At 34.4% G+C, this 517,306-nt stretch overlaps 10 protein-coding genes and 1 long non-coding RNA gene across 25 annotated transcripts; 4 read left to right on the forward strand and 7 right to left on the reverse strand.

Annotated features, from left to right (window-relative positions):
- Positions 1-74,924: 74,924 nt before the first annotated feature.
- LOC120353267 lies at positions 74,925-129,729 on the forward strand. 4 transcript variants are annotated; one of them, XR_005572258.1, is made up of 4 exons: positions 74,925-75,070; positions 98,772-99,067; positions 116,883-117,028; positions 127,788-127,973. It is a non-coding gene; the product is annotated as an uncharacterized LOC120353267 (long non-coding RNA). The 4 variants fall into 4 exon arrangements; XR_005572259.1 differs by lacking the exons at positions 116,883-117,028; positions 127,788-127,973 and adding an exon at positions 129,594-129,729; XR_005572257.1 differs by lacking the exon at positions 116,883-117,028 and having other exon boundaries at positions 127,788-127,961.
- A 9,848-nt stretch (positions 129,730-139,577) lies between these two features.
- LOC111054732 (GATOR complex protein Iml1) lies at positions 139,578-191,409 on the reverse strand. 4 transcript variants are annotated; one of them, XM_022341828.2, is made up of 28 exons: positions 191,244-191,409; positions 190,133-190,258; positions 189,442-189,582; positions 188,812-188,954; positions 186,174-186,361; positions 184,384-184,580; positions 183,193-183,257; positions 182,044-182,286; positions 178,540-178,760; positions 177,064-177,267; positions 175,669-175,839; positions 173,718-173,855; positions 172,932-172,970; positions 170,573-170,790; positions 168,532-168,734; positions 167,789-167,963; positions 164,505-164,708; positions 161,823-161,909; positions 159,835-159,908; positions 159,042-159,155; positions 156,747-156,960; positions 154,183-154,288; positions 153,293-153,430; positions 151,182-151,342; positions 149,134-149,302; positions 148,297-148,428; positions 145,397-145,584; positions 139,578-141,728 (listed from the first exon to the last, which is right to left on the reverse strand). In XM_022341828.2, exons 1-28 carry the CDS (start codon positions 191,346-191,348, stop codon positions 141,540-141,542), a joined length of 4,353 nt encoding a protein of 1,450 aa, XP_022197520.2. In that variant the 5' UTR covers positions 191,349-191,409; the 3' UTR covers positions 139,578-141,539. The 4 variants fall into 4 exon arrangements, with proteins under 4 accessions (XP_022197520.2, XP_022197522.2, XP_022197521.2 ...); XM_022341830.2 differs by lacking the exon at positions 161,823-161,909 and adding an exon at positions 163,264-163,311 and having other exon boundaries at positions 191,244-191,369; XM_022341829.2 differs by lacking the exon at positions 172,932-172,970 and having other exon boundaries at positions 191,244-191,369.
- Positions 191,410-191,954: 545 nt separating this feature from the next.
- LOC120348891 (GATOR complex protein DEPDC5-like) lies at positions 191,955-195,528 on the reverse strand. Its single transcript, XM_039436618.1, has 3 exons — positions 195,337-195,528; positions 193,165-193,302; positions 191,955-192,205 (listed from the first exon to the last, which is right to left on the reverse strand). Exons 1-3 carry the CDS (start codon positions 195,377-195,379, stop codon positions 191,955-191,957), a joined length of 432 nt encoding a protein of 143 aa, XP_039292552.1. The 5' UTR covers positions 195,380-195,528.
- A 3,904-nt stretch (positions 195,529-199,432) lies between these two features.
- On the forward strand, positions 199,433-225,852 carry LOC111054729 (autophagy-related protein 101). Of its 6 annotated transcripts, none has more exons than XM_022341824.2 (4): positions 199,433-199,468; positions 199,627-199,747; positions 201,862-201,964; positions 203,128-205,854. In XM_022341824.2, the coding sequence occupies exons 3-4, from the start codon at positions 201,870-201,872 to the stop codon at positions 203,699-203,701; spliced, it is 669 nt and encodes a 222-aa protein (XP_022197516.1). In that variant the 5' UTR covers positions 199,433-199,468; positions 199,627-199,747; positions 201,862-201,869; the 3' UTR covers positions 203,702-205,854. The 6 variants fall into 6 exon arrangements, 2 of the variants coding, with proteins under 2 accessions (XP_022197516.1, XP_039292206.1); XR_005572261.1 differs by lacking the exons at positions 199,433-199,468; positions 203,128-205,854 and adding exons at positions 220,834-220,976; positions 225,663-225,852 and having other exon boundaries at positions 199,475-199,747; XR_005572262.1 differs by lacking the exons at positions 199,433-199,468; positions 201,862-201,964; positions 203,128-205,854 and adding exons at positions 220,834-220,976; positions 225,663-225,852 and having other exon boundaries at positions 199,475-199,747.
- Positions 225,853-230,028: 4,176 nt separating this feature from the next.
- Positions 230,029-275,405, reverse strand: LOC111054731 (pre-mRNA-processing-splicing factor 8). 2 transcript variants are annotated; one of them, XM_039436273.1, is made up of 30 exons: positions 275,213-275,405; positions 269,538-269,851; positions 268,617-268,785; positions 266,947-267,111; positions 264,487-264,702; positions 262,364-262,576; positions 261,526-261,651; positions 260,510-260,615; positions 259,911-260,058; positions 258,876-259,038; positions 257,908-258,125; positions 256,975-257,201; positions 255,739-255,948; positions 254,625-254,741; positions 252,871-253,077; positions 251,323-251,486; positions 250,841-250,967; positions 250,016-250,208; positions 249,130-249,317; positions 247,466-247,704; positions 242,588-242,734; positions 241,989-242,139; positions 241,035-241,211; positions 239,854-240,090; positions 239,022-239,212; positions 236,883-237,018; positions 235,071-235,388; positions 232,579-234,495; positions 231,510-231,789; positions 230,029-230,667 (listed from the first exon to the last, which is right to left on the reverse strand). In XM_039436273.1, the coding sequence occupies exons 2-30, from the start codon at positions 269,830-269,832 to the stop codon at positions 230,513-230,515; spliced, it is 7,200 nt and encodes a 2,399-aa protein (XP_039292207.1). In that variant the 5' UTR covers positions 269,833-269,851; positions 275,213-275,405; the 3' UTR covers positions 230,029-230,512. The 2 variants fall into 2 exon arrangements, with proteins under 2 accessions (XP_039292207.1, XP_022197519.2); XM_022341827.2 differs by lacking the exons at positions 241,989-242,139; positions 242,588-242,734 and adding exons at positions 244,785-244,935; positions 245,385-245,531.
- A 2,656-nt stretch (positions 275,406-278,061) lies between these two features.
- On the forward strand, positions 278,062-284,564 carry LOC111054730 (mutS protein homolog 4). The gene is made up of 3 exons (XM_022341826.2): positions 278,062-281,530; positions 282,590-282,767; positions 283,468-284,564. The coding sequence occupies exons 1-3, from the start codon at positions 278,121-278,123 to the stop codon at positions 283,792-283,794; spliced, it is 3,915 nt and encodes a 1,304-aa protein (XP_022197518.2). The 5' UTR covers positions 278,062-278,120; the 3' UTR covers positions 283,795-284,564.
- A 702-nt stretch (positions 284,565-285,266) lies between these two features.
- On the reverse strand, positions 285,267-398,914 carry LOC111064570 (eIF-2-alpha kinase activator GCN1). Its single transcript, XM_039436620.1, has 45 exons — positions 398,861-398,914; positions 398,674-398,776; positions 397,668-397,863; positions 396,416-396,577; positions 395,302-395,482; positions 391,863-392,115; positions 390,803-390,981; positions 388,887-388,986; positions 382,430-382,527; positions 381,765-381,920; positions 380,782-380,938; positions 374,702-374,946; positions 373,035-373,358; positions 371,548-371,719; positions 370,681-370,809; positions 370,044-370,308; positions 353,594-353,766; positions 352,773-352,897; positions 351,975-352,153; positions 351,525-351,744; positions 350,453-350,738; positions 349,498-349,803; positions 348,234-348,400; positions 347,522-347,634; positions 346,578-346,788; positions 345,693-345,926; positions 341,963-342,157; positions 336,753-336,999; positions 335,344-335,580; positions 333,701-333,880; positions 332,263-332,552; positions 330,762-330,957; positions 329,074-329,474; positions 325,442-325,657; positions 323,719-323,995; positions 319,778-320,061; positions 300,214-300,483; positions 298,558-298,671; positions 295,902-296,132; positions 294,283-294,476; positions 291,933-292,144; positions 290,797-290,945; positions 289,332-289,436; positions 287,158-287,373; positions 285,267-286,147 (listed from the first exon to the last, which is right to left on the reverse strand). The coding sequence occupies exons 1-45, from the start codon at positions 398,876-398,878 to the stop codon at positions 286,019-286,021; spliced, it is 8,895 nt and encodes a 2,964-aa protein (XP_039292554.1). The 5' UTR covers positions 398,879-398,914; the 3' UTR covers positions 285,267-286,018.
- LOC120353269 lies at positions 360,092-361,630 on the reverse strand. The gene is made up of 2 exons (XM_039436275.1): positions 361,498-361,630; positions 360,092-361,282 (listed from the first exon to the last, which is right to left on the reverse strand). The coding sequence occupies exons 1-2, from the start codon at positions 361,610-361,612 to the stop codon at positions 360,594-360,596; spliced, it is 804 nt and encodes a 267-aa protein (XP_039292209.1). The 5' UTR covers positions 361,613-361,630; the 3' UTR covers positions 360,092-360,593.
- LOC120353268 lies at positions 371,394-373,730 on the reverse strand. Its single transcript, XM_039436274.1, has 2 exons — positions 373,035-373,730; positions 371,394-371,719 (listed from the first exon to the last, which is right to left on the reverse strand). Exons 1-2 carry the CDS (start codon positions 373,653-373,655, stop codon positions 371,513-371,515), a joined length of 828 nt encoding a protein of 275 aa, XP_039292208.1. The 5' UTR covers positions 373,656-373,730; the 3' UTR covers positions 371,394-371,512.
- A 5,429-nt stretch (positions 398,915-404,343) lies between the features above and the next one.
- On the forward strand, positions 404,344-433,267 carry LOC111043280 (major facilitator superfamily domain-containing protein 1). The gene is made up of 11 exons (XM_022328192.2): positions 404,344-405,130; positions 410,505-410,655; positions 414,815-414,940; positions 417,984-418,189; positions 419,355-419,565; positions 421,492-421,705; positions 422,863-422,960; positions 423,759-423,871; positions 426,350-426,452; positions 428,781-428,907; positions 429,779-433,267. The coding sequence occupies exons 1-11, from the start codon at positions 404,971-404,973 to the stop codon at positions 429,833-429,835; spliced, it is 1,566 nt and encodes a 521-aa protein (XP_022183884.1). The 5' UTR covers positions 404,344-404,970; the 3' UTR covers positions 429,836-433,267.
- Positions 433,268-446,660: 13,393 nt separating this feature from the next.
- On the reverse strand, positions 446,661-514,408 carry LOC111064554 (serine/arginine repetitive matrix protein 2). 3 transcript variants are annotated; one of them, XM_039436277.1, is made up of 13 exons: positions 514,115-514,408; positions 512,776-513,040; positions 509,551-509,661; positions 477,751-478,047; positions 469,099-469,161; positions 466,424-466,564; positions 462,177-462,258; positions 458,998-459,056; positions 454,784-456,373; positions 453,707-453,946; positions 452,435-452,620; positions 449,062-449,103; positions 446,664-447,250 (listed from the first exon to the last, which is right to left on the reverse strand). In XM_039436277.1, the coding sequence occupies exons 2-12, from the start codon at positions 513,012-513,014 to the stop codon at positions 449,082-449,084; spliced, it is 3,030 nt and encodes a 1,009-aa protein (XP_039292211.1). In that variant the 5' UTR covers positions 513,015-513,040; positions 514,115-514,408; the 3' UTR covers positions 446,664-447,250; positions 449,062-449,081. The 3 variants fall into 3 exon arrangements, with proteins under 3 accessions (XP_039292212.1, XP_039292211.1, XP_039292210.1); XM_039436276.1 differs by lacking the exon at positions 449,062-449,103; XM_039436278.1 differs by lacking the exons at positions 449,062-449,103; positions 509,551-509,661; positions 512,776-513,040; positions 514,115-514,408 and adding an exon at positions 489,771-491,312 and having other exon boundaries at positions 446,661-447,250.
- Positions 514,409-517,306: the final 2,898 nt, after the last annotated feature.

Here is a 517,306-nt window from a genome sequence, read left to right on the forward strand (position 1 = left end):
GTTGGGAAAACATGATACTTTCAATAGTGGTTTTGCGTAATGACGGAATTCAAATCAGTCATATTTAGTCCTACATGTACATATCAATGGAAGGTGGAAAACAAATAGATTTCCTACAATCAATATTCCATAGATTTCCTAAGAATGAAACAATAGAATGGGAAAATAATTATTGCTCTTTTTTGTGCTGTTAACAAACAGTCAGCAAACGATGCATTTGATCTCTCTTTCTTTTAACTTTTCTCCATTAATTCAATGTTATTGTTATAAATTGTTTGTGAAAATTTAATTAAGTTTTCTGCCTATTGAAAAGTTGATGGCTGAATTGTAGCGATCAGCACATAATTCAATTCATAATGTATTGATTAATTCGATTCCTCCTTGATGTCTTCTCATCCTTCATGTGAGGACTTCTATGATTCAAATATTGGAGAAAGTAGTGAATTCTCATGATAATTGAGAAATTGTCTTCAAGGAATGTTGATAACAGTACTATTATTCTCTTAATTGAAGAATCTGACAGCAATGGTAATTGAGACTAATTTTTAAATGTGATTGAATAAACATTTACCACCCTCTTATGTGAACCCAACTTAAAAAAATACCAAGAGACATTTAAAATAATCTAGTAGAATTTAATAGTAGATTGATAGGTGTAGAATTTACAGATTAAAGAAACTATATTATTACTACCAAACCTCATGGAGATGATACAGCAATTGAAACATACCTGAAAATAGAGAATTTTATTAAAATTTGACTCATAGTTATTCAAGAATGTATATGAGAATATCCAATCACATTAGAGAAACTATACTTTAAAAGACTAACTTCATATACATAACAGAAACAGAGGTATTCTGAACAATAGAAGATATTGAGGAAATAATATCAAGACAATGATCTGGAATGCTATAGGTTTTTTAAATTGAGTGTAATTTTTGAATTCGGAATTTGAGATGAAAAATCTAACGTCAGAAAATGGAATCATTCTCAGAAAATTCTAAAATGAGTAACCACCAAAAATAAATTTGAATTACGTAATAAAGTGAACATTTAAAAATGGGAAAAGCGTATTCCTAGGCATTTTACACTTTTTACCTTGTTCTATTTCTCACACACATGGTGATATTTTTCTACATTTCTTTTCAGGTTTGATTCTAGGCTAGTATCGGAATTGACTTATTGAGTTTCATATTTTTTTTAAACATCTCGAAAATTGTTTTCATGGTAATCAAGAACAGGGAACATAAAACGCTCAAATAATCATTGTCAAAAAATATTTCAAGTCAACGGATATTGACAATCCAATTTGAGCTTCTCGCAAATTCAAGGAACAAGGATAGTGGAGACAAGGAAAGTGCTCCACAAGGTAAAACTTGGGCTATCTTCGTCTATTTTGGGAGGTTTGCCCTCGTCACAAGAAGCCAGTTTGTAGAGTTGAATGTACTTTGTCCGGGACACACACTGGCCTTAAAACACATCTGTAACACCCCTGCTTCTTCAAATTCCCCCTCCCCTCCTCTCCTCATCAACAAACTCATTGCTAACACCAATACATCCACCATCCACACAACTACACGTGCAATCTCTCAACCGTTTCGCAAACACTCTTTCACTACTGGATTCCATCTCTCTCTATCTCCACTTGGACTCGATTTTCCACCACTGGATTCCATCTCTCTCTGTCTCCACTTGGACTCGATCTTCCACTACTGGATTCCTTCTCGCTTACCTCCACTTGGACCCGATTCTTCCACTACTGGATACCTACTCGCTCTATCTCCACTTGGACCAGATCTCCCACTACCAGTTCTTCCTCAATCTTCGTCTTATTCACCATTAGGATTATTCATCACCGGAACTCCACACATCTACATCTTATTGTGTTTAGTGAATTTTGTTTTGAACTAGTGCTTTAAATAGTGAAGGGAGCCGAACTGTCAAGGCATGCTGAATGCACTCGAATCAAGAGACTTTTTCATTTAGGTTAAGTTTTATCAGTTTCATCCCCATTTTCCCCGTCATGTGTTGTTCTGAGGTCGGTTCACGATTGGTCTGCTGCTTCCATGATGCCTCTCACTGACACGTCAGCTCGCTCGCCCTCAAGTAGGTATGATTATTTCAATAATAGTAATAATGACGCAGGTATGTTTCTAGCAAATAAGCTCCACTCTTTCAAAAAACTTTTCAAGGCTGCTCACCTTAACGTACAATCCCTCAGTTGCCACATTGATGAACTCAGAGCAATCTTCCGTTTTCAGGACTTCAATATAATCGGAATTTCCGAATCATTTTTGAAGCCTAGTATTTCATCAAATTTTGTTGCATTGCCTGGATATAATCTTTTCCGGAATGATAGATTAAATAAAGCTTGTGGGGGTGTAGCAATTTATGTGAAAGAAGGTATCAAAACAAAAGTTTTAATCACATCTAAACAAGAGTATTGTTCCAGACCAGAGTTTATGCTACTTGAATTATCCTTATCTAGTACTGATAAATTACTCGTTGGTATCTGTTATCGCCCACCAAAAATAGGTCATTTCACAGATTTCGAAAGTGCCTTGCTTTCTCTTATGCCTTGTTATAACCGTATACTAGTTATGGGGGATATGAACACCGACTTGAACATGACAAATCGTAACTTTGACTACTTTCAACTGACTACAATTTTCCAATGCCTAAACATGACTATTTTACCTCTCGATCCAACTCATCATACTAATGAATCAGACACACTCATTGACCTTCTCATTGTTAGTGATCCCATGAGGTTGTTCAAGCAGGCCAAATCTCAGTCCCAGCTATTTCTAGACATGATTTGATCTACTGTGTACTTTCCCATAAGATACCCAAGCCAGAACAGAAAATTATCACTTATAGAGACTTCAAAAACTTTGATGAAGCCGCCTTCCTGACTGATGTGGCTCAGACTCCATGGCATCAAATTGAAGCATTACCCTCAGTTGATGACATGGTCAAGACTTTCGAGAATTGGACTTTGACTTGTATGACAAACATGCACCTTATGTGACAAGGAGGATTAATAGAAAACGACGAGTACCGTGGATGACTGAAGACATACTTAAGATGATGGGACGTAGAGACAAAGCACATAGAAAATTTAAAAAGACATTTGACTTGGACAGTTTGATAGAGTATAGGAGCCTTAGAAATAGGGTTAAACAGGAATTACGGAACTCAAAGATTAGGTACTTGAATTCGTTTATGACAAACAATAGACAAGACTCTAAATCACTTTGGCAGGGAATAAAAGAATTCGGGCTTGGCAAAGAGAAATCGAATCCACAAATTGACTTACCATTGAATAATATAAATGACCATTTCGTTTCACACTCTAACCAACGCGACGAAGTTGTCATTGCTAATCACATTGATGATCTTGAAGAGCAGGTTACAAACTTAGATTTACCAATCACTGATCAATTTCATTTCCATCCAATCTCAGAAGAAGACACTTTCAGAGCAATTCAACGTATTCATAGTAATGCTATGGGTGTAGACAAAATTCCTATTAAATTTATCAAGAAGATGTTATTTGCTGTTTTACCAACCATTACATACATTTTCAACAAGTCACTTGAAGAAGGCATTTTCCCTGAAAACTGGAAGTTTGCTCTGGTTCGCCCTCTAAATAAAGTTCCATCACCCAATAAAGTTGAGGATTTTAGACCAATCAGTATTTTACCTGCATTGTCCAAAGTGCTAGAAAGACTCATTCATGCTCAAGTTGTAAAATTTCTAGACAACAATAGTAAGCTTCATAACTTTCAATCAGGCTTTAGAAAATTCCATTCAACTGAGACAGCTCTGCTTCGTGTCACTGATGATATAAGGTTAGCTATGGACCAAAGAAAATGCACCATCCTCACCCTATTTGATTTTTCTAAAGCATTCGATACTGTTGATCATACAGTCCTTCTGAATAAGTTGGCTATTCTTGGTTTCAGTCACAACTCGTTAGTTTGGTTTAAATCCTATCTATTAGGTAGGAAACAATGTGTATCTGTCGGTGACAAAAAGTCAACTTGGAAAAACGTTATGCATGGAGTACCACAAGGTTCAATTTTAGGCCCTCTCCTCTTCACTTTGTATGCTAATGACCTTTCTTCCATTATCAAATTCTCCAGTTTCCATACTTATGCAGACGACCTTCAAATCTATTTAAGCTGTCCCATAACAAAAATTAATGAAACAGTTGGAATAATGAATCAGGATATCAATTCGATAGTGGAATGGACAAAGAAAAATGGCCTTAAGCTTAATCCCATCAAAACACAAACCATTATAATTGGATATTCTCGTCTTATAAACAATATTGACCTTGAATCGATTCACAAAATTAGTGTAGACGGTAATGACATTCCTTACTGTAGCTCAGTTAAAAATTTAGGCATTATTATGAATAATACTCTTGACTGGTCAGAACAAGTGAACAAAACTTGTAAAAAGGTATTCTCAGCCATGCATGCATTGAAGAAAATGCACGATATCCTCCCTAGAAACATTAAATTATTATTGGTTCAATCTCTCATCTTCCCACATTTAATGTATTGTAATTCTGTTCTTAACGATATGCAAGTCACTCTGAATGATAAACTACAGCGTTGCCAAAATTATTGTCTACGTTTCGTCTACTCTCTCCAACGCCATGATCATATCACCCCAGCCCACATTGCTAGTTCAACATTAAAGCTTCCCGATCAGAGGCTTTTTCGAATAGTCAAGCTTGTTAGAGATATCTTGATATACGGTAATCCGAACTATTTTAAAGATGATTTCAAATTTGTCTCTGAAGGTAGGAGGATAGATGCTTCACATACTAGAACCGGAGAAAGTACTTTAAGGATACCCAATCATCGAACTACTATTTTCACAAAATCCTTCTTAGTCAGTGCCTGTCGTGCATGGAATGCACTTCCTGTTTCTATCAGGTCCATCGAGAGCCGAGCGAGCTTCATCCTAACTTTAAAAAAACATCTTTTGGAACAAATGACTGAAACTGTCCGGCCCTAGAACGATCACATGACATCCATCCCCCACCCATCCCACAAATACAAACCTTTAAACCATGTTATAGAACGAATTGTATATATATATATTATATAAACTCATGTTATTTCAATTATCCACTGCATAATGCTGTATATTACTGAAAGTTGATAACCCTGATCTACTTTCAGCCTACTTCATTTTATTAATCAATTATTTGATCTTATCTACCTATATAATTATTTTACTCTATCAATTTTCTGTTTTTTTCTCTTTAATATTCATATTGATTAAAACTTTTACAATATTTCCATTAATAAATAAATCCTTAGTTTAAATAACGAAATTAACGTTTTGGTAGAGAGTTAGTGGGGAGGATATTTTTAATATTCTTTCCGAAGAATGGACATTGATATGTCCAAAGCTCCGCCAATTTATGTAGATGCATAACATATGATTATTATCTATAGTTATTATATTACAAACTGCTTTTTCATATCATATACAGTTCAATAATTATTTTCTTAGTCTATATTATGTAAATTCATCTATAATTTTGCTGTATTGTAAGCTATTGTATATAAGTGTATAAGCCAGTATATATTGTAATCTACATAAATAAAGTACTCAATCAATCAATCAATCAATCAAACTCTCCATATCTCCCACTGTCACTAGCTCACACAACTCTATATCCTATCCTTTCACTCCCACATCCTAACTCAACCCCTCTCTTGCTCTATAGGCACTTACACTTGCTCTGTCTCAAGAAACATATTTTTATTTTTCTACTCCTTGAAACAACTCTTGTCATTCTCTCATTCTTCCTCCAAAGACGGTTGCTTCAATATCTTTGTTCAATCTAACCCCCGCTCATCACCACGCTCTCTCCCTCATGTTCCTTTCTCGTAATAAATTTCTCTCTTTACTAAATGATATCTCACAATTAATCTATCTCTCTCTTTCACTAGCTAATGATATCTTTCCTCCCAATCACTCTGTCCCTTTCTACTAGGTCATGATGTCCTTTTCTCACAACTACTCACAAACTCTCTCTCCCTCACTCTCTCTCTCTCTCCCTCTTCCTCCAATCTCTCAATCACCACCTTAGACTCTATCTTTGTCTCTCTCACTTTCTCCCTCTCTCTTTCTCTGATACTATCTTACTATCTCTCTCTCTCACTCAATCTCTCTCTCTTTCTCTCTTGCATTATTGATGCACCTAAAACGCAACCATGTCTTTCTACATACCTAACATCGTAACCGATTACATCTTAAATCCATCTTAGTTTTCCTCAATCTATTTTGATTCTGTATGATAATGCGATCTATCTCTTCATCTATCAAATTAATGACCCAAAATCAAATCTCTTCTCCCTCACATAGTTCTTCTATGTTTTGGAAATATCTCTCCTATGCATCTCCCAGAAATGGCTGGTAATTTCCTAGTAGATTTTAATTGATTCTAAGTGATTCTGATTGGAAATAATTTGTGTATTTTTTATATAATGATTTTTGAGAGAAGTTGGGGGAAGACTTCTAATTGTGTTATTTCAGTTTCATAATATTTTGATCGATCATTTCAATCTCTCATTTTTCTATCAATCCGCCTTTTTAAAACAATTTTCAACATCTTCAAGACTGTATCAAAGAAAGTATTAATGAAATGTGAGAGTATACTCGATGGAATAGATAAGAGATTCTTAGTTTATTTGAACATACTGTTTTTACTTTCCTTGCCCTATTACCATAGGTAAGGAAAGTATTGCTTTCCAAAAAAAATTGAGGTACACCAATTTCTAAATTTCTATACGTTTCAAGGTCCCCTGAGTCCAAAAAAGTGGTTTTTGGGTATTGGTCTGTATGTCGGTATTTCGGTATAGGTCGGTGTGTGTGTGTGTGTGTGTGTGTGTGTGGTGTGTGTGTGTGTGTGTGTGTGTGTGTGTGTGTGTGTATGAGTGTATGTGCGTCTGTGTACACGATATCTCATCTCCCAATTAACGGAATGACTTGAAATTTGGAACGTAAGGTCATTACAATATAAGGATCCGACACGAACAATTTCGATCAAATGCGATCCAAGATGGCGGCTAAAATGGCGAAAATGTTGTCAAAAACAGCGTTTCGCGATTTTCTCGAAAACGGCTCCAATGATTTTGATTAAAGTTATACCTGGAATAGTCATCGACAAGCTCTATCAACTGCCACAAGTCCCATATCTGTAAAAATTTTAGGAGCTCCGCCCCATCTATGCAATGCTTGATATTAGGTTCCCAATTACAATATTCAATAATTACAATATCAAGGTTCAAGAGTGGAATTGATTGAGCATGAGAATCTCTACAATTTTTAATGTTCAGTAACATTTTCACCTAAAATTAAAAATAAGCTCGAAATTCGAGAAAATGTGATTATCCAATTGCAAACTGTTGGCAACTGTTGATTCTATTAAATGATTCACTATGAAGAGATAGCAGACCTCATGTGTCTCCAGCGTTATTGTCCTGTCACCAGCTGGCTCAAACTTTGAATAGTAGACTTGAGATGCGCGGGTACACTAGCGTCAGGTGATCAATTTTCATAACGGCAAGGAAAGTTGTGTGAGTGCGCCACACCAGATTTTTTCATTTTTACTCACGAGAAAAATATCAGCGTTGGAATTTAAAATGATAAAATGTGATGTTATTTACATATAGAAATGATGATACAGTGTGTTTAGATACATGAATGCTTTAGTTTCTGATAGAAGAAGAAGAAAATATATACAAAATAGAAGGAGATCTTTATTGGTGAACAATGATCTCTTACTTCTATTTTCCATATATTTTCCCCAAGATCTTCATTCAATTGAATTATGACACAAATGAGTTAAAAATAACTAGTTACACTAGTTTCAGGTATTACACAAACAATTATCATTAATTTTTCCGTGAGGTGACTTCCAAGGGAAAATCTCCTGATTTAATCTAATCATCCAATTGAAGAAAATTGACTGCAGTGTCAATAAATGAGTTTGAAATGTTGCTAAGAATTATGGTTTTCCTTCGTCTCATGATCTAGATTTGGATTGTTAATGTATTTGATCTGGGTCATTGCAGGGAGTACACTAACCCTTCTCCGAATCCAAGCCGGAAAATGATTGCTGCTTTGTCTAGAATGAGGGCTGGAGATAATGGAATCGAAGAGCAAATGTAGGTGTCGACGAATGTAGGTGAATTGTTGAATGATGAGGAACGTGAAGAATGGATGGAAATGAGTCGAGAAAGAAGGAAAAATGCAACCAACTTGGAAAACGGAATCAATGCTTGAAACGTCGTTATTCTATCAAGTTGTCTTGTGGGAGGGGAGTCTTTTGTGATAGTTGGAGAATCGTTCGACTGTTATGTCGAGAGGAAGAGAATTCCAGAGCGCAAACAAAGGTGATCTGATCCAAATTGTGAAATTATTGCAGTCAACTGAATAGGGACTTTATTTAGATGGAAAAATGTCCCGGATACAACACATTAGATTGAAATGGTGCTTGATGTCTCAATAATTTTGTATCGAAGAATTAGTATTGAATGAATGAGAGATTATTTCAAGAGTTCAATGATCTTTGTTAGGAAGAAAGCCAGTTCAAATGTTGAATATCTGATTCACTATAATGAATTTACTTGAAAACATCTATACTAGAGTTTCAGAGCGCTGAAAAAATGTACATATTTTGTAAAATGAGCATTTCTTAAAAACTTTGAACACCTTTTTTGGATTATTATTAGAGAGCGTCATTCTCGAAGGTTTTTTTTTTAATTTGAATATTAATACATCTGTTACATGTATTGGCTTGTTTGATGATTCCTATCCCAACCATTTATAAACTCAACCTTAAAATATTTTTCACCTCAACTTTTTTTATTAAAATTTATAAAGATGAAATATAATATTCCTTTTCGTCAATCAATCCTGAACTGGAAATCAAATAATAGATTTATGAGATGTTAATAATGACGTGGATCGACGTAGAATAATTTATTATTTGATAACTATGAACAAAAACGATGATAAATTAAAACAAATTCAAAATTACATATTGCGGATGACAAAAGCATAATGTGTTGGGCTATTGAAAAAATCCAGGTCAATCTTTCAAGAAAAAATAGTATTCAGTGATTATTTATTAGTATCTGCAACAAAAGGGAAATGAAGAAAGAGAGAGGGAACAAATGTGTATTAGAAGGTAATCCTGAAAAGAAAGAGAGTGACTACAAAGGGGGTTCGAGAGGGCAGTTATCGGAGTTCGATAAAGATAAGCAAAAGATATGAAAAGAAAATGGACCATAAATAGTAATAAGAATGTGAAGAAGTGGGCGATTGTCGAATTGTTGCGTCTGACGAAAAGGAGAGTTCAATGACCTGGTGGCGGAATGGACCACTTTCCCCACCAACATTCATGCATTTTGCAAGGCGCTGACTAAACGCAGTACGTTTTCACAAGCGGCTCAACAGAGTCCAACTGCTTTCCTACTCTACCAACTGAGATGGATGAAATTTTGATTTGATAATTAATTGAATGGTTATTGATGATAGAAATTGAATCAATTATTTATTTTGAAATGGTTAAGAATTGGAGTTGAAATGGCAGATGATCGTATTATGGATTAATCCCAGTCTAGTATCTATAATGTTTTCATGAAAGGACTAGCAGGTAACCCGTTCTCCGCAAGGGTGTCATTAAAAACTTGACAAAATGAAAACTTGACCTACTGAGAACTTGAAGAATTTAAAAAAGGCCTATCACCATCCTACGTAATTTGAAAATCTATGTGCAAAATTGCAAGTCAATCAGTCCAGTAGTTCAGACGTGATGATGCGTCATTCGTGAATTTCCTATCCCGTACGTGTACAAGCCAATTATCTTCTTTATTATTTATAGATAGAAGATTATTAGATGCCAAATTTGCTATACTTAATATGTCAGCAGCTAGAGCCAAGAGAAGAATAGTAGAATATAGAGTAACAAAAATTCTTAGCAAATTGGTTCCATTTTCTCTTTAAGTTGAAATATATGAGATCAATAATAATATAATTATCTAATTTCTCAATATGACACAGAAGAATTCTTCATTCGATTTATTCTATTTGAATTTGATTTATCAATAGTTTTTGGGTTTCTTCGAAGTACTTTCAAGACTTACTGGAATTGATTGATACAAACTGCAAAATAATCAAATGAAAAATAATATAATCACACTTATAATGGGTATCAACATCGATTGAGATGGAGAAAGGAATTCATTCCTTTAAACGAATTAGCAGAATTTCAGTATATGTTGACCCATTGAACGAACATCTTTTACAACATTGAACATTTTGCAGTATCAATCGGAAGTAAAACATTCACCTCAGAAGGGAGATAATACATAATGATTTAGAGTGAGTGAAAATAGAAACTGATTAGTTGAAAAGAAGAATGACCAAGGAAACGAAACAGATAAAATAAATAGTCGAAGAGAACCTTGATCGCTACAAGGAAAAGCCATGTCATGCAAGGAGGAAAGGAATGACTTTCACTGCTTGTTCCTTGTTTGTAAGTTGGAATTAAACAATTCCAATAAGATCAGCAACAATGCGCATGCGTGCAACAAACACACATGTCAATGACCCAACAATAATTGCAATGTTACAAGTGTTTTTCTTTCTTAAGACACGGTTACTATTCCAGTTTGTCTGTTATCCTTAGTGCACTTTCACATTGATGAGTGACAGTAGAGTAGGTAGTAGGATGATACTAGTTAAAAAAAGTGAAAACTAGAGCCTCTTGGAAATCTTCACTTACTATTATGATGAATTGATAGGGTTCGTTCATGAAATTATATAACTCTATGGAGACCCTCCAATTGACAAGAATGACGAACATTCTCCATTTATGAGATTTCCACATAAATGCGTTACCGATAAACAATATAGTTGTAGTCATAGAAGAAGAGGAACATATATTACTGTATGTACAAATTATGAAGACAACATTTTTATTATATATATATATTCCAGAAAAACAAAGGTGAAAATGATCATGACGCTAGTGAGACCAGTTGTAACCTATGGGGTTGAAACATGGACTATCTTGAACAAAGATGGAAAAGCATTAAGGACATTTGAAAGAAAAATGTACAGAAGAATCTGGGGACCAACATGTGACGGAGGGGTGTGGAGAGCCAGATTTAATATTGAGATAGACCAGGCCATTGGAGCAGGAAATATGGTGCGTTTCATAAAAGCCAGAAGGATTGAATGGTTTGGAAACTTGGTCAGAATGAGTGACGGGAGGGTACCATCAAGACTCCTGGAAGGAAGAACGCTTGGGACGAGAAAGAGAGGTCGACCACGGACAAGATGGCTGAACGACGCGATTGGAGACCTCCGTGTGCTGGGCGTGGCAAACTGGCGACGGAGTCCACAGGATAGAGACGAATGGAGGCGCTATGTTGAGGAGGCCAAAGTCCACCCAGGACTGTAGAGCCGGATAAAGTAAAGTGAAGTAAGTATTTTTATTATATTGAAAGATTTAGATTGGGTAACGTGGTATTTTCTGGTTCTTGAAATAACAGAGTTGCGAAGTCTGTGAACTTGAATTTGGGAAACAGACATGTACTGGAAAATAAAAAAGAGTAATTGAACGATTTAGATGAATACACCAAAATCAACATGCCAGAGTTATACGTAATATCACAACTCATCACAATAGTAATATTTTCAAAAGGCTCTTGTTTTCTAGGCAAACTAAACTTGATTCTAGTTTCAGATGGAAATGATAAATAAAGTTTTCCTACAGTTACGTTGAAAAGTGGCCATTGCTGCACTGATTACAGAACGCAAAGAATCACTTTTCCGCTCTAGTGCGGGAAAAATTTTTCTGCACTCCAGATTTGCAACATGGCAACGCAAAATACTTAGTAGGTTATATGGAGCAACAGTGCAGCAAAATCAAAATGAAGTTGGTAACAGTGACTGCTGTGGCTGCTATAGTGAGCAGAGGTGCAACGAAGCACAACGCGCTAATTATTACTATTATATATTATATAGAGGACAGCAACAGCACAGTGCCACCACAGCACACACCACACAGCCGCCTCGCCATTCAAACACTACTAAGTTATTTGATGGATTTCAGGCAATTTTACCCATAATTACCCACTTTTCATATTCAATGGTAACTGTAGGAAAAACTTAATGTGAAATACGTGCGCAAAGTTCCTCTGCTGCACTCAAGAAACCATTCCGCCCTCGCCTACGGCTCGGGCGTAAACGTTTCTTTCGGTGCAGCAAAGTGGCACTTTGCGCACTAGTTGCACAAATAACTATTGAAATCCGCTTTGATATTGTGGCCAGCGGTCTAGCTAGATAACTCTCTTCAAAGAGAACCAATTTAAAGCAATCTATTCAAGTATTGATGAGTGCTAGTACGCTCATGCTCAGTTGTCCTAGGTCAGAGTCAGTTTAGAGTTCAAAGTTGGGTAAATTGTTGGGTTTTGAAGCTCAACTTCGATCCAGTGACCTAGTTTCCAGCCTCACCCTTGTTTACTTGGAAATGAATCCCATTTCCCCTCTACCTCCCCTGTACCATCTGACCTGATTATCAAAGCTGCTATCTCCCAACTTCTCCCTCCTGAATCAATTCATGGGTCAACAAATCCATTCAAATATCACCTCCATCCTTGTCCTGTTTGTTAGTGTATTTTGTTATCCCAGTATATTTGTGCTTCCTTGGAAATCCAACTTCTTCATTAGAATACAGATTCATCATGATTTCCTTCACCCATCCTTTTGTCGACTTTCAATTCATAATTAATCTCTAATCACGCTGTATGAATAATTGAAATTATTCTCCGTTTGTTATTTTATCGAGAATAATATTTCCAATGAGAATCAGCTTTGTAAAATATTATTATAATAATTGGAATTTCATATTTCTAGTAGATTTAACAATTTCTGAAATATGGAGTGATTCAACTCTCATCTTTGTTTTGAATTTTTGAACAGATTCTCAAGGACTCTCAAGCCCATAGGTACAATTTCGGTCTAAATACCCTGGTTATATGGTTACTGTAGGTTTAAATAGAGATAGATCAGCTGTTCGTTTAAACCCAGAATGAAACACATAATAATAAATGCAGCCATACCTACATGTAATTCTATATTAGTGCATTATGAACCAAAGACTAGACGAGAATTCATATCCTATTATATTGAGCGAGAAATTTCTGTATATATATATTATATTTTTTTTATATATCTGGTTATCTGGATATTTATATGGTTATTTATGTTCAACGGATCTCGAAAACGGCTCTAACGATTTTCACGAAATTTGGAACATAGTAGGTTGATATAAAAATTCGATTGCACTAGGTCTCATCCCCGGGAAAACTCGCTGAACGACATGAAAAGGATAATTCATCCTTGGAAAAACAGATGATAATTTCGTCGTCTGTCGATAACAGAAGATACGTGTGCCTGTGTGGGAGATCAGCTGTGTAATCAATCAGCTTACCGTATCTCGCGAGAAATCTAGAAATTTTAATAGACTCGTTCAAAATAATCTGATTTGTTAACATGACATGATATATCATAATATTCAAAGTTAATCATTATTTTACAGTTTTAAGTGATTAGTTAGTTTTACATTTGAGGTCCTGCAAAAATTTTGGAATATTGCATCAAACATTTTCATATGGAATATTGTAAATGAGAGCATTTTAAAGTTATTTATATGAAGTATTACCTTGAATTGTGAATTTGTTCTTCAGTGAAACTTCATTGAATTTTAGAAGTTCTACTAATACAAAAACTCTAGTAATACATAAAACACAAGTTGAACGACTAGAGAAATCGAGCGAAATGAAAGTGAAACATAGTAATTTTCCACTTATAAGAAACAGATATTCTCTTAGTTTATCACCTTGAGACAGTATTATTTCAGCAAGTGATAAACTGTGAGTCACACTAAGTTTCAATAATTCAGCCAATCTAAAGACGAAGGCTGAATGAAACATTTCGCAAACTATCCATTTAAATAGTATTTGAGGCGGTTGTTGGCCCCTGAATCTCAAAGAAATTGCGCATCACAACTATTTGGAACGAGATGACGATTGGTCACTGAAAACAGAGATGTTCGAGGGTGAATAATTCATTAATACGATGAATAATTCACTCGACTAAAGGGTCAGCTAAATGCCACGACTGATAAATATTTGATGAGAGCTCAATTACACCAGAATACCTGATGACCGATAATTGGGTATTGGTGGCTTGTCGTATCATTACCCTAGCCTTAACCTCTTTCGGGACTCTCACGTGTCTTTGATCGGAGCCATTTATTTCGTGAATTTTTTATCATTCAATACTTTCGCTAGTTGTAGCCCTGACTGAATGAGAGCTATGACTACTCACAACTCTTAATTTCCATGTGCTAGAAAAATACTATCAACTATAATAATTTCAGGTGGTTTCAGGAAGAAAATTTGTAGCAATGATGTAATTGTTCGAGGTATTTACTGCGAAAAACAATTTTGCTGTTATTTGTCAATTTCTGATCTCCACCTCTAATCGGCATCTCAAATTCGACCCTATTTCTCAAATAGCCTAATCAGTGTTAATAATATATCACGTTCTGAGTCAAAAACAAAATTTAGAATGTGTAGTATTGAAGATGCCAAACGGATAAACAGGTGGATTTCAATTTGACAACCCAATAATTGAATGTGGTCTCATTCAAGCGATTGTATCATTCCGAAAAAATCATTTGATACATTTTTCAACAGTTCAATCATCAGTAGAGCTCCTACCACTCTATTTTCTAATGAATATATTCAATTCAAGTCTCAAATAATGATTAATCTTTTACTATGCATTTTTGTAACCAAAGGTAATCAAGATATAATTTTTCCTACAGTTACGTTGAAAAGTGGCCATTGCTGCACTGATTACAGAACGCAAAGAATCACTTTTCCGCTCTAGTGCGGGAAAAATTTTTCTGCACTCCAGATTTGCAACATGGCAACGCAAAATACTTAGTAGGTTATATGGAGCACCAGTGCAGCAAAATCAAAATGAAGTTGGTAACAGTGACTGCTGTGGCTGCTATAGTGAGCAGAGGTGCAACCAAGCACAACGCGCTAATTATTACATTATATATTATAACCAAGGAAAACGAGGACTTAAGGATTTTAGGATTAAGGTTTTTATCAATAATAAAATTACACAGAAAAACATTTGATGGATTTCAGGCAATTTTACCCATAATTACCCACTTTTCATATTCAATGGTAACTGTAGGAAAAACTTAATGTGAAATACGTGCGCAAAGTTCCTCTGCTGCACTCAAGAAACCATTCCGCCCTCGCCTACGGCTCGGGCGTAAACGTTTCTTTCGGTGCAGCAAACTGTCACTTTGCGCACTAGTTGCACAAATAACTATTTTAAAGTACTTGATATGTCATAATCAATATTCGATGTTATGTACTTACATACACAGGACACATTTAGTTCCACCTTACCTGCAACAGATAAGAATATCCTTATTAGATTAACATAAATGGAGAATACAGAAGGTATCTTAACTTATAGTTGTTCAAAGATGTATTTTTAAGAGTATACAGAAATACAAGTGATTCTACAAATTCAATAAATCATTTCACAGCAGTATACAAATTGGAAACTGAATCCGTATTGATGCAAAAAATTATATACTGTAGGCCTACTTCCCTCTGTACCACATTATAAAATCTTCGATTTTACTCAATAAGTGGTAATTCAATCAATACTGGTGGGAGAGAAACGTGGGTACATTGTTTCAAATTATAGTTTTCTATAATTTAAAACAGTTTCCAAAATTATCACGCTATGGTATATATAGTAGTACATAGCAGATTATTCAAGGGATTTTCAAGTTATATGTAAGTGACACCCAACAAACAAACTAACAAAAAAAAAACAGTGAGTAGCAAACAAAACAGAGAGTTGAACATAGCAGCTGGAACACAAACCTATTCATTAAACAGTTCCATTCTCCGACAATTCAAACAATAATTATTACAGTTGTTCTCCAGTTAGCTCGCATGGCTTCCGGGACTATTTCACGCACCACATGACATAGGCCTCTATTTGCGTACGGAAGTGCGTGAGTGCGTGATCTACATTTTCATTTGCCTCTGTTTCTCTGGTGGGATGGCTAACCCTTGCAATGTCACACAGTGTCATCAATGGAGGTCCACATTTTTTATTTACTTTTTTCTAGGTGGGAAGGATTACCGAGCAATGTCACAGAGAGCCAATGGAGGTTGCCATGACATTCCTGGTGGCCGGGAAAACGCCAGGGTGTGTCTCCTCCTTTGATGCGTGTCCGCAGATCTCACGGCCGTCTGCCACCTCTGGGAGGATCTCCGGATGCCCGGGGTGTGGTCACTCACTCACATCATGGGAAATTTGATTTAAACCGATTGAGACAGTCTAGTATCATGGGAAACGGTCAGTTCAAATTTGATTTAAATCTATTGAGATTGTTGAACGAATGACGTTGGGAAAATTTTATTTCAGTAGTTCCCTCTGATCTGGGAATTCGAAGTAATGAAGGAGGAATATGTAGGTGGGAGGGTGGGACCGATAAAGTGATTTAGTGATGTGTAAATTTTGGCCTTCAAAAAGTAGCTGAATGATACTGATAGTATGTTTGCATGTTAGCAATATTTTACCCATGAGAAAAACTATGAGTACAATGTTAATAGGCTATTTAGATTAATACCATCAAAATGTTAGTTTTTGTGTAAATTCTTATAAAAACAATGTCCGTTCATAAATTAATATATTCATATTTAATCTATATGTCTTTATATGATACCTTATTGTCAAGCATCCTCTCTTTGTTTGTTTTTTATACCATAAAAGCATTTTCCTATATTCTATTGTATTCTACTATGTAGTGCTATGATCAGTAGAGTTGAATTATATACCTTAGAATAAGATAGATTGAATAATGTATCTGGAGTTATTGAATCGAATAAAAAATATACTAAGCAAAGAGACATATTATCTCTGTGTTTCTGGTACTTAACACAAAGACTTGTGTATTCTTACATGTCGATATGAAGTAGACCTATACGAATTTAGTTTTTTCCTTTGAAAGTAGAAGATTACATATTTCTAATTTTCACGTTGACAGTGGCTCTTTTGGAAATTTAATCAGCTTCTTAAGAGAATTGTTAGTAGCCATCGAATTCAGCTGCTTTAATAAAATGCATTATTTCTAAGAACAACCATATTTTGTGTTAAAGTTCGAAGCATCAATTTGACTGTGTCATTTCAACTTATTAATTTAAATTCATTATGCATAGTCATCAACTTGAAAGTGTTTCTGGTACTTTACACAAGGACTTGTGTATTCTTACATGTCGATATGAAGTTGACTTTTTACGAATTTAGTTTTTTTTTTTGAAAGTAGATGATTACATATTTCTAATTTCCACGTTGACAGTGGCTCTTTTGGAACTTTAATAAATTTCTTGAGAAAATTGTTCGAGAGTTGATAGATAAGAATCTTTATTTAAGTAAGTTAATTATTGACCGAAGCGAAGCTGAGGTCTTTCGACTCGATCGGCTTTTGTCTGTTTGTTTGTTTGTACCGCAGTTACAGTCGCAGTTATTGTCGCAGTTATTGTCCGATTTGGATGAAATTTGGTAAGCAAGTTCTTTGAAACAAGGCGCAGAAACGAATGTATAACCATTTTTGGTAAGACCTCCGGTTTTTTTGTAATATTAAAAAAACCGTAAACTAACCTAAAAAGTGACTTTTTCGTATCTTTGAAGATACAGCAATTCATGTTCCTACTTTTTCGTTGACCGATTTCTTATAATTAATTATTAGAAAAGTTGTAATATATATGTGTTCATATTGTAAATATGGAGACGATATAAAGGTACCTCCTTGATAAGTCCGGTGTCCCTGCAAACAGTGTCTCTAGCACTTTCAATGGAGAAAATAATAGATGACATGGCTAAATCTTCACAATATACTGTACTTACTGTACTGGCCCTTCTCATTAGATTGAAAGTTGTATTCATGAGCGAGGTCTACTGTTCGCAGAACTACTAGTATATTGACTTTTACACTAAGTAACATTAAATGAAAGTATTGCTAATGATTCAAACTATAAATTACTAAGAATTCTACAAACTATAAAAATTTAACGAGAATAAAGATTGAATGCAATTTGAATAACAATAATATAATATTGTGGTGTAACTAAAAAATCGGCGGTGTTTCAACAAATAATTGCCGATTCTCTGAAAAGGATATAAAATAATATCCTTCCCATTAACACAGAGACAGAGACAGAGAATTTTTCAATTAAAAATATGAAACCCGTGGGCCGCTGCATCTTGGGATGAGTTTATTTTCAGGTTTGAGTGGATGGGCCAGTTTATGGAAGGTGCATGAGATAGAATGATAGTGGGGGGGGGGAGATCATTGGCACCAGTGGCCTTGGACCCAGCATGCGGCCAAGGTCGGTCACCCCAACCGCCAACAAAAACAAAGCAAAATTCCCAGGACCACTTGCTACACACCGAATCAAAGCTTGAGTAAAGTTTTTCAAAATATAAAATATATATATATAGATCGAAGTAAACAGACATGAGTTTTGAATAACTAAACAATAGAACTATAGAAATAAAAACCTAAAGTTAATTCCAAATCTAAACAAAGGTATTGATCTGCTTGTAACACGCAAGCGCCGCCTCTTCATCCTAGTTTTAGAAAGATCCGCTAGGTGTCAGCACCACCTTGACTGTGTTGCCTGGAAGCTGCGCACTAGATGGCTAGAAGCAGTACAATGCTCACTGTTGATAACCTTATTGTAGGTGATCGATGTTGTTGTAGTTCGCCGTTTCACGGATAGATGGCGTGCATGACAGCGTTGGCAACTTTGCAACCAACTCGCACCACGCTCCTTGTGAAAGGAGCGTGTTTTCAATTACTGTACAAGTAACACAGAACTTTCAGATAATTTGCTCAGAATTTTATCAATACTATTCAACAGCAAGGGATAGTATGATGAAGAGATAGAGATAGAGATGGAAGAGATAGAGTGAGCCCCGGGCTGGAGAACACGTTCAAAATGCCGCTGATATTCTGTCAATTGGTGTATTGAAAGGTCAATATTTATTGGGTCAGTATTAATTACAATTTAGTCCAGTTACTATAATATAATTTTACTATGGACGATTTTTTCTGTCCGATGACTGGACTTGGAGGAAATAGCTGGAAAATGAACCGAAAATAAGAGTTTTTTGGGCCACCGTGCATCTAACACAAGGAAATTTTGTAAGAAAAAATTGGTGCTGAACTCCTCTTATGCATCCAAACAATATATAAGAACTACAATATATATTGCAAGCACACCCCCATTTCCATGTCTACTAGGTGACGAATATACAGGTTACGAGGTATATTCGAGGTGAATTGACTATTATTGCATACATCATTTCATAGAACAGATAGATAATCCAGCTCTGATTTGTAATGATTAGCCTACTCGTACGGTATGCTGGTACATGTTTTCTTATGCATTTTCAATGCCATCTTTTTATATCCTCAATTAATTACGAAGGAGTAAGATAAGATAAGATAAGATATACATTTATTCAACACAGTTAATCATATATAATACAATAAACAGTTGAACATCGTCATCGTCATAATAATTTTAAATAAGTCCAGAAAAAAATCATACAACAATGGAATATGAAAATTGGAGAAAACTACACCGATACAATCAATACAATGCGCTTATACTTGTATCTATACAATAATTTGTAAGTGCTAATATACTACTTGTAAGCCAATATCTACTAGCTATCATAGAAATCTATAACTCTGTAGTAGGCCTTCTCAGCAAGAAAGCTGTATAAACTACTTTTGAAGATGCTCATTGACTTGGATTTCAGCTCTGCAGGTAATTTGTTGTATAATTTGGAACCAATATAAGAAGGTACTTTCTCATACAGTTTCAACCTATGCTGTCTTAAAGCTATATTGTTCCTAGTTCTAGTGTTATGATCGTGTACTTCTGCATTCGTTTGCATTCGTTTCTGCATTCGTACTTCTGCATTTGAGTGAGTCAACTCCGTTGACCAACGATATCGATCTAGTTGAAAAGGTAAAGTTAATTGATAAAAGCATTCGAAAGTATCGTTAAACCATACAAACAATCCAGCAAATCTACTAACAGACGTCTAACCTCAAGTCATAAGTTGGAACACGCTACTACGCTCGTGCAATGATGTATGATTTTGACTCAAGCTGGATTCCCATATATCAGTATCATTATAATGACCGGTACAGTGAGAATATTATTCCCATTAGTTCTAATGGGAGTATTCATACTCGCTTGGCCGTGCTGAGTGAGATTTGTCCAATCAGAGCTCATGGAAATTATATTTTCCTACAGTTACGTTGAAAAGTGGCCATTGCTGCACTGCTTACAGAACGCAAAGAATCACTTTTCCGCTCTAGTGCGGGAAAACTTTTTCTGCACTCCAGATTTGCAACATGGCAACGCAAAATACTTAGTAGGTTATATGGAGCAACAGTGCAGCAAAATCAAAATGAAGTTGGTAACAGTGACTGCTGTGGCTGCTATAGTGAGCAGAGGTGCAACGAAGCACAACGCGCTAATTATTACTATTATATATTATAACCAAGGACAACATTTTTATTCAATTTGACAATAAATTAAGGTTTTTATCAATAATAAAATTACACAGAAAAACATTTGATGGATTTCAGGCAATTTTACCCATAATTACCCACTTTTCATATTCAATGGTAACTGTAGGAAAAACTTAATGTGAAATACGTGCGCAAAGTTCCTCTGCTGCACTCAAGAAACCATTCCGCCCTCGCCTACGGCTCGGGCGTAAACGTTTCTTTCGGTGCAGCAAACTGTCACTTTGCGCACTAGTTGCACAAATTACTATTTCACTGTACCGGTCACTTCTACTGATACAGTTATGTGGGAATCAAGCTATAACAGAGTCGAGTTGGAACAGAGTGGAACCATCAGTGATTATGATAAAGTGAATTTTCCCATTATGAGGAAATACAGTAGATATAATCCTATGACAATAAAATGGGAGCTTCAATATATAATCCTCAATCTTAATTCTTTGACTTTGAGTCGAATTTGCATCTTTTGATCAGTATGTTATTGGTATTTTATGCATCGATATTCCTGTTTCGAATAGATTTTTTGTTATTTCTGATCGAATGTTAACTTTGATTCTGTTCTAACACTGTAAGTGTATTTTACAATCCAAATAAGATTTTTCAGCAATAGGGAAAACACCAAGACTGTTCGTTCTAGAATTTGACAAAATGAATTTATCATTCCTGATCACCTGGAAATTTGTTCCCTCAAATTCATTATCATTATTTACTTAGTTCCAGATCCAAGATTATAGGCAGCTTATTGAGAATTTCACCACACTTACGAAGCAGCACTGACTTGAATGTTCATCCAATTGGGTAGAAAAAACTTGATCTAATTGAATGATTCAGAGAAGAATTTCTGAATCCATTTATATTTTTTCCTAAGAAGAGGAAAGAACAAATAATAGATAAAACTTTATAGGTTGTTTTATTATGAGTGATGTTGTGGTTGTGGTATTTCTTCATAATAAATAAGCACACATAAAATAGTGATTAACAACACTGTATTCATTCAAATAGATCTAAATTGATATGATTAGAAATGATGAACATCGAGAGAGTTGAAAGTTAGAACTGAGTCCAGAAAATAGATAAAGGACTGTGTGGCAATGAAAAAGTACTTGAAAGAGAGGGAAAGAGAAGATTGATGGAGAGCAACAGCAAATTTTAGAAGAGAAAGAAAGAGATTGATTGAGAAAGCTGAACTGGAAGAGCGTAAGTGAGCGGGGAGCAAGGGCAAAAGAATAGAATGCAGTTTGATGCACTTGAGGCCTAGCTGCATTGAATGCAATGCACCGCTGGCGAGGAAAGTCAATGCACTTGGTTGACCGCAGCCGAGGTTGGCAGTACTGTGAAAATTGCACGCTCTCAAGAGCAACAGCAGAAAAAGAGAATAGAGAAATAGAGAAGGAAAAAGAAAAGTAGAGAGCAGGTCTGTCTACGCGGGCTGCATAGACATAGACACATACATAACTAGGCGAACTTGTGTGACCGGACTAAGAATATGCACTAATGCAGTGAGGCAATGCAAGCACTTCTTTCCCATAGGGTTGATGCAACGATTAACTCACTGCAGAGATAGGGACAGGACAGGTGCTGCAGAAAAGTTAATCCGACTGGAAAACTGGTTCAATTAATTCAATTAGCCTTGACTACGTGTCCTGTGTTGAGGTAAAATGTAATTATTATTGCAACTCCATAACTGAAGAGTGAATAATCGCTTTTTCTTTTTTGGAGATATGTCAGTAGTTTTGTTTCATTTTCATAAAGATTATGAATATTTGAAATTCCATCAGATTTCTCCTCTACATTTAACATCTTCACATATTTTCAACACTTGAATTGACTTATTTCTTCGACAACAGGGATGATTTTACTTGAACAGAACTGAGACTTTATGTAGGATTTTTTTAGGATTAGCTTAGTGTGGATATGATTCCCATTCCGAAGTGGTGAATTTCAAAACAAATTGAACTATTTTGGAATGTCACAGTCGAGAACTGTTGCAAACTTGTTGGAATGAAAAGTATTTTATTCATAGGCCCGGTTATACAAAAGCCTGTTAAATTTTAACCATGATTTTTTATATTTGTTTTTTATATTTGTAACATTTTATTGTGTTTTATTTGTTTCATAAATCTTTGTAATTTTGTTTTGTCTTGTTTTGTGTGTTCTTAATAAATTGAAATTGATTGAAAATTGATTTAATGTCACGGAAACCAATATCAATACAATCAGGGAACGCTTTTCTGAAAAGAAGGCTTCTCTGATCGACTATCGTAGTATTTAAAATTTAACAGAATTTTGTGAAACCGAGCCTTTTACAATATTATATTCCATTGGAGACAATATTTCATTCTGTATGCACATTGAGGAATGAATACAGTATAGTATCACTAAACAGCGTTAAAGAGGACGAAAATACACTTTCATCAAAAAAACTAATAATATGGATAGTGAATTTACCATTAGACTTGTTAATTTTCAAAAAAATCCACATAAAATTCATTCTTGTATGTTTTTTGTTATATACTTGCAGGTAGCTAGCGTTAAAAACAGTGGAATAGCATGCAATTGAATTTGATGTGAAGACGCTAGGTTGAGATAATGGATTATGTGAATTTGACACTCTGAGTGATTGGGGAGAAGAAGCCCTTCAATGAGAAATACTGTCGGATCGTATTTTCCTATGTTTTGTCTGGCATTTCACCTCAATTCCCAACTGCTCCAAATTCTCCCTTGACCTCATTCTCCGATCCAGACTTCTAAGCAGGCAAATTCAGTCATTCAAATAACTTCAATCTATTCTACCAATTTTTAATGGATTTTCTTCACGATCATTTTCTAATTGGAGACACTTAGGAAATGGTGCTAAACTGAATTATGAATACTATTGTAGAAGGTCCTTGGTACTAATTCCCAAGAATAAAAATATGTATTTGACATAAACAAGTAGTGACTCATTTGTGTAGTGTCGACTAGACCCTACTACGGTTTCAGTTCCTAATTAGGTTTCAGTTTCTAATTACGGTTTCAGTTTGGACAATAAGCTTTTACTGCGTATGTTCAATCCTATTATATTAAGCGAGCAATTTCTGAATTTTTATATCTGGTTATTTATTTCTATTTATATCTGATTATTTATGTTCAACGGATCTCGAAAACGGCTCTAACGATTTTCACGAAATTTGAAACATAGTAGGTTTATGATATAAAAATTCTATTGCTCTAGGTAACATCCTTGGGAAAACTCGCTGAACGACATTTAAAGGATGATTCATCCTTGGCTGAAACAGCTGAGACTTTCGTCGTCTGCGGATAGTGAAAAAGTGAGTGAGTGAGTATGTGAAAAATCAAAATATCGCATCCCCGAAATTCATAAGATGACTTATAGCCAGCTGTGAAATATAAACAGGATCATTTTAGAGAATTGTGTTCTGTTAATCAATAAATAAAAATAACGAGCGAAGCTAGGTGCCCCAATATTAATGCAATTATAAAATAGTCTTGAATATTACTTTTTGACAGAAATGACTAGTATCTATTATCATTTGACAAGAAGTTATATAAAAGTGTATATAAGGATATCGATGGAGGAAAAGGTAGGAGCCAAACGATTAATAATCAATATTGTAATGAATTGAAAAGCGAAAATGAAGGATTAAAATTACAATAAAATGAACCTTTTACATTTCCATTGACGTAGCTCGTTCATGTTTTCTATATTATTAGTCGTGTGTAAGCTTGGGTTATGATGTGAGTGACAATAATTGTCAGACAGAATGGGAATCACACCCAGGACCGGAAGAGTGATAATGGATTGGAGTGGTGACACCTCAGTCCACTAGGCTACGTCGACTCTTCAATATAGAATTGCAAAAGACAAATAAGGCATTTAGAGTGGAGAAATGGATTTGAGGCTTTCTAGGAGGCTCTCAAGTTGACGGAAAATAGAATATGTGTATATTGTGTGTAGGTATTGGATGAAAAAGACTAAGAAATTGTCAAAAACCACAGATTTATTGATACTTAGAAAGACCGGTTTCGGTTATTACACCATTGTCAATCTCTGATAAACAATGTTTATCAAAGTTTATCAGAGATTGACAATGGTGTAATAACCGAAAACGGTCTTTCTAAGTATCAATAAATCTGATAAACAATGGTTATCAAAGTTTATCAGAGATTGACAATGGTGTAATAACCGAAACCGGTCTTTCTAAGTATCAATAAATCTGTGGTTTTTGACAATTTCTTAGTCTTTTCCATTCAATATGAATAATTACCACAATAACAACTTCTCAACTACACAAAAAATGTATAATAGTATATGTGTATAGAATATATGTAATATATGTTTTCATTTTACAAAAAAACAATGCTAGATTCAAGCTCTTCAAGTTGGAATTAAACGAGTTTATTGAAATAGGTGGGTCAAAATATTGAGACATAAGTGATGTAAATTGTTTTCATGAAATATTGGAGCCTCGCTTTCAAATACGAATTCCTAACAGAAGATATCTTCAGGTCTTTTTTCTGTCACCATCACCACAGTTCAATTATATCTGTGCTTTCGCATTTCACAACAGGATATTCTGAATATCACTTCCAACTATCCAGAAACGGTTCTATGATTTTTCAATAATGAGCATGCGAAAGAACACTGACATTGGAATCCCCAGGCACAACAGAATCGATTCAACATTGGCTAATACTTTTTCCGTTCAGTGCATATTTTATTAGGACGAGTCTATTTGACTGAAAAAGCTCAAAAGACTGCCTATGCCTAGTACAGGGATGGCCCAACTTTATATTATAATTTCTGAACCATTATTCTACACGAACTTGACTCACGCACCTTGCTGAATAAATCAGCGACCGGAAGTTAGTGAGAGAAAGAGCGAGTGTGGGAGAGAGAGGGGGTGAGTATAATTATCATCGTTGTTTAGGGATATATAGATAGAGAGGGAGAGTGAGCAGGGAGAATTGAAGGGTGACTTGAAGGAAAAAATAACTCGCTGTGTACCCACGCACTAAAAATGTCTGCTATGATTTGCTCGATTGCTAGTTTTTATTCAGATTCCAATGAATAAAGCATGTTTTATTATCAAAATATACATTGGCTACTTTTTCACTTTCCTCTTCCTGCGTAAACCATTATTATTATTATCACACAAACTAGAATCTACTGTACGTCATTTTCTCTGGATTTTATAATGAGAATCTATGAATCATACGAGTAAATGAATGGAATAAAAATCTCATGTAACTTTTTCATGTTTCATCAATAAATAAAACATAAAAATGCACTAGAACATTATTTTATTTCATTCTAATAATGATTATAGTAGCCCTATGAGAAATGAATCCATCCCAACAACATTGTCTTTTGTGTATTTTATACAGTTTTCAATACTTTACTAGTAATCTGGCGATACTGTGATTGGAGAAATAATTACCATCAACCATATTGGTGGTTAATATTCATATCTCAATATATTGTTAACTACTGTTAAACCTTTTATGGTTCAGATAAGCATGATACTCAAATATTTAAAACTTGGGGGTGAATTGACTTGGCTGAAATGATAATGGACACTAGTCATAATTGTTGAAAGTAATTATTTAATTACTATCACTTTGGGTTCTCATGTAATATTGTAATAATCACAACTAGAGTACCGAAGGTATTCAAGTAGGTATACAACTAGTTACCGAATATTGTAATAATCACAACTAGAGTACCGAAGGTATTCAACTAGGTATACAACTAGTTAGTAGTTACCGAATATTGTAATAATCTAGAATCGAAGCCAAAATATTTCATAATCCACCAAGATAATATCAAGTTAATCTCATTCCATCGTAAACCCTCTTCTCCATAGACAACCTGAACTCAATCATCTACAATCATTGAGGAAATCTTACAGTATCACTATTTTGAATATTGAATTGTCGATATTGCAGACAATCATCTGTGTCGATATTTAGAATGGTTATTATAGACGATATATGTAAGGAGTATTATGTAATTCATTTTAGGAATCGATCCAATTTTCCTGTCATATAATTCTGAACGCTATCTGTGATAACATTCACACCAACATTCAACTCATTCCCTGAGCATTTTCCCCTGAATATTATCACCGCTTTCCACCTACAGAATGCCTACAACCTTCCACCCACCCCGCATCTGTCTGGGATTTTCTCCACCCTTGTTTCTAGGCTGTTTGGTGGGGGTGATCGGCTGCCCCGCAACTCGTCAACAGCCCTATGTTTGCTAGGGGAAGTAGTTTAGTGGTGAGTGGGGTAGGGGGGTTTGGGGCTAAGGGGGCTGAAAAAATGGGTGGGTATTGGGGGCACCGCGACGCGTCGGCAGCCTATGCGTCGGGGCGTCTGGATTGTGTTAGTACTTTTCTGAAAACATCCGGCTGCCCTATGCACTTCCGCGCATTCCTGCACTTTTCAAATGGGTTGCAGTTTTTCATTCTCATAATGATTTTTCTATTCATTTATACGGTTTTGTCCTCTGATATTTTTCACAAATTTATTCATAACGCTGTATTTTATTACGGGACTTCTAGGACATTGAAATTCCAAGAGTTATTAATTAAATTGCATTAGAGGATAGTGAAAAGATCACAGAGTATATGAACTATTTCATGGAATATCAAATTACCAACTTTGAATTACTGTTTATGACGATTATTTAACTCGACATATGGTAGATGAAATATATTCATTCAATCGATACATTAAAAACTATCATCATTCATCGTTTCATGAGGTCAACCGAGGAACCTGGATAATATAATATTATGTCATGGTAGAATGTTTAAGATATTTGTAGAATAGTTCAGAAATAAAATCTAATACAATTCAATATAGTGAAAGATTGAAAAGGGAAAAGGGTTTATTATGTCTATGAACTTGGAATGATGGGCATATACAATGAGTAACCTACAGTTAAAACCCAATGAGAAGTATTTCAAAAAACCAAGAAAAATCTGGGTATTCTTTATAACGGGGTTACTTCAACATTGGATGAGTTGTGATTGACTTCTTATGTATAAGTGCGTTAGAAAGGATTGAAAATAATTGATATAGTATTGATAAGTTTATGAATTAACTTCTCATCAATAACATCACTAGAATAACTGTATGAAAATCAGCGGAATGACTGATAAATCGAATGACTAATTAAATTTCCCCCACATCATCGTTTGAAAACAAATAAATACACCACCAACATTCATTCATTAATTTTATAATTAAAACACAATATCAGTCGCAACCCAAAATAGGCACTTCAGTACAATGGTTCAAGGCCACATAATTATTTCGGGGAATATCCCCTAGTTATTTGGTTGGACTCCCCTAGCCCTGTTACCAATTCCAATGAACCTGCTATACTTAGTCGTGTACTTTTGAACTTGTTTCCTCCCCTCAGGAGGGTGTGGCACACCCCAAAGCATGCGTGCCTCTATTTCCACCCCTCATTAGGGGTGAGCCGTATGCTAGCAGACATAGTCAATACTGTCCATGACAGATCTCTTTAATGCACTTGTAATCCGCATCGGGTCACGTGGCTACTCCAGAGTGCGTTGGCCTCCTCATCCGATTTTCAAAATACTTCAACCTAATGAGCGAATTCGGTACAAGTTTTAATTGGACCAGAAGACTGCAATTAACTTTGATGCAGATCTTTTCCATGTAAAGATTGCTGGGAGAATTGAGAAGATCTACCTCTATGCGAACGTCTCAATTATTGGAAATTCTTGAGTTTGTTGGTGATGTCCACTTAGTAAGATGACTTATTCGTCATCAGTAATACAGCAAATTGGAAAGTGCCCTGCTTCACCAAGAACAGTCAAAACATTTGAGCATGGTCAAAACAGACACGGTTATAGCTGGTGCACTGGTACATATAATTTCTATGGCGATACTTACTTTAGGTAATTCCAGTACACACTCTTGTAAAGTGTACCCGGCTTGCTTGACCACGTTCAAATTTTTTGACCGAGCTTGGTAAAACCGGGCATTTAGAAATTAATTATACTTGAATTAGAAATGTTTAGTGATCGGGATCATTCTGAGATTTTTGAATATGGAGAAATATTAAATGCATGAGAAAATATGACATTTGAAGTGAAGAGTAATAGAACTTGCACTTTGCTAATCACTTGAATTAGCGAATTTGAATCAGTTCAGACATTTTACAAGATTCATAGCACTCAAACTACTTCATAATCATCCTTCAAGACTCATAATGAATCATGAAACTGAATAGTGCTAGGAAGCTGAGTGTATACTGTCTAAAAAAATTCAAAACAATAAATAAAAACGACCGTAACTTGAATTAATGAACAAAAATATAGATAAACAGATAGATACAAGGGAAGAATTTGAATAAGATTAACACAAAGACTTATAGCGAGATGATATTTGAAATTAGCCAAGGTTTTTAATGCGAATGTGGAGATATTCCGGCTCTGCAGACACTCAAGGGAGCAGTAATTTTTGAAAAAGGTTCGGGACTACCCCTACAAGATAAGTGGAAGGGTGTCTCTGCCACTGCTGCAGTGAAGATAGCATGACACGTGCCTAAATAGGTGCGTTAAACTCATCTATATATATTCCACAAAGTATATACATTATATTTGTATATATATGAATCACCCCTCTGATGGGACACGCGCACTGGGAACACTCACTCAATTCCTCTCTTTCTCTCACTCTCTCTCTCTCTTACTTCCTACCACATACTCTGTATATTATTCTCTCTTCTTCTCTTCAATTTCTATCCTTATAATGTATTTCTTTCTCCTTGTCTTAATATCTAACTCCTTTCTCTCCCCATACTTTTCCCTGGCATCCTCTTACTTCTCCTTCTATCTTTATCGCTATTCCTATCCCTCTCTCTCCCCCACGCGTGATTTCAAGGGAATGCAACGTGAACGAGTTCCACGATCAAAAAAGGGAGCATGGCCCAATAGCGTTTGACGCATATATCACCCTGAAACTAGAGGACTGTGTAACCAAGTCACCCCCTTTGATAGCAGCTCACCTTCCCCTTATGCGAGGGGAATGGGTGGATGAAGGGCAGTATATTTCCACCCTTTTTCACTACTACCACACTCGCACAGCCCTCATTCCCTAACACAACAACAGGACCAAAAACAAGGGGAGCAGAACAAACCCGTACAGTTAAGGGTGGACTTTAATCGGGAATAGTCTGCAGCCCCACACATACACATCCCTCAGGAGAATTCTTCTACTCGGGAAAAAGAAAATCAACCCCACCACCCTCCCTTCAAAAGCGGAAGTCCACAAAAGTAACCCCCTTTTAAATTTTGAGCCGCAGTCCAAATCTACCCCTTCCCTCACTATACTCTGCAGTGTCCGAACATTCGCAACCACCATCAACCCTCCCACCCAAAATAATCATGGACACAAAAAGCAAAAGAAATTGAATTATTAATTACTTCAAAACAAAAATATATCACAGTCACAGGAAGGGTCTGTCATGTGCAGCTTGATTCATAGTAATTTAATGTTTTTTGTTTAGGGGAGTGTTTCTTTTGTTTTGGAAAAACGATGGTAACTTCCTTCCTACTATAACAAATCATTACTCATAAGAAACTAATTGATGTGATTCTCAACACCTCTATTGTATAGCACCTTCGTCGGTAGATATTCTTCTATTTTGATTTTTCAATTTTCATTCATTTATAGAACAAAAAACAAGTTACAAAGGTTTTATAACAATTTTTTTATCAGTTTTTAAGTGTATCACAATCTATCTGGCATCGCCCTAGTATGCTGCTGCACACGTCAGTATGGTATAAAACGACTGCACTAATAAGAAACTACTGATGTGATTCTAAACACCTTCATTGTGTTCACTGGAAAAATGATAACTTGGAATAAACCAATTCTCTTGGATGAGCAATAATGCAATCTGTGGTACCGTAGAATTCTTAGAAACGTAGATAATATAGCAATCTATACTACTTATATCTCCGGAAGAAATGTTATTGCAGTTGCTCAATCGAACAATTAAAATTGGTTGATTATTTATTCACATTCAAATAAGAAAACTCATATTATTTAGGATTAAACCTATAAATTATAAAACAGTATTACAAGTAATATAATCAAAACTATTACAGTATTGCTGTGAACAACCATTCCAAGGTAATAATTGAAGCAGCCAAACTACAATGCTCAATTTTCTGTTTGATCAGTACCTTCTCACATTTCATTAATTAAAAAGTACCAGAAGATTGACGAGCTACCTATGTAGCTTTTTGAAAAAAAATTGAAAAAAGCTTGATAACTGGAAAAAGATTCTCGTTATTTTAATGAATGAAGGTTTGTCAAAAATCAGTATCATTCAATCAATTCCATGTTCAACATCATTCCAATCCCATATCAATTAACAAACCCAAAATAGCTTCAAAGTGAGCAAGTTATGTAGGCGTGAAAAATCAGAGAGAACCTCTGTGAGGCATCATTAACATGTCAGCCAACATTACCAGATGATCCATGAACAACAGGGGACGCAAGGTCAATAAACTGCGGCAACAGAACACAACAACAAAGCCGACAACAGAATGTTGTTGCCAGACCTTTGTGCAAAATCAATTACTGTTCGATGCTCGTTATTGTTCAGGTATGCTTGATGCGTGTGTGAGGGAGTGATTGTGTGAGTGCTATTTGGATAGCGACCCCATCGCGGTGTGTGGTGTTGGGGTGGCAGGATTGTCATACTGATAAAAATTGGTGATGGAATATGAAATGATTTATCACTGATTGCATTGAGTACTCGGGATTGCTTTGGAGCAGTTTATATTATGGACACTAATAAGTCTCATTGGGAGAGATGTCATGCTTCTAACATAGAATAAACAATCTTTACTCTTGATACTCTAGTATACTCTAGTATCGAAACTCCCTGCTTCTATGTTATGGTAAGAGACTGGAATAGTATTCTTCAGGTGCGAACAGAACGAGTAAGTCCACTACCTCCGTAAACAAAGCCATAGTGCATTCTGGTGACGTCAGCACAGGTAGGGCTCCTACACCAATAAAAAGTTGTTGATTTCAGCTGATCTATATCAGCTAGTGTTTTATTGGTGTAGGTGCCCTACCTGTGCTGACGTTACCATCAACCACCTGTCATGCACGATGGCTTTGTTTACGGAGGTAGTGGCATAGAGAAACGATAGCATAAGGCTATAAGGCTTACGCTATTGTTTCTCTATGGTAGTGGTAAGTCGCGGTGTAGATCGATGCTACTGAACAGCTGTATAATTATAAATAAAAACATTTATAGTCATTGGTATAGATATAGATAGAGAAGGAAGCTAGCGAGCTATGGGAAGATCCTCAATATTCGAAATTGCTAGAAAAAAATGTTATACAGTGTATACGACCACTACACCACGATAGCAAAACTCGAGTTATAGAAATAGTCCAAAAACATTTTGTGTTGAAACGACTCTGGTATATTTTCATAAAAAACTTGACAACCTTGGTAATATGGTTTTAAGGAGAGGTTGAACTGGTTCATTATGAAGTTTGGAGTATTATTCGCGTTCTATCACTTGAAAATTATTGTTACTCTTTTACCACTTAATATTGCAGTAGAATACTTACAAAATATAATTTCGGAGTTCGTTGGAAAGATTGAATGTGGACTCAATTCTTACCTGAAATTAAAAAAAGAAACCTCATTAGCTAGCAATCAATGCAAGAGAAATTAGTGTAGAGAATGAGATGACAGATAACGAATGAGAATGTTATAGATGGCTTATAACTTAATATACAACAACAAATATGGCTTAATAATGTCAAATTAATAAAAACAATTTGTTTATATTGTTTGTATTAATTTGGATAAAGTAGCCCATATAAGTGAAGTGATTTTATTTTAATAATGTCGTTTTTAATATGGGGGTTTGATAATTGGGGGTTTTCAACAATCTAGGACAAAAAATCGAACATATAGTACTTGAGTGAACCTAAGTATCTTGATCTTTGATTATTCACACATTGCCTACATTTGTAATTCATAAATTTTTCTGTAAAAAAATTATATTTTCTGCGGAGAATGGCTGAGATGAGAGTGAGAGATGTCAGTGACCATTGTTTGATGAAGGTGTTTTTATTCCTCACGGGAAAATACAATTTTCCAAAACTTTCTCAAATCGTCTGGTCAAGGACAATCCCAGATCACTTATCTCCAACGTGGCCATATTTTATTGGTTTCCCACAAACGTTTTCCCCATTATTTAACGGTTGATTTACAGTATTCCAGTTCTAGACATTTGAAACAAGCAATCGTTATGGAAAAAGTTTTCCAGTTGTACGCCCACTGTTCAGAAAAAGCTTCTCCTTGCAGAACCCTCCACGAAGGGCGACCCTCGTTCTTGAGTAAGGGAGGGAGTGAGGGAGAGGGAATGATGGGTAGAGCAGCCAAGAGCTAGGACTGCTTACTGTGAGGGAAGAAGGGAGAGAAAGAAGTTGATGTGAGAGAAGAAGAGGAGAAAGACTAAGGATATGAAGAAGAAGGAGCATTGGGAACAGAAGATCAATAGGGATTTCATAGCTGTTTATTTATCAATAAAGTAACACATAAGCAATTCATGATTGGAAAGGAGAATAATATTTGAAGAGTGAGAAGATAAGCGTTAGAGAGGGAAAAGTATAAAAGAGATGAAATAATAGTTGAAAGGGGAAGATGGAAGTTGAGAGAAGGATAGAAAATATAAGAAATGGTTAGTTTCTTATAAACAGTTCTTAACAGGAGATTGACGGTGAGAAAAAGGAAGAATAGGAAGAAAATATAAGATAGAAAGATGGTGAGTGCAGGAGGAGAATGAAAAAAGCAACCTAATCAAACGATTGAAAATACGGGAAAGAAAATGACAAACGCAAGCGGGCAATAATTAGAGATGCAAAACAGTTCAAGAGAGAGAAGATGTTGAAGGTAGAAGGAAAATAGAAACGAGGTTGAGCAGTAGGAGAATGGGAAAAAGTGAGTGAATTGGAAGGAGAGGACTGAGGAAGACGAAAAAACAAAGGAGAGAGATTGGGAAGAAATTGCGAACTTGGAAGGATGTAAGAGGTAGTATGAGATGGAGGAAAGACAGGAAATGGGAGAATGGGAGAAGGAGGAAATATAAGAAATTGAAGGAGAATGAGTAAATAGAGAAAGAAGACAGGAATTATACAAGAGAGAGGAAAAAATATGATTTTGGGAGAAACGGAGTAAAACGTTGAAAGACAATTAAATTAAATGAATGTGGAATGAAATGGGGGAACAAGCAGAGATACGAAAGTGTGAATAGGATGAGCAAGAAGTATAAGATGATTAAGAAGGTAGAAGGGAGAATATAATAAGAGGCAGACAAGAAGGAAATCTACCAGGGGAAGAAGCAGAAAACTGTTGGAAAACCAGAAATAGGGTGGAAGAGATAGACGGCGATGACTCATCCACCCTACATCGCGCACTTTTCCTCACCAGCACAAGGAAAACTTTCAACCCGGATATTGTGGGGGTTCGGAACCCTCCAGAATAAATTCCAGCTCGCGAACCTGTCTCTGTCTGTGAGTTGTACCCTCTCTGTCTGCGGAGTGCGACCCCTGACAACCGCAGGCAGGCAACCCCTTCAGCCATCTTATCTGCCCTGCAATGCTCTGCTCTGAGGGAGACGTCTTTTCGGCCTGGAAAAAGGCAGAAGGATAAGGGAAATGCTGTCACGAGGGGAATAGGGAAGCCCCGTCGCCATATTGGAGCGAAAGGGGAGCAGGTTAGGGATGAGGTGCAAAAACAGTCATGAGCATAAATCATGGTGGTAGAAAGAAGGAAAGGAGAACAAAGAGAAGATTACTTTGAGAAAAAGAAACTGAATAAGAAAGTAGAGAGGAGAGGATGGATGATGAGGGTGACGGGGAGGAGGTATAGGAGGAGAAGGACGACGACGATAAAGAGGAAAAGTGGGAGGAGTAGGAGTGGTGGGATAAGGAGGAGAAGAAGCGGTAGAAGAAATGAGAAGACGATGATAATGGAGAAGGAGGTGACACATAAGAGAAAGGAGGGATGATGCTGATGAATCACGATTGTTGAGAAAGGGGATCACATGATCACATCATTGATCGTGATCTTCGAATCTTCAGAAACATTCGTAGAGAAGATGATTTGTATATCATACACGATAATTAATACGTATAATAATAGTAAGTTATCATTAAGGCACTTGATAACATTCGAGTCTTACAATTCCAATTATTTGTTAGGAAATCAATTTGTCATTCATTTGTGGGGACTTTTCTAGTTTTCTCAATAAATATGACTAAACAAATTCTCGATGGAATAGAGCTATTTGGGGTCTCAACGACACTCATAGCTGTAGCACAGAAAAAAGGAAAGAAAGAGACATACAAGAAAAATAGAAGAAAGGACATACAGAAAAAAAGCTGAGTTATTTCCTCAGAGGCTGTAGGTAGCAGTAAGCTACCAGGGAGTACGGTATACTAATTGAGTGATTCGAGAATAAGAGGTTTCTATGTTGCATGAAATCTACACAGAACATGAGTCTATCAAGGTACGTGTGAATAGTGTCGCTCAAGCTATCAAAATATAATACTCAAATATAATTCTTTAGACTGATAGTAAAATGGTTGTTGTTTGGGAATCCACCTCTGCTATTAACCCATATCTTCTTTGTTGGTGTTTGTGTGGAGCCCATATGAATTTGGGAACATGATACAGACTGTGGCTAGTAAATTGTTAATATATTCAGAGCCATGTAGAGTGTGGAGACCTTCGCCTTGACAACAGCCTTGAGACACTACAGTTTCAACCTTGCTCGCTGCTAGCTGCTCCATAACAAAAGACATCACATATGTAGACTGTAGCCTACTCTTAGTTCAGTGGTACATTTATTTTTAATCCATTACCAAACAGACCGACAAAAAAGGAATGAGAAGAGTGCGCGCTCTTTCTCCCTCAAACACAACACGCTCTCCCTCAGAACCACATGTTTGTTTTTGTTCTTTATTGGTCTCTTTGATGACCACTAAAGTTACTGTACTTGCACGTAGCATTCATTCTTATTTAGTGGATTATGTTTTTTTGTTAAAACAGTTCTGCGAAAGAATAATGTTTTTGAAACTTCGACATAGATAGTTTCAGTTATTATGACAATAAGGATGAATAGTATATTTTTGATACTGTATTACAATAACTGAAAACTGAATTGTCCTAAAGTCAACCAAATCGTGTCTCTCAAGGTTCACATACAAAACAAGTATCGCATCTCATCATAAAATTTCCTATGATAGCCATTTTCTGTGTTTTTTTTTCAAGTTTTTGAACATTGAATTCGGAAAAATATCACGATTTTCGGAAAAAATGTCATGGAAAACGAATCCAATCGATTCTTGTCACTCAAGATTCACATCCAAATTGAGTCTCACATCTCATCAAAGTCACAGCATACAATTTTATAACAATCTATCAAGAATTAAGAACGTTACTTCGAATGTGATTTATGAATCTGACTATTATACCCCAAGAAAAAATTAAATTTCCTCTCTCCAATATACTGGGATGTACTCATCACCTATCTATAAATGTACTATTAATTCAGTTCTCTTGAAAATATACTATTTGGTGGATGTTGTTTGATTACAACTATGTAATGCTCATAAATGATCATCTCCAGTTCCCTATCCCACACTGATGGGATCTTCCAAGAAGATACAAAGAGAATAAAATGAGCAAACATTAATGCAAGTCTAGATTCATTTGGAGAGAGTCACAATGATGGTAACCAGCCTACCTTTTCGGAACTCAGGAAGGAAATAATTATATTCCTATTGTAGTAAAAAATGAAAATAGATTCACTTTTCATCGCCCAAGCTGCATCCCCAGTCAGTTTTAAGTTATTTAGTTGAAGATGTTTGGTTGTTGAAACAGTAAACAAGCTTGCAGTGAGCCAATTGCTGACTTTCTCTCTCCCTTGAAAAGAGAAAGTCTGATCATGGGGTTGTTAGTAGTGATGGAAAGGAGGTGGGGGTGCTTTTGGGGGCGAGAGGGCTGAAAGTGAATGGGGAATCAATAGTGCGCGTACACCATACCATGTTCCGTTGGCCCTGAAACCGAAATTCAAGGTTCCACTGTGAGAAGGGGAGGAGGGATAGGGCGCAGGTCTTTCTCGTTCTACAGCAAGATTTATCCACTTTCACTTTCTCTCCACTCTCTCTCTCCAACTCACGCACCCATTCTTCCTTGCCCACAATTCCCCTTTCTTTTCCATTATTTTTCTTTCCCTTACTTCAACCTTTTCTGTGAATTCACTCGCTTTTCCCTGTTTATTTCCGCCTCCTTCTCCTGGAAACCGTCCATCTGTATCTACTTTTTGTTGGTGAATTGCACTTTGTGGTCGAAATTTGATTTTGGCTTTCAAAAATAACGCTTCATATTTCCAACTGACTTCATTCTTATTTTACCAAGCTTTTTCCATTCTTTGCTGTTTCTTCATTTTCATCCAATATATTTTTCCCAACAATTCCTCTTCCTTCTGAAGAGTATATGTAACAAATTGGTTTGTGATCCAATTCCAAACATCGATGATTGATACACGTGCTTGTCTGAGTCACATTAACTACACAGCTGTGATAACTTGAGGCTTACATTTATAGAGAAGACTAGAGCTAAAAGTTTCCTTCGTGTCTTGTATTCTATAAAATGTAGCCATAAGCAAAATGTTGTCATTCATTATAATGAGATCAATAAATTTCACTTTGAATATGCATTAAAATTTGTGATTTTTTTAACTGATTTTTATCAGGTAAAATTAGGTAAAAATTTTTTTAGGTTTTTTAATTTTTTTGGGTAAAATTTTTTATCACGTAATTATTACCTGATTTAATCAGGTAATTATACTTATTTTACTTTTATCATCCCATCCTGTGGACTTTTTTAATTGTGATTAGAAAGAAAACAAATAAGTTAACGAAGCACATTTGGGTTCTTGCAGCTTCCGTTGAGAATTTTAACTAATTCATAATTAAATACCAATGATTATTTGGATAAGACAGGTTCAAGCCTCACTTACTCGATTTTTCTATCTCATTTTCTCCTCCAAAGCTCGAGTCAGTAGCTGCTAAGTAACTAGAAAGTACCACCGTGCATTTCATACAGTGTTAAAAAGATAAATATTGCTGCATATAATTCTTTTGTATTCATGATTTGAAGTGGCATGACAATTTTACAATCATTTAGATAGATTTGATAAATACCATTGACGGTGATGAATCGTAGTAATTTATTCACAAAGTTGTATAAAATAGTTGGAGATTCAATCATCAAGTAGCAAAGCTCTAATCATTGAAGTCAATTTGGAGAGAGATTGCGTGAAATTTCAGAACCTAATTCGAACCCCTTACTCAAACTTCCAAACAGAAATAATTTTCGTATTGTAGTTTCAGCCTATACCCAATTATTACGTTAGTCCATCCTTTAGTGAACAGTAGTATTCGTAATAGTGAAGATGGTTATGGTTGGTAGATAATAATGTATTTGGTGAAACCCAGAACCGAAGCCTAATCACCCTCAGCTCAAATTCTCAGGCAGGAATCGACTGGGTCTGGTGTGTGGTCTAAATCCAGCAGTCTTCCAGTTGTTGCGGTTGTGATTACGGTCAGAGCTAAGACCAGTCCAAATGGGGGAAAGCGGCAGCTATAAAAGGTGTGGAAGCCGTTGAAAAGGGGGAAGAAGCGAGGATATTTGTGGAATTACAGCGACGACAACAACAACTAAAACTATAAGAGTTAGTTGTGGGAGGGGGAGTGGGGAGAGGGGTATAGTGCGTGAGCAGACAGACGCACCTTATTGATCAAGAAGGCTGCTGGAGGTTTGAGAAAGACGGAAAGGAAAGTTGTGAGGGTCTGAGACCCCACTGAGTCAGTCGGTGTTTCATCCATCGTACTGCACTAGCATTCCCCTCGTCATCAGGACTCGAACCCGGTACCATCGGGGGTGGTTTAGCCAAAGTAAAGGGGAACAGGAAGAGGGTGCAGTAGTCATAGCAACACCCTCAAAACGTTTGCTTTTTAAAGCCACCCCCGCATTGTTACTCTTCTTCTTCTTCTACTTCCCCCTTTGTAGTACGTGTTGTGTTGTAGCCCCAAATAATCTATATAGATATAGTTGTATGTGTGTGTGTACACGCGCATGTTGGTGACAGCGCGTGTGCGAGTGATCACCAATAGTTGCTATGCATCCCAGTTGCGATTCAATACCCCCAGTTGTGAGTACTGAGCAGTAGTACTACGGTATACGGTACAGGAATGCCACTGTACCCTTCTGGCAATACACCCCCGCAACAATTCATACTTCAATTTCATCACCCCTCTATAAATAACCCCCTCACCATCACTAGGGGAGCAGCTTTGTTGTTGTGATTATTTTGCGCCAAGAACCATTAACCCATCACGTTTGTACAGTCACAACCAAGTGTGAGAGTGCTTTGAATAGCATCGGGCGTCATGTGGATGGAATTACACAGGTGCAGGCCAGCTACTCTCACTAATCCGACCTGGTAGCTGAAATAGTGACAAATCCTACTACAACTATGAGTACTGGGGCTATGAAAGCTATACAGATTGAGAAGGAGACAATGATTTTGCAGATAGGTACTGGTAGTTTCAATTGAAATAGTTATTTGTGCAACTAGTGCGCAAAGTGTCAGTTTGCTGCACCGAAAGAAACGTTTACGCCCGAGCCGTAGGCGAGGGCGGAATGGTTTCTTGAGTGCAGCAGAGGAACTTTGCGCACGTATTTCACATTAAGTTTTTCCTACAGTTACCATTGAATATGAAAAGTGGGTAATTATGGGTAAAATTGCCTGAAATGCATCAAATGTTTTTCTGTGTAATTTTATTATTGATAAAAACCTTAATCCTAAAATCCCAAAGTCCTTGTTGTCCTTGGTTATAATATATAATGAATAATAATTAGCGCGTTGTGCTTGGTTGCACCTCTGCTCACTATAGCAGCCCAGTCACTGTTACCAACTTCATTTTGATTTTGCTGCACTGTTGCTCCATATAACCTACTAAGTATTTTGCGTTGCCATGTTGCAAATCTGGAGTGCAGAAAAATTTTTCCCGCACTAGAGCGGAAAAGTGATTCTTTGCGTTCTGTAATCAGTGCAGCAATGGCCACTTTTCAACGTAACTGTAGGAAAATGTACATAGAAATATAGGGAGGAGAATTACAATAATATTTGAGAAAAATAGGAATAAATGGGAGAGGAGTATGACAATAATATTCGAGTTGATAGGTACATCTACCATCTAAAACGGGATAGTATACAAATAAGCTATTTCGGACTATGTGTTATCTAAATTTGGGAGAGGAATAACACAAGGTTACCTTATTTTTCCTCTCATTTTGATAATATACTTATTGTATAAATGAATAAAAAATATTTGAATAAAGCGAATAGAAAGATAATTATTGGAGTGAAGAATAAAAATTAAAGCATAAAAAAGATGGGAATAACTATTTCTGATCCTACATTCTCCAGGTGGTGCTGAACAAACACACACTTTGGATGCCTGACTGTTAGTTATAGATAATCGTGTTATATCTATTAGAAATCTCCAAGAAATGTTTTAACGCATCCAATATTTTTTTGCACTTGAGTTTCACATTGTTCCAGAACAGAAACACGGTAATTGATCCTAATGAATTTTACAATATACAAGATCATATTGAATCATGTAAGATAGGAGATAAAACTATCTTCTAATGAAACTTACCTGTTATACATGTTAAGATGAAATTAATTGGGAATGTATGGTGCATTTGAAACAGCATTTGAATTCATCTCAAAAGCATTCATTCCAATTCATTCAAATGAAGAGTTTGAAACGTACAAGTTATAATCATTTGAATCTTCCCTACTTCTATCGAAAACTAACAACTCGTTGTTGGACTTGAGTATACTGTATTTCCATTAATCATAGAATATGAAGTATTTCTATAATGCAAAAATACTACTACCTACAAAAAATTAAAATTCATAGCATGCTTCCAATATTTTTTATTTTTTTACAATGCAAATGACACTAATGTAATAACAATGAAAGATAAAATAATAAGGTAGTCCTTGTGCTATTTTTCTTCCAAATTTATAGGTGACAAAGTCCAAGATAAGGTTAGAATTTCACTTTTACAATTTTTATAAAATTTTAATTTTATAAACTCAATTACCACTTGTAACGGAAAATATTGAGTTATTTAAAAAAAATTATTTAATAACATGTTTCAAACTCTTTAGAGTCATTTCAAGACAAAATAACAAAGTGATTACTACAGTAGTACCTTTCTATTGTCTTCGATGACTATATAATAGGAATCATCTTCATCTATATATATAAAAGCGAAATGCCACTCACTCACTATTTCAAATTTGTCTCTGAAGGTAGGAGGATAGATGCTTCACATACTAGAACCGGAGAAAGTACTTTAAGGATACCCAATCATCGAACTACTATTTTCACAAAATCCTTCTTAGTCAGTGCCTGTCGTGCATGGAATACACTTCCTGTTTCTATCAGGTCTATCGAGAGCCGAGCGAGCTTCAACCTGACTTTAAAAAAACATATTTTGGAACAAATGACTGAAACTATCCGGCCCTAGAACGATCACATGACAACCATCCCTCACCCATTCCACCAATATAAACCTTTAAACCATGTTATAGAACGAATTGTATGTATATATATTATATAAACTCATGTTATTTCAATTATCCACTGCATACTGCTGTATATTACTGAAATTTGATAACCCTGATCTACTTTCAGCCTACTTCATTTATTAATCAATTATTTGATCTTATCTACCTATATAATTATTTTACTTTATCAATTTTCTGTTTTTTTTCTCTTCAATATTCATATTGATTAAAACTTTTACAATATTTCCATTAATAAATAAATCCTTAGTTTAAATAATGAAATTAACGTTTTGGTAGAGAGTTAGTGGGGAGGATATTTTTAATGTTCTTCCCAAAGAATGGACATTGATATGTCCAAAGCTCCGCCAATTTATGTAGATGCATAACAATATGATTATTATCTATAGTTATTATATTACAAATTGCTTTTTCATATCATATACAGTTCAATAGTTATTTTCTTAGTCTATATTATGTAAATTCATCTATAACTTTGCTGTATTGTAAGCTATTGTATATAAGTGTATAAGCCAGTATATATTGTAATCTACATAAATAAAGTACTCAATCAATCAATCACTGACTGACTGACTGACTGACTCACTCACTCACTCACTCACTCACTCACTCACTCACTCGCAGAACTAAAAATCTACCGGACCAAAAACGTTCAAATTTGCTAGGTATGTTCAGTTGGCCCTTTAGAGGCGCACTAAGAAATCTTTTGGCAATATTTTAACTCTAAGGGTTGTTTTCAAGGGTTTAAAGTTTGTCTTTTAGCATGTATATTCTTCTTCTCCCAATCTCTTAATTATAATTAAAATTTCCATATCATATGTTACTATAGAACTATAATCTAGATAGAGTACCTCTTCGAAACAGTTGTTAACTGGCAACTAGATTAATAATTTTGTCAGGTTGGCATTAAGTTGAGTTGATTTTGTTAGGTTGGCATCAAGTTGAAGATTTAAATGCATTTATCGCAGAAAAATTGATTGGGCACTGCTATTTCAATCCTGGGAATATTATATTACTAGCCGTCAGGCTCTCTTCGCTGGCCATATCCGTTTAGCCAGACGTTTAGTCTGGACCCCCGACTGGATTGTCCTAACATATGATAAAAATGCTCAAATGAAAAATGCAGGCGAGCGAAGCGAGCCTGCTGATCTCATTCTTGGACGATCCAGTCGGGGTTCCAGGGGGCGGAGCCCCCTGGCTAGACGGATATGGCGAGCGAAGCGAGCCTGACCGCTAGTAGTTTATATAATTATGAAAGGAATATCCAGTAGCCGTGAAGAAAGAGATTGTGTATTTAATCCGATATAATTATTATCGACAAAAATTGAAGGATATTCAAGTATATTGTGCATGATCTACAGAAACAGCAGCATTCAGTTCCTGATTGGACACGCCATCTTGTCTATAGTAAGATTCACTACAAACTGTCAGCCTTTTCCTTTCAAATGACACAAATGCTTCCCTTTCAATCCATGCTGACTGTCTGCTGTAGATCTCACAATATAACTAGAATAGCTGATCACGTGTCACACCTGGAAGCTGGGAAGGACAACAATTCTGTCACATGACACAATTACTAACACAGCTAATAACGGAACTAAACTTGGCTAATTGATCTACTACTCTATCTACACTATCCGATCCGATATTGTTGTTCATGGCCTATACAAATGCAAAGCTCTATGAACTATAACTACTAGTCAACAAGTTTTCAGTATTCCCTATGAATATCATCAATGCTTCTTATTCAATCAATAATGACAGAATAAAGTGAGACTTGATACAGTTTTTACGATCAAACTAGGAATAAATGAGGAATCTTCACAGAAAGGAGAAATAATTTGTAACACAGTCATGTGTGCGTTGAATTCACGTTGTATCCGCGTTTGTATTATGCAAGTTCAAAGAAAATATGCTAAGTTATTTTGAATAAATAATTACAAAAATGTTACTGAATAAGTATACTTATTCAGTTGATAGTACTATTTTTTATTCAAATGGTTATTTATTAAATAGAATGAAATCTTACAGCTATGACTGTCAGTACAGTATTTTTTTGTAATGGATAGATTCTAGATGAATAAATAGATGAATTGATTTGATTAATAGAATCTATATCATAAATAGAACTCATTTTTGATGTGATAAAGATTCTAATACTTTATTCACCTACACCTATTTCTAGGGAGTCTTCCCATAGCCTTCTGAATTCTATTGGTATTGCTACAAGTATACTGAATTATATTACACTTCCATTAAACCATTCTAATTTCCTATTCAATTTCAGTCGCCTCAATCTACTTTCTACAATAATTTTCTGAACTCAAACATTCTTCCGATACAACGTTAGTAGACGTTTCTGTCTACTAACTTTGCTTCCGATAGTAAAAGACGAAAATCATCTAAAATAGGTCGGACGCATCCTAGAACTGCATAACAGCTCAAGACCATTCGATAACAAAATAGGTCGACAACACTAAAATAGTTCTGGCGCAGTCTAAAACTACAAACAGCAGTGCAATAATAAACGCAGCACACGCTCCGGTTCCAATTTAGCCCCTGCCTACTTGGCAGCTGCAACCCGCCAGACATGAGTGCATTGGGGACAGAGTAATGAAGGCGCTACTATACATTTTCTACGCATAGCTTGCAACAGCACTATAGCTATGTTCACCGTCTTTATGCTCAACTAGTCCATGAGAAGTAGACAGGAAAGCTGTTTCTAGATATAGATATACATCGTACAACTTTATTGGACATGTTTATGCGTACATAGTCAAATAGACCGAGTTGTAGGCATCTGGATGGGGTTATTGGCTTGAAAAAGAGTGAGAGAGGAAATTTAGTGATCATGCACGTGGGTACGCGTACTGGTTACTCTTCATAAAGGGGAGAAAAGTGTTTGTGGATATATGAGAGTGTATAAGTGAAACTAATATTCGTTGTAAAGTGAACTAAGGGAAAACGAACGGTAATGCACCAAGAGCATGCGTGATAATTTGTCATCTTGTTTGTCTCTATGGTGTTTCCATTATTATTATCCTATCTATCTTTGCATTGCGGTCTTCTCCTTCCTGCTCTTTACCCCATTCTATTCCAGGGTCAATGATAATATCTTTGGAATTGAAGATATTCAGATTGAATGGATATGAAGAAGAGTTGCTAACTGAAAGAAATCTTTGTAAGAAAGTTAAGAGAGAACAATAAAACTGTATTTTTGTTTAGAATACAGATAATTTCTTCGATCCATATTCATAAATTAAATTTCCCCCACATCAAAGTTATTGGAGAAAAAAACAATCATAGTAAGGACCAATGATTAATTAAAGATGTATTTCAAACCTAATCATGAGTGAAAATAATTAGAATATATGTGTCGATTATATTTTGAATAAATTCACATTATTGCTAAAATCATGGAGAAAAGTAATGGTAGAAAGGTTTATGGATATTGAAAATAGAGAAGTAGCAATTTAATCTTGAAAAGATCCCATTTCAGTTTTAATTTTTCTTTTCCTCTCACTGTGGCGCGAGGTGAGTGAGTGAGCATGCATCTTTGACCAGGAGATTGGGCGAAAGTTCTACTTTTTTAGTACCGTAGTTGAAATCATCATCTCAGATGGCATTTGACTTTGAAGAAAGTGGCTGATGAGATTTTCGTCTCGCTTCGAGAGACCCAGCTTGGCAACTTCGTATCAGATCAAACTGCTCGAAAAACTCTTTGTAGAATTTTAATTTAAACTTCAAAGAAAAAGAACAATACACTTTACAAGAATTGTGTTGGTAGTTAATCTGGCCTCTGTCCTACTACGGTTTTTGTCTGGCGAAAGATAATAACCACTTTTTGTGGATGCCGTTGCTCTATAAATGAGAACTGTTTCAAGTTCTGGGACAAACTGAAGATGTGTCATATTGTATAAGATGAATTACTTAGGACAGTTTTTTATGAACGATTCTTAGAACTGACTCAGTTAAGTACGCTTTGGTTACCGTGGCGACTAATAACAAGAGCCAATCACAACTATTTCTGTGAAATTGCTTTGAAACTGTAATAACCATCCAGTAGAATAATAATTGTTTTGATTAGTTCAGCAGAAGCTATGCATTTCTGGAGAATTTTCTAACTTTACAATGACCCCTTGATAATGCAGTAGATTTTGACACAACAATATGGTAAATGATAATGATTGGAAGTACTATTACAAATTTCAAATAAAAGTCAATTAACATTATAACAGATTTCAGTAGACTAGTTATTTAGAATAGATAATCAAATCACTGATCAACTTATTCAAATCAATACACCATTCAATGATAAGTATAGGAAAAATTAATTGGAATACAAATATTTGTGAAAACGATTTGTCAAATCAATAAACAATAAAATAAAAAGTATTTTGGAAGACAAACAATCCATTTTCTATTATTTTTGTTTCTAGGAAGCTATTTTCTCCAAATTTGGTATTGAAAATTTTGGAATGACTTATTGAACTAATTAGTGACAGGGTTATAGAACTTCAGAAAGAATACGCAATAAAATATTGTTGATGAAGCGTCTTTGACTATGAGACAAAACACTCTGTCATTTTGGGAGGGTTCAACTTACAATGGGTCAGCGAAATTTTGGGAGTCATTAAACCAGCAGACAATAAAAAAGTGTTATTCAGCAGACGTTTGAACGTAGTTGAATTTTCTCTTTTCAAGATTTGGGGCGGCTGTTTATTTGGTTATAACAATAATTACAATAATTACAATAATTCATGATATAAACAAATTTCAGATACTGGAAAAATATGAAAATAGCCTTTGACCCATAATACCATAATTGCAACTCATAATTTCCTGAACCCATCAAAAATGTTTTCGAGTACTATTGTTTGATAAAATATATTAATAATTTTTTCAAATAAATTTTAATTATTGATTCTAATTTAATGATAATAATTAATTTTCAATCTATATTTTTTATTCTAGGCAGGAAAAATGGAAAACAGCATCATGTGATAAACCAGAATGGAGTACAGATCAATTTCCAAAGTTATAGATAAGATCATTATAATAAACTCAATATGAGAAAGAAATACTGTAGTACATTAGAACAATCGCATTATGATCGTTGTAGTATGATATTATACATTATACCTGTAAGGATAATTCATAGTAACATTGGTTACCGCTTCTACATCTAATATGATAACAGTTCATTAAATATTAGTAAGTTCATCCCCTAGACCTATGTCTATTCATAAAATTTCAACTAGATTTTAAAAAATGCATTTTTAGATTCAATTATTATGTATTCCAGACAACGAGATCACATTCAAATCCGACTATAATAGTTATTTGTGCAACTAGTGCGCAAAGTGACAGTTTGCTGCACCGAAAGAAACGTTTACGCCCGAGCCGTAGGCGAGGGCGGAATGGTTTCTTGAGTGCAGCAGAGGAACTTTGCGCATGTATTTCACATTAAGTTTTTCCTACAGTTACCATTGAATATGAAAAGTGGGTAATTATGGGTAAAATTGCCTGAAATGCATCAAATGTTTTTCTGTGTAATTTTATTATTGATAAAAACCTCAATCCTAAAATCCTAAAGTCCTCGTTGTCCTTGGTTATAATATATAATAGTAATAATTAGCGCGTTGTGCTTGGTTGCACCTCTGCTCACTATAGCAGCCACAGCAGTCACTGTTACCAACTTCATTTTCATTTTGCTGCACTGTTGCTCCATATAACCTACTAACTATTTTGCGTTGCCATGTTGCAAATCTGGAGTGCAGAAAAATTTTTCCCGCACTAGAGCGGAAAAGTGATTCTTTGCGTTCTGTAATCAGTGCAGCAATGGCCACTTTTCAACGTAACTGTAGGAAAAATACATTTTCTTGCTTGTTTTCAGTGTAAATCCATTCTATTTTCTGTCACAAAAGTCAAAATCAGTGATTTCTAGAATCAGAGAAAACCAGGAAAATTTCAACCCCTCTAATAACTGACAATTAGAAACAACTTTCATTGATTGCTACGCAACAGAACTAGAAATTTCCAATAACTTAACCAACACAGGTTATCGAAAAGTGTACCAATGAAACTGACCAGACAGACCACTTTCAACTACAAATTGAGGCCTTGCTACTCCTACTTGGTTATTTATGGCGTATCAAAACAATAATGATACAAATGAAAGTGGAAACGTAACGATCAGAACAAGATACGGGGCGCCAACTTTCGTATCACGCTTTCGGTTTCACTGTCAATGGCAATGCGCAATGCCAAGGTGAAATCAGTTCAAAACGGTCAACAACTTATTTTTGTGTCAACCAGCATGCAGCAGCCAGTGAGTATAGAATGCATTAATGTATTCTATACTCACTGGCAGCAGCAGGCAGAGTTGCATGCCAACTAGAACTACTTGCGCTTTTTTAAATGCTTCTGCTTTATTAAGAAATAACAAAAAGTTGCATGCCTTTCTTGTACCAGTCACGATGTTTATTAAGAAATGCTAGGGGATTGGATTGGAATATTTTGCAGCGAAGTGAAAACGAACAGATTTGAATGCATGATATTCAATGTGAACTCTAGATAGGTGAACATGGGGGTTATCAGTTGAGAAAAAGTAATGGGTGAAGCAGTTAGAAACTAGGAATTTACTTTTGAGAATTAAGTTGGCATGTTTTCGAGCTTCCCCTTCAAGTATGGATATACTTGATATACTTGACATCCCCTTCAAGAATGAATGAAAAATGTTTCTAAAATAAAAATATCATTAACAGATACATAAGGTTACATTCAGCTAAATTGTTCAAAAATAAGACTTCAGTTTGCTTGAGATCTTCAAAATTGAAAAATCAAGACAGTAGCATAGAATGTGACATTTATAACAAATTATGAAAAATCAATAAGAATTTGATAACCAAAATTAATAAGTGAGACCTCCACATGGAATTTGAAAAAACTGGTAAATTATTATGTTCATCAAATAATAATTTATGTCTAGACTTTGTAACCCATTATGGGAAATAACAAGCCGACTCAAGTTTACAACTATGAAAATAGCATTATGAAATAAATACAGTGTTTCAAATAGTGATCTACGAATGAATTTACGAATTGTAGATGATACTATGAATTCTTAATCACGAATTTTATTTTGATAACTGTAATTTAAAATTCAATTATTCCCACAAAAAAATTAATTTTCATCTTTAGCAATTTGAAAATAGTATGAATACTATTTGATATTTGATAACTAAATGAATACTTTACGTAATTTATTTTATAAAAGGGCACACATGGTTGATAGGCAACAGAAAATAAGAAACCACTTTCATATCAAACTTTCAATTTCATTGAGATCAGGTAAAAAGAGTCTGGTGGTATTACGTAGCCTATATAACCCTTGAGAAGGGATGTAGATTTAGGTTGCCAGATGACACCTGCCCTTAGTAGGTCACTGGCACTAGACTCATATAAAATTCTCGCACGCACACGAGCGTGAAACGAGAGAGAATTAGAAAAAGAGAGATGGGATGAGAAAGATCAAACTAGCAACCATTCATAATCGATTCAGGGCAGACTGAGATTTAGGATTACTATACACTCGACTGGTTTTAGCCATATCAGATTCCAGAGGGTTGCGTGGGTGGAGGGTGGTATTAGTAGACAAAAACCTGACGGATCTAGGTCTGCCTACCCCTCCCTTCAACACCGCCGCATCTGCCTATGCCTGGTCCATTGTGTATTTCCAGCTCACTATTGTGTTTCTCTTACGCAACTATTCCATTCCCTCTCAAAAAATCTGTCCTTGTCTCTTGGATTTCATCCCTTCGCCCTTTACATAACATCCTCCCCTCCGCACGACCCTGACTTCCTTTCCACAGCACACAGGTAGACACTGAACTGGAATTCTTTTGTTATAGTTCACTTTCCCTCTCACTTCCAGTCATCATCCTACGCCAGATGATTTCTGACGGGGTAAAAAACCCGCCGCGGTTTCCTGCCGGTTTATCTGATAGAAATGAAAATATTATAGATTTGTGAACCACAACATTCAAGCATTATCAGATTGAACATAAGAAAAACCCCAGAGCTGAAAAAAATCTATTCAACATGTATTTATCTGTACAACCACAGATCATTAATTAAAATGGTTAGGAGAGAAACACGAGGTTTAACCAAAAAATGAATCTTCACTGTATTTCGAATGATAACTCAGTCCAAAGGGAGGTTAAGTATTCCACATCCCACAATTAAAGCTCAATTTCCAGCCAAAAAATATAGATTGAAAATTTCGTCAAGCAGATTAAAAGTTAAGCCTGCTTGATAAAAAAATGGAAATAAAAGAAATATAAATATATACAAATATTGAACACGTTTTGAGATGAAATTGACATTTGAGATAAAATATTGTAAATTTAGTGTTTACAATAAATATTGAGCTTTAGTGTTTACGAGTTTGTGTTTCTTGAATAGTTCCAAATTTCTTAAATAACTCAATATTATTTGTTAAAAGTGGTAATTGAGTGGAATATTTCTAATTAATTTATCAATTCAAGCCATCTAAATTCAAAATTTTTAGTTTTAATGTTTATTTTGGACCAAAATTTTATAAAAATTGTACACGTGAAATTCTAACCTTATCTTGGACTTTGTCACCTATAAATTTGGAAGAAAAATAGCACAAGGACTACCTTATTATTTTATCTTTCAATGTTATTACATTAGTGTTATTTGCATTGTAAATAGATAAATAAAAATAAAATTGAACATGAAAAAAATCAAACCTCCCTCTCGAGCTTCCAGAAATATGCCAAATATTATTCTATGATGAAAGCTCAATTTCTGGAACGAAGAACTCAAGAAATTAAGCTTTCATCATCAAATGTATGTTGTATCCTCAGCATATGAGATATTACAATACAATGAAATATGACAATACAATGTTTTGCTTGATTTGCTATTTTGTCTATGATGAAATAAATTGAGATTCAGATCATTCATAAAGTGGTGGTATATTGGAAAGAATTGAGTTTAATTCAACAGGAATCAATGATGATTTGAAACAAACTCTTAAAAATAGAAAAATGAAGCTTTGGGAGAAACATGATAACACTAAGCCTTTCAAAACTCTTCAACTCATATGAATGTCAAAACCCAGAAAATCATCAATGTATGCATTATGTCTGTGAATCACGAGATGACAAATCAATTGCAAATGTGAGTGCGGAAGGACAGTGTCCTAGTAATCAGCATTGCTTTAGGGAGAGAGGCTACCCCCTATCCCTTCTCCTACACAGACCTTGACTGACAATCCCTATCAATACTGTGACGTCATTGGGGAGAAGCAGTTTGTGCTCTACATGAGCCCAAGGGCATAAAAATTGGCAGTACCACATGACTCACTACTGATAAAGTGGTATGAAGAGAGGAAATAAGAAATAGAATGTGAATGAGAGAGTAAGAGAGAGGGAGAGAAAGATGTGGTACAAGAATATGTGAAAGTAAAAGGAGGGTTGCAGCTTTTGAAGGGAGAGTAGCACTTGATTCTTTCTAAATAAATGATAGATCACAGAACCGAACATGACGCATGTAGATGAGAAGTTAAAATAAGGGAACCAATCACTCACGCATGCACACCCACACAAACGCGCGAGCCCTTTCTACAAACATCCTGAGCGGCTTTCAAAAAAATACCCCAACCCACTATCATCACTTTTTTGAGTTTTCTCTTCCATAAGAAACGAACTATAAAAACGATACCAGCTGAACAATCAGACGCAGAAAAAATGCAGATCATTATTCGGGGCTTACCTGCTATTTGATAGCAGCTTCTTGACGAAATTGTGTCATGGCTTCTGTAACTTTCAGTGCTTCATTAGTGTTTTGGAGGAATTGGGGCAAAATCGACTCGAAGAGTTCGATGTAGGCTATTGTAACCTTGAGATAGTTTATGAGGACTCATGGATGAAAAGAGCTCCGTATTTCTTATAGTAATGGTTATTGAATAAACATTTCGGTATGAAAGGTTATGCAGAAATTGAAGACTGGGGAAAAGGGGTCACCAAGTAAAAATGAACAGTTCCCCTCTTCATACAAATAATTCAAAGATGAAAAACATGATTCAAAGATGAACTGATATACTCGTCACTTACTGAAAACCACACTGGAGCTCGGCTGCACAAAAGCCGGTCAAATTTTAATCGTCATTAATTTCACGAGAACCAATAGAAGGCTTTTTCGAATAAAAGACTTTTCTGATTAGTTCTCGTGGAATTAATCACGATTAAAATTTAACCGGCTTTTGTGCAACCGGCACTAAGATTACTACTATGGCCTCAGGAGATATTCATTTTCTCTTTTTTGTTTCAAATATTGATTGTCTCATTCTCATTCAACTAAGTCTAAATACAAATAAAACAATTATTTTGTTTATTGCTGATTGTTTTGATACTACATGATGTCGTTCATGCCGTTTTTTTCAATCGAGACTTGATAACCTAAGACCTAGACACCTTAATCTATGTTATAATTGATATTTTAGGAAATTAATATGAATGGTATAGTACAGGATTGCTTTAAAAAGAGCGTGTTAACAAATTGATACGGAGGCAGAGAATACACCTCGATATTATTTTGAACTTGAACTTTCAAGGTTGAAGGCCGACGCGGATAGAATTTAAATGGCGTAGCAAACCAAGAAAGAGCTTGATGTCTTTCATCTGGTCAAGTCATTCAAATTAAAACGATCCGAGAACAAGCATACTAAATCCAACATAGAAATCGAAAATAACACGAAAGAAAGTGGTAAATATTGTGGCTAAAAATGCGGGTAAAAGGGAATTTCGCGACTACGGCGAGGGAAATTTCGTGGCAGCCAGCTTGCAGACCTTGACCCCGGGAAAAGTGAATGACCCGCTGGTCTTGGATTGGATAGGAAAGCAGATCATCAGTCGAGGAGTCTATTGCCCTCGGCCCAGGCCCATCCATGCTAATCACCTCCAATTCGCTTGTGGAGAGAGAAGAAGATAGCAGAGGCAACAAGTATGTGAGAGAGAGTGAAGAAGAAGAGGGGGGAGAGAGTTAGTGGAAAAGAGAGAGATACAAGAGAGCTGAGTGATAGTGCGAAAGTGAGAGGATAGATAGTGAAAAGGGAGGGAGAATAGATAGTGGAAAAGAACGAGGAGAGAGAGAGGAAAGAGTTATTGTAACATAGTGATTGAGTGAGAGTGACAGAGAAAACAAGAACGAAACCTGAACAATTGTTATGCACGTTACGTTGTGAAAGAGCTTGCAACAAATTTGAACGCTTTTAATTAGAGTGGTAGACACTTTTTTACTGTCCTTGAGAAGAATTTTCTCACAGACCAATGGAAAATAGTTGTTTACGTCTGAAGTTACCGACTACTTCAATCAAAAGTTGTGGGGCTTAGACTTTTCTTCAAAACTCATTTTTAGAGGCTGTTGAGAAGAGAAAGACTTGCGATTTTCAGTAGCTTATAGAATAGTTATAAAAGAGAAGTTCACATTTGAGGATAACTATCCTACTAGTTATATGTATGTTCTATTATATTATCAGAGACAGCCGAAGAATGATAATCAAAAGCAGTAAACGAAATTATGGAAAATTAGAACTTCTTCATAACTTCATAATAACTTTGAGAAATATTGCCGATTATTTGTCCATTGAAACCAGTGACCAGTGACGATTGAATTTGAAACCAATATTACATTCTATACTCCTGATTGAAACTTGACTTTAAGACGTATGACGTATAATGAAATTATCAATATACTTTCAAGTCCAGTTTCAAATTTACCACAATACCATTCCTAATAATGGAAGAAAGTAAGTCATTAACATGAAGCAAAAATAGAGCAATAGGTTCCCTTTGGGTTGAATCATTAAAAACATGAAATACAGATGAATCAATAGAGTTTATAGTGAATGCTTCAAATACATAGTGAAAAGCACATAGAATTCACGGATCAGAACATTTTTTTGTAACCATCAGGCACCTGCTCTATTACAGGGAGGTTGCCTTGTTTTCATCATCAAAGGTTACGATGGTGCTGTTGATTTTTGAAAAGATACGCACCCTTTGAGAAGGAATGAAAAGCTGCAACCCCTTTGAAAATAAAAAGGAATAGACAATCGCAATTTCGATGTTATACCTGGGAGAAGACGACCTTGAAAATTCGTAAAAAAGCGAATAGAGAAGGTGAAGGAAAGGGATCGAATTTTTTTGCTGTTCTCAAACACTAAAAAAACTGTGACTTGATCAAAACCAAAGATGCAAGCTGTTTTTCATCATTTTTTTTAGAAAAAACTGCATATGCTGTCTGTTGTATCACTACAGCCCATCCGTTCCAGTATTCAACCCTTGAAAAACATTTCCCCTTTACCTAGTGAAGAGGTTTCCGACCCACAAAAAAGGGGTGAATCAACTAAAAATAAAAAGGAGAACGAATCTGCTCAGGGGTTGCGTCAGAAGATGTCTGAAAACCACCCCTGAATCTTTACTCGCTGTAATGTACGATGACAGTTGTTTCCTAGCTACAATTTAGGGGATAAAATCTAAAAATACACAGTAAAAAAGAAGTTACTAATACGCATCTCTAATTAAGGGGTCAAGTACAGAAATATAGTCAGCTTCAAAGCAGAGTTATTTCGAGATGCGTTTCTACAATTTATTTAAAGGAGGTCTACCTAACTCCTGGTAAACCTTTTCTCTACTTCCTTCAGCTCATTCTAAAGTAACTTCAAAACTGATTGAACCAAAAATTCAGATTCCCTAGGAATGTGGCTGACCCAGCAGTCAGAGCAATATCTGATCAGATATTTCCTACAGATTAGGAAATCATTCATCTCTTGGTCTCGGTTCTCCAATTGGAAAGGTGACTGCCTCAGGTCGGCTCCAAGAACTGTAAGTTGTGACTTGTGAGCATCGAAATCATTTGCCAAACTGGTCCAGATCCTACCTACTAAAAGCTGCTATTGAAACATTTCATTCATTTCATATATCAATCGCAATACTCACGCACAAGCCGAGAAGACATGTGAGTCTCATCCTTAGAAAGATATATATTTTGAACTGTGATATCCCCAAACAAAAACGACTTTCAATAATATTATTTCATCGTATTAACGCAAGACATATCAAATCATTTCAAAGAGAATACATACGAGACATCAATCTTCCAAAGATGTCTCTGATAGTGCAGAACAAATTTGAAACAGTACCGTAGCTGACTGCAGCCCTACTATAGTATACATTCTACAAGCCTGCATTTGGTGTTGGGTGCATGGCCCATATTGAATTGGACGTCTGGTGTGGTGGAGTGGTCTGTAAACGAATTAAACAACATGAAATTAGATTGATGCGTGTATGAGTGCGTATTCGCGTGCGTGCGTTGAAGGTGGGTAGTAGGGAGTGTGAACACGTGTTTCCTGTCTCTCCTAGGATGTTTCGGGAGGCGTTAATAGAGCTATGGTTTAAACTTCCAAATGCCCTGTGTTTAGTAGGCACTGAAAAAATCTTCTCTCTCTTGTTGAGATGGTGCACTTACATGAATGAATGGGTGTTGGAGAAGGAAAGAATCATACTTCACAACCTCAGAAACTGATGTTACAGATCCAAATAAGAAGCTAAGTACCAGAAAAAAGGGGCGCAGAGGTTTACTTATAGAGATTGTAGATTATCTATTTATTGGGGAAGAAATTGCAGATCTATATTTGAATATTGAGGGACTTGGAAGAAAAGATTTGAAGTTTTGGATTTGATGTTTTTTAATTAAATGACAAATTTTGAAAGAAAGATAAGTTGCAAAATTTTCAAAAACTGGTTAATTCAGTGAATACTGTGGCGATTCTCCAGTAATCGACTAAAACCAAGTCTGTTAAAACTATCAAAACTGCCTCAAAATTGATAGTATATACAAATTCAAATAGTAAAGATTTTGGGAAACTTTATTTTAAAAACAAATCTCTCAAAATTACGTAATTTAATGTCCTAGCTACATCTAAGCTATATAGATTTAGTTTTCAGATAGTCAGCCCTCATAATAATGTTAAGCTGAAAGCTTTAACGTAGATTTAGCAAATTTAAATTGTTCAATAAAGCTAAAATCTCATTTTAACGGATTTTGATGAATTGTGTTTGATTTTCATCTTCATCATTTGAAATTCTTGCTGAAATACAGTACCTCAAATTACCACTGTCTTTTTTCGTTAGGGCTTCTCTTGAATGTAAATAAAAAATAAACAAACGTTTATTGTTTCGGCCATGATGCCATTGTCATTATTGATAACATGTCGTAAGTAAACAATTTGAAAAAAGTACTTGGATTTTTATTTTTTATTTCTACTCAAATTACTAATGCGTTTACTCGTAGTCTACCAAATAAGTATTGTTGAACACAATTTAGACTGCTGTTTTCGAGAAGGTTCCAAAACATATCAATGTTTCCTCTCACAATTTCCTCAAAACTCTTTTTCACTACTCTCACCTGGCACTCGTCATATCAATGAAACGCAATCAGAGCCAACCGTACTATTTGCTCCACTAATAAAGCCGAGTGTGTGCCCATCCATCTACCAATGGGTTTCCGGAATATCATTCATAGATGAAAATGAAAAGGGCTGAGATGTAATCTGACTATTGTTGGGTTCCTTCATAGCTCTCACCACCCAGATGGTGTATCTAGTTTTTTCTCCAGTTTTGAAAAGTAAAAGTTCGACAATCTTCAAAAGGTGGGTACGGAAACAATAATCTAGATACACCTGGTGAACCATACCATTGTGTTAAAAGTGATTTAACAATGTTTTCAATCAAGATAATTATAAAATTTAGTGCACATTAATTAAGATTTCTTACACGGTTTTCATGGAAAATCTTCAATTTCTAGAAAGAATAGAAGTGGCGGAAAATGCTCTTTCTCACTTTAGTATGTTTTAGTGTTATCGACATACAGTAGTTAAGTCTCCATTCATTTATTCATTACTCATACAGGTAATATTAAATTTAGAATCACGGGAGGGAAATAAACAAAACTTGAAAAAACTTAAAGCTCAAATAATTCTAGAAACAACTTTAACAAAGAATAGAAGGGATGGTGCTTGAGGTTTTGAAAAAAGCCAGCAATTAGATTCGTGGGAAATCATCTTGATGGGGATTCTTTGAGGACTAGGTTTTAATTTTTAAGGTCTTATCTATAGGGCTTCTAATGTACTTTACAATGTCAATGCTAACTCTTTCTATATGTGATTGACAATGAATCATTATAAATTTGTAAGCAATATTTCGAGGAATAACTCAGATGGTAACAGTTGAGCAACTGATCCAGTTGAATGAAGTACCTTGAAACTGAATCGTTTTCAAAGTTTGAACCAGGAAGTGGGGGTTGAGAAATGCAAAATTATTTGAGAAACATTCAGCATCTTGTCATTGGGGTACTTCCCTACCAGAGAAGTCATGGGATGAATAAAGTAGATTCTCCTCATATCTAGTCTTACAGCAATCCATTTCCATTGACATTATGTTTGATGTAACTCTTGTAATTGCCTAACCAGAGTTCATAATAATCGTGGATCTATTCTAGGCGTGATATGGCAGTCTATTTACCTTGCCTTATGCCATGCCAGTACAACCGCAGCTATGTTGAATGAGGTCAGTAAGAAAAATAGCTGCTATATTACAATAACAACAACTTGACATTCACAGTTTACTTCCTGCCTACCTTGGCTACTATAACTTGTTTTCTTGATTAGCTGCAAAACTATTTATTGCGTTACTCGGTTTGAAATCTCAGTGCGAAAAGAACCGTTTATTGCCGATAATATCACATCTATTTACTGGTATAATGTTCCACATGTACAAGATAAATATTTATATTACATCTATTTAGTGATTTAATGATCCTCACGCAGAATATAAATGTTAGGATGAATAACTTTTGCTATAATGGTATGTAGACTAAAAACGTTACGTAAGTTATGCATAAAAATTGACTCACCTACTCTGGAAGTGTGATAATTAGTTCGTAGTAGAGCAAAAATACCTGAGTGGGAACTCACCTGCAATACAAAACGAAAAACACATTAGCACTAAAAATGAATATGGAGCAAACAGGTGGTAATGTATTAAGAAAACAATTACATAATTGGCTTTATAATGTACTCCGGTGGTTCGAAACCCACCTAAAGCTGTAGGTCCACTCATCTCTCGTCATCATCAGTCTCATTACTCACGCACAAGACTGGAGATCATGTGGGCATCACCCTCAGAAAATGAGAAAACTATTAATTAGCATAGAGAAAATGTGGCTAATATTGTAATTTCAATGAATTTCAGTAATAATATTCTTTTCATAGTTCTGAAGTTCAGAACGTGGATTCAAAGAGTCACATAACATGACCAATATTTGAACTGAATCATGAATTGAAGAGGGACAGATTCGGGCATAAAGTCTGTTATGACTTTCCTATATTCCTAAATTGTAAATTCAACATTTCAAATGTTTGTAACATGTAAATTTAACATTCATATATTCCTAAATTGTAAATTTAACATTTCAAATGTTTGTAACATGTTGCTTTTTGAGAATAAAAACATTTTTATTCATTCATTCAATATAAAGTAGTGTATATAGATTTGATAAATAACTAACTTGAATAAACTTTATCTTATTGAACGTTGTTCTAGGAATTCTAGAAAGAATTGTTTTTTACAAAAGATTGTTTTTTACACGATATAGACAATCCCAAGGAAGGTAGTAGACGTTTCTAGAAAATAAAAAAACAGTTCCAGAACATTGCATTAGGAGGATATTCTCCAAGTCCAAAAATCGTATCTTTGTTATTTCATGTATTGTCTTAGTTCTCCAAAAGGAATCAACTTCCCTTTCTAATAAATAATGTTGGAATAAAACAGAACGGTATTGTGAATACAAACAGAACCTAACTTATGTTTCTCCAGAAACATTTTGAAGAATAGTGTATAATACTGAATTCATCATCATTCATTAAAACCATATTCCATTGTAATTGGGATGATATATCATTAATTTGATTTCACTTGATCTGTGTAGTAGTGAAGGTGATAAAATCTTACATCCATACTACCATAATGAAAGGATAAGCATGGACTTTTTCTGTGTGTTGCAGATGAATTGATCATGCAATAATATTATATGATTTTAACTGTGTGTGATAATAAAGAAATTGTCCCAACTTATTATGTATTGAAATATGACTACTAATATTCAGGTTTGATTTATCAAGAAGTTATTAGTAAGATTTATTATCCACTGCTTTAGAAGATAGAATGTGTTCATGCCTAGAAAAATATAAGGCGGATTCGAGATAAAAGAGAATTTTCAAAATAAAATCAAGAGAAAGGACCACTAATATATTGTAGAATCGTTCCTTGGAGTTCAAACACATTGTGATTCCAATAAGTAGCTATCGGCCTATTGAACGTAATTTGGGAGTTGAGTCTCCAAACGGACCATTTTGCTCTATCAAAGTGGGCCCTTGGCTATCACGGCAAACAAGGGAGACTCACTCAGAGATTGCCAGAATAATGTGAAGAGGAATGGAAGAAGATGATGAAGAAGAAGGATGAGTTGTAGTGGCAGGAGGAGGAGGAGGAGATGTTGTGTGGCGTCAGAGCAGGAGAGGGTTGAAAATTATGCCAAGGTCGATTCAGTCATTTTTTCAACCCCCTCCCCCACTCCAGACCCACCCCTTGCTGAAAGAGCAGATTGCAAAGACTACATGGAAATGTCGATTAGCAAGCGACCCTCTCTAGGATGCTGCAATGCATGGCTACCCTTTTATTAGAGCGCTGATAAAACACCCTTTCACTATCACTATTCATTCTCCCCAGCGATTCCTTACTATAATAGTGTTTCTCTTTCTAGCCATTTCACTCTCACTTTCTCATCATCTCCACCCCCAAGCAACACCATCACTACTCACTGATTCATCTATTTGTATAACTCATATTGGATGGAGTAATATTATACTCTTATTTAATTGTATTTAGATGTAGATTTAGAAGGTGGGCAGGCATATTTTTTGGTAATTCTTCAAAGTTAAATTTTTAATATGTGAATATTTGCTATCTTAATTATAATAATGTGAAATATTTATTCTATTTTTAGTTTTGATGCATCTAAATTTGAAAATCTACTTTGTGAAAATACTTGAGAACTGAAAATTTTGTGAATTGAAGAACTACAACACTTAACCTATTTCGTACTATGTTTTATCTATATTTGGGATAAGAATAGCACAAGGTTACCTTATTTTTCCTCTCCCAGTCATTTTGATAATTTACTCATTGTATAAATGAATGAAATGTTGCATTTTCGTGCATATGTAGACATGCTTCACTGCTACACTTGGAACTGAGAAATTAATATTTCAAGCTATTGAAAGTTGGAGCCACAGAGATAGAAAATCCCTTTACTTTGTGTTGGAGCTCAGTTAACGTATTGTATGATTCAAGTTTCTTTTCAATTTCCAGCATACTAATATCGGTGGGTTGAAAACATAGCGATTATGAAAATTGCATGACAATCTATTCTAGTAAAAATGAGTTATTATATCAAGTTATGTGAAATTATAGCTGGGAAGTTATTATTTAAATCAAATTCCAGTGTGATTAACAAGTATTTTGTGTTTTTACATTTTCAGCTTACCTATATTAGTGGGCCAATAAGATAGAGACCATGAAAAGAGCATGATAATCTATACTACTACATATAATCATTATCAATATTTTTAATCAAAGCTGAAGATAGCATAATTGAATAAGCTAGACACTCCCTATGAATGAAGTTATCATTCAATTAATTCACGCCAAGGCGTTTGAATACTACTGTATGTAGTAGTAGCTGCCGGGCGTCATTCTTTACCGACAACAAAATAATAGTCTTGCTGGAACTTTTACTTTTCTTCATCATTCCATTTCACTCTTTCTCTCTCCTTTCTCACCTGTCTTTCTTGCTCTTTGGCGGTCAAACAGTGTTGCCAACTTTATCCATCAATTCATCTTTGTTTGAGGTTCGTTCAACCAGTAACTACGCAGTGTCTCGACTAAGAAATATCACTATAGTTGAGGACTAGTGCTATGTACTATACAATACACATACACTTCCCCCTGTTAACAGTTCACACTCAAAAAACAAATTTGAATTCCAAGCTGTCAACATAGTTTAGTTCTTGAGTGGTGAGCTCCTATCAGCATGCTTATATTGCAAATCAGCTAATATGAATATTCAGGTACATGCGGATTGATATCAAGGAAAAGAGGAACTTTTTTCTATTTTTGGAACTATTTTTAGTACACCAGAGTGTATCACTGTACTTCGATCAAAGAGGGTCGTTCTCAAGTAGTGTATTATAAAGATAATCATGGAACCTTAAAAATTCAAATTACAACATCTATAAAAGATTGAATACTATAGAAGTAGTAGTTAGGTAATTAACTCCAAGTGCAATATTAAATCAAGGATTAACAAGATGACTAGAAAATGGACTCACTGAATCCTTTTAAATATATCTGATTAGCATAAAGATTCGAATAATAGTTATGGCCTAATGAACACATTTTCAGAAAACTGAGCTGAAGAGACGAAACTCAACTTTTCTCGTATATTATAATAGAAGCTCATAAGTGTATTAACCACGATTTCAAACTGTAATATTAGTGAATATCATTACAGATTTCCTATTATATGTGTAGTAAATATTTTTGAAAGTACTGGAGTCATAATTGTATAATTGTACTTATACAAATAAAGGAAATTAATTATTTTTACCGTCTCGATTGATCAAATTTGTTACGTACGATCCACTACAAGATGAAATTATGTTGTAAGAACATAATAATTTTCAATTAATGACTGACTGTAAAATATAACACTTTTAAAATGTATCTCGAAACTGCAGAACGGCGTGTTGTACAACACGTTGGAGAGCGTCTTCAACACTCCAGGAAGTCGAAGTTAATACAGTGAAAAATCGCCGATAAAATTAATTATCCAATAATACAAAATATATATCTTCCTCAACGGTATTACTTATTTTTATTTGTATCTAAACGTGGACGATGCAGAATTTAAATTGCTCACACTCAGGCAAGAGAATCATAAGTAACCAAGAACTAACTCCATAAAACATAACCAAGACACCATACCCCATAACTTCTTGAACCATAACTGCACTCATATGAAGAACCTACGTTTTTCATCATATTCTCTCAAATTTATTAGTACGGTCATGTTCTTAAGTTGAGGGGAATAAACAGGAATATAACATTGGATATGTGGTAATAAGAGAAGAACGAAGCATTGGAGAGTGAGAGAGAAGTGGATATGATTGATGAGGAGTGGAAATAAATGGAGAAAATTTACGAGAATAGTCGGAGCAAAATCGTGTAGATGATAGAAGAAGATTCAGAAACGAGGAGATGACTGGAGATGTAAAGGAAAAAAGAGTGATGGTGAAGGATGGATGTAGGAGGCAGAATTGTAGAGAACTAGAGGAAAAGCGAAGTTGGCAAATTGACAGGATGTGGTCAGAAGAAGATTTAATGAGAGCGTAATACAGGTGTGTGAGAGAGTGGGTGTGAGAGTGAGAGAGTAGAATACATCCAGAGTTTGATGACACTCCGGGTAACGACCTCTAGCGTAGAGGTCACTGACGTGATCCTCCTCCCTCAGGATACTTCCAGGATACCTCTTCCACTCTCTCAGTCTTTCTGTTCACTTTCTCTCTCAAGTCTGCACAGCACAGGACAGCCAGTAGCTTTGTTGTGCAGGAATTAGTGGGGGACTCGATAGTGAGGTAGATTGAAGGACAATGGAGAAGGATCCCCCCGAAAAGAAGAAGGGGGCGAAATGAAGAAGAAGAACGATGTAAGAGAAGGAAGAAGACAAGAGGAAGAGACGGCTTTTGATCTTGAACTTGGTTCTGGTGAGAATTCGCGGTCATTACGACAGACTAGCTACTCTTTTCATTTCAATTTCAATTTTGTATTATGCACTCCTGCTTGCTGCTAACACCCAGCTGCTACTTCCATGCATTATTAACCTTCATTGGCAATTGAAGTATATTTGTAGTTCACTTAATTCAATTTTTATATTTAGATTTTAGTACGGAAAATAATCAGTACAACTGAACCTAGATTTGACAAACCCAAATAAAACGACTTTCTCAGTAAATATTCATTTTAAACACTCTTGAGGTTACCTGATCCCAACATATGACTCTATCCTACGCTGCGTACACACTTTAGCGCCACGTACACGCGAATTTCACTTTTCATCAGCTGATTATAATTATTTGTACAGAAACAGTAATGTACAGATATAATAAGTGTAGCATCGGCTGTTGAAAAGTGAAATGCGCGTGTTCGTGGCACTAAAGTCTGTACGCGTCTGAACTCTTCTTTTTTGAAGTTAAAAATCGTCAATGTGAATCTCGACTGTATGTCGAACAACTCGTTTTTAGGTATACCCCGATCCAATTAATGTCCGCCTTGCGCTACGTATTGTAGGGATTCCACTAAGGTTAATATTCAAAAGTTTGTAGCATAGAAAACTTTTGAGGCAGTGAGAAAAGAATACAATTAACTTGATTGGAATGATTATTTATAATTGAATAAATTGTGTATTGCGATATCTTTAAAGCTCTGGCAATCTACAATTTTTCCACAACTGATATTATTAACTAAGAGATCAATTAGTTACCTTGTAGATTATTGACGGAAACAATATAACAGTTTCCAATCGGAAAACCTAATGTTGAAAAAAAATAATACCTAAAAATGAGTTTACCAAAGCCAATAATTGGGACCTACAAAATGGTATTGTTACTTGTACAATAGTTGAAAAAAAATTAAATAGAACAATCAAGTACCAAATTCAACAAAACGTTTTCAAATGTAGACCTCAATAGCTAATTTCCAGCTGCCATATTCATAAGCCCAATTAATAATAGTAAAATAGGAGAAAATTAACTGTTAGGCCAATTTAATGACACTGTGTTTCAACGTTCCAAAAAATTGCGATTTGTGAAGGAATTTATCTCAAGTGATGGATGAATGACAGCCTTTTTTTCCTGCATAGTGCAACGTAGTTTCAGTTCAACAAATTAATTGCATCATTGGTCAAGTTTATTGCATTAACTATTATTCATTCCTATACTGATAACACTAGAACCTGTTAGCAAATTTCAACAACAATTAAAATAGTGGCAAAAATTTAATTAGCTCACTGGTATCGACACTTTATGGCACAAGTCACTTGAAAAGGCCGTTAAAAATCGCATCAAGTATTGGTTCAAGTATGTAATATTGAACTGTAGATTGTTCATCAAGGTTGAATTATATCCAATTGACAACAGCTTTATTCAACTCATATCAACATTTTCATACGAGGAGAATCCGAAAAGTGATAAGCCGGCAGTTAGGAAACAAGCTAAGTTGGAACTACTTCATCAATAATATTGAAGGTTGCACCTATATAATATTGTTTTATACTGTCAATAAATATACAACTTTATAGTTTCAGACTAACATGAACTCTCGTGCCTGAAAGGAAGGATGAATTAGCTTAGTATTTGAAGGAATTAGAAATTGCAATAACAAGGTGATCAATTGATACGCTACAAATTATTAACCTATTCAGGGATTTCCATATTATTTTCCAAAAGTGAATTCTATCCTCCTGTCAATAATTTCCACAATCGCGAACAGATGAATTCATCTTAATGCTACAATAGGCCTACTCCACGACTTTTCAATTATGAAAAGTGTTATATTTGAAAGACTTCCAAATACGAAAAACGTCAATAAAAATTAAGAATTCTAAAAATATTTTTGTTTCTGGCACATAAAAGTGAATCTGCACTACACTAGTGACCTATATCGAGGAAAAATGTTGAACTTCAAGCAAAAATTTACAAATAATTTGCAAACTTTACTTGCAAAGCTTATGACTAAGCATCAACGCAACTGATAACATCCATCTATACATTTTTATGACTGCTTAGTTGCTGAAATATAGTGTCTGTTCAACACTATCATCCTTCACCAGTTCAAGCTGTGTGATAAGTCGATACTTTTTGTTCTTTTTTATTCAATGTCAAGAGATAATTTCAAGTATACAGACAATCATTATTCATTTGGGTTATAGTTTATCATTAATTTCACCAAATAGTAAACCAAATATGTTTGTAGCATTCCCGACAACTTGAGATAATATTTTTATACACAAGTGACACGTTTTAATGTCTAAAAACATGATTATTTGTGATTTTGTAACATTTAAATTGATTAATCTGAAGATGTGTTTTTAATTTAAATTTACACTCATTGTTTAACATAGTGGGGAGTGACTTTTGGGATGTAATTTATTTGTTTGTTGATGCTATTTGATAGCTAATACTTTATTATTTTGTAACATACATTAAATTATATATAATACATATTATGATATTATTATTATATTGTGTTATGATATTATATTGGTAATAGAAGTGGACATATTATATGATTAATATACATTGGACATAATGAAAATAGTCATCACATAAAGACAATTAGACACTGGACTTTTTAAAAGCTATTTATTTATTTTAGATATTTTATTTATTGTATTTTATTTATTATGAATGTTGTATGTGACCTGGCTTATGTACTTTGACTTGAATAAAATCATTGAATCAATGGGTGATCTCTCTTGATTTCTAAACAAATAAATTATTTAATAATTCCTTTAATATTTCTGTCGGAAACATAACATATTTTATTGATGTCTTCTCGTTGACACTATTGTATCCTGAACCTCCTTTATCCTTAAAAAGTATCTACCCCCTCCCCTTTACATATTAAAATAATCATTGAATTCATAATATGTTATTCTGCTTACTGTTTCTTCTCAAAACATTTATGATTTAGCTATTGACTATTGCCTCTCTATACAATATTTTTGACTATCTTTCCAAATTTCTTTGTCGTTGTGTCTCTCTTCTCTTTCATTCAATTCTTCTAGATTTCCCTCTCCAACTAATAGTAGCCTCTCATACAGATTCTCAATCACAGATTCAGTCTCACTCAATAACGAACTCTGTCTCTCTTCCACTCTTCCCTTTCTGAAACTCTTTCTATTCCAATCTTTTCTCTCACTTACGCTCTCTATTTTCTCTCACTAGCGATTAGCTCACTCTCACACACTAACTCTCTCTCACTAACCCACTCTCTCACTCACTTCCTCTCTATTCTCTCATAAACAACCTCTCCCTTCTCCCATTCGCATCCATCAACACTCTCTCGCTCTATTTCTCTCTCACTTTTAGAAAATTCGCACACGGAACACCTCCGTCCACACAACAGTTGAAACCGAAAGCAGCATCGCGATTTTTAATCGGTCCACTGTTTTAAGGTGATTTCGAGGCCACTAACGCAATTTTCTCCTTTCCCCCCGAACACTTCCATTCACCCCTCTTCATAATCCTCCTTCTCATTCACCTCCTACTACTCCTCCTCCTCTTCCACCTTCTTCTCCGCCACTTCCTCATCTACAAATCCTCCATCCTCCACCTCTTCCTTCTCCACCATTACCTCTTCCACTACACAACCGTCTCCTCCACCACCTGCTCCCCTCATTTCCACCTCCACATTCCCCCCTCACTTCCCCCCTTTTGCCATTTTAGCTGGTTGTGTTTTTTGCACGCTGCGACGCAGAGATAAAGAGAGGTGGCCCCGAAAATTATAATGAACGCGCGCGCGCACACGCCATGTTTAAAAAAGATTTCGGCGACCGTGAATTTTTTCAACAAGTACCAACGACCTTGTGACGTAACGCACTCCGCCAACTGTTTGATTTGTTGCAGATTCGCGTTCTGCTAAACTGATACCGCTCACTCACTCACACACACTCGCTGGCGTGCTCACACCCTTTTTACTCGCAATTTAAATAGTCAGCTTCAACACAAACACATAAACACTTGCCATAGTCTATGTAATGTGTGTTCTATTAAACCATTGACTGTTGTGGTATACCTTTCCTACATAAGCCTCATATCTACAATCTCCTCATGCAAGAGCATAATCTAGATTAGAATCTATCTCAAAATGAGTGTTGAGCTTTCATGAATCAACTTTTCATAAAAATATTATTATCTCAACCTACAACGGTTATCAACCGTCATCATAAGGAATTCCATATACAGTATTTGATCTATAATACAGCAATAATACTCTACAAATAAACGTGTATCGAATTACGAAATATGTGAACAGAATTGAATGTTGTAGTGGAGTTGATAGTTTGAAAGGAGGCCCTCTATCATTTTGAAATTTTGCTAATCAGATTCAATAAATGTTACTTTTCTATTCCTGTGGAAACAAGTAGAATAAGGCTACTTTTACACACTTTCGGTTCGGTAAGTTTCGTTTTCGGCAATTTCCGATAAGTGTGAAACGATGATTCGGTTTGAATTCGGTACAGAATAGCAACCGCATAGCACCGAACGCCCCCTCGACACGAATAGGTTTCATCATATTCGAATTCGTTGCTAGGGAAAGAGGAAAAAACAAAGTCTTTTACACACGCTTGCCTTTTTTGTTTTCATTTCAACCTGATATCGTGATTATCTGTTTCAAAATTTTCCAAGTCAAAATCATATGGTCAATTCATTTCTGTTAGTTCACAGGAACATTTTTTTCTCAATGAATAGTCTGCTGAAAAATATGAAAGATATAAATTAAAACTCAGGGAGAATTTTTATTTTTTTTATTTTTCCACGAATATTACATGATTTCATCAATGGAGAGAAGAAATGAAGATATACCAGGTGTCAAAACAAGGAACAAATTTTAAATTAAAAAAAAAATAATCTCTCTTAAGATCCAAAATTAAAATGATCAAAAAGAAACTATTCAAATAATTCACAATTTTTAATTAACTTTAAAATTTAGTTGTTCAAGAAATAACATCTTACAATTTAACACCAGCTGTTATATTTAAATATACCAGCATGAACTGTGAAATTCCAAACACAGCTGTGTTTGAGAAGAAAATACCTAATTGGAACCGTACGAATTAAAACCTGATATGTATGAAAGCTTTATTCGTTTTCGGTAACGAACCGAACCGAACCGAACCGAATGAAACCGAATGCGTGTGAAGCTAGCCTAACTGCTAATTAACATTCATCAGACTGATAATTACTATCACACGATATCAAATTTTATCGAACGGTAGCTGTGAAAAATGCACTATGAATAAGAGGAGAAATAGCCAAAGGATGGGGATGAAATGCATTCATTTTTCATTCCCAAACATATTCGATATTTTCGAACCATATTTTGATACTTCAAGACCAATATCGAAAAACTCTGTGTTTGCAAGATTTTTTCAACAGACTTGTCTAAGAACTCTAGGATGTCTTTTGAACCTTTCAATATGATTCAGATTACCTGATTGACAGATTTCGTTGAAAGTGTATGAAGGGCCATACTATTTTTATTGTGGACTTGGCTTATTCTAAGCTGGAAAAATATCTAGCAGGAAGAAAATATTATTCTCAGAAGATGTTGATCTTGAGCCTATCCCATTCTCATTGCATCAGACTCTTGCTAACAATATTATGTAACCTTTTTACGTATTCATTATCAACAAACAACAGTTATAATGCAGTAGTAACAGAGGCACACAGTTAGAAAAATCATGTTTGTTAACAAGCTTGCAACCTTGAATTCAATATCGAGTATGAGAACTTGATTGAAGCCTGGAAACCCACTGACTGACTAACATTCAATGATAGGCCTGGACAAGGAAGAGATATGACAAAGTATGAGAAAAATTAAAAATAGAAATATAGTGTGAGGATAAAAACTTCAAGGAGGTTTTTATAGTAAGAAACAGTAATGAATGACCACTTGCCCACTTGCAACTCAATGCTTTGAATAGTGTAAAAAATAGTTAGGCTACTATTGAAGGATATATGGAGTGAAAAATTTGCTTGTTATATTTATACAGTATAAAGATATTAACCATAAATATCCCACCTTATTCAATTGAATGTAAGCTAAGTTCTAACTTGAACAAGGAAGTTGGACTTGTTTCAGTTTTTTCGTTATAAATGTACAGTTCATTTGATACGTCACAACGCCCAACATATAAGCGCTGGCCTTCCAAGGTTGAATACAGTTCTACTTCGCAGTAGATAGGAGGAAATATATAGGTTAAAAAGTATTGAATCAGTTTATAACACTTCTTGTTACTGAATATTCTCTATACAGATAAAAAGCTGAATGGTTAGATGGAGTAAAGGAAGATGTTGAACTATGATGTGAATAAAAGTATTATACTCATGATCTATACTAATTCCATGAAATTGAGTATAATAGGAATCGTATGTAAAAATAATGTCATTCAAGTTTAATAATAAAAGCTGTATCCTATTACAACAAAGTTGCCACAATTCGTGACAGTCAAGCAAGTCGCCATTGGAGGGACGAAGGATTGATGGTTTTTGGGTTTCAGTTTGTCAGGTACAAGTTTCAATTCGCCCATCCGCAGTTTGTCGTAGGACCACGTTGTAAATACATATGTACAATGCATTTCCATGCTAGAATGTATTATTTATATTTGAATGAATTTTTGAGAGAAAGACTACTTCTATCCTTCTACTTAATTGTTTATAGTCTTACAAACTCTGATCTTGTACATTGAACCAAAAGAATTTGTGTAGAATAAGGCTTGCTACTTTTCCACTTTATCAAGTTGACAGAATTTCTAAAACACTGTAACTAAATTTCCAAAAGAGAAAACAGGAAGATAGGCATGGTGAATAGAGTCTGGAAAAGTTTTGGGAGGTCTTCCATTCACGAGATATTACAAATAGGAGGAAAAGATAGAAGGAATAAGTGTTACACCAATTAAACTGGCAAGAAATTAAGATATGTACATAAATGCACGTATAGTAGTTGTTTGAGTACTTTTTAGATATCTATCATAGAAGACAAACGCAGCCAAAATAAGTATTGTTCAAGAGCGATAGATTTTTAAAATTGTTACTGATAAGCCTAGAATTTACGTAACAAGGAAACAAATACCGTTTCGCCTTAGCGAAGGTTACTTTTTGCAAAACCCACCAAGGTCTTCAAGCTCAAGTTTAATTTGAAAAGAGTTTACATAATTTTTTGTAAAATGGAAATAGTCTGGTGTATTTTGAAAACAGAACTACTTTTTAACTTTGAAGATTCTATCCTGTTAGATTTTGAGACATTGGTTCTTTGCGAATACAAGCACTGAAGATTGAAGTATATAAATTTCAAAATTATACTTTTTTCCAATGAAATTTCAACTCTCCATCTAATTTTCCTTCCATCTAGGAGTAATAACGATATGTATTTTTATGATAAAGATTTCCAATGAATATTGACAACTGAGGGTATTCACACCGATCAGAAATTCTTGTTTATTTATTTAAAATAAATCTCCAAACACAATGTATGACAATGAATGGAAGTGAAACAACAGACTCAACCCAAAACTGTCCCTCTCCTGAAATTTTCTAAAAAAATAAAAATGAAAATTGCGTTTTCCCAAACCATGATGAAAAATCGTGTATCTAGGTTGAGTATGTTCAGAATATTAGTTTTCGATAGCAGTCCTAGTTCATAGATTAATTTTCGCGATATTGATAAACTGTGAAGTTATAGTATGTGGATCTGAAGTGGGAGTTAACAGTGGCCTTACACCAAGGTCGCTGCTCTAAACGTTTGTACAAGAGCAAATGAGAGATTGAGAGCTGTAAAACTGAAGACCAACCGAGAGAGAAGATGAGAGATATTCAGGAAGTCAGTTTTAACCCAAATATGACCTTACGTAACAGAATCCCATGGCCGCCATATTCTTTTCATTACCTACTCCACTATCGAACCTATTGAGCTATGAGCAGAGTGACGTGTTCCGTATTAATTGAGAGCTGCCATACTGACGCATCGATGCCTCTACTACATCATCATCAAATTGTTATAAACTTTATCTATAAATTCAAGTCAAACAAGTTAACTTCTTTTCAACTCATACATCATTCACAAACAAAATTCCAAAAGAAAATATAGGCTATGATAATCAATAAGCAAACTTTGAATTTCATATACTGTATTCAAATTTGTTTATTTCAAATGTAGAGTGAACTATATTCCTGTTCTGTATTCTCGTCAGATACGATACTGAGTGTAAGAATACGGCGTTAATTGGCAACACGCATTTCCTGGCCTGGCTGTATTTTTACTTTCTTGTAAAATTCATAGTTGATATGAATGATGGACTTATCAGACAGTATTGATAGTTGTAATAATAATTCATTGAACTATTAGTTTGTACCAGTGCTTCGTAACGGATCTCCGCAAAAAAGTATTATATACTATTATCACCCCCTCAGATGCCTTCTTTCAAGTTACCAAACAAATGATCCAGGATTAGTCCTAAAAAAATGTATAGTAAGTAATTAAAACTAGAATTGTTGTAAATTCTACTTGGTATGTGCAATGGATGTCAATTGATACATTAATGAAAAATGGAAGAGTTTTATAACTGATTTTACAAAAAAATACTCCAATAAAAAATTGAACATTTTCAACATAATTCATAGGTAGCAGTTGATCTCGATACAGAGCTCCCGATCCAGAATACTCTGTCATGAGGCTATCAGGGCTATAGGTTAAGGAGTCAATAATATTTTATCGTATTTTTGAAAACAACATTTCAGATTCCCAATTATCTGAGACTAGGTAAATTTATTCTGAAAAAATTTATAGAGGGAAAATTAAAACTCAAATTCCAAGGTTCGTCAATTCAATATTTGAGGAAGCTCTATAAATTTTTTGTGGTTTCTAATAATGTGTGTAATAGAACTTCTGTTAACCAAGGATTTGTTCGAGTTTGAATTCAAATTTAGAGTACTAGTCATAATATATTTCTGTGTAGTAATTGTATCTATTCAACTCTGCGTAAAATATTATTTTACTGGATCATTCAATTAGCTTCACAGAACTAATTCACAGATAAATATATATTTATCTATGTATATGTTGAAACCAGCCACGAAGAATACATATTTTGTATGGTGTTTGGGAGTATTACTGAATTCATTTTCAACATTTTCCCTGTTCATTTTCGTTTTCATCCCAAATCATTTCAACTTTCCTGCTTGAATCATGACGACAGCCTTGAAAAAAGATTGTTCAAGCCACTTTTTGAGATGAATAAGCACTGTCAAAACTAGCGACAAAATTACAACTAGGATCAATATGACTGTAAACGATTTTCGTAACATCAGATCAAAAGCTACCAATTTAAATGTCAAATGTGAGTCAGAAATACATTAATTTGTCATGTTAAGAGTAGTTTTTATGTTCACTCGAAACACACCGCCCCCAGCATAACGCAGCGCAACGGTTGGACTGTCACACATGTGGACTGTGTTGTGTCGACATCCTCTCTCTCACTCACTCTCTCTCTCTCTCTCTCTCTCAGACATTCGCTTTTACTCTCTCGCTCTCTGTTGCACCCACTTGTCTGTCCATAGGTCATTAATTCGTTTTTAAGCGTTAGCCTTCAGTGGGTCACGGAAGCGTAGACGAAATTCAGACGGCATTGGACTTGGCAGTGACGGCTGCCACCGAACCGCGCGCAAGAGAGAGAGCGTGTGAGAGAGATATTTGGAAATGGAGAGTTGAACAGGATAGTCGGTCGACTTCTACCTTCATTGCCAATGTCGTTCGGTCTCGACTGTGTCCTTATACCTTGAAAACTAAAGGATAAATAACGTTCAACAATTTCAATGTTTCCTGTTCTACACCCACATTGATTGGCTTGAGGTTTTTTCCGAATTTCATTTATACAAATTTCGCAATTAGTTCTACGGAAGTAGGCTGATGGTTAGTATAATGTTCTCCACTGTGTAGGTCAATTATTGGTGGTATTAGAGATGATTATTATATTTCCTCATTGATAATTTTGAAAAGGTTCCATCAGGATTCTCAAATCAATTTGAATTGGGGAAGCAAAGTTCATATTGAAGAAAGACAAATAAATAAATAGATGGATAATAATGTTCACATGAGTTGACACCTAGTGTACCTCTCTTTCCAACACTAGGAGCTTTACCACGTTTTGCACTCTACACTGCATCTTCAGATAGATTGATGGATTTTCTTTAAATTTTATCAGTAAAATTTTACTCTCAATTATTTGTAATCTGCTAAACCCTATGATAGCTTTGCAGGGGATAGAAGCAAAATAGTTTTTTCTAATTTAGGAGCATTTTTAAGAAGTTTGAGCTTGAAATGAAAGCTCATTTATTTTGAGCATTTTTAAGCAGTTATTTCTTGACTGAAATACGGAATAATTCTTTACGAATGGCATATGCATTAATAACTTAATTCTTAGTACAAATAACAATATTTTTTAGAAAACCATAACTTGGTTAAAAAAATATTATTTTGGCTCAACTCAGATTCCAACTTCTTAAAAATGCTCCTAAATTAGAAAACTATTTTGCTTCTATCTCCTCACTGACTGTAGCGGGTACAGTAAAACAACAATGTAATATCGTCACGAACTGACAACAAGCCAGCTAATGGCACAAATAAAATCCAATTAGATTTATTTTTCATAGAGATCCAATTCTATCTGCGTTCTATTTATAAAAGATTTCTGATTGAATCTGCATTGGAATCTGATATTCCTAACATTTTATAAACTACGGCTGCTATAAATGATAAATAATTGTCTTCACACAGAGTTAGTTTTATATATAAAAAGGTAATCACAGATAACTACTCTTCACTGTGATAAAATTATTTCATTGAGAGCCCACTCAAGATCTGACCTTCATTAGTCAATCACAAGTAATTCAATGTTGCAAAATCGACTCTTCATAGAGCAATGCGTTTTCACAGTGGTAAATGAAAAATATCATTGTTTTCAAGGTGATTCAATTTCAATTAGAAAATAATTAAGAAATATCAAGATTGAAAGATTGCACCTACCTGTAATAGCAGCTTTTAAAAAAACGATGTGATTAATTTACTATGAATTCCATAAATATTTATATTATTCTTATTCATAACATAATTATACATTCACATTATTTACTTTTATAGAATTAAAATTAGAATAAAATCACTATATAAATTATGAGCATCTTATTGTCACAGCCTTTCATAATTTAGATTAGAAAGAATGCTTCAAGTAGAACGTCAAGACTTTGTTCTAGAAAGTCAACATTTACAATACAAGTAGAGTATATCCTAAGTAGAAGCACAGAATAAACCATCTAGACTAGTGAGTATAGAAGTTTTCTCTGGTAGAAGTTTTAAAGAGATTCCTCCATTATTCTGTTACCAACTCAGTTGATGAAAATGAGGATTATCTTATAATCAATAAAGTTTATAGTGTTGATAGTATTTCGGGCTAAAATTTTCATTCTAATACGCTAATCAAATATTCAAATTCGTATAATAAATTATCCATCATTATATGAAATATATTCCCATCTTATAATCAGATAATTATCAATTTTTCAATAATAATTTTGAATTATGATAATATATCGAACTTTGTGATGGTGGTTTCAACAATATATGTATACAATAACTGAAGTAAGCTCAGGAAATCAATATACAACTCACATATTTGGGGACGGATTAAATGCATAAGTAGGTCACCAATACTAATCGATATTTTAAGCATCAAGATGGTTAACCTTCAATTGAATAACGAATTGAGTCAAAATGAATAGATTTCAAGTTTTGTATGAGTTATTTCAGAGACCTAGTAACAAAAACAAAAGTTCACAGCATTATTTGTACTATACTCAAGGGGGTGGAATCACTTTCGATCTCATGCAAAACGTTTTTCAACGAAATTGGGACAAATAACTTGTAATATGAAGTATTGTATGTTAAAAAAGTAAGTATACACTAGTGGAATGTAATTCAAAGTACTTTGGAATGAATTCAACAAGAAAATTAAACAAATTCCTTACAAAATACGAGAGAAGAAGTGAAGCACGGTACCTTGCTTTTTCCAAGCATGACCTTGATAATGAAAACCCTGGTGAAAATCGTTACGAGAGCTCAGAAGTGGGATGGGGTTTCCACTTTCACAACTCAGGAAAAACTCGGATAATTTTCCAAGGTGTTAATTACTTTTCCGAAACAGTTAATTTGTTACAAGAATGAGAAAAACAACCGTAAGTTCCCAAGCTTGGAAACATAATGAATGAAGATGCTTTATATTGTCGGGCAACAATCAGCTGTTTTCTGTTTTGATGGCTGAGGGAAATTTTGCAAAATGCAGTTGGCTGCACTGCTTTTCCCGGCTATCTAGTGCATACGATGCATCTAGTGCACTATGGAGCGGAGTTTCCCATTTTCCAAATATTATGCAGTTTCCCAGATTCATTCGCGATTTGTAAATTATAAAATTTGGAATAATTATTGAGTTAACGGTAAGTTTCATCACACTCTATGCACAATAGCACTAATATTCTTACAACCCCTTCTTAAAGTAAATATTATAGTATAAAATCAATAAAGAGTCCTTGCAAAGTATCGCAAGTGTTCTAGTGCTCTTGCTCTTAACTATTGTCAAAATAAGGTATAATAAGTGGGAATTTTTTGTCATTGAACGATAAACACTTGGAAATTACATTACAATGCATAAAATAATTGTTTTATAGCAGAATGAATATTAAATTCATCAAACCAATTGGTATTTATCAACTACAGTACAGTGATATTGTGTAATCTTTTCAATCATTCCAGTGAATCCTGTGAATATGGATAATTATTGATCAATAATTAATTTCCTTATATCATAATTATACTACTTACTCTCTGATTGATAATATTACAAGTCAGTGTTCAATCAGCTCCAGCTTTAATACTCATATTTTTTTATAAATTACAAGAGTAACGTATCCATAGCATTTCATCTAAATTTGTTCAAATTTCAAAAAAATTGCAGCCAATTCAAAGTTGAAGTTTATAATTTTAATATTTATTATTATTGAATTCAAAATTGGTTGAATTTCATTTGGAGTATGAATTATTCAATTCAAGTGAACGTTTGTTAGATTGAGATAAGACAAGTTTTGGAATGTGCCTTTTGTCCCTTTCTGAGAGCTCTATAACATGAAATTAATAATAAACTATTCACTCATTAGTTTTGTAATGGATTTTACATGGGTGACTAATGTAAATTCTATTTTGTTCCAATTAACATTTATATTAATTGTTTCAATGGAATGAAGAATCGATATGCTTGGCCAACCCGCCAAGTGAATTAACTGTCAACTAGAAGTAGCAAATAAAAAGATGAGAGAATAAATATGTAATATAAATTTATAATTGGTAGTAATAAGATTGTGGATCATTCATTCTGACGCACTTCATTGATAAACCCAATAATTTTCATGTTGAATATTATATTAATTCATAAAATAACTCTAATATTACTGTGCATAAGCTAGCAGCAAATGGTTAATCCAAATAAAAATGGAAAACAAGTCAATGAAGGTGGAAAGTAATAAAAACATTATAAATATTGAGCATTTCCAATTATAAAGTAAATATAGCTTCTGGTGACGATAGACCTTGAATCAAGCCCTGAGGTTTCAAATAGAACTCGAACCATTCGTGACCTACAGCTGAAACACCCAAAGGTCAGAAATATTCGAGGTCAGATTTATCAGTCGGTCATTGATTGGCTGATGAGTGACTTTTCCGTTCATTTATTAAGCCCAATGGCACAAACCTGCCTGATTTATTCAAGAAGAACCCAATTTGAAATGAAACTATCATCGCGCAAAAGTAGAGGAATCATTGAATTGACTTTTCACAGACCTTGAACACATAGATCTATAGACCTAGATACGAATTTAGCAAGATTTTTCCAAAGGGTGGGCGTTAGAACAATTAAATATTATCTACTGTAGGTCATAGTGTACTTCCCCAATCGCCAATGCAAGAATATCATAAATTCATGATTAAGTTTCCATCATGAGTGCCATCGGAAAGACATGACGATCGGAAGAAATTTTATGAAATTGTACAATGAAAGGAGATATCCTTCTTGCATACAAAATGATGATTGAGGTATGACAAAACATCTATTGAATACAAAATCCTGCTTGAAGGAATGTTGAAGTAAGTACCAAAACTGTAAAAGCCATTTGCCTACTGCCAAGAATTTTGGTATCAATCATTGTGGTGAGCTTCTATTTGAATGATCTATCAATTCATAGAACATAAGTTTATTTCACATTGTTACGAATGTGAAATCACAAGATTTTTCTATTTCAAAACTATGTACTCAAAATGTTTTAATGTATCCGAGTCCAAAAAATCTCCTCATTTTTGGGTACTAGCTGAACTATGAGAGAATTTCTTCAACACGAATTCCATTTTTATGAACTGAATTGATCCCACAAATTTCTCCTTGATTCCAAGAAATTTAATAGTACACTAGCAGACACATTGTGAATTAGTAAAATTGAAACTAATAACCTAATTTTTTATTCCAGCTACAATTTCAGTATTATTCAATCCAATTATTATGATTAACTCCATTTTATTACAAAAGTAATGACATTTAAATTTATCTACTATTTATAATAGTATTATCTTTGACTCGAAAACTTTTTTCAGATAATAGTCAATTTAATATAAATTCCAATTACAGTTTAAATGCAAACGAGATTACAAAGACACGAAACTGATCACTGATTCATTACTCAATGAAACAATCTCAACTGGGAATAATCTAATATTTACATTTGACTATGAAGGTCACCTTATCGACCTTACTAGGCCTACATTGCATTTACTGATAATAATAATAATTGTTGTTTGGAGAACATATCTGGTAGCATGCTGTGTTGAATGCTGGCAATATGCTCTGCTCAGGCATCCACATCCACATTCACATTCACAATTCACACGTAATAAGTGTACAATTGGACAAGGAAGTAGAAACTGTGACATTTATTGATATCTACGGCGCAACTATGATATCTTGACTATTCAATTGCATTTCAATACCAACGAGTTGTGAGTGCTGCAGCACTTGTAAAAACATAGTTGCATAGAATATTTCCAGTTCTAGTAGGTGTTTTGGAATCAAAGCCATTGCAATTGAAAAGTATCAAATGGTTTTTAATAAGTTGCAACCAGCTATATAATGGGATATGTTATACATTTCAATGATAGTGAGTTGAAAAATAATACTGTAAAATATTCCAGTAGTAGCGCATGGAAGATGAATAAATAATTTCTAGAGTGATCGTTGACATAAAAAATGTTTTAAGTGCAGTAAAGCCCGGCACACCCACATCGATTTTTGTTCGTACGATATTTTTCCATCCTTTTTAATTCTATCAGATTATCGGAACTTGACAAACATCATCTGTTTAATCTAATAGAATTTATAAGGACGGCAAAATACCGTACGAACAAAAATCGATGTGTGTGTGCCGGGCTTTACTATATAAAGATATCTCCATACAGTAACTGTAGATAAATAGGTAGAGACTGCAATTTTAACATATAAAAATTATAATAAATATTTTCAGGAAATTTCTAAAGTAGTCAAATTAATTGAAGTGAGTGGAAAATAGCTAACTGCAGCTGGAAAAGACCGAGTTTACTACGTCAATTTTTAAATAAATAAATTCGAGAATACCTGACCGCATTGAAGCTTTGGTGTTTCAACTTCTTGTGAGTTGAAGCAATATTTTCTATAAGTCAACAATTACATTGAACAGTCATTCCAAAAAATGTAATCTAGTAATAAATACAAATTCGAATTTCTGTTTTCAAGCTTTTTTAGTTAATAATTATTTTTAAATGAGTCTTTTTTCTTTAGGGCTATTTTCTATATAAATAGAAATGTAAACCTTAGTACCCTTTCAAATTATTTCGTTACGACATGTTTCGGCTACTCATTTTTTATTTTAAAATGAGTTTTGGAAGTGTTGTAAGAAGCTAGATTAACAGCGGCGATTCAATAGATAAAAACTGATCAAGGGAAAACATAGCATTGTCCGTACAGTTGGCACCTCACGGAAGCTCAAGTTGTTTGGAACTTTTCCGGTGATTGAACAAGAAAATTGATTGTCGCAGTCTCATCCTGACAGCCGTCGATGTCTTGCAAGGAATGGCATTGGCGGTCTTCGCAGTGCACTACCAATTACCTCTTCTCACTTCCTGCTGCTATTGAAACCAGTTTCAATGCTAGTGCGAGTGTACGAGTGGTTAGCCTCCTCATCAGTTGGCGAGTGGGCATATCTACCTGTTCATTTGTCTGGCTTTGCACAAATAGTTCTTCAGATTTTTTTGCAAATTTTATTAAAAATCTCATGTCAGATTTCAAGAGATTAAAATAGGAAACGCTTTATTGAGTTCACCAATTTGTGATTCTGAAGAATTGTTAACGAGTTTCTCAATTGGAAAATTGGATTTTTTTTACCCTTTATCACAGATTAAATGAGGAAGTATTTACTTCCATTATGACTTTATACTCCTATACTATTGCTCATTACATAAATCACACATGTCACATTATGCCACATTAATCATTGCAATCTTAAATACTATACAGGGGAAGATGGGATTTGACTACAAATCTGTTGAATTCTTTCAATAGCACTGCAAGTGAAGGTTAATACTTACGATTCATTTCGAATGCAAGTTTAGGGATTAGTTGCAGATGCAAGACCTTCTATGACCCTTACAAACTGTAAGTTCATGTAATTTCACCAATTTGCAAATTTTATTTAAAATCTTATGTCAGATTTCAAGAGATATTGAAATAGGAAAAGCTTTGTTGAGTTTACCAATTTGTGATTCTGAGAAATTGTTAACGAATATCTCAATTGGAAATTCTACGTACGTTTTATACTGTTGTTCATTACATAATTCGCACATGTCACATTATGCCACATTAATCATTGCAATCTTAAATACTATACAGGGGAAGATGGGATTTGACTACAAATCTGTTGAATTCTTTCAATAGCACTGCAAGTGAAGGTTAATACTTACGATTCATTTCGAATGCAAGTTTAGGGATTAGTTGCAGATGCAAGACCTTCTATGACCCTTACAAACTGTAAGTTCATGTAATTTCACCAATTTGCAAATTTTATTTAAAATCTCATGTCAGATTTCAAGAGATATTGAAATAGGAAAAGCTTTGTTGAGTTTACCAATTTGTGATTCTGAAAAATTGTTAACGAATATCTCAATTGGAAACTCTACGTACGTTTTATACTGTTATATACTATTGTTCATTACATAATTCGCACATGTCACATTATGCAACATTAATCATTGCAATCTTAAATACTAAACACGGGAAGATGGGATTTGACTACAAATCTGTTGAATTCTATCAATAGCACTGCAAGTGAAAGTAATACTTACGATTCATTTCGAATGCAAGTTTAGGGATTAGCTGCAGATGCAGGACCTTCTATGACCCTTACATACTGTAAGTTCATGTAATTTCGCCAATTTCTTGGAATCGAGTGGAAAGTGGTTACTGGATTTAGTGTCAACTAGACTGGATAATTCATGGAAGTTGATTACCGAAAAATGTAATCATGAGAAGCCAGGGAGGTCATATGAAGGGAGGTAGATATGAAGACGGAAATTACTCATTACTCATTTATTGATCAAACATTACATTCGAGGGAAGAGAGCATGTATTGAGAGTCCTAAACGTGTCCATCCCCTGAAATAAGTGGAATAGATTGTCAAAAGGATGGTTATATTAAAGAAATTTACACATCTTTGATTTCCACTTTCAAACATATTCAAAGATTTTGCATTTTGAATTTCGAAAGTTTGAAGATTATTAATAGAAATGATATTTCAATTATAAACGTGGAAACAGCAAAGGATTCTGGCTAGAATAAATTATTAGAGCAAATGTCTATTCAGCTTTTTATAATTGAAAAAAGTTCCATAATTCTAATTTTTGTGGAAGGAAACCATAAAGAACTTGATCAAGGTTCATTCATCTCCCAACACATTATTTACGCATTCATTAATGATGATTGGGGGGAAAAGTCGAGATTTTAGACAATCATCCAAAGACCCACTAACAACTAAAACTTGAACAGCGATACATTAGAGAAAAATTATCTGCACCTCAATGACTCACTCTTGCCGAGAATCCCTTCAAATCTAGTCTCATACAAGTCTCTTATGAGTTATTTCGGAAATGTCTGAACCTTCATAGACTTCCTGTTAGAACTCGAAATGTGTAACTCTTTTAGGCCATAAATTATTTCGAAAATTCTGTCTGCACCTCCAGAAACTTCCTCCTGACACATCCTTGAGATGATATGTCACATTCCTTTTTTTATAAATTATTAGGCCATCCAATACTGGACTGTCTAGGTGGTGGTAGTAGCGAAGGGGGTTTAGGAGGGGAGGGGGGGTACGCGACAGCCTTGACCAAACCTCTGCAGACAAAAAGCATGAGTCGTCGTCGGCATTAGACATTAGACACCACAAGGGCACACTCTGTAAATTTCGATTTCGTTCTTTTTTCGGCCTATTTCTTTGTTCCTCTATGCACACTATCCTTGCCGTTCCCTTCGTAGTGGCTGCAAGTTGATAAAAATAGCCGCAATGGTTGAGAGAGTGGAAGAATGTTGTTTTTAGACGCAAACCAGGCTAGGCTGCGTCTGCTAGCGGAAAAATAAAAGGTGTGCAATGAAAAGGAGAAATGAAATCACCACTTGCTGGACTGTGCTTTACTGGAGAACAGCCAAATTATAAAGAGAACTCAGTTTCAGTTTTGTGGCCGCTCAAAATGTTCAAAATTTGTTGGACAAGAATGGAGAAGAGTCCCATGGATATATATATATATATTGGAAAAGAGTTGTTACAGTCACTCATAGCATTATTATTACTATACATGAAACAACCGAGTATAAAGCAATATATTTTTCTTCAATACATTTATACCAAATAAATATCATACTGAATATATAATTTTAATATTTATTGTATATACAACAGACTATAAATATTTGGAAGAAATGGGCTTTTCAAGTGAAAGTTGTTAAAATAGGCTCAAATTGAGCCTTCTGTATCCTGAAATTTCTATGTGATGTCGTTTACTTTCCTGAGGGTAACTTGTACATGGTTCACACAATAAGAGAACCAGAATTCAATTTCAATAACAAAGTCCAAGAATATTGAATTATTCCCACATCGATAGTGGCATTAGTTTTCTAGTAAAATATGATTTCGTGCTCCCCAACATCAAAAAGTTGACTTTCCATATTGGATGAAATCAATGCATTTCAGTTAGTTAACGACGCAGACTTCTAGTAGAAAGTGAGTGGGAATCATTGCGCTGATTTTATACGCCGAATCTAGGCCAATGAGCGTGTTGAAAAGTCGCCGTCGTGAAAGTAATTTCGTTTTCGAAAATTTCTCCGTTGCACCTTGATAATGAAAAGTGGCCTGTCTGGTCCGTAAAAGCGCTTATAAGTTATATTACAAGTTTTGCAATGGAATTACGTGTGGCTAGATTCTAGAAACCTAGTAGGATAAACAAAACATCTATTGGCAGCTTATGCCGTTAAGACACCATTTGTAAACAAAAATATATTTTTGAAAAGAGGTCAGTATCAGGTTGGATAGTAATTGCAATACTGTCTGTTTTTAATTATCCTTCATGCATAATTATTCTGATAATGTTGAGAGAAAGATCAATCATTAATCAACTTGAAAATCATCCTAATAAAAGAATGTGTAGCTTTAGGTGTAAAAAGAGGTGAAGGTGTGTAGGGTGAGGTTGTAACATATCAAAGTAACACATAACATTGGTAACACATAATCTACAATCAAGAAGATATTTTGTATCTTGATTAAAATACGGAGTATTCGGAAGGAATTCGAAGATGCTTGGAGTAGAAAATCATTTCACCAATTCAATCACTTTTATTCATACAGAAATACTAATCAACTTCTTCCAAACATTCATTCATACAAATATAATAGTCTATGTATATTATTGCTATATAGCCAAAGGTTATCCAGAGAACTATTTTTTAGTTTTTAAGTGATGTTTTTCTTACGGTAATCCATATTCAAGTTGTACAGAGATACATTAAAAACATGCTACTTTTCGTCAAAAATTAAAAAGGGTGGATCAAATCATCGATGATCTGCATCATTGCTAGTAACGCGTCCATAACCGAAAAGTAAATGTCTCTCAGGGATTCACAGAAAGCATTTCGTCTGATGTGAATATATTAGGTACATTATTCTTACAGTATTCTGTTCCTTGAACGATTTGTAATTCATCGATATTATAGCGCATGAAATGAGGATTCTCATTGGATAAATTGATTTAGGACAACCACTTCATGCCCGCAGTAGTATAATGTAATCCAGGGTCCCTCGATTATAAATATTCACTCGACTAATCAACTGATGTGTTTGACGCATTATTTCTATCGTTCGCGCCTTCAATATTGTCCAAAAATAATGAATAATAATAAGACAACAGTTGATATTGTTCAAACAGTTCTTCCTGTTGGCCATGCCGGCAGTGGCACTGTTAACTAAATAATTAATCTACAGCATTTCTAACGGCCACTCAGATCAAGGTCTCATTGTTAATAGGCTACTTTGTTAACATTGAGAGCAGCTCAATGCTCTGCTCAGTACTGTTGATCATCGAATTAATACTGACGCATCTGTTATCGATACAATAGTTGTCATCTCAATGACAATAATTGCAAACTCCGTAACATTTTAAATACACGCAAAATTAAAATGACAATGGTTGTTATCTATCTAGTTGAATAATTATTGAATGGAATGATTATAACTGCAATGATATTTCGCAGACAGAATGATTTGAAATGTGCCGAATTTTATTCACATTAGAAACTAAAGGATTGAGAGCCGATTGCACAAAAGCTGGTTAAGTTTTAATCGTGATTAATTCCACGAGAACCAATCAGAGAAGCCATCTTATCAAAAAGGCCTTCTCTGAATGACTCTCATGAAATTAATAACGGTTAAAATTTGACCGGCTTTTGTGCAACCGGTTTAGTATTGGATTTGCACTTCCACGTTCATACTAAAAAGTCGCAGCCAGCGGGTGGTTACCTCATACTGGAACGCCAAACTGCAGAATTGAGGTACAGGCTATGATTATTGATAGTTAATTTCAAGATTTCAAGATAATGTCGGTACTGGAAGATTCTTCATTTTGGAGTCACGTTTCATGGGTTGTAGTGGAGGTTTCCACATGAATTGAAAATAAGGCAAAGCTTGGGGCCTGTATGAGAGACGAAAATGGTGGGCCTGCATAATCCAATGGCCGTTTTCACACACACAAATTTCTCGCTGACACGTCACCGACACAATACCTAGAAAGTCCTCTGATTGGCTGATTGGGTTGTGGCGTACCGAAAATCTGCCAATCTGAGTGCATTCTGGGTATCGTGTCGGTGTCGTGACGGCGAGTGCATTCTGGGTATCGTGTCGGTGTCGTGACGGCGAGAAATTGTTCATTGGGTTGGAGCATCGTAGCTACATTCTCCATCCTGCAGTATAGATCCAAGGCTAGTGAATAGATAGGATAATATTCAATGGAATAGTATATAGGCTAGTATAATATAGTATATTTATCCTATATAATACTCTTGGTGTCGATCATAGGTTTGATTTCCATTCCTTCTGGCATTCATGAGCAACATCCCCATCTCATTACCCACGCACAAATAATATATTTATATTTACTCACACTGGCGCACAAGGAATCTTCCTTTTGCCGGTGGTTTTGCCTCACCTACTGTACTTATGCATGTGAACATAAATTGAATCTTCATTTTATAACTATTATTTATAATATAAATGATATCATTTCGTTATTATATCTAAATAAATATGTATGTATCTTGGTTTAAGTGAAGTAACATATACTTATATTTATTTTTTGTAAAGCTTTTTTGTATTTTGTTTTTGGCAAATAAATTCATTCATTCATTCATTTATTCATCAGTACATAATCAGCAAAACAAGTACAAATTTGCACTTTTTGACGAATAATGCAAATCACTGACGTTGACTTGCTAGTTTCACAGACTGGTTGGGACTGGCATTGATAATAAGAAAAGGGCTCTTCAAGCAAGCCCGGTGCTTCAATGAAATATCATTTGTAAAATTATCAATTAATTCCAATCTTGCATGATTTTTCCATTTTCTATTCATAATAAACCGTTGTATTCTGTAGCATGCACTATCTAAGATAATTAGTAGTTTGTACAACTACTATCAACATTCAAAAAATATTTTATTATGTAACATGCTCTAGGCATTCCATTACCTCAACTGTATTTGGTTCATTTGTTAATATCTGTTCAATCTGATTGGAAGAATTATGTTTGATGGATTCTCTATTCAATAAATAGGCATGCTACTCAGATTATTCAATGATGGATTTGCACATGCACTATACAAGCAAGAAGATTTTCAATCAATGAGCTGCTCTGAATTTGATTTGCACTTTCCATCATGCATAAAACTGATAATTAATTGTAACTTACCTAAATCGGGGATTGAACTGGATGGCTCCTCGTGAGAGATGCGTTCGGCTTTGACCTCGACCGGAGGCTGGTGATGGACTATGCGGGGCCTGGGGGGCGGGGGCGGCATGAGGGCGGGTGAGCACGTCGACGAGGATACGACGGAGGCGGGGGCGGAGTGCGGAGGCGGCATCAGGACGCCGGAAGGCGATACGGAGTGTCTTTCCGCGGAAGGGTTGGCCACCAGAACCCTGCTAGTGCTGGATCCCCCGAGTGGTGGTGATGTCGAAACAATAATACTCGACGAAGTTGTAGCAAGAGGTACAGCAGAACTTGAACTTGTAGCTAGCGCCATTTTCAATAAATTCACACACACACTCACAAAAGCACTGCGAAATCCAAATCCACACTATCGAACTAAAATTGCACTTTTCAATAACTATTTGACAAATCCTGTAAAGTTCTTTCAAACACACCTAGCTTTTCTCGACGACTGACAACATAATAATTTGACAGACCTTATCGCAGACTTGATCATAGTCACATGGTACTGTTGTTTTTTCCATTTTGATTCCTAACATTACTGTATCAAAAATACAACAAATAATCGACGACTGAGTAAAAATAATACAGAGCACAGTTCACCTAATGTCAGCTAGTAGTAATGTTTATAAAAAACCCGAAACCACGAAATTATCCTAATAATAACACCTAGTTGTAATAATATCAATGAATTAATGCGATATTGTGTTTGTAGGGCTTGCTACAGAATTCAAAATATCAATGTCAAGTTCATCAATGGAAAAATGTCAATAAACACACGATTTTAATAGCGTACAAAATTAAAGGTTATCAATGATAATTAATGATTAATTGAAGAAATAGATCAATACTGTCATTGAAGCACGAGACAGCTAGTATCACGTTGTATCAAGAGTCACAAATTAATGTCCAGTCTCCAAGTAGTAAATTTATCGAAAACAACTTACAAAATACACGATGAAAATTTTTCAAAAACGTAGAATTCGTATAAAAAAGTAGGCCACAATACATAAAAAACGAACGACAAAATTCGTTGAAAATTCACAAATACACTATCTTCCTGAGATAATTATTTCAATTCGCTGAGATTTAACCTGGATTTGTTGGTAGTTTATTATTGTTAGTAGATACTAAATGCACATGAGAAAAGTAGTAATTATAGTTTTAATTTTTGATAGTTTAGTTGCTGATTGTTATGTTTTGAAACTAATTGATAGCATCAAAGAATCAAAAGTAGCAATCGAATGATAGCAGAACTGTCACATACACTGAGAGTCATCACCACCACTGGCACACAATCATCGGCTGACAACCGGTGTCAAAAATATGATGACACAAACAAAAACAAGCGAAGTTCGCAGTGTTGTGAACCGATTGCATAGACAAGGGCTAGTCCATCACTTTCACTGGCCGACTGTTCCAAACCAACTGAGCTGGTGTTCTAACTAAGGATGGGGTGGGAGGGTAGAGAGGAAGGGGGATCTGGCCTTGTCCTTGAAGTCGGACCCTGAACTCTAGAGAGGCCCGCTCTGCTTTTGGCCGCATGGCTGGAGGGGCAGGGGCGGCTACCCTCCCCCACTACCTACGATACTTGTGCGCCAGCGCGAGCCGCTCTTCTGCCGCCTACCAACAGCATGATTTAGAGCACAATTTGGCGTTTTCAAAAACGGCGCAAGAGCTGCAACCGTGCGAACACATTATGCATTTGCATGCCATACCACCTCAAGAAGGAGCCAAAACTTCCTCTTCACAATTTAGTGAATCAAATGAATTGAATTTTGTATTTTGTATGTATTCAATGTATTCACTTGAATTTTGTGAATCATTTGAGTTTAGTATGTGTCCAATATACTCACTTGAATTTTGTGAATCACTTCTTCACAATCGAATGTGTGGAAGGAACCCAAACTCAACCGATTTAGGAGACACAAAGTAAATATTATCTCTACTTTATGGCCATACCAAGTAAAAAATGTTTCTTTTTCTGAGAAGCATGACAAATCCAATTATTTTGTTGAAGCCTAGGCTTGAGCGTTATCATAAGAAGGGATGAGAGATGAATTGACTTACAATTTAGGTGAGCTACAAAGCTAGCAAAATGATTTTGAATAGCTATAGATGTTAAAAATGTGCAGTACAGTATAATTGGAGAAGGAAGCAGAGTTCTTAATGTACCCTGCCTGCTAACTATCCTGTTTTCAATTTTCACGAGATATGTTCATTTAATGAAGCTTAAAAACGTACAAAGACAGATGGAATTGGAGATAGATAAAGATTTGAAACAAGTGATAAATTGGAATAGTTAAAATGAGGTTTGTGATTGAAGTTTTCGGTTGGCTTGACTGAATCAAGAGTGCTGAATGAATTAATATGGGTGGGAGACAGAGAAAATGAAAATAATCGTATTTTACAGAATATTGAATTGGAGTGAATTTCATTATGTAAAAACTAAATCAGTCATCGAGTTGACATGTATTCAACCTTAAGTCGTTATTCTCCGAGTAAAAGATAGCTTACTTAAAGAATAGCCATAGATAATAAATATATTGATTTCAATTAGAATAGGGTATTACATAGCTGCGAGTCAGAAGATAAGGGAATTAAAAAAGGAGGAAGTAATTGATATGACAAGCTATGAAGATTTTCAAGAATGGAAAGGAGAGAAAGAAGAGAGATATTGAGAAAAGGTCAAGAGGTATTGAAAATGTAATTCGAAAACTGCAAGGGAGAGGATAACTTCTGTATTCTAATATCAGAGAAGAGAGCTATAAAGAGGAGAGAAAAAATAATACACGTAACTAAGGAAATAATATGAGCGTTTAGGAAAATCTTGGAGATTGAGACTAGGAGAAAATGAGAAGATCAAAAGACTACGAATGAAGAATTAGAGACCCATCATTGAATATCATATTTTTTTCCAGCAAGGAAAAGTGGAATTTTGTTCACAAATTTAATTCGATAAATACAGTATTTCCAGTGGAATGAGATCAATCCATCTAAACTTCTGTACTGTAAAATTAACAAATAATTATATAAATGAATGACTAAATATTCTTTTTTAAACCTGAAGATTTCAATTTCAAGAGTACTGCCATCTTATAAATGACATTACTTCAAGGAAATATACACCTTACAATATTAGAAGATTGTAAAGCGATGGTCGAAAGTTGCCACAAAGTGGTTGACTGCCATATCACTGCAAAAAACACAAACAAACGACAGCATTTTCTTTCCTAAACCACCATACAGCCGCTTAACCTAAATTTACAGGAAAATCATGCATTTCCTGATAATTTTGCGTGCGCTTCTGAATATCGGCTCACTTTTGTTCTGTATTTAGGAGCGTCAAATTCGACTGCCCTCATACGTAATGTTTGGGCTATGTGATGCCATTGCCAGTGCCAGCAGAGTAGGCAAGAATAGACGGCCAAACTAGAGACAAGGCCAAATATACAGATATAACCACTCTTACCACCAGCGCTCACGCACGCGCAAACACGCCAGCGAGCATCACCACCAAAACTACATTCGACCCACTGAGCCTCCTTCTTCTTTTTCTTCTTCGCCTTTATCATCATCTTCCTCTCTTTTTAATTTTCCCTCTTCATTCCAATTGCACCCGTTCCAACCCTCTCCTACTCCCACACCCCTTCCACTCCTCACACTATTTTTATCCGGTTTCTTTTTTCATTATCACCCCTTGTATCTACACAAAAAATTATTATCGAATGAATATTATCACTGTTACGTGAAAGAAGTTCATTTTCATTAGCCCATCCCACTTCTATGCTATCATAAAACACTCCGTAGATTAGAGTGAAAGATTAATTAAAGTAAGTACATGGTAAAGTATGCAGAATGGTTTATAAAATCATTCATGATGGATGATGTACATTCTGTTAATCCCATTCTACTCCATTCATCAGATGGAATTGAGCAACTTAAATAAGAAACAAATCTCTATCTCTTCTTTATTGAATGATAGATGAATGAAAAATAAAAATAAAAACTTTTGTTAGTACAGGAATGTATGAACTATTATTGTTATGTAATATCTGAAACTCAGAAAATTATGCACTCCTACGCATGACCTAGAGATCACTTTCTCCCCTCTCCTCACAAAAGAAGCTCAAATCTCATTCATTTATTCATTTTAATTTATCAGTTTGTTGCTTTATCTCGTCTTCTAGCTGTGAATTACATCCCTCCTCAGAAACACAATACTGACAATCGATCCTTTGTTTTTAAAACCAACTAGTGATGAGATTACATTTCTGTGAATATTATGACTAATCCATATTTTTCTGATCAATGTTGATTCAAATCAACATTGTCCCAGTTACAATGGGACAAATGATCAAATCATCAATCATCCCATTTACAGTAAGACCACTTGGTCTACAAACAATGGACTAAGATACTAATAAAGTTCTGAATCAAAAGTATTCTTTTGAATATGACAAATGCAAATGTTAATTACCATTTTGAGTCCTCACAGGGGTTCCTGAGGAACGAGAACCGGTAATTGAAAGCACACTTGCAATGGTAGACATTTTCGGAGAGAAATGGGCAGCGGCGAATGATCAACTGATCAAAGAACCCTGTGCTACCTAAATCTTGGTAAAATTAATAAATAATAAATTTATGCGAATATCACTTAATTTCTTAGTTTAAAACATAGAATGAATAAATACTATAAATAGTATTACTAATAAATACGCATATTATTGAAAAGTAAACCAGTTCATGGTTTAATTTCATGAACTTGCTTCAATGTGCATTTATTTATCACATTGTGTACAAATACTTAACATGAGGAAAGGCACAACAGGCTCATGCCCAAAACTGTCCCATTTCCAATTTATACTATACTGTCCAAATCAAAATGTTGGTTATGTCACTTCCACTTTTCAAAATACAATTTACACTCTTCAATACTCAGATAAACGAGCAAATTTTGAATAAAATAGATAAACCGTTTATCAGTGAACAAGCAGTCAATATATTTGGTAGAGAGGGATATTTTTCATATTCAGTTCAGGGTTAAATTTGATATTTACGCTAAAAATAATACTCCAGTATATTTCACAAAAGGATGATCAGATACAAGTGAAGTCTGAAGCGACATGTAATTTGACTCTCCAAAACTCCAAAGCTTGATCAACTTTCGCTCCAGTTTGAACTCCATTACGTTATCACGTGCTCAGTCAATTCGGCCATTTTCACTTGATGAACACTTGGCGTATTCATTACATACGAACAATAACAAAGACGTGCGATGTCTGCAGATATTATTGTTTTTGCTGTTCTTAAAAACCCGTTGACCTTATTTCTTGACTGCCAAGGTGAGGTGGCCTGACGAAGCCGAGTCAATGCCAGTGTCAAATCCCCCCTTCCCCCCTTAAACTCGCCCAACGTCGAATCGTCTATTTCCATCCTTGCCCATCGTTCGTAGTTACAGCTTTGCAAATTTTTTCATTTGCGATTTTTTATTTTTATAATCGGTGCGACCATGAGATTGAAATCGCGAGCGTGCGAATATGGATTAGACACTTCTGAAAGGCCGACTCTGCTTACAAAATTATTTCTCATCAGATTATGATTAATGCACCCAGTATAAAAAGTATAATTACAGGCTAACAAAGTTTTAAACGGAATATTTTGCCATAACTACAAATGAAGAGAAAAATAAGAGCATTTAATTGATTGGGATAGAGATTGTGGACATGCGAGACAGAATACAAAGAAGAAACCAATGGATATAATCTTAATGTTCCCCGAAATCTTGAAGAATAACAATACTCTCTTGAAAAGGTAAACAGTTGGGTATTGATAGTTTGGAAGTATAATTTAGACTGTACAAGAGAATACCTGAATGCAGTTATTAAATACTATTATTGGTTGAAGTCTATTCTACTTTTCTATGGTGTACTGTAGAAAAGTGTAAATGCCAGTTTACTTGTAAGTACGGGGATTTCTCCATAAATTTACCCCCACATTTGAATATATCTCGAAACAAGAGAAAATAAAGAATATGGAGTGAATCATAGCATTCGTATGGTTTGTGGTAAACCTTGGCCAGTCCAGAGAGTATAAAATGTAATTCTATATTCTAAATTCTATAATATCTGCGCCAATCATGCACGTTCAACAGAAGAGATGAAGTTATAACTGAATTATGTTTGTACATAATTGAAGAAGTAGTTACATGGGTTACTTCGAAAATAGATTTTCCCCTAGTTTTTTGCTATCTGCCATTTCTCACAATATCTATTTCTCAATTCAAGGAAAACTGTACAGTTTGTTGAGAGCAGTTCTGTTCATATTCAAATGGATAACTCACAGTAAAAAACTTGGAAATTAGAGAATTGAAACAGACATGAACATAACATTAGTGATTGATGAGTTTCTGAATCACAGAGTATTCAAGGAAGATATGAAAAAAGAAGTAGGTAGAATTAACAAAGTACTGTAGTTATAATTTCAATGCCAAGACGGAGACAATTTTTAACAAAATAAAAATAAATACGATACCAGCTCTCTATAGAACACCAATCGTTTACAAGGCTTCTTTAGCGGGTCAATGTATTGAATCTGGCAAGTGGCCTCAAGACCTGATGCCAAAATTTGCAAATACATTTGCTGAAAGTTAATACACGAGAGCGTCTTGGCCTCACACGCTAGCGGTTTTGCTGTTTTAATTTTTCCTAGCCAATTTACAAAGAGTGTTAGTTTTTTGAGAATCTGAGGACAGTATGACCTCTGGCTTTAGCACATATAGAAGTAGGTGATAAGTTGAAAATATTCACGAAAACCTATTTAGACTCGGCCGTTTCAAGTACGTTATTTTGGCTAAAGCAATCCGCACCTGTGATTTATCATATTACTGTATCACTCCCACAACGCCGCCAATTTGCTAATAATTTGCCATCACGGACATTCAATCTCAAATTCATCCATATCAATTCATTTTTGAAATTATTTTAAAAATATGACCAATCATGTTTGACCAATTTATTAATTATTTTGATAAGGATTGTGGATTTTTATGAGGAATATGTGACTAGATTAAAATATTTCTAATACAGTACACATTGAATTTTCGATACAAAAAATTACTTGAAACTTTTTGAGATTTATTGAGGAGTTCAAAATATGAATAGAAATTGAAGAAGGAAGAACCTTTGCTAGAATGATAACCCCAATAATTACAGTAATGATTCTTCAGTTGAAAAAACAATACCATTTTTATTTTTTATTTTTATTTATTTATTATTCTAATTTTTACAAGAAAGCACTGAATGGGAGAAAAAAACTAAGGATACTCCTTGTACTATTTCTCTCCCAAATTTAGATAATATTATTTTGAAAGTCCGAAATGATATGCTATACGTCCATCATATGCTTTGATAGCAAACTTCATATAATAGTTATTTGTGCAACTAGTGCGCAAAGTGACAGTTTGCTGCACCGAAAGAAACGTTTACGCCCGAGCTGTAGGCGAGGGCGGAATGGTTTCTTGAGTGCAGCAGAGGTACTTTGCGCACGTATTTCACATTAAGTTTTTCCTACAGTTACCATGAATATGAAAAGTGGGTAATTATGGGTAAAATTGCCTGAAATGCATCAAATGGTTTTCTGTGTAATTTTATTATTGATAAAAACCTTAATTTATTGTCAAATTGAATAAAAATGTTGTCCTTGATTATAATATATTTACTAATAATTAGCGCGTTGTGCTTCGTTGCACCTCTGCTCACTATAGCAGCCACAGCAGTCACTGTTACCAACTTCATTTTGATTTTGCTGCACTGTTGCTCCATATAACCTACTAAGTATTTTGCGTTGCCATGTTGCAAATCTGGAGTGCAGAAAAATTTTTCCCGCACTAGAGCGGAAAAGTGATTCTTTGCGTTCTGTAATCAGTGCAGCAATGGCCACTTTTCAACGTAACTGTAGGAAAATACTTTTTCGCCCCACTTGGATGTAATGAGCCTGGTTTACGTGCGTCATATGGAGGCCGAAAGTGATTGTTTTCTGACCAGGCCGGTAAAATATTTACGGCCCTAGGGCTGTAAAATAACCTTGAAATCAGCTGATTCTGATTTGTTGTGAACGTGTTTACAAAATAGTTTATGAAACGGAATCAGTTTATGCTTCTAGAATTGAATAAAGTATTTTGCAATAAGATACTATCATTTTATTTGGATGAATGAAATACAAATAAGATATTATAAACTATTCAAATTCAATTTTCAGAGTATAATAGAATCTAACCTCAAACCTCCTAGTAGGCTACTGCGTTTATCACGGAACATGGAGGATAAACGGAATCATTTTATGCTTCTAGAATTCAATGAAGTATTCTGCAATAATATACTATCATTTTATTTGGATGAATAAAATACAGATAAGATATATATTATAAACTATTCAAATAATTCGATTTTCAGAGTAGGATAGAACTTCTAACCTAAACTTCCGTTGACATTCAGATTGGCCAAATTTCAAGTGTGCTAAAACAGCTGATCAAAAACTTTTTATTATTTGTGTTTATCATTCAATAATTAAAACATTTATAATAATATCATCTTATTGTCATTGGAAGAATAAAAATTATAAACTCAACCTCTTACATAATTGAACATAATCTTTTAGGTTATTTAGACAAATCAGAATAAAAAATAAAAATACTTGGACAATTTCCTGATATTCAAATTACCTCAGATTTGCTAGAGCTATGACCTTCCACTTTTGCTTTCGAAAGTGCTTATAATAGACAATTATTGTCATATATATATATATATATATATATATATAATATATATATATATATATATATATATATATATATATATATATATATATATATATATATTATATATATATATATTGTTTATTTTTCTGTGTGGCGAAAAATAACGTTCTCACCATGGGCAAAAATGTTTTTCCGGCTCTCAATCTTTTCTAGTCCTCGGCCTACGGCCTCGGACTTGAAAACCGATTCGAGCCAGAAAAGTCTCATTTTCGGCCCTAGGTGCGAAATATACTATTCCATGCCCCACTCAGACAAGCTGAATGATTCAGATATAATAATGAATCAGAGTCAGACTAAGTGCACTACAGTTAACTGAACCAAGCTGGGATTAAAGCACGTGTTATATTTAATTGATGAATTAATTTTCGGATAATTGAAGCTCAAGGCCCAGGCTCTGAATAATTGAATTATGAGTCCTTCGCTGCTCTGATTATGTAAGTCGATTGTTTAGAAAGCCGATGGGAGTCGAACCCAAGATAACTAGATTGCTCTAACCAAACAATAACATGACCGATGTATAGTAACTTGATGACCGACTTACTCAAAAAGCGATTAATTCAATTTTGCCGCCCACAAAACTCACTCTCATTGCTTTAATGCATGTAGGCCTATTCTGTTACATGTGCTTTCACATTGAACTATCATTATCTTTCACTGTCAGTTTCACTTGAGGTAGATGTAATAATAGTATTAGGCCTGAAATAGTAATCCAGTAGCAATAATACTATAATAGTTATTTGTGCAACTAGTGCGCAAAGTGACAGTTTGCTGCACCGAAAGAAACGTTTACGCCCGAGCCATAGGCGAGGGCGGAATGGTTTCTTGAGTGCAGCAGAGGAACTTTGCGCACGTATTTCACATTAAGTTTTTCCTACAGTTACCATTGAATATGAAAAGTGGGTAATTATGGGTAAAATTGCCTGAAATGCATCAAATGTTTTTCTGTGTAATTTTATTATTGATAAAAACCTTAATCCTAAAATCCTAAAGTCCTCGTTGTCCTTGGTTATAATATATAATGAATAATAATTAGCGCGTTGTGCTTGGTTGCACCTCTGCTCACTATAGCAGCCACAGCAGTCACTGTTACCAACTTCATTTTGATTTTGCTGCACTGTTGCTCCATATAACCTACTAAGTATTTTGCGTTGCCATGTTGCAAATCTGGAGTGCAGAAAAATTTTTCCCGCACTAGAGCGGAAAAGTGATTCTTTGCGTTCTGTAATCAGTGCAGCAATGGCCACTTTTCAACGTAACTGTAGGAAAAATAATATGTAGATGAGATAGTTCAGTATTATAAACTGGGGAATGTGGCTAAACTGTGATGAACTGAGGATAACATGGCTAGATAAAACTAGCACTACTATATTATTATATATTATGTAAACAACACACATACAGGTAAAATTTCTATTCAGAAGCTTGACTTCTGTTAAATAAAATATCACTGTAGAAGAAACATATAATAGACATTTTTTATAAGGTGATCTGGTATGATTCCAATCATATATGCAAAATAAACAAATAGCCTATTAGCTTATACATGAAGTAAATCAAAATTGAGAATATTCATGAAATTTCACAGTGTGAGATACATTTTGAAACTCATAGACCACTTTTCTATAAACATATTATCATTCATATAGTCAGCAATATAGTCCTTCGCGTTGCTCTGCCTGAGCAATAGCAAGTTAGTCAAACGTTGATAACCAATTTTGAAATAAATTTGAATTCATGGCACAGATTTCTTAGTTGCCATTTATGTCTCAACAAAACCAAGCTGATAATATATTCTAGCTTCTAGCAGGAACTGTTTTCAAGATTGAAATATTCAGACTGATAGGTGGTCCATTGACTGTAAATCATAAGTTTAAGGTGATTTGATCAAGGTCGTTACAAAGTGCACATTCATATTCCGTTTATGTCTGGACGTATTTCATCAATGGTAACTCCTGAACACAATATATAAAATTTGTAAAATATGGGAAACGATCTTTTACAAGAACGATGTGAAGCATGTACTAATACTCATTCTACTGAATTATAGCATAAGTAAGGAATCTGTTTCAAAAAGTAATAAAAATGCGACTGAAAGAAGGACGACCTTGGTTACGTTGAACAAACCTTAAAATTCAGATCTAAATTCTATGATGAGTGTCATGAATGACTTCTGACCTTTCAGATGCGACAAGTTTCAGCTGCCAAGTAGTATTAGATAAAGTCAGTGAAGAGAGAGAGAGAAGTAGATAAGACACGAGATGTATTTGTAACATGGAGAGCTTTGAATTCTGACTTCACTGTACAGTATAGTGAGTATAGTGTTCACGGAGTTCTCTATTGAGAAATAACGCACAAATCAATAAAAAAGTTATGAATTTTGAGACTCATTCTAATATTCTACTTAGAAACATTATAATAAATCAGGTTAGGTTTTAGATTAGATTTTGCACATTGTATTGATATAATGATTATTTTAATGTTTTTATAGTCACTAATGTTTTATAGTTTCAATGTTTTCTTTCGCACATTCAAATTTTCCAGTAGAGTTTGATAAAAAATGGAATACTTCCACTTGAAATTTTAAATTTTTAGCACTGTTGTGTTGCTTATTCAGTCACGAATGAATAATTAGGGGGACAGAAAAACTTTTGAAAAATTATTAATTTCATTTCATATTGAACTTTGAACTCTTCTTCAATTAATTATGCAATAAGACGAAGTATATGGATCTACAGATTGTCACCGTATCAATCAATGAAGGGAATAGCAATGCAGTGTAGTAAGTAGTAAGAGGTACTATACCTCCTGCAATCTTGGCCTATATTCCTTCCAGAGGTTCCTCAACCTTGCAATTTTAACAGAAGGAAAAATAATAATTTTCTATCATTTACAATCTGAATTAATGAGAGATATGCAATTAACAATGTAAGTTTGGTGTTTAGTAGTTTTACAATGGCAACTCATGGAATTTCCTCCAAATAAGAACCATTACTTAATTGATTAAAGAGACAAAAATTAGAGATAGACAAACATGAACAAACTCGAAAGATATAGATGAGTTTCGGACAAAAACATTTTAATATTTTGTTGGTAAATGAAATATTCAATTAAATTTATCTTAGTTCGGGCGCAAATGTCATTCCGTGGTCATTTTTGAGTAACAGCCGTTGAAGATGTCTCAATTTCTTCATTAGGTCTGGCATAATAAGAATCGTGATGATGATAAGTCGAAATCACAGGCAAACACCTCGGGAACAAGATGGCTGCCAAAATTTTCAGGGTTTTGCTATATCGCTTGTATTTCAATAACCGTTTAAAATATTCAACCGTTTTTAAATTCCTTGCCCTATTACCATAGGTAAGGAAAGTATTGCTTTCCGAAAAAATTGAGGTACCCCAATTTCTAAATTTCTATACGTTTCAAGGTCCCCTGAGTCCAAAAAAGTGGTTTTTGGGTATTGGTCTGTATGTGTATGTGTGTGTGTGTGTGTGTGTGTGTGTGTGTGTGTGTGTGTGTGTGTGTTGTGTGTGTGTGTACGATATCTCATCTCCCAATTAACGGAATGACTTGAAATTTGAACGTAAGGTCCTTACAATATAAGGATCCGACACGAACAATTTCGATCAAATGCGATTCTTATGGCAGCTAAAATGGCGAAAATGTTGTCAAAAACAGGGTTTTTCGCGATATTTCGAAAACGGCTCCAACGATTTTGATTAAAGTTATACCTGAAATAGTGATCGATAAGCTCTATCAACTGCCACAAGTCCCATATCTGTAAAAATTTCAGGAGTTCCGCCCTATCTATGCAAAGTTTGATTTTAGATTCTTAATTATCAAGCTTCAGGTACAATTTAAACAAAAAATTTCGTGTCGAATAGATTGAGCATGAGAATTTCTACAATTAATATTCAGTAACATTTTCACCTAAAATTAAAAATAAACTCGAAAGTCGAGAAAATGTGATTATCTAATTGCAAACTATTGGCAACTGTTGATTCTATTGAATGATTCACTATGAAGAGATAGCAGACCTCGTGTGTCTCCAGCGTTATTACCCTGTCACCAGCTGGCTCTAATCTTTGAATAGTAGACTTGAGATGCGCGGGAACACTACCGTAGCGTCAGGTGATCAATTTTCATAACGGCAAGGAAAGTTGTGTGTTTGCGCCACACCAGATTTTTTCAGACGAAAACATTTTAAACATCTTCCTCTACAATAATTTATGTTATATAAAATTTCCGTCCAAAACGCATTATGTTCTTAGTTATAACCTTCAAAAGCCCAAAAAACTTTTCTACTAAATTGTTCAAATTTCATTCCATTTTAACTTTTTTTGTGCAAGAGATACAGAGAAATTTTAAATCTATGAAATTTAGAGCGTTTTTTCAACTTTAGAACGATATATCTTCATGCACTGTACATCATGAAAGGAGTTCTCCAGCGCCCTCCAAAGGAAACCCTGCATGATTTCTGGTGCGTTCTGGATCTTCAATGAGAGTGAAAAATTCTGAAAATAAAAAAGCAAACGCTTACTTGATTGATTCTAGGCAGAAGCGAAAGAAGTCAAATGCATCTGTAAAATGGGTAAATCTAGAAGATTCAATGAGATATTGTTGTTTAATATCCTGGAAATTTATAGAAGATACATTTTTTATACTTTATATTTATACTTATCTTCATTCTCTCGTTATTATTTTCACTAATATTGAGCTTTGTTCGGCAGAGGTGGAGGAGAGGCATTCGTGACGGCAATGTAGGTCACAGAAAGTGCAAGCTAGCCAGCTGACTTTTCTGCATTTCTTGTACAATCATTGATACGCTCGTTTTCATCTGATGATGTAGTCTACACTCTACACCACTTTCCCTCGATGCGCAACAACTGGGCCAACAGAGAAGGTGAAACCTACCAATCTCAGAGCTCCCACCCGCCGCCATTACAGATTGCAATTTCACTAGTCACTATCTCTAGTGATTGTGAATCACTTATAATCACTGCAGCAAGTAACCAGATGATTACAGGTAATAAATTGCTCACTTGATGATTATAGTATTAGTATTTTGTCGAAGTTTCAATTAGCCTACTGTGAAAGGTTGTTTCATTGTGACAGAGAGAACTTGTACAAAACATAAGTTTTATTTTAAGAAGAGAAACTTGAAAATGGATTGTACATCCGAAACTAGTTGTTTTTGTATTTTATATAAAAGGAGTTGTTTAAAAAATGGTACTATGGAATTATATTTTAACTAACAAGTCAAGTAGCCCTAATGGAATACGTTATTATAAAACATAAGATTGTTTTATTCTATGCTTATGATCAATCAAAATTCATTCCAATACTAGTTTGTCACTTTGTCTTGATTATTATTATATCCAGGGTTTTGGAAATTCTTCTTGTAGATTTGTTGATCACAGACGTAGACAAGTTAATTCATCTATGAATAACGATAATAATAACAATGATTGAATAACATAAACAGGTGACATAGGCATGTTGACAAAGAAACAAGTCAAGAAACAACAGTTGTCAACACATATGAACATATGAACAGTTATAAACAGGCAAATGATCAAAACAATAAGTAGCATAATTAAAACAAGAAATTGAAGACAAACTGTTTGTTTTGTAGATGTAAGGATGTTTCTTGTTAATCAATGATAAATAATAGTTAAGCTAAGAGTGGATGCAATTTCAACCTATTCTTAGTAAAACAAAACTTAGCATGTACGAGATAATGAATGTCATTTCAATTAATGTCTTATCAGCTTAATAATAATGCTGAAAACATCATGTTCAATTTACAGAAATAAATATTATTGCCAAGACATAATTATTATACTAATTTCATGATGGTTTTTAAATCTATGTTGTATATTTCATTTTCCAAAACGAAGTTGCATACTGTATTTCTTGTGTAAAAAGTGTAATGTTCATGTTTTATGACAACGATGAAGTTTCTCCGGTGCCTTCAGGTATTGAAATTTTTTAAACAATATCCACACTCATGATTTGAAATAAAAATCAAAGTTGAAATTCATCAACCCTTGACTAATTTGAATTCAACTTATCAATCCCAGAATCTTGCATTTGAGATGTCAGTGTTCAGCGTTGAACATATTTAAACAGTAGAGCTCATTCATTCTTTGGACATTTCAAAATCTCTTAAAACTCATTCGATGACATTCAAGCTATACACTAACAAATTCTTTACTGTATTTATACTTAAACAGTAATACTATTATGAAAATTATATCTGTAACATGTATCATTATAATAATTATCTTCGTCGAAGTTGAGGTAATGATTTTTCAATACGAAGAAGAATACATCTCCGATCATTTTACTTTTACTATATATTTTCTATGCAAGTAAGGAGTGATGATTTGTGCTATTTATGCTACAAAAAATAAAATAGAGTGTTTAAAAACCAAGGAAGATGAAAATAGAAATACCAACTTAAATATATTAATAAGTTATTACAACTCTTTATTACTTTTCTTACGGGTTTTAGAGGAAGGAAACTTTGAAATTTCCATTTTATTTGCTACTTTTTAAGTCTGGTAGGTGAATTCAAACTTTGTCAAATAATTCTTTCAACTTTCAACAGTAGCTTACTTGAACAGTTACACGCTAGCAAATGTACAAAACTTCCGCCACAGTAATAATTGAAACGAAAGTAAAATTCTCGCAATTTGCGCAATGTTAGCGAATATTTTTAGCAAATAGAAGGTTACGTGTATGACATTGATGATGATGACGATGATTTCAACTGTGCGAAACTCCTGGTCCCAAGATCCCCTCCCGCTCTCCCAAAACTAACAAGGCTATCCACAAGTTTGGCAGTGATTTTTGGCGGTCAAGGTCGTTTCTCTCTATCTACCTCTCTTCTATCACTGCCTCTATTTTACTCTCTCACTCTCTCTCACCAGAGCTACACACGCCATCCTCCCACCTGTAAACTTGTAAGTGATGCAGAGGTGTGCCCGAAATTATAATTATCCTAATAATGTTGGTCACGAGATACGTTGTAGGCCCTTATTGGAGCTCGAAACTTGTTTTGTTTCACCGTATTTTAAATGTGAGCAGTAGCGTCATAATCTTTTGTCTCAATCACTTTATTCAACACATCTTTTTGTGTTGATAAACTCGGCCTTCAGCGCTAAGCCCGACCCACATCTTATTATTGCGAATTATTAGTGTCTTGAAACTTCTTAGTAGGAAGCTTGATCTCTAGTCACTACTCACTTCATACCTTTAATTTAACTACGAATTTATCATCAGAAAGGACTGTCAAAAATATATATTTGTCAATCAAACCAAAAGAAGGAATCTGGATTTGAACTGATAAATGAACTTGAATTTTAATGGATCTACAATATTCGTTTATTAGTTCACGATAGAATGAGAGATCGGTTGCTGGACAACCATTGATCAATTTAAAAAAAATCAACTATTGGAGTTTCAATTTTTACCAGTGTTCAACCATCCACGTTAAACGTTCAAATTGGCGTTAAAGACAGGAGACGTTCAAGAGTTCCAATTCAGATTGAGATTATTTTTCACCTGCTTTTTTATAGAATTTTGTTTCATCAGGGGAGAAATTCAAGCCTTAAGTTCTAAGCTTGTAACTTCTGACGTTATTTTTTATAATGAATAACGATTTGCCTCGGCTTGGCGTCAATCGGCCGGCAGAGCATGAGAATTAAAAACTATAAAATCTGGTCGTGGTTTTCTAGGATACAATTTCGTTAAAAATCTTAATAGGCTCATACAGGAGCTCTCGCAATAATTTAATACTGATTATTAACAAATATATATATATATATATATTATATATATATATTATATATATATATTATATATATAATATATATATATATATTATATATATATATATAATATAAGATTTATACTCTATGGTATTGGGGAGTAAAAATGAATGGTACACCATAAAAAATTTGATACATATATTAGATGAATAATTTTAAAAGATCAGGTCAATATAGAAAATAAATAGAGCAACAAAATATACAATGAAACAAGAACGAAATCAAATAAATTTCACAGATCAGTACTATTTTTCAGTTCTATAGCACGAAACTTTACCATGTGCTTTTCAATTCATTGATCATATGCATTTATTTGCATGCAGCTTTGATATCAACTTGCTGTTGCTTGTCGATTTGGATAATCCTACTTTACATATTATTTCCCAAATCAGAGAATGATAAATTGATAAATCAATAATTATATATATATTAATTTCTATAGTTTCCAATAAATTTCTCAATAATAAATATATTTCTCAGGGTGTAAAGTTCGGCACCTGATGTAAGAGCACCTGATGCACCAGAGCTACATTATATTATTACAAATTGTATTATAAAATGAATGATTGGATGAATGTTAGCATTACAAGCTTAGAACTTATATTCTCTTAATTGATGTACTTTGATATATGAATTGATTCATTCCTATTCGATAAAATATTTCTTATACCCTTTTAAGACTTGCGCAAGTTTTTTGTATTAATTTCTTAATATTTAAAACCTTTCCGACGAGCTAGCTTTTATTTTATTTCACTCGAAGCACTGAGGGCGCCCTATTCTTATTTCAACTATTTTTCACTCACGTGCTGAATTTTTATAAGTTGTCGGCGACGATCCGGAATTCCTGGTGGTCCTGGATTGTTGGTAGCTGAAGTCGTCTCTTCCAAGGGATTAAATAAATATTTGCATGACTTTTGCTTTAAAACAGCATCACAAAGTCTTATAGAAATTGATAATTAGATTAAAACTTTAAGTCTTTAAAATGTACATTGAAGGGTATTGTGCTCTACAAATTTTTGGTGACATTCCATGGTAGTGGTTGGCAGGCAAGTGGGCAAGTTCTACTTTTTTTTCACAATTTTACATAAAATTTGAATAATTTGCTACTACGCCATTTAAAGGTTCAAATAGTTCGTGCCAATCTATTAAAATATTACTTATATTACCTATCTGATATTTTATGTGTCTTCATGCCATATCCATAACATAAACTGAACAGTAAACATTTACAAAATCTTATCATTTTTAGAAATATATATTTTACATTTGAATTATATAATACCCTACATTTGAATTGGCTCACTATTGCCGCCCATCGATTACTACCATTTGATTGGTTCATGCAAATTTGTTACAGTATACATGCGCCTACGAACCTCCTACTTCCTTAATACATTAATTTATTTTTATTTTGGGGTTTTAGTACATTTTTTACATGCAATACAATTTTCTAATGTTTATAGGTTGTTTCTCACTTTATAACAATTAGCCATGTGCTTTTTTGGTTCCTCTAGTTGCATACCATTTAGTTACAATAAATTTCTGCCAAGGTGTCTGGCTAGATTTTACGTTATGCGACTCAATCGATCATTATGTCGCCGATCAATAGATATTTTACACCTAACCTCAAATTTTGAATACTTTATATAATATTATATAAGTAGCAAATTGTTTCTATTTCTATTCGGCCGTTTTAAATTTAGCCATGATACCTGATATTATCTAATCTTTAAAAAATGTTATCGCATTTGGCGATGCTAGACTATTATTCCACTTCAGACCTATAAATTTCTTTCAAAAAGGGATTTTATTTACCCATCAGATTTTGATACGTTACAAACTCCTATAGGAGTGAATAACAAGATTTCACAAAAAATGTATTTCTTTAACTAATAATAATTATCTTGAGACTTTGTCTACAAGCCTCCTCATCTACCTGTCTATGGGCTCAACTCTTGTGATTTCAAATCGAGGTGATCTCTAAACATATTGAATTGCTTTATGGAAAGATTCACAATTTTCAATTTCTCTCATTGTTTTTATTGCAGCCTGGATGCTCAATTTCCACTTGAATCGAATGTAACAATTTGGCGTCTCATAAAGAGCATGTTGTCTGTCAAGGTCAAAAATCATCTTTAGAAGTGACTTGGTGCCCTAAATTTAAATCAGCAAACAATAAACATTCAAATATTTTCTGATGACTCTTCACATTGAGATTGGCAAGAATTTGATCCAGTATCCATCTGAACTGAGTAATGTAATTTGAAATTGCATATTCAGATTAAAAAGTTTCCCATTGAAATCCCAACTGCAAATAATCAGTCTCAAAACTATTCAAAGTTGGTCAGAATGTTGTTAAAAATGAAGACTCAGCTCTATGATTGTGTAATTAATTTGGTCAAATTTATCTCAGGCATTAGACGTAATGATATAATGAAAAGATGAATAATAGAAGAGTAACACTCAATCAATCTTTTTGTCATAGAAATCAGCGTTATTAAATACTTTACTAGAGAATCGAAATTCGGGAGAGGAATAGTTTTGGTCTGCGTCGGCGACTGTTGGTCCTCCTCCAATTATTTTAATTAATAATTGTGTATTTTCAATCAATAAATGCATGAATGTATAATAATATCATATCATAGGACATTTCCCATAGGACATAGGAATGTATAAATCGTAGGACAGGACCTTCTATATACCTTCTAAATTATTATAAAGAGATCCTTTTTTCCCCTCGGTCGAGTCCGTTTTCTTGATTGTGTTTGATTCGACTTCCTTTTTCATTTCCTTGATGACAGTTGCCAAAGCTTCAGGATGAGCACCATTCTCGCATAATCTTACTCAGTAAGTTAAAGTTTCAGCATCTAAACCTGTATTCAAAAGATTAGAAATTTCCATTGAGAAAGATTGAAAGAAGAAGAATATACATGCTAATAGTTATTTGTGCAACTAGTGCGCAAAGTGACAGTTTGCTGCACCGAAAGAAACGTTTACGAATGGTTTCTTGAGTGCAGCAGAGGAACTTTGCGCACGTATTTCACATTAAGTTTTTCCTACAGTTACCATTGAATATGAAAAGTGGGTAATTATGGGTAAAATTGCCTGAAATCCATCAAATAACTTAGTAGTGTTTGAATGGCGAGGCGGCTGTGTGGTGTGTGCTGTGGTGGCACTGTGCTGTTGCTGTCCTCGATATAATATATAATAGTAATAATTAGCGCGTTGTGCTTGGTTGCACCTCTGCTCACTATAGCAGCCACAGCAGTCACTGTTACCAACTTCATTTTGATTTTGCTGCACTGTTGCTCCATATAACCTACTAAGTATTTTGCGTTGTCATGTTGCAAATCTGGAGTGCAGAAAAATTTTTCCCGCACTAGAGCGGAAAAGTGATTCTTTGCGTTCTGTAATCAGTGCAGCAATGGCCACTTTTCAACGTAACTGTAGGAAAAAAGAATTTTTAATACAGTCGAAAGATTTCTTAGTGATCACCTAGGACCTATCAGAAAGCTACTTTTAAAGTTTTGTTGCAATCCATCCAGTGGTTGCAAAAAGTGCAGTTCAGAAAACGTGCTGATCAGTGAGTGAATGTGAGCGCGAGTCAGTCAGTGACAAGAATAGTGTATAGACTATATACTATCCTTGAGCCAGTGAGCTCCGAATTTTATAAGTGTAGATTTGAATTTATTGGTATTGTATCTCATAGGTATCATGTTTGCATGATCAATTTCCAACATTAACACACCAGCTGATGCAGGCAAATGCTTGTCTAGCGTGTGGGCATTTTACAGCTCGTAGTCAATAGACGTTATAAATTTCCATGACAAATATCCCTGGTTCGAAAATACTTAATTCAAGTCTTGGGACTGAACTCACTACGCAGTTAGCTGCAGGTGTGCTTGGACCAGTGGCAGTCCAAATTTTCAAAAATGCAAATCAAAAACAATAAAAGAAACAAGAGAATAAAAGTTAAGAAGCGATAGAGTGAGAGAATCGAGAGTGAGAATGTATTCAGTGTGTCACTGCCAAGGCCAATGAAAGCCAGGTGAATGACCGATTCTTGCTTCTCCATCTCCATCATCTTATTCCTCCTCCTCTATCCTTTATGCAAGCGGCTTTTGAGGCAACTGGAGTCATGGAGGCTGCTGCAAAATTATGGCGTTTAAAATCGCTTGGCAACGCCACTTTCGCTTATTTGTTGTCGCTTGCGATAGTGAAAACTTGTAAATTAGCTATTCATGCATCAAAGTTACAGAAATACTTTTGCAAAGTATGTGTATATTACTCGTATAACTCGAGGATCATTATGTATAGGCCTAGAATTAGTGTTCATATATACTGTTCATGGAACTATATTTCCCCAGTTTTTTAATTAATGCTACATGGTGATTTTTTAGTCCTCTTACCCACTTTTTCATCCTTCTATTGAACGGAGATTCAGTTGTAATACGAATGTATAGATGTTATATATAAGGGAAATATCATATTTTGCTACTCATTTCTTAGTTACTGGACATTATTGAAGAATATGCTCAAAATGTCCACCCCTAGAATTTGGGAGCTTCGCGAAATGTTACACTGCTCGAGGATAATCAACTCGCACTGCCGATTGCCGTGTGTAGCCTGTACCGATTGAGTAGGGCTAAAACTCCGTGTGGAAAAACCTCTATTAAAAGTGAATTACCACACACTCAAATAGAGTGAGAGGACTAAAAAATCAATCTATATAATCTATCTCCCATTCTTCCATTAGAATAAAGAAGCAAACAATAGAATAAATACGAGTAGGATTCAAACATATTGTCAAAAATTTTGTAGATACTTAACAGGACAGGATGCAAATATCATGAAGACATTCTCCTTTCTCATCACAACTTCTCCTTTCTCTATCAAGTCTTAAAGAATATTGGACGAAACGATTCTTGTTTATTTTTTCTGGAACGATGTTCTGACATTTTTCTCTTATTACGTACAGTAATATAGTGGTATTATTAAGTATGGAAGATAATATTGAACATCTGGAAAGATCTATTTCTATTTGTTCATGAATTTGCTGATATCCTGAACTTTTTAAGTTTATGTCATTTCCTAGCCCTTTTCAAATGAAAGCTTAAGTTCCACATATCAAAACCGCATGTATCAAACTGGATTCCAATATCCAATACATACATTGTGACATTGATGCACATGAATCTAAATCTTGTTGTAGACATAAATAGTTTGAATTGATCAAATATTATCTTATTTTATTTTGTATAAATTTATTTGTAATTTTTTATGTAAAGGGTTGTGTGGCAGAGAGGACCTGGAGTCCCAACTCCGCCATAAAGGCATATTCTCTCTCTTTTTCTTTCTCCCCCTCTCTCTCTATCCTCCCTCTCTTTCTCTCTCTCTCTCTCTCTCTCTCTTCTTTCTCTCTAAACTAAAGAAGAACCATGGCTAAAATGGGTGTTGTTCTTAGCAAAAAATATGAATTTTACTCTTATTTGTAATTTCGAATCATGAATCATTTTATAAACGTTCCATGCATTGTATGAATAAGGTAACTTTAAAGAGTGACGCAATAATTGCAACAGAGAACCGAGAAAGAAACACAAAAACTGAAACTACAGAAAATAAAACAAATGCATGGAGATTTGGGTTCATCGGTCGGGTGGAGCTAGCTGCTTACAATGTAGAATGTAGACGCCGATTTTTATCCAGGTGCTATCATGAATTTTGGCTGGATATCGAAGGCAAAGGAGGAAAAGAAGAGAAGAAAGAAACGAGTGAATAAATTCGAACTGCTGGAAGAAGGCTGGAAGGACACCCGAAAATGGCGTTGAACCCGGGACCTTGAAATTGGCTCAGGCGGCAGGTGAGAGTGAGAGAGACAGGCGACAGGTTGGAGAGGTGATGGTGAGGTGAGAGTGAGAGAGAAGGCCGTCCCAGCTACGCTACACCTACAGAGGCACGTGTTCAAAAAACGATCCCCAATTCGGATATTTTTCTCAATGCGAGATTCCATGTTACAAAAATTTATCACGGACATCTTATCTCAAGTGTACTTTTCAGTTCTTTGAAGAAGAATTTCATGTTAAAAAATTTATCTTGAACCTGGAACGTCAAGTATATTAAACTTGTCTTTTTTTTGAAAAGGGGATTTTCAAATATTCTACTTCAATAGATCTCTAATATTATTTTGATCTATTCTATAAACAGAGCTTCTTATCTAATTTGTAATTGAGTTATATAGTTTGGGTTGTTTGGAAATCTTCGAAAAATTCATAATGGTTCCAAAACATCAAATTATAATAATACCACATTTTCATTCCCATATTTACTTCGAACACTCCTGATTTTAGCACTTAGGTCGTTTTCTAAAACCAGCAATAAGAGAGAGATAATTTTCACTCGATCTTTCTCTATTTTCCATATTTGGTTGATTTGATAAAAAAATTATTCCAAACATATAGCTCTTCATATTTTCCATCAAGCCTAGAGACAAAGTCTCTTAGATTGAAGCTTCCTTCAATAACCTAGAATTGGGTGCTTAATCCAAATTTTATACACAGCAGAATAAAACTTACAATTATTGAATAAAGCGCAACCGTTCATCATGAATCAAATTTTGGATGCTCTGTTTTATCATATTATCAAATCATTTTTAGTGATCAAATTTATTATTAGAGTTGATAATTATTTATACGGGTAATTTCTTATTGAATTCAGTTAGAACTGAGCTGTTCATCAGCCATTTGCTAGATTGCAGTGGAAGCTCATTTAAAAAAAATGAAAATATTCGAGTAGATAATGAATACTGGATTCTTGATGGATGGATTGATAGAAAAATTACTTTCCCATATCGTGTAATCCGCTAGAGAACACAAATACTTAATCTAATTCATCCACTTTTCCTCTTATTCATGATCAACAATATTTTGATCATTTTGATTTTTTGAATGTAATGGCCCTTGGCCAATCATATTTTTGTATACAATAGAATTTCAATACAACAACATTTCTTGCTATCGGAAGTGCAAATCTTGAAACCCCCTCACAGAAACTTGAACCAAGTGTGAATCAGAATGAACACTTTATCATTTTTATTGTAGGGAAAAATTATCTGTCGTCTGATCATTAGATAGCGGAGTGATGTTGAACTGTGACACGAGGCTGCGCTGCAAAACGGATTGGTGGTGATCCATAATAAGTTTGGATTTTGACACAGGAAAACACGTTTAGTTAACATGAAGCAGTTGAATAAAAGATTAAAATTCGCGTGCGATGTACAGACAAGTAAGATGAGGTGAGAAGATAAAACAACCAATAATTTGTTACATGGAATTTTGGAAGAACATAAAAGGGTTGGAAGGATCAAATTTATGGGCAAGTTTTAAGAACATGAAACCAAAACGTCACAGCTGCCAGAATATTTTATTCTTATCTTATACTTACTTATATGCCCGGTTTCCCCAAGCACGGTCGAGACCTTTGAACATTGTCAACTCTTCTACGCTGTACAAGGAGTGTACTGGAACATGATAATAATTATGATCATGATAATACAGTAGATTCCATTCCAGTGCACTCATATGAAGCGTACCCTCGTACCATGTTCAAATGACTTGACCGAGGTAGGTGGAACCGAGCATAAAAATGTCATTTAAACAAACAAGAAACAACAATAACTAAACTATGAGGGAAAGTAATATAATTTTTCATACGCGTGGAATATGAGCGAATAAAAGATAAAATAAATTATCTCTCAATTGCTCAAACAATCATGAGATATGACAATAAAATATTTATTACAAATCACATCAATATTATTGTATAAACTTTTAGGGAAATTCCCTATGTGACATCATGCTAATGCAGAATGATTCAAATTGCATATCATGACTATAGTATTGATAGAGGAATCCTTTATCTACTAACAGCAACCAGAGAGTGTAGAATGATAAGGTGCGTACAGACTGTCGCTCTGCTCCGCAACCGAACGTCACTCCAGCAGAGCGATTGATGATCGACCGGCGAGCAACAGTGGTTCGACCGGGGAACGCGAGAAGATCTAACATCTTCTGTAACGTTCATGATGGGTGCGTGGGCGGAGAGACTGTGGTTCGATGGTGGTACGAGGGCGGTACGAGGGAGGAGCGTGCTCGGTGCGGGTTGGAAGCGCGAATATGTGTACGCAGCTTTACATCAGATACTACTATTCTATATACTCTCTGACTGCAACCTTTTTTAGTATTGTCTTTGATGACAATACTAAAAAAGGTTCATTCTCCTATGAGCCTTAAACAGTAATCCTTGAAATATTCTTCAAATCATAAGAATATTATTATTTATGTATTTCATTCCACAAACAAAATATAAAATTATTGATTGGGAGACAATCAACAGAATAAACCCAAAACTGTTTCTCTCCCTAATTTTGATTAAAAATAGTCCAAATGAGGACTATAATAATGTAAATGGAGCACAATATATTTTTTAGAAAAAAGATGCAGCCAAAACTTATTTTTCAAGCTTCAACATACTATAATAGGATAGAAGATAAAATGATTGGAAACTAATGATTGGAAATTACATCTTTTGACTCAAATTAGAATGAAGACTTTATTATCCTGGAAATTAACAAGTTCATTGTGGAATAGGAAGGCGAAAATTGATTTAACTAGTTTTAGTAACTAAATAATGTAAATGGAGTAATCAATTCCAATAATGCTCAATCGTGATGGAAAAGAAACGAAATTACAGCAATAACTTGTATTGATAGTTATTACTATTACTAAAAGTAATCGAGCCAAATATATGATTGTGCTTATCTTAGTCATCCTTAATATTAAAGCCATTATTAATGTAATTGCAAAATCACCTAAATCACCAACATGAATATATCTACCATCTCTTAAAGTTACATCACAAAAGCACTTCTCAATAATGTAAGCGAAAGTGACGAGGAAAACAATTTCCCTCGCAATTTTCATGTCCCTGACCTACATTTTCCAACCGACATGAATAACAGGCGCATACCAATCGATCTCTCACAACGAGAGGAGGCAGAGCAAGTCCCGGACCACAAATGGAGGGGATAGGAGATGGTGGAGGGGTATGAGAGAGAGAGGGGGTGTAAGAGAGAGAGAGAGGGGGTGTAAGAGAGAAAGAGAGAGGTGGGAGAAAGTGAATCACAGATGAGATGTCACCAAAACAGGTAGGTAGCAGCTGAATTTACTGAATTTTGCGAGATAAGAGCAGAAGGGGGGTCCAGATTGGGATGAAGTATTGGAGGGTACAGGGTGCTGAGCTTCAACCTTGGCCCGTAGCTCTTGACCTGGTTCTGAAGGGTTGAATTTGGTGTGGGGTGGTTTTGGAGAGAGGAAGGATACATTGATCGGTACGGCTCTCGAAATGCAAGCCGGGGCACGGGGGGGGGGGGGACGACGCTTACCTGGGGGACGGACGGGGCACCAACTTCGGCAAGGTCAATGTCCCCCTTTTTTTAAAAACTTGGTTGCCATGACGACCATTCAGTAACCTTGACCCGTGTACCCCTGCTCTGTGTTTCGCGGTTCCCACTAGCAGAGCGCCGCATTTTCTCGCTGTATTTTCTTTACCACTGCATGTCTTCTCTCATCTTCATTTCATTTCGTGTTCCTCCTCTCACACACACACTAACACTCTATCCTTTTCTCATCATCACACTCAAATTTCCACTCCATTCCTTTCCCTTTCCCCTTCTAATCTACTATTCTCTCTCATATTCACTCAAATATGTGTACTTTTCCTCCTACTCACATACCCACATATCTCTCTTTCTCCAAGCTTTTCATCCTCTACATCACATACTCTCTCACCCTCTCTCTCTCTCTCTAAGCTTTTTATCCTATAACTCACATGAACTCCCTTTATCTCTCTCCCTGTCTCTTCATCTATAGGTTTAGTAACCTCATTCACACACTATTTCTCTCTTCCTTCTTTCCAAGAGCTTTGTAACACCTTTCTCCTTTTTTTCTCCAACCTCTCACTCTTTACCCCTCACTAAGCTCCTCTAATTTTCACTCCTTTTACACCTCTCCTACACCTCCTAATTGTACTCTCTCTTTTTCTCTCATGTAAGAGATTTTGAATGGCACAACAGGTGCTCCTGTTAAACTAAACCAAGATATTCTTGTTGAACAAATTCTACCTGCTAAAATATTATTCCAGGAATATTCTTGTTATTATTGATATTCTATTATTTATTTATTTACAAAAATGCGTACACGTATGGGAACAACAGGCATTATTGCCCAAAACTGTTCCCGATTCAATATCAATAAGTAACATCTTCTATCTATATATATATAAAAGCGAAATGGCACTCACTCACTCACTCACTCACTCACTCACTCACTCGCATAACTAAAAATCTACCGGACCAAAAACGTTCAAATTTGGTAGGTATGTTCAGTTGGCCCTTTAGAGGCGCACTAAGAAATCTTTTGGAAATATTTTAACTCTAAGGGTTGTTTTTAAGGGTTTAAAGTTCGTCTTTTAGCATGTATATTCTTCTTCTCCCAATCTTTCAATTATAATTGAAATTTCCATATCATATGTTATTACTATAGAACTATAATCTAGATAGAGTACCTCTTCGAAACAGTTGTTAACTGGCAACTAAATTAATAATTTTGTCAGATTGGCATTAAGTTGAGTTGACTTTGTTAGGTTGGCACCAAGTTGAAGATTCAAATGCATTTATCGCGGAAAAATTGATTGTGCACTGCTACTTCAATCCTGGGAATATTATATTTCTAGCCGTCAGGCTCGCTTCGCTCGCCATATCCGTTTAGCCAGACGTTTAGTCTGGACCCCCGACTGGATTGTCCTAACATTTATGATAAAAATGCTCAAATGAAAAATGCAGGCGAGCGAAGCGAGCCTGCTGATCTCATTCTTGGACGATCCAGTCGGGGGTCCAGGGGGCGGAGCCCCCTGGCTAGACGGATATGGCGAGCGAAGCGAGCCTGACGGCTAGTTTATAATGGAATTAATTCTGGAATTCAGTACTTTTAACATTTTCAAGTTATTACATACGTGATTCACAAGCTATATCTAAGTTACTGTATGTTATACATAGATGAACTTTCATTTTCAAAAATAGGGTTTTTCATTGACAGAATCTATGCCTATTACAGAGTATAGGGCAATGAAGTGTGGAGGATTTGGAACAGCGGTTACATGCCCATTTTTGAACGAAACTCAATATTTTTCCAGCACATACCTTTAATATTGCCATTTTGATGATTAGACAAAAAATATAGAGAAAAACATTTATAACGTACGGAAAATATAATTTAAAAAATGGCGTCCGTTTTTGTCCATAAACTAATGTACACGTTGTAAGAAGTTATCCTTACTCCTCTGAAGCGTTGCACGTTTTATTGCTCGAATTTCTTGTGAAATTGTCTCATTCAGGGCTTCACGTGTGTACGTGGTTTTTTTTATACGGAAATAAAGATTATTATTATTATTATTATATTATTATTTTATTGCTCGAATTTCTTGTGAAATTGTCTCATTCAGGGCTTCACGTGTGTACGTGGTATGTTGATGTATTGCTGAGCTTTGAGGAAAATTAAAAAAAAAAAAAAAAATAGTCAGATGGTGACAGGTCCGGTAACGAGGCGGCCACTTTACATCTTCACGCAACGAAATTAGGCGTCTAGGGAAGTTCTTGGTATGTTGGAACCATACAGTATTGAGGTTGATAAGTCATATTCTCAATTGTGTCAAAAAATCACGCTTCATTGATAGATGATGATCTGAATTGACGCTGAAGTTTTCCCAATAAAGGAAGAGCCATTAATGCCATAACAAACAGTCAATTATTCGCTATTGATGCGATGCAAAAAGAGCAATTACAAACAGAAAAACTCAATCTTTATCCACCAACGTTTACTTCACGGTAGATGAGGCAAGTTTATCTCTCATGGCACTCTCTCATCAATTTGCTCTCACTACGTCTCCGTGTTTGGTCAAAACAGACGACTTTATTTCTGTACTGATAAGTGAAAAGGGGATACTGATAAGTGAGAAGGGGATAAGTCACAAAATGTCGATTTTGACTTTCCTACATGATCTTATTTAGAAAAATTTGCTCTTTGTTGGGTATAATGGATTTAAGTCTATGTGGTATTGTGTTAGAATTATTCTCATGGTAAAATGGATACATCTCAGAAAAATCATTCATGTTTCATATGAAACATGTTTCACTCTAAACTTTACTTTCAAGAAGAGAAATGGAATTTAATAGGTATTGATATAAATGATACAAGTGAACTTATCACCTTCAAGACGCGACACAAAATTTAATAGGGTATTGATATAAATGATACAAGTCAACTCAAACCAAGATCATAACGGCTTAAGTCATAAATACTTTGATACAAAGGGTTTAAGTCGTACACATTTTTGTTTACACCTGTATAAAAAATGTCAATATGTGAGAATAGTCCAGGCAATGAATGCTCAAAAAAGGGTATAGAGAGAAAAGTTTGGAAGACAATTTTTGACCCCGCAGTTCTGTTTAGGGTAGTGAGGACGTAGACATATCATTAGTCCTCACCCCTACCCTGTAACATCAAAAAATAGGATTGAAAGCTGTTATTTTAACAATTTCACACTTTTAAGAGCATTTATCTCGTAAACTGTTGGAGATATCACAAATCATCACGGAACAAATATTGTAGAGAATTTATCAAGCTTTATTTCTGAATAGTTAGTCATGTCGGTTGAACGCATTTTCCTCGAGATATGAGCCTGTAAGCAAAACATTGAAAAATGCAACTTTTAAACCACCCTCATCCCTTTAGCACAAGGGGTAGGGATGGGGACTTTTGATATGTTCACCCCCTAACTGGTCCCAACAAAGCTGCGGAGTCAAAAATTGTGTTCAAAACATTCTCTTCAAATTCCTTTGTCAATTAGTCTATTTTTGCATAACTAAAGATCTCACACACTCAACACTGAAGCTGCTGCAACAGTCGTGGGGATGTGCGTAAACTTGTGAAATTATACATCAAATTGAAAAGAGTTCGATGCTCTATAAGCTCATGATCAGCATGAATTTTTCCCATAGATATTCAAAAAGTTATAAGAGCAAAAATAGCAGAATATTGAAGGAAAATGTGTTTTTTTTCAAAAATGTCACATCTTTTAGAGCGGATATCTCAAAAAGTGAAAAAATATAGAAAAAGTTGTTACATCAATATTGTAGGAGATTATGCAAGCTTCAATTTCTTATAGATTAGTCATGTCTGTAAAATGCATAATTTTCGAGTTATATGCGAGAAACCAAAAAATGGTACCTTTGAACCACCCCCACCCCCTTAGCATAGAGGGTAGCGGTGGGGACTTTTGATATGTTTACCTCCTCACTACCCTAAACAGAACTGCGGGGTCAAAAATCATCTTCCAAACTTTTCCCTCTATAACAAACACTTCGTTGACTGGGCTAGAAACAATTGGACACAGTAAACATGTGAAAAAATATTGAGAGCAATCGTTGTAATACTTTCAATAATGATTCATAAATTTCATACAGAATTTTTTGAACTTTGTTTTTGTTCTCCTGAATAATCATAAAGATTACTACCTTTATACTTATCAGTACAGATTTTTCAAATGTTGTTTTCTGTTCGTAATTTATGTTTTTATCTTTTCCCTTCCTCAATTATCAAAATGGCAACATTAGGTACGGTACATACTGGAAAAATATTGAGTTCCTTTCAAAAATGAGTATGTAACTGCAGCAGTTCCAAATCCTTCATTCTTCATTGCTCAACCCTGTACTTATATTATGAAATCGAGGAAAATTTTCTTAAGCCTGAATAAAAGGAAAATTATCATTTCTAATAGGTGGTACAAGTGGAAAGAGTGAATCGGAAGATACTTAATTCATTCTTCTTAAGCTAGGTTTCATCACGAACATAATATCATAGATCTTATTTTTCGAAAGTTTATATATACAAAAATTTCGGGAGTTTTAGCATGTTTGAAGTTTGAACAATTTAATTACTCACATAAATTTATATTGAGGCTTAATGAATAGACATATCATCACCAACAATACAGGAATATGATAATTTCAATTAGGTACTCTTCATGGTGAAGGAAGATGAAATCTTTCAATAAATACTATCAATGGGATTTGATTCCTTCCAGATCTGTGGCCCGGTTGCACAAAAGCCGGTTGTTAAATTTTAGTCGTGATTAATTTTCACGAGTACCATCAGAGAACGCTCTTTCGGAAAGAAGGCTTCTCTGATTGGTTCTCGTGAAATTAATCTCGATTAAAATTTAACCGGCTTTTATGCAACCGGTACTGTATCTTCGATATCTAATTCATCGTGTAAAAGTTAGCTTTCCTCTAGAGACAATTTTGATACGCTAGAACTCTAGAATCCAATATCTTGAATTTTTGTAGGTGCAAAAGTACCAAAGTTTTTGGCAAGTCACCAGGGAGGTGGAATATTCAATGTACTATTTTTTTATAAATTAAACATAATAAATATACACTGTATTTTATTCTACTTACATTATTCAAGTCTACAACTGTATTATGTCTCGTGCTGTTTCACATGCAACTAAAATAGTGTCTTGTTAACTTTTATTGCCTACTTATAAGAAATAAGACATGATTTTATACTTCAGTTTGAACCAATAGAATAAAAGGCCTGCACAATTAACCTTGACCAAAAACATTGATAATCAGCCTACTGCGTCAACTGCTGTTTATAAAGTAAAATTCTCACTTTCTCTCGATATGAAAGGTAATTTGCGCAAATTCCTAATATTGCAGGTTTACAACAAAAAATATGACTTTATTGCGGCACGTTGATCATAAAATACATGCGTAGTGGGCATTTGGTAGGCTTAGTTGTATTGTGGGCCGAAACATTGACGGCATTAACATAAATTTGAATAGATTCCAAACGAACCATAACTTTTATAAGTGTTTTGTTCCGGTTCCAGGTTTACAAATTGAGTGCTGTATCAGCGATAGGTAGGCCTGCTCATTGCATATCATCGTGTGATATTCAAATTTCAGTAATTTGTATTCCCCTAAGTTCAAGGACGTGGTTTGACAACATGAAACATCTGCAATAAAAAAGGAGTCGGTAAGTTAGGAGCGACGTAGAAAACTTCGCAGCCTACTTATACTCATACATAAGGATTATTGAAATGGGTCATATACCTTCTCAGTGAAACTGATATAGATTCGCATACAACAGTGACAGTGAACAGTGAAAATAATTCCCATAAGTTCTATTGCTGTAATTTATACTCACTCGGCCGGGCTCAGTGGAAATAGTCCAATTAGAGCTCGTGGGAATTATATTTTCACTTTTCACTGTCTGCACTGTTGTGTGCGAATCCATAGGTTTTCGGTCTGATCAAGTTCCTTCTCCTGATCCATATGATGTAAGTTAAATTATTGGTGCTCATAAACACAGCACTGAAATTGATCAGTTGCGACCTGAAAACTCTGACACCAGACCTGAGCCAGCCAGGTCACTCGATATTATTATTATTATTAACACAGCATACAGAGAATTTGATGAGCAAATTTTGAAAACAATTTTCATCACCCAATGGATAATGGTGAGCGTGAGCAGTAACCTAATATTGAAAAATGATCAGATATTGGAAAAAATAACTATTATAAAATTGTGTTACCAAATTTCCCAAAAGATGTATGATATCTTGGATTGCTTAATTAGGCTAGTCTTCTACTAGGGTACGAACAGAATGGTCGATATTCAGCTTTCAGTATAAGTCACGATCGAGATCGACTTTCCTAAAGCCGTGTCCACACTGAACAAATGTTCGACAAACATGTTTGTAGAAAAAGTTTGGGCAAATTTTATTATGTTTGACAAACATTGTTTGCCCGTGGCCAGTGTGGATGCATAACCAAACAAAAAAATCTGGTGTGGTGCACTCACACAACTTTCCTTGCCGTTATGAAAATTGATTACCTGACGCTAGTGTACTCGCGCATCACAAGTCTACTACTCAAAGATATGAGACAGCTGGTGATAGGTCAATAACTCTGGAAACACACGAGGTCTGCTATCTCTTAGTAGTGAATGATTTAATAGAACCAACAGTTGCCAACAGTTTGCAATTTAATAATCACATTTTCTCGGATTTCAAGCTTATTTTCAATTTTAGGTGGAAATGTTACTAGACATTAATTGCAGAGATTTTCATGCTCAATCTTTTCCACTTGAAATTTTCCGTTTAAATTGTATATGAAGGCTGATAATTGAGAATCCAAAATCAAACTTTGCATAGATGGGATGAAGCACCTGAAATTTTTACAGATATAGGACTTGTTGCAGTTGATAGAGCTTATCAATGACTATTCCAGGTATGAATTTGATCAAAATCGTTGGAGCCGTTTTCGAGAAAATCGCGAAAAACCCTGTTTTTGAGAACATTTTTGCCATTTTAGCCGCCATCTTGGATTGCATTTGATCGAAATTGTTCGTGTCGGATCCTTATAGTGTAAGGACCTTACGTTCCAAATTTCAAGTCATTCCGTTAACTGGGAGATGAGATATCGTGTACACAGACGCACATACACACACACACACACACACACACACACACACACACCACACACACACACACACACACACACACACATACACACACATACAGACCAATACCCAAAAACCACTTTTCTCGGCTCCGGGGACCTTGAAACGTATAGAAATTTAGAAATTGGGATACCTTAATTTTTTTCGGAAAGCAATACTTTCCTTACCTATGGTAATAGGGCAAGGAAAGTAATATTTGTATGGGGGAAGAACAGGTTTCATGTTTTACAGCTGTCAAAACTGAAAATGTTTGGAAAAACAATAATTTATTGTTTGAGAAAGAATGATTGTCCAAACTTTTTGAAATGTTTGTCCCTGAGCTCCTCAACAAACATGTTTGCCGAACAGATATGTCGAATATTTGTTCAGTGTGGACACGGCTTTACGTGTCCTGACGAACACATTGTAAAGCATGGTTATGAACAGTGCGGTTTTGTCTTCATTACCGTTCAGTACGATGATATTCAATAATTGTTTTTATAATTAACAGCTGATTAGTGGTATCGATCGAAACCGAACCGTGGTAAGACCGAAGATCCGAACCGAATACACGCGACTAGTTCTGTTCGCTTAGTTACGTATGTTCGTATACAAACATGATGAATACACTCATTCATTTCTCCAAACTAAATTTTGGTAAACTCATTTGAGAGAGATCTGGCAAGCTTGGGGTAAGAAACTGTAGGAGGCGAGCAAGTGATAGGGATGATTGGAGGCGAAATGTTGAGGAGGCAAGGTCCTCAGGGATTTAGCGCTTCGTAAAAAATGTTGAAAAAAAATGATCCAGGAAAACCGTATTCATGAATTCAACATTAACAATTTCTATGAGTGTGAAAGGTAAACGTTTGTATAGCTTATTAGATATTAAAGATGCATTTTATCACATTCCACTTACTAAAGAATCAAGTAAGCTGTGCTCATTTGCAAGTCCAATTGGGACTCTTAGTTTTAAGAGAATGCCTTTTGGTTTGGCAGTAGCACCAGAGGTTTTGTTGATGTCTCAATGTGAGTTTATATGTTGACAATATTTGAGTACAACTTCATTATATAAGTAAAAGTTCAAGTTCAATGAAATTAAATATTGAGCCATAACATAATTCCTACTTATTGAGAACTTCAAATTGTGCACACTCATCCCATGATTTTCCCAAATGATACTCTAGTATTAATTTTTTCCAAAGAATCACTTTACTGTGCGTACTTTAATTTTTGTGGAGGGACTTCAAAATTCAAAAGGAGTACCTGATCAATCCCATAAGTCGAGAGGGCTGAGAATAGAAAGTCTGGATCTTTGTAAGGCTGCTGAAGACTGAAGGGTGTCGTTGTCCCTTCAACCAGATAGATTTAGGGATAGAGCATTGCTGAGGGTGGAATAAGACCAGCCCCAGTGCATCACTGTATTGAAGCGTGGAACTGATGGAGGCCCGCAAGGGGAAATTCAAGCGGGGAGCAGGCAAGAGCACTTAAGCTTTCAGCCTCGAAAATTTTTATAAATAGAGGTTGGAGTTGAGGGAATGAGATTGGTTAGGGGAGTGAAGTACTGTATATGATAGAAGATAAAATCCTGACAACAGTCTGATTTAAATTTTGTAAGTTGTTAGTCTAAAAGTAAGATATTTTATGTAAGGAACGCAGGTCACCATGATCCAGTGTTTCAGTGAATCATGTTTGCATATCATCAGTAATATTTACAAATAAGACGTTTTTTTCAAATTATACCTCCTTGTATACATTCCAATTCCGGCCAGGTGCCCGGCTCTTGCAGAAATCAGAAGACAATACTTCAAGAAGACCATGCTCTCCGTCGCTGATCTGAATGTAGACAACTGGAAGCTAGTGGGACAATACTGGGGAGATGCGTGGTATATTTCATGATCCAGGAGTTCAATTTTTAATTATACACCATAGTGTATTATTGCTCTGATTTTTCTCTTTCATTGTATGAACCTTTTTTCGCATATTTCTCATTTATTCTTTTTCAATTTTTATGCTATTAAATTAATTTTCAATCGATTGAAAGAAAATGATGTAATCAACAGCTTACCAACTCCTCCTGACGGCTCTTTGCCATGTAGTATATGCCGGCGTGATTATTGTAGATTAATTGTATAAGTATAATGCAATTACATTCAATAATAGTTATTTGTGCAACTAGTGCGTAAAGTGACAGTTTGCTGCACCGAAAGAAACGTTTACGCACGAGCCGTAGGCGAGTGCAGAATAATGGTTTCTTGAGTGCAGCAAACGAACTTTGCACACGTATTTCACATAAAATTTTTCCTACAGTTACCATTGAATATGAAAAGTGTGTAATTATGGGTAAAATTCCCTGAAATCCATCATATGTTTTTCTGTGTACGGTAATTTATTATTAATAGAAACCTTAATTTATTTGAAATTCAATTATAATGATTAGTAATTCAATTGAAAATTTATCTGACTGCTTGAACGGGGTTTATCTTATGTAAGCATTGAAATGACTATTATCAAGGCACATAATAAATAGGCAACGCCGTTCTCCACTGCCATATTAAAACGTGGACCTCACTATACCACAGTCAGTGTTACCAACTTAATTTTGATTTTCCTGCTCTGGTGCTCCATATAACCTACTAACTATTTTGCGTTGTCATGTTGCAAATCTGGAGTACGCAAAGTAATACTTTGCGCACTAGAGCGGAAAAGTGATTCTTTGCGGCCTGCAATTAGTGCAGAAATGGTCACTTTTCAAGGTATCTGTAGGAAAAGGTATTTTTTATTATTTATACATTTCAATTCTTAAATGATTTGAAGATGTCACAGGAGAATTCAAATTGATTGAATTTGGAAGTGGAAGTATAACATATGATTACAGTGGAAAGGTTGAGAAGATCCTATTAAAACTAGGGAGGACTATAATATTATACTATATAAAAAAGTACAGCGTTCAAGTTCAAATTGTATGGATTCAATAACGATATATTGATGATGAGAAAAGAATAATTGGTTCATTGCTCATGAAAGTTTCACACTTCTTTCATAAGTGATAATCTTTTGACATCAATAAAGCACCTTCCAATCTCCAGAATCCATCTTGATTATTCTATTTCTATTTAACTGTTGACTAGATATTCAATTACTGAAACTCAATAATGGCAAATGCAAAACATTAATGGGTAAGGTTTTAAAGTTCCCCTTTGCATGGGATACTCTTTGATCATGAACTGAGACCCGCAAAAATCGAGACAATCGATTCTTAGATTGAGGCTTGACATAATTTGAAATTTGAAGCCTATCAAGTTTCAAAAAGTTATCAAACAATGGATAGGAGAATATAATCACTATGATGTTTATGCTGATGGAAGGAGAGTGCGGTATTGAGTTTGGAAGGAGCATACAAGCATTTACATCCGGATAAGTATTAACAGAACTTGAAGGAATCTGCAATATTAAAAAAATATATGAATAAACATATAATAACTTCACTCACATGGGCTACTTTTTAACAAATGAATAAAAACAATATGAAAGTAATTTTCAACTTGAACCATTTTTAAGTTTTTAAAAAATAAAGGGTACTTCAAGATGTTTATATTGTTTTTATTAATTGATTGCATCAAGCTTTACTTTTTTCAACTCGTGTAGACTCATTTCATTTCAATGTAGAAATTCATGTTATTCGCAAGTGAATTGAAGCTATTCACTCAGTGGAGAGATTTCCTTTTCGATCCATTACAATTAATGACCACATTTTTAGGATTCACCCAATAAATTTTCAAAATTACTATTATTCAAAACTGCATTCTTCCACAAGGTCTACCTTAGCCTACTTTTCAATAACTTAACACTTGAGACAAGAAAGTAGATGCTTGGAGTAAAAAGAGGGAGATCGCCCAAAATATCCTCAGTAAGCTCTGGATACAAGAATATCCCGATCCAGAAAAACAAGATCAGTACCTACTCATCGAACGAACGTACAGACTTTTCACAGAATCTTTGCAGACTTTGAATTGAATGTTTAAATCACACTCATTTATACCTAGGCAGCCACATTTAGTTTGTTGACTGTAACTCGAGTTGTTTCAATTTGCTCTATTTCGCTTTATTTTCATTTTTTATCTCAATTTCCGAAACAATTTCCATTGTGGATACAGATTTCCCCTTGGCCAGCTTGTTTCTCTTGCATTACATTATTAAGATTATGATAAATTCTACTGGAAGGCTGAAAACAAAAAGTGTTAGACTTTAATAACGTAGAAGTCATACGTCATACGTCTGCATGACTAATAGCTTTAAGGTTAGCAAATGACAAGGAGGTATTAGTGGACTCCTAGAGCAGACTGCAAAACGTAAAGTGGAAATTGGCGATGATGACGATGATCGTGATGATGATGATGATGTAGATCAACTCCGCATTTAAAACGTTTGGCCGTGAACTTGTATTACAGACGAAACATGGACAATGGCATCGTTATTTTAAATGGGCTCGATGTGCATACAGCATGACAAAGAGGGCCAAACTAGAAATAGAAAAAGATGAAGAAAGATTGGAGATGAATAGTCAGAGTGAGAAAGAGCAATCAGACATGAATAGTAATTGAGACAGAGAGCATCAGACCAATATGTAAGTGGGTAGACACACAAGCAGAAGGAAAAAGACTGATTGCTGACTGACTTCATTCATGTGATGAGAAAATCCGCTTTTCATGCTAACCGAAAATAAAATAATTGAAAAGTCGCTTTCATGTTGAAGATACGGAGATTGAAACAAGAGAAAATGGTGGAACCTTTCAAGCAATTTGAACAGAAATTTGCTTGAGTAGCATGTTATTTACACATTAGTTAATTCTAGATAAAAATTATTTATACAATTTTGTTGGCTATCACTTTATCATCATTTGTGCTGATTTGTATCATAAAATTCTATCATAATTAGAAATTCCATCCCTTATTTTGAAAAATATTTTATGTCTGCTCCTAGGGGTTCCTAAGAAGTATTTCATAACCTACTACAGGTATGGCTTCTGGGAAAAAATTTCACAGTTGAAGAATGATACGAATGATCCAAATAACAATATGTTAATGAGCAAACGCATAATCTATTGGATGGAAAGCCTCTCAAAACAATCTTCAAGACTTGAATGCATAATTGCAACACAACTAAACAACTAACCTAAACACCAAAAGCAGAGAAAACCCTCAGTAGGCACAGAATCAGTACAAGAAAGTACTTACTTCCACAAGAGAATTTGATAGTCCTCTGTTGTAGAGATTAAACCTATATTTTTATTCCCATTTGTTATTTCAAGACATATTTACTTAATGTTCTCTCTCCTCGCTTCTTGATAATGATCAGTAATTCTATTATTGTAGCCTAGGCTAAAAATTTTCATTTTGAAATATTTTTTCATTACTTTAAAATTATTTAAGTGCATCCCAATCAAAATAAATGGAACCACTAATTGGTAGCTTGATTATTCATTCCACTTTCCTCTGGAAACTATTTTCTGTAAAATTGAATTCTTTGGAAACTCTGTACAGAATTCTAGGAGATTCTGAATGAAGAAAAATGGAAAATTGAGTTTGGTGCTTAAAATGTACTGCACATCTTCATTGCAGCACCAATTCAACTCGAGGGAATTATAAAAGTTGGCACGGTTCTGAAATGTTGCATGATTGTAGAAGCAGATACATTGTCGGGGGATAATAATGACTGGAGGACAGAGACCCTGAATGTCGGCGCAGGGCGCAGCGCGCCCAATCATCATCATCCCCGGATCCCCTATTCCGTCTGTTAGAAAAATGTTGGGTGACCTGGTTTCAGGAAAGCCAGACAGACAAATCGATCAGGACTGAACAATGCCAGCTAGAGCTAGTCCGACAATGCCTACTGCGCAAATGGAGAAGGGCTTGCCCAGTTCAACATTTCTCCATTAAAAATTCCCATAAATAATTCTAATATCCAATCTCTTTCTCTGTGATTTTAAGTAGTTCAGTTAATCATGTCTCAGTGTAGGCTGTTGAAGTCTCTGTCGTTTTCGCTGCATTCCTTGAAAGACTGTAAAATAAATAAAAAATTGTTACAGGTTAAAAAAGAAGAGGATTGGGCTGCGGTACTGGAATACTGTATTTTCAATGATCATAAAAAAATTTCTGATAGCTGAAAATTTTCAGTTCAACGTTTTTTATATACGGAGGAAACGGAATTTTGCAAACATTGAGACATGCAATTATGTGATGAAAATTCAAAGATTCAGGGATCTCTAACGCAGTCTGCGTCTTCACCCCTTTCCTTCAGGGTATTATTTTTCTGAATAATTTGCGGATGACTATGAAAATCAGTTTTAAAATTATTTATATCCATTTGGATATTCTCCATTCAAAGATCCACATTAAAAGAGTAGCTCTTTCAGAATAGTTTTTCAATATACATAAATATTTTTTTTCAAATTAACAATAATTGTTTTTTAAATAAATGAAATGATCTCATCTCATGATCTCAAGACTGAAACTATCTCGGATATGAAATCGTTTAAGAATATAGAATAGATGAACATGTTAAAGTGATGGAGATAAGATGACTCTGAATTTGGACAGTTTTGGGGTTAGTCAGACCTAATAGTCTGTCTAGATATCTAGACAGTCATTTATTATTCATAAGAGCTTCTGAAAATATACCCATCCATACCCATTAAGAGAATTATCTCAAAAAATAATTCATAGTTTGATTATAAATATATCAATGAATTTGTAGGATATAATCCATAAAATACAAATAAATGTAAACGTGAGATATTGTAACAATAAATCATGAATTTGTAATTTGTAGACTAGCCAATAACTTGTTCTTGGATTGAAGATTCAAATTCAAACTTATATGGGTGACATAACTTTTTAGAGGGATGTAAAAAATTTCAAAATATCTGTTGTTTGCTTGAATTCCTTGGAAAGGAGATCATCAGGTTTCAGTTATCATTAATTGTTTGAAAATAAAAATCTGTACAGGACAATATTGTCAAAGACCTTGAATAGAAAAAAAACAATAAAAAATGTCAAGTAAAGTACTTGTCAACTATCAAAGTTGATAGGCCTACTAGATTGAAACTACAATTAATAGTAATTAAAATATTGAATTATTATTATGTGACAAAAAAATTAATTTCACAATAATCTGATCCAGCTCATTCTTCCCGATAAGATTTTTCCAAGAGCCTCTTAACCTTCAGTTGGCTCATTGAATGTAAGGCCGAAAAAATCGCACATGTGTGTTATCGTTTTATAACGCTAAAAGCTCCCATTATGAGATTAGCAAAACCTTGACTGTAAAGTATTGAGTGAATAGATGAAATAAAATCTGAAGCAAGGTGAAAAACAGAGAGAGGTTCTACAAAGAAAGAAATTGTATGAGAGAAATGAGAGTGAGAGCTTGTTTGGAGAGAGAGAACGAGAATAGATACAAATTTGCTGTTGTTTATAGAGACGTGAATAATTTTGTGGGAGTGAAAAAGATGAATAGATTGGAGATGACGATTTGCGAAAAAATGTTATTTATAATGAATGTTGCGAATTCTGTTAAATTGGATCAAGGTTAATGCGACTGATAACAAAGCAGATGATCTAGACCTTGCCACTCGATGATGTAACAGCATCATGCTTCGTATCAACAACAAATTATCACTTCGCTTCAAATAGATTGTTGATTGTGAATTTTCAGGATAAGACTTGTTAGATATTGTCTCACAATATGTTTGGTTTTATTCAATTATTTTATCTAATCATAAATATTGATTTTTTTATTGTTCATTGTGGGTTTTTGTATGAAATAAAAAATGTTGGAACTTGTCCAAATTAATGATATTTTTAAACAAAATAATAATTTTTAAATGAGCCTATTTAATTTATAAGTCTTTGCCAACTTTTGTGATTAGGCAGGAGGTAAACATATACCGTATCAAAAGTCCCCACTTCTAACCCCCTGGGATGATAAACTGGAATGAAGTATGAAATTTCAATGTTCATGACTAGCCTATACCAATAAATCTAGTATTCTAGATTCCTTGCTCTATACCATACAACATTTTAATCAAATCGCCAGGGAAGCAGTTAACTAGCTGACACCGTGGTCACGCAAATACGTTATCGCTCAGAACAATTTAGAATGGCTAAAATCTTGAGAAGACGACTTCGTGAAATATAATTAATAAGTTTGAAAATCACATCCCGGTGGTTTGAAACCCACCTAAAGCTGAGGATCCTTCAATCTCTAATTTTCATCCCTTGCATTATTCATGCATAAGCACTCTTTGTACTCAGGAAAAAACCGTTAATAAGTGTTAACTTAATTTCAATGTTTCAATTTAAAATGTTCAGCATTAGGTTTCACCATAAAGAAAGTATAGGTATGAATTTCCAGTATACTTCTAGATTGTTTTTCTATACTCGAAAAATACAGTTTTTCCATACTCGATAATTAATATGGATGTGACATTTGAGTTTTAAGAGTTAACTTTTTCAAATATATTTATTCGGAAATACAGATTTCAAAGTTCAAGAGCAATTTTATGTTATTGATTCTGATCATTGCAAAAGAGGATGTCTATAACAACGCCTCAACTTTCCTAAAAATCAAATGAAATGTATTTATTCTGCCTAATAAACGTTTCTTCAGTTCTATAGTCGGGTTGGTTGGATTGTTTGAAAATACAAAATAACAAATATTTGAATTCAGATTTGAAAATGAATATTTTTAATTATTGGAATCATGATCCGGTTGCAAAACAACGATGAAAGTTTGATCACAGATCACATAATTTTGATAAAGAAATAGTATGAAAATAATCTTAATTTGAGTTACTTGTCGTTTGGGTGCCTTTAGCACATTAGAATAACTATTGTGATTTCATGGGGCTTTCTATTACAAAATCGTGAGATTTATAGAGAGGATGTTTATATGCTTCAACCAATAGAATAACTAACTATTCGAATACGACATCATAAAATAACTATAATTAATAATTATTATATTTTCAACTAAATAGTTATTCTTTGCTTGAAAGCATGTTCAAAATACTGTTTACTACAAGAGATACATAGCCACCAACAGAAATGTTATTGATTACATCTATCATCAATTATAAAAATGAATAATCATAGAATGGTTGGGAATGAAAATTATCAATAGTATTTTTAATTAATTAGTTGTTTTATTGAATGTTGTAGTCAATTTAATACAAGATTATCTGAAATATTGCTTGAATAAATAGCTTCTAGCTAACTAGCTTCTCTTTTACAGATCCTCTTCTGCCCAACTGCTCCACTGCTCCATGGAATGTGAATTTTATTGTAATTCAATTTTGTTGGGTTTTGTGAGATTTGATAGCAAAAATGTCAATTAAAATTGATTTTCCTTGTACATTCATTCTTATATCGACTCAATCCCTGTCTGGCAAAAGGTGGTTTAGCTCACTTCGATTACTTGTGATTATGAGATTTAATTCGCCGACTTTAAACCACTCCAATTACGCCTCATCAACTCATCAAGTGAACATGTGATCAAATTTCATTTTCCTACAGTTACGTTGAAAAGTGGCCATTGCTGCACTGTTTTACAGAACGCAAAGAATCACTTTTCCGCTCTAGTGCGGGAAAAATTTTTCTGCACTCCAGATTTGCAACATGGCAACGCAAAATCTTAGCAGGTTATATGGAGCAACAGTGCAGCAAAATCAAAATGAAGTTGGTAACAGTGACTGCTGTGGCTGCTATAGTGAGCAGAGGTGCAACCAAGCACAACGCGCTAATTATTATTCATTGTTATGGGCAATTATCATTCTTCAATCGCGGCGTTGTCGGACTTCTTCCCATGTTAATCTTATGGGTTTATTTTTACTCCCTTGGGAGTAAAAGTGATCACTTTTTCCCGCTGGGAATTATTTTTAGTCCCATGGGAGGAAAAGTAGTACTTTAGTATTCGATTCCAGGGTGTAAAATGAGACTTTTGATAGTAGGTGGAGGAAAATGAATATTTTTAATTATTGGAATCATGATCCGGTTGCAAAACAACGATGAAAGTTTGATCACAGATCACATAATTTTGATAAAGAAATAATATGAAAATAATCTTAATTTGAGCTACTTGTCGTTTGGGTGCCTTTAGCACATTAGAATAACTATTGTGATTTCATGGGGCTTTCTATTACAAAATCGTGAGATTTATAGAGAGGATGTTTATATGCTTCAACCAATAGAATAACTATTCGAGTACGACATCATAAAATAACTATAATTAATAATTATTATATTTTCAACTAAATAGTTATTCTTTGCTTGAAAGCATGTTCAAAATACTGTTTACTACAAGAGATACATAGCCACCAACAGAAATGTTATTGATTTACATTATTTACAGTGGTTGTGAGAGTCTGTTTGGTATTTAAAAATTTAATTTTTAAATTTAATAATAATTCATTTATTCAAATAATTTCAGATTAAAATTGTGTTCAAACAAATAATAAGCATCTCAATGCAACTGAGTGACAATTCACAAGACATGATATTAAATAAGAATATTGTTAGAAGGTTAATTTTACTGGTAATAAGGTACCCTTTGTAGCCTTAAAATTCATTCAACATGGAAATGAGCTCGGACTTAGGATAGAATATAATGGACAAATGTACATAGAAACGAACCATAGCATGTTTTCTATACTTTGTGAATTTTCTTGTGATGATATTGTTACCTAGTTTACCATGTGTGGTATTGTTGTATGTATGTATCTGCTTGTTCACCAGTGTAGAGAATGTACTTAGTAATATATGTCAGTGAAGTTATGAATACAAAAAAAAAATAATATTCACTGATATAGGTAATTTGGGAATTGATACAAGCTACTATAGCATTCAAGCTGACATTATTTATTCATTAAATTTATCATCAATTATAAAAATGAATAATCATAGAATGGTTGGGAATGAAAATTATCAATAGTATTTTTAATTAATTAGTTGTTTTATTGAATGTTGTAGTCAATTTAATACAATATTATCTGAAATATTGCTTGAATAAATAGCTTCTAGCTAACTAGCTTCTCTTTTACAGATCCTCTTCTGCCCAACTGCTCCACTGCTCCATGGAATGTGAATTTTATTGTAATTCAATTTTATTGTAATTCAATTTTGTTGGGTTTTGTGAGATTGGATAGCAAAAATGTCAATTAAAATTGATTTTCCTTGTACATTCATTCTTATATCGACTCAATCCCTGTCTGGCAAAAGGTGGTTTAGCTCACTTCGATTACTTGTGATTATGAGATTTAATTCGCCGTCTTTAAACCACTCCAATTACGCCTCATCAACTCATCAAGTGAACATGTGATCAAATTTCATTTTTCAAGTGGCTCACAAACCTTTGGAAAAACGTTAAAGCTCTGGAAACTCTGAAATCCTCCATCGGTTTAAGGAAATTCCCGTGATACCCTCTCTCTCAGGCACTGAGTTTGTATCTGTGTACCAAATTTATGCTAAGTTTGGCCAAAGCGGTATCAATAAAGTAGGTAGGGAAAAACATCAAATTTTGTGAAGGCGTTTCTTTACAATATTTTCTGGAACAATCTTATGCAGGTTGCTGGAAACAAGTAGTTTTCTTGGCTGTGTTTTTTTGAGTCATCCAACTTTGTAATTAGGTAGGCCTATTTTGTTTCTAATCAAAAATCTTCACTAATCTAAAATTTCACTAATCTAAAATTTCATTAATCAAAAATCTTCACTAATCTAAAATTTCACTAATCTAAAATTTCACTAATCAAAAATCTTATCTCAATCTTAATCAAATTTTATTGTACTGAAGGTGAAGGTGATTTGTATTTTTTCCGAAGCAGGTCTCAAATACCACGCTACTATTTTATATATAAAAGAAGTTACTACTGTAACTTTTAATAGCAGGACCTAATACTAGCACACAGTTCAATGATTGCATTTGCAATGGAACTACTTCAGTACTGTACATCGCCCTACTCAAACTTGCACACGCACAAGTGCGCACGCGCGCACAAATATGCATGCACATTGCTGAGTGCCGTTGTAGGTGGGATCCCCTTCACCCCCCCACCATCAGTGGCCCCTTCATGATATAGATAGCCATCAATGTAGATAGATATGTAGCAGTGACGAGTGTATAGATTTCACATATATATTTAGGAGCGCTAGTATACTGGAGCGGGGCACGTTATTTCCGTCGCGGCGGCCTCCCATCCCCGCTAGTCACCGGTGTCGTGTCGCTTAACCTTGAAACGTCCAGAGGGCGTCAGACGCCTATCGATCGCTGCCAAGGGGTCGTCGCCCCAAGCTTTTCTGCGCACCTCTATCCACGCACCTCCTCCTAGTACACCCCCCCCCAACCAAGTTTGTACTAGCCAGGATAGAAACTACTACAACTATTTTTATAGAATCGTTTTATAGTTGCGACGTCGACCTACTAGTAGACTCTGCTCTGTCTCAGTAAACCCTTCCTCCTTCTCACTGCGACTCAAGTCAGATTCACTTCATACTGTCAGATTTGCTTATAAATAACACCATGCTGACAGCTCAAAGTGAATTCAAATCTCACTATACAGCTCACTAAACAGTGAAGTTGGAACTTGTGTGTGCATGCAATTTCAATACTGCAGTTCTGCCCAGAAAGTATAGAATGTATTAAATTCATTCTGTTTATGCCCTCACTGCCACTTCCTATTCTCAACAATCTTACTGACTTTTCATATTTTTTCTTAGTGCGAGACCATATCAGGCGTTTTCAGATTGGCAGAGCAGGAAGCTCTCCAGTTTGCTGATTGGGTTGGCCCTGAAAAAACGCCTAATATTATGGTCTCGCCCTTAAATACTGGAAAACTTAGTGCACTATCGGCGCCAGTAATGCAACGTTGAACTACATAGTATGTTATACTCTGTACAGAATTACTTCTTACTTGGGACGGACATGCGCAGCAGAGAAAGCAAACAGCGGGAGGGATACAGAGGCACAATGTTGCCGTTTTGAACGTTGCGTTCTCCAACTTCTATAGTAACTGTTCATGTGCTCATGCTACACATGCAAAGTTTACTGTCTGAAAGCAGTCAGACGATTGACAAATTGGCAACTGCGCGTCTACCTATGACTCTATCAATCACTGTAATTGGCTGATCTCCCTCCATTTCTCTGCGCTGCATATTCCTTCAAGTCAGAAGTAATTTTGTACGGACTATAGGCTTTTTTCAGGCGTTTTCAGAGTCGGCAGAGCAGGAAGCTCTCCGGTTTGCTGATTGGGTTGGCCCTGAAAAAACGCCCAATATTATGGTCTCACCCTTAAATTCAGGAAAAGTTTGTGTAGGTACTGTCGGCGCCAGTAATGCAACGTTGAACTACTGTGCCGGTTGCACAACAGCCGTCTTTTCAAAAACGCCTTCTCTGATTGGTTCTCGTGGATAATCACGGTTAAATTTTAACCGGCTGTTGTGCAACCGGGCCATAGTATGTTAAGCCGCGTTTACACCGGAGTTGGCAACAAAAAATTTCCAACTTCGATTGCAGACGCTAGTTGCCGATGGAAGTCTGCAACTTGTACTTGCAACCTGGGTACATAGTTTGTTTTTAGGTCTGCAACCTGCAGCTTGAAACTAAACTTTACAGTATGTAGAAAATCAGACAGTATGTAGAATGTCGAGTGCTGAAGAGGTTGTTCTTGCTGCGGCAGCGTGTGTTATTTTATCAAAATGTAAAAAACCGAGAAGATACTGGGTTCGACCTTCATTGCAGGCAAGAGCAAAGTATAGCGGCAGCGATCTTTTAAATGATTTGAATCGAGATGATACAGATCCTTTGACGGGAGAATTGAGATGCGATGGCAGTGTAAAAAACTTTTTAAGAATGTCAAGTGACGATTTTGAAAGTTTAATTGTTGGTATTGGACACATAATTAGTAAACAGGATACTAACTACAGGAAAGAAATTCCAGTGCGAGAAAGATTGGCTATTACATTGCGCTTTTTGGCGAGTGGCGACTCTTATACTAGTCTCAGTTATTTGTTTAAAGATTCCAAAAGTGCGATATCTATTTTAGTGCCAGAGGTTTGTGAGGCTGTTATAGGTTTCCTGAAGGATATCATACAGGTGGGCAAAGAAAGAAAATTACTAAATATTGTTATTTTTAGATACCTTTTATTTGTTTACGTTGTGCACTGAGTTTATAAATCTAGACAAAAAAAGCTGCAACCTGGTAGTGACTTGTAAATAAAATATGAACACAAAGTTAAGTTAATGTTTCAAAGTAACACAATTCATAAAATTAGAAATAAATGTATACAACAGAAAAACTCCAAATCAAACAAAGAAACTCTATAGCTTAAGTAATGTATAGCTTAGCTTACATTATAACTTAGTTAATGTATTGGCATCTTCATCGACCTCAGGCTCCAGAACCACTTTTTCCCTTCTTATTAATTCGTTGGAATGTTGTAATCAAATTCCTCATTTTAGACTGGACTTCAAGTTTGTTTACTTTTATTTCCTGGGAAATTTCATTTCAAGCATAATTTTTCAAATTTTTGTTTTTAAAATCCGAAAGGGTGTGTTTCCACAAGACAGGCTTCTCTCTAAACAACTCTATCAAAGTAATGACCTGATCATTTGTCCACTCCACTTCACTTGAAAGATTTTCCATTGCACTAGCACAAACATCAACCATACACAAAACACAACAACTCACGACGACTAGCCTGCTTGAACTAACGCAGCGCGACCACGTGGAGCCAACAGGCGGGAGGGGTAGCGGGGTAGTTGCAGACTCAAGTTGCAGCTCAAGTTAGCGCTGCAACTTGCATTGCCGACCGGGGTTGGCAACCGCCTTTGATCTTTACCGACTCCGGTCGGAAAACCAAATTTCGGTTGCCAACTCGCAAAATCGGTCTCCAACTACGGTTGGCAATGCGAGTTGCAGTTGTTTTAATGCGTGCAACTTAAAATTGCCGATAAATGTCGGCAATCATTGGTTGCCAACTCTGGTGTAAACGCGGCTTTAGGAAGCAATAGATATCACATAACACAAAAATCGGCAATTTCAAGCCTGTGCTCTCCAATCGTTATGTTGGTTTTCAAAAACATCTATAAACACTGCCTCCATGTTATACGACTCATACAGTACCTATTTTCAAATATACAGTATAATAAAATGCGATAAATTATTATACATTTTCAAATTTCACATTCGGTATAAGGAAGGCTGGTAGGTCGAGAATGATATTTCAAGTTTGGAAATTTGAGGGCAACCAGTTACCATTTTACAGTGAATATTCTTGAACTTGAGAGAAGAATACCCCCCCTTCCCACCGCCCAAAACTGTACCAGCAAAAGCCAACCCGGTGTACCCTTAGTAAAATAGGGTCTTATGCTGATGAAGGCTCCTTATTCCCTATCAACAAAACGTAACCAGTTACGTAATTCAGTGTTGATCCCATACAAGGATAGTATATACCTAATGTCTCTATACTATTATTGGATTCCATAGATGATTTCTTTATAATCGCATACCTTACCCAATTATATTGGACCTTAATTATACCTTATTCATTTTTGGAATATCCATTACTTTTGAATAATAAGTATTGATAAAGATTCTTACTATTATTATATTTTTCAAATAGGAAACTTGATCTTTGCATCAATAGTAAAAAATTACAAATGTCCCTATTAAAAATGTTGTATTTATTACAAAATAATTATTTTCAACAGCATAACTCTATTTTTCAAACTACCCCTTAACTTATAAACTTCAGGTACGGTAACCATTTACGATGATTATTTTAACTTTTAAAATACTGTATTTGTATCTGATCAACCCATGAGCTCGATCTGTATTAAGTTCTAAGAGCATGAGAATAAGTAACTTTTAGACAGCATAAGAAGAAAAGATTTCTTCATAAGGAGGAAGGAAACCCCCTTTACCAGTAGATTAGTTTTATGAGGAGCTAATCATAGGTAAAGAATGCCAATAATCAAACTATTGATTGATGGTATTTTCAAATTGTACAAGTTAATAGATTGAATAAATCTTTTCCTACAGTTACGTTGAAAAGTGGCCATTGCTGCACTGATTACAGAACGCAAAGAATCACTTTTCCGCTCTAGTGCGGGAAAAATTTTTCTGCACTCCAGATTTGCAACATGGCAACGCAAAATACTTAGTAGGTTATATGGAGCAACAGTGCAGCAAAATCAAAATGAAGTTGGTAACAGTGACTGCTGTGAGGTGCAGAGGTGCAACCAAGCACAACGCGCTAATTATTATTCATTATATATTATAACCAAGGACAACGAGGACTTTAGGATTTTAGGATTAAGGTTTTTATCAATAATAAAATTACACAGAAAAACATTTGATGCATTTCAGGCAATTTTACCCATAATTACCCACTTTTCATATTCAATGGTAGCCTAACTGTAGGAAAAACCTAATGTGAACGTTTCTTTCGGTGCAGCAAACTGACACTTTGCGCACTAGTTGCACAAATAACTATTCCAATTCTTATTCAACATTCAGGCAGTGCAATAAAGAAGCGAAGGAAATTTATAGATCAACCTTCTCTCACAACCTTGATAATCATGGAACTCTTATACAACTCTAGTTCCATAATATGAATTGGTAGGCTACTGACCATTATTTATGACAAATGAAATATGTGGCAATCAAAGCGAAATATGCAAGCAAAGTTTGGGAGGGAACAATAATGAGTCATCCTTTTGTTTGCACACCAACAGTATGGTAATAATTATTAGCAAGGACAAGCGCGTGGTCTGAGAGATAAAAGATGTCATTTTTCATTAGTGAGACAGAGACAGCGGGAAGCAGACCACTCGTCATCCCGTTGCCATGGAATCCAGGCGGGACAGTCCCTTGCTGCAATTGGGGTCCGCGACCCTTGTTAGGTTAGGGTGGGCGTATTCTCATCAGCGGTCTCATTTATTCGTCTTCAAATTGAAATCCAGTCGCAAGTCATTTGCTAAATCTTGCAGTCAACTGTACAGAGAGAACGGGACCTTAATTATCAATTACTGTCTGCAAATCTAGTCGATTCTAGATGAAATGAACAAAGCAATATGCCAGAAATTCTAGAATGAAATGCCAGACTGCAACGGTCCAATTAAATCGGCTCCGAGAAGCAAACTAGGGATTTTAGTTTCGGGATGAATAGCTTATTTTCAACGTCATTGTCAAGGCTATTTCTTATAACTTGTTAATTAGATTAAACAAATATTCGCATCTAAATTTATAATTTGTGACAAGGTAGTCAGGTAGCTTTCCCACCTATCAAAAATATAATATTACGAAATAAATAATCAATTATTCAGAAATCTATGTATTTTAATTGGTTAGAAACTTGAATAATACTGTACGGAACTAGTTATTCCAAGAGAAAAACTTACTTAGTTCCTTTACTAAAAATGACAGTACTATGACAAAGTAATGATGATTGGTGAAAAAGTATCGTTAACTCCTTTTACAATCTATAAGATTGGATTTTTCCATTTCCCAACAAGCAAGTGCGAAACTAACTTTGCTCTTTGCACTCAAAATGGGCTAATTATCTATAACGTGCCGCGTTGAAAATTATACTCACGAAGTTGCTGATTTTCTAGTAAATTAACTAGGGTAATGAAAGATTTTCATAAGATTCTCCGTACCGGACCGTTCCAAATTCAGTACCGGTACCAAACAACTGAAATCGAATGAAGTAACGTAAACTAACTTCCCCTACCTCTTTACCTAACAGTCATTTAAATTCAGCACTAAAATTGGAGGGACATGCAAATGAAATTTAAATTAAAATCATTGAAAGTTAATTTACACAGTAACTCCGTGGTACTGATTAAGCTTCTTAGCTAGTAGATACTATATATTTTCAATTTCGACTTCGGAAGCCTCAAATGAGTAAAATCATTCTATCATGTTCGATTCCTACTGCCATCATATATAGGTATTTAATTAGCCTACTACTGCCGAATGTAGACCTGTCTATCAACCTCATCATAAAATGCAAATGTATCTTTAAAAATGCATTATTTCATTTAATCATTATATTACATCTGAATGTTATTTCATAAGCTACTTGATGTTAGAAATAGATATAAACATTTATTGGAGGAATGTTTGGAAGCTAGAAGGGAGTTATCAGCTTGGAAGATTAAGGTCGAAGTTGAAGCCTTCAAAACGCAAACAATTTTCGGAAATGTATGGTTAGCTATCCTCGTTGCTATTCACTTTCGTTGTCGATTTAAGTCGGTTTCTCATTCCACGAACAGCGACCGCCATCCTAGCATTTTCAATTTCCCGGGTCAGGACGCAGCTTTTCGCAAGTAATATGGCAACAGTCGGAGGTTTATCTGGCGGTTGGTGGTGGGAGGGGAGAACGAGACGAGAAAATTGCTGCCAGGGAACTGTGACGCATCAGGTTCCCCCTTCCCCCCTTCAATTTCCCCCTGCGAACCCCCCTTCCACGGTCAACCCCTGGATGGTATACGGTAGGTCAAGGACTTTCCCGGGTAGAAGCGCCACATTTCCCGCCATTATTCGGATTTCCCGCCTCCTCACCTAAACCTAACCTAAAAGCGTGTGCTCGCTCGTTCGTGCTTTTTCGGAACCGAGGATATTTTGATGAAGGTGGGACGAAGTGTGAGGCTCGATTTTCATCCTCTTTTCTCTCCTCATTCTGTGAACAAGTCTCCTTCGCAAATTCTCTCTCTCATCTCTCTGTTTGTTCTCTGGCAGCTCTGAGCTCATTCAACCTAGCTGAATGTGACCATGACCTTCCCCGGGAAAACACACTGAAACCTGACGCTTCCAACCCCCAACCCCCAACCCCAACCGCCACAGCCCGATAACGATTGAGCTCTCCTGACCTAATCGCATCTCGCTGATAACGCAGCGCAGCAGCCCACTCAAAATGTCACAGGTCATCATCACTAAAGTTTCCTTTCCCAATTATTATCAACTTCTCTTCTGCTTTCTACCTCCGGTAATTCACTTTGAATCTCTATTAAAAAAGTCATTCAAGCCCTGAAATTGAGTCTAATCTCACAGCTACAAGGTAAAGTCTCTTTTTAGCGTTGACCTACTTTCATTAAAAGCGTCGTATGAGCTTAAAAAACATAATTTTCGTAGAATATCGTGTTGAATCTTTTGAATATGTGATTATTTGATGAACAGCTTGTGATGATAAGTCATTAGGCATTTGACATTAGTAATGAACAAGACTACTATGTCTGTTCTATTTACTGACTCCTTGTATAATTATTATATTACAGTATGTAAATTTCATTATTGTAAGATTTCAAAACTGAGGTTATGTATTATTAGTAATCTGACGTTTCCAGTAGCAATGTATGTATGCATTGAAGGAATAAAATCATTCTTATTCATGGAGGATGTTACTTTTCAAATGAAACATCAAAGGGATAAACAATCCAAAAATCAGAATGAGTTCAATCATTGGCGAATATTTTTGATTAACTGAATATTGGCAATAATGTTGCTAACTGTATCTTTTCTCTATGGTTAAATGTTCTGTTTTAGGCCTACTCATCTTTTCTCTCTGTCAGATCGGAAAACTTTCATCTCATGTTTTAAAATCATCCTTAAAACAACTGAATGTAGCTATCAAGAATATTATTGGGCCGTACATTGTTGATGCATTTCTCAACGAATAATACCGATGTTTTACACACTACTGAAACTATACAATTACCAACAATATTTTGACTTTGTATTACAAAATTAAAAAGTTGAGAATTTTTTATCAAGGACATCTAATATCGGCTTTCACCTCTTAACTTGGAATTAGCAACTTGCCATTTGAGACACTTTCTAATAGGTTACAGTAGTGAGAACAATCTTAATACAAGCTTGAACAATCTTGAACAAACAGCTCATACTAGGCTTATTAAAATACTTATGTTTAATTTCATTAGTGATATAAGTGTTGCAATGAAACTCACTCTTCATCTCTAGCACCATCATCATTATCAACCACCTCATACTAGGCTTAAAATACTCATGTTGAATAAGTTGTCTGGAATAAATTGAAATTCACAATTTAATAAAGTTTGTGATTTCAAGATATTAAAAATAAGTTATATTAACTAAATTTTTCAGAAACAATATCATAACTATTTTGGGTGATTATTTTCATTATTTCCAGCATACTTGGAAAATTGAATATATAGGACTATTCTTTCTTCTTTCTTGTACGATCTTATCTCAATTTCAAGTCCCAATTCTATCATCTCTCTCTACTTCTAGCAAGTTCTTCAAAAGTGAAAATACAGTACCATTATTCAATTACATTATTTCGTATTGTTTACTTGAACGAACATGATAATGAGCCATTTCCTCTCCTCATCTTTCGCCTCTAATTCTTTGTAAGATTTGCTGAAAATAGTAATAAATTCACTCCTTGATATTTTCTTTATAATAAATAAATTACTCCCCTTTTGATATTTTTACAACAATTCTCAATAAACTCACCTTTCATACATTCACCTACAAAATTTGAAAATGTTAAAATCTTACTAAGAATCCAACCTTAAAATAAGGTTCAATTCTAAAGCAGTCTCAAGCTTACACACCGATACAATGATACAAATATGCCAGTAATACAATAGAGATTAGATATTAGAGAATTCAAATCGCAAATGCTAACACCGCTCCAGAAACGGACCAGGCAAGAAGTTCTTCAATAAGCTTCTGCGCTCTAGCGGCAGAAAAAGTAAATTAGTGAAGTAGTGAACGACGGTACGGTAGCACAAATCCTCCTCTAATAACCCTGATTTGCCTTTCCTATCATAACTGTTAACTTCTAAGGAGAAAAAAAAAACAATTGAATGATTCATAATAATTTTCAGTTGGCCAATCGGTTATTATGAACACTCCCATAAGAACCAATGGTATTCTCTTTCTGATCACCAGATCAGAAATTCATTGGCTTTAATGAGAGTAGCTCGGGAAAAAATAATATAAATAGATTCATCTAGAATATATTTTCTCTTAAACAATCTTCAGAACTGTTTAAACATTTTTTAATAATTTAATTTGCAACCCATAGAAACATACATGCATTATTCATAGTGTCATTATATTATCATTATAGCGTAATTGCTGAGTAAAATCACAAATATAACAATAAGCATAGCATTTCAACTAACAAAAAACATAAAAGTAACAGAATAAAAACAACTGATACGTAACAGGAAATATACATCAACAGAAAAAAACAGATAATAATTAGACTAGAAAATCCCTGCTTCTTAATAATATGAACAAAGTAGTTTAACGTGCCAAACATGAAAACTCATGCTAACATAGTTACATTTTAGTTAAAAAAGTATATTGAAAATTAGTAAATTCAACAGCTACAGAATATTAATAATTTATCTCTGAGAACATGACTTTTTAAAAACAAATTTTACCAGCCTCATTAAAATAATTATTTTAAAAGTTGGAGAAATTTGAATGGCAATATGCCTACATAGGTTGGTTATATCTATCCTACAAATTCTAAAATGAAAAACAATTTATAATATATTTATCAGCACCAGAGACACTTCTGAATATCAATTTTCTAATTGACTATTAAAGAATGGGCTATTCAAGAATAAAAATTCTAATCGGTAAAACCAACAATATCTAAAATGATGGGTATTATAAATAATCAACGATTAGCTATATAACATTATCAAATGAGGGTCCTAAAAACGATTAAAAATGCAAATATACGAGTAAAAAATTATAGCATGGTAGCATAAATATTTTTAAAATCACTTTTATCCGAAGAACTTACAAAGTATTGTTCGTTGATTTCGCTTTACTTCAGTAGTTGAAAATATTCATTTCTATTCATTATTAATGTTTACTCTAACGTAATACCACTATAAAAGCACAATAATGCAGAAAATTGTTGTTTTACTTCACGAGTTGAATCTTGATTTAGATTGAAATAGAAAATATCAAATTTAATCTAGCATTATATATTTATTATTCTATTGGTGTTCATATTTTTTAAAAATCAAGAGCAGTCTGATTTTTTAGATGTTTTTCGGACTTCTATGCCATCATATAAAATTAAAAATTAACAAACTAAATATACTAGTCTATATGTTCTATAGTCTTTTAAAAATCGAGAATGCCCCACATAGAGTTGCCCTGATTTGTAGCCTAATATTAATCAAATATATTAAATTAATATAATATTTGTAATAAATCAGGAATAAGAAACGTTTTGGACTCTGTCTGTTTCTTGTTTACTATTGTGCTGATTTGATGAATGAATTTATCAATTATTTTATCATTTCATTATGAAAAATGACGTTTCGTATTCAATAGAATTTCGCATTCATTATTTTACTAAAGAAAGAAGATTTCACTTTTCAAAATTCGACTGAGTCACTGTCAATGTTGTAGAACCGTTCCATAATGAACTAAAAACACAAATATATTGTCAAATTTTGATAGTTTGAAAAGTTTTATTTTTGGTGCAGAAAATATGACCTGTGTGGTCACGAAACCATGGACCTGTACCAAAAAATAAAACGGTACAATTTGACAATATATTTGTGTTTTTAGTTCATTATTTCACTAGTTCATTACTTCATTAGTTCACTCTTCTATTTTATCTATTCTGTGTATTTAAAGTATATTTTATTTCTTGATAAAATGGCTTAAATTTATAGAACTGTTAGAATTTGATGATTTTTTTCATACCATAAAAAAATCTACAAGATTTCTGAATCGAGATTTATAAATTAATCTTAGAATTATGATAAATCACAGTGCGAGTGTCCTACTATGGTATATTATTTTGGAAGTTTGCTCTATTTTACAATTTGCTTTTTTTTGAAAAATTGTTTTGTTTCTCGATTATTGAATCTCTCGACAATTTTCTTTTTCAGTTAATTTCCTCTACAATTTTATTTTGGATGTTCCGGTTTAGTTTTGGAACAGTTGATAGGCCTAATCTGATGTGACTATCCGTTGAGTTTGGCCTGAATCCAGCAGTCGTCCCAGAATGTCTTGAGTCGGTTGCTGTCATTGCTGCAGAACAGTCGGAAGTCGCTGAGCAGTTTGTTCTGGAAGGCCTCGTCGCTGGTGGCTGCGGTAGCACTCCACTTCCATCGACGGCTCACCATGTGGTTCCACGACCACAGAAATCCCACCTTCAACACCATCATTCAAATTATTCATTTACAGTATTATATTAATCAGGATTCAGTGCATGACAAAGAATAATTACCATTACATACATTATTAAGGGCCGGTTTATGAGCTCGGGATTAAGCTAAGCTTCAGACTTTAAACAGGTGTAGTCTCGAAAATTGGCTTTCCGAAACGAGGCGTAGTCGTAGTCCACGTTTAAATTAAATTTCCAAAACCTAGAGAATCGAATACATAATAAAATGAAGAGAAAGTAGTGTAAAGTTTCAGCTTATTTATTATTTAGGATTTTTTCATTTCGTCAAGGAAAAACGTTTCCAATTATAGAAATGAGAAAATAAAGATAAAGATTGATTATAGAAAGAAAGAAACTGCGACTACCCCCCGTTTCGGAAACCCAATTTTCTGACTCCAGCTGTTTAAAGTCTAGAACTTAGCTAAATCCCGAGCTCATAAACCGGCCCTAAAGTTGGGTTTACACCAGTTATTGACAAAATGATAATAACTTAATCCTTATAGATTCTATTAGATTGAACGGAACTTGACAAACATATATGTTCATCATGTGTATGATAAGTGTTATGTTCAATCTAATAGAATCTATAAGAAAAATGAAAACACAAATTTGAAATTGTCAACCACTTTTTATTATTTATTATTTTCATTATGGGAAAGTACCACAACATCACTCACAACACAACTGTAAGGAATCTATAAGAATTAAGTTATTAGCAATTTGTTAATATTGTATTATTAATTTAATTTTATTATTAATTTATAATATTATATTAACAATTTGTTAATAACTTTGGTGTAAACGCAGCTTAAGTGTATGATGTAGCATTCATAGCATTTTTTTCTTTTTTTGCTGAGGATGATGTAAATAAGATGAGTGATGACCGGATTCCTAAACAGCCCCTATAATATCAGCCATTTGGAAGCCAATTTTCATTAGATTATAGTTTATTCATGAACAGTGCTATTTTGTTTTTGTACCACTATGGGTTAGACTCAGTGAAAATTAAAAAAAAATGGTTTTTTTCCCAAAAAGGACTAAAACTACTACATCAATTACAGAAAATATCACATAGTTTACAATTACATACAATAGTTAGTTACAAAAAAATTTTATAATGTGTTCTCTACATGTTCAGTTTTTTCTGTGTGGAAATCGACCTACTCCACTATGGCGTACCATGTTCTAGAGTAGATCTAGAACAGATCTAGATAGAATAATCCTAATATTGTATAAATAAATAAATAGATAATTTGGAAGAAGAGATCTCAGACGTCCCAGGAAGAGATGGGTTGATTTTAGAGGCACACAGGTTCGGAACAGGCAGTAATGCCTAATTTGTGAAAGGAAGAAGAAAAAGAAGATGATACTCACATGAGCATCAGGCTTGTGCGTGGGTAATGAAACAGATGATGATGATGAGGGACCTACAGATTTGAGTGGATTCTGTACCACCGAAAAGAGATTTTTAAAAACTCAGTGGTAACCCTTACCTTCATTCAACGAATAATTACCTAATCATCATTATAGTTACAATCAGTCAGCATTTTACCTCTCATCTAATTTCTAAATGAAAAGAAACAATTTTAGCAAAAACTTGGACTTATTACCAGGATTTGAATTATTGTTTTAAATCATTGATTGGAATATGTTACTTTTCATCAATATTCGAAAGTATAAAGTTTTGGGCAGAGCCAATTGTTTTCTCCCGATCACAGACCACATAATATGTTTCATTTTTCATGGTATAAAATATGAATATGTACCATTTCATGTAAAATATTCCATCATTCACTACTTCTGTCAAAGTTTAAATTTTGAAGTTTTTGGCTGCAATGATAAAAAAATGAATCTTCATCCTATGGAATCAAAGTTATAAATACATAGTTGAAAAAACCAAAACCAACTCATAAATAGCCTGCACATCATCCTTAAGATCCAATTCCAAAGCGATGATCTAGGCTATAGCCGCGCTCTATTGACGGTTGTAGTCTACTACTGTACTGTACTGTATCATAGTACAGTATAGTCTACACAGAGTGTTTCAGAAGTAGTGTCGAACATTTTAGGATATTGTGCTGGATGATAGGAGACTACAAATGACGTATTTGAAGTGTCCAAAACTCAACGGTTATCCTTATAGCTGTCATTTTGTTTTTTTTTTCCACTTAGAATTTGTTATCTCAAGAACGAAATGTTGTATTGATCTGAAATTTGGCATGAATATTTATGCTATAAAGACTTAACTTTAAAAAATAAAAAAAATTACAAGAGACAAAAAAGTTAGCAAATTTTATGAAGATTTCAAGGATAACTCATTTATTAAGATTGGTCAGAGAATAACAGAGAAATTAATTATTTTCGTTCAGCATGCATGATCTTGAACAAAAAGATCATCTGAAAAACATTGTAAAATCAGCTGGATGGCCATATGGAGCCATAACGAGTTTCAAAGCTTCATATTAAATAGAATTGGAATTAAAAATGTAATATTGATGTTTAAATTTTGAAAAGTGTTCATTCATGCAATACGAAAATAATAAACTTCTCTGTTATTCCTTGACCAATCTTAATAAATAAGGTATCCTTGAAATCTTGATAGAACTTGCTAACTTTTTTGTCTCTTGTAAATTGTCTGTAAAGTGAACGGTTTTCGTGAAATTTGGAAACAACAATTTTAAATGGCCGCCATTTTGAAATTCTACATAGAAAAGTTTTCATTTTATTTTTTAAAGTTGAGTCTTTATAGCATAAATGTACATGCCAAATTTCAGATCAATACATCATTTCGTTCTTGAGATAATAATTCCTAAGTGAAAAAACAAAATGGCAGCTATAAGGATAACCGCTGAGTTTTAGACACTTCAAATACGACATTTTTGTAGTCTCCTATCATCCAGGAACATTACCCTAAAATGTTCGACACTACTTCTGAAACACCTGTATATATGTCGACGAATACAGCGCGACTCAAGGCGTACAGTCGTCGATTGGGAATTAGAACCTTACCAAAAAAAACAACTTTTTTCCATTATAGTAATACACGTGTAGACCAAAAATTATTATATGAAATCTGTGAAAATTGAGTTTTCCTACAGTTACCTTGAAAAGTGGCCATTGCTGCACTGATTACAGAACGCAAAGAATCACTTTTCCGCTCTAGTGCGGGAAAAATTTTTCTGCACTCCAGATTTGCAACATGGCAACGCAAAATACTTAGTAGGTTATATGGAGCAACAGTGCAGCAAAATCAAAATGAAGTTGGTAACAGTGACTGCTGTGGCTGCTATAGTGAGCAGAGGTGCAACCAAGCACAACGCGCTAATTATTAAGTAGATATTATAATGGAGGACAACGACAGCACAGTGCCACCACAGCACACACCACACAGCTGCCCCCCGCCATTCAAACACTACTACATTATTCAGGCAATTTTACCCATAATTACCCACTTTTCATATTCAATGGTAACTGTAGGAAAAACTTAATGTGAAATACGTGCGCAAAGTTCCTCTGCTGCACTCAACAAACCATTCCGCCCTCGCCTATGGCTCGGGCGTAAACGTTTCTTTCGGTGCAGCAAACTGTCACTTTGCGCACTAGTTGCACAAATAACTATTATAGCGCATAGGATGAGAATAGTTGAAGACATACCCGCGCATCGTGTCCATACTCTTCGAAGCCGACGTGACGAGTGATGTACTGGTGGTGAGGACTGGCTGCCACATCTTCCTCCTCGACAGGTGTGTACTTGCGAATAGTTTTCGATCGGGTCGAAATCGAAGCAGTTCTTGTACGGGTCTTCGTACAAGGCATCGATGGCACCATCAAGAACACATTTCCTACAACATAACATAATCATATTGACTTAGAATACCAATCTGTTCTCGTTCATATTATAAAGTGGACAATTTAGTAATGCGGTATGTTCCTGTAAATAATTTCACACAGTGAATTTAGGATATTTTATAGCAAGGATAAAATACAGGGTGGGTGAAAAGGCCGAGAACGGCTTAATATCTCATACACAATAGTTATTTGTATATCTAGAGTGAAAAGTACGACTTTTTCTCCCTGAGGGAAAAAGTTTGAAGCCCGAGGCGAAGCCGAGGGCAACAATTTTCCTGAGGGAGAAATAGTTATTTGTGCATCTAGGGACTTAAGTGCAACTTTTTCTCCCTGAGGGAAACTGTTGTCGCCCGATGGCGTAGCCGAGGGCGACAATTTCCCTGAGGGAGAATAAGTACTTTAGTCCCGTGATGCACACAACATTTTTCCTCCACCTACACCAATACCTGAAATTTGGACAATATGAATGTCAACAATGCTTGCCGTCGTCGACTGCGGAAAAGTTCGCATAAACGAAAACGTACCTTTAGATGAACGCTCTCGTAGAGATGCCGATGACGTTAGAGGTGTGTACTTTTTCATATCCACCAACGGTTGAACATAACCTAACAATCGAAATAGAGCTACTTATTTCCTAGAGCTAAAATATTCCAAAGATCGAAATAGAGCTCTTTTACTTTTCCTCTACCGACCACGACAGTGTTGCCACATTCCTCATTCTTCAATCGCGGCGTTGTCGGACTTCTTCCCATTTTAATCTTATGGGTTTATTTTTACTCCCTTGGGAGTAAAAGTGATCACTTTTCCCGCTGGGAATTATTTTTAGTCCCATGGGAGGAAAAGTAGTACTTTAGTATTCGATTCCAGGGTGTAAAATGAGACTTTTGATAGTAGGTGGAGGAAAAAGTATTTTTCGCTCGTGATGTACACAACATTTTTCCTCCATCTACATTTTTTTATAGAAACTGCAAATTAAATCATTCTAATAACTTACGTATTGGTGACAATGTCTCCTAACAACATAACCTAAAATCTAAAACCTAAAAACCGGTCGTCTGATAGGCACTGCTGATTGCGCTATCTATCGGCCAAGTGTAACAATTATATCAGCTGGGCTACCAAAAATGGCTGACTCCAGATCACGCGGTTCAGATTTGAATTGCAGAATGCAGATCAAAAAAAAAATATTTGTTGGCTGGTATTTTGAATAGAATAAAATATTTAAAAAATTGTATAAATTTTTATCGTCTACTAATATTAAGAATATAATATCATACAAACATATATTTCATGAGTTGATCAAATTTCTGGTTGTGGTATTGAATTCAGTTGACTCAATGACAGACACCTCTATTACGCTTTCTCATCTGAGCTTAGACCTTCTAAGCTATTACCATGTAAGTTTTTAAAATAGAGATGCTTCCCATGTTATTTAAATGGAGTCACTTTTACTCCCTAGGGAGTTTTTCTGTTTTTTACTACCTAGAGCGAAAAAGTGACACTTTAGTATTATGTTTCAGGGAGTAAAGTAAGTACTTTAGACAGTAGGTGGAGGAAAAGGTAATTTGACGATGGGTGTGATTGGGGATCCTACTCAAATTGAAAATACTACTTTACTATGAGTTCAAAAATGTAGTCCGCCATCTTGGATCCTCCATATTGAATGCAACTTTATTTTTTTTAAATAGGAAGGTGGTCATGCGATACATGATTTCGATTCGAAATTTCAAGAAAATATGAATTGTGAAAACCGCACATTGATATCTCAAACCGTTCAGAAAATATTCACATTATTAATCAATACTATTCAAAGCAGAAAGGAGAGAAAAAAGTATGAGAATGAGTAAAGAAGGAGAGAAAAGTATATCGATATGCGGTTTTCGCCATTCATTTTTTCTTTAAATTTCGTATCGAAATCATGTATCGCATGACCACCTTCCTATTTAAAAAAATAAAGTTGCATTCAATATGGCGGATCCAAGATGGCGGACCAGATTTTTCAAGTTATAGTAGAGTAGTATTTTCAATTTGAGTAGGATCCTCAATGAAACCCACCGTCAAATAACTCTTGTGTATGAGATATTAAGCCGTTCTCGGACTTTTCACCCATCCTGTATAATACTACCCAAACAAGAAACATTATTAGTTTTTAGATTATCAGTAGGAAATTTAACAAGTCTCACTGAAATGTGTACAATATAATGCACAATTTATTATAAAATTATAAAGATTTGATTGCATTGCGTGTAATCAAATCAAACTTTATTCCTTCATCAATAAATGTTTATAATAATCAACATAATATTATAAACATATCGTCGGCAAAGAAATCAACTGTGACCAAAATTGATTAATGACTTTTTCAAACTCTACAAAAAGTTTTCCAAAGAGAAATACCGATCATAGTTCAGTCCAATCATGAGTGTGAATTTTCCTACGATATGATTAATGATATTCTAATTGTTAATTTTCTAATTCTAATGATTTTTAACTCTATTCGGTTTTCTAATTCAATTCTTCTGCTTAAAATAATTTTGAAAAGGATAGACCATTTTACATCTAAAACCAAAAAATGCAGTTCATTCATTTTCAGAAGAAGAGATATCACAAATATTATAGCAATATTAATTAGTATAATATTAAAATTTCAGTAGTTAATTATTGCTTTTATGTGAAATAATTGTAAGAGGTGGCTGTGGTTATACCAGAAAGATGAATATATTGATGGTGGTGGTGTTCATTTTCTTTTTCCATGACGCAAGTTATGAATCCGAATCGGTAAGCAACTTCTTCTTGAAACATAACTAACCGCTGGGCCCACGTATCTTCAGGAAATTCTACAACATAATTAAAAATTATTGCAGTAATTGTGTAAATACTGAAGTTCAATACATCAATTTCTAATTCACAGGTCTGAAATATCATCAAAATAGTTCAATTTATATCTTGTTCAAATAAGTAGATCTTAATTGTTTTAAAATGTAGAAGACGATATCACCATTATTGATATAATATTTAAATTAAATTTATTGTTTACAATGTAAATTATTGACATTACTGTAGATGTATAAATTATTATAATCTATAATGAATGAGAACAAATAGCAATATAAAATTTGTTGGAATAAATTATATGAAATAAACAAAGAAGTGATAAGAAAAATATAAAGAAAAATGAAAATCTCAGTACACTTTTTGAATTATTTTATCACAACATGTTTCAACATTGATGCCATTTTCAAGTGATATGAAGTAAATAGTATTTAGTATTTACTTCATATCACTTGAAAATGGCATCAATGTTTAAACATGTAATAAAATAATTCAAAAAGGGTACTGAGATTTTCATTTTTCTTTATATTTACATTACAAGTAGCCCTATACAGAAAAGAGATAAGTGATTGGAAGTTGAGGATTGTAATAGAATAGCCACTAAATCTACAAATGAATAGATAAAGTTGTGACAAGTCCTGCCTTAAACTTAATTCAGTGAATCCACAAACGGGAAATGGCAGAAAATGTGAATGAGATAGGATAGTTACCTTCGAATAAATAGCACTTGCTTCCCATTAGACATTCTGTGTTTAAAGGCACAAAAACGGGACTCCGCAGTGGATCTGACTTGATGGCATACGGCAGAGAAAAGGGATCGGCTGGCACTGGGATCATTTGCATGCTATTGGATTGTGCTTTACGTGCCCATCCTGTGATCTGTAATAGAAATAAATTTATTTCGTTTTAGTGAGGCACAATTCTTGTACTAGGCTATGTTGATAAATTATACAAAAGTATAAGTTATTGACTTTTCCTACAGTTACGTTGAAAAGTGGCCATTGCTGCACTGATTACAGAACGCAAAGAATCACTTTTCCGCTCTAGTGCGGGAAAAATTTTTCTGCACTCCAGATTTGCAACATGGCAACGCAAAATACTTAGTAGGTTATATGGAGCAACAGTGCAGCAAAATCAAAATGAAGTTGGTAACAGTGACTGCTGTGGCTGCTATAGTGAGCAGAGGTGCAACGAAGCACAACGCGCTAATTATTATTACATTATATATTATAACCAAGGACAACGAGGACTTTAGGATTTTAGGATTAAGGTTTTTATCAATAATAAAATTACACAGAAAAACATTTGATGGATTTCAGGCAATTTTACCCATAATTACCCACTTTTCATATTCAATGGTAACTGTAGGAAAAACTTAATGTGAAATACGTGCGCAAAGTTCCTCTGCTGCACTCAAGAAACCATTCCGCCCTCGCCTAAACGTTTCTTTCGGTGCAGCAAACTGACACTTTGCGCACTAGTTGCACAAATAACTATTTCGTTTTAGTGAGGCACAATTCTTGTACTATGTTGATAAATTATACAAAAGTATAAGTTATTGACTTTCATGCTCTACTGCAAAATATATCAAACTTCTTGCAATATAGTGGATATTTAGATCATTTATAGTGGATAAGTTTGATCATTTTTGTAAATGAATAGATAGATATTTTTAACAATATTTGTTGACAGTTATAGGAAACTTACACTGTACTAGCAAAACTTAGTATATTTTTGCTATATAATTTTTGGCAAAAACCGAAGTGTGGATACAACTTTAATGTTTGCGATGATTAATGCAATTAAAAACAATGTACAAATAGGAAATATATTGAAAAATGTAAATGGGAAAAACTAAAGTACAAGAATATAAAACAATAATTAGATTGCATAAACTTGAAACAAAATTGAAATTTTTGTTTTGAGAGATGATAGTTAAGAATCAATTCCCAATTTGGGTAGCCAATATTGTATGAAGGTTGATGGATAAATTTATATTTCAATAACTATGAGCTAACATTAATTTCAATTCATGTTGCTGCATTTTTATAAAAATTGTGCAACAACTGAATTGTACAATTTGAATGCAGAAAGCGTATTTTCAAGTCATTCCGGTTATTTTCAAAAATTCCCGGATGTTTTCAAGAAATCATTATAACATAATTGAAGTTTCAAAAGTATCATTGGAATTGAATTATTTTTAGAATTAAGAAACCTAGTTATCAATAAACCAATTAGTAATTACACCTCACCTTTCTGCGAAAAAAAATCCATGAGAAAAAAGTAGCTACAAAACTTACTTAAGTCTGATATAAATATTGTTTCGAATTCCCAAGTCTTCAAGTCTTTACTGCCGGTACTGTAACTTTGCTTCTTTTCTCCTTACATAAATACACTCTGATCAATCTGTACAGTACATGTTGCCAGAAGCACGAAGTAGTTCATTAATTTATTTCCGAGCTCGGGATTTAGCTAAGTTCTAGACTTTAAACAGCAGGAGTCAGAAAATTGGTTTTCCGAAACAGGGCGTAGTCGTAGTTCACGTTTAAATAAAATTTCGAAAAACTAGAAAATTGAACACAAAATAAAATAGAGGGAAAATAGTGTAAAGTTTCTGCTATTTTGAATTATTTAGAAATGTTTCATTACTCAGTGAGATTCACTTCAGCCTATATATATATATATATATGTGTGTTTCCCATTACTTTAATCAATGCAAATAGTTTGAAGTGATTGTCTGTATAGAAGAAGAAATTACCAGTTCAGAAACAATGGACCCAGAAGCGGCAACCCACTGCACTTCTATCTCGTAGGCCTGATAAGGATGGTAGATGTCCTGGTACTTGGCGTGGCCCCACTCGATGCGGTCACTCTTGCCCTGCACGTCAATCTCCAAGTGCGTCTGCTTATACGAGGGAGCTGTAAACAGATTGAAGGTCATTCAAAATAAAATTAAATACATTTATATTTTATTGGACGAATATAAAAATGAATAGTTTCAGTAAATACCCTGAAGTCGAATTTGAATTTTCGTTCTGATCTATATATATAAAAGCGAAATGGCACTCACTCACTGACTGACTCACTCACTCACTCACTCACTCACTCACTCACTCGCATAACTAAAAATCTACCGGACCAAAAACGTTCAAATTTGGTAGGTATGTTCAGTTGGCCCTTTAGAGGCGCACTAAGAAATCTTTTGGCAATATTTTAACTCTAAGGGTTGTTTTTAAGGGTTTAAAGTTCGTCTTTTAGCATGTATATTCTTCTTCTCCCAATCTCTTAATTATAATTGAAATTTCCATATCATATGTTACTATAGAACTATAATCTAGATAGAGTACCTCTTCGAAACAGTTGTTAACTGGCAACTAAATTAATAATTTTGTCAGGTTGGCATTAAGTTGAGTTGACTATGTTAGGTTGGCACCAAGTTGAAGATTTAAATGCATCTTGGAGGAAGGAAGGTGCACCTTCCTTCCTCCAAGAAATGCATTTATCGCGAAAAAATTGATTGGGCACTGCTACTTCAATCCTGGGAATATTATATTACTAGCAGTCAGGCTCGCTTCGCTCGAAATATCCGTTTAGCCAGACGTTTAGTCTGGACCCCCGACTGGATCGTCCTAACATATGATAAAAATGCTCAAATAATGAAAAATGCAGGCGAGCGAAGCGAGCCTGCTGATATCATTCTTGGACAATCCAGTCGGGGGTCCAGGGGGCGGAGCCCCCTGGCTAGACGGATGTGGCGAGCGAAGCGAGCCTGACGGCTAGTAGTTATTATAAACTAGCAGGTGATCTTGTAGCAGGTGATAGTAGGTAACTTGACCTACTAACATCTTGAAGAATTTAAAATAAGCCTATAACCTAATTGAGAGAATCTATATGCAAAATTCTAAGTTAATCAAACGAGTAGTTCAGACGTGATGATGCGTCATTCGTGAATTTCCTATCCCGAACGTGTATAAACCAATTCTTTACTTTATTATATTAAAGATTTCAAGTTAATCAGTCCAGTAGTTCAGACGTGATGATGCGTCATTCGTGAATTTCCTATCCCGTACGTGTATAAGCCAATTCTTTACTTTATTATATTATAGATTAATAGCAATTGAATGATTGCCAAACTGTCTTTAATCCATCCATCTGGAATTAATTTATTAATCTACAAGAATATTATACAATAAACATGAAACTATTACCTTAAAATAAGAATTTTATATGATATAACAAAAATACTTATGGTAATACTTATTTTTATATTAAAAATACAACTACTAAAATGATGAGGCCTACATATTATATTATTTTGTTATTGATGTTTTCTGTTATCAGTCTTGATAGTTTTGTATATTATATTCTACAGTATAATATTTTTGTACAGGAAATATTTTGAAATAGTTTAGGCTACCATACCTGTTCTTTACAAATTCGTATTAATTTTTTTCATAAATAAGTAGATAACCATAGAATTTAAGACGTCTCTGGGCCTAGCCTACAAAATTTATTGAGAATTGCTCATGACAATTGATATTCTGACATTTACGACATACGTTTACACTGATAATTGATGTTATAGCATACATTAATTTACTTAGTTTACATAGCATGTAAATCAAATAATTCACATAGCTTGATGGTAGATGCAACTGGCGATATTTCTTCGTTGCACGAGGAAGGTTACATTACATAGTATATATTAAATAAAAAATCGTTGTATAAAATCACAACATCTTTTGAAAAGAATTTTTCCGAAGTCATTCTTCTATCCTTAAGAAAGTTTATGAGTTCCAAATGTTTATAAACGTCATTGCAGTAATTTGAATTAGAAAAGAGAGGAACTAGATTGATAAGAACGCTCACCTCTACATTCGACAAGGCCACAAGATGGAAGTTTCTTTGTTAGAAAAGTAGGCACAGGAGGTACAGGCTGCGGCGGCTTCATCTCAACTTCCAGCCATTCATTTTCAAACTTTTTCACATCTCCAGATGGCTCAAAATCTGAAATAAATTCAAGCAAATTTTCCTATTATTGATGATCAATCATTATTGAGAAATGTAAATTTATAATATTGTAACTCATAATGAGAAATTAAATAATTTGAATTACAGATAAATTAAAGTTGTTCACAAAAATACTTTGTAATCGGCATAAAATAGAAACCAGGATTCCTTCTCTCCTCCACAGATTACCAGTTAGCTCAAAATTTAAAATAAATTCGAACTGACCACGTTACTCAAAATTACGATACTTTTTGAAAATTGAAAAATTGAATTGTTGAGAATAATTATGATCAGCAATATTTTTTCCAACATACTCTTACTTCCTCCTCTCAATCTTCTTTCTCTCTCAACCTTCAAAAGTTGAGATATTCAACTTGAATATCCAAAAATAAGAGTTCAACAATTTTTAAATTTCATTGCAATATTATATTTTTCAGGTTGAGTTCAAGAAATAGAAAATCCTAAATTTGCAAGAAACTATAACGGAAAGTGACTTTAAATCTAAAATGTTGTGAAAAATAAGTGTTACTTAAAAGGGTACTTAAATTTTCAAATTTCATGTAACTGTAATGGAATATAAATTAAATAGGAAAATATAGTGATGATATTACAGTAAACAGTAATGTATTCAAACAAATAGTAAACAAAAAAACAGTATTGTATTCAATTATCTGTAATATCATTTGTGTAACGGAATTTGTTATGTAAGTGATATCATTGAATAAAACTTGATTTGATTTGATATTTACCTTTCTCCTTTTCCATTGGTGTGAAAAAGTACAGGTAAAAGCCACCAATGAACGGAAACTGCATATCTCCCGATGCATGGCAAAGCAGCCTTTCTTGTCGCATATTCTAAAAAACAAAACAGAACCTCGCCTCGAATCAACTCTATTTCTCTTATAGTAAGCATACTAAATGATCGAAACAGTCGAAACATCGATTAATTTGTAAGGATAGCAGTAAGTTATACAAAAACTATTAAATATATATCAAAAACTAATTATATGCAGAGTTGAGCAATGTATGAGGGATTTTTGAAAAGCTGTTAAATAAGCCCACTCATTTTTGAACGAAACTAAATTTTTTCTACAGTTTGTACCTTGGATGTTGCTATTTTGATAATAATAATATCGAGTGACCTGGCTGGCTCAGGTCTGGAGTCTTGGGTTTTCAGATCGCAACTGATCAATTTCAGGGCCTCTGACATGACCTAACGACTGCTTTTTAGGCAGATAGGACCGAAGATTAATGTGTCTGTAACCGCCCTTGATGGGGGTTGAAGATATCTTATTATTACTTCAAGGGAGTCATGGTAACCGGATAGACAACAGCATTGTATTACCTAAAGAATTTCTCATTTATTATGCCAATTACTTGAAATTTAAAGAAGGAAATTCACAGTACATTTTATTAAAATATTATTCTTACAAAAACTACTTGCCAATAAGATTCTGCTAACTATAAAATTTTACTATACAACAAGATCATCTCTAGGGTTTCGGTCGGGTGAAAATGTTTTATCAAGAGCTGGAAATTTTGGCACTCATCCACAGCTATCACTCCCACTGGTAATCCCAAACCACAAGACACTCACGTATATCATAATGCCGGAAAACTAACTCAACTTTTTGCAATATGATTTTGGATCCGCTCGGTATCTCGGTTGTTCAACGACTGTTCCCCCTCTCGACGTGAGTGTGGTGGAAGGCCTAGGGCCCTGCTGCTAGTGGAGCAGTGAGTCGGTTGTCACTTGATTGGGAAAGCGGATCTGCAACCAGGTGTGCAGTATTCCTCTCTGAAAATATCTACAGGCTACCGCACATCCGCCGTGTCCTTGCCTCGTGGAGCCAGCCCCCTCATCCCTCACAACTAGCAAATATCCCTCAATTTGCTGCTTCTCACAGTCGTGCACACATAACTTAGCACAATCTTATTGTCGCTGCAATAATACTACTTACTCACTAAATTATATTTTCACACTAAAGTCCAACTACGGAAATTGTTATTTTAATATCAGAGTCTTTTCTCCTGAAAAAATCTTAAATCTAAAACACACAAAAAAATCAATCAATAAAATAAGCACTTAAACCCTAACCATGTCACATGTCCTTCCGAAATACGGGAGTGACCCGAGAAAAATATCTTTTCGCCACACTACACAGAAAGCAGCTGTTTTCCAGTCCCTACGTAGATCTGAAAGACATTGTTTGCAGAAGACTCTCGTCTGACGTCAGAACAGGTTTCTTTCCGGCCTAGGCCGGAAAGAGTACCCTTTCCAGCCGCTAACATGGAACTAAGAAGGTGATCAAAAAACAGCTGATAAAAAACTTTTCATTATTTGTGTTCATTATTCAATAATTAAAACATTTATAATAATATCATCTTATTGTCATTTGAAAGAATAAAAAAGTATAAACTCAACCTCCCACATAATTGAACATCATATTTTAGGTTATTTAGACAAATCAGAATAAAAAATAAAAATACTTGGACAATTTCCTGATATTCAGATTACCTCAGATTTGCTAGAGCTATATATATATATATATATATAATATATATATATATATATATATATATATAATATGTTTTTCCGGCTCTCAATCTTTTCTAGTCCTCGGCCTACGGCCTCGGACTTGAAAACCGATTTCGAGCCGGAAAAATCTCATTTTCTGCTCTAGGTGCGAAATATACTATTTTAATCATAATAAGAGTTGAAAAAATTATGAAGTACTGAAAATAACATCTGTTATCATCTGATATTCATACTCCTTCGAAGTGTTGTTTTGATTGCCTCAAAGCTCAATCAACAAGCCACATACACTTGAAGCCTTCTGTGAGGCATTAATACAAGAAATGTGCCTGTTGATTCTCCACCAAATTATTAAAAAAAAAGAATTGTGTATCATTGAATCAATACAATAATAAAGAATAAAGAAATTTGAGCAATAGCACGTGTAACGCTTCAGAGGAGTATGAATAACTTATTAAAACTTCCACATGAACTGAACTGAATAATTTCCTTTAACTTCATTACCACACAATTCATTACACTTACACTCACACACTTCATTACCATACATGCGTTTATGTACCAAGACAGACGTCACCTAACAGACGTTATTTTCCGTACATAATAAATGTTTCAATTTTTTAAACTGTCAATATTATCAAAATGGCATCATCCAAGGTACATACTGGTACTGGGGAAAAATTGAGTTTTGTTCAAAAATGAGTATTCAACAGCTATTACAAATCCTTCATACTCAAAATAGGTAGTGTAATATTATTGATGAACTGAGACTTGTACCTCAAGAATGGCTAGGGCCTGACTGTGAGTGGTGACACCCTCCATGTGAGCGATGAGCCATCGGATGCAGTCTGCGCTGACGAACACGTTGTTGGGCAGATTGGGGTGGGGACTGAGCAGGTCGATGCCTGTGGTCGGCTGCTGCATCGCCTCCACGATCTCCGCCAGGCTGGCCGACTCCTTCACAAGCACTGCGTCCAGCGGTGATAATGGACTGCAATTCACAAACTAATCGGTCAACCTGTATCCAATAATAATATTATTGTTGAGAATTTGATTGTTTGAGAAGAGATGTGGTATCTCTCTATAATTGAAAGAGTAATACGTTGATGTTGTCAATTTTGGATAAAAAATATCATAAAGTGAAATAGTGTGAATATAAGGAATTATTATTGAAACAGCTTTTCTCAGCTTAACTCAGCAATAATTGAAAGAATAAGGCGTTGATGTTTTCAATACCACTATATTTATTCAAAATCAATTTGAACTACAGAACCAGATTTCATGGCAACACCTGCACTAGGTGTAATTTAAATTGATTTTGAACAAGTGTTGACAACATCAACGTCTTATTATTTCAATTTTTTGAGTCAAGCTGAGTTAAGCTGTCTCAAAAGTAATTCCTTATATTCACTCTATTTCACACTATGCCACTTTATGATACTTATTATCCAAAATTTATATGAGTTGTTAATGCTTTTTCCTAAAGTTACGTTGGAAAGTGGCCATTGCTGCACTGATTACAGAACGCAAAGAATCACTTTTCCGCTCTAGTGCGGGAAAAATTTTTCTGCACTCCAGATTTGCAACATGGCAACGCAAAATACTTAGTAGGTTATATGGAGCAACAGTGCAGCAAAATCAAATGAAGTTGGTAACAGTGACTGCTGTGGCTGCTATAGTGAGCAGACGTGCAACGAAGCACAACGCGCTAATTATTACATTATATATTATAACCAAGGACAACGAGGACTTTAGGATTTTAGGATTAAGGTTTTTATCAATAATAAAATTACACAGAAAAACATTTGATGGATTTCAGGCAATTTTACCCACAATTACCCACTTTTCATATTCAATGGTAACTGTAGGAAAAACTTAATGTGAAATACGTGCGCAAAGTTCCTCTGCTGCACTCAAGAAACCATTCCGCCCTCGCCTACGGCTCGGGCGTAAACGTTTCTTTCGGTGCAGCAAACTGTCACTTTGCGCACTAGTTGCACAAATAACTATTTAAAACGATCCCTGGATAGTCAATATTATTGTACAATATCAGTAACTACTTAAATATTATCTGGCTACACAACATTCTTTTAATTTTAGTTGTGTAGCCTCATGTTATACGTAGGTACTGATATAGTACAATATTATTGACTGTCTAGGGACCGTTCAATGTGATAATTTAGCTGTCATTTGAATAGTACGGCCCCAGGCGACCGACTTCCTTATTTCCTTATAAACCAGATCTGAAATTTGTCATTTTGCATGAATCGACAAAAATGAAAAAAAAAAACATTATTCGTACAATGAGATTTATAGAATTCAATATAATATAGAATAGATAGTAGGACAAATTACGAACGAATGATATAAAATGTATTAATGAATGAGAATATCATCCGCTAAGAGTGTTTAAAAATAAAAACTTGACTAGGAATTTCTCGTGAAGAATAGTTTTACTAGTTCATAGAGGTTTGTAAAAGGAGTTTTATAAAAAGATTTTTCAATTAAAATTTCTTTTTAAATCTCTTCTTAACCAAAATTAGAGTTAGAATTTCCACAGTCTTCGCCAAAAATTATTCTCTTTAAAATTATTCTCTTTTAGACTAACCACTAATGTGATTGACACAGTTATGTGCAAATAACGGTCAACATGATCGTAAACAATTTCAATGGTTGACAAATTGTATGCGAATAAACATTATTTTTGTGCGAGAATTACTGATTATCTGTTAACTAAGAAACCAACAGTGTTGAAAGTTCGGTTTAAATTAGGAATGAAGGATGGGTGCAATGCACCAAGAATCCAATATATTCTAGGTACATTTGATGGTGGATGTATTCACGATCTTGAGTTAGCTTGCGAATAGCTCGTATAAATCCAACATCGTGAGGAATCTTTTTCAAGTTAAATGAGCTCCGAGAAAAATAATTATTGTTCTTATCGATTATAGATTAAAATTAAATTTAAGAACGAAACGTATAGTTTAGATCTGAAATTCCTTTAATATTGTAGAAGAAATAATTGGAGAAGAGCTACTTTTTAGGAAAGAATGAGTGAGTTTGTTGTCTGACCTGTCCTGATCGCCTGAATCATTATGATCATTGTCAACGGAGAGTGTTGAAATGGGAATGATCATGTCCATGGCTGGAGAGGCTCTTCCACGTTCCATCACCTTTGACCCTGACCTTAAACATCAAATCACTCTCAAAAATTATCTTCAGGAAAAATCAAATATATTACAACAGTAATCAATTGAAAAAATCAAATCATACTACAACATTGATTTAATCTAATTTTATTAAACAAATCGTTCTCCAGAATTCTTCAATTGGTAAAATCAATTCATAATGCAGAATAATTTATTATCATCTTTCGAAGAAATCAAAACATATGCCTACAGAAAAAACATCTACTGAAGAAATGAAACTATACACAACATTCATGTATCGGATAATATTTGATTAATTTATTATTTGATTAATGTTCATTAACAACAACGTCAATTTTTTAGAAAAATGCTATGTTTTCTGAATAAATTAAAATTTATAATTATTTCAAATATGAATATGCTTTAATAGAATATTCAATGAACAGTGACCTAACATTAATGAGCGCAGTATATATTTATGGATAAGTGTAGTGCGTTTGCGGTCATTACGGTTTATGAAATTTGTTTGCTTGATTTCTTATTTTTCAAAGTATCTAATAATTCTAAGTTGCAAATTGCAAATCAATCCTTATCTGGGATTATAACAATGATTCAAATTATTAGTTGAATAGCTGATTCTGAATAAGATTAGAGTAATATGAAGACCAAAATTTCTGATTAAATATTAATCTTGATAGAAGATTTGTAGAGCTCACCTTGGTCTAGGCTTATCAGGCAGTCGATTACTACCAAGTCGATCTCTGTATGGAGAATTTCCCACGACACTATTCTGAAATAATATTGGAAAATTTGATAGATTTTCAGAATAATTGAAGTACGGACAGCGAAACGAAACTATTCATACACTTACACTACTAACTTACTTGGTAAATTTTATACTTAATTATTTCAACCAAAAGACTGTAGGCCTTTTTATCCAATTAACCTTTTTTGCCCTGGAGTGGGATGATATTGAAAATATCAATTTGTGCATTAACAGTAATCCTAAATACAAACAGAATTATGACAATATCATTAATCATTTATATTTATTACACATAAATTTATGTGAACTTTATTATACAAATAACACATTTAATTAGCCACTTGTAGAAGAGGCACATAGAAACAAAAAAAAGCGTAGTAAAAATTTGTAAAGTAAGAATATCACTGTGAAATAGTAGAAAACAAAGACCACATAATTATTGATTAATGTTTTGCAATATTGTCACACCTTTTTGCAATACAACTAAATCTATTAGATACAATTAATTTAATTAAATAGTCTGATGCACCTAGAACTGGATACAGGCCAAGTTTCAAGAGTATAAACTGTAGAATTCATGAAAAATAAAATAGAATAATGAATATAAATATTAATTTTATAAGATGGTGGAGGTGAAATACATTCTCAAGCAAATTTTCGTAATAATTTCCAAAGCAATAGAATTATTTCAAGCACCATGCAATTAAAAAGCACAAGTTCGAACGCTTAAGCCTTTCTTAAATAGCAGACTCAAAAAGCATAGAAAAAATTAATTCCAGTTAAATTTCAATTTTATAGCGAATGCTATTGCTAAGAAGTATTTTTTGAGTTTTCATGCTATTTTCCCATAATGCTTTTCACAGAATGTAACTATTTAGACAACAATATACGATATTTCTTTGGCAACAATTCAAGTGGAATTTTGAATTGGACAGAAGGAGAAATGAACCAGTGATATCTTAATTATAAGAATATTATTGAGAATGAGTTATACGAAGGTGATCCACTATTTGTTTGATTGATTTTCAATTGAAGTAGAGCAAAAATTGTATTCTTGGCTAAGGGCCAAGACACAGGAGGCGTTCTTCGGACGAGTCGGCACGGCACAACAAAACAGGAAGCTTTCTGATTGGCTGATTTGGTTGTCGTATCGAGTGAGCTTCCTGTCCTAACGAGCCGTGCCGACTCAACTAAAAACGCTTCGTGTGTCTTGGTCCTAATCTTCTAAGCTTAGCCACCGTTCTGAGCTAGCCACCGTTCTTGAAATGAACATGATGAAATTGAGCTGAAACATAATTCCCAAGAGTATACCGGTGATAAATTCTTCCAGAGGAATAAATGTGTAAGCAACCTCTCGAAAATCATACAAAAATACACTGATTGAAGCTAGAGATAATACGAATTTCATGCTTCCAACGGAAAAGAGATTGGTTATGAATACACAAAGTAAGATTCCTGCTGAATAGTGACTGATATTACTGAAATTATGTTAGAAAATATATTGTTTGGGTTCTGCGAAGACAGTAAATCTCAAAACTTTCCGTGCAGAAGAACTATTGTATTGATTGAATGCATGAGGAGTCTGAATAAATGGATACATCAAGTGACTTTTGTGAACTTTTAAAACCCAATAAGAATCCTCTGCATATAAATGTGTTCATAATGAAACGATATGACAATGATACTTTCGATTTGATGACAACTTACAAAGCCAACCAACCGCATTCTCGAACCCACAGCTATTGGAAACTTCTCCCAGTATCTATGTACAGTAATTACAAAATATGTACACAATTCATGAAATGACAGTTTTTGCACAGAAATAGGAACACCAATAGAAATGACGGGAGCCAAACCGTGTTCCATCCAACACCAAAAGCGTCCATGATAACCAACCACGCGTTGAAGTCATGTTGCATAGATTGTGATAAATTGTACCTGCAAATAATTAGAATGCAAGACTGCACTTGTGCTGTGCCTTCTACGCGTCGGATGCGAGGGCATATTCAAACAGGACAAGTCCAGCTAAAATAACATGCCGTACAAAACAATTACTACAATGGAACAAAACAGCAACACAAAATTATACAAACTAATGTAACAAATAAATGGTTAACACACGAATAAAGTATGTGGGTGCAGATCTATGACGATTTTAAGGCAGTGATAGAGTGATGTGGGTTTACTTTTGGATTATTGATAAATCTTGAAATGGGAAGAATAAATTAAAATAAAAATATTATCTAGTATAATTTTATTTCATTTCAATAATTTAGTAGTAGCCCTACATGAAGAATGAAGTATGTTTTCATGTTTCCTACAAATTAAACATTGAACTAGTGAGTGGAAGAATACAATAAGCAGTACACATAGAGAATTGGAGGATACGAAATGTTCATATAGATTTTCATAAACTACAGGTTTTACGATTGTTACTAGAGAATATATAACATTTGTTCCTAGATTCTCGGCCCAATAAAATGAGTTACAACTTGAGCCTTGAGGCTACCGAATAACGGAGTTGTTAGATCGTGTGAGGTTGCGATTTTTAAATCTGGAAACTTTGCTTTTCGGTCGGTTGGAGACTCAAGATTCAAATTATTTTACAATGACTGTAGGGTTATGGGGTTGTAGGTTGTAAAATCTAGGAGCAATAGCAATAGATATTTTAGTTAGAGACGTTTTTTTAATGAACTTGAAATAGCTTTACTATAAGTTGTAGAGTTTTATCATATAAGAATACTGGAGACACCTTAATTATAGAGGAGTTATCTAACGTATACAGGTATCAATCAATAATTGGGCAGAATAAATTTTGAGCAAACTAGCATAATATCTGACAGACCCAAATGTTACCGAATCTTTCCTGTTAACGGAATTAGTTTCATAGACAAAATGCTTTGATAATTTAAATGCAGTTAGAAATTTGGTAGTAGTTGCTCGGCTAAGGTCTGTCTTCAATAATTTAGAACGAATTTCAAACCAACCCAATTAGTAAACTGATCACATTCAGATTTTACATTATCGTTCAAGTATTTTTAAAGGACAATTTGATAATTTAATTTACTAGCACACAGCTAGCAGCATTAATACTACAAAGAACTACTAGCACCCTAACAAAAATATAGTTTTTACTATTATTACTTGAATAAGGAATACATTCATGTGAATGTAATGGATGATAATGACTTCAGTTTTTTCCGATTACACTAATAACCATTGATATCGGAAGAAATTTGTATATAATTATTGAATGAAACAGATATTTTTTTGAATTTAGTATAACATACTTTTTACTCATGTTAAAACGCCTGTAATTTTGACAAGTTAGCTCATCACCAAAACAACCTAATCAGTGGAAAATATCCACAGTACTTACAAGTTTATTCAACTTATTGCAGGTGGCATCTATTAATGCCCAATCATTCTGAAAAACATCAACACATAGATTTGATTGTACACTAAGATATATTAGCTGACTTAATAATTCGTATGCATTCCGGTAATTTGCAAGTACTATGCATTATTACATGCTAACATTTATAATAAGATAACAAAACTTCTTACGCTGCATCTGAATCAAATACAGTATTTTTTTAAATCAATTCAAATTGCATTGACATTCAAGAAAAATGAGTAGAAAATAGCATACAACATGTAATAAGCATAGCTACTATATTTGCATGAACACATTTATTGTGCAATAGAATTTGAATATAACACAGCATTCCCATATACAGCGAGAGTTTGAATGCAAATAATAATTGAAAGTACATTAATACATTACACAGAACTAGCAATTAAATTAATAGTTGAATATTTCTATCACATTTAAACATCAATTCACCAGATGAAAAAACTAGCTAACTATCAGTAATCTAGTAACATCTTAGTTAGTTAAACATTAATAAAAGTAGTACATTTTTTTAAACTGCACGACAGATATTGCATTTTGTGGAACATTACTTAAAGGTGAAATACAATGAATTCGAGGTGAACCAATAAATAAGTGTAGTGTGGTTAGTTAATGAGCGAACTAAAAAGTGATAAAACGTGTGAAACAACTTTAGGCTCGCAGTGCTAGTTGTAAAATTGTTTTCTTTCTGTATGCTATTTAAATAGTATGTAGAAGCTGGAAAAAATAAAATGGATCAATTTGGGAATTAAATTTCTCAATATTCATGTTTTAAAAACTGACCGAATGTACTACTGTACAATGAAATGTCCTGATTTTCCATCAGTTTTCATTTTCTACTTAAATCTCAATACTTCAGATAATTTCCTTCAACATAAACTCCGCCAAAATCTTAATGTTTCGAGATCAATTGAGAAAATATGATAAAATGCTAATACAATAGAATAAGAAAATCACTTATTCATCTCATAGATTGATTGCGAACATCAGCCTGTCACTTGAACTTTTTCATTTGACGTTACATTCAAGTTTATTCGAAGATAAGTCTCAGGTCCCAAATGTATTTTCAAATAAAAATGAAATAAATGAATAAGCAGATAAAACAAGATAAATTGTATAAAAATTAAGCAACTTGAAAAAAGCTGATTCATTAGTAAGTTGAGCTGTACATCAAACGGCGTTCTCAATTAATGAAAGAGCATCACCTTGTGTTTCTTGGAGATGGATGGTCTCTTCATTTTGTTCACCCACGTTTCTATGAACCGCAGAAAACTTTCAGACATCTGAGTCTGTTCTTCCAAGGACAATGGAGCGTAGAGATCGCAAAATTCGGACCCTTCTAGAATTTTCTTCGTAGGTGCTTGACTCAGAGGTAGCAGGTACACTTTGAACCTCCAGTACTTCAAGTTCTGAAACGTTTAATTCGACAAATGACTTTATTATACACTTCAACATTTTTATAGCAACACTGATCAACTATTTATTGAATTCTTCATTTCATAATAATAGCTCGATGAAATCATGCATACAATATTACACTACACATGCTTGGCTTAAAAAGAGATGCTTTTGAAAGCTTCTTTCTACACTTTGCGAATATTTGTAAATGCAAGTAAATAAATCTAGGTAAATTGAACTTCCACTATACACGCAAATACCTTAACTGGAAGAACAATTGCGAAATATTACATAGATCCGAGTTGAATAGAATTTATTGTGTTAATTTATGGATAGAATATAATATTGAAACCAAAACGATTGGCAGCAATATTTACCTTGGTTAATTCGTAATCAGTACTACCTCTGGAGCAGATATAATGATCCAAGTGATTCCAGTTATAGTTTTCCAACTTTTCCGTGTTGAATGACACCCAAGACACTTCATACTTCTCATGATCTGGAGCTTGAAAGCGGTACCTGTACTGGATGTTAAATGGAGGATATGGATGCCTGCAAAATTGTAGAAAGTTCTCAGATTTGTCAAAAATAGGCTAACTTTACAAGTCATGTAAAATTTTAGTAGTTTTTATGTAATTATTAGTAAACTCATAAACCTGTTATCTGAACATTTCATCACTTGCAACATTACAAAATCAAGTATTAAAAGAATAATTCAGTGGATTAAATCAATAAATGTATTTCACCTTCTACATAATTAAATATTTTTCTATTCATTTTTTGTTGTCATCATACTCATTGATATACTATTTCTCACTCTGCAATATGAATAGCAAGCTGAAGTGATAAGTCTATATAGTACTGTACGATAATATACTAATCTAATTTTCGAACTGTTTTGTTACTCGTCGCCAGCACACAAACCAATAAGGTTTTGCTGGTAACGCCAATTAATTTCAAGAAATTTAAACAATTATGTATTTTTTGTACTTTAAAGAGTTTTTTTTTCAATATATAATGTATTGTTTGTGTGTATTATTTTGTGGCAATGAAATTTGATTTGATTTTATGAAAGATAAATATTGTGAGACAGATGAATTGGGTTGTTTTGGTGTTATTACCTAGGCCGGTAGCGTGTGACTTGTATTTCGGAGGCGTTCAACAGCACTATCCGGTGAAAGACTCTTCCGATACTGAGCTTGTACTCCCTGGCCGGCTCCAGGTCCTGAGCGCGCGGACCAATCACAGAGCTGCCACAGTTGTAGCCAGCACCCGGCGTAGCCACGCCCATTGCCGCCGGCGACTCTACTATCAGCTGGAATCCCTGTTAGATAAAATTAATCTTACTCAAATTCATAATTCATTTCCATAAATCATTCACTCATACGCGGAAATTTTGTCTTATTTCAAGATTATTCCTAGTGAATACACAAAGATATAGTGAGATATCACGAGATTTATTAACATTTTTCAACACCTATGGTTTCATATTTGACTAAATATTTGTATTTTCACTAGGAATAATCTTGAAAAAAGACAAAATTAGTAGTCTAAGCCCCAGCGCAAGCAAGAAGCGCTACTTGCTTTGTTCAAAATGTTTGCAGTTTTTTTAAAGCTACTTTATTGTAGCTTTATCTAATAATTTTACTGGTCTACTCAACTTCCACTATACACGCAAATACCTTAACTGGAAGAACAATTGCGAAATATTACATAGATCCGAGTTGAATAGAATTTATTGTGTTAATTTATGGATAGAATATAATATTGAAACCAAAACGATTGGCAGCAATATTTACCTTGGTTAATTCGTAATCAGTACTACCTCTGGAGCAGATATAATGATCCAAGTGATTCCAGTTATAGTTTTCCAACTTTTCCGTGTTGAATGACACCCAAGACACTTCATACTTCTCATGATCTGGAGCTTGAAAGCGGTACCTGTACTGGATGTTAAATGGAGGATATGGATGCCTGCAAAATAGTAGAAAGTTCTCAGATTTGTCAAAAATAGGCTAACTTTACAAGTCATGTAAAATTTTAGTAGTTTTTATGTAATTATTAGTAAACTCATAAACCTGTTATCTGAACATTTCATCAATTGCAACATTACAAAATCAAGTATTAAAAGAATAATTCAGTGGATTAAATCAATAAATGTATTTCACCTTCTACATAATTAATATTTTTCTATTCATTTTTTGTTGTCATCATACTCATTGATATACTATTTCTCACTCTGCAATATGAATAGCAAGCTGAAGTGATAAGTCTATATAGTACTGTACGATAATATACTAATCTAATTTTCGAACTGTTTTGTTACTCGTCGCCAGCACACAAACCAATAAGGTTTTGCAGGTAACGCCAATTAATTTCAAGAAATTTAAACAATTATGTATTTTTTGTACTTTAAAGTGTTTTTTTCTAATATATAATGTATTGTTTGTGTGTATTATTTTGTGGCAATGAAATTTGATTTGATTTTATGAAAGACAAATATTGAGAGACAGATGAATTGGGTTGTTTTAGTGTTATTACCTAGCCGGTAGCGTGTGACTTGTATTTCGGAGGCGTTCAACAGCACTATCCGGTGAAAGACTCTTCCGATACTGAGCTTGTACTCCCTGGCCGGCTCCAGGTCCTGAGCGCGCGGACCAATCACAGAGCTGCCACAGTTGTAGCCTGCACCCGGCGTAGCCACGCCCATTGCCGCCGGCGACTCAACTATCAGCTGGAATCCCTGTTAGATCAAATTAATCTTAATTAAATTCACAATCCTTTCACTTATAACAAGTATACGCGGAAATTTTGTCTTATTTCAAGATTATTCCTAGTGAATACACAAAGATATAGTGAGATATCACGAGATTTATCAACATGTTTCAACACCTATGGTTTCATGTTTGACTATATATTTGTATTTTCAAGTAAATAAATCTAGGTAAATTGAACTTCCACTATACACGCAAATACCTTAACTGGAAGAACAATTGCGAAATATTACATAGATCCGAGTTGAATAGAATTTATTGTGTTAATTTATGGATGGAATATAATATTGAAACCAAAACGATTGACAGCAATTTACCTTGGTTAATTCGTAATCAGTACTACCTCTGGAGCAGATATAATGATCCAAGTGATTCCAGTTATAGTTTTCCAACTTTTCCGTGTTGAATGACACCCAAGACACTTCATACTTCTCATGATCTGGAGCTTGAAAGCGGTACCTGTACTGGATGTTAAATGGAGGATATGGATGCCTGCAAAATAGTAGAAAGTTCTCAGATTTGTCAAAAATAGGCTAACTTTACAAGTCATGTAAAATTTTAGTAGTTTTTATGTAATTATTAGTAAACTCATAAACCTGTTATCTGAACATTTCATCACTTGCAACATTACAAAATCAAGTATTAAAAGAATAATTCAGTGGATTAGATCAATAAATGTATTTCACCTTCTACATAATTAAATATTTTTCTATTCATTTTTTGTTGTCATCATACTCATTGATATACTATTTTTCACTCTGCAATATGAATAGCAAGCTGAAGTGATAAGTCTATATAGTACTGTACGATAATATACTAATCTAATTTTCGAACTGTTTTGTTACTCGTCGCCAGCACACAAACCAATAAGGTTTTGCTGGTAACGCCAATTAATTTCAAGAAATTTAAACAATTATGTATTTTTTGTACTTTAAAGAGTTTTTTTCCAATATATAATGTATTGTTTGTGTGTATTATTTTGTGGCAATGAAATTTGATTTGATTTTATGAAAGATAAATATTGTGAGACAGATGAATTGGGTTGTTTTGGTGTTATTACCTAGGCCGGTAGCGTGTGACTTGTATTTCGGAGGCGTTCAACAGCACTATCCGGTGAAAGACTCTTCCGATACTGAGCTTGTACTCCCTGGCCGGCTCCAGGTCCTGAGCGCGCGGACCAATCACAGAGCTGCCACAGTTGTAGCCAGCACCCGGCGTAGCCACGCCCATTGCCGCCGGCGACTCTACTATCAGCTGGAATCCCTGTTAGATAAAATTAATCTTACTCAAATTCATAATTCATTTCCATAAATCATTCACTCATACGCGGAAATTTTGTCTTATTTCAAGATTATTCCTAGTGAATACACAAAGATATAGTGAGATATCACGAGATTTATTAACATTTTTCAACACCTATGGTTTCATATTTGACTAAATATTTGTATTTTCACTAGGAATAATCTTGAAAAAAGAAAAAATTAGTAGTCTAAGCCCCAGCGCAAGCAAGAAGCGCTACTTGCTTTGTTCAAAATGTTTGCAGTTTTTTTAAAGCTACTTTATTGTAGCTTTATCTAATAATTTTACTGGTCTACTCAACCCCTTCAATAATCACTCAAATCCAAGCATTTATGTCATGAAGTTAGCGACCCACATCCCTAACCCATTTCTGACACAATTGATTTAATTTTTCCACAATAATAATAAACCTGCACATATATGATCAACGATAACCATGGTTTTGGCGTGAACCACACGTGAATTGACCCAATGTTATTAGGTTTTCAAACGCTTTCTAATATAGTATATAAAAGCTTTAACATAATAAAATCTTCTGATATGATCAACATTTTTAATTTAAATAATCAAAACCCACTCTTTGATAGGCCTACAGGTAATTATTCAATTGGTATCTTTAGTCTGCTACCATAACCCAAGGTAAATAGATAGATCTACCTTGGCCATAATCATTCTTGAAAATAAATCTTATGTCAAATGCTTCTGTGAGTTCCACCAAATTTCAAGGATCCGATCTGCTGTCAAAGAGCTACTTTCAAACATTAAAAAGTTTGTTACAGCTAACTGGCAGGGACAGGAGAGAGTGAAACAATTCATACTATGGAGACAACAGTAGGGCAATAAAATAGTTATTTGTATTTCTAGAGTGAAAAATGCCACTTTTTCTCCCTGAAGGGAAAGATTGAACAATTTCCCTGAGGGAGAAAATGCATCTTTCACTCGTGATATGCACAAGAATTTTTCCTCCACCTACATTTTTATAAAAACTGCAAATAAAATAATATTTTAAAAACTTACGTGACCAGTCCAGTAACAATGTGTTACAACATAACCTAAAAGTAAACCGATGGAAGTAATCACAATTTACCACCGACAGCGCTATACGCTATCTGCCGGAAAAGTTGTAACAACAATGGCCGGCTCATAACTACATGTTCGCGTTCAAAATTTGAATAGTTGATGGGAAATATTTGTTTGGCAGGTATTTTGAATAACATGAAATATTAAAAAAATATTCATAAATGTTTATAGTATACTAATATGAAGTATGTAATTGGTAATTTTAGCATACATAATTATATTTCATAAGTTAATCAAATTTCTGGTTGAGGTATTTAATTTAGTTGGCTCAACGACTACTCTATTATGCTTCCTCATCTGAGCTTAGACCTTGTAACCTATTTCCAATGTAAGTTTTTAAAATAGAGATGCTTCCCATGTTATTTAAATGGAGTTACTTTTCCTCCCTAGGGAGTTTTTCCGTTTTTTCGTCCCGAGAGCGAAAAAGTGACACTTTAGTATTATGTTCCAGGGAGTAAAGTAAGTACTTTAGACAGTAGGTGGAGGAAAAATGTATTTATAAATAGGAAACACAAGAACTGATCCTATTCTCCGCTCACTTATAATAGATTGGATTCTGAATTTCACAGCAAAGAGTTCTGGATTTATCTCTAAGGTTCAAAAAGTATATTTTATCAAGAAGTGGAGCACATCTTTAAAAAAGTCAGAAATAAAATAAAGACATTGAAAGTAACCAAAGATAGAACGTCGTTTTCAATGAAAAGTCATAGATACCAACTAACCTGCGCCAATCTCTGATTGACGAGCTCTTGCAACACTTCTTGGGTGGACAGTGGTTTCTTGTAGACGGCCCTCTGCTGTGCGAATTCGGCATTTGTGGCGTCAGGCAGCAGATTGTAGTCAGAGACAAGGTAGTCGGTTCTCAGACACACTTCATCCGGGAAGTAATCGGTCGTGATTGGCAGACAAGCCGGTATTGTAAGAGACTTCCAGTCGACACCTAAATAATCAAACAAATCACAACAATACAAATGAATACTGGTTAATTGGAATACACTCTTATAATACATTCACTCACTTGAAAATGGCATTAATATGTTGTGAATGAAAGTTTTAAAAAAGGGAACTTGAATTTTCAATTTCCAGGTAATAAGAGTAGTCCTCACCAAAAAGTTAATACTCATATAATAGTATACTGCTTGATAAAACACTCAACACAGAAATCATCACTCTTTTAAAATGCCATTATTATCCTTTTCCTTGTCCATTTGTCAAAATTAAGAAATCAACATTTCTTTTCATTTAAACCACATAAAATAAGTTTACGTTTTATGATTTTATGCTTTCAAATAAATCAATAAATTGAAATATTATAGGAAAGTGGCATGAATCAGTTGTGATTTTCTCAAAATTGTATGATTTCATATAGAACTATTATAATTATTATTGTTGATAGAAATATTTCAGTTTAATTGATGTCAAATTTATACTACGATATTATATTTTACTGTTATGTTCATCCACTCTCTGTTGAACTCTATACTTTCGGTAGTTATGGTAGTTTTACAATAATTAGGTTATAATTCAGTCAAGAATATGACTTAATGGCTGCCTTCCAGTTTGATTCAATTGAAAATTCTGAGTTCTAACCATTAATTCAGAATTAATAGATTAATACTCAATTATTTTCAAAAATCTAGAAGCAATCACTATACCGTAATAACTAAGAAAGTATCTTTCTAAAAAGCCACTAAAACTCACTGAGAAGCTGAAAAAGCTACCAACTAATTCACCAAAAAAATACAAAATGAGAGAGAACATTGTGTCTAAAAATTATAATAGGAGTAAGCAAACACCGACATATATTTCAGGGTAGACTGATGGTAATATCAATATCAGGGTAGACTCAGTGACAATACCAATGTTTATTACAGATAATGAAGAGCGAAGAAAGCTCAAAGGCGTGATAAAAATAATATTCTCTTAGAAAGACTTGGAGAATAATATATGATTGTGGAGAAAAAATATTACATTTTGAGAAGACTACTGGCCGCAACCATTCATGTCTTCAAAAAAAAAAAAATAAATAAAGGCTTCTAGTAATTCTATAGAAAAAAACAATCAAGTAGGCCTACAGAAATAAACTGAAGACTATACATTTACCAAAAGGATTCATGCAAAAGAAAGACAGAGTAATACCTAATAATTACAAGTAGGTTTGCATCTATTTTTACAGAAATTGAATATTCATAATCTAACCGTCTGAAAAAGAAAATGGTACAAAAAATATAATATCTAATCTATAATAAAATAGAAAATTACAATCTGCAATGAGTGAGGATATTAGATTGAAGTAATGCTCAACAAGCGGTTTCCAATCTGGGGTAATAGGTGCAGAATGAGGTTTGGATTTTTTTTTGTGAGGTAAGAATCGCAGACTACCCAAGCGACTCCGCTGCCGCCAGGTGCCTTGTTGAAAGTTTTCCACCACAGATAAAATATGAGTGAGGATATACGTTCAAAGAACAAAACTAGGAATTGGAATGATTGATCTTCTATTTCTATTTTTGTAATTCAATTTATCTGTTTTCTCTCAAACTTTAAATCTGATCTGATAATCGCGTCTCTCAGAGAATAATCTTAGATTTAAATTATCTCCATAATGATTTTTGTGAATAATCCAAGATAAATTGGATAAGTTCATCAATTATTATAGCCTGAGAATTGAAATTGATAAACAGTATTCTTGTAAGCTAGCATGTTTAAAAACTAGTGCTGGAGGTGCCATTTCAGTGAGTGCCACTCCCGAGATCCCCTTTTCAGAACATTTCCCATCGTCCAGAGTCCCAACATCTACCCAAACCCAAACACACAAATTCAAAACAATATTTGTACCATACAAATTTAAGTAGAGAAAATAGGAAACTTTCAAAGGCAATTCAAAAATTAAAAAAAAAACTTGACAAGAATAAAGAACTATATACACAGTGCACACAATAGTACAAGAAAATTACATGCAATATGTACTGTTTCCAATTGTGGCAGTGGAAAAGCTAAATTGTGACAGAAATGAAGAAACCCCTCTATTCTAGAAGAAAAAATGCGCGTAAATTGTATTGTATTGTTTGTTTGTTACCGAACCTATGATAACTTTGGTGCCATCACATAGAAGTCGACCATCCAGACATGGAAAAACAAAACACTATTGTAAACAGACTGATTTCACATCAAACAAACAATAATTTATAACCTGAAACTTGATTCCATTAATTACTTTAAGCTGTCAGGAACTAATGGGATAGTTCTCAATTGAAACAGCTTTTTGAAGATAAGAATTGAATGATACACAAAACAACTCGCAGTGTTGAAACTCCATACTAAAATAAATAACAATATAATTCTATGTAAAGAGCTGAAAACGATACAATACATAACAGACGTGATTGACAACATTAATATATTCTTACTCAATAATGAAAAAATATATTTAATAATTAAAATATATGAGAAATAAAATAGATCTGAAAATGAAAATGTGAAATATTATTTATAAAACATAGAGTAAACAATTCATAGAACAGTAGGCACACTATGTATTAATAGAATATTCATTATATTGTATCAATGTAATAAGATAATGTATTCAGATGATTTATACCACAAGATTCCTTGTGGACAAGCCTAATGTAAAGTGTTAAAAAGTCAAAGTGAAAAACATCAATATTGAATGACTGCACATGAACTTAGAACCCTTGTATCTGTTTCTTATCAAATTGTAATGAGGAATATTATTTTATGACCAGTAGCAAGTAGCCTACTGTTTAGAGCGAAACCTTGTCGAGTGGGTCATAGATAGGTGTAGGTATAATTTGAAATTGTGTAAAAATGAATAATAATTTTAAAAGAGGAATAAAGTTGAAAACTCACCAGTGGTAAGTGCAGGAGTCCACTCCTGTTCACCTGTAGCTCCCCACAGCAGCGTCATTGGACTCTTCTTCAGCGAATGGCCTGACGATGTCTGACCAGTTATAGTCAGTATACTAGGCCGGGCTCTCATTCTCGCATCTGAAACAAAATTGCTCTTACTCAGGTCAAACAAATAGTCAGTTTATATTTTTTCCTACAGTTACGTTGAAAAGTGGCCATTGCTGCACTGATTACAGAACGCAAAGAATCACTTTTCCGCTCTAGTGCGGGAAAAATTTTTCTGCACTCCAGATTTGCAACATGGCAACGCAAAATACTTAGTAGGTTATATGGAGCAACAGTGCAGCAAAATCAAAATGAAGTTGGTAACAGTGACTGCTGTGGCTGCTATAGTGAGCAGAGGTGCAACGAAGCACAACGCGCTAATTATTATTCATTATATATTATAACCAACGACAACGAGGACTTTAGGATTTTAGGATTAAGGTTTTTATCAATAATAAAATTACACAGAAAAACATTTGATAGATTTCAGGCAATTTTACCCATAATTACCCACTTTTCATATTCAATGGTAACTGTAGGAAAAACTTAATGTGAAATACGAGCGCAAAGTTCCTCTGCTGCACTCAAGAAACCATTCCGCCCTCGCCTACGGCTCGGGCGTAAACGTTTCTTTCGGTGCAGCAAACTGTCACTTTGCGCACTAGTTGCACAAATAACTAATTCAATCATTCAATATAACACAACTTCCGGAAAAGTACCAAAGCCCAAGTACCACAAAAGTAAAAGTAAAACGGAAAAGTACCACAGCCCAAAACGGGGTTCCAATTCTAATTTATACGATAGTCCACATGTGGCTAGATTATGTGCCATTTCCACATTTTTGAATTACACACTGCATTTTAATATTCGTTAGTCAGGAAACATACTCATAGGCACTGAAGATTGCGAGTAGAAATTAAAGTGGCACATTGACACTATTACAAAATTGTCTTAAATTATTGAAAGTGGAATACAACTCATCTTTTGGAAATGTAACTGTGTGTAAACTTTTGGGGAAGAGCATTTTTGGGCACACCCTGTTGCTCTCTCCCAGTTATAACTACATGATTTGATATTGTATTGATTGACAGGTCCATGTGAGTACAGTTTCAATTATTTTGTGAAATAGTTTAAACATACATATAATCTTCTTTAAATTAGCACATTTATTAAAGTTTTATAAATCTGATTTTTTTGTGAAACAATAAAATTCAATTCAATTGATACTATTGATATTAAAATATTGTAGTTATTCCCTTTCAAAACTGATATTAAAATAGTGTAGTTATTACCTTATAAAACGGATATTGATGATGTAGAGATGCTCCCTCATCCCTCTACATTTGCTTGTATCTTAGTTAATTAGTAATTTAAATGTCGCGAATTTTTAACTTTTTCACGCTTTGATATCAATCCCATACTGTTTGGCACTCATTCTCATTTCTATTATTCCTCGCCTCAACATCCAAGCACAAGTCATGAACTTGGCTATCATTGGCAAAAATTAAATGAATAAATCAAATGAAAAACGATCTCTCAAATTCGTCAGGTTTATAAAACTAATATTAGTATTTTAGAACCTACCATACTGACATTAATAATGAAGAGTTTAAAAAAAACTGAGACTTACATGAAAAATCATTTCTTTATATTTTATTTATTCATTCATTCATTTACTTATCTATTTATTTATTTTAAGTACTTTTATTGATTCAAGAAGACAACCGGTTACCCCTTATGTGTTTCTTTTACAAATACATGACAGTATTATATTAATGTTTTATTATTTTATTTAATCATTCAGAATTACACAATTTTCAGAAGAGTACCACAGGCTTACGCCCAAAACGGTTCCAATTCTAATTTATACAACAGTCAAAATTTTGGTTGGATTAAAAAAACATACGATCCTGAAAGACGACCTGGGACACGGACCGCACCATGCGACAGTGGTTGTTGTGGTGGGGTGGCGGGGGAGAAGTGGAGGGGGTCTTGGTGGGCGGCGCATGCGCAGAGTCACCGTCACTCATTGGCAGCGCCTGGTAATGGTGCTGCTGGATCAGAACACCGGTAGGTCCTACAAAACAATACAGTCATTCTTATCAAAAACATCCAACGAAGAATTATTAGGCAATTTCACTTGATTTACTCAGGTAGTAGTAAAAGTAATAGTTTTATCTACGCTAAGTAGGCCTACCCAAGGTATCTAGAATAGTAATGAATAACTGCAGAATCAATAAATGTTACACATGCTTTATCCCCTAAAACTTTAACTAAATTCTACAAATAGCAATTAAAACATGAATCAAAAATAAAGTTGAAATATTATAGGCCTGAAGCTGCAGAAAGACAAAATTAAAAATGGCGAATAGAATGTATTCTAGATACCTTGGGCCTACCTATTAATAAAATAAACATAAATTTCTTGGTATAGGCTGGCCAAATAAATTTGGAACACAACTTGTCATGACTATGGTGAGGTCCATGTTATAATGGCAGTATTTGATCAACATTGGTGTTGCCATCCTTGTCTATCATTCGGCAAAGCTTATCCTTTTCTAAATCAGCAACGTTGCCAGATAGTTTTTCAACAATGTATAAATATAAGTGATTAATAAAATATTGAATCTCAATTATAAAAATTCATCATTTTATAATTCAAATATATATTTTCTTCAAAAATACAATTAATATCACATGAGATATACCGGTACCAGCTCACTCTATAGGAGGCAGTGGCAAGGTAAAGAATCGGCAATGCTGTATTTCTACATCTTTCTACACTGCCATTATAACGTGGACCTCACTAACAACAGTTATGACGCGTAATAGCGACACAACACACAGCTATTGGCTAGCAATGTATAAATGTCGATTTTAAAAGTACAAAGTAGACACAACGCATTTATAATGATATTATTGTTATCAAAGTCAGAACACAACAGGAGAAGGACTACAGCTTATTCATCTATTATTCTTGAGAATTGGAAAAGATTTGGCCAAATGCTCAATTGCAATTTGTATCCCGCATTGTATTTATTGTCAATGAATAGAAAATGAATGGAAGTATTTTCACACTACTTTAAAATGCCTTAAGGTTCGAAACATGTTGTGTAAAAATAAATGTTAGGAGGGTACCATACTTTGATTGTTAATGTTAATGTTCATGAAAGTACTGTTTGTAGCCCTAAACAAGAAAGTGAACGTTGAGATTCAAAGTATCTATGTGTGAACGAATATTGATGTACTTATGGATGGATGATTAAAAATGGTTGGCTATAAGGTATAATTGTAAGGTTACCTTTGGGAAAGATATGAGTCCATCGACGCCGGTTGGAGGTGAGCTTGATGGTGATGTGGGAGGGGTCGAAGGGGTTGATGAGGGCACGGCCTGGCTTGGGGGGTGCCGGGTGCTGCTGAGGGGGAGACAGCTGGTTGGCTCCCATCGACCCTATGCTGCCAGGCACTGTACGCGACAGCAGCTGAAGGTCCACGTCTCCTTTCACTGTAATACATCACCGTAAGTACTGTTATTATCAAAGTTCCAAATTCGTTATAAAAAGTTCTATTCATATTTGATTGATTCCGTCTTATCTTATGGTCAAATATCCTATTATATTAAGCGAGCTATTTCTGTATATATTTTTATATTTGGTTATTTATGTCCAACGGATCTCGAAAACGGATCTAACGATTTTCACGAAATTTGGAACATAGCAGGTTTATGATATAAAAATTCGATTGCACTAGTTCTGATCCCTTTAAAAAACTCGCTGAACGACATTAAAAGGATAATTCATCCTTGGAAAAAGAGCTGAAACTTTCGTCGTCTGTGGATAGTAAAAAAGTGTGTGAGACTCGTTCTGTGGAAAATCAAAATATCTCATCCCCGAAATTCATAAGCTGACGTATAGCCAGCTGTGAAATATAAACACGATCATTTAAAGAATTGTGTTCTGTTTATCAATAAATAAAAATAACGAGCAAAGCTCGGTGCCCCGATATTAATAGGTTAATCAAATAATAATAAATTACATAGTACCCTTTATTTGGTTTCTTCTAGACACGAATAGTTTCCGTCAATCACGCCATCATAAAGTGTTAAAAACTCGATTTTGTGTCTAAAAGAAAACAAAAAGGGTTTTAGCAATTCTATGTTATTAAACTTTCACGTAAAACTATTGAAATGAATTAATCAAATAATGTGAAACACAATAAATGTCAAGAAGTACTTTTTTCATTTCAACAAGTCACATCTAGTTTCAACACATTAGAGCCATTTTCAAGGGTACACTTTTAATAGTAATTGTAGATAATAGGGAAGGGTACTTGATAACTTCTATTGTTTCAATAATATTTTAGTAGCTCTTTAGAGAAAAGTGAGCATTCAAATAATTTGATAGTTAATTGACTCAAAATATTTAGGTGGATGATTTTTATTATAAATTGCAGTTGACCGACTGCTGGAATATTATTACTGTATAATAATTATTTCAAATATCCAATGAAAGCTATATAAATGGAACTAAGGAGTTCTGCTACAGAAAATATTGACAGAAGAACTAAGTAGCAGAATTAAATTTGAAGAATGAGACTGTGCAAAAATTGTGCCCAGAAAATTGTTGGTTAACAGTGATTTCTAATAACATCTTCCATCTATATTATGATTGTATAATATTAGGTACACTGCATTTGTGACTTTTTAACGAGCTTATACATTGTGAAATATCAGGAAAAATGAAGAATTTGAATTTGATTGATTGGCTGAATGGCTTACATTCGGGCGGTGTCTTGGTCCTGGGGATGGAGATGGCAGTGGCAGTGGCACTAAGGACAACAGGCGAGGAGCCAGGGCTGTCGGTGGCAGTGGTGGAGGAGAGCGAGTGGTGGATGTCAGGGTCGGACAGCTTGCGCCTTATCACCTGCTGGCGACTGGTCACACAGTCAAGTGCCGAGGACACTGACGACTTCTTGGACAGCTTCGAGAAGCGACTCGTGCTGTAATAACAATAGCATTCGTTATTTATGAAAGTTTTGTTTACAAGTATGATGCCTACATTAACTTACTTATTGACTTATTATAATATTGACAATTATTGTGACTTATAGTGAAGTAATAGTTCTAAATGTGTTGTATTTATTCTGTTCTGTGTCTATTTTTTGCTTTTTTCATCAATTATTAATTGACGTTGTAATGATGCATTTGATGTTCTTTTCTGCTACTGCAATAAAACATTTATTATTATTATTATAATTATTATTACATTCCATAATACAAAAATCTTATACATGATCAGGAAAAGAGCAACAGGCCCAGACCAAAACTGTTACCTTTCCGAATCTTGATAGAGGTTGTAACGAATCAAATTTTGATAAACAAGCAAAATCGCTAATTGAAAGAATTTTATAGGTCTTGAGCAAACAGCTGCTCTATTATCGCCGAGTGCGATAGCAACAAATGAAAGATTAGATAATAACGGCTATCATGGCTAAAATTAGAACAGCCAAATAGAAAAGAATTTTCATTTTGCTATTTATTATATTATATAAAGTATTGGAATTTTGAGGTTAGGCTATAATACCTACTGGTCGGCAACCTAATAATCGATCAAGCCGTATAATTTGAAATCTAGCCAGACACATTGGCAAATTTTGTTGTAAACAAATAGTATTCAACTAGAGGATTTGGTAAGCACATGGCAACTTATTGTAGAGGGAAAAACAACTTATAAAATTCAAAAATATTTATTATCTGTAATGAGCATGAACAAAATACATAAAATAAATAAAAATATTAAGGAAGTGGGATATTCAGTAGGCGCATGGATACATTTTTTGAATTTTGCATGAACCAATCAAATTGCAGTAGTTAATGGGCGGCAATAACGAGCCGATTCAAATTTATCTATAGATATTTATATAAATGATAAGATTTTATAAGTTATCACTACTCAGTTTATGTATCGGATGTGGTCCGAGTAATTATAAAATATAATACCTAAGATATAGGTAATAACTTAGTAGATTGGCATGGACTATTTGATCTTTTTAATGGCGTAGTAACTGAATATTTAAATATATGCAAATTTGTAAGTCGGAAGTAGGATTGTAGAAAATAGGGGTGGAACAGAGCCCACTTGCCTGCCAGACGCTGCCATGGAACGCCACTAAATTTTATAGAGCACAAGTCCCTTTTTTTTATTAAATTGTACTTTTGAAAGATTTAAAGTTAACTTCATAAATTAATTTTGTATAAGACTTAGTGATGCTGTATTAAAGCGTAAGTCATTTAAATATTTATTTATTCCCTTGGAGAAGACGACTTCAACCACCAGAAAATCCAGGACGATAGGAAATTCGGATTGCCACCATCATCTTGGGAATTTTCAGCATGTGAGTGAAAATTATCGAAATATATGAATTTAGGGCGCCCTCAGTGCTTCGAGTGAAATAAAAAATATAAAAAGCTAGCTCGTCGAAAGGTTATAAATATCGAATTAATATAAAACTTGTGCAAGTCTTAAAAAGGTACAAAAAAGCATATTTTATTGGATAAGAATTGTATCAAATTTATATGTCTAAAGATGCACAGATTAAAGGAGTATTTAAATTTAATATTATAATGTACATATGCTCACTCAATCATTAATTTTATTAGCAAATTATAAAGATATGAATGTAGCTCATGTTCACTGGATAAATTAATTTATCTAATTCCACCAGAGGCCGAACCTTAAGCCCTGAGATATATTCTGAGAAATATACTAAGAGATATACATATTAATATATTTGAGATTTGTGATTTATCAATCGATTATTTTTTATTTTATTGGAAAGAAGATATATATTGAGATTTTTAATCGACAAGCAGCAGCAAGTCGATATCTGAGCTGCATAAAATAAATGCATATGATAAATGATTTAAAAGCACATGGTAACGTTTCATGCTAATAAACTAGTGAGCTAATCTGTGATATTTTCTTTTTTGATATATTTGTTCTTATTTTAACTATTTTTTGCTTGTTGCTCTATATATATTTCTATATTTATTTATTCGTTGATATTTTTCTGTGTAATATACGTATCAAGTTTTTTATGGTTTATCCTTTATTTGTTTCCCTACTTCCATGCATGACCAATCTCATTTTTATTTATCGAGTTACCAGTATTGAAGTATTAAGAAGATTATCATCCGACTATATTCTTCACCGAATAAGTTGGTTTAGACAGCGATATATAGCATTGATAATCAAATCTTTGGAAATAATACGTTCCAGAGCAGTGGAAAAATAAGCAGAGCAGTATAAATTGTCCGAGAGCAGTGGATTGCGGGAGCTCCTGGGCCAGCCTGTAAATTGATTGGTATTTATTTTATCATTGATATAACCGATTTGACTGTTTTGCCTTTCTGGTTTATGCTTTTTTTCATTCTCTCTTCTGAGAATTTCTGGAATCCCTGCCACTGCGGTCTTCAAAAAATATTGTTATTTCTTCTTTATTTATTCTTTTATCAATCAAGGTATTAAGTATACTTATTCCTACATACTCATGCTTTACCGACTGCAGCCAAGCCAGGCAAACCGTTATTGATAAAAATAACGTCATAAGGTATGTCCTAAAAGTAAGTTATGTTGCTTCACGTTGTCTATGGTCTCCAACTTGTGAGGAATGATAAGCAAATTATATTGATAAGAAATGGATGCACCTAGAGTGACATCCTCTTCAAACTGTCAATGGGAAGCATTGAGGTTATTTCAGTATTTGTTAAGTAGAGATGACAGTTTAAAATTGTATCTTACAATACAGTATTAGATGCGTTATTTTTTGTGTTATTGGCCTTTTCGGAATTTGAATTTCGGGGAGTCCGGTCTCACAAGGTGTCAAACTATCAAAAGATAAACTGAAAAGCTCCAATAAAAATAAACTCAAATGCCTCAAAGGCGAAAAAATGAAATTTTATATTCAGGGCGATTTCTGTGTAGGCCTCAGTTTTGTGAGAGCTCGGCCTTTAGGGCGCTTTGAAGCCACGGGACGCCAGTAACAGTATCACACAAAATGGAACTGCTCCAACGAATTAGTTAACAGCGCATGCGCATTTTCTCACTATACAGACATCGCCCTCAATATAAAATGTCATATTTTCGCCTTTGAGGCGCATTTGAGTAATTCAAATATCGAAAAGGCCTCGTCCCTAATTAAATATGCGAATAACTATTACATGTAAAACATGCAATAATAGATTTTATGCTACATCAATAGCACAAATAAATGTGAAATTTACCTTCCATTATGCACCGAGGGCAGAGTGAAGACCTGGGCATCGTAAGCATCGTAGTCAATGGCGGTAGGGGGGTTGAGCGTCGACTCGTCCTCCTCGTTGTGCGCCTTGTTGGAGGGGGCACCATGGGGGGACGGGGGCACCACCACTGCACCCCCGCCACCCACCCGAGACGGTAGTCGGGGCGGCAGCTTGATGCGAGGCACAAAGTTCGAGTACGGCAACTTCTTATTGCTAGAGTAGAAACTGAACACAAATATTACAATTAGAATATCTTTGAATTGAAAACTACATTTCCAAAACTGAAAAACTAAAAACCTACAAAACTACAAAAAATACAATTAGAATGTTTGTAATTGAAAGGTTACAATGGAGGATAGCCACAACACAAAAGGTGGATGATCATTTAAAAGAAGTGATGATATTAAATTGTAATTGACAATTACATAGGACTATTCCCTTTTACTTTACAGGGCTACTGCAATTATTGAAATAAAATAAAAATTCTCAAGTTTCCATTTTATATTTTATAAGTTTCGACTGATTATAGCCATTCTCAAGCGCTAATCACTTGTTGTGAATTAATATAAAAAGGATACTTGACTATTTTTATTCGTTAATTACATTATAATATACATTAGAATGTATAATGTACATTACTAACAAATTTGAGCCAAGTAACCAAGGTTCCTGATTTATGTATCTATTATGTTACCCAGGACGGCAGAATGTATTTACCCACATATATGAGCATAGCAAGCTAAGCCCACCTTGTGTGGGCCTGTCTATCTCTTCTGAGTTGAGAGCCCCGCCATGTGGGGGGCGTTTGACATGGTCGTGTGTCATAGCCACATTCTCAGACTGGATGCATATCCACTAAACTGCCTAAAGTTACCAAAAAACTGACCACACAGAGAGGACTTGCTTCAGTCTAATCATGATATACGCCGCCTAGAGTACAGATAGTCTGAATTATTTAATTTTGGTGAGCCATCCTGGAGAATCATTGATCTATATATCGAATAAATTCTGGTGTACCTAATGTTATAGACAAAACACTTTACTCTTAAAATATTTTGATTTAAATTTCCCGATTTTTTGGATTTTAATTAAATTGTCAAAGTTTAATGTAATAGCATCAGATTTACTCACCTTAAATTAATCCAATGTGGCATACTATAATCATCTGCTATCATTGATTTGTCCTTATTGTGAAACTGAAAAAGGTATCAACAATTGAAAAATGTTTGCTTATCTTATTGATTGAAATTCCTATTCTTGATTATATGCATACATAGAAAATTATGTAATGATTCTAGAGGCAGAACACAGAAGTAACAAGGAAACTTAAACTGGCAGAAGCAAAAAAGCATAAAGTTATATTTCAGTTTGGATTAGTACATCGGTGAACTCAAAGTCATTTTTGCTTTCAACAGAAATTATTTCCTCCGTAATTCATGTGTTGTAAAAAATATAGATACCTTTTATCGATCAATCTTTTCTTTGGTGGTTTTGTCAATTTTCAACATCTCAAACAAACATTTGCAATAATAGCTTGGTCTAGTTTAGACATTGTCCACACTTGTCAACTGGATTAACAAGATTGGTCGTGATTTAAAATCAATAAGAAGTAAAAAAAAGGATTCCCACATATCAATGAACGTGTTAGGTACAGTGAGATTATTACTCCCATACATTCTAATAGAACTGTTCATACTCGCTCAACCGAGCTGACTGAGAATAATCTCATTGGAATTATATTTTCACTGTACCGGTCACTGACAATGATACTGATACGTGGAATTCACGTGGGCTTGAACCCACAAGCTGGGTTCCCATACATGATTTCCATGAGTTCTGATTGGACTGTTCCCACTCAGCACGATCGAGCGAGTATGAATAGTCCCATTAGAGCTTATAGGAATAATATTCTCACTGTGGGAATTTGCCTTTAGATGGGATTTCTTAGGATTCCATCACAATCAGCAATCATCAATACTGTGACTCCCTTATAAATATAGAAGAATATAATGCTTTTATTTGTAATAATAATATACATTATTTGTAATAATGTATTATGTTGTGCGAAATAAATTAATTTTTGAATTGAAAAAATGAATAACAGCCAACAGACTGCCAGAATGATAGTTATTCTTCTTCTTCATTTTAACACAGTAATTGTGAAGGGCATCCAATTATCAGTTCAAGATCTCAGGATTGACTTCTCACACAGAAGTGATCGTTGAAACATGTTTGTCTTTTTATCCAAATAAATTCGAGATATTTTACTATATTTAGCCTATGTGTTTCTATTATCTAAATATTGATTGGAATTGAGCTGACCTTGAGCAAGGGGACCGCATGCAGCGGTTGTTCACCAACGCATACGAGATCGCTGCCGACACCATTGTCGATGATTCGTTGCTTGGTGACGTTGGTGAGCTCACGATCTACCTCGAACACGCCCACACCGGGCGTTATCACTACCGACAGCTGCCCCGTTCGGTCGAAGCTCCTGTCCAAGAAATGCTTCTCGAAAACTAAAATACAAACTATACTACAGCAGAGTCACACCTAGAATGAGAGTCACTTCAATGCGAAGCATTTATGAGGAATACTAATAGTTGAAAGTGAATCTTTTATTACTTAGTTTTATTCTTACTTATTTTCTATCTTTAAGCTACAATTATTTCTCTTTTGTCATTCAGTATTTTTTCATCTTCTTAATAATATTTTTTGTAATAAATAAATACTGTACAAGCTCGCGATCAGACATTAGTCTTGTGAGTTTCAAGTTCTTTTGTAGAATTGATAATTTTATTCTTGTGAATATTATGTGATTGCATATATTAATTTGTAAAAGAATCAGATAAATTTAAATTTAATTTTAATCTCACTACATGTATATCCCGATAAAACCAATATAGGTATTTATAGAAGTTATGATGTTCCTCTTAAATGAGGAAATACTTTTCATGTCTTTTAATATTTGTTATTTGCATTCTCAATTGTGTATTTGTTCATGAATCAAATGAGCAACTATGGGATGTTATCTTTGTGCTCTCATATATATTTCAAAATAATAAATAGATAAAAGTATACTACTGTTAGAGCTGTGCTAGCATTATGCTTTGACTAAAAAAACTCAAGGCGGGAGCGATCAGTCTGAGTCTCTGCCGTGCTATACAGATGTCCAACAAAATATTTGTTTAAACTTATTTTTAAGTTGAATTAAGTTATTTTATACATGTTTTCTTTGCTGAGGGTGACGCCCACATGAGCTTCAAGCTTGTGCGTGGGTGATGATGACGAGATGGTGAATTCCTTGTTATAACATTTATAATGCCCTGGACCTTACTCTTACCTAACACTCAACACTCAACGAGTTTTTGAGAAACGTAGTATTAGGCTTTGATTTGATATTTTAAGAGTAAACGTTATCCACAGAAATCAGGACTACAAATAAAAAACAATACTTTTGGGAAAGATGATTAGTTTGTTATTGAATCATAAAAGATGGCAGTGGGATAACATAAAATATGAGTTATGGGAATTGAAAACACTTCCTGTGTTGTAAATCCATTCTTTTCTACTATTAATTTAAACTTTTAATTGAAAACACTTTTGAAGTGGAAACACTCACTTTTAAGCCGTGACAACGTTTCGACCTGTTGTCGGTCATCTTTAGACTTAGGAATCTGACTCTTGCTCTAAGTTTTATTACTGGTATAGAGTGTGAGTGGAGGAATTGGTGGGGATGATGGGGTGAGGTTGGTGGACAAGCTATTTGGGCGGTATTGAATTGATAGAACCAACAAACAACTAAGCAATTCCCCAACAGTATTCTAAATGACCAAATAAATATCTCATCCCATACGCTTTTTGATAAAATAGTTCACAATTCAACAATACCACCTAACTCGCACAACCACCAACCCCACCAATAAGTGTTTCTACTTCAAAAGTTGTTTTATTCAAAGTTTCAAACTGTTCCATTTATACAAAAATAGTGCAGTTTACAGCATATGTGAAAAACAATTTTTGCCATTGAAAATAAATTTTTTCCCCTTTAAAATCTCAATTAAAATTGAATTGATAGAATTAGTTGGAGATGCAAATTAAATGTCGATTACCATTCAAAGACATGTTTAAAACTTCGAGGAAATTTCCTTGGGCAGCGGTTGAGTTGACTGGTTTAGGGATGACGATGTTGGGTCGGGAATGGTACTCCAGCACAGCATCTTGGTACTCCATGAATAGTTTCCGCAACTGCACCAGAACCGGAAACCAATCGTCATACCTTTCATTCTGCACAGCTACCCTGGATTCAACAATATAAAATACAATATGAGATAAACACAATATGAAATTATTTCATCAATGCGAAGGAATCATTTATATTGTTATAATTCATTCATCCATTCAATCGCATGGTTTTGATGTCAACATCAGACTTAAATAATTTTTTTAGAAAATAAAAATCAGGTCTTGAACCCTCGTCTTCAAAACATAAAATATCCGGTTCTGGCGTAGCTTCGAATAAAATAAAATAAAATTAATATAACAATACAATATTGTTATAATTCAATTACTACTTGCCATTTCTTTCATTTAGTCAATGGAGCTTTTAGGAGCAGCCCATCAGCAACTCTTGAAGTTGCTCTTGGCTTACTGCCATCGAGCATTTTTATAATGGCAGAAGCACGAAAATCAGCCTATCAACTGAAAGTTGCAAGCCAATGGACAGAAGGACTGGCCATTGCACAATCACCAAAGGTGATTCTCACAGCCCTGTGCTTGAAATGACGTCAGATGTCATGAGTACGGAGTTGGTTCTCACTAAACCTTTCTCTGTTGAATTCTGCTCCAGAGAGGAGTGGAAGTCTGAGGGAGGGCCCTATCTCAAAAGAGGCAACCTTGTCTGGTACACGGACGGTTCTCTCATTGAAGGAAAATCTGGCTACAGGGTGTACAGTGATTCACCCAGAAAACAAGTTTGTACAAGTCTGGGACAACACTGTACCATCTTTCTGGGAGAGATTTGGGGCATCATGGTTTGTGCCAACATAGGCATTGTCAGACGCTATTGCGACAATCATATAGTAATCCTGGCAGATTGTCAGGCAGCCCGCAAGGCTCTTGACTCCAATGAAATCAAGTCTAAATTGGTGTGGGAGTGCCAAAAAACACTCAGCAGGCTTGTAACACCTAACTCTGTGCATCTTGATTGGGTACTGGCCATGTAGGAGGTAACGAGCGTGCAGATGAGCTTGGTAAGCGGGGTTCTAGTAAGTCATTCTTTGGTCTAGAGCCAAGCTGTGACTTAAGCAAAACAACTGCCTTCCATACAATAAGTAAATGGTCCAGGGACTTACATCACCAGCAATGGCAAGGTCACCCTGGTCAAGCACTTGGCAAAAGGCTGCTGGCAGGCGCAAGCCCTTGCTTCACCATCTGGCATCTGGCTGGTGAGTCTGGTTAGAGGTCAGGTCAAGCAGTCAATTACAAGCCCTGATAACTGGACACGACTACTTCAGGAAACATCTCCATACAATTGAAGAGCTCTATTCCAAATGGGCCCAAGTCACAAAAGTGTTTTTCTCAGGAAATCGATTTTTTGATAGTCATCACTTAAATGTTGGAAAATGTTTATAATCCAATGTTTAAAGTGTGTATTTTGAATTCCATACAATAATTTTGCATATTTTGAAGTAATTTCTCTGTAATAGGTTAATTTCCTTGCTTTTTTTTCCAAAATGTCACTAAGTCCATGGACTTGGTGACATTTTGGAAAGAAACTTGGACTCGGACCTTCTTCATGTCACTAATATGATAAGTTTCTTCAAGTGCTGTATTTGCTGAGTTGAATATATTTTGCCAATTTTTTTGAATAAATTTTCTTGATCACTTGATGTTCTTGGTAATCCCCAGTGTATGTATTCTTGACTTTCACTGTTCTCTTCCCTTGAAAACGTGCTGATCTGTATGAAAAATGGTGGTTAGGCTTCAATCTGTAGACAGACCGACAGAAAAAGATGCTCTGCGCATGCGCAAAGGACTAAGGTTGGAATGGAAAGGAACAGCAATGGACTTAGATACACTTTGGAAAAAACGTGATATTGTGATATCTATTTTGCAGTGACTAAGGATAGTTTGGAGTAGTTAGTATGCTAGGAATGAAGGTCTATGTATAAGGTTCAATAATCAGCTGATATCTCGATTTCCACAAAAATGGACTTAGGCCCGTTTGGAATCGAGCTCTTCAATTGGACTCAGAAATGGAAGTCGGAATTGTAATCAGTCTGAAGAGACTGCCAAGCATATCTTACTGGATTGCGAAAGACTTGGGGCTAAAAGAAGGGCTCTGTTTGGCTGCAAGCAACCAGGTAAGGAATGGAATGTTAGTATAGGGGAAAAAAAACTCCTGGAACTTGTAAAGGACACGGGAGTTGGTTTGCCTAACTAGCATACTTTTGGGACACACAATAAGCTTCGGTTGACGGGTGAGGTTCTTCGAACCTTTGGATCTTTCAATCCGTCCCTTCAAAAACATAAACATTCATCTCAATTCATGGACTATCTAGCAGTTGAAATTGGTTGAAGTTAACTGTATTGAAAAAATGTTCATTTATCTCAACCTCATTATTGAACTTGAGTCACAAATTGCAGTTCATCATTTTGTTTATTGTTTTAGTTCAAATACCGTAATTAGTTCTGTTAATGATTAATATTGTGTATCGATTTCGAACACTAACTCACTCTCACACTTACCTATAAAAATCTTCATAAAATCGTCCTTTGTAGTCTTGTTGAACACAGCCTTTCATATGGTCGGGAAAATCAGTCAAGTTCTGAGCACAATAGAATGTTCTTGAAAATAGAACAATAGTTACTTCATGATTACTTCCGAATTTCTGTAAGATAAAAATTTATAATTTTATCGAGGAATTTGTATTCATTGCAGATAATATTATTAAATGTTAATTTGCTAATCATCCACTAATATTATTAAATGTTCATTTGCTAATCATTCACTAATATGATTAAATGTTCATTTTTTAATCACCAATCATCATATCTTTCATTCTGCACAGCTACCCTGGATTGAACAATAGTATTATAACAAACCCTTCCACTAAAATTTAGAAATAGTAAGAGAGTAACAACGCATTAGAAAATTGTCATAGATAATCATAAAATATTTAAAAAAAATATAATGAGTTTTTTGAGAATAAACACAAATTTACAATATTCTGAGTTCAAATTATTATAATAAAGACTCTCTGAGATCAAACAATTCGATAGAATCCATTTTAAAACGAAACCGAATAACTTAACCAGAATGTCACGATTTGTTTCATTTGAAAATTATGTCTGAAGGAAAAAAATATTGGAATTTACCTTCCACTTTTGGAAAAGATCAGTCATAAATCCATTCACAGCCTTTTCAAAATAGAGATCACCATGTATATCAAAGTCCCACATCTCTGAGCTCATTTGAAGAAATAAATACACCATACTCGTTGAAGATCTGAACACAATCTGAAAGTAATATATTCATAATAATCATAATTAGTTGGAAAAAATGGTAGATGCAATTTCTAGACTGCCAGTCATAATCTATGAGTCTAGTATGTCAGTAATAGTAATTTGTAAGTTTATAAGTCTATTGAATACTTCAGTAGAAATAATCTTCTAAAGATAAAAAGTAATGTGATGCCTCATGCCTAACAATAATAATATCCATTCAAAGTTAATATGACGTATAATACAAGGAATAAAATAGCAGAAAACTAAAAAAAAAAAATAATAATTCAGCTTTTATTGAAGCGGCTGTTGTTGATCAACAGGGAATAAATACCTTCTAACTGGACAAAGCGTTAAGAATTCTAATAATAATAAATATTTTCGTTTTCATACTGAAACAAAATGAGAAATATATTTTTAATTGATATTATATTATTTTTTCGAACAATACTCAACATACTGTATGAAGTTCTAATTGTTTATGTATCATACAATTAGACGAATATAAGAAACATGAGTATGGATTGATGGCAAAACTCAATTTTGAAAATAATGTCAGACCAACCTTGGTATCGTCATTAATAACACCACACGCCACCCTCTCACCTTTGGCCCACATTTCAAACACTTGGCACCGAACATTCCCCCCGCACATTTCAATCTTCTTGTTCAAATACACACAAGTGTTTACCTGAAAAGTGAAACAAATCAGTTAGTAGTCAGAGAAATGAAAGGAAATTAGGTACGGTGAGTAAATAAATATAATTCATGAAGTTGTTTTGCGGTATGGACAAGCTTGAAAAACGATGATGGGAATGAATTATTTCTGAGCATTGCGTTAAGAAATTTTTGCACAATCTAACGAAGAATCACACGATTCAAGTCTGATCATATTTTTTCTTGAATCATATTTGTTCCTCACACGTTCAAAACTAAAACATGTTGGAGAAACTATCAAACTTATTTTATTTCTCATATTTTAAAATTGGAATTAAAAAAATTGGTCAATTCCAAACACTTACAGAAGATCAAAATGATTATCTGACCAAGATGTGATATCAGAGTGAATCGAAATTAGCATTAAGTATTGTAAAGAATGATTTAGCAATTGGAATGTTTGAATTGAATCAGGAATAGTTTAAGCATATCTTCGTCTCAATTTAATTAATAATTTTCCAGAAAGATTCAAGCTCACGAGCAGAATATAAAAAATTCTCATATTCGATGGTATTTTTCAATATGGAGTAATAACTTGTTAGGCAATTTATCATAAATCAATAAGACAAACTTTACTTCGCGCGCGTTTACACTTGTTGAAACTTAACCTATCGTACCGTACCGTACCGAGAAGAAAGTGGAATAATATACAGTGTATATATATATTTTCTGTGCTATGTACTATGTGCAAAACACAGCTAGTAAATACCAGTTTATCTTAAAATAATATAATATAAAAACGGTATTTGTTTCAGTATGTGTATTAATAGCACTCTATTAAAGAATTTACACGGCATTTTTAGACTATCACGTGCACATACTAATTTGGGAAAATATTATTGTAGTTGAATAACAATAATAATTGAGGAATACAATACCTATTCAAACTCAAAGTCATAAATATGTTGAATAATAGAATTGAATCCAGATGGTAGTAATAATAGAGAGCCATAATTTACCAGGCTATTTTTCATTCTGCACATTTCACTTCTGCCCAGATACTGGTCCTTGAAGGTGAGCTCGACCGAATCAAGGGCCACTGTGTCTGGGTTCACTATGTTCATGTGCACATCCGCATATGTGCGCAGCTGGAAAGTGCTGGCAATAGTCGAGTCCACGCTGATCGCTTCTGAAAATCAACACAAATTTACAGTTCATGCAAGAGATTGTCAAATTACAGTACAACATTTTGTATTATTTTCAAGTACAGCCTACACAAAAATTCACAGAGATTTAAAACTTTATTAAAGAAAATAATTACAAGTATTGAATAAATACCTACAATTACATTCAAAAAAATTACCCTGAGTCCTGAGGAGGCTCAATTGGTAGTACACGTCTGTGAATGTGGGAGAGTTCCTTCAAGAAAGTAGAGTAATATACAGAGTACATATATTTTATGTGCTGTGTACTATGTGCAAAGCACAGCTAGTAAATACCATTTTATATAAAAATAATATAATATAAAAACGGTATTTGTTTCAGTATTTGTATTAATAACATATACTACAAGAATAATATAATATAAAAACGGTATTTGTTTCAGTATGTGTATTAATAGCACTCTATTAAAGAATTTACACGGCATTTTTAGACTATCACGTGCACATACTAATTTGGGAAAATATTATTGTAGTTGAATAACAATAATAATTGAAGGAATACAATACCTATTCAAACTCAAAGTCATAAATATGTTGAATAATAGAATTGAATCCAGATGGTAGTAATAATAGAGAGCCATAATTTACCAGGCTATTTTTCATTCTGCACATTTCACTTCTGCCCAGATACTGGTCCTTGAAGGTGAGCTCGACCGAATCAAGGGCCACTGTGTCTGGGTTCACTATGTTCATGTGCACATCCGCATATGTGCGCAGCTGGAAAGTGCTGGCAATAGTCGAGTCCACGCTGATCGCTTCTGAAAATCAACACAAATTTACAGTTCATGCAAGAGATTGTCAAATTACAGTACAACATTTTGTATTATTTTCAAGTACAGCCTACACAAAAATTCACAGAGATTTAAAACTTTATTAAAGAAAATAATTACAAGTATTGAATAAATACCTACAATTACATTCAAAAAAATTACCCTGAGTCCTGAGGAGGCTCAATTGGTAGTACACGTCTGTGAATGTGGGAGAGTTCCTTCAAGAAAGTAGAGTAATATACAGAGTACATATATTTTATGTGCTGTGTACTATGTGCAAAGCACAGCTAGTAAATACCAGTTTATCTTAAAATAATATAATATAATAGTAGGCATAATACAAGAATAGGCTAACTTACTCCAATAAATTGAACACTGTTGTCATATATCTTAGAATTGTTCCATCATGAAATAGAAACACAATACTGTACGTTTTCTGCTCTAATGTAATGATTTGAGAGATTAGAAACCCAGTTTTCACTCTACAAGGTATCATTATCATCATAACAATGTGAGAAGTTGTGTGTATTTTTGGCTTCAAAAATTTATAATATGACTTAATTCTATGTGCAGTGATAATTAAGTGTAATATTTAACTATAGTTTGGTGTCTTAATTCTTCTAAATTCAAAATTTCTAGCATAGATATTTTTGGACGAAAATTGAACTTGAACTTCTTACAGTAGAATCATAACCTATTTTTTGAACATTTCATTACAAAAATTGGGAATGGAATAGTTTTGAGCCAAGCCTGTTGTTCCTTCCCAATCATATTTATAAGATTTGTGATTGATATAACGAATTTACACTGCATTTTTAGACTCGTTAGACTAGTTGAATGCATCAAACTATATTCAAACTAGAATTGGCAAAATATAATATGAGATATTAGAGAAAAAATATCAACTCTTTCTGCAACTGAATTTTTCTTTTCGTAATTGAACCTACCTCTTCCCTGCAAGTCATCCTTGAATAAGGTGATCTGTAGCAATAATCTGCTGAAATCATCTTCTGGATGATATATTTCAACGATGTCACCTTTCCTCAAGTTTGGAAAGTCCTTTGGATTCAAAATTAAATCTTCGCCTGAAAATCAACAAGTCAAACTCAAATTATCAAAGAGATAGGATAATACTTGGTCACCTATACCAAATTATATACATTTTTATCGGCTTTCTAGTATTGGAAGTAGTGAGCCTAATTCAACTATCAATATTTTGGTAATTAAGAAGTTTTAACCGTTGATCTGCATTTGCTGGATGTTTGCGGATTATACATTTCTACTGTCGACGGGTGCTGAGTTTGAGCGGGGTTTGGAGGCGTCTGTGGAGCATCTTTGATCTGCTACTTTGTGGATCCTTGCTGATCGATTCCAGCTGAATGATGACAAGACCCAAGATCTGCAGCTTGTCTCAAAAGCTGCGTGACCCTCAGGATCCAGTGAAGCTGCTGGGTTTTGACTTGGACTGTAAACTCAGCTGGAGCAGTCATATACAGCAGGTACCCAGCCAACTCTCCTGCTCAAGATGAGGGGCCTGGTTACTGAGAGGTATCTTTTGATGATGTATCACGCTCTTTTCCATTGCCACATCACCAATGGATTGCTCCTGTGGGGTCACTCGGCAGGGGCTGCTGATGTCCTGAGGCTGCGAATGAGGGCTGTAAGTATCTCAACAAGCTGCGACCATCTTGACCACTGCAAGCCCATCTATGCTCGCATTAGTGTACTAACGATCAAGAGCCATTACATCCTCCTGTGCTTGGTGTATGTCAAGCGTATTCACGCTGGAAGTGACATTCACTACCACAACACCAGGCACCGTGAGCTGTTGGATGACTCCAAGAGACGCCTCCACCTCCACGTCTCGCAGGCCAGTTTGACAGGATTTCTGTCCTTAAATTCATCAACAAGCTGCCTTCTAGTGTGAAGCAGTTGGATGAGACCGCCTTCAAGACAACAGTCAGGAAGCTGCTGTGTGACAGAGCATATTACAGTGTAAATTAATTTACGAGTGATATTTGGATTTTTACTAAACGCGGTCACTGGTTCCATCTAAATAGCTGTGTGTTGGATTACGTGTATCAAGTTTTATAGAGCCATGAATTCCACAAGTGTGGGTAATCAATGAAGCAGAATCAAATTTTGGTTTAACTTACAAGAATATATTAAAGAGTTTGTGAATAATATAATACATAAAATTGAGGTCGAAATGGGTGGATAATATATAGTTGAAAAACCACTGAGTCGACCCTTAATTCAGAGGGAAGAGAAGCATGTTCACAAGCTTCAGCTCAAGTGCCCTCTTAAAACAGGACAATTAGTATTGATAGTGGATCTTGAAACTTACAATACGAAAAGATAAATTCAATAGGGTCTCGCGGTTATCCGTTTTATTACAAATCAATTTTGAAAGTTTGCAATGTGTAGGTTGAATTTTCAAAGTTGCTTTTCGTGATAACGGATCTTTTAGCGGTTGTTTTACATTATAAATAATTGGATAGTTAGGTACAAGTTGAAATATTAAGACTTCAATAAGCCAAAGTTTTATACTTAGGTTCCTACATAACTAGCATTATTACAGACTCTCAAGTATGGTCCCTGCTTTTATAATAGCCAGTAACCCACATGATAGTAAAAACTTTTTTATTAGTAAATTAGGAAACTTAAAAATCATTTCGATTAATCATATTTTTAATAGGCCTACTGATGAATTTCCTGAAGAGATTATTTATAGAGGGAATTCACAATAAATGTAAAAACTTGAGTTTCAGTGCAAATAGTCTTTTTTAGCTTGTCTACTAGTCTTATGAAGATTACTTTTAGACTCGAATTTACAAATAAATCATCATTTCGCCTAACAGTAAGAACAGTGGATTCCATTATGCAATTTTTTATACAATGCTATATTTTATTATGATGTCAATAAGATCGATCAAGGGCATCTTCCCAACATTTAATTGAATAAATTATAGAGTTGAAAAAATAAATTAAAATTCAATGAAATTATACTAATTCAAACTTGAAAATACTGTACTTACTTTTGAGTGTGAAAAAATTATACTCATTATTCATCCTCCAAACTCACAAAAACATCAAATCAAGAATTATTCATAACTTACCACTAAAGTTCTTGTTGTGAACAATCAATTTGTATAATTTCATTTCAATCCCTTTAAAATTGACATTGGACTCATTGATGGGACCTAATTTTTATTTGTATAAAAACGAAATTTCCGTTTAACAAAAACAGGAAAAATTTAGACAAAAATTAAATCACACATTTATAAACATGTTTGGCAAGAATATCACAATATAACCTCAAAAGTTATGGACTTTTTGCGCATATCAAAATAAATCGAATGCTTAGCTTATATCGAATATCGTAGTTGACTTCAAAATTGAAAACTCTTGTTGATTGCTATGATAATAAACTTGTTATAAGATCCCGTCAATTTTGTCATGAAATTATTATGAATAACTAAATTAGTTTTTTCTTAAGGATTTAGTTTTCCTTTCTTTTGAATATTTCCATTTTCTATGGAATCTATCTTAAACTCTTATATTATCAATTTCTTAGTTCACAAAACGATTTGACAGAAAATATCGACATAGACTTCTCTACTACAAACTATAATGCCGCATCCACATGTTCGCCCAATAGCACAGAATACTCAATGAGTATTATGAATACTTATTATTAGAGAAAACTTCTATAATAAATTGTATTCTGTGTCATTATGTATTGAACGGTGTACACACGTACGTTTGCCTCGGGTGAGCATACGTGTATGGGCTTGCATTCGCACGTGTGGACACTGTTCGCTGAGGCATGTGGGCGAACCGGAACCCTGTCGGTATTTTGGCGTGCTCAAAGGCGCCTCGGGTGAGCATTGAATGTACGTGTGGACGCGATTTTGCCATACGGGTGAGGCAAAACGTAAACATTGAAGGCGTCATAACCTAATTCCTAATGAATTAGGTTAATGAATGACAAATCAAATTGTGATCCAATAACTAATTGTAAATTGTAGGATTTTTGTAATTTTGTAGGATATGTGAATTGTCAAATATTTAAATAGAAACATGCATGGAATATATAATTTGTATCATGATTAACAAATTTAGAACTGCATAATTCAAGTGAAAAATGGGTAGAATTCACTTGAAAACTTTATAATGATGATTGAGATCAATTCGAAATTTCAACCTTTTGAACCTGAAGTGGGACTCTAAATAATATTAATAAATCGAAGAAAGCTATCAATTCGAAAAAATTGCATGGTTGCCTGTAAAGTCGGTATACGGGCGAAAGTTTTACGTGACAACGACTTTGAGTGGTAAAATAATTTTAATGTGAATATTCATTCGTATAGTAGGAAGAAGGATGAAATAATAGTAACAATTTAAAACATTTATTTATACAAAGAATTATATTGAAAACATTAATTTATACAAAGAATCTCGCACTGAACCACAAAATTGTGATTACTACAACATAACCTATTCACTTATGCATGATTATATTGTGATTATGCATTATTGTGATTACTACAACATATTCACATTCACAACATTTCACAACCTTATTCACCTAAGCAGGCGCAGTCGCAAGAGATTGCTTGTGGCGCCTGCGCAGGTTGACTGCTCCGTTTCACTCTCTCTCCAGGTGAATGCCTTCGGGCTGCTGCTTTGCTCGCCACTGCTCCTATTCGTGCTCTTTCCAGACGACCGTGAACCGAAACGAACGCTCTCACTCGCTCTCATTGTGAGCGCATAACGTGGGAACGTAACGCAGTTTCTTGAAGTGTCACCCAGCAAACCAATTTATAAGACGTTGTCACGTCAAAAAGCTTCTCTAAAGGGTTCCTACAAGAAAGTATAGCTCAAATATTATTTTACTGTAGCTATCAAATCATCTAGTGTTTGTTTCATGTTATCAATCAGAGTTGTTAATTAAAATTGTAATCATCAATATGATATTATACGTTTTATATAGCTAGGCTATCTATAGAGAGATTTATTCAAACTTTGAACTAGTATTCCCTTAAAGGTAAATCTTGAAGCTAATCTTTTGAAGAATCTTGTTTTGTCATGTGTATGAGCAGAGTTAGTTTAAAATGGGCAGCAATTTAGTATTTGATTCAATTTATGGCTAATTTCCTTAAAGAGGACTGTCAATTTTGTGAGACAGTGTTAAGTGCTTTGATTAGGTCATCATAACTTCTGGAATTATTGTAGAAATTTTCTTTTTTTGAGATTCAGAATAGATATTGGAAACCAACAAATGAATCGCCTAATGTCAAGAATCTCAAAGTTAGAGCCAATCGTTCTTGTGGAGTTATTGATTCCCTCATGATGATATCATTCTTGTTTAGATAACTAGTTGAATTAGATTCAGTATATTAACAAGATAATGTTTTGACAACTTAATAAAGTTTGAACTGTCAATCTTATGTAATGTAGCAATTTATTTCCTTACTTCAACCTACAATCGTTCAACCCACCAACATTGTTCGTCAAGTTTTATTTTTGATTTTATTATATAAGTCATTGAAATAAAATGATACTGCTGCAATTTGTGATAACTATCTTCAATGATGGAATGACGCCATTGTTGTCATGTGGAAAATCTACATCTACCATGTCTTCATGTCGTCTGCAAATCAGATAGCTTTTTGAATGCCTTTTTGAGGCTTTTTGAGGCATACGTGGATCGCGTCCACAAGGACGTACAGTGAATGTTGAGGCATATGTACATATGATTGTTCGCGCGAATCTGTACGGACGTGTGTACAAGGCTCAAAGCCTTGGTGGCACAGGATAAAAAACGAAATGGAAAACTCGACTAGAATTCTGTGCCAATGGCGACCAGCATCAGCGTCATTCTGTGAATGGTTGGCTTGACAACACTGGCCTTCATTGAATCATTGGATCCTGGCACGGAGAAGAGAACACGGAAACCTTGTTTTTATACAAATAAAATCAAGTCTTATCAATGAGTCCAATGTCAAGGATCAAAATAGGATTTTATACAGATTTATTGTCAGGGCCGCCCCGAGGTTAATAGGCGCCCGGGGCGAGATTTTGATATGCGCCCCCTCCCAAGTATAGCGCGGTAAGGTATTATTTAAAAGTAAAGCTATATTGCTCTTCCAGGAGAGCTTCCATTATGGGCTGCATCCTCTCCTTGATAATCATGCTATAGATTTTGTAAGCAGAGTTTAGTAAGCTGATTCCTCTATAATAGCTTCACAGGAACTTCTCAGTCAAATCAATATAGACATAAAAAGGAGGTGTGCTTGCAATTTATATTGTAGTTCTGATTTTTTAACATATTATGTGGATACATGAGAGAAGTCCAGAAAAAAATAGTCCAGAACCTCGTATTTTCAGTTCATTTCCAGTTTTCAGCTATTTCTGTCAAATCCAGTAATAATAAATTTGCTCTAGCCTTTGTTCTGGATTATAAAATTCTGGATAAAATGATATCATTCGCAACTCTTTATCTCCGAAAAGTACTGAGTTATGATTTTCCAAAAATGAGTAAATTTTAAAGAAAAAATCAATTCTGATGAATTATAGTTTCTGATCAACAATATCAATAGCTTGTCCCAAGCTGGGTGATAAAACTTCTTATCTTATACTCTTTTCTAACCTTGTATTCTGCAGGTTAAAACCTATTTAATTTTAAATTTTCGTTGATATTCCTAAATTGAAAAATTTTCGATTTATTTAAAATTGAAAAATATAATTTATTTTTTATTGAAAATATCTATTTAGGAATATCAACGGAAATTTAAAAATAAATAGTTTTAGCCTGCAGAATTTTTCGTTGATATTCCTAAATTGAAAAATTTTCGATTTATTTAAAATTGAAAAATATAATTTATTTTTTATTGGAAAATATCTATTTAGGAATATCAACGGAAATTTAAAAATAAATAGTTTTAGCCTGCAGAATACAAGGTTAGAAAAGAGTATAAGATAAGAAGTTTTATCACCCAGCTTGGGAAAAAGAAGTGACCGATAATAACTTATATCTAACCGATATCGTTTTTGTCCGTAGCTAGAAATAACCTAAAAACACCATGAATCTGAAAGTTTTCCATACGATGCGTGACGTCACTGTTGTGACGTCAAGATGTGTGGATTTGGCAGTAGATGTTGGCTTCAGAGGCTAGACTTCCCAGCGTGTCTATTCTATAACTGGTCTAAGGTCACAACACAAGACAAGTTAAGGCTGTGGTTAAGGTTAGTTGTTTTGTTTACTTTTATAAAAAAATGATCTGTGCAGCAAAATACAATATTTTTAACAATGAAAAGTTTTAAACTTTCAAGTCTTGCTTTAAAATATTATAAGAGCAATGAACTACCCATTCAAAAAATGAAAAATTTAATTTTGTTTACAGGTCAGAGTAAAATTGTGATAGTAAGGTACGGTATAAGCACATAATAGGTACCAAATTTGCCCTCTACGTACGGTACGGTAGGCCTACCGTAAAAACTGCGCTCCATATACTCCATTATAAGGTAAGAAAATATTATTAACTTGGATGCGTTCAATATTCAAATATTGAATTTTCAGTTTATTGATTATTAAAGGTCCACTATATTATTAAGACATTTTTATGCTTTCAAAGCTGGGTACCTAAAACCTTTAATTAACCTTTTTGAAGCCTAATGATTTTCTGAACTACGTAGATTATTTAAATCATATTGGAATACTTGATTATTTTTGATAACCCTTCTATTTTGTGACAAAATAATTTTATTAGAAAATTGATTGTTGTAACATGCATAGTAACTTTTAAACAACAATTAGCCTATTGTCCAATTATCGAACAATTGAAATGTTGAGTGAGAGGTTATTCTTACTTGTACTTACATACTTGTATACTTAGGGTCATGAAAGAACTGTTGTTTTCAGATAGGTTGTATAAAAATCAACTTGTTAAATACAGTACAATAAAATGAATGAACTGCATGGTTATTTGTTTTTTTTAGATGTTAGATTCCCAAAGAGATTCTGCAATTAACTCTCCAAGTTGTAACTCCCCGAGTAGCCTCTCCAGGAGTTTGCTTTTTATAATAGTCTAAACCTACGAGTCCAGTTCATCCTGTACTTTCCTATTATGAAAGCTGTTAAAAAAATCATAAGAATCTAATGTACCAAAAAGGGTTCCAGCCAGTTTGCTTTAGGGTATAAGTTTGGTGGTGTTTTTCCTATTGTATTCTTGTAGGCTGTATTACACATTTTTCTTTATATAGCTGGGTATTATGACATATTTTCCATGTATTATGGAACTTTCCTTAAACAGTCACTAATCTGCAATCACATTTGAGAAAACAAGTACCTTGGAGATCGGCCTGAAATTTTCTGGATCACTATAACATCTCTCTTCTTGCTTACTGATTACTGGCCATGTTCTAGCTTTTTGCAATATTCATGAAACCTTACTTCCCATCAACAGGTGTAATGACCATATTATCTACAGTCATTACATATATTTGTGTGCCATGTTTGTGCGAGCAAATTTTGGAATATTCAATACAAGGAGGGACTTCTATGGTCACAACACTAGAACTAGAGGTCTTACAGATGTGCCATACACCCATACTGCTGTTTGTCAAAGACCCGTGACGCATTTCCTACATTGTCCTTGCGGATCTTCAATAAACCTGGCCTTGCGAATCTTCAAATGCCTCAGTATTTGTAAAGGTCGAACATACCAGTATTCAACTCAATACTCAAATGTTGGCTTAGAAAAAATCATTTTATTCCATTCAGGAATATTTTCTTGATGACTTGGTTGGCCTTGTTTAATCCATGCTGCCATCTCGATAGTTAAAATGTGAAAAGTAATAAATATTATAACTCTTGACGCAACCCATCCGGCCTTGCTGGTATTAGTAGAGGAAGGCAATTCATGTATACTCCGTGCAAATTTACTTCAGACTTGGATGATTTAGCGGCGCAGTTGTCAATTTGTCGATTAGAGTCAGTCGAGTCTGTAATTGCAGAGAGGAAACTTCCTAAGTTTTACATGAGCGCTTGAATACTCACTGGAAATTAGAGAACGCTGGCCAATATACAACGGCAACATAGCCATCCGTTGTATCCCTGCCGCTGTATGCCTTCTTTACTGCGCATGTCCATCCCAAGTCAGAAGTTAATTTGTATGGAGTATAGGTAAGGAGTATCCAATAAGGCTTGGTGCACATTTGCGATACTAGCGCTTTTATGTGTAGAACGATTCCCTGGCGTCAGTTAATTTCACTCCGGTGCACACTTGGGCATATTGACAGTGACTCTCTGCAGAGTGACAACATAATGCAGACCTCGCGATTTTTCAAATATTAGTTCTATAACTGATTCCTAGAACAATAATCGATTGTGTGCATACACTTGTATTCTTGGATATTAACTACTAGTCGCAAGGGTCTAATTAAAAACTTGGCAAACTGAAAACTTGAAGAATTGAAAATAGGCCTATAACCATCCTTGGTAAATTAAGAATCTAAAAGCAAATTTTCAAGTTAATCAGTCGAGTAGTTCAGACGTGATTATGAATTTCCTATCCCGTACGTGTATAAGCCAGTTCTTTCCTTTATAATATATATTTATATTTATTTTTTCTTTTTAGGTTGAATAATGAATGCAAACCAAGAAAAAATTGATTTACAAGTTTGTGGCAATCAGCTCACGGAGGCTGTTTGCAGTATTTTCCATACAATTCTGCTTAACAGGTCCAGTATTTTATAAAGCATGATTATACCCTTGCTTAGCACGCAATTTTATCCAATACAGCTAGATTCGCACACATCAGTGTCAGTGAACAGTGAAAATATAATTCCCACAAGTTCTAATTGCACTATTCCCACTCAGCCTGGTTGAGAGAGGATGAATAATACCATTGGAACTGTATGTTTAATTGTATTCGTCATTTGTTAACTGTAATTATTTTTAATTGTGTTGGGAATTGTATTTTTAGTGTAACTGTTGTATGAGAATCCAGCTTGAGAAGTATTTATTTATACGCTACTATGATAATGTCATTTCTGCATTATTAGTTAATTTTTGGCTTCTTCGATCGGTTTATTTAATTTATTATATTTATCCCAATTAAGTTCAGAAGAAAAAAAATCATTCATTACAATTTTGTTTTTCTGAGTCGCGCATTGCTCTCGGCAGGGGCGTAACAGCTTTCGCTAGTAACAATAATGTTGTCGAGTAATATGTGTTTGGTGGGAATGTCTATGAATGGAAGGGGGCTTGACACCCTTGACTTTGCTGAAGATAATGACATTTTACACAGTAATTATTCAAAAACTAAAAGGAAAGCTGTAATTCGGGCTTCGAGATGCATAAATTATTTATATTAGAGAATTCAATTTTCCTTTTTTCCCATAACATTTTTCTTGAAACTCGAGCGACATATCTTGACTACAAATCAAAATGGTCACAAATGTACAAACTCAGTCCTCCCTTCTCTTCTGATAGAATGAACCAAAAACATTTTATAGCTATTCAAGAAATATAAATTAGAACCAATATATTACATGTTTGAGGGAGAACAATTTCTGACTGATTTGGTGAATACTTGTCTATATAATCTTATTGCACTAGTCGTGCGATTCTTAAGGTCTGAGTAATTATAAGATAATCTATTTGATTCTGTAGTAGAAATATTCAAGACAAGAAGCTATTCTATTCTATTTCAAGCTCATAGAATAAAACAAATCAAGGAGTTCATATCAGCTCGATCAGTGTTATTACTGATTTTATTAATGATTTAATTACCGCCTCATGGCCTCAATGGCTATTAATATTAATGTTTTGAAATGAGAATTATATTCAAATGTAATTCTTGGTACTCTAAACAAATTAAATTTATTATTTTATTGAACAGATCGGTTGGAAAATTTAGCTTCAACGAGGATGGGACGAAATCAGTGGGAACAGTCGGCTACAGAGACGTGGATTGCAACTTTGTTGACTTGACATATGTAGCGTGTTCGTCAGATGTTCTGGACGAACATATCCGCGCACCAATTCGCGAGTTCTCCGAACAACTGAGAAGTTGCGATGCCACGTCAAGTAAACCTAATGGCCAAATATCACTGCAGTTCTATCAGAAACGAAAATCCCGTTGGAAATCAACAGCTGCTGTTCCATGGGAGATCTGGAACCTTGACGTGGAACTTATCAAAGTGAACAATCAGTTTGAAGTAGAGAGGAATCGTGAAGAAATCGGCCAGGTGTTGTCGGAAAAACTTTTTATCGTGATAGAAGCACTTGACAAGCACATTTATATCCCGGATAATGTAAGTTCGGACAATCTTGACACAATCTTTGAAACTTCATTTCCGGACATTCAGCCGTACCTTTTTGAAATTATGTACGTTACACCCAACAGCAATACATTTTTTAATAACACTAAGCAACAGATATTCAATTTCCTACACAAATCAGTATTTTTGTAAAGACGTTTGCAAGACTTCCAAATTATTTGTGAATCACATCAAAATTTCATCTTCTAAGTAGAAGAAAATACTCGTAAATAAAATTGAGAAGTGCAAGTATAAAAGTAAACGACGGTACAAATTTTCCTAGCAATTGACAAATACTCATTATCAATTACTGCTTTTGTGTTTCATTATAATATACGAGGTGTGGTTATAAAATAACCTGATTATGCTGCTAAACATTTTGTTTTGAATTAGTTCCATAAGGTAGGTTTACACTCTGAACACCCGCCAAGTCTACCGATAGATAACCATATGCTGTTCCTGGATAGTTAAGCCACTACCATCTAAATTTACAAATTTGTAAATCTAGGTGGTAGTGGTTAAGTTCGATCCTGATAATGAGTGGGACAAGGAAGCAAGTCAGGATGTCTTCAGCTTGGCTTTTTGCTTTGGCGGACCGTTGCTCCCTGTGTTGGCTAGTTAGTTGGCGATTGATAGGAACATTACTCTCGGTTCACTCTTCTGGTCGGTTGCTTGGTGTGACAAAGTTGAGATGCCTGAAAGATAGTGAGTCTTGGTATGACTGGCCTAGCTGCAGCTAGTAGGTTTCTCATGAGGGGATAGGAAGGTCATGTTACAGTTCAACAAGTGCTTCAAAAGGGTAACAGTGGTCGCAGTCTGGAGACCACTCCCACAGGATAAAGATTTAAAGAGTATGAGCATAGCAGTGAAAGGACTGATATGATAGGATAGGAGAAAAATTTATTAGGAAAGAGAATGCTAACACACATCATCTTATATAGCCAATGGCTATGCTAAGAAGTAGTTAAGATGTAAGGGGATATTGCCTGTGAAGGCTTACGTTCACATATTGCGCAGTGTGTACTTTTCTGATGATGATGTGTTTACTGATAGTCATGCATTTTTTTAGCATTTCAGCTTGTTACAAATCCCCTTGGTGACACCCCATTCCTTGTAAGGGGTGGAGGGTATAAGAAGAGGAGTTTTCCAACCCCTGTGGCACCACCTTGAAAGGTGTGATACAGTCTGCCAATTGTTGGCATCACCTTTATAGATGTGAGCCATGAACACTACCTTGGGTCACTGATTGTTCCCAAAATTGTCCTCTCAAATTACAACTTACTTAGTTTTCCTGTGAGCCGTTCTTATTTCCTGGAGGAGACAACCTGTCCACTATTCCTTCTTCTTTGTGCTAACTTTGTTTGCAGCGAATTGGTTTGCTTAGAAAGACAGGTGGAAAGGCTTCCATTTATACACTAGTTGTTGGAAACAACTTATTCCACAAGTTGGAAACCATCTTGAACGGCTGTCTCTATAGGCTATAACACCAAGTTGTCATCACAACTTTACATACCTATTTGGTACAGTGATTTTAATCGCTTATCATATGTTATTTTTCTGATGGTGTAGTTAGCTCCATGGTGTGTGTCATTCCCCCCTTCCCTTCCTAAAGAGCTCTTTTTGGTGCTTCATTTGTGTAAAGTTTTCAATTTGCCATTGAAGTGTTCCAGTAATTCTTGACACTCAATGTCTTCTTTGGTATCCCTGGTTCTTTGGTTTTGATTAGTTGAGATGGATCCTAGGTTTTTGCGAATGTTTAATCTCTCAACTGCTTTGCACACTCCAATTGGTTTAAGATCAGAGGATCACTATAGAGCTGACAATTGCAAATGGACGTCCATTGATTTAAAACACCACAATATATCGGTTTCCAGGTTTTGATCTTGGGAGAAACCAATTAGGTCACTTTTGATGGTTTCCAATGAGTGATATGCATTCCATGTGTCCCCCATCTGTCAATACAGGACATATTATGTTCTGGACGAATTATCATAAAATGTTCTGGACGCAGAATATATCTGCACTTCACGAGATCTCTGAATAACTCAGAACTGGTGATGCCACATTAAGTAAATTCGATGGCCAAATCTCACAGCAATTCGACCAGAAACGAAAATCCTGTTGTAAATCAACAGCAGCTCTTTCATGGGAGATCTGGAACCTTGAGGTAGAACTCATCAAACTGAAGTTAACTTCTATTATTATTATTATTTTTGAAGGGACGGATTCAAGGATCCAAAGATTCAAAGAACCTCACACGTCAACCGAAGCTTATTGTGTTCCCAAGTAGTATGTTAGTTAGGCAAACCAATACCTGTGTCCTTTACAAGAACCAGGAGTTTTTCCCTATTCCAACATCCCATTCATCACCTGGTTGCTTGTCGCAATCCAGTGTTATATGCTTGGCAGTCTCTTCAGACTGATTGGATCCTCGTGACTCAGCCTCTTGACTAACATTTGTGCCTGGAGTTTCACACATCTCTGGGTTTTTTTTCTTTTTGCCCCTCAAAAACTTTTCAGGGTCAAAAGCCTAACCCCTCTCCCAAGAAGTTTTGCGCGAATGGCTGTCCTTCTTTGAGCAGTGGTCTGAGAAGCTCATCCTTCCTCTCCAGTTGCGATGATGTGATTGAGCTTACATGTCGTGATCAGTAGAAGCCTTCTCAATGCTGATAGCCTCTACATAAGAGTGCAACGGAACCTCCTGTGTTCCTGATGCACTCATTTCAGATTAAGGAACCTGCCCTGATGGAGCAGATCCCGTGGGTTTGGAGGCAAGGCAACTTCTGGAGTTGCCTTGGAGTTTGGTTTGTTCATGGGGTTCCCACGAACAGCCAGGGAAGTGGAGTCAACCCAGACAGAGCCCCGCATGTCCAGGCAAGGCTTAATACTACAGGATGGCGCCTGGTATCCTGCAGGCACCGTTAGAGGCAACATATAAAAGTACCACCCATCAGCACGGTCCACATCACACCTTGGGTTGGCCTAAGAAGCAGTAAGAATATGTAATATGACCAAGGAAGGCCGACAGATAGAAAAAGAAATAAAGAATGGCACAAAACCAAGTCAATGGAAAAGTGTCATTCTAGAAATGAAAAGTTCCAAAGCATATTAAGAAGGAGAAGAAAGGTTTTGGAAGAAGGGCTTTGGAAAGGGGGTCCTTTTTAGTGGCCTCCTAAGACAAGCAGGGATACTGTGGGTGTATTATGGTTTTCAAACAATTCTTGAGTACGATGTTCGACTCAAAGCTCCCCCAACCCACAAGAAGTTAAATTAAAGAAGCATTTGACAGGGCACAATTATCATCCATATAATGTCAATTAAGAAAATTTTGACACGATTTTTGAAATTTCACACCCAAACATTCAGCCTTACCTTCTTGATAAATGTAAAGTTTTTGGAAATGTTAATCTTATTTGCTTTGCACACTCCAATTGGTTTTAGATCAGAGGATCACTATGGTGCTGTAAATTGCAAATGGACATATCTTGATTAAAAACGTCACAATATATCGGTTTTCAGGTTTTGATCTCGGGAGTAAACTGATTAGGTCCCTATTGATGGCTTCTAATGAGAGATATGCGTTCCATGGGTCCCCCCATTTCTCAATACAGCATTCTCTTGAGGCACTCTTCATACCACCGTACATGATATTCAGATCAATTTTTATACATATTAGTTTCATTAGATAAATATAAGTTTGAGTATTGCTTTTTTCAAATTGCTTGTGAAATTTGGTGCTCACTTTTGTTACACCTTTTAAAAATAATTTGCGACCACGACTAGACTAATTCCCCTAAAGACATGGTAGATGTCTCACTCGAAAGAAAAGAGAAGGTTTCTGTTTTGGTCCGCGACCATTAGTGGCTCTCATTTGGGGCATGTTCACTTCTTCTGTGAGACTATCAGTCCGGTTACTTTATAGCCACACCTCGTAATGTGATTGTTGAATCTCGTAGCCCAATGAAAGCAGTGTGAGAAGTTAATTTTTAATATAGAAGATTTTCTTGTTTGTGCAGTGCGTGAAAGCACTGCTAGATTTTGCCACTGGGTGACAAAGATTGGCCTTGGCACAGATTGGTTCGATCAGTTTCAGTCGTAGTCTTTCTATTGTAAGATATTGCGAATCGAATTTTACCTTATGTTAATATTATCAAGAAGATTTAGTTTATACGTTTCCAGATGCTTCAGTGTCAAATAAATCCACATTGTTTTAATTATACAATACAGGGACCGGCATATTAATCTGACGATTTTGTAGTATTGTTTTGTTGGCACCACTGTCATTGAAAATGCGGGAATGTTGTACATCGAGGGGTCTATTCTTGCCATTTTAGTAGCCAGTATGTCGTGGTCATACTGTCGGTCATCACATGTCGTTTGTGATGTTTGATTGAAGCTTATTTTAAAAATAATGACTCCGTTATTTCAACACAGCGTTCATTTCGCAGACTTTCAATAATTTAAATCGACATACGCCTGTTCCCAATAGGAATACGATCTTGTTGTGGGTAAAGAATTTTAGGAACACGTCTGCTTTAAAAACGAAACCAACAGGACGAAAACGGACTGTGAGAAAGCCTGAAAACATTAATGCGGTAAGAGTAGCTGTTACACGGTCTCCACGACGTTCAGCAGAGAAACATGATGTTGGCTAGCCATTTCTGATCGAAGTGTACGACGAATTCTTCATTCCGACTTGAAATTCCATCCGTATAAGATAATGTTAGTACAAAAACTTAATGCAAATGATTGGGCACATCGCAAAGCCGCTTGCGAGATCGTTCTCGAAAATGTCCACCAGGATGACGTTATTCTTTCAAGGGACGAAGCACATTTTCATTTGTCGGGATTTGTGAATAAACAAAATTACCGTTATTGGGCAGTCAATAATCCACAGAACTAAAGGAAGTCATTCAACGAGAAATCAAAGCAATTCTACAAGTGATGATTGAGCGAGCAATGGCAAAATTTAGAATTAGGTTAAGCGAGTGTGTGAAAAGTAACTTAACAGACACAATTTGGATGACATAATCTTCAAATAAAAACACTTTTTGAGTAATCTATGTAATTCACTGTAAATTGAAAAATGTGATCTTTAATTTGATATATTACGTGTTTTAATTGTACAAAACACACTTTAATTATTATCCCTCAAAAATCGTCAGGTTTTTATGCCGGACCCGGTATGTAGCTCTAGCATGAATGACCAATTCATTTACATACGAGTATAAATGTTGGTCAAATGTTTTAACTCGAGAACATCTGCGGGTTTATGGGCCTATCCGTACTAAATGTTAACTTTGTAAATTGTGTATGAACTAATATTATTTAAAGAATGTATACATCCAATATTTCAAAATAGGTTCCATTACTTTTCGATCACTCTATATATCCCGTACCCGGGCAAGATGTTCTTCTCGAGCCACTCCCATGGTCCTGATGGGCACATTAAGCCGTTTGTCTCGGCTGCCTAAAAACAGACCCTGAAATTGATCAGATGCTACCTGAAAACCTGAGTCAGCCAGGCTATACGATATAGTATGCATATCAGGACATAATATCCTGGATATTACTATCTTTGCATAATAATATTACTCTTTATTAAGTCTACATAACTTTAGTTTTATAATGTAACTTATGTAACTGCAACCTGGATTTACTGTGTATAAAAATCATATCTCAACTTTTAATAGATATTCATGTAGTGATAAAAGAGCTAGCAATGAAGTAAGTTCTTTGCTGAAAATGTTTTGGAGTTTGAGATTCACTCTACTCTGTCTTGATTATTACAATAAGCATCAATTTTATTCACAATTAATGCTGACAGTATAAAGTGAATTTCACTGTATAAATAGTTTAGTTGTTTGATAATAACTAACTTAGACTCTATTATCATAAATACAAATGTTAGTTGAATTAAATTACAAAATTATCGATTCAATCACTTTCAAATAACAGTAATTTTATTGCTAAATACAATGGGTAGATGTACAGCCACAGAATATACAGAATGGAAACTTGTAATCAATCGCCTATCTAACCAATGCTTTTTAGATGACGCCAATACTAAACACGTCACGTGACCTTGGGAAGTTCCAATCCTGGTCTTCTGATTGGCTCGTGGCAGTGAACGAGATCAATTGACCCGGATCATTGAAGTGATACCATCAATACTATTACAATGCGGCGCTTCCTAACAAGATGGCGGATTTTGGCGTCAGGATATAGCCAAGTTTCCGTACTGTATGTATACTGTGGTACAGCTACCTATTTCGAAATAGGTTCCGTTACTTTTCGATCACTCTATATATCTCCGCCCGGGCAAGATATTTTTCTCGATCCACTCCTGTGTTTCGGATGGACAATTGAGCCGTTCGTTCCGGCTGCCTAGAAAGAGACCCGGTTTTATTTGCAACAGGCCCAGGGATATACTCCGAAAGCTGGATAGTTCAATAGTAAAAGCTAGAGGTAACTAGTCTGCCCTACTCTATCTATCTAAAAGCTAGAGGTAACTATTTGTTTTTGGATAAACATCTCACTCTGGTCATTACTCTGGTCAGTGCTTTTTAATAATTGTTTGGTTCGTCTATCTTCTTGCTATCTTTTCCAAAATACTATGTATAAATGGTCAACCAATCTTCATTTGTAGAGAAAAAAATACGTTTCAAAAACTCAATTTCAAAATAATCAGTGACAAACGACACAATCGAATTAGTTATTTGTGCAACTAGTGCGCAAAGTGTCAGTTTGCTGCACCGAAAGAAACGTTTACGCCCGAGCCGTAGGCGAGGGCGGAATGGTTTGTTGAGTGCAGCAGAGGAACTTTGCGCACGTATTTCACATTAAGTTTTTCCTACAGTTACCATTGAATATAAAAAGTGGGTAATTATTACCCATAATTCGTTGCACCTCTGCTCACTATAGCAGCCACAGCAGTCACTGTTACCAACTTCATTTTGATTTTGCTGCACTGTTGCTCCATATAACCTACTAAGTATTTTGCGTTGCCATGTTGCAAATCTGGAGTGCAGAAAAATTTTTCCCGCACTAGAGCGGAAAAGTGATTCTTTGCGTTCTGTAATCAGTGCAGCAATGGCCACTTTTCAACGTAACTGTAGGAAAAAAGCAATAAATTATTAGGATCTTAATATATATATTCATTGGCTGACGAATTTTGTAAAAATGTTGAAAGAATAGGTTAAAATTGGAATTTAATTGTGTTTAATGTGGGTACTGTCAAACATAGAAAAAACTCTATATGAAGAGTTTTTGTAGGTCCTGCTCGAGTCCAAACTAAGAACTCGCTAAAGCTCAATAAATATAGCAAAAATATATTTTGTAAATTTGTCCTGAAAAATTTTGTTAATCTAGTTGCTTTTTAGACCTTGATTAGAATGATTCCGAGATTCCTCATTGTTTGATGTGTGCTAATTTTATTTTCCACTGCTGAAACATGTGCAATTTTTGTTTGGTCCTATTATTATTATCATTATTATTATTATTAGTCCAAAATTTCATTTGTACATAATTATAATATGATTTGGCAATTTTGTAGCTAATGTACACCAATAACACTCGTCAAATACAAACGAATAATTATTGTGTAATATTAATATATTTTAAGAATCTTCTTATGTCTGTATTTAGTTTGTTCTATGACAAGTTGATATTTTGGTGATGTAAATAGCGCATCAACCAAAGATAAGATTTTAAACTTTCTATGAAAGATGCTGTGAATAAGTGTAGTTAGAATCCACTTCAAAGTGCAGTTTGATTGTTCAAGGAAGAATATTAGTGAGTGAAACGGCTACTGCCTCAGTTGCATTGCTAAATTATTAATTCATTTTATTCTATCATTTGTTGAGTTTGTCAGTTAAATGTACTTATATTATTTATGTTAGTTAAATGTACTTATATTATTTATTGAATTCAATTACAGTGCTTAAAAATGGATAAAAATCCACACACTACGAATGTAAAATCTTGATTTCATTTCAAATTTAATAAAATGTAAGCTAGGATTCACCTTTGTAGAAATTAATGAACAAATTGCCAATTTTGTAATTTGATCTGTGATATATAAATGACTGTTATGTTTTAAGAGTCTAATAAAAGTTTATTTATGCTATCACTCGTATTCTTTAATATGTTCAACAACCCTCATAGCTAGATTCGGAATTAACAGAAGTTTCTTAATGATTTCAAGCGTGGCCATCTACAGCCATGTTTCATACCGATATACACATGTAGTTTTGTGAGTAAAATTGCAAGAACTTGTCAGATGACCAAACATCACAAGAAAGTATCAGTGACAACTGAAAGCTCCGTTGTTTAATAGCTATGTGACAAGCTTCTAGTACCGAAAAAGATACGCCCTTGATGAGCAGGAATGACGCATTAAACTGGATTCGTACATATTAGTATCAGTGAGTCGTCTCAGTGGAAAAACTATTCCCATGAATTCTAATGCGACTATTTCCACTGAACCTGGCCGAGCCAGTATGAATACTCCCATTAGAACTCATTCAAGTGTATATATATATTTTCACTGTGTCGATCACTTTCACTGATATGTGGTAGCTTCATTGCAGATTTTGACATACAATTATAAGGTTTACACACTTTTTACTTTTGTCACCTGGTCATATGGGACATATATATGATTCATATATTTATCTCATATTGATCAGGATTTTAGAGTTTTATTTTACGAAAAGTTTAATGAACGGTGTTTCTGCCTTTGAACAGTTTTTTCATCGACAGAAAGGTTGTTTATTTCACTTGTTATCAAAATTATTGTAGTTTCTCTTTTGTTTTTCATAAACAAACGTGCTCGGCTTGTGCGACTGATAAAAATATGTATTTGAAATGGCTTCATGTTTGGCATTGACTGAGTTATATATTAATACCCAAAATTTTTACGGGGTGGTGTGTGAGCTCGTTCGTTAGGACTGAGAGTAAAAGTCCGGCTGTTCTGGTGAAGGGGATAGATTTTGTTCTTGTTTTATAATACAGTTTTCCTGTCACAGTTCGGGCAGTTTAAAGAGAATTGTATTATTGAATAAGAAGGGATCTGAACCCACTTCATTAGATCAGTTTTTTTTTTGTTTATTTTTCATTAATAATTAACGTCGCGATTAACCAGTGGATGCCAAATTGGGGGCCATTATCATAAAGGTAGGTGACTACTGAGTCATTGTTTTAATTTTTCCATAACCACAACAAATTTAATCTTCACTAGCAGCCAAGCGAGTAGCCCTTGAAATATTTATCTATTTATTGTTATTTCATAATTTATAATTATAATTCTAATTTTTTTGTACTAATAATTTATTGTTTTGTTTTAATTATCAAACCAGTACGATCATTTCTTGTTTTCATTTCCCCACCTTTACATACTCGGTGTAGGCACATATTGCTACATATTTGGGTGGAGGTTTATCCTGCCGTCTACATATTGTTTACATAATTGGTGGAGGCTCGAAGGTTTTTTTTAATCCAGCTTTTAAAATTTGGACTTTTTCGGTTACCTCAGTGAAGATTCAATTTTTGTGGTTGCATTTTTCATTATTAAATAATTATATGTTTTTATTTCAGTGAAATTATGGGTGAAGTAGTTGAGTTTAAACCTTACGGGGCTCTAGAAACAGTTAGTAGGATGAATTTCGAGGATTTATTGAATTTGTGGAACAATAATTGATTACTAATAATGGATTTTAACGGATGGAGAATGATGATTATAATTGAACAGATTAATTTTGAGATTCACGATATTGGAAGATTTACGATTATTATTGATTTTGAGATTTTGAATTGCAAAAGCTATGACAATTGAAGATTTTGTACGATTGCAAGATTTATTATCAATTCTTATTAGAAAGAATTAGATATTTATGATGAGATAAGAAATTAATGATTATTAAGATATGATTGAATAGGATAAATTTATTATTATTGGAGAGATATCGATATTTGAGATATGGAGAATTTATGATTATTGAAACCAGATTAATTGGAAATTTATTATTTATTATTGAATAGAATTGGATTGGAACAGATTAACAATGGAAAAACTTAGACCGTTACTATTACCGAAATTTTTTGATGGAAAAGATGAAGAATTTGACATTGATGATTTTTTCAACTATTTTGAAAAGGTTGCCTTAGCGAACGGTTGGGATGAAAAAGATAATTTATTATACTTGCGGTTTTGTTTGAAAGGAAGTGCTGAGAAATATTTTGACGTTATTGAGAATGATTTGACTCGACAGGACAAATTTGAATATATGCCAGTGAAAGAAAAATTGGTTAATTTCTATCGATCTCCTCTCAAATTGTGGAAACTAGAAAAGGAATTAGGTACTTGTAGCATGGAATTTGAAGAAGATGGTAGAGATTTTGTAGCACGAGTCTTATCCCTATGTAGAAAAGTAGATTCGAATATGCATGAATCTCGGATTATCAGGATAATTTTAAGAGGTTTGTCTTCAAATATATTTGAAAGAATTATAATGTTATCAAATAGTACTATTGTAGAATTGTATAAAATATTGAGAAATATGAATTATCATGTCAGTATTTGAATGAGTGGAAATTTGGACAGGTGCAAGTAATTAATGATATTATGGAACCAGAATTTGAAGAACTATTGGAAATCGGAAATGAGTTTGAAAATGAGAATTGTTTAGAAAATGCTATTATCTGTGATGATTTTGATTCTTGTAATTATTATGTTTCAAATGAAGTGGATGTATATTGTCATGTTAGTAACTTCGAGATTGAAAATGGGTTGGATGAAGTTCTTATTTCTAATGATTGTGATTTGAATGAGGAAGATATAATTTACAAAGAGGATAAAGATAGGGAAATGATTAAGGAAGAGTTATCAGATTTATCGGAAAGTGATTTGGATTTCTCTTTTACGATTGATAACAGGCCGTTTGAACATTTTGTGAACTCTGGTATGCGTAATGATTGTGAATCTAGAGGAGTCAAGATGCATCAGAATGTTAGTCTCGTGAATAATAGGACTAATAGAAAAAGAAGACGTAAGAAATGTAAAGTTTGTGGTAAACATAATCATTTTACGCGGAATTGTTTTTACAACGTTAATTATGCTTATCGGGTTTATAAAAGGATGCATAGAATTTGTGAAAAAGAAGGCTATGATATTAGAGTGTGTTCTTTTGATGGCAGAAAGTTTTCGGAAAATGCTAGACGTAAGAAAGCATATTTTACTGATAGGACACAGGAGTTTAGTACTAGGCATATTGATGAAAATGTTTTAGACGGCGGTCCATCAATATTGATAATTCAAGGAATGAATTAGGAGGTTGTATAGTCACTGAATCAGGTTCTACTTTGGAAGGTGTTAGGCACAATGGGATATATGTTAGAAGAAACTATTCTATTACTGATGATAAGAAATATTCAATCTCCATAAACACGAGATTGATCTTGTAGATATTAAAATTAATTATAGCCAGAAATGTGGATCAGCAAATAATGGTGTTGAACGAAATATTACTGACTCATGTTCAGAGTTGAAAAGTGATGTAGATAATAAAAGTTTTGTTAACAAGATGAATGAATCAATTATTGATAAACAAGAACCAGGCCATGGAAATAGTATATTACAGAAAAAATGTGAATCAGCGATTTGTGTAAACGGTGAAGGTAAAAATACAGAGTCAGATTTGAATTATTGTAATTTTCTAAAAGATATGAAGAATAATAGAATTGAAACTGATGGAATTTTTGTTAATGGGAGTTCGGCAGAGAAATATGATGACATAATTTTGAATAGTTTGGAAAGCGTGTCCCAGTTAAGCGTTAATAGCGATGAAATATTTATTGAAACAATAATTCTGGAGAGGTTTGAAAAACGAACTCAGACTCAGCAGACTCAGCGAAAGTATTACATGAGACAATATTGCTAGTAGAACGAGGCCTTTTAGCTGATTTGCAGTTGTCATTCAATGAAGAACGCTGAACTGTTTGGACTAATACATCAATCGATGTCAGATAAATGAAAATAATCATTGTCCGATATGAAGAATGATTAATATTATGATATGTGGAAATATTATGAGCTAAAAAGAATAATGATTAGAGTAGAATAAGATAATTAGAATAGAATTTTTATTAGATTTTGATATTTTTACTAATAATGAACTTTTCAATTTTGGGATTTTATGATTTTTTTTCACTGAGCTTGTAGGTAGTGATAATTTCAATCGTTTATGTCCAATAAATTTTTCGATTAGGGCAGTAGTTTTCGAGTTAGGTATTTTCAATAATTTTCAAAAATTTCTCTTTGGGGTTTTGTGATTTTTTTCTTCATATAAAGTTTGTTTTAGTATTTTGAAACATATTCTGGGAATTCAATGTAATTCACCGAACGAATCTGTTGTGAAGGAAGTTTTTCAAACGACGATTTTGATAGCGTTCGATATTGATTGATTTCTACTAAATTTTTGCTCTACTGGCTGCTGTTATGGCTTTTAACTTTTTAGCTATGGTTTTTAACTTTATTCTGTGCATATTTAGGCATCAAGTTGTATGTGTGTAAATTATCTGCTGTAACGGTAGCACAACCCAAGATACATATAATCGATAGTTAGGAGTTATATAGTTACTTTTTGATGGATTAACTGTTTTATTGTTTTTTTTTTCTTGACTATAATTATAGTTATGAGTCATAATGTACTTATAAAGTTTTTTTTTTTTCTCGATTTTTATTGCAGCTTTTGAAGTAGTTCAATGTTGATTCACAAATAAATTATTGTCAATTGAGATTTTCTTTTCATAATAAGTTGAATATTCATGTATATTAATGTGTATAATATTGAAAGTTAGTTTCATATATAATCAATGTTATTGTGCAGCATAGTTTCGTTTTGAATTTGATTTGAATGTTGTAATTTAGTTTGAGTAACCTACCTTTCTATGTAAATGTTTGATTTCAATGTATAGTAGCATTATCAAGTCAATCAGGCACACGTTTGTTTCCCGAGTATATTATTTTGTTTAATCATATTTTTTTTTTTTTTTTGTTCCCCTCTTGACTACAGACTCAGGGACGAGTCTTTCAGCGGGATGGGTGATGTGTCACCTGGTCATATGGGACATATATATGATTCATATATTTATCTCATATTGATCAGGATTTTAGAGTTTTATTTTACGAAAAGTTTAATGAACGGTGTTTCTGCCTTTGAACAGTTTTTTCATCGACAGAAAGGTTGTTTATTTCACTTGTTATCAAAATTATTGTAGTTTCTCTTTTGTTTTTCATAAACAAACGTGCTCGGCTTGTGCGACTGATAAAAATATGTATTTGAAATGGCTTCATGTTTGGCATTGACTGAGTTATATATTAATACCCAAAATTTTACGGGTGGTGTGTGAGCTCGTTCGTTAGGACTGAGAGTAAAAGTCCGGCTGTTCTGGTGAAGGGGATAGATTTTGTTCTGTTTTATAATACAGTTTTCCTGTCACAGTTCGGGCAGTTTAAAGAGAATTGTATTATTGAATAAGAAGGGATCTGAACCACTTCATTAGATCAGTTTTTTTTTTGTTTATTTTTCATTAATAATTAACGTCGCGATTACCAGTGGATGCCAAATTGGGGGCCATTATCATAAAGGTAGGTGACTACTGAGTCATTGTTTTAATTTTTCCATAACACAACAAATTTAATCTTCACTAGCAGCCAAGCGAGTAGCCCTTGAAATATTTATCTATTTATTGTTATTTTATAATTTCTATTTATAATTCTAATTTTTTTGTACTAATAATTTATTGTTTTGTTTTAATTATCAAACCAGTACGATCATTTCTTGTTTTCATTTCCCCACCTTTACATACTCGGTGTAGGCACATATTGCTACATATTTGGGTGGAGGTTTATCCTGCCGTCTACATATTGTTTACACTTTCCTTGCCCTATTACCATAGTTAAGGAAAATATTGCTTTCCGAAAAAAATTAAGGTACCCCAATTTCTAATTTTCTATACGTTTCAAAGTCCCCTGAGTCCAAAAAAGTAGTTTTTACTTTCCTAGCCCTACTACCATAGGTAAGGAAAGTATTGCTTTCCAAAAAAAATTAAGGTACCCCAATTTCAAGTTTTCTATACGTTTCAAGGTCCCCTGAGTCCAAAAACATGATTTTTGGGTGTTGGTCTGTGTGTGTGTATGTGTGGTGTGTGTTTTAAACTTAAGGTCCTTATACCATGAGACCCGACAATAAGAAATTCAATAAAATTCAATTCAAGATGGCGGAAAAAATGGCGGATAATTACTAAAAACCATGTTTTTCACGATTTTCTCAAAACGGCTCTAACAATTTTCTTAAATTTATACCATGGAAGCTAGGATTCACCTTTGTAGAAATTAATGAACAAATTGCCAATTTTGTAATTTGATCTGTGATATATAAATGACTGTTATGTTTTAAGAGTCTAATAAAAGTTTATTTATGCTATCACTCGTATTCTTTAATATGTTCAACAACCCTCATAGCTAGATTCGGAATTAACAGAAGTTTCTTAATGATTTCAAGCGTGGCCATCTACAGCCATGTTTCATACCGATATACACATGTAGTTTTGTGAGTAAAATTGCAAGAACTTGTCAGATGACCAAGCATCACAAGAAAGTATCAGTGACAACTGAAAGCTCCGTTGTTTAATAGCTATGTGACAAGCTTCTAGTACCGAAAAAGATACGCCCTTGATGAGCAGGAATGACGCATTAAACTGGATTCGTACATATTAGTATCAGTGAGTCCGTCTCAGTGGAAAAACTATTCCCATGAATTCTACTGCGACTATTTCCACTGAACCTGGCCGAGCCAGTATGAATACTCCCATTAGAACTCATAGAAGTATATATATTTTCACTGTGTCGATCACTTTTACTGATATGTGGTAGCTTCATTGCAGATTTTGACATACAATTATAAGGTTTACACACTTTTTACTTTCCTTGCCCTATTACCATAGTTAAGGAAAATATTGCTTTCCGAAAAAAATTAAGGTACCCCAATTTATAATTTTCTATACGTTTCAAGGTCCCCTGAGTCCAAAAAAGTGGTTTTTGGGTATTGGTCCGTATGTGTGTGTGTATGAGTGTATGTGCGTCTGTGTACATATCTCATCTTCCAATTAACGGAATGACTTGAAATTTGGAACTTAAGGTCCTTACGATATAAGTATTCGACACGAACAATTTCGATCTGATGCAATTCAAGATGGCGGCTTAAATGGCGAAAATGTTGTCAAAAACAGGGTTTTTTTGCGATTTTCTTGAAAACGGCTTCAACGATTTTGATCAAATTCATACCTAAAATAGTCATTGATAAGCTCTATCAACTGCCACAAGTCCCACATCTGTAAAAATTTCAGGAGCTCCGCACAATCTATGCAAAGTTTGATTTTAGATTCCCAATTATCGGGCTTCAGATACAATTTAAACAAAAAATTTCAAGTGGAAAAGATTGAGCATAAAAATCTCTACAATTAATGTCCAGTAACATTTTCACCTAAAATTGAAAATAAACTCGAAGTTCAAGAAAATAAGATTATTCAATTTGCAAACTGTTGGCAAGTGTTGATTCTATTAAATCATTCACTATGAAGAGATAGCAGACTTCATGTGTCTGCAGCGGTGATGTCCTGTTACCAGCTGGCTTAGATCTTTGATTAGTAGACTTGAGAGGCGCTAACTAGCGTCAGGTGATCAATTTTCATAAAGGCAAGGAAAGTTGTGTGAGTGCGCCACACCAGATTTTTGGGTATTTGTCTGTATGTATGTGTGTGTATATGAGTGTATGTGCGTCTGTGTACACGATATATCATCTCCCAATTAACGGAATGACTTGAAATTCGGAACTTGAGGTCCTTACACTATAAGTATCCGACACGAAAAATTTCAATCAAATGCAATTCAAGATGGCGGCAAAAATGGCGAAAATGTTGTCAAAAACAGGGTTTTTCGCGATTTTCTTGAAAACGGCTCCAACGATTTTGATCAAATTTATACCTAAAATAGTCATTGATAAGTTCTATCAACTGTCACAAGTCACATATCTGTAAAAATTTCAGGAGCTCAGCCCCATCTATGCAAAGTTTGATTTAAGATTCCCAATTATCAGGCTTCAGATACAATTAAAACAAAAAATTCCAAGTGGAAAAGATTAAGCTTGAAAATCTCTACAATTAATGTTCAGTAACATTTTCACCTAAAATCTAAAATAAGCTCGAAATTTGAGAAAATGTTATTTTTTCAATTGCAAACTGTTGGCAACTGTTGATTCTATTGAATCATTCAATTGCTATGAAGAGATAGCAGACTTCGTGTGTCTCCAGCGTTATTGTCCTGTCACCAGCTGGCTTGGATCTTTGAATAGTAGACTTGAGATGCGCCTGAACACTAGCTTCAGGTGACAAAAATTTTCATAACGGCAAGGAAAGTTGTGTGAGTGCGCCACACCAGATTTTTGATTGTGTAGTGCATTCAATTTCAATTTATCTGAAAAAGGATGGAAATGAGTCGGTGAATTTTGTTGTCCAACGAACTTCATCAAGGTTTGAAGAATACGGTACGTGTACAATACAAAATTGGCTTAATCACTTCCGGGATAGGAGATTCACGAATATCCATAAATACCTCTTCTTCTTCTTCTTCTATCTTCTCATTCTTCTTCTTCTTCTTCTTGACACATCATCACGTCTGAACTACTGAACTTATATTAACTTGAAATTTTGCATATTGATTATTGAGTTATTGATTATAGGCTATTTTCAGTTCGACAAGTTGACAATTCGTGAGTTTCCAGTTTCTTATACAGTAGCTTGTTGTATTTTTATTGTTATCATAATAGTCTATCCCAATCATTCATAGTTAAGAATGATATTTTAACCTATGTATCAATGTATAAATAAATAATTCAACGGTTTTATCTTCTATCTTTTCATTCTTCTGCTTCTTCTTCCTGTTCTTCTTCTCCTTCGCATTATTCTTCAGATTTCTATGAATGTTAGCACATATGTTTTGGAAGCGGTGTATTTTGTTGATAGTAAATCTCCCTTTCCTGTAGGAGATATCACAGATAGAATTCTGATGAACTCATTAGTTATTATAAGAATATTTATGATATTTTGAGGAGATTTATACGATATTATTCTGATTAGCGATTTCAACAACATTCTGTATGATTATTTTTTTCTCATACCTCTTCTATCCAATCCATTATGTTATCTAATATTTTTTGAAATGATAGATTACCTATTTGAGTTGCAGTGGAGCAGTGGGCTTTGGCATACAACTGCCATGTTGTGCTTCCCGGCCACCAATACACCTTCACCAATTCGCCTTCCTCACCAACGCCAAACTATCAAATATCCATTTGTGACGTATCGGAAGGTAAGCTTTCACAATTTTGAAACGTTAATAGAACACAATTTATACGTATCACCATTTGTAACCAATGTTGTATTTTTTTTTTTAAATATTGGGGCTCCACCACTTCCCAGTTGGGAAGAAAAGTTACAAAGGAGATACATAGTAAAGATGGTAGAGCAGATATTTTTTACATAAAAAGAAGAAATCATTCTATGAAATAAAAAATTTATTGGTTTACAATATTTAAAATAAATTAATTTAAAATGTATCAATTAATAGTTATATAATGTAGGCTATGAAGAAAAGGAAATCATATTATTATCGAACAAGTCTTAATTATCCTATATAAAAAGATATTTCTATTTATTTCAAATTGATTAATTTTTTAAATCTATTTATTTAATATTATGAGGATTTTCCTCTTAGTTAAAATTCTCTACGTTTTACTTATTATTTTAAAATTCCTATGAAAAAGAAAAACTACATGACATTATAACTACTAAAAAATTGATGAATTAATTGGGTAAGATACCAATCCCCTTCGTGATGACCATCTTGTCAGCTTTGGCTGGAAGGTGAGGTCTAGAGGAAGTTCCAGGTCCTGGCCAGTCAGAGTCTTTGGGTGTTCGGAGGAGCGGCACAAGAAAGACTGGCTCGAAAAAATGGAAAAAGTGGGAAAATCTAATATGAAAATGCCGGCTGGTGGAGAGACTGGAAAGTTCCACCTCTCTGGAGCTCTGCGATTTTTCATTCAGTCAGCGCAATTTAGCTTTCTGGTGATCCTGATTTTATTATTGGAAATTGAAAAGGAAAATAAATGGAAATTTTTATGTGCTTGAGGAGCTGTCAAAACCCATGGTTTATGACACATTCATCCAAATATCTATGTATCCGAATCTCGATATATAGGTACTAATATGGATAATATTAGCAGAGAATAGCTTCACTTTATAGTCGTGTTGTGTGTGATATTTTGGTAATTTTCCAAGATTAAGACAGTAAAATAGAAGTTGTCAACCACTGACAACCACAAAGTGGTTGAACTTATTATTTAGGGCCGGTTTCCGAGCTCGGGATTTAGCTAAGTTCTAGACTTTAACTGGCTTTAAACTCTGGAGTCAGAAAATTGGCTTTCCGAGTCAGAGCGTTAACGTAGTTGAGGACTTAAATAGACTCTGTAGTTTAGAGATCACGTTAGACCCTGGAGTTTATAATTTCGCTTTATGAGTAAAGGGCTTATAAGTCCAGGACTTGAAATAGATTCTCGCCTCTTTCCGAGTCAAGGATTTATTAAAAATCGTTAAGTCCAGAACTTAGAACAGCGTAATTTTAAACCCTCGACTGGGGTAGGGTTTAAATTTAAGTTCTAGACTTAACTGAGCAATAATTCAGTTATTGTTTTGGAGTAGATGGAAAGCCAAATAGCTGTCATGGAATACCTAAATTATTTAGATCTAAATTCATAATTTATAGTTTGCAAGTTTATTTTGCCATAAAATTGTATCAGAATTATGCGTGAAAAACTAACCTTATTTTACGAATGTGACATAACCTAAAAATGGTCAAGAAAAATAATACAAGGATTGGCTTGGAATTTATATTCCAATCTGAATGTTATTAATCAATGTCATATTCAACATATTAATACAACAATAATAAATTATTATTCCAGTTTTTTTTCAAAACAAATACGTTTTCAAACTTAATAGTCTAATGAAATTTTCATTCCAAAATCACTGGTTAGGATCAATGATCATTAATAGCATAAAGTTAATTAAAATTGTTTATTCATTCATCTTTCATAAGGTTAGGTTTTGCTTTGAATAGGCCTACAAAGAAATCGAAACTTATTTCCACAAAATAGTTTGGAGAGCATGTTCATTTGAATTATCCCGCTGCAATCAGCTGTTTTCGTTTTGCTATAATGCCAACAATATAACAGCAAAATATTGTGAATTTCCCTCATGCTAACTACATTAAAGTCTTGGACTCAAATAGTCGAGAACTTTATAGACCCCGGAGTTTAGAAGATAAAATAGTGACTCAGAAAGTCGATTCAGACCCGAGAGCTTATTTCAGTCCTGGACTCTGTAAATCCAGAACTTATAGATCTCGAGCTCGGAAACCGCCCCTAAAAGTTCCATTAGGTTAGTTGACAATGACAATTTCAATTTGTCTGAAAAAAGATGGAAATGAGTCGGTGAATTTTTTTGTCCAACGAACTTGATCTGTTAATAGGTTTGAAGAATACGTGTTCAAAATTTGAAGCTGATTGATCAAACCTTATAAAGTTATTTTCGAACATACAAATACGTAAACCCACACCTTTTGACCTTGACCTCAAGTCAAAAGTAAAAACTTGCTAACGCTCATTCAATTATAAGGAGATTACATTTTACAACACCAGATTTTCCCCGGTGCAAAGCACGGGTTACCTGCTAGTCTATAATCTATGATATGGTAATAAAGGAAAAAATTGGCTTATACATGTCCGGGATAGAAAATTCACGAATGACACATCATCACGTCTGAACTACCTACTGAACTTATTAACTTGAAATTTTGCATATAGATTATTGAATTACCGAGGATGATTATAGTCTATTTTCAGTTCTTCAAGATTTCAGTATGTCAAGTTTTCAGTTTGACAAGTTGACAATTCGTCATTTTCCAGTTTGTTATATTTTTTGTATTCAGTATCAATTTTATTATCGCAATTCAACGGTTTTATCTTCTATCTGGAGTGATCCGTGGTCTAGTGGATAGAGAGCTTGCGTAGCAGCATAGAGATCCCGGGTTCGAACCCACTCACAACCGAAAGTTTTTTAACCAGATCACTCCCGTGTTATCGGAGATTCTTATTCTTCTATTTATATTTTCTCTTCCTTCTTCTACTATGCTATTTCTGAGGAAGGAGTTGGCTTATGCATATGCACGGGATGCGAAATACATGTTTGACACATCATCGCGTCTAAACTACTGAACTGATCAACTTGAAATTTTGCATAAAGATTCTTAATCTACCGAGGATGGTTATAGGCATATTTTTATTTTTGTTAAGATGAGATCCATGCGCTTGCTACTTCCGCTGTAAGGGTGATCACTAAGAGCCGAGCTTATTTATGATTTCGATAATCGCTTCTAGGTACGGTAATTCAGAAACAACCTGAAGGTCACTTATCTCTAATCACCAATTCCATTATCCACACACAAGCCTGGAGCTCTTGCGGACGTCATCCTCAGCAGAAACACATTTTTCATGGCTGAGTAGAAATTAATTGAATGAATTCAAGTAGAATCGTTCAAGCTGATTCTTTATTAGCAATCATCTAGACTTGTTTACATTATAGAATATTGTGAATTTGTAGAAGAGGAAAAGTTGACTATAACCTCTTTTCCATCGCACTATTCCAATGATAAAATGTAATCTTTGTCAGTACATTTATTAACGCCATATATCGGCCATTTCTGAGCCCGAATTTATCATAGTAAGAAGTGATGAAAATACACTGGAAATAGAAAAATCACAAAAATTAACCCGTTTTCGTAATATCTATGTTCGGTGTAAGGGAGCATATTCAAATAGGGTCTACTATCTTATTCCTTGTGAACAGTGAATAATGTTATTCAACATTTGATTGTGGAATGAGACTATTTTACTTGCTGAGGGTGATGCCCACATAAGCGAGCAAAGCGAACCTGCTGGCGAGTCAATTATCAAGTACCTAGTAGAAAAACAGTACCTATAAGAAATTGACATGATGGAAATTTTGTGGTAATCAATTCAAATTATAATGTAATTGGTAAAAATATGAAAAAATGTACATGATATTAATTTTATTCCACTTTTTGAACTATTTTCAACGACACTACAGTCTAATTTTTGAATATTAGTTATTAAAACTATTACTCAAATTTGGAGCGCTTTCGGATTTTTTAAATCCGACAACACTCCAGTGTTGAAATAGTTATTTGTGCAACTAGTGCGCAAAGTGACAGTTTGCTGCACCGAAAGAAACGTTTACGCCCGAGCCGTAGGCGAGGGCAGAATGGTTTCTTGAGTGCAGCAGAGGAACTTTGCGCACGTATTTCACATTAAGTTTTTCCTACAGTTACCATTGAATATGAAAAGTGGGTAATTATGGGTAAAATTGCCTGAAATGCATCAAATGTTTTTCTGTGTAATTTTATTATTGATAAAAACCTTAATACTAAAATCCTAAAGTCCTCGTTGTCCTTGGTTATAATATATAATGAATAATAATTAGCGCGTTGTGCTTGGTTGCACCTCTGCTCACTATAGCAGCCACAGCAGTCACTGTTACCAACTTCATTTTGATTTTGCTGCACTGTTGCTCCATATAACCTACTAAGTATTTTGCGTTGCCATGTTGCAAATCTGGAGTGCAGAAAAATTTTTCCCGCACTAGAGCGGAAAAGTGATTCTTTGCGTTCTGTAATCAGTGCAGCAATGGCCACTTTTCAACGTAACTGTAGGAAAATGGATTAAAAATATCCGAAAGCGCTCCAAATTTGAGTAATAGTTTTGATAACTAATATTCAAAAATTAGACTGTAGTGTCGTTGAGAATAGTTCAAAAAAACGGATATTACTTGCAGTTCGTCATGGATAGTGAACTAGATGAGTATTAATTTTATGTTAATTTATTAAAATTCAATTTACATGGAGCTTTTCGGTATTTTTCAGATTTCTGAGGGAACACAGTGACTGGACGGTTAGGAATCACTCCTCAAGTCTTGTGTGGAAACTCTATTCACACTGTGGAAAATTGACGATTTTATCTCGATTCTCCATCGGAGTGAAGATAATAAATACTACATATTGTGATAACAAAAGGTGCAGAGTGATTTTTAATAAATTTTTATTACATTTTGAATGTTTGATATCGTTTGTGATGGATAGCGTTCCAGACCCGGATGGAAATGGCCATATTACAATCAACTTCATACTAATTATAAACATTTACAAACTTTTACTGTTGGAGGTCATATTTGTGATGCTTATGAAATCGGCCACACTCTTGTACTGGCGGTTTGGCCCACATCGAGAAAACTTTCAATTCTTAAAAATGATTGATTAGTTGAGAGTGTATGAATGTTCATTTATTGGTTGTTGAAGAAAGATAATTTGAAAATGAAAAAATCTTTATTAGTCGGAGTTAGGACTAGTATTCTTTCTTTCTTTCTCCAGAGTATTCTTCTTTTTTTCTCCAAAATATTCTTCTTTCTTTCTCTACTCTAGTGTGTTTTCTTTCTCTAGTATTCTTTCTCTCTTCCTCCAGAGTATTCTTCTTTCTTTCTCGAGTTTTCTTTCTTTATTTCTCCAGTATTCTTTCTCTCTCTAGTCTAATATTCTTTCTTTCTTTCTCCAGAGTATTCTCATTTACAGTATTTAATAATAATTATCCTTATTTCTTTCTCTAGTCTAGTATTCTTTCTCTCTTTCACCAGTAATTTTCACTGTTTCTATATCCATTTCTCTCTCTAGTCCACTATTTTTTGATACTAATTGAAACTGATAGTACATAATGCAATTGGTTATTCATCTATATCTGAATTGCTTCTTATTTCATGTAGGTCTACTGTTCAGGATAGAGATTATTTTGCATTGGCATATTATCATCATCAGAATATATTATCAGTATAATAATAGTATTATTATAATTATCATATTGTTGTGAATGTGCTTTTGTAATAAACACTTTATTCATTAAAAGTTTACATTATTTATGAACAAGACAAAAATAAAATACTACATCAATTTGGAGCATTCATCATAATACTTGAACTTGTAATCTTTTTATAAACAGTTTGTTGCCAAAACAGTCACCTTAACAACCATGTTCACATTATTAGTGTCCATGTAGGGCTAGCCTACACACTATCTCCGTAAACATGTTCAGGGAGGTAGTGGCTTACATCACTATCCCCCCCTTAGGGATGTTGGTCTCCAATATCCAGATTATTCCTTTATAAGGTGGTAGACGATTAATGTGTGCAACCTTTGGTTTGGTTCTTCATTCAGTTTTCTTAATCGCACCCATGCTCCGATTCTTTCTTTGCGGACGCTAATTTTTCCATAAAAATGTAATTTATATTTATGTTTGTGAACTGTATATTGAAAGGAAAAAAATTTGATTTGATTGTACACAATTATCCTCTTCACAATGTAGTAAGGGACTTCCCTTGCTCTTTCTAATTTTGAGCAAACTTTTTTTTAAATTGCCAAATTCAATTCTTGCAAAAAAATCAGACTTTAATAATTAGATATAGCAGCATTTGATCCTCAACGCCCGTGTGGGGAATTGCCAGTTACCTCCATCGGGCGCGTCCCCATTGGAATTGGGGAAAGCTCACCGGCCCTGCAGCCAGCAGCGCCGGGGGGTAGTGGTGAAATTAAATAGCCACCGTGAAACAAAAACTGGACTGGTCCTCCAGGTTGGGGGTTGGGCGTAGGGCCAACAACCCTACCCCGGAAAAAAAACCTACGTTACGAAACCCACTAATATAGCCTCGGAAACGGACAGGAACATCAGAGGATGGAGAAGGAAAGCTCAAAATCGGGACGAATGGAGAGGCATACTGCGGGAGGCCAAGACCCTCAATGGGTTGTAGAGCCGAGGAGTAAGTAAGTAAGCATTTGATCCTCAACCTTGTGGGCTCCATCGCCTCCCCACCAATGTCTCAAACCTCTAAATCAAACAATACTCTGCTCAGCCATACTTCAGGACAGACACACTTCCTCCCTGCCAGGTAGGCATGCTTCTGCAGCTCCGAACAGCCGTGCTTTTTCCCTGCCAGACCTCCATGTTTGCAGTACCAAACAACCCACGCTTCCTCCCTGCCAGACAGTCATAGCTTCTGCAGTTCTGGACAGCTGTGCTTCCTCAGCAAATGAACTGATTCTCTTTTATTCTGAAGAGCCTGAATCAGGCTCTTCATATCCCCGTCGCACTCCTCATCGGTAGGCGACGTGGGTCAAGCAATGCAGTCGAATTCTTGTGTCTTTCTTATTTTTTAAAACCTATATTTCCTTCCAGCTCCAGGGTTCATTTTTATAGACCCAAGCAGTAAATGAACACACATATTATCAACTTGAAAAGATTATTGCATACAAATACAATTGGCCATATGAATAAAGTTGAGCATTTTCTTATACTTCTAAATATTGAGCATATGCTCCATTTTCTATGAATAAACGTGAGAAAAACCTTTTGCTCATGCTCATCTAAAAAATAGTTTGAGCACTTGCTCAAAAGTAAAAGCTTATTATGCTCAAAGTTGTATGAATAAAGTAGAGCATTTGCTCAACTTTCGAAGCAAATGCTTTATAAAAGGTGAGTCTAGTCTAGAGCAGCTTTGCACTTTATGCTCATAGTAAAATTGCTCAACTAATTCCTGTGAGGAAGAGGAAACTATACCAGATACGATCACAACCAATAGTTGAGAACTATAAAACTCTTTTTAGATTGAACCATGTGATATATCACCATTATTCCTAAAAAAATAATAGATACCTGTTGGATATAAAGATAGCCATCACAGAATAGGAAATAGTCATTTAAGAAGATGAGAGTGTAGATGAGTATAAAAAGGCAATTGAGATTATAAGATTATGCTAAAGATTATTATAGAGATGACATTTTTATGCTATTATTTCAAAATTGAGCACTCAATTAATCCAAAACTCAATATTCATAGATAGAGAACAGAGCCAGACGATCAAACACAAGCGGTGCTTACACTTGTATTTAGCGCTTACGTGAGAAGTAAAAACAAAGTAAGACGAATCAGCTGATGAAAAATCTTTAAAATACGTGAGCATTTGCTCCAGAGTTCAGAAGCTTATTCATATGAAAATGAGCAAATGCTTATGCTTCTACCTAATGCTCATGAGCAAAACCTTATGCTCCATGTCATGCTCAGTTTTTATTCATATTGTCCAATGTTTCCAGAAAGTTCCAGAAGAGACCCTTTTTTCCCACTCAATGTTGATAATTTCTGAATTTTGAACTATTTGTTCCCTACTATCAAACTACTATTCCATGGACTAAATAAATATTATGAAATTCTTCAGAATAATCTTCATAATGTTCTTTAAAAAATCTCCTCTTGGCTTCCAGACGTGAGTCCATTCAAGAACTGATTCTAATAATAGTTAGTCCACAGGAAAATCCACAACGAAATTCAGTCAGTCAGTCATGAACAATAATTATTACATTTATGTGAAAAGGCACAATAAGCTTATGCCCAAAATTGTCACTTCTCAAATTTATACTACAGTCCAAAGAAAAATGTAGGTCAAACTACTTTCACTTATTAAAATAACAATTAACACTTCAAAAAACAAACAAAATCTTAAAAAAAATTGCATGGTTGCCTGTAAAGTCGGTATACGGGCGAAAGTTTTACGTCTTTGAGTGGTAAAATAATTTTAATGTGAATATTCATTCGTATAGTAGGAAGAAGGATGAAATAATAACTCACAATGAGAGTGAGTGAGAGGCACGCGTCCCTTCCACTCGGGCATGGTTAGCCCGCGCCCACCTAAGAGCGAGAGAGACAACCATTGACTTGACATTTTGAATTAGTGGCGCAGTCGCAGGAAATTGCTTGCGGCGCCTGCGCAGGTTGACTGCTCCGTTTCACTCTCTCTCCAGGTGAATGCCTTCGGGTTGGTGCGGCATTGCTCGCCACTGCTCCTATTCGTGCTCTTTCCAGACGACCGTGAACCGAAACGAACGCTCTCACTCGCTCTCATTGTGAGCGCATAACGTGGGAACGTAACGCAGTTTCTTGAAGTGTCTCCCGGCAAACCAATTTATAAGACGTTGTCACGTCAAAATATATATTGAATAATTAAATCTCACAGAATTAGAAACAAGTATCGAAATTATTAATATCAAAGGTGATGGTTTCTTGATCCATTCCGAGCTGCAATGTATTTGACTGCACACATAATTGACGACTGCATGTCATGTTTAAATACATGAAAAAAGTGTATCAATATCACCAACTAAATATGAATATTGTTCGGTAAATAATCATCCATGTTGTTGATATAATTTGTAATCATTTTATTACATTAATATCACAAATTAACAAATCGGAAAAGGCTGGCGCCACTACATATTTACATGTGGGATAATCTGTGTACTTATTCAAAAATAATTTAAAGAAAAAACAAGCTATATTGTAAGGATATCCAGAGAATACTTCAGATAACACGAACATAATGTCAAATCTAAAATATAGAATAAGTTATTTTAGGGACATATACACCATCTACGTTAATCGCTAATTTAGGTTTACTTGAAGATATGGTCGCATTTATTATAACGTCTTACATTCAGGGCTTATAAACTTAGATGGTGCATATGGGCCTTAGTTGGTAAGTGATTACAAAATACTCTCAGACAATAAAATATCAACTCTGGTATTGTTACTTCGGATGTGATTTGAAAATATTCTCAGACAGTAAAAAATAAAATAATTCTAACTTCACTGATGTCAACTATGCCAACTCAGTGTTGCAAGTTAAGCATACATGTCTTCGCGGTCAGCTCCCACTCCGTCGCCATCTTCCAGTGAGGAGAAGTTGAGGAAATGTGCCGGTCGGTGCACCTCGTGGTAGAACTCTTTCGGGTTGGCCAGTTGCAGCTCGTATTTCATGTTCGGGTCGTGACGAACACCTGTCAAACAAACATCAACTTATTGAACATACCGTTTTTAAACCAAAAATATATCAACTCAAGAAGTTTCTAAATTCTTCTCTACTAGCCTAAATAGAAAAATGACGACATTGTTACTTGAAGGTAAGTTAAAACTGGAGTTTCAAATTCGCATCTCTAATATCCATACAACAAATTCTACCCTGGATTCTCTCCTAATTGATTAGCCAGTATGAAAATCTATGGTGGACGTTATGTATTATATTTACTTCAAGAACGTATGATTGCATAAATGCTTTGTAAATCGATACTTTCCGTATCTTGCACATATTTGACGGCTCTTTTATTAGTATTAAAAGACGCTGCCTAATCCATTTGAACAACATTCTTAAAGTTATAGTTTACTGTTTACTGCAAGAGGAGAGGTGGTTCATGTATATTCGCACTGACTATTTGGTCTCATTACTATCGAAAACTCAAAAGAAATTCAATTACTGGCTTGGTTTATTGCTTCAGAGTGGTGTGTTCTATCATGAAATAGATGTTTTCTCAAGAGTAATTTGATATATTATCGCCCTTAATACAATTAGGTAGAGCATATGAATATTTTAGGACCGTATAAAATAAGGAATTCCATTAATTCTTGTGTTATAACTGGAAAATTGTCTTACCTATATAAATATTTTTCTGATCTTGATAATATGTATCAAGACACAAGTTGTATCCGATCGATACATCTAAGCCTACAATACCCTGAATAGGTTTGAGTCATAAAATTGTATCTAGAAACCCACATTGCTGTCGAGTTCATCACACATGCACTTTACCAGATCTATGGGAGAGGCTAATTACTAATGACTGACCCATGAAGTTGTAGTTCCACGATCCCTGGGCCGGAACCATGAAGAAGCCGAGGAACCTGTCGGAAAGGATCATCTGCAGCTTCTCGTAGTGACTGGGCAGGTAGCCCTTGGGGTTGTTTCCCTTGTCGGTGTTCTGGCGACCCCACTCGTAGCCACTCGGCGTCAGCTTGTACACAGTCAGCGAACACGAGCCCGGTGTGAAGCTGCATGTTATCACAACCGTCTTCTCTCCGTCCCACGAAGGGTTTTCAGCCATTATTTTCGCATGGGTCGTGATATCCTGTTAACAATAGTTTTCTTAGACAAAACAACCAGAACAATGTTTTTTATTTTAAGAGTTAAGCTTATTCTATCAACTGAAATGTTCTAAATTCGATTGGAAGATGATTGGACAAGAAGCTTGATTGGTCCAAATAAAATATTCAATTCTAGTGACTGGAAACGTGGATTTTCCTCTGATAAGCTGTGTGATGCTGCAATACGTTTTGGGTTTCATGATATTTTCGATAATAAGTTTCATGAAGATCAGGGATTGTAGCTAAGCCAATTAGTTTACAAATTTATTAGCGATAATGGAATACTTTGCATCCCTGGTAAAAAATAGTTGATTTCGATAGGTAGAACTTAGCATGGGAATATTCTTGAAGTGCCTTTTCAAGTTATTTTTCCTTCTCCTTTGAATAAACTTAATATCTAATTCCATTTTCAAACTATCCTAAGAATACAAAACTGTTTATGATACAGTAATATTATGATTATTCATTTCTTATAGTACCGTACTGTAATCAATCTCAAGTGAAAATGTATTTCAATAGCCCAGGACACAATTAGTTCCTGTAGAAGCAGGACTGTAATCTGGGGTACCAAACGTACAAGTTCGCTTTACTGGCCGTGCCAATCTATATATTTGAAAGATATTATGTATCAATCGATTTATTGTAATTTTGTATTTAGAAAAATACAAAAAGTATTATCTATTAAAAATTCCTTCCTTCCTAATGAACATCACAACTAATTACATTGGTAAAGTTTTTCCTATAAATACAAATGATAAAAGTGTGAGTGTTACCTGAGGCGATAGTTGAGGCAGTTCGTTGGGCTGCGTGTGAATCCATCCGAGCGGCTCCATCTCTTTGAGGTAGGGGTGCTGCGGCAACTGCCCAGGCAGGTGCACCGTCTGATGGGTGCCCCACTGCGGGGGCATCACGATGCACCGGATCTCGCGAACCTGCGGGTTGTCCGGCGGACTGATGCCGTAAAGGAACCCACAGATCTGCGCTCTCAAATCCGAAATCGTCACAAACTTCTTCAACACGTTCTTGGGCAAGATGTACGTGTATCCCGTCTCCTTGATGTCATCCGACGAGAGGTAGATGTGGTTGGTACGGAGATGCAGGTTGGTGGCTGATATAGCTCTCACGCGCCATTCTGTTTTCGAACTGAATGTTTGAGTTTCGTAGTTGGACGTTGTCGAAGTGATAATCTCGTCTCCATGCTTGTTGACAGTACGTGTAGTTGTGGCAGTCAGCTGGGATTGTTCCTTGGTCTGTTTCTCAATTTCAGCAATCTGTTGGCGTTGAGCTGACGGAGCACTGATCTCCATTCCCAGAATGATGTCCCTGATCTCGGACTGAGTGAGAGACGCCACGTTTACGTTGTTCTTCTTGCCGTAGTCGGCCAAGATGAGGTCCTTCAACTGCACTTCAACCTTGATCCATTCTTCATCGGTGAGCGTCGGCCAGATGTGATGCGGCTCCGTGATTGTAGTTTTGTCAGGCTTCAGAATCACTTTGGTACGTTCGGTGTTCACGTGCAGTGCTCTCAAGATTAGAATCAACCTGGAGAATGCGGTGTACGATGAAATCGTTTTCAACCAGTCGTCATACAGATTGAAGAGAACCATCTGAGGCTCAATAGCTTTGAGAATGAGGTCACCGAATCGCTCTACCTTCAAACATGCCTGGAAAGGCAGTTGGAGTTCGGATCCTTTGATGACGATGTTGGGGAAGTCGAGGAGATGCACCTCGAGAGGATCCAACATACCTTTTCTTGTCACAATGATCTGTTTGGGCTGTTCCTCAACGGGCAGCGATCGGATGAGAGCGGCAACTTCTTCGGCCGTCTTCCATTTGGCCAGCTGTCCGAGACGCTTCTGTCCCGCCCACACCGACGTGTGAATGATCTTCAAGAACAGCTGACCTGTCCTTGGATTGAAAATGAAGATCGCCCCGTTAATGGGCTTTGTCGTCAGGTTGCCCTCGAACGTTTTGTGAATAGTGACACGGTACACATTGGTGTCATCCACAAACCAGATGATTTGATTGGAGAAGAGCTCACCGTAGTTCTGGGACGACAGGTACGGCTCAGTGGGTTCTGACGAGTACAGCTGTAGAGCCTTACGTATTCTCTCACGCAACACGTACAGCGCGGGATTTGCTTTCATGATCTTTGCCATAGCCTGTTGTATCAACGGTTTGCAACCCGGGAACCAGTTTCCGTAAGCACTGTGCAAGTTGTAGGCTAGATCAATGGCGATGAGAACTCCAGTTGGAGATGGATAGATGGACATGTTGTCTGTTGTGTAATCGAGGAACTTGGCTCGAGCGTAACGTTCGATGTCATGAGAGTCGTAGTCTCCCCAACGCAGCTGCACGTCGATCCAGTATTTCTGGGTGGTGGTGTTGTCCATGGTGTCTTTGGAGTCGGCCAACAGCGAGGGCCTGGACACGTTCCACTTGTAGGCAGCGAATAGCAGCACATCGGCACACGACGAGTTCATCTTGTACGATTTCCTCGGATGGATGGTTTCCTTCTGCACGGTCTCGATCTCGAGTGCATCCAGTTCTTGATCGAACACCTGACACAGATCCATCACTATTGACTCGTGCACTTTCTGCCACAAGTGAGCTCTGAAGATTTGGATCAGTGAGATTTTCAGGGTCGGGATTTTGCCGTGCATGAAAATTCCGGTCAAATCGAGTTGTACCTGAAATCAAACAACAAACCCAACTTAAATATAAAAAGTCAACTAGAAAATAAAAGGGTTGGAAATTGAAAATTATTATCGAGAGAATAAAATAATCAGAAGTGTTCTAAAAATAAGATGCTACACAATAAAAGACAAGTAGGAAGCACAATAAATTCTAGATAAACCAGAACAAGCATAGATTTTCTCTACAAATAAATATTAATTATTCAAGGAGCTATCAAAAATAGCATGATTTAAGATTGTTAGCTGAATGATGCTGTGCATTACTTAAAAGCAACAAAAGCTGTACAAAAATTTAGAACACAAAGTGCTTTAGAAAATTCAACTAAAATTGTACAACATTGCATTTTTCAAATTATATTCTCAACTGAAAATAGTTTTTGAAATCTATTCTCAATTTCAATAGATTTTCAATATTTTTCTTCCAATTCTTCGCTGTTAATGTAGAACCATAAAAATGTAGTATAGAACCATATTTTTAATCTTGAAAATTTTCAACTTAAAATTATTAGAGTTTAATACAGTCAAATGTTCAAATCATAAATATGATTAGATGCAATAAGTTAACTGACCTGGAAACCAACGTAGACGTTGGCACGGTTTATAGTAGGGGACCACCACAGCGTGAATCGACGGTTGGGAATCTGGTTCAAACCAGATCGCTGTGCGTTAGTCAGCTTCTTGTACTTCATGGACTCTTCGAAGCCGGACGCTTTCTCCCAGAACAGACCCTCCCAGGTTGGGAAGTAGGTTCCCTTGAACAGGGTGTGTTCCAAAATACCCTCAACACCTCCCAGAGCTTGGATCATGTCTGTTCGGTAGTTGTTCAGATTCCACAGTTTACCGTCGTGCCTCTGATGGGTCCACCAGAAAGGATTCTGCTTCAGAACCTATCAAAAACAAAAGATGGATTAATCAATAACAATCATTTTAGAACATTTATTACACTGTGCCGATGACCGGAGCAATCATCTGCAGAAAAAGTTACCAACTCAAAAACTTAAAAAAAAAAACAGCGAAAGTTGCTTGTTATGGGGAATTTACTTTATTTTAAACAGTAATATTTCAAATGGGATTATTGTATTTTATTTTCAGTACTCTAATAATTTATTGGAGTGAAAGGATTTCAACTTTCATAATCCTCATCTCTCAAAGCACAAGCTTTGAGTTTATGTGGCAAAAATCTCAGCAAAAACAAAAGAATCTTGGAAAATGAGGATGAGTAATTTTTTATATTAAAATATTTACAATTAGTACAATCAAATAATTGAATTTGAAAAAAATGGAATTAAGAGCACTCTTTTTCGTTTATTTACTATTATAATTATTGTAGATTGGATGGTTAAATTACAATGAAATAGTTCATTTGATATAATACTGTTTCAACTATGTCCAACAGTTGATAGGTGCTCAAGCTCAGTTAGCGCATACTCCAACTCTAGTCAGTAAAAATATCGTCTCGGACAACAATTTTCATCTGCTAGAGCAGTCAGCTCACATCTTTAGCTGATTTCAGGACCCCTGCGCGAATCATCATTGCCAAATAGTTTAAACTATGAAACTGAAACATCCTAGATACTACCATCAGTTGTCCCACCAGTTTCAGTAACTTCATAGTTACTGGATAGGATTTGTCAACTCCAATGTGGGAAGCATCAGGAAAAGATCGACTCGAAACTAATTTAAAATCAATAGATGATTAATTATTCGTATACATAAAACGAAAAAAAAGATCTAGTTAGCAACTAATTAGTGTATGACTGATTAAGCTCAGTGAGCGCATTCTCCAACCTCAGTCAGTGGGAAGCCATCTCGGACAGCTACCCCATCTGCTGGAGCAGTCAGCCCACATTCTTGACCGATTTCAGGACCCCTGCGCGAATCATCATTGCCAAATATTACGAATGTGGATTATTCATAGATACTACCATCTGGTGTCTAACCAGTAGTTCAACTAGTTCTAGTTACTTACTTAAGTAAGTATGCAATCCTAGGGATACAATTTGTCAACTTCAATGTAGAAAAAATCAGGGAATGTTCTACTCGAAAGTCACTTAAAATGTTGTTAAATCAATAGACAAATCCTTTTAATAGATGGAATAGATCAAGTTAATTAATCAATATAATAATAGGTCAAGTTAATAGACCAAATAATTGGTGTTTGACTAAATAAGCTCAGTTAGCGCATTCTCCAACCCCAGTCAGTGGGAAGCCATCTCGGACAGCTACCCCATCTGCTGGGGCAGTCAGCCCACATTCTTGACTGATTTCAGGACCCCTGCGCGAATCATCATTGCCTATCAAGCAATCACCAATTTATTTGATTGCATTAGAGGATTAGAGAATGTACCATCTGAATCAAGTTGAATGAAAAATGCAATTACCTGATACTGTTTGAACTCGGTACGTATGCGCCATCCCTTGTCATAAGCAAGAGTGTGCCTGTCCTTTTGGAAGAGTGTGTTGATTCTTGGTATTCCACGATCCCAGCTGTCTTCCAGATCTTCCAATGTCAGTCGTCTGAAAACAAAAGGTGGGAGAATGAGCATTGATTGGAGAAGTATTGGAAAACATAGTGAACCATACTATCGTATAGTTGCCACAACCTCTACAGGAGAGGTTATACTATGGAAAAAGTTCAAATGTAACAAAATATACCAAAATCATGAATTACAATAAATTAATTAGTTAACAAAAATATACAGTTTTAATAACTTATCCTAATTGCTTTTCTACACTAACAATAACTAGAAAATGTACTGGAATAGAAACACCAGTCACGTATTTTTTCCTCATTTCAATAGAAATCCAAAGTCTTCTACAATATTGCAATGAATTCTTAATAAATTTTCAACACAATAAGATTAAATTAATGTAAGGATATTACCATCATTGGCCCTTCCCCAATCATTTATTATTATTATTATTATTATTATTATTATTATTATTATTATAATTTTATGGCCTTCATTGGACCACTGTAGTCAGTATCTTCCACCTTTACTCCGTCCTCTCTCAGCCCAATATTTCTTCATTCGTTCAGAAATTAATTTCCTTTCCTCGTCCGAAATCACTCTTCCCATTCTGTGTCTGACTTTGATCTGCAGTCTGGTCTGTTTGTCCTTCAGGATTCTGATGTTGTCCGACTTGTTCTTCAAATCTTCGAATGTTATATTCAACTCTCTCATATCCTCCTTGAGTTCGTCAATCCATTTTATATTTGTTTTACTTTTCCACAACTTTTCAATAATTCTTCTGCTTAGTCTGTCCTCCGAAGCTCTAATCAGGTGACCGAAGAAAGATATTCGCTTTTTTTTTATTGTACTTGTGACAGGTTCAATTTCTTTGTAAACAGTTTCGTTGGAAGCTAATCTCCAGTGTCCATCTACTTGATAGTTCTTGTTAATACAGGTTCTGATGATTCTTCTTTCGATTTTTAGTAATTTGTCTATTGCGATGGTATTGGTAGTTTTAAAGATGGTTTCACTTGCGTAAGTTATTACCGGTTGAGTGACTGTCTTGTAATGCTTCAATTTGTGGCTATTGATAGTGATTTCTTGTTGTAAGTGTACTTTGTGGCATACTGTGCTCTTCTCAACTTATTCAGTCTACTGTCCCACGTTCGATTCTCATTGAGATTGTAGGTTATGATTTCACCTAGATATTTGAAACTGTCTACAATCTTTATTTCTTGATCTCCTATACGGATTTTCTTTGCAAGAGGTGGATCAGTTAGCATGAGTTCTGTTTTTTCAAAAGATATTTTAAGGCCAATCTTCTGAGAAATAGTCTGTAGTGTATTTATTTGTTTCTTTGTTTCTTGAATATTGTTAGCAAGCAGTGCAAGGTCATCAGCAAATCCCAAGCAGTTCAAATTTATATTATCTCTAGAAGTTCCAACTTTGATATTTTTTGGATTAATCTTATACCATTCTCTTATTATATATTCCAGGGCACAATTGAACAACAGTGGCGACAGGCCATCTCCTTGCCTCAAACCTGTTTCTACTACAAAAGATCTGGACAGTTCCCCTCTGAATTTGATCTTGGACGTTGTATTCGTCAGTGTTAGCTCTATCATTTTTATAAGTTTTGGATGGAGTCCTAAGTGTCTCAAAATTTTTAACATTGATCTTCTGTGGATGCAGTCGTATGCTTTTTTATCATTTATATTATGATGTGTGTATATTTTCAATGTAAATGAATAAATAAATATCAAAGTATCAAAAGTATTAGTACATAAGTATGAAAAATTGTTCCTTTTTAGAGATTAGGTTAACCGTTGTCGTAGCAAGTACACTACAGGTCTACAAAGTAAGTTAATTTATTTATCAGCATTAAATGCTTATAAGTAAATGAACTAAATAAATTTACAATGTAAATTTTACATTCTTTGTTTACAGTATACACTGTTAAAACATTTCAATTCTTAACTGATTAAAATCGGTGTTGTCAAATTTAATCCAGGATTAAGCCACATTCTAGCAAGATGACATTATAATAATTTGTTGCATTGCAATGACCTGTTTTGGGCGTTGGCCTCCTGCCGCTTGAGCGCGTACTCTGCCCACACGCGCTGCGAGTCGATGAACTCCGACTCCCACGGCTGGATGTAGCGGTACAAGTTCGGAATCAGCTGGTCCTCGTCGTGGCTCATACCCGACCGGAAGTGGGTGATGCCCACGTCAGTCTGCTTCGACCATCTCAAATCCGACTGGAAAATTATTACCAAATAAAATCAATTATTGGAGAAAACAGGAATTGTCATCATGATGTGCAATTCCAGATTAAAATGAATTTTTAGCAACTACATGAACGAGAATCTTGCTCTTTGCTGTCAAAAGAATTTGAAAATGCATCTATCATTTCGTTGATATCAATGTTTTATTGTTCTAATTGAATTATATGATCTAATAATTGTATTCAAATTATTGGTGAGCAAGTGAAAAACACACAAAAGCTGGCGAAGCATACTCGCAAGTGCAATAAAATCAACAAAGTCCATGTTACACATGAAAAAGTACTATTGTATTATGTTCATACAAAATGAATGATAAGTGTTATCACAAAGATTGAGACCATACTGATAAAATTGTAAATAAGAATTGTATAAAATGAAATATAAAAAAAATCAAAGAATTGAAAAACAATTGTACAAAACTGCCACAATGAAGCCTAACATCATCATTGTAAAAGTAAACATTCTACTTGTGTAAAGCTTTGAAGAATGTATAAGTTGGTAAATGTAACATATATTTTCAAAAACTGAATGCTAAAAGACTCTAAAGATCTATGAAGTAATGATACACAAACCAAAGCAAATACAACAATAATGTTAAGATTAGACATATTTACCTGAGGAATGAGAACGTGGCCCATTGACAACATTCCAAGTCCTCCGAGTTCTTTGGGCGTGTAGAACACAACTGGAGGGAATCTGGAAGGCATTTTCGAGTTCAAACCGATCTTGATTCTGGTCTGGATTTTGTTTTCACATTTGACGAGTAGGTCCAACAGTTCTTGGGTGTTGACAACTGCCTCGCGGAAGTATGTCATCAAACCAATCAGAGCTGTGTTCCATTTGTTTACAATCTGTAATCAAGTAAAAATAATAATTAGATTAATAAGATAATAAACTGATTGTAGTGCTTTATTACACAAAGCGAGATTTGTTTGATAAAAACACTTCACAGGTTTACCAAAATGTCAAGATTTTTCAATGATTTCATATTGTTCTAAACTATGAGAACAGCATGCAATCAAAAAGTCATTTAATCAAAGCATTATGAAATTATTACTGACTGGTTTGAAAACAAGAGCTATTTTTTCAGTATGATATAGTACAGTATTAATCTATATCATCTCTAGATAAGATAATTCATTGCTCTATAAGCTTATAATCAGCATGAATTCTTTCCATCGATGTTGAAAAAGTTATAAGAGCAAAAGTAGCAAAAAATTGGAGGCAAACGTGTTTTTTTAAATGTCACACATTTAAGATTGGATATCTCGAAAACAGAAGATATAGGAAAAGTTGTTCGATAACTATTGTAAGAAATTATGTAAGCTTCAATTTTGTATATAACAGCTATGTCCGTAAGATACATAGTTTTCGAGTTATATGCGAGAAACCAAAAAGTGGTATCTTTGAACCAACCCCACCCCTTTAGCACAGTGGGTAGGGGTGGGGACTTTTGACATGTTTGCCTCCTTACTACACTGAACAAAGCTGCGGGGTCAAAAATTGTCTTCCAAGCTTTTCCTCCTATACCCTTTTTGAGCATTCATTGCCTGGACTAAACAGTCATATTGGTTTTGGAAAGAAAGAAGTTTTTCAATATACAAATAATACACTTCTGGACTAATTAATGGCTGAAAGTAACTTATTCCCTCAAGAAATTATTTGGTTGCAGAAGAACAGCAATGAATAATATCTGTAGAAGGCAATACGATTTGCCAACAAATTAGAGTTTCTGTTTATTAGAATAATGGTAGACTAGCCTACACGCAAACAAAAATGAATGGTAGGAAATTACCTTGGTGAATGTGGTTGAACCACTGGCCATGAGGATTTGCCTGACTCTGTTGTGGAATCGCTGCAGTGACTCATCGTCAACTCGCAGGAAGCACTGCGCTGTTCGCTCCTTGGTCACCTCGTTTTGCAGATTCCACACTCCGTCTCTGTGTGTGAACTCCTCGTGCGTTGTACGACACTAGAATACGACAAAATCTTTGAATTATTAAATTTGTCAATAATTTATCTATTTGATGATAGAATTACAAATCATAACAATATGATCGGGAAAGAACAACAGGCATAGCCCAAAATTGATTAATAATAACATGTCCGAAAAAATAGCTCTTTAAAAATAGTTCTTACAGTGGATAGTTATTGATCCAACATGGATTGGGCAGAAACTAGTATTTTTTATTCATGTAAACTAGTACCTTTTATTAATTTAATCAAATGCTAATAATTGAATAATATTGAGAAATTGAAAATTTAACAAAAAACAGATAAATAGAATGAATGACTTTTTTATTTAATGACGAGACAAATTTTGGACAGTAATGTTGACGTTTAGTAGTAATGCTTGGCGAAATTGTAGAATAATAAAGTAGATGGTAGGCCTAGTCACTATGAGACCATATTTTTTATGTTTCATCCATGTCAGTAACATTCAAATTCAAATCAAGAAATTATTCATCTATATTTGATTACGTTTGTTAACTAAACTGAATCGAATTTTGACTACTCAACTATTAACATTGCTATAATATAACTAGGCCTATAAACTATTTGAGTAAATGTAGTAACTCTATATACTGTAGAGATTACTTGGATTAGCTAAGTGATGATTAGTTGAGCTAGTTCAATTACTTGAAATTGTAAGTTCTGTACATGAATTCTACTAAGTGCATCCGTGACTCATTTTAAAAACTGCACAGTCTGCAATTATTTTTAGTTTCGCGATGAGATCCAACCTTACCTTTGGCAAAATACGGCATTCAAATCCACTCATATTGAAGAGTAGGTTGGGATTGTCCTTTGAGTACACACTCACAAAGCTGTTCTCCCATTGAATCGTAGTGGTAGAGCGAGGAAGTCTGTTCTTGATATCCCAGAACACAGCTCGGCCCCTAAAGAAATGATCAAGGAGAAAATCTGATAAACTAATAGCATCATTCTTCAAAATAAAATGAAAATAACACAATGACTCTTCGAAATAGGACGAAAATTATAGCAAAATTCTTCAAATAGGACGAAAAGAGAGCACAATTCTAACATCAATTTTGTTTCTTGAAATATTTATAAGTAACCTAGTGTTCGATCGTTTGATTTTTTCATAAGAAACAGAATTCATACACAAAGCCACACTCATCCAAGGATTTTAGCAAGCTGTTGACACAAGAACATCAACTCTCAAAATGCTGAGAACAAGGAAAAACAAAGAAGAAAGCAGATCTAGATCCGATAGAACTCTGTAATGTAAGTTTGAATAAAAATATATGAAGGAATGGAAAAAACCTTGCACAGTTGATTTTCTTATACTCTCAAATGAAATGTGAATATTGAAAAATATCTTACAAGTTGACATCATGCTTCATGAGTCGCATGCGGGCGTCCCTTGGCCAACACTTCTTGTTGTTGTAGCCGACAATGTTCTCATTGTTCGGATCTGGATGCTCCGTCAGGTAGCGTTGGATCAGGTCTCTTGCTTCTTCTGCGCTGAATCTGTGACAAAAACATTTTTATAAATTCAATTTAATCAAATTCTCCATAAACCGAATAATATTTTATTAGAAGCCAATTTAGTGCACTTTCTCCAATACGTTTGTCACCATGTTGAGAAGTGAAGCCAGAATTTGAACAGTTTTAGCGTTGAACTGCGCTTTCTCTTAGGGACTTTGTGGAACTTCTTGAACTGGCGCTTGGAAAATGTACTTTTTTAAATGGAAATACTCTAGCACTTCTTAGCTTGAAGTTAAATAGCTACATGGACGACTGGCTTTTGTCAAACATGGCACGACGTGACCTTTCCCATGAGAGATCTATTTTATTACTTCATTTTCTTTTCTCAATGATGATATGAAATGGTGGGTGAAATTGACTTCATCAAGATCTCAGTTGATAAAGAATTAGCCCGGGTAAGCAACTTCAGTATGTCGAGTTACTGTTGTTTTCAGAAAGTCCAGTGGATACAGTATCATATATCATTAATTCTAAAATTATCAAAACATTATGCATCATAATACCAGCATATTGTCATTTAGGTCAATTAAGTAAAAGCTTCAACCCAAGCAACTAACTACTTCCAACCCCATTTTCAGTAATCACTAACTAGTGTGCAACAGTGTAGGTGATTGTGTGTAAGCCTTTATTAGGATGACCTATTCCACCCTCTAGGTTTCCTAATAATTTGCGAAGTATTGCTACAACGCGGACTAGCTACAGTCGGATATGGGTCGGGGTCAGTAGCCGTACCTACTGGAGTTACCGGACCTACACTTCTCCCTCTATCCTGATTCTTTACCCTCTGCTTTCTTTCGCGAGATTTTTACTTTCAGGGGAAGAGTGTTTACCCGTGCCGTTGCTGGCCGATTCGGCCCTCGGCCTTTGGAATACAGGGTGGGTGTTAAGGGAGATTAAGATAACCCTATACAAGGAGACGGATCTGACTATCAGATCCCTACCAATAATTCTATTTATAAAGGTAGTACGCAATCTGAACCAACTGCGAATTGACGGCGAGCAAGCTGTACCTGCAAGCCCGGGATGTGGTTTTTCTATGGGGTTTAAGGTGAGAGCTATGGGGTAAAGGTATGACGGAACTATGGAGTTATTAGTAGTATTTAAGATGTAGTTAAATAGGGCACGGTATAGGGTGTAAGCTATAGAGAATAGGGTGCAGGGTATGAGGTATACGGTATAGGGTATAGGGAACAGAGAATCAATAATAAGATTATTATTCTCTACAGCAAATAAATGTCTGCTCGATAATCCGCAATCTGAGAATTGCGCTCTAGCTCTCAGCAAGCTGGACCTGCTAGCTAAATACAGTATATCAATTTCAATTACGTGGTAATTAAAGCTTAGAGGATAAGGTTTAGGTGTAGGATTTCTGAATCGCGAGCCTGCAGCTGCGAAAGGATTTTAGCAATTCTGAAACTGCTAAACAGGATTTCCGCGCTAATCTGGTGACTGCGCGCCGGTTATTAAGGCCAATCTGTGACTGCCCTTAAAGGTATGGGAATCGCTCTCAATCGTCCGAAACGCTTTTAAATTATAGTCAGTATGTCGACTATTATGAGAGGATAGAAAAGATTTTTCACAGACACAGTCTGTAGAATAATATCGGGAAGACAACAGTCTGTCGTTGTCAGGGTAAAAAGGATTCTTTCCAGGATTTTCCACAAGGAAAATATCGAGTCAGAGACTCCTAATTCAGGAAAAGATTTCAATAGACTTTTCCAAGTAATTGCCAGTCTAAGGACTACCACAAGATCGATCTCTAATTTGCAACTGAGATCACGGGAAAATTCGTGAATTTTCCACAGGGAAAACCAGCAAATAATATTTGCTATTAAAGAAGACAGGTTTCTAAGATTTTAGAAAGGATTCGCGGGTCTGAAAACCCGCGACTAGAACGATCTCGAATCTGGAACTGAGATCAGGAAGGATTTTAACACAGGAAGAATTAAAGAAAGAAAGAGAAAGGATGCCGCAGTCTAAAAACTGCACAATCTGCAATTATTTTTAGTTTCGTAATGAGATCCAACCTTACCTTTGGCAAAATACGGCATTCAAATCCACTCATATTGAAGAGTAGGTTGGGATTGTCCTTTGAGTACACACTCACAAAGCTGTTCTCCCATTGAATCGTAGTGGTAGAGCGAGGAAGTCTGTTCTTGATATCCCAGAACACAGCTCGGCCCCTAAAGAAATGATCAAGGAGAAAATCTGATAAACTAATAGCATCATTCTTCAAAATAAAATGAAAATAACACAATGACTCTTCGAAATAGGACGAAAATTATAGCAAAATTCTTCAAATAGGACGAAAAGAGAGCACAATTCTAACATCAATTTTGTTTCTTGCAATATTTATAAGTAACCTAGTGTTCGATCGTTTGATTTTTTCATAAGAAACAGAATTCATACACAAAGCCACACTCATCCAAGGATTTTAGCAAGCTGTTGACACAAGAACATCAACTCTCAAAATGCTGAGAACAAGGAAAAACAAAGAAGAAAGCAGATCTAGATCCGATAGAACTCTGTAATGTAAGTTTGAATAAAAATATATGAAGGAATGGAAAAACCTTGCACAGTTGATTTTCTTATACTCTCAAATGAAATGTGAATATTGAAAAATAGTACTTACAAGTTGACATCATGCTTCATGAGTCGCATGCGGGCGTCCCTTGGCCAGCACTTCTTGTTATTATAGCCAACAATGTTTTCATTGTTCGGATCTGGATGCTCCGTCAGGTAGCGTTGGATCAGGTCTCTTGCTTCTTCTGCGCTGAATCTGTGACAAAAACATTTTTATAAATTCAATTTATTCAAATTCTCCATAAACCGAATAATATTTTATTAGGAGAAGCCAATTTAGTGCACTTTCTCCAATACGTTTGTCACCATGTTGAGAAGTGAAGCCAGAATTTGAACAGTTTTAGCGTTGAACTGCGCTTTCTCTTAGGGACTTTGTGGAACTTCTTGAACTGGCGCTTGGAAAATGTACTTTTTTAAATGGAAATACTCTAGCACTTCTTAGCTTGAAGTTAAATAGCTACATGGACGACTGGCTTTTGTCAAACATGGCACGACGTGACCTTTCCCATGAGAGATCTATTTTATTACTTCATTTTCTTTTCTCAATGATGATATGAAATGGTGGGTGAAATTGACTTCATCAAGATCTCAGTTGATCAAGAATTAGCCCGGGTAAGCAACTTCAGTACGTCGAGTTACTGTTGTTTTCAGAAAGTCCAGTGGATACAGTATCATATATCATTAATTCTAAAATTATCAAAACGTTATGCATCATAATACCAGCATATTGTCATTTAGGTCAATTAAGTAAAAGCTTCAACCCAAGCAACTAACTACTTCCAACCCCATTTTCAGTAATCACTAACTAGTGTGCAACAGTGTAGGTGACTGTGTGTAAGCCTTCAACGACAACTTGATGCCGTGAAACTTGACGAACTGAATAGATATTTTCTATTTGTTCAAGTATCTCAAAATATGGTACTTTATGCCGTGAAGCTTGGCAAATTGAATGGCTCAAATTCCTATTTGTTCCAGCATCTAAATAAATTGCACTTGATGCTGTAAAAATTGACGAACTGAATGGATAAACTTTCTATTTGTTACAGTATCTCAATATTATTATTAGCGTATGGCTTTAGTATCTTAGTATCTCAATAGATGGTACTTGATGCACCATTGAAAATTGAAAGTGAAAATTGGCGAACTGAATGGTTCAACTTTATTATTTGTTCAAGTTATACAGCCTCAAATAAAAACCCCTGAACATAAAAATAATGAAAATTTAAACAGAACATTTCAATTAATAAAATAATGCAAAAAATTTGGTGGGGTGCACTCACATAACTTTCCTTGCCGTTATGAAAATTGATCACCTGACGCTAGTGTTCACGCGCATCTCAAGTCTACTATTCAAAAATCTGAGCCAGCTGGTGACAGGACAATAACGCTGGAGACACACGAGGTCTGCTATCTCTTCATAGTGAATGATTTAATAGTATCAACAATTACCAACAGTTTGCAATTGATTAATAACATTTTCTCGAATTTCGAGCTCATTTTCAATTTTTAGTAAAAATTTTACTGATCATTAATTGTAGAGATTTTCATGCTCAATCTTTTCCAATTGGAATTTTTTGTTTAAATTTTATCTGAAGCCTGATAATTGGGAATCTAAAATCAAACTTTGCATAGAAGGGGTGGTGCTCCTTAAATTTTTACAGATATGGGACTTGTGGCAGTTGATAGAGCTTATCAATAACTATTTTAGGTATAAATTTGATCAAAATCGTTGGAGCCGTTTTCGAGAAAATCGCGAAAACCCCTGTTTTTTGATAACATTTTCGCCATTTTAGCCACCATCTTGAATTGCATTTGATTGAAATTGTTCGTGTCGGATCCTTATATTGTAAGGACCTCAAGTTCCAAATTTCAAGTCATTCCGTAAATTGGGAGATGAGATATCGTGTACACAGACATACACACACACAAAAAAACACTTCTATGGACTCAGGGGACCTTGAAACGTATAGAAATTTAGAAATTGGGGTACCTTAATTTTTTTCGGAAAGCAATAATTTCCTTACCTATGGTAATAGGGCAAGGAAAATAAAATCTTAAATAACAGGAAACCCATCTAAATAAATTGTACTTGATGAACGAACTGATAAACTCCCGAAATGATGAACTGACCTGAAGAAGATGTGTACGCGATCGATGTAGCGGCAGAAGAGCCGGATGGGATGGGCGGACTCTGTGGCCACGTCCTGGAAGGTGAGGAACTCGTTGGGCATCTGAGGTGGGCCGGCCATCTCCGAGGCCCGCTGCAGACCCAGCACCAGCAAGTCCAGCACTAGGCCATAGTACTGCACTATGAACGAGGCGAACTGCAGGCCTCTGATGATACCGTAGCTGTTCGTGTGGTTCATGTCCTACATACAACGCCACAAAACTAAATTATTTTCCCGATAAACACGGTAAGAAAACATTAAAATTGAAATATGCTTAAATACGGAATTTGTTTCAATGAAAAGAGTTTCATACAACATGAGAGCCTAAATTACACGATGTAAATGATAATAAAACTAACTAGTTCATCAAGACCTGGTTGCACAAAAGCCCGTTAAATCTTGATTGTGATTAATTTCGAAAACTGATTGGTTCTCGTGAAATTAATCACGATTATAACCTTTTGTAAGCTTTTGAGCAAGAGGCTTTAAATAAGACTTCTGTAGAATAAAAATTATCAATCAAAATTGGTGATCATCAAGATCACATTTTGGTAATTTATTCTACAAAACATATAAGTGAGAGATTATTGAAAAGTAATTATTTTTTATAAGTCTAATCTGTGACTTGGTTGCACAAAAGCTTGTTAAATTTTAAACGTGATCCAATGCCACGAAAACGATTCAGAAAGGTATTTTTTCAAAAGTCTTCCCTAATTATTGGAACTCGGGGCATTTAGGCCGGTTGCAGACGAACCACTATCGCATGTGGGATCGACATACCACTAAACAATACGCAGAGAGACTTTCACAATACATTCGAGAAAACGCGCATTAGTGCAACAGTTTTCAAATTTTTGTATCCAAAGACCTTAAAGATGCATAGACTCACATGCATCGCTAGTTTCGTACTTGGAATTGAAATCCGCCATTGAGGGGGCAACCCATAAGATTATTACATACCAATGCCACCAATGCCTTTGTGATCTATAGTATTACAAATATAATAGATATAATATCTCGTGCTAAAATGCCCCAATGGCGGCCTTCAATTTCAAGTAAGAGCTATCATTGGGAAGGCATAGGCATTGTGGGTCTATCTCTTTAAGGTCTTTGTTTGTATCATACTTGAGTGTTTTTATCAGATGTTTTTATCATACAGCTGTTTCCAAAGTCACAGCGTCTGCGATTGTGGTACAGAAGCTAGGGGAAGCGTAGTGCTCAAACCAATGGTACTACAATCGAAAGGAAAATAATCGCTACCACAGCGCGCAACGTCATGTGGAAGAGTATCAGTGCCACTGCCATGCCTGCCAATGCATTCCATATGCGTTGCGTTCGTGGTAACACAGATGGAAAATAGTCGCTCCCACATTCCACATACGATAGTGGTTCGTCTGCAACCGGCCTAAATCATAATTGCATAAATGCATTATTGAAGATGAAACTTTCATTGGATCAAAAAGATACTGACTAAATCAAAAATAATTAAGAAATTAATCGTTTATTGTAGTAATTTTCGTGTCGAAATGTATGAGTTTTTTAATTCGGTATCAACATTTATAGGAGGAAACTTTAACCTCTTTTCTTAATTGTAAAGGTATAAATTTAAAATGGATGATTGTTCACCTTGTAGTTGATGACAACGTTGTTCTTTGCTGTCATGTAATCGGCGATGTTGTGATCGACGATCAGACGAAGGAGCCGATTGAGCAATGTCAAATCAATTTTCTCATAGATCTTCTCGAACTTCGACTCCAGCAGAACGTTGCATTCACCTTCCGTTACATCCCATACATCTTGAAGGTTGTTGATACCTTGAAAATAACTCAACTTATTAGTAACGTTCAGACTATTATTGTCTCTCCCAATCATTGAGATAATTTGGGATTGTATGGATAAATAAATAGTAGTGTATCACAGAAAAGAAACTGAAATTAAAACTCTTAAGAAAACATCAAAGCATAGAAATGCATAAAGCTGTGTTCAGATTTGAGCACCACGAGCACGCGCATTCCACTTTTCATCAGCTGATTATATCTATATTCGTACAGAAACAGTAAGACGCGTACCATCAGCTGATGAAAAATGAAATGCGCGTGTTAGTGGCGCTCAAGTATGTACACAGCGTTGAATAACAAGTAGAATCAAGACTCCTGAATAAACATATCAGAAGCATATAAATATATCAGAAAATAAAGTGAAGTCAAGACTTCTATAACTCATAATAGATTAGTTATTGACTTCAAATCAAACTTCCTGAAGTAAACTGCTACCTGAGAAAATATTGAAGGCAATGTTGTTTCGAAGGTTCTTTAGCTTTACAACTCAAGTACTAGTTCCACTGTCCAAGATTGAAATCCATGATATCTGATCCAAGTTTTCAATCAGGATCTACAGCTCCATAGTATTCACACTAATTCCACTAATTCCATTATCCAAGAAGCACACGATCATTAACCAAATTCATCAATGAAATAATTCTGTAGCCAAGTTGTGTTTAGCGTAGTCCTACCTTGACACCACTTGTAGACGAGCAACGGAGGCGGTTCGGTGTCGGATGGCTTGACCCAGGGCGGGAAGAGTCGCCGCTTGTCGGCCTCGTACCACAGGTACTGATCCAGGTAGGCATCAGTGATCTTCTCCAGTGGCTCCACGTCGTACACCGGCACCAAATGCGAGTACAAGTCCATGAACTCTATTCCAACCTATCAGCAAAAACCATCTCACATTATACAAAATAGCAGTACAATATCATACACTACAGTACATTATAGCCAGATAATTTAGTTCAAACCGAACCTCGATCACAACATCCTTTAGTCTCTTTTCTTCTCCATCCCTAAAGCTTCAAGTTTTTAAATTTTTAAAAGTTCAAAGTACAGCTAGGATTGAACGCCGTCCTTGTAACACTACAGTAATTGAAGAAGCATTAAAATGTTTTGCTGAAGCTTCACTTTTCCACACAAAACCACTTTTTTATCGTTTAGTCCTATTATTCATAGTTTTTATATATCATTCCTGATTTTCGATTTACATCTGTTTTGAGTAGATAATTTGAAATTGAGATTACACTAGGCAATCAATATTTTTAGGCATATTGATGCCAACAATGAGTACTTCAACCGTTCAAGTTGATTCATAAATATTTTTTAACCTTTTTTCAATATCTGAATAGTTTTATTTATAAAACTAATATTATTGACATGATATTACAGGCTTGAAAACACAAAGTAACAGGTAAAAACTAGGACTCTTCAACACATTGAACTCAACTCAGTTCGTTAAATGAACAATTAACTAAAGAAAGGAGTATTAATTTGAATAAAATATTTCATACCTCTTTGAATGCTCTCTGAGTGAGCAGATGACGTTTGATACGTGACAAGGCTTCGTGAGGATTGTCATAGGCCTGTTCAATCAGACCAAGCTCTTCACGCTGGCTCTGATTCAATCGGGACTTCACACTGTAAAACAATACAAAAACCATTCGATAAATCCTCTCACAATCCTGCATAGGACTCAGTTCAAACGTATTTGAACATAAATTTAAAAATGTTTTCAGACTGTCATACATGTTATAAATGACTAGTCTCAAAATAAGCTTGGATTCCGAGAAAACAAAGACAACGCATATAATTTTTTATTGAATTATTACATTATAGGCGTAGTAGCCTAATATCAATAAAATGTTCTATCAGTATGTAAACATAATGTTTGTTATTTCTGTTTCCTATTGTCTTGTTTTCAAATATTTTTTTCAGATGAAAGAGGTTATTTCAATCAACAACCATTAAAACCGATAGCTAACATGATTAATACCTGTAGGCTTCTTTGAGCCGTTCCAGCGCCAGGATGAGCAGTTTGGTGTCGTGCTTGTAGGAGAGAGGGGGAAACGGAATGGGTGCGAATCTCCTCGACTCGAGCCAATGCACGGTCGTCGTGTAGATGGCTACTGCTTCCTCAGGCGAAATGTACGGTCCATCCTACAATAAATATTGAATACATATTTAAAACCGAAAAATATCTATTTATTATTTCTGGTAGCAGATTAATATAATACTCAGCCAGTAATAATACCTTAAGGCCCGGTTTCTAGGACACTCATCAAATCTAATGGTCCGTTAAATAGGTAGGTTTAATTGTCTATTAGAGATTGTTTGTTTGAATTAGGAAAATAATAAATTGGGCCGCATAAGTTAGGGTCTAAAAGTTGAACGCGATAAATGATTAAAGAAGAATTATTATGAAAATCGAATAACCTATTTTTTACCCCAAACATATAATTCAATCATCAATAAGTAGAAATTTCAAGCTGATTATTGACGTAAAATGTCTTCGAAATTATCTATTCAACTTGTAAATCCGAATATACAAAACAAATGTTCAAGAAAAAATAGATTTGTAGTATATTATGAGCAGTTACGAAAGTCGTCAAATCATTACAAAGTACAAATACAGAGTACCGAAGTACTATTATTACCTACGGCATTAAATATACAATACTATGAAAATATTTAAAAATGTTTAAATACTACAAAATACAATAAGTCTGAACTTGGATATACTCAACTAATATTCAACTGAGGTTAACTATTACATTCAAGTGTTAAGAGCTGTTTAAGTGCTTATTAAATAATTTTTCCAACCAAAAACATCGAGGATTGACAACCAAAGATAAGAGAGTTAACTTTTGTTCATATTGTATTGAAATACTTCTCTTGTGTTGTATGTATCTAATAAATGAAATGAAAAAAGTTGAATCTACTACAGGAATAACAATTCTTTATACTTTCAGACTAATTAAGCGGCCCCTATATTGTTGTACGCAATATCAGTAACAAACAACCAGAATAAACATGTCATAGACGCTGTGACCTGATGTTGTGTTGTGAGTAGATACTATCATAGAGAAAAGATAGCATAAGAATGTATCATGGTGTAGGGTTATTTATGTTCCATATTAATCCGATTTTTTGTCAACTCAAATCGACTACTGTCTATAATTACTGATTTGTCCAGGTGAGAGTGTAAGAACGGCACAGTATGAAAGACTACCAGCTTCAGATAACTTTACGAAAAAGATCTACGTGCACTAACGGGTGTTTTGAGCGGGTGAGTGTGGGAATGGCACAGTATGAGAGACTACCAGCGTCACATAGCTTCACGAAAAAGATCTACGAGCACAAACGGCTTGATTTAACAGTGACATTAGGAACAAGAACGCCCTATACCATGGCATATCTCCTTATGCTATCTTTTCTCTATGGTACTACAATGTACAATAATAGTGACCTTATAGGGACTGATTAAAACAATTATTACGAATCTTTTCTTATGGTGGAACTAACGAATGGGTTGAGTAGTGACCTTGAGGTAGTTGTGCTGGCGCTCCTGCTCGGCCTTGAGGTAGAGCCGGGTGAGCCGGCCGAGGTTCTTCTTGCAGACGGTCTTGTCGACGGTGGCGCCTCGCCTGATGCGCTCTCTGTTGTAGTGCGCCGTGTTCGTCCACCAGTCTGCCTTCATCTTCACGTAGCGAAGGATCATGTTCTCGATCGGAGTTGGCAGGCCTGGCACCTGGAAACAACCATTTTCACCTTATTAAATTGAATATTAGGAATTCATTGCTACTAGAATGCTAAAGAACATTTCTTTAAATTGTTTAGTCAAAGGAATATGTTTCAAATTGCAGACTCATGAAGAAAATAGAAAGATTCGAATTCACATAGTTTTTCTCGCAATACTATTAAACATAATTTATCAATATAACATCAAAAATTGTATTTGCTCCTCCTCCTACATATATTATTATACCTCACAACTTGCTTAGATATCAAATGTAGGCATCTACCACTCGTAGGCCCGGTTAGACAAGATCATGTTAAATTTAATCAAGATTAAATGCCACGAAATCAATCAAGAAGTCATTTCTGATTGGTTCCATCTCATTTAATCATAGTAAAAATCAATTCAATCTCATTTAATCATAGTTGAAATTCAACAGGCATTTGTGCAGCCGGGCCTCATTTATTCCTTAGTAATGTTTGGTGTCAAAATCAATTAATACGAAAACAGATACAGAATCAGCTACAACTCTATCAAAAAGGCAGAATTTTTTTTTTACAATTATGATGTATTGTAAAAAATAATTCAAGTTCTGGTTGAAGGTTAGGATGGGTATCCACCAATATAACGTTAAAATTGAAACTTATCGCGAAGAATCTTGATCTCCATACATTATAATGCATTTTTACATGGATATTAATAATGGATATTTCAATATACGAGGGCTATTTTTTTTTTCAACTTCCGATGTGGTATAAAAAAGAAACTAGTGAGAGTAATTGAAGGAATTTATTATCAAAAGTTATTTACATTATTAGTTACTTCTCAACATAGTCACCATTCAGATTGAGGCATTTTTCATACATGGGTACAAGCTTCTAAATACCTTGTTCCTAGAAGTTAGCCGCCAGTGATTTGAGATGGTTTTTCACAGCATCGGAAGCTCTTCCCTCCTAGCATTTTCTTCAGTTGCGGGAAAAGGTGATAGTCGCTTGGTGCTAAGTCTGGGCTATACGCCGGATGGTCAAAAACGTCCCATTTAAACCCGTCAAGAAGATGCTTCGTCACAGCAGCACTGTGAGGACGGGCGTTGTCACCCTTGGCCCCCTTCGTCATGAATGTCAACTCGTCCATCTTTAAATTTCCTACACCAATCACGCACTGCACTGTCACTCATAAAGCTTTCACCATATACTCGTTTCATTCTACGGTGAATTTCTGCTGCGGATAACCCTTCAGCTTGCAAAAAACGAATTACACTTCGCAACTCACACTTGGCGGGAGATTCTATCATATTAGCCATGTTTATGTGTTGCTAGATGAACTGGTAATGACGACAGATGGCCGAAAACGAGTGAGGTTATAGTGTGAGATGTGCATAGTCAGCTGCCGCGCATTGTTGGCCAATGCCGCTCGCATTGCCATCTAGCGGCAGGATCGGAAGTTGAAAAAAATAGCCCTCGTATTAATTTAAAAATATAAAATTCTGAAACATCTCTCAATTCAATAATTTGAAAATAATAAGTATGTATAGACTCTATATTGAGATGCAGTTTTACCTTCCAGGGGATGTTTGCCTTCCAGCAACGCCAGGCTTCAGAGAGATGCTGCAGAATTGTTCGCGCCTTGTTCTGCTTGATTCCTTCCGGCATCATGTCAACGATGTCGTGCATCACCTACCAACACAGAAACAACTACATTTAACACTAATAGTAACACAGATAGTTGAATAATAAAACGCAGAAGAAACATCAATACATTATCTACATATTATTATATTATACCTCACAACTTGCTTACATATCAAGTGAAAGTATCTACCTACTCTAATTTATTAGTCTTTAAATCGAATAGTTCTTTGTAATTTATTATATCCATAGAGGTACTCAAGTTTTTGATGGAATAACTTTTACCCTTTTGTTCTTGTTTCAAGTATTAATATTTTTCTCTACCTAGTACTACTTCATTGTCACTTGAAAATGGATTATAGGCCGATACCGGACTTGTCTTTGAAAAATAATAAAAGGGTACCTAATGCTGTAGTACTTACTTCAATCTTTTTTAAAATATTCCTGTTTCACACGAACAAACTCAACAAAATTGAAGAATCTAAGTTTCAACTTCTTTGACTGTTCTAGGATCACATTTTCACACATAATGATAATATCGTACGCATTTTAAGATTTTATGAGGTAACCGATGAAGTAATAATTTTTATATCGATCAAGCCTTGGTCATGGATGAGACTTGATTTTGAACTAGAAACGAATTGAATTTGAAAAGAATTGTGAAAAAATTGCAAAATTAAGTTTCAGTTGGCAATCGTGATAATTGGGACTTCAAAATCAATCTAAATATGTGTATAACTACTGTAGTAGTGATTGATAAAATACTTGAAAGACAAATCAAGCAAACGGGACAACTGGAGAATTGAATGATTTACAACTCAACAGCAGTAAACATTCCTTCCAATTGGTATCCAAATTTCAGAAAATAGCATTGAAACATCATTTTTTATTGAATGTAGAACGAAGTTATAATATATTTAAGTTATTTTACTTGTTAATACTCTGTATTTTATCAGTGATTATTGAATTTCACATTCAAAAATCGATTACTTTGATATATAGTTTAGTGAATGATTGAGATGGTATCATCATATAAATGACTCACAGAGGCACGCAGCTCGAGATCGAAGTGACTCTCGACACGCTGCTTGGTGACAGTCTTGGCGACGCCCTTGGAGTGGCGACCCTCGAACTGCCTTGACAGCAGGTTGCCCAGCCAGCGCTCCAGCAGTGGAGTGATGCCTCGCATGAAGAACAGCCACACTCGCCAGCCGGGCGCCCAGATGCCGCAGCCTGGACCCTTGCCAACCGGCCCCTACACCAAACAATATTATTACAAGGTACTACTGTAATTATTATTTTTCAAATGCATCATTAGTTTATTATTGAAAACCACAGCAACGTCTACACCATAACCTAGTTTTCAATTTTTTCAAACTTGATGTTGTGTAACTTGAGTAAAATTGAATGCAAATAAATTTCTACATCATGAAATGAATGTGAGTTCCTTCAACAGGGTGCTGTATCACAAAGTTGAACACTGTGAAATAATTAGTTGAAACTGCCAAGTTGAATCACATTCAACTTAAGCTGGAGGGTATTCGGTTATTCTGAACAGTAAACATGATAAATTAAGGCATTTGAGAGTGGGAATTGTTCCACTTAGGCTGGCCACAAACGAAAGGACATGCATAATGAACATGTGTGTACAGGTGTGTAAATCCAAGATAAAAAATATCGAAGATATGTGCAATCATATTTAAATAAAATGTGCAAATATTGTATAAATAAAATCGTAGAAAGCTTTATTGCGAAAGTTTTTTTTACAATTCCTAAACTCTGTTGACAGTCTGAGAAGATATTACAAACATCTTTTGACGTATCATATGCTGCAGAAGCGCTTCTCCCTTGGGGCAGAACAAAGGAGGAAGAAAGAAACAAAGTGTTATACTTAACACTTCAAAGATAGATAGCATAAGGATATATTTCATAGTATACGTTGTTTATATTCCAAATTTCAAGCCGAATTTTTGTTAACGCAAGCCTATTACTTTCGTCTACTGTCTATTATTACTGCTAAGTGGGTATGAGAGTGTAAGAACGGCACAGTATGAGAGATCACTTAGCTTCACGAACAACAACTAATAAGACCTATTTGCTCAAGATAACAGTGAAATTTGGAACATATACGACCTATACCATATACTAATGCTATATTTTCTCTATGATATTACAAACTTCTTTTGGCGAGTCATATGCTGCAAAAGCGCTTCTCCCTTGTTACAGTTCTTTATAACAAACAAAAAAGTAAAGAAAGAAGCAAAGTGTTGAGAGTACTAACAGTGTTGAAGCGATAGTAGATGAGATGCTTGAGATCCTTGCACATGCGAATCTGCCGCATGAGCTTGTACTTGTAGCGGTACATGCCGGTGAGCTGGCCGACGTGCGCGAACACATACTGCAGGCCATCTGCCAGCTGGAACGCGTCCACGTTGTTCAGGCGGTACTGCACGTGCGAGTCGATTATCAGCTTCGTCAGGCGCAGGATTTCGCGGCACAAGTGGAACGCTGCACACAACACAACACCAGTATTATTTATTCATTTAGCGTATGGCTACACTATATTTGAAACACAACAAATATAGAGCTCATGAGCCTCAAATGCCTAGATATACACTGTATTATATTTCCAAATTCTTTGAGATGTTGTGTAGTTTTCGGTCAGGAGAACATAAGTTTGTTCATAAACATAAGTTACGTTACAAAATAAAATCTCTTCTGAATTAATCAGAACTGCTTGTGATACATCATGAAAACACGAGAATTAAAATTATTAAAAAAGAATGAACTAATAGATCTTATCATGGAAGTGCCCTTATTCAACTATTATAAGCTACCAGCTACCCATGTCATAAGAGTACTAGGTAGGGGTTGAAAATGTTTTAGGTGTATTGTCCTAGCTTCATTGTTAATGAGATCTACATTAAGGTATGTCTAGAATGTTCCACAGTTTTTAACAACTGGGGAAATTATTGATATAGTTAAATATACTAATAATATAAACAATTTCTAATTTTCAACTAAATTTTCAATATTTCGTCTTCCAATGGTTATCACATGAATGGGACTTGAGCTACAATCCATTGTTTAATATACCTTTAATGATTCTAAAAAGCACAATGCATCACAGGTTTTAGTATAAAATACGCACATCACCTTTCATATATTTTTTTATTCGAAATGAATATTTTCTTATTTTAATCGCTTGACTTACCGTTTCCGAATCGAGACTTCTTTCTCTCTTTGGTTGTGAGGGTCTTGACCGGTTTCAAGTTGAAGTTGTAGTCGAGATGCAAGTAGTTGAGGTTCTTTCGGTGGATGAGCAGGTTGAGCATGTTGTAGCCCTGTCTGCACACCTGGAGGCCGGCTTCAACCCAATCCAGCGTTGTGCTCTGGAAGAACTTGGTGGCTTTGAACGACCGGAACAGATACCTGTCGACATCAATCACACCAACCATTAAACAATTTGGAAAAAATACATTTTTATTATATGAATTCATTAAAAATATTAAACAACACATCAATACAACATTTGAAAAAGACCGGATTGAAGTAATACAATACAGTCATACAGTACGAAGTACAATAAAATTATACAATACGAAGACAAAACATCACAAAAATTAATTGATGATAGAATAAATTTATTTTTGATAATAACTAATTCATCATCCGGTGGAAAGTCCTGGTCTCGTATTGGGTGCCTCCCCAGGTAACAGATTAGGGAATGCCTCCTAGATATAGGGGATACCGAGGAAACCAAATACCCTGGGCGGACCAAATCCAGTAAAAACCTGCCCTTGCAGACAGAGCTCAGATGTACTTTTAAGGCTAAGGGAAGAAAACCCTAACAGAAAATTTACAGCTGCCTTGTAGTTTGGTGTTGGCTTACTTAGAGAAGAAAACCAGAAAAAAATTACTTGGTCCACCAGGTTGGGGGTTGGGCGAGGGGCTAATAAAAAGAGCTTACTGAGAATCCTCAAAATGAGCCTCGGAATAATGATTGGAGGTGAATTGTCGAGGAGACCAAGTCCACACAGGGCTGTAGCGCTTCTTCGTAAGTAATTCATCATAGAATGCATTTTCTATTTGATTGTTGATCACTTGATTGTTGATCGTGTTCAATTATTCGAATAATAATTATTATTAATTCTATAGACAGAAATGAAAATCTGTAATTACCTCTTTTTCTGTGCCTTGGGAGGACGATGCTTGAGTGCATTGAGAACGTAGTATTTGAGAAGCTTTTGATAGCTGACTCTGACTTTGACAGGCTGGCCTGGAGGCACATGCTCTCTGTACCAGGTTTTCACGAGGGGAATGTCAATGGCACGACGACAGCGACCTGAAACCAAATACAGAATATGACAGCATGAAACTAAATTGAATTGAGACATTATCCGGGCAGTAGATATATAATCAACCTTTTCAGAACAATGTAATATTTTTTTCCTACAGTTACGTTGAAAAGTGGCCATTGCTGCACTGATTACAGAACGCAAAGAATCACTTTTCCGCTCTAGTGCGGGAAAAATTTTTCTGCACTCCAGATTTGCAACATGGCAACGCAAAATACTTAGTAGGTTATATGGAGCAACAGTGCAGCAAAATCAAAATGAAGTTGGTAACAGTGACTGCTGTGGCTGCTATAGTGAGCAGAGGTGCAACCAAGCACAACGCGATAATTATTATTCATTATTTATATTATAACCAAGGACAACGAGGACTTTAGGATTTTAGGATTAAGGTTTTTATCAATAATAAAATTACACAGAAAAACATTTGATGCATTTCAGGCAATTTTAGCCATAATTACCCACTTTTCATATTCAATGGTAACTGTAGGAAAAACTTAATGTGAAATACGTGCGCAAAGTTCCTCTGCTGCACTCAAGAAACCATTCCGCCCTCGCCTACGGCTCGGGCGTAAACGTTTCTTTCGGTGCAGCAAACTGTCACTTTGCGCACTAGTTGCACAAATAACTATTACTATCTTTTATTCTGTTCAAATTTTAGAGCTTTGGCAGGTAGAACTTACCATATTTCAACATTCTAAAATTATTTTGAGTGAAGATCTCTTCTTCATAATATCGGTCATTCTGACAATCATATTATTATTTAGTTTAGAAATAGTTTTTTAAATTATTATTTAGTTTAGAAAAAAACTATTCAATACAGAGTTGGAGAATAAAGACAAATTAAGACGTCTATATTTACCTGATCGCATGTTGAAAGGTCTAGGGGCCCATAGAAGTGCAATACCATTGGCCGTGTTGTCGGTGTAGAGAGGAGTTTCTTGCAGGAAAGGTTGGACATCTTCGGGCAGTTCATACTCTTCATCATCGTCCGGTAATGGTTCAGTAACCTGTCATTAAAAAAAATGACATCATGAATAACATTGGGGAGAAGTAAAATTTATAAACAATTAATTGATGAAGTTGAAAAATAATTGAAACATGAGTTCAATCATTTGTGATAATAACTATTCACTCCGATCAGATGAGTGATGATAGGGCTCGGTACATTTGGAAGGGTGGGAGCTTTTATGAGTTTCAGAATCTTGGGTAAATATTTTTTGAAAATTTTAAGTGTTAAAATAATTTATTTATTTTATTTCCAATTTTTACAGAAATCACATCATAAGAATGATCGGGAGCTCATTTAAAGAGGTCTGTAAGAGATTATGAAATGACGTTACGGACCATAACTTGCGCTTCAGTAATGGGGAGGATAATAAGTTTAACAAATGAATAAATTGAAAGATGATAGTTGAATGGAATTATATTATAGAAAGTATGTAGAAATGGAGTCCTCACCTTTTGAGAATGTCTGTGCGAAATGGGATTAATCAGCGGATCAAAGTAGAAAGCTGGTAAGTCAGGATCTTCCGTTTTGATGTAGACAACGTTTGGTGCATGGTACCTGGAATAAATGATAACTGAATTAAGAAGAGCACACCCATCGCTAAATAAAATTTGAAGAATGCGTTCAAAATTATTTTTAATTGACAAAATTGACATTTTCTCAGTTTCTAACGAGTGAAATCTTCACCAGCAATAGAATTGGTTCATCGACGAGAAATCATCTGATTCATAATCTCCTTCTCGTGTACCTAGGACTATATTTTAAGATTGAAATGCAGGCATTAAAAACAAAAGCATGACTTACACTTTTTCAATGAAAAGAATCGTGAGAAATTAGAGAATCGTGTGAAAATCCAATTCCTGAGAAACGTTTGTGAAATTTATAATAGATTATACTTGAAAATTATTCGAAATTCGATGGTTAATAAATATTATGATTGAATAAAATAGAAAATGTGTAGAGATAACAGCAGCTTGTCGTCGGACTATTGACAAACAAACCAATATCAATCCCAACGAGATTTAATTTATGCTGTGAATAGTAACAAGAAAAAAACTTCAATCTCTTGTAATTTTTCTCACAGCAATAATATATATTTTCTATTTTCTTATTGGTACATAAGAAATAAGTTTCAAATTATTTTTGTAAGAAATGGGCAAACATCCTCATGCAACTCGACTAATGAATTTTATTTCATTTAAATTGGTATTTGAATAAGTAATATGGTTCTTATTTCTCAAATCCTAACAGTATTACCAGCTAAATAATAATACAAGTATCGAACAAACACAACTGATTTGGTAAACTGAAAATGAGGATTCGAAAATAAAACAAAATTAGTAATAATCCGAATTACACCCACATTACAAGTAAAACTGTATGTGTTAATCTAATCAATGAGTTAATAATTTAAATAAAAGATTGAAAAACAAAATAAAAAGCCTTGGAAATGGAATGCTATACCTACCATGAAAGATGGACGTAATGGGGAAGATTGTTGTATAGATACGGGAAAGCAATTCGATACTCAGTTCTTATTGGCTGCCTGATGATGATCTTGTTGATATCATTGAACTCGTTCCAATCTTCATCGCTGTAAATAAAAACTGTCTATTTTAGATAGCGTATAATAATGTGTTTAAGGTAAACAAAGAATCGTCATTAAAAAATAATACAAAGGTAGTAAAGTATTGGACTAAATGAAAATTCCTACAATAGATTACGACTAGGTATTTCATTGTATAATACAATCACTTATTCACTTTACTTATTTAAAAATAATTTGAATATTTATTGAATTGTATTACTCAATTACAAGTATGGAACCCGGTTGCACAAAAGCCGGTTAAATTTTAATGGTGATAAATCAGAGAAGGCTTCTCTTTATTCTTTATTCATTTATACAATAAGTACATTATCAAAATGATAGGGAGAGGAAAAATAAGGTAACCTTGTGCTAGTCCTCTCCCAAATTTAGATAACACATAGTCCGAAATAGGTTAAGTCTTGTAGTTCTTCAATTCACAAAATTTTCAGTCCTCAAGTATTTTCAAATTTAGATGCTTCAAAACTAAACAAAGAAGAAATATTTTACATTATTAAAACTAAAATAGGAAATATCAACATATTAAAAATATAATTTTGAAGAATCACCGAAAAACAAACTTAATTCTTATCTCTGATTGGTTCTCTTGGAATTAATCACCATTAAAATTTAACCGGCTTATGTGCAACCGGCACTGATTCTAGTTGTTTGAGTACTATAAACAACAATATAGGCGGCATTGTGTATTGAGAATACTGACGCAGGATTCGAATCCTTGATGAGTGGCTCGAACTTGGGGCCGCCGGGAATGGCCATGTTGAGGGCCTTGGCGGTGAAGAAGGACTTGTGGTCGAACAGATAGAAGTAGTTGACGTCGACCAAATCGGTGAGCAGCTGATTGGCCAGTCGGTACAGTGTGGCCATTTGCGGCAGCGACAGGTTCCACTTTCGGTATGTTGAACCATTCACGTGTCTGCAACAAAATTTAAATAGTGAATAAATAATAATCTGAATCTTAAGAACACGAATTGACGATATCGAAATTATAGGAATCCAATCGATTTTCTGTGTGAATCTCTCGATTTGCTGTGTTGAAATGAAATGTGTGTAAATTGTGAAATTCGATTATATTTTTTAAAAGTCATCAAAACAGCTGTTCTACAGATGAAATATCTCGACTATGTTTTCTTTTTATGAACTGCTCTACCTACCTACCTCATGCACGAGAAAGAGGCTACAAAGTCCATTTCTCAAGGATGGGGTGGACCCCCCATTAGTATCCCAGAAAGTAGACTCATGCCAGTTAATAGAGCTGATAAATAGACAGGGTATGAATTTGAAAAAAATCGGTCAAGTCATTTTTGAGAAAATTGTAAAAAACATGGATTTCTAGTATATATCCGCCATTTTTCTCAAGAATATTACGGAGCTCCTGCAATTTTCCCAGAAATGAGACTCATGTCAGTCGATAGGGCTTATGAATAGCTAGCTATCCATGGTATAAATTTGAAGAAAATCGTTAGAGCCGTTTTCGAGAAAATCGTGAAAAACATGGTTTTTTAGTATATATCCGCCATTTTTCTCAAGAATATTACGGAGCTCCTGCAATTTTCCCAGAAATGAGACTCATGTCAGTTGATAGGGCTTATAAATAGCTATCCATGGTATAAATTTGAAGAAAATCGTTAGAGCCGTTTTCGAGAAAACCGTGAAAAACATGGTTTTTTAGTAACTATCCGCCATTTTTTCCGCCATCTTGAATTGAATTTTATTGAATTTCTTATTGTCGGATCCTCATGGTATGAGGACCTTCAGTTTAAAATTTCAAGTCAATCGGTTAATTAGGAATGGAGTTATCGTGTTCACAGACATACACACACACACAGACCGACACCCAAAAATCATGTTTTTGGACTCAGGGGACCTTGAAACGTATAGAAAACTTGAAATTGGGGTACCTTAATTTTTTTTGGAAAGCAATACTTTCCTTACTATGGTAGTAGGGCAAGGAAAGTAAAAAGGAGCCGTCACTATCACTGATTTTTTAAATAACGAGGAATATTTGGAACCGTTTCAAAATTTGATAAACAACAGTGTATAGTTTTATGGTGAGTGAATTAATTTTAATTTTTTTATTAATTTTTAAATTAAGTTTTTCTTAGAGAGTAAATATATTTCAACAACCTTAAATTAATTTCACTTCAAAGTTCTTCAAAGGGAGCAACATGAAACTCAAACAAGATAAGACTTTTCTTCACTGAGAGTTATGCCCACATGAGCGCCATGCTTGGATGATTGATGATGGATGATAGATGACTTTAATATATAAATGAACTATCCAGTATGTAAAGGTTTTGCGATAAGATAAGCAAAGTCTATATGGTCTGTGGTGCATTCTGATACATGTAAAATTAGATATTATGATCAGTTATTGAAGATATATTAATATTAGATATTATGATCAGTTATTAAAGATATATTAATATTAGATATTATGATCAGTTATCATGTATTAATATTGTATTGTGCTATAGGAGAATATGGGTTTGGTTCTGGACGATAAGAGTCCAAACTTAAGAAAGTGTTCACGCTCAATCAGGAAGACAACCTCGTGGAGATTGTGGCATCAAGTTAAGTCTGATATGGAGCCACCGAAGGAGATGCTTAGGATACATCCAACTAGAGGCTTTAGTAGGGCCAAAAGTCGACTTGAACATAGTAGGTCGTGGTAGTAAATACAGATTTTTAGTCTCTTAGATACTTCAATTGTTTTATCTGCGAAAAAGATTGAAAAGAGTTCTTCTGCAAGAAGATATTCAAATTGAACCATTTTAAAGAAAATTACATTATTTGATACAAGTATGAGGTTGAAGTGCGACTCACTTAGTTCCGACGAGCGGTTTGTGATCGTAGAACCACTTGAGAACAGCGGCATCCTCGTCGTTGTCCAGTTCAATCTGGATGGCCTCGAGCGGCTCGACATCCAACACGTTGTCGGCGTAGTCAAGCGGAGGCTCCTCGTCGTCAAATGGAGGGAACCTCATGCGCTTGAAATGCCTTCTGTCTCGCTTCTCTCTTCTCATCATTATCCACATCGTTCTGAAAACACAAATTATATTAATATGCTTAGAATGGTTTGCCATATTAAGCAAATTTGTAAGGTTTCAAATTAAAATTGTACATGATGACTTGCAAAGAGTATGATCATTGAGAAAAGATAGCGTAAGAAGATATCAGGTATATGTCTCGTTTATGTTCCAAATTTCAAGCCGATTACTGTCGACTACTGTTTATTATCACTGTTTTGACCGGGTGAGAGTGTAAGAACGGCACAGTATGAGAGACTATCAGCGTAAAATAGCTTTCACTAAAAAGGACTACTAGGACTATCGCGTTGAGTTAACAGTGAAATTTGGAAAATAAACGCCTTATACTATGGGATATCTTATGCTAATTTTCCTCTATGGTATAATAGAATAGAATATTTTATATAAGCTCAGACAATTAGTTGTGTTTGTATTCATTTTCCATTTTCAAGACAGGCTATCATAAATCATCATATCAAGGCAGACAATTATTGTTTTATTAAATTTATTATTCAATTGGCTGCAGATTATTTCAAACTACATATTGGACAAATTTGGAAATAAAGTTGTGATGAGAAAGCTCAGATAGCGCATTCTCCAACCCCAGTCAGCGAGAAAGCCATCTCGGACAGCTAACCCATCTGCTGGGGCAGTCAGCCCACATTTTTAGCTGATTTCAGGACCCCTGCGCGATTCATCATTGCAAAGTCAGCTACGTCATTACTGGAATGAATACATAATTGAGAACATGTAAACTACTTGGGGCCGTTTGCACAGTGTAAGTTTAAGCTAAAGCTTAAACCAAATCTGGATTTTTTTTTTGTTTAAACTGAAATTCCGTTTGCACAGTATCAGTTTAATCTCTGTATTGAGTTTAAACTCTGGGAAAGTTTAAACCTCCAAAGCAGAAGGTTTAAACCAAATAATTTGGATTAACTTGACATCTGTAAAGATTTGATGGGTAAACAGCTTATAGTTAATTATTTTTCGACGGTTGTTTTTAATGCTTCTGTAGACAATAATCATTATTAATTTAGGTTATAGTGAATCATTATTTGAATGTAAAAATAATTGTAATGGAGGAATTTTTAGAAGTTTTTAATGCGATTGATAAAGATGACTGCGAAGAAATTTTGAAACTGAGAAAAATTGGGCAAAAAACAAATAATTTAAATTTCTGGGATAGAGAATTTTTTTAACGGTTTTGCTTGAGTACAGCAACTGCCAATTTAGTATTTCGATTGAATAAACCACTTAATAGAAATTAAGACAATTTTTAACAGTGGTCTTCGATTGGAAAACATGTTTTTAATAACACATAAATGAGATATATTGCTTTCGAGAGATTTCTAATAAACGAGGAAGACCACTGTAGTAGATCCAATAGTAGATTTAAGCGTAACAAAAACTTTTTTATCTTACATTCTAAAATATATTTTCTGGTGCCAACTAAACATATTTTTTTAAAGAATTTCTTGATCGCTTTTCACTTTTAGAACCGTACAGCTTACAACTCTGTGGATTTTGAACAAGAACAAGAAAATACTAAAATAGTAGCTACATAACCTCAAATTACTGATGGTTTGTAAACAAATAACAAATTTCCTGTAAAAATCAGCCTTCCTGATATTATAAACGATGACATTTTATTACCAACTTAACGCTAAACTAGTTTAACTTAAACTGGATTAGTAAATGCACTGAGAAAACCGATTCAAGTTTAAACTTTCGGATTAACTTAAACTCGATTAACTTAATCGAGCTTAGCAATCTATACTGTGCAAACGACCCTTAATAATCAAATCTTAATCAAAATCAAATACTTGAAGGCGCCAAAGGAATATTCCTATAATATCAATTCATCTATTGGATGTGCCGAAAATAAAATATCAGGAAACGAATAACCAGGCATTTTCCCAAAACCGCTAAAATTACACAATATTGGTCAATTAAATTGGTTTCAATTGATGTTCCGTTCATATAGAATTCCACACACAAATTAGAAATTACCTTATTGGACTATTACTTTAAATTTCAAAATGTAAGTTGGATTAAAAATTCTAAAAAAATTCAAAAAGAAAAATTAACACATTCACATGATCACGGTAAGTAAAGTTACTGAATAATACTAGATATGAAGATAAGTTAATACTAGAAATAGTAAAAAACCCAATACTTTTATCTTTTCAAATGTTATTTTTATAACTGAACCTTTTACTACTAGAATAGCATTGATAAGAAAAAATACTTTACTCACCCCCACTGAGCGATATAAACCGGTTCGATAACCCAAGGAATTTCGTTGACAAAAGTGATAGCTCCAGTCAGGTGATACAGCGACTTGACGTCACGAATCTGCTCCCAGGGCATCGGCATGTTTTCCAGAAGTTTCATGACTGCGTGTGGCATATACTTCAACGCTCTGTCAACAAAGTTTACAAATTTAAAAGTACAGGACGAATATTTTGAACGATTGCTCTAAATAAAATACATCTTTGACATTACTGAATTCTAGCACGATCAATTCTTTAATTATAAAAATTAATGAACTATTTTTGATTTGATTAATTATCAAATTAATCATTATTTATTAAATTAATCATAATTATTTTAATAATTAATTTGATTAATTATTATGTGAATTTGAACAACATAAAGTTCAAATTCAAAACGTAATAACATAAAGTTATACAATTTTAACCGCCCAGATGGTAGAAAGAGAAGATCTCTAAAATACTAAAGGGCGAGTCGTGGGACTTCATTATCAACAAACTTTTGCGTTCTATTAAACTTCTAAATTTTATTGAATTAATTAATCTAATTAAAATTTTGACGACAAATAATCTATATAGTTTCATTGCATTTTCTATAAAACTGCCTGTAAGATTATGCTAATAGGACTGTTAGCGTGATGGTAGCGTGAACTTCACTAATTTCTCTATTTCAAATGAATAATTGGGGACTCGGTCAATTTAGAGTATCAAACATGAGCTAAATTAATATAAGGGCACACACTTTCTTTAAAACTATTAATCCCATCACTATTGAGATGTTATGTACCTACACTATTTTTGACTCACTGGTATTAATCTTCAACACTCACACATTCCCTTCATATAATTAATTAACTACTTCAAAAAATTCTTCGGAGAAAATAATACACATTAACAAATTCAAACAATAAACAAACACGTTAATTTTGAGCCCTCGAGGCCCGAGGCTACCTCTAGATTGTGAATGTTATTCCGACCGCGGCTTAATTGGGACTGATCTTTTCCACGCAAATTATGTTCCCCTTCCAACAACGAGACGAAGGTCCACGTGGAGACAGAGCACAATTCCGTGGGAAAGGAAAAAGTAAGTTTGAAATATTTACAAATACTCGTGTATTTTCCATCGCTAATGGAAATACAGTTTCGTGAGAATACTTCAACCCTGCATATAATTGGAGTCTTCCCGGACGCAAGTTAGCAAAATCTTAATGTGAGAAAATTATTTTTCAACAGAAAAATAAATTTTTCTCGATAAAAATTCACACAGAAAATTCAACTACAATATTACTAAAGTCTCATCATTGTTAAAGTCCTAATTCGACTCTTTTAAAAAATGAGCCCAATCAATAAATATATTACAATAACATCATCATTACACAATCATCTGAAATATAATTTTCAAATGGAAGAAGTCAATTACTAAAAACGATTTTGATTTTTAAAAAACGTACTCTACGGTAGGTGGCAATATGAGAAAATCAGAATATATCATAGAAGATATTTTTTTTCAATGTAGGTTATAGGCCTCAAATTACAATGTAGGTTATAGAACTCTCATAGAAGAGAGTTCTAGCGTGTTTCTAGAATCCTATCTTAATCTAGCATAAACACCTATCTATTATTCTAGCATATATGAATGAAATATAAAACCTACCCAAGGTACACTCTCTTATCATGTCTGTACTTTCTGCTGCTCATGTCTCCATGGTCTCTTATAATTTTTCTTATGTGTTCTGGGGGCATATCTTCTTTCTGAGCATCGACAAAGCCGAACTTCCTTTTTTCTGAAAATCTTTTCGATTGCAGCTGCTGCCATTTTTGAGCTAAAACAAATTACAAATAAGAAAATAATTACATAGTTATCTATTGGTATGAATCAATTACAATGAGAGAACAATGCTTGTGACTTGGCTGCTATTTAGTTTAGATTGTTCAAGGGCCGTATGCACCATCTTAGTTCAAATACCTAAAGATTGATATCTCAACTATTGGTTTGATCTCGGTATCCGGTGTAACACATTACACTTTACATTGTGTAATAAAAAAATCAAATAAGTATATATATTTATTTATTCATCTAATCATTGAAAATAACACAACTTACAGAAAAGTACCACAAGCTTAAGCCCAAAACGGTTATAATTCCAATTCATACGAAAGTCCAAATTGTAGGTTATGTATTACTTTCACATTTGTGAATTACACACTGCAATCAGATTATTGAATTTAAAAATACTTTTAAAATGAATTAAATCAATTACAAACTATTAAAAAAGTCCAAACTTTGAAGAAACTGTCAAAGTTTATCTGTATGTAATCGTAGATTAGCGTTCACTTGGATGGTGCACATTGTCCATATACGACTAGCACAGTTGAAAAACAAAATTATTCTAATTCAAAAGAACCATATTTCAAACTGATATTAGTACTGATTGGAACCAATTTAATACAACCATGGTATTAAACATGGTGTTAAATAATATAATATTTTATGAATTGCAACTTATTTTTGTGCTGACACAAAAATATGTTTCACGTACAACTTGTGAATAAATCATTATTGTTGGAAACGCACCTTTTTCCTGCAACTTCTCCTCGGACAGTATGTCAGGCAGTTTGGGTAGCACGGGCTGATGCAGTTGTTGTTGTTGCTGCTGCTGCTGTTGTTGTTGTTGTTGTTGCTGATGCTGTTGTTGCAGCTGATGCACCTGTGCAGCCTGCAGCTGTGCGTGCGCATGCGCGGCCTGCACTTGCGCTTGCGCCTGCGCGGCTGCTTGCGCGTGCGCCTGGGCGGCGGCCATCTGCGCATGCGCCTGCTGCTGCACTAGCATCCATGGCGTCGGCGGAATCAGGTAGGGCGGGATCGACATTCCACTGATCGTCTCCTACCTTACTCAAACAAACAAAAGCAGAAAATAATGATAATGAAATATTTATTGACTAATTATGTTTTTAGTAGCATATTTTACGATTTTGTATTGATGTTTTATTCACCTCTGACAATGACCGATGTTTGTAACAAGTCAAATGGCAATAAATATATTTCTATTTCTAGAGATAATTAATAAAACTTTACTCTCTTCAACTCACGACTACCCAATCAATAATTTTTACTTCTTTTTGAAATGTTACTTTACTTGTTTGTGATATGAAACTGCATCAAGGTAGCAACGCTCCCGCAGTATATGACACGTCAAAGTGTAATCTAATATATTACTAATATGCTTCATCTTAGTCAAGAAGTTTGGACTAATTCAAATCCTTTCAATTGTTATCATTAATATAAACTCACAGGCAATTCGTTTATTTATTATACAATTTTCACAATAAATCACTTGATAGAGCAAAGCTCTTTTGATGGATGAAAAGTCAACTTGAATATAAATGGGAGCAATGAAAAATGAATGAGATCATGTTATGATTGTATGACCTTAAAAAGATTTTTTAAAAAAATTTTGTAAGTGCAAATATTCATGTGAATAGATTCCAGGTTATCTTTGTAACGATCAGGAGTAATAATTTAAATAATAAAAGTGTACCGAACAGCCTTAAAATCACATTAAAGTAGCGACATATTTTGTGTCAGAAAAGAGCTCTGCGAACCATTTTTAATCTTGGTAGAATGGATTCCTGCAGGCCATTCTTTAAAAGAAACGGCATATTGACTCTGCCCTGTATATTTATGCTGCAAGCTCTGACATTTGTCAAAGATAATCTGAGGCAATTCGATCTAAGATGCGATGTACATCAGCACTTTACAAGAGAGCGTAAACAAATAAATACCGGACGGGTACGACTTTCCAAAACACAAAATATGTATGTATATATCGGTATAAAATTATTTAATAAACTGCCTGAAAGTATCCGTGATAAAAACTCTAGATCGTTCAGGTACGCAATTTCCAAACTATTCAAAAATAGGGCTTTTTATTCGATTGAGGAGATGTTGGCAGCTGATATTTCATGTTAATATTTGACCTCTATTATAATATTGTTATTGCCAATTAGAAATATGACTGTATATAACTGTGAAGATACTAAGTACGCGGGACTGTTGGCTGTGATAGTATTTCTCTGTTTTGAGTACCTACGTGAAATGTATGTATAATGTATATGTTTACCTGATGACTTTGTCAATACATCTATTTGTTCACGGCAATAAAAACATTTTGAATTTTTGAATTTTGAAAGTAGCATTTTCTTGGATTCTCTATGGCAAAACATTGCAAATTTTCATCCCCATGTAATATGGACCTTTATCGAGTAAAGTGAGTCTATGGTTTGGATAGATAAGACATTAAAAAAGTGTACTATATGCAGGCGTCACCTGTCCTACCATAAAAAGATTCTCATTTCTAAAAACAAAAAGTGCCTATTCTATTCCATAAATAGCAGGAGCAGTAAGAAGACTTTGTTCCTTAAATAATGGTAAACAAGAACATCTATGAGAAAGGCCAAAAACACGTCTCAAAGCTTTTGTTTGAGACCCGACGATAGGTAGCCTTCAAATTATGTTGCCATACCCCAAAAATAATACCAAAACGGAGGCGGGATACAAAATAGGAATGGTAAACTATTAAAGCTGATTAGGTGTCAAACACCCCGAAAACCATACCGATAGCAAAGACTCAAGATTCATTTATTGTCAGACCACTTTGACAAATGCAAGACATGGTCAACAATTCAATAAAAATTCCAAAATATAGCAATAAACGTCAATTGTCATAATATTACGAAAAATTAAGACAAAGATTGGCAAATTTTACAAAATATGAGAAAGATTTTCAAAACAGGTAGGCTATATCATAGTCTAGAAAATACTAAGACTTCACCACGGATCCTCAAAACCATCCCCATAACCATATGAACAGCAGTCAATTAGAATCTTTTCAACACAAACCTTGAAACTATTAAGGCTGTTACACCTTTTCATTTTTATTTAAATTGGATAATCTTTTCAATATATTGTTAAGATCATTATAAGAGTGAGAAAAGTGGCAACTGAAATTTTTAAGTGGTCTAATAAGCGAGTTATGGATTGTTGAAGTGCTAAAATCCGTTTTCTTTCCAGATCATAAACGGTTTCCATTGGACTTTTTTTATTACATTCAGTATATCATTGGCTTTGTTCTAATACGCGTTTTTTCGCGATTAATGCCAAAATAAACAAGTTATCAAATTTACAAAAAATGTTACTTTTTTATTTATGAAAGATAATATGGGGTTATGGGGAATATAATGTTTTAGTTTGGGAATATACATTTTTGAAATTTCAAGAGAATCTATAATATAGTCGAAACCGTTCAAGATCTGGAAAGAAAACGGAATCTGGAAAGTTACCACTTCAACAACCCATAACTCGCTTATTAGACCACTTAAAAATTTCAGTTGCCACTTTTTCTCACTCTTATAATAATCTTAACAATGAAATTGAAAAAGATTATCCAATTCAAATAATACAAAAGTGTACCGAAAAGCCTTAATATCACATTCTTTAATTGAGCAGGAAGTTATTAAATAACCTCTTTCCAAATTCATCAAAACTTTTCAAAGTTAAATGGTAATTGCACTGTGATAATCTAAGTGCTTCTGCTTTCTAAGTGTTTTCCACTTCTTAGCACCATCCAAGCATAAGCACAGAAAAGTTGCAGCACGTACTTTGTCAAGAGAGGTATCTGAGTTTAACCATACATAGAAGTTTTCTTGAGCAGCTCTAACATTGAAAAGGAACTAACTCAATTTTACTGGATTTCAAATTTAGACCATTATAAGTGTAACACTTGTTCGCCAGAAGGAATCATCAACTGTTTCCAAATGTTAAGCAAATCATTCAAAATGTAATCTTATTACATAAAAAATAGAAAGTATATTCAGCATAAATGCTATCAATTGTGATAGCATTTATAGAGCTATCAAATAAATTTAATTCGATTAATTACAGCAAAGCCAATCGGCTTGTTTAGGTAAAGTTCCAATTCAATTGTTATTGTGCTGTGGGGTCTTGCCTGTAGTTGCAGAAAGATCCTGCTCTAAAAGTAGATGGTATTTTGTATCGACTTGTGTTAAATAAGTTATTCGATAACTATTTATCTCCCTGTTGCTGTTGAGAAGAAACTGACATACTTTCCACCACAGTATGTTTGTAATTCTAACTTGTTGAAACCCTTATTTTTTGTAGTAGAGAGCGGTTATAAGCATTTTCTGAAATTTCCTACAAAAAAAATGAGCTGTCGCTGTCGGCAAATCTTCCTTCCACAGATTTAGCACAAGAGTTGACTCACAGGCGAGGGGGAGGAGGGTTCATTGATATGAAAGCTACGAAATAAGGCAAACTGCCCCCTGTGGGTTGTTGGAGCTTTGAGTCGAACACCGGACTCAAGAATTTGTTAAAAACCAAAATACACCGACAGTATCCCTGCTTGTCGTAGAAGGCGACTAAAAAGGATCCCCCTTTCCAAAGGCTTTCTTCTCCTTCTCAATATGATTTGGTACTTTTCATTTCTAGAATGGCACTTTTTCCATTGACTTAGCTGTGTGCCATTCTTTCTTTATTTTTCTATTCATCGGCCATATTCTAACTTCTTTCTAATTTCCCTCTTCACTTGTGAAATCTGACCCAAGGTGTGATGTGGACCGTGCTGATGAGTGGATGGCACCAGGCCTTTTATATGGTGTCTCTGAACGTGCCTGAAGGATACCAGGCGCCCTCCTGTAGAAGGCTATTTAGCCTTGCCTGGACATTCGGAACTATGTCTGGGTCGACTCTACTTCCCTGGCTGTTCGTGGAAACCGCATAAAAAAAAAAACAAAACCAAACCCCAAGACAACCCTAGAAGTTGCCTTGTCTTCAAATAATCGGGATCTGTCCCATTACGGCAGGTTCCTCAATCTGAAATAAGTGATTCAGGAACACAGTTCCGGTTGCCCTTTATGTAGAGGCTATGAACATTGAGAAAGTTTCTACTGATCACGACAAGGATGACGTAAGGTCAATCACACCATCTCAACTGGAGAGGAAGGATGAGCTTTTCACAAGTCCACAAAAGCAATAATCCACAGAAATGCATGATGATGCAATAGAGCAACTGAGCAGTTAGCGGGTGATGAAAAAATGTTGCGGAGGGGCAAAAAAACCCAAGATACCAGAGATGGGTCAAACTCCAGGCACAAATGTGGGTCAAGAGGCTGAGTGAAAGGTGACTAAGCGCTCTAGAGGCAATTTGGCTACCCCTTTCTTAGCGGAAGGACCTAAAAAAAAGGCCAGGAGTAGAACTCACGTAGGTCACGAGAATCAATCAGTCTGAAGAGACTGCCACGCATATCACACTGGATTGCGACAAGCAACCAGGTGATGAATGGGATGTTAGTAGCCTATAGGAAAAAACGATCCATGATTTTGTAAAGGACACATGTTTTGGTTTGCCCAACTAACGTACTTGGGACACACAATAAGCTTTGATTGAACTGTAAGGTTCTTTGAACCTTTGGATCCGTCCCTTCAAACTTAACATAAAAAAATACCACTATCACAGATTAATTGAATTGAAATTACTAACTAACAAAGAGATACGTTACCAAAAGCTTCTAACTTTATATTATCTGGTAGCTTGATATAAAAACTCATAAAATTTTAATAACTGATTATTAAAATATCAATAGGCCTACTGAAAAATGTAACTTGAAGCAAATTTTATTTAACCCAAATTTGAACTTTTCGTCACCTATTTAACAATCATTCAACACCTACAGAAATTACAGTTAATTATTTTCAAAATATCCTCATCCTGACTTCCTCTAGCAAGATTTTTTTGTAGCCTTCCTTGTGACTTATTAGTCAAAATATTCAAAGTTCAAAGTGAATAACGTACGGTATTGGTATTGTGAGATATTGACACAGTTTGACAAAATCCAACAAATAGAATTATTACTTAACGATATATATAAATACTAAATAGAGTTTTCACACCCATAACAACACTTCTAAAAATTATTCAATAGATTTATCATACCGGTATCGCAAATGTCTAATAACAATGCAATGCAGACGCTTTCCTAACCTTTACAACAAGTATCACAAAACACTAGAAACCATTGGAAAAAATTAAAAATTAAATATTATGAATGGAAAATATCATAGTAGAATTGAAGTTCAGTATAATAACTGAAGATTTGGATATGGAAACAAAATTAGCAATAAATCTCTTGACTATAATTATTGAAAAAGCATGACAGTGAATTTGTATTACTTACTTTCAAAGGAAGTAAAATGAAGAAACAACTTCGCAAATTAACACAGTAATTAAAAATTACATTTTGAGAAAATTTAAACCTTTGAAATCGCCTAAAACATTGTTAGAAAACAAATCGTTTGTAATCGTTAACGCACACTTCAATCCAAAATACAACCAGGCACAGCAAAACGCAAAGCACCTACTGTGTGGAAGCCATCTTTTATATTTTGTTGGCCTTCCTGTCACTCACCGGTTTAAAAATATTATCTCGCAATACAACGCATAATGAGATATTTTATTGCGGATATGTATTTTATAATTTAAACATTTTAGACTGCTTAATTGATCAACTTTTTCATTAGTAAATCAAAAGCAAAATATCACATTATATAATCAACAGTTGGACACTATGCATTATTGTTGATCCAAAATGGTGATTGGCTGTTTCTCCACAGAAGATGGTTGAGAGGTTATGGCTCGTAATTTAAAAACACTGCAAACTTTTATATAAATTCTAAATAATGAAGAAATTTAGTTATATTTTTGTCATTTGAGGAAATAATCCAATTTCTAGTTAGTGTAATGAATGTTATAAGGGACTCGTTGAATCGAAAACAAAATGCTAGAGGAAGAAATCAATTTTCAGCCAGAGGTCGATTCAATTCTTTGCCTGTTTTTCAAAGAAGTAAGTTTATTAATATTATAAAATATTACAGTAAATACAGATACAAACTTTTAGGAACAAACTCTGTTCCTCGTCAGCTATTATTAAAGATTTTGACACAAAAAAGGTTAAATGTTTTTTTTTATTTAATGAAGGGCAAGATAATAATGCCTGAAGCTGCGTTTACAACAAAATGTTAATAACTCATCCTTGTAGATTCTATTAGATTGAACAGAATTTATCATACAAATAATGATCCAGATGATCATATTTTTTTGTCAAGTTCCGTTCAATGTAATAGAATCTATAATGATTAAGTTATAAACATTTTGTTAATAGCTTTGGTGTAAACGCGGCTTAAGGTTGAAAATGAAAACCCGAACGTTAACTAAAACATAAACATTTGAACATCAATTAAGATAGATAGTTTATAAACAGCTAAAAAAATTTATTAATATGCCAATAAAAGCATATATACAAAGTTTGTTCGCATACGTATCACAAGAATATCAAATCAGAAATTTATGTTTATCGTTCTTTAGTTCATATATTTAAGGTTGAAAATGAAAACCCGAACGTTAACTAAAACATAAACATTTGAACATCAACTAAGATAGGTAAACCGACGGTTTAATATACGGACGGTTGGTATTTTCTTTACGTTGTGATAACATAGAAAGCATTTATGTGCAAGAGTTCACATTCAGATCATGCATAAGCAAAAAACAAAATCTAAAAAGTGTCTCATTGAATGCAAGTGACGCGTCAGTGTCTTTATGAGTGTTTTTATGGCTCTTTCCAGATTTAGTTTTTATCTCCATGCCTTGTCATGAACAAACAACCCTATAATAAGGGTATGATCACATTGGATGCGTTTATGTGCAAGTCCACGCTTGGTTAGGAATGACCAAGCTCGCAGTTCAGAAACAACACTCACACTAGCTTGCACCAGAGACAAGAAATATAGGCTTATGCTTATCCTTAATCTATGCTTGCACTAACGTGTGCCCCTTTGTGGAGGAGATGGCTAAAAAGGCGCCGGAACGTTTCTCGGCTGGCAAAGCCTACTCTATTCGCTATCCAATTAGTATAGGCCTATATAGATCGTTGGCTTGCACTTGCTAGTTGCATTCAGTGTGAGCGCCTACGTCACAACGCTTTCATGAAAATATTTTCAGATTGTGTGTATCCGACTCATGCATGATCAGTCGTGCACTTGAACATACACGCATCCAATGTAATCCTATCCTTTGATTATGAACTTGAAATTTGGCTTACTGGCATTGAAAAAAATAAAATAAATGTTGTGTCGCCAGAAGAATAAAGTACATGAGTACTGCGCAGGCGCTCGCTCTGGTACTCTTGCAATATGTTTTGCATTAGCCGATAGAGCAGCCAATCGTGCGTTCTCTTCACTGGTTCGCCCTATTCCTGTTACTGAATAACTTAAAATATTGTTAATCTTATTGATACTTATTAGATTACTTAGCAACAGTTAAGTGAAGATAATAACTTTAAAAACAATTCAGAAGAACTTAGTTTTATCTGAGGTATAGAAATGTCCTAAAGTTATTTCCTTTTCAGACTATTCAATAGAAATAATTTTAATTAGAATTCCATGGAAATCCTAAATAGACCATGAAATTTCTATTGTACCTTGTTATTGATTTTGTTTTTTTATTCAATTGGAAATTGTTGACAGTGTCTTGAATTTCTGTAAAAATGATCTGAAATATAGACGAATTTATAATATTAATTTGTAAGTGCATTAAAAAGTTTCAGAGTACGGTACGGTGATCTTGAAAACACTGATTTATTGTAACATTCCTATCTAACACGCTTGCATAATATTATTTCAGTTCGATCAGGAGTATCAGCTACAAGAAATGAAAATTCATCCTCCAAACCATCTACAAGTGATAAAACCTCAAATTCACTTGGATCCGGGAGTGGTCCATCAAATAATGCAACAACCAGTGATTTTGTTGCTGGTCCCAACATCATTGGCCAAAGCAGTAATCACAACTCAAGAAACATTGCAAGTGATGTATGTACTTCTAGCAATAATAATTCTGAAGAGCGGATTCTAAAGATTTTAGGGTCTGAAAAATTTGAATCTGAAAGAAATGAAAGTATAAATTTGCCCCAGCGATGTAACAGAGGTGCTACATTTGAATTAATTACACCACAGAATGAACATCTGATTCATCATCGACCAAATGATGATATTCGTCAAGAAAATAGATTGCATTGTTTGTCATCAATGTTCCAACCACCATCAATAGATGGCCGATCAATCAATTCTAGCAGGCACAGGACAGCCATGTCTGCTAGTAATGAGAATAAAAAACCATTCAAGCTAAGCGTAGATAAAATAGCTTTTCCGTCTACTTTCTCAGAAACACCACACTCATTTGATTTTGATGACAAAAAAGATGAAGCAAAATCAATATTTGAGACGATGCCAACTGGTAACAGTAGTAGGAGGACCAGCATGGCCGGAAGTTGCACATTCAAAGTTCCTAGAATTGTTCAATCAAATCGTTCCATCAATACCAACGACTCTTTTATTGGTGATTTGAGTATTAGCAAGTTTGTTAGTAGTCCTAATCATCGTTTCAATTATACACCTAGTGAATCGATTTTTAAAGGCGTTATGAATACGCAAATGATAGATAGGCCTAGCTTGAATGGCTCTGCTACAAACCTAACAAATATTGCACAACAAGAAATCCAAGACTCGAGTGAATCTATTTACAAAACACCAACAAGATCGGGATCTATAGCACAACAGCAAGATATTCAGGATATAAGAGAATTAGTCACAAGACCAGGATTCACACAAAACGATTGTAGGACACCTCAAAGAAATCAGCAGATTCCAATTATTAGTATTTCCCCAGAACGAGAACTAATTTACAATGAAACGCCTTTACAAGAGTCTGAAAATATAATTGTTCCTAACCCATTGTTCCCTGATGTCAAACGGAGGAGAATTGTGGATGATTCAATACAGCACTTTAGGCCTTCAAGTTCGTCCAACCTACATACAGCTACTGAGCCAGCAGGACGTTTCAGGAATTATCAAGATGATTATGAACCTGAAATAAATCCAACTACTTCAACAGTATTTCAGAGAATTTCTGCTTCTTCAGAAAGGGAAATTTCCATGACTCCAAAACAAGCTGACATAGAAGTTACTGGTATTTTCCAAGGTAGTTCCACAGATAGTAGGATAAAAAGTATAATGAAAGATACAAGACAAAAAATGTCTTTATTCACACCAATCGACAAATGTAGGAATTCCAAGACACCTACTCCAGTGAGATTTAGAGAAAATACAATTCAGGGTAATAATAATTCTGGATCAGAGATGACATCGGGATTCCTGAGGACATCAACAGTGAATAATTTCATACCAGACTTTAGATGCTCTCCAGAAGGTGGCGTTCAATACACTCCTAAGCCAGCTGATAAGTCGATCAAAGGACTTTTCCCACTTAGCTCATTCAGTGATAGTGTGAAAGCTAGTAATCCATCCAGTTCAAAAAGTACAAAGGAAGAGATGCCATCACTAGTCAACTCATCTGATAAACACAGAACCCCAACTTGTTTATCTGACAGACAGAGAACGCCGAAGTCGTCATCTGATCAACAAAGAACACCAAGATCGGCAGCCACCAGTGAAGACTCGACTCACAACACCATCCTGGCGGTGACTGAGGGCCGCGGCTTGGCCAGAGGCGAGGTCGGGATCGCAGTCATGGACACCAAACGACCGCAACTTGTGCTCTGTCAAATCACCGATGTTCAAACTTACATCAACACTTTGGCTAAAGTTCAAATATTCAACCCAGTTGAGATCTTAGTTCCAAGCACGTTCGCAGAGAACACTCAAGCTGAATCTCTATTCTCAAAAATCAACGACCATTTTCCTCAAGTCAACCTCACTTCAGTACAACGACGATATTTCAGCGAAAGGGAGGGATTGAATTTGGTGCAACGATTGTGCCTAGAAGATTATTCAACAATCGAGCTGATTATTAAGAATAAATTCTATGCTCTTGCTGCACTATCTGCATTGATAACGTTCATAGAGCACTCTCATTCCATGGTTTTCACAAAGAAATCGTTGAAAATACTTTATCAAAATGCTGAAGAAGTGATGAGTATAGATCTTGATACAGCGAAACGACTGGAACTTGTTTTCAGTGCAACAGGCGACAACATGCATAAGAGTTTGTTGTCTGTCTTCAACTACTGTAATACGTTGAGTGGGCGACGGTTCTTGAGAGCCAACATTCTGCAGCCACCTTGCAATTTGAAAGTGATTGAAAAGCGTTTGGAGTGTGTAAACGAATTAGTGCATGATGCAATGTTGATCACAAATCTGAAGGTTGAGCTTAGAAACTTCAATGATGTAGAACAGTTGTTGTGGTTTTGCACACAAGCACCAACATTGTCATCAACAAAAATCAGCGAATTGCAAATGAATTACATTCTACTGTTGCATATGACAATGAAGAGTCTACCAGCAATGCAGGAGTGCCTTAGAGAGACGAAGAGTGAGCGGTTTTGCAAGTTCAAAGAGGTTTTGAATGATGATCGCTTCAAATTGATTTTGGAGAATCTGAAAACATACATAAATGAGGATGCTCGACCAGCTAAAGGATTTATGCCCTCCCAGCAGCAACGCTGCTTTGCAATCAAACCTGGAGTGAATGGACTGTTGGATGTGGCCCGCAATACTTATTCCAAGTTGATCGATCAAACAACTGACGTGGTTAAAAAACTTTCAGAGGATCACGATTTACCATTGAAATGGCACTCGTCATTCGCGAAAGGAATTCACATAGTGCTGAATCTCTCAAAAAACAAACAATTCAAGTTGAAAGATTTGCCAGCAGTTTTTATCCAAGCCACCCGCACTCGGCAAAGCATTACGTGCACCACAGAGGAGCTACTGGTACTCAATCAACGAATGAAAAGCTGTCTCCAAGAGATTCAACTGATGAGTAATGTAGTCCTCAACGAACTGGTGCAAGAGATACAAAAATACATAGGGTGCATCTATAAGTTATGTGAGGTGATAGCAGAGTTGGACATGTTAGTGTGTTTTGGAGTGGTGAGTTCATCGAGCGATTTTGTTTCCCCGATTTTCGGATCAAGATTAGATTTGAAATCTTCGCGACACCCCATTCTCGATGTAGTCAGTTCATCGAGTCCAGTGAGCAACGATGTTTCGGCTAGTAGTGAGAAGAATTTCCACGTGATAACTGGGCCCAACATGGGAGGCAAGAGTATCTACATACGTCAGATCGCGCTACTGCAGATAATTGCTCAGATGGGATGTTTTGTGCCGGCCGCTTATGCCGAATTCAGAGTGATGGAGTGTGTTCTGTCGAGGATTGGGTTTGATGACAGCATCGAGCACAACGCATCGACATTCTCGATGGAGATGCGACAGATCAACTACATTCTGCAGATATTGGCGACAGACCGTCGCTGTTTGGTGATAATTGATGAGTTGTGTCGAGGCACTTCGAGCGAGGAGGGTGTGGCGATCGCCTGGGCGGTTTGTGAGAGGCTCGCCGAGACAAGTGCCTTCACCTACGTCACCACTCACTTCCAGCTGCTCACCACCATGCAAAACGTGCATCCCAATGTATCCAAGTGAGTCACAATCCATTCATAACCATAGTAGGCCTATAGTGAGATTCATTTCAAACTATCAGCATTGGTTGGTCATCAGCAGGCTGGCCACTAACATGATAAACATGTTGTCATACCTTTGTTGTGTCATCACAGCAATTGATAGGTTTTTATATACCTCTGATATTTTATTTTTTTTCGCTGCTTTATTTGAGATTAAACTATTTTTCTATCATTATAATTTGTGAATTTCCAGTGGTTTATTTATTGTTATTGTATGTAAGAAGCCTCTCGCTGATGACAAAACATTAATTTTAAACATATAAGTGTTTGTGTGTACATGTACATGCATCTCTTACCAATAGTGGCCAGCCTTAGGTTTTGCTGGTGTCGCCAAATTAGTATAAACTATAAAAACTTTTTCTTTCTAGTTTCAAGTGCTAATTCTAAGCAGGACTTCCTATATACCGGACCTGCGCCTACAAAAAAAAAAAGGTGGCCAGCAATGATATTTTAAACGGGGACTAGACGAACTGAGATTTCGACAGCTTAGCTCTCTAACAGTTGATTAGTGATTTTTTCTCAGTATTTCTATAAGACCTCCACATACGGCGGCCATTTTTTTTCTAGGCTCAGGTCCGGTAGTATATAGGAGGTCCTGTTCTAAGTATATTACATGGTGTAACCTACATTTAAATTTTTTGAAAGCATTAAAATATTATTTGATTGCTTGAATGAGAACTGTTGATTACATTAATAAGGAATGCTGAAAGTTTCATGTGAATCTTTCTGTTTCAGTAGATTTTAATTGTAGGTAAATTATAAATCAACAATCTTATCTATTTACACAGAAATGATAAAATATTCCAGTATTTTCACACACTGCTATAATTCTGATTTTATTCATATGATTTATATACTATTCAATTTGGAATAAATAATTAGAATAGATCAAAATCGACCGGTTTTGAGATATTGATAATCTGTGAATTTTACATAATACAAAAGACAACTGAACTGAAAAAAATGCAATTTGATTATAGGATATCCAATTATTTATTGCATTTTATTTTGCTCCAGCTGGCATTTTGAAGCGGAAGAGCTGAGTGATGAGAGGCTTCGATTTACTCATAAGTTGCTCCCAGGAATTTCTACAGTTGCCAATTATGGAATAAAACTGGCAAGAATGGTTGCACTGCCAGAGTCAGTCTTGAAAGACATAATACTACTGAAGAATAAATTGAATCAAGATTATCAGGTAAGGGGAACTAATATTATTGTCAAGATATTTATTACAAGTATAAGGTCCTAAGTAGGGGTTTCAGGCCGCTGACAGGTCTCGCGTCCTAAGGAGGGGTTAGGGGTCGCTGTCAGAGGTCTCGCATCCCCGAGGAAGTGAGCAGGTCGCTGACAGGAGGTCTGAGGAGAGTTAGAAGCCGGAATGTGCCCTCTGAAAAAGACTCATTCTATGGATTGCATTCAAATTGAAATTGCTCCAGCAAATATAATATAGTTATACACCTATACTCCTTAAGAGCATCGACACTACCACCACCCTGCGCGTCTAGGATGCAAATAGTATCTAGATTTTCCAGACAGTTTGAGAGAAAACATTCGTAACTTCTAGCATTATCCTTTGTAACAAATTCACTTAGTTTCAAAACAAAACGTCCAATACTCTGGTTTGAACCGTTTGAAATTATTTATTTTTATATAAAGAATCTTTTACATATTTTTTAGTTTTCAGTACCGGAAATTACTTATAAATTACAAAATAATAATTGACAAATATAAATTTCAAATGGATATTGAAGTAATAAAATCAGGCTATAGCCTTCAATAAAATCTTAATTGAGGTGAGAATAATGATTTACAATCGTTTCATTAATAAAGATTCTCAAGAGTTCATGGCTGCTAAAACCAATCAAGTACATTCAATCTCATATCTTTTATTTCAGGGAATGATGATTGATACTGTTCAAGGAGAAGAGCCGGATGAATTAGTTCAAACTATAGTAGTAAAGATCATTGATAGAATTATATCGACTAAATCAAAGGAAGGACTCATCGGAGACTTGAAAGAAATCATGAATTCCACCGACGAAGATAGGGATGGTACTGTTCATGTAAGAGAACTGGAAGATAGGAGTAGCGCTACTCAAATAAGAGAACGACTGATTTTCAACGAATCAACGGGAATAATCTCATGGACTCAAGAGAAGAACGAAATGAAGACAATAGTGAGCCTTTGGATCAGAATGAAGAGCCGCAGTTCACTGAATTAGCTGAAATATGCATGGAAGAAAAATCAGGTGTACAGGAAAGTCGTTCAAAAACCAGTCATGTTGGAAAAGGCATTGAAGAAACGGAAAACCAATGTGAGGATGGAAAAGAAGAAGAGGGTGAGGAGGTGGTGGTGGTGCTGGAGGAGGAGGAGGAGGAGGTGGTGCTGGATGAGGAGGAGGAGAAGATTAGATTACAAGAAGAGGAATGGAATAGTAACGAAATTGTGACGCTGTTGGTTTCTGAAGGATCAGATTGTTGTGAAAACGAAGAGCTATTAGAAGAAATGGGAGAACAGGACGAGGATGAAGAAGAATCACAAAATAATACTGAAGATATACACACGGATGAACATAATGGGAAGACAGAAGACATAAACAATAACAGAGGGATTTTTATTGGACAAACAGAGCAATATGCGAATTTGTCCAGTCAGGAATTGTATGACAGTTTGAAAACCAAGTGAAACGAATATAATTTTTATTCTATACTTTTAAATCACTTTGTATAGCTCAAGTGGGTTTTTAATTTTCTATTGTCAACTGCGATGATTATACATGCATTTTTGTAAGCCATCAATGAAGCATTTACCAACAATGCTAGTTATGAGGTAATCGTTATCTTAGGACGTAGGAACTGGTTGTTATCCTAATACAGTATTTCAATTGATTAGAAGAAAACTATTGAATTGTATTATTGAAGTGTGAGAACCAAAGTATATAATGTTCTTTCTTGAAGGTACAAATATATAGGCACATTTTATACCTTTCAATGTGCAATATTTTCTTGTAAATAAATGTTCCATTGCAATAGTTCAACAAACAGTGATTTATATTCCAGATGAGAATAATTAAGAAATAGCTCTTGAAATATTACAAGTTTCACATCTATGTAAATTTCAAGTAATCAGCGATTTATTAAATACAAGTCAATCAATCAATGTATTGTTAGTGATAAATTCATTTATGAACACCTTAATATTTCGCAATAATTATTTTTATGGAAAAACTTGTATTATTTCTTGATACTACTACTTCTTTGGTCAAATGAAACAGTTTCATTGATTCGAGGCTATTCTGAGATTAGTCAACTAGTCAAAATTAACGAATTTCCAGAAGATTCCATTTGAATATTCTATTTAAGCTTCCTGTGATGAAAACCAAACCTTCCAAACTTGGGTGGCTCGTAGGAGTAAGTGATAACGCTCCGATCTAATAATCAAGAGAACCCGAGTTCGAATCTCGACCGGGGCAAAATTTTTTGACCACAGCACAATCACATAGATACGGCCACCCCGTCTTTCGGAGGAGACGATAGGTCGTCGGTGCCGACTACCTAAAAAGTAGTCGTCATCTCAACATCATCATCATCATCCCTCTCACTAATTACCCACGCACAAGCCTAAGAGCTTATGTGGGCATCACCCCTCAGTATTATTATTAAGATGAAATGGAATTTTCAAAAAGTATAATCATTTAGACAGTGTGAAATTATTTAATTCACTAATGCGAACTCACCTGGTTCGCCTTTCAATTTGATATACATATATTTATATAAAACCATCAGGAATAATACAACATCGACACTGGAAGGTCAACATCAACAGTGTTAATATAATTGGCTAAATTGATTAATATAAATTTTAATTATTATAAAAAACAAATAATTTATTGGTTCATATAGAATAGGTTCAGAGTTGTTTTTGAACTGAAAGTTAGAATTAAGTATCCGTAAATTATAAGGCTTGTATTATGGCTTTAGCAATGAGACATGTTATGAAAAAAATATATATATTCCCAGCAAATCATAGGAAATTATTACTTTGAATATAAGATCAACAACAAAGAACTGAAAAAAGTTAATAATATAAATTTCTCAACAACGTTCAATCACACATTAAAAATGAATTATCAGTCACAAAAATCAACGACTGTGTGCATAATTTAATCAAGGATCATACAAGTTCAAGACCTGAGAAACTAATCATTTTGTTAAAATTCTTCAATTACTAATACATGTCATATCAGTCAAGACAGGATATCAATATAAAATATAGTCTTTGAGTATACTCATAGCACACCAAAATCAGGGTTGTATGGCTCTTACACAAGATAGAGGAGCATATTATGGAAGAACAAGTATGGTGAGAGTACAAATAAGAAGAGCAAGTGGGCGGGGCTTGGGTGAAGTTATGGGCGGTGCTTGGGTGAAGTTGTGGGCGGGGCTTCAGGTCAGCAGAGTGTCGTCTAGCTCCTCCTCTTTGCCCTCTGGTTGGTTGGCCACCTTCCTTAGCACCTTTGTGATCACATCACTCAACGATTCTCTGGCACCAATTTCTAACAGGTTCATGCAACACTGAAAAATAACAACAAAGTTAGCAACACAAATTCATGTAAAAAATACAACTATAAGTATTAAGCAGAATATAATAAAATAACTGAAAGGTCCCACCTTGCTTGAATATAACATTTAAGCCATCAATATATATACCTTAAGACTTCCATAATTCAGCCAGGACCAACAGTTTATTGTGCCCATCCAATAACACAGGAGTGACCAGGTGAAAAACTATTAGTGGTAAAAAAAAGTAAATTCGTATGGCTTTTGTTGGTGGGGAGTCCCTTGCGGGAAGGTCCCACCGCCTGAATATATAACTTAAGCCGTCAATGGGCCTTACGACTGTCATACTTCAGCCGGGACCGACAGTTTAACGTGCCCATCCGATAACACGGGAGTGATCTGGTAGAAAACTTTTGGTATTGAGAGGGTTTGAACCCGGGATCTCTATGCTGCTACGCAGGCACTCTATCCACTAGACCACGGATCACTCCACTATTAGTGGTGAGCGGGTTTGAACCCAGGATCTCTAGGCTGCTACTTCAATTCTATAGTATCTCTGATTGTTATTTCAACTTTTAATAATTTATCAGATTGAATTTTCGCAAGTATATCAAAAGTATTCAGTCGTTTTTGCATCTGATTTCTGCTTGATATTACTTGTAATCACCTCAATTAAAACAGCATTGAGCATTGTCAAGATGACTAGTAAAGAATTATTAAATATTTAGTGAAAGGCATGTATTGCAGTTATACATCTATATAAATTTATTATACATCTATGAACTCAATGCAACTTTTTCGGCCTAGAGTGAACATTATTCATCCAATGCAAAAATTTTCCCAAAGATAAAACTACTCAAGTCACGTGATGCACACACTATTTTTACTCCACCTAACTTTTTTAAATATATTATTAAACTTTCACTCATCTTGATAATTTGTTTTTAAAACCTTGCTTTGCGACTTTGGATGGAGGAAAAAGTATATTTTAGATAGTAATAAGTAGTTGATTGCTTGGTAAATACCTGCTGAGCAGCATCGCCTTGCCTGAGCCTGAGCACAGCGACCAGTGACAATTCACTGTTGGCCTTGACATAGCTGTTCTTCTCCTTAGTGCCATTCACCAGCATGGGAATGGCCGCCTTCAGGAACTCGGGAGCCAGGTCTTCCTCGACCTTGGCCAGGTACGAACACACCCGAGCCACCAGCTGCTTCATCTCGTTATTCGTGTGATTCATTGTCTGCAACAAAACAATCAACCTTCAAAATGTAGCTGAATTGTAGAACACAACGAGTGGAACAGAAATAGCTCAACTCTAGTATCAATTGTTGTGTTTATATAAGTGTTAACATAAAAAAGGGTATTATTTAATTATTTCTATATTAATAAAAAAATTGTTTTATTTATTTTTATCATTTTTTGCTGAAGGAGATGCCCACATGAGCTCCTAAGCTTGTGCGTGAGTGATGAGGCGGATGATAATGAGAGATGAATGGACCTACAGTTTTAGATTAGGTTTCTGAACCACCGGGAAGCGATTTTATAACTTATGAATCATATTCAGAGGAGTTGATAGATGATGCCGAAATGAGTTTTCTGCTTGCGCGTTGTAATGAAAAGTGAGCGGGTGATTTTATATTTGATGAGATGGTCAAATTTCCATTTCTACCGGCGGGATTCAATCCCATGACCAGGTAGCGCTAGCAGACTGAAGGGCGTAACGCCTCAAGCTGGATTCGCACATAACAGTGATAGTGAACAATGAAAAAATAACTGCCATCAAGGCTAATGAGATTAATCATACTTGTTCGGTCGGGCTGAATCGAAATACTGCCATTAGAACTCATGGGAATTATATTTCCACTGCCACTGTTGTCTACGAGTCCAGCGCTTGTCGTCGGCAACGGCCAAAATTAGATTTTATTTTTGTAGATTACGATATAGCTAACTATTCAATGAATTTTACAAAATATGAAGAGTTATTGATTAGAATAAAGATAGAATTTTAATCACGATGATACAAGATTGTGATGTAACTACATGGATCGGCAAAGTTCAAATAATTGTCCATTCTCTGAAATGGATATACTTTCCATCAACACACAACCGAAAGTCGGAAAATACTTAGCTTAGTAGATATAGTGAGGTCCACGTTATAATGGCAGTGAAGAAAGATAGGAGAAAAACGTTGACAAGTCTCTCCATTTTGCCACTGAGTGTACACAGCTGTTACTCAATTCATCCCATTAAATTTTATCTAATAATAATTATCATTTCTTTAATCAAATAATAAATTTAATGTCAAATTAATCAAGAAAAAAATTTTTTTCCATAATTTGATTCGAAAATTTGCTTTCATAACTGAGATTAGATTTTTATTTTTATACAAACCTGAAATGGCGGCTAAGTTAAAAAGCTGTGATACAACAATCTGAATTTCAAAACAACAGAAATTGAGTTATTTGGTAGGTATTCTATTCCAATTCCTTTTAAAAATAATAGAAATCCTATTTAAAATAAGTATTTTTATAGAAATAGTTCTGAAATAACTTTTCAATATTATTTATACCGGTACGAGTAGGTTTAACCTATACGTGTAGGCTAACTGAAGCATGGATGAAGTCTAGGATGGTTAGTTATCAACTTTTAAAATGTCATTTCAGGTATTTTAATTTGTGTTTCTCATACGGTAATGTCTAAAAATTATTTCATTGTTTCAAAAATACATTTTAAATCAATTATACGACTTGTGTACTCAAGTATTTTGATAGAATGAAGAAAAAAATGGCGACTGATAATGAATTGTTTACTTTTGTACAGTCACTGTCAAAAGTAAAAATAAAATATTCTGGCAAACTGACAACATTGCAAAGCTAGAGAGAGATAGCGCTATCTGTTTTGTTGTATGATAGAAAAGGACAGCAACAGTATTGTCAATCGTACACTGCCATTATAACATGGACCTCACTATAGTAGCTGAATGAATCAAATAAGAGCTTTGGGTAAACCAAAAATGTTTGTTGAAATTCATTCTCAATGAAGTTTATGAAAAACAGTAGGCTACTCATTTACAAGGTCAAACTCTGAAAAACAATGCTTAACCAGCAATGTGTAACTAGTGATCTAAATTTTTTCTCTTGAACTAAGATTCTCAAATTAAAATTGTGTTCAAGGATGAGAGTGCCGAGTTCAACTTACCCTAACAAATGGAGAAAGTAATTGTTGTGGAAGAGTTTGTTTTACATGCATCAAATGCTGGAACAAGTAGCCACAGCCTCTCACTCCATTCATAGCAATTGGTACCTTTTAAAACACAGAAAAATTATTATTTCACATTACCATAACAAAAATAGTGCAAAAGAAACAGGAACAAGAGAAAAGGTACAAAAATGCAACATGCTACTGGTTTTTCTTCACCAACATTTTCGGATTAAAATGACTAAAAGTTCAAAACAAAAGAAAAATTTACATTTTTAACTCTATAATCATCTTGCTTAGAAAAATGAAGATAAAAAACTATTATTAATAGAAATCTGAAAAAGAATCATTGAAAAATCTTGATAATCAAAAATCAAAAATACTCCATAAGACTAATTGGCTGAGAATAAAATTGATTTGAAATATAATAAAATATAAATAGTATTATTTTCAAGCGAGTAAAGCAAAGTTAAAACTTGAAATTCTTTGCGCCTCCAAGTCTTATTGAACGTAAATACTATTTTATCTAAACCATCTCTATATAAGACTTGGTTGATAAATTTCTTCTATTTATTTATTTTACAAACACAAGATATAAAGTAAAAATACAAATATACGAATGAAAACATGCAAAAAAAAACATAATAAAAATACTAATTAGGGATTTGAGGTGTAAAAAAGGGGAGGATGGGAACGTTTTCCAACTATTATTATCCATGTACTAGGAAAACCTTAAATTCTTGAGAAGATAAAAACGGTATCAGGGAAAAAGGGAAGGTAGGTTTGATAGGATTGTATGAAGGTGTATGATGTGTAGATTTGAAAGGTATGATGTGATGAGAAATTATATTTTAGTAATCAATAGTTATTTGTGCAACTAGTGCGCAAAGTGTCAGTTTGCTGCACCGAAAGAAACGTTTACGTTTCCGTTACGCGGAATGGTTTGTTGAGTGCAGCAGAGGAACTTTGCGCACGTATTTCACATTAAGTTTTTCCTACAGTTACCATTGAATATGAAAAGTGGGTAATTATGGGTAAAATTGCCTGAAATGCATCAAATGTTTTTCTGTGTAATTTTATTATTGATAAAAACCTTAATCCTAAAATCCTAAAGTCCTCGTTCTCCTTGGTTATAATATATAATGAATAATAATTAGCGCGTTGTGCTTCGTTGCACCTCTGCTCACTATAGCAGCCACAGCAGTCATTGTTACCAACTTCATTTTGATTTTGCTGCACTGTTGCTCCATATAACCTACTAAGTATTTTGCGTTGCCATGTTGCAAATCTGGAGTGCAGAAAAATTTTTCCCGCACTAGAGCGGAAAAGTGATTCTTTGCGTTCTGTAATCAGTGCAGCAATGGCCACTTTTCAACGTAACTGTAGGAAAAAATAATAAATTTACTAATTATATAACTTTGGAGAATAATTTAATAATTTCGAAAGAACGACAATGGCCACTAACCCTGTCAGCCATGAGGAAGGAGAGAAGTGTTTTGTTGATCCTTTCCGAATATTCTTCGGTATAGACAATGGAAGCGGATTCTTTGAGCACGACCATGAGGGCCGCACTGCGACCGTGTCGTACAGTCCAATCCAGCGGAGTGTCGTCCTCTGTTCAAACACAAACAACCATTGCCATAGTCAATTATGCTAAATTAGCACCTAGTCGATCACCCAGTATTGCTCTTCCTTTTCAAGCGACTATTAATCATCTCTGAGAAGCCCACTTCAAGTTTTACCTCTATAGGTCTTTATTTAGGGAGTGCCTCAGATCTGCTAGTTTCAATTTGTCTAGTGTATGAACATAACCTTTTCTCATATACCTTTTTTCTCAACGTACAATGGGTGGTATAGTCAACTAGTATAATTTACCATTTATAGATATTGAAGATGGATCCCTTCAATTGAAAATAGTCTTTAATAATATTCATCAAGATACGTCATAATATTCATCAAGATAGATCCCTTCAATAAAAAATCGTCTTTAATAATATTCATCAAGATACGTTTAGAATTGTTTACAAGATTGTGAGATACGAGTCAATTTGACAAGTACAGTAGAACGTACTAAGCATTTTAAAAGTACAGTAAGTCCTCATACAATTCTGTGCAATGAGAATGAAGAATGATTTATTACAGTAATAAATAAATTATATTAAATTAGCATTCATGCATTTGACACGTATGAGGAAATGACCTACAAGTTTTGTCTGAGAATCTCATGAAAATGGTTAATATTTTATTAAAGCAGGAATGAAAGAGTATGTCAGTTTTGTTTGATTTCTTACGATAATGGAATGGATGATTATAATTATAAAATGTGAGGACTGAATTCATGAGATAGAAATAAAATGTTTGGTTAGGCTATATGTAAGAGCTCAGATATGTAATCGATAAAGATAAGCATTATGTATCTGATACGGATAGAGAATTATTTTGTGAACAACAAAATCAATGACAGCTATGATCTGCAGCAAATACTCCATCCAATATATCAGTATATATTATTCTATTATTAAGCAATTGATTTGTATTGACGAGGCACATTAAGCAATGATCAAACAATGATAATACGATTGTGGAATTTGAAATACTAACGCAGCAAGTGGTCCATGAGCGTCACATGCCGCTGCTCGGGCGTGAGCCACTGACACAGAGCACCGAGACAGCCGGCCGCAGCGGATCTGGTCACATCTTCGGGATGAGCCAGCATCGCCAACAATGTGTTGTGCACTGCCTTTCGAAGTGGTTCGGACATTTTGTCGCCGGCCGGCGTTGTCACACCGCGCAGCGCTTGCAGCATTGTTTCTCTGCAATTCAAAGAGAACGAGTCAAGAGAATGCAATACAATCATGTAATATAACACAGAAAATAATTAGTAGAATTATCAATATTATTGTAACCATGTTGCCATGGGCGACAAGCCTAGTAACAATTGATGAATGAAGTATATATATGCCACCACATATACACACATTTTAATCCATCAAATACCGCAATGTTCTGCAAGTAATTTGACATTGAAAAATATAACAGTATCAGCGGATGTGACATTAGTAATGTTACTGTAGAGTTTAAAATTAATAACACTAAAAAAAATTACAAATATTTTAAAATGTAATAAATAAATAACAAATAAGTTATGGATTGCATGCAACCCAATCTGACCAGGACCCAGTGTTACAGAATCTATTTTGATACTAAATTTCGTTTTTGTTCAGTAGCGTTTTGGTTTTTTTAGTTTATTTTTAACTTTAGTTTATTAGTTTTCCAATTTGGCTATGATGCCATTTCAAGTATCATCAAGGCACTAGTGAAATATTTTTTAACGGATTATGCTTTCATCTTGTAAGTAGCTGACCATATAAATTGAAGAGCTATTTCAATCAAAATGTACATTATTTTAAGTCAACTCTAAAATGTTTATTATCGTTTTTAATAAGCACAAATATTTATCTACAATTCTAACGTGAGAGTTTATTTTCATATAATGATATAAGAATTAAAAAAATATTATATAATCTACCATGGTACTTTTATGTGCTTTGACAATCTTATTATGAGTTGATAACTATAATAAAATGATGATATTAAAATTGAAAAAACATTATAAAAATTATCATGGTCTTCAAAGGGCTTCAGTGTATTTTGATAATTTTTTGAAGGACTTTTATCACATTATTGTTGACATGTCACGGTTTGGTAAACAACTCTACTTATGTGAAACATAATAAATTCTATCGCACAGAGTATGACGACAGTAGATCAGTAATAAATTGAATTGAATTTACATTCTCAAATAGTTATTTGTGCAACTAGTGCGCAAAGTGACAGTTTGCTGCACCGAAAGAAACCAAGAAAAATGCTCAAAGTAAACTGAAAAATATTTTTTATAAAAATAACATAGACAACAGAGAATATTTATTGTGGTATTGTTATGCTTTTTATTATTTTTATTTATATGAATATCGAACAGTAATCATTTAACCTCAAAATTCTAATTTTATAATGTATAGGCTATTTGCTATTTTTCTCATTTCTTGCTGTTGAAATAATAATTATCAATAGAAAATAACTATTATTTATTATTAAATGATGAGAATTCGTGAATTATGATTATTTAATTGTGATTTAGATGAATATTATTCTTGTTTTGGATTTCTAGATTGGGATTTTATCATAAATATAGGGTAGCCATTGTAATGATTCTTTTCTAAATCTAACCACAGTTATTGTTACCAACTTAATTTTTGTTTTCGTGCACTAATCCTCCATATAACCCACCAACTATTTTGTGTTGCCATGTTGCAAATCTGGAGTGCAGAAAAACTTTTTTCGCCCCACTTGGATGTAATGAGCTGGTTTTCGTGCGTCATATGGAGGCCGAAAATGATTGTTTTCTGACCAGGCCGGTAAAAGTTTTACGGCCCTAGGGCTGTAAAATAACCTTGAAGTCAGCTGATTCTGATTTGATGTGAACGTGTTTACAAAATAGTTTATGAAATGGAATCAGTTTATGCTTCTAGAATTGAATAGGTATTCTGCAATAAGATACTATCATTTTATTTGGATGAATAAAATACAGATAAGATATATATTATAAACTATTCAAATTCGATTTTCAGAAATAATATACACAACATAGCATAACAATATAAACAACAAGTTAACAAAGATAGGATAAAAAGATATCCCATGGTATAGGTCGTTTATGTTCTAAATTTCAAGCCGATGTTTTGTTAACTCAAGCAGCCGACTACTGTCTATTATCAATGTTTTGGCCGGGTGAGAATGTAGTACGGACAGTATGAGAGACTTCCAGCGTCACAAAGCTTCACGAATAAGAACTAATTGGACTATCAGCTTGAGTTAACAGTGAAATGTAGAACATAAGCCATGGGTTATGGCCCTATACCATGGGTTATCTTTTCTGTATGGTGTGACCTACCTGATGGCAGGATCCTCGGCGTTCCTGACGCCGACATGTAGGTCGGTGAAGAGAGGGTCAGCCCTGGTGTGGATGACGATCAGCTGACTGAGTGCCGCCGCCGCCTTGATCCTTACCTGGCGGTTGGCGTCGTTCAAAGCCTTCAGGAACGTCGTCTGCAGTTGCGGCAGGAACTGTTTCAGCATCACTCCTACCTATTCACACAATCAATTTTTCGTCAACTCACACAACGTGTAGAGTACATCAATTTCAAGGGTGAATGCACACAGCAAACATCTTCATCAGACGTTGATCTAATGCAGCCATGAACTCCAATTGTAGTTCTATAATATGGTTCACTTCTGGCGCCACCTTCAAGCAAGAGCAACTTATTTGCTGATAGTCATGACTAATGAGGTCCAATGACAACTAAAAGGCTAGGTGGGATTTTCCCGTAAGGCCCACGAGCGCTAATGCCGCGGCGTTTTTGGCGTTGCGTTAAGTGAGCAATGGTACTTCCATAGTGCCCGCCAACAACGCTGTATATAACTTGCTTCAGTATTACCAACGTCGCGTTAACGCCGCGGCATTAGCGCTAGTATTATTGACATAATATTAGTATAATACACTCATATTGTCAATGTCAGATAAGTTATCTCAATCTTCAGAAGTTAGTGGAATGCTTCAAGAGTAAGTACCATCAACCAAGACCAAGTATGTTTCAGAAGTAAGTGGTAAGACTTTCTTCTTCTGACAAAGTCATATTTCTTCGCTTGAAGCGAATTTCTTCAAATTCGCTTGAAAGCTTGCTTGGTTGCTGGCTAGTTTTTCTATTCAAGTCACAACTGCACACCCAATCTAGACTGTCTGGAGACAAAATTATCAATATTTTCATCAAAAATACAAATTACTTGGACGTAAAACAAATGTGAATTTTTATGGCAATGATAACACAAATATATTTGCCACCTGCAATGGTTTGCACCACAGCCACCTCCGAAATTACCTCTTATTAGAGGTGGCCATAGTAGAGTTCTAACAATTTACGATAAACTGATTCAAAACCATTGATAGAAAGATCGGAGTTTATGCAATCACGGCTGAGGCAAGGCAAGGCAAGCAAGACAAGCAAGGCAATCAAGGCGGAGTGTAATCCGGGTGGCTCCAATTCCAGCTCAAATTAACTTTTGATATCATTGGAACGTTTTTCAAAGCTTTAAAAAATAGACAAAAATTAAAGTATCCGTCATAAAAATTTTCATATCATATTTTTGAGTAAATTTTTGTTCGTACTTCATGACTAAATTATTTTTCATTAACGGTTTTGTTGACTGAATAAATAAATAAATATCCTAGGCAAACAAATGATGAACCAAAAATTGAATATTAAAAATAATGAGCTCAATGCTGGTTAATGGATCTGCCGAGTAGAGCCACTTTGTGTGAAAATGTATTTGACACAATGTTAAAACTTGAACATGTTTTTGTGGCGATAAACATCTTTCCTCTTTCTTTTTCGCTTCCTTTCCCTCTTCCTCCTTTTCTTCTTCATCTTCTTCTTCCTCTCCGTCTTCTATTTCTTACAACCTAATCATTTTATTACAACCTAACCTAATCTAATAATTGGAGTAATAGGCTACCTTGGCGAGTAGTATGGCGAGCGTTTCGAGGACGGCAGCCTTGACACTCCAGTTGAATCGGTCGCCGAGTATGCGAATTAGTGGGCCGGTGATATGCACCACACTGGGCTGCAACGATTGGGCACTCGTCAGTCGGATCACCTCGCCCAGGCCCTGCGCCGCCGCCTCCTTCTGCTCCGGAATGCCGTTCAGGATCGCCTCTCTGAACAGCGGCAGGATCGGCGTTATTCCCTGCAAAACACACACCACCATTAGTAAATATAAATGACAAAATTATTACTCAATCAAGTGTGTATGAATGATGAAATGTTCATCGATTTCAATAAATATTCATTGATTATTTTCTGAATTTGAAACTTAAAAATGTCATAAGTGCTGAAACTAGTTATGTGATGAGGATACTAGTAACTTTTATAATAATTAATCATTAACCATTCATTATTATATATCATTTACATTAATATATTACTCTTCTATTAAATATTCAAGTGTCCCCAAACCGGGTAGTCTATAGGGAACAAAAATTAGAAAACAATATTATAATCGCATTTTGGGATGTTTTAGGGTGGCACTTACTCTTTATACATGTTGTGTCATCGGCTTCGAACAACATTTTATGCGGTCAGGTTTTTGTATGTTCGATTTTTAGTAGTTTATTTTCACTTTGCTGCTATATTTGACGTTAAGTTATTTTTGTATTATTTTCATTATAATTTGTAATTTTCGTTATAATTTTATTATATATATTTTTTCGTTGGAATACATGTCCGTTTACACATGTTTCAAACACTTGTCCTGTTGTTAAACACTCAAAGTTTGTTTTTTCAATACAGAAAAACTAATTTATTACAAATGAACATATCATTTGTGGAAAAGAAATGTCTTTAAAATATCAACGTTATTATGTTCACACTTCACAATATATTGGGTGTTTTGTTTGCATTAATCAAATAATTATGATAAATAAGGAAAAATGAATAAATAAATAAGTAGTATAAATACTATCTGAACTTGACATGCATGACTCAACAGGTAACGAATTACTAGTAACGGCTGCGGCAGTGAATCGGGCGATTATCAGATCATTAGAAGTGATTTATAAATTTAAAATATACAAAATGAAACTTACACAATTACAATTATTGAGAATTAGAATCCCGAAGATGTCCTCCATTTTGCTCCAGGTAGCCCCATTTTGTTGGAAAAGCATGTTTTAGTAAAAAGGATTTACAAGCTTGAGGTTGGAGGAAATTTTTTCAACAGAGTAGAGGTATTCACTGTAAATGAATATTCACTTTCATCCTTAAAAATTTGGTCCTAGAATAGCCCTTGATGAGATTACACAACACACGTGACTTCAACACTGTGAAGCAGCTTTACGTGTACTATCTGTGGATTATGTAATAGTATATTTCGCACCTAGGGCCGAAAATGGGACTTTTCTGGCTCGAAATCGGTTTTCAAGTCCGAGGCCGTAGGCCGAGGACTAGAAAAGATTGAGAGCCGGAAAAAACATTTTTGCCCATGGTGAGAACGTTATTTTTCGCCACACAGGAAAATAAACAATATATATGAGAATAATTGTCTATTATAAGCACTTCCGAAAGCAAAAGTGGAAGGTCATAGCTCTAGCAAATCTGAGGTAATCTGAATATCAAGAAATTGTCCAAGTATTTTTATTTTTTATTCTGATTTGTCTAAATAACCTAAAAGATTATGTTCAATTATATGTAAGAGGTTGAGTTTATACTTTTTATTCTTCCAAATGACAATAAGATGATATTATCATAAATGTTTTGATTATTGAATGATAAACACAAAGAATGAAAAGTTTTTGATCAGCTGTTTTAGCACACTTGAAATTTGGCCAATCTGAATGTCAATGGAAAGTTTTTGATCAGCTGTTTTAGCACACTTGAAATTTGGCCAATCTGAATGTCAATGGAAGTTTAGGTTAGAAGTTCTATCCTACTCTGAAAATAGAATTATTTGAATAGTTTATAATATATATCTTATCTGTATTTTATTCATCCAAATAAAATGATAGTATATTATTACAGAATACTTTATTGAATTCTAAAAGCATAAAATGATTCCGTTTATCCACCATGTTCCATGATAAGCGCTGTACTAGGAGGTTTGAGGTTAGATTCTATTATACTCTGAAAATTGAATTTGAATAGTTTATAATATCTCATTATTTGTATTTCATTCATGCAAATAAAATGATAGTATCTTATTGCAAAAACTTTATTCAATTCTAGAAGCATAAACTGATTCCGTTTCATAAACTATTTTGTAAACACGTTCACATCAAATCAGAATCAGCTGACTTCAAGGTTATTTTACAGCCCTAGGGCCGTAAAAATTTTACCGGCCTGGTCAGAAAACAATCACTTTCGGCCTCCATATGACGCACGTAAACCAGCTCATTACATCCAAGTGGGGCGAAAAAGTGAATATCTGTGGATTTTCTGGTGCCGAATACCTGAATGGTAAGACAGGCCCACCAAGATGGCGGTAGTTTCGTTCCCCTACCACGACAACATTACACTATTTGCAGAGTTTCCAAATAGCCCATTTCACTGCGCACCCGGTATAATTCATGCTCAAAAATAGAATGAAATAAAAATTCTTAAATGAATAAATAATGTACCTTGGGCAAACAGAATCCTGGTAACAAATCACAGCCTTTCATATCACTCATGGCGAACTTGACAGCTTGCCTCACGTCTCCCACGTGAGAGATTTGCTGCTCCGAATCCAGTGTCTAGGAAAAGGAAAAATTGTTTTCAAAATCCATTTGATTGATCAAATTCCAATTCATTTGATAGGAAAAAATGAAACTTTACATGTTTAATATCAAACAAATATAGCCTAAACTATCACACAATCAAGTGGGGAGAAAAAATAATGTTTCATTCTTTTTAATTAAACACATAATTATTGTAAAAATTAAACATTTCAAGCAACTTTGTCAGTCATTCGAAAGTAGCATTATTCTCCCAGTATTTCTCTCCGATGCATGGTATAATATCATATTTAAAAACAATTATTTAAATAGAATTTGACTGACATGGACTACTAAAATGATAATATATATTCAGTAAATATATTAGTTCTATAAAAAATGAATGTATTTTGCAAACGTGAAGTCAAGTTAACAAAAACAGAAATTTTGAATCCACTATACCATTGTAGACCCTTCTTCAAGTTTTGTTGATTCAAGTAGATGTTGAACATGTTTGACTTTTTGATTCAACTTGATTCTTCAATGTAATACAATCATAGAGAAAATATAACATAAGAAAATATCCCATGGTATAGGCCTAGGAGATTTATGTTCCAATTTTCAATGTTAACTAAAGCCGAAAGTATACGTGGTTCATCTCGTTAAGCTATGTGACGCTGGTGGTCTCTCACATTGTGCCGTTCTAATCAGTTCTAAACAGTAATAACAGACAGTAGACGACAGTAATCGGCTTGAGTCAACAAAAACTAGGCTTGAAATTTGGAACATAAACGCCCTGTACCATGGGATATCTCCTTATGCTATCTCTTATCTATGTTATAATCCAACCGACCAATGGGAAAATGAGAAAAACCGTTGTCAGCCAATGTAGAATGTATAAAAACAAGTAAATAGGAAAGTCTTATGCAAGAAAAGTAAGGAGAAACCAATGAGATTAATTGGATTTTTCACTTCGTAATTATAGGCCTATACTTTTGAGGTTGTGAAAACTAATTCGTTGACTTGACTTCAAGATTTCAATATCGCCCATTTAACTCAAACGTTAAAAAAAATCTAGTAGACTTGACCACTTGTAAACCCTACTCTGCTGTTATTAATTTTTGAGACTAATTAGATTTTTTACTTCATAATTTTATATTTTTCACGTTATGAGATCTCGAATTCAAGTAAACTTGACTTAAAAATTGCCCATTCAACTCAAACGTTGTAAAAACTTGAATTAAAGTAAACTTGACCAATGAAAAACTTACTTTACTGTGATTAAATGATAATGATCAGGCTTTTGTGGCTTTGGGCCTTTGTAAGATGATAAATATTCTTGTTGTTTTTTCATGTTTCAGTATTTTTCCTACTTTTTACTTTTCTCTTTACAAACTCACAGCTAGCGCACAAGTCTGACCTTGCTGGCTGTGCCAAAACATTAAGATTTATTATAATTTACATTTGTCTTATGTATTTTGGAGAAATAAACATTTTCTTCTTCTTTTAAATAATGAATTTGAATTGAGTTGAAGATTTATTTCTTTATTAATTAACAAATCAAGTAGCCTCTGCACTGACCCTGGTGACGGCAGCCAGCGTCTCCCAGCTGGTGATAAGCACCTCGCGATCTTCATCGGTGAAAAGGTGAATGAGTCCGCGCACCAGCATTGGCACATACTGCGAGTAATCGGCGCGCGAGTGCGAGCAGAACGAGCACAGCAGTGTGACGGATGCGCGCCGCATCTCGACGCGCTCCGAACGCGTCACCTCCATCAGCTGGTCCATGATTGCACGAATGCCCACCTCGTCTGTCACAGACAACACCACTGCTTGACAGTACTCTAGCTCCTGCAACCGCAAACCACACCAAACAAATTCATAAATAACGCATTTAAGAGCAAAAGTAACGAGAAAAAACAAAACACATGAGACATCAATAAAAAAACTATCTCAATTGTCCAAATATTTCCTTCATATTAACCCACTAGCCGTCAGGCTCGCTTCGCTCGCCATATCCGTCTAGCCAGGGGGCTCCGCCCCCCTGGACCCTCGACTGGGTCGTCCAAGAATGAGATCATTTTTCATTTGAGCATTTTTATCATATGTTAGGACAATCCAGTCGGGGGTCCAGACTAAACGTCTGGCTAAACGGATATGGCGAGCGAAGCGAGACTGACGGCTAGTATTATAATATTCCCAGGATTGAAGTAGCAGTGCCCAATCAATTTTTCCGCGATAAATGCATTTAAATCTTCAACTTGGTGCCAACCTAACAAAGTCAACTCAACTTAATGCCAACCTAACAAAATTATTAATTTAGTTGCCAGTTAACAACTGTTTCGAAGAGGTACTCTATCTAGATTATAGTTCTATAGTAACATATGATATGGAAATTTCAATTATAATTAAGAGATTGGGGGAAAAAGAATATACATGCTAAAAGACGAACTTTAAACCCTTAAAAACAACCCTTAGAGTTAAAATATTGCCAAAAAATTTCTTAGTGCGCCTCTAAAGGGCCAACTGAACATACCTACCAAATTTGAACGTTTTTGGTCCGGTAGATTTTTAGATATGCGAGTGAGTGAGTGAGTGAGTGAGTCAGTCAGTCAGTCAGTGAGTGAGTGCCATTTCGCTTTTATATATATAGATTCAATGAAGACAAAAAATATGCTATTGCGCAACTAAATAAAGCTAGTCAAGACAAGACTAGTCACGTTTAATCACAATACTTCACATAGTTTCTTACGAAGACACGTCTAATTGCAATGACTAATCAGTGTGAGTTGCGTCACAAGCAGCTATGTGAAGTATTGTGACTAAACGTACCTGATCATGTCTTGCCTTGACTAACTGGTGTGCGCCTAGCCTTAGCGAAAGCAGAATTTTCGCATTGTGTTTATTTAATATATTTTTCATTTACACAGCCTGGATCACAAAATCCTCATCGTCCTCCCGCTTAAATCCACCCCTGGACCCCATCCAAGTCGAAACGGCAAGGGGTTTCGTGAAACGAATATACTCGTATACTCGTATACTCCAAATCAAGGTTTGTGTAAATGTCTAAAAAGATTCTTCAAAATTTCAATTTTTCTGAAAATTTGACTGCTTTTTGAAAAATTGTAACTAAGCAGTCTAAGAAGATAGAGAGCTCGGAATAATTCCATTTAATATTTATTATTCGACATTATTTTATTATCTAAAAAATGGCAGGAGTGAGTTTTTATGTCCGTTGGCTCGATTTGGCAAAAATCGCAGAAACATGTATAAGAAAAAGAAAATCCAAGGTTTCTGGGGCATTCTGTAAGAAGCTCCAGTGATAGAAGAGCCGAAAAACGGTCTTGAAGAGTTGAAATAAAAATTATATTTTATTCGTCAAGAAAATAGATTTTTCAATGATTGAATAGTAAATTTTCATAATTGAGATGAAATATTTTGTTAATTAAATGTCTGTTATAAAACGATCTGGCAACGTTGCAGAGCTGGAAAAGTATAGCACTATATGCTTTGTCCAATGGTAGACAAGGATAGCAATATTAATGTTGATCAATGACTGCAATTCAAACGGGGACCTAATTATAGTTCCTAGTTACTTCGTACCTGAACTGAGTTCACTATCGTGAGATTAATTTATCCTTTGTGAGGGAAGAAGAGGAGATAATACGAAGGGATTTGGGGGGGGGGGGATAGGGTAGGTTTGACTAGTTAGGTTAGGGAGCATATTGGCCAGAAGTTAGGTTAGGTGGTTTTATTGTGAGGCTGCTAGGTTAGGTGGTTTTATTGTGAGGTTGCTAGGTTAGGTGGTTTTATTGTGAGGTTGCTAGGTTAGGTGGTTTTATTGTGAGGTTGCTAGGTTAGGTGGTTTTATTGTGAGGCTGCTAGGTTAGGTGGTTTTATTGTGAGGCTGCTAGGTTAGGTGGTTTTATTGTGAGGCTGCTAGGTTAAGTGGTTTTATTGTGAGGCTGCTAGGTTAGGTGGTTTTATTGTGAGGCTGCTAGGTTAGGTTATTGGGATCGTTGGCAAGATGGTAGGTTTGGTTATGACGTCACATAACGGATGTGTGCTGGATCTGTCAGTTCCATCTACTACTATAGAAAGTCTGTGTGATAAGTCCCAAAATATAAATAAGCAGTCAGCTGGATGATAAGATACTACAATGTTTTTAGGCACTTTCAAATTTAATCCAGTTATATCGTCGAGCTGTTATAAGCAAACGAAAAGAATCGTCGAGCAAACCCACAAACACAAATCCAAAAATAGACAACGATTCGTGGCACTTGTCAACCCACGATAGGTCTACGCTTGTTCAATTACTCAATTTTTCAAGTAATACTACTCGTCGTAAAAAATATAAATGTATGTAATATTTTGAGGTGGTGCAGCATAAAGTCAAGTAATTAACCCTAAATCCTAAAACAAACAAACCAAAAAAGTTTGTTTAGTTTTACATTTAAATCAATGGTTTTCTAAAATTCTTCAAAACGAAGTATTTTGGTTCAAATTCTAAACGACATTGATGAGTTTTCAAATTCTAATCAGGAGCAAGATATGTACTCTTTATAGTACAGGTTTACATAATAATATCACATACGGTAGGCTACCTCACGTGAGATGAATCAGAAGTGGCTTATAAAATTGATAAGTTTGAACACAATATAAAATTCCGCGAGCCGAATATATTTAATCAATGTGGGAAAATATGATAAATTGTGAGTATTCAACGGTATTATGGTTAAGATTTTATAAAAATTGACAAATACAATAACTAACCAGAGTCGATATCATTTTTATAAGATTTCGAATAAACATTTTGAGTTTATTCACACTACCTATAATTTACCCTCTGATAAAAGTAACCAAACTGAACTGAAGTGTCAGTTAATTTCTGGACCAATAGAAACGCAAGAAATTTAAACTTGCATCGGTAAGAGAAACGTCATCAAAGTTATTCGGGAAGAATTTGGTTCGAAAACTTGAAACCACTTCTCAGTGTATATTTTATACAGGATATATATCAAGATGAAAACTTTATTACAACGACCCATAAAATCTTTCTTCGCTTTACACGAAAATGTTGATAGAAAACTAATTTTGCTTTTGGAGGTTGGTGGAGATGTAGGATGTAGGTTGGTAGCACTGGCTGCTGCTATTGTATGTTACGTAATTTCGTAATTTAATTGAGATTTTCAATTGTTTACGAAAGTTTCACCCTCTATTAAGTTTATTTTGTGACATTTTATGGTTTGATTGGAAAGTGAGGAGCTAAGTCTGTAGATAAATATATAGCCTAGCACTTGAAACTTCACAAAGAAAATTCCAATTCCAACCTCAAAATAAAAATTGAAGTTGGTCAATTTTTAAAAGTAGGTACGTATATTTTATCATTCGATTATTACTGTATCCACTGGACTTTCTGAAAACAACGAGAATTACCAATACCTACTATTACTTCAGGCCCCACAACTGATCTCTAATAAACTATGACGTCATCACATGTAGATCCATGATCTACTGGCGGTAAGCAAGCGAAATAAGAGCGCTGATGCTTGTTATCACATCTGATATGGTAATCAACAAAATTAGAATAAATTATTACAAATTCAATTTTCAAGGTCTTCCATTTCAATGAATATGGTTTGTTTATCATTCTTCTAATATTCGTTTGTGAAAAGTAATAATGAATTTGGGGTTTTAAATCATGGGATACTGTTGTGTACCTAATTGTTGCGGGAATTATAACAAGACTCAAAAAGTTTCGATCCGTGCGGTATTTTCTTTTTCGAAAGATGTAACTTTGAAACGAGAATGGATACGAGCGATAAGAAGAAAGAACTTCAAATCTACAAAACAACGGGGTTTACATGAAGTCTAGAAGAACAGTGTTAATAAAGTGTGAGTGGAAAATTAAATTGAAGTGTGAAAGAACAGCGTAAATAAAATGTGAAATAACAGTGTAATTAGAGTGTGGAAGAACAGTGTAAATAAAGTGTGTGAAAGAACTTTATTTGAACTAATAAATTAAAAAGTAAATGCAAAGTGTTGGAACTGTCCATAACATCATAATATTAAAGGTTTTTCCTAACTGAAAAACAGTCTCCTGATGGGTTTCTTTGTACTACAGATTTATTGTAGGAGCCTCTTTCCCAAAAAAGAGTTAGATCAAATTTGGTTTATCTTTGATTCACCTCTCCTTCGATTCTGATACAGGCTATTATTAAGTATTCTTGGTTGAGATGAATTTATCAATAGCTATATCACTTGATATAGCTATTGATAATTCATCTCAACCAAGAATACTTAATAATAGCCTGTATCAGAATCGAAGGAGAGGTGAATCAAAGATAAACCAAATTTGATCTAACTCTTTTTTGGGAAAGAGGCTCCTACAATAAATCTGTAGTACAAAGAAACCCATCAGGAGACTGTTTTTCAGTTAGGAAAAACCTTTAATATTATGATGTTATGGACAGTTCCAACACTTTGCATTTACTTTTTAATTTATTAGTTCAAATAAAGTTCTTTCACACACTTTATTTACACTGTTCTTCCACACTCTAATTACACTGTTATTTCACATTTTATTTACGCTGTTCTTTCACACTTCAATTTAATTTTCCACTCACACTTTATTAACACTGTTCTTCTAGACTTCATGTAAACCCCGTTGTTTTGTAGATTTGAAGTTCTTTCTTCTTATCGCTCGTATCCATTCTCGTTTCAAAGTTACATCTTTCGAAAAAGAAAATACCGCACGGATCGAAACTTTTTGAGTCTTGTTATAATTCCCGCAACAATTAGGTACACAACAGTATCCCATGATTTAAAACCCCAAATTCATTATTACTTTTCACAAACGAATATTAGAAGAATGATAAACAAACCATATTCATTGAAATGGAAGACCTTGAAAATTGAATTTGTAATAATTTATTCTAATTTTGTTGATTACCATATCAGATGTGATAACAAGCATCAGCGCTCTTATTTCGCTTGCTTACCGCCAGTAGATCATGGATCTACATGTGATGACGTCATAGTTTATTAGAGATCAGTTGTGGGGCCTGAAGTAATAGTAGGTATTGGTAATTCTCGTTGTTTTCAGAAAGTCCAGTGGATACAGTAATAATCGAATGATAATTTATACAGTAGAGCCTTGATAATTCGGACTTCGTAATCTTCTATAATTCGTAGTCCCTTGAAAAAACGTCTATAATTCGTAGTAAAGCCATGCATTTCTGTTTCCTCGATAATTCGTAATAAAATCGAGCGCTGACTTATCGTCGACCTCTAATTCGTAGTTTTCTATGCACAAAATCTCATTAACACGCGAGTAGTGGCACGGACTTGCAGAACGTCAGTGGTCACACTCACCCTTATGGCTCCCTAGACTATAAACAGTTGGTTTTGACAATGCTCTTTCAATATTTATTAATTTCAAATCTTTCTCAACGTGTTGAGATACATTTCTCAACATGTAATACATGGAGATTCCAAAAATACATACTGCAAATTTATTGTTAGAATTTATCATTTTTATGGGATAAAATAATTGACCGAGCGAAGTGAGGTCTAAGATTCAAGTCGACGGTTTGGCATTTCTCTTAATGTTTGAATGTTTATATGTTTATATATTTATATATTTATATATTTATATATTATATATTTATATATTTATATATTTATATATTTATATATTTATATATTTATATGTTGCGCATTTACAACGAAACGCGGTCATAGATTTTCATGAAATTTGACAGGTATGTTCCTTTTTAATTGCGCGTCGACGTATATACAAGGTTTTTGGAAATTTTGCATTTCAAGGATAATATAAAAGGAAAAAGGAGCCTCCTTCATACGCCAATATTAGAGTCGATATATTTCATCTGTAGAACAACTTTTTTGACGACTTTTAAAAAAATCATTGAATTTCACAATTTACACAATGGAAAAAGTACTCTGAAAACAATTATATACACATATACAGTAGTCTGATCGTAGTTTCAAATATGTTGCCGCTAATCGTCATTCTGTTATTCCCCTAAATTATTCTCGTTTGAAAATGAGGCTTTCAGTTCAATGAGCAAGGAAAGTTATGTGAGTGTACCACACCAGATTTTTTAATTGCGCGTCGACGTATATACAAGGTTTTTGGAAATTTTGCATTTCAAGGATAATATAAAAGGAAAACGGAGCCTCCTTCATACGCCAATATTAGAGTAAAATTCATACTATAGAATTATTCATCATAAATCAGCTGACAAGTGATTACACAGATGTGTGGAGAAGCCAGTATGTGTGGAGATATTGCTGTATTTCCATAAGGTATATAGTTTCAATCAGGTACTTACTTGTGGATGAGAATACTGCGTGAGGTCTACTGTTCACAGAACTACTAGTCTACTCATGAATGGAATGAATATACCTTCTTTATTTGACTCATTTTTCGACATCTAGATAGAATAAAAAGATAATTAAAGTTTAAATCAGAAGATGGAATAAAAAATAGGAGGATAATACCTATAGGCCTACTGTATATTGAAATTAGTCAACGTTCATTCTGTCATCCTCAAACTGTTCAAGGACTCAAACTGTTCAAGTCAAGATTGTCTAGAAGACAGTCACAGCGAGGATGAGCTGCCAACCTTGGAAAACGAAAATTCCCAAAGCTACATACAAAAGTTACAATTGTGCGGCAATTTGCCGCGGGCTCGACTACTCGCGTGTTAATTCGTATTGTCTGAATTTTTCCATTTACCATGGAAGGGGGAGATAATATTACAGTGTACTATGCTATCGCTCACTAACTCTCCAGACAAGAGGTCTTCAAGATGCTAGGAACTTTGGGGCCAACACTTTTTGGGGCTAATATTTTTTTGAAATAAAGGAAGGACTTTTTGGAATATAAGAGAGGTTGGCTCTTCGCAAGTAGAATCAGGGGTCTCCAACAGGTGGACAACACAAAGGTGTTGAACACATAAAATTAGCATTCAATTAGAGTTCAGTGACAGAAGCGTGTGAACCAGTCTTAAAGAACCTATCTGCTGACTGTGGTAAAGTAGATAATCACCAGCTGTTTTTTGTTTACCTACTTATCTATACTACATAACTACATATCTTATTTATGTGTAGCCATGACAACCAAGTGCGGCACTTTTTTAAATTAATTTTATCTACTTGAAAGCTTCATCTCGCTCTTGTGATTTTCGCAAACTAGCGTGACTACAAGGCCTTTAATATACAGGGTGTCCCAACAAGGTTGTAACAGCCGTTGACCATAGACTCTTCACAACATTTCTGTTAAAAAATGATCAGTAAACATTTTTCCTATCGACCTTAGTTTTCGAAATATAGAGATTTTTCGATATTTTCAGAATATGCCTACTTTCGGTCATTAAATACTCAATAACTCGAAAACTACTGGTCGAATTTTAATTTCAAGGGTAGTGTTGGAAAGAGAAAAACATTTCAAACAAAATTAATGTAATTTTATCTGTTGTTAGGTATTTTGTAGTTTTTTATTAGGGCTTAAACTTGAAAAAATGCTATTCTTCAAATTCAAAGTCAAATTACCGATTCTTCTCGATTTTTCTCCGGGTAATTATAGTGGTTTCAATATTTCAAAAACTTCTCCATTTCATAAGCTTTCGAATGAGTATAAATTGGAAAAGGTAAGTTCCACGATAAAGTGTTCAAAACTGCTAATATCTGGAATGAACACCTTCAAAATAAGGAATTTCAAAAACAGCATGCATCAAGTGGTGTTCCTAAAAGGGTGAAATCACCTGATTATTGCATTATTTTCTGTAATACATAGCCTAAATCCTATATAAAATATTAATCAAACATTTTCACAAGATCCAACAAAATTTATTCATAGAATAATAATTCAAAGTCGATGAATGACAGAATTAAAAAAACTGATGGGAATTATTCAGATGGTAATCAAGTCATATATCATGCTCACTGCTTACATGAATTTAAAATAGCTTGTTGCATTTCTGTTTATGCAACTTCTGCTGCGTTTCATCAAGATAATCTCACTTCGTTGGGCCATGTCTTCATTACTTCAAAACGTCAATCGAATTCTGAGAATCAGTTCCTACCTGGTCTCAACAGGTTCTCTGTAAACTTTACTTTTCACAACCCCCCAAAAGAAGAAGTCTATTGGAGTAAGATCAGGTGAGCGTGGTGGCCAAATTACGGGTCCACCTCGGCCAGCATAATTGTTATCAGGCCACCCACGGACGTTTCTAGCATAATGAGGGAGGTAGCCATCCAACTGGAGCCACATATTCTGCCTCAAATTGAGAGGCACGTCTTCTATCAATTCGTGAAGCTCATTGACCAAAAAGTCCATATGAACTTCACCATTCACTCTTGCAGGGAGAATGAAATGATGTATGTGTATTGTGGAAATTTACAGCACCAGTTCTTGTAAACGTACTTTTATCTGTGATCTGTCAATAACATTTTTGAAACACAATCTTGTGCTAAGATCCAACGGCAAAACTGCATCCTTGCTGGATCGAGGATTCTGCTCGAAATACTTTAGAATAAGATTCTCAAAAGCTTCAGAAATTAAGATGGGCCTTTCGTACCTTGAAACTGATCCTAAACCCTTACTATCTTGACATCTGTCAATCTTAAAAACGTGTTATGAGATGGGTGTTTTCGGTCAGGAAGGCGTCTCCTGTATACTCTCTCTGGTCTGCCTCTCTTGAATTGCATCCACACTCTCCATACACCAATAATATGTTCAAGTACTCAATCAAGATAAATTTCATGATAATGAACGCGAACACTTCTCTACTAGACAAAGTTGATACATATCAAGTCAATTAACTGGAAAGAACACTGAAAATATCCTGAAACATACACTTATTGTTATTTTATTCAGGATTTATGGTACAGGAATTAATACAAGTTATTGAAAAAGTCATATCATTGTAGAATGTTGAAATTTTGGTTAAAACTTGTGAATATTGCAGAGAGAAATCAGGTAATTTCACCCTTAGGATCACCACTTGATGCATGCTGTTTGTGAATTTCCTCATTTTGAAGGAGTTCATTCCACATATTAGCAGTTTTAAACACTTTATCATGGAACTTACCTTTTCAAAATTATACTCATTCGAAAGCTTATGAAATGGAAAAGTTTTTGAAATATTGAAACCACTATAATTACCCGGAGAAAAATCGAGAAGAATCGGTAATTTGACTTTGAATTTGAAGAATAGCATTTTTTCAAGTTTAAGCCCTAATAAAAAACTACAAAATACCTAACAACAGATAAAATTACATTAATTTTGTTTGAAATGTTTTTCTCTTTACAACAATACCCTTGAAATTAAAATTCGACCAGTAGTTTTCGAGTTATTGAGTATTTAATGACCGGAAGTAGGCATATTCTGAAAATATCGAAAAATCTATATATCTCGAAAACTAAGGTCGATAGGAAAAAAGTTTACTGATCATTTTTTGTCAGAAATGTTGTGAAGAGTCTATGGTCAACGGCTGTTACAACCTTGGTGGGGCACCCTGTATATTAAAGGCCTTGTTGTCACGCTAGTTACTATGTACAAAAATATCATCCAATGTTCAATGAGTTCCTAGTTTTCGAGTAGAATTGCTCAACTATATTTCGGGTACTGCATGGCAGTTATCCATGATCAATCTTCGATCCCCAACGCGATCTTCTCCATCATCATGCAACGCTTTGCTTCGTTCCAACATAATTCATTATGAACAATGTGTGTTCCTGAACTTACTATAATCATTTGTGAGTAATATCCTTCATTTTCTTCTGTGGACTTGTTGCAAGTGTTCATCGTGAAATTTGTAACTGTGCTTTGTCTAGCATCCAATCTACTAGTGGTCCAGCCACAACTGGAAAAAGTTCCTGTTCTTACAAACTTTTTCACGGCATCTCTGTCTTCTTGAGAAAATCTGCTCCTTTGATATTTCCTATTGTACATCCAATTCTACTGGGGTCCACAGACTGATTTATGTTCGCTTCTCTGCCAGCCTCCAATTGTGAATCAGGGTTACAACTTGTAAACTGCATTCGATCTATATCTTACAAATGCTCTATCTGTGATTATTCAACCACAAATTAGTTTTCTGCATCTTGAACTGTTTTACACGTCCTGAAGACTGTACTACTTCCGTCAAAATCAAATTGACATTCCATGTTGGTTCATACGATCATCTTCGTTCTTGGCTGATTCCTGGATTTGTGCAATTTCGACAACTTACTTGACATCAAATTCTCAACGATCAATCTCTGATGTGATTATTTCGCCATCTACGACGTCCATTTTGAAGGGTGCCTTCCAATCATAAACATTTTGCCAACTCTCCTGAGTTCCAGCCAAATTTTGCATGGGCAAAATTTTCATTCCTGCAGCATTCGTAAGATGAGTAATTTGATCAACTGTTAGTTGATATTTTCCTTAAATTTTTCTTTGCGTCATACCACAATAAATTAATTGAATCTAAACCAACCCTAATCAGAAAAGTAAGGTTAGATTCCCGTAAACAATTTCTAAAAATCAAATCTAAAATCATAACCTAAAACAATACTGAATCTCAATTGTTTATTATTGATTTGATAACATCAACTTATTCTTTTACATGTTCTGAATCATAAATTTAACCATAATTTTTATCAATACAGTATTCGTTCCCATTTGTGGGTACTGGGGTAGTTTTTATTGTAATCATTCTTTTCTAGTACCTACTCAATGTACTCTAAATTCTGTAACTGATACGCAGTTATTCAATTGATTTGTTTTTCGTTTTCTAATCCATTGACAAATTTGAAACTGAGCCTTGTTGTTGCTCAATGTAAAATAATTCATTTTCAATTTGAATTCACTAATTTGATTGACTGACTATGTATTCAGCCTTCTTGTTTTGTTGCTCCCACAACGGTGTATTTCGATGTCAGATATTTCTAGTGATGCTTCAAGTTACTTACTAGGCTTTACCGTTTAAGGTCCCTTACCTTTGTTAAAAAGAAATCCCTGAATATAGTGTGACATTTCTACTTGAATCTGTAGTATTCCTTTCAAATACCAATTTCATTATTTCTATCAGCAGTACCGCATTCAAACGCAACCAGTCGGCTGCATACTATTGTAACTTACCTTGACCGTACTGCACCAGTCGGTAGTATTTTTTACCTTTTCTCATATATCATTTTTATTAAGCAGTCGGTCCGTATTTGGGTAACGGCCGATCGGTCTAGGGTTTATTGTCTGAATCTTTTCAATAGTAAATCATCTTTCTTAGGCTAGTTACATACACATCGATTTTTGGTCGTACGATATTTTACCGTCCTTATAAAATTCTATTAGATTGAACAGATGATTTCAAACATATGATGTTTGCCAAGTTCCGTTTAATCTCATAGAATTCATAGTGACGACAAAATATCGTACGACCAAAAATCGATGTGTGTGTAACTAGCCTTATTCTATGTGTGACTTCTTGGGGAAACGATAAATAAGATAACACACAGTTGTTTTTTAAACATCTTATTTATTTGTTCTTACAAACTGTCCGCACACCAGAGCAAGAAACTTGAATTTACAACTCAAGTTTTATTCCTCAAAAGCCACAATATACTTTGAAAACAAACGTTCAGGTTCATACATTTTTTGAGACAAGCGGGCAGCACGATCATCCAGCTCCTGATCTGGTCTCCGCAAGTACCGTGATCAATGACTCTTCGGTCAGACAATCAACTCCTCTGTGCACGAATAAGTTGCCATCCACTCCTGTCAGTTGTAAGGGTATTTATTCACCTCAACGAATAATGTGCGATATTGGTGTCAACACAACAACAGCAAGATCAGTCTCAAACAATTAATCTCTTAGCTTGCGTGCAATAAAGCTTCTCCAGCAGCGTGATGAATTATGATTGCGTTTTCACAAGACTTAAAAATGCAAATTAAATATCTTCAGAAACAAGTTGAAACACAGAGGGAATAAATCAACTCAGTAACGCTGGCATTTGAAAGAGAGAATGGAGATGTTAGAAGTCAGCTAAGAGCAATGTGAGTGACAATTGAAACCTTGGAGGCTGACAACAATGCTCTGAGGAATGAGAACAGCTTGTTAAGAGATAGCACTAATAAATGTATTAATAAAAATAAGCACTTGAGTTATAAATCCAAGAATAATGGTAGCAAACAAAACAAGTCGAATAATGGAACTAAACCAAATCAAAAAAGCATTTCAAATTCAAATGTCGATAGTAATGCTGTAGTTTCAAAAGAGTGTGAACCCAGCCCAGTCACTACTAATCTCACGGTTCACCACTACACTGACAGCCAGGATAGAGATGTCGGAAGACACTTCAAGAGGAAAAGCAACTTGAATTTCACTTCATTTGTGAAGGGGCCAGGAGCCAGGTTTCGTGATGTCATGCCGGATAGATTGACAGACTTTGGCGGGAATGATGTGTTGGTGATTCAAGGGGGTACCAATGACGTCAGTAGAAATGAGGCGAAGGATGTTCTGATTGCTTTACTAAAGTCTGGTGGCTCTCTATGGAACCAACGTCGTCGTGATTTCGATTCCATATCGCATCAATTTGGCGGATTTGTCTTACGTCAACAAACTGATTAAAAAGACTAAAATTGCTATGAAGAAAATATGTAATCTGTTTCCTAATTGTAGGTTTATTGATATGAGTCATTTGGGGAGGAGATTCCATACAACTCATGGCCTACACCTCAATAAGTTTACAAACAAATTATCAGTGATAGTGTTGTCGAGTGCGTGCAAAGTAATTTCATAAATACAAATTCATATTCTGCTATTCCACTAAATAACTCTTGTTTACTTTAAACTGCCTCGCATCGGAGAGGACCTCATCCAATTCAGATTTTAATCAGTTAGTCATCTCTGATTGTAATTATCCGCATACCTCCCGTGTGACAGGGTCTGAAAGTTTTGAGATAAATAATACTAAAGCTTCTAAACACCACAATACTTCTATCTTGAATTTAGCAATGTTCATCTTGACAATCTGACACCTTCTTACTCACTCCCAGGTACTAATGTGTCTCAAAATGTGAATGATAGAATCTCAGTTTTACACCAGAATGTGCTACACTTGCCTTCTCACTTGGACTTGTTGAGAATCAAAGTTAGTAGACAGAAGGTTGGTCACTCATCTATAGTATTTTAGTTGAAATGCAATTGGAGTGGGGGAACTGCAGCCGTGACGTAGGCTGTAGTACAGAGTAGGCAGAATATCGCATTCTTGAAAATCATACGGTGACGTATAGTCAAATTATATAACACAAACATTTTCTGACATGCAAGGTTTCTGTTTCTGCTTTACAATAATTATCAAAACATTTGAATAATACAAGTATTTTGCCATATAAAAGCAAAAACCCCACCTCCTAACCTTACCTTTCAAATCATTAAGGTTTCTTCATCTTCTAGGTCGTGTTTATATTTTGAAGTTTGGCTATACATCAGCTTGTGAATTTCGGGGATGAGATATTTTGATTCTCGTAGAACATGTGCTCGATACCAGCATATATGTTCAGTGCATTTATATGGATGAAATTCTTCGGATTTATTGGGATCGGTTTATCGGATTATTGCAATGCATTGGTTTATCAAGATTTTTTATGGGTTAATCTGAAATTATAATAGTATAACGTTGTCTACTAACGCTTTTCCAGCTTATTAACTTTTTCGTGACACGTTTTTAGATTCTTGAAAAACTTTCAACTTAACTTTATTCATATAAGTTGAATGAACTTGAAGTATTTAACAGCATCATTAGAATCAGTGATTCAATCGCTATAAGTATGGAGAATTTTTAAGTTTTAGGTCAATCTTGAGGGGATTAAACGACGATGTATTTGAAGATACAGTGAATAAACTGTATGCTCAGTGTGGTTACTCTATCACTTTTTTACTACACGTGACGTCACGCTGGCGTTTCCCCCACCACTTCGAATCTTTCACCTGTGAGTGATCAACCTTCTGTCTACTAACGTTGGTTGAGAATTACCTTGGAGGAGCTAAAGCCTGAGATACGGTATTAGTTATCTCTGAGCATAAAATGACAAGAGGCTGAAATATCGCATTTAAATGTACCCCATTATCAGATTAGCTCTCAATTCAGTAGAACGAAAATTGTGGGGGGGGGTGGAGTTGTGATTCTGGTTCAAAATGGAATCTATCAAATTGTAAGCCTGTGATCTTGCCGGCAATACAGTCGATCACAAGCGAGAAAGAGTTTGCGTGTTGCTTATCTCAATTTTCAATGAATAAGTTCTCGTTTGTGTTGGCATGTTTGTATCGAACGCCTCAATACTGTCATTTAGATCCATTTTTTGAATGTTGCAGCAGTTTTAGCTTTGAGTGTCGAATCTCAAGATTTGCAACAAGTGACTTTTTTCGAATATCACACTATTCTGTCATAAATTGGCAGTGTGCTTCGGTATGAACATTCATATTGAGTACCTATTGGAACGTCTGCGGAACTAAATACAGAGGGTGTTTCTAAACTTCCCACAAAAAAAAAAACACTCAAAACTAAAACTGCTGCAACAGTCGTATGGGAATGCATGAAATAGTCGAATTATACATGAAATGAAAGATAATTTAATGCTCTACAAGCTCGTAATTAGCACATTCTTGTTCCATCAATTGTTGGAAAGTTATAAGACTTGAAAGAGCGAAAAAATGGAAGAAAAACTGCTTTTTCGAAAATGCATAGCTTTAGAACTTTAATATCTCGAAGAGTATCAGATTTATCGAAAACCTCTACCGAAAAAAACTTGTAGGAATTTTTCTAAGCTTCATTTTTATGTAGTTGAATATGCCAATATAACGCATTGTTTCCAAGATATAGTAATACTTTTTGTGTAGTTGACAAGTAGATTGACAATGGTGTAATAACCGAAACCGGTCTTTCTAAGTATCAATAAATCTGTGGTTTTTTGACAATTTCTTAGTCTTTTTCATTCAATGTAAGTAATAAGTGGAAAATGCAACTTTCTAACCAATCTCATCCCTTCAGCACATAATGTAGGGGTTGGGATTTTTTATATGCTCACCTCCAAACTAGTCTTAACAAACCTGCAAAGTCGAAAATCGTGTTCCAAACATTCCCTTCAAATTTCATTGTCAACTAATCTATTGTTGCTGAACAGAAAATTTCACTCTCAACACTAAAACTGCTGCAACACTGGTAGGGAAATGCGTAAAATAGTGTAAATATACATCAAATTGAAGATAATTCTAAGCTCTATCAGCTGCTCATAATCAGCACGGATTTTTTTCATCAATCGTTCAAATATTATAAGGCCGAAAATATGAAAAAATTGGAGGCAGAAGTGTTTTTCAAAAAATGTCTCACCTTCAAAAGCCGATATCTGAGAAACTATGAGAGATATGGAAAAAATGTAAAGGACAAGACTTGTTGGTAATTTTGTGAGCTACAATTTTGCACAGAATACAAATGTTCATAAGATGCATAGTTTCCGAGATATATGCGAAAAATGAGAAAACGGTACTTTCAAACCACCCCCACTCCTTTAGCACAGGGGGTAGGGGTGAGGACTTTTGATATGTTAATCTTCCAACTATCCTTAAAAGAGCTGTGGAGTTGAAAATTGTGTTCAAAACTTTTCCCTCTATACCTTTATTTGAGCATTCGTTGCCTGGACTATAATGTAATGTTGGAATTAGTAAACAGTACACGATTCCTTGATTTAGAAATCGACAATAACTTATCCTGGAATAGTCATGTTTGTCTAGTAGTGAAAAAAATCTCCCCTGAGCTGTATGCTTCAAGACAAATGTCGAATAAATGCAGTCTTCTAATGAAAAATCTTTATCACTCATTAATACACTCCCATCTGGCCAATGGTCTATGTATTTACGGAGCCACGACCAAGAGCAATCTTGATAGAATTCTCATTCAACAGAAGAAAGCACAAAGAATAATGATGAATCTAAAAAGAATTGATTCTGTAAAACTTGTTTTTTCGCAGCTTGGCATTCTTACAGTTTACGGGCAATATGTATTTGATAATTATGTATGTTAGGAATTACCATGTAGAGGAACTACGGAATGAGACACATGGCTACTATACTAGATTTGGGAGTGTAACGGAAAGGCACAGGTTAGAATTTTTCAAGAAAAAGACGCACTACATGGGAAGGAAATACTTCACAATGCTGCCTTTAGAATTACAGGCAATATAGAGCATCAAAAAACTAAGTATAGAACTCAAGGAGTATTTAATATCATTATCTGTGTACTCCCTACAAGAGTTTACAGATCACACTGTGGGTTTATGACTGTTGTTTATCACTTTTTACTATTTCTATAGGAGGTTTAAGACTGTTTTCTGCTACTTTTTATGTTAAGTTTGTATTATATTGACGCAGTTCTTGATGTACCTATACATGATTATGAATAAAGATTTTTTTCAATCAATTCAATTCCTCTTTTTCCTAGTTGGTGGCAAAATACCTGGTCCCAAAGTTCTGGTCTCCGGTCTTCAACCGGAAATCACACAGACTGATAGACGAAATTATTGTCTATTGACAAAATATTCCGTTCAATTCAGTACAGTATTGGATGTCATCTTGACGAATTCGTTAATCAGACTGTGAATTTCAGTTATGAAAAGTGTTGTGCTCTAGTCTACCAGAAACAAACACAATGCGATCAAAATTTTTTAATTCAAATGTGAAAAATTGAGTTGATTGACATTTTTCATTCGAAACTTTTATAATCTATCGATATTTTTTGAAAATTTGAAATTTAATAATTATAACTATAACTATTAACTATCTGTGATTGCTCATCAAATATTTAGCATTCTATAATTTGAATGATTCCTTCATCACCATCAATAATAATTAATGATTATATAATATTAGCCTCTTCCTTCCCCACCTCCTCTTCCTACTACACCACAATAGCCTCTACAATTCGTAGCCTCCATAATTCTTAGTAAACGCTTGGTCCCGCCAACTACGAATTATAGAGGTTCTTCTGTAAAATATATTTCTCATAATGCCAGCATATTGCCATTGAAAAGCAAAAACCTAACTACCTAAAACCTAGACATACTAGTGGTATGTCTACTGCAAATACATTCAACCGAAAAGTGTATGTTTCAAGCTTTTGAAGTTAAATTAATCATGAAAAGAGTACTTCAAATGAGACGATGCTCTCGAATATTATTGTTTGGTTAATTCTAAACGCTTTGGTGGTAAAATCCATCTGATATCTCTCACAATAACTGAATAGCAAGCGATATAAAAATTTCTGTCAATAATGATCGCCATCTTCAATTCTTTAATGGTGTCGAATATTTTCGTTGTTTCCATTATGAATATCCTTATTCGGATTGTTGTAAAGAAGAGATTGAGACCATTTGCAAGTCTCTATCTTTAAGTAGCCATGAAAAAAACGATTTTAGAGTTCTAGCTTGTTACCTTATGCGTATGAAAAAACGCACCAGAGATCATGCAGGGTTTTCTTTGGAGGGCGCTGGAGAACGCATTTTTTGACGTACAGCGCATTAAGATATATCGTTTTAAAGCTGAGGAAACAATCTAAATTTCATAGATTGAAAATTTCTCTGTATTCCTAGCACGAAAAAAGCTATAATAGAAAGAAATTTGAAAAAAATAGAAATAACGTTTTTGGGCCTTTGAAGGTTATAACTAATAAAATATGTGTTTTATTTAGAGGGAAATTTTATAAAACAAAAATTGTAGAGTAAAATTTTTGAAATATTTTCGTTCAAAACGCGGTTGAAAACGGTTATTGAAATACAAGTGATATAGCTAAACCCTAAAAAATTTTGCGGCCATCTTGTTTTTGAGTGTGTGCCTGTGATTTTGATTTATCATCATCACGATTCTTATTATGCTAGACCTGACGAAGAAATTGAGACTTCTTCCACGGCTGTTATTCAAAAATGACCACGGAGTGCCTATTTCATGACATTTGCGCCCGGACTATAAGAGTTCTATTATGAAGTATTATTTTTCATGGTAAAGGTTGATAGTGAAAAATGTTGATGAAACCAACCAAGTAGTGTAGGCCTTCAAATTTGAATCAGATAGAATTTGTATTTTTTTTAGGATAACGTAAAGAACTATCTCCGGCATGGGTTATAAACTGTACTATCATTTTAAAATAAATTCTTTTTCCGACAGATGGTAATTTAGGCTCTAAAATTAGGATGCTTTGAGGGAGCTGGAGAACAAATTTATAACCAGCCTAACTAGAATAACTCTCTAGTAAGATGGGGAATACTTCTAACACCATTTAAATCCTAAACGTTCACTAACTCACGCTTATTTTCTGTCAGTTATGAGATATGGAGTAATTTTTTGGGGAAAAAGTATCGAGAATAATGGAATATTCATACTGCAGAAGAAAGCTATTAGGATAATTTATAAGATTAATACAAGGCGTTCTTGCAGACCTTATTTTAAAGAAAATATATTGCTGACCTTATCGCAGACCTTATTTTAAAGAAAAGAGATTGCTGACGGCTCCTGCTATTTATATATTAGATTTTTCAATCTTCGTTTTCAAAAATAGACGGATGTATGAGGAGAACCAGGTGAGTCATCCCCATAAAACAAGATTTAGAGGTTTTGTTTACCCACATCATAGACTTAGCCTGCTGGAGAGAGGCCCGTTTGATATGAGAATGAAAATATTCAATTCAATTCCATCTCACATAAGAGAAATTGAGGGCTTGAACGGAGTTCAAAAACACTCGGGGAATTCCATATTGTATTGTGTCCTTAAAGATTACGAGACTTCCTTGTTGGTTAATGTTTGTTTACTGTATGTTATGTGAAATCTATTGTGTTCTATTGACTGTTGTGTTGAAATATGAAGGATGGTAGTATTATATTAGATTAAACTTTGACGTGTCATATACTGCGGGAGAATTGCTCTCTTAATGCAGTTTAATAATTGTGACGAACAAGAAAAGTGAAGTAAAGTAACTCTCTAGTAAGATGGGGAGTACTTCTAACACCACCTAAATCTTAAATGTACATATTTTTATTTGTATTTTTCAAAAACATAGTGAATTGGGTGAGAAATGAGATAACAGACCTGGTGAGACTTGTGTGCGTTGGAGAGCGCGGTGAGCAGGGCGGGCAGTATCTTGTGCAGGTACTTGGTGAGCGCATCGCCGGCGACAGCGGCCAGGATGGAGAGGGCCTTGGTGTTGACGGGGGGCGCCGTCAGCTGCGGCACCAGGTAGGGCAGCACCACACGTGACTTGATGGCCATCACCTGACGGAGGCCATCCAGCGTCCACTCGGCCACCTGCGGGTCCGGGTCCGACAGCTGCTCCAGCATCGACGGCAGAATGTCGTCCAGCGCGCGGCTACCAACTGCAACATACCAACTACCAACTCAGTCTCTGGCAATACTTTTGCTATATAGTAAAATCCACTTCAAACTGTCAGCTTTGATATTATTTATAAGGAATGCTGATACTTTGATAGAATCCAGCTATTGGATAAATTATTTCATCAACGATCATGTTATAGTGTAAATAGTTATTTGTGCAACTAGTGCGCAAAGTGACAGTTTGCTTCACCGAAAGAAACGTTTACGCCCGAGCCGTAGGCGAGGGCGGAATGGTTTCTTGAGTGCAGCAGAGGAACTTTGCGCACGTATTTCACATTAAGTTTTTCCTACAGTTACCATTGAATATGAAAAGTGGGTAATTATGGGTAAAATTGCCTGAAATGCATCAAATGTTTTTCTGTGTAATTCTATTATTGATAAAAACCTTAATCCTAAAATCCTAAAGTCCTCGTTGTCCTTGGTTATAATATCTACTTAATAATTAGCGCGTTGTGCTTCGTTGCACCTCTGCTCACTATAGCAGCCACAGCAGTCACTGTTACCAACTTCATTTTGATTTTGCTGCACTATTGCTCCATATAACCTACTAAGTATTTTGCGTTGCCATGTTGCAAATCTGGAGTGCAGAAAATTTTTTCCCGCACTAGAGCGGAAAAGTGATTCTTTGCGTTCTGTAATCAGTGCAGCAAAGGCCACTTTTCAACGTAACTGTAGGAAAAAATTATAACAGCACAGTAAATCCCATGACAGAGTATTTTCGCAAAGGGATTCCAAACTGAACAATGCACAATACACGTGAACATTATGCAATGATTGGAAGAATAACACGTTGATGTTGTCAATACCACTATTATTCTTTCAATTAGAGAAATACCAATTGGTGAAATACCTCAACATCTCATACCATACAATCAAATTTATAATGCAATGACATTAACTTTATAACACGGTTTCCGATAATGGTTGTTGTTGTTGTTAGCGTATGACTTAGATTGTGGGGATGCTGATGCTGGTGCTGGCAGCAGGTTTCATTTTATCAAGTTTGTTCAAGTATCATTTAGTCAAGTTTACAGTTTAAGTTTTCAGTTCATCAAGTGTTTAGCAAGTTTTCAATTCTTCAAATTCTCAAGTTCAGTATTTCAAGTTTGTCTTGTGTTCAGTATTTCAAGTTTTTTGTTCAATCTCTCTAAGTACCTTTTCACCTATTGTTATTTCTATCTTTTTACCATATAAATTACTTGGTTGATTTCTAACCTTACAACATGTTAGCAATATAACACTTTTATTGTGTGGTCGTGGATAAAAAAGTGTGTACAACAGTTTTATATTGTCTTCAACTTCAAAGCACTCAGAGATGTTTTAAAGACTCGCTATGCCCGCTCACTTGCGTCTCAACTATATAAATCTAACTCATACGTTAAAGACCCTCCATTATAAAACTGTTGTATAAACTACTATTGAATTGCAGTTCTCTTCTTTCTTATTCTCTCAAGGATAGAAGTTTTTCCTAGTACCTACATGGATAATCGGATAATCTTAGTTGGAAAAACCTTCAATCCTTCCCTTTTTCACGACAGTTCTTGATCTGGTATATTATGAACTATAATATTGTTTTGCATGTATTCATTTGTATATTTGTATGGTATCTTGTTTGTGTGTAAATGATTTATAACGATTTTGAGAATAAGATAAATTTTTATTTAAAAACTCTCAGGTAAACCATGCTCCGCAAGGGTCTGATAAAAACTTGCCTACTAACATCTTGAAGATTATTAAATAAGCCTATAACAATCATCATCAGTAAATTTAGAATCAATATGCAAAATTTCAATTTAATCAGTCCAGCAGTTCAAACGTGATGGAAGTCTTACGTGAATTTTCTATACCATACGTGTATAAGCCAGTTCTTTCCTTTATTATAGTATAGATTATGTATTTCCATTATGAAGTGTTTTAGTTTATGAGTCTTCTATATAATAAGAGAGAGTAGGGTTGTGTTTGTTCGTGTGTTCGTATGTTCGTTTGTTCGCATCAAAACATGTCAACTTGTGGATTGCACACCGGAAAAACGGGAATGATTAAAGATCTCCAAATTTTGCACATAGATTCTAAAAATATCAATCTCGTGCACCTGGAAGCCCAAATTTTAATTTTCCTTCTTGATTTTTCAGATTTAATGTTCAAAATTCATTAATGGTATATTCGATTTTATTAAAAAATCACCAAATCATATGGTCGAAATTAAAAAAGGAACATCTGTTTCTATATTGCTTTCTACCTGAAAAACATAGTTTTGAAACATCGTTTTCCTGATGCAATGTTTAGGCCTACACGTGGCATGGATTATTAATTTTTCAGCTAGTACAATAATTTTAGAGACAAAGTGCTAAATAAACGTCTACAGTTTCATCAATGCTGTATCGGCAATATGAAAACGCATGCAGTTAATATGTCTTTGAATGAAGGTGTTGTTATTTACAAAAATAAATTATATTCTTCCATTTTTATTTAATTATCATTTCAAAATTATTCTAGCCCTGATAGAATGACTGACTCACTGTACAGTCAGTCGAAAATTTTAAATTGGAATGAGGGGTATTTTGGCAAGCTGAGCAAAAAAATAAGGTTATATGCACCTTTTCGTTATATCTTCAAATGAAAAATGAGTTTTGTGGGTTGTCAAAACTCCCTCTGAAAGGGAAACTATTCAACTTATTCTATCTGTTAGTAAAATAACAATGATCATCCATCTCCCTCTGAAAGGGAAACTATTCAACTTATTCTATCTTTTAGTAAAATAACAATGATCATCCATCCATGTATCATCTTCTATACTATAATAAAGGAAAGAACTGGATTATAAACGTAGCCTATACAGATGTAAAGTATAGGGAAATTATGTTTGACGCATTATCACGTCAGAACTACTGGACTGATTAACTTGAAATTTTGCATATAGATTCTTGCTTAACCGAGGGTGGTTATAGACCAATTTTAAATTCTTCAAGATTTGATCAAGTTTTCAATTATTTGTCATGCTTCCAGTTTGTATGGAAGCAGCAGAAGATTTCTCTTAAAAGGGAAATTAGAAGATAGGTATGATTGGGGATCCTTTTCGAATGATAAAAACAGGTTTTCCGTCACACCCAAATTTTTTCCGCCATTTTGAATCCAACTTCTTTTTTTAATTGAAAGGTGGTCATACTGATTTACTTGAAATGCAGCATATCAATTCTTAATCAACCGAGGATTCTTATAGGCCTATTTTGAATTCTTCTAGATTTCATTACGTTAAGTTTTAAGAAAGACCCTTGCGAAGCACGGGTTACCTGCTAGTTTGTTATAAAACTTCAAAATTATTTGTCCTAGCTTCCTATTCTTTCTGTCTTTCTTCACTTATTGCTTGTAATAATTGGAATGCAACCTGGTATTCCGTGATTTTATTTATTTTAGTTGTTTACAATAAGCTTTATTTTTCTTTTTCTATTGACATGTTCACCATACCTTGTTGTTCGAACTCACTGCGCACAAGTTGTTCTTTGCCGGTAGTGCCATATTGTAATTGAGAATATTCATTTTATTGATTTGTGTGTAATTTGTATGGGAAATAAATGAATTTGAATTGTATCTTGTGAGTGTAAATGATTGAATTGGATAACTATGTTGAGAATACTGACCGGTGGTATGCAGGCTGTCGAATGTCTTAGCGGCGGCTTGTCGCACCTCAGGCAGCGGATCGCAGAGGGCCCGGCTGACAGTGGGCACAAGGCTGTTGACAAAGGTGAGCACCATGTCGCGGCTGGTCGACGCCATGATCTCCGACAGCCCGATGCAGACACCCTGTCGTTGGTCGGCGTGCTCCGACTCCAGTCCGCCCTCCAGGATGGGGATGATCTCGGGCAGGATGCGTTCGCCCAGCTTACGCACCAGGTCGCCCAGTGTGCGGGCTGCCACCTGCAACCACACATAACATATTTTTCAAAAAAGTTCAACATCAATTAACAAATTATATTTTATAAATTTAAAATTAAATTTTATAGTTTATTCAAAGTTTGAAGTTTTCTGAATATTTGTAATTGATTTAATTCAATTTAGAAGTATTTTTGCAATTTAAAAATGATTTTTGTGTGCTTTGAATTGTAAATTGAGTGTGTAATTGAAGAATGTTACAGTGACACATGACCTAGCTACATTTGGACTGTTGTAAAAATTAGAATTGGAACCGTTTTGGGCTTATAAGCCTGTGGTACTTTTCTGTAAGTTGTGTAATTCAGAATAACTAAATAAATAAATAAACTACCTTCAGGCTCCAGCGCTTGTTACGGCGCGATTTTGTACTACTGACTAATAAAATATTTTAAATATGATTCAGTCAGGAGAAAAAACTTGAAATTGCAGCGGCCTTTTAGGGACCTGGCTTTTACAAGTGACTGAACCATCTAATGAGATGGTTCACCATCTAATGAGTTGGAAACACCAACTTATGATGTTTACTTGAAATAGCACTAATTACCACTCTGCATCTTTTTAACAAATTAATAAATGAATGAAACAATTTATTACTAATTAATATTTAAACTAATTTATTTGAACAAGAGCCTGACACTGAGTCTAACAATAAACAATTTTTTCCATTATAATAATAACTATAAGTTTTTTTTTGAACGATTTTATCGAATTGGATGAGTTACTCTTCCTCCCTCAACTAAATTGTCAATTGACGACTGTTCTCCTAATGGCGAGAAAGTGCACTCAAGTCCTCGAACGCACAACTACAGTTACTATTGGTGCAATAGTATTTAGTGTTATATTGGTGCACTCTCAGACTTCAAAATATGAAAAAATTACAACGAAATACACACTACAATTATTTTTCCTTCGAATTACTGAAAGTTGAATAACATAATCTTGAACGATAAGTTTCTAGTCTTTTTTGTAGACTTTAAAAACTTCTCTAATAAAAGAAAATGGATAGTAAATTGCTTCCAATTATGATGATCTATATTAATTAATAAGAAAACATCTAGTCAACGATTACTACTGTATTGGATAACAAAACACCAAAAATACATTTTCAAATATAACAGGATAGTTAAAAATATATCTACAAATCGAATATTAAAAGAACTTGAAAGAGGGATTTTCATTATTTGGAGTTCAGAAAGAAAGATAATGAATACAATTTTGTAAACCGGTTGACAATATTGCTTCTGAATCATAGGTACAATGAATAAATTTAAACTTGCAAATAGTGTAAAATAAATGAAAACTCTAATTCATCAATTATTACAGTTGAAGCATGGAAGACGAATCTTCAATTATCAAATAAAAAAAAGTAGAATAAATCTTTAAAAAAAAAACACAAAACTTTCATGATGGAGTAAAGAGATGTGCACTGACCTGTCGTTTATCGTAGCTGGTGGAAGCGAGACAGCCGAGCAGCAGACTGAAGAGAGTGGGCAGTATTTCGCGCAGGGTGCGGGGGGTGTTGGTGACCACCACCTTCCACACGTGGAGTGCCGCCTGACGCACCATCAGCGACACGTCAGACCGGCCCATGTACAGGCCGGCCAAAACCCTGTTACGTCGGTCAGCGCCCAGCGCAGTGATGATAGCCTAAACATCAAATCATCATTTATTCAATCATGTACGAGTTCAAATGAAAGGTAGGTACCACAGGCATTCCGAATTCATCAAAGTCAATTCCTCTTCAAATTTACATAAAGATCTATTACATAATAATTATTAAAAGATATTACGTACGACATTTCACCAGAAACAAAACGAATAAATATTGTATTGTGAAAAATAGCATTATAATATCATAAAAATAATAAGAGTGATACTGCAGTATCATGTTTGTTAACGGAGGAGGACATTGTCTGCCAGCGTAAATCATGTGATGAACCACAACAATTCTAACGGGCAAGTTCAATGTCCAACCGCGTAAATATTTTGCTGAAATCACATGCAAATTTTATTTTAAAAACTGTCAGAGCCATTGATTTATTAAATACATTTCATTTTTTGAAAGAGAAAACATTTATGATTGATAATATTATCATCCCAAAAACAACTTTCAATAAAAAAGTTGACTATGATTTAAAAAAATGAATGATTACAAAATGACTAAATATTTTGTTCAGTATCTCAAATTACAATATTAAAGTTTCCCCATCAGAATATGCCACAATAGTCCAGTAATACAATAAAATAAAATGATAGGTGGAGTTATTTTTCAAAAATTGATAGTATTGAATGAAGATATGACAAAAGTTGTCACGTTCGTATAAAAGTTTAGAGATGGATCGAAAAAGTATTGATAATTGCAGTGCTACTATAATTCTCACATAAGTTGAGCTTTAGAGCTCATACAGGTCATCACTCATCACTGAAATAGCAAATTTGATAAAGCAACAGTGATAGCACTAAACCTATAAGATAGTAATAATTTATTTAATGACAGCAAGACAGTAATATAAAAATCACTTGAATAGTAAATTTAGGCGAACTAATATTTTTATCACTCTGTTGCAAACAATGATCCCCATGTAAGGACTACTATTTTGTCAAGAAATTTAGAAGAGGTGGTGTCAATTAAGTTCAATAATCAGAACCTGAGTTTTTCAATACGACAACATGTCCAATATTATTCTCTCATATCCAATGTAAATTACAGTGTTCATTATTGGAGTAGAAAATATTAAAAACAGCTAAAATATCAATTTAAGGAATCAAAACCTATTTTGTTCAATAATTTACAGCTCACCTTATGCGATTGTTCGGTTCCGAAGTTGTCATCCTCGTTGGCAGTTTCGGTGCTCATTTTGCCCGACACGCCCGATATCCTATACAACAGGTCACCGAGCAGCTGCACTGAGCTGTAGCGAATTCGCCAGTTGTCGTCGAACAGACCCTTCTCCAGTTCGGGCAGCAGCAGCATGATGGCTGAGTCGGCGTACAGGTTGACTATGCGCTGGCCCGCCTTCAGGGCGGTGTCTCGCACGTACTCGTTCTCGTCGGCCAGTGCCTTCAGGATCGGGATGATGATGTGGCCGATGTAGGGCGTGAACTCGGTCGTGAACACCACCGGCATGTAGATGAACATCATTATGTAGCCGTCCTTCACGTGCGGCGCTATGTCTGACCGCTCGGCCGTCGCTATTATCTCTAAACAATTAAAACAAACAATGAACATGACTGATAACTTGCTGAATCATAAAACTAAAATTCAATTTGGAGCAACGAAAAGGACAAATTGAGTTAGTAAGGCTCTGGAATTCGCCATAAATTCTTCAATGTTTAGTTAAGGTAAAGATTTGTTAATTAATTCTTTAACGACAAATTATTAGAGAGTTATTAAAGAGTGTGTAATATGTCTTGAATAGTCTAAATTGGCAATAAATGAAAAAAGTTAGTCTAAAGTAGCTCTAACAGCGCATGGTGTAATCAGATTTTGTCAGTTACTGGCTAACTGAAATGTACGCTACCTCTAACGGAGCTTTTAGTTCCTGGTGAAATCCACTTCAAGTTGGTAATAGGATGTTGTTCAAGAAAAACCGTCAATGCGCCCCAAACAAACAACTCAACATATATTTTAACAGAATCACTGTTGTGAGGTGACGGACTAGTCATTTTTGAAACAATTCATTTAATATGATAATATGTCAATATTTGTTAATATGAGTAAAGCTGGGGATACACAACTGTCATATAGAGTTCCGATTTGATGACGGATGAAAATTGCCTAGAATGGTGCATCCAACACATGTCCGTCATGGGACCCCACAAAAATAGCTGACATGAGTAGGATCGGAACGCTGCATTACAGTAGCTCTGCTTAAACCCTTATATCAGTTTTTCAGCATACAGCATGGACCTGCAATGCTCTATAACCGCTGAAAACATATAGACATACCAACTTTTTGAATTAATCATATCATTCACTAACTTATTGACTTGGACTCTATTATGTGTTTAGGTTTTCTATTTTTTTTTTTTTTTTTTTTTGACGTGATCTCATGCATCAAAAAATATCTATCTATCACGTGTGACCAATCTTAGGGTGCACGCATAGTCAAGAGGGGAGAGTTCTCTATTTAATGGAATCCCCCATAAGGCATTTTGAGGAGGGAAGCCGTGCTACTCTCACGAGCGGCTTTCCTTCTTTTCTAGAGCTTCAAAAAAGGCCGGCGCGTGAAAACAACCGAGTTTATGTTTCAAACGGTCAATCGCGCGGGGCTCCAATAACTAGCTCTAAGGGAGAATGAAAACCGCGTGTTAAAGTGGCGCGGCTTCCCTCCTCAAAATGCCTAATGGGGAACTCCATTATATTGAGACTTCTTCCCACTACCTTTTTCCTCTTCACTATGCGCGCACCCTTATAGGTTATACTTTCAAGATTTTAAAATTATTGAAGTTGTTGAACAACTTACCAGGCATAAGTTTATGTAGTTTATCGACTCCGAGACCACCGACCACCTCGCTGAGCCCCTGGGCGGCGCCCGACCGGTCGACGGAGCTGGCCTCCGATGTGAGTGTGTGCATCAACCAGGGCAGCAGGTCCTCGAAGCTCGTCTCTCCCATGCCTCGCACCATGGCGCCCAGGGCACGCGCCGACACGCTACGCACCTGTCCACCACCACAATCAACATTCATTTCATTAACCATCAAGCTACAACTAGAGCATTAGGCAAGTCATAATATATACATTTTAAAAGTACACAAAATTGGATAGAAAATCATACATGATAAAGCATACTTATATTACATTCAAGTCAAGTATTCAGATATTTCTCAAGTGATTAAAAGGCATTATTTCATAATCACCATGCTTTCGTCATTTGTATACTTCACAATAATCAACTTTATAGCAAAATACCTCTGACCAAAAAGCAATAATTACAGTAGCTGGTATTTACAATATCCAATGTAAATTACAGTGTTCATTATTGGAGTAGAAAATATTAAAAACAGCTAAAATATCAATTTAAGGAATCAAAATCTATTTTGTTCAATAATTTACAGCTGACCTTATGCGATTGTTCGGTTCCGAAGTTGTCATCCTCGTTGGCAGTTTCGGTGCTCATTTTGCCCGACACGCCCGATATCCTATACAACAGGTCACCGAGCAGCTGCACTGAGCTGTAGCGAATTCGCCAGTTGTCGTCGAACAGACCCTTCTCCAGTTCGGGCAGCAGCAGCATGATGGCTGAGTCGGCGTACAGGTTGACTATGCGCTGGCCCGCCTTCAGGGCGGTGTCTCGCACGTACTCGTTCTCGTCGGCCAGTGCCTTCAGGATCGGGATGATGATGTGGCCGATGTAGGGCGTGAACTCGGTCGTGAACACCACCGGCATGTAGATGAACATCATTATGTAGCCGTCCTTCACGTGCGGCGCTATGTCTGACCGCTCGGCCGTCGCTATTATCTCTAAACAATTAAAACAAACAATGAACAGGACTGATAACTTGCTGAATCATAAAACTAAAATTCAATTTGGAGCAACGAAAAGGACAAATTGAGTTAGTAAGGCTCTGGAATTCGCCATAAATTCTTCAATGTTTAGTTAAGGTAACGATTTGTTAATTAATTCTTTAACGACAAATTATTAGAGAGTTATTAAAGAGTGTGTAATATGTCTTGAATAGTCTAAATTGGCAATAAATGAAAAAAGTTAGTCTAAAGTAGCTCTAACAGCGCATGGTGTAATCAGATTTTGTCAGTTACTGGCTAACTGAAATTTACGCTACCTCTAACGGAGCTTTTAGTTCCTGGTGAAATCCACTTCAAGTTGGTAATTAATAGGATGTTGTTGAAGAAAACCGTCAATGCGCCCCAAACAAGTAACAACTCAAAATATATTTTAACAGAATCACTGTTGTGAGGTGACGGACTAGTAATTTTTGAAACAATTCATTTAATATGATAATATGTCAATATTTGTTAATATGAGTAAAGCTGGGGATACACAACTGTCATATAGAGTTCCGATTTGATGACGGATGAAAATTGCCTAGAATGGTTCATCCAAATACATGTCCGTCATGGGATCTGTCCTCACCACCCCACAAAAATAGCTGACATGAGTAGGATCGGAACGCTGCATGACAGTAGCTCTGCTTAAACCCTTATATCATTTTTTCAGCATACAGCATGGACCTGCAATGCTCTATAACCGCTGAAAACATATAGACATACCAAATTTTTGAATTAATCATATCATTCACTAACTTATTGACTTGGACTCTATTATGTGTTTAGGTTTTCTATTTTTTTTTTTTTTTTGACGTGATCTCATGCATCTTCTCATGGATCAAGAGAGATATCTATCTATCACGTGTGACCAATCTTAGGGTGCACGCATAGTCAAGAGGGGAGAGTTCTCTATTTAATGGAATCCCCCATAAGGCATTTTGAGGAGGGAAGCCGTGCTACTCTCACGAGCGGCTTTCCTTCTTTTCTAGAGCTTCAAAAAAGGCCGAAAACAACCGAGTTTATGTTTCAAACGGTCAATCGCGCGGGGCTCCAATAACTAGCTCTAAGGGAGAATGAAAACCGCGTGTTAAAGTAGCGCGGCTTCCCTCCTCAAAATGCCTAATGGGGAACTCCATTATATTGAGACTTCTTCCCACTACCTTTTTCCTCTTCACTATGCGCACACCCTTATAGGTTATACTTTCAAGATTTTAAAATTATTGAAGTTGTTGAACAACTTACCAGGCATAAGTTTATGTAGTTTATCGACTCCGAGACCACCGACCACCTCGCTGAGCCCCTGGGCGGCGCCCGACCGGTCGACGGAGCTGGCCTCCGATGTGAGTGTGTGCATCAGCCAGGGCAGCAGGTCCTCGAAGCTCGTCTCTCCCATGCCTCGCACCATGGCGCCCAGGGCACGCGCCGACACGCTACGCACCTGTCCACCACCACAATCAACATTCATTTCATTAACCATCAAGCTACAACTAGAGCATTAGGCAAGTCATAATATATACATTTTAAAAGTACACAAAATTGGATAGAAAATCATACATGATAAAGCATACTTATATTACATTCAAGTTAAGTATTCAGATATTTCTCAAGTGATTAAAAGGCATTATTTCATAATCACCATGCTTTCGTCATTTGTATACTTCACAATAATCAACTTTATAGCAAAATACCTCTGACCAAAAAGCAATAATTACAGTAGCTGGTATTTACTATTGTGAGATTCACTTTAATTTATAATAAAATAATAATTTATTTGCCAAAACAAAAAATACATAATAAAATTGACAGTAATTTTTAAATTGGCAATACATTTGAATCAGTATTTTACAATAGAAAAAAATAACTATTACTTGTTGGCACAGCCAGCAAGGAAACCTGAGTGCCTGCTGCCTGCTGCGAGTTCAAAACGAAAAATCAACTTTTACATTCGTGGAGACAAATAAAAAAAGTTATAGCTGTCAGCATTCAATCTTATTTCAACTGAGTTTTCTGTGCTACAGTTATGGAGTATTTAAAACCTCAAATAAAAAAAGATCACCTTCTAACCGAGGAGCTTTCTATAGAATGTCCCTCGATTTCCAGTTCCTCTTCCAGTTTCCACCAAACCAGTCATCGATACAGGAAAATCATTTTTTGCTGCTAAAATGAGATCAAATACAACGTTCACCTTCAATGAGTACTAAGTTAAAATTCTTTTGAAACTAGGCAAATTTCGGAAACTTTAAGGAATTTCCGTTTCTAATCAATTATATCTTCCTATCGTCACCATTGAAATGTATAATACAAAATCCCTCCAGATGTAATTTTATGATTTATAACGTTATACCAATAATTGGATCTTTCAAATTCAACAAATTTTTCAAGAAAACTTAGGGAGTGATCACATTGAATGTGCAAAAGCACGAGAAACATGCACGAGCCGAAAACAAAACAAAATCTGGAAAGTGCCATTGAACTTGCATGAACGTTGTGACTTTCATGCAGCCGCTTACACTGAACTCGACTACCAAGTGCACGCTTGAATAGTGTGTGTAATCCTATTGCTCTTTCCAGATGTTGTTTCTCATCTGCCAGCTTGGTCATGCGTGGCCAAGCACATAAACGCATCTAATGTAATCATTATGATAAAGAAGATAGATAGCTCACGACGAGATGACCCCGACTGCTATTTGGGAAAAAAACCAGGTGTCATCTGGTGTGCTACCTATTGTCGACTTTCACTGACCTCGGGCACAGGATCGAGCAACGAGGTCTTGAGGCCCGGAATGATGGTGGGCAGATAGGGCGTGAGGTCCTTTTGGTCGGTGAGCGAGTACATGTTGCCGATGATCTGGGCGGCCATCTTCCTGGTCTCGGTGGAGCGGTCCATGAAGGCGCGCTGCACCACTGGCATGATGAGGGCCAGCGACGGCGCGTCTATGAAGTGCACAAACTGAGTGTCCAGCAGCGTCTGCAGACAGGTGGCTGTCTTGTGCGACGGGTCTTGCAGTGCCTCTAGCAGCACTGGCACAATCGCTACAAACACAAACAAACAATAAAGCGACTTTTCAACTGAGAATAAGAATTCAATTCAATTTATTGTCCAATGATAAATATAATATTAAAATATTGCAAATATAATAATTTCAAATCAATTCATTCATTTATTACATTATTTATAAACTAGCAGGTAACCCGTGCTCCGCAAGAGTCTAATTAAATACTTGACAAACTGAAAACTTGACCTACTGGAATCTTGAAGAATTTAAAAGAGGCTTATAACCATCCTCGGTGAAATGAGAATCTATATGCAAAATTTCAAGTTAATCAGTCCAGTAGTTCAGACGTGATGATGCGTCATTCGTAAATTTCCTATCCCGTACGTGTATAAGCGGAATCATTCCTTTTTTATATTATAGATAATATAATTATTTAATTAAATATATATATTTTTTAATTATTTATTTACTTATTAAACAAATAAGTTGCAAAGATGTTACACAATTAGAACAATTTGTTTCCAGTTAGGTTTCTAGAGCAGCAGAACAACTTGATTCAGAATTCAGCTTCATTAATATTATGGTTGCATATATGAAAATTAAAACTATGACTAAATTATTAATTTCTAGTACTGAACTGATTGATGTTTGAATACTGTACTAAAAATTGAATAATCAATGTATTAAAGGTCTGTACAGGTTTGTTGGTCTGTGAATCTTTATTGATGTTCCTAATGGAACAATTGTAAGAAAACTAAAGTGAACTATCATTATAATATTCATGGACCTTTGAATACTTCTTATTGATATTAAGGGTACGAACAGAACGGTCAAGTTGAAGTTAAACATTGAGTTTAGGTTGCGATCGTTAGGTTGCTTCATGTAACACAAACACACTGTGAAGCATGAGAACAAAACAGTTAGGTCACTGTCCAGTTTCAGCACGATCAAATCCAAAATGTTTTCATCATAGCCAGCTGGATTTCATTAGTGACATCGATTGAAACCGACAGTTGAACCGCCACCTACTCGTTCTGTTTGCACCTTTAGTCATTGTAAAGTACACACAATTTTCAATTAAAAATTAGAAAATATCGCTATGAATCGGAAATTAGAATATAGTAATTTATTTCGAACTGTAAATTGTAATTTCAAAATATAGAATGTGAAAATTCAGTAGCTCACCTTGAATTTCGGGATTCCTGATGACTGAGCCGATAAGTTTGAGAGCTTGAGCTCCAGCCTTCTGCACTCTGACGTGTGAGTCGCTTAGTACTTCTATAAGTTTGGGAACAATGCTCGGTAAGCAGGAGGACAGTTGTTTGGGCGCACAATACGCCATTGCTCCTAGCAACTCCACAGAACCTAAACAAATGAGTTGAAAAATTGGAATGGACTATGAAAAACGATGTGTGCAAGTAACATTACTATTGTTTCAATAATTGAGTTCAAAAAAGTTCATTTAAAAGAGTGCTAGAAAGCAGGAATAGGTTAAGCAGCTCTGGATTACTTCATATTTTGTAGAAATGATTCACGTTTAATTCATTATCCAAATATCTACTTGTATCTAAAGTGTCTTCTAGAAGAAAACAATTGAAATTATAAGTTTACAGACAAAGAAATGAAACTATTTAATATTGTTTAATCGTTTCATAGATTGATATATCTTTCCCCTAAATACAAGTTGTGACTTATCTATTTTTATGTATATATATACATTTTTTATTGTTTAATAATTAGGCAGATCGATGGATAAAAATATTATATTACTCCTACTGGCAAACAAATGATTTTCACATCATTTCCACCTCTTATGCCTTAGACAGGCCACTAACGGTAGAATGTTCATCATGCACATACACATGTTTATCATCAGCGAGAGGCTTCTAACATAAAATAAACAATCATTAACAATAAATAGATCAGTGGAAAATGCCAAATTATAATGATAGAAAAATAATTTAACCACAAATAGAGCAGCAAAGAACAAAAAATGCAGATACAGTAACGTAATCTCAAATTATTTTGCTCGAAGCGTCTCACTTTTGTAATCACAGCAGCTGTGATGCCACAGCAATGTAAGACGACTGTGTGTCATGCATGTTCTACCGTTAGTGGCCAACCTACGTTGTTACTTGTTTGTGATAGTAAAAGAGTAATCATACAAGGTTAAGGTACATGTTATTAAAAACTTTGTACTTGTTTAGTTTTGTAGAGGAAATAAATATGAATTGAATTGAAACAACGGATAAAAAAGTGTAATCGATAACAAATTAAAAAAAAACTGATGAAAAAGGATTAAACGTTGTAAGATGATTAAAACAATCGATTGAGAAGAATAAATGTTGACAAATAATTAAAATAACGGATGAAGAAAAGTAAACGTTAAAAAATAATTAAAACAACAGATGGAAAAGAATATAAATGTTTCCTTTCCTTTGTACCTGACCTACTTGACAAGTTCCATGTATATGTTATATATAGAGTAGCCCATAAGTCAGTTGGCGCTTGCAATTTTCAAGGTCAGTTGTAGTTACAAGCCAAACCACTCAGCTTACAGCAATCTTATATCTTGAGGATTTAAAACTAAGAATATTCTTCACTTATTGGTTTAAATTATCTCAAATACATCATTCTAACTACAATAATAATATACATGTATTCCAATTTGATGTGTATCATTTCATTGAATGCATATTGGTCAACTGACTTATGGGCCACTCTGTATTTGTTGATCAATAAAGCTATCCTATTTTATTCTAAATGTTGAAAAATAATTAAAACAAACGATGGAAAATAATGAATGTTGACAAATAATTAAAGCATACCAGTCTTGGTGCGCCAGGAGTCCTCCTCTAGAGCAGCGAGCAGTGAAGGCAGCACCAGTTTGACTCCATGAGCAGACAGCTTGCTCATGACGACCCGTGCGCATGCGTCGGTGGCCACACGCACATACTGGCTGCCATCGCCGAAGCACAGCAACAGGTGAGGCAGCACGTGCACTATGTACGGCTCGAACAGTCGCCCCAACATGTTGCACAGCATTTCAAACGCGAACAGCGCTCCTGAAATTGAGCAACATATTTCAATTTATTTGAGCGGTTCCTAGACGCTCAATATTACTGTACAATATAGAACTGTACTTACTTAAAACATCAGTAATGAGCTGCAGTGTCTATTATGCGTCAATAATCTTGAGCGACTATGTACATCACAAATTGACATACGTTATCTGCACTATCGTTGAAAATTGAATGAATTATTTACAATCAACAAATTTTATTTATTCACAAAAAAGTTGAACATTTATCGTTGAATTAATTATCAATCATTTTGATTTATTCACAAAACTATATGTTTGTTTTAAAAATAATAAGTTTTCAAATTTCATGGACCATTTTAATAAAGAATACTGTAAAGTTCTGATGTGCTACATTAGTGCCCAAAGTGCTCAAAGTGTAAAGCTTCGGTTAGAGTTATAAATATTTGCTTTTAAATAGCAATATACTGACTGGTATTATGTGATAATTTTAAAATTATATATAAGATACAGTGTCCATTGAACTTCATGAAGTAACACGAATTTGACGAACTGCAAACTGGACGTACTGAAGTTGATTCTTAATCTAGTGAGATCTAGATGAAATGAATTTCATCCTTTAAAGCGGTAAAGTTTCAACATATATACACGTCCATTCTTGAAAAAAATGACAAAACTATAATAAAACACAGAATGTTATCTAAAAATATCATACATGTTTCATTATCTATGGTGTCATCTTCAGTGTCAAACTATTTTCTTTCCATTGAAACTTGACTGTAAATTTAAAAGGTGAACTTGAAGTTTCAAGTTGATTATCTCACTCCATAAAAAATCAAAATTCAATCCTAAATGGAAAAACATGAGATAGTAAGAATATTTAAAAAATGAAATTGTTGACATGAAAAAGACTATTGTTGTAACATTGGTGAAAAAAGATTTCAGATAGGCTAATCATATTTAAGAAAAAATATATGGAAAGGAAAAGTTTCAGTGTGAAGTACAACAATGGGAAAGAGTTGAAAAACTCAAGCGACAAACGTTCTAAAATATTTGCTGTCATAGCAACAAATGGCAAACAGTATGTACAAGCATAATAAAATTTGCTTAAACTGTTCAAACATATTGTTTGTCAAACATTTGCTACAATATGCATATTTAATCAATTTTGTTCAAGTAATCTATTAATTGAGTGACCTTCTCGCCGACGATAGTTCTTCTTATCCTGGATGGCATTGGTCAAAGTGCTCATGATATCCAACTGCTTGAGCACCAGAATTCCCATGCCCTTCACAAGGCCTGCCAAGCCATAGGCAGCACCCTTTCGTTCACCAAAGTTCTCAGACTCCAAAAGCTGTCTCAGCAATTTTTGCACAAGCGCTGGAGCGTCTTCTTTCATAGCAGGAACCAGGGGCGGTAAACAATTGGCTACAGCTTCTTGAACCTGGAAGAGAATGGAATTGTCTTAATAATCGAATATTCATGAGTATGTTATATCTGAAAAAATTAAATTACAAAAAACTGATTTTAAACGTATAAGCCTCGCAAAATTACTCAACAAGAGTACAAAAAGAAAGATCTGTTGATTGTAAGAAAAAAGATCTGTTGTTAATAAACTTCAGTAAAGGATAATTTAAAAAAAAATTGGCTTATTTTTACGTATCTTCAAGGGCTACTCGATTCAATATTCATGTTTTTAAAATTATTTAATTAATTGAAAAAAAACGATATATCTCTCGTATGACCACATTTTATTATTTATTTACATACAATCACATACAAGTAAATTAATGTACAAGTAAACATGTAATTACATCACATACAAGTGATCATCGAAGACATGATTCTTCAAGTCTATCTCAATGCATGTTGTAGTGCATTATTGTTGATACGTTAATACTGAAAGTACAATTTAATACCGTCTGTTGCTTGAAGTTTCTGGAGCATCCCAATGTATACCAATTTGTTATTATTCTTTCACTTTCAAAACTTTTAGACAGTATCTTCGACACTACTTATTAGGGAGACAAAATGAAGACTAATTTTGATTTATTTCTCAAATCTGTTTGTAAATCTTAATTCTATTCTTAAAATACATATCTTACTTAGTATAACAGAGCAGAAGAGAATTTGTTGTTTTATTTTTAAATATTGGTGATCTTTATCTTTGATGTAGAACATATAGTTGAATCTCAATTAGGCCTATACTGATTACAAGAGCAACATTTGTATGAAAATAGCATAAGAGAATGGAATTTTCTTTTTTCTTTTTTTCTTGATATTGTAATGTAAAATTATAAAATTCAATTATGTTATTAATATTACGATGTATATTAGTATCTTATGCTATCCAACATTCTAGAGATACACCATCCCTCATCACAAGCTTTGCTTAAAGAGGGATGCAACAATATTATTTAGAATATGATATTTTATGTAAATATTCATTATTTTATAAAGAATTTGTATTTTATGTTTGTAAGTATGAATTGTATATTAATTTTTTGTTGACATTAATAAATTGAATTGAATTGAATAAACAATAATGTTACCTGTTGCGAGGGTGTTGCCAGAGCATCTACAAGTTTTCCGATGATTGGCTTTATCTTCTTGTCATCCCTATCCAAATGCCTGGCGAGGCATCCCATCAGAATAACAACTGATTGTCTAATGGCATCGTAGCTTCCCGAATCTGGTGCTTTGTCCAAGAACTCCTCAAACACGGGCAATAAGCTGTTGACTGTGTCCTGTGAAATAACAATAACATCAACTAATTAATATAAGCTCCAATAAAAATTGAATAAGAAAAGAATCGAGTAAATCCCATTCTGGGTCAATCTGATTGATACAGTAGGCCTATGAATGATTACAGTCGAAACCATTGAATCATTAATTATTGATTGACCCATCAATAAGCCAATATTCTACTTCAGGAAAGACACAAGGCTTCAGCGCTAAACGCACTCAAACAGTTCAAACTAGATTATATGTCAACAGATTATATTCTGAATCTGGTCACCCCCAAAAAGAAACTGATTAATTTAATCTATTTTTAAATTAGAAAACAGTTGGAATGAAGAACTGAAAAGGTCACCACGAAGAACGAACATCTCCAGAAGTCAATACCATACAACATATTAAAGTGCATTATTGTTGATACGTTAATACTGAAAGTACAATTTAATACCGTCTGTTGCTTGAAGTTTCTGGAGCATCCCAATGTATACCAATTTGTTATTATTCTTTCACTTTCAAAACTTTTAGACAGTATCTTCGACACTACTTATTAGGGAGACAAAATGAAGACTAATTTTGATTTATTTCTCAAATCTGTTTGTAAATCTTAATTCTATTCTTAAAATACTATCTTACTTAGTATAACAGAGCAGAAGAGAATTTGTTGTTTTATTTTTAAATATTGGTGATCTTTATCTTTGATGTAGAACATATAGTTGAATCTCAATTAGGCCTATACTGATTACAAGAGCAACATTTGTATGAAAATAGCATAAGAGAATGGAATTTTCTTTTTTCTTTTTTTCTTGATATTGTAATGTAAAATTATAAAATTCAATTATGTTATTAATATTACGATGTATATTAGTATCTTATGCTATCCAACATTATAGAGATACACCATCCCTCATCACAAGCTTTGCTTAAAGAGGGATGCAACAATATTATTTAGAATATGATATTTTATGTAAATATTCATTATTTTATAAAGAATTTGTATTTTATGTTTGTAAGTATGAATTGTATATTAATTTTTTGTTGACATTAATAAATTGAATTGAATTGAATTGAATAAACAATAATGTTACCTGTTGCGAGGGTGTTGCCAGAGCATCTACAAGTTTTCCGATGATTGGCTTTATCTTCTTGTCATCCCTATCCAAATGCCTGGCGAGGCATCCCATCAGAATAACAACTGATTGTCTAATGGCATCGTAGCTTCCCGAATCTGGTGCTTTGTCCAAGAACTCCTCAAACACGGGCAATAAGCTGTTGACTGTGTCCTGTGAAATAACAATAACATCAACTAATTAATATAAGCTCCAATAAAATTGAATAAGAAAAGAATCGAGTAAATCCCATTCTGGGTCAATCTGATTGATACAGTAGGCCTATGAATGATTACAGTCGAAACCATTGAATCATTAATTATTGATTGACCCATCAATAAGCCAATATTCTACTTCAGGAAAGACACAAGGCTTCAGCGCTAAACGCACTCAAACAGTTCAAACTAGATTATATGTCAACAGATTATATTCTGAATCTGGTCACCCCCAAAAACAAACTGATTAATTTAATCTATTTTAAATTAGAAAACAGTTGGAATGAAGAACTGAAAAGGTCACCACGAGGAAGGAACATCTCCAGAAGTCAATACCATACAACATATTAAAGTGCAATCACATCACATCATGGATTTAGGGCCGTTCACACTGTCAAGGCTTAAACTGAATTTAATCAGCTGGTGGCTTAAACTCAAAATGAATCATATTATAACAAACGAGACTTGAAACAGATTTAATCCAATTTAAAATCAAATTTAGTTTAAACTGTCACAGTGCAAACGGCCTTTAAACTTATACATCATTGTACAGCTAATTATTTATTCATTAAACACTGGGATTCCCATGCCCTTCACAAGGCCTGCCAAGCCATAGGCAGCACCCTTTCGTTCACCAAAGTTTTCAGACTCCAAAAGCTGTCTCAGCAATTTTTGCACAAGCGCTGGAGCGTCTTCTTTCATAGCAGGAACCAGGGGCGGTAAACAATTGGCTACAGCTTCTTGAACCTGGAAGAGAATGGAATTGTCTTAATAATCGAATATTCATGAGTTTGTTATATCTGAAAAAATTAAATTACAAAAAACTGATTTTAAACGTATAAGCCTCGCAAAATTACTCAACAAGAGTACAAAAAGAAAGATCTGTTAATTGTAAGAAAAATATCTGTTGTTAATAAACTTCAGTAAAGGATAATTTTAAAAAAAATTGGCTTATTTTTATGTATCTTCAAGGGCTACTCGATTCAATATTAATGTTTTTAAAATTATTTAATTAATTAAAAAAACTGTATATCTCTCGTATGACCACATTTTATTATTTATTTACATACAATCACATACAAGTAAACATGTAATTACATCACATACAAGTGATCATCGAAGACATGATTCTTCAAGTCTATCTCAATGCATGTTGTAGTGCATTATTGTTGATACGTTAATACTGAAAGTACACTTTAATAAACAATAATGTTACCTGTTGCGAGGGTGTTGCCAGAGCATCTACAAGTTTTCCGATGATTGGCTTTATCTTCTTGTCATCCCTATCCAAATGCCTGGCGAGGCATCCCATCAGAATAACAACTGATTGTCTAATGGCATCGTAGCTTCCCGAATCTGGTGCTTTGTCCAAGAACTCCTCAAACACGGGCAATAAGCTGTTGACTGTGTCCTGTGAAATAACAATAACATCAACTAATTAATATAAGCTCCAATAAAAATTGAATAAGAAAAGAATCGAGTAAATCCCATTCTGGGTCAATCTGATTGATACAGTAGGCCTATGAATGATTACAGTTGAAACCATTGAATCATTAATTGACCCACCAATAAGCCAATATTCTACTTCAGGAAAGACACAAGGCTTCAGCGCTAAACGCACTCAAACAGTTCAAACTAGATTATATGTCAACAGATTATATTCTGAATCTGGTCACCCCCAAAAAGAAACTGATTAATTTAATCTATTTTTAAATTAGAAAACAGTTGGAATGAAGAAATGAAAAGGTCACCACGAGGAAGGAACATCTCCAGAAGTCAATACCATACAACATATTAAATTGCAATTTTAAAGTAATAATTGCTAATTATTAAAGTGCAATAGAACATCACATCATGGATTTAGGGCCGTTCACACTGTCAAGGCTTAAACTGAATTTAATCAGCTGGTGGCTTAAACTCAAAATGAATCATATTATAACAAACGAGACTTGAAACAGATTTAATCCAATTTAAAATCAAATTTAGTTTAAACTGTCACAGTGCAAACGGCCTTTAAACTTATACATCATTGTACAGCTAATTATTTATTCATTAAACACTGGGATTTTAATTGAACAGCCGCCCCTAACCATTTAAACGTGAATCTGATTAATTTATATTTACAACTTCCTACTTGGAAGTAGAACTTCATTACTTCCTACTTGGGGAAACTATTCATGATTAATTTTTTTTTTAGATACAATCACATACAAGTAAACATGTAATTACATCACATACAAGTGATCATCGAAGACATGATTCTTCAAGTCTATCTCAATGCATGTTGTAGTGCATTATTGTTGATACGTTAATACTGAAAGTACACTTTAATAAACAATAATGTTACCTGTTGCGAGGGTGTTGCCAGAGCATCTACAAGTTTTCCGATGATTGGCTTTATCTTCTTGTCATCCCTATCCAAATGCCTGGCGAGGCATCCCATCAGAATAACAACTGATTGTCTAATGGCATCGTAGCTTCCCGAATCTGGTGCTTTGTCCAAGAACTCCTCAAACACGGGCAATAAGCTGTTGACTGTGTCCTGTGAAATAACAATAACATCAACTAATTAATATAAGCTCCAATAAAAATTGAATAAGAAAAGAATCGAGTAAATCCCATTCTGGGTCAATCTGATTGATACAGTAGGCCTATGAATGATTACAGTTGAAACCATTGAATCATTAATTGACCCACCAATAAGCCAATATTCTACTTCAGGAAAGACACAAGGCTTCAGCGCTAAACGCACTCAAACAGTTCAAACTAGATTATATGTCAACAGATTATATTCTGAATCTGGTCACCCCCAAAAAGAAACTGATTAATTTAATCTATTTTTAAATTAGAAAACAGTTGGAATGAAGAAATGAAAAGGTCACCACGAGGAAGGAACATCTCCAGAAGTCAATACCATACAACATATTAAATTGCAATTTTAAAGTATAATTGCTAATTATTAAAGTGCAATAGAACATCACATCATGGATTTAGGGCCGTTCACACTGTCAAGGCTTAAACTGAATTTAATCAGCTGGTGGCTTAAACTCAAAAATGAATCATATTATAACAAACGAGACTTGAAACAGATTTAATCCAATTTAAAATCAAATTTAGTTTAAACTGTCATTGTGCAAACGGCCTTTAAACTTATACATCATTGTACAGCTAATTATTTATTCATTAAACACTGGGATTTTAATTGAACAGCCGCCCCTAATCATTTAAACGTGAATCTGATTAATTTATATTTACAACTTCCTACTTGGAAGTAGAACTTCATTACTTCCTACTTGGGAAAACTATTCATGATTAATTTTTTTTTTAGATTACGTCCTAAAGACTCCAGTCATGGAGTATAAGACAAGTCATGTTATTACATAATAATTCTAACACTAAGTAGTTCAACCTAGTTTAGGTTTGAAAGGAATTCTTGTACACTATAAAAAGCTTTATCAACTAAATATTTTTTCATTTGTTTTTTGAAAATCTTCAAATCATCATTACTTTTCAAGATTTGAGGTAGCTTGTTATAAAATTTCCTACCAATATAATCTGGGTTTTTGTTCAAATAACCTTGTTTCAGATCATCAGGGAAAATACCCTGCTCTAGTGAAGTATTAAGGAGATGCAATAAAGGGTCCAGTAATTCATTTTCACATTCTTTTAAAATTTTGCTTGAGACCCCATCCAATCCTACTGTTTTTTTGTTATTCAAATTTTTTATTATTCTTGACAACTCATCTCTTGATAATGGATGAAATTTAAATACCTTTTCAATTGGCTCAGCATTTAATGTAGTTGTATTATAAGTATTAGTGTTCAGTGACTTTTGGAGATTATATGCAACCTGTTGATAATATTTATTGAAAAAGTTACAAATGTCTATACTATCATCCATATAATTTCCATGTTCATCGATTATCCTAGGGACATTAGTAACTGTATCCTTTTGAGCTGCTCTCCTATTTCTATTAATTACCTCCCAAACAGCAGAGTTAAAATTGTACTAGTTGTTAATATTTCAGCTGTTTTCTTACACTTAGCTTTCCTCACTTCTTTTGCATAGTTTTTCTTTAGACATTTGTATTTGACCTCACTCGGAACATCCCTCACTAATTTAAATTCCTCATAAGCTTCCCTACAATATTTCTTTGAGTAAGGATATCTTCAGTTATCCATTCATCTACTTTGTTTATTTACTTTTTACTTTGACTTTTTTATCGGACAGCATACACTAATGTGAAATCTTAGAGTATCATGAATTGCTTATATTTGTAATTTAGGTTACAACTGTTATAAACACTACTCCAATTTTCTTGAAGCAGTTCCTGCTTCAAACAATTTATATTTCCTAGCTCATATTGCTGAATTTCTTTCACAAAAGTTTTTTTCTGCTTGGATTCTGGCCCTGCAACTTAACATCTAAAATTTGATAGTTATGATCTGATAGATCTGAGCTACCTAACCTGACATTACAACCTTCTATATTTGTGAGGATATTATCAATAATTGTCTGTGAAGTTCGAGTTACTCTTGTATATTCGTGGACCTTAATTTCTAATTATTCATATTAATAATATCTCTAATATCCTCTGTCATTTTATCCTGTCTGGCAAAATCGGTATTGAAATCTCCTACTACTATAACATTTGTGAAACGAGCGGTTGTAATTTCCAAAAGTGTATGGAGCAGCTCACAAAATTTTGCCAGTCTCCATTTGGTGACCTATAGATACCTAACACTACTACCTCAAATCGATCATCAATTTTTAACCTTAGTCCCGTCACCTCTAAATCCATCTCAACAGAAAATCTCTTAACAAAATCCAGTTCATAAGTTTGGGTATGTTTAGCATTGCTAGTGAATATACAAACACCACCACTTCTATGAGCTATTCTACAAAATTCTGATCTCAGTGAATAGCCTGGAATCCTAACTTGATTTATTTCCTTTATTTTTAAGCCATGCTCTGTGAAAATAACAATGTCAGGATCCTCCTGTTTAAGAAATACTTCTAATCTGTCAATTTTGTTGCGAAGATACTGAATATTTTGATGATAAATACTAAAAACCTTACCATCTTGTGCTACTCTATCTCTAGCATTTGTAGCTATATCCCTTTCACTGTTTTCAGCCAATTTACTAAAAAATCGTTATTTGTTTTTTTGACTGTTTTTAAACCAGAGGATTGCAAACGGCTTTCAATCAGCTCTGCCAATCTATTACAAAAGATTACTTTGCCAGATCGATTTAGATGCAACCCATGATTAGTGAAGTTATGTCTTTTCAGCCTTTCATTTAGAAAACAAATCCCCAGTTGTTTAGAATTCTTATTTTTTAGGCTGTTGATTGTATTATGGATTGATTTGTTTGTCGAATTGATTGCTTCATTTAATTCTGGCCTATCAAACCTATTAGGAATAGTACTATTATTAAGTTTGTTTTTTTGCTGAGTGGCACAATTTCCTTGATTTTTTCTGTTACTTGAGGAAGATGATTCAAGTTAGGTTCATTTATATTATTTGAGCCACCCAGTACAATTAGATAGTCATTTTCATCAAAGTCTTTAGTTTGTTCCCTAGCTGACTCTACAACTGCTTTAATTGATGCACTTGGCTTGAAAAAAACATTGGACATCAAATTTATTTTTTAATCTTTTATCAAGGAGATCACTGCAATCACGTCCATGACTGGACGTCAGTAGCAGAACTCTCCCTTTCCTATCTTTATTTCACTACACATTAATGAATCACACATTAATGAATACACTCCTAACTATTGATTGTGAATGGAAAACGTGTTCATCTTTCTATATACTATATTATTTTCTTTGATACTGTATTTGTAATTGATTATACTGATGCAGAACTGTTAAATAATTATTTATCTCTTTAAGTTTGATTTAATTTTATTGTCAATTTTTGTAAATGTTACCATAGGCTCGCCTTGTAACAGTTATCAATAAATATATATTTATATCTATCTATCTATGTAGATCGACAGCGGCCACAGCGGCGGCGAGTTATATGCTGTAAAGAAGTTATAACCTCATAAATATTGTTGTGAATGATTACCTTTCCATGTAGATCGACAGCGGCCAGGGCGGCGGCGAGCATATTGGTGCGCACCTGGGCGCTGCGGTCGCCGAGGCCGGTGGTGACAAAGAAGGTGGTGAGGTGGGAGACGGCGTGGGGGGTGAGCAGGGGCGCCAACTCCTTGAGGGCCAGCGCCACGCCGCTGCGGGGCTCCCACGTGTCCACGGGCTGTTCCACCACGCGGCCCAGGCTGTCCAGGCGCGGAGGCACCATCTGCACCAAACAAATAATTTCAAATTAGTAAAGCAACGTGAAAGAATTGATACCACTATTACCTCATTATATACAGAGTGTATAGATTTCACATGATAGATACCATCGATTCTACATGAAATTTGCAATAAAAATGCCCAGTCAAATTTTCTTATATCGACCTTAGTTTTCGAGATGGATCGATTTTTCAATATTTTTTAAAAACGTCAATAAACATAATTCCTTGATTCCTCCTTCTACATCCATGCCCAGTTTACTGGATAGATGGCGTCAGGTGTCAAAGAAAGCAAGATGACAGGTCAAAGTATAACAGAAAACTATCAATCAAAATCTAATTCTGAGGATAGGGTTAGAAAGAGAAAGAAAATTCCAATAAGATTGATATGATTTGTTCCTTCGTTTGACGTTTTTGAACTTTTGAGCGTTCAAAATGTTTGAAATTTGGCTTCAAACTCGACGAATGTATATTTTTCAACTTTGAGGGCCAGTTGCACGTACGTCGGTTAAATATGAAGACTAATGCCGATTAACAAATATCCGTTAGTTTTACTGATTTATTTCAAAGCTAAATAACAAATTTAAAAAAATGCAACATTCATGATCAAGAAATTTCACGAAAATTCACATTTTGAGAATGAAGAAACATCATACCGCTAGTTTTTCCTTGTAAGTTTTGAGCAGTAGCTCGAGTGTGGCTTCGGTGATTTCGGGCCTGAGCTGACCGAGAAGGTCGGCCAATGCAAGGGCACCCGCCTCCTGGATGCAGCCAACGGGATGCACGATGTCTCCCAGCAGGTTCTCGCACAGGCCAGGCAGCTTGCAGTCCAGCCTCGCCTCGTCCCATACTTTCCGGCCCAGCTCCCTACCAAACCATCAATAACTATACACTCATATTCCCATTGAATATATGCACGTCAGTTAAAAGAGTATACGGTAATGTTAGAGATTTCTAATTCTAAATGGAATTTTGAATTCGACTAGTCGTTTATACATTCAAGTTAATGTCCTACTCAGTCACGAGCTGTTTACTTATTCTCTAGTATTATATCCAGACTTCACGAAATGAAACCTCTAAATTATAAATATATTCAATAATATACATTATCTAGACTATCTATTCTGAATTAGGAAATGAGGGTTTAAAGAAGTTTTGGGAGAATTCCTGTTGTTTTTACCTAAATTGTATGTATAATCTACGAATAAAATAAATTAAATTAAATTGAGTTTGATTAGTAAATTGTTGGATGAGAATAATTTTTATCTATAAGCGTAGTGAAATTTACGTTTTCAAGTGAACATCTCATTAACATTGATTTGCTATCCTGTCAAAAGACAAAGCAGATAGTCTACCGTTTACCAACCAAATTGCCAGGTATTTGTAGGCTATGGAGAAATTATCTACTAGATAAGACGGTAGAAAAGGAAAAGTGACAAGTACACACTTCTACGACTTTAAAACACGAATCTCACTATAGGTAGTAATATTAATATTGATGTGATGATATTAGAATAAACAGGAAGGAATTCTGTCATCAAGAGGAAAGTTGAATTCAATTTGAAAAAATTATTGGATTAATTCAGTTTGAAACACTTACCTGTTTTCTTCACAAACTTCAAATCTGGCCACCCATAACCGACGAGTTAGCCTCAGGAACAATTCCGGATCTTCCTTTTTGGAAGGGAATGCATTTACCATAATTTGAAGGCCCTGAAAAATAAATTCACCGATTGTGTTATTTGATTGATTTCTGGAACAATTTGATGCAAAACTATTTGACTTCCAAACAGGTAGACAAAAATGAACAAAAACAGATAACAAAACCGTTTTAATATGTGGTCTTTCACACAAATTTTAATTTAATAGTTTGTCCTCCAAAACTACACATACACTCAGAATTTGTTATTTTTTCTTAGAAGCTTTCACAGATTGTTTACACCAAATTTCAAGTTTCTAGGTCTAGCAGTTTGTTTCCAGTATGTAAGTCACGCAGGCCAAGCATAATCATACAGTGGATATAATACGTTGTAGAACTGACTGCTAGCGTGCATTATAGTCAAAAGGAAGGAGAAAATCCTAAAAAAGGAAGGAAGACAAATTATTAATAATACATAAAATAAAAATACTGTATTTTATATTAGCGTAAAAATTTGTTTCATCCATAACTATATCTACTTTGTACCTGTATTTCTTATTGAATCTTGCACTTAATTTATGTTATAAGGATTTTAATAGCAATATTTAAATACAATTGGAAACTTGGAAAATAAGATACTGGTAGTGCTTTATTTCAATAAATATTCACATACCCTCAAAGCTGCGTCACGAACAACATGCGAAGGGTTCTGTAGGGCAGACAGCAGACTGTCGATTTCATCCCTGGATGTTTTGCCGCAGCCCTTCTTACCCGAAGCACAGCCGGCTACATCGAGGAGGGTGGCACTGGCTTGCTGCTGTATTCTGCCACTCGTCTTGCCTACAAATAAATATATTTCATTGCTCAAGCAAATACTCATACTAACGAGTTGACAAAGCCTTGACGAGCCTAAAGAAGCCATGGCATTAAGAGACTAGCATGTGTAACCCCTGCCCCGGAATGAGTAAAAATTACAAATTACATTGATAATCATAATTGAAGATGAAAATTAGTTGACAAATCACTGGGCGAATTGATGATTTCATAAGACTTTTATCTTATGTAGGCTATGTCTGGTAGATGAGAATAAATTCGTTCAAATCACTAACATTAAAATGAATCTTATTAATAGAGAAAGGAATTGTCTTATACAGGATAGGAAATACAGGATTGACGCAAAATCACTCATAAACTAATGAATTGATTAATTTCATATTTTACATTATGATTCTCCGATGATGGTTATAGACCTATTTTCATTCTTATTAATCAATTTCGATCTAAAAATTTAAACAAATGTATTAATTTTGTGATTGGCAACGATAAAAGCCCAAACAGAGCTTTTTTCATGTGATTGCGAGGCGTTATCGGTAGCATGCGCGACTCATTAATCAACGGTTGCGGGTTCGAGACCAATTAAACTCTTTCTTTTTGCTGAGAATTTTCAACTCTGATTAAGATTATCCACGTGATTTTGACAAAATAGTAAATAATTATTCTATGTTTCCAGGACACAAGAAGATTGCATTTTAAAACACAAATTCAAAGCACATTCCCCAGTTCAAAGCACGGATTAACTGCTTGTTGATTAATAAAAAGGAGAATAGGCCTACAACCATTCTCGGTAGATTAAGACAAATCAACAAAATTTTAAGTTTATCAGTTTGGTAGTTCAGATGTCGTGCATTTATAGACTGATGACTGACTAAACTCAGTTAATGACTGACCCATTGGGTCGATTGAATAAAAACTAGAATCTAGTGATTAGCAACTAGCATGGCCACCTCTAGAGGTGGTATTAGAGGTGGCTATGCAACTAGTCATTGGTTCTAGCTGTACAAATAAGATTATACAGCTGACTCGAATCCTAGGAATTGATTGAAAATTACTGAGAACTAGCGATTCCTTGCTTTTATTCAAATGCCCTAATGACTTACTGATGATATCGACGAGCAAATCGAACATCTGCCGCCTTGGCAAGTGCTGCGGATCGGTGAGATCGGGCGTGGCGTTGGACTGACGCATGCCTGCATGCTCGCTGAGCAGCTGCAGACCGATGTGCAGCAGGAAGTCGTCCGACTGCATGCAGCTGGCCTTCTGCAGAGTAGACTGCAGCAGCGGGAAGCAGTAGCAGAAGGCGGGTGCCGACAGCCGACTGCTTCCCCCACCTTCCGCCCCGCCACCCTTGTCTTTGGTGCACGTCTCTTGGTGCAGCGATGACATTGTGCGTAGAAGGGCCTTGTCTACGAACACATTTGAAAAAGTTGTTCATTATTATTTGTATTAAATGATACTAGTTGTTGAAGAACTCGCTCATGAACTGTTGTATTGTAATCTTTGAAATCCGTAACTTTTGATTATATAGAGTTTGTGAAAATTATGGAAGCAGCTATTTCGTCACAAGGATAATTTGACAGTAGGTTTCATCGGGGATTAATTCGAAATTAAAAACTACTCTACTGTCCAGATTTTTGTCCGCTATTGAATCCAACTTCATTTTTTTGAATGAGATGATGGTGATGTGATACATGATTCCGATACCGAAATCCAAGAGAAAGTGGATTGCGAAAACCGCACATTAATATCTCAAACACTTTCAAAGATGTTCACATTTAAGGATACTAATAAATTATACAAAAATTGAAAATAAATAGAAACATTGAAAATTTAAAAAACTCAACCAATTTTACTTCTTCAAGTGTTATTGAACACTAATAGTAGCATATTGAGTAAAGATACATACATAGTAAAGAACTGCTACTCACATAAATATATTTTATTTGTTCACTTTGAACAAAAAATATGATCTGCAGTATTTTTAATGTAGGCTACTCATTTATCCCATTTGTGTATGATGTATTAGTATTTTTGAATGTGAATGTTTTAACATACCGAGCGGTTCATCCTGCCAGGCTGCGTCGAGGTCGCACTTGGGCTTGAGCAGACGCAGCGTGACTTGCGCGACCAGGGCGGGCAGGTGGAGGGGAGCAGAGTGCAGAGGGAAGGCACACCGGTGCAATGCGACGTACAGCTGTGACACGGAGGGCGCCGACAGCGGCGACTGCAGTGCACTCAGAACGCATGGAATCAGCTGCTTGAAGCGCAGTGACAAATCAACAGCGGCGCCGTCCGTTGCAGCCAACAACATTGACACACTGCGGGCTACGTCTGAATTCAGCTGCAACAACAATAACGCATTTTCATGTGAAAATTACTTTAATAATTATAATTTTATTTTTAAATTTTTGGGGAAATTTTTATAAAAAAAATCGTGAGAGAAACAGTTGTGTACATGATTTGTGCCTGTATCATAAATGAAATGAAATAAGCTTATTATATTGCAAGCCTGAGAGCTCCACTTAGTGGGGGAATCGATTTGTAACGTTGAGAAAAATCTAAATTTGGCAAAAATTACTAATGATTTGGTTTTTGATAAGGTTCGATTTTTCTTTCCCAGTTGTCAGCATTTTAGAATTTGAGTTGATAAATGGGAAAATGGTTTACTTGAAATTAAACATTTTGAGAATGTTCTCAAACCTTAGTACGGGTTCTTTGTCCTTGGAAAAAGTATCAATTTCCTTTTAAAGAATCAAAAATCATATTAAAATAGATCAACGTTTACAATTATTGGAATAAAGCATATTGTATGGGCTAGAATATAATTTCTAATTTCTCAATACAATATATTAAAAATAAGACTGTGTAAATTAATTATAACTGATTATTTGGATCTAAAAAATTACTTCTTTGCTTCTTCATATGTTGCAGTAAAATGGAACTGGAAATTAACTTGAAAATGAATGAATAGGTAAACAACAACACATTTTCAGTGTGTGGGATGGATTGTGGTGGATTATTATTTGGGGTCACATTCAATTACATAAATCAAGAATATCATTACAATTTGAATTTCAATCAAATTCATTCATCACAGAAAGTCTCTTCCTACTGTAATAAAAATTACCTCTGTTAGTCTCTTCCGTATGGCAGCCTCCTTCTCCATCTGAATCCTGAGTGCTTCCTTTTGCTTTGGTGTGAGTTCTGGATCTTTGATCTTTCCTTGCCGTCTTTTCTTCTCCTCCAATTCTCGTCGCAGCGCCATTTCTTCTTGTTGCTCCTTATACGAGTACACTTTGCTTTCACGTTTAACGTTTTTCGAATTTTGTAAATTCTCATTTTCTTTCCTGTAAAAAAGTTCGTTACCAGTTAGTTGTTAATTAGCATGATTATTTACTCTAAAAATATATTATTTTTTATATTTGTGAAATGAAACGATTTTAAATACAGTTTTGAAGTAATCAACAGTAATCCACAATATAAATCATTAAGTTTCGAAGTGGAATTATTGATTATTCAAGATCGCACAAGATTTAAAGAAAGTAATAATAATAAAACATCAAGATTGCTTACTTACCCGGGCAACACTGATTTGTCGTATAGAACTCCTGCTGGTGTCAAAAAAGTAAAATATTCGTCCTTTGTTACTCGAAGTAGACTATTATCACTTAGAAGATTTGAAGCTCGCTCAACTACAGGATTTAGAATTTCTGAAGAATTGTGATGTATAATACAACTTAGTGCTCCTTGATAACTCTGTGAATAGAAATATTCAAGTATTTAGTGCAAATAAACTATTATTGCAAATAAGAAAAAGAAACTAATCAATGTATCAATATAAACAGTTTATTAATATAAATATTACGTCTTGGAGACTCCAGTTATGGAATATAAGAGAAATCAGATAGGTGAAAAATTCTATAGACTACAATACAGAGCTTTACTAACTAAATACTTTTTCAAATCTGTTTTGCAATTTTTCATATCGTGAATACTTTTTAGAAAACCAGGTAGCTTGTTATGAAATTTCCTCCAAATATAATCAGGTTCAAAGTTATAAACGTTAAAATTATAGTTAAAAAACTAATTTGTTAGAATCAGCAACTAAATGAATACACATTTGAAAATTCTAATGGTTCTGTAGAATACCAGAAAATTACATTGGAATTGACAATACATTATAGGTATTGGCATTTCAACTCTTATGATAAATTTAATTGAGATGCTTTTATAAAAAAATGCAATAATTGAAATTTATTACAATTTTAGAGGAATAACATGAGTAGAAGCTACGAGCAGAAATAGATTAAAATTATACTATGAAAATATTACAATTCTAATTATGATTTTACTTTGGTAACATGCAAATACTTACAGGAGATAATTGATATTCGTTGACCAGCATATTTACTAATTCGTCCTTGTAGCTTTTGATGAAAGTTTTCGGATCCAACTTGAAATATTTCACTAACTTGACCCAAAGATTTGGACAGGAAGAAACTGAAATTAAAGAAAAATGGTTGATATATTTATGAAACTCAAGTTCAAGAGGAAAATCTTGATTGCCTAGCACGTATCCAAAACAATTTTTAAAATATAAGATGGAATATTTGTTTTCCAAAACTTATTTTATGGCGAAGTTGCATGTTGAATGGTATACGTAAGTAATTTCAACGACATTTTGATGTATATATGTGAAATTGTGGAACATAAAAATGTTTGGAAATTTTCATTTCATTCCTTATTTTCTAGGAGCAGAAAATATTGGTATAGAACTGCAGTAGAATTCTTTATAAATCCACAATGTCACTGTTATTTGTTATTTCAATAATTTACCATTAATATTCAATTATGAATTGCAGCCAGCCACAACAATTATACATTTATAATTCGCACCTGGTCATGGAATCGAATCACGCTTAGGACAAGGAGTTTTGATAATCTAATATTAAAGCTCAGGCACAAGGAAAGGCGAATTATAATCTTGTAGCTGTTGTTGCTCGAGAGTAGGTGAGAGAATGTGTGTTACACATCGCCGTGAACTCAACGTTCTCCAATCTTTGATACAATTTATACAAGAGATAATAAAACTAGTTATAAATAATCCATTTGTCAATTCGAGATACTTCCTACATCATGAGTGCAAGATGAGATAACAGACATGAATAATAAATGAGTATGGTATTGTGTGTTTACCTATGATAGGATGATGGGCGCAAAGAAGAGATTTCAAAGCCAACAGTTCGGTATCTTGTTTGGTGAGATTGGTGCCTGAGCAGAACGTCACAATCGCATCAACTAATATCATTAGCATTAAGTTTATAATAGAATAGAGGTACCTTCGTCTGAGTTGATCGGCTACCTTCAGTCTATCAAGTAATTAGAAGGAAAACTTGTCATTAACATTGTAAATATTCTCAATGATAAATCTCATTTTGAATAGTTTGGCCAAAACTGGAGATAACCAGTTTACACTATAAAGACGATTAATGTTCAAGCCGTTAAGTTCAATGGCGCAGCTGGGTATGTAAGATCCGCCAATTTAAGTATACGGTTGTAGCAACCAGAGAGAAGCATTTAAGCGAATAAATTTTTCAATTACCATAGAGTAATAGCATGTATCCCCCCCACCATCTCAGCTTAATTTTCATTTTATTTTTCATTCTTTGAAGTGGCGATGCTATCTCTATGGTGCAACCCAACAATACTAAGATTCACGTTATAAAGTAAGCACCTGATTAACATTGGTTTGCTATCTTTGTCTGTTGTTAGAAAAGCTACCCTTTTCTACCTCCACACTGTTGCCAAATCGTTTGTTGGCTATAATAATAATCATGAACTACTTGACTATGAAGAAATGTAATGAACTATGTCACGATAGTGACAGAACCGTGTCTCAAAAATAATTTAATTATAATTTTTTTTAATAAAATACAGTACTTTCAATTATTTTAAATGTTATAAAATATAGTATAATTTAAACAAATTCATTTTCATCTTAAACTGCAGAGCAAGAGAGGAAAACGTTCTATTCAATAAAAATGTCTTAGCAAAGCTTCCACGCCATTGTCTAAGAACTTAATACAAACTCAGCAGTTGCGCTGACAAAATTTTCATTCCTAAAAAAGACTCACTCGCTTCTCGTTCAACTGCGGTATCGACCACGAGTCCAGGTTTACCCAGGAGAGTCAGTTCCATATTTTCTGTAAGTTTCTTTTTCTTTAATTTTCTTTCAAATTCATTCTCATCCTTTTAAACAGTAATATCTCAAATAATAAAAATAATAATAATAACTACAATAATAGAACGTTTTCCTCAACATATTTTTTTTTATAAATTTAAATTCTTAAATAAAATCAATTTCATTTTAGATAATTAAATATAAGCCAACGGTTTCATAAGAAAGGGCGTAATTGTTTAAAATAAGATTTGTTTGTTTAATCATCCGTATTACCGATTTTCAACCTTTGTATCTTTTTAATATTGTTCAAAATTGATAAGAACATTGTGTCAATAAAAACTAAATTACTTTTCCAATTCTTACTTCTTCTATTTTCATCCTATTTCAAAATTCAAACACCTTGTGTGAGTCAAAATTTTTATTATCAAAATTTCCAAGTTTTTGTGTTTTTTTCTTTATATAAAAAAAGACACTGGTGGAGGCGTTCCTGTTCCTGTGAGGTAATTGAATGAATTGATCGAAACCCATACGATTTGGAGGAATCTGGGGATTAATTCATTCAATTATCCACAAATTTAAAGATCCTATAATTTTTGGTAGTGTGCTTTACCAAACATCGAGTAGAGGCACTAACCACTAAGAAGAATACAATCGATCAGTAGGCCTACTAACGAATTGATTATTTGAATAAATCACATTAATGTGAAGAACATAAATAGATGATGAAATAACACATAACAAAACACTTATAATCTTTTCGTTAGACTGGTCATTTCTCTTTATTCTTTTATTTGTTACATATGGTGAAGGCGTCGATCGCCCATCATCCCATTTATTTGTTACATTTGTCACGATAGTGACAAACCACAATAGCCTACTTCATCTCAATCATGAAAATTTATTAAAAGCGCCGCCCATTAAATGACGTCATTGTATCTGAAACCAGCCCGGGGTAGTTCACCAAACAACCGCCACTCTAGCGCTAGCGCTAGCTGGCTACTCTGGGTTCACCAACCTTCCACCACGCGCTAACTGGCGCTACAGTAGAGTCAACTCGAGGTCATTGAGCCATCGCCGTATCTAGAAATAGATCCTATGTTGCCACATTGAAGCAGCTGTCGCGGTGTTGCCAAATTTCAGCCTCTGTCTCATCAAAACAGGTTTCTACATTTCTTGCAGGCTGGCCAGTATTTACAACTCCAAGCATACCCAGCTCCATAGTAGATATTATGATGAAGGGGATTGGGGAAGATTATTGAGGGTTTGAGTTAGATTTTATTATACCCCAAACCATCTGACATTATGAAAAAACGAAAAGCATCCCCTATTTTTTGTAAACTTGGGGTAGTGTTTTGGAAAATTTTTGTAGTAGAAAGGATGCTGTAAACAGTGGAATGGACTATTCACGATTTTTCTCATTTTTGGGGTTGAAATTTAGGGGTGAAAAAATGAAATCCTTTGTTGTTTAGATATCAGAAAAATTCTTTTTGTCATTCAATTCTACTCTTTGACAGGATTTTTCATTTTATGATTAATGGTTAGGGGGTGGTTAACAAAATAAGGGTAGTTTTTTCGGAATTCTCTGTTTGATGCAATTTTTTGGGGAATGGTAGATAGTAGTTAATAGATGAAATTTTTTTTTTCAATGGTTGCTGAGGGTTGAAATCGTTAGGGGTTGACCATTTTTAAAACTTTAAATATCTGAATCTTCGAAAAATTATTTTTTCCATCAAGTGTTTTGTATTTTTTTCATTATTAATTTTTGTAGTAGACAGGATGCTGGAAACAGAGGAATGGACTATTCAAGATTTTTCTCATTTTTGGGGTTGAAATTTAGGGGTGAAAAAAAAGAAATCCTTTGTTGTTTAGATATCAGAAAAATTCTTTTTGTCATTCAATTCTACTCTTTGAGAGGATTTTTTCATTTTATGATTAATGGTAAGGGGGTGGTTAACAAAATAAGGGTAGTTTTTTCGGAATTCTCTGTTTGAGGCATTTTTTTTTTGGAATGGTAGATAGTGGTTAATAGATAAAATTTATAATTTTTTTCAATGGTTGCTGAAGGTTGAAATCGTTAGGGGTTGTCCATTTTTAAAACTTTAAATATCTGAATCTTCGAAAAATTATTTTTTCCATCAAGTGTTTTGTATTTTTTTCATTATTAATTTTTGTAGTAGACAGGATGCTGGAAACAGAGGAATGGACTATTCACGATTTTTCTCATTTTTGGGGTTGAAATTAGGGGTGAAAAAAAAGAAATCCTTTGTTGTTTAGATATCAGAAAAATTCTTTTTGTCATTCAATTCTACTCTTTGAGAGGATTTTTTCATTTTATGATTAATGGTAAGGGGGTGGTTAACAAAATAAGGGTAGTTTTTTCGGAATTCTCTGTTTGAGGCATTTTTTTTTGGAATGGTAGATAGTGGTTAATAGATAAAATTTATAATTTTTTTCAATGGTTGCTGAAGGTTGAAATCGTTAGGGGTTGTCCATTTTTAAAACTTTAAATATCTGAATCTTCGAAAAATTATTTTTTCCATCAAGTGTTTTGTATTTTTTTCATTATTAATTTTTGTAGTAGACAGGATGCTGGAAACAGAGGAATGGACTATTCACGATTTTTCTCATTTTTGGGGTTGAAATTTAGGGGTGAAAAAAATGAAATCCTTTGTTGTTTAGATATCAGAAAAATTCTTTTTGTCATTCAATTCTACTCTTTGAGAGGATTTTTTCATTTTATGATTAATGGTAAGGGGGTGGTTAACAAAATAAGGGTAGTTTTTTCGGAATTCTCTGTTTGAGGCATTTTTTTTTGGAATGGTAGATAGTGGTTAATAGATAAAATTTATAATTTTTTTCAATGGTTGCTGAAGGTTGAAATCGTTAGGGGTTGTCCATTTTTAAAACTTTAAATATCTGAATCTTTGAAAAATTATTTTTTCCATCAAGTGCTCAAAGAGATGAAGAAACGTATTTGATGTTTTGTTCTAAAATCACCCCCTACTTAAAGTTAAGAACTTTATTAACATTAAAAACCACCCCTAAAATGGAGTGTTTTTTAAAAATAATTTTCTATTTTATAAGTTGAACTTGGAAATTTTTGGTGAGCTTGAACTTTTCAAGCATAACAAGATGATGAAGCATAGAAGAAAAATTCAAGTATTGCATGATTATAAATTCAAAATGTAATGATATTTCTAGTATTTACTGTATATCTTGTGAATTCCACTTCCATAATAACTAGAAATTTCACAGTTTGCATAAGTATTTTATTTTAGTACATTGTAGGGTTATAGGAATATTAACATAGAAAAATATATTATAATACATATCATATTCATGCTTAAAGTGAGAAACACATGAAATTTTAAATGTTAAATACAATTACCAAAAACTGAATATTATCGAAATGTGTTTGAAGGTTTATAGATTGCTTTTCGCTTTGAATTTACAAGGTTAATTTGAGTGGTATCCAACTATTTCAGTCAATAACGTTTTGATTGAATGAATGAACAATTACGTAGAAATTGAATAGAATTATAATATAATAAAAACACTCCAATATGAAGTTAAAATTCAGTCTGTCAACTCTCAGATTAAACTATATAGGAATTGATAAAAAATAAACAAATTTCAAAACAAAAAAATCAACTAATAACATAAAAAATACTGCAGTAAAATAGCAAGATGTCAATATATTTGGTGCTTTCACTGTCATTTTATAATTGCCCACGCTTTGTCCCATTTTCACTGAGATTAAATCATATTTATCACAGATATATAATGATATTTTTTCACATTATATCAACACTGGAATCAAGCAATTCAACTGTTCATATAACAAGTATTATATTATGCAAATAAGAACACGTTACAATAAGAGCTGATTAAATGGAATAAATAAAATAATAATAATACTGTTTAGTTTTCGGGAACTGCATTATCTGTGTTCGAGGGAGAACAAGAAAATTGTACAGGTCATTTAGATGAGAGTTCTGGAATGTCAACAGAACCAGCCTTGAGACAGCTCGTCGTCCCCCCCACCACCATTGCAGTCTGTTTGCACAGAATAAAAAATCGAAAACGGCTCTGACGATTTCCTTCAAATTTATACGATGGATAGCTATTTATAAGCCCTATCAACTGACATGTGTCTCATTTCTGGTAAAATTGCAGGAGTTCCGTAATTCTTGAGAAAAATGGCAGCTAATAACTAAAGAAACATGTTTTTCACGATTTTCTCAAAAATGACTTGACCGATTTTTTTAAAATTCATACCCTGTATTATCAGCTCTATCAACTGGCATGAGTATTTTTTCTGGGAAAATAATGGGGGGTCCACCCCATCTTTGAGAAATTGACATTGTAACCTCATTCTCGTGCATGAGGTAGGTAGGTAGAGCAGTTTATAAAAAGAACACAGTCGAGATATTTCATCTGTAGAACAGCTGTTTTGACGACTTTTAAAATCATCGAATTTCACAATTTACACAAAGGAAAAAGTACTCTAAAAACAATAATAATTATATAGTAGTTCATCAATAGCTAGGATCAACAAAAAAAAATACAGAACGATTGAAAAATTCAGCAACTGCAAGCCACATGATTGTATAATAGTAAAAATGACAACCTCGCCTCGAAGTGTTTCATTACAGCCTTATTTCTAGAGGCAATCAGCTGCTCACGTTTGAAATAATTCAGTCAAATATCTCGTAAATTGCCAGCTTTTAGCATACAATTTGGTACACAATGCATATCATGCAGCCGCTCTCCGAACTTTAAAAGTCCTTGGAGACCAAAATACGATCTTCCGACTACTTTTGACAATTGAAAAAATAATTTCAATTATTTCTGAAAAACTTTCGCGCTTTCACCACCCATTTATCTTTTGAAACAAAAGAGGTTTCCAGCATGTCGAAAATTTCATGTTTTCTGCTTGAAATGTCTCGACATTGACGAACATAATTAGTAATTAAAAAACTAGTAGTTCTGCGAACAGTAGACCTCGCTCATAAATACAACTTTCAATCTATAATGAAAAGGGCCAGTACAATAAGTACAGAATATTTTGAAGATTTAGTCATGTCATCTATTATTTTCTTCATTGAAAGTGCTAGAGCCACTGGACTTATCAAGGAGGTACCTTTATAATTATCAAATACATAGGTACAAATTTTACCTTGAAAAAGACTAAGAAATTGTCAAAAAACCAGATTCATTGATACTTAGAAAGACCGGTTTCGTTCTTTATCAAAGTTTATCAGAGATTGACAATGGTGCAATCACCGAAACCGGTTTTTCTAAGTATCAATAAATATGTGTTTTTTTTTGACAATTTCTTAGTCTTTTTCATTCAATATGAATAATTACCACAATATCAACTTCTCAACTACACAAAAAGAAAAACAAAATTAATCTTTACACCTTTACATACTAATTTTTTTCTACAACTGCAGTATTGGACTCCAATACAATAAATATTTTTAAAAAATGATTTATCAAATTAATTTGATAAATCAATTTTATAATTATGATAAGATGATTCAATTTAATTATTCTATCTAATCATAATAATTCATTTATTAGTCGAAACTAAGACCTCAGCTTCGCTTAGGTCAATAAATGAAAAATCGAAGTTATAGTTTGTTAAATCATGCGTAAGGAAAAACTCACATGTAAGAATGTTAGAGATTTCCAAACATTTTTGTGCAGACGGTAAAATATCTTGAACTGTTATCAAAATACAAGCAATATAGATATACAGATATAGTAGTATTATACAAAAATATTACAGATTATACAGATCGCGTTTGTTGACCAATGAAACTGACTCACTCATTTTCATCATTTTTGAGCATATAAGAGGATAAAATTTTAACAGGATAAAATTTTTAAAAATATAGATATACAGATATAGTAGTATTATACAAAATTATTGCAGATTATACAGATCGCGTTTGTTGACCAATGAAACTGACTCACTCATTTTCATTATTTTTTTCATCATTTAATCCCTCATTTTTGTTTTTTCGCTTGAGCCAGCAAAATGTATTCCGGTTCACGAATTGGCAAACTTCTTCGCTGTCTTGGATCGATGAGTTCGGGAAGTAAACATTTCATATAAAATGTTTCTAGTTTTTCTTTCATGTTCTCTTTCCAAAACTCATCATCCCGTTCAATCTCAAAAGTTTTGAGGCCTTTTGGAGTCCAAATGACAAGAATACAGTACTTTCTTTTTGTTATATGTAGCTGCCCTTGTATTTGATAAAAATAAGAGTGACTTGATTTAATTTGGTAACTTTCATTGCTTTTGCTCTTTTTGAACATTTTACCAACCAAGCCAATCTTATTTTCAATAACTTCATCAGGCGTGATATCTTCCCCACTTGACGGACACTTCACCTCCACAATGCCATCATTCCCAATGAGGCCGTCAGGAGAGGCTCCCAAGAATGGCATTTGCTCATCAATAAAAAAACCGCAAGGCTGGACTGTGACTCCAAGTAATGACTCAAGTTGGCGTATAGCATCTCCCTCATTTGCTCTTCCATAGTTTATGGAATGCGAGTTGAGAGATGTATACAGAAGCTTCTTCACCACTGGAGCACAGTTGGAGTCTGGCTTCCGGTTGCACACCAGCCCAAAGTTGGATGCCGTTAGTCGAGTCCTTCTCTCTTCGAACCATTCCTGACTGTTGCTTTGACCTTGAATGGAGGAAACAATAATTTGCTTTGAACTTTGAAGAGGCACAAAATAATTACTTATAGTGAATGCAGGCTACTATATTTACAGAACCAAATATAATAATTGATAGCATTTGTTATTGAATTGAAATCAGAGCTACTTGTTTTTTATGTCTATTCCTTGAATCTATTATCTCGAAATGTGCATAAATGAAGTAAATGGAATTAACTCTCACCTCTTGTATTTTGTTCAATTTCTTGAATTTCTTGCATTGTCTTTTGAAGAGTCTGCATGTGCTCCTGTAGTTTTCTCTGGTACACATCATCCTCCATATCGGGTTTTTTCGCCATGGGTCCATAATTGCTATCACCCACTTTGGACGTGAAAAACCCTAACAGAAATAGTAATAGGTCTAAAAATAAAGTAATTGGCTAATATCGCCAAGCAGATAATAATCAAGATAAGATAGCATCAGCTTGTTCTGGCTAAATGGTACAAGAACTTAAAAAGGATTGAAGGAAGTTTATTACTCATAAATAGATTATTTATAAAATATTTGAAGATTGAGGTTATGTAGAAGTATTCACAGATCGGTGACCTAGAGATCGATCAAACCGAAGAACGTAGAATCTGACCAAAACCCCTTGGCAGAGCTTTATTGCATTCGGATGGTGTGCAATGTGAAAAAACACCCGTCCACGTGGCTAATTATTAAGTAGCATGGAATTAATATTAATATATATAATATTAACTAGCATGCAAAGAGCATAAATAAAAAACCAAATAAAAATAATTTAATGTATTCAGGAAATAAGAGTTACCAGGCGCATGAATACCTAATAAAATTTGCATGCACCAATAGTAAAACGGCAGTTAATAGGCGGCAACTGTAGGCCAATTCAAAAATATCTATATATATTTATATAATTGTAGTAGATTTTGTGTAAAAATTTGTGTAATCTATGTTATCAATATGGCTCGAATGCAAAGAAATTATTAATCATATAATCTAAGCAATATTTTGGCATTTTTTGTAAGATCTATTTGAATTTAATGGCGGAGGATTGGGATATTTAAATTTTATGCTAATTTGAAAGTCGGAAGGAGAATCTGTAAAACTTGAGAAGGAAGAACCAGCACTCGCCAGCCAGATGCCACCATAAGAGGACCCCAAATATTTTAGAGCGAAGTATCTTATTAATAATTTTGCAAAAATTAAAGTTAAAGTAAATTATTAAAGTTCTTAAAAGACTTCGTGATGCTATTGTGAAGCAGAAGTCATTTTTTCATTTTTATTAAATTTATAACCCCTTGGAGGAGACGATTCCGGCTACCATATTCCGGACCACATGGAGTTGGATCGACATCGGCGGCTTACAAGAAGATTTTCGACACGTGAGTGATTAAAATTTGAATTTAGTGATGGGCGCCCTAGTGCTTCGAAATAATCTGATGATCAAAGCTAGCTCGCCGAAAGGGTTATTATAAATTGAGAAATTAATAAGAGTAATACTTGCGCAAGTAAAAATTAGTATTAAAGGTATTTAATTGAAAGAAAAATATATAGATCAATATTTTAGAAATTTCTATTTAATCAAAGAAGTACGAAATCTAGGCTATCAAACGTATGCATACAATATTTAATTTTTTGCAATACAATTTGCGATAATTTATCATAGTTCTAATTCACTAGATGAATGGCTCTACCTATTCCGTCAGGTGCCGAATCTTGCACCCTGAGATGAAAATATATATATTCGATACAAATAAATCTACTAAATACTAGAGATTTTAATATATATATATTTAGATTATTAGTGGCTAATTTATCAAGCTGATCTTAGAGCACATATTTTTGATTGAATTATCCAAGCAGACAAGTATTAGCAAGTACATGTCACAGCTACATGCCAAAGAATGCATATGATTTCAAGATAAAGGCACATGGTAATGTTTCGTGCCATAAATCTAGAATATAAAGTTTAGCCTGTGATATTTTTATTGATTTCAAATATTGTTCTATTTTTTATATTATATTTTTTTATCGCTCTATATATATTTTTTGCCTCGACTGATCTTTGCATTATTTGTGTAATATATGTGTGAAATTTTCATGGTGTGCAATTTATTTTTTATTCCTCATCTCTATAGTATAAGTATCATATATATATATATATTTATTATTTATTGAATTACAAGAGTTATTGGAGAAGCCCATATCTAGGCCTATCAAGATTTTTTAAGACTGAATACTATTAGAAAAACCACGACCTAATTATATTAAATCTCATGCTTTACCGACTGATGCCAAGCAGGAGGCTAATCGTTATTTAATATAAATAATAACGTGACAGAAAGACATGTCGTACCAACGTGGGACTGATGATGAGAGCCAAGCTCATTGAATAATTATTTGAAATTAAGTCAATAACCATACTGAAAATTATAGATAACTTATACGAGTTGTGAGGAAAACTGGCGAAGAGAAATTTGTATTACTTTTTGGGGAATCAATAGCTTTAAATAAAGAGAAATTATATGTTTTAAAGAAAATTTTATATTATTAGTACTGTAAAAAATTACCTGTTTATAGAGAGAGATTATATTTTATAAGCCTAAACTGCTAGTCAGAAATCAATGAATAGTATTATTATATTATAAGAGCTTAAGTAATAAATAGGTTACCTGGCTTGTAATGTCCATAGGCCTATCCTCATTTGTGTCCTTATTAATGCCTTGTTGGCCAAAACTTTCACTTTTTTAACAAACACTTGACACTTAATCCATTTTTAAAATATGAGTCTCTTTTCGTCCACGCAAAGTAAGGTAGCAGACACACTGCAGACGGCGATAGTAGCGGAGATCGACGCTGAGGGGGGCGCGATGGAGTCCAACGCACAGATCTCTTCAATCACCGCCAAGAATCCTGTGAACAGTAATAAACCGTTAAATGTCTCCCAAGAAGCAATAAGAAGGGTTATAGTAGAGGGGATGATCAAGTCATTTTCTAATAGTTTAGAAAAAACAATGACCATGGCAATGAAGGACTTGAAGGCGGAAATGAAGGAAATGCGGGAATCACTGAAGGATACATCGGTAAGAATGGATAAGGAGACTGCGGAAAGAATAGATAACCTACCAGCACAAAACACTTCACAAATTCATGAAATAGCTACAAACAGGAACAATAGTCAACTTATTTCCATAAATAAACAACAGAATAGTAAATCTACACAAATAGCTCACCTAAATTCTGATATAAATCAAAACAAAGTACAACTTAATTCATTGGAGACAGCCGTTGGAGAACAGCAATTATTTTCATCTGAATTAAATGCCGAAGTAGTAGATAATGAAACAGAAGCTTCTAGTCATTGGAAACAGGCCCAAGAGAAGTTGGTACAACTTGAAAGTCAAATACATCAATTTCCGCACGAGAATATAGAGCCTATTCCCATAGCAACGTTTGATTCACTACACAGTTTCAATGAATTAGGCCGTTTTGACAATACAGACCGCTATCTCCAACCTAAAGAATTTATAGATCAGATAAAACTAGTTCAATCATTAACACCCACCTCTTGGAATTTTTGGCGTCTTCGATTATCCAGTTTGTTAAGCGGTGAACCTCTGATATTCTTCAGATCCATAATCACGAATTCAGGACGTTAGATGAGTTCAGTGCAGCTTTCCTGGAACAATATTGGAGTAAAAATAGACAAATGGATGCACTAGCCAATATCATTGCTTGTGAGTTTAATTCTAGGACAGACGACACATCCATCAATTTTGTTAATACCCTTAAACTGAAAAATGCTCAATTAGATGAGCCAATGTGTGATTCAGTTTTAGCAAATATAATCGTAAAAAAGCTACCTTTCAAGTCAGAACAGCATTGGCTACACAGCCAATAACTAGTTGCAAACAGCTGATAGATTATTTATACAATATACAATCTATGATGGCAATATTAAATCACCGGTCAGATCAAATGTATGCACAGAATCAACCTAATTCAAAAATTAATCAGTACACCAGCCAAGCCTATGAATCAGTACCATATGATCGCTCACGATCTACCCCTCAATTTAAACGCCGCTATAATCATAATCAAAATAACAGCTGGAATAATAGAAGTTTTCAGAATCGTCAAACAAACCATTATCCACAGCAAACCTATGAAAGAAAGTATTATTATGGCCGTGATCGATTAAACTCACATAATAATCACACACAAAACAATTACAACCGAAATTATAAACCGCCACCTCAACAAATAAGTACAAATTATACATTAGCGCATGCAACAGGAATAAATCAACAAAAAACATGGAACCCAGCACCCAACGATCCGCCACCAGATATACAGAAAACTACATCTAAACAATTATGTCTACATGATAACCCCGATACAACCCACACAAGCTCAGAAAAAATAGATAGAGAAAATAAAGATACTACAGCCTCATATACCACCTTTGTGAACGGTTTACCGAAAATATTAGAAAAACAGATGTTAATACAAGATAAATCACCACCAAAAACCGCCGCTCAACATGTAATTAAAACAGCCCGAAAACATCAACCCCTCTTGAGCCTTATATTCCCCGCCGACGATCCATCACCGCAGGAAGAGCAGCCCGCATATCCAGAGACCGCCACCATGTGTCTGCACGTCACACCCGCGCATCAAGAGTCCGCCACCGCACCCGCGCATCATTCGACCCCACCAAGGCACCCCAATGAACCCAGGATAGAGGACCAAGAGGATGACACCAGGGAGGACGGACTACCGGACAAGAGGAGCGCCCACCGCAAGGCCCGGAGACGAAAGCGCCCGAGGACACCCAGCCGACATCAGGACGAGGAGGACGGCATTCGGGAGAACATGCATCGTAAGGCCCGGAGGCGAAAGAAAAGGAGGAACCGCGCGCGCGCATACCGGCCGCATGCACGGTTCAAACGCCCGAAGAGGACACCGGACCGACACCGTGGAAGACAGGAGCGGACCGACGGCGTGCATCCGCGGCACATACGCTTCAAGAGAGATATTCAGCTATGTGACCGGAAAAATGGATCAAAGAAATGGGATGAAAACAGAGCTACTAAAAGGTTTATTACGGATTCATGCATGGGCAACAACAAAGTGGACTACTTATTGAGACTGATGAAGGAAAAACGGTGTCTAGGAAGAGTGAAAGAATTAAAAAATAATATTAATAAAATGGAAGTACCTGGATATTATACTATTGAAAAGATGATAAATGTTTGGATATGGTGTTTAACGTTTGTAATAATGGCTGTGATATTAATAAAAGACTGTGTTGTGGATAGGACGAAAAATATTGTATTGTTGTTGTTAAATGGATCTATTATTGATGATTGGAAATTTAATATTATAAGAATGTTTATTGTACAACCTAATGAGTTATAATGAGCCGAAATTAAGAATACTAGATGAAAATAATGAAAGGAAGGATGAGTTAAGAGTACAGATTGATTGGAAAAAGAATGGATTAAAAGGAATTATCATAAATGAAGCTTGGAATTATTTGAAGGAATACACCAGATACCGGGGTTTTATATTCATGAAGATAAGTTAGTAATAGGACAGCCTCAACAATCAACAAATCAACAGCAGATAACCTAGCCAGCCTACAACAGCTATAAGCAGAAAACCAAAAGATACGGGAAAGCCACGAAATTTCTACAAACCACATCACAGAATTTGAAATAAATATGATAAGAAATCAAGGAAAACATTATTATCAAACCGATTACTAACCTTCCTTAATAAATTTAATCTTGGCATAGAACCGCATGGCAACAATCCAGTGTTTTAATTCCTTCCAACCGTTAGAAGCCTGCAACAAGAAAAAGAACAATTTTTAAATATGTAATTAAATTATATACATCAGATAAAAAAGGACACAAGCGGGGATAATAAAATTAAAATTTGTTAATTACCTTTTTAAGAGAAAAAATTGAGCAGTTAGGTTAATAGTTATGAAACTCGACAGCGAATTCTGTAGAACCAGTGACCAGCTGGCCAAAGCCACCCAAATCAAATGAATATAATGTCTGTTGAACATATGTTTATAAAAAGAAGTACTGTACCCAAAAAGTTATTTATTATTGTTATTTATTATATTTATTAATGTCGATATATTTATTTATATGTTTTTATATTTATTACTTATAATTATGCCACGTTTGTTACCTGAAAAGACTTAAAGTGAATACCAGTTACCAAAACCAAAGAGCCATTAGCAAAGAAAGTATTGTACCTGATGTATAGAAAATTATTTATATTAAGACCTAAGAAATACTATAAGATAGAGCCCAGAAGTTTATGAATCGAAATTATTGTCTAAAAGGAATCATTTATGAGAATTATGAAATGTGTGTAGTTAAGTTGGCGGCCCTGCAAGCGGCGAATTCAAAAATTACTGTGTTGTAAATGGTGTCAGGAGGAGTACGTTTAGAAGTTTATATTTATGATATTTTTATGTGTGTTGAAGAGGAGAATTTGTTATTGTTTTTGATAAAGGTATAAAGGAGATGCAGCAAATATGACTGCGAAATGTGATAGAAGTAGGAGAGTATAATTTATAAATAAAGTATAGTGTATATCAATGTATTGAAGGGTGGGTTTTCATTAAAAACATTGTGATTCTCAAATATTTTGAATTCAAACCCAGGGGCGCGTGTAACATATTAAATCTGGGTAGATGAAAAACCTAACAGAAATAGTAATAGGTCTAAAAATAAAGTAATTGGCTAATATCGCCAAGCAGATAATAATCAAGATAAGATAGCATCAGCTTGTTCTGGCTAAATGGTACAAGAACTTAAAAAGGATTGAAGGAAGTTTATTACTCATAAATAGATTATTTATAAAATATTTGAAGATTGAGGTTATGTAGAAGTATTCACAGATCGGTGACCTAGAGATCGATCAAACCGAAGAACGTAGAATCTGACCAAAACCCCTTGGCAGAGCTTTATTGCATTCGGATGGTGTGCAATGTGAAAAAACACCCGTCCACGTGGCTAATTATTAAGTAGCATGGAATTAATATTAATATATATATATTAACTAGCATGCAAAGAGCATAAATAAAAAACCAAATAAAAATAATTTAATGTATTCAGGAAATAAGAGTTACCAGGCGCATGAATACCTAATAAAATTTGCATGCACCAATAGTAAAACGGCAGTTAATAGGCGGCAACTGTAGGCCAATTCAAAAATATCTATATATATTTATATAATTGTAGTAGATTTTGTGTAAAAATTTGTGTAATCTATGTTATCAATATGGCTCGAATGCAAAGAAATTATTAATCATATAATCTAAGCAATATTTTGGCATTTTTTGTAAGATCTATTTGAATTTAATGGCGGAGGATTGGGATATTTAAATTTTATGCTAATTTGAAAGTCGGAAGGAGAATCTGTAAAACTTGAGAAGGAAGAACCAGCACTCGCCAGCCAGATGCCACCATAAGAGGACCCCAAATATTTTAGAGCGAAGTATCTTATTAATAATTTTGCAAAAATTAAAGTTAAAGTAAATTATTAAAGTTCTTAAAAGACTTCGTGATGCTATTGTGAAGCAGAAGTCATTTTTTCATTTTTATTAAATTTATAACCCCTTGGAGGAGACGATTCCGGCTACCATATTCCCGGACCACATGGAGTTGGATCGACATCGGCGGCTTACAAGAAGATTTTCGACACGTGAGTGATTAAAATTTGAATTTAGTGATGGGCGCCCTAGTGCTTCGAAATAATCTGATGATCAAAGCTAGCTCGCCGAAAGGGTTATTATAAATTGAGAAATTAATAAGAGTAATACTTGCGCAAGTAAAAATTAGTATTAAAGGTATTTAATTGAAAGAAAAATATATAGATCAATATTTTAGAAATTTCTATTTAATCAAAGAAGTACGAAATCTAGGCTATCAAACGTATGCATACAATATTTAATTTTTTGCAATACAATTTGCGATAATTTATCATAGTTCTAATTCACTAGATGAATGGCTCTACCTATTCCGTCAGGTGCCGAATCTTGCACCCTGAGATGAAAATATATATATTCGATACAAATAAATCTACTAAATACTAGAGATTTTAATATATATATTTAGATTATTAGTGGCTATTTATCAAGCTGATCTTAGAGCACATATTTTTGATTGAATTATCCAAGCAGACAAGTATTAGCAAGTACATGTCACAGCTACATGCCAAAGAATGCATATGATTTCAAGATAAAGGCACATGGTAATGTTTCGTGCCATAAATCTAGAATATAAAGTTTAGCCTGTGATATTTTTATTGATTTCAAATATTGTTCTATTTTTTATATTATATTTTTTTATCGCTCTATATATATTTTTTGCCTCGACTGATCTTTGCATTATTTGTGTAATATATGTGTGAAATTTTCATGGTGTGCAATTTATTTTTTATTCCTCATCTCTATAGTATAAGTATCATATATTATATATATATTTATTATTTATTGAATTACAAGAGTTATTGGAGAAGCCCATATCTAGGCCTATCAAGATTTTTTAAGACTGAATACTATTAGAAAAACCACGACCTAATTATATTAAATCTCATGCTTTACCGACTGATGCCAAGCAGGAGGCTAATCGTTATTTAAATATAAATAATAACGTGACATCCTCTCTGCCCTTTTCGCTAAGCTTGCCATATGTCTGGCCTCAAATTGTTTGGCGTAAAGGCCAGGGCTGCTTTTATACATGGTTTTATGCAGCTTATAGAACGGCTGGTTGGTGTTGTGGCTGACCACAGCAGCAGCGCATCTCATCCTGTATGAGCCTTTTTGGATGTAATTGATTCTTTTTCCTCCCGTAAATCTCGCCACAACTGCGTTGTAGTGTTCGACCATGTTGCTATCAACGTCGTAAATGAGGTGGCTGCTATGGTCAGCTAGAACATTGACAGCTTCCATGATTTTATATAACACTCCACTTGCTTTCATCTCTGGAATATAATCAGTTTCATCTGTAACAAATTTTAACATTTTTTATAATAACTCAATATAATCTCTATTTAGCCATTTATATGTACCATATAAATAACTCTTAATATTCATCCATTCTTAGACATATTTATTTAAGAAAGTACAATTCACTTTTCTTCAATGTTCGAAAAAGTATTGATAACCAAGGTTATGATTAATGTTAGTTTAGATGAAACTAAGATGAACTAAGTTTCAGATGAAGTCCTACTATTATGAGTAGGTACGGTAATAATAATAGGACAATATAAAAACTTTTTTGAAATGTAATCTATTGCTATATAAAAAATGAGTATGCTTACTTTCTTTTGGACCGTTGCAAAAATATCCTCGACTTTTGCAGTGAAGATGCTCACCAAAGACATGACTGGGTCCGTTCACTATGTCTAGCCTTAGTTTTTCAGCCTTTTCATTTATTTCTCCTTCTTCAACTTTTCTATGTTGGATAGCTTTTGTGACTGCTGTCCGCAGCCTCATAATGCGACCTGCCAAAAATAAGTTTATCAATTCACTTATCTTAGTCATATTTTTATAAAAGTATTGTTGATGTCTATTTCATAAGAATCCTTGATTGAAAAATCTAAAATAAATAAAAATACCTTGATTATTTAACATATTTGAACATTCAAAATGTTCTATAAAAAGGGGGGTTTATTAGAAACTATCAATGCTTAACAAACTTACCTCCTAGTACCCTACGCATTTTCAAATGTAGTCCTCTATCCTCTTTGACAGATCCTTATGCAAACTGGTGGTAACAACATCCTTCAACTTGTTACAATAGTTGCGCAGCATGTGGTTGCGGCACTCAATTTTCTTTACCGTCAGATTTGGTAAGGTCTAGCTTCAAGAATGCTATTGTAGACACTGCTGTCTCCATCAGCAATCATTCTGAAAACGTTTTTTAATTGCGTTAAATTTATAATTTCATCTCAATATTGAATAAAACAATTTATAAAATATATACATAGGTTATAACAATTTATACATAGGTTTTATATCAAGTCTATAAGGACTGAGGCTGTTTGAAAACCAATTATATACAGTTATGGTACCTAGTCACTAACCTCAGCGCACTGCATTATTCAAGTTGGGATTGATGTTTTCAATTGATATGATTAATAATTGTAAGATAGTAGATATTCTAGGGTTCTTATTCATTATAAAATTTTATTTACATTATTATTATTACCTTGCATATTGCACATTGTACATTTCTTCACTTGCCAAGAAGCCTTCTACGATGGTAGCAGCTTCCATGCTAGATGAGCTACCATTCCAGTTCTTGAAGCACGTGTGATGTGTGTCTCCAGGCTTGCGTGTACAGGTTACACAATATTTATTTTTCACGCCAAAGTACAGAACCTGTCTTGTGTGGTATCCAACTATCGCTGCCTGAAATAAATAATATTTATGATAATAAATCCGAAATGCAAATCATAATATTTCAAACATTTTACGGATTTCAACAGAAATATTTGAATGTTTTCAAACACGTAGAATTTCCATTTTCACATCTAATATAATTATCCTTTTATGTGAGATGAATATATTATTTGATATTTACTAGAAATTCATTTTACTCCTACCCTGCTCTATATTTCTGTATTAGGGTACGTCCACAATGCACGCTGGTTAAGCAGGTAGTCAGATTCAGATTTTCGGCGCCGAATATCTGACTCTGGTGTATCTGACTTGGAGGTGTCCAAAGTGCAAGCAGGTTGGCAGGTTGGATACGTCACCTGTGTTGTGGCCAGTTAAGAAAAAATGTATAAAGTGATGCAGTGAAAAAATAAATGGCGGCCATTTAAAAACTTTGAATTAAAATAAATCGAAATAGGTATAACTTAATATTTAAATATCTATCACATCTACTTAACATCAATCTTCATTTGTGAGGCGATATTCCTCCAACAAGCATCAACTATGTTCCTATTAGAATAGAATGTTCTTTCATTCGTTTATCCCAAATCGGTGGATTTAACTGCACTACTGAAATTAGTTCTTCTATATCCATCACTAACAACTTATAACTTACAACTTATAACAACACGAACGGTCCGACTCGCAGGTTATCTGAAACCAGAATGAAAAATTCATTCCGGTAAAAATCTGACTCAGACAGCCTGCTCGCAGGAAATCGGCGCGCTGGTGCACTATGGACGCTTCCGTTGACTAACATGGGAAAGTAAGCGGGCCGAGTCTGCCTCTATCGGCGCCGACTGTCTGACTCAGAAAACCAGCGTGCATTGTGGACGTACCCTTAGGCTAGGCGCACACCAGTTAGTCAAGACAATACTAGTCACGTTTAGTCACAATACTTCACATAGTTGCTTATGAAGACATGTCTAATTGCAATGACTAATCAGTGTGAGTTGTATCATAAGCAACAATGTGAAGTATTGTGACTAAACGTGTCTAGTCTTGTCTTGACTAACCGGTGTACGCCCAGCCTTATGGAATATGTTGATGGGGACAGATATTTTAAATCTACTCAATAACTATTGTTAGGTCATTAGATGAAAAATCATGATACAATTACTAAAATATCAACTTCACCCATACCAATAATTATTAAAAGTAATGCTTGGTTTCACTAATATAATGATAGCTATTAGTCCCCCAAAAAATTTGTCTAGAGACACCTATGAACTATTTTGATTAGCCTATTTTTTACAAGCTATATAAGTTTATTAGTATTGAAACTTACCATTCCAGATAGGGAGTTATAGTTCCTCCTGTATGATCTCTTGGCCCAGCTTCCATCAGCAACAACAGTCAACAACGGCACTCCTTCATTGTTTACGTCACCTCGCTCTTTAGCTAATCGAATTTCTTCTTCAGCAGCCTTCCTCATTTCTTCAATTGCTGTTTCCTCCCAACCTTTAGAAATGAGAGCTTCATGTTTCTCGTATGTTTTTTTATTCATGGCGTGAATATTCATCGAAGAGAGTAATCTCTGCAAGGCGAGAAATCCTCCACCATTGGTGATGGAACCAGCAACGGCTGCAGAGTTTATGTCCATAGATGTTTCCTGAGGTTCAGGTTCAGTCCATATTGTTTTTACCATATGGCACATGTTGCAAGTGAACGTTAGCCCACTTTTCAACCCTCTTTTTATTTCACTAGTCAATTTCATGTTGACAAATGAACAGCCGAATTGAGGCGCATGCCCGCTCAATTCGACAAATTGTTCAATCAGGAAAGCAATGTCTACTATTCTGCGACCACTAATTTTAAAGTCGGCAGAAAGAGATGTAGGCTTAGAATTCTCAATCATGAGATTTGGTACATTTTGGAACATAATATCATCTTCTTCCCCACAGCTCATTACCTCAACATCATCAATATTTCTTTTTTTGCTTGCATCTTCCGTAATGCCTACCTCTTTCTGCTTTCTCCACTCACGCAACTTTCACCCCCCTTATTTTTAGGCTTTTTACGTAACAGGCGTTTTTTGTTCCCCATTATTATAAACTGCACTTAAATTCAAAAAAATAAGAACACACTGCTGAACAATAAAACTAAACTAAGTTTAAACACTGAAGATTCAACAAAGACAAACTATGGGTAATTCAACAAATAGATAAACAAAACAGCTTCAACTTCCTATAATTTTCTTCCAATTGAACAACTATTATTGTAAGGAACTGTAAATCACTTCACTCGTGGACGCAGCAGAAGACTAGAGTGAACAACCAAACATAACCCACAAGAAATATTCAGATTTGACATTATGTGAAATTTGAGTTCCCTCCAAAATGAGAGTGAGCAAGCGACCGAGCGTGCTACTATCTTACGGCAGTCTGCTGAACTACTACGACAAACCAACCGTCACAATCAGTGGTCCTTTTAGACAAGTCATGCATTACTTTTGGAATCTCTCACGTCTACAGTTTACATCGGATCTTGTTGAAAAAAATTGCATTGGATAAAGAATTTAATTGAGCAAGGAATGTGTTTTTTCAAAATTCAAATATTCCTTCCAAAACCCTAGAAAAAAATTTTAAACTCTGAAAAGTTTATTTTTGATTTAATTATAGGAAGTAGTTTTAAAATGAAAAAAGTAACAAATACATGCTTTGAAGAATTTTATTCTGTTTCCAATGATGTATAATACGTAAATTTCCGTCCATAAATAACGACGCTAAACGTTCCAAAAGATAACATTGATCTTATGGGACATTCAATCCAATATGGCGGTAGATGACCCGCACTCTTAAGGTAATAAATCATCATAAAATATATTTTTCTTGACGAATATATTTGAGGAATTATTAAAAAGAATCAACAATAAATATTAGATCAGATTTAGGTACCAGAGTTAGGTATAACGTGAATCTCGCTTCAAGTTTATTTTGAGGAATGAGTGAATACCTGTATTTTTGGATTGTTGAGAAAGGCGTTGAACTCGGTGAGCAGAGCGCACGCGCAGTTGGTGCCGATTAGCGAGGATACGATGCGGCGTACGGCCGGCCGACACTTGCGCCGCAAACTGGAGCTGGGCGAAGCCAGGCAGAACACGATGGCGCGGTGCAGCGGGGCGGGGGACCCGGTCAGCTTGTCACCGTGCTCCAGCATCAGTTTCTCGCACAGCTGCATCACCAGCCACAGCGCTGCAAACCACAAAATTGATTGACTTATTTATTCAACTTCAAACGGTACTACACCAATTTTACAAGACAAATAACAGTAAAAAAAATTACAAGCAAACTGCCTTTACATTTACTTTGAGCTATCGATTGGGAAGCAATGGTACAGTGAGCTCAAAGTTGAAAACGTATAATTACGTGCTTGATCTGTTAAGCAAGCTACTCATTCAACGTATTTATACGTTTTCTTTATGGCACTGAGAACACTACTTTGACAAGGAATATCTCACAGCGAAAGGGTTAAATATTATTATGGTTGTTATTGATATTGATGGTTCGAAGTATTTATAAGGAATATTGAAAACTTGAAGTTAATCTCACTGCAGACCTATTATAATTGACAAATTTGTCGATGATCAAATCTGGAGATTACTTTAACTAGAGCTTGATAACGTTGTAACAACCGAAACTTGTTCCTTTTTATAACATGAGTAAATTTAAAGCAAAAAGTGAGTTGACCTTATTTCAAACTCATAATCTAAATTTGGGAGAGGAATATTAAAGGGTTTGCCTGTTTTTTCTCTTCCAATATAATTTTATATGTAATTTTGAACTAATGAATAAATAAATAAATTGACTTAGCTTCAGAAAGTTACATCGATTCAGTTTTTCTCCAAGTTGAAAAGGCAATGGAATTTAGGAATAGATATATTCCTAGCCTAGTGCTTATTTGGGCATCAATCTTTTCCTCAGCAAAAGACAAAAGAAGAAGTATCAAACTCCAAAAAGTGATTATTTAAAAAATCTATCTTGAAACTGAAGAAAGAAGAAAGCAATTCCCTCACTCAGTTATCGAGCATTGGTTCATATGAAGCTTATTGACTAGGGCAGCCAGCCCGACAGCCATGCTTTTAAACAATCCCTATAAGTGACGGAGTGAGCGACCGGTTGCCTTGTGTAATGAGGACCTAATCGTTTATTTATTTATTCATTGGATCAGCTAAAATAAATATACAAAGTGAAGAAAAGAAAAAAGGATAAAATTCACCCAAAGCGCTAGAACTAAAAAATATGGACAATTTAGCGACTAACTTCTGATATCTAGACAATATATTGTGAAAATTGAGGTTATATGTACAAATTCACATTCATATCAACAATTACATTTCATTTTAAATTCAATTCAAAAGTCAACTCTCTAGGAAGTATATTGAAAAATTTTCTCCCCATAAAAAATGTTTTTTTCTTAAAGAAATCCAATCTATGCCTCTCCTCGATCCTTCCAATATGGTGTTGTAGCCATGTGTTTCGTTTCTTGATCTTGTTGACGAGTATTTTTTAAAGTACATGACTACGTCAAAAAATATTTCCCATAGATTGTTAAGATTCCAAACTGTGGAAAAACGAGTTTTACTGAGTCTAATCTTTTTAACTTCATTATTATTCTGAGAGCTCTTTTTTTGTTGTAATAGTATCTTATCAAGGTTACTCTTGGTTGTACTTCCATAGATAGCAAGTTCGTATGCCAGATGAGAAGGTATTAAAGAGTGGTAGAGGGATTTCATTGTCTGTATACTGCAGATATATGTCAATTGCCACAAAGCAAAAAGGCCGGGGGATATCTTTTTTACAACCTGAGAAACATGTTTATCCCATGATAAGCTGCTATCAAATATCAAGGCCTAAGAATTTTGTGCCATCCACTAGTTCTAAGGTTTCGCCATTTATTTCAACATTTGGGGACCAATGATTAATTCTTTACCTTGTTGAAAAAGGAACTACAATGGACTTGCTGGCGTTTAAAAGAAGATTCCTATTATTTAGAAATTTATTAATGGAATACAAGCCAACAGCGGATGCTGCTTCAATCTCTTCAATGGATTCACCCGAGAAGATGATGTTTGCATCATCAGCATAAAGACAAACAGCAGCTTTCCCCTGGACCACCCCAGGCAACCCTTTGATGTAGCACAGGAACAATAAAGGACCCAATATTGAGCCTTGAGGGACACCATATTTCAGACTCCTCAGGTCAGAGCGGTATCTGATTTTATATTGCAGCCCATACGTTTCTTCAATATGCTCTATCTCAACAAATTGTTGCCTATCCTTCAGGTACCATGTCTGTTCCATTCCATTTACACCTAGAGTTTTCAACACATCTGTCAAAACATTATGCCTCACACTGTCAAAAGCACGAGTCATATCTAAGAATATGCCAAAAATTTTCCTTTGTCGATTGCATTTACGATAGAGTTAATGAATTCGACTCCAGCAGTTATCGTGGACTTTTTAGAGCGAAACCCATGCTGCTCTTTGTCCAAAATGTTATTTGTTTCTAAATATTCTATTAGCTGCATGTACACCACACGTTCAATAATTCTAGAAAATACCGATAAAATAGATACTGGTCTATAACAAGCAGGTTCTCTGACATCACCCTTCTTAAATATTGGAAAAACCCTGGCTACCTTTAAAATGTTTGGAAAATGGCCCGATATCAAGGAGGAATTTATCATTAAAGATATTACTAATAGTAAGAGGGTTTGTTACATGAATTCCAAAATCTATAACACTTATATTTGAGTTTTTATTTTTGTTTTTACCAACATTATCGTTAACAATCTTCCAGATAACTCTATTTTTATTTCTTGCATTGGCGACTTTTTTGTCAAAGACTTTTTGTTTATTTATTGCTATTTCATGTCTCAAATTTCTCTTTCTAGTTTTAATTTGATTTTTTAAATCACCACTCTTTGTATTTCTAAATATTCTTTCAAGCTCTAATAAGTCTCTCTTTTTCCTCGCTGCTCGAATATTTATCCTTATTTGTTTCCTTCTCATTCATAAATAGCTTTGGAAAATTAATGTTGAAATAATATGAAAAAATTGAAATAAATACATTATACTTATCACTTACTGAAGATTGATAAACAACCATCCAATTGACGCTCTCTAAATCTTTGAAAAATATATTGGAATTATAGTCGTCAAATCTCCTGCTAAGACCTCTTATTGTTTTTTTTTGTGAAAGTTACTAACATTGAGAATTTCAAATAGCTGAGCATCATGATCTGATATATGCCTGACACTTTTAAGTTTTCATCACAAATATTTGTAATAAAATTATCAATGGCAGTTTCAGAGGTTGTAGTTATTGTATTTGGAAAATCGACCTTAAAATGACATATTATACATTTTTAGAATATTTCTGAACTTATGGTAATAGTATATTTCGCACCTAGGGCCGAAAATGAGACTTTTCTGGCTCGAAATCGGTTTTCAAGTCCGAGGCCGTAGGCCGAGGACTAGAAAAGATTGAGAGCCGAAAAAACATTTTTGCCCATGGTGAGAACGTTATTTTTCGCCACACAGAAAAATAAACAATATACATATGAGAATAATTGTCTATTATAAGCACTTCCGAAAGCAAAAGTGGAAGGTCATAGCTCTAGCAAATCTGAGGTAATCTGAATATCAAGAAATTGTCCAAGTATTTTTTATTTTTTATTATGATTTGTCTAAAAGATTATGTAAGAGGTTGAGTTTATACTTTTTATTCTTCCAAATGACAATAAGATGATATTATTATAAATGTTTTAATTATTGAATGATAAACACAAATTATGAAAAGTTTTTGATCAGCTGTTTTAGCACACTTGAAATTTGGCCAATCTGAATGTCAACGGAAGTTTAGGTTAGAAGTTCTATCCTACTCTAAAAATCGAATTATTTGAATAGTTTATAATATATATCTTATCTGTATTTTATTCATCCAAATAAAATGATAGTATATTATTGCAGAATACTTTATTGAATTCTAGAAGCATAAAATGATTCCGTTTATCCATCATGTTCCGTGATAAACGCTGTAACTAGGAGGTTTGAGGTTAGATTCTATTATACTCTGAAAATTGAATTTGAATAGTTTATAATATCTCATTTGTATTCCATTCATCCAAATAAAATTATAGTATCTTATTGCAGAATACTTTATTGAATTCTAGAAGCATAAAATGATTCCGTTTATCCATCATGTTCCGTGATAAACGCTGTAACTAGGAGGTTTGAGGTTAGATTCTATTATACTCTGAAAATTGAATTTGAATAGTTTATAATATATATCTTATCTGTATTTTATTCATCCAAATAAAATGATAGTATATTATTGCAGAATACTTTATTGAATTCTAGAAGCATAAAATGATTCCGTTTATCCATCATGTTCCGTGATAAACGCTGTAACTAGGAGGTTTGAGGTTAGATTCTATTATACTCTGAAAATTGAATTTGAATAGTTTATAATATCTCATTTGTATTCCATTCATCCAAATAAAATGATAGTATATTATTGCAGAATACTTTATTGAATTCTAGAAGCATAAAATGATTCCGTTTATCCATCATGTTCCGTGATAAACGCTGTAACTAGGAGGTTTGAGGTTAGATTCTATTATACTCTGAAAATTGAATTTGAATAGTTTATAATATCTCATTTGTATTCCATTCATCCAAATAAAATGATAGTATATTATTGCAGAATACTTTATTGAATTCTAGAAGCATAAAATGATTCCGTTTATCCATCATGTTCCGTGATAAACGCTGTAACTAGGAGGTTTGAGGTTAGATTCTATTATACTCTGAAAATTGAATTTGAATAGTTTATAATATCTCATTTGTATTCCATTCATCCAAATAAAATGATAGTATATTATTGCAGAATACTTTATTGAATTCTAGAAGCATAAAATGATTCCGTTTATCCATCATGTTCCGTGATAAACGCTGTAACTAGGAGGTTTGAGGTTAGATTCTATTATACTCTGAAAATTGAATTTGAATAGTTTATAATATCTCATTTGTATTCCATTCATCCAAATAAAATGATAGTATATTATTGCAGAATACTTTATTGAATTCTAGAAGCATAAAATGATTCCGTTTATCCATCATGTTCCGTGATAAACGCTGTAACTAGGAGGTTTGAGGTTAGATTCTATTATACTCTGAAAATTGAATTTGAATAGTTTATAATATCTCATTTGTATTCCATTCATCCAAATAAAATGATAGTATATTATTGCAGAATACTTTATTGAATTCTAGAAGCATAAAATGATTCCGTTTATCCATCATGTTCCGTGATAAACGCTGTAACTAGGAGGTTTGAGGTTAGATTCTATTATACTCTGAAAATTGAATTTGAATAGTTTATAATATCTCATTTGTATTCCATTCATCCAAATAAAATGATAGTATATTATTGCAGAATACTTTATTGAATTCTAGAAGCATAAAATGATTCCGTTTATCCATCATGTTCCGTGATAAACGCTGTAACTAGGAGGTTTGAGGTTAGATTCTATTATACTCTGAAAATTGAATTTGAATAGTTTATAATATCTCATTTGTATTCCATTCATCCAAATAAAATGATAGTATATTATTGCAGAATACTTTATTGAATTCTAGAAGCATAAAATGATTCCGTTTATCCATCATGTTCCGTGATAAACGCTGTAACTAGGAGGTTTGAGGTTAGATTCTATTATACTCTGAAAATTGAATTTGAATAGTTTATAATATCTCATTTGTATTCCATTCATCCAAATAAAATGATAGTATATTATTGCAGAATACTTTATTGAATTCTAGAAGCATAAAATGATTCCGTTTATCCATCATGTTCCGTGATAAACGCTGTAACTAGGAGGTTTGAGGTTAGATTCTATTATACTCTGAAAATTGAATTTGAATAGTTTATAATATCTCATTTGTATTCCATTCATCCAAATAAAATGATAGTATATTATTGCAGAATACTTTATTGAATTCTAGAAGCATAAAATGATTCCGTTTATCCATCATGTTCCGTGATAAACTTTTCGGAGACAAATATTTGCTTTTCAGAATTAGTGATGAGGTTCCACAAGCCATTCATTTTCGAATCACTGTTCTCAACTGTAGCTAGTTTAAGCAGGAGACAAGCTGCTGTCAAACCTTCAGTCACAGAAAGCACCTGAAAATGAAATAAATTGATTTTTTTTTTAATTTAAAAGATATTAAAGCATACTGAAATACTACACACACTAACACATCTAAAAATTAACGGAAGTTACTAAATACCTAAGAAATATGTAAATACTGACTGGACCCCTAGTAATTAGGTAGTAACTAGACACCTAGAAATTACTTGGATATGAACTCGTAGAAAGTAGGTGAATAGAACAAAGTTTACAGAAATAACCAACAAAACTGATCTGTACAAATGCACGCGTTTCTATAGGTCCATTGATCTCTCATTATTATCCGCCTCATTACCCACGCACAAACCTAGAGCTCATGTGGGCATCATCCTCAGAAAAAACAAGTATACAGTATCTTATTGGAATAAAACACTGTATGACTAGAATAGAATAGAAAACTTAATTTGTCACAAAAACAAAATCAATACAGTTTATAAAGACAAACAAAACATGAATCCCACATTTATTAGAGTTTTGGACAATGGGTGAGAGACTGAGGAGTTTCAGTTAGATCATTCATAAGCATGATGAACTTGGATAATATTCTGCAGAACAAGAAATTAATTTGGATTTAATGATGAAAGTAGTCTACTATAGACTTCTCAGACTTCGCCTCTCTACCTCTTCACTTTCAATTGTGAATACATTACAATGGAAATTTAATAGAATTGATAAGACGACTAAATTGACTATTACCAATAGATAACTGTATCTAGCCTATTAAATCAAATGTAATAGATATATTAACGAATTATTTTTATATTACAGTTGATTGACAATAGAAAATAATAGTTGCTTTGAAACTATTAGCTTGCTTACCTGAGTGGGCTGGGAGACAGCCTTTTCTACGCTCTTAATCAACAATGGCACAAGTTCCACGCCCTGCGAAAGAGTGTTGCCATGGAGGCAGGCTGACATGCATTCTATATAAGCGGTTCGTACGCTGGCTGTAGACGTTTTCAGGCCAATTCCTTTCTGAAATCAAAATTTAATCCGTCAATTAGTAGTATATACCTTACTAAACTATTCAACTATTTGTGTTCAATTTAATTGAAGCAATCACAATAGAAAATGTATTTGGAATGAGAAATAGGATTGGAATAATTTTATGCTACTGATTAATACGAGTACCTTCCAAAATCAAAATGTGTGCACGACTGTCAACATTTCAACTGGGTTGAAAAATTGAGGAAGCAACTCCTAAAACGATTGGAAAATCTTACATAAAAATCACACAGTGGAGAAATATCATTTACATAATACAAATAGTATGAAATGCATGTACATTGTGCTCTCTTAATAAATTTTAAGCAGAGAAATCTGTTTTCAATATATTTAAGAATATTTGGTGCTCAATTTGTTTTTATTCTGACTTTGATGTTTTAGTAATGATAATAAATAAAATGAGTAAATTGGGTTTCACGAAAAATTCAGAAAGAGTAAATCAATTTTTAATTCTGTTATGAGAAATAAATGTGACTTACCATCAACCAATTGATAATCCTTGTAGGAGTTTGCGTAGTGAATTTTGCACACCACAGTGATAGCATTTCCAGAGATTTGATAAGCGTTTTCTCATGCACTGAAAAATCATACAACACGACATGAAAACTTTGCGTAAATTCTAATTTCTTAATGTACGAGGGTGAATCAAATGAAAACCTTAAAAGTGTTGTAAAGTTGCGAGAAGTTATAGGATTGATCCGGTAGTTGGCAGGGATGTTCGTTGAAGCTCACACAATGACTACCAGGTGCATTGCTACAGTGACCTTGCTACACACAACTTGCGGTGAGTTCAGTTTCAATATGGCCGCCCCATTATCAATATGCACCGCGTTAGAATAGCTATCAGTCATTCGTTACTTGAGCAGTGAAGGTGTAAACCAATGGAAATTCATTGCAGGATGACAGTACAGTATGATGATTTATGTTTGTACAGAAAAAACATTACCATCAACCAGAAACACAAAGAGCAAGTAAGGAATGGCGCCATCGCCAAAATCAAAAAATCTGAACTCAGCGATGAGCAGGAAAACTCATGCTGACTCTCTTCTGGGATGTGAACGGAGTAATTTTGGAGCATTACATTGACAGGGGAATGACAATAAACAGTACCTCTTATTCAAATCGCTTAAAAATCAACTTCGGACAGCAAGCAGGAGTAAACGGTGAGGACTTGTCACTTCAAGTGTGTTGTTACAGCATGGCAATGCCCGACCACATACAGCCCGTCTCTCGATTCAAACTATTCAGGATATCAAATTTGAATGCCTAATGCACCCACCTTATACCTTATAATACCTTGCCCCTAGTGACTTTCATGTGATCGGAAAGCATAAAGATGCAATGGATGGCAAGCATTTGCAAAGTGATGAAGAAGTGAAAATCGCGGTGCATGAGTGGCTACAGGCACAACCAAAAGTCAAAATTCTTCAAACGTGGTATTCATGTGCTTCCAAAGCGGTTTAACATTATGCATAACACTTCAAGGAGACTATTTCAAAAAATGGTAAAAGTAAGTTTTACTTAGTTGTCAAAATAAATAATTTATAACACTTGAGGTTTTCATTTGATTCACCCTCGTACTAGATAATTGGATGAATTATCGGATTTTATAGCTTGTTGATTCCGATTCCACTCGAAATCCATCTCCTTTCAGTAAGTAGTGACATACTTGATTTGCTTTTTATTTGAATTCATTATAATTCCGAATATTAAAAGGCTCATTGACGACTTTTATTTATACGTGCTAGGTGGGAACTTCCCGCGAGGAACCCCCCTCAACATATGATTATAAGAATTTATACATATATATATATTGATTCATTGTACCTAGTAAAGAGTGTTTTTTATAAGCAATAAGTGTTTCTTATCAATTTTCCCTACAGTGGAATCAGAATTATGACTATAGGATATCTTTTTGTGTAGTAAACGGGACATGAAGTTGCAACATACTTATAAATTCTGGCATGAATACTTGATTGTTTAGGATATTATATAATAGCAAGAGGGAACTGACAGATCTCCTTTCTTCCAATCTTTGAACATTAAATATCAACCTTAGATTGTCTGTTGAAAAAGCTATCGGACAGAATGCGTTGAACTTTTTAAAATAAAGATACCTTAAAAATTTATTCTGAATTTTTTCTAAATCAAGAATAGCGCTGCTGTGAAATGGAGCCCAAACTAAAGCAGCATATTCAAGTTTACTCCTCACTGTAGCATAGTACAATTTCAAAACAACGTCACATGCTGTAAAAGGCCTACAATTTCGAATAAAAACCCTAGCGACCTATTAGCACCATTCATAACATGTGTTAGGTGTTCCTTAAACTCAAGAGTAGGGTCCATTATGACGCCCAGGTCCTTTATACGGATAACACAATCGAGGATTGCATTATTAATATTGTAATTGTAATGAAAAGGATTTTTCTGACGTGTGAATATCATGTATTTTGTTTTTGATATATTTATTTCCAATCTATTTCTCAAACACCAGTCATGAATCGCATTCAGATCCCGCTGCAAGAGACAGCAATCCTCCAGACTAGAAATAGGTCTGAAAAGTTTTACATCGTCTGCAAAAAGCAAAATACTAGATTCTTTAATATGGTCAGGCAGATCATTCATGAGTAGGACGAACAACAAGGGACCAAGGTTTGACCCCTGTGGAACCCCAGAAGAATTGGTAAAGTAAAGAGATCTGTGATTATTAAAAACCACATAAGACATCCTATCGGTTAGATAACTCTCAAAAAATGCAATCAAACTATCAGACAGGCAAAACCATTTCAATTTTTTCAACAGAATCCCAAAATCCACCGAATCAAAGGCTTTTTTGTAATCTAAATAGATAACATCCATACGACCATGCATGTCTAGCTGCGAAGAGACAGATTGGGTGAACTGCAACAGATTAGTTATAGTTGAGCGCGATGGCATAAAACCATGTTGGAATGAGGAGATTGCGGGTCTTACATGGTTGAAAACTTTGCTATATAAAATATATTCAAAGACCTTACTTGGAGAATTGAGGATAGTAATGGGACGAAAATTCGAGATTATATTCTTTCCACCAGTCTTATGAACAGGTGTCACCCTTGCAGCTTTCCATTTTTTAGGATATTTATTCAATCTCAAGGACAAATTGAAGATAAATTGTAAAGGTTGAATAAGAATATCTCTACAACCTTTTATAATGTATGCTGGTACACCGTCAGGCCCACAAGATCTAGTTGCTTTAAGTTTATTTATAGCTGAATTTACTTCATTTTCAGAAATATATGAAACTTGTAATATGTCAAGATGAGGAGATGAGGAAATGCTGTCATATGATTCATTATCATTATTATGTTGGATGTTATTACGGTTGTTGCTGTTATTGTAAACAGATGAGAAATAATCAGCAAAAGCCTGCGGTACTTCCGATCGGTATACCTGCACCCATTCCACTCAAAACACTTGAGTCCGATCTAGACTCTTTTTACTCGCAACATAGTTCCAGAAGTGTTTAACGTTTGAATTTATGTTATTTTGTAGAGATTCTATATAATTTTGTTGTGCTATGTTGATTTCACTTTTTATTGCAGCTCTCAATTCCTTGAATTTGTTCAAATAATATCCCGAAAACGATTTTTTCCGTGCACATTTCTTTTTTAATTTAATCATCTGGATAATGCTTCTAGTAAACCAAACCGGATACTTCGATTTAATAATATTTTATTTTGGGCACATGCGAAGCGAAAGCATAATTCAATAAATCGTAAAAATAGTCTACAGCGAGATCGACATCGTTGAATTCATAAGTCTATGCCAATCTGAATCTCTAAGTGTGAGATAAAATTCATAGTAGTTTGCTTTTTTAAAATTGTAATACTCGATACTCAAAGGGGGATGCAAGAGGCTCTTTTAATCAAAAAACTAATATCTAAGCTTGGGTGATGTGGATCTTCAGCAAGCAGAGGGCTTGTTTCGTGCAAAACAATCAGAGGTAGATTACTCAGCACTAGATCAAGAGTTTTGGCATTGGCATTTAAAACATTATTAAAGGATACTAAGTTGAATAAACACATGCAATTCATCAGTCTGGCATATTTACTAGGACCACAACAAAATTAAAACTTGAACCATTTATTTCATTCAGATTAAAGTCACCCAATATTAATAAATCATGTGAAAAAATATTATTATCACTTTCAATAAAATCAAAGAAGTCACAGTAATCGAGAAGACCAGATTCAGGGGAGAAATAGACAACATTGATAAAGATTACTTTATCTTGTGCAGATAACTTGACAAGTAAAGATTCATAGCGCGCTGTCGCCCGGACATGAATGAGTCGGGAATGCCAACTGTTTTTCACTGCACAAAGTACACCCCCTCCCCACCGCTTTCCAGACACCAATCTATCACGGTCACACCTAAATACCCGATAACGAGAATCGAACAATTCACTATCATGAATCTCATTACTCAACCATGTCTCAGACAACGCTACAATATCATAAGTTTCACCTAGTACAGATCTGAACAAATCATTGGTTTTAGTGCGACAACCTCGAATATTTTGATAATTTAATTTTATCAATTCAGAGTTTACATCAGGAGAATTCATTTTTAATAATGAAATAATAAACTATAGCAGTACATTGAATTAGAAAGATAAATAGCTTTACAACAAAAAATAAAATAACATTGGTATCGTAATAGTAGAGTGCATTGGGGTTTATCATAGCAGGGATTTATTTGATAACTGTTTTATTTTAGTTAGTTTTTCGACTCGCAGTCAGCTGTGTTGGCGTCTTATCAACGCCGCTTCCACTGCCTGCAAGTTTTGCGATATCATTATCAGTTTTGATTAGCTGAATGGCCGAGTTTTCGTCTCTTCTTATCTTTATGTTACCCTTTTGTCAACCCATAGAAACTTAAAGTTCATCTGATTTTTCACCCTTTTTGTTTTAGCAAATAAATTCTTCTAGCCGGACATAGAGACTGGTTTATGTAGACGGGAGTATCCATTGGCATGCCTATATGTCTTGTAGACAGAGTCCTCTTCACCCGTCGCCTCTCCAGCAATGGATGGCAAGCATTTGCAAAGTGATGAAGAAGTGAAAATCGCGGTGCATGAGTGGCTACAGGCACAATCAAAAGAATTCTTCAAACGTGGTATTCATGTGCTTCCAAAGCGGTTTAACATTATGCATAACACTTCAAGGAGACTATTTCAAAAAATGGTAAAAGTAAGTTTTACTTAGTTGTCAAAATAAATAATTTATAAAACTTGAGGTTTTCATTTGATTCACCTCGTACTAGATAATTGGATGAATTATCGGATTTTATAGCTTGTTGATTCCGATTCCACTCGAAATCCATCTCCTTTCAGTAAGTAGTGACATACTTGATTTGCTTTTTATTTGAATTCATTATAATTCCGAATATTAAAAGGCTCATTGACGACTTTTATTTATACGTGCTAGGTGGGAACTTCCCGCGAGGGACCCCCATCAACAAATGATTATAAGAATTATACATATATATATTGATTCATTGTACCTAGTAAAGAGTGTTTTTTATAAGCAATAAGTGTTTCTTATCAATTTTCCCTACAGTGGAATCAGAATTATGACTATAGGATATCTTTTTGTGTAGTAGTGAAGATGATTCAACATTTTTGAGAATTTTTATGATAATCTCAAGAATGTTCCGATGAGTCGTTTCATTCAACAATAAAATATTATAGTGTCAAACTTAAGGTCGTCAACCCATCTAGAAGCTACTTAAAGAAGTATTTTAGCGACTATTATTATAACAGTATACATTAAGATGATATATATTATTGATATCTCCCTTCAGACAAGCTAAGCAGCAAAAAAAAAATACTGTACGTGTTTGAATATAACTGTGACCGACCGACCCAGAATGGCGGTACAATTAAGAGATCTCTAAATTCTAAAGGGCGAGTCATGGCACTTTATTAAACAACAAACTTTAGCATTCTATTAAACTTGTAAAATTTTATTAAATGAATTAAACTAATTTAAATTTGGACAATAACAAAAATAATCTATATCGGTTCATTGCACATTCTAAAAATTCAAGATGACTGCATGTAAGATTTTGCTAACTGCTTATTTGGATTCTAACTGTTCACGAAGGTAGCGTGGACTCATTTCTCAATAACAAATTTATGATACTAGGGACTCGGTCATTCAAGGGTTTTTAGCATGAGCTAGAAAATATAATGGCACTAACAATCGATCAATTTATAAATTCATTACTATTTAGAAATTTTCACTACACTGATTACTCCCGGATAACTTACTAATTTAAACAAACATTGACATATTCACTTCAAATAATTAATAAACTACTTCAACTTAACTCACGGCGAAAAATAATACATATTAACAAACTTAAACAGCAAACAAATTCAACACACACGTTAATTTTCAGCCCTCGAGGCCCGAGGCTACCTCTGGATTTTAAATGTGAATTCGGCCGCGGCTTGATTGGAACTGAACTATTCCACGCAAATTATGTTTCTCTTCCACCAACGAGAAAACGGTCCACGTGGAGACGAGCATAATTCCGTGGGAAAGGAAAATAATGCAAGTTTGAAATATTCCCAAATACTCGTGTATTTTCCATCGCTAACGGAAATACAGTTCCGTGAGAATACCTCAACCTTGCATAAAATGGAGGCTTCCCGGACGCAAGTTAGCAAAATCTTAATGTGAGAAAATTATTTTTTAACAGAAAAAAAAATTACACACAAAATTCAACTACAAGATCACTAAAGTCTCATTGTTGAAGTCCTAATTCTACACTTTTCGAATGAACCCATACTAAATTTCTCTATGAAAACACAAACCCATAATTAATTTATTTTTTTCAATATTATCACCATCACATAACAATAGTCATTAAAGAAATGTTTGTCACCTTCGATTTCCAAAACTTTGATGAAATGATCAGCAGCTACCAAGGCCACACTCTGTACACTTGTTCCGGACAGAGCGTTATAACTCAAGTTACCAGCTCCCTGCAAGTATCAACAACAATCATTTTTTAAAACATTAACAATCAAATATGATTACCTACTTAGAGCGGAAATCCATGTTGTACGACGATAGATATGTGCTTTGTTGCAATTTATCAACAACTTCTGACAATGAATGAAATATAATCCAGATGGTTATCAAAGACAAATTATCATGAAGAATCTCATGTGACTGTACACTAAAATCTACCTACTTTGAATATCCACTTATATAAGAATGAACCAACAAGTAAATCCACTTTAGTATGTAAGTGGTATGTGAGTTCAATAGTAGACTCCAGTCCCACAAGATTGTAATTATCTGCCTAATAAACTGGAAAAAAAATTGATAAATAATAGCGAAATACAAATTACCAGAGGAAAGGTATACAAACTATACAAATCATGCTTTCTATTTCCCTTGATATTTACTATATTGTAAATTCCAATTCAAGCACATCCAATGAAATTGAAAATAGATGTTAAGCTGAACCCAGTAGATGTTTCCAATCATAAGCATTACTGAAGATGATACTTATCTTCAGTATCTAATCTAGCTCATCTATCTACTTCAGTATGTTTATCTCAGGATTGAAGCTCATCCCATAAAAATGAAATAGATGCATTCTGTCAAGAAGCTTTTCAGTAATATAAGAGTTACTGTACATAAGTTTATTGAAAATTTCATTTATTAAACATTGAATTTAGTTCTGTTAGCCAAAGTTCACCCCGGACTGTGGTGCTTAGTAGAGAAGAAGAAATTTAGTTTTGAGAAGCAGAAAAATACGGAAAGATAGCACAAATACTAGCATTTATACTAGCAAAAAATTTAAATTTCCTTTATGAATCATATAGTCTCTTTTGATATTGATGAGTAGAATCTTCATCAAATATGTAGGTTCCATTATGTGTATTTTTAAGCTTATATTGTTTTGAAGAGACGGATTCAAGGATCCAAAGGTTCAAAGAACCCCACACGTCAACCGAAGCTTATTGTGTTCCCAAGTAGTATGTTAGTTATGCAACCAGTGTTCTTTACAATAATCCCTATTTCCCTATACTAACATCCCATTCCTCACCCGGTTGCTTTTTGCAATCCAGTGTGATATGCTTGGCAGTCTCTTCAGACTGATTAGTCCTCGTGACCTACGTGAGTTCCACTCCTGGCCTTCTTTGAAGGTCCTACAGCTGAGAAAGGGATGGCCAAGTTGCCTCTAGGGCGCCCGGCCACCCTTGACTCAGCCCCAAGACCCACATTTGTGCCTGGAGTTTCACCCATCTCTGGTCTCTTGGTCTTTTTCTTTTTGCCCCTCCGAAACTTCACAGGGTCAGAAGCCTCACCTCTCCCAAGAAGTTCTGCCTAAATCTGGTCTCTTGGGTTTTTATTTTTGCCCCTCCGAAACTGCCCTGATGGGGCAGATCCCGTGGGTTTGAAGGCAAGGCAACTTCTGGAGTTGCCTTGAGGTTCATTTTAGTCGCCTCCTACTACAAGCATGGATACTGTGGGTGAATTCTGGTTTTCAACACATTCTTGAGTACGATGATCGACTCAAAGCTCCCCCAACCCACAGGGGGCATTTTTAAGCTTGGTGACTAATTGATATTATGTGTAAGCTCAAACCTTCAATTCATTCTGTATTTGGTCATTTTATTGTTTAGTAGTCTATTGTCTATTTTATATTTTGTAATGGTTTTTGTTTCTGAGTGCATTTTTTGTCAATTGTCTATATTAAAGTATATAATACTACTGTTCATGACAAGTAAATAAATATGAATATGAAATTTACGAATCATGGTGGAAATCTAGAGAAGAACTGACCTCGAGGATGCTGATTTTGTGTGTGGCGACCGTCAACTTTCCTTCAGAGCCGTGGAAAACCTTGAACATGTGCTGCAGCAGTGACTCGAGGGCCGAAGCATCGCTGCACTGCGCTGCCAGGTATTTGCACGCATCGGTCGCCTCCTGTCGCGCCAAGTCCTCCTTCGAGTGCAGATTGGCTGCAATCAAACCAAATCATCATTTCAAGTTTTTGCATTCCAGTACAACTTCAATATTTCCAAAAGTTGGATATTTTAAAGTTGAAAAGTCATTGGATATTTGAAATAATTATTAAACAGTAATAATATACCAGCAATTGGTTAACAGCATTTTCTAATAAAATCTTTCATATTAAAATCAGAATTGTTGGTTTGTAGTTTTTTGAACTAACCCATCAGTGAAATAGACATGATCATCTCAACTTACACTGTTAGCTTTTAATTCAGGATTGTTTGATTAATTTTGTAAAATTGCCTGTCGAATCATCACATAGTTGTGATTATGTATTGTCAATGAAAATAAGTCATACTACAACCCATTTCATTTTTATTTCACCACCTACATCACAAGGATGAGGGGCACGTCAAGAAAGCCACTACTTGTCAATCACATCCAAGGAATTTGAATAATGAAGAAATAAGACTGATAGTTTAATTACTAACGGTATTTTCAATTATTATGTATTTATACTGTGTTCTTATCTGTATAGGTTACTGCATTTTAATTTTTTCCAATGACGATCGGCTAATTTGAGATTGCTGATTCAGATTCAACACAGTATTAGTGCAGCCGCTGATATACTTTACTCTTTACATCACACCTATAGAATTTTTAAAAATCAAGAAATAAGACTGTGTACCTGTTGCACAAAAGCCGGTTAAATTTTAACTGTGATAATTTCACGAGAACCAATCAGAGAAGGCTTTTTTGACAAGAACCTCTAATTGGTTCTTGTAAAATTTAACCGTCTCTTGTGCAACGGGCCTATGAAATAAAATAATTTTATTACCGTATTCAAAAATAAATATGATGTATAATGGAATATAGTTGGATTACTTACTGGTAAGACTTTTGCCGATATCGAGCGCATACTGGGAGAGATCGATGGAGACGCCTTGCAGGATCTTGCCGACACTTTGCAGGATGATCTCCGGGTTTCTGAGCATGGCCTTCTGCATGGCGGGCAGCAGCAGCTGGCTGAACTCGTCGTGCTTGACGCGCAGCAGCAGTGGCCTGGCTTCATCCAGCAGGAACGCGGGCGGCTGCACCTTGCAGCTCACTCCCACCTTCAGCAGAATGTCTAGCAGGTTCGGCTGCAAACCACCAAATCATATCGGTTGAAATTTGAAGAATACAGGATGAGGAGGAGGAGGAGAAGGACGATAAGGAGGAGGACGTGGAGGAGGAGGATGAGAAGAAGAAAAAATTGAATCCAAATTTCGGTACCTTCATGTTCAAGGGAAAGTAATACTTTCCTTACCTGTCAAGTTATTATTTTACTTACTTGGATAAAAATAAAAGAATGTGCCATACAGTGTCCCACGAAAGGTGTAATAGCCAAAGACCTTAGATTCTACATAATATTTGCAACAAAAAATGTACAGTAACATTTTCTTATATCGACCTTAGTTTTCGATACATATCGATTTTCCGATATTCTTGAAAAACTTCATAACTAGAAAACCATCAGTCAAAATCTAGTTCTAATAATATAGTTTGAAAGAGGAAGAAATTTCAAATTTCCTTTGTGTGACGTTTTCGAACTTTTTATGAGCGCTCAAAGTTGAAAAAGTACATTTGACGAGTTCAAAAAAAATTTCAAACAGTTTGAACGCACATAAAAAGTACAAAAACGTGAACAAAAATCAAATTATATGAATCTATTTGGCAACTTCTTCCTCTTTCCAACCATATCCTTGGAATCAAATTTTGACTGATAGTTTTCTAGTTATTGACGCTTTTCAAAAATATCGAAAAATCTATAAATCTTGAAAACTAAGGTCGATATAAGAAAACTTTACTGGACATTTTTACTTTCCTTGCCCTATTACCATAGGTAAGGAAAGTATTGCTTTCTGAAAAATATCAAGGTACCCCAATTTCTAAATTTCTATACGTTTCAAGGTCCCCTGAGTCCAAAAAAGTGGTTTTTGGGTATTGGTCTGTATTTGGGTGTGTGTGTTGTGTGTGTGTGTGTGTGGTGTGTGTGTGTGTGTGTGTGTGGTGTGTGTGTGTGTTGTGTGTGTGTGTGTGTGTGTGTGTGGTGTGTGTGTGTGTGTGTGTGTGTGTGTGTGTGGTGTGTGTGTGTGTGTGTGGTGTGTGTGTGTGTGTGTGTGTGTGTGTGTGTGTGTGTTGTGTGTGTGTGTGTGTGTGTGTGTGTGTGTGTGTGTGTGTGTGTGTGTGTGTGTTGTGTGTGTGTGTGTGTGTGTGTGTTGTGTGTGTGTGTGTGTGTGTGTGTGTGTGTGTGTGTGTGTGTGTGTGTGTGTGTGTGTGTGTGGTGTGTGTGTGTGTGTGTGTGTGTATGTGCGTCTGTGTACACGATATCTCATCTCCCAATTAACGGAACGACTTGAAATTTGGAACTTAAGGTCTTTACACTATAAGGATCCGACACGAACATTCTCGATCAAATGCAATTCAAGATGGCGGCTAAAATGTCGGAAATGTCGTCAAAAACAGGGCTTTTCGCGATTTTCTCGAAAACGGCTCCAACGATTTTGATCAAATTTATACCTGAAATAGTCATTGATAAGCTCTATCAACTGCCATAAGTAAACATATCTGTCTCAGTAATAGTAATGTCTCAGTATAAGTAAACATATATAAGGTCTCATATCTGTAAAAATTCCAAAGTTTGATTTTAGATACCCAATTATCAGGCTTTAGATACAATTTAAACAAAAAACTCAGAATGGAAAAGATTGAGCATGAAAATCTCTACAATTTATGTTCAATAACATTTTCACCTAAAATTGAAAATAAGCTCGAAATTCGAGAAAATGTTATTATTTCAATTGCAAACTGTTGGCAACTGTTGATTCTATTAAATCATTCTTCATGAAGAGATAGCAGACCTCGTGTGTCTCCAGCGTTATTGTCCTGTCACCAGCTGGCTTGGATCTTTGAATAGTAGACTTGAGATGCGCGTGTACACTAGCGTCAGGTGATACATTGGCCCATATGAATAAAACCAGAGCAAATGCTCATGAGCAAGAGCATGGAGCATAAGGTTTTGCTCATGAGCAAAAGGTAAAAGCAAAAGCATTTTGCTAATTTTTATATGAATAAGCTTTACCTTTTACTCTTACCTTATGCTCCTGAACTCTGGAGCAAATGCTCAGGTATTTTAGAGATTTTTCATCAGCTGATTCGCTTTAGTAGCCTTAGTTTGTTTTTATAGCTCACGGAAGCGCTAAATATGCAAATAGGGTGCACCGCTTGTGTTTGCGTCGTCTGCTCTGTCACAGTATACATACAGTATGGAAACTTGGCTAGTACCCTGAAGCCAAAATCCGCCATATTGTTAGGAAGCGCCGCATTGTAATAGTATTGATGGTAGGTTCGGATCACTTTAATGATCCGGATCAATTGATCTCGTTCACTGCCACGAGCCAATCAGAAGACCAGGATTGGAACTTCCCAAGGTCACGTGACGTGTTTAGTATTGGCGTCATATTAAAAGCATTGGTTAGATAGGCGTTTTATTACAAGTTTCCATTCTGTACCTATTCTGTGGCTCTGTTTTCTATTTATGAATAGAGTTTTAGGCTAGTTGAGTTTAGAATTTTGAAATAATAGCGTGAAAAAATGTCATCTCTATAATAATCTTCAGCATATTCTTATAATATCAATAGCCTTCTTATAATCGTCTACACGTTCATGTTCTTTAATACCTATTTCCTATTTTGTGATGGCTATCTTTTGTATTTGATTTTGTAGGGATAATGGTGATATGTATCATGGTTGAATCTAAAAAGAATTTTATAGTTCTCAACTATTGGTTGTGATCGTATCTGGTATAGTTTCCTCTTTCTCATACGAATTAGTTGAGCCATTTTACTATGAGCAAAAGGTGATAAGCTGCTCTAGACTAGACTCACCTTTTTTGAAGCATTTGCTTCAAAAGTTGAGCAAATGCTCTAGTTTATTCATACAATTTTGAGCAAAAGCTTTTACTTTTGAGCAAATGCTCAAACTATTTTTTTGATGAGCATGAGCAAAAGGTTTTGCTCACGTTTATTCATAGAAAATGAAGCAAATGCTCCATATTTTAGAAGTATAAGCAAATGCTCAACTTTATTCATATGGCCCATTATCATAAAGGCAAGGAAAGTTGTGTGAGTGCGCCACACCAGATTTTTTGTTACAAATTTCTTGTAGAATCCATGGTTTTCGGCTGGAATTTCCTGGGAAACTCTGTATATTATAAGAGAATTTAAAATTCTATCATTAAAATTTTCGACATAAACCGATGCCTATTTTTGTTAGAAGAGACTCACCTTATACTTTTCAATGATGTCGTTCTGTTTGGATTCTCCGAGAAACTGCAAGAAGTAGGAGCCGAACACTACAGTGTGGGCAGTAGCTGGGAGCGATGACAACGCATTCCCATACAGCTCAACCATTTCTGGAGAACTTCGCCACATTCTGCAGAAAACTTTGTAGGCTTTGTTGGTTCGCCTGAGGTAAAGAGAATAAAAATTGTCATAAAGTTATATCACTTGAATAATTAAAAGAAAATATGGTATATAGTGAGGTCCATGTTATAATGGCAGTATTTGATTAACATTTGGGGTTGCTATCCTTGTCTATCATTTGACAAAACTGATAGCTCTATCCTTTTCTGGCCACGGAATGTTGCCAGACATTTTTTATCAATGTAGAAATATAATTAACAAAATATTCAATCTCGGTTATGAAAATTAATCATCTAATCATTAGAAACTATATTTTCTTGACGAACAAAATACTTTAAACAGTTAATATTACGTTAGATTTATTGGAATCAGCTATCCTCTATAGAAGGCAGTGGCAAGTTGGCAACGCTATTCATCTATCTTTCTCCACTGTCATTATAACGTGAACCTCCTTATACAAATAGTACTTAATGAGTAGGTATTTGTTCAAGCAAGAGTTATATAAGATTATACAAGTGCTATGATTGGATTTCAGGTGTTTTAAAAATCAATCATGATATTTTATTACAATGATTAATTTATAATAATTTGTAATGGTTGAATAACCAAGGTGCCAACGATTTCCTTAATCGGTAATTCTTTAAATTAAATTATTTCACAATAAAAGTTTTGTCATTATCTTATTTATTCTTCATTCAGAAGTGATATTATTCTAGTTATAAATATTAACTTTGAAACTATTTTCGATCTTTTTACTGTGGATAATTTGTTGAACATGTTTTCTCTCACTTGATCAAACTATTCAAATTTAATTAATAAATATTATACTATTACTCTCTAAACAATTAACTATTTAGAATAGGAACGGCTTTAGGCATAAACCTGTTGTGCCTCTCCGAATGTTCATCAAATGTACAAAATGAAATAAATAGAATTGGGTGATTTAGCATAAAGTTAGTATGTAGTTCTTATTCACTTTTTGTTTCCAGCGGCAACGATGATGGACAAGATGATTGATTGTGTTTCCACCAAACGTTGGAACTCTCCTTTGCCCACGCTTGAGCATTTGCCCAAGCCTTGCTCCACCAGCAGACTGGACCATTCCAACGCAAACAAGCCACTTTGAGCTATATTTTTCCTACAAAAAAATCAATGTTGAAATCAATACATTTTGATGATAGTTTGGATTTTTAAGAGTTTGTTATAACAATTAATGTAGAAGAAACTTATAATATCACAGTAGAACCTCTTATAACTTGTAGTTGACGGGACCAAGCGATTACTGCTGGAGGAGTACGAGTTATAGAGGCTATGAAGATGCAGAAGGAGAAGGAGGAGGAGAAGGAGGAAGAGAAGGAGGAGGAGGAGGAGGAGGAGGAGGAGGAGGAGGAGGAGAGGAGGCTAATCATGGAGGTTGAAGGAGAAAACATAATATAAACTATGGAATGCTAAATATTTAGTGATGGATTGAAATAGATGAAATGAATAAATTTAAATGTAAAAATAAAACGATTAAATGAATAAATAAAATAAATACCTAAATGAAAAATAGATAAAATGAATAGATGAATATACTGTATATAAAATTAGACATAGCCTAAATGGAATTTACAAAAAAAAATGTTCAAAAAATACGAGAATTTAAATGAAAAATTATCACAAGAGTCAACTTGATTCTCATTTATGTCTAAAATAAGTTCTAATTTTATGCATTTCTAATAATACTCGACAGACTACTTTGTCAATAGACAATGATTTCGTCTGGCGTCTATGTAATTTCCGGTTCATGACTCATGTCTGGAGAATTAGTTAGTGATACCATAACAAAATGTTACAATAATTTCCCCCTTCCATGATATATGGAAAAAACAGAAACTAAGAATTATAGAGCATTATATAGAGAGTTATATTCAAGCTAAAACAACCATTTATAGAGGTAGAAGATAAACCAGCGCTTAATATTACTATGAATTATCGAGGGGACAGAAATTCATCAATTTACTACGAATTATCAAGATTTTTCAAGGAAACGAGCTTTTCCTACGAATTATAGAGGTCCAAATTGTGGAGATTCGACTGTAGTTAAAATATTGAATAAATGAGTTTTGATAACATTTTTTTTATAGAAGAATTCATCAACTCGTTAAAAATTATTAATCTTTGAAATTCAATTTAAAAATTAAAATGTGTAATTATTTCATATTTCATCAATTTATTTTAATACTTACGTTGAAACAAGAGCCAAATTTTGATTAGCTGAATCTGCAAGAATAGCTGTCAGGTACTTCATAGTCCAATCTGGATGTTCCTTGATCAGAGCTGAGATAGTATTTTTGACGTAAGACCTTGATTGACCATCGCAATAGCGAGGCAAAGTCAACTGTAGAGTTTTGCATATTCCTTTCACTAAATTTTCAGTGATTCCTGAACAAAAAATACAAACAGAAATGTTTAGAGCAGTAAAAGTAATTTTGAAGTATGATTTCGTTTTTAAAAAGTGGTACATGTTTGTGCCATTGGTTGAATTTTCAAACAAATGAATTTTTTAACAGACTTGATAGTTTTAACAACATTTTGAACTAACGACAAGGAAAATACATGAAGTGAAATAATAATTTTGGCTAGCATAGAGTGCATAGGTTGCAAAATAATAGAATTTCTATTATATTCTTTTGAGTAGGCTATAATCTTCTACTAATATCAAACCAAACCGAAGATTACTTGAAATAAGTTAGTCAGTATCAAGTTATTGTAGAACATAATTTAAGAATTAAGAGTTCATTTCGTTTAACAAAAACTATTTATTCAAGGTAACAGTGAGCAGAGACAATATGCTTGACAGTATTGTAAACTTAATGGATGCAATAGTTTAAATTACAATACCAAACACAATAGGTTAGTTTTTCAATACACTGCAACTAGCTACACATAATAGCATTAAAATATGGGTTCAGGAATAAAAAAATAAAATTTACCAAGTGATACTAAAGATTATTTGCATTCGAAAACCTAAATTTCTCAATATTACAGAATTTTTTGAATAGGCACCGAAACCCGAAGAATAAGCCGACTCAACTAATTGTTTATATAGTTGTTTAGTGCTTAAAATATACATACATAATAACTACTGCTGTATTTGAATGCAATTTCTTAAAAATAGATTAATCAATGATATTTAATTTTGTAGAATACAACATTACACTTGATAACATTATGGAAATGAATACTACTAACCTGGATGGCTCAAAACCGATGCCACATTTGAAAGTATTTCATTCCTATTCTTTCTGCTTGAGGTTTGAACTCGTAACGGCAAATCCTTGAGGGCTTTGGAAAGCTGGAAAATAGAGCATAGAATTAATAAATTTGTTAAAATACAATTAAAAAAAGAATAATTTAATTCCACGTGACGTGATATTACCTCTTCGTTGTCGGCCATCTCTAGCGTTTTCCGTTTTGGTTCTGCTCTCTGCTGAGCTGCGGTCTGCGCTCAGCGCTAATCAGGTGTTTATTTTGTTGTCACATACCATAGAGAAGAACGTTTTAAGAGAGGCAAGAAAGAATTACAATTTTTAATCTATGCTTTTCAATAATTTGTTGATGATTTATGAAGAACGATTTTTTAAGTTATACAAACATGAGAGTATTAATCTAAAAATCATTTTTTCATATTTCAATGACGCTGGAGTAAAATTTGTGAATGATGGAACAAGGTGGGATGATGATAAACTGGGTATGTCAGAATAATTATATTAACGACAGACTAGAACAAAAAACTGAAGCAGGGCTGCATTTTAGGCCGCGGAATCCAGCATTGAGAACTACCACAAAGTAAAAGGAAAACATATAATTATTTATTTTTCTGTTTACTTTTATGAATCAAAAGGAGAGGCTACGACAACTTCAACCTTGCATCACATTGTTGTTGATTTCAAAGAATTAGCTGAGTACATAGTAGAAGGTTAATTTTTTATTGATTTTTATTTTCTATCATTTTTTATGACTGCAATATGTTTTATCACTAGGCTGCAATATTTGCAGTATGATAGGCCTATAATTTTGTATTGTTTTAAACTGTCAATTTTCATTATAAATATCACTTGGTTTCTCATTCACTGGCATGATTTGATAATCATTCAAAAAAGATAAAACTATTCTTGTATGTTGCCGGGGGAGCCACTTAGCATATATGCTTATGATATGCATCAAAATTAGCCCAAAGGTTGGCATGCAGTGTATTACTAATCTGTGAAAGGTTAAATTTCAAATTGAAAATCAAATAATTTGATTCCAATTTATAACTTTTTATTATTGATTAATGCATAACTCATGAGAACCACTTTGTCTAATGAGAGCCCACAATATAAAAGTGTACTGTACTGGAAAATATTTTTATTCCATCTAAATTCAAAACTAGATTTCATTTTCATCACAAAAAAATGCTTGATACTTACCTGATACTTATTCTCTTACCAAATGAAGAGTGGTCGCCTTTTGATCCTCATTCTTCAGAAATTCCTCCACAGATTAGAATAGTCTGGTTATCACTTAGCTCCAGGACTTTTTGAGTTACTGTCACTCTATGAGTCATTTGGTAGCTGGAACTTCGAATATTTAATATAATAAGTCTTCATTCATTTATATTCTAATTTGAATGATTTGATTTCATTCTCATTTGAAATAATAAATTAAATTTTATTAAGCAAGAAATTATATTTTTCAATAATTTCATAATGAATTTTCATAATTAAGATGAAATATTTTGTTAATCTATTATTAATTCTACATTGTTAAAAGACGATCTGGCAACAGAGCAGAGTGAGAAAGAGATAGCAGTATGTGCTTTGTGGAATGATAGACAAGGATAGCAATACCATTGCTAATCAAACACTGCAATTATAACTTGGACCTCACTATAGTCCAGTCAAGGAAGGGTTATGTAGGAAAAAGACTGGAAGGCAATTTTTGACTTCATAGTTCTGTTTTGGATAGTAACAAGGTAAACATATCAAAAGTCCTCATCCCTACCCAATGTTTTAAGGGGGTGATTCAAAGTTATAATTTTATGGTTTCCCGTGGACATAACTATTTAATGCAAAATTGAAGCTTACATAATTGGCCGAGTGAAGTGAGATCTAAGATTCAAGTCCACGGTTTTGCATTTCTCTTTATGTTTATGAAGAGAAAGTGCCCCTGATGAGCATTGTTCAGGGTTTCAAGACAAGTCACAGCCAGGACATCTATGGCCTATTGGTGTTCCTGTTGAAAAAATTGATATGGGTGTTGATGGAACCTCAGCTGTCACTGGTCAACAGCTGCCTCATGGAAGGTGTTTTTCCTAACTGCCTCAAGATTGCAAAGACAGTCCCGATTTTTAAGAAGGGTGATCCTACTGATGTAGGCAGCTTCAGTCCAATATCAATTGTATTAGTGTTGGGTAAAATAATTGAAACGTCCATGTTGAGGCAGCTGACTGTATATCTGGAGAGGAGCAACCTGATGGGGGATATGCAGCATGGTTCCAGGAAAGGCAGATCTACTACCTCTACAGTGCTTTTATTGGTTGAAAGAATACATGTGGCTTTCGAGGAGCGCAAATCGGTTGACCTTGTGTTGTGTGACCTGACCAAAGCCTTTGACTGCATGTCACACAACATCCTGCTGGACAAGTTATATAGGTATGGCATCAGGGACAGTGCATGGAGCATGGTGGCAGACTATCTAAGCGACAGGAGGCAGGTTGTGTCGGTGATGGGTGCCACTTCAGAGGAAAGGAGAGTAACAAATGGAGTTCCTCAAGGATCTGTGCTTGGGCCGCTGTTATTTCTCACACTCATCAACGATCTCCACCTGCAGAATTCTAGTCTGCTGTTTGCTGATGATACTACCATAGTTGGTAAGGGCAGTGGACCCCTGGAAGCTAGACGCTGTACACAGGAGCTGTTCTCTGAGGCTAAAGAGTGGTTTGCTGCAAACAAACTCAAGTTGAAGGAGGCCAAGACACAGGAGATGCTTTTTACTCTTAGCACCCACACTCCCGGGGATGAATCAGTCACTTTGCTTGGCTTTGGAATTGATGCCAAATTAAGTTTGGAGCCGCATATTGACCAGGTATGCAGGAGACTGTCTAGAGTAAACTTCCTGTTCAGAAAGCTGAGAAGCCTCCTGAGTCTCAAGAGACTTCTAATGATGTATCATGCGGTGTTTGGCAGTCATGTGCAGTATGGAATTCTTCTCTGGAGCCATTCTCCACATGCCAATGACATCCTGCTTCTTCAAAAGAAGGCACTGCAGATCCTTACCTACAGTGACTTCATTGCTCATTGTCAACCCATCTTCAGACACCTGAAAGTGCACACCATCTTCTGGCTGTATATACTGGCCTCTCTTACTGCAGTGAAGATAAACAGGGCTAACATGATGAGTAGGTGTCAGGTGCATTCATATGGTACCTGCGGAAGTCTACAGTTGGAGATTCCATGCTGTAGGTTGTCAAGAGTGAAGGACTCTTTCCCAGTGTTGGCACTCAAAATGTTCAACCTGCTGCCGGGCTCGGTGAGGGATCTTCCCTGGTGTTTTCAAGAAGATGCTGTCAAGGTGGCTGATTGAAAGAAGCTATTACAGTGTCAATGATTTCCTTGGGGATAGCTTTGAGGGACTGTGATGCTATGCCATCTTGATTATCAAGTTTAAAGTTTTTTATTTTTTGACGTGATCTATCCAGGAACACCTGGCTAACGATCAAGACTTTGGATATAATTATATCCAAATGTTTATATGCTGCACATTTACGGCGAAACACAGCAATGGATTTTCATGAAATTTGACAGGTATGTTCCTTTTTAAATTGCACGTTGACGTGTATACAAGGTTTTTGGAAATTTCGAATTTCAAGGATAATATAAAAGGGAAAGGAGCCTCTTTCATAAGCCAATATTAGAGTAAAAATCAGACTCTAGAATTATTCATCATGAATCAGCTGTCAAGTGGATTATAAATTTCATGATGCAATATCTCAATGTAACTTGGTGAAAAATCAGCTGCTGTGTGGACTATTAATTTCATGCCTCATTGAATGCAAATTGTATGCACTATTAAAGGAACTATTTGATTGGATGCAATAAAGCATGCAATTAATAAGGTTAAGTTAAAAAGTTGAAAGTAGAATAGTATTATTATTAAATACGGAAAGTCCCTGAAAAGATTAAAAACCTGAGCGCAGGGGCCGAGTGTTACTAAAAACAAAATTATTTCTAAGATAAATAAAATTGGTGGATTCCTATTAACATCTAAATTTGAAAAAAATTACATAGAAGGAGAGTAAAAAAAAGTAAGAAAATACGGGATAGTAAAATAAAAAAGCAGACATTCTTGAATGATTGTGAACTTATCCTAGTTACAATATTACAAGAAATCACTTATCCTAGGATATGAAGAAGCAATCCATAAATCTATCTTTCTCAGAAGTCTTCCATTCAAATTATCTGTTATAAAACGAGCAGGTATCACATTTATAGGCTTATGCACAATATAATCAAACTGTCTTCTACAAATCGATAGAACTGCATTGTGTGGTTCAAAGGTAATGGTTGAGGGATGAAGATTGTAAGGCGATATACAGAGTTTGAAAAGTTCTCCATGCTTATTAATGTAAATAATTAAATTCTTTATATACAGCTGCTCAACCGTCAATACATTCAATTCAATAAAAATACTGTCTCATGGAAATCATTTAAGTATGCCCGAAATTGACTTTAATAATGCTTTTTGGATGGTGAATATCTTATTGAAGTGATTCGAATAAGATGCACCCCAAATTTTCATACCATACTATGTATGAGTATGAATGTAGGCAAAATAAACCAATTTTGAAATGGCTATTTAACCCAACCTGCTGATTTAAAAAAATGTGTTTATCCAGTGCTTGAGTTTATTACAAAGCTTTTCTATGTGAATATCCCATCACAGATGCTGATAAAATATAACGCCTGGATATTTAAAATAATTCTCTCTTTTCAATTTTGAGCAGCCACAGCTATCATTCGAGATTGAAAGAGTACAGTTTAAATCATGAATATGAATGTGGTCTAGATCAAGGTGTTGGCCAACCATATTGGGAGAGAAGGTTATGAAGACACTTTTATTCAAATTAAGTGTGAGGATGTGCTCATCTAACCAGGTCTTAACTACAGTCTTCAATCCCGACTCTGCAGTTAACTAAAATAACATAGTATTGTCTCTCGACCTTTCTCTGCTTTGAGCTCGGGCTGACCCGAAGACCTTAAAAAGATATCTTTGGGGTCTTTAAGGTCTTTGGCATCTTTAAGGTCTTTGGGCTGACCTGTTGCCAGTATTGTCTTGAAGGAGATTAGCTTCTGATGTTTGCTTTTTTGATACACCAACCACAACAGCCAGTAGCTGTTTTCTCACCGATATCTCGCCGACACGACATAAAATACAGGATTTACTCTGATGGACAGTATAAGAAGAGGCCGTGGTTATATTTGCGCAAGGTCTACTGTTCGCAGAGCTACTAGTATCCCACAATCATCTCTCAAATTTTTCAATAATTTCTTCTACAGTTTTCGAGATATCCACTCTTGAAGGTGTGAGGTGTGATGTGAATATGACACTAAAAAAATCCAATTTTTTGCTATTTTTGTTTTTTTTTTACTTTTTAAAAGTCAATGGAAAAATTTATTCTGATTATGAGCTTATTAGCTACTCCAGAGATTCTATTACCCGATGGTGACATGACAAGTGGGAACACGTGTATAAATTTACAGCTTGACATTGTTGTCATCCCACTTTGACGCTGTTGCTATCATCTTCAATAACAAATTCAAGAGGCATTGGTACCTATTCTCAAGGAGGATCGAGGATGATCCTCCTTGCCTATTCAGTGGCATTGGTACACTAGCAGCCTACACTCAGCAGCAAGCAAATTCTTAAACAGCTGGCAGGTGGTGCCTCTGTTGCTTGTGCTGCCCTGATCATTGTGCATTATTTTTCTTGTGATATCTATTGAGTATTGAAATTGAGATTGAGATGTAGATTTTAATATTCTTGAGTTATTTTGTTTTTCAATTACTTGATTATTCGAGTGATTGATCACGGTAAAGTTCTAGAAATCTCCTGTGTGCTCCTTCAAACTTGCGTGGCATGATATAACTCAGTTTTTCCAAAAAAGATGAAAATGTTGAAGTAGTATTTTTGTTGTTTTGTAATCTACTGCGCTGTGGGGACAGGATTGTTTGAGAAAGTCTTTGTGACGTTCAAGACTTGAAGAATTGAAGTGTTTGTGATGTGTTTTGTTATACTAGTACGGTTATAAAGTCTGTTATCAGTGCGTCTGTATTAAAAATTAATTTCATTGGGATTATATCTCTGTGGTCTAAAATTTTGGTGGTAATTCATGAACCTAGATCTAATCACCGAGGAACATAATTAGTTTTTTAAAAGTTTATAGTCAATTAAAAAAATAAAAGGTAGCCTACTTCTCGGCTGTATCTTTGTTACTGATTTCTCAAAATGGGGAGTACTGAAGTTTTGAGTAGGACACTTTCTAGTGAAGCAATAGAAGACGAAGAAAACGATGAAATTTCGGTGGGATGTGCTGACACATTCACCGATCCAACCAGGGGAGGACATCGATTTATTGCTTTGATTCTTATGTGTTTAATTGGATTTGGTAAGTACCTTTCTCAACTTATTAAATATAGCTTATCCATACTTTTGTTAGTGGGAGTTTACATAAAGGTTGAATTTGTGTTGATTCTCTCAAGCAAGTCATTCACTATCAGCTTTCTTGTTGAACAATATTGGTAGTAAGACCACTGTTCGGATCTTTCACCACTCACGCTCCGACTGGTTATCCACGGGTTAGTCCAACCGTAAAGTAAGTAAGTGAATATTATTTCTGTGATCTCTGGCCCAACATACCTACTAACAGTCTAACTTGACTGTCTAGGCGGTTGTTATTTCGAAGTTGGATGAGTCGGATCTTTAGTTTACCCGACTTGTCCGGCAATATTCAACCAACCATGTACAACCCCATTTACGGTCCGACGTCCAATCAAACATTAAATATTAAACCTCAAGTTGGATAAGAAATCGGATAATGAATGGCCCGCTTTATTTACTAGACCTAGTGAAGTAACAAAGCCAAGAAAATAGTTCTGGTACCAGGCCTCCTCCCAAATGCAAATTATCACTGACGTTTACAAGGTGGGGGTTAAAAAATTGGCATACCACTTCTGATAAGTAAGACCGATGTTCCTATTCTACTCTATGCTCGGACGGTTTAGTTACAGTAAAAAAGGAATGATGTGCAAGTGGGAAATTGGTCCCATTTCTATTCTACATGCTTAATAATTCTAGCGTTTGAGAGGCCATGGAACAGAACTATTCTCGTGGCGTTTAGCATCTTTAGGTGGTGTCTACTGAATTACCTTCCTCTTCACCAATGCCGGATGGGTTGCTTCAAGAGTTTAAAATAACTTTTTACATTTATCACATTTGCAACTATCGAGATGGTAGTACACGTCAGACAAGGCCTACCAAGTCGTTAAGAAAAAAATCCTGAATGGAATAAAACGAATTTCTCCTAAGCCAAAACTTGAGTCTCTCGGCAGCCTATTGAAGATCAGCAAGGCCAATGCAGGAAATGCATCACGGGTCTTTTACAAGCGACGGTATGGCACATCTATGAGACCTCGACTTCAGGTGTGCCATGGAAGTCACTCCTCGTGTTAAACTTTTCAAGATTTGCTCGCACATACACAGCACACAAGTAAGCAGTAATACTAGGTCTGACCAATGGTAGCGGGTACTGAAAATCTGTCTTATTATCGTTTTGAAAAGTGATTCAAACGCTACTAATGTCTCTGTGTGATGGCGTTGGCCACTAATAGCGGCTATTATAGTGGAAGCTGCTATTAATTGTCGTGGTGTGCAAGGTGCTTAAAGTTGAAGTTCCCTCACTTCCCCAATATGGTGTCCGAGCGAGTCGCGGGGCATTAGTTCTTACAGCGATTTTCACTAATGCGCTTATCGCATTACGTTGACACACAGGTTGCCACACCCAAACAATGATCATTTTTCACTTACCAACATTGGCATGGCCACGAGAATGTCCTCCAATTAGCTGAGAATAGCTGTTGGTGACTAATATCATAGTGAAACAATTGCATAAGTAGATATCCCATGGTATATGGCGTTTATGTCGGAATATTCAATGTTAACTCAAGCCGATATTCCACGTGGTTCTTTCCCGTGAAGCTGTGTGACGCTGGTAGTCTCTCATAATATTGTGCCGTTCATACACTCTCACCAGGTCAAAGCAGTAAAAATCGACAACAATCGGCTTGAGTTAACAGTAAAAGTTGCGACATAAACGCCCTATTACTTTATTCACTTTATGTGGCTATACAGTCCATGATGAACTTTGGCCTCCTCAACATGTCGTCTCCACGTCTCTCTATCTTGTGCTCTTTGTCGCCAGTTTGTCACTCCCAGCACACGTAGATCACCCATCACGTCACTAATCCATCTTAGATGATTTGAATCTCTTTCCTACCATGAATCCTACTCCTCCTTGTCCTGTCCTTTCCTCGGGTCCACTGTACATGAATGAAAAATCTTTCTTGTCCATTCTGCCATTTCCATTCCATCGTGTTTCTTGTAGTGCGACCAATTGGACATTGAATTTTAGAATTTCATTCCCTATCTCCATCATTCTTTCAGCTCTCATCATTGTCCTTACATTCCATGTGGCAAGATTCCAATCCAATTTTCTTAATCTTTTTTATTGGCATTTCCGTTTCTATCTCCTTTATTCTTGTCCCAATTCCGAGGCTCAATTTGAGGTTTCACAATAAGCTGTTTTTTCCGGGGAGGAGTTATTAGAACCTCGCGCATCCCCCAACCTGGAGGACCAGGTGATTTTTCTTTCGGGGTTGTCTTCCCTTAGTCTTTGAAGGTCTACTGAGCTCCATCTGCAAGCAGCAGCAACGCCCTATAACATGGGATACTTGGGATCTACTCACGCTATTGTTTCTCTATGCTAATATAAGCTAATAAATTTCGGCTGACATCGGCACATCACCCAGAATGTCCTCCAATTGGTTAATTCTCACCAACAGCTGATTGTCAGCCAATTAAGGACATTCTTGGTGTTGTGATGATAAAATGTCGGCCGAAAATCGGTAAGTGTGAAAATAGCCATTAGTGAACAACGTCCAACACCTTTTCACTGGGACAACAGACTGATTTTCAGTAGCCTATTATTAGTCAGTTCTAGTAGATGCCACTACTGGCTCTGTATACAGGGGTCTTTACTTCTGGGTAACTCACTGTAGTTCCAACTTGTTATTCTAGAGTAATACTAGCCCAAGACTCTCTGTTAATAACTAAGATTAGGTGGAGATTTGCAAGGGAATGTAATGATTGAATAATAATTGTTGTTTAAAAAAATAGCATAACTCGTTTTAAACTCAAAAACAACATTGTTGGAATAATTAGGCTAGGTAACATATATAATCTTTCTCAATTTATTTTGTTTCATTATTGCAGGAATATTATTGCAGAACTCACGTTTATTATTTTTTTATTAGAAATGGCATCAGATCCCAATTCAAAAGTAATTAGTAATGAGCAGTAGCCTATTAAAGATATTGTTTGAACAATAGAGTACCAGCTAATTAGGTTCATAGTAAATGGAGAGGAAACAGATAAGAAAATTCAGTGCAGCTCATCAGCCTTTGCATTTGCTGTTAGCTATCTTTAATTGAAATGAATGATAAAATCAGACACTTGGGATGTAAGTTTATCAAAATCCTATTTCGTTTTAATAATAATGTCTAGAGCAAAATGGGTCCGAAGATAAATGTATATATTTTGCTCATAGTTGAAAGAATATTCATTAATATTATACCAATACGATAGCAAATTATTTTTTATGAAAATACTAAATTTGATTTTCTTGTAGAGTGGTACAATTACAATCCATAGGCTACCATAGTGATAAATCATGATTATTGCTAAGCTAAAGCGTACAGACCCGTATGTATGAGACGTTGGCGGAGCTCTAAGACTTAATTCAATAACAACCTTAATAATAGAGTTCAATCAATTCAGTACTCGCATATTATCAAGATGCTGGTAGTTTCTAGAGGAGAGGGATTTTCTTGATAGAATGATTAGTCGGAAGTATTCCCCTTCTTTCAATCACAGATACAATGAAACATTGGCCTGAAGTGTTAGAAATAATTGTTTGATATCACATTGTAAATTTTCGAAGGATCTCCAGCTCAGATGTTTTCTATTAGGGCGATCCAGATTGGATAAGGGCCGTTTGCACAGTGACAGTTAAAGCTAAATTTCATTTTAAACTGGATTAAATCCGTATCAAGTCTCGTTTGTTATTATTTGTTTCATTTTATATATATTGCTTTCCGAAAAAAATTAAGGTCCTACCCCAATTTCTAAATTTCTATACGTTTCAAGGTCCCCTGAGTCCAAAAAAGTGGTTTTTGGGTATTGGTCTGTTTTTACATGTATTGCTTTCCGAAAAAAATTAAGGTACCCCAATTCTAAATTTCTATACGTTTCAAGGTCCCCTGAGTCCAAAAAAGTGGTTTTTGGGTATTGGTCTGTTTTTACATGTATTGCTTTCCGAAAAAAATTAAGGTACCCCAATTTCTAAATTTCTATACGTTTCAAGGTCCCCTGAGTCCAAAAAAGTGGTTTTTGGGTATTGGTCTGTATGTGGGTGTGTGTGTGTGTGTGTGTGTGTGTGTGTATGTGTACACGATATCTCATCTCCCAATTAACGGAATGACTTGAAATTTGGAACATAAGGTCCTAACACTATAAGTATCCGACACGAACAATTTCAATCAAATTCAATTCAAGATGGCGGCTGAAATGGCGAAAATGTTGTCAAAATAGGGTTTTTTGCGATTTTCTCGAAAACGGCTCCAACGATTTTGATCAAATTTATACCTAAAATAGTCATTGATAAGCTCTATTAACTGCCACAAGTCCTATATCTGTGAAAATTTCAGGAGCTTCGCCCCATCTATGCAAAGTTTGATTTTAGATTCCCAATTATCAGTCTTCAGATACAATTTAAACAAAAAAAATCAAGTGGAAAGGATTGAGCATGAAAATCTCTACAATTAATGTTGAGTAACATTTTCACCTAAAAATGGAAATAAGCTCAAAATTTGAGAAAATGTGATTATTCAATATTGCAAACTGTTGGCAACTGTTGATTCTATTAAATCATTCACCATGAAGAGATAGCAGACCTCGTGTGTCTCCAGCGTTATAGTCCTGTCACCAGCTGGCTCAAATCTTGGAATAGTAGACTAGTGATGCGCGTGAACACTAGCGTCAGGTGATCAATTTTCATAACGGAAAGGAAAGTTGTGTGAGTGCGCCACACCAGATTTTTGAGTTTAAGCCACCAGCTGATTAAATTCAGTTTAAGCTTTGACTGTGCAAACGGACGTAAGTGAGATAAAATATTAGTATGATTTTTTGTTATTGGAGTATCGACCTTTAGAACGGATGAAGGCCATGCGTGGACCAAACTATGAGACCAACAATGAAATTTGGCCTCTAGTCAGTTTAATAAAAAAATGGAATTAGTTATTATGGGCTATTTATGTGTTGGTCCATACGTGGGGGATCGCAGATCGATTTAAAAACATTTTTAGAGGAATACAAATCACCATAACAATTATAATATTGAGATGACGGCAAGTGCTGTCAGTCATCCATCCAGGTTTCGGCCCGAGCCGATGGCTGAACAATTGCATAACGAAAATAATATTGTAATTGTGTTGCCTCTGAAGTCTTACTATATCGAAGCATTATTTCAGAAATAATATTTGGAAATAACACTCTATACATTTTAATATAATATAACATACTCTTACAATCTACACATTCATTCATTCATTAAAAAATTGTGTTGCCTCTGAAGTTTTACTTTATCTATGCATTAGTTCAGAAATAATATTTTGAAATAACACTCTATACATTTGAATTCATTTCAGGATCATACTTTTGCTATGACAACCCAGCAGCTTTGCAAGATGCTTTTATAGATGACATGACTCTGAGTACGACTGAATTTGTATATCTATATTCATGGTATTCATGGCCAAACATTGTATTATGCTTTATTGGAGGATTTCTCCTAGACAGGTAATTTTGTTTTTCCGCTTTAACTCTTTTTTCTTTGTAAGTTATATTTATACTCTTCACATAAAATTCAGCTTACAAACCTGAATCGATTTCATTCATCTCAATTTAATAATAATTAACAAAGACGACAGCATTTCTATTATTTTACCAAAAATATTTTCTGCAATATTATGAATACATTTGCTCAAGTTTCCTCAATCAATGGTCCATTAAAGAAGTATTATTTTTCGTGTTCTAAATTATGTGGCTATCATGATTTCTTCAAGAATTTCATATTATGAATTTAAGAATTAGTATTTTCATCGACAACTTACAAAATAAAGTTAATTCTGTGCTGGTTGAAATGTACAATCATTAGGCCTACATCATGATTGGTTTTAAATACTCCATTTTCGAAATAACTTTCTAGTTAGGATTGTAACTGGAATCTACTTTTTCAGCATAATTAAAAAAGCGAATCATGCTTTTAATTTGTGAACGATATCTTTTTCAGAAAATAAATGAATTGGAATTCAATGGTATGTGATAAATTTGAACTCTTGACCCTCAGTGTTTGATCAATTTTGCTCTGCTAAGTATATCTTGTGACATCGTTATTATATTGTTTGTCAATCCATTTAGTTTCGATAGGCGTTGATCCGTCGCTAACTAAACCAGGCTTGTTTTGATTAGATAAGGCGACTGTCATTATTTGTCAAAAATACAATAGTTCAAGATAACCCCGTATTTTCTATCCTCGTTTGTTGAACTCCCTCTTTCAGATAAATTGTGCAAATAATTGCTATTTTTTGAACAATTAACATTATAATTCCTTAGTTCCGCAACTCTAATACTCTGGGATGTATTAATACTCCAGATTAAGTACCGGAACTCTTCTGTATGCTAACAAAATAAATCAATAATTTTAATATTTTCATAAAATATTATTCCTGAACTCCGCACTATTAATTGCAAATAAATTAACGAAACTGTCCTAATAGTAACCAGCTTCTATTTCCTAAATCCCTGGCTTAAGCATTTATTATGAAGAAAAATTACAATATTATTTGTGAAATAATTTCAATATTATTATTATTATTATTACTTTCTCCCTGGATTGGAAGAAAAATGTATGGATGCATAAATTCAACATCTAAGCATTGAAATGCCTCTTGAACTCAAGAAAGAATTATGATATTGGAGGAAATTCAGAAAAAGATGATGATATGTTGACAATTGAAAGTAATTTTTATTAATAATTATTATTAATGAAGTTTGAAGGTTTCAAAAAAACCATTTTCGAAATAACTTTCTAGTTAGGATTGTAACTGGAATCTACTTTTTCAGCATAATTAAAAAAGCGAATCATGCTTTTAATTTGTGAACGATATCTTTTTCAGAAAATAAATGAATTGGAATTCAATGGTATGTGATAAATTTGAACTCTTGACCCTCAGTGTTTGATCAATTTTGCTCTGCTAAGTATATCTTGTGACATCGTTATTATATTGTTTGTCAATCCATTTAGTTTCGATAGGCGTTGATCCGTCGCTAACTAAACCAGGCTTGTTTTGATTAGATAAGGCGACTGTCATTATTTGTCAAAAATACAATAGTTCAAGATAACCCCGTATTTTCTATCCTCGTTTGTTGAACTCCCTCTTTCAGATAAATTGTGCAAATAATTGCTATTTTTTGAACAATTAACATTATAATTCCTTAGTTCCGCAACTCTAATACTCTGGCATATATTAATACTCCAGATTAAGTACCGGAACTCTCCTGTATGCTAACAAAATAAATCAATAATTTTAATATTTTCAATATATTTTATATATATATTATTCCTGAACTCCGCACTATTAATTGCAAATAAATTAACGAAACTGTCCTAATAGTAACCAGCTTCTATTTCCTAAATCCCTGGCTTAAGCATTTATTATGAAGAAAAATTACAATATTATTTGTGAAATAATTTCAATAGTATTATTATTATTACTTTCTCCCTGGATTGGAAGAAAAATGTATGGATGCATAAATTCAACATCTAAGCATTGAAATGCCTCTTGAACTCAAGAAAGAATTATGATATTGGAGGAAATTCAGAAAAAGATGATGATATGTTGACAATTGAAAGTAATTTTTATTAATAATTATTATTAATGAAGTTTGAAGGTTTCAAAAAAACCAAAGATTAAATAATGCAATAGTGGCGCGACCTAAATGTATTATTCGTGTCAACTTCACATGTTTCACAATCATGTGATTTATGTTCTGTAACATTCATTGTTGGTACGCCGCTTTAATAATAATTTCATCTAGAATAATCTAGAAAACTTCTAAACAACACCAATTATGAGCATTATTATTGCAATTATTTGGTTTTCTTTGGTATTTTTCATTTTTCTTTCCTTTCCACTATTCGTGTTCTCATCATGGATGTTTGCAAATATTTTCTCCGAAACAATTCTGTTTACTTGCTGTCCTAGCTCATCTGAACAATTTGTAAGTAATCTATACAGGATTATGGAACTCCAATAAAACGAGATCTAATTAGTAACTGTTTGTTAAGAACCTTTGAACGTAGATACAAAAGACTTGATTTAAAAGTAAAGTATCCCTACAGTGCTACAGTACGGTAGGGATACTTTATCACGTGTACTTTTTTTGATTCCTTTTAGTATTCTATATGAAGTTCCTATTCTAAAATCGTAAAAATGTTTTATTGACAATCTTCGGAGACCGTACTGCCATAAATTTGAACATATTATGCTGATGAACCATCAATAGCATTGTACATTATGATCTAATTTCAAATAAATACGAATCAATTTCAAATATTTCGTGAAACAGTAAATCATTTTTGTGTTATAAAAGACCACATGTGTATAGAGTTGAACATTTTAATATGTTTAAAATGTAAAATTACAATTCAATTCAAAAATTCTTTATTCCTCATAAAAAACAAAACAATATGATTTTCAATCTGCTGTCAGTTCTACATACTCTTACTAGAACTTATACATAAGGATTATATTTTTGTACAATAAAAAACACAAAAAATAATTAAAATTAAATCAAATAGAAAGTGGTCCTCAAAAAATCTTCATACTAGTATTTTAATCATGATTGAGATTCATAACTTATCAGGGAAGATTCGTGAACCGACAGTGCTTTAAAACGTGCTTTTACGTTTGCAATATTAAAAATATTTATTCAAAATTAAACCAAAAACTCGTAGTATTGTAATTTTAAACAAAATTTTAATGTAGAGCCCTGATAAATAAAGTGTTTGTTACAACGTAGTCTTCTTGAACTTACTCGAGTATAAAACGCTATATAAGAATAAGAATATCCCGATACTACGAATGTTTTTTTATTTTTCATTCATTTATTCATTTATTGTATAAAATACTATAATCATAATACAATTATGACATTGGAGGAAAAACTAGGCTGAGCCTGTACTATTTCTCTCCAAAAATTTTGATAAATGTTAATGTTGTCCAAAAGATAAGGTTATGTAATCTCACACTGCTTCGTCACTTGATTTTCGGTCCAGGAATGATGATCAAAAATTTTGAATTTTGAAGGTTGATTTTATACTCTAAATGAATTACAGAATGTATCACAATAAATTAAAAACTTGAGAAATATTGCACTTATTTAAAAAATTTGAATACAGAATCAAAAACCTTTGTTCCTTGTTCTTTCTTTGTACTATGTTCCTTCCAAATCCTTGAAATGAGTTTATTTGTGTTCTACTGAATTGATAATAGTCGGCTAATTTATTCATTTTCAATTACCTGAAGGCTGGGTAGTAGCCTAACGAACAATTAATGATCTTCAAGTTTACTAGCCCTTAATATACTAATTTATTACTTATATCTACTAGTACCCTTATTCTTTTTGTACATTGCACAATTGGCCGGTGGCCGGTTTCGGCCAATTATACCATTATCAAGTAGTGTCCAAATTATTGTAAAGTAATCAATTATTATTAATAGGAAATGTATTTAAAATGAAAATAAAGGTTATTAGTTACTAGGAACTATTACTATTACTAAATCCTATTGAAAAAAAAACTTATTATGTTTGTATGTATGATATACAACTCATTTTCAACTTTTTTATTAGTGGACAGTTGATCTAATTTGTGTATTGTCTTTTTTAATTGTAGGGTGTTCGGTATCCAGTATGGAACCGTATTCTACACAACTCTTGTTGTTATTGGCCAGTTGATTTTTGCAGCCGGCGCCTTCACCAATAAATTTTGGCTAACGGTCTTCGGCCGGTTCATTTTCGGGTAAGTGATTTGTAATTATTGATAACTATATCCATCCATTATATCATATTTATATTTGTGTTTCAATTATACATTATTTTTAAATAGATCTTAAATATTCTATAATATGTGGATCTAACGAATATTAAGTATAGATTACATTAATCACTCAAATATTGATTCTGTTTAGTACAATAAGCAATAAATTCAAAAAAGTTTAATGACCTCATTAAAAAATCATCAGCAGTCTAGTGTTCGTTCTCTTGGTCAATGAAAATTGAAAACATTGACGGATTACAGTACATTTTATGACTAGCCTATGCATGGAATTTAATCAGTTCACCTCTCTAAACCATAGTTTTTGTTTATGCAACTATGACAGGTTTCCAGAAATTGCGTAAATCGGCAAACTTTCATCGCCAATCTAAAAATAAATTCTGCTTTTGATTGAAATTGATTGGCAAAAATTCACATCATGTTGCGGCTAAGTAACGCGCGGAACAAGTCAAGTATAAATCGGAATTGGGAATCTGAATTCTTGAATAATAAAATTTGAAATGTAAATATTCAGGTTTTGATGTCTCCTGTGTAGCATGAAAAACTCCAAGGCTATGCGATTACCTAATAACTTGGAGCGTTGCCATTTTTTATTCAGAAAACCGTCTACAATATTGTAACGAAATATTCAAGTTGGACATAATTTTCGTTGTTTTTTTTTTAGTGCAAGATACTATTGCTGATTGTTAGACGGAGCAGGCCAAAGCCTTATCCTTGTTTGAAAAGAGAAGAAGAAGAAGAAGATTTAACTAGTATTTTCTAGTTTTATCTTACTGTATTTCTATTTAACATATTCATTACGGTATCAATTTTTAAAATAGTTTGCATATAAAATAATAATAATATAATGTACGATATCCTTTAGGGCTTCTCAATATTTTTTATGAATGAATCAACTAGTACCCTTTCTCTTGTCTTTTTTTACATGAAAATAATGTCATCATCAAGTACCGTATACAAAACTTTTTTATAACGGCATTAGCGCCGAAAAATGTCATGCCAATAAAAATATATAATTATTTTGATTCATTTAAAAAATAATAATCTAATTGAAAATTACAATTATCTTATCGAAGTTATTTTCATTCCGTATCAAGTCACCGTAAAGATTGTACCGAAAAGTAATAGAAGCATAGATTAAAATAGTTCGTACTTGGTTTTTCTGAGGAAAATATTAACATAAAAAATTCAATAATCATAGATTTAAATTATGGGAACCCTTGGTCATAGGCCAACAGTGTGAGTTGTTATAGAGTTTTCACTATTATAACTATTTTCCTTTTTTTATTCAGAAAACCGTCTACAATATTGTAACGAAATATTCAAGTTGGACATAATTTTCGTTGTTTTTTTTTAGTGCAAGATACTATTGCTGATTGTTAGACGGAGCAGGCCAAAGCCTTATCCTTGTTTGAAAAGAGAAGAAGAAGAAGAAGATTTAACTAGTATTTTCTAGTTTTATCTTACTGTATTTCTATTTAACATATTCATTACGGTATCAATTTTTAAAATAGTCTGCATATAAAATAATAATAATAATAATAATAATAATAATAATAATAATATAATGTACGATATCCTTTAGGGCTTCTCAATATTTTTTATGAATGAATCAACTAGTACCCTTTCTCTTGTCTTTTTTTACATGAAAATAATGTCATCATCAAGTACTGTATACAAAACTTTTTTATAACGGCATTATTGCCGAAAAATGTCATGCCAATAAAAATATATAATTATTTTGATTCATTTAAAAAATAATAATCTAATTGAAAATTACAATTATCTTATCGAAGTTATTTTCATTCCGTATCAAGTCACCGTAAAGATTGTAACGAAAAGTAATAGAAACATAGATTAAAATAGTATACTTGGTTTTACTGAGGAAAATATTAACATAAAAAATTCAATAATCATAGATTTAAATTATGGGAACCCTTGGTCATAGGCCAACAATGTGAGTTGTTATACAGTTTTCACTATTATAACTATTTTCCTTTTTTAAATTAGAAAGTTAATCCCATTGTTTATAACAACCAATATAAGTTCATAACACAATATGAACTTCACACAATAGTTCATGATAGATTTCATAATAATTAAGCAGCCAGTTAATTCTACCAATAAGGCCAGGCGCACACCAGTTAGCCAAGACAAGACAAGACAGGATCAGACACGTCTAGTCACAATACTTCACATTGTTGCTTATGACGCAACTCACACTGATTAGTCATTGCAAATATGTCAACTATGTAAAGTATTGTGACTAAACGTGACTAGTCTTGTCTTGACTAACCGGTGTACATAAGCCCAAAGGTTTTCCATCAATGAGCATATAACTTTCATCTGTAAAGCGCCAATGACTAAGTTCCTCTCAACGCAAAACCTTAAGCACACAGCAACAGAAGGACGTATGTAGAAAGACGAAAGAAAAATCCCTTCCTTGGAGTTCAAATGTTGCAACGCACACACAGCCGTCCGTCTGTCTGCATATTATGTCTGATCACATCGGCATGCAGTCGTTTGATTTTTTCCGTCTGTCTGTTGCTGTATAAATGTGTTCGCCTTTAGGTAATATCACATTATTTTTCATTTTAATAACCTTTGTTGTGTTTATTTCAACATTATTTGTTTATTTGCATAAACCTTATTCCGGACTACTTCCTCACAGACTCTAAGATTAGTAGAAAAACTAAACTAGATATAAAAAACTGAACTTACAGTAACTTTTACTTTCATATCGACGTATGAGGATCAAGATTTCTGCTCAATCTATTGAATGCAATTCCATTTCTTTAGCTATATTTGTCAGAAGTGGACAAAATTTGCTCATCTTTTTTTCTATCTTCCTTTCCCATTCTTCCCTTTTTGCTCCTCTTCATCCTTCATTTCTTACTTTTATACCCTCTATCAGCCTATTATGTAGTTAACCATAGTTGACCATAGTACTTTTTTCTATTCAAATTTTGTCGATTGATTATATTCAGAATTTGAATAATTGTAACAGGATCGGTGGAGAGTCACTGGCCGTTGCTCAAAACACGTACGCCGTTTTGTGGTTCAAAGGAAGGGAGCTGAACATGGTGTTTGGACTGCAGCTGAGTTTCGCTAGAGTCGGATCTTCGGTCAACTTCTATGTCATGGAACCATTGTATGCATTCGTCAACAGATACTTCCACGGACACGAGTGTCTAGGAATCGTATTAACCATAGGTAATTGTTATTATTTATCCTCTTCATATTTTTTTACTTCTTAATTTATTAATTGTGGTCTTGATAAAATGAATAATGTTTAGGGCTTTATTTATTAATATTAGACTATAAAATTAAAATACCTATCATGATTTTTATAAAATTTACGAAAAATATTATAAAATGAAAATTTTTTATGTACACGTGAAAATCAAACGTGAAGATTTCAAGTTATTAAAGTTCAATCCAACATACCCTACATAATTATTGTCTTCTTCACTTGTGAGAACGTTTATTCTGTATTACAGCGGGGCAGAACATCCGAAAGTATCTCTGCCAATGAGAGTCATAATCATAATTTGCAAAATAAAATAAACATTTCATGATCTCCTTAATATGCTGATGTATTATTTTAAACTCCATTAACCATTGTATGGGTTTTTGGCTACCAAATTTTCATTTCTCATTGATAAATCGTGTCTTTGATTCCAAATTATAAATTGAATCAAGATGTTTGCTGTTCAAATAAAAGACTCTTGAATGGAGGCGGACTCTAGCTAAACTAGACTTGTATCATAATGCAGCTTTAATATAATAAGATTCGAGCATCATTATTGTTACTCAAGAATAATGAACTGTTGAAATCTCAATTAGTTCTTCATTTATATGTTGTATGTACTTTTAGTTTTTATTACCTTCTAAATTTGGTGATTTGCTGCGATTACATTCGTGTATTGTCGAAAGATTACAATTCAAGATTATATTGTATGATTTTTTATAATCTATGTTAAGACTAAGAGTAGTTGAGTTATGATTTATTCAAGTTTTTGGGTATTAAAACCAATTGAGAAAGATTAAGAATTGGTATTAATCTTTTCAAATATAATTTTTTATCCTAATAGGTAAGTCTTTACACATGTTTAATAACAGGATTGATTGTGTCTTGTGAGCTTTAAAATCACATTTAGTAAAAAACGGACTTGAAACAATTTTTGTTCATTGACCATTATATTATATTATTGATCACTCTCTCATAACTCAAGCACAAACCTTAGGATTGAGTGGATATCATCTTTAGCAAACACAAGTTAGCTATTCAATATTATCTATTTCAATAAACTGTTGTATTGTTACAACTGTGTTGTAATTAGAATACATTATAAGTTAATAATCAATTATGTTTCAGCTTGCTGCTCGTGTGCTATGTCAATGTTGTGTGCAATCATTCTGGGATGGATGGACAAGAGAGCCGAAAAAGCTCTAAAGCGGAACGAAAATAAGTCGGACGAAGTTGTCCACCTAACAGATGTCAAAGACTTCACGTTCGTTTTCTGGTTGATTGCTGCTATCTGTGTTCTGTACTACGTCGCCATTTTCCCCTTCATAGCCTTGGGAAAGTAAGTTAATAAATTATTGTTGATAATACTTTAATATTCACTAATCTAGAGTATCTAATATCACCGGCCTATTTTCCTCATTGGTTGTTGGTTATACAACACTTATAAAAAACAATTCAATTAGTTGTACGAGTAGTACGAGTTCCTTCACTTTTAAAGCTTATCTTTCTTCCTATGTGCATACATTTCTCACTACTGATTATTATTTGAAATACCGACTTCAAAAGTGAGAATCTCAAGGGTTAGCATCGCATCTAGTGATAGATGAATAAGTACACAGATTCATTGTTTTCTTCTCTCTTTTAAACTCTATAATAGATCTTGAGTCTGAGTTTCATAACAGGGTTACATAAATAGAAATACAAATCTCAGTACCCTTTTAAATTACTTTGTCACAACATGTTTCCGACATTAATGCCATTTTCAAGTGATTTCACTTTGAAAGTGAACTGAGATTTATATTTTTATTTATATTAAAAGTAGCCCTAAAGAAAAATACAATAAAATTGCGTATCAGGGTTACGTAAATTTGTTGGGTTTGCAGTCGAAACAGTCTCCTATTTATCATCATTGAACTGAACTAGATTGAACCAAAGAATAAGAATAGAGAAATATTTTCTCTCCATCTTTCTTCTATTGTTGAACTCTCCAATCGATGTATCCACACATTACACTCCTAGATGGTGGATAGTGTGCGACAAGAGTCCTCAATATTGAACATTGTTTAATTATATCCTATTCACCTCCTCCATTGAAATTAAAACTCAAACTTATCCAAATCTAGTTGAATTTAAATAAAATCCCGTCCTCGTTCGAAATTAGTTTTATTCTCAACTAGTATTTAATTATTGGAATTTTATTCAATACTCACTTGTGAAACACACGCTATAAGCTACTTGTAGTTGCTTTCTATGGTAGCGGTTTCTTGCGGTAGAAGTAATTTCTACAGATCAATTGGTGAAGATTAGACCAATAGTTTGTTATACAAACAATTATCTTATATTTTCGTTGTTTTATGCGTTTTTTGCATTCGCCTGTTCATCTACTGTAGTGTATTTATCAAATTTTAATGTGCTTATGTATAACTTTATCGTACTCATCAAATATCTCATTATTTTTTTAGTTTTTCTGTGATTTAAGAAGTTTGCCGAATTTTGGTTTGCAAATAAATAATGACTGGCACTTTTCAGAAGTAATTTAAATTTACTTGCATGATTAAAAATGGGTTTTTATATTTTTCTAGTTCCATTTTTTCTAATAAATTTTCAATGCTTGTCATTGATAAGAAGATGTTGAGTTGAAGAATATTATTTGAAGAGCTGTGCGTTAAGTAAGTGTTCTATTCAGAATGATAAGACGGTTCACAACTCGACAGAAATATACATTTCTCAAATTGAACAAAAAATAAATAGAATAGCTCTATCAAACCCCCTCACTTTTTTACTGAAAATATTGAAAACAGAGAAAATATCTTGTGGGGAATCTATTAACGCTACTATACAAAATTAAATAATAATTTATTTATTTATACATTGATACATACATACACTATCATTCTCAATCATCTTTTATACACTAGTATCATTGATACATACACTATCATTCAAAATTACACAATTAAATTATTTATTTATTTATACATTGATGTATTTCTCAGCGTCCATATACTACATTATTCAGCTCTCAGCGTCCAACATACACTATCATTCTCAATTATGAATGATAATTGCAATCTCTTATCATCCATTCCACAATGTTGAAGTATTTTTATATGTGCTTAATTTTTAGTTAGTGAATTTAATTTTTAAATTATTAGTTAGAAACGTTATTTATAGGCTTTGCTTTGCAATACAGTACAGTATTCATGTGCAGATTTTAAAATAATGTGAGGGATATAAAATAATTAATTAATTTGTGTGTTTTCAGAGTGTTTTTCATGAAGAAGTATGAAATGAACGCAGTGGACGCGAACTGGGTGAACGGCATTCTGTACTTGATATCAGCGGTAGCCTCGCCCTTGCTTGGCCTCATGGTTGACAAAGTCGGATACAACGTGTTCTGGGTGTTTGTCTCAATTGTCATGACCATTGTCTGTCACGCATTCTTGGCTTTCACATTCTACAATCCGCTCAATATTATGGTGAGAATTTACAAACCTGCAATCATGAAATTTACTGTAGTATTCTATAGTGAATGAGTTACTACTTTCTGTTCTAAATGTATAATTCAAATTCATTTATTTGCCATAAAATTATACAGATTAATAATATAAATATTTTAAATAAAAAAAATGGCACGACCGGCAAAGAACAACTTGTGCGCCGGCAGTGAGTTCGAACAACTAGGTTATAGCAAACATGTCAATAGAAAAGAAAATAGAGCATATTCAAACCACTAAAATAAATAAAATTACGGAACTAGGTCTCATCTCAATCTTTACAAACGATAAGGCAAAGTAATAAAATTACAAGCAAATGACAAATTCAAAAAGACAAATAAGGAAGCTATGACAAATTCTTTTTAAAATTTATAACACAAGATTGAAACACTAGAGATAGATAATAAAATTACAAGCAAATGACAAATTCAAAAAGACAAATAAGGAAGCTATGACAAATTCTTTTTAAAATTTATAACACAAGATTGAAACACTAGAGATAGATAATCTAAAATAAACATTTTTCTTAATCCAATACAGTATAATGCTTGAGAAATATATTCTTTAAATCGTTGAGTTTTGTCTGGCTTTCTTTCCCATCTTTAAAATGTTAACTCATCGAGTAAATTTTGACTTGACATTCAAATTTTAATGTAGAGGATCCATGAAATAGGAGTAAATCTAAAAAGATGTAATGCAGTAATTATGTTATATAAGTAGACTGTAGTAGATTGTTGTACGTAAATGTAATATATTAAATGTAGAAGTAAATAAAAGATAATGAAATGAATAGGATCTACTTGAATTTCTTGAAATAGAAGGCATTTTTGGCAAATGTATATTTTTCTATCCTTCGCCTGATCTATTAAAATCCTGGAAATAAAGAAAGCTTGGATGAATTGTTATGGAATCAAATTAAGATGTTGGAGAATTAATATACGAATAGTGCAAACCTCATCTACGTATAATTTCTATGTATTCTACTGTATCTATTACTGTACTGTATCAGATTTAAACATTTACAAAAGTATTTAAAAGTTTTCACACATTTATAGTTTTTTAATTTGAGAATTTGTTGCTACATCATATTATTGACCTGCTTTCTGGGAGGGATGAAAACTATGGAAGATTTGTTGCAGATTATGATGGGAGTTTCATACTCTCTTCTCGCTAGCGCTCTTTGGCCAATGATAGCTTTCATTATTCCCGAATATCAGTTGGGAACAGCTTATGGGATGTGAGTATAAGTCTTATATCTTATATTATTTATTTGATTATAAGTATTTTTTTATTTATTTTGTTTTGCTGAGGGTGATGCCCTCATGAGCTCTAGGCTTGTGCGTGGGTATTGGATGATAATGATAACGATTTAGTATTATGATAGTAATTTAATTCTAAAATAATCAAGGCATTTTAAAATGTATAATTAATACTGTTTTTGTGAGCTTGGATTTCCCTTTAAAGAGTTTTACGGCTCAAGTCAAAGAGGATAATCTATTGTAAAGTAAAGCTCTCAACTGTCAAGTGCTAGACGGAGTTCTAGTTCAAGTTACTAGTCTCTACTAAATCCGTGAACTGTAAGATTATTTCAAGAAATGTTACTACAAAATGCTTCAACTAAAAACACTTTTGACTCCCAATGTGGTTATTAGTATAACTGGCAGCATCACTAAACGAAAACAATCACTCAATGACTCAAGACAAATATTTGTATTCGTTTTTCTAATCTATCAATTTGTCATTTTCCATTTCATTGTATGATGCCTTTCATCACTAAACGAAAACAATCACGCAACGACACAAGACAAATATTTGTATTGTTTTTTCTAATCTATCAATTTGTCATTTTTCTATTGAATTATATTATGGCATAAATATACACTCTTCTAATCTATTTGTTATTGTGATCCTTCTTTTTGTTAAAGCACACTTTCACTCTTCTAATCTATTTGTTGTTATGATCCTTCTTTTTGTTAATGTATACTTTGACTTAGTTGATTTCATTGTTAATCAACAATGACTTTTGTGATGTTAGGGCACAAGCCTTGCAGAATGGTGGCCTTGCAATCAGCATTCTGGGAGCTGGAATGATTGTAGACAGCAGTGGTTACTTTGTTCTCGAACTATTCTTCCTCATCTGCCTTTTCTGTAAGTATTCTACCCCATTCCAACATGTTTTTAGATTTCATCTTCTAGTAAAAAAAATCATCTTCCAATAGGTATGGACCCTACGTTTTGCCAATACGCACTTAGTACTTCCTAGATTGGAGAAACTGGAAGATGTCACTACTGTATTCATATATTGGTGGCTTGATGTTAATATAATTGTGTTATTGTCGGATGAAATCTATATCTGAAATAGAATTGAGAGGCTAATTCATGTTTGAGATCTCTGACTCATGAGACTCCACATTCCCATTAATTTGATGATTGATTGTTTCAAAATTGTTTTTTCGCCACACTGCACAGAAAGCAGCTGTTTTCCAGTCCCTACGTAGATCTGAAAGACCTTGTTTGCAGACGACGTCAGAAAAGGGTTTCTTTTCCGGTCTAGGCCAGAAAGTTGTCTCTTTCCAGCCGCTCATGGAAGTAGTTAATAAGTCATCCGCTAGATCGGGCGAGTGTCCACTTTCATCATCAGCTGAAGTTGCCATGATTTCAGTTCCAGTTTCGAATCAAACTAATTCGCTTCGCAACCAGTTTTATTCAATTATTTATTGTTGATTAGTGCATTCCGAATTTTTAAAAATGCTTGAAGATGACTGTGGTATTCCAAGTGAAATTTTAAAAGAATCTGAAATCCTGACTGCAAATCTTCTACCACTAAAATCAAGAGATAGGTACGATAGCTTAACGAGTATTCTTTATTTATTTTGTCAGCAATACCTGTAGTGTGGCGAAAAATATCGTTCGCACCACGGGCAAAAATGTTTTTCCAGCTCTCAATCGTTTCTAGTCCTCGGCCTACGGCCTCGGACTTGAAAACCGATTTCGAGCTGGAAAAATCTCATTTTCTGCTCTAGGTGCGAAATATACTATTTCCCACTGTTACCTTGAAAAGTGACCATTCCTGCACTGATTACAGAACGCAAAGAATCACTTTTCCGCTCTAGTGCGCAAAGTATTACTTTCTTCTTCTTCTTCTTCTTCTTCTTCTTCTTCTTCTTCTTCTTCTTATTTGGCATTACAACCCAGCGCGGGTCACAGCCTCCCTCAATTTCCGCCTCCAAGCATCTCTATCCACCGCTGCACTTTTCCATCTTCGCACCCCAAACACTGCTGCATCCTTATCCAATACGTCTATCCATCTTGTTCTGGGTCGCCCTTTCCTTCGCCGGCCATATATTTTCCCTTCCATTGCCATCTTTGGGGGGTAGGCATCGTCAGCTCGTACCAGGTGTCCTGCCCACCTCAGCCTGCGAACTCGCATCACAGTGGCTATATCTGCATACTGGTACAGCCTAAAAAGTTCGTCATTATGCCTCCTACGCCAGACTCCTGCTTCCTGTATGCCTCCAAACACTCTTCTCAGGATCTTTCTTTCAAAGACGCCCAGCATTCTTTCATCCGTCACCGTAGTTGCCCATGTTTCACTACCATACAGTAAGACAGGCATGATGATTGTTCTGTATAGCAGCAGCTTAGTCTTTCTACTGAGAGTACGTTTTTTCATCAGAGTTGATAGCGCGTAATAGCATCTATTGGCTAGCATAACCCTTCGCCTTACTTCTTTACTTGAATCGCTTCTGGAGTTTATAGAAGATCCCAGGTATACAAACTCTTCTACGATTTCGAAGAGTATTACTTTGCGTACTCTTAATACTTCACGTATTATCTTGCAGCCATCCCAATCAGCTGTTGACATGTTTCGTATATTTTGAATGCGAATTTGTTCTATCTATATTTTTTCTCATTCTCAAATAAATAAAAATGAGAACTCATTAAATTATACAGTTTGAATATTATTTATTATTCATTATTTCAAATAATATTATTTTCATTCATAAATTGAGTTGATTGGTTGAAAAATTATTTAGAAATTAAGATTTACTCAAAACTATTCAAATTTTCAAATTAATTGGATTAATTCAATTTTTAATTTGAATAAATTATCGATTATTAATTTTCAATTGGATTATCAAGTTTAAAATAAATTAATGTTGTTATTAATAACAAAATTATAGACAAACATTTGATGGATTTCAGCCATCATTTTACCCATAATCAACCACTTCTCATATTCAATGGTAACTGTAGGAAAAATTTAATGTGAAATACGTGAGCAAAGTTCCTCTGCTACACTCAAGAAAACATTCCGCCCTCGCCTACGGCTCGTGCGTAAACGTTTCTTTCGGTGCAGCAAACTGTCACTTTGCGCACTAGTTGCACAAATAACTATAGTGTGATCATTGGAATACATTTTTCGCAATCTAGCGACTTCAATTTTATACTATTAATGACGTGTATTTTGCAAACTGATTTATTGCCTTCTTCTGTAAAAAATCCCAATTCTGCATTCTAAGTACCTTGATGTAATACATTTATTCAGCTCCATAAAGAAGTATAATTATTGTTTATAATATACACGTATTATTATTTAAATGTATTTCTCTTTTCTATTTGTAGTTGCACTCGTGGTAACAATAATTATTTGGCTGTATGATGGAAGCAAGAAGAATATTCTCAATATGTCAGCAACTGAACGACTGATTTACGAACGGGAACGCATGTAAGTTGATAATATTCAATATATAATATTCTTATAATATCCATCCCATGACTTTTTCAATCATTCTCAAGGTTTTTTAAATCTGGAATAATTATCGATAAAAAACCATTAGAAAAGAATCTTTTGTAAATTGGATGATAAAAGTGCGGTATCATGGGAAGTATAAAATTCGCCGACGTTCTGCCTTTGAATTTACTCTTTCTGCTGGCTAGTTATATTGTTCAATAAGACCGCAAAGTGGCACTTTTGATGATTCAAGAGAAACAGTTTCTAACTTCAGCTCGAGTTGAATATTTGATTTTTCCTATATTTATCATGAAGCATACATAATAGGGTTTTCATCATTTGAATCAATTTTATATTATAAATTACTTTTGCAAAACTAACGACAGTGTAGTGTTTGTAAGTGACAGTTTAATGTCAACGTTCTACCGGACCATTTCACATGCAGTTCAAGCGAAAATAATGGTTAGCAGGTTACATCTAGGGTTGAAAAAGAATTATATTAAGAGCGTCAAGATTTAAAATCAACTTATTATACAGCTGTCTCCATATTGAGAATTTATTAGAACTGCTTGATCAAGCAACAATAGCCATGTCTGCCTTACGTCGCATGGGCTCAGTCTCGTCGATATTTATTCTATGTGTAGTTTATATTGATTCATTCATTTTTGACAACTCCGATACTGAAGGTTCAACTGGTGCAATTGCCTATTACAATTACATCGGATATCTTTAAGGGTTGTTTGTGTTGATCGGTAATTTCTACTGGTATATTGTCCAACGTCATGTTTCCTGTGGAAAGTTTTGTAGAATTTTATAGAATCCTCTATATATCCTTCAGCCCCAGTAGAGTCCCTCCACGTAGAACCAAGACGCTTCATCTGCAGAAAATCAACTCGTGCTTCAACAGAGCCCAGTGTAGAGGTGAGATTTGGGAAAGTTTCAAAATTCAGCTGCAACTCTGGATATGGTATTAACACCCACATGCTGACTTGTACAAACAAATTTACTTTACGTGAAGAAACTTCAATTACATGAAGAAACCTGTGCACTTGATTACTTTAGTCCGCTCTAGAGTCCTAAAAACCAATAGATCTGTGTGGTTAATGGGTAAAAAAGTATTGTTTTTACGTACGTCAAAAAACACTACAGAATCAAGCAATGCTTGATATTCAATAATCAAAAGATGAAAAAATCATCACATGTTTGTTTTTTCGAAGACATAAAATTTAATTCACTCAAACAGTTTAAACCTCATTCTATATGGTGATGCATTTATTAATTTATTCTTAATTGCACTCTAGAACAGTTCAATGGGCTCAATGTAATTGGGAGTGAGTATTAAGCTTTCAGTCGGCTTCAAAGTAGTTTCTTCTCCAAGGCTACTGTTCTGTGTTGATGAACTCATTGGTTCGTAAGACACCATGTGTTCTTCACAAGCACCATGCATCCAATTATTCAAACTGGGAGGTAGAAATCCGTAAATGAAAACTGAGACTTTTGACAGAATAGACTAGCAGATTAAGTTTCGCATAGTTGGAATCTTGGACGCCCCCTACGCTTAGGCACTAACTATTCAATTTCAAAACTAATATTACCAAGTGAATCCATAATAAAGCCTGTTGCACATTTACCACCAGACAGGCACATACCGTAGTGACAGACTGAGTAGTATTGTAATGTAATGACAACAATGGGATTGTAATGTAATGTCATTATGTATGATCACATAGACCAGCTACTGTCATGGAACAGCAAGGTCTTCCTAATTACATTGCCTTGTAATTATTTATGTTTAGTGTCTGGCACTTTACAAGTAAGTATTTAGATAAACTGTGAGCTAATTAATTGTAATTTTCTGCGATGTTTCCTCAATGTATTTTAAACAGGGTACGCTTGAACAATAACATGAAGTAATGGAATGCTTTTTAGATAAAATTTGAGATTGAAGTAGTTCGGGGTGAATGCTTTTGGTTGAATTTTCCCGCATTGTGTTTTATATTGTCAAAAATGAATGAACTAAATAAAATTCATGTTAACTACTTCTTTTTATTTAAGTTACTTGTAACATTTCCTTGATGTATTTGTGTTGACAGTCTTATCGTTGAAAACCCACATAATGCTATGTCTCTTCTAATCTTGTTTATAATTATTGGAGTTAATTTTGATTATTTTGTTTACTTTTTTGATTCCTCTTGATAATAATGAAAATGGCAATGAAGCTTTTAGTTGAATTTTTATGTCTGTGAACATTATTTCTATGTATCAAATGAATAGCTTAATAGTTAAAATGATGTATTATGAGGTATTTGTTTGTTGTCATAGGGCCGCCGATCTATTGGAGCGTGAAAAGCTACTGGCCTCCAGCTCTGGAGTTTCTCCGTACGATTTACTCCAGCCTCATTCCGACTTCCACATCAGAAACCGTTATCTGAGTAGAATCGGTGCTAATGTAATTATTTCATTCTCTTCAATACTATTCTAAAATACTAGAATATCATCACATTCTAAGTAGGCCTATGATATCTAAAAACGATACCTAGTAAGTTACATTAGTGATGATATAATAGTAATATCATCATATTAGTGATAATACTAATAAATTGATGATCATACAGTCAATTTGCTCAGTGGAGTGGTAGCTCAAGAGATAACGCGCGTGCGTGACTATGAAATAAAAGTTTTTTTTTTTGCTGTGAATTTTCAACTTCAATGTATATTATTCATATAATTTACACCAAATAATAAATAAACATTCTTTTCTTGTATAGTTTTTACAGTTGAGTAAATTCCATTTAGAACTTAGATCAGTAAGTTCCATTCTTTCAATTTTCAGAATGGAACTATAAAAATAGATTCGATCAATTTGTGTTTTTTACAAACCCTTGCGGAGCACGGGGTGGACGGTGGACCTACTCGTTTAGTATATTTATTTGATTCTAAATTGAACAATGAAAGATAGTCTTGAAAATAGAAGTTTCAATTTTGTATATTTTTATTTGAAGCTGCGTTGACATCAATTTAAATTACATTCAATTTGCTTTGATTCCATTAGAAATTCCAAATCTAATAACATTTTTAAATGTTGTATTCAATACCGTTATCATTATTGAATTAGCTTTATTTTCAAAGCAACACGAAAGGAAAAGAGAAGCATAGATTATAAAATCAAATAGTATGTGTTCTCAAACAAATATAAACACCTCTTCAGCTTGATTTTCTTTTCCTTGTTCTGCTTAACATCAATGTTCCTGTATAACATTTTTGATAATTTTGTTAATATTTTCCAAATTTGATAAATATTTCTTCTCTCTCCTTTTCAGTTGCCATCTCATCTTGCATCGCACAACAAAGGACTTGCCTACCGTGGACTTAGATGATTCGTGGGTTCAATCACTTCTTCTCTGTTGAACATTAGGAAGGAGCAGCAAGGATATTCACTGGCTGAAACTTGATTTGATTGTAAAGTCTGTCAGCGATGCGACAACACTGTGATATTCATCGTTACTACGTTTATTGTACTTGTTGAAAGGTATAAAACTTTATATATGTGAAGGATCAGAACTATTTGTCAAGTGAGAGGTTGTATTGATCTTAAGTAATGATTATTTGTAGATCGCAAATTAATCGGTCATGAGTATGGTTAGTCTCTTTATAAGAATATATTATGATTATCAAGTGATCTGATTAAATAAATGTTAGATAAGAGAGTTTAATTGAACTCATTTTAGAGTTAACCAGGAGACAATATAAGAGAATGAAAATCTCAATTCTTATTGAATAAATAAACGCTGTATTTTTTATTTAAAGACTCATCGATCCTCATTGAGCTGAATAAAGAATTTGTCTAAAATCAAATTAGCATAAATTAATTATATTAGAATAAGTATCAGACACTCTTGTATCGTTGACATAACATATTGACGTTAATGACTGTAAGTGAATTTCAAAAATAAATCCTATAAATAATCTAAAAATACTTTAATCTCAATTATTTAATATATTTTTCATAAATTTATTATCTTTGACATTTGAAAAAATAGTGAAACGTTAAAATCCATCAAATTTAATAAAATTGACGATTTCTCTTGGCAATTACTTGGTATAAAATTATAGAAAAGCTGAAAAATGTCAGGAAGTACAGTTTTTATGTCATAAACTATATAAATTCTTGCCATGTTATTATATATCATTAGAGAGTATTTAATTCAGACTAAAAACCTGAATTAATTCGATATTCGCACTGTATTGAGTAAGTGTTTTAACGTGAACGTGCAATAATTATATTTTCAAATGAATATTTATTACTAAATAATGAGTATAGTTCAACTTCAAGTCATTATTCCTATCAATAAGTCTATATATTATCAATAAGTCTACATATTCATAAATAAAATAATCCATATACTTCTGTTCATGAACATAGACTAAAATAATTTAATGTGATTGTGATTGTTTCTATAGAAGAGATTAGGCAGCTTGTTAACTTGAACTGTTGACATAATAATAATTATATAATAATTACATAATAATAATAATTGCATCTTGAAGTAGGTATAGATTTATCCAGACTTTTCAAAAATTATCAAAAGTATTAAGTAACGTATCATGTCCTCTACAAGTTTCACCATATAAGTAACGCATGTTCTTGTAAAAATGATTGGTCCAATGCATGCTGAAATTCATCAATGCATTCTCGATTATCAATTTTTCATTTTAGATTTATTTATTCTATAAAATTCTATCAACTATTAATAAGTTGTTCGTGATTCATTAAATGTAAATGACAAACATAGTATTTAGCCCAGTCAACGAAGGGTTATAGAGGGAAAAGTTTGGAAGACAATTTTTGACTTTGACTAGTCTTGAAGTGTGTAAACTCATTTCAATAATATTCTTCAATAAAACTGAAGTCATGGTTTTACTGGGGTCCCAATAAGATCCAAAACAGTTAATTATTATTACACGAAAATCGAAATTAAATGCTGAAATCCACCCGAAGACTTCTGCTACTGCAAATATTGACAAGAGGAAAGATGGAAACTCGATGAGCGTTTAGTCCCAAATTCAAATTTCCAATATGTTTCAATAAATCCTTAGAGAACAGGTTTTGTAACTGCACTCACTACAAGCGAAAGGCTTTTCACCAGTGTGGATTCTTATATGTTTTGATAAATCACCATCAGTGAAGCTTTTGTAAGTACACTCAGTTCAGTGGAAATATCTATCTCTTGGACCAACAGTGTGAATTGTTCGTGTTTCCTTCAACGGTAACGCAGAGAAAATGTGGAATGACATATCTCACAACTAAAATTTCCCTGTATCTCTTGTATTTCTCGCCTGTGTGGATTCTCATATGTCTGGTCAAATCAACAGAATCAGAGAACTTGGACTCGCAAATAGTACAGGCATATGGCTTTTCCCCAGTATGCTTTCTATAATGCCTTTTCAAGCGTTCTTTTTGAGCACACTTGTAATCACATTCAAAGGGCTTTTCACCAGTATGAATCCTGTAATGTTTTTCAAATGTATTCCTATTTGGTGTCGCATATTGACAAATTTCACAAATATGTTAAAAATTATTTCACAATATTAGAGTAAAAATCAGACCATAGAATTTTTCATAATAAATAAGCTGACAAGTGATTACACAGATGTGTGGAGAAGCCAGTCTATTGCTGTATTTCCATAAGGTCTATAGTTTCAATCAGATACTCTTGTGGATGAGAATACTGCGTGTGGTCTACTGTTCACAGAACTACTAGTCTATCAAAACATAAAAAAATGCACTCTAGTGTGAAGCCTTTCTGTTGTGATATTTGTGGTTATCGAAGCATTCGTTTGAACCACTTGAAACAGCACATCAGGACGCACACTGGCGAAAAACCTTACAGCTGCATCGAATGTGGTCAGAAATTTACTACATCTAGTTGTTTGAACCATCATAGCAAAACCAAACATGTAGCCAATGATAAGGGTTCCAATTCATAAACATACATACAAAACGAACATACCAATTCTACCACCATGCAATTTAATTTATTTTAATTACACCAATTACAGCATTTAGTTTGGATTTTTGTTTAATAATAATAATTATCAATTCATTAGCATTTGAATAATTGCAATATCTCAGTAATTTCCATCTGTATCCAAAATAGTACTCAATGTTAGAATGAGTGCTCGAGCAGGTGTCTCATTATCGAAATTTGGGCTGCAATATCACATTTCAAGAAGATCAAGACCTATAAGAGTATTAAGATCAATAAATTCCGTGCAATATGTGGTACAGTACTAATTAATCGCACCTTCAGATTTAAAGCCTGAAGAGAGAGTAAGGTCATGGCAGTACCTGTACTGTTGTTTGGTTTGGAAGCGAGGGTTCCAAAAAAAGGATTTGATCAGAATGCAAGCAGCAGAAATTAGATTTCTATAATCTAGTTTTACTTTATAATAATAAGAAAAAAACTTGAAAACATTGAAGAACGGTGTTCGCATTTTAGAATAAACTCTTGTCTACAACTGGACTGACTGAAGGGAATAATTTTCCCCTTTATGCACAACCACCACTCAGGGGGGTGACAGGTTTTAACAAGAAGTAGTCATGTCTGAACTTGAATGTCGATATTGAGAAGGGTGCAAAGTTATCTTTTTCCTTTTTTATAGGAATTTGATCTATTGTCCGACAAAAATATAATTATTATAGAGAAAGCTATTTTACAATCCTTTGTTCAAGTCGACTTACAGTACAAATGAATGCTATCTGTTCTCTCTTCCTACTCCACTAGTCTACACTTATTTTTTAAATTAATTTTGGATAATTTAAAAGGAAAAGGAGCCTCCTTCATACGCCAATATTAGAGTAAAAATCAGACCATAGAATTTTTCATAATAAATAAGCTGACAAGTGATTACACATATGTGTGGAGAAGCCAGTCTATTGCTGTATTTCCATAAGGTCTATAGTTTCAATCAGATACTCTTGTGGATGAGAATACTGCGTGTGGTCTACTGTTCACAGAACTACTAGTCTATCAAAACATAAAAAATGCACTCTAGTGTGAAGCCTTTCTGTTGTGATATTTGTGGTTATCGAAGCATTCGTTTGAACCACTTGAAACAGCACATCAGGACGCACACTGGCGAAAAACCTTACAGCTGCATCGAATGTGGTCAGAAATTTACTACATCTAGTTGTTTGAACAATCATAGCAAAACCAACATGTAGCCAATGATAAGGGTTCCAATTCATAAACATACATACAAAACGAACATACCAATTCTACCACCATGCAATTTAATTTATTTTAATTACACCAATTACAGCATTTAGTTTGGATTTTTGTTTAATAATAATAATTATCAATTCATTAACATTTGAATAATTGCAATATCTCAGTAATTCCCATCTGTATCCAAAATAGTACTCAATGTTAGAATGAGTGCTCGAGCAGGTGTCTCATTATCGAAATTTGGGCTGCAATATCACATTTCAAGAAGATCAAGACCTATAAGAGTATTAAGATCAATAAATTCCATGCAATATGTGGTACAGTACTAATTAATCGCACCTTCAGATTTAAAGCCTGAAGAGAGAGTAAGGTCATGGCAGTACCTGTACTGTTGTTTGGTTTGGAAGCGAGGGTTCCAAAAAAAGGATTTGATCAGAATGCAAGCAGCAGAAATTAAATTTCTATAATCTAGTTTTACTATATAAAAGCTAATAAGAAAAAAACTTGAAAACATTGAAGAACGGTGTTCGCATTTTAGAATAAACTCTTGTCTACAACTGGACTGACTGAAGGGAATAATTTTCCCCTTTATGCACAACCACCACTCAGGGGGGTGACAGGTTTTAACAAGAAGTAGTCATGTCTGAACTTGAATGTTGATATTGAGAAGGGTGCAAAGTTATCTTCTTCCTTTTTTATAGGAATTTGATCTATTGTCCGACAAAAATATAATTATTATAGAGAAAGCTATTTTACAATCCTTTGTTCAAGTCGACTTCCAGTACAAATGAATGCTATCTGTTCTCTCTTCCTACTCCACTAGTCTACACTTATTTTTTAAATTAATTTTGGATAATTTAAAAATAAAATAATTTCCTTACATTCTCTTATTCTTTAATGGGGGTTTAAACAATTGAATTCAACAGATTAAATTGAATAGAAATTAAATGCGTACTGATTATTTTCTTTTTTTATTTTACTAAGATTTCAATATTATGTTCTAGTGTTTATAGTGTCATTGAAGAAGTAAAATCATCATAACGATTTCTATTTTGTTTTTACATGTACAGTGATAACTATTTGTGAGTTGTAGGATGAAGTTACCTATTTCAACTAATGAGACTGTTACTGTTTGCTAATTTACTCGAGATGAATTTGTAAAATATGCTTATTCAAATAGAATAGATATTACACATACGTTTTTTACTTGTAGATGCTAGCAATAACAATAATCAGCCAGACAAGATAACCATTGGTTGAAGCTTCAATCTGGCTTTTCCCCGTTTTCAATATTAAAAGTTGAGTAGTTGTGAATGTGAAACGCGAGAGGAAGGAGCACGCTGCTCGTCACCGCAACATCACCCGCCAACGCAATATAAATTCACCGCATATGAAGTACCCTGAGCAGGTAGGTAGTAAATTCGATAGGCATTCTATACATTCCTTCCAACAAACAGTGAGTCGCTTTATCTTTTTTATATCGTTAAAATTATACAGTCCATTATTTATACCATAACCGCCCCTCCAGAGGTTAAATCATTTTTTTATCTTTATAATTTGTAATTTTCCAGTGATTCATTTATTGTTATTGGTTGTCAAGTTTAAACAGCTGTTTTTTGTTCGAAGCCTCTCGCTGATGACACACATCCCTCATTATCATCCGCCTCATTACCCACACACAAGCCTGGAGCTCATGTGGGCATCACCATCAGGAAAAATTACATTTTTCTATCACTGACAACTGACATGCATGATGACCACGACATGTCCTGTCGTCTTATATTGTTGTGTTGTCACAGAGAAAGGCTTCAAACAAATAATGTTTTTGAGGTTAGGTTTTTGTATCTTCGATTTTGCGCTGTTTATTCTTTCTTGCTTCACTATGTGAGGTTAAATTATTTTTGTATCATAATTTGTAATTTTCCAGTGGTTCATCCATTGTTATTGGTTGTTTATTTTATGTTAGAAGCTGCTGTCAAGCAGCTGTTTTTGTTCGAAGCCTCTCGCTGTTGATGCAAAATGCATGACGAGCATGTGTATACACGCATGTTAAACACACTACACTTGTCTTGTCGTTAATGGCCACCCTTACACATTAAATTTGTCCAGATAGCTGCTGAACTCAAATAGAAATGAAGTACACAAATAGAAAATCGCACTAACATTTTTTAAAATGAAATAATATTATAGTACATAAATATAAGTTTGACTAGAAAGGTTAGAAAGAATTGAAGTTTTTATCCACATAACAGTTTATTGATTCACCGCATAACAATAGAACTCATGCTACAAACAGTAATAAATTACAATAGAAATAGCGGTTGATTAATACAGTACATATTCCATTTAGCATTCACAAAGAAGATTTTATTTATTATCAATTTTTTTGACAATCATGAAGCATTGGGACATAGGGTACGGTACTTTATTTCATTATTTTTTATATTATTCATTTATAATCTGCTTATTGATGTTTGTCAAGTATATTTACTCAACAAAGAACGGGTATTTTCATTTTATTTTAGAAACAAACAAAATTTACAATAGTGCTTGACTGCTCTAATTTTTTCAAATAGTAAGTTTTTATATTGAAATTTTCAAGTAAGACTCAAGACATCCACCCGACACAAATATCGGACATGAGTAGGATTGGAACGCTGCATGATACCTTGTCGACTCCTATCATACAGCGTTCCGATCCTACTCATCTGTCCGTCATATGACCTGCTCTACAACCACCCTTCCACCCGACACAAATATCGGACATGAGTCGGAATCAATCTTGAACTTTTCAAACGGCGGTCAATCCCTCTTGTACACCTTTGTTAACGCTATTAGGAGAAATTGTACATACTTTTAATTTGACCAATTATTGTAGATTATAATTTTGGATGATTTGAAAAAAATTATTTTGTTTTTGTACCTATCTAACTAGGATGTAAATTAATGTTTATAATATGCAAAATGTTACATAATGAAAAGTGTAAATATTGTGATTATATTGTATGGTGTCAAATTAAAAGAAATTTAATTTGATTTGAAATTTTCCATACTCTTCTGAAGCATTTTACATCGAGTCAGTCGATTTGTGAATCTTATCTCAAACAATACGTTACATTTTTTCTGAACCTTGTATTGATAGATTTTTTTAAAATACATTCACTTATTTTTTACAGCCGTTTCAAATGTTCAAGATTGATTGCCGTACTCAATACCTTCCCCTTTACTCTTGTTGATGATATTTCATTAATTTAACTTATTTTATTACTTTCAATTATATTATATTGAGTTATTTACTTGCGGGTAATATAATCAAATAATAAGCACAAGCAAAGGTTTGCCATGGATTTTGGTGTCCGATGAATTTTACATTGAAGAACAACCATAAGTTTACATTTATATAGAAGGAATCAGAATTCAACAACAAATACAAGTACATTTATGGGAATTTGGAATGTATATATATATTGCTCTAAATTTGCAGGAATGATATTATTTACAGTGATTGAAATTAATTTAAAATTTGCGACCAAATGAATAATGTAACATCGTAGGCCTACACTCATTCTATTACAACGTATTATTACACCTGAATAAATTAATTATCAACTATACAAAACATTCTCTCTTTTGAAAACCAAATGTTATGGATATGACTAGATGATTATAATGGATCACAAAGACAGGTATTAGGTTACTCACTCACATAAACACACTGACCAACAACAATTTCTAATTCTAAATTACAAGATTTCGAATTATTATAAATAATGACACGGTAATAAATAATACAAAACTAGGTATTCTAAAGAATAAATTACTTAAAAATTGTAAAATGACTAGGCTTAATGAATAGAACGCGTTCCTAATGAAAAATAAATAGTTTTAATAGACTAGAAATGAATGACTAAATCAATCTGATGGAAAAAATTGCACAAATTAATCACATTGAAACGCATCTAATACAAATATAATAAGAATTATTTATTCGACTAGATATATCCAAATTTATAAATAAGTATGACATCAAATCACAACACAAATAAAACGTATTATATTGTTTGTTTAAATTGATAATTCAATGATGTGTAAATTTACAATTTATTATAATATGTTTTAAAATAAATTAATTATAATTACAAAAACTGGAGAAGAGAATAAAGGACGAGCAACATAATATTTTTGAACTACGAACAAATAATAATAACATAATTCATAATAAAAACTATAATAGTCGAATATTAGTCTACTTCAACAAAAAACGAAATTTGTAAAATCTCCAACTTGAAAATTTATATATCCTTGTTGAGATTGGGAAATAACACTGAGTTGAAGTACCATATATTTTTTCTACAAGAAGAAAGCTCTCTAATAGCATGAATAGAAACAAACAATTATATTTATGATAAAATATTATATTCACATCAGTATCAGATTGAGCCCCACATTGATAGGTTATAATTAAAAATATTATATTTTAAAATAAGTCGGAGAAAATTGCTACTTCTCCTCCTTGGGAACAGCCCCGTTCCCAAGGAAATGAAGCGGGTACTTTTGTCCCGTGATGTACACAAACATTTTTAAAAACATTTATTTTTGAGTGATTTCAAATAAATTGAGTTTTATGTTTTTAAAATAGTTATTCTTGTGCCAAGACTGAGATTTTAATTTCGAATTGCGGTTAGGTATTACAATAAATGTAGTTTACGAAAGCAAACTTGGAAATGAAAGGTGATACGAGTGCTGAATGTGAATGAAGCTCATCAAGAGGAATAAAACGTGCAATCGTTGATTGAGAGACGAGTGTTTTACAGTATTGTGCCACAGCTAGGAAAGCGCTGCTCTCAATACATCAATTAATTTAAATTGAATTAATTCCTTCCATGAAAAACTACAAAGATATCATTTATTCTTATTTTTTGAAGTTGAGTAATCAAAATACTTTGGAACTTAAAGTTTAATTTTGTTTAAAACTGCTGTAGCGGTCAAATTATCAAACATTTTCCAGTCCGCGTTTTTTAAGACAATAAAAACTAATTCGAAATGAATAATTAATCTTTATACTATGGATTGAGAAAATTCCACATTTTTTCACAATAAATACTCAAGGCCCCCATTAGACTAGGCAGCCAGGGAACCATATCACACACTCCGACAACAGGCATTGTCTAAAGAAGTAGGACCAGGCAAGGCGTAGCGGTTTTTGCAATGGTGGCAGATGAACGTCATGACTGCCTAGTCTAATGGTAACCCGAGGTATTTATTGTAAGAAAAGTGTGAAATTTTCCTTTCCATTAATATAAAGATTATTCATTACGAATGAGTACTTTACCTATTATGAATTTTTAAAATCCAATGAATCTTTTGTAGTAACTCTGTATTCTAAGTATTAATTTAGAATCTTATTTTAAAATTTGATATAAAATGACAAAACAATAATAAATTGTATCAAACTGAGCTTAAAAATTCTATGATAACACAACATAAATATAATTGTTATGTGACATCTAGGGAGAAAATTGCTACTTCTCCTTGGGAGCAGACCCATTCCCAAGGAAATGAAGCGGGTACTTTTGTCCCGTGATGTACACATCTTTTTAAATGTAAATAACTAACATTATTAATAAAATAGTAATTTTTCACATGATATCGAGATTCCTCCAAACAAAGATGATAATAAATTCGCCAGATCATATAAATAAGTTGGTACATTGGATAGTTGAGGATTAGGTTGAGGATCTTGTTCCCTTCTATTGCATTTATTTGATAGGAAATATTTATCTATATGGTTATCTATTTTTTCAGAAACACAAGAAAGAGTAGGTACCGTATTTAATTCACCCCCAAATGTTGTATTGGAATGAGCTTGAAAATATGTATAAAACCCCTAAGATTGCACAACATAAATGTAATAGTTATGTGTACATTTAGGAAGAAAATAGCTACTTCTCCTCCCTGGGAACAGCCCCATTCCCAAGGAAATGAAGGAGGTACTTTTGTCCCGTGCTATACACAACATTTATCCCCACTAACATTATTCATCAAATAGTAGTCAGAGGGAATAACTAAGGCTCAACCCACACTCACGCGACTCAGGTCGAGAACAGACTCGACTCTAGTCGAGAGCATGTGTTTCCAAATGGTGACACTCAGACCAGACGATTCTAGTCTCCGTGCGATGTCACCATTTGAAAACACATGCTGTCGACTAGAGTCTAGTCTCTTCTCGACCTGAGTCGCGTGAGTGTGAGTTGAGCCTAAATGTATGTATTGATGTCAAGGTTTTTTCATTTCAAGAAAGCTGAAGTGTCTATTTTGATTAGAAATGTTTAAGAGATGGGAGAGCTCATTATTACATAATTTATTAGACCATTTGCAGCATTGGTCTTATGGAGTACAGCCCTTCCAGATTTCACAGAATCCAAAGAGCCTGTGAAATAATTTTGTAAGAGAAATAACGTGAAAGTGAATGTAAGACTTTTTCATAGAATCCGCCTAAAAACGGCAACTGTGTACTTCTATTGTTCTATTAAAATAACCAATTAGTTATAGGTTCTTAATAAGATTAATATTAAGATTATTAATTTCGAATGAGTACTTTGGTAATATGAATTTTTAGTAACCCTGTATTTCAGTTTTTAGAAGCTTATGATAATAACAAAAAATTCTTAATTCTATTAAACTGAGATTGAAAAGATGCTTAAAACCCCTAAGATTGCACAACATAAATATAATAGTTATGTGTACATCTAGGGAGAAAATTGCTACTTCTCCTCCCTGGGAGCAGCCCCCCATTCCCAAGGAAATGAAGTAGGCACTTTTGTCCTGTGATGTACACAACATTTTTCCTCCACTAACATTATTCAGAAAATAATGTTATTTTTCACATGAGATCAAGATTTCAAACAAAAATGAATATAAATATATATATAATATATATATATATAATATATATATATATATATATAATATATATATATATATATATTCATTTGGCAGTTCATATCACTAAGTTAGAATGTGTGATTATAGTCTTTTTCATGAGATCTTCGAATATAATCTTGGAGATTAAACACCTAATGTATGTAATTTACAGAAATAACGGGTAAGTGAACATAGGACTTTTTGATAACCTTGCACAAAAAAGGCAACCATGTACTCATATTGTTGTGTTAAAATAACCAATTGGTTATAGAGCTAAGATCCCTGCTGCAAACAAAGATTTGCAGGGACTATACTAAAGATTCATTGGATTTTGAAAATTCATAATCATCAAAGTACTCACTCGAAATGAATAATCTTTATAATATCGGAAAGGAAAATTTCAAGTTTTTTCACAACTTTTGTATTAACTCTGTATTTTAGTTTTTAGAAGCTTATGCTAAAATATTTAAAAACTGTAATAAAATGGCAAAAGATTTATTAATTGTATTAAACTGATCTTGTAAAAATTAATAGAAACATAGATAGATATATAAAAATAATAGTTATGTGTACATCTAGGGAGAAAATTGCTACTTCTCGTCCCTGGGAACAGCCCCCCATTCCCAAGGAAATGAAGTAGGCACTTTTGTCCTGTGATGTACACAACATTTTTCCTCCACTAACATTATTCAGAAAATAGTAATTTTTCACATGAGATCGAGATTCCTCCAAACAAAGATGATATTATATTCGCCAGATCATATAAATAAGTTGGTACATTGGATAGTTGAGGATTAGGTTGAGGATCTTGTTCCCTCCTATTACAGTTATTTGATAGGAAACATGGGTATTTATTTTTTTCAGAAACACGAGGAAGAGTAGGTACCATATTTAATTGAACCCCAATGTTTCTGAATGTTGTATTGAAATGAGATTGAAAAGATGTATAAAACTTCTACGATTACACAACATAAATGTAAAAGTTATGTGACAACTGGGGAGAAAATAGCTACTTCTCCTCCCTGGGAACAGCCCCATTCCCAAGGAAATGAAGCAGGTACTTTTGTCCTGTGCTGTACACAACATTTTTCCCCCACTAACATTATTAATAAAATAGTTATTAGTGCAACTAGTGTGCAAAGTGGCAGTTTGCTGCACCGAAAGAAACGTTTATGCACGAGCCGTAGGCGTAATTTTTCCTACAGTTACCATTGAATAATATGAAAAGTGAGTTAGTATGGGTAAAATGTCCTGAAAACCATCAAATGTTTGTCTGTTTAATTTTCTTATTAATTACAACATTAATTTATTTAAAAAATTATAAAAAGAAAAATATTATTTGAAGTAATGAATGATTAATAATTTTTAAAATGTATAATAGAATTGAATATTTCAATTTTTAATATATTTATTAATTTGATTTATTATCTATTAATTAATCAATAAAATTCAACCAATTTTAATTTTTTAATTTTAATGATTTATCAATCAATTTTAAATATTCATTTTGTCAAAATTACATGAATTATTTTCATTCAAGTTGAAAATTATCAGCAAAAGTTCTCATTTTTATTTATTGAAAAATCATAAAAATACAGATAGAACAAATTTGCATTTAAAATTCATGTCAACAGCTGATTGGGATGGCTGCAACATGGCTGACCGACAAGCGCGCGACCTAGTGGAAAGAATCCTACCTAAGTTCATTTCATCCAGCTAATAAGTACTAAAACAGGATTTAGAAATTTAGACTTATGACTCAAATTACCGAAAAATGTTCAAAGTGAACTGAAGAATTTATAAAAATAGCAGAGACAACAGAGAATATTTATTGTAGTATTTTAATGTTTTTTAATTATGTTTATTCACATGAATATCGAACGGTAATTATTTAACCTCAAAATTATAATTTAATAGTGTGTATTTGCTACATTTCTCATTGCTTACATTGAAATGATAATTATCAATAGAAAAGAAACATAATTTATTATTAAATGATGAGGAGTAATATTATTTAATTATGATTTAGATATTCTTGTTTTGGAATTCCATATTGGGATTTTATCATAAATGTAGCCATTGAAATTGTTCTTATCCAACCACAGTCATTGTTGCCAACTTAATTTTAGTTTTTGTGCAATAATCCTCTATTTATCCCACCAACTATTTTGTGTTGCAAATCTGTAGTACGCAAAGTAATCACTTGGCGCTCTAGTGCGGGAAAGTGATTCTTTGCGTTCTGTAATCAGTGCAGGAATGATCACTTTTCAAGGTAACTGTGGAAAAAAGTAATTTTTTCACATGAGATAAAAAATTCTTTCAAACAAAGATGATAATATATTCGCCAGATCATATAAATAAGTTGGTACATTGGATAGTTGAGGATTAGGTTGAGGATCTTGTTCCCTCCTATTACAGCTATTTTATTGGAAATATGGGTATCTATTTTTGTTCAGAAACACAAGAAAGAGTAGGTAACGTATTTAATTCAATCCCAATGTATCTGACTATTGTATTAGGCTTGAAAAGATGTTAAAAAAACCCTCTGATAGCACAACATAAATATAATAGTTATGTGTACATTTAGGGAGAAAATTGCTACTTCTCCTCCCTGGGAACAGCCCCATTCCCAAGGAAATGAAGTAGGCACTTTTGTCCTGTGATGTACACAACATTTTCCCCCAACTAACATTATTCAGAAAATAATGTTATTTTTCACATGAGATCGAGATTCCTCCAAACAAAGATGATATTATATTCGCCAGATCATATAAATAAGTTGGTACATTGGATAGTTGAGGATCTTGTTCCCTCCTATTACAGTTATTTGATAGGAAACATGGGTATTTATTTTTTTCAGAAACACGAGGAAGAGTAGGTACCGTATTAATGCGGGAAAGTGATTCTTTGCGTTCTGTAATCAGTGCAGGAATGATCACTTTTCAAGGTAACTGTGGAAAAAAGTAATTTTTTCACATGAGATAAAAAATTCTTTCAAACAAAGATGATAATATATTCGCCAGATCATATAAATAAGTTGGTACATTGGATAGTTGAGGATCTTGTTCCCTCCTATTACAGCTATTTTATTGGAAATATGGGTATCTATTTTTGTTCAGAAACACACGAAAGAGTAGGTAACGTATTTAATTCAATCCCAATGTATCTGACTATTGTATTAGGCTTGAAAAGATGTTAAAAAAACCCTCTGATAGCACAACATAAATATAATAGTTATGTGTACATTTAGGGAGAAAATTGCTACTTCTCCTCCCTGGGAGCAGCCCCCCATTCCCAAGGAAATGAAGTAGGCACTTTTGTCCTGTGATGTACACAACATTTTCCCCCAACTAACATTATTCAGAAAATAATGTAATTTTTTACATGAGATCAAGATTTCAGACAAAAATGATTATACAGAGTGTTTACGATCTCCCTGCCAATAATCTAAGGCATTGTTCCTAGGTAAGAAACATTTCTAGATAACATATTTAAATTGTCCGAAGGCTTCAGTTACTCAACAGCGGCCATTTTGCTTTTTTCACGTTTTTTTTATAAATAATAGTTAAACATACGAAATTGAAACTTTGCACAATCATTTATCACAACTGGACAAAGCTACAAAAAAATTTAGATAATTTTTCAAATTCATAAAACAAAATGGTGACCATTTAAAATTTTGTTTCTTGAATAACTCAGAAACCGTTGGGTTTCCAGAAAAATTACAAAAATAACTTTTTTAGTAAATTTAATTACCTATCGATTGATACCTGATGTTTCAAGAATGGACCTATATTAACTGAGATATGGCAGCTTTAGTGATAGGACACCGCTGGGTATTAGTTGCAGTGCATGCCAAGGCTTCTAAAATAGCTTACAAATGACATGCAAAGCAGCCGGGATACTGCTGCATTGTCGTGGAAGACTTAAGCCGCAAGCCTTGGCATGCACTGCAACTAATACCCAGCGGTGTCCCATCACTAAAGCTGCCATATCTCAGTTAATATTGGTCTTATCTTGGAACATCAGGTACCAATCGAAAGGTAATTAAATTTACTAAAAAAAGTTTTTATTGTTTTGTTTTATTTTTTTGTAAAACCATCGGTTTCTGAGTTATCAAGAAAACAACATTTTAAATGGCCGCCATTTTGTTTTTTGAATTTGAAAAATTATAATAATTTTTTTATAGCTTTGTCTAGTTGTTATAAAAAGATTGTGCAAAGTTTCAATTTTGTATGTTTAACCATTATTTAGCAAAAAGAAGTGATAAAAAGCAAAATGGCCGCTGTTGAGTAACTGAAGACTTCCGGACAATTTAAATATGATATTTAGATATGTTTCTTACCTAGGAACTGTAGTATTTTATAAATAAGCACAAAGCAATATTTTACTATATAAGAGCACTTTATTTTATAATTATGATTATGTTGTCAAGTCATTCTGCAGAACACATACACGCACCACACCAGTGCCATCGTCATCTGACAGTGTTACCAACTTCTCAATACAACAGGAACAATGCCCTAGAGTAGGGAGTAAGTAAACACTGTATATTCGCCGGTTCATATCAATAAATTAGTGTGTGATAATTTGCTAGTCTTTTTCATGAGATCATCAAATATAATCTTGAAGATGAAATATCTACTTGAAAAGAATCAACCGCGATAATATTAATTACCTATTTTTAAGGTACATTTTGAGGGTAAAATTCCAAAGTTGACCGCGACCGGGTCGTGCTCGAACAATATGGCCGACTGCTTCTGTGTTAAATCATAGGAACGTTTTCGGTTTATGCAAAGGAAAACGTTTCATCCACAGTCGACCACGGATTTTCAGCCACCTTTGAAATTGAGCCCGACCCGTTTGCGGTCGACGTCGGAAGTTTTCGCATAAACGAAATCATGCATTTAAATGGAATAGCTGTAATAGAATGGGCTAGAATCACTAGAACATAGGAACCGTCTTAAGGGTAGCCGCATAGTAAAGAGGTAGATGTAGAGATTAAGGTGCCTCAATGTAACACACATATATGTTATGAGTTATGGGCGCATTTAAATGGAATAGCTGTAATAGAATGGGCTAGAATCACTAGAACATAGGAACCGTCTTAAGGGTAGCCGCATAGTAAAGAGGTAGATGAGGTAGATGTAGAGATTAAGGTGCCTCAATGTAACACACATATATGTTATGAGTTATGGGCGCCCACATGGTAAGGAGGTCGCAGTAAAAAACCGTGCAGAAAATATTGTGGATCTTTTGTAATAAACGGCTACCTAGACCTCCTCACCATGCGGGCGACCATAAAACACAACATGTATTTGTGTTACTAATGAAACACTGGGATGTTGTTTGGAAAGATCACCAATTTATTGAAAAATTACATACATCTAACAAGTATGTAGCTTTTCAATAAATTCGAGAAACTGCTATGTTTTGTGTTTCTATGTTTCAGTGTAGAAACACTGGGGGATATATTGTCTAAATAGCACGAATTTATTGTAATAGTTATTTGTGCAACTAGTGCGCAAAGTGGCAGTTTGCTGCACCGAAAGAAACGTTTACGCCCGAGCCGTAGGCGAGGGCGGAATGGTTTGTTGAGTGCAGCAGAGGAGCTTTGCGCACGTATTTCACATTAAGTTTTTCCTACAGTTACCATTGAATATGAAAAGTGGGTAATTATGGGTAAAATTGCCTGAAATCCATCAAATGTTTTTCAGTGTAATTTTATTATTGATAAAAACCTTAATTTATTGTCAAATTGAATAAAAATGTTGTCCTTGGTTATAATATATGATGAATAATAATTAGCGCGTTGTGCTTGGTTGCACCTCTGCTCACTATAGCAGCCACAGCAGTCACTGTTACCAACTTCATTTTGATTTTGCTGCACTGTTGCTCCATATAACCTACTAAGTATTTTGCGTTGCCATATTGCAAATCTGGAGTGCAGAAAAATTTTTCCCGCACTAGAGCGGAAAAGTGATTCTTTGCGTTCTGTAATCAGTGCAGCAATGGCCACTTTTCAACGTAACTGTAGGAAAAATTATATACGACCTAACATGTATGTAATTTTGCAATAAATTCATGTTATTTCTAGACAACATCCCAGTGTTGCCACCTAACACTGGGATAATGTTGTCTAGAAATAGCCAGCCCGTATTTATTGCAAAATTACATACAAGTTTCACGACCTCGATCTCAACCAACTCGATTTCAAAAGAAAATGAAATAAGAAGAGGTCAAAGTTAGTTTTGGAGGAGAATGACGATCAAGTCAACCCGAGAATGAGAGTAGTAAATTTCTCTTCTTTTCATTATCAGAAACAAAGAATTTTTAAAATTCAATAAAGGTGATAGGAGATTAACTATTAAAGAAATACTTTGATCAGCATTTCATCAGTGAATAAATACAGTTTTCAAACTGGATGAATAATTCACAGTTAAAATTGATGAGAAGGAAGAGAGGGACTGTTAAGTGGGTAATTAGGTTGACTAATGACTATAAGGTAGACTAGCGGGAGAACGGGTGCCCGCAGACCAACTGCTCCTGGGCGAGAGGTTCTCCTCACTGCTCCAGCTGCTCAGCGAGGAGGGAGTCGGAGGAGTCGGCCTGTGGTAGGGGATTGGACGCTTGCGCGCGCTGCAAACAATCCCACAAACATAAAACCACTAAACCACTAAAATATTACAAAACAACAATTATTGATAGGCTATAGTCTCTAGTGAGATCCACATAACAATGTCATCTTTGCAACATGTATCATTTTTCTTTATTCTCTAAATAGTATATTTTCTTTTCTCAATATGCTATTTGTTTTGTGATTGTAGGACTTCTTAAAATTGTATCTTTTCATATTAATTTTTTTTTGTATTCAATTGTATGTTGTTTCGTAAAGGAGACAAAATGGGGTTATCTGTTGTCTCCATAAATAAATAAACATTGGTTGAATGGATACCAGATTCTTTAAATTGTTTATAATGAATTCTGCCAGTTAAAAAAATCTTCTTTAGCATATAATGCGAAACTAATACAAGACATGTTAAATAAGACTTTGCTGCGTTGAATAAGTTACGATACCAACTAGCACAGATGAAAAACAGGATTTTTCAATTCAATAACTATGTGCTATTCCTTAATATAATAGATAATTGAGAGGCTACCGCAATGAAGTTAATTTTAGCTTCATAATAATAACTATCATACAGTGATGAAAGTTGGTACAGTAACTGCAGAATTTATGTCCAAGATTTTGGAAAAAGAATATTAAAGAAGAAACTTATCAAATTATTTGATACAACTATACCATGAAACTGTATATCTGTCTTCATTCTAGTTTTTAATGAGATGAAAAATGTCAAGTTTTTTAAGAATAGTATGATTAACCTGATTTAATGCCCTAATACTAGAACATGCTTTGACTCCCTCTAAAACCTAGATATATTTCCTACACCGTTACATGCTTACTACACATTACCTTGTGAATATTATTGAAAATCATTCTAAATTTATTAATTTTGAATTCATGAAACAATTAATTTTATGGATAAATATATCACTTGAACTTTCATTAATTAGCTTATTAGCTCCTGTTTCTGCACTTCTAGTTGCCAGGAACCAGAACATAATGAAAACCAACATAAGAGCTTGTTGTAAAAGTATCTAAACGACAGTGAACAATTAACCAATAGCAATTGCAGCTCAGTTCAATGACTGACTGGGACTGATAAAAACTTATTAGTAGTCCTCCAACACTCACAAAATTAAAACTCCATGAATAACAAAAAAATGAATAGTGCAAGTATTATCAATTTTCTTCATGTAAAGTCTTTCAGAATCTTAGTTCCAAATATCATAATCAATTAGTTTCTTTATTCTAATTGTTAGGCCTATAGAAAGCAAAAATTATTAAATTATTAATTTAGGATTTTCAAATAAAAAAATGCAATATAATAGAAACATAAAACGCATTACATTAAACTATTCAATTATACACAAGCCCTAGACATTTTCTAAAAATACGTTTTTTTTGCCAATAGCAAGCAATTTTTTAGTAGAGAACTGAAAATTATTGATTAAATTAGTAGAAGGATTAACGAGTTTGATAAAATAATATTGAATGTGGAAAAAATACTTGATAAGAAATTATTATAAAACAAAACAAATTTTTCAAGTAATAAAATCAAACATGTTTATTTGGGTAGAAATCTCTATCTATTCGAATAGTAAAACTATTCCCATAAAAATATCTCCTTCCGAAAACGATCAAGTTAGTTATTGTTATGCTGGAAGGATCATTTAGGTTTTTTGACTGGGTTAGGAAAGGAGAAACCAACTATTTACTACAAGAAGGTAACGTGCACACAAGTACACTACAGACATCAACACATCATGCTAATAAAATTAAAATAAAAAACTAAACATAATAATAAAAATAAAATGATGACACTCACCGACGTATTTAATGCTGAATTTAATGGCTTCTTTTTCTTGCACTGGTTAGCATAAAATTTGAAGTTGGATTTTGGATTAATGAACAAACATTTTCCTTTGCACCTTCCTTGTACATGAGAATATACAATATTTTAGTTTTGAGTTACTTAATGCAATAGCGACTTTTTCCCAAGTTTTCTGTGTTACTTTGAAATGAATCGTTTTTCACCTAAGGTATAAATCAAGTTCATCATAATGATCTATAATTAAGTTTGAACTCAACAAGTATCTTTAAAATCACTCACCAAGTGAAGAGTCGTACTTTGAATGATAGAAAAAAAAACTTATTACTGGCAGGACTGACCTGGTTGTTATCATCACAATGACCACATTTGATTGAGACTACAAGTTAGTATATCACCGATAAAGTTATCGATCATTCAACTGAATAGTTTCAAGTTATTTTTCCAAAGCGAACTAGGTTCAATGTTCAATAAGTGTGCAAAGTAACCATGCTTTACAGTATTGAGGGGATATAATCATCTAATTGCGGATATACGGTAGCTTGGTGCTTCACTAATCGGCTTGTCACTTGCAGTTCAAACATGGTCATTGAAAATTAATGGTCATTATCCCTTTAATAAATGGATAAGTGATAATACAAAATAGATATACAGTATTTGAGAAGGAATACTGTACATCTGTTTTGCTCATTTAAGACAAGCAGAAAGAGAATTAATCCAAAAGATAATTCCTCGAATACATTCATAAATGCTTTCCTGAATTTCAATTCCACAAAAACGCTCCGAAATGAAAATAATTCCACCACCAGCTAAAAGTCAATTTTTGAATATTTTTTCTGGCTTGTTTCAAGGTGTAAAATCTTTTTTTATATTACGATGAAGATGAAAAATAAAAATGAAAATAATTCGATACATACATTTATTTACACTCACAAAATTCATTACATTCAATTACAACGATTTAAGCAATGTGCTTTGAGAAAAACAAATGTAGGTACTATGCAGACACTAGTTTCTGCCCAAAATAGAAAACAGAAACAAACTCAAAGTAAAAAATACAAATAAAAATTTAGCCATTCAAGTCTTTATAATACTTGTACTAATTGAACATTTTATTGAGTCACACATGTAACACTTATCAAATCAGTCAAAAGTTTAGCATGCTTACAAATAATAATAATAATAATTTAAACAGCTTCAGCTACTAATACAATAGTAATACTAATCAGCTCTATAGGTGAAATCGAGTAAAGATAGTGCATACTATACTACAAACGAGACAAAATTGAATTACTAAATTTTAAGAGTGGATCAAACTGGAATATGAACTCATAAATATAACTAATCAAATTGAAGGCGTTCAATGCCTTGACATTGAATAAGAAAAAGCATCTATTCAATCAATAGTTTAATTAGAACTAATTAAAACATTTGACTTAAATCCAACAACACATAACAATATTGCTATGTATTAACATAACAATATGATTAACATAATTATTAGAAATTTTCATCTAGAATTATTGTATTTTATCAAATTATAGCAGTTAAAAGTATGTGATCACTAAATATCACACCTTATACGTACATGTTTATTAAACTTTTAAAAAATGTATTTCTACAGGCTTCTTGATAGTTTTTCTTTCAATATTATAAGTATTTGTCAAATTGGAAAATATTATTTTGTCATAAATAATTTTTAGGAATTTCATGTTTACTACAATGCTTCAAATTAAATAATTTCTTTGTATGACAAAAGCAATACACTCCAATCAATGATGATTGAGCTCTGTCGAAAAGACTACAAGATCTTTTAATTTTTGAATAACTTATTGAAAATATTGTACCATCATTACACATAATATTTTTATGAAATACTTCAATTCAAAAAAAAAAAAAAATTCAGTTGCGTCAACCAGAATCACTAGTATAATTCTATGACAAATTTTGAACACAAATATATGGGATTCTAGTCATTTTTAATACAACTTTTTTCTTCCGCGAATGTGTTTGTAGACGAGAAATCATTCGCAGAAAAGAATAATAGTATATTTTAGTATAATTATTTTGCAATACAGTATCTATTCTGTAGAATTTACTGTTGAATTCGCTACAAATTTCGTGAAACAGACAAAATTTGTAACGATATTGATATTATTAGCTTATATTACAGTGCATGAGCTGATAACCTTGATGTATTAGAGAACTCTTGTTTGTTTTTATGAAGAATGATTTTGTTATTGAATAAACCGAAAGGTTTATTTTATTGAAACATTAGAAGCCAATGAAAATTAAAGGTGATCACTCATCTTATTGTAATTAAGATGTAAGTATCAATTCTATAAACTTAAATTAGGTCCGAACTGCCTAAAAAGTCGTCAAGTCATGTCAGAGGTAATGAAATTGTTCATCTGCGACCTAAAATTTCTAATACCAGACAGATCACTCGATATATTTATTTAATTCTATAAAATGTTGTTTCATGAAATATATATTAGCAATATTCCAATGAAAATTGATAACCTAGAAATACATTATGTAGGTGATCATTATAATGTGTTAAACTAGTTTGTGTACGAAATAAATTAGTTGTCTATGGAAGTAAGGAAACAAAACTTGAAGAGTGGACGTAATATTTCAATTTATTCAAGGCAATAATGTATGTTGAAGGTACAAAACAAGATAATAATGGATTGAATAGGAAATTAGAAAAATAATGAACAGGAAAGTGAAAGTTTCTTAAGCCGTGTCCACACTGGACAAATGTTCGGCAAACATGTTTGTTGAGGAGCTCAGGGACAAACATTTTAAAAAATTTGGACAATCATTGTTTGTCAAACAAAAATTACTGTTTTTCCAAACGTTTTCAGTTTTGACAGCTGTAAAACATAAAACCTGTTCTTCCCACTTACAAATATTTAGTTTGGTGACGCGTCCACACTGGCCACGGGCAAACATTGTTTGTCAAACATAATAAAATTTGCCCAAACGTTCTCAACAAACGTTGAGATGTTTGTAGAACATTTTTTCAGTGTGGACACTTTATATTTTCCACTTTACAGATAATGCAATGTAATATATTTATTATATTGATTGATTTATTTATTTTTGTACTTCACAGTGCATTCTGATTGTGTTTCCTGGTTTGTGTACAAATTGAGTACTGTATGTAGTCAAGAGCAAAGTAAACTTGTGAAATTGATCATATTATATTTTACTTTACAGACAAATACATGCTGATTGGGTTCTGTGTGTGCAAAATGAGCTCTGTATGAAATCAACAAAACGTGGGGAAAGGATGATAATATTTTCATTTTGAAGAAATTTTACTACAATTGGATAGGTGTTTCCTGGGTAGTGTTGGGCTTACCTGGTGATACGGCGTCGGTCAAGGAAGCTAGGCGAGCCGCGTCGCCTGGGAATGGAGGGCGACCTTGACCGTGACGAGTGACTGGACGCCGATGGCGACTTGGAGGATCGCGACGCGCCAGTCGCGCTGCTCTGACCGCTCACCGCTGACCGCGACCGCGAGCGTGACCGCGATCTTGACGCACTCCTGCCAATTACATCAACACTATTAATTATTCAAACATAATCAACAAAACCATTCAATGCACACACAAATGTATAGGCTATTCAAAATTCAAATCAAAGATGCAATTCCAAAGCAACGACTGTTATGCCGTAGCCACAACATGTTGGCCCAGTGGCTGGCCCAGCATGGTAAAGGTACGATTCCTTACGAAGCCCAGCGCTGGCAAACCACCCATCAACACACTAGCGCTGGTCGACATTGGCCTTCATTGGGCCAACATGTAGATGCGACATAACGAATCCAACCAGCTGTAGTAGACATATATATACTGTATACACAACAATAATAGGCAGTAATAAAATACAGCCATAGATTATTTATAGTGTATACAGTAATAAATAGTCACGCGGCAAGAGTAGTCGCTTGTACAATCCACTTTTAAGTCTGAATCAATCAAATTGATACTTTGAAACTCAGCCGACAACTATTAGCATTTGCCAGATCGCATGATATTAAGACTTTCTCGTGTCTCAAAACTGCGAGTTTCAAATTGCCTAGTGTATGAGCCCTTTGACAGAATAATATATTCTTATATTAAATTATTCATTCAATTCTTCAATTGATAATTTTTGTAAATCTCAAATATAAAGTTGATACGATAAAACCGCATTGAAATCAAATAAATAAAACTTATTACCTTACAAAATTCATCGACATGCTCAATATTATTGTTCATCAATACAAACATTGCATGTGTGAATTGAACGCACCTGTCACGCGTCTCAAGTCTTGAAATTGAGTTCGAACCAGACTTTTTTGCAAACAACTTTCAACTTCAATGCAGTGGTATTCTATGTAGATAGTTTTATAATTATAATGATATAATGTAAATAGTTTTGACAGGCTAATATTTTGCTAAATTATATTAATTTAATCATTCAATTCTCAAATTGAAAATTGAATCTCACGTAAAGTTGATAAGATACCTTTAATACGCACCTATAAACCTATACATGAACATTCAGCTTATTAATGTGCATGACCTATTAAGATGCTCAATTGTTTAAGAATAGAATCGTTGCATTGCATGTGTGAATGAGAACTCACCTGCTGCGCGACTTGAGTCTCGAATCGGATCGCGCAGACGGACTGGCCGAGTCGCGCGACCGCGATCGCGACATCGAAGGCGGCGATCGGCTTTTGATGGCGCCTCCGCCTCCACTCACGCCTCCGGCACTGCCTCCACTCCCGCCTCCACTGTACGGCCTCTTCTTGCTGCTCGCATTGCTGGTCGACGAACCCGAAGAGGCAGACGATGACGAACTCTTGCCGCTTTCACGAGACGAACTGCACAAATTACAACATTACCAATCAATAATGCTATCCATAATTTCAGGGAAGTAACATTCATATAAATTGTTTGTTTTTTTGGCAATATAATAGAGTTGTTTTGAAAGTCAACCAATCGGGTTTGATTCTGATGTGATCATTTCAATAAAAGTTGTATATAATATACTTACTTGAAAAATTAGGATCACATGATATTATCCCACATTACATGGATCCATTAAACAAAATTCAATTTCCATTGAGAAGCAATATTTGTCCATTGAGTATGGATGTATGCGATATACGTTCAAATATAATATTGTCACGTCGGAAGTTGGAAGCTCAATCAATCGGTATACACACGGCAGTGCTAGTTGATTATTCTTGAGCGGTCTCAAATTCTGTATGGATTCCAGGCATCTTATGAACAGAATGCATAATAACCATAGAACATGAGCATTATAGTGAAAAGAGTAAGGCGTGTATAACTTCCTAATGCCTGGACATTTTCAGCATATTCTTTAATAATCTTTAGTAACTAAGAAATACGTAATAAAATAGTATAGTGCATCTATACTACATCATCTACCCTTGCTATGAGGCAAAAGGTTGCATCAACCTCAAACTCGAGCCGCCCTTCAAGCAAGTATTTGCCTTGACATAAATCAAAATCAAATCAAATCATTTTATTTCGCCATTTAAAAAACAATCACAAATAAAGAGCAAATCAAATATGATGAACAATAAATTTAAACAAAATACAAGTGTTAACTTAAAAATAAGAAAATAATAATACAAAATCATAAATATCTCTTTACGTATGTATATATAATTTAGGTATGTATGATGGCTTACCTTCGGGAAGATGATCGGAAACGTCTCTGCGACTGCGACGAGTCCGATGAGGCGGACGACCGACGACTGTGGCGATGGTGCTTGGCCTTGCGTCGCACAGTCGGCGACGCCAACGCGCGTCTGTCCAGCGGCGACAGAGCCGCCTTGTCGACGGGCGGCGACAGCGACGCGCGACTGGGACTGCCATTGGTCGGCGGCATTGGTGGCGTTCTGGGAGCAGGCGGCGAGCCGACTGGCACCGAAGCCGGCGATTCCGGAGGCGTATCCACTGCTTTCTCCACTACTTCAACCGCCGGAGATGTAATCTTGGTTGGAGTGGAAACCTCTTCCACACTTTCCACAATCGCTGGCTGAACTTTGGGCAGATACTTCTCAATACTTTCCTTCGCCTTGGCTGCCAGACCGCTCTGCAACAACCTCAACGTCTTCATCTCTTTTTCCTTCTCGTTATTCTCCTCCTCTTCCTCTCTATCCTTCACCCTATCTTTCGCACCCTCTTCTTCACCGCCTTCCTCACTGCTGGACGCCCTCAACCTCACCACGGGTTTCTGGACGACATCTTTCAAATCCTTGTATCGCTCCGGATTGCGTTCAGCCGGCGAGTAGCTCAGACTCGATGTATTTGAGCCACTACGTTTCGATTTGCTCAGTTTGTCAGGTTTTCTCTGAGACTTGCTTCGTGATGAGGATCGGCTATGACTTCGATTGCTTCTCCTCATCGGTGACTTGGACTTTTTCTTTGGCGACACGCTGTCTTTTCTAGTATTTCGTTCCGCTGGCGAACGAGAATACTTCCTTCGATAGGAACTGCTTCTGGACCGTTTTCTCTTCTTGGCGACAGGTGAAACCGATCGATTGCGGGTTTTCCTCGATCGTGAGTTGGATTTGCTTTCACTTCTATCGTGCTTCCTCTCCTGCGGACGGCGATCTCTTCTGGCGGGACTTGGTGATCTTGCCTGGTACCGCCTGGGTGTTTTCTCTATTTTGTCACGACCGTTCTTCTTGTCGTTGACGACGGGCGTTCTCGATCGACTCGCCTGACGTTTGCGCTGAGAGTAAGACGAGCTACGACTCCTCGACTTGGCGCGGCTAGCCTCCTTCTTCTCACAAGAGTCCGATCGTGACAGCCGTCTCTGCACCTTCTTCCCAACTGGTGATGAATTCTTATCGGACCGTTTCCTGGTGGAGGTCTTCTCCTCAGGCTTCTTGGCAGGTGGTGAGATGGAATACCTCTTCTTCTTCTTCTCGTCTCGATTCCTACTACTCGAATTGTCGACTCGTTTCGGTGACGGACTACTGCTGGCCGAAGTTCTCCTCTTGTCTCTAGCGTTGAGTTTGGCGATCACTGGTGACGCGGGACTCACACTGCTGCGATCATGCTTTGCCTCTGACAACTTCCTTCTCTTGCTGCTACTACTAGTCGGCAAAGGAGAACCATGTTTACGTCTATCTTTGTCCTTGTCATGTTTCTCTCTCACCGGACTAGAGTGCTTTCTCTTCCTTTCAACACTATTCCTTTTTGTAGTAGAAGAGTCTTTCTTTTTCTTACTACTTGCAGACCTATCAGTTCCTTTCCCAGAATGCAACACACTGTAATAAGAGACAATTCGAGTTAAAAATTGGACACAAAATTCAAGGAAATATATATACAATTTTAAATTAAAATTCAGTAATGAAAATAGAAAAGTCTATTTGATATGAATAGGAGAAAATTTACTTCAAGAATTGTTTGTGAACACAGGGTTTTAAGAAAAAAAAGAGAATACACATAAAAGCATGTAGTTATTCTAGTTACAGGGATACCCAGTCTCTTGAATTAGGATAACTTTTATAATACAATTAAAAAGCCTCAAGCAGGTAATACTTATAGCACAGTTCAGAATAATGTTTTCAGAAACACGATCATCGGATAGAATTTATATATTAAATAAACTATATTAATGCAAGATACTTGGTAGAAAGAAGACAAGCACAAGAAATAACTTAATATTATTATGTATATTTTTTAACCCTGAATCTTTTTAATGTATGTTGAGAGATGTTGAGGTATAAATGTATTGATGTGTATATGTGAGAGATGAACAGATATAGAGTGATATTGACAACATCAACGTCTCATTCTTTTAATAATCCTGAATCCATTTATATACCTTCAATTTATATTTTCCAATTGCCTCAAAAAGATGTGAAACAGTACAATATCAAGAATACAGAAATGTCATAAAGGAAAATTATTATATTGTCATTCCTCAGTATTATTCTATACTGTTTTGAAATATTTTTCACAATCAAGATATTCTTGAAGAGTTATGGTTATCCTGAATTGTAATAATAATTAGGCCTATGGATCGTACACTCCAAAAATCATGCATATCATAATTATTGGATGTACTGTATTTATTCAGTATATTAATATAATAATTGCAATGTCAATTTTTAGATTTCAACTAACAAGCAAGAAAGTTATTACTGAAATGCGTGAAGCCCTAAAGAAATGCCTAACAATATAATCTTAGTCAATTATAGATATCAATACATAAATTGATTGATTGAGTGTCAGTAAATTTCAAATAATATATTCAAGCAAAAAACAGTTAAGCTAGAAGCCAAGAGGTTCTCCTCTACCACTGCACATTGTTGTGTGATATTTCAGCAAAATTCCAACTTTTTCATGCATTTGAATCTATTTTATTCAAATAACTAGAAAAAACACTAAATATATTAAATTAAATAGCGGTTTTAATTATCTGAATGTAACAGGAATGACTTTTTAAAATCATTATACTTTCATAATCATATATAATGATCATTTAATAAAATTATATTTCACATCGTCTTTTCCAATATCAAACAAATCAACATGATTAAGAAATCTTCATCTTCTTCATCAAAAAGACACATTAGGCACATTAGCTCCAGATCAGTGAATTGGAAATTACTCATTTCAAAGTTACCTTCATTTCCAGTGGCATCCCAACATCTGTAAGAAGTAGGAAAATAAAAAATTTGGGGATGTTTATAAGAGATGACTTAATTGAAAAAAAAAACACTCAAAAATGAAACACTGATAGTATTCCCGCCCCTATCACAAATTTAAAAATCTCATAAAAAGTAATTTTACCTAGCTGGTGCAAACTGCAAACGGGAAATAGCACAAAGGATAGTGAATAAAGAACATATGCAAACCAATAAGGCACTCAAGTGACGTGAAAGAGCTGCATAGAAGCATAGAAGATAACATTTGAAAAAATTACTTGAATAAGAAAAATCTATGATTAGCAAAAAAAAAAAAAAACATCAAGCATATACTAAAAATACAAAGCGTTTCTAATTCAGAATTTGTTTTTAATATAAACAAATACAATATAGATTTGATGATGTGTACTCATTCCCATGATTTTTTTAAGTAAGAAGTGTTCAGCTAAGGTTTACAATTTTACTTGAATCACATTACTCTAACTTGTGGAATATGGGAAACTCGAAAATGTATTAATATTTTAAAATACATTACTTTCATATCTAATTTATGCAGTTCAATATAAACAAACATGCAAACATAAAAAGATGGTGGTATCAAAAAGCAAATAGCTGAGAGTGATACCCAAATAAGCCATAGACTTGTGCGGATGATGATGTTGAGGAATATCAATTGAGAATGAAAAAATATTCAAATAGAAATAGAAATTATTATTAAAATAAAAGAATATTAATAAAAAGTAATAGTGGGAAAAAGCTTTATCAATTCAATAGAGCCTAGAAGCTTATTAAAACAAAATCAAGATGAAAAGCACTAATCAAAGTGAACTAACTTTCTCTAAATCATGCAGAAAGTGAAATTATCAAGCATTGAATTATTAGAGAATAAAAATATATATTTGAAAACAGCAAAAGTTCTATAAGAAGCAAGGTGCCAAAATCAATACTAGATAATCCTACAAATTGAAAAAGTAATAGTAGGTTCTTGAAGGAAATGTAAAATGGAATAAAAACATAGAGTAGCATAATTATAATATTATAGAACATGTTTGGTTTTTCTTAAAGCATTGCAGGAGTTTGGTTAAAGCTAAAAATACAGCAAAAAACACACACAAACAAAAATGAAACAATAATGTACGTAATATAACAAACTAAGAAAAACAAAAATAAGTAACTAGTATCACAACAAATTTGCAGAGAAATAAAAATCAAGTGATTTGAAAAAAAATTCAACTCACCTATCTTCAGAACTGGCCGATTCCGATCGTCGACGTCTACTTCCACTTTTATGCGACTTCTGAAGAAAACACAAAAAGAAAAGATTAATAAAAAATAATAATTACACATTGAAACTATAATAATAAAATTCAATCATAATCATTGAATATAGAATGTCAGCGAAAATGTTGAATAGTGTGTGTGACTTGTGAATGTAAATATAAAAATATTGTGATGGAGACAAAATTATGGGTGTATTTTGAAAAATAAATGTACAAATCTCAAGTTATCATGAGTGAGGAATGAAAACAATTATTAATGGGTTCTAGAAAATGAATCGATTAGTCAGAGAAGAAGAAAGAAGATACGATTGATCTGATTGGAAGGAATCACTCAATTCCATGATCAAGTGAAGTTGAAAATGTTGCAAATTTGTTGCATTGTATTACATCAACGCAACAAATGAATTCATATGATAAGCAAGTGTAAATCCCTATAGCTAATTATGACAATTTTACTAATACGAAAGACAATACCAATTGCTCAAAAAAATCAGTTGAAAGAACATTACAAACATTTGTGTAGGGCATAATGAAACAAGCGGGGAGGTTTGTGTAATTTGTTTCCAGTAAAAACAATCTTGACTTGTTCCATCAATATTTACAAATAATATTATTCCAAACACATTTTAATTTATCTGTATACTACCACTTTTAAAATTATTTGAATCATTCATCATTTCTTTAGGATTATGAAATTATTTCTCAATGTTTTGAAATAGTATTTTTTCAAATTGTAAGCGTATTTTTGAAATTACAGTAATGTATAGGTATATTGATTTCAAAAGCATTTATCAACTTACAGTATTCTATTTTCAGTCATCATAACTGATTGAAATAATTGGAATTTACAGATTTTATAGGAATTATCAATACATTTAAAGACGGTAACAAATTTATAACAAGTATAACCTCCATCAATATTAAAAAAATAAATTCTTGCAGTCTTGTCAGAATATGAGACATTTCATTGTCTACGGTTAAATAAGTAAGGTAATAAGTAAGAGCAAATTCCCAAGATAACTGAAAAGAGTTTTGCCTAAATAGGTAAGTCGAGCTTGACAATTTTTGTATTAATCTATAATTTCAGAGCTGAGATGAACGACATTTTTGAGCAATTTAATAATATCTACAAGATTATGGGATAGGTTGCTCAAAAATTAACCTCAAACCTAAACTCTATTTGCATATGACCCATCATGATTGAGGTTTCAGGACGAGCATCGAGACCTACTGGTTAAATTAATGCAATCATATTAACCATGATTGACAATTGAAAAAGATGGGTTACTAATAGTTTAGAATATAATAATATGACAGTATAGAGAAAAGTGGATTCATTTGGAGCAAAATGATAATCTCTTTATCAAAATTTGATCTCCAGTGTACCATTATCTACTCTGCCGAAGTATTAAGGCTCTAAATTTCCATGCACTGTCCAATTTCACAGTAACGACTGCTGTAATAAGAATTACAACTGAGAAAACGTTTCTCTACTCAAATGTAGTATGATTCATCACAGTTTACAGTTGCATACAACTATTAACAATCAACCGATGGGTTGATACACCGATTGTTTACACATGGCTTTTTCTTTGGAAAATACAACCCTATAAGCCCTAAAGCTCTTAACAATAATGAATATATGCATAAAAATACTACTTTACAGAAATTAAATTTATAAACGGTGCAAAATGCAGAGTGGATTCATCATCTGGAGTTTTAAATGACTCATGTGATACTTACGAGAAGAGATTCCCTAGATTAGAAGCACAATACAAAACAACAGCCGATTCTTTAGCCGTTAAGAGCAACATGCATTTACAGTAAAACCATCACAATAAGCAATCAGTGAAATTACTAAATTATAATACAGTTCAACTAACTGTTTTGTAATAATAATCATTGAAACGATAAGTAATTTGATAAAAATATATTCATAATTGAAAACTTTCTTGTTTAAAGCCTGATGACCAAACTTTCAATTCAGTTCAGATCTAGAGAGATGATCAACTAAAAAATAGCCTACAATTATTGTTGAAAGATGAGCTGATTTGTTGAGAGCCAAAAACACACCATAATTATACAAAAAGACATTCAGATGATTTACTCTTGCTGAGATTTGCAAATGGAATGATAAAACAATACTTACTATATCCATTTTTCCAAAGTGATAACGTCCATTAAAAAGGCTGGCAATATTTGATCAGAAGACAGTATAATTTTTGTATTATTTTAGTGTAAAACGGGTTTTTATTCAAGTATACCAATAAAGAATATATTGAAAACACCTCTGAATGTTGAGCAATCTTTGTTTCACAAGAAGAGGATACGAAAAAAGATGAACTTTTATTTGGAAACTAATGATAATAATTTCAAACTTTGAACAAATTTAGAAAAAGACTCTACTACTTTAGCAGCTAACTACGATTTGGAAATACTTTTTATTAAGCAGAAAAGGCGAAACAAAACTTTATGCAAATATTTCCAAGCAAGATGAAAGTTATGTATGTAGGCCATATGTTTCATAGCTATAGATTAATTCCTGGAAATTTCAACGTTACCAACAAGATTAATATATTGATACAAATTTTCGAACTATACAAGTAATTGTTAATTATCCAATATATTGATTCAATGTAATTTATTTATTCAAGAAAATTGAAAATGTTATAAATGAATAATTTCAAGACGGTTCTACGTATCTTTTATCATTTCAACGTGATTATACGTATTTTTTGTTAAAAAGTTACAGTAATCACATTTCACTCCCCTTGATCATCTATTGTGAAGCCGACTTTATAGTTATAGAGAAGAACAATAGTTTTATCCTCAACCATTCAAGCAGTGGATCTTGTGCCAAAAAAATGTTCATTAGAAAATGAATTGAATTGCAAAAACTAATATTAACGTTGGGATTACGCCCCAACAAAAACATTTTATATTTAACTGTTACTTTTATATTCCACAACAATAAAAATCAAAAGGAAAGTCTTCTCAATTAGAGATGAATGATTCCACTAAGAATACAGAATTACTATTTTAATATTCTATTGAATGAAGGAAACATGTGGCCCCATACAGACTCATCAATGAAGTTGGTTTTTAGAATAGATTGACTGGTTTTAGTGGAAAGTTACCTGGGCGTTCTTACTGGTGGACGAAACAGCAGTCATCTTTTTCTTTACTGAGCGCTTCTTCTCGTTATCACTACTGGCATCACTGAAAACAACACATTTTCAAATTGAGGACGTGAATGATAGTAATTTTAGTTATACAGAGTGATTCTTAATTATGGTAAAATAATTAAATACGTGATAGTAGAGGTAAAAATAAGAAAAAAAGTTCTTATAAACATATATCCATAAACGCTTCATTAGCGAGATATACAGGGTGAAAGTTTTCGCCCGGAATTCAGTTCTTCTGGTGAAATACACCGATGCTGAATTGTTTGAGGACTAGTTTTTGAAAAATTTATGCTGGATTCATATGGAAAAATATCTGTAAAAATTGATTAAAACTAGTCTGGAAGCTGTAATGTGAGTAGTTTTTGAGAAAAAAGTTGAAATATGCAAAAAATCTAAGTAGAAAAACACAGACTTTTACGTTTGATGCCCAATAACTTTCTTTAATAACCAGTAAACAAATAATTTTTCGCAATAAAAATTGTAGAGAATTTAATTCTGAAAAGAATTGTGTAAGCTGTGTAAACTAAATTTGATTAAAAGTTGAATGAAATGTATTCTTATGTAGTACATTACACCACAAAAATTTGCTGTTTTATGGGGAGAGAACTAATAACTCATAGGTTGTAGCTGATTGCAAATAAACCATGGATTTAAATAACAGCTGATTTTTTTGTTTTAAATAAAAAAATATTTTAAAGAAATTATCAGCTGAGAATTATTTTCAGAAATATTTTAGCTCACTGTTGAACAAAACAATAAACTGTAAGTTAGGTCTACTGTAACCGCGCTGTGTTTTTGTTTAATCTATTAACCAGTTATTTGTAACCATTTCACTTTGCTTTGTGTTAAGTGTAAACTTTTTTAAAAATGGCAGGTAATTTTAGACATTATTCATACTCCGAATTAGCTGACATGCATTCAATGTATGGATTGGGACACTGTAATAGTACTGAAACAAGACGTTTGTTTCAAGAGAACTTTCCTTACCGAGTATGTCCAAGTTCAAGGTTTTTTGCCACTATTCATCAACGTCTGTCTGAAACAGGTTCTTTGATATCCAAAGAGCACATTTATGCAGGCAGACCCCGATCTACTATGACTGTTGAGTTAGAAGAACAAGTTCTTAATGAAATTTATGAACATCCAGAGAAGAGCACGAGAGAATTGTCAGTGCAGTTTAATGTCAATTAATCTATTTTTTGGAGGATACTAAAAGAGCAAAAATTACATCCATACCACCTCCAGAAAGTTCATACTCTATTGCCACGAGACTGTATTCCCCGTGCTGGTATTTGCCGATGGTTTTTAGAAAAACTTGTTAACCCAAACTTTTTAACAACCGTTTTATTTACAGACGAGGCACACTTCACAAGAACAGCTATCGTTAACGTCCACAACCAACATATTAGGGCAGATGAGAATCCTCATGCCATCAATCCTAATCCTCCACAACATCAGTTTTCAGTAAACATTTGGGCAGGAATCATATGAGATCATCTACTTCTGTTCGAGCTTCCTCCCAGGCTTAATGGCATAATCTACTTAAACTTTATGAGAGAGGAGCTATTTATCTTATTTGAAGATGTACCTCTTCAGTTGAGCCAAAACATTTGGATTGTGCAAGATGGAGCTCCAGCCCACTTCAGTGTTGCTGTTCGTGAACACCTGAATCACAGCTTTCCAAATCAATGGATAGGCCGAGGTGGGCCATAACATGGCCAGCTAGGTCACCACACTCAACTCTTTTGGTTTTTTATATTTGGGGACACTTGAAAACCTTAGCATACAATACTCCGATTAAGGATTTTGAACGGAATAGGAATGAATGATAAAGCAGATTCCTGGAGTATTTGAACGGGTCCGACAATCGATGAGAAGACGTCTGAACATATGCATTCAGAGCAACGGAGGTCACTTTGAACATCATCTTTAGTCTTTTAGTATAAGTATAATGTAATTTAGATATGTTACTTTCATATAAAAATAAAAACTTTTCATAAAAAACCGAATATTTTATTTGCAATCAGCTACAACCTATGAGTTATTAGTTCTCTCCTCATAAAACAGCAAATTTTTGTGGTGTAATGTACTACATAAGAATACATTTTATTCAACTTTTAATCAAATTTAGTTTACACAGCTTACATAATTCTTTTCAGAATTAAATTCTCTACAATTTTTATTGGGAAAAATTATTTGTTTACTGGTCATTAAAGAAAGTTATTGGGCATCAAACGTAAAAGTCTGTGTTTTTCTACTTAGATTTCTTGCATATTTCAACTTTTTTCTCAAAAACTACTCACACTACAGCTTCCAGACTAGTTTTAATCAATTTTTCAGATATTTTTCCATATGTTACTCCAGCATAAGTTTTTCAAAAACTAGTCCCCAAACAATTCAGCATCGGTGTATTTCACCAGAGGAACTGAACTCCGGGAGAAAACTTTCACTCTGTATAGCTCGCTAATGAAGCGTTTATGGATATATGTTTATAATTTTTTTTCTTATTTTTACCTCTACTATCACGTATTAAATTATTTTACCATAATTAAGAATCACCCTGTATAAATAATATCTAATAAGGAGTGTTTATCCCTTAATAACTCAACTATTATTAATATAAATTACCCATTATTAATTAACACTAAAATTAATGGAAATCTAATCTGTTTAACCTTCCGGTAGTCGCGTACTCAATCACACGAGAAGTCGCGTGTTGTACTATTTACAACATCCAATTTTCCAAGTGTTATGTACTCTGTCTCCTGTCAAAACATATTAATTAATTATTGTATAATTACTTTTTCCATCGTCTTGGATTATTTTACGCCTATGACATTTGGATGATTACCATTTCATAGCCCAATAAGGTACACCAAGCAAAGCCATCAATTTTGTGTTATTGGTTCGTTATAGTCCCCGTATACAGTCTTTCCCTATCTTAAACACAATGCGACTTATGCACTGTCGCGACTAAATGGCACCTAAAGACTGAACCATTGCTCGGTTGATACTGCAACTCAGTGGAGTTATGGAGAGAAAGTTTTGGAATGCATAGGTGACTGCACCACCCCATCCAATAGTTTTGTGCAGCAAAAAACTGACACTGTTGTACTTTTTACAACAGCGCGACTGCCGGAAGGTTAAAACGTGTTTAGTTTGAACCAGATTTTATAAACCACGTTCAAATCATAGAATAGAATATTTATTTTCGCCAAAGTACAATATACATAAGACAAAATGTAAATTATAATAAATCTTTGACACAGCCAGAAAAATCAGATTTGTGCGCTAGCTGTGAGTTCGTAGAATAGTAGAATGAAAAAACAACAAGAAGACAAGATAAATGAAAATAAAAAGTAGCCTACTAATAGTAATTTTATTAAATAATACCATGATGAAGAAAAAATATGAAGTAATTTTGTGTTAATACTATATCCACTAGGTGATAACCAAAAACAAATAAAATACATTACTCTTCAAAGTGAAAATGAATAAAGAAAAATACAAGAGAATATATAGAATAAATTAATTTAAATGAATAATATAATACATCTTTCTAAGTAATAAAACGGATGACATAACACTTTACTACAATTAGTGCTTACTAACATCCAAGTGCTTGTAATCAAATTTCAAAAATAATATAAAATAATGAAAGACATTAAAAACTCAAACGAAACATCAATTTATTTATTAAAATTTAGATATTGAAGCATATATATTCTGCTCAACCCATACAATTATTTCCCTGATAAGTGCTTTAGTAATCTAGGAATTAATGAATTTTATCGTAATTTTGTTTGAAAATGTATTGCAAAGATAGATGAATTGGTGTCTGCAAACAATCAATTTCACCTCTCTCTCACATCTCATCTCTTGTCTTTTTGGTATATTCTAATGGAAATCTAGTAATCTCTTGTCTCACTTATCTAGTTGCTATATTTTTTAATATGAGAAATTTTCAAATGATGGAAAATAGAACAAGAAATTACAGGTAATTACTGGAATGGAGAATGATAGAATGGGGGAACTTCAATGGTAAATTGAATTAATATTCAAATTTAGTATTAAGTACACTGATATAGATGAGTCGACAAGTTGACACTGGATTGAATAACAAAAAAGAGGAAGATAAAAATATCAGGGTTATTTTATTTTAATAAGTTTCTAATTTATGCATTTAGTTACTAAGTTACCTTGACGCATATGATGATTCGGAGCTTGATGATTCAGAAGATGACGATGACTGCACCTTCTTCTTGCTCTTTTTCTTCTTCTTGTCTTTGTCTTTTGAAGAGGATTTCTTCCTCGCGCTTGACAGGTGAGGTGATACGGACCTATAATGAAAAATTGAAGGAATTCGTCAAATAAATATAGTTAAATAAGAAAAAGGAATAAATGATTGTATAAGAGACAGTTCTACAAAGAAAGTAAAATAAAAATGAAGCGAGTGCAATTATAAAACAAAGACAATCTCTACAATAACAAATGCACCACACATCAATAATAATGAAAAACGTTTTCGAAATCAGAATGGTTGAGCAGAACAGAAAATAATTTTAGGCGTAAGGAAATTTTAAAAATAAGTTAGGTTTGAATAATTTTTTCATTATTGATCTGTAATTTTACTCTGATCAGGTTTTGGATTTGAAGAGGAATTGTATGAGCTTCAAGAAAATAACTGTCTAAACTGCTATTCCCAATGATAATTCATAATACTGTAGTCAATAGTTATTCAAGAGCGATGTATTTGGCTACGCTGCTCAAGAATAACTTCTGTTACGTACACAATATTCCATCACAAAAAAAATTTATAACAATGTCAGTTTCAATCTGACAATATTTATTATTTTAATAATTCGATTGCTGAAATACGGTTAGATAAGAGATATGCGATTATTGATTATAAAAATGATAAATATATTCTTATACTCATATAACTTGTAAATCTATTAATCATTGTAGCAAATCAAAAGATTTTTCATTTCAAACATATCAATAGAATCCAAAATATATGGATATGAATTATCTACTACTGCAAGAGCTTTCCCTGGCAATCAAGAACAATTACTGCATACTATAATGTTCAACTCAGAATAACATTATTGTGGATGATCAGCACTATTGAACAGACATTGTATATAAACCAGGAAGCCGACACAATAACGGATAATAAACGCAGAAACTTGATACAAGCACAATGAATTAAAATAAACCCCATTGAACCAAATTTCGATATTTTTTTATATATATCAGTAAGTTAAGGGTATGAGTAAATCTAGCAATGTTGAATGACAATGTGAAAAAACAAAAAATGCTCCTCAACCATATGTAATACCGACATGCGTGAAAACCTTCATTAATTATAAAAAAACCTTTGGGGAAAAATAGCAAGACAACTGAAAACACCTTTCGTAATCTATTCTTCCATATCAATCGCTTCAAACTCAAATAAATAGCTACAGTAAAACAGGAAAATCCATTGAGAATCTAAACAAAATAATCGACAAAGCAAAAAAATTATTTACCTTACATTGTCACTCGAATGGTTGGTCTTGTGGGGAAAAAATTGATAATTTCATGAATGAGATCATTTCTTGTTTGTTATAAATGTAGATCGAATCCAGAAGGCAGAGAGTGAGATAATACAAATAGCTTGACTCAGTTAAATATATTATTATATACAGTATACAGTATAATGCATCATGAGTTACCATTAGTTCACAATTCTAAGGAGAGACAATAATGACAGAAAATGTTTCAATGCATCTAATACAGTTTTTAGTAAACTCTCACAATATTTGACAATAATTGTCTCACAAAACCCATGAAAAAATCATACAACACACAAGATAATTATCATTGTGCTAGGAATAAAATTTTAATGTAATTTGAATAACTCGCCTTCAACACTTCAGTGAAAGTTTTAGAATAAAATTGATTTAGAAGCTTCATAGACTTATACCGTAGTAGCCATTCATTTCACTGTGTTATTGTATTTTGCTATCGTTTTCATCTTTTGAATTAATTTACGACGAATTTTTAAAGACGAGGGGTGCATCCCAGAGCAAATTTATACATTTCACGAACTGTTGCTCAAGAATTGACAGTGCAAAACTGCCAATCCTACCTATGCAACCTATCTAAAACTAAATTTTTGTAACACTACAAAAAGCCTATTAACTAAAACATCTTTTCTAATTTGACCTAAACTAATAAGCTTGAAATAAGATACATTCAACAGTTGCACTAAATCATTGGTTCAGATTTGAAAATGTTGTCAATTTATATCAGGACAGAGAAATTCAAATGTAAAATTCTTTGTTTGATTTCAGGTTCAAGCCTTATCAACTTTATTTGGAACTGTTACCTACCAGAACTCCTAAGAATCCTTATTTCTTACTTGAAATGTTACCAAATTACATTAATCTAATTCAGGTTAACAAAAACAACCCGCTTTCTATGATCCTCTCAAGCTAAGAATATGATCCTCCCAAGCTAAGAATTTTTTTCATAAAAGACCGGAGAATACATTTACCCAAGCTAAGAACTATCCCAACGTAGACATAATTTAACTGTAATTAAGATATTTAAGATTTATAACATCAATGGACAATCAAGATCAAAATCACTGAGAAAGTGAGAATTATCACAAGTCTGGTTTATTACATTCTATTAAAGGTTACCTTACCTCTTTAAAATCAAGCTACTCCCAGTGAATGATTGGTCTACTTGAAACAGAAATTTGTATACATCATTAGGAATCCCATGACATACAGGTGATCAGATTATTTAAGATAGATCACTTCAGGCATTCACTAAACCACAACGAGAACGAGGACAGTATTATTCAATTTCATAAGAGTATTACCTGTCTTTCTTATGTCGTTTGGATTTTTTCTTCTTTTTCTTTTTCTCTTCGGGACTGGAAGATCTGTGGAGCAATAAATAAATCAATAAGTAAAATTGAATAAGAAGTATTACCATACAAAGTTCAAATAATAATAATTTATTGTATAAAAACTCCTTAGTCAACAAAATGTATCATACATTGTAAATACAACTGAGACCTTTCAGGAATAAGCCTCATCAAAGAGAAGATTTAGGCCCGTATGCAGATACTCTGTTTAAACGGAGAAATGTCAGCTGTACGTTTAAACATTATGATAAATGCAACAATATCTATAGGTGAACGTGTAGAAATTGGAGGAAATTATTTCTGAACGTATTTGCCGACCGAATTGGTCTAATGGTCTGGAGAGTTACAAACTTCAGCTGCTAGCACCATCTGGTTCATGGGTTCGAATCCCTCCCATAGCATGGACGTTTGATCATCTCATCAAATTATCTACGCACTTTTCATTACACACGAACGACGCAAAACGCTTATATGGGCATCATCAATAAAAACTTATTCTAATGTGGAAAATAGAACTAATAAATATACTTATAAGTATTATTTCTAGGTTAATTTCAAAGCCAATGCTAACAATTTCTATGTGATACTCTTTTTCGAAATAGAGATCTTTTCTAGAGTTATGTTCTGAATTTTAGTATCAATATACAATACAGATTGGTAAAATTTATACGTTTGTCTACCTTATCCCAATTACACCGACAAATATTTTATAAAAGATCTTTGACCAACGTTTATTAGATATCTGATTACTATAATTTTGGTAGAGTAACAACCATTAAAGGTAGTTGATCAAAAATATATTTGATGAAATATCACACAATAGAGGAGCTTGATTCGCACATAACAGTGAAAGTGAACAATGAAAATGTAATTCCCATAAGTTCTAATTATTTATACTCATTGAATGAAAAAGACTAAGAAATTGTCAAAAAACCACAGATTTATTGATACTTAGAAAGACCGGTTTAGGTTATTACACCATATTATAATAAATTGAATCTAATAAGATTGTATATATATTATATTGTATCTGATAAGATAGGTAGGGAATTGAAGAGGAATGGATTTCATGTTGCTTTCAAGACCAAACCGATTTTAAATTAATAGTCTATTTAGCTGGAGTAAAGACAAAATTGATATTTGGGATAAAAGTGGGGTGTACAAACTTAAATGTGGCTTGTTATGTGGGTCAAACTGGTAGAAGTTTCAAAAGTAGAATTAAAGAACACATCAGAGATTGGAATAAACAAAATGGGGAATCTAACTTTGCAGATTATTTGATAACAAATAATCACAAGTTCACAGTTAAGGAGAATGTTGAGTTTCTGCATGTTAATAACAAAGGCAGATCTTTGAATATTCTAGAGGCTTTAGAAATAACAAGAGTAATAAGGAAAATTCCCAGTATAGTTTAAATGACCAGATTCATTTCAACCAATACAACACTACGAATTTAGTTTTATCATAAAATTGTAAGCATACATTAGTCAATGGTTTTCCATTTACATATTTGTTTTACTTTTTGTGTAGTTGAGAAGTTGATATTGTGGTAATAATTATTCATGTTGTTAAAACTATTCTCCATCTTCAAACAATCTCTTTTATGATTTTTGATTTTGAATTGTCATGTTCTCTGCGCGGTAGTCATTAGTTTGTATCTTTGCCGCTGGAGCGCTAGTGGTCCACTGCCGACCTGATACTGGGCATTTCTTTGCATATTATACTTATCTTTGTTTTAGTTTTTGGATATGTTCTGAAACCTTTGTCATTTTATTATTGTATTTGTCAATTTGTTGTTCGGCTTCCGGATATTTTTGCATATTTTTAAACATCAATTTTATTGGTGATTTCATGATCGAGGTAGCACTTGCATGCTACCCAATTCTTTCTTCTTGTTCATAGTTTTCAATGTCTGGCAGCAACTTTTTGTGCGTCTCCAAATACTCGGCTTTATTCGTGAAATTAGTTTTCACCTCACCCTGTTTTGCTTGTTCTATTTTGTTGGAGACATTTTTTCGGTTCTTTGGAGCCATCAACTTTAAAATTCGGATAAGTAGTTCATTTACTATTTCATTTCTAACTTTTCAACGTGTTTGTGAACTCTTGCGTGTGTGTGTACGCTTCCTTGTACAATTTGTAAGTTACAACTTGAACTCTCATCTCTCGTGAAAATAATTTTCACCTCGCCCTGTTTGTTTATTTTGATTATTGGATAATCTCGACTTGTTCTGTGAACTATTATTAGTTTTTCAAGATCTGAACACTGGTTTCTTTTAGTGTTTAATGCCACTCCCACAACCCACGCTGCTTAATAACCACATGTATTCAACAACGGAAGTGACAGCCAGTGTTGATGAAGGAACTAGTGTCCGAAAGCGCTACACTAATGTAAGTAGAAGCTAATAGCTTTTATTTATAAATACCTGACTGCTATGTCGTAATTAATTGTTCAAAGTGATTATTTAACAAGCAGTTCGTAATGGAATCAAACATTGAAGAGTATTATTCAGCCAGACGAGCAGACTCCATACACTTCAGATCGTTGGTATTTAAGGTTAGAAAAGCATGCCTCCACATATCCTTCAACAAAACATGTCTCAACCGAAAAATCATCCCTACCTATGCCAAAATCAAAATTAAAAGTAAATCAAAACCTGCAAAAATCACACAGCATAAAGCTCAAGAAATATTCATAAAGCAATCCATAAAAGAACTATATAAACAAAAAGATAACCTCAATTTCAAGCTACTAAGACAACAACTATTAATTGCAAACAAGTATGGTAACACATACTACACTGAACTTTCAAACCACACTAATCAATGGGTGAACAAAAAACTCACAAAAATTGAAAAACTCATAAAGCAAAAATTGAAAAACTAACCCCCACTATACCTTTAATTACATCCACTCACAAGTTCAACCAAAGAACCATCAACCTAACCAATGTAAACTTCAACAAAAATGAAATGGATCTAATAGATAAAGGCCTAAATCACAACCTTCATTACAAAAACAATGCTAACACACAAAAATGCATGATTATAAATGCTGAAACTTGCATTCAAAAAACAGAAACAGAGAACCAAGAGGAACTCCGACATGAAACGCACAGATTATTGAAAAAATTGAAAAATCCCAAGACAAACACAACAAATCCTGAAATACATATAGCCAAAAATTTGAAAGAGAAAGCAGATAATCACAACATTACATTCGTGAAAGCAGATAAAGGGAATACAACAATCATTATAGAGAAAGATGAATTAACCAAAAAAACACTGGAATTCATCAACACAAATAACATCAAAGTGATGAAAAACGACCCAACCAACATGTACCAAAAAACAGTAAAAAGTTTCATAAACCAAGCCAAACACACAATAGAACCAACAAAAAAACGATACTTGAAACAAATTCATCCAAAAGCTCCAACACTACAAACACTACCAAAGATTCACAAACCCAACATCCCAATCAGACCGATAGTCAACTACAGAAATGCACCAGCCTACAAACTAGCAAAGCACACAGACAAACTACTAAGACAGCATATTAGCATTGACAGCCCAACACATCTGAAGAACAGCACAGACCTCATTGAAAAAATAAAGGACTTAGATATACCTTATAACTCTACACTCTGTTCCTTTGACATTGTAAACCTGTACACAAACATCCCAGTACAAAAAACCATAGACATAATTAAGAAGAATTACAACAAAAACAAACAACACCAGAAATGATCAATGAAATAATAGAAAGTTTACACATAATAACTAAACAAAATTATTTCACATTCAACCAACAATACTACCTTGGGCACAGCGGCCGTTCATTTGAAAAAAGATTCAAAGAACACATAAACAACCCCGAATCAGCATTTGCCACCCACTTGATAGGAAACAACCACACCTACACAGACATAGCCACAAATTTAAAAATTCTACACATCAGAAACAAAGGACCTGAACTAAACACCTTGGAACAATTTGAAATATACAAACACACTAAAAGAGACCCCCACAACATCCTTAATGAGCAAACCAACTTCAAATCACACAGCCTCTTCAACCTCCTACTCCAATAATCCACAAATTCAAACATTCCCGCCACCCCCGCCGCCAACAGTTCAAAAATTCCCGCCACTCCCACAACCCACGCTGCTTAATAACCACATGTATTCAACAACGGAAGTGACAGCCAGTGTTGATGAAGGAACTAGTGTCCGAAAGCGCTACACTAATGTAAGTAGAAGCTAATAGCTTTTATTTATAAATACCTGACTGCTATGTCGTAATTAATTGTTCAAAGTGATTATTTAACAAGCAGTTCGTAATGGAATCAAACATTGAAGAGTACTATTTCAACTCTAACTTTTCAACGTGTTTGTGACTCTTGCGTGTGTGTGTACGCTTCCTTGTACAATTTGTAAGTTACAACTTGAACTCTCATCTCTAGTGAAAATAATTTTCACCTCGCCCTGTTTGTTTATTTTGATTATTGGATAATCTCGACTTGTTCTGTGAACTATTATTAGTTTTTCAAGATCTGAACACTGGTTTCAGTTTTGCATGTGTGCATCACTGCATCTTTCTACAAGTTTAAAATTGTTTTACATGTTGTGAACTCTTGTTTCACATCGAGTGCTAACTTTGTTAGTAATTCTTTATTTGCAACTTTGGGACTGAAAGTTTTTACCCATCATTCATTCTATTGATAATTATTGTGATATATTGCCAATCTCACTGATTAGTGTGACTCTCAATTGTGAATTGCATTACAAAACTTGGGAAATATTTCCTCTGAAACATTGATTGAAAACTCTTCCTCTTCAACTGGCTGCTGTTTCATCGGCATTTCAAACAAGTTGGAATCTTGTTTCTCTCCTGATGTGTCCATTTGAGCTATCGGAAGCTCACGCTGTCTTTGAAGGCTCTAGACCAAACCGGGACCTTGACTCTGGCCTATTTGAGCTAAATTGGAAGCTCACGTTGTCTTTGAAGGCCCTAGACCAAACCGGGACCTTGGCTCTTGCATTATGTTCCGCAGCTAAGTATTTTGTATCACCTACTTTGTATTTTTATACTGCCCTAATCTATTGTTTTTATCTTTCAGGTTAGGAATTCATTTATTTTGTAGTCAACTTTACTTTATTTTTAGTTATATTTGCTAAGCCAAATTGCTCTTGAGAATTGTTTGTCAGTTTTGTAAGCAATTCATGAATGTTCTGTGAATATTATCATCCTATAGTTATCAATCCTATTTAATTCTTTATTATTATTCTTGTTTGATTATTGCTAAAGCTGTAGTTTCTGCATTTTGCAATTAGGCTATTTCAGTATAGGCTACTGTTATTCATATATAACCTTATGGTTAATTTCAACTTACCTGTTTCTTTTTGTTGGTATCAAACCAATTCAAATTTTGAAGCCTTGCAATTCAACATATTTATATTTCAATTTTCCTAGGTGTCATTTGTTATTAAAAATGACAATTGTAGGTTTAAATTAAAAACTACTTATTATAGACTCTGGTATTCTATAAACGTTTTATTCAGTAACTATATTTCATTATTCCATTTTGGTAACCAGATAGATTATTTTCTATGTGCATTGCTGTTATATTCATAACTGTTTAGTGTCACTCTTTGATAATTAATTTGTTTTGGGATGTTTGCATAATGGCAACATCATTTTACCTGATTATCTTTGGTTATAATTTACTATTTCAAATTGTTACATTGCAATCAGTTCTTGCATTCAGATTACTGTTTTATTTGTTCTGTTTTTACTAGAATCATTAATGCTGTTTTCAAGTTTTTCATGTTTTTTGATTTGTGATAAGTTTCAACTTCAATCTTTTTCTAAACTTAATCCTAATTTTGTTCATAACAAAGTTAAATTCTATTTCAATTTTATATTGTCGACCAGTCACCCTGAGGGGTCATTTCATGTATTCAAAGTTACAGAATATTTTTCTATTTTAAATCATTTTGTTGGCATCATATTTTTCTTATGTCAACTAGGATCAACTACATGTATTCTTGCTCATGTGATTTAATAGTTTGTGATTCATACTATTGATGTCAGTTATTTTACTGGTTTTACTTTTGGTATATTCTTTAATGCTGATTAAAGTTTGTATTTTACTAACCTACTTTTTCATTTGGCATTTCACCTTAGCCTACATTTTGTTGATTAGTTTTAATACTGAGTTGCCTAAAACTGTTTTGCATTCATTCCAGTGCACAGGTTTTTGAATGCTCAACAGTTCTTGCACTCATGTGGAATTACAGTCAAATCAGTCGAGACACATTGTTTCTCTTTTTTCAGAATATGATTTATTCTCTCCTATTTATACAGTCCACTCTTTTCCAAGACTAAATTTCACACATGTAATATTTGATTTATTATCTTTCACACTTGTTTTCTTGGTTCTTATTTTGTACTGAAAGTAAATTTTGTTATCATGGCGATTCTGTTGCTTAAGCCACCATTTTGTCACACCGTTGAGTGGGAGGATACTGTCTAGCTGGGCCAATGGCAGGCGTTCATGCCCTTGACCAATAACAGTACTCACCTACTAGTATAAATTCTGCTGCTCTTGTATTTAGTTTTAGTTTATCAGAGATTGACAATGGTGTAATAACCGAAACCGGTCTTTCTAAGTATCAATAAATCTGTTGTTTTTTCACAATTTCTTAGTCTTTTTCATTCAATATGAATAATTACCACAATATCAACTTCTCAACTACACAAAAAAAGTATTTATACTGACTCGGTCGGGCTGAGTGGAAATAGTCCAATTAGAACTCGTGGGAATTATATTTTTGCTGTTCACTGTCACTGTTATGTGGGAATCAAGCTTAAAATATAGCTAGTTAATCAAAATAAGAGTTAGGACCTTTCATGTACAGTGCTACCAAGGTCAAGGACCCTACATAACTTCTGCACTCCATCTGAGGGCTGAGGCAATTCAATAATGTTTGTGATGAAAGCATATCATTTATTTATTTGTTAATACAATTACAAATTATTGAGGCTATCCCTCATTAAATTCAGTGGTACAATAGGATCAATTTCTTCTTCTTTGGCTGTGCCTTATCCCATTTAAATGGGGTCGGCATTCCTTTCTCTTAGTCTGCCTCTCCACAAAGCCCTATCCAATGCTTCCCCCATCCTCCAACCACTCTCCCGCAAGTCAGCCGCTATTCTATCTCCCAACCTCATCCTAGGTCTACCTCGTCCTCTCACACCATCCAAAACCAAAATCCTGCACTCTTCGTCCAACATAATCCTCCTCCCGTCTCTGTACATGCCCAAACCAACTCATCCTTGTCTCCTGCATTTTCTTTCCCAGTGGTCCAACTTTTACAGTGCCTCTAATCAATTCATTCCTTATTTTATCTCTTCTTGTAACCCCACACATCCATCTTAACATTCTCATCTCAGTCACTTCCATCTTTCGTTCCTGTTTTTTTTTTAATGGGCCATGTTTCTGTTCCATACAGCATAGCTGGCCTCACAACTGATCTATACACTTTTCCCTTCATTTGACAATTCACTCTCTTATCACAATAGGATCAATTTCTATGATGTACTTAATTCTTATTAGTTTAATAGAGTAAATCAGACCTACAGTATAAATGACTCAACTTTTTTACCTGAATATTTGTTATTACTACATTTTTTCTCTGCTTTCTTCAATCTTATTTTTACAGTAGCACATGGTAATAATGATAATATGGTAATAATTTTTGTTTAACCTGCTTGGTATATTATTCAAATATTATTTTAACAATAGCTTTGTTCTTACAATGACTTCAATTCAGTAATGCTTGGATTGTATTTAGTTCACCGTAACTATTTAACCTGTTATTCTATCCTCAATTATATTCTTTTTATAATATGTATTACTTATACTTAGTTTACTTGTAATTACTAATACTTTTCTTATACAGAGTGTTTCAGAGAAACGGAAAATTTTGAAAGTTGAATAATTTCAAGTAAAACAAATCTTTAAATGATTTTCAAATCTAAAAATGCCATTTTAGAATAAATAATACCGTAACATTCATTTTTTGAAGATGACATCTTGCAGGTATGTTCCTTTTCTAAGCGAACATTCCTGTAGTCTCTTCATCACATTGTCCATGCATGGTTTGATTCCAGTTGTTAAGTTACGTGAAACCATGCGTGGACAATGTGATGAACAGACTACAGGATTGTTCGCGTAGAAAAGGAATACAACTGCAAGATGTCATCTTCAAAAAATAAATGTTACGGTAGGCTATTATTTATTCTACAATGACATTATTTTTACTATTGAAATGATATGAAAAACTTTATTTAAAGATTTGTTTTTCTTGAAATTATTTAACTTTCAAAATTTCCCGTTTCTCTGAAACACCCTGTACTTATTAATATTCTTATGCATTTTGTAAAATGCTTAATATGGTTGTAAATAGAAGTGAAGACTGTTTTGGGCTTAATGCCTGAAGTCTTCATTGTTTTTGCAATAAATAAATAAAATAAATATCTTCATTGTACTATCAAAGACCGTAACGACAGTATTAGGGATACTGTAAAATGGAGCCTCACCTAGTTTTGGCCTTGCGCTTTTTCTTGGCCCGCTGCGAGGAGTGCGTGGGTGGGGGCGGCGCCGGCTCTGGACTGGGTGTGTGCAGCAGTCTGTACTCTATAGCATTGGCTTTGATGTTGGCAGCCGCCTTCTGCTCAGCTGCTGCCGCCGCCCGTGCAGCCGCCTCCTTCTCCTTGGCGTGGCGGTGCGGGTCCAGGCTGCTGCCCTCCACGAAGAACTCCGAAATGCCGAATGCCTCGCGCAGCTTAGCGTTCTTCTGTTGCTGCGCCTCCGCTATCTGGTGCGTCTCCTTCACGCTGCAACAACACAACAAATCACTATAAACATCACTTCAACAATGCATATTTTTACATCTATGAAATTGAGTATTTCATCTACTCAACCCTATTTTAGTTTACTCATCATTGAGTAAATTTGAGTTTACACCCCATAGTTTATTCATCACTATTCGAATAGAATAATTCTAATTAGCTCAGCTGTATAATGAGATCCAGTTTATAAAGTCTACGTTTTGTGCTCACATGATGGGGGGGGGGAGGTTGACAGACATTAAAATTCTTAGGGGGGCTGGGGGAACTCAAAAAATACAGAAAAAGTTATGATTGAAGAGACTAAGTGACCGAGGATCCCTGATTAATACGTCATTGGGGGCGGTGAGGGGGTTCGATCACCCCTTGCGTTAATGCCAAATTCAATTAAAAATTGCTACACTTTATAATTATCAAGTAATTAATTATTGTATTCAAGTGTATAATTTGTACTGAGTGTTAACTGATCAATTGGTAACCTGGTTAGAATTTAAAAGACAATGAACCATCTTCAAGAGACAAGAAAATTATAATGGAGCTGACCTAAAAACTTCTGTCACTCCCGAGTGAATATAATCTTTCAATGGAATTACTCTGAATGAAAAACTAGAATATTGTTACAAATGATTGAAAGTACAAGAAGAAAAAAAATATCTTCCAGATTTAAAAATATTCTGCTAAGACGGACGGAAACCCTAGAAAAGAAAAATCAGAATGAAGCAGCCATCCAATTGTCCTGAGGACACATTGCCACTCCGTAGCAGTAGTAAGTAATGAGTCTCAGACGAGGGGTCTCAACAGAAAAGAACTACAATCTCGATAAGGAAGCTTTGATTTTGATTACTCTGCCATCCCACAACATTTTTCACGCTGAACCAAGACTCGGCCATCATAGAAATGAAAATAACAAATGATCCGTTGCAACTATGAATATTAGTAGCGATTAGTTATACTGTTAATACATCAGTTTTCGATTTATTATTTTTTTAATGAACAGAAATGAAGCCTGGAACACAATTTTCTCCGAAATGTTGTTCTTCCTAGACATGTAGTTAGTGTGGAAGACCGAGAAAAAAGTCAGAAAAAAATTAATGAAGGATGAGAAAGTAAGAATGGGAAATAAAAGAAAGAACTATTGGTTCAAGAAGTTTGAAATATGAATAGTAATTAATATGTTAGCTACGTGTTAAGTATGTGATGTATGGTATTTGATTATATGGAAAATATTTTAAAAAGGCAGAGAAAAACTGGCAGGTTTCTAATATACTATTATTATAATAAAATAAGACTTTATATTATTTGAAGCAAAAATAAAAATACTGTAATTGTATTTCAATCATTTAAAGAATTATTTGCAAATTTCTAATATCAAATTGAAGCTTTTTCAATTTTGGATGAAGGTAGCAAACCTCCCTCAAATATATTAACAGAAGCATTCATGCGTAGCAGTTACAGCAATCGTCGAAGGCTATAAAGTACAATATATTCTTACAGAACCCATTCCAGTCAAGGTATTGCATGACACACAACAATAATACCAAAACAAAAGCAATGAATAAATGAATATTCAAGTTCCCCAACAAATTTCTCTCAGACTGAGTTATTGATGTTCAGCAAAGAATTTAATGATTATGCAAAATAATACTGTATCTTTCATAAACATACTGAACACTGTTTAGTGATTCTGATAAGGCAGTAGACTACTGCATCCACTGCCAAGTTGTAATACCGTTTTTTTATTTTGCAATTGATAGATGGAAAAACTTTGAAGATTTTTATATAAGATTAATAAAACTGTTATATATTTTCGTAGTAAATATAAAACATATTTCGGAAAAATATTTTCGATTGGAGGTTTGAGAAAATTATAATCTGTTCATGTTTAGAACTTATAGGTCTCAAAGTCTATTCAATAATCTACATGGCTTGCGCATAAGACGTTCGGAGGAATGAACCTATCAAGTTATAAAGTTACACCTGTAAGTTTTTTTATAGTTCATTGAACCAAGTTTCAAGTGTATTCCAAAGTAACAGAAATTCATTTTAAGCTTATAGCTGTCCGTTTCTGCGATTATCAATTTTTTCCTGTACTCTGTTTTTGTTGTAATTTATGCATTTATTATTGATGTTCTTATGCAACTCTTTGTATAGGGCATGGCCCTTATGACAAATAAAGTTATTGATTTATAGCTGTCCGTTGGTAGAGCTGGTCATAAACATGCTTCTTCTAATGAGAAAACCCAGAGAACAATGCTTAATATGTGATCCGAATTTCTTTCTACTACCTAAGGAGCAATTCTAATACAGTACCTACAAACCACGGTCTATAATATCAATCTGAAATGCAGATGAACAATTTCGAACCAATTACAACAAAACTGATGCATAAATTATGCAGCAAGTTCATTAATCTCCAGTGAGCCTATTCATAATTTACATTGTATGTCATAGTGGAGCAAGCTGAATCAATAACAATTAATACATTCGATACATGTGACAACATTTACTATCGTTTTATACAGGTTGACGATTGAAAAACCGAGTTGATAGACTTTGAAGTAGCGCACTCATGAAATTATATGCAAATTTTCGAATTGATTTGACGCTTGTCTGCTGTGTTCGAGCATTTATGTTATTGGTAATTAGGATTAAAATAATATAGAAAGTGTACAAATATGTTTTGAGAAGTGCAACCCATCAATACAGAAGTCACGTGTGGTAAAGCACGCTAAGATTAATTTAAAATAAGAAGATAGTGATCAAGACTGAAGGTTTAAAATTAGTAAATTCAAAGTTTCTTATATAATGGACAGATAACAATATTTATATAACTTAAATTATTTAATATCATAAAGAATTTGAAAAGAGTAACCAGACACGAATAAAATGTAAAAGTAATTGCTGATCTAGACAAGAATGATTCGAAATGTTTTGTTGCGCTCGCCGAACACTTTGAGAGACACACAAAAAGGAAAAGTTGAAAAATAGTAAATTTCAAGTAAGAATAAAATATTCATCGACAGCTAAACAGAAAACTAGAGAGCATTGGAGAATGAAAAACAGGAAAGTGTAATGTTTTGCAGTGTGCAGTGACTACAAGTGATAATTGTTGTTTGAGACAGCTGTCATAGTTGGGCCAACAACAATGGGGTGGCACCCTCCAAACGAGCTGCACCAACTAAAAGGGGTCCATCTGGCAGCATACATATTTTATGAGACACGCTATCAGCACTTTCAATCTTATCATTAAAAAATCAATACCGGCAAAATGAGGAGAATTACAATGAATTTTAGAAAATTATCGGTACAAATTGCAACAACATTTTTTTGCGATATTCTTTCCCATTTGAAAGTAGATTATTTTCTTATTTACTTCTATTTACTTGAAGAAATTTAATTGGCTGGTATAAGGAAATGGTGGAAGTGAATCATAGATTGGTAAGATAAGGAAATAAAAAAAAAGGAAAAGTGGGCTATTTTCGTATCGATATGGCATTTTTATTTTTCTATAATTTGAATTACTCAGGTAATTAAACCGTTTTTTGGTAGTTGTAAACCACCTCCATGACTTAAACAGGTTTGACTAGGTTGCACTTTTGTAAAATTGAAATTTAATACTTAATCTACTAATACTTAATGTAATAAAGGAAAGAATTGGATTATACACGTACGGGATAGGAAATTCACGAATGAAGCATCATCACGTCTGAACTACTGAACATATTAACTCGAAATTTTACAGATAGATTCTTTATTTACCGAGGAAGGTTATTGGCCTATTTCAAATCCTTCAAGATTTTAGTCAAGTTTTTAATTAGACCATTGCGGAGCACAGGTTACCTACTAGTAGGAAATAATTCTCTTGATTATAATTATTCTAATGAAGAATACTTATGAAAAATGTTGATCATGGTCAGTGTCTATTCATCTATCAGTCAGTGGATGGTCTTTATTTATTTAAGTAAGCCAGCTTCAATTTTTCTACTGACTCATTTTCTAGTTTTAATCTAGTATGAACACAGTGCTTGCAAATATAATTCGGAGAATAATAAATCTACTGGTTGAAGCAATTTGTGAGTACACGCTTTGTTGAACTAAAGAGAATGAAACTTAGCGCCAGTTCTTAGGAGCTTTTAGAGGGAATAAATTTTCCATGTCCAATTAAATAGACCCCTTCTCATTCCAAGCTTCTCGTCTAATTATTTCTTCCCTCACAACAGTCATAAACCTCCATTCTGCTTTCTTGTAGCGAGTAATTAGTACAACTCTGTTTGCTTTAAATCTTCAACTCAGTGGATTTCCAGATTTCAACCACCATATCCAGGAAGAATTAGTTTCTAAATTGTGTCGAAAATCTTCTTGTAAGCCGCCGATGTCGATCCAACTCCATGTGGTCCTGGAATATGGTAGCCGGAATCGTCTCTTCCAAGGGGTTATAAATTTATTTGAAATTGAAAATGACTTCTGCTGTATAATAGCATCACGAAGTCCTTTAAGAAATTTAATAATTTAATTTAACTTTAACTTTTACAAAATCAATAGTAAGGTATTACGCTCTAAAATATTTGGGGTCCTCTTATGGTGGCATTTGGCTGGCGAGTGCTGGTTCTCCTTTCTCAAGTTTTACAGATCCTATTTCCGACTTTCAAATTAGCATAAAATTTAAATATCTTAGTCCTCCGCCATTTAGGTTCAAATAGATCTTACAAAAAATACCAAAATATTACTTAGATTGTATGATTAATAATTTCTTTGCTTTCGAGCCATATCGATAACATAGACTATATAACAATTCAACATAGATTCCGAACATTTATAGAAATATATATAAATATTTTTGAATTGGCCTACAATTGCCGCCTATTAACTGCCGTTTTACTATTGGTGCATGCAAATTTTATTCGGTATTCATGCGCCTGGTACCTCTTATTTCCTGAATACATTAAATTATTTTTATTTGGTTTTTTATTTATGCTCTTTACATGCTAGCTAATATTCTATACATTAATATTAATTCCATGCTACCTAATAATTAGCCACGTGAACAGGTGTTTTTTCACATTGCACACCATCTGATTGCAATAAAGCTCTGCCAAGGGGTTTTGGTCAGATTCTACGTTTCTCGGTTTGATCGATCTCTAGGTCACCGATCCGTGAATACATGTACATAACCTCAATCTTCAAATATTTTATATAATAATCTATTTATGAGCAATAAAATTCCTTCAAATCCTTTTTAGGTTTTTGTACCATTTAGCCAGAACAAGCTGATGCTATCTAATCTTAGTTATTATCTATTTGGCGATATTAGCCAGTTACTTTATTTTCAGACCTATTACTGTTTCTGTTAGGGCTTTTTATCTACCCAGATTTAATACTTTACAATTTCCAACACAGTATTTTCATTGAATGTAAGTTCATTCACTCTATAAGCTTAAGATCTACAGAGAGACCTTGGAAAAAGTAAAGTAGGTTTAACCAAGTAGGCTATGGCTATAAACTATCAGTATTTAATATATCTAAAATTATTAGTACTGTATAGGATCTCAATGAATAAACTGATGAATTTGTTACTTTTGAAATGTATGTTTTTGTTGAAAAAATGTACTATATCGGAATGTACTACATCGAGGTACCACAGTATAGGAACTCAATAAATCCACTGATATATTTATTATTTTTGAAATGTATGTATTTTGTTTAAAATTATTCAATCAGTTTTTCATTCAGCTGATGTAATGTTTGTGATAATGTAATGTTGATTAGATTTGATATTAAAAAACTAATATGATTCTCTCCCAAAAAACCTTCAACACAATATTCTAGAATAAGGATCAATACCAAATCGAATGGATGAACCATCAATATCATAGAATAGTCCTCTGGTAGTTTCAGGAAGAAATCTTGGGTGCGCCTGCCCAGATATGCTTTTATGGTATCAGAAGAGCTCATCTCTATTGTAATGAGGAATCGTAAAAAATACATGCATTAACTTCAGCAATTATATTCTCAACCCCTTCCCGCATTGTCAAAACCGAATTCTACAGTATATTCCTTCGCAAAAAGCAAAAGTCTCATGAAAAGTGATATGAGCACGAATCCATTGAAAAGCTCAGGCCAGAAAAGCTTTTTGTTGCTGAAGCTGAATGCTCTCTGCAAAACACTAAAAGTGAAGAGGCAGAGCGCTGAAAAATGGAATGAGAGCCCAAGACATCACGTAAATGTTTCACTCGAGTGCCCTACTAAAACGAAGGTACCTGTGTACGTGAATATTTCAAAGGGCTCCAAGTACTTTCTCCCTTCTTGCTGAGCTTCCAGGTTACTTGAGGAGAAATTTAGGGACAGAAGAGGAAGAGTGGAAATGGTTATAAAGGGAATCCATAACGTCGAAGTGCCTGCAATATGGAACCACTAAATGGCATGGGTGAAAGCCGTACTGCATAGACTGCATGTAGCATGTAGCCGTACTGCATAGACTGCATGTATAGCCGTACTGCATATACTTGGGTACAGATTTTGTATCTATCCAACTTCTACATTTGAAACTCCATGAAATATTGATTCCGGAGAAGACTATTGAAAAACAGAAAATAATTGATTTGAAAATCATTAGTAGATCCCACGCATTTGGATCAGAATATTTGATAATCTCTAGACAACAGAAAGACAAAAATATTGAGAAATTGCCATACCTCAAATGCTATCAATTATATTGATCAATATCTACCAACTAATGACTTGAAACATTGAAATTGAGATAGCAAAGTCAATTATAATGATGTGATCTGATTAGGTGAAATCCCATCTAATTCATACAGTTAGTTAGATGGTTCAAAATACTAGAACATTTTTAAATAGAATATCTCAGTACCCTTTCCAAATTATTTTATCACAACATGTTTCGGACATTCATGCCATTTTCAAGTCCGAAACATGTTGTGATAAAATAATTTGAAAGGGTACTGAGATTTGTATTTCTATTTATATTACAAGTAGCCCTAAACAGAAAAGGCCTCTTTTCTGTTTAGGGCTACTTGTAATATAAATAGAAATAAAGTCTTGTAAATTACAACCAGTGCAAATTAAAGGGGTAAGTTCATGTCGATGAGATGGCAATTCTTGTGACAAACCCCAGATTCCCTTGGAAGATTCAATAATCTAGTGTTCTCAGTAAGAGACAGAAAATTCAGCTGTACTGCAATATAGAAGTGGAGGAGATTAAGATTTTCTACACTTCAGTAGTCATAAAAAACTTCATGGTGAACTTGAGCTTGATTCAACTAATGTAAATTGCAGTCAACTTGACAACTGGCACGAGTCAACATAACATACAGAAACTGACACAATAATATGCCTTGTCTGATTACAAAATAATATAAGTAAAAGCTTAAATAAATCACTTGAAATGGTATTGTCATCACAAATCTAATCTTACCATAGTTCTTGAAGCATCGGCAGAAAGCAGGCAAACTATCCAACAAACTGCTCACAAAACTGACACAGTTTTTGCACTACTACAATGAATAACCTACACTTCACGTTCTCATTAGTAGGCTACTGTATAAAGCATTAGAGATAACCTAGTTCGGGTTTCTGCAGCTAATCCACAATTTTCAGGGTACAACTTTTTCAGATCAGATCGATAGGCGATCAAGTTCTTAGTGGAAGTGAGTAGGCCTGAGGTGAATTTGAGAAGATGTGGTGGCTTAGCGAGACGGAGGAGTCGCATAGTGTGAAGTCCCGGCCCAGCTAACGACAGACCTGCATTAGAGCGCGCACACGCCAACATGCGAGTGCACGAGTTAGAGGGGGGGTTGAGGAGGAGGTGGAGGAGAAGGAGCAGTTTGTGGGGAAGAAGTAGAAGAGCGCGCCTGGTGGGGATGTACTCCCTCCCCCTCTCGCCCACCAACCAAATCCAGGAGGGTGTAAAACCCTTGCCACAAGGAGCGAGGGACCATCGGTCAATTATTTTCCACTGGAACAGTGCCCATAGTAAAAAGGGGGTTCGCTTCGTGAACCTGGCACAGAACTGCTAATCGTTACGAAATATCAGGCTCGCTTCAAACAGCAGGGGGCCTCAACAGCAATCTATTACTGGCACAGGCACACGCTTTTCATTTCATTTTCTAGATTGCCACGACGACAATTTACACGATTCCTGTCAGATTGAAAAAGTGGCAAGTTTTTCATCAATTTTAAAGTGAACTGAAATGATAAATTATGGAAAGTGGCTGACCCAGCGACTAGCCTCTTATCAAATTAGATATCAGATTAGATTAGTGACAAGTTTTCGAAACTCCCCTTGGAAAACCGTAGGGGTAGTTCCACCCCTGAACTAGTAGAGCCTGAGCCTGAGCCCTTGAGGGTAGCTCGATGAACGGACAGGTCGATCTTTAGCTTTCAGTTTCGATCGATGCTACTAATCTGCTGAAAAATATAAAAACATTTAAATGTCATGCTGAATCGTGATCCAGTTTTATCCGTTCTGTTCACTCCCGTGCAATGAGTCAAGTTTACAATTTCCATATGGACCGTTATGTTAGTTCATATAGTTGAACGCTTCAAAATCACTTTCCGCGGTCCCGGTCGTTCGGAACCCATGTAAAAATATATGTCTATAAATCTATCATCAACATCTCATGCTTAGGAATAATACAATACAATGAACAATACAAGCCTAGGAATCATCTGAGCACTATGCTCAACACAACAATATAAAAAAACAATAAAATTGTTAAAATATCAGTTCAGCACAATGAAAATTAAGGGAATGATAAAAGAATACACACAAAGATCGTTGTTGTTAGTATTTCTTTGTGTCATATTTGATGAAATTGAAGGGGAAAGAAAGGAACGAGAAAAGATACCATTTTAAAAATGAGACGATTACTGGGGTGAAGAAAGAGTATAAAATAACGTGAGCGATGAATTTCAAAAGCTATAAAACAGTACTAAAACGTTTTATGGAATGTCCTAAACAAGTTGGGCATATATTGAAAAATTCGTAAAACATGACATGGGAAATGTAGTTGTGAATTCAACTGAACAAATATTTGTAGATATTTTTGCAGTCCAAAAATTTGCCTTAAAACGTAGAAGTATGCCCAGCATTTCAACAAATATTTGATGAGAGGCATGAAAGTTTAGGAATGTGAAGCCACCCCGTAAAGTAGAACAATTCAGAGAATTCCTTTTATGCCAAACTAAGGCCCTAAAAAATGTAGGAATAACTGAATACTTGCTTTGCTTACTAGCCACCATACAGCAAAATTCAGCTGGGAATTTGGGCTCAACCCCACCAAATAATACAAAGTTAATTTTATACATCTGATTCTAAAGTAATTCGCTATATTATATTCGATGCCAGACGGGATACAAATATTAAACAACTATTCAATTACCTTTGATGGCTCAAAGTGAAGGAATAAAATAAATGCTTTCAACTTTGGCTAACATACAAAATTCAGATTTTAAAGGAGGATCCTTCATATTATTGAATGAATTTAATGCTGGTATCATCGCTTTGCATTACATATACATCGCATTTAGATACATTTGTTAAAAGTGGACTCGCTTACAGATTTTGCACATTTTTTCTCTTTTTTCCTACTAACTTCTCCAATACTTCCCTTTTTCTTCTCCTCTTCACCCCTTCTTTTCTTACTTTTATACCCTCTACCTGCCTATTACATGGGAAACCATAGTTGACTAGGTATTTTTCCTCCTTTCTTTTCAGCACACCCCAACCATGAAGCCTGTTTTTATATTTCATTGGAAATTTATTTTGATTGTGATTTTTTTGTGTTTTGATTTCTTTTATTTATATTGTTTTGTGTTGATTGGAATAAAAATTGATTGATTGATTACATATTGTGGTGTAACAATTTCGCCTCAAATTTTATTGTATTATACCTTCACACATTTTCCTCCAATGACAGATGTGGAGTATTTGAGGTTCATTGAAGTAGACGTGCAGAGCATTTCCTTTTCTTCTAGTAGTCTAATACCAATCTGATATTTTAGTAACATTTGAAATTTGAAAATGCTTTTAAATGTTTTATAATATAGATAATTTTAATTTTTTCTCCCTTCCTATAAAACAAATATTTTTAAAATTTAAAATTCTACTAATCCACTTATTTCGCTTTATTGTATAATTAATTTTTTTCAGTTCAAGTTAGGTTTAAGTTAGGTTAGTAAGTTATCGAAATTCTACAAATTTCTGTAAAAGAAGCTATTTGTTAATTTATAGATGCAAATTTGTTTATCTCCATTTTTTATTTTATAAATTTGGGATACTTTGATTTTCAATTTTATTGTAAATACGAGGAGCCCTTACCAAGAGAGTGAAGATAGTTTATTCTATGATACTATTAAATGCGGCTATTGTGTCTATTTCATCTTAATTATATATGAATATGCATTTTGTAATGATGTTTTTGTGCAATAGATTATGTGCACAAAAACATCTTATATGTGCATCCGCACCTGCGGATCAGTGCAGGAGTGTGTATTTTGCGTATGTTCAGTCGCTGCTTGAGTATGGTGTAGTGGCGTGGGGCGGTGCCTCGGCCGCTGTACTTGAGTCTCTTGCTGTCACACAGAGCGCTTATAAACATTATTCTAAAGAAACCAGTCAGATATTCGTCAGACCAGCTCTATTCCGATTTACAGGTCCTGGATATCCGCCAGCTTTACTTGAAATCCATCATCACATTTATAAAAACAAATAAAACTAATATATTTACAACACGTTTATCCAACCAGACACCGAATCAATTAAGGATATAACTTTCCCAGATCAACCTTAATGTCACTGAACAGTAACCACTTTCTACTTGCCAATTTGATTTATCGAAACCTTCCACAAACAATCATAGATGCTATCGCCTACAAAAAGATAGAATGCATTTGGCTTCGCTCAATCGGCCGGGTGGCCGTCGCGGCGCTGCTAGAATCGCCATATAGGTGACATAAAGCAATTGGCACACATATTCGTCCACAAACCTCGCTGGATTGTGATTTTGTGTTTTCCCCCTCCCGCCTCTACTAAATTCAAAAATTCCTAAGGAATCCTGTTCAGAATTGCTTTTTCTTTCACGTGATGTGTGGTTTTTTATCTGTACTAGAAAAATATCCAAGTTGTATAGGGTAGAAGTGGTAAGTTTGCATAATTTTGAAAACCCCTTAAAAATACCCCTTTTTTGAAAATTCGTAGCTCCGGAGTCAAGAAATGGTTGAATCCTGCGCGACCACTCAATTTATTGGAAATTTTATCATCTTCAATTTTGTAGAGAATGATTTTTCTGCAAAAACTCGAAGTTTTCGAGATTAAATGGAAAAATTAAAATAAGTTCGAAATTTTAGGGGTTTTGGGGGTGAAACCGCCCTCTGGCGTGTCAGCAAATTCCAGATTCGAATTCAGCGCCCCAGAATACATACAGAACCGTCGAGAAAAATTATTTCGGGGCTGTTTACTGGAAAACGAACATTCGACTGGACTATAACATTTCTTGTGTTCTTATATTTTACGGAAAACAGACTAGAAAAAATTGAATGAATCTCAATTTGCATTCCTTTTCAAGATAATAATTACTGGATAACAGACTAGAAAATAATTAATTGATATTGAATATTGATTAATAACATTCTAGATTGATAAACCGTTCAAAATATATCGATTATTGCTAATTGACAAATAGCTATGTTACCTGACAACAGAGCGGAGCATGCGGGAAGCAGCGGAGCATCGGGGAGGCACCAGACAGATGTGCAGTGCGGGCAGTCTGCAACAGTGGCAACACTGCATGTTGCGTTGGCGACGGGGCGGGGGCCGCTGAGTAGCCCGCAACCACAGTCGCTCGAACAACAGCTGCTCGTCGACAGGAGTATGTCGTCGACTGGTCGATGGCACTAGCATTTTCACTCCCTAGCACTTGACCCCCACAACTTCCGATTTCGTAGACGTAAGACTAACCCTTTTTATAATATTCTATTAATTAATACGCCATTGAATTAATAGAATATTTTATCAGAGTACCATATGATGTTACACGTAACGTTTACGTCAGAAAAACGTTAAGCATGGTTGTATTTAAGTATCTTTTTATCGAATACTTGGTTACTTAATTCTAACTTCACCGGTTAAACAGTGAAACTTCTTAAATGTACTTATAACTAATTTTCTGAGTTTCACAGAAGTTCTTGTTTCAAGTATACAGTTTAATGCACATTCAGAATTCGAATTTAACTTCACAGGTTTTATAGGTTTTCAGTGTAATTTCACAGTAGACAGGTAACAGTGCTCCAACGACAAGTATTAGGTCGACGCACTTATCGTTTAGTATAATAGATTTTCTGTGTAGTTTCAATACAATGTTAGTTTAATTTTGTGAGTTTTACAGAAGTTGTGGTGTTGAGTTGAAGTATAGTAATAGCTGTTAACAGACCGCGGAGACTAATTAGTTGGAGTGTAGCTTCAAAGAAACTTAGTTCGTTGACTACCACTCATCTCAAAGTAGAAGTCTTGTCTGAATTTCACAGGGTTTATTGGGTAAAACTAGACTAGCTCTTCTAGCTCTTCCCCTGATTACTTACTTGATTTCCAACTTCGATAGATGACGAGTAGCTTAAGATTTTAAATATTGCTACTTTTATTCTGATTCTTGAAGTTTCTGTTCATCTTTGATGTTTCTAATGTTTTCTTTCTGGGTTTCACAGAAGGTTCTATGTATAATTTTGATTCTAGATATCAAATTTTGGCTAATTAATGTCTTTCAGGTTGTTAAAAATATTTGGTCGACGCATTCATTAATACAGAATCAAAAAATGTTCACCTTTATGAATACTTAATATTACTATCAATAGATTATATTTATGCCCAAATTTGATGTTTAGCTCAGCTTGATAGAACACCGGAAAGTCATGTGATCAAGAGCTTATTCATTGATACCACTGCCGATGAGTGTGCACTCATCACACTTCATACATCTCCAAAGTTCCACTCATCAGCCCAACCTATTCTCCTGATTGATGTTCACCTAATTGGGCTGCCAAGTAGATCTTTTCCGACAATTCTGACTTTGTAGGACCTATCTGATAGTTCTGCTCAATTTGTTGCGCGAGAGCCTGATGGAAGAGTAATGTTCATTGGAATTTCGACCACTGGACTATGAGTGTCACACTGGTTAGAAAGTCCACTTCCTCATAAATATAATGTTCAATTGATGTAATGTTATGGTATCGAATGTTATCTTTCTGGGTTTCACAGAAGGTTCTATGTATAATTTTGATTCTAGATATCAAATTTTGGCTAATTAATGTCTTTCAGGTTGTTAAAAATATTTGGTCGACGCATTCATTAATACAGAATCAAAAAATGTTCACCTTTATGAATACTTAATATTACTATCAATAGATTATATTTATGCCCAAATTTGATGTTTAGCTCAGCTTGATAGAACACCGGAAAGTCATGTGATCAAGAGCTTATTCATTGATACCACTGCCGATGAGTGTGCACTCATCACACTTCATACATCTCCAAAGTTCCACTCATCAGCCCAACCTATTCTCCTGATTGATGTTCACCTAATTGGGCTGCCAAGTAGATCTTTTCCGACAATTCTGACTTTGTAGGACCTATCTGATAGTTCTGCTCAATTTGTTGCGCGAGAGCCTGATGGAAGCTCTGGATACATCTCCAAAGGTCCACTCATCAGCCCAACCTATTCTCCTGATTGATGTTCACCTAATTGGGCTGCCAAGTAGATCTTTTCCGACAATTCTGACTTGGTAGGACCTATCTGATAGTTCTGCTCAATTTGTTGCGCGAGAGCCTGATGGAAGCTCTGGATACATCTCCAAAGGTCCACTCATCAGCCCAACCTATTCTCCTGATTGATGTTCACCTAATTGGGCTGCCAAGTAGATCTTTTCCGACAATTCTGACTTTGTAGGACCTATCTGATAGTTCTGCTCAATTTGTTGCGCGAGAGCCTGATGGAAGCTCTGGATACATCTCCAAAGGTCCACTCATCAGCCCAACCTATTCTCCTGATTGATGTTCACCTAATTGGGCTGCCAAGTAGATCTTTTCCGACAATTCTGACTTTGTAGGACCTATCTGATAGTTCTGCTCAATTTGTTGCGCGAGAGCCTGATGGAAGCTCTGGATACATCTCCAAAGGTCCACTCATCAGCCCAACCTATTCTCCTGATTGATGTTCACCTAATTGGGCTGCCAAGTAGATCTTTTCCGACAATTCTGACTTTGTAGGACCTATCTGATAGTTCTGCTCAATTTGTTGCGCGAGAGCCTGATGGAAGCTCTGGATACATCTCCAAAGGTCCACTCATCAGCCCAACCTATTCTCCTGATTGATGTTCACCTAATTGGGCTGCCAAGTAGATCTTTTCCGACAATTCTGACTTTGTAGGACCTATCTGATAGTTCTGCTCAATTTGTTGCGCGAGAGCCTGATGGAAGAGTAATGTTCATTGGAATTTCGACCACTGGACTATGAGTGTCACACTGGTTAGAAAGTCCACTTCCTCATAAATATAATGTTCAATTGATGTAATGTTATGGTATCGAATGTTATTTTCACTAAATTATGAAGATTCACAATCAACTATCAATAGAGTTTATAAAAGCTATATTTAAGTGCACAATCGAGTTGTGACAGTATGGAAGACTTGGTTACCAAATTCGACATCCTTTTGCTGTTAAGTTTGTGTTACTTTCTTCTTCACTGACCAGCATCTACACCTGCACGTGCAAACTGATTATAGAGAGCTTAACGAGCATAGGATGATAGCTTAGCACTGGATAAGTGTTCGTCACCATCTGACAAAGTTTTTGTCAAATAGTTGTATGACTACACATCAAAACAATGTTGAGTTTCAATTGCTTTGATCACTGCACTGAGTAGTCATTGATTCTATCTATGTATTCTTAAAGTTATGACAGTATGGAAGACTTCGTTACTGGCTTCGAAACTCCAACGTCACGCGTCAAACGTGCTTTAAAACTTTGAAACAAAAATGAAAATCTCATCTAATGGGATATTGGCGTTTGCTTTTGTTTGCGCGATCATTTCGCGTTAGTCTGATGGAAGAATAATGTTCATTCGACCACTAGACCGAGTGTCACACTGGATAGAGAGTCCTCTTCCATATGATGTCCAATTAATGTACTGTAATTCTAATTTAATGGAAGACTTCGTTACAACAGGCACTTGAAAGGGAACAGTTGGTTGGATTCTTTAGTTCACAGCATTGTCATTTCTAAGACTGTCCTATTATAAAATACTTAATTTAAGAGTTCTAACTTGATTATTAGCTCTTCGAAAGTGAACAAACCACTTTTTCCATCTCCAAATGACAATGAGTGATGACGCTCCCTTTTTAATCTCATCAATTAGTCTAGTTTCATAAAAAACACTTAATATAGAGTTACAAACTTATGAATTAGATCTTTGAAAGTGTATAAAACATCATTTCTCACTTCCAAAATTGTCCATAACTTTCTAATTTGATCAATCATTGAACTTTCAAAATTACATCAAAAGCAAAAACCATTAGAGAATTTCAGGGAGACTAAATTCTCTAATGTCCATGCAGCGTGCAAATGTTGTCGTCATTGTTGATGAATTTGATATGAATCAAAGATGAATTTTCAATGATTGATCAATCTAGATTCACAAAAATATCCAAAGCGAGGAACATTAGAGACTAGTTCAGTTAATTATAAATGTTCATGTCGCTTACAAATTAATTTCCTCATTGTTGACGAATTTCACAGAACAACCATTCTACCATTTACTCTTCCATTTCGTTTTTAAATTTTTAATAAACGATATCAAGTTCGTGATCCTACATACTTCAAGATTTCATTCCATGTAATTAAACTGTGATTAATACATGACAATGTTGGCAAAATATTCTACTCAAAATTAGATAAAATTCTTGTCAATTGTGAAATTTTTTAATAGAATCAAAACTTCATATTTTTTACTATTAGTCCTCTAGTGAGTCAGTCATTAGATTGAATATCATTGGATTATATCATCTATACCTTAGAATCTTATGTATCCACATTGTAGAACAATTTGTGGATCATTAAATTAACAATTACCTTAGCAATTAACATTTACTATGTGGTGATTTCAATAGATTGTGAATTAATATTTCATTTATTTTTTGTGAAAAGTTCAAATGAAAGATTATCGAAAATAATATTTTATTTATGATTAGTTAAAGTATCCGATTCAACTGTATTTTGTAATACTATGTATATGTAGTGATAAGGAAGAGTGAAATCAACTAGTATCTTGAACAGCTGTCAAGGAATTCTCCTAGAAACACTTTCAATACAATACAATCGCATCAATATTGAGTGAAATTGATTGATGATTACAATATTGATATATGCGCATGACAGTCGAGATCAATACAGGACAGACATTTGATGGGATCAGTCCATCTTACTTACATTCGAGGAGATTATTTCTGTTCATCACCTTAACCAACACTTTATATTATTCTGCAAATCAATTTTCCAACAAAGGACGCCACTCACAAGCCAAAACACACATTTTCAAGCCTTTTCACAGTTTCCCAAGGGGTTTAGTGGAGAACATATGGTAGCTGATCAAGTACGGTAAATAATCGAATTCACAATCTATTGAATTGAATCAGATTCTTTTCACCGTATATTATCTTCTAATTTAATTTAATGTTATGAAATTGAACGAGAAATATTGTTAGATTGTTTGTTCACAACGTCTAACACAACATATGATACGGAAATTTATTCTACCAGATTTTTGTGTTGTTTGCTCCAAGTAAATGGGTAAGACAGAGTGCTACGTCGAGGAACGAATGTCAACTGAACGTTTCGTCGAATGTTAGCAGCACCGAAATGTGAGGATATTAAACTGGACTGAATAAACACTATGAATAGAGTAGGCCGGGTTGCGACGGCGATGTTTAGATGAATAGAGTAGAGATGAAATGCAGGGTGAAAGCAGGATCGAGCACGACACTTAAGACGTAATACTAATATCACATGAATGGAAGACTTTGAGTAAATGCCAACTTATCCTCGACTAGGATGACATGCAGCCGGATGGTGGCATCTTGCACAGGGTGCTGTGTGCTGATGGCAACGCAACAACTGTTGGAGCTTGGCTCCCGGACCAGCTCCCAGGCTATCGATCCGTCGCCAACGCAACGGGAAATTCCCATTTCCCTGCCGGGCGAGACGAGGTGTCTCCCCGAGCACAATCTTAAAGCTACGGGAAATTCCCATTTCCCTTGTGGAGAAGGGGAGGGCGCAATCATAGAGCGCCGTCTGTATCGCGCAGGAAACCCAACAATAGATAAAAGCCAACCAGCGCTGATGAGCAGAGCAGAGCAGACGAGAGGAAATTGCGTCGTTGCGAATACACAACACAGATGAGAGATGAGATATTGATCGCTTCTGATAGCCATTTTTAGTTACCTGCCCGGGGATTTCAATTCCCGCGTATTAGATATTGCGCAATAATGAAACACTGATATAAAATGCCACATCCATCGCTTTTTATAATGGATTTTCAATTTTCATCTACAGGGAATTATAATCTACTTTAAAGTCTACAGTGTATGGTCAATATGTCCTTGATATTACATAAAAATTGTCATTTTCTACATGGGTCATTTTCACACGGGGGTGACTCAATTTGCCTTCATTATGGAATGTCATTGATATAATCAAAACATCAATATCTATGAAGGTTTCAGTGTGATACATTGCGAAATACCCTTGAAACCGCAAGTAGTTTTATCCACTTCGACGTTTAGCCTATAATGATCGTCTAAACGATCACTAGTTTATAAACGGTGAACATAATAGAATAATTTGTAAATGCAAGAATAACTATGTTTGAACAGACATCATTATAATATAAATTAAGGTTGTGCAACTCGCTTTTCTGTACTAACTTATTTTGGTGACATTTTTCATAGAATTTCGAATTAGATACTATCAAGTTACAAAAATGGAACAAATTTGAAATTTCTGAGAAACTTTTTTCTTCATAATTTTAACGTTTTAAGAACTGATATGGGCACCGAAAGTTGAAATCTTGTTTTTAAACTATTAGCATAATATGAATAATTGAGATTTAATATTCCTGTAGGGTTTTAGAAGAAAATCAATTCTAATATAACTACATAACCAACTCAAAACCAGGTGCCGCAAAAACAGTTTTCAGCGAGAAATTGTTTTGCTTTGCCTCCCTCAACACTTCAATAATAAATTGTTCAGTTCTGGGTGGACAGTAATGTAGCTCTTTTATAATTATGTGAGTCATGAAGTAATTCCCAGTTTTATTACTTGCCTGGAGCTCATGTTTGGATCATCCTCAGGAAGAAAATTATAAAATAAATAAATATATAAAATTGATTAGTGTCGATTATTACGCGGCACTCACACATCGACTAACTTGAACGACTCGACTGTCAAGTGGAAAATAAAAACTAAGCATGCAAGAGGCTGAAATTTTGGAGAGTATCTTTGTGGTAAAAAGCTCTTGATCACAAACTTGTCTCTTTCATGGTTAGGTCGAAAACTTTTCAGGCTGCCCTCGTACATACTTAACAAAGAATCTACCAGACCATCATTAAGTACTTATAAATCCAACTAAGTCAATTCATCTATCCATACTTGAGTCAATTTATCTATATTAACATGAGATTTAAGGTTTGAGTGGGACAAAGTCCTAACTCCGCCCGCCTAACATTAGATATTATTTTCATTTCAGGATATCGGTATTTTTTTTTTTTTGCTAGTATAATAGAAATAGAACCCTAGAAGTAGAAGCGACTTCTTTCTCAAAACTGAGCAGAATCAATTATGAATGTAGGCTTATATTTTTATAAGCTAAGATTTCGTCAATTTATGCAAAAATATTGAATAATGAGGAAATTTATTCGCGTTTCAGTGAAGAGAGATAAATTCCTGCAAGTATCATAAGGAAATAAAATGAAACTAAATTCAAGAGTAGAGATGTTAGTTTTCATATTCCTTCACAATAATTTATTAGAATTGAAGACAGTAATTATTGTAATGCAGTAAGATTTGAACACGATCATGAATTATTGTGATTTGATCTCAAGTTAGTTCGACACTAATCGTATATCTGCTTGATTAGCAAGTGTACATTGAAGGTTGTTTTTATTATAGTTAGCTTTTCGGCTTCACATTATGTCAACGACACAAGTCGGGCATAGACCTTACAATGACCAGAATCCTCAGAGAAATCGCTTCAATTGACTGATTGTGAATAGTTCAACAACTCAAGATGGATCGGATGGTTTTAAAATACTTGTAAATCTGTCAATTTTAAAGGCACTGGATTGAAATGAAGTGAAAAACATGCAGTGACAATGGAAGTCAATCAACAGAAAATTAGTCAAGCTAGTTTTTCAACATTAAATCCATCAAATGCCCTCCTCGAGCGACGCATTCTTGGAGTCGGTCCTCAACATTCAACATTCCTGCTCAAGCACATAACCAGGAATATTGATGATCACCACATTTAGGACCAAGCCACACGAAGCGTTTTTTTCAGGCGTTTTCAGACGAGTCGGCAGGGCAGGAAGCTTTTCGATTAACTGATTATCAGCTAATTCCCGAACGCCAACCTGATCAGCCAATCGGAGAGCTTCCTGCCCTGCCGACTCGTCTGAAAACGCCTGAAAAAACGCTTCGTGTGGCTTGACCCTTACGACATGTGGTTCTAACGAGACGGGGCAACTGCACACACAGTTAGGATATAAATGCAAGCTGTACGTGTTCTGTTCCCTGGCCGTTTGATTTCCCGTAATAGAGATTTCCAATGCTCACTGATCCCGCCTGAACACACTATCTGAATCAAAAAAATCGAATACATTATTAATCATATTGTATAATCGAAGAGACCTATAAGGGGAGCATTGTAGCCACTGACTGTTCTACTTCTGATAATATCAAAGGTGGGATGATTTCTGGAATTGAACGCAGGAACATGGAACCTGATCAATGAGAGCAGCGAAGGAGAAGAAAATCGACCCCTTAACAGACCATGCACGAAAATCAATGAGTCTCTCTCCCGTCGTAATCTCAATGATACAAAGTGAAATGTCCCTCTCAAACGGTCTGTAGGAAAACCCAAAGGACAGGTTTGGCCGAAGCGCTTGTAATAGAAAAACCTCAAAAACTTATTCTGAACTACCTCAAGACCATGAGTACACAAATCAGTATAAGGGTTCCAAATAACAGAGAAATATTCCAAATTTGAATTCACATATGGATTGTAATTAGTATTCACAATCATACTGCTTTATGGTATTAAAAAAAAAACAGTTGACAATGTACATTTCTTTAAATGAGCATTTGAAGAAATAAATTATGCAGTTTTCATTAAATCTATTTTAATAGAGAACGGTTTCTTATTACTTTTTGAAGAATTAATAAAAAATTGAGTCCTACAAGTACAAATGTTTCAACTATTATCAGATTGTCATGTAAACTTTAGAAGATCTACTATCTATTTTTTAGATGTACTTAATCTTGACCAATTTCAATCCAAGCGTTCAGTGTTTGAATCCTGATCGAACTGTAGCTATTAAAAAGGAATTAACGTGAACAAGTGTGATGAGTTAATAATTTCAGATGAACTTTGACCAATACACAAAAATTAATATATTAAATCACTATGAATTCACTTGATTAACGAACTTCATTCAGTCGGAAAACCTTCAATCAGCTCAACAATGGACTGAGTTCTGTTAATCTGAGTTAGTGACAAATGAGGACTAAGTAGATAATCCAACTACAAGGTTGAATTTTAGGCCCTCTCCTCTTCACTTTGTATGCTAATGATCTTTCTTCCATTATCAAATTCTCCAGTTTCCATACTTATGCAGACGACCTTCAAATCTATTTGAGCTGTCCCATAACAAAAATTAATGAAACAGTTGGAATAATGAATCAGGATATCAATTCGATAGTGGAATGGACAAAGAAAAATGGCCTCAAGCTTAATCCCATCAAAACACAACCCATTATAATTGGATATTCTCGTCTTATAAACAATATTGACCTTGAATCGATTCACAAAATTAGTGTAGACGGTAATGACATTCCTTACTGTAGCTCAGTTAAAAATTTAGGCATTATTATGAATAATACTCTTGACTGGTCAGAACAAGTGAACAAAACTTGTAAAAAGGTATTCTCAGCCATGCATGCATTGAAGAAAATGCACGATATCCTCCCTAGAAACATTAAATTATTATTGGTTCAATCTCTCATCTTCCCACATTTAATGTATTGTAATTCTGTTCTTAATGATATGCAAGTCACTCTGAATGATAAACTACAGCGTTGTCAAAATTATTGTCTACGTTTCGTCTACTCTCTCCAACGCCATGATCATATCACCCCAGCCCACATTGCTAGTTCAACATTGAAGCTTCCCGATCAGAGGCTTTTTCGAATAGTCAAGCTTGTTAGAGATATCTTGAAATACGGTAATCCGAACTATTTTAAAGATGATTTCAAATTTGTCTCTGAAGGTAGGAGGATAGATGCTTCACATACTAGAACCGGAGAAAGTACTTTAAGGATACCCAATCATCGAACTACTATTTTACAAAATCCTTCTTAGTCAGTGCCTGTCGTGCATGGAATACACTTCCTGTTTCTATCAGGTCTATCGAGAGCCGAGCGAGCTTCAACCTGACTTTAAAAAAACATATTTTGGAACAAATGACTGAAACTGTCCGGCCCTAGAACGATCACATGACAACCATCCCTCACCCATTCCACCAATATAAACCTTTAAACCATGTTATAGAACGAATTGTATTATATATATATATATATATATATATATTATATAAACTCATGTTATTTCAATTATCCACTGCATACTGCTGTATATAACTGAAATTTGATAACTCTGATCTACTTTCAGCCTACTTCATTTTATTAATCAATTATTTGATCTTATCTACCTATATAATTATTTTACTTTATCAATTTTCTGTTTTTTTTCTCTTCAATATTCATATTGATTAGAACTTTTACAATATTTCCATTAATAAATAAATCCTTAGTTTAAATAACGAAATTAACGTTTTGGTAGAGAGTTAGTGGGGAGGATATTTTTAATATTCTTCCCAAAGAATGGACATTGATATGTCCAAAGCTCCGCCAATTTATGTAGATGCATAACAATATGATTATTATCTATAGTTATTATATTACAAATTGCTTTTTCATATCATATACAGTTCAATAGTTATTTTCTTAGTCTATATTATGTAAATTCATCTATAATTTTGCTGTATTGTAAGCTATTGTATATAAGTGTATAAGCCAGTATATATTGTAATCTACATAAATAAAGTACTCAATCAATCAATCAATCAATCAACATTTCAATAATAAATTGTTCAGTTCTGGGTGGACAGTAATGTAGCTATTTTATAATTATGTGAGTCATGAAGTAATTCCCAGTTTTATTACTTGCCTGGAGCTCATGTTTGGATCATCCTCAGGAAGAAAATTATAAAATAAATATATAAAATTGATTAGTGTCGATTATTACGCGGCACTCACACATCGACTAACTTGAACGACTCGACTGTCAAGTGGAAAATAAAAACTAAGCATGCAAGAGGCTGAAATTTTGGAGAGTATCTTTGTGGTAAAAAGCTCTTGATCACAAACTTGTCTCTTTCATGGTTAGGTCGAAAACTTTTCAGGCTGCCCTCGTACATACTTAACAAAGAATCTACCAGACCAATCATAAAGTACTTATAAATCCAACTAAGTCAATTCATCTATCCATACTTGAGTCAATTTATCTATATTAACATGAGATTTAAGGTTTGAGTGGGACAAAGTCCTAACTCCGCCCGCCTAACATTAGATATTATTTTCATTTCAGGATATCGGTATTTTTTTTTTTTGCTAGTATAATAGAAATAGAACCCTAGAAGTAGAAGCGACTTCTTTCTCAAAACTGAGCAGAATCAATAATGAATGTAGGCTTATATTTTTATAAGCTAAGATTTCGTCAAATTTATGCAAAAATATTGAATAATGAGGAAATTTATTCGCGTTTCAGTGAAGAGAGATAAATTCCTGCAAGTATCATAAGGAAATAAAATGAAACTAAATTCAAGAGTAGAGATGTTAGTTTTCATATTCCTTCACAATAATTTATTAGAATTGAAGACAGTAATTATTGTAATGCAGTAAGATTTGAACACGATCATGAATTATTGTGATTTGATCTCAAGTTAGTTCGACACTAATCGTATATCTGCTTGATTAGCAAGTGTACATTGAAGGTTGTTTTTATTATAGTTAGCTTTTCGGCTTCACATTATGTCAACGACACAAGTCGGGCATAGACCTTACAATGACCAGAATCCTCAGAGTAATCGCTTCAATTGACTGATTGTGAATAGTTCAACAACTCAAGGTGGATCGGATGGTTTTAAAATACTTGTAAATCTGTCAATTTTAAAGGCACTGGATTGAAATGAAGTGAAAAACATGCAGTGACAATGGAAGTCAATCAACAGAAAATTAGTCAAGCTAGTTTTTCAACATTAAATCCATCAAATGCCCTCCTCGAGCGACGCATTCTTGGAGTCGGTCCTCAACATTCAACATTCCTGCTCAAGCACATAACCAGGAATATTGATGATCACCACATTTAGGACCAAGCCACACGAAGCGTTTTTCAGGCGTTTTCAGACGAGTCGGCAGGGCAGGAAGCTTTTCGATTAACTGATTATCAGCTAATTCCCGAACGCCAACCTGATCAGCCAATCGGAGAGCTTCCTGCCCTGCCGACTCGTCTGAAAACGCCTGAAAAAACGCTTCGTGTGGCTTGACCCTTACGACATGTGGTTCTAACGAGACGGGGCAACTACACATACAGTTAGGATATAAATGCAAGCTGTACGTGTTCTGTTCCCTGGCCGTTTGATTTCCCGTAATACAGATTTCCAATGCTCACTGATTTTCGCTCACTGGAGCTCACGGTATGTGACTTTTTCTTGAGGGGCTATTCAAATACAAGGGTCTACATGAACGAACCCCGGACCATTCAGGAGTTGAAGGCAGCAATTCACAACTATACTCTGTCCAGACTGCGATGAGCGCTGGAAGATTAAGCCGACCCTCGCTCCTCCACGCGCAGGCACACACGCCCGGCCTACCTGCGCCATTGATATACTATGTATACTACTTAGTATACTTATACTAGTATACTATACTACTTGGTAGTATACAGGTAGACAGACCGTCCCTTTACTCATACACACAAAAGGAGACTACGCTTGTGTGTGTGTGTGTGTGTGAGTAGTAGGAGGGTCGGCTTAATCTTTCAGCGATCATCGCAGTCTGGACAGAGTATAAATTACATCAATTCCTGGCGATGTGCTTGAATGAGCAATGCGGAACGTTAAGAACCGACTCAAAGAATGTGTCACTCGAGAAGGAGGGCATTTGAACGATGCTATTTTTAAAAACCAACATAACTAACTTTTTGTTAATAGACTTCCATTGTGATTACAAGTATTGCACTTTATTACAATCCAATACCTTTAAAATTGACAGTTTGACAAGTATTTTACCAAAACTAGCCGATCCATCTGCATTCACAGTATTATTTATTATTATTATTTATTTGAAAATTTACATATTTGAGGGCACCAGGAACTGAATCCCATTATTGCCCTCATAACGCACATTGAGCATACAATTTGAAAAACAATACAATAAAATGAAAATAAAATAACTTAACTGATATACTATTGAGTTTTAGAAAAAAACCAAAACAAGATACAAAAAAAAATAGTAGAAAACCTTGCAAATATGAAACTTATAGTAGCATATAAAAGAAAAAGAAAAATTTATAGTTAAAAACACTAATATATTATGTAAAGATAAACCTTGCAAATATGAAACTTATAGTAGCATATAAAAGAAAAAGAAAAATTTATAGTTAAAAACACTAATATATTATGTAAAGATAATTATGTTAGTAGGACAACTATTGGCATGAACCTATTGTAGGAATAAGAGCACTTAACCTGGAAACACCAATAGTATAATAAACTAAAATTATTCGGACTAGGAAGCAACAATATTACCAAAAGAGTTCCCAAAAATAATTCTACTGTGGCCATCCAGATCAAAGACACAACAATCACCTACAAATGACAGCAGGCCATAAAACCAAGAAACCAGAAGATACAGAAAAAAACAGAACCATACCAAATACTTAGGAAAGGAAAAAGAAAAGAAATGAAATGAATAAAAAATACAAAAATCAACAAACATAAATCTTATTCAAGTTCCGCCTGAACACACTATCTGAATCAAAAAAATCGAATACATTATTAATCATATTGTATAATCGAAGAGACCTATAAGGGGAGCATTGTAGCCACTGACTGTTCTACTTCTGATAATATCAAAGGTGGGATGATTTCTGGAATTGAACGCAGGAACATGGAACCTGATCAATGAGAGCAGCGAAGGAGAAGAAAATCAACCCCTTAACAGACCATGCACGAAAATCAAAGAGTCTCTCTCCCGTCGTAATCTCAATGATACAAAGTGAAATGTCCCTCTCAAACGGTCTGTAGGAAAACCCAAAGGACAGGTTTGGCCGAAGCGCTTGTAATAGAAAAACCTCAAAAACTTATTCTGAACTACCTCAAGACCATGAGTACACAAATCAGTATAAGGGTTCCAAATAACAGAGAAATATTCCAAATTTGAATTCACATATGGATTGTAATTAGTATTCACAATCATACTGCTTTATGGTATTAAAAAAAAAAAACAGTTGACAATGTACATTTCTTTAAATGAGCATTTGAAGAAATAAATTATGCAGTGTTCATTTAATAGAGAACGGTTTCTTATTACTTTTTGAAGAATTAATAAAAAATTGAGTCCTACAAGTACAAATGTTTCAACTATTATCAGATTGTCATGTAAACTTTTGAAGATCTACTATCTATTTTTTAGATGTACTTAATCTTGACCAATTTCAATCCAAGCGTTCAGTGTTTGAATCCTGATCGAACTGTAGCTATTAAAAAGGAATTAACGTGAACAAGTGTGATGAGTTAATAATTTCAGATGAACTTTGACCAATACACAAAAATTAATATATTAAATCACTATGAATTCACTCGATTAACGAACTTCATTCAGTCGGAAAACCTTCAATCAGCTCAACAATGGACTGAGTTCTGTTAATCTGAGTTAGTGACAAATGAGGACTAAGTAGATAATCCAACTACAAGGTTGAACGGTTTTGAGCTGCCCCGGCTGGTGTGGATACGTCTGAACCGCTTTAGAACAGGTCAGGGAAGATGTCTGAAAAATATGTATAGATGGGACCTGGCTGATGTAATCTCCTCTTTGCTAATGTAATCAGGAGAAACTATCAGCCATATTACTGATGTGTGTCCTTTGACAAGGCTTCAAGGGTGCAACAAAAGTTGAAAGCAGCAGATCACGAAGTAATACTTTGGCTTATCAATTTCAATTTACAATAATTGTGAATATCTTTTTCTCTTCATGCTTCACGCACTGCTGCTACCTACCCACACGGTATATATATATATATATATAATATATATATATATATATATATATATATAACGAGCTACATCTACATCTATCTAATCGGATTATCTGTACGATTTTCTATATGAACGTAGGCCTATGCAGCAACAGCAGATGAATTGTTTTAGCCATTTTTGCTGGGGATCTTCCGGCATCTCAGCAACAGTCCCTTGTCGTTTTTATATCTGTCGATCAAGTGTGAAATCCCCAATGCACATTTTGACTCAGAGTGGATTATTCGACTTCTTTTATAAGATTCTAGCTAACTTCTTCTTATTCTTCTTTATCTCTGCCCCGTTGTGCCTCGGGGTAGCCACAGACCACCGCCTCCAGTTGTCCCGATCCACAGCCAGCCTGCGCATTTGCCCCTACAGTCTTTCCTCTCTCCTCTCCCAATCTTCTTATGAGTTCATCATACGAGTACCTGGGACGTCCTCTCTTCATCCTACCATCCACAACCATATTCGCATATTATTTGACTTTTCCACCCTCTGTTTCTTATCTCTCTTCTTTCATATATTTCAATCCAATTTCCTCCCTGATCCGGTCGCTTCTTATTCTATCTCTCAATGTTCTTCCAGCCGTCCTTCTGACACTTCATTGCACTAGTAAACTACTACACGTAAATTAAACAAAAACCAACAGCACTTCACAGCAATCTATAACCACATTCAGTGAAACAGAATTCACACAGATTCCTTCCAATTGAATGTGATATTCATACCGGGTGAGCATAAATTATTGAACACATTTCATAGGTGAATAAAAAATAACAAATGAGTGTACTTACATGAATATTGATTTATTGAAAAGCCAATTTCAAATAGTTTTATTTAGAACACATGAAAAGTTCAACAAATTTCTACATGAGCACCTTTTGTTGCACGTAAAATATCTAGACGATATTCAATTTCACGCCATACATTGTCGATTATTTCTGGAGTGATGTCCTGAATTACGGCTACAATTCTTCGTTTTAGTTCGTCAATATTACGTAGCTTCGTTACATACACCTTATTTTTGACAAATCCCCAAAAGGAAGAAATCGAGTGGTGTAATATCAGGGGATCGAGGAGGCCAGGAAATCGGTCCATCGCGGCCAATCCAACGTTCAGGAAATTGTTCATCCAGGTAATTTCGAACATGTAGACCCCAATGTGGAGGTGCCCCATCTTGTTGGTAGTTAACATTTGGCTGTCGATATTCGATTTGTGGTACTGCATACTCTTGTAGCATGTCAAGATACGAAGCACTAGTCACGGTAGGCTCGGCGAAAAAGAACGGGCCGATAACGCCATATGCAGCCAACGCACACCAAACATTAACCTTGGGGCTATCACGTTCAACCTCTTGAACAACATGAGGGTTTTCGCTACCCCAAATCCGACAATTATGACGGTTAACAACACCGTTGACATGGAAGGTAGCTTCGTCAGAGAAGATAACCTTTCTTAAAAAATCATTATCTTCTTCAACTTTGTTCAGAATTTCGACAGCGAAATTGTAACGGCGTGGTTTATTGTCTTCTTTAATGTTATGCAACAATTGAATTTTGTACGCATGCAATTTTAGGCGTTTGTGTAGCACTTTCACAATTGTCGACTGCGGTATGCCAAGTTCTAAACTCGCACGACGAGTCGATTTACTTGGGCTTCTCAGAAATGCTTCCCTTACTCGATCGACTACTTCCTCGGATACAGTAGGCCTGCCAGCACCTTTCATGTGCAAAACATTTCCTGTGTCTTTAAATTGTTGATACCAACGTTTAATGAAGTTGTTAGAAGGAGGATCACGGCCATACTCTAAACGAAAACGTCTTTGAACAGTAATAACCGATTTGCTTTCGTGAAACCACAGAGCGCACATAGCTTTCTCCTGCACGGTAGCCATTGCTCAACTGAGGCTCTGTCACCCCCACCATTGAGCCGACTGTGTTTCGATGAAGGTCATCACAAATTATAGCAGGTACACCAACGTTTGCCACAAAAATAGGCGCGCTACTATTATTTGATATTTTTTATTCACCTATGAAATGTGTTCAATGATTTATGCTCACCCGGTATTTTTCCAATCCTCAACTGGACTGAAAGAGTATACTCGTATGAAACCATGAAATAACTACACTATTCATTGGGAAAAGGAATGGCTAGCAATATTTCTACAATTATCATTATCGAGAAAACTTCAAAAAAGATAGAGAGAAAATAAATACATTAAAAAAGAAATGCAGAAAAGGATTTCTACTGATAATCTAGGGCCGGTTTCCGAGCTCGGGATTTAGCTAAGTTCTAGACTTTAACTTGCTTTAAACCCTGGAGTCAGAAAATTGGCTTTCCAAGTCAGAGCGTTAACGTAGTTGAGGACTTAAATAGACCCTGGAGTTTATAATTTCGCTTTCTGAGTGAAGGTCTTATAAGTCCAGGACTTAAATTAGATTCTTGCCTCTTTCCGAGTCAAGGATTTATCAAAAACCGTTAAGTCCAGGACTTAGAACAGCGTGATTTTAAACCCTCGACTGGGGTAGGGTTTAAATTCAAATTCTAGACTCAACTGAGCAAACACAATTCAGTTATTGTTTTGGAGTAGATAAAAAGCCAAATAGATATCATGGAATACCTAAATTATTTGGATTAGTCCATCTAAATTCATAATTTATAGTTTGCAAGTTCATTTTGGAATAAAATTGTGTCAGAAATAAGCGTATAAAGCGAACCTCATTTTACGACTGTGACATAACCTAAAAATGTTCAAGCAAAATAATACAAGGATTGCCTTGGAATTTGTATTCCAATCTGAATGTTATTATTCAATGTCATATTCAACATATTAATAATAAATTATTACTCCAGTTTTTTTCAAAACAAATACGTTTGCAAACTCAATAGCCTAATAAAATGTTTATTCCAAAATCACTGGTTAGGATCAATGATCAATAATAGCATAACGTAAAATGAAATGTTTATTCATTCACCTTTCAAAGGTTTTGCATTGAATAGGCCTACAAAGAAATCGAAAACTATTTTTAGAATATAGTTTGGAGAGCATGCTCATTTGAATTTTCCCGCTGTAATCAGCTGTTTCCGTTTTGCTATAATGCCAACAATACAACAGCAAAATATTGTGAATTTCCCTCACGTTTACTGCGTTAAAGTCCTGGGCTCAAATAAGTCGAGAACTTGATAGACTCCGAAGTTTAGAAGATAAAATCGTGACTCAGAAATTCAATTTAGACCCGAGAGCTTATTTTAGTCCTGTACTCTGTAAGTCCAGAACTTATAGATCCCGAGCTCGGAAACCGGCCCCTAATGAAGGTACAGTAACAGATTATCTAAAATATCATCATGGATTTCAATATTGTTTCTAATTCCTGACTACTCTTTCAAATTCCATATCTCTTTCTAAACGTTTCAAAAAATTTCCTCAATTGAAATCAAGTCTGAAATGAGCTGAACAACGAGAAAGAAATTATTAGAAAATTCACCCAGAACAATGAATGGAAGCTAATATTCTTTTCCTACAGTTACGTTGAAAAGTGGCCATTGCTGCACTGATTACAGAACGCAAAGAATCACTTTTCCGCTCTAGTGCGGGAAAAATTTTTCTGCACTCCAGATTTGCAACATGGCAACGCAAAATACTTAGTAGGTTATATGGAGCAACAGTGCAGCAAAATCAAAATGAAGTTGGTAACAGTGACTGCTGTGGCTGCTATAGTGAGCAGAGGTGCAACGAAGCACAACGCGCTAATTATTATTCATTATATATTATAACCAAGGACACGAGGACTTTAGGATTTTAGGATTAAGGTTTTTATCAATAATAAATTACACAGAAAAACATTTGATGGATTTCAGGCAATTTTACCCATAATTACCCACTTTTCATATTCAATGGTAACTGTAGGAAAAACTTAATGTGAAATACGTGCGCAAAGTTCCTCTGCTGCACTCAAGAAACCATTCCGCCCTCGCCTACGGCTCGGGCGTAAACGTTTCTTTCGGTGCAGCAAACTGTCACTTTGCGCACTAGTTGCACAAATAACTATTGAACTTGATTGAACCAAAAATAACTCAAGTCGGATGATAATATTTCCTTTTGACGCCACTACACTTCCTTCATGAGACAGAACTGTGAGTATGAAAGAGGACAAGAGAAAGGTTATCATGATGTTTGGAGATGTTTATTGTGCGCTGTAAGCATGTGATTAGAGATGTGGCAAGTACTCCTAATAAAAACTCCGAAGATTAATGTGAATAAAGGAATTTCAAGTCCCTGTAAGAATAGGGCGTTTGTGATAAAAAAAAACAAAATAGCAATTGTAATTCTAGAGATACCGTCAACTCAACTTCAACTTGAAGGAAAATAAATTATAGTAATAAATAATAATATACATCAACATTGGTTTAAAAGCATGTAATGAAACCACTGTTTATAACAACTAATCTTTCATCGTAAAACATGTCATCAGAAATAGTGATGTTCTATGGCCACTTCGCTCCATTGACCTCACCTCTAATGAAGCTATAAGAGTGTGAACCCTAAACATACAATATTTGTGAACATTGACAATATATAAGTGATATTGAGGTAATACGGGTTGAATACCCGAGCGATGTGATACGAGCATTAATGTAGGTAGTCTTTAAGAAGCTTGGACAAATAGCATTTATCAAGAATGTTTTCCACATTTTACATTTATCAGAACGATGTCAAGAGAGTGTCCTAATTCGTTTAAATAAATCTAACCTAAAGCTAGGACTAGGCAGATGAAGAGATAGATGCGATGCACTTACATGACTCGTCCATACTCGTCTCTGGGTAGCTGATCAATGGCAGACGATGGGACACCCATCAACACGTTGCGGTAGTCTGCAACCTTGTCGTCAATCTCTTCCCGCGAAAATCTGAAATCAATTGAAAAACATAATCAGGTTCAAGTATATTGTATCAAGCTTATAAATATTGAAGTGAAAATCATACACTCGATCAAACCTGTAATTTAAAGATGAATTACTTGAAAATAAGTAGATAGCACTCACCACCAAACCAATTCACAAGAAATGCTTTTCTTGTTGTACAGCAAAGATTTCTTTTTGTTGAATTTTTTCGGAATATCAAAATTATCGGGAGTTGTAAACTGATCCACGGACCCAAGGTAAATTGAAGAAAAATGTAGAGATCACGCCCACTTTGGAACTAAATATTAGAGGCTTTTGACGACTTTTCACAACATGCAATCATCGGCTTTACAGTAACATTTCAATAGTTTAACTGATAGTATAGGTTGCTGGAGCTGGTATAATTTTGTGAATTTGCTACTAGGCATACAATTACCTGTTTGCATCCGTTCAATCTGGATACAGAGCACACTTGACCACTGAGCATTGTATGTCAGACAGAAAACTATTTTCCATTGTAAATAGAATGAGTATTTTCACATTTAGCAGCAATTAACCGGAGGCGGCCGGTATTTCTTTCACTAGACATGAACTAAAATTTAATATGACCATGGATCACAAAAATCCGTACTAATGCAGAGTTAGCAACACTATAGAGAACCCCACTATCGGCCCACATAAGATTGATGCGGCTCCGATGGGCAGGACATTTGCAACGGATGTCAGATATACGTGTGCCAAGGAAGGTACAGGAAGGTAAGAGAGTGATGGTAGGATAGAGTGGCAAAGGACGCTAGGAAAATGCTACGTGTGAGGAGATGGAAAGGTGCAGTAATGGATAGAGATGGCTGGAGGCAAAGTTTAATATTGAGGCCAAAGCCCGATTTGGGCTGTAGCGCTATTGAAGAGAGAGATAGATGGATCACAAAAAATGAACAGAAAATTCCACATGATTTACAAACAATCATTGTGAGCATCTTTGTATTACTATGGATGAATATTAATACAAAAGTTGAATATTTGAATAATATGCATATTTTTTAATATATTACAATGAATAGAGAAGTTACAAGAATAATAAATTATATACGGTCAGGATAATAAGAGGTAACTCATTGTAATCCTGCCTAGGAAAAAGGATAAAGAAGAATTTCAAAAGTGAGTTGAGTATGTCTGTTACCGGTATGTTTGCTGTAGCCTATCTATGTGGAGATGAGCTATCTATCTCCATATCTATATATCTTTATCTATCTACGTAGGCAATCTATCTCCTATTTATCTATTTGTTTGACAATACTCTTATACACTTATTCTTCACCAAGACCAGCCGAGCCGGATAGGTTTTGTCAAAAAAAAAGAATATAACTTTTCTTGAAGCTATTCATGACTATAAACATGAGTTATCAAGATGGCACGGTCACTGTGACTTTGAAGAACTCATGTAGCCCATAGAAAGGGGTTTCTTTAAGCCAACACTTCAACTTAGTCTTGAATGTCTAGGTACTCAAGGCTGTTAACCATCTAGGCAGCTTGATAAAGATTTTTAGCGCCACAGTAGGAAACGAGTCTGTCGTCCCACTCAGTCGGCGACAATAAGGCATGTCAATCATGCAACCATTCCGAGTGTTATGACTATGTAAGTCTCTCCTCAAGTTGTACTTATCAAAATTTACCTTGACATGTAGGACACTTAAAAATATATAATAACTAAATACAGTCATTATTCCAGTAGACTTGAAGAGTGGTCTGCAGTGTTCAAGGTAACCACTGGAGGTGATGATGCGGACAGCTCTCTTCTGCATTAATAAAACTTATTGGCAATCAGATGCATGACCCCAAAGCTGCAGCCCTTAGCCCAGGATGCTGTGGAAGAGGGCATAGTAGACAACAATCAGGTAGGGTCTGCTCACCAGCTGTGTCAGCTTCCGTAGTAGATAGGTCACTCTTGCCAGCCTCTTACACAGTCCCTCAATGTGACAATTCCATTTGAGCTTGGGATTGATGATAAATCCAAGGAGGGACACACTGTGATGATCAGGGCTATGTTGTGCCAATGAACAGAGCAGCTTCTGAGTCTTGCCAAGATTCAATTGGAGCTTATTTGTTTCCAGCCACATCCTAGCTTCTCCAAACACAACTTCTGCCATCTGTAGAGCCTGAGTTGGATTCCGACCAAAATAGATTATAGTGGTGTAATCTGCAAATTTTAGATCCCTCCCTTCTAGGTTCAAGTCATTTATGGCAATCAAAAACGACAAGGGACCCAAAACAGAGCCCTGTGGAACACAATGTCTGATAGGCAATGCCTGGGACTTTGCTCCTCCCAGAGAAACGACCTGCCATCTGTTTTCAAGATAAGATTTTTCAGTTTGGAGAACAGCACCTCTAACACCATAGTGCTCCATCTTACCAAGAACAATCTCATATGACACACAGTCAAAGGCCTTACTTAGGTCACACAAGATCAGAGACACAGCATTTCTTTCCTCAAAGCCACTCTGAACCTGCTCAACTAATTCAGTCACAGCAGTCAATGTAGACTTGTTTCTTCTATAACCATGCTGCAGATTGGAGAACAGCATATGGACTCAAACAATACTACAATTTGTTCCTTCATCACAGTCTCAAAGACCTTGGCAAATACTGGTAACTATAGAAATAGGCCTGAAGCTGCCAATGAGTGTGGGATCACCTTTCTTGTAGACAGGAACTGTGCGAGCCATCTTCAACAACTGAGGAAAAACTGGCATGAAGACATTCATTGATAGCACAAGATAACGGGGCTGCAATGACATCAATGATGGACTTCAACCCTATGATTGTCATGCCATAAATATTCTGGCTATGAGAATTTCGGAAACCATTGACCATCTAAACAATATGACTAGGGCATACGTCATACCACTGCAATAATCTGGCCTCACCTCTGTCCAAGTTCTCCATTGGATTCATATTAGTGGTTGGTAGAGATACAGCACGAAATTATACTAATAATATATGTAAGAAAACCAAAATTTGATGTACCGTATAATAATATCACTAATAATTTTTGCACGTGATATTACTACAAGAACGTTAAATAAAATTAAAAATTAAATTTGAATTTAAATTTAAACTAACCCTCTATCCTCAAGAACTTCCTCCAGTTCAATGCATCTGACTTCAATTTTGCGTTTACGTTCATGATCGAGAATCTCCCTGTTGGGCTGCCGGTTGGTAGATGCATCCAACTTTTCCAGATCCTCCTCTGTTTTGTAGGCATTTTTGTCTTTGGACTTGCGAACGGTGGCCCAGTTGCGCTGCACATATCCGTTGGTACCCGAACCTCGAGCGGTCGGAAGCCCAATACCATTATACATGCTTCTGATTCAGATTAGTCCTCTTCCTGAAACACAGATTTAATATTACTATCAATGAAAAACTAAAATAATTAAATCTATTATTATCTATCTATTTGTGCAAGTAAACTTGACCAGTTTTATCTAATTGGTAGGAGAGAATATCGTAAGTGGTGCTTACTAAGTTACTTGGCAGATAATTGTTGCTAAGTTAGTTTAGTTATCCACTCGCTCTATACTCTATAACTTAGCTCTATTCAACCAAATTAACTACTAGCGTAGTGCAAACGTTCCTTTATCAGCGCATCTAAACATAAAATTCCTTTGAAAGACTACGATTCTAGCTACTGAAAGGATGTAGTCTTTTAGATTAAATTGTTGTATATTGTAAGTTTATTTAGCCTATAGGCAATTATAGGATATAGGTGAAAACAACCGGCATATAATAGTGCAGAGGTTACAATGTAAATCGAAATACAATCTAAAGCAATTAATTAGTAGCAGCCGCGACGGGTAGAATCGTTGCTAAAGAAATTGGAAATTGATTAATAAACATGTAGGCCTAGTATAATTATGTTAAAATGTAGAAAACAAAGTGAAATTGGCACTCATATCATTCCAAAATTTAAAAGTACCTACATAACTCATATTACTAACTGAAGTACCGTACGGTAAATTTAATTTACTCAAAGGTCATCGTTCATTTAATGCAATTTTACCAAAAATCATTAATGAACAAAACAAAGATAAAATAAATTCCGTAGGCCTAGATAAATTATTTTTTTCTCATTTTAGTTGCTATAATATCTATAAACTATAAGGTTTAATTCACTATTCACTCAATTTAAATGGTGAGGTTAGACTGAATAAAGTATTATTGATAACAAACTCTATCAATGAATAAAACACGACTGCCAAATCTTCATAAAAATTAAAATATGTTGAAAAATCGGATATGATTCAAAAGGATTAATTACTTAAAAAAGAAATGATCAGAATGTACTAGCAAAATAATAAATAATTAGATCAGAAACTAAAAAAATCACAGCAACTTTGCCGAACTTCCTTCAAAATAAACTGTAAAACATTAAACAATAGAGGAGTAGGATTTAAAACATTACCTTGAAAATTTATGTGATGAGTTGGATGAGCATCTTGAACATTTCAAGTTAAAATCGTTGAGAAAATTATTTAGAAATAAACATTTTTATACCTAATCAATCCACATTCACCAACTCGAAGACAAACCAAAATGGCTGCCGACCGATGGCAAATTAATTGGCAGCACTGTATCGCCAAAGAGGATAAAATAACTAACATTTATTTTTATAGTGAGATGATTCTGTTTACAAATAAAAACTGTATGTATATATTATGAGAAAAAGTGAAAAAGCTGATTTGATAGAACTTGGGAAAAAAATAATGTTGATTGTGATTTGAGATAAATTATAGGGATTGGACGATGACAAAGTGGGCAAACGACAAACTAGGATTGTCTCAAACTAACTTTTACTTTAATAATAATTAAGAAACGTTTTCATCAAGGTCCATAAATTCCATGGTATTTTTATAGACCATGGTTTTCATTTGTGAGTGAATTGTCGATGTCAACCGCGACCGTGTCGGGGTCAATTCCAAGATGGCTGAGAATTAGTGGATGACAATAATAATGAAACGTTCTACTTTTTACGACTCGTTCACTATTAGAAACGTCAGACTAAACGGGGCTCAACCAACTGACCCAACTCCCATTTGACCCAACCTACCACTAGACCCAATTTTTCAAAATAGAGAGGAACCGCGAAACCATTTGACCCAATAGACATCTGACCCAATATACCATTTGTCCCAACTCTATGAATATCAAAAAACCAACTGACCCAATTGACATCTGACCCAACCTACCACTTGACCCAACTACTGTGCTGCACTTTGGCAAAACGTCTGCAATGTTCCAGGCTTGGTTACTCTCTACCTACGGTCTACTCTTCAGGTAAAAGTCTAGAAGGCCTTGAAACCAAGCACAACTGTTTTGACAGTTCTTGCTATCTTTGAGGTTAGATTTGTGTTATTTTGTGATTTTGAGGTTAGATCTGTATTATTAAATTTGGATGAGGTTATTAGATTTGGTAAAACCACCATAAAAGCATCTTATCAATCAGTAAATGATTGATGATTATTCAATTTGATATAGGTAACTTTTCACAACTAGATTTTACCTTACTCCAAGTATTGTAGTCTATTGTTGCTATCATAGTTTTTATTAAGTCAGAAAAAAGCTGTTGACAGGTATCCTACAGCCTACGATATAAGTTCTGTAAGACAATGGAATTGAGTTACTGTATTAGAAATAGAAATTGGAAATGAATATTTATGGACATTCCTTATAACCTAGGTTAAAACCTACAACATAAATAATTGTAGAGAATGACTGATGGAATCTGCCTTAAAAAATTTCCTTACAAGTTTCTTCCCTCAGTAAATTTGGATAAGTGTTTCTAGAATACATCGATTTAGAGTAGCCTACCTCCATAGTTTTATGAATATTTCAGAAGCTATGTTCCTGGTTGTACTATTTATTTACTGAGAAATAAACAATTTGCACAACGAAATTTGTAAAAAAATCAAATAATCTCCATGATATAGTACCCTACAATTCTCGGTTACCGGTACTTATGAGACTGCATTTCTCAGTTGAGTTATTTATTGAAGTTGTCGAAGGAGTACCACTCATCAAGAAGGCATTGATGTTTTGCACACCATAAACTATGCCATGAGAGCGCAGCACAGTAGTTGGGTCTAGTGGTAGGTTGGGTCAGATGTCAATTGGGTCAGATGGTTTTGTGATGTTTATAATATTGGGGCAAATGGTATATTGGGTCAGATGTCTATTGGGTCAAGTGGTTTCGCGGCTTTTCTCGATTTAAAAAAATTGGGTCAAGTGGTAGGTTGGGTCAAATGGGAATTGGGTCAGTTGGTATGCAATGGTATTGTTTATTTGACAGAGGCTGGCTCAAACAGCACTCTGGTTTGTGGACTGTATCAATTACATCGAGAACCTTTTGGGGTTGTCTGGCATCGGGTAGCAAGTTGAACAATTTAAATGGCTAAGTGCACAATAACATAGGCCTACCTTCATGTCCAAATCCTCCTTGCTTCTAGGATCCCGGGTCCAGATCACGATACGAGATGAGACGACACTTGTAATAAATCACAATAAATAATCAATAGATCACTTTGCAAAAATCGACATTACGAGAAGTGAGCTGTTTGATTGGCTCGCAAACGGCAACTAGCGGTATTATGCTATGCTTGTCACCCTTCAATTGGCCCCCCCCACCACACAATGCCAGACAACAAAGGGGAACATTCATATAACGTCCGAACATTCCGCCCACCTTGGAAGAACTTCCAATAACAAAAAAAAAAACAAAAACCACCTTTAACGAACCCTACTAGGGAAACTAGGAAAAAAAATATCTTCACTCCTCAGGGGCCATTGAGGAGAATTATACAAAAGGAGTAGGAGGCCCACGGAAAGGAGAGGATGGGACGAGAAATAATTCCAATTTCCAAATAAAACCATTCCACCATGGAGAATTACCAATTAATTCATTGAGCAATAGTCCTCGACTAGCACAATCAGCTGGATTACATTTGGTTGACACATATCTGAATTGCTCTGTAGACAGGTGTTCCTGTACTTGACTTACACGATTTGCCACAAACCTAGCCCAACGATGAGGTGAAGACCGAATCCAACTCACTGCCACAGTTGAATAAGTCCAAGCTGCAATATAATCTATGTTTATAATTTTTGAAAGCACTTCTGGAACTTCATGTAATAATCTAGTTACTAGGACAACCACACAAATCTCCCATTTCTTCACTACCTCCACGGATGCTATATCATCCCAGTCACATCCCGATTGCCATAGACATTGAATTATACTCTTGAAGGTAAGCATGAAAGGTGTCAAATATCCTAATGGATCAAAAATTTGTGCTAAAGTTGATAAAACATTTCGTTTTTTAGCTAGACTGGATGGAACCTTCACCCTGTAGAAGAGGTAGTAACCAATTGGATTCGATTGGAAGCCAAGAATTTTAATGGTTTTATCAGACTCCAAAGTGGAATCTTTTGCATCAATAGCGCAATGCTCTGGAGGGAGATTTGATAAAATGGTAGAATGATTGCTGGCCTACTTTAGCAATTCAAATTTCCCTTTGCTTAACAATTCAGTAAGCTGCAGTTGCTTGGTTGCTTCCATTGATGAGACTGATGTAACTATATTATCATCCATGTAAGTAGA

This window comes from Nilaparvata lugens, chromosome 10, assembly GCF_014356525.2.
Source record: "Nilaparvata lugens isolate BPH chromosome 10, ASM1435652v1, whole genome shotgun sequence".
Classification (NCBI taxonomy): Eukaryota; Metazoa; Arthropoda; class Insecta; order Hemiptera; family Delphacidae; genus Nilaparvata; species Nilaparvata lugens.

Bases quoted from the DNA above. Each gene is read 5' to 3' on its own strand.
- LOC111054732 (XM_022341828.2), bottom strand. From the start codon at position 191,348: ATGAACATAGTGAACCCAGACACAGTGGCCCTTGATTCGGTCGAGCTC. The intron at 190,259-191,243 runs GTAAATTATGGC...TTCACTTTTCAG, and splicing joins GCAGAATGAAAAATAGCCTG to GTAAACACTTGTGTGTATTT. The intron at 159,909-161,822 runs GTACAATTTATC...ATATTATTTCAG, and splicing joins TGCATTCTAATTATTTGCAG to AATAGTGTCGTGGGAAATTC.
- LOC120348891 (XM_039436618.1), bottom strand. From the start codon at position 195,379: ATGAAATTATACAAATTGATTGTTCACAACAAGAACTTTAGTG. The intron at 193,303-195,336 runs GTAAGTTATGAA...GTTGATTTTCAG, and splicing joins TCACAACAAGAACTTTAGTG to GCGAAGATTTAATTTTGAAT. The intron at 192,206-193,164 runs GTAGGTTCAATT...GTTGATTTTCAG, and splicing joins GGATGACTTGCAGGGAAGAG to AAGCGATCAGCGTGGACTCG.
- LOC111054729 (XM_022341824.2), top strand. From the start codon at position 201,870: ATGAATGCAAACCAAGAAAAAATTGATTTACAAGTTTGTGGCAATCAG. The intron at 201,965-203,127 runs GTCCAGTATTTT...TTTATTGAACAG, and splicing joins CATACAATTCTGCTTAACAG to ATCGGTTGGAAAATTTAGCT.
- LOC111054731 (XM_039436273.1), bottom strand. From the start codon at position 269,832: ATGTCGATCCCGCCCTACCTGATTCCGCCGACGCCATGGATGCTAGTG. The intron at 264,703-266,946 runs GTGAGTAAAGTA...TTGTGTTTTCAG, and splicing joins GTTTATATCGCTCAGTGGGG to AACGATGTGGATAATGATGA. The intron at 257,202-257,907 runs GTAAGTCAAGCG...TGTTGTGTGCAG, and splicing joins GAAGTCTCGATTCGGAAACG to CGTTCCACTTGTGCCGCGAA.
- LOC111054730 (XM_022341826.2), top strand. From the start codon at position 278,121: ATGTTCCAACCACCATCAATAGATGGCCGATCAATCAATTCTAGCAGG. The intron at 281,531-282,589 runs GTGAGTCACAAT...ATTTTGCTCCAG, and splicing joins GTGCATCCCAATGTATCCAA to CTGGCATTTTGAAGCGGAAG. The intron at 282,768-283,467 runs GTAAGGGGAACT...CTTTTATTTCAG, and splicing joins AATTGAATCAAGATTATCAG to GGAATGATGATTGATACTGT.
- LOC120353269 (XM_039436275.1), bottom strand. From the start codon at position 361,612: ATGGCGAAAAAACCCGATATGGAGGATGATGTGTACCAGAGAAAACTA. The intron at 361,283-361,497 runs GTGAGAGTTAAT...CCTCCATTCAAG, and splicing joins AATTGAACAAAATACAAGAG to GTCAAAGCAACAGTCAGGAA.
- LOC120353268 (XM_039436274.1), bottom strand. From the start codon at position 373,655: ATGAGCTGTGGGGAAGAAGATGATATTATGTTCCAAAATGTACCAAAT. The intron at 371,720-373,034 runs GTAAGTTTCAAT...TATTTATTTCAG, and splicing joins ATAACTCCCTATCTGGAATG to GCAGCGATAGTTGGATACCA.
- LOC111064570 (XM_039436620.1), bottom strand. The intron at 390,982-391,862 runs GTAAGTAATCCA...GTTTGATTGCAG, and splicing joins TATCGGCAAAAGTCTTACCA to CCAATCTGCACTCGAAGGAG. The intron at 388,987-390,802 runs GTCAGTTCTTCT...TGATACTTGCAG, and splicing joins ACAAAATCAGCATCCTCGAG to GGAGCTGGTAACTTGAGTTA.
- LOC111043280 (XM_022328192.2), top strand. From the start codon at position 404,971: ATGGGGAGTACTGAAGTTTTGAGTAGGACACTTTCTAGTGAAGCAATA. The intron at 418,190-419,354 runs GTAATTGTTATT...ATTATGTTTCAG, and splicing joins AGGAATCGTATTAACCATAG to CTTGCTGCTCGTGTGCTATG. The intron at 422,961-423,758 runs GTGAGTATAAGT...TTGTGATGTTAG, and splicing joins TTGGGAACAGCTTATGGGAT to GGCACAAGCCTTGCAGAATG.
- LOC111064554 (XM_039436276.1), bottom strand. From the start codon at position 513,014: ATGTATAATGGTATTGGGCTTCCGACCGCTCGAGGTTCGGGTACCAAC. The intron at 462,259-466,423 runs GTAACTTAGTAA...TGTTGTTTTCAG, and splicing joins GAATCATCATATGCGTCAAG to TGATGCCAGTAGTGATAACG. The intron at 452,621-453,706 runs GTGAGTTCTCAT...TGTAATTGGCAG, and splicing joins AGACTCAAGTCGCGCAGCAG to GAGTGCGTCAAGATCGCGGT.